We start from the raw sequence: 576,716 nt of genomic DNA, 5'->3' as shown, positions 1-576,716 counted from the left end.
TTATTATTAATTAACCAGATTTGAATGTTAAAAATTCTAAAATCTGGATCACTTTGTGCTGTGTAAATAAATGGCAGAGAGAGATTTTGTCACTCCGTAGTCTATATGGAGTAAGCAATTATCTTGAATTCAGGAAGAGGAAATAATATTGACTATGGCTCCAGTTAATGGCATACGCCTAACCTAAATTAATTTTTTCAGTCATTTTCCATAGTAAATTAATACATTTCTAAAGTGTACTGCTGATTTGTCCTTCAGGATTAGAGTCTTAGTGATGGACCATAAAAGCTAGAAGCAGTCTTCCATAGCTCATCTAGCCAGGGATTCTCATGGGAACAGTACCACCTCCTAGAGGACTTAGTAGGAATGAGATGGTGTTTGGTTCTACAGTGAAGGCTTTTTTTAAATGGGTGGAAGAGAATTAAGATGTTCCATGGTGGAAGAGACAGAAAGAATTGTCCTGCATCTCACATGACTTTCAGCTGCCATCTTGGATATAAAAATCAGCTTATAATTACTTGAGCCTAGACCTATCTCCATTTAAATAAGAACACAAGAAACCTTTGCATACTTTTAATATACACAAAATATACTCCTTTTCATCTTGTTGTCCACCCATACTGCTCCTGTTTTGTTTTCCAGTACTTTTAAGATGGAAGACTTCTGATTTGGCTTCTCGTAATCCAAGCTTATTCCTCTCTTTTTTTTTTTTTTTTTTTTTTTTTTTAGTATATGTGCTGCCGAAGCAAGCACTCCAAGCTTATTCCTTATAAGCAAGTTAAAAAGCATCTATTTCATTACACAGTTCATCGAACCTAAAAAATTGTTTATGTATTGAATATGCAGTATTTTATTATAAATTGGATTTCTTTTACTTTCTCCTGTATGTTACGTTTAGAGTATTGTATTGATGTTTTTAAAATAATATGTATATTAAAAAATTAATACATTATTAAAAATACATATATTTTCAAATAATAAAATAAATAAATAAATAAAAATAAATAATAAAATAAAAATAAAATAAATAGTTACTATTTACCAATGAATTTTATTTCAGAATAGTAAACAGGGCATTACGGAATTTTTGGTTCTAAAAACAGGGCTTTGGGAATATCCCATTCTCTCTCTCTACTTTCAGGAAGGATAGTATGCGAGTCACCCAGATGGGAGAAGTGTTTATCTTCTCTGTGAAGTTCCACAGAAAAACGTCGCACATGTTACCCATGAATATGTTTTAGTATCTTGAAGTCTTTATACGAAGCTAGTTCTTCCTTCGTAATACTTTCCGGGAGTCTTCATTATGTCACTATAAAAACACAACCTTTGGTTTCCTTCTTTCTGTAGGAAAGGACAGACGGGTACTGAGAGGAGCTGGTGGGTCATCCTGCAGCCCAGCAGAGGAATGAAGAACAGACTCAGGTGTTCTTGAACAGTGGGTCTCGGTTTCCCTGTCTCCTCACCATGGACATGTCCCCCGTCTGCAGTGTGAACTTCTGACTATGCTGTGAGTACCGCCCATCTTAGGCAAGGCGTTGTCAGTGTGGTAGAATTAAATCCTTGGAGTCACAACTGTGAGGTTATGGTACCCAGGCGCGTGCCCGTGGCGTTCACTCTGGCTTTGCGGGGCCGGAATTTTCATTCGATTGATCTTTCTCTTGGATGGTTGTTTCTTGTATTTTGTGGTGGTGTTTTTCTTGTTTTATGGATGTAATTATTGCTTCCTAAATGATTGCTTCTTAAATAGGGACACTAACAAAACTTTTTTTTTTTTTTTTTTTTTTTTAGTTCTTTCTAAAGTACCTTTGCTCCCTGGAATTTTCTGTTTCTTCCAGGGTCCTTCTGTTGTTTATCATAGTTTTCCATTTCCACACCGCGTTAGCTCTAGTTCTGTCCTTGCCTCTCCTGCGTGTCAAGCTGAGATAACATGAAGGCTCACCGGGGCTCTGTGCGTGTGGGTGCACCTTGCCACGGGAGGCATGTCCTCGTGTGGGGGAGCCACCAAGTGTCTGGGTGCAGAGGGCTTGACTTCGGGGTTCTCAGAACCACACTAACTGTTTAGTCCTCACCCGACATTTTGTTTAGTTTCTTCAGAGAATTCATTGGTGATTTTTTTAGTTTTTGCCTGGGGGCAAGTTTTGTTGTTTCTGATAAAGACAGGAGTTGACTCATGGAAGGAACGATTGTTGATACTGGACTTTTTAGTTAATCTTTTCCTTTTCTGCCATTCTTGTCATTTCTGTCCCACACCGTATTTGCTTTTTCTGAGTCTAGAGCCTCTTTGGGGTTTCAGTGGGGAAGTCAGTTATCCCTCCACTCAGCAGCAACACTCTCAGAGAAGTTTCAGGGCTATAAGCTGCCTCTCCTCAGCTTTGTCAGTACTTTGTCTGTCAGTACTTCTGGTTTCCAAGACATCTGTTGAATTCTCTGAGGCCCGATAGTGGTTTTTTTTTTTTTTTAAAGATTTTATTTATTTATTTGACAGAGAGAGATCACAAGTAGGTAGAAAGGCAGGCAGAGAGTGAGAGAGGGGGAAGCAGGCTCCCGCTGAGCAGAGAGCCCGATGCGGGACTCGATCCCAGGACCCTGAGATCATGACCTGAGCCGAAGGCAGCTGCTTAACCCACTGAGCCACCCAGGTGCCCCCCAATAGTGTTTTTATTGTTGTGGGAGTATATGTTTTTTGTTTTTTTTTTTTTTTAAGTAACAGCAGTGGGATCTTTCATGTGCCCTGAACACCACCATTTTGAAATGGCATCTTAGTCAGTTTAGGTTACTGTAACAAAGTACCATGGAATGGGTGGCTTTACAGACAACAGAAATGTATTCCTTCTTTTATAGCTCTGGAGGCTGGTTCATAGAGAGCCTTGCTCTTGCTGTGTCCTCACATGTGGAAGGGTCGAGGGAGCTCTGGAGTCTCCTTCATGAGCACAGTCACCTCATTCCTCAGGGCTCCGCCCTCCCAGCCTAATCACCTCCCAGAGGCCCCACCTCCTTATACCATCAGATCAGTATTTCAACTTACAGATTTGGGGGCAGACCCACACATTCTGTTTCTAATAAATGAGAAGTTCTGGCATTTGTGGATTTGTCAGAAGCATATCTGAAGAATTGTATCAGCCCAGGAAAAGCTGTGTTGGGGGCACAAGAAATGCATGGGTATTGGGGTTTGGGGAAGCTAATCCTCTGAAGAACTTGGCCCAGAAGGAACAGTGAGCTGATGTTATTGTACAGATAATGCTTTCCCGCTGTGGAGGCAATCACCATTAATCACAGAGCCCTCTCATGGTCTTCTAGCTTTGCTGCTAGAAGAAAAGACGCATCTTGTAAAATGTCCAACTTGGTCATTAAAAAAAAAAATCCATACAAGTAGTGGTAGTTGTTTCTGATCTTAAGACAAGTATAAATATAGGTATGCTTACTTTTAAATTTCTTCTCTGCCCTTTGGCATTAGAGTTCCGGAGAGAATCTCCTATTCCTTCATTTCTAGAACTCATATTCCTTAAGGGATGGATCCCCCACACTTACTTCTCCCCTTTCTTGTAAGAAGCATCTCCTGTTCTTCCTTCTTATTCCCTTTGTGAAAAAACTCCAAATTCTTACTGATTCCTTTCTTGTACTTGTGTAGTTCCTGAAAATGCATAGTAGATGTAGATGGGAAAAATTAGATGTTAGCTAATTAGTCTTTCAACTTCCCTGACACAAGTGGTATCCTTTCTTGTCTTAGAAGAAACTCTGAATTGATGTTTCCAGTGTTATCATTCCATCATTTCACTTGGGAAAAAAGTAGCCATTTTCTTAGAAAAATTCCTGGAGATCTTCCCCAGAGGTCCTCCATAGTTAGGGATCCCAGAAGAATCTTCTCAGGCCTATCTGATCTGTGGCATAGTACCAGGAGCCCCAAATCCGTCTCTAGAATTTGTAGAGTAATACAATTGGGTATTATTTTTTGTGTGTAGGGGCATAGAGGCAACTGAAGTTTGTAAATGTCCTCTGGTATCTAAATTCTGTATCCTTTACATTGTTTACCAGCTTAGAGCCTTTGGACAGTTGGGGTTCCAAGAGGCACGCCCTCGGAGGCCATGCCCCTGGAAGCGGATATGGAGAATGCTGAAATGTCCTGAGCTCTCAGGCAGGCAGGACATGCTGATAATTTTATTTCTGGTATGGGCTAGAACAAGTATCATCAGCTTCTTCTAGGTACTTTTCTTCCCAAGTTTACTTTCTTCCATCCATCCCCCATAACCTGCTGGAGGTGAGGAATGTGTTGAATGCAGGTTATCAGCTGTATACTGAAAAATAATGAGCCTAAAAAGAACATTCTGTGAGCTTTTAGAATGAGTTTTTAGAACAGTCTTACACTGGTTCTGGAACCTGGACTATTGATTGACTAACTGTTACTGTTAGAGGAGAGGAAACCCAGCAAGTTCCTTCTTTTCCTTTGGAGACAGTATCTTGTATAGGTGGTCAAAGAAATAAGACAGCCATGATGGTTGTCAAACTGGTTGTCTGTTACTGAAAGTAGTTCAGATAGAGTTTCCCTTTGGTGGGGCCAAGGGGTGCAAATCAAATCACATTTTTCAGGAGTTCTTGGGGATAAAAAGACATTTAAGAAGGCCTACCTCCACGCCCCCCGCCATTTTTTTTTTTTTTTTTTTTGAGTGAGAGGGAGTGGTAGTAGGACAGAGGAAGGAGGAGAGAGAGAGAATGAATGAATCTTAAGCAGGCTCCATGCTGAGCATGGAGCCACATGTGGGGCACAGTTTCATGACCTCAGGATCATGACCTGAGCTGAAATCAACAGTTGGATGCTTAACCAACTGTACCACACAGGTGCCCCCAGCTATCCTTTTTAATAGATGGAAATTTCACATGTGAAACACATCAGTGTCAAATATACTCAAGTAACCAAACCACAATTAACAAAATGAACATTTCTACCATCCAAGTTCTCCCATGCCCCCCCCCCCGACCCCCAACATCCAGGCACTCACCAGCCCCATTGGCAAATGCTTTCTGATTTCTGTCCCTATAGAATTGTTTTTCCCTGCTCTTGACTATCATGTAGATGGGATCATAGGGCATGTACTCTTTCCCCTCCGGCCTCTCACCCCAGTTCTGTGTTGTGTATCAGGTGTTCATTCTTCCTTTATTGCTGGGTGGCATTCTGTTTACATGAATAGACCCAATTTCCTCTTGGCACTCCCATTTTCCTCTCAACAGAGTTTTGGGTTGCCTTCATCTTTTTTTGGCTGTTATAGGTGTTAAGCCGCTGTGAGCACCTTCTCGCTCACTCACATCTCACTTGAGATTTAGGCTTAATTGCTGGGCCATGCCAGACGTCTGTATTTATCTTCATGAGAAACTTCTAAGCAGTTTTCCAAAGTAATTACACCCTTTTACGCCCTAGCCAGCAGTGGATGAGCATTCCAGGTGCTCCAATTCCTTCTCAGCTTTTCTGTATTGTTGGTTTTTCTGATTTTAGCCTTTCTTGGGAATATGAAGTGGTTTTGCATTGTGATGTTTAATTTGTATTTCTTTGATGACTAATATGTTTTTATTGGGCATTTGTAGATCTTTGTTTTTGGAGCATCTGTTTCATATTTTACCCATTTTTAATTTTTGAGGGGGTCATTTTTATATTGCATTGTTTCTCTTACTGTTACTGATTCCTAAGTAACATTTTATATATATAGAAAATCTGAAGATACTTGTATTATATACGTATACATACCTCAGAAAATTGTGATGCACATATATTCTAGTCTGTGATTTAATTTTCATTTTCTTAAAAAATGTCTTTTGATGGGCAGTTTTTTTTTTAAGACCTCTATTTAAGAGAGAAAGCGAGCAGGGGAGGGGCAGAGGCAGAGGGAGAGAAGCAGACTCCCTGCTGAGTGGGGAGCTCAATGCAGGGCTTAATCCCAGGACCCTGAGATCCTGACCTGAGCCAAAATCAAGAGTCAGATGCTTAACCATTGAACCTACCCAGTGCCGCTGATGAGCAGATGATTTTAAATCTAAAGTCAATTAACAAAGTAACCCTCTATATTATCAGTACTTACTGTGTTTGAAGTAATCTGCTTCCCCAAGGTTGTGAAGATATCCTTCTGTGTTTTCTTTTAGAGATCTTTTATTTTATTTAAATAAACTTTGTGCTTTGGTCTATGAAGCATTACAAATTAATATTTATGTATCAGGTAAGGTAGAGGTGAAAGGTGTTTTTTTGGTTTTTGTTTTTGTTTTGTTGCATGTTTCCCCGGCTGTTGCAGTGTGATTTGTCAAAAAGACTTTCCTTTCCTCATTGAATTGTTTTGGCACTTTTATTGAAATTAGTTCCCCATATATGTTTTGGGCTATTTCAGAGGAAACTGAAGAATGTTTGTATAGACCACATGTGGCATGCACTTAAGTCTAGGAAGTGAGTTCACATCGGTCAACTTTAATAAGCCTCAAGTGGCTGGCAGTCTTGGACTTCTATATAATGGAACACTTGTGTCAAAAGTCACTGACAGATGCTATATGGGGGACATTTTTTGCTTGCTAACCCTGCTGAGGCTTCCAGAAGTTCCAGCGTTAACACATTAAGTATAATCTCTTATGTGCGAAGAAATAATATGTTAAATCTGTGAGATCCAGCCTCAGCCTGTGGCCATCTTCACAGAGAACTAAACAGTAATTTTTCTTATTTGAAAACTGGATATATTGGGCACCTGGGTGGCTCTGTTGGTTAAGCGACTGCTGTCGGCTCAGGTCATGATCCTGGAGTCCTGGGATTGAGTCCTGCTTCGGGCTTTCTGCTGAGCAGGGAGTCTGCTTCTCCCTCTGACCCTCCCCCCTCATGCTCTCTCTCTCTCTCATTCTCTCTCTTTCAGGTAAATATAATCTTAAAAAAAAAAAAAAGCAATCTAGATATGCATGGATTCAACATGACTGATTTGGAACTCGTTATAATTAAGTGTGGTTCAGACTAAAAAATACTACTCTTTGGGCACCTGGGTGGCACAGTTGGTTACCTGGGCCATCGACTTGGGTCATGATCTCAGGATTCTGGGATCAAACCCTGTGTCAGGCTCCCTGCTCAGTGGAGAGCCTGATTTTTCCCTCTCCCTCTAATGCTCTTCCTGCTAGTGCTCTCCCTCTCTTTGTCTCTGTCTCTCTGTCAAATAAAAATATATATTTTTAAAATATTAATCTTTATAAAAATATTTTATTAGAAGAGCAGAAGCAGGGGGAGGGGCAGATGGAGAGGAAAAAAGCAGACTCTCCACTGAGCAGGGAACCTAATGTGGGTCTCAATCCCAGGACTCTGGAATCATGACCTGAGCTGAAGGCAGATGGTTAACTGACTGAGCCACCCAGGTGCCCCCCAAAAATATTACTCTTAAGATGGAAATTGTTCATAACGTAAAGAAGCTTGTGGAAAAAAAAATCTGTTGTAATAACTTGTTCACATTATATGCAGAATTATAGATTTGCTGACTTGAAACAAATCTTGCCTATGAGTGGAATCTCTACTTAGAAAGGTTTTGGGACACAGTTTTGCATAGTATTTTTACTTGACTTTAATAAAAAAATAACTTTCTTTTTAAAGATTCCTTAATCTGAAAACCAGAGGATGACTAGAGTAGGAAACATACCAAAGTTATTCTGTTAGGAAGATAGAATAAATGGTGATCATCTCTTTTTGACACCCTGAATTTTAGAATTTTAACTTCATGTTTTCATGGTATGGCACTCTAGTTCAGTGGTTGAGCACAGCTGTGATGCTGGCCCGTCTGGTTTGGGACACCAGCTCTCCTCGTCCCTAACAGACAAATGATATATGCCGCTGTGCTTTGCCCTAAAACCCAGAGAATAAGAGTGTCTGAAGATTCAGAGCTGGGTCACAGTGAGCACTATGTAACTTTTGGCCAGTAGTAACATTATATACAAACATATGCAAACAGGAAATTTTTTTTTAGAAAGGAAAACCAGAAAGCAAAACTATATTACACTCTGCCTGTGATTCAAGCACCTTACTGTTCACAGGAGACTTCCCAGTTGGTTGAATTGGTCACATTTTACTGTTAATTCCCATTCTCCCCCAAAAGGGTGTAGAACTAAAGGATTTTATTTTGAGCTCCTTGGGAGATATTTGCCTGAAAATACAAGAGGCACTTCATGCTAATTTCCAGAACTACTTCTGTCTCTGTAAAAAGATTTTACAAGGAAAGATATTCGTTTAAGCTCATGTCTTCCTCTCCTGCTTTGCTCAGTTAACTCAAGTAAAAAAAAAAAAAATCCACTCACCTGAAATACCTACCACCTTCTGTAGTCTGTGTTTGGACTTGCACAGTTGCGCTCAGCTCCTGGCCCCTGTTTTGCTTTCTCTAGCGATTTCCTGGCCAGAGCCGGAACTAGAGGCAAGTCTGGGAGAAGTGGCCGTGACAGGCCTTTTTGCCCACTCATCTCCCCCACAGGACTTTGGAGGGAGGGAAGTGTCAGACCCTAACTGCAATCCCCTGTGCACCAACCCAGAAGCAAAATCCAGCTCAGGCCAAACGCAGAAGTTGCTAACGCACCGTGGATGTCATTCCCGGTGAAATACGATGTTTTGGTTACTCATACAGACCAGGTTTACCCCTAGCACGATCTGGGAGCTTCCCACAGGTTGTCATGGGTTGGCCATCTTCGTCTTTATGAAGTATTTGTCTTTGTCGTGGGTACGCGGTCAGGCCTGAGGAGAACTGATGTTATTACGGCTGACTTAGCTGATCGTACAGTATTGAAGGCGAGACTTCTCATGAGGTCTGCTCAAAGTAACTGAGTTTTTGTTTACGTTCTTGGTGTTGTTTGGGAAGTGCCACAGGTGCACAGAGTACCTGTGCTCAGAGCCTGTGGCTCTCCTGATTCGACCTGCGGGAGAAGCGCATTCTACAAGGTCACTTGTCCTCCCTGCCAGCCCCTGCGCACGATACTTGTTTACTCCTTCACCCCACTTCTCTGCCCTGTAGCTGCAACCCCTCCTGCGTCACAGAGAAGAGAGAAGCCGGAGGCAAGCTCCCTTGGGTTCTTGCCCTGTCCGCACACTCCCATCTGCGCCTGCCTTGTTCCGCTTGCCTCCTGTCGCGGCGGAAGCGGGGTCCTTCCTCATGCCCACTCTGGATACCAACCCCGGCTGCCCTCCCCTTCTCAGACACATTCTCTCTGACTTGATACCTGCCGTTCACGTCTGATGAGCATTTAAACCTATGCACGTCTCACTGATGAAACGCGCACGTGTACACACATACGACACAGACTTTCAGTGTTCGCTTGCCTTTCGGTCCACTCTGCGTTCACTGGTGCCAGGGCCAGCCTTCTTGGAAGAATGGCCCGTGTCGGTCGCCTCCACTTCCTCATTCCTGCCCCCTCCTCCCTGCTCCCGGCTGGCGTTTGGACCTGTGACCAAACTGGTACGCTCTGGCCAAAGCCGGTGGTTGTCTCCTGTCCCGCTGTGGCCCCGCGGATCAGGTATGTCTGGACTCTCAGCTTCCGTGCGTGACCTCACCACAGTGACAGCGTTTGCTGTCCTCTCCTCTGGCCTCCTGGACCCTACCCTGCCCCTGCCCCTGCCCTTTGCGGGTTCTTCCTGCTTCGTGCTGTGTATTCAGATGTCCGTCGGACATTTCCACGTTGATATCTTTTTTTTTTTTTAAAGATTTTATTTATTTATTTGACAGGCAGAGATTACAAGTAGGCTGAGAGGTAGGCAGAGAGAGAGGAGGAAGCAGGCTCCCTGCTGAGCAGAGAGCCCGATGCGGGACTCGATCCCAGGACCCTGGGATCATGACCTGAGCCGAAGGCAGACACTTCACCGACTGAACCCCCCGGGCGCCCCTCCACGGTGCTGTGTTGCCAGCACCTCATATCCAGTAGATTCCAAACCGACCCAGATTACCCAGGCTTGAAACCTGTAACTTACTGACCCTTCTCTCTCCTCCCCTCCCCCGTCCACAAAGAAACCACATCCGGTCACGTTCTCCACTCCACCTGCCTTGTTTCCAGTGTGTGTCCCTGCCAGTTTCCATCACCTGCTCCCACAGCTCCTGCCTTAGCACCCCTCTCCCTGCTGTCCCTGGTCTCCCCCGGTCTGCTCTGCATGTGGGCCTCTCTCCCTGACAGCACTCAGAGTGACGCTTCTAAAAAGCATTCGTGTTGTGTCCCTTCTCTGCCTGAACTCTGACCCATTTCTGTAATCCCTCGTCCCCAGATGGGCGGGGGCCTCTGTGGGGTTTCTGTTCTCACTCCATGCGTAAAGAAGTCGTCCGAGCACTAGAATTCAGGCGGAGACGGAGACGAGAGTACATCCCACTCCACGCAGCAGAACTTCATGAACGTCCCTGCTGCACTACAGCCCCTCCGCCCTCCGGAGTTCCTGATGGGTTTGCTCCTGCTCTTCCCCTACTCGCCTGTCTGGGCTTCCCAGCCACAGCCTCTCCCCCCTGGGCTCTCCTCTTCTGTGTGCCCTTCTTCTCTTTCTCAGAGCAGCTCCCCTCTTTGCCGAATGTTCTGATCTGAGTTGCATCACTGTCTCGTCTTAGGTTGGGTTCCCTCACAGCAGATTCTGAGTAAGGGCACAGTCAGGTCCGGCCACTTGGGAGCTGTGTGACTGCTCTGTGACTCGGTTTTCTCATCTTTAAAATCCTACCCTGTAATACTGCGGTGAAAGTTAATTTGTTCATGGAAAGTGCCTCAAACTGTCTGACCCGTAGTAATCAGTCCAGCTTGCTACAGTGATAGGGTAACGTCTGTTGAAGTGTCACCTCTTACAGAGTTCCATTCCTTTGGATCAGATCAGAGCCCCCTCTGTGTGGACCCGTAGCACCTTGTGCTTCCTTTAAATCAGATTGCTAGTCTGGTGGGGGAAGGGTGAGCCCATCCTGCTCCTCATCCAGCACCTAGCTCAGTGCCTTGTACATAGTACACAGTGTGTATTGTACTCTGTTTTTTTGAACAGATTTAATAAAATGACATACAGAAAACTCTTTCCAGTTATGTTATTCTTCTTATCTGTAACAAGGTACCCTTTAAAAAAGGACAGCAGGGCTGCCTGGGTGGTACAGTCAGTTGTGTGTCCCGACATTTGGCTTCAGCTCAGGTCATGATCCTCAGGGTCGTGAGATCGAGCCCTGGGTCAGGCTCCACATGCCACGTGGCGTCTGCTTGGGATTCTTTCTCCCTCTTGCTCTGCTCCTCTCTCTCTCTCTCTCAAATAAAGAAATAGATCTTTTTTTAAAAAAAAAAAAAAAAAGACATAACAAACAAACCGTAACTGTGCTCGAGGGTTTGTCTTGAAATCCAGGGTTACTGAGTGAGCCTGGCCAAGCTCTCTGGGTGTCTTTGTCTCTGGAGCAGCTTTACCTGAGGGCCTTTGTCCAACCCCTCACCCCGCCCAGTCTTGAGTTCTGTGATAGCAGGTTTGCAGTAAGGGCGGAGTACATTTCTAGGACACTCAGAGTTTCCCTCCCAGCTGTGTTCTTTCCTGTTAGCTAAGGAGGCGACCTCATTGTGTTGCTTGGGCTGGCAGGTTCTTTCCTGGTTGTGGGGAGTTTTTCAAGCTGGCTGTAATGAGAGGGTCCTCAAAAACCACAGAGAGGTCTGGTATGTTCTCTCAAAGTTACACACGATGTCCCTTTTTATTTTCAGTTTTGATCTTCTGTGCTGCTGAGCTGACTTCTGTAATTAGGCTTAAAGAATCCGATATCAGAAATAAGATCTGTTTTACTTTGATACCTGCACTATTGACATGCCAGATCAGAAGCCCTCTTCAGGACTTCTCATTCTAGAGATTTCTTTCTTCCTTTCAAGTGTGTGTGTGTGTGTATAGAAGACAATGTAAAATTTACAGTCTTCACCATTTAGAAGTGTACAGGTCGGTGGCGTTGAGTACAAGCACACTGTTGAAGAGCTGTCACCACCGTCCATCTCCAGAGCCCTCTGATCTCGCGAGACTGAAACGCCGTATGCATTAAACACCAGCTCCTCCTTTCCTCTCTTCCCAGCCCTGTCTCTAGGGATTAACCACTCTAGGTACCTCATGGGACTGGATTCATACAGTATTTGTCTTTTTGTGACTGATTTGTATCACTTAGCAGAATGGCCTCACGGTTGGACCTTGTTGACATGTGTCAGAATTTCTGTACTTTTGGGGGCTGAATAATATTCCTTTGTATTTTATATGCCATGTTTAGTTTATCCATTCATTCGTTAGTGGTCACTGGGGTTGCTTCCACCTTTTAAATGTGAATAATGTTGCTGTGAACATAGATGTACATGTATCTCTTCAAGACACTTTGAATTATTTTGGACCTAATGATTTTTTAAACCTTCTGTCTTGATGTTTCTGTTGTTTTCCTGCCTTCCTCTTTGGGCCGCTTACTAGCCCTCTCCCATAAACCTTGTTCACTGTTTTCCTAATAATGTCTTGCTGCTGAGATCTTCAGGCTTTGGTATGACCCTCACAGAGCTATTACATGGAGAAAACAGCTCGACAGCTACGAAGCAGGATTTGTTCCCACCTCGTACCCACTCACCAGTGCCTGTTTTCTGAAGGGTGTACCACTGGTTCTTAACTTGAAAAAGATGAAAATCCCTTAGGTAACAGGACAGATTTTGTTGACTACAGATCTTTTGTATTTTTGAAATTTAACTTTTAACAGTAGCATCTTCTTGATCTGTCAGTCCTATAATTATGATATATTTATGGTCATGGAAACATTATATGATAATGGTAGAAAACATGTAAAGTATGGAGAAAATATCACATATGGTAGCACTACTGAAAGGCAGTCCTTTTTATCCTCTTGTTGCATATTCTTGTTTTTTTTAATGTGAGTTTTTGCATATTTAAGATCATATTGTTTTGTATTTCTTTTTTGCACTTAACAAAGTATAAGCATTCTCTGGGCACCTGGGTGGCTCACTTGGTTAAATGTCTGACTCTTGCTTTTGGCTCAGGGTTGGTTCTTGGATCTGGCTCAGTACTCAGCATGGAGTCGGCTTGATATCCTCTCTCCCTGTCTGTCTGCGCCCCTCCCCAGCATATGCACATGCTTTCTTGCTCTCAAATAAATAAATCTTTAGAAAACATAAAGTATAAGCATTCTCTTGTTAAAAGGTCTTTGCAAATATTTTAATTATTTTATATGGTTGAGAAATACTTATGGGCTGTTTATTAGTTTAAGTAACTTTTTCCCAGTTATAAAAACAAGGTTTCTTTCTTTCCTCTTTTTCTTTCTTTCTTTTTTTTTTTTTTTTTAGATTTTATTTATTTATTTGAGAGAGTGATAGTGCAAGTGAGGAGAGAGGCAGAGGGAGAAGGAGAAGCAGATTCCCCACTGAGCAGGGAGCCTGACAGTGGGGTTCAGTCCCAGGATCCTGGAATCATGCATGACCTGAGCTGAAGGCAGAGTCTTTAACCCACTGAGCCACCCAGGCGCCCCCTTCTTCAGCTTTTAAATTACTCTTTTCCAGTATCTTTTTGAGATGAGCTTTTGTACTCTCCATTTCTGTGCATCCCACCCCCTCCCCTTTTCCTTTCTTACTCACCAGCACCGATACCGTACCCACACCTTAACTTTACAGCCGGTATTTTCACCTAACACTGTATCTTGTTATGAAGTATTCTCCATTAAACACTTAGTCTTATGTTCCCCTCCACTTTTAGATACCTAGTAGCAATTTTAGGTCACTGTGAGTATGTCCTTGTTCAGTTACCTTTCTGTGTATCTGTGATTGTTTCTTGAGGTGGTATTTATAGACCTGTCAATGAGTCAGAACAGTTTTAAGGCTTATAAAAAGATACTGTTGGTTTCCTGAACTGATGGGCTCATCTCAGTCCGCTAGCTTATTCTTTTTGTTGTCCATCTTTGTGAATTTGGTGGCTGAAAAAATAAAAATAAAAAAAATCTTGGTTTTTGCTAGTGAAATCCAGCACTTTTTCTTGTTAATTGGCCTTGTATACTTTGGAGTGCCTAGTCTTAGTGTTAATATCTTGTACCTTGTGCATTGATAAATGATACAAAGTTTACTACCCTGTTGAAGGTATTTCCTTCTTTTCTTTACCTTTCACTTCAGCTGCTTTTGGACATACAGGACATGTACAGGAGAACATAGTCCGCTTGATTCCAATTTTGTAGCCTTTTATTTCTTTTTTAAATTAATTCCTTTCCTATCTCTAATTCAGAAGTGTTTCCTTCTCCACCCCCCCCCCCCACCCCTGTTTACATTGAACTCTTTCAATCTTTACAGAATTAATTTTGGTGAAGGTTATAAAGTAGGAGCTAATTTTAGTTTTTCTAGAATATTCTCTCATTCATGTGTGTCCAAAATCCCAGTGAAACTGAGAAGTGAACCCAACGAGTGCTTTTTCTTATTTTAGTTCTTGATTTTCCCACTGGAAAAAAGAGGAGGAGACTGTGATATGTGTGTGGAAGGGAGGTTGCAGGAAGAGAGGCTGGTACCATCTTTCCGAGCTTTACCCCTCAGCCCAGAATTTACCCTGTCTCGTGCCAGCTCAGGAAGGACAATGCTCAGCACAGGCTGGTGGAAGACTGAGATGGCAGCAGTAACAACGGTCCGGGGCCTGTGAGGTCCAGAGAGAGGTCCAGAGTGAGGCACTCTAAGTCTTGACCCTACTTCAGTTCTCTACCACTAAGATAAGCAACCAGGTCTGTGCTCATTGGAGACTTACTTGAGCCTCACGTTATAGGTGGAAGGCAGCACACAGTGAAAAAGAACCCTAGCCTAGGAAAATCAGAAATCTTAGGTCTAGTTTCAGTGGCCAGTCTGTGCCACATAAGAAAGTCTCTCAACTTCTCTGATTTCTTCATTTATTGGGAATTAGGGAGGGGAGATATATATTCCCTGAGGTTTATTCTCCGTAAGCTGTGGTCTAGGCAAGTGATAGAGCTAGTCTATGCTGTCAGTCTATTGGGGGATATTTCTCGGTAACTAGTTCATCTTTCCTTTATTCAGCCAGCCAGTATGATAGCCGGTTCAGTAAGGCGATCCCCATGTCATTTAACACCCAACCTTGGAGAATTTGTGCTTCTTACTTTTCCTAACTGTCTTCATCTGCCTCAAGCTTCCCTTCTGGAAGACTTTTGTTTTTCCTAATAATTTCTTGTTTTACCTAGCTACCACTTATGTTTACGAATTAAAGAGAGATGAGCTAGTGATCAAGAAGTACCCAAATCTTGTCCTGTCACTTGCCCAGAGCTGTGGTATACATTTTTCTAAAAAGCTGAAATAGAAGTGTAAAAAGCATTTTGAAAATTGTGAAGCGTTAAAGTGATACAAGTAATGTCTAGAAGGTACAAATTTGTACTTTCAACTGTGTCGTTTATTATGGATATTAATAAATTATTTGTTAATGTATCAGTAACGGAAATTGCATTGAGAAACAGACAACCACAGGCCAAACCACGCCAATTTCAAATAACTGTATTTGAAAGTTATTTCAAAGCTACTCTATTTTAGAGAATTTTCTACTCTTATTTTAGAGAAGAAGCGCAAAAAATAGGTCTTAAGTAATTTTTGTATAATCGTTAAGTCCTCTATCGGTCAGTCCATTACAGTCATGAATGTTGTAACATTCATCTCCCACTTTTTCATTTCCAGAGCAGGTGAACATGGTCTGATGTCTGTGGCATAATTTATTTAACACATAAGGATAGTTCAGATCCTTTTTAATGATGATCTTTTATGAGTTTAGAATCCGCAGATGAAAATGTCACTGTGTTGACATTTTCCTCTGGAGAGTGTATTTGCTGTAATAAAATACGGTGACTACATGAAACCTACACAACTTGGGGGGAGCCGGATAATCTAGGCAGTTTTCTCCTTGTGCTCCAGGAACGCACAGTACCCTACATTAAATAAAGCATAAGTGTATATATGGAACTGCAATTGATGTTTTGTTTGATTCCAATTAGGTATGAATGATCTTCAAATAACACTGAAAAATCGCCTTTAAAATAAACCTTGGGTGGATATGATCTTCACAGAAACTGTTCCTTTATTAATTAAACTTTCACTTCTTAACTCCGGACTGCTTTGATCTCATAATATTTTTTAAAATGTCCTGAGGGCTTATTTCCAAGGCTTCCAAACAAATTATTATTTCTCAAAACCATTATATATTCATGACTCAATGAATCCTAAAGACAGTCTTTTTAAAACCCTCTTAGAAGCTGATTTTTCTTAGTATGCTGTCTACTGCGTAATTTTCTTGGCTGTGGGTCACATGATTCCTCCCGTCTGTAACACACGCACTTAAAATTTTTACTTCCTGATTGAGCCATCAAGATTACGTAAAACATAAATCAGTCTAAATACCTAAAAGCAGGAATTTTAAGGGGGAAAAATGCTGTTTTCTTTTTCTGTTTCATTACTGACATTTGAAAAAAAACAGAGTGAGTGTATGCCTGCCTGTTTGTACTGGGAAACGAGACGGTTAGGGATTTTTTTTTTGTCCCCTCCCTTTCAGATTGAATCAGACTTTGCTTTCATTATAAAAATAATGTAGCAACTAGATAGACCGTGGGAGTGGTAGAGTTGCAGGACTGAAATCAAAATGGTTCCGATGACTGAGGGATGTTCATGTACTTACTACTCTTTTCATGATGTGAATGAAGAGTGCAGCATCTGTCAGAAGGTAACAAATGATCTGATATCAGAATTATAAATGGCCATTTAGCCTTCCTGCTGCCTGCTTTAAATGAAAGTAATTTCTCGCAGGCCAGATGACACTTGTTTTATCATGGATCTTAAAATCCTTCAGGTTTTCTCAAAGCAGTTTTGAAGTGGTCATAGTAACAGCATGACATTCGGAGGGGCTTTTTAAGTAGTCCTTTCGCTAGAGTTAATTAATTTCATTAACTCTGGATGTTTTTCTTTCCTGCTTTTCTCTGACAAACAAGGGCCATAATTGCTCACATATGTATCTTTCATGCTCCTTATTGTTTGGGGACTACTGTTTGAGGACTTGGTGTTTTGTTAAGTTGTTTCAGGAAAAGAACAAGAACGCAATCGATTGCTTTCAGATAGGTTAAACTTGGGGGTTTGGTTACTTTTCTGTCAAATTGTACTGCCCTTGTAGGGCCAGAATTTCATTTTATTTAAAGAGGTGGATTGTAGGAGATGGTCCCCCAAAATTTAATGGTGACTTGCTTCAGGGATTACAACTATCCTTTGGTTTGATTCGGATGTACCTAGAACGAGAGTTGAGGAACATGGAAGGGAATGTGTCAGACTTACAGGAGGAAATTACTTCTTTAGAAATGCAACACTCAGATACAACACCAAAAGCATATTCCATAATTTTTTATTTTTAGAAATGGGATAATATGACTTTGTCAAAATTTAAAATGCAATGCTCTTTGAAGCTCTAAAATATAGTAAAATAAATTATCCTTTAGGAAAGTTTGTGGGAATCTTCTCTGGGGGAGAAAGTAGGTCAGGATCTTCTCTTCATAAAACCGTGGGGCAGAAGTTCTTGCCAGTATGGTGATTGGTGAGAAAGGAAGCTCTTCTCTTGGGTAGGCAGAGGGTCAGAAAAAGAATGATCCGTGCTAGGTCCTGGATGCTGGAACTTTCAAAGGTATCAGGTAGTCCGATGCTTTTGTAGGCTTATAAAAGTGACCAGGGAAGGACACTTGCAAAAGATCTCACGTGAGTTCGGGGGTTTAAGGCTAAGGCCAGTATCCTGACTGTTCTGGGGAAGATCTGTTCAACCAGGGGCGATAGAAGACCATTGGGGTAGCCAATGTGCAGCCAGCAGCAGTAAAGGTGCTAATGCGTGTCTGGTGATGTCAGGAGTTACGTGTCGGGTGGTTTCAAAACACTGCAGTAAACAAGGTCAAAGTGTCCCATTTTGCTGGAAGGAGGTTTGTTTTTACGAGCAGGACAGTATGTGGATGAGGTAATTTTTCAAAACAAACCGAATTTATATGCTTTCTGTTTGTTTTACTTCTGGGGCTTTAAAAAATTAAGCAGATGAGATTAAGTAAGGGTCACATTTTTAAGCAGAATTATACTTTCCCCGTTTTTATTTTCTATTGGTTTTCTGTAGTTTTCACAGAGGAAATGAACATAATCCTGTTGGAGGGATTTTTAAAGGCAGTTTCAGGGAGCAAGAGATGACCCAGTGCACAGTAACTGCCAATCACAGTCAATAGTAAAATATTCCTCGTAATTGTGTACCTTTCACTCTTCTTCAGACAGGCATGTTACGAACCAGAAAGTTAACGGCGCAGAATCCTGCTGACTTCGTGGTTCTCCTCTCCACGCCTTTTCCAACCTTGAACCTGAGCCTTGCTAGAGACTGGCGACTCCGGACATGCATCTGAGCAGTTATCTGCTGGTGGCCTGGTTCCTGAGGTAACAAGTGGGCGTCCCGGGCGAGTGTGTGCTAATAACGACTGTGATGCCACGTGGTGCCCAGAGGTTGCTGCCTTCTGTCCCGGGGACTCCTGGTCCTCAGGGCTTCGGAGATGAACTGTGAACTTGGGGCGTCCTGCGAAGTGCAGGCATCGCGGAGTGCCCCAGCAGATCTGGACGTGAGCATAAACACAGCTTTCAAAGTGAAAGCAGGGGCCTCGAGGAAGGAATTGCCCTCATCTCATTCCGGACCTGCTCACTGTGCTGTGCCGGGAAACAAAGTAAGTCTTGTTTGTTTCTTTGTTAGCCAATCGCTCCTACATGTTTTCTCTTGCTAACATTATATTAGACACTCCGTATCTGGCAAACGCCAGGGTGTTTTCCCCCTTCATTGGGAAGTAGGATATGAAGTTTGTTAAATAGCTAATTGCTTCTTTTATCTTTTCTATCCTTCTTCCTGTATCTAGCGCCCTGCCGGCTTGCTTGTTAGAGATAGCAAGAGATTGAAATTTATTATCAGAAAACAAAAAGCTCTTTTTTTTTTTTTTTTTTTTTTTAAACAGTCTGAGAACTTTGCCACTAATTAAATGACAATGACACAGGCAAAGCTTTTTCCGTGGTGCAGCCAGGAGCACATCTAGCAAAATAGCCCCAGCTCACTGTCCTTATTTGTGTTGGGAAGCAGAAGGGGTGGGTGTCTGAGATGTGTGTGAAAACAGAGAGTCCCCCGCTGTGGGAACTACAGGCACTGGGTGGGAATGGTGCCTAGACAAGAGGCTGGAATTTAAAAACCCGTCAAGAAATGGAAAGGGGCTGAGGAATATAAATTATTGATGATGTTGGAAAAACAAGACAAAACAAACAAAAAACCAGACTTCTCATAAGAATGGGATAACAATGTACAAAGACCTAAACCTGTCAACAGAAGCTGAAGTTTTTCTTCATGTTAGAAAGGGTCATGGAATTTATAGACAATTTGGGGCTTTAGACTTACAGATTTATAGAAAATGTGGAGCTTTCAGAAAATAATTCAGAGGCATCATCACCTCTGCAGAGGACTTCAGGACAGCAAGCCTAATTCTGACACTTGACCCCCGTCTTCCATTTTTGTTTGTTTGCGTTTTACCTGATCCTAGCTTCGGAGCGGTTGCATGACTCAGTGCCGTTTTAATCCCAACTTCTGTGGTTTTGAAACTGCCCCATGAATGGAAACGCGGAGTAGTTTACGATTTGCAACTGGGTTATCCTTCCTCCTGAAGTGGACTGTTTTTACCGTAGAGTTCTCTTGACTTTTCTCAACTCGAACAGTAACACCTAGAAGGTAGAAGGAGGCAGTGGAACTGTGGTGTGGCACCGGAAACAGAAATTTCTAAATCTGCTGTGAATACTGGAATACTGTGAATTTAAATTGGGCTTCTCTGCCCTGGGAAGCTCACATTTTTATCTCAGAGTGGTAGTGGTAGTGGTAGGGCTTGGGGTGTCTGTTTTTCATTTAAAACATTCCAGGCTCCTTAAATGAATGTCTACGAATTATTAATTCAGCAAACTTCTTTAAATACCTTCTTTATGTAACAGTACGGTGCTCAGAGCTATAGTTTAATCACAATTAAATTTACTGAGATTTGGTTTGTAAATTAAAGATTGAGAACGTTTGAAACAAGGGTGAATGAGCAGAGCATTACCATCGAAACGGTTTGTTAAAAGATGGTGCCAAGTGAACAGGGCTGTCCCCTTCTGAGCTGCCCCTCCTAATTAAAGGGGAAGGTGGCTGCCATCTGTCTTCTTTCATTCAAGGCAGTAGGGGGCCTGGAGTGGAAGGAAGCACCCCCCCCCCCGTATTTTTTCTCCCACTCTTTTTCATAGTCAGCTTTCTCCCTAGTCAGTGACCCAGAAGGTCATTGATGATCTATCTGAGAATGAATAGTAACATAAGCATGCAAGGCACTTGCAGGGAAAAAAAAAAAAGTTTATAACATGTGCTTATCCATTTAGAATTCTGCTCAGATTATGTCTGAGAGTGTTGGTAATCTCTGTGTTGGTGTCTTTACTCCTCTTCTTCCTGAAGACACTACTGACAGGAAAAGTAGGGATTTTTAGTTGTATTGATTTAACTTTTTCATGAAAAAATTTTTACACTCCACTGGGCATAATCAGAAGATGGCAGCATGTAGCTAGCCAGTGGGGACGTCCAGAAATGCTGTTCTTACCAAAATCAAAACTACCTGTTAACTGTGATACACACATGTCATCACAGGGGAAACCGTGGGCAAGGGTACTCACCCATGCCCGTATTACTCAGTGCTTTACCAAGGCTTACTGGACCGGTCGCTGAAACAGTTCACATTGTTTATCCTTTCATTAGGCAATAAGCCTTTTAGCCCCTTTTCCATAAGACTAGCTTATTGGAGAATTTAATTTGGGGTCATGGCTTTTCATTGCTTTTGAAATGTCAAGTGCTCTAACTAAACTGAGCTTTCTTGCCTCAGTTTCTACCTCTTTAAAGGAAGGAATATGTGCTGCTTTCAGAAATATTTAAGAGACTATGAAATAATGTTTTGTCTTTGATAAAAGCTTTATTATAGGGGCACCTGGGTGGCTCAGTGGGTTAAAGCCTCTGCTTTTGGCTCAGGTCATGATCCCAGGGTCCTGGGATCAAGCCCCATGTCGGGTTCTCTGCTCAGTGGGGAGCCTGCTTTCCCCCGCCTCCCCCCCACCCCACCTGCCTCTCCAGCTACTTGTGATCTCTGTCTGTCAAAATAAATAAAATCTTAAAAAAAAAAAAAAGCTGTATTATAACTAAAAAATCCCAGCATCTTTGGTTGTTTCCATTTTCAGTTTTTATGTACCTAAGCAGTACTCCCCAAGCAGTAGATTTAGACTTTCCAGAATATTCTGGGTGTTAGTACCTTCTGTGACAAGGAAATGTGATGTCTGTTAAGCCCTCAGTGTTTGGAAAGCCCAAATGAGAGAGTCATGTCTGTAATTTTATTTGAAGTTCCCCTGCCCCATTGCCATCAACTTGAGTGAGCTTTCTTGTGGATGTGCTTATGTTGTGGAGTCCAGGGAGAGCAGTGTGTAGGTTCTGTAGACACTGATGTCAGTCTGGGTGATTGGAGGATAATGAAAAGTAGACCGTTTCCTAGTCACTAAAGGGTGTGCCGTGCTGAACAGGCAGGTCTTTTTGTTGTCTTCATGTAACAATTTTAGATACTCGGCAAGGTGCTTCAGTAACTGTCGTTTCTAAGATAGGATTTAAAACTTACTTGGTTCTGGGGCGCCTGGGTGGCTCAGTGGGTTAAAGCCTCTGCCTTTGGCTCAGGTCATGATCCCGGTGTCCTGGGATCGAGCCCTGCATCGGGCTCTCTGCTCAGTGGGGAGCCTGCTTCTCCTTCTCTCTCTGCCTGCCTCTCTGCCTACTTGTGATCTGTGTCTGACATATAAATAAATAAAATCTTAAAAAAAAAAAAAAACTTACTTGGTTCTACCTGTCTTTTACTTATTTCAGGGGAACTAAATAAACGAACTGAATGGAACGCATCTATAAAGTGTGACTCTGAAGTAATGTGATTAAAATTTTAAGGCACATAGCAAAGGACACACGGACATGCCATTGACTTTTGCCTTCTTTAAGTATCCCGTCAGCTGGGAAGGATTTAAGCTGCTAGCGCGGCAGTGCCGTCTTTGCCAAAGACACACTTACAAGTTTTTGTTTGCTATCACCTTAAGAGCCTTCCATCCTTTGTTTTTTTGTTGTTGTTGCTGTTGTTTTTTAATTTATTACCCCCTGGGGTAGAAATTCTCTGTCCTCTGAGGATAGGAAGGAGCCAGTAATTAGGTCTGATGAACAGACTTAAAATCAAATAACTGACCTGAGTCATTGATTCATGTAAACATTTAGTGAGGCACCTGTTATCTTCCAGTTCGAAGGACTGCAGATTCCAAAGTGAGCATGCTGGGGGCCAGGCCCTCCAGGAGGACACAGTGGCCGGATCAATGACCTGTACAGAGGTAACAGTACATCCAGACAGGTACCCTAGCAGAGACCCACACAGTGTTGCTAGGGCCCAGGGCCAGGGGGTGGGGGGCGGTTTACAATAAAATGTGATGGAAAAATGAGAATTGTTGTACATATGACTTATAAAGGGGCTTACATAATAGAATTCTGAAAATGAAAGCCCTGAAAAAAAACCTTTTCTATTTGGAGGAGGAGGAGATTGGAATTTATTTCTGAAATAAATTCTCAGCCAGTTGAAAGCCTTATGAGAAAAGGTGTTCCTTCTGTAATAGACATCTTTTTTTTTTTTTTTAAGATTTTGTTTATTTATTTATTTGAGAGAGAGAAAGCGTGAGCAGGGGGAGGAGCAGGGGGGAGAGAGAGGGAGGGGGCAACAGTGTGAGGCAACTCAGAACCCAGCGTGGAGCCCAGCATAGGGTTCAGTCTCATGACTCTGAGATCATGACCTGAGCCCAGAGTCAAGAGTTGGAAACTTAACTGACCGAGCCACCCAGGCACCCATATAGCCACAGTTTCTTTTGGTTAAGAAAAAAGAGATGTCTGGGGTACCTGGGTGGCTCAGTCACTTAAGTATCTGACCCTTGATTTCAGCTCAGATCGTGGTCAGGGTCATGAGTTCAAGCCCCGCTTTGGGCTCCGAGCTGGGCATGGAGCCTGGTTCAGGTTCTCTCTCTCTGCCCCTCACCCCTCAAAAAAGTTGTACCTACATAAAAGGGGGGTCTAAAAAAACTTTTTTTTTTTTTTTTTTTTTTTTTGGACAGAGAGAGAGGGAGCACAAGCAGGCAGAGAGGCAGGCAGATAGAGAGGAGGAAGCAGGCTCCCTGCTGAGCAGAAAGCCTGATGCGGAGCTCGATCCCAGAACCCTGAGATCATGACCTGAGCCGAAGGCAGAGGCTTAACCCACTGAGCCACCCGGGTGCCCCTAAAAAAACTTTTTGACATTGTTAGAATAACTTTTTTCTCCAAAGGAGACTATTTTGAAGAATGGTTCTTATTTACATGTTAAAAGTCCGTACTTCTGAAATACTCATGTATCAAAGTGTGACACGTCATAGTTACTGCTAAGAATTGGCCGTAGAGCTCGGGGGGGGGGGGGGGCATGAAGCTTGCTGGCATTTCTAAGCATGGTGGGAGAGAAAAGGCTTCATGTTTTCTCTCATGTTGTATGCCGTGGGGACAGTATTCCTCTCCTGTAGACAATCGTCAATCTCCCTGTGGATCAGTTCATTTAACAGTCCCCTCTGGAGTGTCACTCTATGCCAGGCACGGTTCTGGGAGCTGATCAAGGGGGCTGATGGGCTGTAGACCACAGATGCTGGTGCTCCCCAGCTGCGCTCACCCAGACCCCATTTCCTGGGTGCTTTTTTGCACCTGGCCACGTGGGGATGGCCAGAGGCTGCCCTCAAAGAGCTTCTACAAAGGTTCTGTGCACAGGGGACAGAATGAATGTAGAGAGAGAGATAAATGTGCTGATACAGAAAGAGCAAACCACACATTTGAAGAAAAGAAAGCTTTGTTGTGACCAGGATGACCAAGAAATGCTTTACAGGTTAAGGAGCATTTGAGCTGGATGTTGACAGAAGGGTAGCATTGGACTTGAGGACTTGGAGAGAGAGTGTCTACATCCAAGGGAAGCTGAGCAAAGGCAGAGAGAGGGATGTGAAATTCCAGTGGACAGAGTGGGCAGTAACTGATTTGTTGTTGCCGGGCAACCGTGTGTGCAAAAGTGACTAATGAGAAGATAAGGCGGCCAAGGTCTGTTGAGGCCAGATCCGGGAAGGCCATGCATGCCAGACGACTAAATGATTTAAACTCAATCCTAAGCCACCAGGGAGCAGTGGTAGAGTTCTGGTCATGAGAATGACAGTGGGAACTCTTCCTGGAGGAAGCCTCATCCGGTGTCCTGCGCGTGGGGCGGTCGGCCAGTGAGAGAATCAGAGCGTGAAGCCTCGCGAGCTGGTGAGACAGTCCAGGAAGGAGGGGAAGAGGGCCCAGGTGACGGGGGACAGTTGGAATGGAGAAAACTAGATTTAAGAACTGCCCAAATAACCACGGTCGGCTGGTGGGGAGGAAGGATGGAAGCAAAACACATTTTAATTTTTTTTTTGAAAAGATTTTATTTATTTGAACGAGAGGGAATACAAACAGGGAATGAGCGAGGGAGAAGCAAGCCTCCTGCTGAGTCGGGACCCTGGGATCATGACCTGAGCCAAAGGCAGACGCTGAACAACTAAGCCACGAGGTGCCCCCGATTTCGTATTTTGGAGCACAGGGGCCATTTATGACGTCTCTGCCCTTTGCCAGGCATTTCACCTGCGTTCTCTCATTCAGTCGTGTCCTCGCGCTGAACCATTGGCACTGCTGTCTTTGTTGCAGAGACGAGAAACCCAGGGCTCGGACAACGATCTGTCTAAAGTTGTACAGCTGCAGGGTATAGAGCAGGGCATGGCAGGCGTCCCTGACTTCCACGCTCATGTTCTCTCCGCTCAACTCAGTTTGGGAGACAGCAGACGAGAGAGAAGGTGATCTCTCTCTCTGTTACTTTGTACACACGCAGCTGAAGCGCAGGTGAGACGTCTGGTGACTGGAGACGTGGCACTGAATCTCGGGGACCAAGTCAGGAGGAGCAGAGTTTAAGAACCAACTGTGTGTTTATTCAGTAAATACTTGCGGAGTGTCCTTCGGACCAGCGCTCCATGGCAGAGGAGTACGGTGGGGAGGGAGCGAGCCTCAGTCTTGATTCACAGAGCTGCAGGCCAGGGATGAAGACGGCACCCTGGGGGTTGAGTGCCACGCAGGGGGAGGGGCACATTTGCTATAGGAAAGCCACCCAGGGGACACAACGGAGTCTGGGGACACAGAAGGTCTCTGAAGAGGTTGTAGTACTTAACATGACACCCAGGGGTGGGTGCCAGGATAAAGCAAAAAAAAGGTGTATTCGAGGTAGTGGAAATAGAATGTACCAGACCCGGAGGTAAGAGAGAATCACAGCACATTTGAAGAATGGACATAGGTGACTGGAAAGAGATAAAAGTGCATCAGGTAAGGCTAGAGAGGCAGCAGTCACTAGATCGGGAAATGCCCCAGAAACTGTGCTAACGAATCCAGTTCCTTCCTTCCTTCCTTCCTTTCTTTCTTTCTTTCTTTCTTTCTTAAGATGTTACTTGTTTATTTTAAGGAGGGGAGGGGCAAAGGGAGAGAATCTCAAGCAGACTCCACACGGAGTGCAGAGCCTGACATGGGGCTTGGTCCCATGACTGAGATCGTGACCTGAGCCAAAATCAAGATACTTAACCGACGGAGCCACCCAAGCACCCTGCTCCCCAACCTGTTACTGTCTGAGGAGAGTGGGGAACTGTTGGTTAATTTTAAGCCCTGGGGTGACATGGTTAGAACTCCTATTTAGAAAGACCATGTTGGGGTATCTGGCTGGCTCAGTCAGAAAAGCATATAACTCTTGATTTTGGGGTGGTGAGTTTGTGCCCCACGTTGGGGGTAGAGATTATGTAAAATAAAAATAAACAAGTAAGTAAGTAAATAAATAAATAAATAAATAAATGACTGTTTTGTTTGCGGGAGAAGAGATTGTAGGGAAGGAAATACTGGAAGCAGGGAAACAGGTTAGGAAACCCTTGGGGAGAGGAGTCTGGGTGAGAAATGTTAGCAATCGGTGTAGAGAGAGGCTGGGTGATATTTAAGGGTGGTCGATGTGTTGGGATTTGGGGATTTGGAAGATGAGGGAGAGGCATAAAAGTCAACATACAGGTTTGTTTTTTTAAAGATCTGTTTATTTATTAGAGAGTGAGAGTGCACCAAGTTGGGGGAGGCATAGAGGGAGAGGATCTCAAACCGACGACTGCTGACAGGGGAGCCTGACATGGGGCTCGCATGACCCATTAGACCAGGACCTGAGCCAAAATCAAGAGTCGGACACTTCACTGACTGAGCCACCCAGGCGCCCCAACATGAGGGTTTCTGACGGACAGCTGACCTATTGCTGGTACTTAACGAGACGACACAGTGGGAGGGTCAGACTTGGGGTTTGGAATTGTTAGGTTTGGTTATCCTGAGTATCCCGAGTAATGGGTGACCACGGTAATTGAGACCTGGATGTCCAGATTTCTTAATGCACAAGTGAAGCAGTTCAGGGGGTGATCAGAGAACAAACAAGGTCGTGAGAGCAGGTGGGTGAAGCGGAGGGTGGAGGCTGCTGTGGGAGATGAGGGGTTTTCACGTGGAGGTGGGGGTCACAAGGTTGTTGGCCGGACTTGGAGCAGAGAGGGTCCGTGCGGAGGTCAGGCCCTACCTGTTGAGGAGGGCGCAGAGGCTGGGCACTGAGGTGTGCCCTGAAAATGGGATTTCCGTGTACTGTGTGACAGCGTTAGCAAGTGAAGAAAAGCAGGGGCACCAAGACCAAGTGAGTAGGACCCAGGGCGACCTCTGAGAGGAGTTTAGGAGTGGGAGGAGGTCAGGGAGGCGGTTTCAAAAAGTTGAGTCCTAGAAGACCTAGGAAGGTCCGGTCCGTGCTGAGGATGGAGGTGTGCGGCAGGGCCCCACTGACACAAGGCTCAGGAGGAAAGGACCGGGAGGGACCCGCACCCGCTGAGCCCCCAAGCCCTCAGCACCTGTGAGAGAGCAGCTCCTTGGAGTGGCGGGGGTGAAGGGCAGGCAGGAAGTTAGGGGCTGTGTGGGACTCAGGGGACAGCAGCAGGTATAACCCCCACTTGCAACACGTGTTTAGTTGGAAGAAGAGAGGCTTATGTTAGCTTGAGGAGTGAATCGGCAGTGGCATCTAATAATGAATCTGGCTCTTTTGTATTTCTTGGCAGTCTTCTAGAATTCTCCATGGTGTGTCCTGTTGCCGGTCAGACTATTTACCCTTTCTGTGCTTCATCTGTAAAACGAGGGCCTGCCTCACAGCGTCGTTGTGAGGGCCCCGTGAGTTGTAAAGCAGTGCCTTGGGCACAGTAAGTGATAAACGAATGAGGGTACCTAAAAAACCAAGAAAGAAACTAAGATCTACGTTAAACTAACAGATCATCTTTATTACATGTCATATATAACGTACACATGCCATCCTGCTTTAAGAAGCGTTAGATTCTCTGAGTATTCCCCATCACTCTGCACCGCCAGGGAAACAGAGGCTTAGGGCGTTGTTGTAGGGAACTCACTCCAGGTTGGGCTGCTGACGGGTTGTCGGGCTGGGAGCCGGGGCCCCCTCTTGTCTCAGTGGAGGTCGGTGGCCCTGCCCCTGAGCCATGCTGCCTCCTGGGGCCGGTGCGGAAAGGATGGTGGACAAGGATGGTGGACGTGGAGGCTTCTGCGGCGAGCAGCAGGGGGCAGCTCTCCTGGATGCCCTGTGCCCTCCAGGCACCCCTGACACTGTCTGTGTCAGTCCTCTGTGTTACACGCCTGGCTCTGCCCGGCACTGAGTTCGCAGCCCTCCTTCAAGAGGCCCGTCGCTTCTGTGGACTGGAGCGCTTTCATTCCCCGCCTTGTCCTGCTGTCCCTGCGCCGTCGTCTTCTGCATCTGCTTCACCGGTTGTGTTCAGGTATCGATTTCACCCCAAGAGAAGTGGGTGCCTCGTGTGAATATCCTGCCTTTTTTTTTTTTTTTTTTTTAAGATTTTATTTATTCATTTGACAGACAGAGATCACAAGTAGGCAGAGAGGCAGGCAGAGAGAGAGGAGGAAGCAGGCTCCCTGCTGAGCAGAGAGCCTGATGTGGGGCTTGATCCTAGGACCCTGGGATCATGACCTGAGCCGAAGGCAGAGGCTTCAACCCACTGAGCCACCCAGGTGCCCCGAATATCTTGCTTTTAATCTGATGGCAGAGAGTGAAATGTTTATGCATTCTAGGGGCTTTTCCTGTGGCGGAGAACCATCCAAATGTCACCTCACTCGCAAGGAGAGCGTGATGGTTAATTTTATGTGTCGGCTTAGCTGGGTCATGGTACCCAGATACTTGGTGAAACACTGAGATAGATGTCACAGTGGAGGTATTTTTAGATGAGGTTAAACACTTAAAGTAGATCTGAGTAAAGCAAATTACCCTCCATAATCACCCTCATGCAGTTGACAGCCTTAAGAGAAAAAGACGGGTCCCTCTCCCACCCCCAAACAAGGAATTCTGTCTCCCGATGACCGACCAGCGCTTCCCTGGGTCGCCAGCCTGATTGCGGATTTCAGATTTGCCAATTCCTGTAACCGCCTGAGCCAGTTAATTCCTTAAGAAAAATCTCTCTATCATTCTCCATCTTTCTCTCTGCCATACTTGCACAGAGACAGTCTCCCTCTCTCTCTCTCTCTCTCTCTCTCTCTTTCTCTCTCTCACACACACACACACACAAAACACACACACACCTTGTTTGTTCCTGTTTCTCTGAAGAACCCTGAGCATCCTAATGGGAGAGTACCGACGTGTCAGTGGCTCAGCCGCGGTGGATGTTAATAAGACTGCGCCAGATCTCTTCAGGCCTCCCTGTGGGTGTGTGTGCACATAGACCTTCACGCACATAGACAGATTTGTGCTTCTGTTTGTACGTAACTTGTGTAGGTGAGGGAAGTGGATTGCAGAAGGGATGGGGCGTACACACTGCGATGTATCAACTTGGCCCGAGAACCAAAGAAAGAACTCGGTTTCCTCTGCCGTGGTTCAGTTGTTGTCTTGATGCTTGGCTCCCGTGTTTTTATTAGCAAGATAATAACATTACTGGATTTGCCATGAGTAATGGTCACTAACATTTATGTCCTATTTTCTGTATGTTGGGTATTCACTTGATTGCTCTGCAGATGTTTGTGATTTTAATCCTTACAACTGCCCAGTGAGCTCGATACCCCCTGTGACAGATTTAAAGCGCTGTGTGCCACGGAGCAGCATGGTCGTTGCTGTACAGCAGTGAAGGATAGGGGGTGCTGGGGGGCCAGGCAGTACTCCTCCAGCCGTTCCCCTCTACGGCCTCCCAGCATGGGGGTCCTGAGTGGAGCTCTTCATCTTTCCTTGTGGCGTCATCATCCAGAACATTCACTGTGGTGGTGGTACTTTTTATAGGGTTTGTTGTATTTGTTTTTTAAAAATATTTTACGTAGTTAAGAGAGAGGAGCGCATATGTGCGCACAGGCATGGGGAGCAGCAGAGGCAGAGGGAGAAGCAGGCTCCCCGCTGAGCAGGGACACCCCCCTCCCCCGGCGTTGGGCTCGATCCCAGGACCCCCGAGATCATGATCTGAGCCGAAGGCAGACAGATGCTTAAAGGACTGAGCCACCCAGGCTTAGGGGGTTTGTTTTATTATTATTATTTTTTATTATTTTGTTAAAGCATCTTTATTGAAAGAAGAGTCCTAGGTTTGTTTTAAAAGAGAAAATGCTTATAAGTTATTGAAGTTACTAGAGGCCATCTGATAATACCTGCTTGCTACCTCCTGAAGAAACTGAAAACGTACCCATTACAGCAGCACTTTGGGCCTCTTGCTGGGGTCTATTTTAGCAACTAGACTTGCCTGTCTAGCCCCGTAGCGCTGGTGGCCATCTGATTGGCCCAAATCGTACAGAACTTTGGTGAAGGGATGATGTGGTTTAGCTCCTTGTCCAACAGTTCGGGGAGTGCTCTGGGGAAAGAGAGCAAGCTTCTGTGTGTGTCCTTTGTTGTGTAGCCGCCACTTGCTGGGCTCCGTGTGCACCAGAACTCACAAGTGCTTGACAGACAGACATTCCTCCCACGGTCTTTTCAACGTGATCACCCCATTTCACATGTAAAGAAAGCCATGATTAGGGAGTTCAAGAATGTCTCCATGGTCAGCAGCAGAGCAAGATTTAAACTCTTGTCTTAATGACACCAGCCAGCGCCATCCGTGTCCCTGCTGTCCCTCCCTGGGACATGCTGGGAAGCATGCCCAGCTAAAGTGTAAGCTCCCTGAGGGCAGGAACTTTTTCTTCATTGCCTTCACCACCACATTTCAGCATCTGCCACGTGCACTGCCTGACACATAGTAGGTCCTTAATGCGTGGATGTGGATCACTCTGTTCCTGTGATCACCACCAGCCTTTGCTGTGGGCCAGGGAGGGAGCCCTGACCTGGTGGGGGTACTCTGAATTTCTGCTGAATGAGCCCTCCGGTGCCTGTTGGAGGGTGTTTTCTCTGGGTGTCCGGATGAATGTATCAGCCTGGCCTTCAATTAGCTATGGCAGGAGTCTGCCAGTAAATCACCCTCCCCAGAGACCTCTAAATCACGTTCTGTACACCCCTGTCATCAGCACTCAGGACTACTGTTCCGTAGCTTATACTCTGTACCAACCTAGGACAGTATCTAAATAATATTGGTGCTTTTTAAGGAGACACCAAATTACATGTTTTTTGAACATTCCTAAAGGGCTCTTGTTTCTTCCAGTTATTCTAGATCTCTCCTACTCTCTTTCTCTCCTGTGTCTTTCACACGTGCACTGACACTCACATTCACACTCATGCACACACATTCACACCCACCCACGTACATTCACACTCACCTGTGCACTCACACTCACATAGTCACAGACACACACCCCCTTGGTTCCTCACCTGTCTAGTTAACACATCTCCTTTCTTTTCAAATGAGATACATGGAAAACCACTTTGTAAACCCAAACTGTGTTATTTACATTTATATTTTGTCCTCCCTCTTTTTTAAAAAAGATTTTATTTGTTTGATAGAGAAGACAGCCAGAGGGAGTGGGAGAGGGAAAAGCAGGCCTCCCGCAGAGCAGGGAGCCCAATGCGGGGCTCGATCCCAGGACCCCGGGATCATGACCTGAGCTGAAGGCAGATGCTTAATGACTGAGCTACCCAGGCACCTCTGTCTCTTTCTTTTTTCCCCTCAAAACTCATTCCCTTTGCTTCTCATAACTGGAAATTAGATATGGTAATGAGTACCATTATATAAGCTTGTTTTTCCTCTTAGAAATAGTAAATTATGATGAGTTTGATCAAGAAATACAAGCATAAGTAGCATTCAATACTTTGCTTTATAATCTTGGCTTTAATCATGCAAGTGTATGATGATTTCTGCAGACCTATAGTAAATAATGTGAATTTTCTTTTTTTATTTATAAAAAAATTGGTATGACATAGCAGAGTCACCTCTGGGCTCCTGTGTTTCATAAAATACATGGGTCTGGTATATACTTAATCTATGAACCAAGGTTTATGCCTTTTATAATTTGTTTTCACCTTAAGAAGAAACCTGGCTGGCTAGAAACTACATTATTGTTTGTCTACGAAGCCTTATAATTTATATCCAAATCAAGGCCAGGAAAGAATGCAGGTTCACTCAGTAAAAACTCATTAACAGCCTGCTTTGTACCAGAATGCACTCCTCGTAGCTTTGGAAAGCCTCAAAGTAGGGCATTTTATGTTTGGGAATGACCCATCAAAATAGCAAGGCAGATAGGGGCAAGGATGTAATTTTTCAAAAATTAAATGGTGGGGTGGTGGGGTATACATCAAAACAGAACACAATCTTATCTTATTTAGAGCCACAAAAGTAATAGATACATTTGAAAACTGTACCTTCGCAACCTTCTCAAGCTCAGATCTTTTTTCTGGCCCTCCTGTTTTTGAATCTGTCTGTTGACTTGTTTTTTCTTTTTTTAGTAGGAAGGAAGAAAAAGCTCTCCTTAAGAATTGATGACAAATTAAAATTCATCTCAGCATTTAGTCCTCTTTAGAGTATGGGGAAGGCTGATTTAAGAGGGCAGGGTTTAATTGGACCGGCCTTGGAAAAAGAGGACAGGGTATCCTCCTGGCCCTCCTGTCTTCTCCATGATGGAGAAATGGCACTGCTTTAATTGCAATTCTTTCATTCCTTCCTTGCCAAGCCCAGTGGCTTCTGTTATAACATGTGGCGACTTCTCCCTTGGAGACTAACTCAGTCCAAGTTACCATAATATTTAGGACGAGCTACAAAGACATTTCTTCCCATAAATCCATGCCAACTCTAAATCAGACTCTCTTCTCCTCCCTGGCCATTCAGAGAGATCCAGCTCCTGTTGGGACAGATAGGTAAACATCATGCTTAGCGCTGCTCTGAGCTCGGTCACTTCCCTTCGAAAACAGACTCTCATACTGTGCTCAGTTAAAACTTCAACTCAGATGTTCTAAACAGAAGGAAGCGTATTTTGAGCCTGGCTACAGCAACTGTCTGTCATCCGTGCTGATGCAGGAAAGAGGAGTAAAATCTAAAATCATGAGCCTTCAATAGGTGTGGCTCTGAGCTTCTCCTAAAACCCTTGGCCTCGATGGGGGCAGGGTTGGGAGACCTCCTTATCCTTTGCAGGCCCAGATGGTCCTGCTAACGAGGAATGCTAATCCATTTTGTTTTTAAGAAAGAAAACCTAGCAAATTAGGAAACACATTCCTGATAAATAAATTTGTTCTGACCTGTGAACCTGGTCAGAATAGTTTTTCCTTGGCATTTGATACACTCACTACATGTGTGTCTTAATCACCTTGATCAACTAATTATATTCCATAACCAGCGGTATTAGTATACATTAATTTCTTCCTATTTTTAGCAAGATTTACTTTTCTACGCTGCTTAGTTTATTGTTTTGAAATATAACTTACTATCTTTTTATTTTGAAATATAACTTTCAACAGAATTCATTTTTATGGGTTGTATTTTTTTTTAATTTGATCATTTTATATATATATAAAAGATGATGTGCAACATAAAAATAAGCTCTAAAGGACAATTAAAAAGTGCTCTAGTGAACCACCACCCCATTTAAGAATCAAAACATTACAAATACTTTCGGATCTCTCTGTACTTCTGTGGTTTCCTCACAATTCTGAAATTGGTGTCTGTAATTCTCTTGATTTTTTTTTAAAAAAACAAACGTATATATGTTATCACATAAATGTGCATTGCTAAAGCTACTTTGAGACGTATAAACACGTGTGCAGTTTTTTGCAGCTATATGTTTTTCCTCCATATTATGTTTATAAAATTCATTCATGTTGTTGGGGATCTAGCTGTTCCTTCTACAGTGTTCGGGTGTGTGTGAATGTATCCCATGGTACCGTACCCACTATCTGGTTTATGGGGCGAGGGGAGCAAAACCAGGAGTTCTGTTTTCGACCTGTTGACTTTGAGATGGCTGTTAGAATTCTCATGGAGGTGTTGGGCAGACGGGTGGATACTGAAGTCTGTGATTCAGAAGAGAGGTCTGAAGTAGAGAGAGCAGCACGTGGATGGCATCTAGGTGGTTAGTTCTCCAGCTCTTCCTAGAAGGCTGGTTCATCCATCAATTGGGATTTTTTATTTTAGAATTTTTTTTTCTTAAGGCTTCTTTTTATTTTTGCTTTTTTCCCCAATCTGCCTGGCAACTTTGTTGAAGCGTGATTTTGTAAAAGCATCAATGAGAGTATGAGCTTCCAAGAAAATAGGGGGAAAAGCATTTCTGTGAACTCCATAGTATAAAGGTTATTTGCAAATGCAAGTTTATAAATTTATTTCGTATTCCAGAGAATATTAACTTTACTTGATTTTGCTGTCTCGTTAACTTGTATAGCCAAGAGCTCCTGTTCACCCCCCAGTACAAGTAGTAACTCCTGAAATCTTCACACCCATCTACATGTGACCAGTAGCTACTGTTTGTGTCTATATTACAGATGAGAAAACAAATGCTCACAAGTGGTAGACCCAGGATTCAGATCCACAGAGTTCGCTTCTAGAAGCTGTGCTCTTGGCTCCTTCCTATGTGGGACTGCCCCTCTTTTAAATAAGTTTCACACCATTTCTTCAGCTTCAAGAACTAAAAAAACTGTAGGGTCGTCTTTCAGGGTGGCCGCTTTGATCCCAGCTACAGAAATGGCGCTCCAGGCAGTGGCCGCTAGCAGAGGGCTTTGTCTGTACTGACTTAGTTTCACCATTGAACCTGGCCTCAGACCTCACAGGGCACTGCCCACCTACCAAGGCACCATTCTGTGCCTGTTGACTATGATGTCTACTTGATTTAAGTGATTTGCCTGAAGCCACCCAGTGAGTCAGTAGCAGGCCAGGGACTAGAATCTGGGTCTCCTGCCTTTCAAGCATCCCATTTGTTTGGTATTAATAAACCGTATTTCTTCAGGGGATCTGGCAGAAATTTGAAAGTGCTTAATTTTACTGCAATAAATACTAAGAATCCTTTTTAAAGCAAGGAAGCCAAGCCCTAGTCAGGGAAAACACGATTTGCTCTGGGGGCCTTTAACAAACCCACATTGGCACTAGGATTAATTATAGATTGTTGGCTTCGAGTCCCGTCTCCCAGTGGGGCTTGCTGGAGGTGTTAAGACCCCTGCATGCGTGACATCCTACCTCAGCATGAGCACATCACAGCTGATTGCCATCAGAGGGCGTGGTGGCGAAGGTTACATTCCTAGGACACGGGTGACGCAGGCCCGAACCCAGGGGAATTAGCCCAGCTGTCAGGAGGGAGACCTCACTGCCTCTCGTGCCCTGTGATGGGTGTCCCGAGGGTAGCTCCGGTAGCTCCCTGGGTTTGTGAACGCCGTGTCAGTCAAGAAGAAGATGCCACCATCCAGGAAAAGGGAGGCGAGCATCTGGATTCTAAACGACTTGAGTGTGGGAAGGACAGACCGTGATCTGTCCTTGGATGTGTTTTTCACGGGGAGATGATCCCAGGGGACCCGCAGGACTCAGACGCGAAAGGCGCGCGTTCGTTTTGTTAATTCTCACAATTCCCAGGCCGGTGACCTCCCGAGGATTCGAGTTCATGCGTTTATGCTTGTCTCTGCCTCAGCAGGAGGCCAGACGGGGCCTGCTCTCAGCTCAGCAGGCTAAATTCTCTGGCCCGTCGCCGTTCCTGGACGGATGGCTTCAAAACCATACTGGTCCATTTGAACTTTTCTTTCCCTCGAAAAGAGTTAGCGTTCACACTTCATCTGTGGCGCACGTGATTCTGTCACTGCTTCCTACAGCCCTGTCCCTTGCAGAGACTGAGCCCTGAGGCCCACGGGGAGGTGTGTGCAGCCTCGGGGAGCTGGGGCGGCGGGAGCCTGTATGGTGCCTGGTGTGGGATACGTTGTCCGAGGATGAACACCTCGGGGACTTCCCCCTCCCCAAGCCAGGGCATCAGGGCTCATGAGATCCCTCTTAGTGACACAACTGCCTTTCTAGCTGTCAGGTCTGAGGTGGCCCTGACCCTGTGACTCTGCTTATTGTTGGCACGTGGTTTCTTCATTGACTGGTGTCCCTTTACCAGGAACTACATTGTTACTTGAGTGGTAAAAATGAGAAGGGTTTCTCGAGAACTAGTTCTTCCTTGTAGTAAACGTATCCAAAGTTAAAAGTGAGGCTTTGTGTTTCCAAGATAGGGTTATGATTAAAAAGGAAGAAATGCGGGGCCTTTATCACAATCCTTAAACCGTCCACCTAGAGAAGGAGCTTTGTATTTAAAAACAGGCGACTTAAAAGGCCAGTAAGCAGAAGGACCTCCTTCAGTGGCTGTTGTATAGACCCAACAAAAAAGATCGGGAAGTGATTTACTCCTCACTTCCATGCCTCTGTGTCGGAAGTAATAATTTTAATTTAATGTTAAATTAATTTAATTTAATTTAATTTAATTTAATGTTAAAAGATGACTTGAGGTAATGAAACTTGATGGGATTATCGTGACGAATAATTTTAAATTCTGTGAATGTAAAATTTGATCAAACTGCGCAAGTCCTCCTCTGTTTACCAAAACCAGCCTAGCTGCTGTTGGGTTAGTCTTCCCTTTCCTTCCTTTGCTTTTCCTGCTGCTTCTCTTCTTCCCTCACTCCTCCCCCCTACTCCCTTCCCCTCCCCCTCCCTCCCTTCATCCACAGTGTTGCCGCAAGGATCACACAGACATTAATCCTGCCTTCATGGAATGTACAGCCTAGTGGAGGAAACAGGAAGCATGTAAGCACAAAGGCAGCTGCAGGTTATAATGTGCTGTGAAGGAAAAGAACACATAGTTGCTTATGTAGAAAGTTCTTTGTAACAAGCACAAGTGACAGTCTGTGAAAACTGATTTCTCATGTGTGCATTATAGGATCGGATGATGACTGTTGGTTGAGTTTGGATAGACTGGAGGAGAACTCTTTTTAAATTTTATTTATTTATTTTTAAAAGATTTTATTTATTTATTTGACAGAGAGATCACAAGTAGGCAGAGAGGCAGGCAGAGAGAGAGGAAGGGAAGCAGGCTCCCTGCTGAGCAGAGAGACCAATGCGGAGCTCGATCCCAGGACCCTGAGATCATGATCTGAGCTGTAAAGGCAGAGGCTTTAACCCACTGAGCCACCCAGGTTCCCCTAAATCTTATTTTATTTTTTACCCATACAGTTAGAACTGGATAGACCTATTCTCTACCATTTTCAAAGGGCGATTGGAGAAGGGAGAGGTCGTCTCTGGCTGTTGGGTCTAAGGAAGATTCATAACGAAATCCCATCAGAGTCCTTGGACTGAAAACAGGGATCAGGGCTGCGGTTCCTTGTAAGACTCAGTGGGCAAGAGAGTGTGGACGTGAGGAAACCAGCAGCCCTGAAGGAGGCCACCCTGAGAGGCAGGTCGGAGGGCACAGCGGTCACTTCTAAACATGGGTACCTCTGCATTTGTGCAGGGGCAGGGTGGCCCGGCGCATGTCTGGTTTCCTCTCACTCGAAAAGATGGTTGTGTTCTCAGGTTCTCCCTGGTCCTCAGTACCCACTAAAGCGAACGAAAACAGTGCCTTCCACTCGGGTCATGTGTTTGCGTCTCCAAGTTCTCGGGCTCTGTCTTTGAGGCCCCTGGGAACAAGTGTTGTCTCTCCCTCTTTGGCCTCCCGACTGAACGCAGCCAGGATTTTTAAACCCACTAATTTTTTAAAAGATTTCCCAACAGAGGAGCAAATTAGGGCAGAAACCTACTAAAGCTGAAAATTATCTTCAAAATTGCCCTTTCTCATTAGGAGTGGAACACTAGATCATTGAAAGTTTGTTCACGTTTGTGATTGATCCTGCATTTAAATAATTTAAAAATGAATACCTCATTTTAATGATCGTTCACTTCACTGTCCTTATCACCACCATCATTTCCATGAGGTTCTAGGTCTTTTGTGAACAAATTAAATACGGTGCTTTCTTTATGACATGAATTAAATCTAGATCCCAATGATATTTGGCACCTTTTAAATACCCAGATGGGCACAGCGTTTGCCTTGAAGTGAAGACGTGCATAGGGTTTTAATCACATCATGTTTTATTTTTTCCTCTTTTAAATATCGCCTTTTCAGTAGTTGCTCCTGAATGAAGGACTGATTGTTTACTGTGGCTTATAACCAGGAATTTGAGCATTAGAAAATTCTAATCAAGATACGAATGGCAAGAAATTATTTGTCGCTCTCTTTACATCAGATAAAAATAAATCGTCTCCCATAAGTTTGAGAAATCTCTTCGTTGTCTTCTTGAAAACTTAAGTTTAATAAATCAGTTCAGAGGAGATTTAACTATGGTTCTTAAACCATAAAGAGCTCTTATAAAATAAAAACACAGGTAGGGCTAGAATAAGTTTCACCTCTTGAGTATAACCAGCATTTGGTGGGGAAAAAAATGTAGGTAAAAAGTAATGTTGGCCGCATCTTCTCCATTGTTTAATCACTGAACATACTGAGAGTTTTGTTTTGGTTTGTTTTTTTAACAGTAGGAATGAGACCCAGAGTTTGTTATCTACCCAGGTAAGAGCACTTGAGCCCAAAGACGAGTTTCCAGAGCAGGGCCTGAGACACCTGTAGAAGGTGAGGGTTGTTCCGGACAGCCTGGAGGCAGAAGGGTGGTATTGTTGTAGGGGTCTCAAATGAGAGTTGAGGTCAGAATTCTACCCTCTTTTACCTTTGAAAGTAAGTCAGTCTTCATAGCGGATCATTCTGTTGAAACAAGATTGGCCCAGGGGCCACACTGGGAGTGTTCCTCTTAATTAAGAAAAGGAAAAGCTGATAAAAGGGCAGGGTAGCTCAGAAATGTTGTTCCTTCTGCTGAACTGCTTTTCCAAATACAAGCACAGAAGTCCTGGGAACAGGTGTACCCCTTGCTCTCCGAATGCTGTGCTCTGCCCCAAATCACACCTCTCTCTCTCTCTCTCTCTCTCACTCTCTCTCTCTCTCACACACACACACACACACACACACACACACCACCCCGCCCCCCAGAACCAGCCCCTCTGACCTCGGTGTTCTAGCTTCATCTGTCCCAAAGGACCCCAAAGGCTAGGGCTCAGGCTTGGTGAGAGCCGTGAGTGCTCCCAAGGCAGAAGACTGAGCCTAGAGCAAAGCTGTGGCAACAGAAGACTGTTCTCTGCTTATGAAAGCGGTGGGCTGATGCTTTCAGATGCTGTCTGCACATTGCCTGGTACGTCTGGAGTTAGCATTGCGTTTATAATGGAAATAAATGATCTGACACTCATGTAGCTAAATATAATTTATAATTTTGATGTGAGGTTAAAACACGAAAGATCATGCTTTTCAATGTGCTCTGAGGACTGATACAGACAACTCGTTTTAAATAATGGTGAGTGGAACCCGCCAGCGTGTGAACAGCGTTCGCCATTTGTCCAAACACCTGCAGTTGGGGGATTAATGCACATGTTTAATTGCTCGAACTTAAGTTATAAAATCCCTCAAAGGGTATTTTTATCCCGGAGAGCAGGACACGTCTCTTGCAAGGATCGTCTGCCTGCTCTCCCAAGCTCCTCGCCTCTCTCAGGAGTTAATGCGCCTCTTAGGAGAAGCTATGTTTTGATATCCAAGAAGTTGAGCTCTTAGGGAAAGCACAGATGTCTGCACCATCAGCAGAATCCTTGCAGACATTCCCTGGGAAGTCTGCTCTGTCTGAAACACAGTGGAAGTTTCTCAAAGGTGACGGTTAGCGTGCCCAGAGGTCTGTTTGCTCAGCCCAGAGATGGCCTTTATTATTAAGCCGCAACCCTTCACCTCTTTTTGCGCCAACTCTCTGCAGCCCGAGAAGATGTCAGAATGAGATGAAAGCCGCCCTAGGACGGAGCAGGGCGCTCTTGGCCTGCGCCCTGTCGTCTGTCCCCACAGTGGTTCCTTGCCGTTGTGACGTCAAGGACGCCACTCAAAGCAGAGGAAAAGGAAACCATGGCCTCTCTCCGCATCAGTAGCCCGGACAAGCTGTTGTTTCTCAGGCATCCAAAACGCTCTCTGTCTGGCAGAGCTGTGCATTCTATGCCTGGGTGACCTGGTTAGATGGAGGAAACCCAATGCTCTCTGCTGGGTGCTCTCCAGAACAAGCTTTCCGCCCCGAGCTTCTGAAGCACGGGCCTCGCTGCTTGCGAGGACTGTCAGTGCTGCTGCAACACGGCCCCATGCTGTCCGCTTGCATTTTCAGCTTCTGCTCTGGCTTAAAGAGAGAGCACCGTTACTGGCGGCTTTCGGGAACATACACGGCAACAACATCATTAGGCCACCTTTGGCATCAGTGCTGGAGAATCCCCTTTGGAAAGCATTCGGTCCTGTGTTAAACATGCTTTCGGAATCATGGAAGTCCAGAGCTGTTGAGTTGCCCCCTCTTCCTTCCCATCCCACTTCTGCTCTCCCCATTCCCCAGTCCCAGATGGCTGACATCTAGGAAAGGCTCTTAGATGTACTTACGTGTTAATTTTGGACTGCGCCTTACTGAGCTTCTGTCCATCCTTTGCGTAGGGGAAAAGGATCTCTACTGGGACGTGTAGATCACAGGCTCTCAATTTTCCTTAATGAAGAGTAGCACCTTTTGCTTTTCAGAGGGAAGGAGCTATCAAGAGAACTGTTGTCTGTTGAGGAACAATTCGAGACCCCTACAGCAGACAACAATTCTGCAGGACGGAAAGCTCACCAGTAGTGTTCTGATTGCTCACAGTCCAAATTTACCAGCTTAAGACTAGGTCTTCTGAGGGCATGCCTTCTTGGGTTTCTTTCTGGCATGGGACACATTATTTTATTAGATTCTTGGAAGTGGGTATTATAGTCACTAGAAAAAGCATAGTAATCACACTTTGTTTCCAGAGTCGTCTTGGTTAACTCAATACGCGTTTGAGGTTTTATAGTATAAATCCCATTAAATCATTCTCAGAATAGCCCTTGTCTGAACTTTTGCTTGAAGGATATTTGCAGGAACCAAAGCCACTTAGTTGTGTATTTTTCCTCACCGTAGTTAGTGCACTTTTTAATCCCCACTCCTCTTTCCTCTGCCCTCCACTCACCTCCCTCTGGTGACCCTCAGTTTGTTCTCTACAGTTAAAAGTCTGTCTTGGGGCACCTGGGTGGCTCAGTAGGTTAAAGCCTCTGCCTTCAGCTCAAGTCATGATCCCAGGGTTCTGGGATCGAACCCCGCTTCGGGCTCTCTGCTCAGCGGGGAGCCTGCTTCCTCCTCTCTCTCTGCCTGCCTCTCTGCTTACTTGTGATCTCTGTCTGTCAAATTAAAAAATAATAATAAATTTAAAAGTCTATCTCTTGCTTTCTTTATCTCTTTCTCCTGTGTTCTTTTGTTCTTAAATTCCACGTTATGAGTGAGATCATACAGTATTTGTCTTTCTCTGACTGACTTATTTCACTTAGCATGATACTCTCTGGCTCCATCGATGTCGATGCAAATGTCCTTTTTATGGCCGAATAATATCCCATTGTGTACATATCTGCCACCTCTTCCTTATCTAGTTATCTGTGGAGGGACACTTGGGCTCTTTCCAGAATTTGGCTCTTGTAAATAATGCTGCAGTAAACATAGGGGTGCACATAGCTCTTCGAATCAGTGTTTTTGTATTTTTTGGCGAAGTACCCAGTAGTACGATTACTGGGTCATAGGATTGTTCTTTTTTTAATTTTTTGAAGAACCTCCATATTGTTTCCCATGGTGGCTGCACCAGTTTGCCTTTCCACCAACAGTGCATGTGCGTTACTTTTTCTCAACATCCTTGCCAATGCTTGTTGTTTCTTGTGCAAAACCATTTAGTTTTATATACAAGTATATATGCACGTTTTATGTCGGGAAGGATCTTGATACAGTGGGGTCCTTCCAAAGTGAAGTCTTATAAGACCAAATTCTTCCAAATTGCAAACTGTTATATATAAACAGATGATTTAAAAAAAAAACAAGTAAGGATCATCAGGAAACTATCAATAATTCTTTCATTCTTCCTTTTTCTATTCCTGTCATTTCAGAAGGTCCTTATTATTGAAGGTAACTAGTACCAGAAAACCTAAGAGAATCAGCTTGAAAGGAATCAAACATTTAAAGCAAACAGTTAAAAAGAAAAAGAAATTAAAGAGATTTTATTAGGACTCAGTTTTGAGGAGTTCAAAAGAAACAGAATCTAAGTTTGGTTCACATTATAGAACAGAAATTTAGGGTATGATGCAACAGCGTGTTATTTCTTTTAACAAAAATTGGTGAGTTCTGTGGTAGAATCATAAAGAGAGTGATTTTGGGTGAGCATTCACATTTTCCCAAGGGCCACTCGTAGTCTTTGGGTATACACACCGTTCTCTTGGAAGAGTCTACCTCTTGTGAGATCATCTCCATTGACTCTGACTTCCTCGGTTAACTGTTGAACAAGTTAACTGTCAACAAGTAAATTACACTGCATTTGCGTTTGTATTCTGTGATGTTTACCAGCCTAAAAAATGAGCAGGAATAGATGGCTGGGGTTGAGGATGAAGTATGAGGTGATCACTTTATTTGTCAACGTTTTTATGTTATGATGATCTGCCCTTCCTTATACAGCCTGATCATTCTGGGGACTTAGAGAATGATGACTCATGTAATTAGGAAAAATACCACCCCCCACACACTATTATGTTCCAGTTAAAGCACTCGGGCTGCCAGGGTGGGGCAGTCACATAAACATCTGACTCCTGGTCTGGGCTCGGGTCATGATCTCAGGGTCATGGGATCCAACCCGTAGTCAAGTCAGGCTCTGCGCTCAGCGGGGAATCTGCTTGAGATTCCCTTTCTCCCTCGGGCCCTCCCCTGTGTGCTTATGTATGTGTGCACACTCTCTCTCTCTAAACAAATAAATAAATCTTAAAAAACAAAGCATTCAGTATGGCTTAGTAGGCTTGATAATTAAGCACGTGTAGGTTTGTACGTACTTTCCTGCACCTAACGAGGTTACGTAACCTTGGGTATATTATTCACAGATCCTCAGGTTCTTGATATGTAATGTAGAGTTATGAAACCAGCCTTCCAGAATGGCCATGGGACTTAGAGCCTATGTGTCTGAAAATATATAAAAGTCCTGGATAATACTTAGTGCATGCAACTCAAGAAATGACCCCCTGTAGGGGGGTGCATTGTGTGGTGCCTTCCAGTTTATAGAAGACTCTCATATTTAATTCAAGCTGAAGAACTGAAATTTTAGCAAAATCCCTAAAGATTTTTTAACATGTGCCATGATCTGAGGAAGCTGAATTTCAAAAGATCATATTTGGTGACTGTGTTCATAATGGATGACGCCCTGGGATTTGATGGCCATTTTCTTCATGCTGCAGATGGGAATGCTGAGTTCTGAGGAGATGACACAATTTTCTTGGGATCATGTGGTTTGTATCTGGCAGACCCAAACCCAGAACCCCATCTTCTCTCACTTTACTGTGTTTTTCCATCACATAGTTGCTCACTGGCCATGGAGCCAATTACAGAGGCTGTCATGCTTGTCCAAGAACGAAGTGATAAAGGTCCACCATGTTTATTGGCAGTGGGAAAGGGAAGCAGGAGGACAGAGTTAGTCGTCATTGAAAATAGGTGCTGCTTGTACTTGGCTCCATGAAGAAGGGAGTCAAAGGCTGAACTTGCAAACCTGGCTGCATGGCCAAACAGTCAATTGAAGTCAAATAAGTAGAATGTGTTGGTTTTGTTGTTTCCTGATGAGTTTAAAGGGACCACCCTATCCAGATAGAAATACGCGGGATTCCAAGTAGGACAGCATGCCAACGCTGAAGAAATAAATTTGAGACTTTTAAATGCCAAAGAAGGAGCACTGAAACCATACTTTGTCTAAGTATGTGCACCTGGGCTTTGTGACCTATTCTGAGTTCAAGACCGGGCCGCACTGTTGCACTGTAAGTCACTAACCCTTGTACCTTCATCAGCAGGAAGAGTTGTCCCCATAGATTCTTCTGCATTTGTGTGTTTGTTTTGTTGGATGGATCCTGCTGTGGCACTGAGAGACAGACTTTGCGGGGCCCTGTTTTGTAAACAAATCTGTTCGTGCACACTTTCTTCTATCACTGGGTGTGTGCAGCTGGCTCTGCTTTTCTCTCCAGACACACGGGAGCCTAGGAATTGAGAAGCCTGTTTTCTTTTAGAGGTACGAAGGCAGCAAAAAAAAAAAAAAAAAAACATTGCATGTGCGTTTAGAATGTGCACATCTACCCCATATAAGGTTTTGAATCTTCATGATTTTAGCTCCAGGCCAGGAAACTCTGCAAGTACTTTGCAGCCCAGTACACACACTGTACCTCTAAGAGACATCCTTAAAGTTGCCACAAAACTATCGATCGATTAAGCTCAGTAAATAAAGCTCTTTTTATACTGAAAGTTCACTCTGTGGGCCATAAATGGAATTAGTCACCCAAGACAATAAAGCACAATACTGGTTTTCCAAGAAAAGATGATTCGTCCCTTGCTAAGATTGGTATATGAACTTACAATATATATCTGTATGGTCACTTCCTGCCTGTAGTTTTTTGGGCATGTATTCTCAAGTATTCCAGCAGAGTTCAAGTTTTTATGACAGGAAGTATGTGAATGGTTATGATAGGAGCAAATAGCATCTGACTTTATGACTATAGTATAGGAAGTAGCTTTTCACGCCCAGTAGACTTTGGGGGAGAAACAAGTGCCGGCTTCGAAATCTAATGTATGTAGGTTTCCCAGACTCTTTGCCCTTTCAAGTGGAAATCACACCAGAATGTGGTCTTACTTCTTTCTCTTCTTAAACTTCTCTTGTCAACAGATGTCTTTGTTTTAGGCATAGGTATTTTCAGTGTTTTGGTGTGACCCAACGTGATAGGGAACCATTCAGAAAGTTCTAAGTGAATGCAGTCGACTTTGTAGAATAGATAGCATGAAAAGCTTTGAAGACCCTACGTAGGAACCTTCTGTTTCCTTGAAGAGTAAAGGACTAAATCATCATTCACCATCAAAGCAGAGGGATCCCCCAACTTCCTTTACTCTTGTGGTCCGTTCAGTGTGCATGTGGGAAACATAGTTTGTTTCACATCGAAGAGTCCGCCTCTGAGTGAGTTTAAAGAAAAGAAAGAATTGGGTAAAACTTCAGTGATGTTCCTTACAGGCAGACCTTTCATGGGGGCCTCGTTTTTCCCTGACTTAAAATAATAGTAATCATAGCAATAGTAGTAATGGAAAGAAAAGATTTTTCTCATCTTTCGCTTTTCCTCTTCAAGTCCGAGGAGCTTGTAGTCAGAAGAAAGTTTATAACTGGTGCTTGTTCTGAGAACAGGGTTACAAACACACCCATCACATGAATGGACCGAGGCCAGTCAGTCAGATGAAAATGCCCCTGAAGGGTCTCCTAGTTCCATGTGTACCCCCAGCCCCTGTGGGCTGTGACGCAGTACCACTCCCAGCGTCACTGGATGGAGAGTCCAGCTTTAACCCTGTGACGTTGACCTTCCCTTAACCACACTGATGGAAAACGGTCTCTCCGTACTTCTTGTCTTAAAACTCCATTTCACAGATTTTGCAGAGTAACTTGCTGATGATACAGAGCTGTTCTCAAGGACACATGACTGTGTTCGAGTTATCAATACGGAGTTGTCCTCAATTTCTTCTAAGTTCTGCAGAAAATATTTGTGTGAGGCATGATGACAAATCTGCCCCAGGCATAACTTACAAGGTAGTTTCCTAAGTTAAGTGCTGTGTTACTCCACATACACCTCAGCCTGGTGTGACTGCCATACATCCTGATGGAAGGTTCCGGAGCAGAGTGGTCAAGGCGGGGCTCCCTGGTTTTGAATGCTGGCCTTACCACCTACTGATTGCATGATCCTGGTCAAATCCCTAAACTCCCCAGGACTCAGTTTCCTTGTCTGTAATGGACAGTAATGGAATTTGGGGTTGCAGTGAAAATTTAATGAGCAGGTCTGTGTCTAGCTCCTGGTAGTGTCTGAGCCAGCCCTGCCTGTCATTATGCTCTTAACACTGATGATTAAACTGACTTAAGGAGGTTGGGTGATCTGGACCAGAGCAAAGCGTAGCCAAAGGAGGAGCCAAGACTCAAAACATGGGCCCTCTGATTACCTGTAGTGTGGTGCCCTTCCCATGTGAGGCCACACCCCCCTTCCTTTCTAGAAAAGTGCCACTGAAGAGTGCACTCCTTCGGATTGCTTAAAAGAAAGCTTGGAATCAAGTCAAATATAGAGAACGTTTGTCACAGGGTTTTATTTTGTTTGGGGAGAATGGGGGTGGGGATGGGGGACAGCGGGCCCAGAGGTCTGGAGAGGGAACACAGAATCTGTAAATTTGCCCCTGAGTCATGTCCACAGCTCAGCAGCCAGACCTGGGTAGTCTCTGTAGTTCAGTCACGTTCAAAATACCCAACCTGAGAAGTCACCCTCAGCCCCCACAGTGCCCAGGATGTCCTAACAGGCCGCAGCTTCTTGGCGCTGGCCACATCTGTTGGGCTCATGTTCTGTCTGTTGTCCCCTCGATGCCCCCCAAGCACGTAGTTCAGATCTTTCTATCTGTGTTGCTCTGCTTTTCCTTTCTCTTCTCAAACTGTCTGTGTTGACCTCACAGGCCTTAAGAGAGGAACTTTCCTATAAAGCACGATCTGAAACAGGAACAAAGTACACAGAAGCTTTGAGACCTGTGGGCATGTGTGTGACCATGACCCAGTGGGAGAGGGAAGCAGACTTTTCAGTAAGTGAGGAAATTAGGGGTACTAATATTTGAGTAGTTGTCAGGCCTCTAATCATTGCTTTTCGGCTCGCCAAGCCCAGAAGCAATAGGATTTTTTGGAATTGTAGGTATTTAAAACTGCTGTCCTTACAATAGATAGGTTCCTGCTGTTCTTTTGATATTTTATAGAGTGTTGCTCTTGCCACTGGGGAGGTTCACAAGGTTGTGGGAGTGAGGGCAGAGGGGTGACTGTTGTGTAGTGTTGTTGGTGCAAATTAAATTCTTCATATCAGTTATGAGTGCTGTTTTCACTCACTCCCAATTTGAAGAGTGTATTCATACTGTGTGAGCGGTTCCCATACCGTTCTTTTGAAAAGAGCAGTTTGGCAATGATTAAAATCCATAGCACATGGGTGAAAATTTCCTTCCATAGTATAAAATACAGTTGGCTTTATTAAAAATTTTCGTGTCTATCTTCATGTTTCTCTTGAGCACTCAAAAATGAGAAATAGAGGAGTCGGGGTGAAAGTGGCCAAGTGTTACCTTGTCAGAAACGAAGGGCCAAAACCGCCGTGTCCCGGCTGTGTGTCTGCATTTGATTCTTTGGCCTTCAGCCTCTGTCTGCCCCAAGTGAAAGCTTCTGTTTTTCCTCTCCTACCTTCAGGAGCTTCCCCTCCCACCATTTCCACCCAAGACAGAAGCACATTAGTAGCCTGGAAATAAAGGACAGGATTTTTTTTTTTTTTAAGCTTCTCTTTCAGCAGAATGTCTGCTAGTCCCCTCAGAAAGTGAACTCTGTCCCCACTGATCCTCTCCAAGGTGGGATAAAAACAATCCTCCTCAATCTGCGCAGTGAAGAAATTCTAGTCTTCTCTGGCATAAGTGATCAGGTTTGGCCAACACCAAGAGAAATACAGAAAGTTCTATTGGAGCCCATCGTGGCCCGTTTTCTGAGGGTGCTCTGCTGTGAAAGCCACATGCCCGCCCTGTAAATGTGACGCGTCCTATAAATAACTATTTACTGCCCCCTTCACACACAAATCTGAAAAACTTCTTTCTTTTCACAGACCCTCGGCTTGGCACTCAGAGCCTGTGCCTTCAGTGTCTCTGTGCCCAGCAGTGGGAGGGAGATGATTTCCGTATTTGAAATTTGGGGGAGAAGTGGAAAGAACTCTTTCTCTTTCCTTGAAGGGTTAATGCTCTCACCAGCTTTGGATTGGTTCACTCGAATCCTAAAATTACTTTTCTGGTCACGCGCACTGAAGGTCTAAGCATTTGTGAAATGTCTTTTTTTTTTCTCCCCTTCTTCTTCTTTCTCCTGATGCTGTTCTCTTGGCTGTCTTAATTACGCAGGGGTTGAGAAACCAAATTAAAATTAGGCGTGGCTGGTAAACAGTGATCACATTGCATGCTTTTAGTTTTGTTGGAGTTACTTCTCCCTGCGTTGCTTTTCTCCCTGCTTCCCCCCGACCAAAGGAAATATCATAAGCTCTTTTAGAAATACTCACAGGAAGTGAGTATCCATATGCTGGTTACTCGCCAGCGACTGAGCGTTGACAGGTGGAGAAGACGGCTGTAGCCCTCCCCAGATTTATTTGCACGTTTCCACCCGAGCAGAGGATTAATTCAGGGTGTGTAGACCAAAGGGGTTTTTTGTACAGTGAGGGAGTTTAGAAGAGGAAATTGGTCATTGCGTGTCATCTCCAGGGACGGTGATTCAGGGAGCTACGATGGGGTCAGCAAGGCACGTGGCCGCCGGGTCCGCGGGCTCTGCTCGGAGGGCAGGCTGCCTTCTACAAGTGAACGCTCCCTCCGCCGCCAACAGCGATTCTTTCGCAGTGAATCACTTCCAGAAATGAACAGCCACTGTCTTTCTGGAATGAACGTTGTGAAATCCCTCGCTTATAATGGCAGGTTTTCAGTTGGTGGTTTTATCAGAATTTCTCAAGATCAAAACGAAACCTCTTCTTGAAAAGGAAAGAAAGTACTCTCGATAGAGAAAGCAAAAGTATTTCCAGTCTCCGAGGGAAGAACTGTCACAGAAGACCTGCGTACCTGTATTGAGAGACACACTTGCCTGAATGTGTGTGAGTTCTCAGCACACACTGCGGGGTGCTGGTGATTTCCAACGCAGAAGGTCGCTAACGGACAAGAAAGGTTCTCTCCGGTGAGTAGGCGGTAGAGTCCGATGATGACGGCTGCGCCAGTGTTCATGGTCTCGAGTTGTGGATTCAAAAGACTGCTAGCAAGCTCTTAAATACTTCTGCTTTATCTGATTTAAGGGTCTGAATAGTGGGACTCACGGAAGCCTGGGAAGGGTTTTCAGAATGTGGATTGATTGAATAATCATTGGATTTTTTGAGTAATGCAGTCCTTCTTGAGGAGGAAAGGCTATCTTACGGCAGGAACGGTTTGGGCGGGGGGCGCTTTTCGAGGTCTAGTTACTGCTCTTCTAATATTTAGGAGATACAAGTAAATGACTCCTTGGTCTCAGCAGAGAAAAATTTCTGCCAACTCCTTCTCAATGAAGAGAATTCAGCCACATCCTCCTCCTCACCGGATTTTTGTCCTCCTCAATATTCCCGAGGAGAAACTGTCCCATGAAGAAGACAGACCTCCCGGCAGTCCCTGTGATGTGGCTCACGTGGTGGGTGCTCCGTGGCTTCCTTTGGCCACGCTTTGATCCAGGGGGCGCAGGGAGGGAGTCCCCTCCCTGGAAACAGTGAGTGCAGCTGAAGGAATTGTTCTCTCTCCCAAGTAGAGAAGTTGTTTGACCTACTGACTCATTTCATAGGAATTGGGAAAACAACCTAGTGTGGTTTTCATTGTTAGTCCTGGAAGATTCCAAAATCTGTGTGTCTGCAAATAAGAGGAGCTGGAGAAAGGTGGTGTTGCCACTCGCTGTCTCTGCTTGCCTGCTCTCCTAATGGAATTCAATCCCTTCCTTCCAGGACAGGTCCAGCCTGACTTCAGGATCCTTTGTGTCCTGCACAGTGGTGAGTACGGATGGCGGCAGTTTCTGATTTTCACTGGCTCTTGCTTCTAAATTTCTAAATGGCATTTCGTCAAAGGATAAGCTTTTAGAGCGTGTCTTTTCCTGACCCGTTCATGCTGGGTTTCACATTGACGTAGAAAATACTCTGGATGTGGTGATAACCATAGATAGCATAACCTACAGATGACAATAGAAGTCATGAGCTGAGATACATTCAGTTTTGCAGCTTCTTTTCTGAAGGCAGTTTTGATTTTGACATATTTGTGGTGTTTTTTGTTGATGTTCTTTAAAACCCAAGTATGGAAGATAACAGTACCTTCTAGCAAAAATTATAATACAGTCATTGATAGTTGGTGAGAGATACATGTTTTTGGTTAGTAACCTTTATGTGCAGAGACACTTCTGATCTCCTGATGTCTAGGTTTTAAATCAATGTTACCAGCTAAGCTGGAGGTAGCAAAAGAGGACAAAGAAAGGGGCCAAAGTTTGTGAGAAGTAGAAACTCAGGTACTGGAAGTGATAGATACTCAGAAGGGTTGGATGATTGCCTCTGTGTTATTTTATATGCGCTGGATTCCCAAGTCACACCCTTAAGTCATGGTCTCTGTTAATGCAAAAGATGCTTAATGTATAATTACTGTAGAATTTCTCTCTCTCTTTGGAAATGGCATGGCAGAGGGTTGACTCAGTCATTTTATCGTTGCTATGTCAGTGTACTGCTTTATTACGGCTCAGTGCCTGAGAGCTTGTCGGGGTGTTGGGCCCCTTTGAGATTATGGTAGAAGCCTTGAATCCTCTGGCCACATTCATACACAAACATTTGCCTGCCTTTTGGGGGGCATCTGCAGCTCACTAAGGCTCATCTGTGTTCCCCAGGTTAAGAACACCGGCCCAAAGCCAGGCGTGATTCTCTCATTTGTGAGCTTGCCAGCAAACACTCGGATTTTTAAAAGCGGAGGAATCCAAGTCAGAAAGAAGTCATTCCCTGTTTGCTAGCTGGGCCTGGAGAGGTAGGGAACAATGCTTAGGGAAAAGGAGGAAAGGTGGCAAAAATAGGTGACTAATATTAAATAAATAAAGAGAATGGGTAATATTCTCAGAACCTTGAACAGATACCCTGGGATTCCCTAAGCATTTAACCAGGAAATCTATAGAGTACATCATGAATTCTGGTAGAGACTTTAAGTCTCACGGTTAACAGTTGCAGCGAGTTTTTCTCATACATAATGAAATCTCTTTTCTTTCTTTTTCCTTTTCCATTGTGTACACTACCAAATTAGACAGGACTACAAATCATCCGAACTCCAGACATGTAATTGAAAACAATGGTAACCAACTGGAGAATGAGTCTCCATTAGCACAAGAAGTCCGGTAGGGATAGATGGAAGGTAGTTCAGTTGAGTACAGAAAACCACCATTTAAAAGAACTGTAGCCCTTAATGCCCATCAAGTAAATTCAGGACAGTACTGTAAGGCTGTTGTAGAAAAAAATAGACATGAATCTTGGGTGTATTAACAGAAGTATGACATAGAAGAGTAAGAAAACAAGACTTGCATTAGTCACACTCATTACTGTGTCCAACTGAGTCACATTTGAAAAAAGATTTTGGGGAATTGCGAAGAGCGGATCCACCAGCAGCAGAAGTCGTACACCCTTCCAGCAAAAGATAAAGTGCCTCAGAGTTCCAGCCTGAAAAAGGCTAAGGATTTCTTGCTAATGGTCTTTGAGTAGTAAGAGTCTGATTTATCTTTATATCCCTGGTGGCTCACACACTGCCTTGCTTTCAGTAAATTGCAGAGCTTTAAATGAGCGTCCCATGTGGGGACGTTGGTAGCACTTCTTTGATAGGATGGGCGGGAGCAGATGGATTCCAGTAAAACCAAAGAGATACTGTCAAGACATAAGGTCTATAATAAATAAATTTGTTGGCTAATGAATAGATCAGAAAGATGACCTCAGTTGCGACAGTGATCCAGTTAGATGAGTGGTGAGCTGAGGGAAGTGAGGAAATCTTGGGTTGAGATCTTTCCCAAGATGAGAATAGGTTAACTCTGTCTACTTTGTCTGAGATGGTGGAAACATTTCTTAATTCATTCAACAAACACTGAGGTTCTACTTTGTTAGGGGCTCACATTCTGGGAAAGGAGGCCAAGGTGCAAACACACAGATCACAATGTACGGTTAGTCCTGAGGTTGCATAAGATCAGCATGCTGTGGGACCGGGTGGCACCTAGCCCCTTTCTGTGAGGCTTCCTGCTGAAGGTCATGTCTGATGGACTCCTGCGGGACAGCCTTCAAGGGAGTTAGCCAGACAGGGGAGGCAAGCATTGTGGCAAGGCTCTGAGCCGCAGAGGCTGCGAGGTCCGGTGGAGGGCTTGGGAGAGGCGCATGATGAGAAGGTGATATGGGAGGGGAGACCATGACCACAGGCCCACGGCATCACTCGCCGTCTGCCTGAAGGCCTCTGTCCAGCAGGGGAAGGTGGCCCACTGGGCCAGGTCAGGCGAGGCAGGACAGCGAGAAGCTGCCCCAGCTGGAGTCCTCCAGTAGAGCAGATGACGAGGCGGCGGCCCAGGACAGTGGATTCAGGGGGAGGTTAGTGAGCGAGAAAGGGGTGAAGAGACCTAAGGATGGTGGCTAAGGTGGTGAAGGGGTACCTTTCACCACAAGATGAAACACCAGAGGAGAAGCAGGTCTGAGGGAAGGTAAGGGAGCGTTTGGACGTGGCAGAGTGCGCACCGACAGGCCGGCATGTGGGAGACCGGGAGAGGCCAGTGGTTTGTATGGGTTTCCCGAGGTCCCGCTCGAAGTCATTATCTTACTGGTCTTGACCTGTGTGAGACCTGTTTCTAAAGCAGTGGATCACTCCTCCAAACTTTTTGTATGGTATTTGTTTTTTCTAACTTAACGTGTAGTAAAACTTGTTTAAAATATGAAAGCGTATAAAGAAGAAAGGTAAATGATCTCTGATCCCGTCACCCAACATTTGTGTGTATTTCCTTTCAGTATTTTCCTGCACACACACAGAGTTTACGGAATTAGCATCATTCTTTGTAGGAACTTTCATATCCCATTTCTTAAATGAGCATTTTCTCCCAAGTACTTAAAATGCTTTAAAAACATTTTTAATAGTGCCGAATTGGGGGGAGTGTTTAGTTAGCTTTCATTTTCTTCTCTTTAGAGAGAATGCATGCATGCCCACGTGCAAGGGGAGGGGCAGAGGGAGAGGGAGACAAGCAGACTCCATGCTGAATAGAGAGCCTGACTGGGGCTCGATCTCACGACCTTGAGATCATGACATGAGCCGAAATCAAGAGTCAGATGCCTAACTGACTGAGCTACCCAGGTGCCCAGATCTTCCTTTTTCTTTTAAAAAGCCAGTTGTACATTATAATAATGATCGTTTTAAATACATGAATCTTGGATAGTTCTCATAAAAATATATTTAAATAATGTAATAATATTAATATCCTATATTGATAAAACATTGATAACATTAATATAATAAAATAATGTATTAATACTAAATAGCCAATGAACATAACTTTCTTAGGATAGATTCTTTGCAGTGAGCTTATTAAGTTGAAAGAATTAAAACTTTGTATTTATTCTTCTCATTTTAAGTAGATTTCATGCCCCACCTGGGGCTCGAACTCACAGCCCTGAAACTAAGAGTCCCATGCTCTACTGACTGAGCCATGCAGTCACCCCAGAATTAAACTTCTTAAAGGTTCTTGATAACCCTGGCCAAACTGTTACCTAGAAAGCTTGTTAACAAGTTACCCGCATTCTAGCAATGAATGAAATGGCCCTCCTGCCGTATCTTCATCCATACCGAGTATTACCTTGTACAGAAAAATGTTACGCTATTTTTGGCTCATTTATTCAACAGCTTTTTTTTTTTTTTTTTTTAAAGTAATGCCATGCCCAGTGTGGAGCCCAACATGAGGCTTGAACTCACAGCCCTAAGATCAAGACCTTCGCTGAGATCAGGAGTCAGATGCTCAACCACCTGAGCCACTCAGGCGCCCCTTGGCAGCTATGTAATGGCGTCCCACTCTGTGCTAAATACATGGCATTCTGAAGTTGCTTCCAGGAAAGGTTAACTTTTTCCTGGGTTTGTGAATCCATCATTTCTTTTTGTAAATTTCTGTTCGTGTCCCTTAATCAACTTTTCTGTCAATGTGCAATTGTTCTTATCATTTATTTGAGGGGCAAGTTTGTGTATGTTAGTGCTATTTGGGCAAATATTTTTCTCGGCTTCTTTGATTTTTTTAAAATTTTTTGATTCTTTGGTGACACAGAACATTTACATTCTAAATAAGTGATTTTTGGTTTTTTTTTTTTCCCTCTGTGACTCTACTGTTAGCATGGGCTTAGGTTCCTACCGAGAAGTTAGAAGATATTCTTCTGATTTTTTTTTAAATAATTTCATTTTTTGTATTAAGCTCACCAAATTAGAAGTAAGGTGTAAAGGAATCTTTTTTTTCACATAGTCAGTCCCCTAAGTATCCTTAATGGAGTCACTTGTCTTTTCCCCAGTTAATTTTTAGTGCTTTTTTAATTTTATTCTTTAAGACCTTTCACCATTACATCTAACCGTAAGAGCCCATGAAATTTGGGGAATACTGGTACCTGAGTGGATGGTGTGATAATTTTTTTTCCCAACATTTTATTATTAAAAGCCTCAAGTATACAGTAAGGTTGAAAAATTTTCACATAGGTGGTGAACCCCCACCTATACCTCAGCTGGATTCTACAGTTAATATTTTACCATTTTTTTCACCTTTATTATTTACCTATTCATGTGACAGTTTTTAAAACTCCTGAATCATGATTTGATTTCAAGTGGCATATCAAAGACATTTTCTTTCATTCTGGTTTTTTTTTTTTCCCTCTAATTTGTAGGTTTGATTTCCAGGAAACTTTGAGCTCTTTATATCAGTACAGTAAAGTAGTGGGTATGATAATACATACCGAGGGAAGCTGCTTTCCATCTATGTTTTGGTCCTCTAATTCTATGAATACGGTTTGATTTTTAAGGCTTATGATGATTATTCACATGTGATAAATTTGTTTTGCAAACATTACTCCCTAGGAAGGGTTCCATCTTCCCATATGCAAGAGACTTGCTTTCTGTTCCTTTGGTTGGAGCTGAAGAGTACATTTAAGAGAGGAGGGTGCACAGTAGGCACTGAGAGGCTTGTAGAGGTCTGATGAGGGGGCCTTGTCCGTGCCAGCAAGGGGGCTGCCTGGGCACAGCAGGGTTTGAAAGAGTCAGGTCACCTTCCCAAGTGGCCATCGTCAGGCTCTGCAATGGGATCCCTTAGCATAGAGACTGCTCTGCCCTGGGCAGCCCATCACTTCAGACCTCTACTGGCGTGTGGCATCGAGTGTCCCTGGTTCACTGTGGGTGATTAGGTCAAACCTTATATCAAGGAGTTTAATGACCTCTCCCAGCCTATTGGTTGAGCTCCCTAAATTCCCATGAGTTTTGGAGGCCTGATAGCATCCCAGCCTTAGAGATGGGTTTGCAGCTGTGTCTTAACAGTAGACTGACCTACCAACATCTGCCTCGTAGTCGCGCGTACACCCAGCTGAACGGAAAATGCAGAGCCTGATAAAGACTGGCCTTTGGCCGGCACTAGACATAAATGGTGGTTTAATTTTTGTACAGGGTTTTCCTTCCTGCCATCTGAGCCTCAGTTTCCTATTTGTAAAATAAGTTGATTTTATGAGATCGTGGAGAACATTTTTTTTTCTTTATTGAAAATCTGTGATTTTAATCTAGAACATTGACTGTAGGTCAGGATCCACGCCTTTCTCAGAAATCTGGGAAGACCGTTCTTTTTGTTTGTTTGTTTGTTTGTTTGTTTCAGTTTCTCTGATTAATACTTTCCAGCGTAGGCCTACTGATGAAGTTCAAGTTCTCCAGACCTGGCCCCCGGGGCTGGGATGTTAAAGCTGTTAGCTCCTGTGCAAGGGTTGAGGGGGCCTTCCCGAGATCATTCAGAGGAAGCCTTACTCACAGGAAGCCGATTCGCTGACTAGCTGCTTACCGAGCACGTTCCCCCTTGACCTCCAGGAGATTCACTCTGTGGTGGTCTGGTGTCACCTTTGTTCTAAATTCCTCGCCCTTAGTGAGCAATGCTGTGGGATTTTAGAAGTCTAGCCAGCTTCATTGCTTAGGCATTTAAGGATAGCTTCACAGAAAAAACTTAACATAACCTAAGTTGGTATTCTTATAACATCAGTATTCAAAAGAGGCATCCTCTTTGAGTGAATGACTCTCTTTTCTTTTCTTTTTTAAAGATTATATTTATTTGACAGCATGCACACACAAGCAGAGGGAGCAGTAGAGGGAGAGAGAAGCAGGGTCCCTGCTCAGCAGGGAACCAGACGTGAGGCTCCATCCCAGGACTTGGGATCCTGACCTGAGCCAAAGGCAGATGCTTCACCACTTAGCCTACTGAGCCACGCAGGCGCCCCTGAATGATTTTCAGAAAAAACGATGAAATAAACTGCGTTTTTCTCTTGCTGCTGTTCCCTCTCAAGTGTTTGTCCTCCAGCAAGAGTCAGCTTGTTGCTTCCCACACCTGCCCAAGCCGTTTCCTGTTACCCTGTCTTTGAGAAGCAGCTCCGCCCCCCATCCTTACTTGTGGCCCCCTTTCCGGCCCAGAGGAGCCCCACCATGGTACCTGCTCCCAGCCCAGGGCTGCCTTTCACACTGCAGATCCGCCAGTGCTCACGGGCTGAGTTTCTTGGTGTTCTCCTTGCCGGGAGCAAGGGAGGGTAGTTGGAAAGCGCTCCTGTAACCTGTTATTTTCCTTACCGTTAAAATGTGAGGAAGGCTGACTCTTCCCACCAGTCACTGCCATGCTCTGCATCGGGTTTCTGAACATCTCCCCAGTCCGCAGGCTCCCTTTAAAATTTCGCTTCCAGGCTAGATCTGCAGGACAGAGGTTGTGAGATCATAAATGCTACAGAGTGAGTATGAAGTTAATTTACCAGATCCCAGTATGTTACCCCTCGAAGTCCTGAGGAGGCCGCATCACAAGTGAGTCACGCCCGTGTGGAACCTGGTGTCTGCAAAGGTGTCAACATGACAAAAATATAAATAGCTTTAAGATGAGTTTATATTAAAACATAAAGTTTGGGTATATTCACAGGCAGTGGGATTACTGAACAGGTTAGGAAGGAAAATACGAGGTATTTGAGGTACATCCTTGAACATCTAAGATAGCTCGAATGAAACACACCTTGGTGTCACTCTCAAGGGTTTTTTAAAACATCCACATGGGGCGCCTGGGTGGCTCGGTCAGTTGAGCGTCTACCTTCAGCTCGGGTCATGATCCCAGAGTCCTGGGATCGATTCCTGTGTCAGGCTCCTTGCTCAGCAGGAGTCTGCTTCTCTCTCTCCCTCTGCCTACTTGGGCTCTATCTCTCTGTCGAGTAAATAAATTAAAAAACAAAACAAAAATCTTTTTTAAAAAAACAGGTCAACACTGGGCCCAGAAACAATATGTTAGATTGATGAGTATTTTCTAGTGTAGCCTTTCTCATGGGCTGATTGAGCCTCGAGCGCTCTCCTGTGAAGCTGAAGGATCTCTCCTCTGGTGAGACAGTGTCCGTGAGCTCTGACCGAGTCTGTACTGACTATGACTGATCCAGAAGGCCAGCACACTGCCAGGGCATTTCCTGTGGTATTTCCCGTCGCACCCGTGTTCTGGGGTCAGGGTTGACAGGGACCACTTGTTTCTGTGTTCATTCTGCCCTTTTTCCACTCACATCAGCTGTAGGCGTGAACAGACGTGTCCCAACCCGGGGGGCTCGCCATGACACAGCAGTAGCAGCAGGAGCCCGCACTGTGGGCTGAGCACTGTGCGTCGGTTGGATAAATGATCCTGCGAGGCGGGTGCTCTCATCATACCCACTTTTCTGATGGAAAACTAAGGCTCGGAGAAGATCGGTCCTTTCTTCCAAAACGATGCAGCAAGTATGTGGGGGAGCCAGGGTTCAGATCACAGCAGTCTGGCTCCTGAGCCTCGGTTTTTCCTGTTTGGGGGGCATTTTTATCCTTTGGGGCCACATGTGGTCAGTTATCTTTTAGGGTGCATTCCCCAACCCTGGGCATGCTGGTGTCGTAGCTTGTCCTGGATCAGCTGATTACAGCTTGTTATGAGTGGTGTGTAGAACCACAGCCCACCCCCGGGGCTCCAGCCCAATGTGCTGGTGGTTCGAGTATGTCCAAAAAATGGAATTAACAAAGCAGCTATCCCAGTGCTGAACGAACCAACTTGGTTATGGCCCGTGATGGAATCCCTTTTCTTTCCTTTTTGGAAAGGAACAAGCTTGTTAACCTTGTGCCTTCCAGTAGGTTCAGGCCCACTGTCAGGACCCCAGAATCTGTTGTCTTGTGAAATGCTTGTTGCGGAGTTGGCTGCAGAGCATCTCATCCAGGAAGGCTGCCCTTCCACCACGTGGCACAAAAGCCCTTCGTGCTCTGCTCTCTTTTCTTGACACTCCCCCTCCCCTCATCTTTACCCCTCTACAGTGGTCTCTGGACTAGCCAGATGGAGCTGCACATGATTGCCTGTTGCATGGAAGCTTTTTCTTTTCCTCTCTTCCGATCCAACCACTATTGTTCCTTTCAAATGAACCCTCCTCCAGGTAGCCTCCCCTGACTGCCCAGGACCGGGTCAGGTGCCCCGCTTGCTTCCACAGCACCCTCTGCTTACCCTTTGTGCACGTACATACGAGGCTCCAACTTCCTGTTTCTTATCTGGCCTCCCTGATTGGCACTGGCACCGTAAGAGCCAGCAGGGGTACGGTTTACTTTTGGATGAACACCCTGACCCAGAAGACGGTGCCTGACGATGCCAGACAGTCAGCAAGTGTTTGAATGAGCGAGAGATAGAAATGACATACTTGGTGACAATGGGAACTAGCACAGTGTCTAATATTTATGGATTATAAGGGACTTTGGTATACGTTATTTTCCTGAATCCTCACAGCAGCTCTGGGGAGTAGATTTCTTAATCCCCATTGTACTAAGCTGGAAATACCTGCTTACCCTGGTGTATATACACAGTACGGTGGTCCCCGCTTCCTGGTGGGGGAGCGTGCTCCAGGACCGCCCCCTCCCAGGGGATGCCTGAAACCTCGGATAGTGCCAAACCCTATAAGCTGTTTTTTTCCTATATACCTATGATAAAGTTTAATTTATAAATGAAGCTGAATAAGAGATTGACAACCATAACTAATAATGAAGTAGAATGATTATAATTACTGTAGTAAAAGTTATATAAATGTATCTTTCTCTCAGAATAGCTTACTGTACTGGACTCACCCTTCTTGTGATGACGCGAGGTGATAAAATGGATCTGTGATGAGATACGGTGAGGTGAATGACAGAAGCAATGTGCCATAGCCTTCCGCTATCACTGACCTTGTGATAAGTCAGAAGGAAGATCATCAGCTCCCAGACTGTGGGTGATCACAGGTCACTGAGACCCTGGGCAGCTGAAAAGTGAAACTGTGGGTGAGTGGGGACGACTGGATTTGAGCCTCCGTCTTCTGACCCCAGATCTTATGTTGTAATGTACCGCGTGAATATCACCTCTAGGTAAAACAGATGTTAGAATCTGTAACAAAAGCAGTGTCATCCTTGGGGTGTCTGGGAGGCTCGGTCGGTGAAGTGTCTGCCTTTGGCTCGGGTCATGACCTCCAGGTCCTGGGATGGAATCCCAAGTCAGGCTCCCTGCTCTGTCGTCTTCTCTCTCTGCCCCTCCCCCTGCTGTCACTTACACGCACTCTCTCTCAAATAAACAAAAATCTCCAAAAAAAAAAAAAAAAAGGCAATATCATTCTTATCCTAACCAGCAAGATCCAAAGGGAGAATCAACAGACTTGAATTTCTGTCCCTTTCCCTCTTGGCATCTTCCTACCTCCCAGAGACCCCAGTGAGAGCCTCACACTGACAAGGGATGGATTCTTTCCAGTTTCAAGGTGCTGGTGGTGAATCTCTTGTTTGTATTCAGCCCAGGCTGGCTGAAGCTCTTCCTTCTTTGGGCTTTGAGCTTTTTTGGAGAAGTGGAGAGCCAGAGTTGAGATGGAGTCCCTGGGTGTGTTGACTGTGTAAGCTCAAGGGGTGTTGGGGAGTGAGAAGTGAATCAAGTAGGAGATGTGTGTCCCCGAGCAGTGAGAAAGTCAGCAAGAGGATGTGAGTTGGGGGCTGACCGGGTTGGCTAGGAAGAGGCTGTAGAGAGATTGCTGGCTGGAGGGGCGTTGTAATTAAACCTTGAACAAATCTTCATTACAGACAGGGGTGTTCTGCACAGGTCTGTGGGGGACCAGAGTGGGTGCAAGTGAGCTGACAGCATCATTGGACACACAGAACTAGATGGGAATGACTTACCTGGGAGACAGGGCCTGCATCATTCCCGCAAGCAGGTAGTCCAAGGAATAGTGCACAATTAGAGAGAGGGAGAGCGACCAGGGGCAGCATTTCCTAAGCTGCAAAATTCAGAATTTCATCTTCAGCTCTGCTCTGGTCTAAGTGCTCCCAGCACTGTGGCCAAGGGAGGAATTTTTAATTTCATGGAGAAGTTAATTTTTGCCCTGACCGTAGAACTCAGGCCAAGTTCATAAATCCTTTGAGCAGTTGTTTGGGAGTGTTCGTTATAAACTTCTCCTTTTATACCTGGTTATTTGCAGTCAGAAGATACACCAGCATTTATTACGGTTTTATTGGGTGTGAGGGAAGTGGGGGCAGGTCACCGGAGCTATGGTTAGAGGGACCTCCTCTAGGCCATTCAGAGATCAAAGCAGCTCAGGGAGTTTGGAGAAGGCTCTTGTCACTGTTCATTCCCTTGTTAGGGCTCTCGTGAGCACCCCCTCGGTGCCAGGCTCTGGTTGGCACCAGGGTGATAATGATGGTGGTGGGGATTAAAAAAACAAGCGTGGTCTCTGTTCAGTCATGGAAGCCAAGTAAGTGCCCAGAAGAGTGGGCTTAAAAAAAAAACAACAAAAAATAAAAAAACAAAAACAAAAATACCCTCAGGCTGCATGCTGTGAGGGAAAAGGTGCTTTAAGATGAAAGGGGGGGGGCTCTCTTTTGAGTGGTTCTCTGAAGAGGTAATTTCTAAGGTGGGAGCCAAAGGTTGAGAAAGGAGTGTGTGGGTGGAGAAGTTGGGGGTGAAGTTTCTGAACATAGAGAACGGCACATCTGGAAGGCTCTCCAGGGGAGACGTGTTTGGCCTTTGGGGATCAAGAAGGCAGCAGGTGTGGCCCAGGAGGAGGGTTGGAGGGGCGAGCAGCTATGGCCCCTCGTTTGGTCTGCCTCTGCTCTGGAAAGCATCCATCCCCGGAGTCTCCTGGGGTCTCTTCATAACCCCTGTTAAGTCCCCAGCCCGGGGCATCCCCCAGGCTCTCAGGAAAGCCCTCATCCCCAAGAGACTGCCTGCCATGCTCCTCTTCTGTTAGTGTCCCTTGTCAGGGGGAATAAGGACATAATAGTGAAAGCAGATTTTAGTGAACTTGAAACCAGGAGCCATTTCAGGTGCTAAAAAGCATGAAAAATAGGCCCCAGGGACTATAAAATGACTTTAAATGGAGGGGGTTCGCTCCACTGTGGCTCCCACACACGGGTCTTGTGAGCTAAAGAACTGGATGGTGAACACAGCAAGGCGGTAGGAAGAGAAACACAATTTGGTTCTTCTGAAAAGTGAAACCTGCAGAGTTGCCCCCTCCCCACTCCCCCTGTGGTGCTGGGGAAGGTCATCCCCTGCAGGCCGTGAATCTGCTTCCTCAGGGACCATCATCCGGGCCCCCTTTCTAATTTTAAACTTCCGCAAGTTTGGGGATCCCAAGTGAGCATCTGGATGGCCTCGGGGCCTGCTCGCCTCACGAGCCCCTCTCCCCTCCCCTGCTCTGGTGCTGGCCGGGTCCCCAGGGCCTCCCTTCTGCCTGTGACCCGCCCCCCACCTGTGACACGGTGGGGCGTGGGGGTGGGGCAGTCTGGTAGCAAGCCTGCGTCTCCTTCACTCTTAACCTGTGTCCCCTGTGAACCACCTCTTGCCCCTCGTTTAGAAGAAGTGAACTTTGAACTTGGGGGTGGAGTGGGGGCTAGAAGGAAGAGAGCTCTGGAAAGTGTTGTGTAAACACTGCGGTTCTGATCTTTCTAATCTTTTACTACCTGTAGGGACAGGTGGATGCAGCGAAGCTGCTGGCAGGAAAAGCTGATTTTTTTTTCAAGGCTAGGGGTTATGCAATAGAGCAGGATATCTTTGAAGCCGCAGGAGGAGGTCAGAGCAGCTTGTCCACAGGCACATTACGCACAAGTTTCCCTTTGTAAGATCTCATTTGCTGGAGAATCGTTAGGAACTTGTAGAGGGAACCCTGAGCTGGATCTCTGGAGTGAGCTGTTATCACCAGTTCGGAGTGAAAGTAATCGATCCTCTTTTTTTCTCCCCTTTTTTCCTTTTTCTTAAAAAAAGGACCCTACTTTCCAAGTTTTCTTGCGATGCCCGTCTGAAGCCTTCTCTCCAACAGCTGTGTCTGAGCGCGACGTCACCCTGTTGGTCATCTGGGGCATCGCGCTCCCGCCGGGGAATGCTCTGTCTCTGTCCACAAGTGGAGGTAGACGGCGGTTCAGCAGGTCCGGTGGACCAGGCGGTGCTGAGCTTGCGTCTGGGACAGTGACCAGACAGATGAAAGGAGAAGTCAGAGATATTTTTAGTGCTTCAGGGCTGCTTGGAAGCACTGGTTCCCGCCGCCCCCCTCCCGAGTCACTCCAGCGGGGTGTTCAGCGGTAAGTGCATCTGCTCTAATCCAGTGGGGAACGCATGGCTTCCGCATCTACTGCAGAATATTCATGAGGCCTGGTGGGCTGCTGACTTGACAAAGGAGTAGCTTTGAAGCCCACGTTGTGGGATTGGTTTTTGACGCAGCCCGAATGGGTGGTGTTACCGCAAAGGACCTCCGGGGGGGGGGGGTGGCCCACAGTGGCAGGGAGACCCCTCCTCTGCCTCAGAAGCATGGTTTTTGCCTGGAAGTCGGGGCCTGGGAACATGGTTTGCTCTGTTTCTCTTTTCCTGTGAGATGATTCCAGCAGGCCTGAATGTTGAGGGCAACGTGACCTCTGCCGGGAGGTTCTTCGAACTTTCGGGGCGCTGATTTAAACCACTGGCCATGTACCAACTAAAAAACTTCAGTGCGGTGATGAATCAAGTCCAGCTTAAGGGAAGCTGAGGGAAGGAGTCCTGTCTGGGGCGGAGGAGCCCTCTCCAGAAGCACTTGCAAGAGCTGAAGGGCTTTTGCGTGCAACAAGGAAAGTGGGAAAGCTGCTCCCCGCGAGCTGCTGCTTGGCCGGTCAGCGTTTCGAGGGAGGCTCCATCTGCCTCTCCCTGGCCGTCGAACGTAGGAGAGATGACATGTGCAGGACGGACGCGTTGGGGTGGGATTAGGAGGTCAGAGTCTGGTTTCTTCCCTCCAGAGTCTTCCCTCTTCCCGGCCCATGAGTGCCCCGGGGTGGTTCTCCAGGGTACCTGGGCTCCCTCTCGCCCCGTTGAGGAGACGAGGCCGCAGAGAGCAGGCAGGCTGTGAAGCTAGGCCGCCGGGTCTGAACTGCAGCTCAGGGAGGCCGTGGTCGCGGACCTGGGCCCAGCGGCCCCCACGCTTGCTGGGGATCCCCAGCAGCACTCGCCAGTTTTCCTGCACTCTCGAGGGCCCTTGTCAGACTCGAGCTCTTTACTAGCTGGTTCTCCAGGATGAAAACCCTTTCACGGAAACTTCCTCCTCAGCCTGCGCTGTTCAGACTCCCAGCACGCTTCTCTGAGGGCTCAGCTGGGCGCCCTTACAATAGCCCCACTGAGAGGGAAGAAGAGCGCTAGTTTTCAGGCTGCTTCCCCCCGAATCGGTTGATACTTCACGGCTTCTGCCTTCCAAGGTTTACAGAGGGAGGAAAGCGTGTTTGTGGAGCCAGCTTACAAAGCCCGTGGCACCCTTCCAGAATGTACTTCGCTCTTCTGCCCTGCGTGGGGGAGAGCCCTGTTCTCTTCAGTTTGGATGGCTGCATCCACTCTTCCACGGAGAGTGACCTCATTAAAAGCTGCCCCTGACCCTGACCCCCGGGCAAAGGGAGGTCCCTTTGGTCCACTGGCCGGTGGCATTACAGATCTGAGGGGGGCTAACCCAGCAAGCAGTCTAGGGATAGAGACACGAGATGAGGGCACTAAAGTTGTGTGACTATCTTGCAAGGAGGTCACAAACGTGAAATGTTTGTCATGGGGTCAAGGTCAGATCTCACCCTCTATAGCTAAATGTCTCAAACTGACTTCACAGCAAACTAAGCTATGAGAATGGTAAGTGTTTTTTATCACTCAGAATCGTTCTTCCAGAAAGCCTAAGAAGAGTCAGGCACTTCTGGTGGTCAAAACCAAATGTCCCCAGTTTTTTTGCAAACGTGGGAGGGCCCGCCGCGAGCATGGCTGTGTGCGGCTGCCACCTTGTGGCCAGCGGCCGGCAGTGCATGTGTTACCTGTTGCTGGACCCCCGTGTGTGAAAGGTATCCATTTTAAAGGTCTTTTGCAAAGACTTTTCTCAGTCACCCTTTCCCGACCCATATTCCATTTCCAGGACTTAGCCATTCTGTGTCTGTCACATCCGTTCGTTGTCCTTTCTTCGACTCCAGGGTCCCACTACCTTCGGGCTCCAGACCCATCTTGGTAAAATGTAAATCTAATTGTCTTTCTCTTTAATGGCTTTCTCTTTAAAGTCCTTTAATGGCTTCTCCTTTTCCGGGTTCCAGCACATCTCTCCGGGCAATCCCCAAGCCCAGCTCCTTGGCCCTAGGCAGTGTCTTTGCATGTGCCCATCTCTCTTCCTCTTCTGTGTAACTGGTAACACCTACGCATTCTGAAGATTATCTCCTGTTTCGCCTCCTTCGGGAAATCCTCTGCCCTATATTAGGTATTAGACTCACGTCTCTGAATCAGTGTCTGGTATATAACTGTGGCTCACTAATTATTAGAAAGGAATAAAGGGAAGGGGAAGAAAAGCAGGCAAAGACCCGCGTCAGCAAGTGTCCCTCTTAGGTGTGCTAGAGCTCAAGAACAAAGTTAAGGCCAAGTGGCCTGGAAGCAAAGGCCCTTGTGTCCCTGCAGATGGTAGGAAAACTCTCACCTCTTGAAGCAATGCTCGTTAACCCCTCCTGTACTAGTCCCTGCTGCGTCAGCCTACCCTACTGCCAGAGTAGTCTCTTCTGCGTGTGCTTCCGTCACGATCATTTCCCCGCTCAAAACCCTTCTACACGAGACTTCCACGTGCCTTAGCCGGGCCCTCCAGGAGCTCCCAGCATGACCCCACCTTCCCAGTATTTCACGCCCCTTCTTATACATGCCCTTAAGGACCATCTGAATGTGAAGACTTGAGAATTATTTGCCGATGGATTGAATGACTTCCTTGATAGGCAGTATGACAAAAGCACACGCTAAAATTTCACTGAAGACCTACGTTATTGTATGTCTGTGGGTGTAAGCAGCTGTGCCAGTCCTTCTGGAATCATCTGGAAAAAAGGTGTTGTTGGGTGCCTGCGGAGAGCTGATAGTTCAGGAGAAGGGCGAAAACAACAACAAAATGCAGGAGACCTTAAGGAACGAGACAGCAGAAATGAACATGTCACCAGGCGGTCTGTGATTAATTGCCAAATCAATGGCTCCAGAATGTGGCAGTGATGAGACATGGTAGTTGTGGAAGTGCCTCTTCGCTGTAATATTCCCAGTTCCAGGCAGTGCTGCCGCCTGCCCCTCCCTTGCATGGACCATGGGCCCCCTAGCCTTGAACCCCAAGCTGCAGCGGTACTGAGGAGAAGGCGCCTTCGCACGGTTCGCTCCTCCTCATCTCCCTTCCTTGTCTAGCCTCTTCTTCCTTTAAAACTCTGCCCCCCTTGAAGACTCAGCCTAGAGTTCCTCAGTAGACCTGCCACTCCCCCGCCGTGCCTCCGCACTCCCTCGTCCCCCAGGGCTCCCCACGTGCACTGCTCTCAGCCTCTGAGGGACCCTGTGTTTTTCCTTCATGCTCCCGGCACCTAACACAGCGTCTGACACGCGGACGTGTCCCTTCAGTGCAGGACGCGGGGAACATCCGCCGACTTTACATGGTTAGGACAGGAGTGTTGTGAGTGCCAGGATGGTCCAGGGAGGCTCATCAGGGCAAGTGGGAACTATCGAACCCAACGTTAAAATGGGCAAAGAATAAAAAGGAATTGCAGGCAGATAGCTCGCTGTCTGTGACAGCTCACGCTTCGTCTGCTTCTCAAAACACCGCAGCCAGGGAAGCCCTGCCTAGCAGGGGAGCAGAGGCAGCTTCCTTTATTTCCTTTATTTGGAGCAAAGGGTTTATCTCAAGGAAGTAGAGAGAGTGCCCGGAAGGCGGTCTGGACTCCGCTGGAGGCGAGACCTTGCAGGCCGCGGGCGCCATTTTCTGCTTTGGAAACGGAGCGGGGACCGTAAGTGGTGGTGAACGTGGGCGCTGCCCCGTGGCTCTGCCTTCACTTTATATCACAGCTTTGAAGCTCTTGGGGAGACGGAGAACTTAGGATCGAGGCGTGAAGCCCTTTGGTGATTTAATGCCTCACCTGGGAGGGGGCGGATCTTTGGTAAAACAAAGCTTTTCCTTCTGGCGCTGCCCTTGACCTGACTCTGAGCTGTTGACCTTTTGGGTCAGTTTAGCTCTACCCAGTTCCTCTCCCCTCGTGACTGGTAATGACCCGGAAGGTGGCAGCACCCACGCAGCAGGTGGCCCACAGAGCTGAGTCACCACCCTGGGAACGGTGCCCTTGGGAGGCCTGGGCCAACCCGGAGCTCTCCACCTCGCCCGGCTCTGTAAGGGCTCTCAGAGCGGCCGCCGGAGCGACAGAGAAGTGGATTCCTTGGTGGAAACGCAGTGTCGCACCAAAGCTGATGGGAAAGTACAGTAAAGCTCATTGAAGAGCCAAAAGGGAACTGATCCTAATGGGGGTCCCTAGCTGGTGCCTTGGGCATGGCACAAAGAGGTTTTCTCCCGATGACCGTTACAGCCTGTGGTGGTTTTATTTAAACACACCAAAATTATCCATTTCCAGATATCTTTAAAAATGGAATGAAGAAGATTTTAAAACAATGTTTCAAAGTTCTCTTTAAGCTTGTGAGTTAAGAGAGCGAGCTCAAGGACTAAAACAAGAGAGCCACGTAAGCTGTCCATATTCTAGGAAATGATCAAATGAGATGGAGGGTTGGGATTTTTGTTTTTGTTTTTGTTTTACATTTTTTATTATTCATAAATACTCTGATGGATGTCGTTTTTTTTTTAATTACGATGCTTGTATTTCATGCCCAAGAAAGATAAAAATGTACTGTTGCTTTTGAAAGGAGGCTTTAAAAAAAAAAGTCTGGCTTGTTTACTACACCAATGAACAGAGATGACCTCAGTCAAAAAAAAAAGAGAGAGAGAGAAAGAAAAAACAAAAAAAAAACAAGTCAACTGTAATAGCTCTCCTTGCTTGGCGGAGTAAGCCTTTATCAAGTAGCAGAAGGGCAAGTCTGACTACCCAGTCGACATTTCATCTGATTGGGATTTTCCAGAAAACAAAGCAGCAAGCTCTCTGCATTTTCACAACTGAACAATAATTCTTAGGAAATACTATCAGCTTACTCAGTTCCTATAAGGCCAGGAAAAAAGTCTGGTGACAATTAGTCAGTTGCCTGATGGCAGATGTCGTGCATGCCTGACTCTGCTGTCACTCCTGTGAGCTTTCAAACTTACAGAAAGTAGCATCACATTTACTGTTTCTTGGGTGAGGAATTTTCTTAGCTTCGAAGTTGAGTTTTTTGTTTCTTCGTGTTTCGGTTTGTTTGTTTGTTTGTTTGTTTTTTACACTTTACCCATCATGTCCCCAGTTAATTCTATACAGCTGCATGTCTCTGAAGACAAAAACGTAACCTGGCCATTTTCTTGAACAGATACTCCTCTATGAGTTTCTGGGTAGTATACACACGCCCTGTGAGCTCCCTGGGGCCAAGGCAGATGGTGCTCAAGTTTCCTCTTCTGTTCTTCTCTTCACTTGCCATAAACGCTGGATGTCTAAGAAATTAGCCACAGAAAAACAGGACCCATTAAAAGCTCCCCTCGGTTTTTGTAAGGCGGAAGAATTGAGACGGGTTCTACTAGAAACGATCTCTATGACCTTTGTGACTTCAGATCAATAATGGCTCGTATCCAGATGCATTTGGAGGTGAGAGGTCCGTTGATTGTACTAGAATCCATTTCAGTCAAAAGAATGTCTAGACGCACTGGGTTTGGAGTGCAGTTTAGGGAAAGAGGATTTTTTTAAAGAAGTTTTATTGATTCTCTGACCTCTTTGGTGTGGGAGAACTAACCCGCATTTGGATAAAGGTTGCAGAAAAGCCAATCAGATGAACATACAGAGAAGTTAGCATTCAGCACTGAAAGCCATCCGGATGCCCAGCCTTCCAGAAGGGTGCTTTCATAGGACACGAGGGACAGCAGGAAGCATGGAAGAAGGTACTTGGGAAGCAGTTGAGCTCTGAGGAGTTAAAAAGGCAGAGGCATCCAGTAAGTGAGTTCCCGCCTGGGCACGGGTTTGTTTATCCTGCCCTTCAGAAGTTGGAGCCAACATTCTTAATGGTTTTGAATGATTCAGAATGTTCTCTCTCCCCACACGCGGACTTATAACTGAAAACCCTTTAGGTGAGGTCCAAAGCAGAAACCAGCCTGAGACTCACTGTCATATTTTAGAGCAAAGGGTAGACAATCCAGTGCAGCTTCTTGTTTCAGAGAGGAGACCAAGGCAGGGGCTTCGGACTGCCAGGGGCCGCAGAGTGAAGGAGAGGCCCTCCTGTGCCAGGCCTCCTTCCTTGGGCCACACAGCCCCTCGTCCGAGCCTGGGGAGGAGACTCCCATGTGCCTTTGGCCTCCCAGCCAGGAGAGGACACCTGCCCTTTGAGGAATGTTTAGAAAACTACTTAGGTCGGAACAGAGAACTTCATTTCTTACAAAAAGGAAATAATCAGTGGTTTATTTATCATTAGCAGCTTTTTCAGTCTCTTCTGTCAACGTTGTGAATTTGTTGGATCCTGGGTGGAAATAACAACATTTCTATCTCCATGTCAGAGTAAGAGACCTGCTACACCCCTGTCTCTCTCTCTCTCTCTCTCTCTCTCTCTCTCTTTCTTCTTCTTTTTTGGATGAGAATTAACTTGTGCCATACTAGATCTTAATAAAACAAACTTTGAATCCTCCCCACAGGAGAAAGAATTGAGCAATGTTCTAAGAACACGTTGTCCTCTTTGGGGCACTGAGTAAATGTCGTATTTAGAAGATGCTCTAGAAGTTTGAAAGTCCCTCTAGAATAAAGGGGGGTGCAGTTGGGGGGAAGGACGGGGCCGAGAAGTGGGACAGACTGGAGGAGGAGGGCTTTGGAAGGGCAGCGGGCATACCCTCCTGCTGGGCAGAGGACTTGAGGGTGTCCAGAAGGCCCCAGGAAAGACTCATTCCCCCAGAAGCCAGGGTGTGAGCTGGTGACCCTGCCGGGCCCACTGATCCGGTTAGGTCCATTTCTCCCGCAGACCCCGTGCCACCTGCACTGTCCAAAGGAGCTGGAAAAGCAGAGGGCAGGCAGTTCCCTGCATGGTGTCTCATAGCGGCTTCCCCAGGGTCCCAGGAAGAAGGCGCTGCCTTTATTCGTAGAAGGGCAATGACCTGAACCAAGGACTGAAAGAATCTATCTTAAGGGGGAAAAGCCAGTAAGGACTGAAAGAATCTATCTTAAGGGGGAAAAGCCAGTAAGAGAGCCGGGCTTTGCACCAGATTCCTGCCTTGCAAGTCCTTGAGCCCTCACTGGGAGCAGATCCTGCACCGGTCTTTCCAGGAAGCAGTCAAGCAGCTGTCATTCATTGCTTTGTTATGGTAATGGCATGATTATTACAAAACGCATTTTGCCCTAAGAGTGCAAACTAAAATATGTCATAGGTGAAGCATTTCCAGCAAGAGCTTTGCCTAAGAGGGAACTGGTCTTAGTCCTACAACAGCAAGAGCCACTCTTCCCTCTTTCCGGCTGGTGGAGACAATGTGGAGGAAAAATCTTAGCGTGATTCTGGACAGAAATAACAATACCACCACCACCACCACCCCGTCATCACCTGTATTGTCTCCGTTGTTAAGTTGGACAGTTCATTTTGTACAGAGCTAGGCAGGAGCGATGTTTGGTGGGGGCGTGCCCTGTGTCCACATGGCCTGCCCCGAGGACCGCTGGTGTGGGGATCTGGGGCCGGTTCCGTGCAGTGCAGGCGTGAGTGACGGACGGGCGCACGGGCAGTGCTTTGACTTAAATCCATCTTGGATATTTTTTTTTCTGGTTTCATTATATTTGTATGTACTTTAAAAAAATGATCATCCAGCAGGTGTTTGAAATTTAAGCCATGGGTAAGATGCTCCTGATAGAAAATTTCTCCGGAAGCTGGGAAAGAGGGAATCGAAAGCAGCTTGCATTGTTTTTTCTTAAGACACTTGTGTTCATTTTGGATGAGTGTGTCCTTTCACCCGCCCTTGCTGGTTCTTCCTTGGGGCGGTGCTGGGTTCAGGGTCGTCTTGTGGGAGGCGGTGGGGACGGGGGAGAGGGTGTGAGAGGCCTCCTCCCCTGCGGTGGTTCTGGGGCAGTCCTAGCGAATGGCCCTGGCACTCGCAGGCTTGTGGAAACGGCTAAGCTCATGGGTGCTTCACCTCGGCGTGCGTGTAGTTCAGCATCCAGGGACACAGTCCTCTCCCTCTGGCCTCCTCAAGGCTTGGGGTCAGGGAGCAGGACTCCTGTCGCACTGAGGGCATCTTACAGGGAAGCATGCAGTCTGTTCTCTCCCCAGCCCAAACTGCGTTTTGTCGAGGCATCCTGAGAAAGGGCGCCCCAAGCCCCGCTAGGAAACCCATGGGAAATGACCACCCCATCTCATCTGGCCCATTCCTCTGTGAGACAGAGAATGGGAGGCCCTCGGGAAGGCTCCTCCTGACCCCAGAGTCTGGTGCCTCTCCTGTGGCTCTCACAGCCCCCTCAGTTTCCTGTCTCTAGTACCTTTCCTGTTGTCTTGATCCTGCCTGTTGACTTGTCCGTACCCCTGCTAGCCCAGCAGCTCCCGGAGGACTGCTACCCTGTCTTCCCTTTGTGTCTCCAGTGCTTCCCACTTGCTGGGTCTTAGTAGACATCTTTGTCTCCTGCTCATCTACATTTCACCTTTCTTCTCTTCTTGTGCCATCCCTGATTCTCAGATTCTCACCGTGGGTGCACCGTCCCTCTCCTCCTGCAGTCCACTGTTCTCGCAAGCCCTCTGCAGTCTCGCTCCCTGAAGGTCCCCCGTCCACATGGCAGTGGCTTCCCCCGTTCTCACCCATCTTCCTCTCCCTGCTGCGTGTAACACGATGTACCGTCCCCTCCCTGGAGGCCTCTCCTTCCTTCCCCGGCTCAGACCACCCTGCAGAGCCCAGGGGAGGCCCCTTTCCTCTTTGAAGCCCCCGGACTAGTCCTCCTGTCTCAAGCTCATCTAATCCTAAATGAGCCTTGTCTCTGTCCCATGCTTCAGCGCTGTGGCACACATTAGACTCCTTTCCACAGCTAAAGGCCCCACGTGAGAGTCGTCCCATCATTTACTTGTGTATTTTTCAAGTGTGTCTGTTACAGCTCTTGGGCTCTCAGGAGCCCATCAGGGAATGGCAGTCGATGGATCTTAACAGATCGGTCTCTATTGATAGTGTTGAGCAGGAACTCCCCGCCCGCCGCATCGCTGTTGGCCAGTCCCTCTGTGAAGGATGCAGCTGCCCCAGTAGGACGCCCCACCCCCAGAGTGGGGGTGTTTGCCCTGTCGCCGGCCATTTCCCTTTGGAGTCCTGCTATGCTCTGTCCTCCTCTCTCTCCGTGTGTACTTACACCTGACTCCTCTGCCTTGTTTGGATACGTACCCTCTGAGCCTCATACAGCTCCTGGGACACAGTGAACTCCACCAGTCAGTGGTGCGGGAATGGGCGACTAGAGATACTGCACTATCCTCGTCTTACTCCCGGTCGTGTGTCTTTTCCTGTTGGCACATCCTTGGTTTGTACACTACCCTTTGCCCTGAGAGAAGCCCCCAGACCCACAGCCTCTGTGGACTGAAGCCAACGTTAGGTTAGTCTAACACATCACACGTAACACACTTTGGACATGTACGCAGAACGTTGGACGTGTATCCCCTTGATGGGGGAGCGGGGTTCACATTTATTGAAGATCTGTGTACCTTGCGGTCTGAGTTAGTTACATTTTCACAACTCTAAGAATTAACGTTATGATTTCCACTTCAAATATGAAGAAACCAAAGCTCAAAAGGGGTAAATGGCTTGTCTAAGCTGTGTAAGAGGAGACCGAGGGAGAATTTGAATTCAGGTCTTTCTGGTCCCCAGCCTTATGCAGCTTGCCTCTTATTTCCAGTTTAAAGGTGCCATTAAATGGGCAGTCACTTCATTGCACTTGACATTAAAAAGACAGCCGGAGGGCATGGGGGATGGGATAACTGGGTGATGGACATTAAGGAGGGCACATGATATTATGAGCACTGGGTGTTACATAAGCCTGATGAGTCACTGACCTCTACTTCTGAAACCAATAATATAGTATATGTCAATTAACTGAATTTAAATTTTAAAAAGTTTCAAAAATTAGGTCAACCCTTTCGGGACCCCTGTCACTCTTGAGAGCTTTTTCTGTATCTTCACTTAGTAAACTTCTGTCGCTTTAAAAAATAATGATGAAATAAAACTTAATTTAAAAATTAAAAAGCAATAAATAACAAATAACATGTAAGCATGTTAACTCAGACGGGCTGGTGAGGAAAGGCAGAGGAAAAGATATTTATTGGTAGGTTTGGTTCTAATCAGGGATTGATAGAGATCTGCTTCTAAGACCTTAAAGTTTCAGGGCTGTCTCTGGGATCAAGGCTGTCCTGTTGAAAGGGCAGCTTGACCTTTGACTCCCTTTCAAGAAAGCTGCAGGAATCCCAGTGGTGAAGCACTCGTGTTGGCCGCTCTCAGCTCCGGGGAGAGGTTTGCTCCAGGCCTCAGCTCTACACTTAGATCAGAACCACTAAGAGCCACTGTGGAAGGCACAGATTCCCAGTGTTTATCAGGGAGGCAGGGATGCTAGTGGAAAGCTGAAAATGCATGTCAAACTCCTATCCTCATAACTGAGAAACCTTATCACTAACTCCTACAGTGTTCTTAACCCTACCTTCTTGTGCTCTGGTCTTCCTGTCTATAAATAGTGCACAGACATCTGAACCCGAGGGGGGCTGCAGGTGAGTGCTCATGGAGGAGCCTTGGCAGGGATGGGAACAGCATGCTCAGAATCAGGCCTTATCATGTGCATTTATAAGACAAGGTCAATTAAAGCAGTACTTCTCAGCAGCTTGAACGAACTATTCCCAGTGCTTTTCCAAATACTGAAAAGCTCCAAAAAAACTTCAGCCTGGCATTCCTCACAGTTTGGCCTATATCTTCGTTACTGTTGAAAAGGGCAAGAGTTCGTCTCTTACTTGGGGTCCTGTCTTCATTTTTGTGATCAGACAATTGTGGAAACATGCTATCTGATGACAGGGTGTAAATATTTCAGAATCATGTGTGATCGGTTAGTCCCATTGGTTTGAATTTTATGTTTACCCTGGCAGACCTTCCTTCTCGTTTGTACTTCTCTAGTTGAATTTTTTAGATGCGTTTTTCTCTTCCAAGACAGTATTGAATATAACTGCGGCTTCTCTTGACCACTCCTCTTGTCAAGACCTCCTTGAATTTCAGTCCCAACTCTCAAGAATGCTCCCAGTGTAATAGGTCCCGGTTTTGATGGCATCTTCAAGTGCTCAGGCAGTAACTTCGAGAACGTGTTTGGGAGAACTCGGCTTAAAGAGTACACCTGGGAACCACAGTCGATCAGCTCTGCTAGGCTGTATCACCTCGTCCACAATAAGCGTGGCATGCTCTGTGGCCTCAGCTGTGTTTAAGGTCCTCTGTGGCAGTGTAATCATTAACTTAGACATTGCAGTAGGTGGTAACTTGACACGTGGGACTCTTCACACACTGCTGAGTCACTCAGCCTCTCGCAGTCTGGGATAGAAGCCCCTCGTGAAGATCCCTCCTGGGAGCTCTTACGTAGGCATTCCCCACCCCACCCCACTCCTTGGCTGCGGCTTGTCCCATGTCAGAAGACTAAAGTGCCCTTGAATGATTGCCTTTCAGAAACCTCTGATGGGCTTCCTTTTCTGTGATGTGGTGAAAGGTGCATTCCTGCTTTAAAAGTCAGACCACGGAGGGGAGAAAGTCTTGCGGTTTGGGTTCTAAATGGCCCTCCGCCCACCTCTGGAGCGGTGGGGTGGTACCTACAGACTAGTGCTGCCCTCTGCTGGCTGTCAGGAGCCCGGGCTGTGCCTTGTGAGGGTGCAGAGTCTGCTTTTAAAATAGAAACTTCTTCACGTCTTCTGGGCAGGCTGCTCTTATGCCTTCTCCCGTGACTGGAGCGAGAGGCTTATACCGTATATTATTCCGTATGACATCTTGCTGAGCAAACCCTGACATTCTGCGAAACGCAGGGGTTCGTGCGCTGCAGACGGTTTCCATAGCAGCAGCCCCCAGGACAGAGAGCACACCAGCGGGAGGTCCCTCTCCGCACAGGAACTTCCCCACAACCTCCACGTCTTAAGCAGGAAAGAGAAAGTGCTGTTTATTTCCCGGGTTTGTTTTTGTTTGTTTTTAATTCATCTCTTCAGGTCATTGGTGAAGCAGTAAGAGAAAACAACTGACTTATACTTTCTCTGTTGCTCTGGGATACTTCCTAAGGGTTCACGCTGTCATTTAAATTCCAGGTGCCGATTTTGTGAACGAATGCCTCCTGAGGATTTCTGAGTCTGGAAAATATCTGTCAGCAGATTGCGTTCACATCCCTGTGTAAGTAGAGGCTTGTGCTCGTAAATCAACCTTAAGGGAGTTCTGTTTTATTTTGTTCCTGGATGATTCCCCGGTAAAACTGTTTTAAACAGTCATCAGTGTTTGATCTCTATACCTTTTCTCTTAAACACTCAGTTCCCGATTTACTATTGGGCCTGCTTAAAAGCAAGGGTATTGATCCCATATTTGGGTCTGAGAATGGGAACAGGAGAAGGAGTTAGAAAATACTAAAAATACTCATTTCAGTTAATTCAGCAGGAGATGCCATCTGGACATCCCAGGGCATCTTTTCCAGATTTGAGTATTCTCCAGACACCTTTGTAGTTAGCCACTCTGGAATGCGTCCATGTACAGCAAAACAGATGCAGGCAGGATCTGTGAGCCCTGTCCTTTCATCTCTGCTAACGGTGTGCGGAGGAAGTGTGATTTCTTACTTTGAGCCTCATAGCCACCATTTACTGAATGTTTACCATGTGCTCTTTCTAACTCAAGTTGCTTTTCCTTCTGTATCTCTGTTCTGACAGCCTTGTGCAGCAGGTGCTGCTGTTACCCTGATTCTACAGGTGAGGAGACTGAGGCCCAGGGTCAAAATAACCCAGCCGAGGCGATTCGGGGAGCTAGCTAGCTGCAGAGCTTGACACCTGATCCAGAAGCCCACACGGCCCCTCCTGCCCCACTGCCCTGCAGAAACGGGAACTGCAGAAGGAGAAGCGGCTGGGCTGTATTTTGGAGCCGGTATTTTGTCCTGTCACGTTCCTTCAATGCTAGCCAGGTCCTGCCCATTTCTAGGTTTTCTCCTCCTGTTTGGTGGGCTGCTTTGGTGGTGCTTCTGCTAATCAAAACCCACGCTGGTTTTACCGATTTGCTCATGTGCCCATTGATGAAACCCTGGAGTTCGGAGCCCGTGTGTGCCCAGAGGTCCAGGCGGCCGTGGAAGATGAGCTGTGACAGGGCCTGTAAAGCACTGGGCAGGGAAGAAATGGTGGCTACAAGCCTGGGCTTGGAATCGGGCAAATTGGGGTTTGGATTTGCCATTCGTAAGCTTTGTCACCAAGAGCAACAAGTCACGTACCCTCTCTAAATCTCTGTTTTCTCACCTGGGAAAGGGAGGTACCACCAGCCCTGTTCGGTGGTGGTTGCGAGTGTTGAGAAAATGCACAGGAAGCAGGAAACGCGGTGCCTGGGATGGAGGGGGCATTCCCAGAACGGAAGCTCACGTTGAATGTCTTCCCGTCTACTTCTGAGGTCATTCCAGCCTTTGCCCTGGAAGGCTCTCTAGAGTTCTGACCCATCTAATGAAATGACAGATAAGGGTGTAGTGCTTTAAAAATCGACCGTCTCCACGTGCTGAATCCCCCCTGACCCTCAGCACCACCCCAGCATACGACCGCGTATCTCCTTGCTCTAGCTCAGGATCCCAAGGCTCAGAAAAGTCTGCACCCAGCACAGCCAGGACTTCAACCCAGATCCCACACCGCTCGTTCGTCTGCTTCTTACAAGAAGAAAGTGTTCTTTGAGGGCATTCAAGTCAGCCAGAGAATGACTTAGAACAGAGGGACCCAGCTCACCTTTCCAGCCTGGCCCGGGCTACAGTTAGGACTGCCATGTCCTGAGGTCCGCAGCGTCTTGAAGGCGCATTCTTAAACAAGTGTTATGGGCAGATACGGTCTTCTTGTGAAATCCTCAAACCCCCAGGGAGGCTGTCTTAACCTGGCTTGCTCGTGCAAGAAGGGACTGGCATTGTGCTGCCATGAAAACAATGTGCTTGCTTGGTTCCGCTCCTGCCACACAGGAGTCAGCCATGTGGTTTCTTGATTCACGGTTTCAGACTCCAAGTCTCCTATCAGATTTGGAAGGAAAACTACAAAAAGGCAAGCTTGCTTGAAAACAGCACGAAGTCTGCCGGTACAGACTGGATGTTGAAATGGAGACCCATTCTCAGAGCCTGTGGGCCCAGAGACGCCGAGGAAGGATTTTTTTTTTTTCCTCAAAAGGTGATTATGTTCAGGCTGGAGGTGGTGAACAATTCTAGGTGTGTGTTCTGTGTGTGTGAGAAAGAACCGGCCAGAAAACACTCCTTTCAAAGGGTACAGGACCTTAAAATGGTTGATGGTTAAAAATAGAAACGCCCCGAGTTACAGAAACTCAGCGCTTCCCGCATCCTGGCCTAAAAATACAGAACAATCCGGTTGATTGTCAGAGGTTGGAGGACATGGAGGCACGGAAGCCTGCCCATGTGCACGGACGACCGTCCTTCCTGGTCGTTGACTGTCTCTGAAAGACTCAACAAAGGAAGCAGAGACTTCTTCACCCCAGTTCAGGAGCCGGTCGCTGGCCCCCCGTTTCCCTGTGCACGTCCTGGAAGGAGAATGAAGGGGCCCCTGTTGGTTTCATCAACGAACTCATTTTCATCTCCTACTGGTGAACAGTGTAGCCTTCCCTGCATCTTTTTTGGCTCGCCAGTCTCCTCCCATAGACTTATTTTTAAGAAACTGGCCTCGTGCTTTGGATGAAGTTGTGAAAACAGAGGCCTGAGCTCGAGACCTCTGTTTCAGCCTGTTTTCAGTCATTTCAGACTTACCAGCTCAGTATCTCAGTTTCTAACCCAAAGGGCTTAAAACCTGCAGAGAAGTGTGTTCAATGGCTGTGCTTACTAAGTCCGTCTGCTGGAAACGCCTTGGCAGACCACTCCCAGGAAGAGACCAAGATAGACAAAAGAGAGTCCACCTCCCTTTGCTCTTCTGCTGAGGGTTTTGAAAAGCCGGAGTAAGGTAGAATGCAGAAAACCTTACCATATCTGTTTCTGCTAAGGGAGTCAAACTTGACGTTCTGGACGGTCATGTATGGAACACATCTGTGTGTGTATGAAACACGTCTGTGTATATATGGGTGGGATGTGCATTTGAGGTGGGAGATACACATGATCTTATCAGACATAAGCAAAAGGAAGAAATTCATGCTTCAGGAAAAATTGTCCCCGTAACTGAAGTGTCAGTCACTTGAAAAATGCTTCCAACTGGTAGTAAGGAAAAGCTGTGACTAGTCACTTGTAAAAAAATAAAAATAAAAATAAGCAGACCTTTCTGTTCAGATTTTGGGTTTTTTGAACCGGTGAGAATAAGCTTGCACGCATCAGTCTGATACTACGAATTCTAATAGCACACACGGAGGGAGGCAGTGGATATCTAAATGAGTCACAAAATTCACGAACTAGTTATTGAAGGGTTGCAGGGGTTCTTCTGTCTCGGTACTTTTTCTTTTTTAAAAAACATTTTATTTATTTATTTGACAGGGATCACAAGTAGGCAGAGAGGCAGGCAGAGAGAGAGGAGGAAGCAGGCTCTCCACGGAGCAGAGAGCCCGATGTGGGGCTCAATCCCAGGACCCTGGGCTCATGACCTGAGCCGAAGGCAGAGGCTTTAACCCACTGAGCCACCCAGGTGCCCCTGTCTCGGTACTTTTTAAGGTTTAAATGCTTGAATTGACTCTCCGGTTGAAACAGGTGCCTAACCGCCTGTCGCTTCACAGAGTAGACGCATTCCTTCACAGTCCATGAGTGTATGGCAGCTTCATCGCAGTGATGTCCTTGCTGTATGTCCTTGCAAGCCCATGGTGTTCATTCTCTTACTTACAGAGGACGAGTCAACCAGCCCGGGACCAGGAGCGTCCTGAACATCCTGTTCGGTGGATATTTTTCCTTAAAGGAGGAAGAGTTTGTATTGGGATCTCCTAGGAAGAGTCAGGGGCAAGAACTTTCGTCAGACCTGAGCCAAGCCCCCTGCCTCTCCTGACTCAGCTCCTGCTAGTTCTTCTCATGCTCCTTGAAGATGATAAATCAGGAGGACGCATGTGGAAAGTCAAGAGGGGAAGCTGGGAAATTTGGAGGATTTATTTAAGCCAAGAGAACAGACAGGCTCGGTGAATGGTGTGCCCCGGATTAGAACCCATCTTCCCAAGGTGATGCTATCGTGATAAAACCAAGGAAAAGTGAGGGGAACATTTTAGGTGAAAAGACCGAGTGAGTGAACCCTGATGGGAGCTGGGCTGATGGGAAAAGTTGCATTTGGCATGGCTATTAGAGGATACCAAGAGTTGTTCATTTTCTTCGTTATGGTAAAGGTATTATAATTATGTAGAAGAATGACCTCGTGTTTTTAGACCTGCTCAAGTTAGGAGCAGAGTGTTGGGATGGTTGTCAGCTTGCTTTCAAATAGTCCAGCAAAGAAAGAGGCATATTTCTTACATACACGTAGCACAGCTAAAGCAAAAATGGCAAAAATGAATAGTGGTTGAGTTGAAGTGGTATGTCATTTTTAATGTAATGCATGTCTGAAGTTTTTCATAACAATTAAAAAAATGAATGCCTTTCTTCTTAGATGGCCCGTGGCCTGGATGCACGAAGTATCTTCTTGGGTTTAGAACACTAAGGGGGATGACAACAGTCTTCCTAATAAAAGGACACTGGGAATCCTAATGGGAAGGAGAAAACTGGCAAAAAATAACTTGCCAAGGAAAATTGAGAGGTCAAGGCCTGACTTTTGGATTGTAGAGGAGGAGACTCGTAAGTAAAGCGAACAAAAATCTTTAACTCATAGATGTGGTCAAAGGAATTCTAATCTGGAAAACAACCTTAGGATCTCATTAGTGTCAGCCTGTGACTTTGCCTCTGAGCTAGCCTTTTGTCCTCCTTGGACCCTAAAATCAGAGTAAACCTTTGAATCAAACAAAACTATCCCAAAGAGAAAGTCAGTCTTAAGAAAGGGTTTTCTCCCGTTTCTCCCAGAGCACCCGCTTACAGTGTGTCTTTCCATGTACATGGTCAGGTCCATCAGCACCACGTCCTCGAGATCTGCACCTGGAAGAGCTCTGCTGCTTCCCATCAAGAGTAAAGGGGTTGACTTGTGCTCTTGGCTGTGGGTGACAACACAGAGCCTGCATCTGGGCAGATCAAGCGTAAAGAACCACAGGCGTGTGGCCCCCCCCCACCACCACCACCCAGCCACAGATTTGGTGACAGCAGTATATGCCCACGTGATTCAGGGAAGCTCCGTTCAGACCACAGAGTGACATAGCCACAGCCACGTTTCAGCATTTTCCTTTCTAGGTTGTCTGGAGGCCGTTACAAGAGCTCACTGTAAAGAAGAAATAGATGGCAAAACTTCTTCAGGAAGCTGGTTTCACATGGTGGTTTAGATTTAAATAGTGATTGTCTAGCACCATTTGAAATCAGTGTTCTTGGGGGAGACCAGCTGCACTGCATGTGGTGAAGGGAATGAATGGGACAGCCCCGGAGTGCCTGAACGCAGAGCCCAGACAGCCACGGGAGTCTGCCTGATGCGGCAGACACGCTGCTCACCCTCCCGGCCGTGGTGTCACATTTAACAAAGCTCAGTATACGGACGTCTTTATTCTTAGTGCTTGTTTTATGTAACCCTCCTGCAGGACAGACTCCTCGTCTGAGGGTCAGAGGACAAACGTATGGTGGATTTATCCCTCCTTGGTCCCTCCTGACCCTCCCGTCCTCCTGTGACCCCCTTAGAGGATGACTGATTTCTTTTGGTGTTCAGAGTCAATATAATTTTCTAGCACCATCTGAAATCGGTTATAATGATTGGGGAAGAGCACCGTGCAGCCGATGAAAAGAGAGAAAATGTATCAATGACCTATGAGGCCATGAATAATAACCAAGAGAGTGGAAATAATGGAGCAGAAATAACAGAATAGTGCTTTGGTTTTTAAGTTAACTCTCACTGCCCTGAATTGCGTGTGTTATAATGCTGATAACTGGTTAACTGTTAGCAGATGCCCATCGTTATATTTTAGAGAAACTCCACAGAATTTCTGAAGACTTTTGTTTGGATGCTAGATACCTAGAAAAAAATGGATAAAATCAAAGACTGCCTCGGGTCATTTGAAAAGGAGCAGCAAGGAAAAACAAAGCAACGTAAAACAAAACAAAACAAAGGCACAGCGAGGGAGTAAATTTTGTTCCCCGTGGGACACATGCGTGTGTGACCTCATCTACGAACCCTCTCCGGCCTGGCGGGGAGCTCAGTTCTTGGTTAACCAGGTCACCTTCGTAAAAGGCAGTACCAGGCTCAAGCCGGCTAGAAGTTCAGTCTAACGAGGCACAGGAGGAAAAATGGTACAGAGAACTAGGTTTCTGTGTCTAGGACAGAACTAAGTGAACACAGCTCCGTTCCGTCAGAAAACAAGGTCAGGGGCGCCAGAGGTGGTATTCGGACTATTCTAAATTACATCTTCTTACCATGGAAGGGAAGTGGTGAGGTTAAAAAAAAACAGCCCTGGGTTTCTAGAACCAAGCAAGGCGGGGAGAAAAGGCTTTGGAATGAGCTCCCAGGGCTCATCCCTCCTGCTTGTGGCCACACGTACTGAGCCTCTGGCCCAGGGTCAGCCTGATGCTGTCCCTCCCGAGTCTCCACGCAGCTTCCCAGCGACCCGGGCGGGGGCCACCAGGTGGATGCCGGGACTCGCCTCTCTACCTTCCCGCCCTTCTCATGCCCACTTCCTCCTGTTAACCTCCTCCTCCTTTGTCTGGGAAAGCACTTGGAATCGGCAACCAAAACGTTCTACCACCCACAGGACATGAGGTCATGTCCCTTCTTCTTTTGCTGAGCTGTGGTTACTGTTTCCCCAAAACCCTCTCTGTTGCTTTCCTCCACGGCGCGCTCCTCCCTGACTAAGCTTGCCCGTGCCCCTCTTTCCAGTGGGGCTGGATTTTCCCGGAACCCGAGCGCTAGCTACAGACCGTTTTCCAGAACTCTCCATTGCCACGTTTTCAGGGGCTCCTAGATAGTTGTACCTGCTAGTCTACACCTGGCTCAGTTTAATATGCCAAAGCCATGCCCGTTCTCTCTCCGCGCCCTCCCTGCTGTAGCCCGTGGTTAAGGCTAGACCCCACAGACTTGCAGGACGGGTCTCGCTCGCTTACCCTGCTGCCCCCTGACACCCTCCTCACCAAGTCCTGTGGCTGTTCTCCTTCCACTCGTTAAAATCCATCCTTGCGGGGTGCCTGGGTGGCTCAGTGGGTTAAAGCCTCTGCCTTCCGCTCAGGTCCTGGTCTGGGATGGAGCCCCGAGTTGGGCTCTCTGCTCACCGGGGAGTCTGCTTCCTCCTCCCTCTGCCTGCCTGTTTCTCTGCTTACTGATCTCTGTCAAATAAATAAATAAATAATATAAAATCCATCCTTGGAATACCTGGGTGGCTCAGTCGGTTAAGCCGCTGCCTTTCGGCTCAGGTCCTGATCCCAGGGTCCTGGGATCGAGTCCCGCATCGGACTCCTTGTCCAGCAGGGAGCCTGCTTCTCTCTCAGCCTCTGCCTGCCACTCTACCTGCTTGTGCTCTCTCTATGACAAATAAATAAAATCTTTAATACAATAAAACAGAAGCCATCCTTGAGCCGCCTCGGTGGCGTTCTCGTCCTACCTCCCACCGTCAGTCCCGCTTCTGTTTCTACCAGTTACCTTTCTGCAGCGCGCGCAACCTTGTCCCTTCTCCATCCTTCGTGATTCACACTCCTCTCCCGGCCTGTTCCCTGAGCTCAGCCAGCCCCTTGCCGCTGCTTCCCTTCCCAGTACCTCCATAGTTCCAAGCGTGTGCGTACCCGGTTTCCCCTGCCTGGCCCTCTCCTCCGACCCACACTCCTCCTCCTCGTCCTGGGCGCTCCAGCTAATTCTTCGCCCCTGGCTGGCGTGTGTGCATGTCTGTGAGGCCTTCACTCGGTCTTCCTCTTTGAGGGTTAGAGCACTGGCAGGGGCTTCCTTCTCTGTCCTGAGAACCTGATGGCACGCTCCACATTGTCCTGTGGTCACTGACTTCCCATGTCTTCCCTGCTGGCCTTTGAGATCCTTGCGTTGGAGAGGGATCGGAGTCACACACACTGTACGTTCCGTTCACAGGTTGCAGATGTTCCTTCTTTAGCAAGTGTTCCTTCTGAGCTGTGCTTCCCCCTTTCAGCCAGTTCAGGGTCTCTCTCCCATGGTCATTTGCCAAAGGCACGGAGAACGAAAACTGCTCTCAGGGATGTCGTCATCTACATTAAATAGAGGACAGTAAATGGGCTTCAGAGGGCATGTATCCTTTTCTAAAACTCTTAAATACAATGTTGATGGATGTTCCACTGTGGATTATCTGGGTGGGTTTTTTTTTTTTCCTTCTTCTATGCATAAGTATTAGGAATTGTACATTTAATGAGTTAGCCTTGGGGAGAATAATTATTATGGAAGGATGTTTGTCCCTGTTTTAGAGAATACCAAAACCACGAAAACAGATGTGCCCTAACTCTTAACAGGCAGCAAATGTTTGCCGAGAAGGCTGCACCCATTAAAAATCATAATTTACAGCGACCGCGTGCCCACCGGGCAGTCAGCGCCCATCACACCCAGCAGCCCTGCGAGGTGGGTAGTTCCCCCAAGTCGTAGATGAGGAAGTAGAAGCACAGAAAAGTCACTTGCCTGGGGTTTCACAATGCGTTGGCATTTGATTTGCATTCTAAATTGGATAATAAACAATGACGATGATGATAGCAGCCAACACTGAGCTCTTATTTTGTTCCTTGCTGAGCATTTTATGTAAATTATCTAATTTACTCTAACTTTCGAAATAAAGATAGGCATTTATTTATGGGAGGGCGGTATTATAATTATCATCACTCCCATTTTGCAGATGAGAAAAAAAAACCCACTAAGAACAAAGTCATTTGTCCCCGATCACGTAACATTCAAGCTTTCAGGCAGGTGTACGAAGCCAGTTCCCGTGCTTTTAAGGAGTACTGTTGTCTTCATAGTGGTTGATGTAATGACCGGCCTGCTGCTCTGGCCAGGCAGCCTCTGACGTGGCCCCCATAGGTCCCTGCCGGCCAGCGTTCACGCCACGTGCAGTTCCCTCCCGTGGCGCGTGGGCTGGACCAAGTGACTTAAACTTCTCTTGGATAGAACACGGGGAAGGTGAGGAGTCACTGCCAAGATTCGGTTACGAAAGGGCTGATCCTGTCACGCTTTTGTGTTCACTCGCTCTCTCTTTCTCTCACTAAGGAAAGGACCTGCATGTCAGGAACCGCCCCATGGAGAGGCCCAGGTGGATAGGAACTGATGTCTTGTCTGCCTAGTGCCACACGAGCTTGGAAATGAACTCGCTCTCTCAGCACGTGTGGGGATGACTACAGCTCCAGCCAACACCCTTACTACAGCCCTGGGAGACCCAGAAATTGTCCCCTAATAAATGTTTTTCATTTTAAGCCACTGCATGCTGGGGTTACTTGTTAGGCAGCAAGAGAGGACTGTTATAGCTTGTGATACTCCTACCTAGACTCGGACTTTGCTTATGGTACCTAATTTGTTTTTAGATAAACATTGTGTTGGAGAATCACTTCAGATTAGCAGACAAGCTGCACAGGTAATCGAGTTGTCTTCTGTCCCTCATCCAGGTTCCTCTGTTACTAACATCTTACATAACCGGGGTACGTTTGTCAATACTAAGAAACCAACATTAGCACTTCCTGGTGACTGAATTTCGGACTTTATTCATTCATATCTCACTAGTTTCCCCACTGATGTCCTTTTTCTACCCCAGAATTGCTCAAAGCCTAGTAGCTACCATGCCTCATAACTGTGCGTGTGTGTAGGAAGAAAGAAGAATACATATATGTTTGCTCAAATCTGGAGGATCTACTCACAGATAATAAAGGAATATTAGCAAGATCTTTAACTGGGGTCTTGTTTATAATTACTAGGAAAAATAACCATTACATTAATGAAAAATGTCTAGGGGCAGCTGGGTGGCTCAGTTGGTTAAGCATCTGACTCTTGGTTTCTGCTCAGGTCATGGTCTCAGAGTTGTGAGGTTGAGCCCTGTTTTGGGCCCCATGCTCAGTGGGGAATCTGCTTCAGAGTGTCTCTCCCCTGTTCCCTCTGCCCCTCCCCCCGCCCCTTCCCCCACTTCCCCGTACTCACTCTCTAAATAGATAAATCAATAAATTTTTTTAAAAGATTTATTTATTTATTTATTTATTTATTTATTTATTTATTTGACAGAGATTACAAGTAGGCAGAGAGTCAGGCAGAGAGATAGGAGAAAGCAGGCTCTCTGCTGAGCAGAGAGCCTGATGTGGGGCTCGATCCCAGGACACTGGGATCATGACCTGAGCCAAAGGCAGAGGCTTTAACCCACTGAGCCACCCAGGCGCCCCTCAATAAAGTATTTTTTTTAAAAATCTATTATGGGAAATTACTGAGGGGGAGGTAGGGGGGGCTATAAATTAAAAATGATACCCTAACAAGTCAAAAATACTTCTAAATGTCAAGTCTACCTTGACTTAAAAAATCAATAATGCTTTTTTAATAAATGAAGACTTTGATTTTTATTTAATAAGAATATCAAATATCAGATTGGCCAGTGGTTATTTTGCATTACCATGTTGGTACAAATTAACTTTTACTTATATAATACGTAATTACTTAATTTTCTCATAAGTATTTAAATGGAAACTGTCCATCTAAGAGAACAAGTTTCCTTTTTTATTGATTCCTATGCGGTGTGATCTTGTAGTATCAGTTTGTATTATCAGAGTTTTACAACGAATTAATCATGTACTACAGATGCTTAATCATTGTAGATCTTTTGTAAATAAAACTGTAAAATGGTAATAAAAACTCCTATTTCCTGATTGCTTAAACATTGAGCTGCATTATTTTGCAGCATTTCCAGATGATCCTTAACAAGCAAGACGAAAGTAAAGCTTTTGGGGAAAAGTGAGTGATGCTGCTTGAAAGAGAAAAGACCTCCTACTTCCACATACAATCTGGTTGAATTTTTTAACAGGGTGAATAATGAGAAAATCAGGTGACCTTAAGCTTTGTGTAGATCCTTAAAAGCCATTAAGCAAGACAGGACTTTAAAAATCTCCTTGGTGATAAGTCATAAAATAACAGAAACAGATTTGAAGTCTGGAAATTACTGCACACAAGACCCCAAATCTTAGTGGCCGAGGTTTGCTTCTAGGCTTGACTCTAGGGGCCCAGCTTTTCTCCATTGCCAGAAAGACTCAATGATTTTCAATAGCTGACTCCTGAGAAAAACAGAGAATGGAAAAGGTTGAAAAGGAGGGAGTGTGAAAGGAGAGAGAAATGAAATCTAATTGGGGAAAAGGGAGCAAAACACAATGTAACCTCACTTACAACATACTACTTCCCAGAACTCTGAATTCATTACATTTTCTGCACTTCTCAACTTTGAAATCAAAGTGTCAGATTACAAGAAATCAAGCTGTTAGGTTAACTGAAGAACTGCACACACAAATATTTCTAATACCACATTTGAGGTTAGTACATAATTCATTTTCTGCCTATTGTGCGTGAAATATAATCTTGGCTCATTCAAAATGACAAGTGATCCGCAGATACTGTGGAAACTGTAAATCATCAAAAGCTTCCGTCTAATTCATAGTCCTGTGTTCATTGAAACCGAAAAATGTATAAACATGTAGAGACTTTGTAAACAGTTCTCCTTTAGGCCGAAATGAAATAGAATTTGTACACTAGGGAGAATCCATTATACTATATTCATTATGTTTTTTTAATTATTGAGGTAAAATTCACATAAAATTCACCATTTCGGCCAATTTAAAGTGTACGATTCCGTGGCTTTTAGGACATTGATGATATTGTGCCACCATCACAACGAATCCCATCACCCGCTAAGAAGCCCCATAGCCATTAAGTAAACACCCCACATGCACCCCTCCTCATTGCTCCTGGCAACTGCTAATTTGCTTTCTGTGCATTTACCTATTCTAGATGTTCACAGAAAGGAATCACACAGTATGTGGCCTTTCGTGATGGGCGTCTTTCACTCGGCATAACGTCAAGGTTCACCCATGTTGTAGCGTGCGTCCACGCTTCATTCCTTTTTAAGTCTGAATCCTGTACCATCATGTGGGTGATGGGAATAGTTTACCCACCCGTCTGTTTGATGGACATTTGGGGGGTTCTTTACATGTATGTTTTTATCCCGCCAACATCCTACGTGTCCAGAGACCAACAAGTCAGCGGCACCGAGTCCTACAGGAACGAAGGGTTGGCTGTCCACTGCCCTCCCTCAAAGCAGCCACTTGGAGCCCCTTTATGGGTCCCTTTTGTTTCCCCCACCCAAAACTCTCCTATGGCTATTTCTTGCTTTTGACTTCATTTTACTTTTCTACTGTGGAAAGGAAGGCTTAGCTCTTAACACCACCATTCTTATGCCTCCGACTCTGTCCACCTCACGACTTCATTACAGCATGATTTTGGGTTCAATCAGACTTGTATCGATATTATTGACCATGTAACGATGCAGTTTGACATTTCCTTTTAAAACTCTTTAAATTCTGAAATTTTTAATTTCCTTTTTAAAAAAAAAATTTCTTTAATTTTCCATGTACTTACTTAATGCCTGGTCTTTGCTAGGGAACTTTAATGTCCATCTCTGACTCCCTGTGCTATTGGAAAGTCTGAAACAGTGCTGATTTCTGGCTCTTTTTCTCCAGAAGTTTTAGAACAGTCAGTTTATCCCTTGAGTTTAAATGTCACAATTATGTGCCGGGATAAAGGGCATCTTCACTTATTTGGCCAAGAGTTTAATGTCCCTTTCATTCTGGAGGCTTATGTCTTTAATTCTAGAAAATAATCTTTTTATTCCTCAGATAATTCTCTTTCCTCATTCTCACCGTTCTCTTTCTAAAAAGTCTATATTTTTTGTACATTGGCCCTCCCGGAATAATGCTGAGTTTTCCCATTTGTTTCCTTTCCAGTTTTTCATTGTTTTGATCTTGTCCTACTTTTCTGGGGAAATCCCCCCCCCCACTCCCCGCGCTATTTCCAAAACTTGACACTGAATTCTGATTTCTGCGAATGTATTTTTAACATCTGAAAGGTTTTTCTTAGCATTTTGTTTTGTTTTGAGGATTCAGAAATGTTTCTAAGGATGTTAAACCTTTTTTTTTTTCCTTTTTGACAATTTCTGTTCATGACATTGTCTCTGTGTCTTCTGGGTTCTTTGTGTGCTGGTTTTAGTTTTATCTTTCGTGGTAGAAGTTTTCTCAGAGGTCTGTGGATTCTTGACTGTCCGCTTATACTTACGAATGGGGCCTTTAAAACTGTGGGAAACTTGGGGCATCTGGGTGGCTCAGTGGGTTAAGCCTCTGCCTTCGGCTCAGGTCATGATCTCAGGGTCCTGGGATCGAGCCCTGCATTGGGCTCTCTGCTCAGCAGGGAGCCTGCTTCCTCCTCTTTCTCTGCTAGCCTCTCTGCCTGCATGTGATCTCCCTCTGTCAAGTAAATTAAAAAAAAAAAAAAATTAAAAACAAAAACTGTGGGAAACTCTATGCCTCGTCAGGACTTAACAACTCTTGGGCCTCATTGTAGGATGTGTGGTAGGCAAAAGAAGGAGCTCCCAGAGGTGCCCACATCTCAATCCCTAGAATCTGCAAAAACATGCTTTAGATGGCGGAAGGGGTTTTGCACAGGTGTTTCTAGTTAAGGACCCTGAGACGGGGAAAGAAACGTGCTTTACCCAGGTGGGATCAATCCAGTCACGTGAGTCCTCATAAGCAGAGTGCCTTTCCCAGCTGTGGTCAGTGGGAGATGTGACTACAGAAGAGAGGTTAGATGTGGCATTGCGGGCCAAGGAACACAGCCGACTTCTAGAAGCTGCAGAAAGCAAGGAGGCAGTCTCTGGAGCTTCCAGAAGAGAACCCAGCTGTGTGGACCCAGCTTTTACCCCAGTGAGACCTGTATCGACTTCTGGCCTTCAGAACGGTAAGCCAGAAAACTGTGTTGTTTTAAGCTGCTCAGTTTGTGGAATGTGATAGCAGCCATAGAAAGCTGATATAAGGTGACGGGAGATTCAGCTGTTTCACTGAGGACTCCCAATATTGTTGTTAGTAAGTTTGGGGTTTTTTCCTCCCTTGGTCTGGTCTAGTTTCCACAGAGATGAATCCTTTAGTCTCTTGCTGGGGGTGGTATCAGGCTCAAACAGAGTCTCTCTGAAGTTTATAAGAATAAAGGGTCTCGTTATGGATATGATGGCGTCCACGATGCAGGGTTTGCTGAGGGACTGAGGGTCTTGGAAGCTACAGCCAGACAACTAGTGAAATTGTCACCAAAGACTTGAGCTTGCAGCCCTGGGGTGAGAAAAGCTGGCAGTTGGGAAAATCCCAGAAACTGTGGCATGGAGCCCCCAGGTGGGAGGTGGGGGGAGGGGTGAGAGAGGAAGCTGGTGGGGAGCCGTCCACGACGCCACGTCCAACACTGAAATAATGGTTCATGTCCCTTCTGCCTCCCAAATCTCATGCACCTTTCTCTCATTGGCAAAAACAGGAGCGTGGAACCATGCAGGGAGAGGGTTCTGGGAAATGTGGCTCCCACCCATACGTGGGCTGGTGATGGTGGCAAGTTGACTGTCCTAGATAGTCCCGCATAGAGGGACAAGCCTGGCTGCTGGGTCCTAGAGGCTGAACTGCTTAAGGAAAGGGTGGGAGTCCTACTGTTTGGAATATGGACTCAAACTGAGCCCCTCTTTGTAGCAACACCTCTGTTCTTTCCTTGGTTGTGCCTGATACTCCTAAGTCCAGGGCTTCTCCAGTGCAAGCCCTGCAGAGCGGAACTGGGCTTGGAGAGGAGGGGAGAGAAGGGCGGGTTCCACGGAGCCTTCCCTGGTCCTGCTCTCAGCCCCGCCCTGGCTCCTGAGCCTTTCCATGGGGCACGGGTTGCTTCTCGCGGGCTTGCTTCTCTGGGGGCTTGGGTTTCAGCTTTTTCTGCTCTGCGTTCCCACGGGCTCCCCTGCTGCTGTGACTACAGTACATGTTCTCTACATCCTTGCTGGTCCCTACTTCGGTTGTTTCTTGATCGTCAAATTAGTGGGATTTCAGAAGGACATCCACAAGCCCACGTGTTACTGTGTTTAAGTGAAAGTCTGTGCGATTTTTAAGATCAAAATCTTACAGTGCAAAGAATGCAAAGTCAGGCGGCCTATTCTAGCGGTCTCACCATTTTACTTGTGAGGAGCTGGTTTTCTGCTCTCTAAAAGCAAGTTGGTACCCTGATGGGTCTTGAAATAGACGCTAAAGAAAGCTGTGGTCTCTCTCTGTTTAAGAAAAATAATACACATGCATACAAAATTGAATGTGTTCTAGAAGGTTCATGGGCTCCCAACGCTTCCACCAACCCTCCAAGGGCATTAACCCCCAGGTTCAGATCATCTCTGAGGTCACTTTTAAGACCTGACATTCTGATTCCCAAAGCCACTGGCTTAAAAATAATAGATTTCAAAGGTGACATTTGAAGCTGGCCTTTTTAAAAGTTAGTTTCAATGTACTGTTAGGAAACCTCCCCCACCTCCCTCGCCCCTCCTCCCCCCTAAAAAAGCTGAAGTCCCGGAGTTAGTCTGAATTCAGTTCAGAGAATCAAGAGGCTTCGAGATTTAAGTGGCTGTGGATGGTGGCTAATTGGCACGGCCAGTGGAAGGACTGAGCAGAGATGAAAGAAACCCTCTCTCGTTTGCTCACCATGACAAACGCCATGGAATGAATCATGGTGAGAAATCGACGCGGCAGCTTGGCCAGCAGGCATCGGATTGGAACAGGCGACATTCGCAGTGGCGTCCTCGGCCATGCTCTCTCGTGGCAGGCAATTCTGACAACGAAGTCAGAAAACAGGCTAACCTGAACTACAGACTTGCTAATAGTATTACCCTGTACCGACAGCCCTACATGATTTTTGGTCTTTATTTCCAGCTCTTCGGGACCCGAGGGGCAGCCCAGCTCCTGGGATTCTGGGCACGATCTACCGTATCCGGCTAAGGAGCAAGACGCGCTTGCTTTGGGTGGAGGGTTAAGTGGTTAACAAATGGAGCGGTTTTCTGTATTGCTGGGAAAGTGGGGCCGGGTGCGGGGAGGTGGAGGAGGATGGCACAGTCTGTAGTGTAGGTTCGGAGGAATTGTTAAGGGTCTCCACTAAGCGATTTCCCAGAAACAGGAGCGATACTGAAGTTACCGTTCCTTATCTCTGGACCTGCGGCGAGCTCAGGTCAGCCCTGTGCTGCTAATTGTCTTCCTTTTCCATGTGGTTGAGGCACCTCAGAAGCCCAGGTGTCCTGCCCCAGTGGGATTATTATTGATTGGATGGATGCTACATACCTGTGACTTTTGTGCCATCCTCCTGTGCTCTAGTCATTTTGTTCTGTTTTCTTTCTTTCTTTCTTTCTTTTTGCATGCTCTAGTTTTCTTTGGAGAGTTGAGTCTGGTGAGTGAATAAAAGTCGTGTTGATTATTTCCTATAGCCTGTAATAAAAGCAGCAGCTCTACTAGCCAAACCATCCTTAAAACCTATTTCAAAACCTTTTTTAAAAATAGTATTTGGGGGGCGCCTGGGTAGCTCAGTGGGTTGAAGCCTCTGCTTTCGGCTCGGGTCATGATCCCAGGGTCCTGGGATCGAGCCCCACATCGGGCTCTCTGCTCAGCAGGGAGCCTGCTTCCTCCTCTCTCTCTCTGCCTCTCTGCCTACTTGTGATTTCTGTCTGTCAAATAAATAAATAAATCTTTAAAAAAATAAATAAATAAAAATAGTATTTGGCCCATTCTACAGCTGGTGAAATGGAGGTATCTGAAGGGAGAGCTGTTGTGGTAACACCTACATAGTGAGTCAGCGAGGGTTGGGAGGAGGCATCGTCTCTGTTCTGCCTCATCAAGGCATAATGGCCACCCGTTGCTGTGGGTTTTGATTTTTCTGAGCACGGAGCTTGGAATCTCTTGGAAAGTGTGTTTTGTTAATATGTTGACTGAAGAATTTTTTTGGCACTGACTTTTTTTGTTTTTGTTGTTTTAATCCCCATGGTCTGCTCTTAGGGAAGTTCTGGGCTCCACACCCCTCAGCTTTGCTCTTTCTGTCCTAAGGGCCAGGGAATAAACTCTAGCCAATGGCTTTGGAGCCATCCTGCTTTGAAAAGGCTCATTCCACCCGGGCGGCCTTGAGTGCCCGATGGCCAGCCCGGCCCACTGTGTGGAAAGCACAGGTAGGTGCCTGAGCTGGCCCTGCCCTGGTATGTGGGTGCGGTCGGGGAGCTTCAGGCCAAACTGTACAGACTTGCTGTCTCAAGATGAGCGCTTTCTAAAAGCAGAGAGGGGATAAGGGGCAGTGGACCCAGAACGCTTCCTCCTGGGTGGTGAGAGGGCCTGCAGGGGGACGGAGACCTTGTTCATCAGAAGTCAGAGGGGCCAGGCGGAGGATGGTGGTGCTTCTCCAAATCGTGGCTCCATGGCAGGGGGGAAGAAAAGGCCAGAAAAGTATGGCCCCATACCAATCTATCAACCCCGAACATGTTGGCCACCTCCCGCTGTGGGTTGGGCAGAGCTGGGGGAGGCCTGGCACAGGCCGAGTAGCCAGGACTGTGCCAAAGGCTTGATGTGGCAGGAGGTGACAGGACAAAGGTATCGGAGCGTGCCAGCTGGGCGCCGGCCTTCTTAGCTGTCAGAACTGGTCTTGGAAATAAGCACGGCCCTTAGGTATACTTTTGTGGGAGGCATTTTTAGTCTATGAAAACAGCTGCCTCTCCCTTCAAGCTTCCTTCCTGTGACTGAACAGGCCAGAGGGGAAGGTCAAGGGCAGGCAGTAGAACAAGGACAAAGGAAGGAGGTGTGGATTGTACATAGAGCCATGTTCTAATCCTAGCTCGCTGACTTCCTGCATGTGGAGAACAAAGCAAACAGAATTAGAGACTTGGGTCGGGGGAAAAGGCTGGGACACATGTAAGGGAACAGGGCTTTGACAACTCAACAGTGAGCAGATAAGAGATTCTTGGGAGGTCTCTACCTGGGAATGACTTTGAAATGACCTTGGAAAGGTCCTGTTTCCACACTGATGTGCATGAAAAGAACCAGTAACTTCATTTTTTCCTACTGAAAGGTGAGGCCAGTAGCAATACCTCATTGACATGTCTTGAAGGTGAAAGTGGCAACATCCATAAAGAGAAACAGTTGAGTTCTAGATGTGTATACTCACCTTTTTCAATGGAAGACAATGTGGCAGAGATGGCTTAGACTGAGTCCCTGGGCGCACTGCTCCCGAGCTCACACCTCTCATCCCAGCAGTAGGAATTCCTCAATGCTACAGAACGTCAGAATTACCGTCTATTGATGGTGAGCGTGTCCCCAAGGACCAAAACTCATGAATGGTTCCTCTTTGCCTTCTGGAGGGCAACATTGGCCTTGGGAAGCAACCATCCCCCATTCACTTAGTATCTCAGCAATAATTTGGTTGAATAAAGATTAATGGAATGCCTACAATGTTGTAGGCACTGCCTATGGGGTCCCCCTGTGCTCCTCAGGGCCATTTCCCTCTCCAGGTACTGGAAAACTTATCGCAAGTGCTATCTTTTCATGCAGTTATTTTAAAAATCTGTGCTGTTCTCCTAGACAAAGCTAGCATCTGGCTGAGCATGCCATAACTTTCTCTCTGAAGTACTTTAAGTTTGATGGAAGAGATCCTATGAACAGTAGGAGGAAAAGCCAATGTTTAATTAGATGAAAGACACTCTGATCCTGTTCCTGATCCGTGTCCTCCAAAGTCAGCTGAAGGGAGGCTGATCATATGGTTTGTCCCTCCTAAACTTGTGTGTCCCTTTGTTTACTCCAACCCTAATCTCCCTGCTTTGCTTGTTGGCACAGAGCTGGTGGAGATGGAGCTGCATTTTTGCCCGTAGGACAGCTTAATACTATCTGCCCAACCTGCCCTTGTCTGTCCCCTCAGTGGTCCCCACAACTGCTGTCCACCCCAGCTCCCTGCAAGCAGGAGTCCTGAGAATATCATCGCACAGCATATCATCATAAACCTCGTAAACCTCTAAAGAGAGGTTTATGGCTGACCAGACTTAATCAACTCAGATGTGTCTGCCCAGTTAAGACCAGAGCTCAAGACTCTGGAGAGCTCTCTCTGGTTAGATCCCAGGTCAGAATGGATCACTGTACTGTCACAATTTTTCTCACATGTGGCATTTCTAACACGTAGCACAGAGTACATTCTGCCCTGCGTTAGAGTCCCTCCTATTCATGTTTTTCTTACCTAATAAGCTGTAAGCTTCTTGATGTCTGGGTCCACATGCCTAGCACCGTGTAGGCATTCTGTGATGAATTAGCATGAAAAATGCTATTCTGCTCCCACAAAACCTTTAGGAGAGTAGGCATACATAAGGCTCTATCTAACCTAGGATAGAGCCTTATGTAAACACAAATTTGCTGGATGTCAGTAGTGAAACAGACTGCGTTAAAGTCAGGGACCTCCACTCAGAGAGGCAGAAGCCTCTTCATGCTCACTGTTTTAGGAACTATGGTATAGATGCTGCTGTTCCCTCGAGATTGAAGGGGGGAAATCTTCTTGACCTGAATTCAGTTTACTTTGGTGCCAGATGGTTATCGGACTACTCAAAAATCTTCTACTCCTATTCAGATGTAGTTCAGATACTAGGAGCATCTGAATCTGTAAATTGTAGGCAAAAATTCTCCCCCAGTCCTATTCCTCAAGAAGGGTTCAAGAGCATAGATGAACTCTATAGCTTAAATATGTAACTAGTAGAATTACACAAGAGAAAAGGAGCACATATCCTAACCATATATCGCTTTAACACATCCCACAACTGAAAGGCTTTGAATCCACTGCCGTTGCAGGAGTTGAATTTTCAAGATTAGAGGATTCAGCACCATGGTCAGAGCCAAAGAGAGGATGAATTTGGGCTTCCAGGAAGTCCTCTGTGCAGGAGAAAAACAAAGGGAATCTTTACTTGAAGAATTCTCCTTTTAAACAGTAGTGTGATAGCACTACACACATTTTCGAATGGCCAAAATCCAGAACACTGACAACCCCAGATGCTGGTAAGAATATGGAGCAAACAGGAATTTTCTTTCATTGCAGGTAGGAATGCAAATTGGTATATATGGCCACTTTGGAAGACCGTTTGGTGGTTTCTTGCAAAATTAAACCTACTATTACCATACATCTAGCAGTTGTTCTCTTTTGCATTTACCCAAAGGAGCTGAAAAGTTACGTCTGCTCAGAAACCTGCCCTTGGCTGTTTTTAGCCCCATTGTTCACAATCGACCAAACTTGGAGGCAACCAAGATGTCCTTCAGCAGGTGAATGAATCAACTGTGGTATATCCAGACAAGGGAATGTTATTCAGCCCTAACCAAAAAAAAAAAAAAAAAAAAAAAAAGGTTACGGATCGATGAAAAGACATGGAGGAGATTTGAATGCATATTATCAAGTGAAAGAAGCCAGTCTGAAAAGGCTGTATATGACATTCTGGAAAAGACAAAACTATGGTGGCAGTGAAAAGATCGGCGGTTGCCAAGGGTTAGGGATAAACACACCATTCTGGTGGGGGATACTGATAACAGGAGAGGCTATGCATGTGGGAGTTATGGGAGATCTCTGAACTTTCTTCTAAATTTTGCAGTAAATGTAAAACTTCTCTTAAAAAAAAAATCTTTAAGAAAAAATATTCTCCTTCTCCCACTCAAGTGGGCTTTCAGACCAGTGTTCAGAAAAAACTGTAGGAACCCCAGCTCCATGCCATAATACACCCACCTCTATCTCCAGGTGTCACCTGGACCACACCCAGCTCCACAGCCATAGGGCTCACTCTGAACGTATCCCATCAAGTGTCTTTTGACTTTGGATGTAGGTTCTTTCCCCATGTGGGTTTTTGATGTCTGCTAATCTGTGACATGAGAAGAGTCCTCTATCTCTGAGCTGTGTTAGTCCAAGTGTCTGAGACCTCCTCCAAGACGAGGTTGGAGGCTGTCCCCCAGGACTCTGGAGGAAGAGCTCCTGGTCCTAGAATCCTCTCTGGGCTTCCTCTGTAATGGCCCTGCTAAGGCAAAGGCTAAACCCATACAAATGCAGACACACTTAGCATGCAGATGGCTCTGGAAGGATGGGGGGGAAGATTGCTGGCATCTACTGAGCATCCCCCCTGCAGCACATGTACAATGGAAACTGCCTTCGTCCATCCTCACAGCAGTCCAATGTGGTCGCTCTCTAGCTCCCTTACACAAGAACATGTGCACCGACAGGGATGCGATGCCAGGCCGTGGGGAAGGAAACCATTCTTGTTCCTAAAGAGGCATATGAGTTAAGCTTGACACACACATTGTGTCATCTGAGGTCAGAGAGCACTCCATCCAAGTGTTGTTGGTTTTTTTTATCCATGTTTCAAAAATTCCAGAATCCAGCAAGCATGGAACTAAATCCTTCCACTGGAAAGATAAGCTATTCAAGGAGACACTTAGAGATGATGAAGTGCTTCTCTGATCTATACTAGAATAGATAGAATTGAAGAATGGGGAATGGATAAAACAAACTGCAATAAATGAGTATTAAAAGTGACTCAAAGCCACATGTGTACACCTATGCTCTTTCTGTGCTAACAGTGCTGGAGCGCAGGTGCAGCCCCAGTTGCAGGGTGTTCCTGGGCAGTAGCTCAGGGAGGACACTGCACAGGCCAGGTTTTCTTCACAGGACTTGCTTGTTAATTACTGACTTAACGAGAGTCCTGATGCTTTCCTCCAGAGCTGCTTCAAATTCTTTTTATTCTTCTTGCAAGTTCCAAAACCAGATGCTGCTTTTATAGAAAAGTCTAATTGCTGTGGAATCTAATGTATGTTCTCCTTTCATGTCCAGATAGCCTCCTTCCTGTTTCAAGTGCAGCTTCTCCATGACTCAGCTCTCGGTTATGGTCTATAAAGGCACCACACCCTTTCTGGCCCAGCCCGCACGTATTGCTAAGCGTTTTCAACTTGGAAAGGAGCACTTATGAGTTACATTAATAATATGAGACACTAAAGAAGACTTGTCTTACAAACACAAAACAATAAATGACAAGGTAGATTTTCTTAAGCCCATGTGCTTGCCTCCCACACCCCCACAGCCTATACCTATACCCCACAGCACGTTTATGGCAGGAGACGTACCTGGAAAATTCATCATAAGATAGCATGTGCCTAGTTAAATATTCATCAGTTCTAACATTTTACATTCTTTTTGAATTAGTAAAAAGGGGCAATGAGAAGTGAAACCCAGATACTTGATGGTGCAGAATGAACAAAATAGTGACCAACAAAGCAATGAAAAGTAGACACTCTGTACTCTGTGTTCTTTAGAGTAGTCAAAATTTCTGAATAAATTTGGGGTGCCTGTGTGGCTCAGTTGGTTAAGCGTCAGACTCTTGGTTTCAGCTCAGGTCGTGATATCAGGGTTTTGAAATCCAACCCTGCATGGGGCTCGTGCTCAGCTCAGGGTCTGCTTGAGATTTTTTCTCTCCCTCTTGCTCTGCTCCCCCTGCTGACTTGTGTACACATTCTGTCTTCAATCTTTGAAAAGAATTGTAAGTAAGTTCCCAGCATTCACCTACTCTGAAACTACTAGGAATCAATGTACATAAAATCCACATTTCTAATAACCCTTGTGGTAGGCATCTCCTTTCTCCTTTCCCAGCCTAACAGAATACCAATTTTGTTTGAAGGATAAGAGAGAATATTTCCCATTAAGACTACTCACCCAGCACAGGGCTGGCCTGTGACAAGAACCTGATCTGAGCCCTGCTTTTGCTTCCTGCCTTGAGTATTGATAGGAATCCTGTCGCCACAGCAGCTATTTTGTAACCATGAGGTTAGAAGCATGAGCAAATAGGCGTATGGGCAAAGGATGGCAGAGAAATCTGGTGGAAGCTTAGGTTCAGAATGGCACCACTGCCTCCTTGACCAGCCCTGGACCTCTTACCACTTGAAATAAATGTCTTCCACACTTTTAATATGGTTCTTTGTTGCTCAAAGCCAAATGCAATAGCAACAATACAACTTTGCATACATCTTAGCTTCTGTTTCTAAATTTAAAATCTGTCATTTAAATTATGTTGATAAAAATAGTGTTGATGAGAGTGTGAAGAATTATCCATTGTTGGCAAGAATATAAAAATGGTGTGGCTATAAAAAAAAACAACTTGACTGTTCTTCAAATATTCAAATATTTACACACAGAATTACATATGACCTGGCAATGTCATGCCTAGGTACATACCCAAGGGAATTGAGAACATACATTCAAAAACTTGTACACAAATGTTTGTAGTGGCATTATTCATAATAGTAAAGAGATGGAAACCACCCAAATGTCCATCAGCTGGGGTGTGGATAAATAAAAGATGGTTCATGCCCAGTAGGATGACTAGAATCAAAAGACAGATAATAGGGTGCCTGGGTGGCTCAGTGGTTTAAAGCCTTTGCCTTCAGCTCAGGTCATGATCCCGGGGTCCTGGGGTCAAGCCCCACATCAGGCTCTCTGCTCAAGTGGGGAGCCTGCTTCCTCCTCTCTCACTGTGCCTGCCTCTCTGCCTACTTGTGATCTGTCAAATAAATAAATAAAATCTTAAAAAAAAAAAGACAGATAATAATAGGATGCCTGGGTGGCTCAGTTGGTTAAGTGTCTGCAATTGGCTCATGTCATGATCTCAGGGCCCTGGGATCAAGCCCCGTGTTAGGCTCCCTGCTCAAGAGAGAATCTGTTTCTCCCTCTCTCTCTGTGCACATGCACTCTCTCAAATAAATAAAAATACTTTTTAAAAAGTAAGTGTTGATTGGGGCACTTGCGTCGCTCAGTTGTTAATCATCTGCCTTCAGCTCAGGTCATGATCCCAGGGTCCTGGGATTGAACCCCTGGTTGGGCTTCCTGCTCAGCGGGAGATCTGCTTCTCCCTCTGTCACTCCCACTACTTGTGTTCCCTATCTCGCTGTCTCCCTCTCTGTCAAATAAATAAAATATTTTTTTAAAAAGATAAGTGTTGGTGAGGATGTGTAGAAATTGAAACCCTGGTACATTGCTGGTGAGAAGTTAAGTGGTTGCCGCCATGCTGGAAAACAGTTCAGCAGTTCCTCCAAAAGCTAAACACAGAATGACCATATGACCCAGAAATTCCACTCCCCCATATGTACTGAAGAGAAATGAGAACACATAGCCTCAAAAAAAAAAAAAAAAAAAAGTACACAAGCACTCATAGCAACATTATTCTTATAGCCAAAAAGTGGAAATAACCCAAACATTTACCAACTGATGAATGAACAAAATGTGTTATATTTATTCAATGGAATATTATCTGGCCATAAAAAAATGAAGTACTGATACGTGCTACAATGTGGATGAACCTAGAAAACATTATGTAAAGCAAAAGAAGTCAAACAGCCCTATGTTGTATGATTACATTGATATGAAATGTCCAGAATAGGCCAATCCACAGAGCCAGAAAGCAGATTAGTGATTGCTAGGGACTGGGAGAAGGGGGCATGGCGAGTGACTACCTAAAAGGTACATGGTTTCCTGTTCTGGAATTGGTACTGTTGGCATGAATGCATTGTGGCTCTACTAAAAGCCACTGAATTGTTCAACAGAAGATGGTGAATTTTGATATGGATTTCAGATACACTTGCATTGTTGAGAAAAAAAATGTGTCTTAGAGTTGATGAAACGTGACATTTGATTACATGGAAATGTGAAGTTTCTATACCAATAGCATTGTATCAATTAGGCAATGCCTCTGCCGCATTTTTCAGAAAAACCCATGATAATAGTAACTGAAACAGATTAGAAGCTTTTTTTATTTCACGCAGATGAATTCCTAATGTGGACAGGCCAGGACCCATGAACTATCTCTATGGTTTGTTTACGGACACAGATTTCTGTATGTCCTGTATTCAGTATTTGGCTTATGTCTTCAGTTACCTTATGGTCAAAGATGGCTGCTGAAGTGCCAGCCATCATTTCACATTTCAGGTGTGCAGCAGAAAGAGGGGGAAGGACAAAATATTTTCCTCCCAGCTAAATCAGCTTTCTTTGAGTAGAATAAAGATATCGTTAAATAAATGCTCAGATATCCATAAAATGGGGAAAGCTGTATGAGGCAAGACCACTGTCTTGTTTATCAATGCATCCCCAGAAACTTGCACTAGACACAGGACATTAAAGGCACTAAAAAAAAAAAAAAAGTATGAAGTGAATAGATACACACAAAGAAATAGATAAATGCAACCTAACAATGGTTTAAATATGTTCAGGCCAATAGCACCCTGGAAAACATGTTGAACAAACCCCTGTACTGTCTGTAAGAAGCAAGGCAAGTACCAACCCCACAAGGTGACATGGTACAGAAATGCCAGTATGCTGTCTGTGTCCAGGGAAAGCAGCATTAGTACAGGAAGCAGAGCGGCTATGGTGAGAAGCCTAAGCTGATTTCCCAGAAAAGCTAAAACTATAAAAAAAAGTAGTGCCAGGGCTTGAAGGTGAGGCCAGTTGCAGATCTAAGTGAACACTTAACTATTAAGAGCCAAATATTTTGGGGGCTCCTGGGTGGCTTAGTGGGTAAAGCCTCTGCCTGCGGCTCAGGTTATAAACTCAGGGTCCTGGGATCGAGCCCCGCACTGGGCTCTCTGCTTGGTAGGGAGCCTGCTTCCTCCTCTCTCTCTGCCTGCTGCTCTGCCTGCTTGTGATCTCTCTCTCTCTTTTTTGTCAAATCAATCAATCGTGAAAAAGAAAAGAGACAAATATTTTGAATCAGGAAGATGAAGGGCCAAGTGATCTAGTTCTAAACTTCATATTCTGTTTTCTTATGAAAATAAAATCTTTAAGATGTTATTTATTAGAATATGGGAGTGGAGAGGTGCAGAGGGAGAGGGACAAGCAGACTCTGTGCTGAGCCTCGAGCCTGACTCAGGGCTTGATCTCACAACCCCAAGATCATGACCTGAGCAGAAACCAAGAGGCTGACACTCAACTGATTGAGCCACCCAGACACCCTGAAGACAATAAAATCTTCAAAAAAAATCTTCACTTCAAAAATATTTTCAGGGTGCCTGGCTGGCTCAGTTGGTAGAGCATGCAACTCTTGATCTCAGGGTTGTGAGTTCAAGTCCCATGTTGCATGGAGAGGTTACTTAAAATCTTTAAAAATATGTTTTTTTCCAAAAATAAGAAATAAGGAAATGTTCATTATAATATAATGTGTGGAAGCACATTAACTATGTTTAGCATAATCCTAATTTTATTGAAAACCTATGTATGCTCAGAAAAAAAGATTAGAAATAAATGATTTTCTAAATATATGATGAAATTGCTCTGATTTTAAAGTATTTCTTCATTCTTTTACACACTTCCCAAATTTCTGCAAAGAGCCAGATTATTTTTCTAGTTAGAAAAAAAATAAAAACTAGAAGACCACTTCAGTCTTAGTATTAAAACCAGGTAATGAGCTTATCAACTTAGGAGAGTAACCAACAACATTTGCTGTGCAGAGCCCAACAATCCTTCTTTAGAGTTTCCTTTGTCCTTCAGTTTGTTTTACAATTTGGGGGAAAGGGGCGGTTGACATTTGTAAATAACGACCTTGTGGAATCATTACTACCCTATATTTAGAGGTGACAAATTAATTCCCTATCCTATATCTCAGTTTCTTTAACCTAATAGTAGGGCACATAAACACTTTTTTTTCTTTAGTTAACATACAAAGTTATATATATTAGTCTCAGGTGTACAATATAGTGATTCAACAGTCCCATTCATTACTCCTTACTCGTCAAGGTAAGTGTCATCTTCATGCTCTTCTCCTGTTTCACCCATCCTCCCCTCCTCCCCCCACTTCTCCTTCGGCTAACATCTGTTCTCTATGGTTGATGAGGTTCAGTCAGTTAAGCGTCCGACTCCTGATTTTGGCTCAGGTCATGATCTCAGCGTCATGAGATCAGGCTCCACAGTGGGGAGCCTGCTTGAGATTCTCTTTCTCCTTTCCTTCTGCCCCTCCCTGTCCCCACATGTATGTGCACACTCACAAAGAAAATCTTAAAAAAAAAAAAAAAAAGTCTGTTTCTTGGTTTGTCTCTTTTTTTTCCCCTTTGGTCATTTGTTTCTTAAATTCCACATGTGTCTTTCTCTGACCTGTTTTGCTTAGCATTATACTCCAGCAGTCTCCATGTTGTTGCAAATAGCAAGATTATGTTCTTCCTTATGGCTGAATAATATTCCATTGTAAATATATATCCCACCTCTTTATCCACTCATCAATCTATGGACACTTGGGATGCTTCTATAATTTGGTTATTCTAAATAATGCTACAAAAAAATATAGGGGTGCCTGTATTCCTTTGAATTAATGTTTTTGGATTTGGGGGGTAAGTATCCAGTAGCGTGATTACTGGATTACAGGGTAGTTCTGTTTTTAATTTTTTGAGGAACCTCTCTACCATTTTCCCCAGTGGCTGCACCAGCTTGCATTCCCACCAACAGCGTGCAAGTGTTCCTTTTTCTCCACATCCTCATCAACATTTGCTGTTTCTAGGGTTTTGATTTTAGCCCCTCTGACAGGTATGAGACAATCTCTCATTGTGGTTTTTATTTGCATTTCCCTGATGATGAGTGATGCTGAGCATCTTTTCCTGAGTCTTTTGGCCATCTGTAGTCTTTAGAGAAATGTTGGTTCATGTCTTCTGCCCACTTTTAGTTGGATTGTTTATTTTTGTATATTGAGTTGTATCAGTTCTTTATATATGTTGGATACTCACCCTTTGTGGGATATGTCTTTTACAAATATCTTCTCTCATTCTTTAGGTTGCCTTTTAGTTTTGTCAATTGTTTTCTTTCCCATGGTATACTGTGTGGAGTATTTTGATGTAGTCCTGATAATTTATTTCTGCTTTTGTTTCCCTTGCCTCAAGAGACACATCCAGAAAGATGTTGTCGCAGCCAAAGTCAGAGAAATTACTGCTTGTGCTCTCTTCTAGGCTTTTTATGCTTTCAGATCTCACAGTTAGGTACTTAATCCATTTTGAATTTATTTTGGTATGTGAAAGAAAGTGGTCTAGTTTCATGCCCTGCACATAGGTGTCCAATTTTCCTGACACCATTTGTTGAAGAGACTTCTTCCCATTGCATATTTTTCCTTGCTTTGCCACAGATTAGTTGACCATAAAATCATGGGTCTGTTTCTGAACTTTCTATCCTGCTAGTGACCTATCTGTCCCTTTTTGTACCAGTACCTTACTGTTTTGATTACTATTGCTTTGTAATATGCCTTGTAGTCTCTTGTCTGATTGCTGTGGCTGGGACTCCCAGTATGATGTTGAATAAAATTGGTGAGAGTGTCTTGTCTTGTTCCTGACCTTCAGGGAGAAGCTCTCGGTTTTTCACCATTGAGTACCACATTAGCTGTAAACATTCGTTCTTTATATGTGGGGATAGTCCTAAAGCTTCTCACAGGGAAAGTTGTCCATCTTCAAAGCAGAGCGATTATCTCCTTCCAGATCCATGCCAAATGGATCAATTGCAAATGATTAAAATGAACTTAGCACTTCTTAGCGCAATTTATAGCCACCACCATTCTTGAATTCTTTCATAGTTTCCCATTATTATGAGCTAAGTTGTGTTCCCCAACACACACACAAGTTCATATGTTGAAGTCCTAAATCCCAATACCCCAGAATATGACTATTTGTAGATAGTCATTAAAGAGGCAATTAACTTAAAATGAGGTGATTCTGGTGGCCCTAATCCAGTCTGACGGGTGTCCCTATAAGAAGAAGAGAGAAGGACACAGACGTGCTGAGAGAGAAGACCATGGTAAGACACAGAGAGGAAATGCCATCTCCAGGTCAAGGAGAAAGGCCTCAGAAGAAACCAGCTCTGGGGATACCTTGCTCTTGGACTGCTAGCCTCCAGTATTGTGAGAAAATACATTTCTGTTGTTTAAGCCAACCCCAGTCCATAGTACTTTGTTGCTCTGGCAAACATACCCACTCATCATGTTAATTGGATGTTTGGAGGCTGTGATCGTTAATTTTATGTGGCAACTTGACTAAGCTCTGGTGCCTGCTTGCTTATTCAAACAGCAGTCCCAATGTTGCTGTGAAGGTATTTTCAGATATAATTAACGTTTAAGTCAGTAGACTCTGAGTAAAGCAGATTACCCTCTACCAGGTGGGTGGGCTTCATCCTATCAGTTGAAGGCCCTAAATAAAAAAAGGTCCTGTGAAGAGAAAGGAATTCTGACTCTGCACTGCCTTCAAACTCAAGACTACATCATCCACTCCAGCCTGCCCACCCTGCAGACAACAGACTTGCAACCAATTCATAATTCTCTCTCCCCACTCCCATCCCCACCACACACGTACTGTTGGCTCTGATTCTCAGAAGAACCCTCATGAGCGGACTATTAACTAAGAACTGAAGACAAATATTCCATGTACTTAATTAACTTCATACTCTTACACTTGTTTTATGTAAAATATCTATTTCCTGATTTCCAAATTTGTGACTCAAAGAGCTGCTCAAAAACTTGCATCCAAGCAAGTTAATTCATTAGTGTGCTGTTTGTTTTTCTGTTTCAATGATGACATGGAGCTTTGTAGGAGATGCCGTCAGAGAGCCAGGAATGAGAAGAGAGATCACTCATCCAGATGCCTTACAATTTACACCCACATGTGCTGACAGCCCGTAAATTCCAACACAATGAACAATTACGGTTATAATTTAAAAACTGCTTTGTTATGAGCATCCGGCACTTGCCTTTTGATCCTGCCTAATCTTGTCCTGCCCTGTACATTTACTGCCTCATTTCTTCAGAAATGTCAGGTTTTCTTTCTGTTCTGTTAAGTGTATAAACCAAGCTGCTGCTAATCTGGAAAGAAGTCAGCTACAGATGTAGAGGACTTAGCCAAGACGAGAAACGAAGATGTGAGACAGGAGAGGCAGGCATATCTGGGGACTGTAGGCAACATGGAGCCCCTGGAGGGCAGGTTTGTTGGGAAATCAGAGGGGGTGGGCGGTGGGTGGGACCACGGCCCCATGTTCACCTGGAACCAGGACCATGTTTGTGGGAGACCAGCTGGGAGCTGGGTGACCTGCCAGATGGAGAGTTAAAGTCAATAGGACTATAAGGATTGTATTCCTGAGACTGGCTTTCTTGTCACCTTGCTCTAAAAGTCACTGTCCAAAAGCTTTTTTTCCAACACACCTGTGAATTTCTACATTTGAGGCTTCCCGTAGAGGTTGGGGGAGTGTAGACAACCCACAGGCTGATGAAGAGTGGTGTATGCATGGGGTACAGGCCAGCAAGGCATTGGTCTTTGGAACAAGTTACAAGGCAGCCCACAAGGTGGACACCAGAACTTTCTGGGAAGCCTTGCTCACCCCAGCACTGAGAAGCAGCGCTACGAGATAGGACTACAGGCGGTGATGGAGACCTAGTTTACATCTGCACCATCCAGTATGGTGGCCTCCAGCCACATGTGGCTACTGAGTACTTGAAATGCTGCTGGGGAAACTGAGCAACTGAATTTTTAAATTGTGTGTAATTAAAATGTAATAGTTATACATGACAAGTGGCTGCCATATTGGACGATATGGCCATGTGGTCTCCATAACACGCTGATGGGTGAGTCTCCCAACATGCAGTGTGGGGCACATGGGATATAGACATAGCTCATATTTGAAATGATGGTGGAAGAATATCAAGCAAGAAAACAGCTCACCATTTGGTCCTCAGCACAAGTGGGTTCCGCAACCCCATTAGCTCATATTAGGAAGAAAACGTGCTTTGTTGGGACCTGTGCTCAGCTAAACCATAGACTCCGAAGTTCTGAGGCAATCGATCTGCTTTCTCTCCTTAGTGACTAGGAACCACTCAGCCTCGATGGGCCCCCTAGGTTTTCCGTAAACAGCTTGGGAGGGATGCTTCCTCAGGTTGTTTTATTTTTTTTCCGCTTGAGGGAAAAGACTAGAACCATTATAATCATTATAAACCATTTTAACAAATGCAAAGTATCCCCCAATATAAATTAAAATGAAGATGTTACCGAATTATAGCATAATAATGCTATTATTATAGCATTATGTTATTATATTATAATGTTATTATTAAGGGGAGGGGCACCTGGGTGGTGCAGTTAGTTAAGTGTCCTACTCTTGATTTTGGCTCAGGTCTTGGTCTTGGAGTCCTAAGTGCAAACTCTGAACTTAGGGCCAAGTCTGCTTAATATACTTTCTCCCTCTGCCTCTCACACCCACTCTTTCTCAAATAAAGAAGTTAAAAAATCTTTAAAAAATATAAAAGACTAGGGGACTTCACAGCATGGTCTCAATGTCAGAACAATACTGTTTCATTTCACCTGCCAGTTTTTAAGAGAACTATTACAGATTGAGAGGGAAAGGAGTGGTTGCAGTAGATGCTGGTGACCAGCTTTCAAACAATGTGCTCGAGTCACTTCTGGGAAATAAATGAGCAAATCCTTCCACGCTGACTGTTTGATTATGATCAGGTCCATCTGCCTGTGCCCACGAGAAGGCTCCATCTCACATTGTTTGGGAAATGGTCCCCCTGAGTCAGACTGAGTCATCATAGTTAGTTAAGTTTGGTTTCCTTTCCATTTATTTTTCACTCCATCCTCTGCATCTACTCCAGTTTTTTCTTCTTCCCTTAGAGCTGCTTGAGTGCAGGAGTATTATCCTTAATCCTAAAGAGCAAGAAAGAAATTTCCTTGTTGGGGAAGGCATGCCACAAGGAATAGGGTGCCATGTAATTTATTGTCGTAAGTGACATGTTAGGGAATACAAGCCATCCCTTTTAATAACCATGTTGGGAGAACAAGTATAACCCCATCACCCTAACAAAGGAAATCAACATGTAAAGGTGGCCAATCTACTTAGTTACCAAAACAAAGCCAAAATGGGGGTGCCTGGGTGTCTCAGTTGGTTAAGCGTACGCCTTGGGCTCAGGTCGTGATCCTGGAGTCCCAGGATCAAGTCCCAGAATGAAGTCCCATATTAGCCTCCCTGCTCAGAGGGGAGACTGCTTCTCCCTCTCCTTCACTCTCCCCCCACTCATGCTCTCTTTCTTAGATAAATAAAATCTCAAAAAAGACAAAAACAGAGGCACCTGTGTGGCTCAGTTGTTAAGCATCTGCCTTTGGCTTGGGTCATGATCCCAGGCTCCTGGAATCAAGCCCCACCTTGGGCTCCTTGGTCAGCAAGGAGCCTGCTTCTCCTCTGTCTGCCATTCCCCCTGCTTGTGCTTGATCTCCCCCTCTCTCTCTGTCAAACAAATAAATCTTTAAAAACAAAAAATGAGTCTATCATATACCCACCAGACTGGCTGAAAGGAAAAAGTGCAGAACCAAAAGCTGATACAGCCAAGGTAAAAGTTGGCTGAAACTCATGCTGTTTTGAGAGTACAATTTACAATCACTTTTGAAGAGTTTGACATTACGGAGTACAGGTATCCCATAATTCAGCAATTCCGCTCTCACAAGACATGTACTAGAATAGTCATAGAAATATTGTTTACAAAAGCCAAAACTAGGGACAACACAAACATCCCTAGACATTAAGATGAATACATTTAAATAATAGTGACATGCTACCACGTAGGGTTAGTTAACACTTCTATCATGTTTCATAAGAGTGTGTGTATGTGTGTGTGTGTGTGTGAGAGAGAGAGAGAGAGAGAGATGGGAATAATTCAGATCTAGTCTCTTGGGAATTCTTTAAAGTCTATAATCCAGTATTGTCTATAGCCACTATGCTGTGCATTAGCTCTCTGGGACTTGTTTATCTACTAGTTCCCAGTTTATACCTTTAAACAACCTATTACCAATTTCTACACCCTCCAGCCTCTGGTAGTCACCTTTCTACTCTCTGTTTTTCATGAGTTTGGCATTTTCAGATTCCATATTTAATTGATATCATATAGTATTTGTCTTTCTCAGTCGGACTGACCTTACTTAGCATAATGCCCTCAAGGTCCATCCATGTTATTGCATGTTGGCAGGATTTTCTTCTTTCTTATGGTTGAATAATGGTCATATATACCTATGCATATGCCTGTATACATATGTGTATATGTACATATATATGCCACCACTTTTTTTATCCATTCATCTGTTGATCAACCCTTAGATTGTTTCCGTATTTTCGCTTTTGTGAATAATGGCTGTACTGAGCATGGGAGTGCATATGTCTCTTCAAACTCCTGTTTTCATTTCTTTCGGATACCCAGATGTGGAATTGCTGGATCCTTTAATTTTTTAAAAAAGATTTTATTTATTTATTTGACAGAGAGAGATCACAAGTAGGCAGAGAGAGACAGAGAAGCAGGCTCCCTGCTGAGCAGAGAGCCTGATGTGGGACTCAATCCCAGGACCCTGGGATAATGACCTGAGCTGAAGGCGAGGCTTTAACCCACTGAGCCACCCAGGCACCTATGGATCCTTTAATTTTTAAAGGAACCTTCATACTGTTTTTCACAGTGGCTGAACCAATTGCATTCCCACCAGTAGGGTATAAGATTCCCTTGTCTCTACATCCTTGCCAATGCTTGTTATGTCTTGTCTTTATTTATTTATTTTTTTTTAAAAGATTTTGTTCATTTACTTGAGAAAGGTAGGAAGGGTGAGCACCAGCAGGAGAAGCAGAGGGAGAGGGAGAAGAAGACTCCCCACTGAGCAGGGATGTTGATGTGGGATTCCATCCCAAAACCCTGAGATCATGACCTGAGCCAAAGGCAGACACTTAAACAGCTGAGCCCCCCAGACCCCCCAGTGTCTTGTCTTTTTGGTGGCAGCTAGCAGATTGAATCGATAGTTCACTGTGGACTTGATCCACATTTCTCTGATAATTAGTGGTGTTGAGCATCTTTTCATGTACCTGTCGGCTATTTGAATGTCTTCTTTGGGAAATGTCTATTTAGTTCCTCTGCCTGTTTTTAAAAGTAAGATTGTTGTTGTTGAGTTATATGAGTTCTTTACATATTTTGGATATTAATCCCTTATATATGATATATGAGTTCTTTACATATTTTGGATATTAATCCCTTATATATGATATATGGTTTGCAAATATTTTATCCTATTTTATAGGTTACTTTTTCATCTTGTTGATTGTTTCTCTCTCTTTTTTTAATCTTTTTAAAGTTTAAGTCATCTCTGTACCCAATATGGGGCTCGAACTCATGACCCTGAGATCAAGAGTCAGTCACATGCTCTTCCAACTGAGCTAGCCAGGGGCCCCTTGTTGATGGTTTCTTTTGCTGTGTAGAAGCTTTTAAGTTTAATGTAGTTCACTCGTTGATTTTTACGTTTGTTTTTCTGGTGTCATATCCAAAACACCATTGCCCAGTGCAAAGTCAAGGAGATTCTTCCCAATGTTTTCCTCTAAGAATTTTATGGTATCAATCGTAACCCTTAACTCTTTAATCCATTTCAATTTATTTTTGTGAGTGGTGTTAGATTAGGATCCAACTTCATGTTTCTTGCATGTGGTTATCCAGTTTTCCCAATGTCACTTGTGGATGAGTTTATCCTTTCTCCATGGAGTGCCCTTGGTTCCCTTTTAGAATGTGTGGAGGTTTATTTCTGGGCTCTCTATTCTGTTCCATTGGTCTGTATGTCTATTTTTATGCCAGTACCATACTGTCTTACTACTATAGCTTTATAATAGTTTGAAATCAGGAAGTATGATGCTTCTGGCTTTGTTCTCCTTCTCCTGATTGCTTTGGCTATTCAGTCTTTTGTGTTCCATACAAATTTTAGGATTTTGTTTTTATTTCTGTAAAACAAAACAAAACAAAACAAAAAAACAACAACGTAATTTTGACCATGGAACTGGAATTTTTGGTAGGAATTGTATTGAATCTAGAGATTTAATTGTACCTTCTTCAATTTCTCTCATCAAGATCTTGTCATCTTTCACTGCACAGATTTTTCGTATCCTTAGTTAAATTTATTCCTAAGTATTTTATTGTTTTTTGATTTTTTATAAGATTTTATTTATTTGACAGAGATCACAAGTAGGCAGTTCTTTGAGGTGCAAAGTTAGGGTTTTATTTGTTTGAAATCCTTCTATTTTCTTAATATATGCATTTATTTCTGTACACTTCCCTCTCAAAACTGCTTCTGCAGCATTTCATAGGTTTTGGTATGTTGGGTTTCCATTTTCATTTGTTTTGAGATATCTTTTGATTTTGCTTTTGGTTTCTTCTCTGACTCACTGGTTGTTCAGGTGTGTGTGGTTTAATTTTTACTATTTGTAGAGTTTCCCACTTTTCTCTTGTGATTTCTAGTTTCATACCATTATGGTAAAAAAAGATGCTTGGCAGGGCACCTGTGTGGCTCAGTTGGTTAAGAATCTGCCTTTGGCTCAGGTCATGAACCCAGGGTCCTGGGTTCAAGCCCCACATAGAGCTCCCTGCATAACAAGGAATCTTCTTTTCCCCCTCCCCACAATTTGTGCTCCCCTCCCCTCAAATAAGCAAATAAAATCTTAAAAAAAAAAAAAAAGATGCTTGGCAGGGCATCTGGGTGTCTCAGTTGGTTAAGTGTCTGACTTTGGCTCAGCTCACAGTCTTAGGATCCTGGGATCAAGCTTAAAGTCAGGCTCCACACTCAGCGGGGAGTCTGCTCCCCACCCCCACCTGCTCTCCCCACCCCTGCTCTCTCTCCCTCAAATAAATAAAATCTCTTTTTTTAAAAAAAGGAAAAAATTATTTGGAATGACTTCAATCTTCTTAAATTTGGTAAGACTTGTGTTCTGTCCTATCATATGGTCTATCCTGGAGAATGTTTCATGTGTACTTGAGAAGAATGTATCTTTTGTATCTAATCAATGGAATGTTTGGTAAATGTCTGTTAGGTCCATTAGATCGAATTGTATCATTCAGATCAACTGTTTATTTATTGATTTTCTGTCTGGATGATCTATCTGTTGCTAAAAATGGGGTGTGCAAGTCCTCCATTATTGTTGTATTGTCGTCTAGTTCTTTCTTCAGATCTATTGGTATTTGCTTAATATATCTAGATACTCTGGTATTGGGTGGATATATATTATCACTGTTATACATTCTTGATGAATTGACCACTGTATCATTATACAATGACATTCTTTGTCTCTTGTTATTCTTTTTGGCTTAAAGTATTTGTTTTCTGGCTGTTTTGTATTTCCATTGTTTCTTTTCCCTCTGTTTCTGCCTACCTTTGTAAACTGGCAGTTTTCCATGGCGGTATGTTCTGTTTCTCTTTATCTTTAATGCATCTGCTCTAGGTTTTCATTTTGTGGTAAACATGGGTCTTGCAAAGACCTCTCATAGGTAAAACAGTCAATTTTAAGCTGATAGTGACTTAACTTCAATTGCCTACAAAAGCTTCACTCTTTTACTCCCCCCTTTTTATGTTTTTGGCATGACAACCTCTTTTTACACTGTGTATTTGTTAACACATTATAATAACTATAATTATTTTTAATACTCTTTTGCTTTGACCTTTATACTATAGTTAAGTGATTATAGCATCCTATTACAGATTTAGAATTTTCTAGTTCTCTCTATGTACCTTTACCAGTGTGCTATTTTTTATTTTCATGTCACTAATTAACTTCTTTTTATTTCAGCTTGAAGAATTCTTTTCAACATTTCTTGCAAGGCAGGTCTAGTGGTCATGAACTCTCTCTGCTTTTGTTTGTCTCTGAAAGTCTTTGTTTTTTCCTTCATATCTGAAGGATAACTTTGCCAGATAGACTATTTTTGGCAGGTGACTTTTTTCTTTCTACACTTTGAATATGTCATCCCAACCTCTCCTGATCTTTAGGGTTTCTGTTGAGAAATCCACTGATAGCCTAGTAACAGTACCTTTGTAGGTTACAATCTTTTCTCCCCTGTCTGCTTTTAAACTTTGTTCTTTCTCCTTGAGTTTTGACAATTTCATTATAATGTATCTTGGAGAAGGTCTTTTGTATGGGGATAATAGGGTGACTTAGGAGTGCCTGATTGGTCCCCTCAGAAGAAGGTGCAACTCTAGATCTTGGAGTCATGAGTTCAAGCCCCACGTTGGGTGTTGAACTTACTTAAAAATAAACTTTAAAACTTTTAAAAATTGAGCTGATCTATTAGCTTCACATATTTGGATGTCCAGTTCTCTTCCCAGGTTTCGGAAGTTCTCAGCTATTATTTCCTTAAGTAAATTTTCAGTTCCCTTCTCCCTCTCTTTTCTTTCTGGAATCCCAATTATTCGAATATTTGTCCTTTTGATAGAATCCCATAGATCATGTATGCAATCTTTTTTTCCCCCCACTGTTTCCTTTGTTTGACTCTAACTGGGTTTATTTCAAAATTCATATCCTCTCTCATTTATCCTATTTTTAACTTGTTTGACTACTGCAGCTTCTCTCTATTACATTCTTTTTATGTCATCTATTGAGTTCTTCAGCTCTGGAATCTCTAGTTCTTTTTCTAATTTCTACCTCTTTGAACAAAATTCATTTTAATCATGTGTTTTTTTTTCAAGATTTCATTGAATTATCTTTCTGAGTTTTCTCGTAGCGTGCCAAATTTCTCCAAAACAGCCATTTTGAATTCTCCATCAGCTGGACCACAAAATTCCTTTGAGTTTTTGGAAAATTACTGCTTTCTTTTGGTGATGGCAGGTTTCTTTGATTTTTCAGGGGCCTTGTAGTTTTGCATTGCTGCTTTTGCATTTGAAGTAGCAGGCACTTCCTGAAATCTTTGCTGGTTGCTTTCAGATGGGACATTCTGTTTGATGATTATTATCTGGGGTTTTATCTACCTGTTCTACTCCTCTTCCTTTCTCAAGTGGCAAGATTCTTAACCTTTTGTCTTCTCTGGTTTTTTAAAGTCACCTGGCTGGTGACGGAAACCTCTCTTTTCTTGTCCACAAGGTGGCACTGTAGCTCAAGTTTGTGGCTTCTCCCTTGCCCACATACTGCGGCCTGTTTTCTGAGCCCTTTCTTTGTTTCCAGGAGCTTGCTCTTACAGCCACACTTGGAAGCTTGCACAGGGAATTGTTGCAGAGTGAGGGGACATGTGGGGTTAGCACTGGAGACACTGGGGGTGCCTGACGATCTGGTACTCCCAGGGGCTTGTGGGTGGACTTCTGGCCGAGTGCAATCAGCAGGAAAGATGTCCCATGTCTGCCTCTTTCCCCATCTCCTCCCTGCCCCTCCAATCATGGGGGTCCTGCTTCAGTACTCTGGGTGCTGTTGGAAATAAATGGGTTTCTCCAGCCACATCCTGCACAACTGGGATGGCCAGGCATTCACTCACTGCTATCCTTCTTCCCCCTAAGAGAGGTCACCACCACCCCTGGATAGATAGATGAGCCTGGCAGTGTTTCCTCGGGGGGGGCCAGAGGGGGTCGGGAGCTGGGAAAGTTTCTCTCACTGCCCCCTTTGCTACGACCAAAAGAAATTTTTTTTTCTAGAACGGCGTGCTGGAATTTCCTCTCAGGAAGGCTGGACTTTTGCAAATTCTCCTCCTGTGCATGGGTATCTGCCCAGGTCAGCACTCTCCAGTCCCCCACTGCCCCCTCCTTCCCCCATGGCCAGAGGAATCTGGGCAGGTTAACTGGCTCTCCTGGCTCCACAGCCCATACGGAGGTCTGTCTGCCTCTTACTGGATGCACAGGTAGGTGAGACTTCTTCTGGGTCCCTTGGTGCTTGGATAGTAAAGAATCCAACAACTCCCACAAGCACAAAAGGTGCTTTTGTTCATGGATGACTGTCTGTTGTGTTAGAAAGGAGGGTGGTTGAAAAAGGAGGACTACGTTACATGTCACTGTGTGCCGTCAGCACTTCCCCACAGTAATGTTCATTCTTTACGATCTATTTCATAACTAGAAAAACAGTGTGTAAACAAAATAATATATGGAGTGTGATAGCTATTAGAGCTTTTCACATTGTGGGGATGTAATAGGATTATTCTTTCTGGGTTTTTGTGGTTGGGCAGGGGCCAGAGCATGTACAAATTGTAGACTGCGGTGCAGAACTTGGAGTTGACTTTGAGGCAGTCCGTCTCGTGAGTTTAGGAGGATGATACTGATCACATCTTAAAGGGATAATGCCTCCTGCTGCATGAAACCCCAGTGCCCAATTAGAGAGCTAGTAATGGTGAAGTATGGTGGTGAGTTGAACGTCAGCGGGAACAGGCAAAGCAAACACAAGTGGGATTTGGGGAAATGTGTTCTGCAGGTGCATCTGACAGGGTGTGTGGAAGGCTGGAAAATGGGGGTTGAAGGAAAGAGGGATTGCGATGATTCTTCTGCTTTGGGCTGGACCACTGAATATATGATAAAGTTATTTACTGAAATGGGGGTAAATGGAGGATTAACAGGCTTGAAGGAAGGAAATGAAACTCATTTCTTTCCTTAGTAGCTTTAGGTATCTCTGTGCATGTGTTAAATCACTGGATGGACAGCCCCATGTCTCAGGGGAATGTCCAGAGCTGGATGTGTATCTACTTGGGAGTCACTAACATATAAATGATTAACAAGCCAAAGGACTTATTCATGACTCCATCATCTAGAGAGACTATAGCTAGGTTAAAAAAATAAATAAATAAAGCTAGGAGAAAACCTGGGCTAATATGTGGTCATAGAAGTCAAAGAAGAAAGTGTGACTGAATGCTGTTCAGAGACTGAGTGAGATGTGAAGCCATGATTGTATTTGACAAGTGCTGTGACCAGGGAAGTCTCAATGGCATTCTGGGGGAAAAAGTCACACTGAGGGGGGGTGGGGGTAGGGGGGGAATGGGAGGAAATGGAAGAAGAGATTAAGGGGAATTTTCATGATAAGTTTCACTCTGAAGGGGAATGGCACGGAGTTTGGAGGAGACATGGTAAAGGCAGATCTTGTTACCTGCAGGATGGCAGATCAGTGGGGCGTGCTTGTTTGCTGATGCTGAGCAGCCACGGGAGAAACCACTGCAGGAGCTAAAGAGGTTAACTCATTCGGAGGGAGGGGGGCCTGATCCAGGGCACAGGGGAGGGGTGGTTCTTTCACTGGAAGAGAGATCCTCTGGTCACAGACCAGGTAGGGAGGAAGGAAGGCAGGTAGGTAGGAAGGCAGGTAGGAAGTTGGTTTTAATGATGCAACTGTGAAGGGATTGCTCCTTGGTTGTCTATTTTCATCGACTTAGAAAAAAAGGAAATGGAATAATAGTGGATGGAACCCAGTAAGACCCAAAAAGATTGCCACGGAACAACCAGTAAATGGAAAGCAATCAACCCCAACATGTTCCTTTGTAAGCATTAAGATTTAAAGGAAATAAGGGGTGCCTGAGTGGCTCAGTCTGTTAAGTGGCTGCCTCAGCTCAGGTCATGATCCAGGGGTCTCTGGGATGGAGCCCCTTTTGGGGTCAAGCCCCTTTTTGGGCAGCAAAGTCTGCTTCTCCCTCTCCACTCCTATGCACTTCCCCTTCATGCTCTCTCTCATGTGCACTCTCTCTCAAATAAATAAAATATATTTTTTAAAAGATTTAAGGATGAAGAATGAATCCATAAATGCATAAGTGGAAAGTAAAGTTTACAAACAAGGGCTTAGCTGGAGTGGAATAGATAATAACAGATGAATTCTTCTACTGGAAATAACAGTCAAAGTTGGTATAGCTAAAAACCTGTTTTAAATATTTAGAGAATAGGTCATTCAGGCAGGGTTCGAGGTGCCAGGATATGTGAGACAAGGGAAACCCAGGGAAGTAGACCTCACAGTAAAGCAGGAGAAGAGAGTCCTAGTAGATAGAAGCAAGTAGAATTTATAGAATTTCCATAGTTCAGGGATGACACAATTACGTATGTAAAAAATTCAAAAGAATCAACAGACTGTTATAATCAATAAGTGCATTAGCAAGGTTATTAGATACAAGATCAGTATTTAAAAGTCAATTATACTTTTATACACTAGCAACACAAGAATTAGACACTGACATTTTTGGAAACCAGGCTGGCTTCATAGTCCACCACAGAATGTGATCAGAAAATAAGGGAATATTGTCTAACAAGTTTTGAGGGGATATATTTGCAATCTGGCAGATTTTCTTCTTTGAAGTGATGGACACTCTTAGATATGGAATGTCGTATCAGCTTTAACAGCGGGAGTATGAAGGAGTGCTCCTTGATTGTGGCTATTTGCCACTAAAAATTGCTTGATGTTATACTTCAGCCACCTGCAGGATAAATCAAGATAAAGAATTCCAGAGTGATAGAGACATAGTTTGAACAGACTGGCAGGAAGCATCAAGTGATTTGAAAACAAGTTACTGTAAGATACTATCAAGTGTATTTGTAAAATATTTTTAGGCATATGTACAAAATATAATTTTTAGAGTAACGGATGGAAAAAATGGTAAATCAGTCATAACAGAAGTGGACGGTAGAAAATAATTTTCTCAAACATAATGCCGTTTTATTCTTGACGTTATTCATTGGTGTACAGCTCACTAAATTTCCAATAAATGAACACACCCTTCCAGCCATCATACACATCAAGAAATAAAAACTTACTAGCCTCCCAGGAAGTTAGGCGTATGTTTTTTAATGAAAAGTAATAACTAGTAGAACAAAAGCAAAAGATATCCAATCTACCCCCGCAAAAGTGGGATTACTAAAGAAACTCCAATTTTGTAAATCAACAGAAGAGGGCGTGCTTGAACTGCAAAATGCAATTTCCTTATCTTTGCCTATTATTGCCGGGGCAAGGGAAAAACAACAAAACAAAACAAAACAAAAACCAAAACCGGGACATTTTCAATAAATGGCAAATGGATGGTAGATCACATCTAAACAAAGCCAATATATAAAAATCAAAACATTTCAGCTGGTAAAAATTCCCTCTGCAACATGAAGCAGGACGAAATGGATTCACAGTAATGGATCAGAATGAAGCGGTCTTAAACATTTGCAGCTATAAAAAACATCTAGATCCCCAAATGCAAAAACTCAGGGGTAGACCCCACCATCACCACCGCCAACACCAAGCAAGCAAACACAGGACAATGTAGAACCAGTATTGCATTAATGATGGAAGAGAGTCTTTGATCAGCAAATAACGGTCATAAATTCCTGTCAATATAAAAACAACCACTTGAAGGCGCTGGAGAACAACCAAAAAGAGGCAGAACTGGAAGACACTTGGAAGGAGAGCATTGTACTGGGTAAGTTTACTGTTTTGATGACTTTTAGCCTGAGGGCTGCCCACAGTCCTTCTCCCTAGGTGGGACAAAAACTGGCATGGAAACCCACAATCTTCCTGCTTTCAAGAATCAAAGGACAGAGTCTGAGGGCAACCACAGTAAATATACAGACGGAAGTTATTATGTGTTGAGTTGTGTCTCTTCACAATGCGTATGCTGAAGACTTAACCTCCAGTATCTCAGAATGTGACTGTATTTGGAAATAGGGTCACTGCAGATATAACTTAGTTAAGATGAAGTCAGGGTAGGGTAGGGTAGGCCCCAATTCAGTGTAACTGGTGTCCTTATACCAGTGGGAACGTGGACACAGCCCTGCACCCAGAGAGAGTGACATATGGAAATTTGGTAAGATAACTGCAGGAACCAATTTTCAAAATTTTCCAAACATCAAAGAAAATTTTAAAAGAGCTAAGAGAACATACCGCACAGAAAAAGGAACATATTAAATAAAGCAAAACACCCAATAAATACAACATTAAAATAGATTTAAAGCCGTAATTGTCACACGATCCCAGGGTCTTGGGATGAAATCCCTGCATCAGGCTCCCTGCTGAGCAGGGAGCCTGCCTCTCCCTCTGTCTGCTGCTCCCCTGCTTGTGCACTCTTGCTCTCTCTGACAAATAAATAAAATCTTAAAAAAAAAACCAAAAACAAAAATTAAAAAACCCCTACCTGTCCCCTGGCTCAATAGGTGTAAGTGGAAACTCATCTATTAAAAGAAAAAGATTTTCATATTCATCCAGCAAAACCCCACTCCATGCTGTGTTCAGAGATACACCTAAATCGAATTCATTCAGAATGGCTAGTGCTAGAGCATTGCAGAGGTATAGCAGGCAAATATGAAAATAAGAAAGCACATGTTCTGATCATGATATCAGGAAATGTTGCATTTGGACAAAAAGTGTTAAATGAGAGAGCAGAATATGTGGCTGGGGTGCAGGGGTGCAAGGGTACCCGGCTGGGGGGCAGGGGAAGGGGAGTGGGGGCAGGGCCCAAACAAACCAGATTTGGCCACTTGCCGCTGACAAAATCCAAATGCAGAGAGACTGTAGTGGTGAAACGAGAAAGGGATTTATTTCCGCGAGGCCACTGCCCCACGCCCCGGGAAGAGGGTGGACTGGCATTTCAAACACTGTGGGCAAGGTGCCCCCAGTACTTCCAGGCTTATAGAAGGAAAATGTGGGACGGAGTTTGGTGGGTTCCTGCAGGTGGGCAGTAAAGGTCGGGATGATCACAGTCTTGGGGCCGGTCATCTGGGGTCTCGCTGGCTCGGGGCAGTCCTTGTTGCATGAGGGGCAAGTTTTGTTTCCCTTAGGGGGATGCTCTGCTTGCACAGTCTTTGCCTGACTTAGGAGATGAGCTGCAAAGAAGGACTTCTCCATTAGAAAGTTTGAGGTCAAGGTGGAAACAGCTGAAGTCCTCTTTCAGATACAGGATAATGCCAGGAGCCACAATTCACAATGATAATACATCAGTTATGGATGAATATGACCCAAAGAACATCAGAACTACCTTTATAAATCAGAAACTTAAGGATATATAAGAACAATACATAAAACTACACTAAAACTAGCTGATGTCACTTTTGGTCCAACACAGGGCACAAGTCAAATGGGAAAAAATGAGATTATAAAAAATCTAACCAGCATATTCCAGTGCATGGGATACACACACACACACACACACATATATAAAATATATATATATATATATATATATATGTATGTATATATATATTTATGCTAATAGGATCTCACCCCAAGGGTATGCCAGGTTTTTCTGCTTTTCTGCCCCAGGACCTTCTCAAAGAATCCCGAACCCTGCTGATATACACTGTGCCTCCCTGCCCCCTGCCGCCCCCCCAAAATTAATAGGTGGAAGCCCTAACCCACGGTGTGATGGTATTTAGAGGCGGGGCCTTTGGAGGTAATTAGGTTTAAATGAGATCATGAAGTTGGGGCCCTCTTGTTGGGATTAGTGCCCTGATAAGAAAAACCAGCCCGCTCATCCCTCTCTCTTCACCCTGTGAGGACATGCTGAGAAGATGGTTGTTCACAAGCCAGTAAGGAAGTCCTCCCCAACACTACTAAGCTGGCACTCTGTTCTCAGACTTCCAGCCTCTAGAAACTAAGGGAATACGTTTCTGTTGTCTAAATGATCTCTTTTGTGATCTGTTATTGAGCAGATGAATACACCTGTTCAAACCAGGAGCTAGACTGGAAGAATACAGGGTAGTACTAATGCTCTAGCACCTTCTAGCCCCAAAGCTGGATGGCAGCTGATGGGAAAAAGTGAGAATTTTCAAGTTGCCGAGGCTAAATTCCTGGTGAGCATGTCTGAGAGATAGGACACCCTTCCTCCACCCAGCCCAAACTCGGAGTGTAAGGGCTCATCTCCCAGCAGCCTACTCCTAAGGTAGGGTGTCAGTCTGAAGGAAGCCAGCTCCAGAGATTTTGCCCAGAGGAGAGAGGCAGTCCATAAGATTAGGGAGCATCCAAGCTCTCCCCCAAAAAGAACAATTTGAAACAGAACAGGAGGAAATTCAATACTGAGGACACTCTCAAAAATAATGGCTATTTGGCAGTAACACTGGGAAGAGGCTGGTGGCTCCATTAGAGCAACAAGGTCAACCAGAGGCCAGCTAACCTAACCAGAAAATCCAGGGAGAGACAACTACAAAGAACCCTCCTAAGGTCAGAACAAACCTCAAAGGCCGATCTCAAAAACAACCCTTGCAACGGGACCAATTTGATCAGATCAGACTATGGAGCAATGTATACCCCAGGGCGGTGAAACAGTAGAGTAATCAGCTGGCACTTAGTGAGCCTGACAGCAGGCATGAGCAGAGGAAGGGCCAGTCCCAGGGAGTCCTGCAAAAGCCTCAGCCATACCAGGATGATGGTGCACCTGCCCAAGGGTACACCCTCTGAGAAGCAACATCAGAGGCTTGACTTGTTGGGGAGGGGGGTGGTAGACATCACCCCCTCTACCCCCAACTCATGCTCTTGCTCTTGCTCTCAAATAAAATCTTAAAAAAAAAAAAAAGCAAATGGAAATAATTCTGAAAGAAGTAAAGGAAGGAATGATGACAATGTTTTATAGAAAATATCAATACAGGGTCGCCTGGGTGGTTCATTTGGTTGGGCATCAGCCTTTGGCTCAGGTCACGATCTCAGGGTCCCTCTTCTCCCTGCTCATGCTCTCTCTCACTACCCCTCTCTCTCTCTCAAATAAATAAAATCTTGAAAAATGTATCAATACAATAAATATAAATTATAAAAAACCAAATGGAAGGGACGCCTGGGTGGCTCAGTTGGTTAAGCAGCTGCCTTCGGCTCAGGTCATGATCCCAGGGTCCTGGGATCGAGTCCCACATCGGGCTCCTTGCTCGGCAGGGAGCCTGCTTCTCCCTCTGCCTCTGCCTGCCTCTTTGTCTGCCTGTGCTCGCTTGCTCTCTCTCCCTCTGTCTCTGACAAATGAATAAATAAAATCTTAAAAAAAAAAAAAAAAAAAAAAAAAAAAAAAAACCAAATGGAAATTATGACATTGAAAAATGTGACAGAAATAAAACACTCACTGTACAGGTTTAACATTACATGAAAGCAGGCAAAAAAAAGAACAATTTGGAATGTAAATTTATAGAGATTATGTAATCTGAAGATTGAAAAGAAAAAAATGACAAAGTGAACATAGTCTCAGAGCTCTGTGGGACACTGTTAGCATACCACATACACATAGTGGGATGGAGAGTAGAGAGAGGAAGGAGAAATAATGGCTGAATATGCTCCAAATTTGGTGAACAACATTGATCTACACATCCAGAAAGCTCAGCAAACTCTGTAAAATAAACACCGATGCTGAAAGTCAAAGATAAGAGAAAAATTTGTGGAAAATATAAAATACTAACTTTAGTGGAAGCCAAGTGAAAGGTTTTTGGGAGCTCTCTTTACCATGTTTGCTACTCTTCTGAACTCCACAATTATTCCAAAAGAAAAAAGTATTAAAAAAAAAAAAGCAATGAAGACAGATCACAGACTGAAAGGAAATGTTTTTTTTTTTTTAAAGATTTTATTTATTTATTTATTTTAGAGAGCACAAGAAGCAGAGGGTAGGAAAAGGGAGGGGCGATGAGTCTCAAGCAGGCTCCATGCTGAGTGAGGAGCCAGATGTGTGGCTTGATCTCATGAACCCCAGATCATGACAGCCGAAACCAGGAGTCAGACACTTAACTGAGGCTCCCCCAAAATATTATGTTTCTAAATATTTATCTCAAAGGACTCATATCCAGAGTTTATAAACTCCTACCACTCATTAACAAAAGACAATCTGAATCAAAATTGATAAATTTTTAAAAATGGATTACCTGGAGGAACGCTTCACCAAGGAAGATACAGGACTGGATAGTGAGCACAGGGAAAGGCATTCAATGTCATTCTTAATCAAGAAATGTAAATTCAAACCACAACAAGTCACCACTTGACACCCATTAGAATATTGGCGAGCGGATGAGACCATGGAGCTCTCCTTAACTGCTGATGGGTGTATAACATGGTACAATCTCCTTGGAAAAAGTTTTGGCAGTTCCTTATTGTTAAATATCTGGCTCCCAGGGACCCAGCAATTCCATGCTTGGGTACATTTCCAAGAGAAAAGAAAATCTATCTTCACAAAACTACTAGACACACATTTATAGCACCTTTGTTCATAATGCCCAAACCTGAAAATAACCCAAACGGGTGGCAGAACAATGGATGAATCATGACACAGCTACAGTGGAAAAGTGGTCAACAATAAAAGGGAGGAGATTACTGACATTTGCTGCAGCAGGCGTGAATCTCAGAAACACTTTGAGTGAAGAAATTTCTCAGTAATACATCATGATTCCACTTCTGTGAAGTTCCAGAACAGCAAAATAATCTCTGGAGATAAAAATCAGAGTGTCAGTTTCCTCTGGTGTGAGAGGATTTACTGGGAAGTGACACAAAGGAATTTAGGGGGTGAAAAAATGTCATATCTTTATTTGGGTGTTAGCTTCACGCATTTGTTCCAAGTTGGAAAAATCTATGGTTTTCCTCCTGTGTCGGTTAAAACCCACTCTTTCCCTCCTGAGTTTCTCCAGGGTCTCCTTTACTCTCCCATGGGTCACTTTGAACCCTTATTGTCACCAAGTGTGTGGGAATTTTTCCCACACCAGACAATTCTCTGCAACACCAACTGAGTAATCTATGCTTCAGTTCAATCCCACAGGTTAAGGGTTCAGTCCCATAAGCCTGCTTGCATCCCATTCCCATGGCAGTCTCAAGAAGTAGACCCATGATGTCTGTCCCACTTGGCTACAGATCAGATGTGCCCACTACAGCTCCTCATGTTTGATTAATTTTCTAGAGCAGCTCACAGAACTCAGGGAGACATTTACTTACATTTACCAGTTTATTAAATAATAGGAGATTTGCAATTTACCCTAAAGATACAAATGTAGCGTTCCAAAGGGGCACATGCACCTGAATATTTATAGCAGCAGTGTCCACAATAGCCAAACTATGGAAAGAGCCTAGATGTCCATCAACAGATGAATGGATAAAGAAGATGTGGTATATATATATGATGGAATACTATCCAGCCATCAAAAGAAACAAAATCTTGCCATTTGCAACCATATGGATGGAACTAGAGGGTATTACGCTGAGTGAAATAAGTCAATCAGAGAAAGACAATTATCATATAATCTCTCTGATATGAGGTATTTGAGAGGCAGGGTGGGGGGTTGTTGGGGGTAGGGAGGGAAAAAAATGAAACAAGGTGGGATCTGGAGGGAGAAAAATGATAAGAGACTCGTAATCTCGTGAAATAGACTGAGGGTTGCTGGAGGGTGGTGGAGAGGATCGGTTGGCTGGGTGATGGACATTGCAGAGGGTGCATGCTATGGTGAGTGCTGTGTAATGTGTTAGCTTGATGATTCACAGACCTGTCTTTGCCCCTGTGCCCCTGGGGCAAATAACACATTATATGTTAATTTTTAAAAATATGAAAAAGGATACAAATGAGCAGCCAGATGAAAAGATACATGGGACAAGGTCTGGGAGGGTCCCAAGCACAAGAGCTTCTGTCCCCATGGAGTTGAAGTGCACCCTCCTCCCAGTGTGCATGTGTGGGCCAACCCGGAAACATCGGAACAATATGCTATGGGATTTTATGAAGGGTTGCTAAGATGGGTCTGATCAATTCTTGACTCCATTTCCAGCCCCTGTTCCCTCTCTGGAGGATGAAGGGTGGGGATGAAATCCCAGCTTCTAATCATGGCTTATGGTCTTTTCGGTTGACTGACCCGCCCCCATCCAGGCACCCACAAGAGTCATCTCATTAAAACAGAAGATGCTCCTTGTGCTCTTATCACTTAGGAATTTATGAGTATTTTAGGAGCTCTGTGCCAGGAACTGGGGGGCAGCGACCAATATATGTACTTTGTATGGTCTCATGCATACATTTGTCAAAAATTACTGTAATTAAAGACTTTTGCATATGTCTGGGTGCAAACTATACTTAAAGAAAACAGTCAAAAAGGAATCTCACAGCAGGGCACCTGGGTGGTTCCGTTGATTGGGTGGCTGACTCTTGATTTTGGCTCAGATCGTGATCTCAGCATCCCTGATCAAAACCTGCGTGGGGCTCTCTCTTTCCCTTTCCCTCTGCCCCTCCCCCACTCACGTGAATGCTCTCTCAAGAAATAAATGAATAAATAAGATCTGTTTTTAAAAAAGGCAAGTTCATAGAACTAAATCTTAAATTCAGAAATATCTCTAACTATTAAATAAGCCAAAGTTTGAAGTACACTTTATTTCTGCCTTCCTTCTGCTCTAGTTATCAGAGATAGCATGCCCAGTCAGGGACCTTCCAGATCTTGTGGGGCCTGAAGCATAGGTAATTTTGGAGGTCTATTGTGAGCTGGAGAATATAAATTTATAGTTAGGCAGGAATGAGAATATCCATTTAAAATTTATAAATTGGAACAAATTAACAAATTGTAAAAAGCTGATAAATGCCACAAACATCACAAATCGAATCCAATATATATATATATATATATATATATATATATATATATATATTTTTTTTTTTTTAATTCATTTGTTGCCTGACAAACCTCTGTATTTTCCCATACATATTTTGGCCACATGCTCTTTGATCCCCAGTTTCTGTGGTAGTGATTTTGTAATATCCTTTTCCATAGAGAGGAGAGAAAAATGTTTTACTCTTTATAGTATGGTTGTATATATATTTTAAAATTTTATATATAAAAAAAATAAAATTTTATATATATATATATTTTTTATTTATTTATCACATGTCTCTATGTATTTTGATAGCGTATCAAGATGCATCCAAGGTTCAACTTCATCCACAGAAGTTACTGCTGGTGGTTGCAAGTTCATGCCCTGGAAATATTCCCATAGGAATGTATGGGTTTTATAATTGGATATGCTGCATTACTGAGTATATGCCTGGTGAAAGAGTAGCTCTGTTTTGACTAGGCATCTATGAGAACTAAATCCTGTGCCTGTAATTGCACATGTCCAACAAATGTGTGAATGTTCTGTGGACTGGCTTCTGTGTATGTGCATTCCAAGCCTAATTCTACTACAACTGACATCATTTTGGTGCCAGGCATACAGTTTTTTTATGTGTGTGGTTTTCGGTTTTTGTGGTTTTCGTTTGTTTGTTTGTTTTGGAGGGAGGTGCTGAGGGAGAGAGAGAATCTTAAGCAAGTTCCACACCCAGCACAGAGCTGGACACGGGGCTCCATCTCACAACCCTGAGGTCACAACCTGAGCTCAAATCAAGAGTCAGAGGATTGAACCACTGACACCCCCCCCCTTAGGTTCCACCCCCTTCTGGCAGACCATTCCACTGCAACAGCACCACAGACCCACAACTTTATATCATGATGTTGGGAGAGTTGGCTCTATGTGATTAGCAGTGTTCTTGGAAGCCTCTCTAGCACCAGAATGCCCAGCAATAACTTAATTCAACATAAATGACTGCAGATCCCATGAAGATACTCTACCAACCCCAAACTAAATCCATTTCCAGCTCCTCTCTGTCTTAGCCAGATCCAGGTCACACTGAGGTGACCCACTAGGAGTGGAGCTGAGGAGGCACGTGACCCAAGGGAAAGTCAAAGAAGGAACAAGACTTTGGTGGAAATAAATCTAACACTTTGACAATTTTATAGAAACATGACCATTACACCCTGGGTGCTGGTCCTCTTCCTGCGACTTGGAAAGGGCTGTGCGAGTAGGTGATCTTGAAGCCTAGTTATCATTGACCTTGTTCATCTAAGTCTGTCTTAGTCTAGTTCTTAGCTAGTGGGACAGTTCTTTGAGGGATACTCCTCCCATTCTAACTGCAGAAACCTCAGTGGTTTCCTTTTTCTCCAAGAAATACAGACTCTTCGGTTTGAGCTGTGTTTGATGATGGAGTTGTTGAGCGCCTCCAAAAGAGGAACTCTTCATCATTCCCGGGACACAAAAGTAAGAAAGCTCAAGTGGAACTTTGTAGCGAAGGTACTCACGTGAACCACCTGCACCACAGCGCCCCCTTTGGGAACTAGAAATCTTTTCTGAGACAGGTGGGTTGTGAGGAAAACCCATTTGGGTGGAGTTGGGTCTAAAACCAGCTCTTCTTGATCTCCTGCGGTGATAAGAATTTAAAAGAGAAAATAATTAGACATTTTAGAAGGTTTATAGAGAAGGATATAGGGACAGAATCTAGAAAAATTCACTCAGACTTTCTGTGAAAGACATGCATGAAAAACTAGAGTCCTTTATTTTCCCTATGAGAAAGATGAGTTAGTTATATCCTTGTGGAGGGGAAACTTAGATTCTCTGGCCACCTCAAGTCATGTCTGGGGCAAGGGTATAATAATGGTCATGTCCATAAATTAATAAATAATACATAAATAAAAATACCCTCCCCCACTTTGTTCTACTCAGCTCTAGTCTGAGAGGCAGTGTGTTATCAAGAAGAGTAAACCCACAGTCCAATGAACCCAGGTTAGAGTCAGTGCTGTCACTCATCACCTTTGTCACTGTGGGTGAGTTAGCCTCTCCGTGCCTCAGTTTCCCATTTGTACAATATTGATGATAATATCTACCTAAATATTTATATACCTAAATATAAATTCCTAACATTAAATGCCTAAATATTTATATGTATTCACTCTCATGGTGGTGTCATTATATGATTTGGATAGTCCTTGCGCTGCCCCTCACTAGCCATAAAACCCTGGACAAATTATGTCACCTTTTCAAGCCTCAGTTTCTTTGCCAATAATAGACCACTCTGCAAGAATTCTATGAGGGTTGGAAATAATGAATCTACGTTGAATAGTTGAGATTCTTCGAAGCGGAAACTCTTGTCCGTGAGAGCGGACAGCTCAGTAAGAAATGATATTGTGTTAGAAAGTGATTTCTGAATCACATCACCCTTGTTCAAAGCGAGCATTGTTTAGGATAGAAAAGGAGTCGGGAGATGCAGCCGGGACTGGCTGCTCAAAGGGGACAAGTATAGAGATGTTAGTGCCAGTGAATTAGCCGTGTGACGGATTGACATGGAAGAGGATATGGTGTGTAATAGGAGACACTTTCTGGAGATCTGTGTCGTGGCCAGCTGCCAAAACAGTCCCCAGATGTTCCCTGCCTCCTGGTATCCATGCTTTGTGTCCCTTCCCACACTGCATCATGGTTGGCCTCTGTGGCCAACAGAATATGGCACAAGTAGGTCACCTTTTATGTTGGCCTGTAATTCACATGTATAAATGGCAATCATTTGAAGCATGTGGCTCGGTGATTTTTAGTGTATTTACAAAGCTGTGCACCAATCACCACTCATTCTAGAACATCCTCAAAAGAAGCCTCGTACCCATTAGCAGCGTCTTTCCGTTCGCCGGTCTCCCCCAGTCCCTGGTACTACTAATCTACTTTTTATCTGTTGTGTGACTGGGTTTATCCACTCGTCGGTTAACAGACATTTAGGTTATTTCTGTCTTTTTGCTATTGTGAATAGAGCCACTCTGAACTTTATTTTTATTCTTCATCGCTCATCTACATCAGCATTTGGGACTGTGGATTTTCTAGAGCTGACACTCATTTCCAACTTTCTCGAACTATGGTTAGAGGCTGGGGTATCACTCTTTTTGCTTCGGATTGACGTCTTCTTTGTGCCCTAGTATGTGCTCAGTTTCGGAAAACTTTCACAGGCACTTGAAAACAAGATGTATGCTTGACTTGCAGGTGTGGGTTTTTCTAACTTAATTAGCTATCCCTTATTAACCATTTTATTTATATGACTAATTATCTTAGCCATATCTGACTTCAGGTAACAGAGAACCCCCCCTCAGAGTGACGTGAGCAATAATGAGATTCATTGGCTCACATGACCATAGGTGCAAGGGTTGGGGTGAGCCTCAAATTTACCTACCAGAGGCCACAGCACCAGAAAATTTCCCTGTGATTCTCTTGGGCTAAACTCTTGCTTGTCAGCATGGGGCCAGTTGCTTTGCAAGATGAATAGATAGTTCCAGAAGTCACATTCCCACACAACAACATTCTAAAGACAGCTGACCATCTCTCTCTTTCTCTCTTTTTTTAAAAGAATGAGGGAACTTGGCCCAGAGACCCCAACAAGTTTTCCAACCTTTTGTCTTAAACTAGATTATTTACCTACCCCGCCCCATCCGATCCTAAGCAATCATCAGTAAAGGACATCGCATGCAGGGATCATGTTGGCCTGGTTTGCTGAAAACTGTCACTGGTAGGCGGACAGGATGGTTCTGATTAAGTTAGAACAAGGAGGGCTACTCCTGAATTCCAGGCAGGACTCCCTCCCTGCCTCACTCCTACCCTTTCTCCAGTTGTTTCTGTTTCTTGAGGATTGGGGCAGAAGGGAACGGAAGAACCAGTGGGGAAATCTCCACAGTACCACTACTATTACCTTTAAAATCTCTTTATCTCTTATGAGTAGCAAAAAAGGCAAACTAAGATCTTCTAGTACTGTTTCTCTTTGTATGGTTGGTTCCTCCAGATTTTCTGTTTTTACGTTTTATTTGATATGAAATATGCATGACTGTTAAGTCATGAATGTGAAATGGCATGATTATCTCATTTAATGCTAATTTTTCTTTTATTTGTCATAGCCTGATATTAAAATCTCCACTTTCTCTTCATTGAATTTGCCTCGTATGACTCTGCCTCTCTTTTTATTTTTGAACATCCTGAGGCACTTACTTTTGGCTGTGTCCTTTATAAACAGCTTGGCTTTCTGATCCAATGTGAATGTTGTTTTCTTATAACAGCAAAATGAATCCCATAGGTTTTGGATCAATCGTCTTTTACTTTACATTAGATTTATATTGGATTCCTACTTTGAAACATAAGGAAATAAGCATAATCTATTCTGCATCTCTCTGCACATTTTTCCCTTCACACCCAAGTTTGGTTATCCAAATGTCATTGTTAATCTTTAAAGAACATGCAAACATTTCTCACATTAACTTTGAACGGTGCCTATTAACTTTCCATTATGCCTGTTGTAGTATTTATCCGTAGCTCCTTTCCTTTTCCTGATGAGTAATAGGTGAATATACTACATTTTGTTTATCGATTCACCAGTTAATTGACATTCAGATTATTTCTAGTTTTTGTTTATTGTGAATTATGCAGCTATGAAAATGTACTTAGAAATATTTGTGTGGACATATGTTTCCATTTATCGTGGATGGATATCTAGGAGTCAAAGTGCTCTGTTGCATGATACATTTACACCTAACTTTTAAAGAAAATGCCATGACTTATCAAAACAGAAAAGAGAAAGGACCCAAATAAATAAAATCATGAATGAAAGAGGAGAGATCACAACTAACACCAAAGAAATATAAACTATTATAAGAACATACTATGAGCAACTCTACGCCAACAAATTTGACAATCTGGAAGAAATGGATGCATTCCTAGAAACATATAAACTACCACAACTGAACCAGGAAGAAGTAGAAAGCCTGAACAGACCCATAACCAGTAAGGAGATTGAAACAGTCATTAAAAATCTCAAAACAAACAAAAGCCCAGGGCCAGATGGCTTCCCGGAGGAATTCTACCAAACATTTAAAGAAGAACTAATTCCTATTCTCCTGAAACTGTTCCAAAAAATAGAAATGGAAGGAAAACTTCCAAACTCATGAGGCCAGCATCACCTTGATCCCAAAACCAGACAAGGATCCCATCAAAAAAGAGAGCTATAGACCAATATCCTTGATGAACACAGATGCGAAAATACTCAACAAAATACTAGCCAATAGATTTCAACAGTACATTAAAAGGATTATTCACCACGACCAAGTGGGATTTATTCCAGGGCTGCAAGGTTGGTTCAACATCCGCAAATCAGTCAATGTGATACAACACATCAATAAAAGAAAGAACAAGAACCATATGATACTCTCAATAGATGCTGAAAAAGCATTTGACAAAGTACAGCTTCCTGATCAAAACTCTTCAAAGTGTAGGGATAGAGGGCACATACCTCAATATCATCAAAGCCATCTATGAAAAACCCACCGCAAATATCATTCTCAATGGAGAAAAACTGAAAGCTTTTCCGCTAAGGTCAGGAACACGGCAGGGATGTCCATTATCACCACTGCTATTCAACATAGTACTAGAGGTCCTAGCCTCAGCAATCAGACAACAAAAGGAAATTAAAGGCATCCAAATCGGCAAAGAAGAAGTCAAATTATCACTCTTCCCAGATGATATGATACTATATGTGGAAAACCCAAAAGACTCCACTCCAAAACTGCTAGAACTTATACAGGAATTCAGTAAAGTGTCAGGATATAAAATCAATGCACAGAAATCAGTTGCATTTCTCTACACCAACAGCAAGACAGAAGAAAGAGAAATTAAGGAGTCCATCCCATTTACAATTGCACCCAAAACCATAAGATACCTAGGAATAAACCTAATCAAAGAGGCACAGAATCTATACTCAGAAAACTATAAAGTACTCATGAAAGAAATTGAGGAAGACACAAAGAAATGGAAAAATGTTCCATGCTCCTGGATTGGAAGAATAAATATTGTGAAAATGTCTATGCTACCTAAAGCAATCTACATATTTAATGCAATTTCTATCAAAGTACCATCCATCTTTTTCAAAGAAATGGAACAAATAATTCTAAAATTCATATGGAACCAGAAAAGACCTCGAATAGCCAAAGGGATATTGAAAAAGAAAGCCAAAGTTGGTGGCATCACAATTCCGGACTTCAAGCTCTATTACAAAGCTGTCATCATCAAGACAGCATGGTACTGGCACAAAAACAGACACATAGATCAATGGAACAGAATAGAGAGCCCAGAAATAGACCCTCAACTCTACAGTCAACTAATCTTTGACAAAGCAGGAAAGAATGTCCAATGGAAAAAAGACAGCCTCTTCAATAAATGGTGCTGGGAAAATTGGACAGCCACATGCAGAAAAATGAAATTGGACCATTTCCTTACACCACACACAAAAATAGATGAAGGACCTCAATGTGCGAAAGGAATCCATCAAAATCCTTGAGGAGAACACAGGCAGCAACCTCTTCGACCTCAGCCACAGCAACATCTTCCTAGGAACAACGCCAAAGGCAAGGAAAGCAAGGGCAAAAATGAACTATTGGGATTTCATCAAGATCAAAAGCTTTTGCACAGCAAAGGAAACAGTTAACAAAATCAAAAGACAACTGACAGAATGGGAGAAGATATTTGCAAACGACATATCAGATAAAGGACTAGTGTCCAGAATCTATAAAGAACTTAGCAAACTCAACACCCAAAGAACAAATAATCCAATCAAGAAATGGGCAGAGGACATGAACATAGAAGACATCCAGATGTCCAACAGACACATGAAAAAGTGCTCCATATCACTCGGCATCAGGGAAATACAAATCAAAACCACAATGAGATATCACCTCACACCAGTTAGAATGGCTAAAATAAGTCAGGAAATGACAGATGCTGGCGAGGATGCGGAGAAAGGGGAACCCTCCTACACTGTTGGTGGGAATGCAAGCTGGTGCAGCCACTCTGGAAAACAGCATGGAGGTTCCTCAAATTGTTGAAAATAGAACTGCCCTATGACCCAGCAATTGCACTATTGGGTATTTACCCTAAAGATACAAACGTAGTGATCCAAAGGGGCACATGCACCCGAATGTTTATAGCAGCAATGTCCACAATAGCCAAACTATGGAAAGAACCTAGATGTCCATCAATAGGTGAATGGATCAAGAAGATGTGGTATACATACACAATGGAATACTATGCAGCCATCAAAAGAAATGAAATCTTGCCATTTGCAACAACATGGATGGAACTAGAGCATATCATGCTTAGCGAAATAAGTCAAGCAGAGAAAGACAACTATCATATGATCTCCCTGATATGAGGAAGTGGTGATGCAACATGGGGGCTTAAGTGGGTAGGAGAAGAATCAATGAAACCAGATGGGATTGGGAGGGAGACAAACCGTAAGTGACTCTTAATCTCACAAAACAAACTGAGGGTTGCTGGGGGGAGGGGGTTTGGGAGAAGGGGGTGGGATTATGGACATTGGGGAGGGTATGTGCTTTGGTGAGTGCTGTGAAGTGTGTAAACCTGGCGATTCACAGACCTGTACCCCTGGGGATAAAAATATATGTTTATAAAAAATAAAAAATTAAAAAAAATGGGCAGAAGATATGAACAGACACTTCTCCAATGAAGACACACAAATTGCTATCAGACACATGAAAAAATGTTCATCATCACTAGCCATCAGGGAGATTCAAATTAAAACCACATTGAGATATCCCCTTACACCAGTTAGAATGGCCAAAATTAACAAGACAGGAAACAACATATGTTGGAGGGGATGTGGAGAAAGGGGAACCCTCTTACACTGCTGGTAAAAATGCAAGTTGGTGGAGCCCCTTTGGAGAACAGTGTGGAGATTCCTCAAGAAATTAAAAATAGAACTTCCCTATGACCCTGTAATTGCACTCCTGGGTATTTACCCCAAAGATACAGATGTAGTGAAAAGAAAGGCCATCTGTACCCCAATGTTTATAGCAGCAATGGCCAAGGTCGCCAAACTGTGGAAAGAACTAAGATGCTCTTCAACAGACGAATGGATAAGGAAGATGTGGTCCATATACACTATGGAGTATTATGCCTCCATCAGAAAGGATGAATACCCAACTTTTGTAGCAACATGGACGGAACTGGAAGTGATTATGCTCAGTGAAATAAGTCAAGCAGAGAGAGTCAATTATCATATGGTTTCACTTATTTGTGGAGCATAACAAATAGCATGGAGGACATGAGGAGTTAGAGAGGAGAAGGGAGTTGGGGGAAATTGGAAGGAGAGGTGAACCGAGAGACTATGGACTCTGAAAAACAATCTGAGGGGTTTGAAGTGGTGGTGGGGTGGGAGGTTGGGGTACCAGGTGGTGGGTATTATAGAGGGCACGGATTGCATGGAACACTGGGTGTGGTGAAAAAATAATGAATACTGTTATGCTGAAAATAAATAAAAAATTTTTAAAAAATTTAAAAAATTAAAAAATAAAAATACAAAAAAAAAAAAAAAAAAAAAGAAAATGCCAAAATGGGAACACCTGGGTGGCTCGGTTGGTTAAGTGCTTGCCTTCAGCTCAGGTCACGATCCCAGGGTCCTGGGATTGAGTCCTACATCAGGCTCCCTGCTCAGTTGGGAGCCTGATGCTCTACCTGCTTGTGTGCTCTCTCTCTCTGACAAATAAATAAATAAAATATCAACAACAACAACAAAAAAGAAAATGTCCAAGTGTTTTCCAAAGTGACTATACATTTTACATTCCCATTAGCAAAACATAAGGTTATAATTTATCCATATCCTCACCAACACTTGGTATGTTGATTTCTTTTTAATTAAACCATTCTAATAGGTGTGTAGGAGTGTCCCACTGAAGTTTTAATTTGCATTTCCTTATGGTGTTGGGCATCTCTTCTTGTGCTTGTGGGCTGTTCATATATCTTCTTTGGTGAAATGGGTATTCAGATCTACTGCCTATTACTTAATTTTATTATTTTTCTTATTATTAAGTTATAAGAATTCTTTTATATTCTGGATCAAGTCCTTTATCAGATAAGTGCTTTGCAAATATTTTTCTGTTTTTGGTGTGACCTTTAATTTTTTAATGCTATCTTTTGAAGAGTTCAAGTTTGGGGGCTTCTGGGGTTGTTCAGTTGTCTAAGTGTCTGACTCTTAATCACAGCCCAGGTCTTGATCTCAGGGTTGTGAGCCCAAGCCCCATGTTGGGCTCCATGCCCAATATGAAGCCTACTTTAACAAGCAAAAAAATGAAGTGTTTTAAGTCTTAACAAAACAAAAAAAGAAGTGTTTTAAGTTTTGATGAAGTCTGTTGGATCAGTTTGTTCTGTTATGGAACATGGTTTGAGTATCATATCTAAGAAATGCTTGCTTAATCCAAGATCACGAAGATTTTCTTCAATGTATTTTAGTATTATATTTAGGTCTGTGATCTATTTGAAGTTGATTTTTGTGTCCTGTGGGTTAAGGGTATTTTTTTCTTTTGTCTCAGGTCCATTTGTTGTTGAAAAGAATACTTTTGGGGCACCTGGGTGGCTGAGTCGTTTAAACAACTACCTTCACCTCAGGTCATGATCTCAGGGTCCTGGGGCCAAGCCCCTCCTCGGTGGGAAGCTGCTTCTCCCTCTCTCTCCCACTCCTTCTGCTTGTGTTCCCCCAAACCCGACAAATAAATAAAATTTTTTTAAAGTTAGTTGCTATTAAAAAAATAAAAGAAAAAAAAATATCCTTTCCCCCACTGAATTGCCTTGGCCCTTTTGTTGAAAATGAATTAGTCATAAGTATAAAGATTTATTTTTAATTTTGACTCTCTGTTCTGCTTCACTGATACCTATATATATCCTTACACTCAAACCACCCAAGGTGTAAAAACTTTATAGTATGTTTTTTAAAAAATGGTATATGAAATCCTATACTGTTCTTACTTTTCAAAATCATCTTGGCTACTTTAGGTTCTTTGCATTCCACACACAATTTGGGAACCCCAAGGAATAACATCAGAAGCTATACACTGCAAGGGGCTTCTCAGTTTCTACTAGAATGCTTGCTGGGATTTAGCTAGAGATTGCATTGAAACTTAGATCATCTGGGAAAAAACTGCGACCTGTTAATATGGAGTCTTCCAATCCATGAAAATGGAATGTTTTCCACTTATTTAGCTTTCCTTTATCATAGCAGTGTTTTCTAATTTTTAGTGTACTTACTTGTCTTTTATTAAATTTATTCCTAAGCATTTTATTCCTTTTGATAGTATTGTGAAAAGAATTATTTTATTAACACTATGGAGGTTCCCCCCAAAATTAAAAATAGAATTACTATATGATCCAGTAATTTTACTACTGGGTATTTACCCAAAGAATACAAAAGCACTAATTCAAAAAGATATATACATCCCCTTATTTATTGCAGCATTACTCACAGTAGTCAGATAGTGGAAGCAGCTCAAATGTCCACTGTTAGATGAGTGGATAAAGATCTGGTATGTACACACAATGGAATATTACTCAGCCATAAAAAAGCATGAAATTTTGCTATTTGCACCATATGGATGGAGCTAAAGGGTATAACGCTAACTGAAATAAGTCAGAGTAAGACAAATACTATACGATTTCAATCATGGAATTTAAGAAAAAAAACAAATGAACAAAGAAAAGAGACAACGTGAAAAACAGGCTCTTTTTAAAAAATTTTTTTTATTTTTTTTATAAACATGTATTTTTATCCCCAGGGGTACAGGTCTGTGAATTGCCAGGTTTACACACTTCACAGCACTCACCAAAGCACATATCCTCCCCAGTGTCCATAACCCCACCCCCCCTTCTCCCAACCCCCCTCCCCCCAGCAACCCTCAGTTTGTTTTGTAAGATTAAGAGTCACTTATGGTTTGTCTCCCTCCCAATCCCATCTTGTTTCATTGATTCTTCTCCTACCCACTTAAGCCCCCATGTTGCATCACCACTTCCTCATATCAGGGAGATCATATGATAGTTGTCTTTCTCTGCTTGACTTATTTCGCTAAGCATGATATGCTCTAGTTGCATCCATGTTGTCGCAAATGGCAAGATTTCATTTCTTTTGATGGCTGCATAGTATTCCATTGTGTATATATACCACATCTTCTTTACCTATTCATCTGTTGATGGACATCTAGGTTCTTTCCATTATTTGGCTATTGTGGACATTGCTGCTATAAACATTTGGGTGCACGTGCCCCTTTGGATCACTACGTTTGTATCTTTAGGGTAAATACCCAATAGTGCAATTGCTGGGTCATAGGGCAGTTCTATTTTCAACATTTTGAGGAACCTCCATGCTAAAACAGGCTCTTCTCTGTAGAGAACAAACAAATGGTTACCAGAGTGGAGGGGAGTGGGGGGATGGGTGAAATAGGTGATGGGGATTAAGAGTACGTGTACCGTGATGAGTACTGGAGTAATGTATGGAACTGCTGAATCACTGTATTTTTTTTTTAAAGATTTTATTTATTTACTTGAGAGAGAGACAGTGAGAGAGAGCATGAACGAGGAGAAGGTCAGAGAGAGAAGCAGACTCCCCATGGAGCTGGGAGTCCGATGCGGGACTCGATCCCGGGACTCCAGGATCATGACCTGAGCCGAAGGCAGTCGTCCAACCAACTGAGCCACCCAGGCGTCCCTGAATCACTGTATTTATACCCGAATCTAATATAACACTGTAACCATACCAGAATTAAAGGAAAAATAATTATTTTCTTGATTTCATTTTTGGATTATTTGTGGCTGGCATATAGAAATATGATTTATTTTTTACTTTATCCTATATCCTGCAAACATGTTAAACTCATTTATTCTCATAAATTTTTTATGATTCTAGGATTTTCTCCCTATAGGACTATGTCATTGGGAAATAAAGACTAGCTTCTTCCTTTCAACCTGTAGGCCTTTATTTTTCTGGCCTTATTGCACTTCTTTATTACACCATTGAATAAGGGTAGTGAAAGCAGACTTTCTTGCCTTATTCTTGATGTTAGAGAGAAAATATTCAGTCTTTCATTTTTAGGAATAATGTTGTAGCTTTTTGGTAGATGCCTGTTTTATAATGTTGAGAAAATTCCTTTATATTCCTATTTTGTCAAGAGTTTTTATCATGAATGATTTTTGACTGTTGTCAACACTTTTTTGTTTCTATTAAGATGATTGTGTGGGTTTTGTCCTTTATTCTATTAGCATGATGTATTACATAAATTGATTTTTGAATGTTAAATCAGTCTTGCATTCTTGGCATAAATCATACCTGGTCATAGTATATAATCTTTTTTGCCCATTGCTGAATTTGATTTGCTAATATTTTGTTAAGGATTTCTGTGTCTGTGTTAATTAAGGATTTGATCTGTAGTTTCTTATCTTACCATGTTTTTGTATGGCTTTGTTATTAGAGTTATACTAGACTCCACATGAGCTGGAAAATGTTCCTTCCTCCTGTGTTTGCTGAAAGATTTTATGTGAGATTGATATTATTTTTTCTTCAGATACTTGATAGAATTCAAAGCCATCTGGACTGAGCTTTTCTTTGTAGGAATATTTTAATTACAAATTTAATATCTTTGTTATAGATCTATTTAGCTTTTCTATTTTTTAATCAATTTTGATAATTTGTCTCTTACTAGGAATTTATCCATTTCACGTTGGCACAAAATTGTCCATAACAGTCCATTATAATCTTTATTATTTTTGTAGAGTTGGCATTGATGATCTTTTGTGGTTTTTTTTGGTCTAATTTTGGTGATTTTTGTCTTTTCTTTTTTTTCTTGATCAGTCTAACTGAAGTTTGTCAATTTTGTTGAGCTTTTCAAAGAACCAACTTTTGTCTTTATTGAGTTTTTTGTTGTTCTGTTTTCTATTTTACTGATTTCCATTCAGATTTTTATTATCTTCCTTAAGCTTTCTTATGCTTCAGATTTACTTTACTCTTCTTTTTTCTAGAGTATTAAAATGGAAGCTTAGATTATTGATTTGAGATCTTCCTTTTTATTTATTTATTATTATTATTGTAAGATTTTATTTATTTCTGTGTGAGAGAGAGAGAATTTGAAGGGGCCCTGAAGGAGGAGCAGGGAGAAGCAGGAAGACCACGAGGGGCTTGATCCCAGGACCCTGGGATCACAACCTGAGCTGAAGGCAGAGCTTAACTGAGTGAGCCACCTGGGCACCCCTGTTTTTAAAAGATTTTATTTACTTTAGAGAGAGAGAGCAAGAACACATGTGTGGGGGGGAGGGGCAAAGAGGGAGGGAGAGAGAAAATCTCAAGCAGTCTCCATGCTGAGCACAGAGCCTGATTCTGGGCTGGATCTCACAACTCTGAGATCGTGACCTGAGCCTAAATTGAGAGTTGGATGCTTAACCGACTGAGCCACCCAGGTGCACCTGAGAGCTTCCTTTTCATATAGGCATTTAAAGCTATCAATTTCCTCTAAGTACTGCTTTACATACATCCTATAAATTCTGCTATGTTTTTATTTTCATTAGGCTCAAAATATTTAAAAATTCCCATTATGAGTTCTTTTGACACATGGGTCATCTAGAAATATGCTACTTAATTTCCAAAGATTTGGGGATTTTTTCCAAATTTCTTCCTGCTGATTTCTAATTTGTTCCATCGTAGTCAGATATACTTTGAATGATTAAAAATTTCTTTTAAAATATTGAGACTCATTTTAAGACTAGCACATGATCTGTGCTAGAAAGTATTCCATTTGTCCTTGAAATAATGTGCTTCCTGATATTGTGCGGTGGAGTGCTCTACAAAATGTTAGGTAAGTTGAGAAGGTTAATAATGTTTTCAAGTCTTCTATATTCTTGCTAATATAGATGACAAAATGTGTAGTCAGATCATGGTTGGAGCTTACATTTTAATTTATTCTGACAATATCTGCCTTTTGATTGAGGTATTTAGTTCATTCACATTTAATGTAATTGTTGATATGGTTGGATTTACATCTGGAATTTTTCTTTTTTCTTTTTTTTTTTTTAAGATTTTATTTATTTATTTGACAGAGAGAGATCACAAGTAGGCAGAGAGAGAGAGGAGGAGGAAGCAGGCTTCCTGCTGAGCAGAGAGCCTGATGCGGGACTCGATCCCAGGACCCTGAGATCATGACCTGAGCCGAAGGCAGCGGCTTAACCCACTGAGCCACCCAGGCGCCCCGATCTGGAATTTTTCTATTTGTCTTCTGTATATCTATAACTTTTGGGGAGGTGTGCCTGGCTAGCTCAGTTGGTGCAGTTTATGACTCTTGATCTTGGGGTTGAGTCTGAGTTTCTACTGGGTGTAGAAATTACTTTAGAATAAAATCTAAAATGAAACAAACAAACAAAACTCCAAAACCCAACTTTTTTGTTACTTTGTTTCTCTGTATTGCCTTCTTTTATGTTAAACAAAAGTTTTAGTGCATCATTTAAATTCCTCTGTTGATTTATTTTAAGAAGATTATTTATTTATTTATTTATTTATTTGAAAGAGATCACAAGTAGGCAGAGAGGCAGGCAGAGAGAGGGGAAAGCAGGCTCCTTGCTGAGCAGAGAGCCCAATGTGGGGCTCAATCCCAGGACCCTGAGATCTTGACGTGAGCTGAAGGCAAAGGCTTAACCCACTGAGCCACCCAGGCAGCCCACCTCTGTTGATTTTTTAATTGTATATTTTGAACTGTCTTCTTTATGGTTTCTGTAGGGATTACATATGCATCTTACTTGATGACAGCCTACTTCATATTAATACTCATGCAATTCTGATGAAACACAGGAATTTTATTATACTATTTCTTCCTCTCTTATTGCATTTGTGCTTGTTTAGGTGCTATTTAAATGCTTATGTTTAATATATTTATAATTATATTTTGTGTATATAGTTTATAGCATGTATAATATAGCACATAAATGTGCTATTACATCTATATACTCTTTTTTAAAAAAAAATATTTTATTTACTTGAGACAGAGGGCATGAGTAGGGGGGAGAGAAAAAAGCAGGTTCCCTCTGTGCAGGGAGCCCAATGTGGGTCCCAATCCCAGGACCCCGAGATCATAACCTGAGCTGAAGGCAGATGCTTAATCAATAGAGCCACCCATGCACTCCTACTCTTTTTTTTTTTTTAAGTACTAAAATGATGCAAGCATGCGAATCTACCAACACTACTTGAAACTTCAAATGAGTACATGACTTTAAAAAAAACAGTAACAACAACAAAAAAAACAAAACCTCAAAACAAAACAAAACAAAAAACCTGGGACACCTTAGTGGCTCTGTCGTTAATGGTCTACCTTTGGCTCAGGTCATGATCACAGGGTTCTGGGATTGAGTCCCACATCTGGCTCCCTGCTCAGTGAGGCATCTGCTTCTCCCTCTGCCTGCTTCTGCCTCGGTTCATGCTCTTTCTCCCTCTCTCTGACAAATAAATAAATATTTTTAAAAAAGGATCTTATAGTTTGAATGGATATCATGGCAGCTAAGTTATTCAATCAGACCAATCTGTGTAGACCCTTTCCAAAAAGTATATGTCTTAATCCTGCCAGCTGAAACGCATGGTGGACAGAACTTCTTGACCACAAAACTGAAGGATTTTAGAAGAGTTGGCCTACTACAGATATTAGTGGAAACCAGACTGTCTTCAGATCTACAGCTATATTACTTAGAATTTACTCAAAAGAGCTGCAGAATGCCTTCCTTAGTGAAAAGATGTCAAAAGGTTGTTTCTATGCATAATCTCATTTTTTTTCTGACTAGTGACACCAACAATGTAATACTAGTGTACTTTAAGGGGAAAAAAACATGTACATTATTTCCAGATAGCAGAGCTAGTTGATAGAGATCTCTGACTTTTAGACACCAGTAAAGTGCCTCTACTCAGATCCTGCCAATTCAGACCCAACCTTGAACCCGGCTCTATGTATTTCATAAACTCTCCTTGCTTGAATATAAAAATAGACTAGCAGGGAGCAGCAGTAAAATTTCCACATCATTTTCCTTCTTTTTGTTCCATTGACAGTGAGAATTCCCCCCCGCCCGGGGCAGGCACATGTTTATAAGTTGCTGTTCACAGGGGAAGCTCACACTGTCAGAGTGAGCTCATTTCAAGCATGCAAACAGATGCTTTTATATGTCTATAGAGGGAACTAGCTAATAATCCCATCAAGGAGGGGAATTTGGGTAGAGATGTCCAGACTGAAGGGAGCCTAGCGGCTGCATTGCAAACTTACTAGAAAAGAAAATCTCATCATCTCCAGCCATGGGGGAAGGACTTTGGAAAAGTATTGTTCCCGGTATGAAAGTGCCTTAGTTACCTGCCCTGGAGTCATGGAAGGTGCATTGGTGCCAAGGCTGCTCCCGTACCTGGGCCACTACCCTACTTCAGCTTCAGGACTTCCTTTCCACCTGCCGGTGATCACATGACTTGTTTAGGAGGGGATTACTATTTAATGTTTTTAAAGTAACAGGCAGTTCTTGACTACAACACCACTAAGAGCATGTCCTAATCCCCGTGGGCTATGTCATGGGATCAGATGTAGCAACAAAATGCATTTTCCAAGATGGCAGGGACCTGGGTCAGGTGAACTTGCTACCTTCTTGATCTCCTCTGGCTGGGAACTGACTCTGAATGGGAAAGTTCATGAAGGGTTTATAATTTAGTGAAAATGTATGAGTTTTTTCTTTGCTTCAGTTTTCTTTCTTAAGTCTCCTAGTATATACATCCTTAACTATCACTTGGGCTTAAGCCCCGTTGTATTAGAATGGTAGATTCTTTCCCCAACAAAAAGAAACCTCTGGATTTCTGGATATCTGGCTTTGACATAGGTACATCTGGTGTTGTAACAACACAGACACTTTTACGGTATCTTTTCTAAGTTCCTCCTGCACTTTAAGGCTGGGCAGGAAGCACAAGAGTTTTTAAACACAAAAATGGATTTTTTTGGTGTACTGCCTGATCTGTTCTCTCTGACAGACCATGGAAACAAGACCGTCTCCAACTACAAACTAAATCATTCCAATATGTCTTTGTAACTGCAAATGAATTAGCTCTTTTTATCATAATTTGCATCTATATATCCAGAAAATAAATACAGTTACTGCTTTGGGAAAGGGAATAAAGTGCTTTAGGAAGTTGAGAAAAGGACCCAGGACCTTCCTACAACTGTCTTTCCAGGATTCCTCACACCTGAGCATAAAAGAAGGCATGAGAGTTACAAGTATTGAGAAAGGTGCTTAGTATTGAGGGCAAACCTATGTTTCCTAGTTGATCTGTAATCTCTCCTTTTCTCATAAGCAGCAAATAGCACCAGTGTAAACTGTACAGTGGAGAAGAATAATCTGAAGACCCACCAGACAACCAGGATCCAGATTATTTACTCTACTGGTTCTCTAAGTCTGTGCCCAGGAACAGTAGAAGTAGCATCTCTTGGAAACATTGGGAAATGCAAATTCTGAGGGGGGCAGGGGCATGCCTGACTGACTCAGTTGGTAGAGCATATGGCTCTTAATCTTGGGGTCACGAGTTCGAGCCCCACATTGGGTATGGAGATCACTCTTAAAAAATGTAAATTCTTGGGCCCCACCCCAGCCCCAAACTCTGGTGTGTTTTCTATCACCACCAAACAAGTCAGTTCTTGGCAGTTACAGGCTAGGTGTCCTAGAAGCTTAACTCAATTCTGACACCATCTGATGTGAAATGTTGGAGTCTGGGAGTGAACAGTCAAGAAAGAATTCTTGAGATGTCTTGCCTGCAAAAAAGGTGGCTTTCTTAAAGCATGGGGACAGGACCTGTGGGCAGAAAAAGATGCTCTGGGGTTGTGAGGAGTCACCAGTTATATACTTTCAAGTTGGGAGCAGGTTAGGGATAGCCTAAGACTCTAAGGAATTTGGAAGCAAGGCATCCAGGACCTTGAGGGGTTGCTGTTAGGATAAGGTCATTTGGTCATTTACTGCTGTCCTTTCTAGTAAACCCTTAGTCATGAAACCCTTCAGATGTGTATCAGTGGGCCATATGTTTGGAGGACTATTGCTAACATATATCCTGGGGGTGGTAGAGATAAAGGAAATTTCCAAATGGATTTTTATATGTTAAGACTCACAGGATCCCAGAGGTCAGGCTGGTTTTGCCTCTAACAAAGTGTTAACATTGAGGCAGTTGAGCTCCTGGAGGTAGATCACTCTGTCTATTCCAAGTACTTGTAAGTTGTAAGAAAGTTTAATTTTTTTCTATATTTCTTTTGCAAAGTTTCTCCACACACATCCACCTAAAGATAGCCTCCGATTCCATAGGGCAAGGGCTCCATCCCCCAAGACTGCTCCCACTTTGGACACAGATCACCAGTCCAGACTATCTTCCGTGCTTCTGACCGATGAGCTCCAAATCAGGCTTCCCATGGCCCCCGCCTTGAGTTTGAGTTCACAGACTCTTGGAAACCTTTACTTACTTTACCTGTTTATGATACAGGACATTATAAAGGACCCAAGATGATGAGGAGCCAGATAAAGCGGTATGCCTGGTGAGGTGTGGGAGCTCCTAAGCACAGAGCTTGCAGCCTCCCAGCTTGGGGAGGAGGTCACCAATTTGGAAGCTCATCAAATCTTGTTCCAGAGTTTTTCTAAGGAATAATCTCCAGCTCTCCCAGCTTCCCAGAGGTTGGTGGGTGGGGCCCAAATTTCCAACTTTCTAAAGTCTGTCATCCTGACGACCCAGCCCGGTTGGGAGGCCAAGGAGGAGCCCCACCCTGTCCCATTAACGTGAACTCTGGGTTTTTCTGGAGGGGCTCCTTATAAACAACAAAAGATACTCCTTTCACTCAGGCAATTCTGAGAGTTTTAGGAGCTCTGTGCCCGCAACCAGAGCAAAGGCCAAATACCTAATTTCAGCACCTGCTGCCTACAGAGCGCTGGGGATGGGCCCAGCAGACCCTGTCCACGACAAGTTCCCTAGATGACCCTGATGCACAGTAAAGCTTGGGCTCCACAGCTCTAGGACTTCTGTCCTCTCAATTCCAATAAATTGGAATGAGGGTTCCTAGTATGCAAAAGGGCTAATATTCACCCAGAACGCACTAAAGCACAAGCCAGCATCTGTGTTGAGTGGTGGGTGCCCCTGTCTGCAAGGCTCTAAGTAAATCTCCCCACAGGGGCAGGGTAGGGAGGGCAAGTTCGTGGACCAACTGCTCTTGGAATTTTATTCACATTTAGTAGAAAACACCAAGGACACCTACATCATGAAAGTCTCAGGGCAGGACCCCAGCAGCAAGAATTCACTCGAGATGGTTCAGATGAGGGGAACTTACTTAGTGAGGGCAAGAGTTCAGAGGTGTGGGCAGAGTTTGGGGGAGCAAGGAAGCAAGGGCCAGGGAGCCCGAGACTAGCAGAGTGCGAAGATACTGACATCCCTTGAGTGCAAGAGGCAGATGGAGAAAATCGGGTCCCTGGGAAACAAGTTCTTCCCAGTGGGAACTGTTTTTTTTGTTGTTGTTTTGTTTTGTTTTAATTGCAGTAATCTCTCTACCAAACCTGGGGCTTGAACTCCCAATCCCGAGATCAAGCGCTGCATTCTCTTGTGATTGAGCCGGCCAGGCTGCCAGGGAACGGGTTTTCCTGAAGGATGCCCTTATTGCTCAAGATGGGACTTCAAAGCAAGGAAGGAAGGGGGGAGAATCTCCAGACTTCTCTCTCCCACGCTCTAATTTCTGGCCAAACTCAAGCAGAAGCGGATGGCAAGGAGCTCAGGGATCTAACTCTGAGGTCCTGGGGCAGAGCAGAGAAGGGTGAGGATAATGGGGGGAGGGAGGGAACAGAGATAACGAGAAAACCAGAAATTGCTGCTTTCAGGTCTTCACTCTCCTTCAACTGTTTTTATGGGAATTGGTCCATTACTTCTCTTTTACGATACGTAGCTGTAATGTTGAGTTCCACTTTTTATGGTGTCTTCACATAAATATTTACTGTCTCAAGGTTGCATTCACTCTAAAGGTATCAGCAGCTATGACTGAGTTAATAACCAGAATTATCAGAGATTTTTAAAAACTTTGGATCCTGAAATGTCATATGGAACAATTTATGTAGGTAAATAGCTTTAAAACATTGTTGTATTCCACAAGAACAACTCAAAAGGCATTAGCATATTTTAATTAACACATTTTAGTAGCAAAATTATATTTAAATTACATTTTGTTATCCTCCTAATAGCTTTACAAGTAATTTTCAGACACATTTGAAACTCTGCCCAGAGGGTTTTACTTGATATAAAACAACCAAATAATTCAGCAACATTTATAGAAAGTTTTGCATAAACATCCAAATTTCTAAAGCACATCCAGCTCCTGTTTGGGATTCTGTGATGAACACATCATCCGTGGAGGAGAGACACGAAGTCAACTCATTATAGTTGTCTCTGCCTTATGGATAAGGACCTCAGATTCCCAAGTGTAGGACAGACCCAGGGTCATGCTACACACTGGCCTCTGGGAGCCATTTCTGGGCATTCCTTCTTGTGCAGGGACATCACACTTATTTGAACTGCCACGATAAGCATGTTCACACATAGAAAGGGACAAAAGGTGGGGCACCTATGTGGCTTAGTCAGTTGAGAAATGACTCTTGATCTCAGCTCAGTTCATGATCTCAGGGTCGTGGGATCGAGCCCTGCGTGGGGTTCTATGTAGGGTTCCGCATGGGGAGTCGGCTTGAGGATGCGCTCTACCTCCCCCCTGCCCCTCCCCCTACTTGTGTGCTCTCTAAAATAAATAAATATGGAAAAAAAGGAAATGGGCAAAAAGGACAAATACACGTTATCTTTTCTCTTTCTTTTCTCTCTCTCTCTTTATTTTTTCTCTGTTTATTTATTTGAAAAAAACACAGAGAACCACTAGGTATTCAGCTTTTCACTTGGACCTGGTTGAACTTGTGATTTATTTATTTTTTTTAAAGATCTTATTTATTTATCAGAGAGGGGGGGGGGAGAGAGCAAGCACAGGCAGACAGAATAGCAGGTAGAGGCAGAGGGAGAAGCAGGCTCCCCGCCGAGCAAGGAGCCCGACGCGGGATTCGATCCCAGGACGCTGGGATCATGACCTGAGCCAAAGGCAGCTGCTTAACCAACTGAGCCACCCAGGCGTCCCTTGTGATTTATTTTTGACTGCCTAGGATTTGCTGGGGATGGTCCCTGCCCATATGATCCCCAGGGTTTAATTATTTCAAATTAACTCTGTGTTTGGGGCTGATAACACTGCAAGTTTTCATCTTGTCAATCCCGTTGGTACCTGCGTTGGGTGAAGAGACACCCCCATCAGTGGCGCTCTTCTCTGGGCCTTTAAACTGTTAAGTCTCCGGGACAGGAGGCCTCTTTGTTTTTTTGTTTGTTTGTTTTAAAGATTTTATTTTTTTATTTGACAGAGATCACAATGTAGGCAGAGAGAGAGAGAGAGGACAGAAAGCAGGCTTCCTGCTGAGTAGAGAGCCGATGTGGGGCTTGATCCCAGGACCTTAGGATCATGACCTGAGCCAAAGGCAGAGGCTTTAACCCACTGAGCCACGCAGGTGCCCCCAGGAGGCCTCTTTGAAGACACTTTGGCTCACCTCTGTGCCCAGGATCGGGCTGAGTCAGCTCCCAGCCACTACGGTACCTCCCACCCACTGACTTCTGCTCTCCAGCCTCCCCACCGCCTCTTCCAGTGGCCCTGGCAGCTTGCCTAGGCCCCGCCAGTGTCCCAGTGCCCGAGGTCCTGATTTTGACTCATTTTAATAACATGTACTTTTTTTTTTTTTTTTTTGGACTATTATCATTCCTTTACCTTCTCCTTACACATTCCTTTTACTAGAGGAAGGAGGTGGGGCCAAACCCAGCTCACTCCTCCCCCACTTTTTCAGTTCAGAAGCTCCATAAGCCAAGGCAAGCGGCCAAGATCTCAAATTAACCTAAACCATAATTTTTCTTCTAATACTTGAAACCTTGGCAAGTTCTGGGCATAATGCCAGATGCTTTCTATCCTAGGCTATGAAGGCCATCATTACCTAAATAAAATTGTGCCTGGAATAGAAAAGTCAGCTCTTTAATTCATTAGTGACATTTGCTTTATGCCGTTAAAATTTACTATTCTTGGGAGCTACGGAGCTCCCTGATAATGATGAACTTCCTCCTCATCACTTTCTTATTATCATTTAACACAAAGTATTATACTGTTTCACCAGACTCTGATAATAGGCAAACAGAAGTTTAAAGAAGAAATTACTTGACACTTGACCACCAGAAGGTCTAAGACTGTGTAAATATGAGCGAATACTACCTTCTCTGCAGGTGAGTTTCCCTGTTTGATTTGGGAATCACAGCAGAACCCACGTGGCAAGGCTCAGACAAGGCACCAAAAAAAGCTTGCACAGAATGAGCATTCAAACATATTCATCATCACCTTTATTATTATTGTCAGCGTGGAAGCCCATTGGTTCCCTTTCCTCTAAACTGGCTTAGAATCCACATGATCTCTCTGAGTCCAAAGTAGCCTCAATTATTAATCGGGTTTAAAATTTTTCTTTCTTAGAATTGTTTGGAGTTTTTGTTGTTGTTTGTTTTACTTCTGGGAAGAGCGGTAACATAGAGAGATAATACAATTTATTTTAAAAGTAACTTTCCTGGGGGCACCTGGGTGGCTCAGTGGGTTAAAGCCTCTACCTTCAGCTCAGGTCATGATCTCAGGGTCCTGGGATGGAGCCCTGCATGGGGCCCTCTCTGCTCAGCAGGGAGCCTGCCTCCCCTTTTCCCTCGGCCTGCCTCTCTGCCTACTTGTGATTTCTGTCTGTCAAATAAATATATTTTTTAAAGTAAGTTTCTTTTATTACTGTTTAGTGAAGGGTGGATGTTAAAAGTGGATATTAAAAGTTGTTTTTGGACAGCATCCATTCTGTGTTTCTAGAAAGAATCCCCAAATGCTGAAGAAACTGCCATCTAAGAAGAGTTTAAGATGGGACTGAGAGCAGCAGAGCCATACAAAGGGCTTTGTAATGAGACAGAGTTCATCACTCCTACTCTGGTCTTGCCCTCCATGTGTGGATTTCTCTCCTTCTAGCAAAATAATGTAATCAGCTTGGTGTGACCGGAGGAGCTTTCCCAGCAGAACATGCAGAAACTGGGGGAAGGGGATGGATGTTTCTTTAACTGAGGAATGTACTTTATTGGTAGTGATTTGTCTAATATCCATGGTATTACCCTGCAGAATCTAGTGTATTCTGTTGTAAACATTTAAAATTCCTCTAAGTATTGGGGCCCCTGGCTGATTTCATTGGTAGGGTAGTGGACTCTTAATCTCATGAGCTTGAGTTCAAGCCTCATGTTGGGTGTGGAGCCTACTTGGGTGTGTGTGTGTGTGTGTGTGTGTGTGTGCGCGCGCGCGCAGAATTCCAGAGGCCTCTGAGTGGCTCAGTTCATTGAGCATCTGACTCTCGATTTTGACCCAGGTCATGATCTCAGGGTCATGGGATCGAGCCCTGCACGGGGCTCCGTGCTCAGCAGGGACTCTATTTCTCTCCCCCTCTCTCCCTTTGCAACTCTCCCAACTCATGCCTACGCTCACTTTCTAACATAAATAAGTAAATCTTAAAAAAATTCTCCAAGTACTTGTTCCATTTAATAAATTAAAAAACAAATGAATATTTAAAAATGAGAGTTCCCCAGACATTTAAATGTTGATTACAACTTAAATTTTCTGTGCTTAATGCATCAGATTCTTGGAAATGCTTTCAGGCCTTTTAAGAATAGGTACAGAACAACCCAATCATTGCAGAACAGATGCACACCTGTGTGCTTTCACGGGCTATAAAAGGGTTAATACCACGATTTAGAATTTTCTTTATCTTTTTTACCCCAACAGGGAGATTCCTATCATAAAAGCCTAGAGTGTTTCTCACCTAACTGCTCATCTTCTCAGATCTAAACCCTTGCCGTTCATCCAATTTCACTTGCCAGATTAGGGCGCGTAATCATTTTGGACCTTTTCCTATTTTAAAACTGACATGAGGATTACTAGTTCCTCCATATTTCTATTGTAATTCAGTTACAGAGTAATGGAAGGTTTGCACTTTTTAAGCCTTTCCGATAGAAACAGAGTTGCCTGAATCTAATCATAATCCGGGCCAGGGGAATTATAATCTGGAATGACCCTGGATGAAGAAATCCCGATTAGCCATGTGTAATTTGTGCTGGTGTCTCATACTTTAGGCTCTTACTCATGCCCCCTTTTCTCTTAGTCTTTCCCTCAAAGTCCGGCTCTATTAAGAACGTAATCCTTCACCTCCAGTGAGATTGTAATATAAGCGGGGGTGGGATGTGTTTTGGAACAACCACGCTACGTTGTTCCTGGATCGTCTATCCCAGCCGCTAACTCAAGAAAGGACTCCGAGAGTCCCCAGGCGCTGTGACCACCCACTCTTGTCTCCGGCAATCCCCAGGGCGCCAGACAGATCGAAAGCATACCTTCTGTCTGGCTTTGCCAGCATGGTTGCTGAACAAACTCGGATGAACTCCTGGCCAGGGAAGTCCATAATTCAAGAGAGGAGGGTTTGAAAAAGAGAAAGAGAGACATTTGTTTTGGGTGCCAGGAGCCAGGGCCGGTGACGGGCTCCAGGTTTAACAACCGGCCTCTCTGCCCGCCCACAAGCTGGACATTCTGAGTTTTAGAGAGAGGGAGAGAGAGGGTCAGGAGGGGTGGGGGTGGGGTGTGCCGGAGCACAGGCAGGGAGCCCATGATCCTGGGGGGTAGGGGTGGGGCTTGCCGTCTGCGCTCAGCCCAGGATCCCGGACGAGGAAGCGGACAACGTGTAGGGTGTGGTCTCGTAGGCATTCCCCTACTATCAGAGTTTTTCTGCTCTGGCGGTTGGGATGTTCTGGTCCTTGCGAAACCCTTTCACCGATACCTCAAGAAAGTGCGATAAGAAAGAAGCGCTGTGGGTTCCAGTCGAGAGCGCTCCTTAAGCAGGCGTGTCTATTTCTGCTCTTAACTGCTGGGGTCTCTGGTTGAGCAAGAGGGCTGGCAACACCACCACCATGGAGATAGGGCTGCGGCTTCCCCATATCACAGTGGCTGTTCCTGGGAAGGACTGGCTCTCTTTGGGGCTCTGGACTTAGACTTCCTGTCTTCACTCCGGACTCTTAACGAGCTGGCTTATTTGAAGCCGGCGGAACCATGACCGTCCAGAAGGCAAACGAACCAGGTGTGTTTTTCAAGAACCACCAGGGAGTAAAAATGATGGGTTCCCAAATTTGGGATGGGTGTTGGCGAGGGGCAGCTCCTGCCTGCCTGCAGCAGAGCCATTAGCTGCTGATAGAGAATGTGTGAAGAACCGCTTCCAAGCCACGCCACCAGCTGTCCCCAGATCCAGACTGCACTGGGACACACAGATGTGTCAGCTGGGACTATTCACAAGAGTTAAAAAACGCTCTCCTTGGTTGAGAGGACTCCAAAGAGTTACCTCGTCCATCAGTAACAAAAGAACAGTGAACTTGAAGGGTGAAAAACTCACACAAATGTTTTGGAGTTCAGTACAGCCTCTTACTTTTATTTTTTAATTTTTTTAAAAGATTTTATTTACTTATTTGACACAGAGAGAGATCACAAGTAGGCAGAGAGAGAGAGGGAGAAGCAGGCTCCCTGCTGAGCAGAGATCCTGATGTGGGGCTCTGTCCCAGGATCCTGAGGTCATGACTTGAGTTGACAGCAGAAGTTTAACCCACTGAGCCACCCAGGTGCCCAGGCTTTTTACTTTTAGACAGAGACTACTGGCGTGGAAATTTTCAAGACAAAAGTGGAAAGCCAGGTGAGTATCACCAACTTTGAGGAAAATACTTAGTATGGAAGAGAAAGACCAGACTTAATAGGGAAAATAGTTCCCGGAGGAAACAAACAACAGAGTGAGCACTCCAGAATGGGAAAAGACCAGTTAGCATCTTTGGGAAGATTTTGGCGATGTTTAATCCATAAAACTAAAATGCAGTCCCATAAGAAAGGGACATCACAGAACCACAAAGAACATTCAGCAAATAAAAATGTGATTGTCTACATGGAAAAAAAAAATCAGTATAAAACCTGAAAAATGCAAGCAAGGAATTCTATGAATTCTATGAATTGAATTCTATGAATTCAATGAAAGTTAAAAAGGGAGTGAGTTGGAACATGTGAGAGGAAAAACCAGTAAAAGGTATTGAAGTTAGTTAGGGAGGTCCAAATTGGATGAACAGTATTCTAAAGAGAGAGCAGAGAAGACAGAAGGAAGGAAATCCTTAAAAGCCACCAAACAGGACAAAACAGGAAACAATTTCCCTGAACAGAAGGCTTTCGGGCTTCATATTGGAAGGGCTCACCATGGGTCCATTTGCCTAAACAAAAAGGAGCCAGGCTGAGACTTGGTCTCCCCCAGTCCCTGCTGGTCTCAAGTCATTAATCCAATCTGGCATCTCCTACTGCGTCCCCCCTCCCCAGACTTTGTGGTCTCTCTGGGTTTACAAAAGAGTAGCCCACCACACACAGAAAATCTAACAATAAGAACATATTTTAAAACTATACCAGACCTCTAATGCTGCCCAATCCCAGGATATCCCCGAGACACAGAATATTTCAGTTTCTTTTGGAAAGCAGCACTTCCAGCAAATTCATAATGAAAAGAAACAGCTCTATATCTCTAATCTATAAGAGCACCTTCAGAAGATGCACAGAGGACAGTGGAAAGAGAAGTTGAGGGTGTGTGTGGCTGAAATTCAGACACACCTTTCCTGAATTAGACATGACATGAAAAGCCCCTTGGAAAACCATTCACTTGCCACTGTACCAGCTCCTGGAACAGAAGCTCATGAACTAGAAATTTCTGAAATAAAACGAATGGCTACTTTCAAATGTTTATCCCAGAAAGCATACTTTTATTTATTTTTTAAGTAATTTTTGCATCTCATGAGGGGCTTGAACTCACAACCCTGAGATCAAGAGTCTTGTGCTCTTCCGAATGAGCCAGCCAGGCGCCCCAAGAAAGCGTACTTTTATAACTGCTCTGAGATGGTCTCAGATGTTGCCTGAACTGAAACTGATCACTCATGTTTAACACTGTAAAGTCATTATTACTCTGACCTGTGTTCATTGCTTGCGTGTGTGTGTGTGTGTGTGTGTGTGTGTGTGTAGTAGGTTCCACAAAAGCTGGGATGTTGTGTGTCTTGTCCATTTCTCTACCCCATTGTCTAAGACTGTGCCTGGCATATGGTAGTTACACTGCTCCTGTTGAATGAATGAATGAACGAATGAACCAACCAACCAAGAGATGTTTCGGCTGTGCAGTTTTCTTTGTGCCTCTCGAGACTCTCCAGTCCAAGCTGTGGTTGTTGGTGTTGACAGTCCTGCTTCTCCCTGATGCAGATTCTGGGCTCAGATTCAAACACTTCTAAGGAGGGCTTCTCTCCCATCCCTGTTGTCAGCCCTGTGAACAGAAGCAGAAAAAGTTAATGTGGGCAAAGGCAGGATTAGCCATGACAAATGTAAATGTCCATCAGCGGAGAATGGGGAAATGTTGGAATTTGAGGAGGCAAAAAGTGATACTGCTCTCTTTCCCTCTTGAGAGAGAATTTTTCTTCCTTTCTTCCCTCCCTCCCTCCCTCTCCCCAACCCCAGCATTTTAAAAAAGATTTATATATATATATATATATATTTTTGAGAGCCCCAGCAAGCCTGGGGTGGGGGGTGGGGTAGGGAGGAGGGGCAGAGGGAGAGAGAACCTCAAGCAGACTCCGAGTCCGAGCCGAGCAGGGAGCCCGCCATGGGGCTCAGTCCCTCCATCCTTAGATCGTGACCTGAGCCAACATGGAGAGTCAGACACTTGACCGAGGAGCCACACACCCGTCTCTCCCCCTTCCCCTCCCCCTCCCCCACCTCCCCCTTCCTCCCCTTGTCCCTGCCTCCTCCTCCCTCCCCTGCCTTTCTAAGGAAAAGTCCTAATTCAAAGTCCACATTGAGCTTCCCTGGAGAATCAGACTAAAATGTGAGGCCATGGGTAGGCTTACTGCTGGAAACAAGCCAAAAGAGCATCCCTAGGGGCCCCACTCTGACCAAAGCCCAGAAAGGCCGGCCTACGTGTGTCCTCATGCCCTGTTTCTCCTCCTGGCCTCATCAGTCTGATAAATCGCTCCTACTGAAGGCATGGAATCACTCCTACTGTTACACCCTGGGGTGGAAATTCCCTCAGGAAACATGTGGGAGAGGAATAAGATTTCCTACCAGATAAATCGTCTGTGGAACATCCAATGTTTTAGTACATGTCCATTTACAAGAACAAAGTCAGGTGCACAGTTACTAACACAGGAAATGTTCCAAAGGATAGTACAAATGAAGGGAAAATTGCAATGCTATGGATGCCCTGATTTTTGCAAAAATAAATGAATAATTCTTTTTTTTTTTTTTTAAGATTTTATTTATTTGTTTGACAGAGAGATCACAAGTAGGCAGAGCAGCAGGCAGAGAGAGTGAGGAAGCAGGCTCCCCGCCGGAGCTCGGGGCTCGATCCCAGGACCCTGAGATCATGACCTGAGCCAAAGGCAGAGGCTTAACCCACTGAGCCACCCAGGCGCCCCAATAAGTGAATAATTTTAAGCCATGTGAGCACATGAATATATAAAGAAAAGGAAGAGGTCCATGCATAAACCTAGTGATGCTATCTTTGGGGTAGAATTACTGGGGATGTTTATTATTATGCCATGGTTGTAATGATATCTGAATTTTGTATAATGGAAAGGCATTTCTTTTATGATCAGAAAAAAAAAAAAGAGTTAAAAAAAGAACCAAATTAGAAGTAGGAGATATTTCTTTTTTGTCCTAGAATCGCCTTGGGGAGTAAGAGACAAGCCAGATGGGTGCCTAGAATGATCGGCTGTGAAGGCGGCCTTGCCCATGGGTACTGGTTGTCCTGTACCCTCACTGCCTCTCCATGCTGTCCCCTCAGTGCGCTTCCTGTTGTCCTAGCGCCACTTCGTCTTGCTACTTTGGGATAGGAAACCACGCTCTGGGGCCTGAATACTATGGCCTCTGAAGGCACAGAAGAACATGCACAGGTTTTGGTGTAGGGGACTCCTGGCTCAAATGTCCTTAGGGTTTGACTTTGGGCAAATCACTTAGCCAGAGATCTTGGTCAAAACTCATCAAACCATATAGTTACAATGGGTGCCTTCTATTGTATGTAAATTCTGTCTGAAAAAAGTTGATTTTATTTTTAAAAAATATACAGGAAGTCAAATCACATCAGTTCTCTGGTCAAAACCTAGCACGGGGGACGCCTGGGTGGCTCAGTTGGTTAAGCAGCTGCCTTCGGCTCAGGTCATGATCCCAGCGTCCTGGGATCGAGTCCCACATCGGGCTCCTTGCTCTGCAGGGAGCCTGCTTCTCCCTCTGACTCTGCCTTCCACTCTGTCTGCCTGTGCTCGATCTTGCTCGCTTTCTCTCTGACAAATAAATAAATAAAATCTTTAAAAAACAAACAAACAAACAAACAAACAAAAAAAAAACCTAGCACGGTCTCCTTGCGATAAGAGATCATTCCTGGTAAAGCCTCACTCTGGACTCTGGGACCCTTCCCAATCTGCATGTCCCCTGTAGCCTTCCATCTCATCTCCCACAGTCCTCACCGCTGACTCCACTATCACTGCTGAGGTTGTCTCAGTGTTCCCCCAAACAAGCTGGCATGCTCACACTGCCACCTCAAGGCCTTTGCACTGGTGGTTCCTTCTGCCTGGAATGGTCTCTCCTAGACAGCTATGCTTACCCTCTTCCCTGTAGGTTTATGCTCAAATTCCATCTTCTCAGTAAGATCCATCCTGACAATCCCATTTAAGATTGCATCTGGACATCTTTTTTTTTTTTTTTTTTTTTTTTTTTTTTTTTTTTTTTTTAAGACTTTATTTATTTGTCAGAGAGAGAGAGCACAAGAAGGTGGAGGGACAGACAGAGGGAGAAGCAGGTCCCCACTGAGCAAAGAGCCTGATGTGGAATTCAATCCCAAGACCCTGGGATCATGACCTAAGCTGTAGGCAGACATGTAACAGCTGAGTCAACCAGGCATCCCTCTGGACGTCTTTAATTTATTTTAATCCATGTGCTGATCCTTCCCTATCTGCTGGCAGGATTGCAAACGGGCATAGCCACTTGGAGGGCAATCGGACATCATATATTGAAATATAAGATGGGCTCGTCCTACAACTCAGTAATTATACTCCTTTGTTTCTGTCCTAGAAAAACACTCACATATGTGTATGAGGAGGCATATATTAGGATGTGTATTGCACTAGAGTCTAAAATGATAAAAAAAAAAAATGGAGGTAAAAAGTCCATCAGTAGGAGGCTGGTTAAATATATCAAGGTGTATTTGTTCAGCATTTAAAGAGAATTAAGAACACCTACTCATGGGGGTGGATTTCTAAGATGTGCTGTTGAGTGAAGGAAATTAAAAATGTTACCAAAAAGTCAGAGAAGAATGGGTGTGGCTAGAAATAGGAGCAGCAGGAATCTTTGTGGTGATAGAACAGTTCTGTACGTTGACTGTGGTGATTAGAAAATCTACCATACAATACTGTTACAGAGAACTATACACAACACACACAAGTGTGTGTGAAACAGGTGGAATCTGAGTAAATTCTGTGCATTGTTCCAATTTCAGCATCCTGCTTTTGATGGTACACTGCTATGGCAATGCAGGATGTTACTACTGGCTGAGGCTGGGTGAAAGGTGTATGGTCCCCTGTGTTATTTGTACAGTTTCGTGCGGCCCTATAATTATTTCAAAATAGAACGTTAAAAATGAAGAAATAAAAAATACTTGTTGATGTATTGGAAGACTTAGTTGGAAGATATCCAGATCTCCCTAAACTGGCTAGAGCCAACGCAATCTCAAACTTTCTTAAAGTAACTTGACAAAATAGGATCCAAAATTTATACAGAAATGCAAAGAACCAAGAGTCACACACACACACACACACACACACACACACACACACTTCTTGAAAAAGAATGAAGGAAGAGAACTTCTTCTACCAGACATGAAGAATTATTGTAAGATAAGGAAGATTTATTATAAAATAAGAATACATAATAAGGAAGTACGGTGTTAGCACAAGAATGAATGGGACAGAACAGAGCATGTGGGAGTGAGGCTGAGGAACCATGAATGTAAAAACACTTGATTCATGACTAAGCTGGCACTGTGAAATAGAGGGGAAGAATGGACTTTTCAATAAAAGTTGTTGGAAAATCTGGGTATTTGTATATAAAAATAAATATTAGATCCCTAAATAAAAATAAAATTAATAAAGAAATAATAAATTAATTTATTATTTATAAAAATTTATATTAAAAATTAATAAATAAAAAATAAAATTAGATCCCTACCTCACACATAACACAAAAATCTACTGAGCCATCATAAAACTGCTTCAGTGAGCAATTAACACACTTCAAGCAAGTGAAAAAACAGATTCAGGAAAGAAGTATATAAAGAAGAATTAAATGACAGCTTTGTGATGGAAACATACAATAACCTAAATTTTAAAACTCTGTGGATGGGCTTAATAGGAGAATGGAGAGGACAGAGGAAAGAATCTGTGAACTTGAAATAGAATTCTACCAAATGTTTAAAGAATTAATACTAATTCTACATAATCTCTTCCAAAAAATAGACAATGATGAGTCCAGTATTACCCTGATACCAAAACCTGACAAAAATACACAAGCACAAAGAAAACTATAAATGAATATACACCTCTTAAATATAGATGTGCATTTTAAACAAAATATTAGCAAGTAGAATTCAGTAATGTATAAAAAGAATTATATACACTGTGACCCAGTGGGTCTCATTCCAGGGATGCAGGACTGGTTCAGTAATTGAAAATCAACCAGTGTAGGGGCACCTAGGTGGTTCAGTCAGTTAAGCATCTTTCTTTGGCTCAGGTCTTGATCCTGGGGTCCTGGAATGGAGCCCTGCACAGGGCTCTTTGCTCAGTAGGGCACTGCTTGTGGTCTCTCTAATAAATAAAATCTTTTAAAAAAAGAGAAAGAAAGAAAACCAACCAATGTGATCACCATAATTAAAAACAAATTTAAAAACATTTTAAAATTTAAATTCAAATAATGAACATATAATGTATTATTTGTTTCGGAAGTAGAGGTCAGTGATTCATCAATCTTACATAATACCCATGCTCATTACATCAGCCACATTAACAGACTAAAGAAGAAAATTACAGTCCTGCAGACACAGAAAAATATTGGACAAAATTCAACACCCACCCATGGTAAAAACTCAGAAAGCTGGAGATAGAAATTTCCTTGATTTGATAAGATTCATATGCAAAAACCTATAGAGAACATCATTCCTCATGGTGAAAGACTAAATGCGTTCTCATTAAGGATAGGAACAAAGCAAGGAAGGCCACGCTTACCACCGACACTCGATATATTACTGCTAACCCCAGCTGGTGAGGTAAAGCCAGCCAAGGAAATAGATGGGAGGTGGATTGGAAAGAAAGAAAGTGGTTACTATCACAGGTGACATAACTACCCCCACAGAAAATGTCAAAGTATCTACCAAAAAAAAAAAAAAAAAAAAACACAAAAATTGAAAACTCCCTACAACTAATAAGTGAGTTCAGAAAGGTTGCAGGATATAAAACCAACACGTAAAAATCAACTGCACATCTACATTCTAGCAATGACCACAGAGAACCAACATTTGAGATAGACCATTCACAATCCCTCCAAAAAATACACATAAACCCAACAAAATATAACATTTGTATATAACACAACATTAACTTGCCTGCTGAAAGCTACCAGACACTAATGAAAGAGATCAAAGCAGACCTAACTAAAGGGAGAAACACCACATTTATGGAGAGAAAGTCTATTTCCTAATGAAGATTTCAATATCCCTCAAGTTAATATACAGGTTAATGAAATTCCTATTAATATCCCCAGGAATATTTTTTGTAAGAGAGGCAAAATTATTCAAAAATTTATATGGGAAATCAAAGAGACTAGAGTAGCTGAAACAATTTTGCAAAAGAAGAATGAAGTGAGAGAAATGAACTCCTTTCTCAGATTTAATGCTGGGACAGGCAGTCTTGTACTTGCAGACTTGTTCATGGTCCCCACTTGGCCACATAAGAATGGGCCATGGGCTTGGAACACTCCCGTACCCAGGATGAAGAGCCAGCACAGCCTGTGCCAGGCTTATCATCTCGTAGGGAAGTATCTTTCCCTATTTCAGGCTCAGTGAACGCTCTTCTGTCTTGACTTGAAGTGTGTGCCTCACATGGCACCTTGGCCAACTCCACTGTAGGTCTGCTGTCAATGGGACGAGAGAGAGTCCTTCCACTGTGACACCAGAAAGGCAAATTGCTGCGCGTGTCAGCCACCAGGAGAGAGACCTGCTGGCCACAGGGGACCAATGCCCACTACCAAAGTACACCTTGCTCAGTTTCTCCTCTATGTAAGTGAAACATTATTCTACCTGGTGCTTGGCGGCACTATGTGCTTACTAGTGACTCTGATACTGAGGTGCAGTGGGCACAGGTGTTTGGACTTTCATCGCTGATGGCTGGCATTGTGATGATCTCTATAGCCTCCATGTACTTGGGAGTCCTCCCCTGGGATTGGTAACTGCTGAATGGTAATCTGCTTGTCCCCATACCCACAGCATTCCAGACTGCGTGTTATTGACAGAGAGATACGGCTAGACGAATGGAACAGAATAGAGAATGATAGATTTACAGAATTTTTTTCCAAGATTTTATTTATTTGAGAGAGACAGCATGTGGGGGAGACAGCACAAGCAGTGGGAGCTGCAGAGGGAGAGAAGCAAGCTTCCCACTGAGCAGGGAGCCAGATGTGGGGCTCGATCCCAGTCACGGCCCCAAGCCAAAGGCAGACACTTAACCACTGGGTGCTCCTGTACAGACAGATTTTTGACTAAGGTGCAAAAGAAATTCAGTAAAAGGACAGCCTTTTCAACAAATCAAGGAAATGTAAGAGCAATCAGACATTCAAAGGCAAACAAATAAACCTCAAAAATCAACAACAAACCTCAACCTACATCTCACAACTTATATAAAAAAAAAAAAAGAACTCAAAATGGATCACAGATTTCACTGTAAAATGTAAAGCTATAAATCTCTTAGGGAAAAAAATAACATGGTAATAACAAAAGAAAAAAATAGACAAAATGGACTCCATGTAAACGTTTAAAATTTGTGCATCAATAGATACTATCAACAGAGTAAAAATGCAGCGCACAGGATGGGAGAAAATATTTGCAAATTGTATATCTGATAAGGGAGTAATATTTTGAGGACTTCTAAAACTAAACAACACCAAACAGCCCAGTTAAAAAATGCAAAGGACATGAACAGACATTTCTCCAAAGGAGACATGTAAGTGGCCAATAAACACAAGAGGCTGAACATCACTGATCACCAGGGAAAGGGAAATCCAAACTACAATGAGATATCACCTCCTGCCCATCAGGAGGGCTGCTACCAAAAACCCAGAAGGCAACAAGTGCTGGTGAGCATATGGAGAAACTGGAATCCTGGTGCACTGTTGGTGGGAATGGAAAATGGTGCTTCCTCAAAAAAGCTAAAATTAGGATTACCATTTGGCACAGTAATTCCACCTGTGGGAGAAAACCAGAAAGAATTGAAGCAACATCTCAAAGAGATATTTGCACACCCATGTGCGCAGCAGAATGACTCACATTAGCTAAAATGTGGAAACAACCCAGATGTTCATTGATGGACGAATGGATAAATAAAATGGGGTATCTGAATACAATAGAATATTATTTAGCCTTAAAAAGGAAGGAAATTCTGCCATGTGCAAACACATGGATGAACCTTGAGGACATTATGCCAAGTGAAATAAGGTAATCACAAAAAGCACGATTCCACTTTTTAGAGGTGCTTATACTCTCTGACTTACATTAGTTAAAATCATGAAGACAGAAAGGAGGAGGAGGAGGGTGGTTGTCAGGGACGGGAAGGAGGAGGAGACGGGGGTATCGTGTAATGGGTATAGAGTTTCAGCTTTACAAGATGAATAGTTCTGGAGATGGATGGTCTTGGTGGTTGCTCATTATGAATGCACTTAACCCAACTAAACAGTACACTTTACGACGACTAAGATGGTTAATTTATGTTGTGTGCATTTTACCCCAGAAAAGGAACTGAAAACAGGGATGCCTGGGTGGCTCAGTGGGTTACAGCCTCTGCCTTCGGCTCAGGTCATGATCCCAGAGTCTTGGGATCGAGTCCCGCATTGGGCTCTCTGCTCGGCAGGGAGCCTGCTCTCTCTCTCTCTCTCTCTCTCTCTCCTCTCTTTCTCTGTGCCTACTTGTGATCTCTGTCTGTCAAATAAATAAATAAAATCTTTAAAAAAAAAACCCTGAAAACAAAACAACAACAATAACAAAACCCCCAGAAAAACAAATCATTCAACTGGCAAAAGTTCCACAGGTTAGAGAGGTCTAAGTGATGGACATGGTTCCAAGAAATAAAGTGCACCATCAGATGCTTTGGAAAAAAACAAAGATAATCCTACACTTAAGGATGAAATGAGAATAAAGTATAAAGCAAGACAAGGGTCCCTACATTATTGAATAGAGTTATAAACTTCCTCCCAATGCAATAAGGAGAATAAGAGGATTAGTTATTGGGCAGGTGCTGGTAAAGGGTCACAACTGTGATTGTTTATGTGGAAGCCTGAAGGAGTCAATTAAAAAAAAGTAAATAAAGATTAGGGGCATGGCTAGCTCAGTCAGAAGACCATGCAACTCTTGATCATGTGGGGTGTGGAGATTACTTAAATAAATAAAACTCTAAAAGGTTAAAATTCAGACATCAGCAAGGTTGTGAAATATTTAAAAATCAGTTGTATTCCTATGCCTATACCCAAATAACTAGTTCAAAAAATAGTAAGTTGAGAAAAATCCACTTGCCAGTGCAATACAACTGTAAGATACCTCGAAATAAACATTTAAGTGGAAGTCTTGGACCCTAAAGAAAATTATAACATTTGATTGAGGGACTATAAAAGAAAATCCAAACGGAGAAACCCATAATATTTCTACATGGGAAGACTTGTACAACCCACAATATTTCTAGATGGGAAGACTTAATTTTATATTATAAAGATATAAACTCTCCCCACATAAATCCATTTCCCACAATCTAAGTACCAATGGGATTTTTAAAACCTGAACAAAACTAGTATTCTAAATTTATCTGGAAAAAAAAAAGCGGTAAAATAGCCAATGGTATTTTGGAAAAGCATAATAATGTTGCATTACTATGTTTAGTAAGAAAAATTTCAAAATATATTAACTTGTTTAGTGGAAGATTGGAAATGGCAATTACATTTGCAATGTGGAAGATTACCAAATGTTACAAATATAATCTCTCTTAAAAAGTAAATTATGGGGCACCTGGGTGGCTCAGTGGGTTAGGGCCTCTGCCTTCGGCTCAGGTCATGATATCAGGGTCTTGGGATCGAGCCCCACATCGGGCTCTCTGCTCGGTGGGGAGCCTGCTTCCTCCTCTCTCTATCTGCCTGCCTCTCTGCCTACTTGTGATCTCTGTCTATCAAATAAATAAATAAGATCTTAAAAAAAAAAAAAAGCAAATTATGGGGGCACCTGGGTGGTTCAGTAGATGAAGTGACAGGCTCTTGATTTTGGCTCAGGTCATGATCTCAGGGTTGTGAGAACAAACCCTCCCCCACCGCCCCCCACTCCCCCAGCTGGCTCCCTGCTCAGCATTCAACAGAGAGTAGGCTCCTCTGCTCCCCCAAAATAAATAAAATCTTCTTTAAAAAGTAAATTATGCATAAAAAGGGATTTGAGGTAAAGAGTAGCAAAATACTGTAAGTGGTCTCTGCGTAATGGAATAATGGGTAATTCCTTTATTTTCATTTCCTAAATTTTCTATAATAAACATATATTGATATTGTAAAGGAGAAAAAATAATGGAGAAAAATAATGTTTACCTTATAAGAACTCAGATCACATCTTTACTTCTTCAGAAAGTCTTCCCTTACTTAACCCCAACCTTCCTGATCAGACAGTGTGGCTAAGTTTTGTTATTTCTAATATTGCTGATACAATGTATCATAAGTCTTTAGCTTTCTCTTTTCTAGGTTTATGATTTTCCTACAAGTGTAACTGTTTTTTTAAATCTCTGCATCTCTAATATAGAACCTTATTTATAGTAGTTCCTCTAGTCTTTGTTGACTGAATAAGAAAAAATATATATACAAGAAAATATACAACTCCTTAATGTAGGACTCCTTATGCCACCACTAGAGGGAACCACATCCCTACCAAGATAGTTCTTGGCGCTCATGGGGGCGGGTGGTTCTTCTTTTTTTTTTTTTTTTTTTTTTCGGTTAATGAAGCTGTTTAAATCTGAGAAACCTTCCAGAAGGCATTATTGAACCAACCTGAGGCGACCAAATTTAAACCTTTCTTTACAGTGAGATGTCTTTTCAATGATTAGGTAGTCCCAAGATCTCATACTTTGTCCAAACTCACAGTACTTAAAATCTATTCCATTTAGTCTGACACTGATCAAAAGCAAGCTTACTGGTTACCAAATTTTATGCTGTGTCTGTCTAGCTTCCACAACAAGAGAGTTCAGTCCTGTTTAAGCTCACTTCTGTCTCATTAGCCAGCCCAGTTCTAATCAGGAACGGTGTGCAAAAATTTTTTAATTGAGCTAAAAGGTTAACATTCTCCCTTGTACCACTGTAAGAAAATCGAATACACAAAATTCCAAATGTACAAAACACAAAAATTACGTGATGATTATAAGAAGATCCTCAGATTCACAGAAGGTTTCAACACAAAGTTACAATAGAATGCGATCTTATTTTCAGAATTAAAGTGACGGCCACTTTCACAAGGGACAATTATGATTTAAATCGTGACAGGCTGCTGCTGCTGAGACCTGAAGGACAGACAAGTCCATTCAAGGTGGGCAGAGGTGTCTCCCAAGGAAGGTGTGACTGGAATGCGTTTGATGTTAAAAAAATAAAAAAATTTTTAAAGTGGGGGAGGGGACTAACCCAATCTTGGAGCTGCTGTATTACAAGGGCTGTGAGGGATTATAAGGAAAGGCCAGAGCAGGCAGGAGCTTCTCAAGTCTCCAGCAGCATCCACGAGAGGCAGATGCAAGACCTGGTACACAGTCGATCTGCAAAATATTCACTATTACTTATGCTCTTTACTGTTACTCATTTACTAGTACTATTTATTGAAGCTCATTCAACAAATTACCCAGAAAAATTTCAACAAATTGTGCCTGGCACAGAGTAGGCAGCATAGAAGCGGGGGCTGTTATTTTACAAGAGAAGGGTCCCCACAGTCTGTACATTTTTTGATCCCCGTGGAGGATGTGTACCCATCAGATGTGTGCAAGTCATGAGACTACCCTTGAGCTTGATAAAGCCAGCTCTGTTAATGCTGGTCCCTCTCTTTGGATTCATTTCACTAAGTAACTTTCTGATAGTGAGCTAGCATTCAGTGTAAACATTCTGTTGGGGAGAAAACGTCCTGGCCAGCTGGCTCTCCTGTGACTCCTCTGTCCTGTGTTCTTAACTTAGGATACAAAATGAGGCCACGTTTTCTTCAATGTTCAGTGTGGAGGGATGTTCAACCTCTTCCTGACCAGCTCAACAGGAATTAAGACTTTCTTCCTATCCATATTCTTAAGGAAACAGGGTTCATTCAATTCAATCAACAGGAATTTATTAAGCATCTGCTACGTGCCAGCCCATTGAAAATGTTGTAGTTAGAGCAGTGAAAAAAACAGCTCCCCTGCCCCACCCCCAAACCCCACTTTCATAGGACTTTCATTCTAGTGGGAGACCCGGATGATAATTAAGGAGTGAGTTAACCAGCAACATAGCTGAATAGTGGTAAGTCCCAAAGAGAAAAAGCAAGCAAGTGGGAGGGAATCTACGGGGAGGTGGGAGTGGGACGTCAGGACCAGAAGGAGGAAGGAGATGAAGGTGGCATTGGCATTCGTGGGTATAAGAGCAACTATTGCTCTGTGACTCATCCACTGGGACTTTTAGGTAAGTAGGAATTCAAATGTTCCCCAGTCCACAGCTGCTCACCCCAGGCCATCTCTCCTGCTGGAACCCACAGCTATCGGGGGTAGCCTACCCCTACCTCCCCCCTCCACGTGCAGATGCATTCTCTTAATCCTGGAGGTCCATGAGCCCTGCACCCCCTGCTTCTGGTGGCTCTGATGAAGACCATGGAGGCCCTGTAGGACCAGCACCTCTCCCCCTCATACTTCCCTGCCCACCCCCCTATACTTCTGAGTTGGGCCCAAGGATCACCAAGCATCCCTCCCTCTCTTGTTTATAACCACAGAATCAGACGCCTTCTAACATGACAGCCAGAGAGGTCTTCCTGGTCCAAACAGACCATCCCTAAATACAATCATCCAACACAGGTCGAATTCCTAAGATCAGGGCTGTTCCATCCCAGACACAGGAGCCTTCCTACAGGGATCAGGCGATTTTTTCAGTAAAGAGCCAGGCAGGAAATATTCTAAGTTTGTGAGTCATATAGGTTTCTGCTGTATATCCTTCTTTTTGCTTCACAACCCCCTACAAATCTTTTTTTCAAAGTTCCTTGCTCGTGGTCTGTACAAAGGAAGCCACAGTTCATAGTTTGGCAACCCTCATTCCAATCCGCTTAGGGGTTACCTATATTAAAATGAATAAATTGTCCTCATGGTTTATAAATCAGTCTTTTGTTGACATATTTTTGTTGGTTCATTTAGCAATGGTAGGACACAAGTGTCTGCTGCATCAGATTATGCATCCATTGTAAGATCCGATACATAAAAGGCATTCATTTTGTTGCAGGGTAATATATTATTTGAACAGCAGGCACCAAACATCTCCTTTGGGAAGACCTTGATAGATTGATCCCCTTGGACGTGGAGGTGACACTCTACGGGCATGGCTGGGAGGGAAGTGGGAATGCAGAGGGACAGCTGTACCCTTCCGCAAGAGACACTAGCAGGTTAACTTTGGGGGAAGAGTCCATGAGAGGAGTGGAGAGGAGGGGAGACTGGACCACACAGGAGGCCACTAAAGCCTGTAAGGAAACATGCACAGAGACAGTCCTGGGGCAGAGTGGCCAAAAAACTCTTCTTGTTTTTAAAGTCACAAGGCTGTCTAATATTCTGCTTTTAGTTATTTGTGTTGTTGCATTATAAACCCCTTGCACATCCCAAACCTCTGCTTTGTGGCTTTTTCTTTTTTTTTTTTTCCTTCACAAGAACATAGCTGACTTTAAAACAGCACACGTTGGCTCGTAAGCTAGAAAGCAGATCAAAGAGTTCAAGGAATGGCTGCAGACCGAGGCTGCCCTGGGGACCCAGCTGGCCTGCTGCTCCCCACATCTGAAACCTGGGAAGCCAGTTTCTGCTAGGCCAGCTGGGGAGGACACCCGAACATTCCAAAAGGGGACTGTTAGACAAATCAGAGAAGTCTGTTCCCTCAGCCTCTGGCATCTCCTGTGAGTGGGCCGGGGCAGAGACCCACATTCTGGTCAAGAGCAGTAGAAAGAAGAGAACAGCAACCGACGGTGAGAGCTCTGTGGACCCAGGAGTTCGGAACCAAAGAGACTCTGAGACACGAGTTCCTAGAAATGCACTTGAAGCCTAGGGAGGCCACTGGAGCTTCCCAGCATGTTAGAAGGGTCTTGTATCAAGTTTTATAAAAAATCTAGGTTATATGTTGTTTCCCTTACCCCATTACTTAATCTGTGGCTCTACTGAGACCGTGAGATTAGTGATCAGAGCTGAGGGCCCCTGGGTGGGTCAGTTGGTTAAGCGTCTGCCTTTGACTCGGGTCATGATCCCGGGGTCCTGGTCTCCAGTCCTGCATTGGGTTCCTGCTCAGCGGGGAGCCTGCTTTTCCCTCTCCCTCTGCCTGGGGTTCCCCCCACTTGGGCTCGCTCTCTTTCTCTGTGTCAAATAAATAAAATCTTTTTTTTTTTTTTTTAAGATTTTATTTATTTATTTGACAGGCAGAGATCACAAGTGGGCAGAGAGGCAGGCAGAGAGAGAGGAGGAATCAGGCTCCCTGCTGAGCAGAGAGCCCGATGCGGGTCTCTATCCCAGGACCCTGGGATCATGACCCGACCCAAAGGCAGAGGCTTTAACCCACTGAGCCACCCAGGTGCCCCAGTAAATAAAATATTTTTTAAAAAAATGATCAGACTTGATATATGGGACAGGGACAGCACCTCTGAGGTCACTCCCTAAGCAGCCAGCAAGTGCCTTCCATCTAAATATAAAAGGGGCCACTGTCTAACAACCCTGTATCACAAAGACCTTTAGGACCTGGGTCTAGGACTTGGGAATTAATAAAGGTTTTTTAAAAAAAAAGATTCTATTTATTTATTGGGCACAGAGAGAAAAAGCAGAAGCAGGGGGAGCAGCAGATGAAGAGGGAGAGAGGCAGGCTCCTGCTGAACAGAGAGCCCAATGCAGAACTCAATCCCAGGACTCTAGGATCATGACCTGAGCCAAAGGCAGACGCTTACCTGACTGAGCCACCCAGGTGCCCCAAGAAAGGCCTTTTTGAGATCCTCATTCACTCATTTTATTTACCTGCCCACTGGGATGCTAAACCAGAGGTTCTCTGTGGTCCCCAGAGGATAGCAGCATCAACCGGGAAATTTGATACAAATGCTAATTCTAAGACAACCATGTCAGAAATTCAGGGGTGGGGGAATCTGCATTTTAACAAGTCTTCCAAGTGCTTCTGGTGCAGGCTCAACTTTAAGAACAACTCTTCTGTGGGATTTACCCACAGTCACAGATGGTTAATGAAAAAGAAGATTCCCAGTCCACATATCTTTGATGTCGCTTTCAAACGTCTCTCCTGAAATTTGGTTCTTTCTGTAGTTCATGCACCAAGGAGTAAGGCTACACTCCCATTAACCCTGCGTCTGTGCCCCAGAGCGGTGGATTCTTACAATCGGCCCCTGGAATGATAGCACTGTTGCAAAGATTTGTTTCCCTTTGTTCCCACAAAGTCAACCCTGACTGTCATTTTGGTGCTCGTCTTCCTCTGATTATTTTCTCTGAAGTCATAAAGGAGAGAATCCGTCCATCAAGGGCCGTTTCTTCCTCATCCACTCTCTTGCCAGGAACTTCAATTCCTCTGTCCCTGCTGATACCAATTCCAGGAGGCTTCTTAAACTCCTGTGCTTCAAGATCATTCAGAGAGGGACCTAGGGGCACTTTCTTGCCTCGTGATGCTGCCCGGCATCCCAGGAGAGGCAGGATATATCACCTGAAGCTTTATCAGAAGGAGCACATGTTGATGTCAGGTTATGCAAATCGAGCCACTTCTATGTCATGTTTTCCCAATTTTCTCCTTGTTAGTCCTTTCCTAGCACCATAACAGGTTAATCTCCAGAAGAAGCTATTAGAAGAGAGACAAAAAGAGATAGACTTCCAGTAGGACCTCTAAGACCAATGTGTCCTCAAAGGAGTCCATGGCCATCTAGTTTTTCTTGTGGAGTTTGGGCACCAGGGGCCATAGGGCACTTACCTGTGATCACCTACATGCTTCCAGGTCAATCTGGGTCTTTCTATGATCTTGGCACCCCTTAAGGGATATCCTGAAACATCAATAATGGAGCCAAATCCCCAAACCACATAAATCATAGGGAAAGAGTGATGGCTCATTAGGGTAAGTACTAGTCTCAGGAAAAGTGATTACAGACTGTCACCAGGTTGCCCCGTTAAGGGAATCATGAAACCTAGGCTGCTGGAAGTCTGAGACATAAAAGGAAGAGAAATAGCAGCTACAGCTGGGTTGGGTTCAAGGTAAAGCTCTCCAACCCCCCATCTACATGCCCAGTATTACGTCCTCCCATGTGGGTAAGAGTCCTGTTTTAGGGTTGCTTCAGCACGTCTGTCCTTTCTGCACCGCACACCCACGAGGGACAGCCGGGATGCAAAGGTCCTTCCAGTCCTCGCTCTCTTTTTTTTACAAAATTTTAAGACAAAATTGAGATCATAGAGCACTTACAGTACATATGGATTTCCTTCAGAGTTTATAACATATTTTCCTGCCATTGTTTCTTGTTACTCATTAGCAGTTTAGTGTCCCTGTAGAGTTTCACTGTAAATAAATAGGGAGCCTAATGTAGTCAACCAGTTCTCTGTTTGGAGGCATTTATGTTCTTGGCTGTATCACCTTTGTAGTGTACCCTATCATTTATCAATATAAAAATAATTAGATTTGTTCCATTTAATGTTCTTCCCCCAAATCCTATTTTAAATGATTTTAATATTAGCACATATGGATGGGCTCCCTTTGGTTACATTAACCTGCACCATCACTTCCACTATGAGTGTGTGTGTATGTGTGTATATTTGTTACTGAGATATATACAGAGAGAGAGAGAGAGAGATTCATTTTGTTAACAGCTCATGGCTTAATTTTTTCCCCCTTAATCTGAAATTTTTTTTGATAAAGATTTTAAAGCAATTCTCATCTACCATGATGTAAGTTATATATACCAGTCTTTGTTCTGTCGACTTAGCTTATGGTTTCTATTTTCACTGCTTCCTGGTTATTTCTCTTCTATTTTTTCTTACTCTAGTGATCAAGTTTACTTCCCCCCATTTATGATTTTTTTAAAGATTTTATTTATTCATTAAAGAGAGACAGAGAGAGAGGGAGAGGCAGAGGGAGAGGGAGAAGCAGGCTCCTCGCTGAGCAAGGAGCCCAATGTAGGACTCCATCTCAGGACCCTGGGATCATTACCTGAGCCAAGGGCAGAGGTTTAACTGACAACCACTCAGATATCCCATCCCCCATTTATGATTTGGAAATTACATACCTTTGTGTTTTTCACTTGAGTTTACTTAATTTACAATGTAAAGATCTATGTGGATACCATTTCTTCATTAATTAAAAAAAAAGCTATGCAAATAAAACATAAGTACATTTGCATTTTTACACATCAAATAAGACTAAAGTATGTAAAGTGAAAAGTGAGTTTCCTCAATCTCATTGCCCCCCCCAACTCTGAGTATTTATCTAGACTTTTCTGTGTGTGTGTTTTTGTGTCTACAGATTTGTAGATTCTTGAAAAACACAGATAGGATCAATATACATTGATTAAAACTTGCCTTTTCATTTAATGATGTGTTTCTCTGTAAATAAATGGATACAGGACTGGATTGGTCCTAACATACTGTCCTCTGTCATAGCTGTCCGTGAAATAGATTTACCTAATTTATTTAACCACTCCTCTGCTCATAGGTATTTAAGTGGATTCTGACTTTTCACTTCTACAATGCTTTAATAGAAAAATATTTTTATATCTATCTTTGTGCACCCCTGCAAATATGGCTATAGTTCATACCTGGAAGTGAAATTACTGAGTCAAAAAAAATAAGAACACTGAAGTTTTTGATAGCTACTATTAAATTATCCTCCAAAATGTTTTACCATTATACACTTTCAAAAACTCGATGGGAGTTACCTGTAGCCTAACATCCTTACTAGCTGGCTTTTAACCATCTAAAGGTTTTGCTATGTGATGGCTGAAAATGATATTATAGTATTGCTTTAATTCATAGCTCACTGTGAGGCAATGAATCTTTCCGTGTTTATTGACCATTTGGTTCTTTCTGTGAACTTTGTGTGCTTTTATTTTACCCTGTGCTGCATGTACTTTGCCCATTTGTCCGTTCTATTATTTATCTTTTTTTAAGCAGCTTAAAACAACATAAATTTATTATCTCATACTTTCTGTGGGTCTTATTATCTTTTTGCATGTTAATTTGTAGGCACTCCTTGTTTTACGGTTCTTTATTCTTAGGCTGTTACATATGCTGACATTATACAGTCACTGAGCCTGTGGCCTGATTTTTATTTGTTTAGAGTGATGTTTGTCCTACAAAAGTTTAATATTTTGTGGTAATCATATATTTCAGCATCATTTTTTTTTCCCAAAGCTTCTAGGTTTCTGCCTGCCTTCTCTACTGCTCAATGAGAAAGTCTGTAATTTTTAAGTTACTTTTTTTTTTTAAAGATTTTATTTATTTATTTGACAGAGAGAAATCACAAGTAGATGGAGAGGCAGGCAGAGAGAGAGAGGGAAGCAGGCTCCCTGCTGAGCAGAGAGCCCGATGCGGGACTCGATCCCAGGACCCCGAGATCATGACCTGAGCTGAAGGCAGCAGCTTAACCCACTGAGCCACCCAGGCGCCCTTAAGTTACTTTTTAATTCACATTTTAAAATTTACATACAGTAACATTCTCTCTTTGTAGTGTTTTTAAAATATGAATTTTTAAAATTCATAAGCCAAGTAACCATCACCACAAACAAGATACGGAACAGTTCTATGGGTCCCCAAATTCATCCATGCCTTCCTTCCCACTCCCAGCCAGTGCCAACCACTGACCTGTTTGCAAGGATTTCTCATTCTCATGTAAATGGAATCATAAAGCATAAGGCAGATGGGATTCATACATGTTGTTGCATGCATTAGCAGTTTGTGATTTTTATTGCTGAATAGTATTCCATTATATGGACCTATCACAGTTTATTGATTCATTCACCAGCCAAAGGGCATTTGGGTCTCTTCTGGTTTGGGGATATTATGAATAAAGACATTCTGAACATCACATAAAGGTTTTGGGCGAACAGAAGTCTTCAGCTCTCTTGGCTAAAGACCTCAGACAGGGACTACTGGATCCTGTAGTAAGTGTGTGCTTAACGGGATGAACCATTGAGCTGTCTTCTAAAGGACTACTATTTTGCATTCCTACCTGCAGAGTACAGTAGTTCCAAATGCACTGTGGTGCATTTGTTTTGTTATTGTCAGGTTTTAAAAAAATATTCTAATAAGTGTATAGTGACAACTCATCGTGCTTTTAATTTGCATTGCCCTTAACTAATGATGGTATCTTCTGTTGTATTTATTTGCCGGGCATATGTGTTATTTGTTCAAATCTTTTGTCTGTTTTAAAAAGTGGGTTATTTATTTTTTAGTATTGAATTTTAAAAGTCCTTCATATATTTTTTTTCAATACAAGTCCTTGGTCAGATATATACTATGCAGATACTGCTTCCAGTCTGTGGCTTGTTTTCTTATTCTCTTAACAAAGTCATTTGCAGAGAAATTTTTAATTTTGATAAAGTCCAATTTGTAATTTTTTGTTGTTGTCGCTATGGATCATGCTTTTTGTATTAGTTCTAAGAAATCTCTGCCTAACCTAAGTTCACAAAGGTTTTTTTTTTTTTTTTCTGGAAGTTTTATAGTTTTAGATTTCATATTTAGGTCTGTGAGCTATTTTTCATTATTTTGGAATAAGGTGAAAGATCTGGACTGAGGTTGAGTTTTTGCGTATGGACGTCCGATTGTTTGGATGTGCATTGAAAGACGTCCATTGAAAAGCCATTGAAAAGACTCTCCTTTCTCCATTCAATTGTGTTTGCACCTTTGTCAAAAAGCAGCTGGCCAATTCGATCTATTTCTGGACTCTCTCTCCTGTTCCATGAATCCTCTGTCTTCTTACCACATCACAGACCTACCCTGTCCTGATCTCTGTAGTTTTATAAAAGCTCTTGAAATCATATAGAATGAGTCCTACGATCTTGTTCTTCTCCTCCAAAATGTTTGGTTATTTTAGCACCTTTGCCTCCCCACATTAATTTTAGATATGGTATCTAACAAAAATAATAATCCTACTGGGATTTCAATTAGTCTTGCATTGATTGAATCCCCACATTAGTTTTGGAAAAGTTGGCATCTTCACAATATTGAGTCCTCCAGTCCCTGGAGACGGTATTTTTTTAGGTATTTGCTGCCTTCCGTCAGTGTGTTATAGTCTTAATTACACAGAAAATACAGATTTTGTTACATGTGTACTAAATATTTCATTTTGAAGAGGTACTAAAATGATGCTATTTCGGGTGATAAATAATACTGTTTAATTTCAGTTTTATTTTTTTCCCCGGTGAGTATACAGAAATACTATTGATTTTTGTCTATCGACCTTGTATCCTGCAATCTTACTTAAATTACTCATTAGTTCTAGTAACTTTCTGGTAGATTCTTTGGGATTTTCTAAGTAGATAATCAGGTCTGAAAATAGTTTTGTTTCTTCCTTTCCAAGCCGTATATGTTTCCTTGCATTATTGTCCTCGCTAAAACTGCCTGTGTAAAGCTGAGTGGAGAGTGACTATCTTTGGCTTGTTTCCAATCTCAGGAAAATCATTTGGTCTTTCATCATTAAGTTCAATGTAGTTTTTTTGATAGATGCCTTTTATCCAATTAGAGAAACTCTTTTCTAATGCTCGTTTCCTAAGTTAATTTTTTTTAAAAGATTTTATTTATTTATTTGACAGACAGAGATCACAAGTAGGCAGAGAGGCAGGCAGAGAGAGAGGAGGAAGCAGGCTCCCTGCCGAGCAGAGAGCCCGATGCAGGGCTCGATCCCAGGATCCTGGGATCATGACCTGAGCCAAAGGCAGTGGCTTTAACCCACTGAGCCACCCAGGCGCCCCAGTTAAAAAAAAAAAATCTTTTTTAATTGAAGTATAGTTGACATGAGTTTTCTAAGTTTTTAATCATGAAGGGATTTTGAATTTTGTCAACTATTTATTCTACATCTACGGAGATTATGAATTACCCCAGCACTTTAAAATTTTTCTGCTTAGATCCCTAATCCACTTAGAATGTATTTTTACATTGTGTGTGGAAGTGATTGAACGTTATTTTCACCCCAACAATTAGCTAATTGTTGAAACTGTTAAATACATCATCTGTCACTTCACTCATTTGAAATGTCCCTTTTATCATCCATTGATCTCTCATAAATACATGTTTCTGGACCATCTCTTTTGTTCCGTCAACTTACTGGTCTATTTCTCTGCCAGTCTACAGTGAGTTAATTACCAAAGCTTGGTGATAGTTTCAGTATCTGCTGGAAGACACCACTCTTGCCATTTTTCTCTTTCAGATGAATTTGAATCAGCTTGCCAAATGCCATACAGAAACCTGTTGATATACTGTTCAGGACATCCTTAAAATGATAAATTTGGGGAGATTATTATTTTATAGCCCTGAGCCATTCTGTTAAGAACTAGTATGTATTTCTCTGTTTACTCAGCTCTCTTTTGTATGAACTTCAATTCCATTGTATGCTTTCTTTCACGAATACCTCTAGTCATCTTACCAATAACTTCTTTTTTAAAAAAAAGATTTTCACTTATTTATCTGAGAGACAGAGATCACAAATAGGCAGAGAGGCAGGCAGAGAAAGAGAGAGAGGGAGAAGCAGGCTCCCTGCCAAGCAGAGATCCCGATGCGGGGCTCGATCCCAGGACCCTGAGATCATGACCTGAGCTGAAGGCATAGGCTTATCCCACTGAGCCACCCAGCTGTCCCACCAATAACTTCTTTTTAAAGACTTTATTCACTTATCTTACAAAGAGAGAGAAAAAGAGAGAGAGAGAGCGCGCGCACAAGCAGGGGGAGCAGCAGGCAGAGAGAGAGGGAGAAGGAAGCTCCCTGCCATACAGGGAACCTGATGGTAGGACTAGATCCCAGGACTTTAGCATCGTGACCCAAGGCGAAGGCATATGCCCAAATGACTGAGCCACCCAGGCACCCCATCTTACCAATATCTAACCAGTTCAAAAGTTTCTCAGACGCTTTTCTTAGATTTTTCCAGGTAGAGGAGATATCACTTGTGCAACATGACAGATTTGTATCTTTCTTCCAATATTCATATCTTATTTTTTTTTCCCCATTATTGCATTTAATGGACATCTAGTTCAATGCTAAATGGGAGTGCTAGGAGCTATTGTTCCCCATTTTAATGGGAATGTTTCAAGTATTTCATGATTAAGCATTGTTTGTTGTAGATTTTTGGTAGAAACACCTTTTCAAATGTAGAATGCTTTATTCTATGACCTATTTACTGAGACCTCCTTTTGAAACTAGGCATGTGTACTGCATTTTATTAATTATGGTTTTGGTGGGTACCTATTGAGATAATCTTTATCTCTTCAGAGATACAATGAATTCTATTAATGTATTTTCTATTTTCAGACAACTCTACCTCTCCTGGGATGAGCTCAATTTGGGCATGATGCAGTATTCTTTTAATATCTGCTAGATTTGGTATGCTAACAATTGATTAAGAAATTTTATATTTATGCTCAACAGTGAAATTAACTTTTTTTTTTTTTTAAGATTTTATTTATTTGACAGGCAGAGATCACAAATAGGCAGAGAGGCAGGCAGAGAGGGAGGGAGGAAGCAGGCTCCCCGCTGAGCAGAGAGCCCAATGCAGGGCTCCATCCCAGGACCTGGGATCATGACCTGAGCCGAAGGCAGAGGCTTTAACCCACTGAGTCACCCAGGCGCCCCCAGTGAAATTAACTTTTTAAAAAATCTTATAGTCATCTGATTTTAGAACTAGGGTAATATCTACCTCTTAGATGAACTGGAAAACTTTCAATCTGTCTTATAGGCTAGAATCATTTATATAATTTGAAAAATATCTGTTTCTTTGTTTTGGTAGCTCTAGATTGCAAAACTACTTGGATCTGGTGCATTTTTTTTAGTAGTTTTTAAATGATTTTTCCATTTATTTTTAGGTAGTTGGTCTATAGGTTTTCTCCTTCTTGAACCAACTTTGGTGATTTGTACTTTGATGGATCAAACATTTCATCTTAATTTTAAATTATATTTATTTAAAATTATACATAGCAATCATTCAGCTTTTTCTACATTTCTTGTTCCTTCCATTATTTATATCTTTTCCCCCTTAATCTGATTCACTAAGGATTCATTTATTTTATTGGTTTTGACAAAGAAGTATAATTGGTTTTAGTAAAGAAGCCCCATTTTTAAAAATTTCACTAATTTCTATTTTTATTCTTATTCTCTTTCCTTTTATTTCTTTGGGTTTATTTTTCCTATTCTTTTTCTGGCTCTTGATTCAAATGCTTAGTTTGTTTATTTTCACAATTTCTGTTTTCTACAAGCACTTAAAGCTGTAAATCTTTCCGTTTGTACCACTTTGGCAGCACTCACAGATCTTAAAATGTAGTGCGCTCGTTTGTTCATTCCTAAGTAGTTTGTCATTTCAATTTTAATTCCTCTTTAATCCAAGTTAATTAGAAGTGTGCTTTCTCATTTTCAAGAGGATAGAGGGTTGTTTTTTTTTTTTTGTCTGTCATTTACTATTTTTTTGTTAAATTTATGCTTGTGGTCAGTGAATGGAGATTGTACAATTTCTACTTCATAGAATGTATTGAAATTTTCTTTGTAAATATCCCGTGTACATACATATATGTATGTATCTATATACATACACACACACAATATATATGTATATATCTCCATTATTTCTTGAGTACAAAGTTTCTTAACAATGTTAATGGAATCCTCCGTAGCCTTTTTTTTATTTCTCCTGAAAATATTTATTTTGTTTTCTTTGTTACATCTGTTTGTATTAATCAGTCATTTTGTTGTCGTTTTGTTGTAGGAGTTTTAGGTAGACCACATAGAGCTCTTTAAGGTTTGGGGCTTCTCTTTCTTTCCCTTTCCAATCTGAGGGGCTCCGTGTTCTCACAGTCTTAGTAAATCCACTCACATTGTGACAACTGACACTTTGGGCTAATTCTTGCATCGTATTTTCGTATTCTTTTTACACTCCTTTGTTTTATTTCTCCTCTTCTCCCTCTCCCTTTTCACTGAATTGATGACATTTTCCTGTTTAATTTTCTTTTACGGTTAGGAAGCTATACATGCTACTTCAGTGTTTCTAGTGGTTACTGTCATTCTTAAACTTGTTTTATCTTCAATTAATGAATCCAACTAACCTTCTCTCAGAATAAGCTGAGAACCGTTTCACACTTTTCCCTTTCTCCTCTGGCCCTGCTACCTCCCCAGTAAAGATCAGAAGAGTTTTTAATTCCAGATTGTCTCCCCCACCCTCCTCCCCTCCTCAGTCAACAATGATTTTAAATTTCACCACAAGTTTTGCTGTGTTTTGTGTCCCTCATGTCTCCCTCTTGGATTCCTTTTTCATTTTCCTGAAATACACTGCTTAGTTATTCTTTCAGAGAGGGTGCTTAAGTGGTATATTTTCTGAACCCTTACATTTCTGCAAGTGTTTTTATTTTGCTTTCGCACTTGAATCATGAGTTCACCTGGGTATAGAATTCTAAGTTCAAAATAATTTTCCTTCAGAACCTTGAAAGCTTTGCTCCATTGTCTCCCTGAATCCACTCTTGCTGAAGAGAAGTTTTCCCTCCTAATGGCGGGGGATGTCACGCTCTCCTCTCCAGGAACCAGGGGGGCCAGAATAAAAGGGACTTCCAACAGGATGCCCCCAGGGCTGCGTCAACAGTCCGCGCCACTTCTTCATCACTGATGCATTTAGCAAGTATTTTTGTGCAATGTAATGTTCCGGGCTCTGTACTGGGATTTGTTTTGAAATCAAATGTTTCATCCAAGCAGGGAAGTGTGGAGACTAATATAGCAAACAGGAGTGGACCTGCCATCCTTAGGGACAAATCTTATCATTTTGCCTTCTTCACTTCCGGCTTTCAAAAAAATAAATAAACGACTAAAGAACTCATTGAAATCCCATTCCTTTTCCTTCTGCACCAGAGATAACTGCCCGAGATGTGGTGTTTATCATACCCACTAATGGATTATACTTTTAATATATGGATATACTATGGATATACATGACTAAACAATATATAATAACTAATACCAGTGCTTACTACCTGCCTACAGAGGGTCTAATTAGATTATATATATATTAACTAGTTACATTGTCACTGCGACTCAATGAAGTACCATGCTATTACTATCTCCTTCTATAAATGAGGAGAAGTTACTTAATCAAGGTCACATGACAGCTGACGGGCTAAGCCACTGCCCCAGAACTTGGCTTCCTGGCTGTAGGGTTTGTGCTATTAACAACTATAACATGCTAATTTGGTAATAATTTCCGTGTACTTAACCTTTGTGTAAATGCTAATCAGATTCGACACATTCTTCTAAAATCTTGGGTTTCTTTCCCCTGCCGTATTTACTGAGCAGAAAACATTGCCCATGATCTAGCTCATTTGGGTTCACCATTTATTTTTATATACTACCAGATAGCACTGCCTTGCATTTCCACGAATCTGTAGATTGCTTCAAAAATCTGCAGCAAGTGCTACATCGAACATATTTGCAGCTGTTTCCTATGGCCAAGGGCAAGCATTTCTCTAAGGTGTATTTTGAGGCACGCAATTTCTAAATCACACTAAGTCACAGGGTATGCTCACTGTCATCTCTACAAGTTGTCAGGTTGGGGCATCAACTTCTATTTCTCTGTCTGAAAGGAGAGGGTCCTATGTCTCATGCCAGGATTTGATTCTGGCTTGTTAGACTCCACACATATTGCTGAACTTATTGGGCTGTTATACTGTAGGACCGTCTATCACCCACTTTTTCTTTTCTGTTTTAATACAGAACCCTCAGTTGGGCTTTTGCTCTCAGTCTCATTACGTAAAAATATTTACCAACTATTTACTATGTGCTAATTCTTCCTGTCGATGGTTATTTTTTAAAGCCCACAACGCTGCAGGCACTGAAAAGTATTTGAAATTAGTCCAATAAAGGCTCACCTGTTTTTCATAAGGTCGTGTGTACTTCACTTAGGCTTGTAAGTTAACACCAGCCTGAATGTAACAGGCAAAAAGTCCAGCTGTGTCTGAAAGAAACCTGACAGCTAAGAACACAGGCGTTTTTACTAAGAGCTGAAATCAAATCTAAAACAATAGATTTAAATTATTAGATTGTGTAAAATAGAAAAGACTAAATTTTTAGAGTTGAATGCTAAATTTTAAAAATACTTAATGTCTCATTCTACTAAAAAAAATTATACAGATAATTATATGTGGCATTTTGAGAAACTCTACCAAGAGTTAGAATTCCTATCCTCCAGAAATTACATATAAAGATAAGTAATTTTTTTTTAATGTGGGGCTTGAACTCACCACCCTGAGATCATCAAGACATGAGCTGATGGGGTGCCTGGGTGGCTCAGTGGGTTAGGCCACTGCCTTTGGCTCGCATCATGATCTCGGGGTCCTGGGATCAAGCCCCGCATCAGGCTCTCTGCTCAGTGGGGAGTCTGCTTCCCCCTGCCTCTCTGCCTACTTGTGATCTCTCTCCCTCTGTCAGATAAATGAATAAAATCTTAGAAAAAAAAAAAGACATGAGCTGAGATCAAGAGTCAGAAGCTTAGCCAACTGAGCCAGCCAGGTGCCCCCAAGATATGTAGCTTTTTAAAAAATCATTTATTTTATTGCTCAGCCAGAGATGCAACTTCCAACTGCAAAATCTTTAGCCTCACAAATCTAACAGCTGGTTCAGCATCTCCACTTAGAGGTCTGCATAGCATCTCAAAGTCTCCAAAACCAAACTCCCACTTTCCACCTCTTATATCCTGCTTCTTCAAAAGTGTTCTTCATCTCAAAACAAAAAATATATATATTTTTTTCTGGTTGCTGGACTGCAATTCTTGGAGTCTTTCATGAGTCCTTACCTTCTTTTCTATCCTGCATCGAACACCAGGGCAAGCAGGGATCCCACATACTCACTGCAAAAGACATCCAGACTCTGACCACATCTCACCACCTTCACTGCTACCACTCTGGTCTAAAGCACCATCCCCTTTTGCTTGGACTTCTGCAGCAGCTAACTGACCACTCTCCTGCTTCCACTTTTGCTCATACTCTAGCCTATTTGCTGCACAGCCAGCAGAGTAAACCTCTAAAAAAGTAATTCAGATCGTGTCACTGCTCAAAATTCTAAGACTTGCCATCCCTTTTTCATGGGTTGATAAGGTCCTATATGACTTGCCTTCCATCCGCCCAGATCCCTGAACTCATTCATCTCTTACCATCTCTTTCCCTTCACTTACCCTGCTTCAACCTTGTGTTGGGCAAAAATAATGACTCCCCAAAGATGTCCACATCCTAATACCCAGAGCCCACAAATATGATACATTCTTATAGTAGTCTGGTCAAATATGATGGTGGTTTGGATTAGGGTTATTGGCAGGGAAAATAGAAAAGCAAATGGTCAAAGTACATTTTGAAGGTAGAGTTAACCAAACATGAAAATGAAGTAGATGTAGGGGTTGAGAGGGAGGTGTCAAGAATGACATCCCCCGGGGCGCCTGGGTGGCTCAGTGGGTTAAGCCTCTGCCTTCGGCTCGGGTCATGATCTCGGTGTCCTGGGATCGAGTCCCATGTCGGGCTCTCTGCTCAGCAGGGAGCCTGCTTCTCTCTCTCTCTGCCTGCCTCTCTGTCTACTTGTGATCTCTCTGTCGAATAAATAAATAAATAAATCTTAAAAAAAAAAAAAAAAAAGACATAACCCCCCCCCCCCCCCCCCCAGTTTTCTGGCTTTAGGGAAAGGCTGGATGAAAGTGCTAGATCCTGAGACAGGAAAAACAGCAAGCAGAGTAGATCTGGGGTAACAACCCAGAACTCAGCTTTTGAATATATTCAGTTTATAATAACTATGAGACATCACAGGAAGAGCGGGGAGTTGTCAAGTGGTCAGAGGGATTTAAGACAACCCGATATCTCTGGAAAACAGACCTGGTGTAAAGACTGTAATCTCATAAACTGTTGGTACACAGGTGTACGTACCTAAGTCAGGAGAAATCTTAAAAATTACCTAGAGAGAGAGTGGGTAGAATTGACAGAAGAGGACATTGTGTAGAATTCTGTCCAACTTTACATTTTAAACATTAGGTAAAGGAGGAGAGATGAACAATTAAGACTGGGAAGGAACAGTTAGAAAGATGGAAGTAAGCCCCAAAGAATGCAGTGTCACAGAAGCCAAAAGAAAATGTTTCAAGGATTACTCAACTGCTCTTGAGATTTCTAGTAATTTGAGGATTGGATTTAGCAACCTGGATCAATGTTGATTTTTTTTTTTCTTTTTGAGAAGAGGGGGGTTTTTAAAATATAAAATATACACAAAATGTACCATTTTAACCATTTTTAGGTATACAGTTCAGTGACATGAAAGTACATTCACATGGTTGTACACGAATGTTGCTCTTAGCAAGAATTTCTGTAGCAAAGTAAGGGCTAAATACTGGAGCAATTTTAATAATAAAGGGTAAGGGATTGGTGAAAATACAGAACATATTTGGCTTTTGAGAGACCTGGCTTTGAAAGGGAATGTGGCTGTGAGGCAAGAGATAGAGGAGAATGGAGAATTGAGAGAGACAATTTTTTAAATTGGAGATATTAGTCCATTATTGAATGTCGATTCAAATTATTCTGCAGAGAAGGAGAGACAGAAAATGCTAGAGAGAGAGGGCATATGTTATGGATTATGGATCCTGAGAAAGCAAGAAGTAATGCAGCTAGAACTGATGAGCATGGACTGGGCTTTGCCAAAAGGTGGGAAGGAAACAGACGGATGCGAATAGGTTGGCAAAGATTTCTGGGAATGCTGAGTATCTATTTGAGCTTGGTAATCATGAATGAATAGTGCTACTGACCTGTCAGTTTATGTATTCCTATTCATTTATTTCCTATAAATTCATGTATTGTCCATAACGGCATTATAGAATGCCTACTGTGTGCCTCCTGTGAGCCACTTTTGACCAAAGGAAGGAGCAGGTCAGCCTCTCAAGACATTCAGGAAAATCCCTTGGGTGTTGCTCCTGGAAGCTTTTGAATGGGCTTAGGAGGGTAGAACTTCTGTAACGGTTATTTCAAGACCACAGTAAACACGATGTTGAGAAATTATCCTTTTCCTACTTTCCATTTCAAATAATCCCCCATTATACTTCCAGAGCCAATTCCAGAGAGTTATCAATGTGCACTGGTTACAGACTAGCTCACAGGATAGAATACCATCTGCACAGAGACCCCAAAATCTCTCACCAGCTTGAACCACCGATGCCCTGTTCATTATCCAGTGAATCCCTAGGTCCCAAGAAACAACAATCAATAAGAAGAAAGCTCCCCTCCCTTTACAGAGCAACTACCTATGTACAAGGCATCTTCTCTCCGCAGTTTCCTCCAATTCTGCCTCTTCTCAGCCAGAGAAATTCCCCAGGAGGTCCTCAGCACTGAGAGGCTGGATGTCTCGCCCTGGGACTGGATGCGTTCCCGCAGCAACCTCCAAACCAGTATTTCTGTTTCCAACCCAAGCCCCTCATTTGCATTGCCTTTTCCAAAATTCAAGAGGATCATCTGGACAATTCACAACACCCCCACCACATCCACAGATTAAGGAAAATATAAGCAAATACCTACACTACAATCTAAGTTCCACGAGGGCAAAAAGTTTTGCTTTGTTGCTGTTCATTAATGTAACTCCCAGTTCCTGGAAGAAGGTTTGGTATACAGAGGCCATCCATGCACACTGGCCAAATGAATGAAATATCTAGAACAAGCTTTGTGCAGTGGCACTATTGTAGCCAATGAGGTTTAGCCGAGACGCGATTATTGCTAATTGAAATATCTAGAACACATCCCAGTAGTACGGCAGAACAGTCACCAGCAAAATAATACTTCTAGAGCCTAACAACATTCATTAAAAATCACTTGTTTTTCTGGTACCATTTACCTTAAACACAGAGGCACGGCTTTCTTTTTCTTTCTTTCTCTCTCTCTCTCTTTTTTTTTTCCCCAGAAAAAGCTTCCCTTATGTGATTACCTACACAAAAATAAATTATTACTTTTTCCCACACTGTTGGTTAGAAGCATCCTGTCATCCAGGAAAAGCACCCTTCTGAAAATTTAGTGTTTAAGGAGTCACGGTGGAATAGTAAAGTATTTAGAACTGAATGACAATGAAACCACTATTTTGCAAACTTATGGGATACAGATAAAGCAAGGGAAATTCTCTTGAAGGGGTTATATAGCTCCCAACTTATATTTTAGAAAATAAGAAAGATTAACATAGTGTTTAAGTTAAGTAGAGAGATTAACATAGTGTATAAGTTAAATAGTAACTTTAGTATTAAATAGTATGTATTTAAATTAAACATAGTGTTTAAGTTAAATAGTAACTTGTTAGTATTCAGTAGTCAGCATTTAAATTGAAAACTTTTTAAAAAAGGAGTAACACATCAAGCTCAACAAAAGCGTGAGAGGTTAATACAAAAAAACACAGAAATTAAACAAATATATTTAAAAAGAAACAGACACGATCAACAAAAGCTGAGCTATTTGAAGAGACTATAGATAAACCCCTACAGGTTCATCTAATATTACAGACACATCTCTGTTCAGACAAAAAAGGAACAGAATTCTCAAAAATATCAGGAATGAAAAGTAGGATATAACTATAGATACTGTAGAGCATTTTTGAAAAATAAGGCTATGAACCATATTTCAACATTTTGAAGGCTTAAATATAGTATCTAATTTTTATTAATTTTTAAAGGATTTATTTGTTTTAGAGAAAGCGGGGGCATGGAGGGGGAGGGACAGAGGGGGAGAGAGAAACTCAAGCAGACTCCCCGCTGAGAATGCCCCCCCCCCACCGCCCAACACACCCGGCTGGATCTCACAACCCTGAGACCATGACCTTAGCCGAAATTGAGAGTTGGACGCTTAACTGACTGAGCCACCTGTATGTCCTCTTAGTATCTAATTTTTAAAGAAATGTGTGAATTACCAAAATTGACTCAAGAAGAAACTGCAAACCCAAATTAACAACCATTAGACAAAGTGAACTGAATTTTTAAAATACTATGGTTTCACAGATAAGCTTTACCAAACAATCAAAACACAAATAATACCTCCCTCATATAAACTGTTATAGAAAATAGAAAAGAAGGTTATTTCCAAATGCATTTTAGGAGGGTAGTACAACCCTGATACCAAATGTGGACAAAGGCAGTGCAAGAAAAGAAAATTATAAGTCCAAATCACATTCAAGCATGGATGCTAAAATAAAAAACACTCATAAATTGCGTGAAGCATGTATTAAAGAAATAATAGTACATTATGGGAAATTCAGATATGTCTCAGAGAATGCAAGCATAGGTCCATATTTGAAAAAGCTATCAGTGACCATTTATATTAACATAACAAAGACAAAACCTATAATCATCTCAGTGGTTTTAGAAAAAGAATTTAATAAAATTCAGTATTCATTGCATGGATTTAAAATATTCCTGCTTTATTTTTTTTATTTTTTATAAACATATATTTTTATCCCCAGGGGACAGGTCTGTAAATCGCCAGGTTTACACACTTCACAGCACTTACCATAGCACATATCCTCCCCAATGTCCATAACCCCACCCCCCTTCTCCCAACCCCCCTTCCCCCAGCAACCCTCAGTTTGTTTTGTGAGATTAAGAGTCACTTATGGTTTGTCTCCCTCCCAATCCCGTCTGAAATATTCCTGCTTTAAACTCAGCTGGAATAGAAGGGAACTCCTTCAGCAGATAAAGGGTTTCTATTAAAAACTTACAATAATGAAAGTCGTAATAATTGCATATTAAAGATATTCTCAATGAGGGACCCCTGGGTGACTCAGTCTGTTAAGCATAAGCCTTCAGCTCAGGTCACTATCTCATGGTCTTGGGATCAAGTCCCACATCAGGCTCCTTGCTCAGCAGGGAGTCTGTTTCTCCCTCTGCCTGCTGCTCCCCTGCTTGTGCTCTCTCAACCGCTACCTCTGACAAATAAATAAATAAAATCTTAAAAAAAAATTCTCAATGAGATAGAAACAGGGGACTGATAATCAAGAGCATGATTTACAGATAATATGATTAGCTATATAAAAATACAAGAGAATATGCAAATAATCCATTTCACTAATAAAGATAAGGAAGTTCAGCGTGTTTACTAAGATTATTCCAAAATCAGTATTTTCAAATAGCATCAATAACCAATTAAAAATTTATAGTTTTATATAAAATTTTATAACCGCAATGAAAGCTGTAAGATACCTAGGAATAAATCTAACAAAGAGGTGTAAGAATTTTTATAAATAAACTATGAAATGTTATTGAAGGATATGAAGAAATCAGTGATATTAATGTATTAGATGACTCACTTTTATAATGATACCTTATCTCCCGAGACTTAATGTGTAAATTTAACTTAGCAAAATACCAAAAAAGGTTTTTCAGTGGAAGTTGACAAACTGATGCTAAAGTTAGTATGGAAGAGTAGAAGTCCCAAAATAGCCATTACAGTTTAAAAAATGAACAAAATGGGGCAGGGGAGCCCTTCTAGATATGAAGACTTACTATAAAGCCATAATAATTAAAACAGTGTGGTATTGGCTCAGAATTGGTTTGATCAGTGGAAAAGGACAAAGTAGGAACATATCCATGAATATAGGAAAATTTAATTTTCATCATGGTGGCATTACATGTTAATGGGGGAATGAAAGATTGTCCAGTAAAGCAGGTCAGGATAACAGGTTTTCCATATTGGGAAAGGGGTAAAGTAAAATTAAATTTCTAACTTACACCATTAAAAAAATAAGTCCCAGGGAATCAATTTTATAAGTGTTGAGAGCAAAAACTTCAAAACGTTAAGGGGGAAAAAATAGAGGTTATCTTCACGGTATCAGGTATAAAGCGAGTTCTTCCATAAGACCCAAATGACACAAACTATCAAGAGATCAAGGAATATGACCACATTTTAAATTTTCTATAGTACAAAAGACATCAAAAGCAGTCAGAAATGGAGCCACAGACTGAGACAATATGAGGTTTATATGTATGAACTCCTATAAAACAAGAGGGAAAAAAATGAAAACATATACAGCCCATTGGAAAAATGGAGGAGGTCTGTAAAAAACCAAATCACAGACTCAATCTTAATAGCTAATCAATATATGAAGAAATGCTCAACCTCCCTAGTAGTGAGGGAAATGCAAATAAAATAACAAGATACTGGGTTTTGAAAAAGTCAGATTGTCAGAAATGAGAAAATTCTGAAGCTAGAAAAGGTCACGTGAGGCACACAAGAACTCTCACCCACCACTGGTAGGCATGTAAATTGAAGAACCATTTGGCAGCCTCTGATAAAACTGGACATGTGCGTGTAGCCTAGCAATTCCCCATCTAGGTAGATTCAGAGAAATTCTCACATATGTGCAAGGGACACATGTACACACATGTTCATATTAGCATTGCCCCAAATATCGGCAGCCGCTTAAATATTCATCAATAGGGCAATGAATAAACAAGGCACATTTATATGCATGGATCTGCAATATAGCAATTAAAATGAATGAACTGATTTATATTTATCAACATGGAGAGAAAATAAAATACCATGGAGGGGGAAAAAAAACAAATCAGAATATGTACAGTCTAACATCACACAAACACATTTTAAAAATCAAATAAACAATATTCTGTATTTTTATGGGTTCAAGTGTAATCAAAATATAAAACCTATATGGGAAAGTTCCATACTAAATTCACGATAGTGTTTGCCTTTGGAGAAAAAGGTGAAGAACGGTTTTGGGGAGGAGTACAAAGGGACTTCAGTTTTATCAGAAATCTTGAGTAGTTCAATTAAAAAAAATCTGCAGCAGATCTGGCAAAATGCTAACATTCACCAATTATATGATAGGTACATGGATGCTTGTGATATTGTCTCTGCGTTTTAAAATACCTTTACATTTTTTCCCAAATAATGAAATTAAAAGAAAAGCAGCTAGTAAAGAATTCTCTGATAGAAATTTCACCTGTGTAGATAAATTGAGACAATTGTCTAAAATTCTTAGGCAAGGAACTTTATAATTATCTGTCTTAGGATGGAGTCTCCATAAAAATAATAGAGCTGGTACTATTAATAAAACTACTGAAATGAATAAAGCAGATTCTATAAGTATCAACATGGATAGTTGTCAAAATCATATTGAGGAGAAAAAGTAAGTTGCAAAATGACATGTACACTAGTATACCATTTATAAAGAAAATTTAAAATACACAAGCATGGGTATATATATTTACATATAAATATATAAGTAATTAGGTAATAAAGGTATAATAATAAATGCTGGAAGAATACACTCTTTATAATACTGATTACCTAGGGAAGTAAGGAGGCAGAAAGTTGAATTAGGGAGGGAAATAAAGTGACATTTAGTTCTATCTGCAATCTTTTAATATAAATTTAAAAAAAAACCCTGAAGCAAGCATGACAAATATTTTACATTTGATTATTCTAGGAAGTAAATACACGAATGTATGTTATTCTTGATGTATATGTATTTTTAATTTCCAAAAGAAAAAGTACTGAAGAATCACAAATGAAATGCACATAATTCAACACTATGTAAGTAAAGCTTGTATACATCAAAAGCCGTGCTATGACTATTTTTAGAAATTATCCTGTTTGCTTTTCTATGTGTTTTTAATTTTTCAAAAATCAAGGGAGGATAAAAAGCAATGAAATGCCAAAAAAAAAAAAAATCAAACATATACCTGATCACATAAAAAGAAAACCCTGCAAAATCACAAGGAACAATTCTATATCATTTGCTGCATTTTTCTTATTTTTAATTTTTTCAAAAGAAAAATAAAAGATGTTGCCTAATTGGAAACGTGACTTTCTATTATTAAAATTGTGGGAGTCCATTTTAATGTGTTTATCTCGCTGCTAGTCTATAATTTATATTTCAGCGTGGAAATTTGTTTGTATGCCTGTGACAGGTTAATGCAGTTTAAACATGCATTTTCCTTTCGTTGGTTGAATAGTTAAATCGTTACTCAAAGGATTTTAAGTTTCAATTTCAACCATGAGAGGATTCTTTGCTTTTTCAAGGTTAGAAATGTTTCTGGTTCAAAATGCTATTAATTAATAGCTACGTAGTGGATCTATTTAGGGAATTGGTACCGACTCCGGATTAACAGTGGAACTGTTAAATGAGAAAACTTTTTTTTGATGCAGACTTGGGGCTATTTTAAATTTGGTCTGACAGCGGTGGAGAGAAATGAAATGTAATTCCAGCCCGCTCAACTCACGATCGTAATTATGAATCGAAAGACATATCAGGTATTAGTATTTTTTTTTCCTTAAAAAAAAAAGTTTCTCGGACTCCGCCGGACACCCCGCTGGCGGAGGACCAGCGGGCGCGGCGGGGGGGACGGGGGGGGGGGCGTGAAGCCGGCAGGCTGCCCAGAAGTTACGATCGGGGAGTTTTCTCTTTATTAAAATTACCTGGCTCACCAGCAGAGGCAAGAAAGCGAAGACAAGATAATTTCTTAGGCTGTTAAAAATGACTTAGCCCGGTGGGCCCCGCGTTCCGAGGGGGTGTCCTGCGGGCCGGGGCGGGTCCCGCCGCCCCCGCGGGCTCCGGTGCGTCAGGGGCGCGTCAGGCGGGGCGGGCTCCGCGCGGGCGGCGGCGGCGGCGCCGGGCGGCGGGCGGCGCGCACCGGGCCTCCTGCTTCTCGCTCCGAGGCTGCGGGACGGACGCTCCCGAGAACTCTCTCGCCCGCGGCCGGCCGCGCTCGGACGGCGCTCGCCGGCGGCCCGGCGGTGCCAGCATGTCCGCCGCCGTGGCGTGCCTGGACTACTTCGCCGCTGAGTGCTTGGTGTCCATGTCCGCGGGCGCCGTGGTTCACCGCCGCCCGCCGGACCCCGAGGGCGCGGGCGGAGCCGCCGGCTCGGAGGTGGGTGCGGCGCCGCCGGAGTCCGCTCTGCCGGGTCCGGGGCTACCGGGACCCGCGTCGGTCCCCCCGCTCCCCCAGGTCCCCGCCCCCAGCCCCGGCGCGGGCGGCGCCGCGCCCCACCTGCTGGCTGCAAGCGTCTTGGCTGACTTGCGCGGCGGCTCTGGGGAGGGCTTCGGGGAGAACTCGGGGGAAGCTCTGCGCGCCTCGTCCGGCTCCTCCGGCCCGACCCGGGGCTCCGGCCCGACCCTGGGCTCAGAGCTGGCCCCGGCCAGCAGCGCCGCGGAGATCTCCGGACCCGCGCACTCCTCCGGCGAGCTTGGGGTTCCTGGAGCGCCAGACGTCCCCGGAGCGCCTGCGGTCCCCGGGGAGGTCCCCGGGGAGGCCCCTGGGGCCGGCCCCGCCCCCGCCACAGGTCCAGTGCCCCGTCGGAGGCCGGTGACACCCGCTGCCAAGCGCCATCGCTGCCCCTTTCCGGGCTGCAACAAAGCTTATTACAAGTCGTCGCATCTGAAGTCCCACCAGCGCACCCACACGGGTGAGCGCCCTTTCTCCTGCGACTGGCTCGACTGCGACAAGAAGTTCACGCGCTCCGACGAGCTGGCCCGCCACTACAGGACGCACACGGGCGAGAAGCGCTTCTCCTGCCCCCTCTGCCCCAAGCAGTTCTCCCGGAGCGACCATCTGACCAAGCATGCTCGCCGCCACCCAGCCTATCATCCCGACATGATCGAGTACCGCGGGCGCCGTCGCACTCCCCGCGTCGACTCGCAACCCACCAGCACGGTGGACAGCTCCGGCTCCGACCCCGGCCAGGCGCCCAGCCTCACCACCTGCCTGTCTGACAGTCATTGCTGTTAGTCGTCCCCGGCAGGACGATCCCCCCAGGCCGTTGTCCCTGCCTTTTCTTTGCCCGTCCCTCTTTTCCCAGAGTCATTAGACCAAGGCACAAGACTGGTTCCTCTGCTTCGAGGGTCGGTCCAGGCAGGCACGTTGGACCCTGGGGAGGGACTGGGGGCCTGAAAACAGCAGGAATTCTTACAACACGTATATCGACCTAAAAAGAAGGGTTGCCTCAAGACGGCCCCTTGGAACTGGTGAGAAGGGGTGAACCCCGGTACTCTCCAGAGTCCTGAAGATTCTCCCTTCCCTGGAACCAGAGATGTGAAACTGGAATTCTCAGGTGCCTGAGGAGCTCCCAGTCTCAAAGGACTCTGGTGTCTTACCCACTCACCAGGGCGGACCTTGGAGAGGGTGTCAGGGGTGGCAGTCTTGGAAATGTCCATCCAGGACTGGGGTGGTGAGAGGCCTTTGGAAACAGAAATGATTTCTATTTCTGTAAATAGCAATGTTTACTAATTTATTTTTAGTATCTTTTAAACAGGGAACCCAGGTTGATGGGAGGTTGCTGTCCTCCACTCCCCAATTGCCCCAGCTACCTCTGCTAGGAGAGGCCATGTAAGAGTCCATGTGAATGTATGACTGGGAGATGCTTCTTGGTGTCTGGGAGCGGTGCGAGTTTGTTTGCAGATCCTGTTGCATGGTTTGGAACCCTGCACTTGCGTAGTAGCCTTTCTTCCCATTTGGATTCCTACTCGTGGAGGGACATTTCCTGGTTCACTCTTACAGTAAGTTTGGTTTAAAAATTTGGAAACAACCTTAAATGCACCAGAAATGAGAGTGGTCCAGGCTAGTTCCCCTTTCACCCTCAGGTGACTTTGGGTGAGATGGGTCCAAAACAAGACCTTTCAGGACCATTGTGAATATTCAGGGAAATAGGGGCATGTGGTTCCAGTTGCCCAGTCCAAGTAATCTCAGGTGTGGTAGACTCTGTTCATTTCTTAGTGGCTAATGAGGGGTTTATTTCCCTTGGGAAGTGTGCATTTTTGTTTTTGCAGCAAATGAGTTGATGGTTTGGGGAGGGAAAGATGAGAGTGGCTTTCTCCAAAGATCTGGTTGTCCTGGATTTTGGGAAGGAATAGTAAGGTGAAAATTATTATCAAATAAGAGGACCCTTCTCCCTTTACTTTGGAGTCCCTCTGAGTTACACCCTCAGGACCCTTCTGCCCCAATGCAGGACTCAAGCATCAGCAGTATTTATTTTTCTATACGTATCTCTGCTGCTATGAATGAAGTTGTCGGCCACTCTGCTTTTGTATGTGTGAATGTGTATACATGTGACCCTTTTACTAGAGATGGGGCTGAAAGGAATTTCCTGCTCTGGTAAGGTCCTTGCAGGCCCCCTCCTGAATGTCTTGTAATAGTCCCTCAATCTCATTTGTGGAGGGTGTCATAGTCTCAAAGGACCATAACAGCATCTAGGTAAGCAAACTGCTTTTCCCTGTTTTGCAGATGAAGACATCGAAGCCTAGATAAGTTTAAAGTCTCATGCTGAGTTGCTGACAAAAGCCGGGACTAGCATTTAGGTATCTGGCTTTCTAAGTGACTCATTCCCTCAGACTTGGTTACCTCACCTCCTCTCTTTCTCTCTCTCTCTCTCTGGGCCCTTAGTCAAAGGACACCACTCTCCCTTCCTGCCACCAGTATCCCTTCCCTCCCTAATCCCTGTCACTTCTAAGTTCCTTCTAATGTCCAGTCCCTGCTGAACACTTTGCCTGTTGTGTTTAACCCGAAAGCCCTTTTCCTAGCAGGTTGAGTCCATTTCCTCCTTCCACACCATGTGGACCTACAGTGGGAATGACTGTTTGACATTTGGGGAGAGACTTTGTCTTTGACCTGGTAGATTAATTTTCAGTGCCAATTCTATTCTTCCTCTGGTCCTGGGCATTATATTTTCCTTGAGAGAGTGAGTGATACAAATTTGACATTGGGACTCTACTAGGTGCTCCTGCACTAAGTGAGGGAAGGATTCTTAAGAAGGACCCAAAGGGTATGCCCTATGACTTTGAAGAGTTCAGTGTTTCCTGATGCAGACTAAGCAGGGTGAGTGGGGCTCTTTATGAGTTGCATATGGGAGGAGGAGGCCCCCAATTGTGTAGGTGGGTTTTTGGTGACGGGAAGAGTCCTCCCTTTGCTCTGTTTGTCTCCTCAGCTGGGACTGGATGGGAAGGGCACTCTGGACCCCCTTGAGCATTGTCATTTCCCCTTTGTCTTCTTCAATAGAAGATCTGCCATTGGATAGATGAACAACGAAGCTAACAGGAGAGAGACTCCCACTGACTATTCTGGAATTGGGCTCAAGAATGCTTGGCTTTTTCAAATACCCTTTGATAAATAACTTTTGAATCTCAAGCTTCTAAACAGTGTCCTTATTTGGGTTCTTTGACCTGGGGGACTTTTGTCTGGGGATGGTCTCTGACAACCTAAGTGTGGCGTGTCTTCCAATGATGACTCTTAGGACTTGGGATGGTGGGGAGGGGGCCACTCAAAACACTCCAAGTAGCCAGATGATGGAGGCAAGATTTATAGGCTAGTCTTGTTTGTTTGTTTGTTTGTTTGTTTTAAAGATTTTATTTATTTATTGGGGGTGGGGGGAGAGCACAAGCAGGGGGAGGGGCAGAGGGAGAAGGAGGCTCCCTACTGAGCAAGGAAGGAGAGGGGAGCACAAGCAGGGGAAGGCGCAGAGGGAGAAGGAGGATCCTCAATGAGCAAGGAAGGAGGGGGGAGCACAAGCAGGGGGAGGGGCAGAGGGAGAAGCAGGTTTCCATTGAGCAAGGAACACCCTGATGCAGGACTCAGTCCAGGACCCTGGGATCATGACCTGAGCCAAAGGCAGATGTTAAACAACTGAGCCTCCCATGTGTCCCATAAGCTAGTCTTTCTTAGTCTTGGATATTGTTATCCTTTCACTCGGGCAGCCAGACAGCTCTTGAAAAGCAATTATTAGTGAATGGTCTTGGAAAGGGCTTCCTAGTTTTATTGATGTTTCTTTTGCTTCTTTTTATTAAACAGGTGGAGCTCAGTTAGCTACTGAGTGTGGGGATTGGTTAGGGTCACCTGAACCTCTGGGCCCTTCCCCACCCCAGCCATCCTGAGTTCTGATGTAGGAATAACCAAAGCCATTAACAGAATCTACTGACAGGACTCTTCCTGAATTCTGGTTTGGGAGCTGGGAATGAATTCCAGGTTAGATCTTGGGTGCAAGAGAATTGGATCCCCAGTCCCTGCTGGGAGGGTGTGAAGAATAAAGACCTTGCCCCTATCCACAGGGGCACACAGATGTGTGCATGCACACACGTGCACTCTATACTCCCTTCTTTCTCTTGTACCTTTTTACCTGCAATGTGTATGCAGTACATTCAGATCCAGCTTTCACCTAGCAAGCACACCTGTCGAGGCCCAGACCTGCCTTCTAGAGGCAGGTCTGAAGAGCACCTCTTTCTGTTTCCACATTTGGAGCAGCCATGCCCCCTTGCAGCACTCCAGGTGTTTCCTTTATATATTCTCCTTTGGGTAGGTCATCCCAATATGAGGAATTGGAGCAGCAGATGGTATTAGAAAGCCCAATTCTGTATCCCATAGATACAGCATCATCAACAAAATATTGATTTTTAAAATATTTATTTGACAGAGATCACAAGTAGGCAGAGAGAGAGGAGGAAGCAGGCCCCCTGCTAAGTAGAGAGCCTGATGTAGGGCTCAATCCCAGGACCCTGAGACCATGACCTGATCCGAAGGCAAAGGCTTTAACCCACCCAGGTTTGAGCCACCCAGATGCCTCAAAATATTGATACTTTGATCTTCATTAGTCTGATTCCTATACCTATTACCTAGGTGGTTGAGAACTGAGAGAGGAAGGGAATGTGATTAATTTTCTCCCTTAAGCCCCAACACATGCAAATATGCTTTGGCTATATATCTTGAGAAATAAGCACTCTGATAGAAATTAAGGAACCAAAGTAAGACATGTGGAGATGGGACGTCTGGTGTGCCATGGCATAGGTCTTTGGCACGTTAATGATCTTGGACCATTCAGTTCTTTGACCTTTTCATGTCCTAGCAGCTTATAGTAACTAGCTTTCATACCCAAGCTACCTTTTTAGAGGTACTGGACATAGGACCCTGTGAAAGTAGGCTGCCTAGGCCACTGTGGCTGATCTTGGTTCACATAGATATAATTGAGGCAGACTTGTTGCAGAAGGGAGAAACACCATTAAAAAAAAAAACAAACAGATTTGTTTTTTTGAAAGAGAGCACAGGGTGGGGCAGAGGGAGAAAGAGAATCCTGAAGCAGACTCCAAACTGAGCAGTGAGTCCGAGTGGCTTGATCCCAGGACACTGAGATCATGACCTGAGCTGAAATCAAGAGTCGGATGTTTAGCTGACTGAGCCACCCAGGTGTCCCAGGGGAAGCACTGTTGAATGGAACAATTTGTGCTGCCTTTATTGTCAGCCAGAATTGTAGATGAGGACTTTAAGGTGAAATGGCATAAGTTCTGTGTGAACTTTAAAACGAAAGCTTAGCAGATTCTATCCCTAAAATTGTGCTGGGGATTAGCAGGTGGCATTAGATCAGTTTCACCCAATTTGGTTCTCTCTTATCTTTTTACTATTTTTTTTAAAGATTTTTATTTGGGGAGCCTGGGCGGCCCAGGTGTTAAGCGTCTGCCTTCAGCTCAGACCATGATCCCAGGGTCCTGAAATTGAGCCCCGCATCCCATCAGGCTCCCTACTTAGCAGGAAGCCTGCTTCTCCCTCTCCTTTTTAAAAAAAATTTTTTTTAAATTTAAGACTCTCTTAAAAAAAGATTTTTTTATTTATTTGAGAGAGAGGGAACATGAGCTGGAGAGGGGAGAGGAAGAAACAGACTCCCTGCTGAGTGGGGAGCCTTATGTGGGGCTCCATCCCAGAACTCTGGGATCATGGCCTGAGCTGAAGGCAGAAACTCAACTGACTGAACCACCCCGGTGCCCTGTTGCCTTTCATCTTGATTTGAATTACATTCTTTATGTAATTCTCTCTCCCAGGAAGAGAACCATGGGAGGGACCAAGTTCTTTATTTCACAAGGGGTACCCAGTGTCAACTTCTGTTTTTGTCCCAAGTTGGTGCCAGGTATGTGGACTATATAAACCCTGATAGTGAAATTTCAGGGACTCAATCTGTTTTGTCACAGAGGGATAGTGGATTTTAATCATAAATATAAAAAAAGAGGATGCAAATGTTTGTTGTATATGGGCTTGGGATAGAGAGAAGCCATGCCATTATAACCCCAAAGAATAGGAAGGCTGTTTTTTAAAGGGTGTGCCTAAATTATTCTTTTCTTAGGAATCAAGTCTTGAGGAAATAAAATAGGAATTGTATTTGTCTCAAATATATGTTTAGATCTGGAAGTCAAAATGGAAGAGTGGGAGGGTAAAAAATGGATAAAGACAGGTTGATTGAACTGGAGGAAGGGAAGGATTTCTTTAGAAGAAAGGTGATGTTCTTAATTGACAATACAAATGGGAAATTAAAAAAAGGCCAGAAGCTAACCCATATTAAAGGTAAGATATATAAGAGGGTGGTAGTTTGGTCATTAATAGGTTGGAGGAGGTGCCTGGAATGCAGTGAGATCTAATAGAAGAAGATGAGCTCTCAGAGAGAAAACAAGAGTGCATACTTCTGCCAGGAATCTCAGGTCCATGGGAATATTGAGAGGTACCTACCTAAATCTATAGATAAACCATTAGAAAAATCATCCTTTTAACACTGGGATATGTTGGATACAGAATACATAGACAATACTTTCAATATTTTTGGTTAGTCTCAGGAATATCACCATTGAAGTGGAATAGGAATATTTGGGGTGCCTGGGTGGCTCATCATAAAACCCTTGATTTTGACTCAGGTTGTGATATCAGAGTCCTGGGATCCAGCCTTGAGTCAGGCTCTGCGCTCAAAATGGAGTCTGCTTGTCCCTTTCCCTCTGCTCCTTTCTCTCTTTCTCTGAAATAAAAAAGAAAGAAAGAAAGAAAGAAATGGAATAGGACTACAACTATGGCTCAGAGAACATACAGAGTTAGGTCTCCAAGGGAAAGCATAGGGTGGAAGAAACATATAATAGATCAAAGTTTTTAACAGGAATCGGGAAGAAATAAGCATGATCATCTCATTTGATTCCAAAATAAGTATTTTTGAAAACTCAACACCAATTTGTGATATAATTTGAAAACACCTTCGTAGGGGCACCTAAATGGCTCAGTTGTTACATGTTTGCCTTGGGCTCAGGTCATGATCCCAGGGTACTGGGATGGAGTCCCGTGTCGGCCTCCCTGCTTAGTGGGAAGCTGGCTTCTCCTTCTCCCACTCCCCCTACTCTGTTCCCTCTCTCTGTGTGTCTCTTTCTGTCAAATAAATAAAAATAAAATATTTTTAAAAAAAGAAAAAGGAAAAAGAAAACACTTTGGCAAACTAGTAACAAAAAAAGATGATTTCCTACATTAATAAAGAGTATCCGTCACAAGCCTATAGCAAACTTAGTATTCAAAGATCACAGGCATTTCTATTGACCATATAGTGAGATAAATAGTCTTTAAAAGTATAGTCTTTAAATAGTCCAGGCAGGTAATCACATAAAAATACAACAAAAATATAATCAAAACGCATGTATTGGGAAATGTAAAAACAAACCTCTACATGACTCAGCAGCAGAGACAATTACAAAATTTAGACCTGAATGAAAACCAAAAGCACTACATAGCAAAACTTCTGGGATGCATGAAAACAAACAAGAAGAAATTTCTTTATAGCCTTAAGTTGTTTATCAAAAAAAAAAAAAAAAAAAAAAGAGAGAGAGAGAGAGAGAAAGAGGTGCCTGGGTGCTTCTGGCTCTGAAGCGTCTGCCTAGGGCTCCTTGCTCAGTGAGGTGTCTGCTTCTCCCTCTCCTGCTCCTCTTGCTCCCCCTGCTCTCTTGCTCTCTCTCTCACTCTGACTCTCTCTCCAATTTTATTTATTTGAGAGAGAGAGAGAGAGAGTGAACAAGAACACACACACACACACACACACACACACACACACGTGGGGGGAGGGAGGGCGCAGAGGGAGAAGCAGGGTCCTGCGGAGCAGAGAGAGCCTGACAAGGAGCTTGATCTTAGAACTCTAGGATCATGACCTGAGCCGAAGGCAGATGCTTAGCCAAATGAGCCACCCAGGGACCCCAGTAAATAAAATCTTTAAAAAAAAAAAAAATTGAAAGTGAATGAACTAAGCTTTCATCTCCAAAGGAAAAGGAAAGCAAACCCAAAGAAAGTAGACATTACCACGAACTATGCATTCTCATTATGGAAGATATCACCCCCAAGGTAGCAAAAATTGGTTCTTGAGGGGTCAAAACATATTTGATATTACAATGATTGTGGCCCTTCAAAAGACCGTACCACATAAATACATATACACTTTTTAGGTAGTTTAGGTGGGGAGGAGTTGGAGTTGATGATCAAGAAAAAAATGTCTTGAAAGTCTCTTAGAGGGTGATAATGAAGAAAGGTTGAAAGACATGCTGTAGATAAAAGCCAAATTTGGTGAAACAGAAAAAAAAAATGAGAACTGATGAGTAAAACCTTTAAAAGCCTAGTTTTTAAAACTAGGGAAGTATGATTAAGAAAAAAAGAGAAAAGACACAAAAAACTTATCAGGAATTAAAAAGATGTAAAATCATGTAGCACATGAGCAGGTTTTAGAAATCATAACAGGACGCCTGGGTGGCTCAGTTGGTTAAGCAGCTGCCTTCGGCTCGGGTCATGATCCCAGCATCCTGGGATCGAGTCCCACATTGGGCTCCTTGCTCAGCGGGGAGCCTGCTTCTCCCTCTGCCTCTGCCTGCCATTCTGTCTGCCTGTGCTCGCTCTCTCCCCCTTTCTCTCTCTGATAAATAAATAAAATCTTTAAAAAAAAAAAGAAATCATAACAGAAAAATGCAAACAAACTTTATATCAATAGAGTTGAAAAATATGGGTAATTTTATAGGAAAATAGAAACTTTAAGATAGTCTAAGAAAATGTAGAAAAATCAGAAATCGAAATGGCAATCAAAGATGTAGTCTCCAAAATGGCATTAGGTCTAGGTGGTTGCATAGGCAAATTCTCTAAATTTTCAAGAAATAGATAATTTCCATCTTTAATAAATTATTCAATTTAAATTATCCAAATTACATTATATGATGTAGTTAAATTAACTGTAGTACCAAAACAAGTGAGAGACAAAACAAACAAACAAAAAACCCTAACCACTTTTATTTATGAAGATGGGTGCAAAAATCCTGAATAAAATATTAGAAATTCTAATCCAGCAGTGAATGAAAAAATAATGGATTACGATTGTTGAAATTTATCTAAAAATGCAATATTAATTCAATAACAGATCTATCAATATAATTCACTTCATTAATTGAAGAAAGAAGAAAAATCAATGTCTTTTTTATATGCCAGCAGTCATCAATCAGAAAAGGTAATAGACTGATAGCGTATACGGTAGCAATTAGTAACCTAAAGAACCTTTATAGGTAAGACTATAAAACTTTTACTGAATGACGTAAAAGGAAATATGACTATGTAGAGAAAAATATTGTATCTGTGGGTGGTAAAACTCAATAGTATAAAGATGTCAGTCTTTTTCTCAAATTTACACACTCAATGCAATTCCAGTCAAAACCCCAAAAAGATGTTTCATGAAACTTTTTCAAGGAAATATTATAGTAGATTGTGGAGGGAAAATGAGGAAGAATTGCCTTACAGATATCAAAATATTACAAAGCTGTGGTCTGGTCATTAAAACAGTGTGATAAAGTGCAGCTAAGTGGAATTGCATGAAGAACTCAGAAACGTATCTGTGAATATAGAAGAGTTTGGCATATGAGAGTGGCACTTCAGATCAGTGGAGAAAAGCCGGACTAGTTTGTTAATGCTTTTGAGATAATTGGCTTTTCATGATGAAACAAAGTAACAAAACACAAAATTACTTTCTATCTCAAATCTTTCAGAAAAATAAATTTCAGATGATAAATATCTAAACATTTAAGCCATAAAAATATTAGTAAGAAAAAAAACCTGGGAATTATCGTAGCAGATAAGAAAGACTTTCTTACCAAGGACACACACAAATTTTTTTTTAAGATTTTATTTGAGAGAGAGAGAGCGAGTGAGCACAGGAGCAGGGGGAGAGGAAGAGGGAGAAGCAGACACTCCTTTTGAGCAGGGAGCCTGATGCAGGGCTCGATTCCAGGATCCTGAGATCATGACCTGAACCGAAGGCAGAGGCTTAACTGGCTGAGACATCCAGGACACATAAATTTTTTAAATAAAAATTCAAAGAGGGAGGGGCACTTGAGTGGCTCAGTGGGTTAAAGCCTCTGCCTTCAGCTCAGGTAATGATCCCAGGGTCCTGGGATTGAGCACTGCATTGGGCTCTCTGCTCAGTAGGGCACCTGCTTCCTCCTCTCTCTCTCTCTGCCTGCCTCTCTGTGATCTCTGTCTGTCAAAAGAAAAAAAAAATTCAAAGAGGGAAGAGATAGATTTAATTACATAAAAATTCCAAGACATTTTCTAATTTTTTTTATTTTTTTATTACCATATAATGTATTATTAGCCCCAGGCGTACAGGTCTGTGAATCGCCAGGTTTATACTTCACAACACTCACCATAGCACATACCTTCCCCAATGTTCATAACCCAACCACCCTCTCCCTACCCCCCTTCCCCCAGCAACCCTCAGTTTGTTTTGTGAGATTAAGAGTCTCTTATGGTTTGTCTCCCTCCTGATCCCATCTTGTTTCATTTATTCCTTTCCTGCCCCCCAAACCCCCCCACATTGCCTCCCAACTTCCTCATATCAGGGAGACCATATGATAATTGTCTTTCTCTGATTGACTGATTTTGCTCAGCACAATACCCTCTAGTTCCATCCAGGTTGTCGCAAATGGCAAGGTTTCATTTCTTTTGATAGCTGCATAGTATTCCATTGTATGTATATACGTATATATATATATACATACCACATCTTCTTTATCCATTCATCTGTTGATGGACATCTAGGTTCTTTTCCAAGACGTTTTCTATCTGAAAACCTCCACCAAGTTAAAGATCAAGCTACACTCTGAGAAAAAAAAAAAAATTAACAGGCACTGGATTAATATCCAGAATATATAAAGTCCCAAAGATGTAAGAGATAAGGACCAAAAAAAGTGGTCAAAAGATAACAACAAGCAATTTAAAGAAAGAGCCAGGACTGAGACACTCCGGCAGTCTTTAGCCTTATGTGTTTAATGCTTTTGTTCTTTTAAAAGGAGAATATCTTCATGTATTGCTTACATTAAGTTAACAGTTTAATGATATTTTCTAGGAGGGGAAAACACTATTGGTTAAAAAAGAAAAGCAGATGGTAAAGTAGGAAATGACATACTAGGCAAATGTTAATAAAAGGAGGTTTGACAAAATATCAGTCAAAACCAAATTTGAAGTCCAAAACATTCATGGGGCAAAGATTTCCTATGGACCGACAGTTTCGGACTTAAGGATCTAAAGCAATCAAGACCTTTTTTGCCCATATATTAGGGATGTCAGCTCAGGAGTTCTAGAACCTATCCCAGGACTTGGACAAGGGTTTCCTCCCCCATCCCTCACTAGAAAGTCAAAGACCCATTCCCATTGTCTAAATTCACTGCGGCGGCAGGGGGTGGGGGTGGGGGGGTGGGGGGGAGGGAAGAATGCTAACAAAGGTTAGATCCCAAGGGGACTAAACCCAACTAAAATGCCCTCAGGAAACTACCCACCCCCCAATCCCAAGGCACTTCTTTCCTTTCTTCTCCTTCAGAATATTCTTTGACTCTCTCATTTTTCCACAATAGCTTGACCTAAAATGCTAGTTCCCCTTTCAAAATATTCTAGTTTAGTAAAGGGGAGGAAAATATAAAACAATCTTAAAATATACAAACATTTACAGGATGGTAGCTAACCGCCATCTGCTAACTGCTAACCTTACCATATTAAACATGCTCCCACTTCTTTAATGATAGAGGAAAAATCTAAAGTTGTCAGACTCTCTCTCAGGGCTGACTCATTTCAAGGGTCTTTTTCCTCCTTTCCTACCCTGGTGTCTGAATGCTGGGAGCTTATGTGTTCCTTTGAGGGCAGAAAGGGAAGCAGTGTCAGGACTGTATTCTGTGTTGTCCTATGGTCTTCACTCATTTTCCATGCTGTGTGGCTGTTCCGGGAATCCCTAGGCATATAGTGCTTGTGCCCTATGAGTTGGAACAAGTCCTATTGGGTTCTTTTGGCTGCCTTTCTCATACTGCTGGAACCTATGTTTCTGTCGCAGCCTCTCATTATGTGGTTTCTATGGAGAGACTTGGTCTTATCAAATGCAGACCTTGTCAGGACCTTGGGTTCTCCCAACAATTTTGGACCCTCTTACCAAGACATGAAAAACACTGGCTCCTCTCCACACACTCCAAGGCCACAGAGAACTGTAACAGACACAGGTCCATCTGCCTAACCACCTCACAGCCATTTCAGAATTACTCCTGGAATGGTACCATATTGCCAAGCACGACACTGAACATGGAGTGGAAGTGAAGGACCATTCTAGATGTTCCAGATTCTACCTCAACTTATCTGGGTATCCTGATGTTGTATCCCTCATCCCCATTCTGGGCCAAAGCCCAAGGAATGAAGGGGCTGATGGAGGCCTTCTAAGTCATCAAAGCACCAAGTAAGCCTAGTCTCAACTTCTCTAACCTTCCCCCTTCCTTGGCTCTTCCAACTAGAAGAACACTTCATTTACTCCTTCAGGAGGTGGCAACTTCCCAGCATCATATGCCAACTTCACTTTACCTATTGATTATAGTAAAACTTTCTGTCCAGGCTACAGGCTTTCCTCTTAATATCCAAGTGTGTTTATAATTCAGAACTTCCTTTACTTTCCCAACAAAGCTTTTAAGACTATTATTTAGCTCTAGGCCTCAATAGCTGAACTAGAATCATTATTTACCTTTGCATTCCTGCTCTAACAATCACGATATTCTCTGAGGCAAATAGATGCCTCTGGGTAAAAAGGGAATGGTCATATGGGAGGAAATAAGGGGAAAAGAAAAATTACATTAATATTTTTCAAAACACCTCCCCCACACCCATTTTTAGTCTGGTTAAAGATCAAGTTATTAGTTCTGAAGGTGGACCTAAGAACAAGATATCACTTCCCTCTAACTAATCGGGTCTTAATAAGAGAACGTACCTACAAAATAGAAATAAAACCAGAGGAAGTTTAGTCAGTCTTCTGCAGACCCCTAGAATCCAGAAAAGCTCAAGGGAAAGGAAGGATGACATGAAAAACACTGGCTCTGAGCAGGGTATTCATAGCACAAGTAAATAGCATCAGAGGGTATCAGCAGTATCCTGTCACTCTGCTGGCCCCCAACGAGTTCTAGGCCCACTCATCCAGTCAAGAGAGGGAAGGCAATTTGGACAGTGGGTTCCAGCAGGGGTCAGCAATGGATTGGACAGGAGTGCCTCTAGCAGCCCCAAAGATAGTGCTAGAAGCTTTCCTTCTGGGATTACGTGTACTCATGGCTTTTACCTAAAAGAATCAGGCTTTCATGGGCCAGGCCTACATTTCAACAAATATTTATTGAGCATTTACAATGTGTCAGGCACTGTTATAGGCACTTAGGATATATATGTGGGGGGGGGGGAAGATCCCTGCCTGTATGATTTCATATTCCTGCAGAAGGGATATAGAAAGAAACAATAAGTGAATTATATAGTATGTTAGGTAAAAATTCCATAAAGGTATGGAATTAAAAAAAAAAAAAGTAGGCCAAGTGGAATCAGGATTGCTGGGTGGGAGTAGGGATTAGATTGAGGTCTTGAACAGGGTGATCTGGATAGGCTTTGTCATGCAAACAAGGCAAGACCAAGGGCATGAAGAAAGTGAGAAAGTTAGCCAGAGGGGAAAGTATTCAGGCTGCGGGAACAGTGAAAGAAACCACCATAGGGAATGAGATAATACTTAAAACAAAAACAAAAATAAAAACAAACAAAAACCAAAGCCAGGAAGGAGAGCAACATTGTAGGAGCAGTTATGACCAGAAGGAAGAGGGGATCCCAGATTATATGAACCTTATAGGCCACTGTGATAACAAAGGCTTTTTCTCTGGGTGAAATGGAGTCACCAAAGATTTGGAGCTGAAGCATCATATGATCTATTTTGGGTTTAAGTGGAACATTCTGACTGCTGTTTGAAGGATTTAAACTAAGAAATATGTTGGGTGACAATGTAATTTTAAGTAAAAGATGACGGTGGCTTAGAGAAGGCAGTGAGAAGCAGTCAGAATCCAACATTTTTATTTATTTATATACTTTAAAGATTTTATTTATTTGACAGACAGAGATCACAAGTAGGCAGAGAGGTGGGGGGGGGGGGGAAGCAGGCTCCCTGCGGAGCAGAGAGCCCGATGCGGGGCTCAATGCGGTGCTCGATCCCAGGACCCTGGGATCATGACCTGAGCCGAAGGCAGAGGCTTCATCCACTGAGCCACCCAGGCACCCCAAATCTGACATTTTAAAAAGGACAAGCCAATAGACTTCTCTAGGGGATTTGGTGTGGGGAGGGAGAGAATGAGAAGAATCAGAGCGACTCAAAGTTCTTCGACCAGAGTGCGGGGAGGACGCAGTTGCCATCAACCGAGATGAGGAAGGCGAGAAGTGCAGGTAGGCTTGTAGAGGAAGAACCGGTGTTCCGCTTCGGACATGTTGAGTCTGAGTATGTTCAATGTCCCTGTAGAAAATCTGAAGAGACAATGAAGTCAGTCTGGAGTTGGAGAGAAAGGTCTGGGCTAGAAATAAACATGTGGAATTAATAGCATATTTAAAGCTATAAGTCCACATCGGCTGCTCAAGAGAGAGTGTGTAGAGGGAGAAGAGAAGGGCTAAGACTGACCCCTGGGGCACTCCAACGTGAACAACCGAGAGAGCTGAGGAGGAAGCAACAAAGGAGATCGAGCTGGGACCGGAGGAGTAGGAGAAAGCCAAGCGCATGGTGTCCCAGAAGCCTAGTGAAGAAAGTGTCCGAAAAGGGAGTGGTCTGCTTGGTCAGGTGCTCATGCTATTTTCAAGTAGGATGAGCTGGCCGTCCACTTTAGCCACTAGAAGGTCATTAGTGACCGTGGTGAGAGCACTCTGGTGGTGGAGTGGTAGGAGTAAATGCCAGATGGCCACGATTTGGGAAAAACGGAGGGAAGAACCCAAAGACCATGATTATAGGGCACTATTCTGAGACATTTTTCTGCAAATGGGAGCAAAGAAATGGAATGGAAATTATTAGGAAAAAACGGGGTAAAGGAAAGTGATTGCTTTTAAGAAAAAAAAGAGGAAAGGAGCGCCTGGGTGACTCAATCTGTTGAGGGTCTGCCTTTGACTTAGGGCAGGATCTCAGAGTTTTGGCATCAAGTCCTGCATTGGACTCCCTGCTTAGCAGGGAGTCTGCTTCTCTCTTTCTCCCTCTATCCTTCTGCCTTCCCCAGCCCCATCCCTTGTGCTCTTTTTCTCTCTCTCACTCTCTCTCAAATAAATGAATAAAATCTTATTTTTAAGATTTTATTCATTTATTTGACACACACACACACAGATCACAAGTAGTCAGAGAGGCAGACGGAGAAGGGGGGGATGCAGGCTCCCTGTTGAGCAGAGAGCCCAATGCTGGGCTCGATTCCAAGACCCTGAGATCATGACCTGAGCTGAAGGCAGAGGCTTAACCCACTGAGCCACCCAGGCGCCCCTGAATAAAATCTTTTTTAAAAATGAGGAAAAATAGTCTGTTTATATGCTAATGAAAATGATCCAAGAGGGAGTTAAAAGTTGTTAATACAAGACAGAGATGGGGAGAATTAAAGGAGTGATTTTTTTTTTAAAGATTTTATTTATTTGAGAGAGAGAACAAGAGACAGGTAGGATGCACAAGTCCAGAAAGAGGCAGTGGGAGAAGCAGACTCCCCACTGAGCAGGAAACCTGATGCGATATGGGACTCCATCCTAGGACCCTGGGATCATGACTTGAGCCACAGGCAGATGCTTAACCGACTGAGCCACCCAGACAGCCCTGAAGGAGTGATATTCTTGAAGAGGCAAAGGGCATTGGAATCTAGAACAGAAGTGGAGGGATTAATTTTAGCTAGGAGCATGGATTTCATCTTCAAAGCAGTTGGAGATTCAGATCTATCTCTTCCCCATTGAAGCCTGTTTGACATTTTAATGACCCTTAGTTACTCAATTACAACTACAGAGTCTATAATGGGGCATCTGCTTCCCTGATGAATTCCCAGGTTGGACAGTAAAAGGGAAGGGTCCATCAAGAGCTTGGAAGTATTAATTTGGAGTTTCAAATCCTACATATCTTTATCCTTAGATTATTAATATTTCATAATTTCTCTTCCCAGCACCATTTTTAAGGATGAATGCGGGCATTTTGATCTGGAGTCGCTGGAGTGACTGAGACAGACAGAGTCTTCTAGTCCATTTTGGCAAAATGTTAGTCATTAGTTACAGTAATGCCCTTGTAACAGGCAATCTTGCCTTGTTGCCCAGGAGGTCCTGAACATACATGCAATCCCCTTTAGGGGACCACTGTGATTGTGTTGAGGGTCTGGTTCATCCTGATGTAGTTCTTATGGTATCCAGATAGTTTTTGTTTTGGAGTCCTAGAAAATAGACCTCCTTCCCATCTTCCCAAGTATTTGTATAGCAAACACAAAACCACTCTTCTCAGGCAGCCATCAGCTTAATGGGTTTGGGGTCATAGACAATGTCACAGTGATATTTCCCTGGATTATTTGTGAGATTTGCCCTTGCCCCTCACTGTGTGTGTTTTAGGTCTAGCATTAAAGGGTTTCAGCATTCATTCTTTATACTTTGGCGGAGACATAAGGCACTTTATTGACTAGGGCTTTGTAGGTCAACCATTCCGTTATTGCCCAGAACACCAAGTTTAGTTCAACAAAAGCTGAAAGATTTTCTCCAGGGCTGTAATTGGATGCTGTCTGTGGCAATATGCACATCCAGAGGTTCGGAGACCGCTTGTTTATTTTTTAAGACTCCATGTCCTGTCAGAGCGATAGGAGGCACAACACCAAACAAGGAGGCCAGTCAAGGAGCCCCCAGGTAGAAGGCTGATGGGTGACTAGGTAGATCAGCTATAATAAGATACTGGTAACTCGACAAGTTTATAAGGCACCGAGTCTTCTTTGAAAAAGTCACCTTTAGGGGAAAGTCCACATGACAACAGGCATTTCATTCTCAGAAGTGAGAAAAATCACTGGGATTATGGAGCTTGGAGATCCACAAATACTTCTGAATGGGCTCTGGATAAGGCATCATTGATGCAACCCTGCAAGAAAGTTCTGAGGGAGAAGGGAACACCAGGAGAAAGGTCTTACCATTCCACAAAATGGTAGAAGTCAGAAGAATTCAAGCAACTATGGTTAATTATGCCGAGAGTAAGCTGCCGAGCATCACAAGGAAGGGGAATGCTGCTCACAGGAGTACACCAAGATCTAAAGGAAAACATGGACCATATTAATGGCAGCAAATAATTGTAGTGGGTGTTATATCTGAGCCAAGTTAGAGACGCAGGCAACAATCTCTATGAGTCACCTGTGGCTAATATTTTTAAGAGGCCTTATGGAAGATTTAAGAGATAACAGGTAGGAAAATGACTTCTATTGGAGCCTATCAGGTATAGTTGATGTATTTTCCTTTTCAAGTCACAAGGCACCAGACATTACCATGTCATTTAAGATCCCAGCAAGAAACATGGCACACTCAAATTGGGTCAGTAGAGGAGAGATTAATAAAGGTACTATTGTCAAAGTTGTGCATAAAGGTTAGGTATCCTGAGGTTCGGTATCCTGAGGCTAGTAATTTGGGGTGCCATTACCATTTCTAGTCTTAAAAGAGCAAGGAGAAGGACTGACCAGAACCTGAAAAGGGAGAGAGCTGTGCAGAGGGGTCCCCAGACAGGTGTGATGCTCTTTAGTTTAGGGGGGAAGCCAACTTGTAAGAAGCTGCTAGGTGGGAATCCAGAAAAAACTACTCTGATCTCACTCTCCTCCCTTCCACAAATCTTTCCTTACTTATTCCCCATTGGTCAAACCTAACTAGAAGCCAGAGGACAAGAGAATGTTTTGACTGGGTCAGACTTCTGAAGATGAAAAGCAGAGAAAGGTCATGGGTGGGTATCGAGGGATATCAAAAGGAAGGATATTGAAAGCTATCCAAGAAATGTCAGTAACTTAGGAGAGCTATTGGGATACCAGTGTGTGTGTGTTTTTTAAACTTCCTTAGGTGATAGGACAAAATTCCTATTCTCTGAAAACAGGAGATCCTCAAAGCACATTATGGAACACTAGATCTCACTAACATTCCCTAAGACAAGCAGTACTCTCATGGGGTTGGCATGGCCAGTAAGACCAACTTTGAAAAACATTCCCTTTTACCAATTTACAATTTGAATGCTCTTTTATCCTTATTACAGAGCAAGAACAATACATTTCCACTGTAGACCATTTAGAAACAAATTGAAAAAATAAAAGAAAAAACGGTCTTGTAATCCCACAGTCTTATGCTAATCACCGCTAATATTGTGGAATAGATATTGTAAGTTTCTTGAGCATACCTTACATAGGTATTTGTATATATTTTTAACTTTGTATTTTCACATGATTTTAGACAGGAAGTTGCAATAATACTTCACACACTTGCCATCTCGTTTTCACAATGATCATCCAAACGTTAACCTTTTGCCACATTTGCTTTATTCATCTTTCACTTTTTCATCTCTGTGTCTCTCTGTACGTACACACATACACACACGATTATAATTTACACACACATATACCTATCGTTTTTTCCTTGAATCACATGATAACTTTAAAATTTTAGCAGAGGCAACTTATGCCAATAACCTCGAAACCATCGATATCCCCAAGTGTAATGGGAATCCTCAAAATGAAGAATAATAGAATTATAATGATGACAGAGCCCTTATCAAAGATTTTCATCAGATCACAGCAGACTTATCTAGAAATTAAATACCCTTGAGCTTTGCAAATGCCTTACGGTCTTTTTGCAGTTCTGAGACTGACTGTGAGGGGTCCTGAGCGACAAATGTCCAGCCATGCTCCTATTGAATCAGAAGAAACTCTTCGAATTGGGCGAGCCTGGGTGGTATCAGGTGGCCATGAGAGGGCTCAGAGGGAGACCTCAGAAGGTCGCCTGTGAGGGGATGTGTGGAGGAACTGAGCCAGATCGTGGGCGGCCAGGTCTGTGATGCTGCGTTCCTAAGATACTGTAGCTTGGCATCCCATCATATTTAATGCATAGTACATCATTGTGGGGAAGTCAATTCCAGGTGTCCAACTGTAAATGCTTGGTATAGGAGTTAGAGAAATTAGTCATTCCTGCGAAGACATAAGCAACCTCCCTCACAGTGGAATCACTAGGGAAAGAAGAGAAATTAAGGCCTTCTGTTACCTGTCAGGTGCTGATTTAAGTAGAATAATGCATTGGGGCTGGGTTAAATCTTTCTTTCCGGCTGAGCACGTCACCTTGAGAATTGGCATAAAATAGAGCCAGATGCTAAAATGTCTTCTTAAATTGTTTTTCAGGGTTGAACCTATTCCCTTGAGGGGTACAGTTGAGGATATCAGATTGTCTGTGGTTCTAAAAGCCAAACGGCAAGAGGCTTAGCAACAGGGTCAAATCCCTGCAGGATGGCATTGAACCAGATGTCAGTAGAAGCCTGGAGAGTCCAGCTTGGGCTTACCAAGGAGCATCATGTGTCTAGCTGATCCCATACTTGGCCCTGTTTTAAAGGAGAAATTGCATTATTTTCTTTATAAACTGACACAGGTTTCAGTTCATTCAGGGGACTGTCTCTTGGCCACAAAGAGACCCATTTTAATATAGTAATTCCTCACAATGTGGATTTCTTGGGAGCATCCAGCCATGTCCTGTAAAGGAGCTGGCAGTTGGTTCTCTAGCTGAATGTCTGCTCGGCCAAAAGACTGCCAGGGGACCTGCCCTGTGCTCTGAGATCAGAAGGGGAAAGTGGAAGGGAAATGGCAGGGGAGAGCTAACAAGGAAGAGAGTAAGTCAAGACTGCTCCTTCCTCAAGTTCTCAGCTCTGGGAAGGAACTGCACATTTGGCTCCTCCAACTGCCTTCGAGCCTGGAAGTTAGCTGCAGGGGGTAGAAGAGACTGGGGGCAGTCTTGTGGGGCTGCCACAGCAAGGCAAAGGTGCACCCCATGAAAAGAATGTGCTGTGAGCACCCTAGTTGGAAGGTAGCCAGGGGGAGAGCTTGACAGTGAGTTTGGTCTCAGGGGAGACTATGGAAGCCGCCATCTTGTCAACACTGTGTCTAGAGGCAATAATAGCCAAAGAGAGACATAGACAACCTCTTCCTGAGCAGCCCAAAGTAAGGTTTCTACCTCTGCTATTCCTGTCATCAGAAGAACATGTGCCAGGGGTGCCTGGGTGGCTCAGTGGGTTAAAGCCTCTGCCTTCGGCTCAGGTCATGATCCCAGGGTCCTGGGATGGAGCCCTGCATCGGGCTCTCTGCTCAGCAGGGAGCCTGCTTCCTCCTCTCCCTCTCTCTGCCTGCCTCTCTGCCTACTTGTGATCTCTGTCTGTCAAATAAATAAATAAAATCTGAAGAAGAAGAAGAAGAAGAAGAAGAAGAAGAAGGAGAAGGAGAAGAAGGAGAAGAAGGAGAAGAAGGAGAAGAAGGAGAAGAAAGAAGAAAGAAGAAAGAAGAAGAAGAACATGTGCCAGAAGAGAGAGGGTGAGAGCCAGACCGCTTCCCTCCTCTCTAAGCCACTGGAAACTAGGGTGAATAAAGGGTTTAGGGAAGACCTTAAAATCGCGATAGGATTTAAGTTGTGGGATGAAGAGCAAGGAGTCCTAAAAACTGAAAGTGACTGTTTTAATAGATGAATTGGTAGGAATCGGCAGGAAAGGAAGTTTCAAAAGAACGATTCCTAGCAGTGACTAAGACCCCTGGATTCTACCCATACTCCTCTTTCCATGTTTGCCTTCTTAGTACAGCGGCAGCAGCTTTCTCAAGGATCAGATGCACACCAACAAACATCATAAACTCCTTTTAAATCTAATCTTCAAGTGGCATGAGGGGCCCCAAATGGGCAGGAGGCAGTCTCAGCTTCTAATTCAATGGGGCTGTTGTGGATGTCCACATGGAAGCATCTCTTCTTTTGGTATTGGGAGCTTTAAACAAGCAAAGCCCAAAGCACTGAAGAAAGGGGGGGAAAAACATTTGCAAATGATATAAGAATCCCAAGCAGCTACTTACCTTGACCTGTGTATTCTGACTTTGAAAGAATCAATCCCATATAGAGTCCTGATTCAGAACACATGCCCCATCAAGCATCCTGATCCTGCAAGTGTTGTCTCCCAACTGACACCAAAACTGAGTCTTCAAAAGCCTTTCTACCTAGCAGCTTCTAGATGATACACCACATGGCAAAAACCTAGTATTGGTTTTTGTGGTTTATTGTGGATCTCATGGGCGTAGTCAACCTTTTGCTCTACTCTTTCAGGAAAGAGCGAATTTTTTGGTCCAAAACAAAGTTACATGAAATGTCAGGTTAGTGAATGAACACGAAGTCCAAAAATGATGCTTATGGGAGAGAAAGAGCAGGCAAGAAAGACCAATTCATATCCAGAGTAACTGTTCATTCCCATGGTGGGAAAAAGCAGTTCCATTCATGACTGAAGGGATTCGGATCTGCTACCATTCACCTGGCTGTGAGGGCTCAGATGTTGCTGCTACTCACAGGTTCATAATTTGAGACAGAAAATAAATCTATGTTATTGATCCTATGTATAAACTCCAAATCTGCCACTATTTCACTTCATTCATGAGCCGGTGAAACGAGCTCTCAGCGTTTGGAGAGTCTGATTGACATTTGTAGTACAGGTCGTGCTATTTACCTGACAATTCAGCCTTTTCTGCAGTAGGAGCCTCGCAGTGACCAGCCACAGGGAACACAGATATGCATACACTCTGGGTTCATTCTGAGCAGTTCCTTCATTCATTCTCTAACATTCAGGTTCCCAGCAGAAACAAATGGCATGTGAAAATAAGATGTTTCAAGGAGGTTAAAAGGGTTATTTACAAAGGTATAGGCAGCATGTAGCACAAAGGAGAGCGTAGTACCCTAGTGCTGTTACCAGAACTAGACCCAAAAGGCAGAGGGTGGAACAAAAAGACCCAGGATAACATCATGAAGAGAGGGCCACCTAGAGGAAAACTGTGACATTCATTTGCCATAACCCAGTAGGGAGAGAGCCAAGAGAGTATATCATCTGACTTCAGTCTCCTTCTTCCTTCTCATCTCCTGCTGGGGTTCTTATCTACCAAACTCAACCAGAAGCCAGAGGACAAAGGATGCACAACAAACAGATCGGCATCTCACGGCAGAGAGCAGGAAGTGGGCAGAGAGTTGGAAACAAGTGAAGAGTGAGTCTAAAGAAGCACACGGGAGATCTTCAGCACACATTTCTTTAAAAATTATTTATCAAGCATACTATGTGCCAAACACTATTCTAGATATTGGGGACTGAGTAGTCCAAAAAAAGGAGACAAAATCTTTTAACCTCAAGCAGCTCATAAAATAAATAGTATATTTATGTAGTATATTACATATTCACATGTTACAATAAGAAAATTAAGCAGGGAAGGGATATGCCAAATATTGGCCGAGGAATATTATCACCATCTTCAATAGGATGACAGAGAGGATTTCAGGGAAAACTTGAAGGAGGTCAGGAAGGTGGCCTGTAGATAACTGGGAAAAAGCAAACCATACATAGCGAATAGCACACAGAAAGGCTCTACGATGTGAGTATCGGAGTGTTCAAGGAACAGAGAGAAGGCTGGTGGGTGAGGTAGATTGAGCAGGGAGAACACTATTAAGAGATAATATCAGAGAAGTAAAGGAGGGGAAGAGACAGGTGGAGGCCATACCATGTAACAATTTGTAGGACATTGATAGAAAGTTGGCTTTTACTCCAAATGAGACAGGAAACCATTGGAGGGTTTTGAACCGAGAAGGAGCATGATCTGACATGTGTTTATGTCATCATTCTGTCTGCTGTGTTGAGCTAGACCCCACATGGAAAGGAGGATGGAGATTAAGAGACGGATACCAACTAGGAGGATATTACAGTGAGCTATTCACGGGCCAATGGCAGTTTAGACCATGATGGTAACAGGGTTAGTGAATGGTAAAGGTGACAGGATTTGCTAAAGGACTGGATGTAGATGGGAGAGAAAGGGAGAAGGTTGATGCCAAAGGTTTTGGGTTACTGGAAACATGAAGGTGGTAGGTAGATACATGAGTCTGGATTTTAATATGCTTTTGACAACGTGGTGCCTGGAAACCAAGAAGGGTTTGACCAGCTATGACAAGTGCTGCTGAGAATTTAAAGAATTGACCTAAATTTGCTGTTGGAAGAAGCAATGCAGGTGACACTTGTAAGAGCAGTTTTGGGAAAGTGTTGGGATGTATAGCACTTTGAAGCAGCATCAAGAAAAATGGGAGGAGAAATATTGGAGATAATAAGTATATATACAATAAGTATATATACAACTTTCAAGAATTTTGTTATAAAGGAAAGAAGAGGAAAGATGGACCTTTTCTCTAAACTTCATTGTCACCAATCCTCCGATCTTGATCAATTAAAATTTACCTTAGAAACTGAGGTATGAGTCTGAATAAGAAAATCTTTCAATAAAATTCACATCAATATACTAAAGGGAAAAATGCAGAAAAATATCTTGTGCTAGTAGGCAGCAAAAACACTTGATTTTTGATAAACATATATTTATGATGGAAATAAAACTTTCCGAAAACTAGGAATAGGAGGAAAGTCTTCACCTTGATAAAGTTTATATGTCAAAAATCAATAGTAAACATAATTAATAGGGAAACTTTAGATTAGGAGCAAGATTAAGATGCCCCATCTCTACTATTATTTACTCAAAGCCTTGGCCAACTTTATAAGTAAATAAAAAGATATAAATGGCTAAAAGGAAAGAGATAAAACTGCCACTATCTGCAGGTGATGTGATCATTGATCTAGGAGAAACAGCAGAATCAACAAACATTAGAACCAATTTCTCTAAACCAATAGTAGCCAACTAGAAAATGTAGCAAAAATAATATACTATTCACAGTAGCAACAAAACTATGAAGTAACTACATTTAATCCAATGTACATAAGATTTTTGTGAAGAAAACTTTTAAATTAAAGGATATAAAGAAAATCTAAAAAAACGGAATTTGATCTTCTCAAATGGTACAGCTTGGTAGTAGAATGACTTATTTTTGAAAAAATTAATAAAGGATATAAAGAAGACCTATAGGTAAAATTTCATATTTTGGTATCATGCAACTTTGTTACAATAATGTTTTCCTAAATTAATCTATAATTTTAACCAGTCCAACCCAAAATTCCAGTTGGACATTCTGAGGAAGGTGATAACCTGATTTTTAAATATGAATAAAAGTTTTAAAAAAACATTAAAAACATTAAATCTTTAAAAAAATTTTAAATCTTAAAAAAAGAATGAGTGTGGAAATGGAATTTATCCTACCTGATATTAACAGAATATTGGCTCTCAATACCTGATATAAACTAGTTTTCGCTCAAGAACAAATAGACCAGTAGAATAGAACAGGGAGTTTAGAGACAACCCTTTATGCATCAGAATTTAACTTATACCAAGCAAGGCACCAAAAATCCATGGAGAGATGAAGATGTATGTATGTATTTATGTGTGCTTCTATGTATTGGTATATGTATTCACAGAAGATGTTGAGGAAAATGGCTCAGTCAGTGAAGCAATATAAGCCAAATTATCAGCTAACATCATCACTATATTGAGAAATAAAAATTCATCATTACCTACCATCAAATACAAAACATGATTTAAAGATATAATGTGGGGAGAAAAGCCATAGAAAAAAATTCAGAGAATATCTTTATATCCTAAGAGCAGGGATGTATTTTTAAGCAAAACTTAGAAAACACAAACCATAAGACAAAATACTGATGAATTTATTATATGAAATTTAAAACTTTCCAAAACTATAGTGAAGTAACACTTCACACCCACTAGAATGGCTACAATTTTTTAAAATGAAAAAATAATAAATATTGGCAAGGGTGTGGAGAAATTGAAATGCTCATACATTACTGGTGGTAATATAAAATGGTTCAACCACTATGGAAAACAGTCTGATGGTTCTTCATAGTATTATCGTAAGACCCAGCAATTCCCCTCTGAGGTATATACCTTAAAGAAGTAAAACCAAGTCCTCCAAAAAGTGTATGTTCATGCATGTTCATAGTAACTCAATTCATAATAGCCAAAAAGTGGAAATAGCACAAATGTCTATTAGTGGAAGAATGTGTAAACAAATTGTAGTGTACCCATAAAATGGAATATTACTGAGCCATAAAAAGGATAAAGTAGTGATATATGCAATAACACAAATGAACTTCACATTTGAAGTAACTTCATTATGCTAAGCGAAAGAAGCCAGACACAAAAAGTCACATATTGTATATCATTCCATCTATAGGAAATATCCAGGATAGAAAAATCCATAGAACAGATTGGTGATTGCCAGGGGCTTGAGGGTTGGAAGGACAGAGAGAAACCGCTTAATGCATAAGGGGTTTTACTTTAGAGTGATGTAAATGTTTTGGAACTAGGTAGAAATGGTGATTGCATAGCGTTGTGAATGATCAACATGTCACTGAATTGTTCACTTTAAAATGGTTAATTTGGGAGCACCTGGGTGGCTTAGTTGTTAAGCATCTACCTTCAGCTCAGGTCATGATCCCAGGGTCCTGGGATGGAGATGTGAGTCGGGCTCCCTGCTCAGGAAGCCTGCTTCTCCCCTGCTTATATTCCCTTTCTCGCTGTCAATCTCTCTGTCAAATAAATAAATAAAATCTGAAAAAAAAAAAAAGAAGGAAAATAAAATGGTTAATTTAAAGTCTTGGTGGAGGCACTTTAAAAAAATCTTCTATCCCTGGGAAAAAAAATTAATAGATAATAGAATTAAAGATTGCTTGTATTCTTTAAAGTTAACAATGGACTGATACCTAGAATATATAGAAAAAATCTTGTAAATTTACAAGATTTACAAGATAGGAACCCCAATAAAACAATGGGCAAAGCTAGAAACCAGAATTTGCAGAAGAAACCAAAAGTTGATAAAGTTGAAGAAACGCTCACACTCATTAATAATCAGGAAAATGCAGATTAAAAAACACTGAAATATCAATTTACATCTATTAGAAGAAAATTAGAAAGTTTAGTGATGCTAAGTATGTGTGTGATAATGTGTCTTAGATCATATTCTGCAGAAATAGATCTTGAGCTGTGGACTCATTTGCAAGTGACTTATTAAGGAAGTCATCCCACGATAACTTGGTAAAGGGAAACAGAGGACAGAAAAATGGAAGAAACCAAGCAGGGATGGACAGATCTTCCTTGACTTATGATGGGGTTAAAACCATTGTAAGTGGAAAATACTGGTAAGTCAAAAATGCACTTAATACACAAAACCTCGCAAGCATCATAGTCTAGACTAGTCTACTTTATTTTTTTTAAGATTTTATTTATTTATTTGACAGAGAGATCACAAGTAGGCAGAGAGGCAGGCAGAGAGAGAGGAGGAAGCAGGCTCCTTGCTGAGCAGAGAGCCCGATGCGAGACTCGATCCCAGGACCCTGAGATCATGACCTGAGCCGAAGGCAGCGGCTTAACCCACTGAGCCACCCAGGCGCCCCTACTTTATTATTTTTTTAAAAATAATTTATTTGAAAGATAGAGGGAGAGCACAAGTCATGGGGAGAGGCAGAGAGAGAAGCCGATTCCCTGCCGAGCAGGAAGCCTGATGGGGGGCTCAATCCCAGGACCCTGGAATTGTGACATGAACCAAGGGCAGCCACCTGGACACCCCTAGCCTAGCCTACTTTAAACGTGTTCAGAACACTTATGTTAGCCTACAGTTGGGTAAAATAATCTAACCCAAAGCCTATTTTATAATCGTGTTGAATATTTCATGTAATTGATTGAGTACCATTGCAAAAGTGATAAACAGAATTATTGTAAGTGAGTGGTTTGCTCACATTTGGGATCCTGTGGCTGACCGGAAGGGCTGGCTGCTGCTATCCAGTATTGTGAGAGAGGATCTTACCATCTACTGCTAGCCTGGGAAAAGATCAAACTTCAGAATTCAAAGTAAGGTCTCTACTGTATATATGTTGTGTGGACACCATTGTAAAATAAAGAAATCATTGGTCAAGCCATCATAAGTCGGACACTGTCTTTGAGACAGTGGTCCAGTTTCAATCTGATGTCAGAGGGGACAGTTCTGGAAAGGACATTACATCTAAATCTGAGCCATTTTAAGGCAAAGGAGTGGGCTTTAATAAATTTTTTAAAAAGATTGTATTTATCTATTTTAGGGGAGAATGGGCAGAAGGAGAAGAGAGAGAGAGAGAGAGAGAATCCTCAAGCAGTCTCCCCGCCGAGTGGGGGGCCAGCGCAGGGCTCCATCCAGGACCCTGAGATCATGATCTGAGCCAAAAATCAAGAGTCAGCTGCTTAACTGACAGAGCCACCTAGGTGCCCCTGGGCTTAAATATTTACTACTGCAGACACCCATTGCCTACTTGATGCCCTGGGGTGACTTAAACCCCTATGCACTTCCTATTCTCTGATCTAAGGCTGTTGGCTCCAACAGCCCAAGGGCATTCCTGTAAAGTTTTTTAGGACCAGCTAGAAGCAAATCACACGGAAACTGGGAGCTGAGCCCACAGAGACAGAAAAAGGGATTCCTAAATTTCTGGGCAAGGCAAGAATAGTGTCTGCAATAAGATACGGGACTGTAGGAACCTCCAGGACTACTGGTGGGAAAACAGATTGAATATGCAATTGTGATGAGCCATCCAGCACTTGTTTGACAAATTGTATTAGACAAACATGCCTATCATACGATCCAGCATTTTTATTTTTGGATTTAGATCCCAAAGAAGTTATAACGTGGGTTTGTAAGAAGAATAGTTACTCGGACATGTCCACAAGGACATGGCTTTTTTCCCCTGGGAATCACTAATGTGATCCTATTATGAAGGCTTCACGCAGGCTCTTTTCATCATCCTGAACTTTTAGCATCATTGGATCACTGAATTATAAGAGCCAAGTGACAGACTGCTTATTTGCAGTCTGAACTAGCTGAGGAAACTTCTTGCTTTGGGCTCCACTCAAATTTGACAGTTTTCCGAGAGTCACCTGTTGAATATGTCAACACAACACGTCCAAACATGTCATTTGTTGCCTCGAAGTAATGTCAAGTCTTTTTCTTAGTGTTAAGAAAGATCGCTCCTTTACCTGGAAGGAGATATCTTCACATACCCCCAAACTGGACCCTTACAAGATGTACTGATGTCAAAGTCCTTCTATTTCCCACTTCCTGGCATACATGAATTTTAAGTTTTTTTTTTTTTTTTTTTTTTTAGATAGAATAACAGCAAGAGAGCAAGAGAGAGAGCGAGCATGAGCTGAGGATAAGGAAAGCAGAGGGAGAAGCAGGTTCTCTAAGCAGAGAGCCTGATGCAGGGCTGGATCCCAGGACCCTGGGATCATGACCTAAGCCAAAAGCAGCCACTTAACCAACTGAGCCAGGTGCCCCCTGGCATACATGAATTTTAACAAGGCTTTTAGGATACTTCCTGGACCCGCATAATAATCTTTTAGATAGTGAAAGGATCAAAATTCCTGTGTGGGTCTGGGTCCAGTCAGAAAAGTGGAAACCATGCTTGATATTTCAACCAGACTCCAAGTTAATGCTGGTCCCCAAGTACAGGGCACTCTCGTACTGGGGTATTATTTTCCAGTGGGTTGCTCCTGGTAGCTACCTCCCCCTTCTATTTATCCTCCAATATCAGTCCGAACGTTCCCACTCCACTTTATCTCTCGACTGGTGTCTTCTGCCCCCGAAGAGATCCAGAAGTGTATAATCCTACATCTTAGGCTGATTTCATGGTGTCCAGAGTGTTCTGGTAGGTAATTAGCTCTATTTAGAAGGCCAGTTGAAACAGGGTCTCCTACTTCTCCACCATCTTGCCCCACCCCTCCCATGCTTGATATTTAAAATGAAGGGTATTGGATAAAAGGTAACTGGTTACACAATTGGAACACTGAACAAGCAAAAAAAGAGAGGTTGAGGTAATTCAGAGGTTAATATCTCTAGGATGAAGTTACCCTCCCCAGAGCTAGAAGAATAAAATGGAAGCTGTGATGTTACCAGAATCTAGAGAGGAGGACACTTCAGTGCTGGTACATAGACCGCCCAGCCCACTTAATGGGAATATGGCGAAATGGCTAAAAGAGTAAGGTGGGCTTGGCAGTTACTTCTGTCATGACGGAGCATGATGAGGCTATTGCTGGGAATTCTTGAAAAAGCTGGAGGCTGGAGCTGACGGGTATGCAGGCTCAAACTGGAAATTTCTTTCCTCCTCTACTTTCCAATTCCTAAAAGTGCCACCAATTGGCAAAACACAACCAGAAGCTAGCTAGCAAGGGGATCTGGAAAATGAAGCTGGTGGAATTCAGTCCCGGCACTATAGCGTAAAGGTATTTTGCCAGCCTGCCAGATGAAAGCCTCTAGATATATATATATATTTTTTTTTAATCCTAGCCAAGATAACCTAGCACCTACCTAAATTCACCTGGGTCTCACTAAGCTTCTGTTAGTGGATCTATTTTGCAGGGGAGACTCTTGGACATTGCTGATAACATAGACAGTACAGGAAGCAAGTTAGGTAGATGTAGAGGAGATTTAACAATTGGAAAGCACTATATTCTTTTGTTTTCAGCATTCTGTATTTTTATATTTCAGATGTGTCTTAGTAAACAATGTACATGCTAAATTTTTAAAATCCAACCTGAGAATGTCTCTCCCATAGGTGAGCTTAATCCATTTATATTTATTATGAATATTAGTTTATTTGGGCTTACTTCTAATATTTAACTTTATATTTTCAATTTACCATGTTTTGCTTCTGCTTCTCTTCTTTTCCCTTTCTTGACTTATATTGCATCAGTTTTTCTTTATTTCCTTCTCTTTACTTAAAAATTTTAAGTTTCTTCTCTGGTATCTCCTACTTAAGCCAATAAGCCTTTCCTGCACACCAGATGTTCTATATTAAAAATGTTAAGCAGGAGTGTACTTTTTTATCATTTTAAATGAAAATATTATAATGGGTTTTATGTCAACAAAAATATCCTGATCAAGTTCTTAAAACATACAGGAAGAAAAAAAATCATCGTGTTAGGAAGAGAAATGCTTTCCAATTGCTTTCTGATCAGAAACTATATAATTACTAAACAGTTGATTTGATGCAATAATTTGGTCTCTCAACACCAGCAACATCTGAAATGCATGTTCCCTTGTCAATACTTGTGCTTTATAAAATGACTACATATGATTTCAACATTCTGCTAACTGAACTTTGAATGTAAATCAAATTACTACTTGCATGTTTTTAAAATATGCATTTTCAAAGTCATATTGAGTTTTGTGGACATGAATATGAATTTTTCTTAAATAAACAATGAAAGATATTTGTATTGAGAGAGATGCTTTTATAAAATTGGCATTTCATGTGCTCGCTTTGGCAGCACACATACTAAAATCGGCATTTCAAAGCAAGGGAACATTTACAATATTAACAGGCAAGATAGACGGTACGATATATCTGTATATGCTCTTAGTAATTATTCTTCAAATTTCAACATGCAGTCTTGACAAAGTGAAGAAATATGTTATCCTCCCAAAGAGAAAGTGTTTAGAAAACTGTTTACGTCTGAACTTCCCCTTCTATTCTCCCTACTCTTGACCAGTATTTTGGTTCCATCTTGTTTTCTTGGTAACTATTCATTTTGAAAGAATTTAAAACTTAAGAGAAAAATTTGCAAGAATAGTATCTGCCCTTAACCTAGATTAAACAATTGTATACATTTTGCCCCATTATCACTGGTTTTCAGAAAATTTTTAGCCTTTTTTTAAAGATTAAAAAAAATGTTATATATTTATTTGCCAGAGAGAGAGCACAAGCAGGGAGAGTGGCAGGCCAAGCAGGGAAAGCAGGAAGAGGAAGAAGCAGGCTCCCCTAAGTAGGGAGCCTGATGCGGGGCTCAATCCCAGGACCCTGGGATCATGACCTGAGCCGAAGGCAGACTCTTAACTGATTGAGCCACCCAGATGTCCCTTTTCTAATTTTATTTTTTAAAGTTTATTTATTTATTTTTTTTAATTTGAGAGAGAGTACAAACAGGGGGTGGCAGGCAGAGGGAGAGGGAGAAGCAGGCTCCCCGCTGGGCAAGGACCCGATGTGGGGCTCGATCCTCACCCTGAGATCATGACCTGAGCCAAACGTAGACACTTAACCAACTGAGCTACCCAGGCAACCCTGGGCATCCCTTTTTAAAAAGATTTTAAGTAATCTCGGTGGTGGGGCTCCAATTCACAACCCTAAGATCAAAAATTGCTTGCTCTACCAACTGAGCCAGCCAGGCATCCTTGGTCTTCAGAAGTTTGGGCAAAATATGCCTCCACGTTATTTCGTTTTTGTTTATCCTGCTTTGCATTTATAGCCTCCCGAATCCACTGATTATTGTTTTTCTCCAAATTTGGAAACTTTTGGCCACTATGTCTTCACATATACTTCCTCTTCTTACCAAGGCCTCCAAATACACATTGATTAGACTATCTGTTATTGTCCTATAGGTCCACTGAAGCTTTATTCATTTTTCTCAGCCAATATTTTCCTATGGAACATGTTAGACTCACTGAAGTCATAAAAAGACATATAAGGTTTTCCAAATATTAAAAAAGTAGTGTCATTAGATGTTTTTCTTTTTTTAAGTTTATTAGTAATCTCTAACCTAACATGGGACTCAAACTTAAACCTCAGATCAAGAGTCACATGCTCCACAGACTAAGTCAGTCAGGGACCCCTAGATGTTTTAGCTGTGTGACTTGAACTATCACTGACCAAACAGCTTTTCACAGGATAATGTATTTCTCTTCTATATGTAGATATTTCCCCCTATAGTAATTGGGGTTTTGATTGGGTTAAGGTTTTAATCTGATATGGTACCTGTGTGAGTGGTTTTTTTTTTTTCCTTTTTATAAATCTCATTATGAAATTTTCTAGGAGAATTTCTAAAAGTGCTTATGGATCAATGTGGAATCTAGATTTCCTGAGGGTATGTGTGGGCTAACTCTACCAACCAGTCCAATGGACCATCTCCAGGACAAAGTTTCAGGAAAAGGTTAAAGTCTGCATGTGTTGAATAGCTGCCTAAGCCTATGCAGTGAGAGAGAAGAAGGAGGACTACTCTAGCATATTAGGAACCACTGGAAGATGTCTGGCCATATATATAAGATAAAGAGAGCGGGCACTGGGGAAATAGACTGGCCTCCTTGCAGATCAGATTATATAAAGCTCAGACATTGCTTTAGTCAGAGTTTAGAGGCTATTTTTTTTCACATCCCAAATTAGGAATTTGAACTCCCAAACTACATGTAATAATGTAATAACTATTAATTTGATCAGCTCTCCAGTACATATTTAGCTGTATTGGTTCCCTCAACTCTAAGTCAATACCTTGGCTCATGTTTAAACTGGTCCTAAAAACTCAAAATCCCTCTGTATCTGCTAATGGATTCCTGAACTATTCTTTCCCAAAGTTTTTATTCCCAGGAATCATCAAAGAGAAGTACTCTCCCCTGCCCCTCCTCCCATTCTTTGCATTAAGGACTTTCTAGCTGCTACCATCAGAGGGCGACTTTCAATAATTTCAATAATTTCCTGTATCCAGGCTCCCCCTTGGGGTGTAATTCCAAATTGTTCCCAAATATCATTCTTTTCATCTCTCTGGGACTCAGTCATTTCCCCAGATCTACCATCATAAAAACATCTCCCAACCCTTTCCTAGCCCAGTTCCTAAATGTAAAAGCCGTGAGGTCCAGCTTTAAAACCAGAGGAACATTCTTTTCTTTTATAGAAGACCAGCAGGACATTTCAAATCTGTCTTCCTCCTCCTTTCTTCATTCATTTGCTGATATGTCCCTAGGTGGCCTTCTGTTATTTCTAAAGCTAACATTCTCAAGATATAATTCTCCCTTCATCTGAAACACCCAGTAGGTTGGCCCTACCTGCTCATCAGGACCCTCCCATTGTTTCTGTCCAACTTGACTCCTAAATGGAGACATAGCAGAGGCAGGCTCCCTGGAGTAAATGTTCAGCCCTTGAAATGGTATTATATCATTCCTCTTGTAAGTAAAGACCTCTTCCTCTTATCTAGTCATCACGATACTGCTATGGTCTTCATAATGCAATTGGGTCGTAACTAATGGATACGTCAGGATCAAAATGAGCACATAGGGCAGAAAGGAAAGGTAAGGAAATCCCTCAGAGAGGCTGTGGAGAAGTCTTACAAATCTCTTAATTCAGGTTCCACCCTGATATTTCCTCGAACCTAGTATTTCTTCTTTATTTTTTAAAATTTCATTTACTTATTTGAGAGAGAGAATGAGAGCATACAGGAGTAGGGGAGGGTCGGGGAGTGGCAGAAGGAGAGGGAGAGGCAGGCTCTCCGCGGAACAAGGAGCCTGATATGGGACTCTATCCCAGGACCCTGGGATCATGACCCAAGTTGAAGGCAGATGTTTAACCGACTGAGCCACCTGGACATCCCTAGTATTTTATCTTTTTATTTTTATATTTTTATATTTATTTATTTGTATTAGTATTTTATATTTAAAACAAGATTAGAAGGAAGGAAGTTTGGAATGGCTGTCAAGTACCACCAACAATGTATAAAACTCCCAAATATCGCATAGTCTACATGGAAATTTCAGTTGAGTCAGTCACTTTTTCAGTCAACAAATAGTTGCTGTGTGTCTTCTGTGCACCAAGTACTGCTCTTCCAGGCACTAGGGATATAGTAGTGAACCAAGCATGCAAAATTCTTGCCACATTGGAGCATATATTCTCATGAAGGAGATCGATAGTAAATGAACAAGTAGGAACATTCAGGTAAACATAAGGGCTTTGAAGAATAGTAAAGAGATACAATATGATTGGGAGTGAGTACCTATTTGGTATGGTTAACCAAGGTCTCTCCTCTAAGGTAACACTTGCCTATTTTCAAGTGAGGAAGAAAGCCATAAGAAATTCATGGTGAACAGTGTTTCAGAGAATAGAATTAACAAAAGCCCTGAAAGTGAATGACTTAACATGTTCAAAGAATAGCAGTAAGTTCAAGATGGCAAAAGTAGCTGACATGATGAAGAGACTAGTAGGAGATGAAGTTTGGGAGGGGCAGGGAGAATCACAGAGGATTGCATAATATGGCAAGAAGTTCAGATTTTATTTTAAGTGTAATAGGAAGCTATTAAGCAGGAAATTTCTGTGGTTTTTGTTTTTGGTTTTTTTGTTTTTTGTTTTGTTTTTGTTTTTGTTTTTTACATTTAAAATATCTGTCTGTAGGGACACCTGGGTAATTCAGTCTGCTAAGTGTCTGCCTTTAGATGGGGTCATGATCTTGGGGTCCTGGGACTGAGCCCCCCTCACATTGGGCTCCCTGCTCAGTGGGGAGTCTGCTTGTCCCTCTCCCTCTGCCACTCACCCTACTTGTACTCTCTCTCTCTCTCTCTCTCTCTCTCTGTCAAATGAATAAATAAAATCTGAAAGCAAGCAAGCAGGAAGAAAGAAAGGAAGGAAAGAAAGTCCTGCATAGAGGACGTCTGGGTGGTTTAGTCGGTTCAGCATCTTCCTCTGCCTTGGGCTCAGTTCATGATTCTGGAGTCCTGGGATAGAGCCCACATTGGGCTCCCTGTTTGATGGGGAGTCAGCTTCTCTCTCTCCCTCTGCTTCTTCTCTCTTGCTCATTCTGTCTCTCAAATAAATAAATGAATAAATCTTAAAAAAAAAAAAAAAACCTCAAAACAGCTTCCACCCTCTCTTGTGAGTAGATATCACCATATTTTTAAAAAGTTTTTAAATTCCAGTATAGTTAACATACAATATTCTATTAGTTTCAGGTATACAATATAGTGATTCAACAATTCTGTACATTACTCAGTGCCCATCATGGTAAGTGTACTCTTTAATCCCCATCACCTGTTTCACCCATCTCCCCATCCACCTCCCCTCTGGTAACCATCCGCTTGTTCTCTATAGTTAAAAGTCTATTTCTCAGTTTGTCTCTTTTTCTCCCCTTTGTTCACTTGTTTTGTTCCTTAAATTCCTCATATAAGTGCAGTCACGGTATTTGTCTTTCTCCGATTGACTAATTTTGCTTAGCATCACATTCTCTAGCTCCATCCATGTTGTTGCAATTGGTGAGATTTTATTTTCTTTAATGGCAGGATAATATTCTTTTGTATATGCATACAACTTCTTTATCCATTCACCAGCTGATGGACATTTGGGCTGCTTCCATAATTTGGCTATTATAAATAATGCTGCAATAAACATAGGCATAAATATATCTGTTTGAATTAGTGTTTTTGTATTCTTTGCGTAAATATCCAGTAGTGCAATTACTGAGTCATAGGGTAGTTTTATTTTTAATTTTTTAGGAATCTCCATGCTGTTTTTTCCACAGTGGCTGCACCATTTCGCATTCTCACCAACAATACACGAACATTCCTTTTTCCCCACATCCTCACCACCACTTACTGTTTCTTGTATTTTTGATATTAGCCATTCCAGCAGGTGTGAGGATATAGCTCATCGTAGTTTTGATTTGCATTTCCCTGGTGATGAATGATATTGAGCATCTTTTCATGGACCTGTGGGCCATCTGGATGTCTTCTTTGGAGAAATGACTTCTTCCCATTTTAAATTGGATTATTTGGTTTTGGGGTATTGAGTTGTATCTGTTATTTATATATTTTGGATACTAATCCTTTATCCCATATGTTATTTGCAAATATCTTCTCCCATTCAGAAAGTAGTCTTTTAGTTTTGTTGATTATTTCCTTCACTGGGCGGAGACTTTGTATTTTGATGTAGTCTCAATAGTTTATTTTTGCTTCTCTTGCTTTTGCCTCGGGAGACATATGTAGAAAGAAGTTACTATGGCCGATGTCAGAGAAATTACTGCCTGGGCTCTCTTCTAGGATGTTTATGCTTTCAGGTTTCACATTTAGATCTTTAAGCCGTTTTGAGTTTATTTTGGGGTATGGTATAAGAAAGTGGTCACGTTTCATTCTTTTGTGTGTAGCTGTCCAGTTTTCCCAATACCATTTGTTGAAGAGACAATTCTTCCCTCTTTGGTCTAAGGTTAATTGACCGTAGAATCATGGGTTTGTTTCTGGGCTTTCTATCCTGTTCCACTGATGTATTTTTGTGCCAGGACCACACTGTGTAGATTACTACAGCTTTGTAGTATAACCTGGAATCTGGAATTGTGATAACTCCAGTCCTGTTTTTCTTTTTCAAGATTGCTTTAGCTATTTGGGGTCTTTTGTGGTTCCATACAAATTTTAGGATTATTTTTTTCTAGTTCTATGAAAAATACTACTGGTATTTTGATAGGGATTGCATTAAATCTGTAGGTTACTCTGGGTAGTATATTTTTTAGTACCTCTGCACACAGGGGTACCTGGGTGGCTCATTCAGTTAAGCATCTGCCTTCAGCTCAGGTCATGATTCCAGGGTCCTCGGATTGAGCCCCGTGTTGGGCTTGCTGCTCAGAGGGGGGCCTGCTTCTACCTCTGCTGCTCTCCCTGCTTGTGCTCTCTCTGTCTCTGTCAAATAAATAAATAGATCGATAGATCTACAAACAAATTTCATGGCCTTGAATTCCCAGATTCCCAATTTCCAGCTCTTTATATTTCTCCATTTCTGACAGTCTTTCTTAGCTCCCCATTTAAGCCAGGGTGACTATTACTGCTGCTACATTCTCCTCCTCATAAAATTCTTTAGCTCTGAAAATCATTTTCCATTCATTCATCTCTGAATAATGCTAGTTCTGTTCAGATTTGGTGTTGGTCAAAGCTGAGATGAATGAATTTATAAATCTCAGTCCCCCTCTGCCCACGGATGGAAGACAGGTTGCCTGGCAAAACACCCTGCCCAGTCTCTGGTTTCTAGCAGGCTTTCCTTTTTGCTTTTCTGAGAAGATAACTTTCTGAGCACCCCTCCCCCCCACCCCGTCTCCTGGTTCCCTGGTGTCTGTGCCGGCGTAGACTGTTAACACTGCAGCTATAGCTTTCACTGCAGCCAGGCTGTGGAAATACTTGAGGTACCAATGAGGTACCAATCACTCCTACCAGCAATTAATAAAGTATTTATTCAATTAATAAATAATTCCTACAAGCAATGAATAAAAACATGCAAGAATCAGATGAGTTAAAAATACCAGCATAGGGCACCTGGGTCGCTCAGTGGGCTAAACCTCTGCTTTCGGCTCGGGTCATGATCTCAGGGTCCTGGGATCGAGCCCCTCATGGGGCTCTCTGCTCAGCGGGGAGCCTGCCTCCCTTCCCTTCCCCACCGCCTGCCTCTCTGCCTTGTGATCTCTCTCTCTCTGCCAAATAAACACATAAAATTCTTAAAAAAAAAAAAAAAAAAAAAAACCACCAGCATTTTTTTGTTCATTGTTTGGGGTTTGTTTGCTAGAAGCTAGTTTGGAGACTATGGCTGGGGTCTGAATATAAATTTGGCTTCCTAATACATGCCCTGTACTAGAAAGACATACCCAGTCACTGATAAACGGTAGGTGTCTCCTGATAAAGGAAGAGCCTCCCCAGAGTTTTACCACATGTTGCTGGTGGGCTGTTTATAAAACATAGAGGCAGGAAGGGGATAAGCTATCCTTGCTCAGTACTATCTGCTACTACTTCTTTCTTTAAAAAAAAGAAAAGGATTTTATTAATTTATTTGAGAGAGGGGGGGGGAGGGAGAGGGAGCATGAGCAGGGAAAGGGGAAGGGCAGAGGGAGAAGCAGGCGGTCTGATGAGCAGGGAGCTCAGTGCAAGACTTGATCCCAGGACCCTGGGATCATGACCTGAGCCAAAAGCAGATGCTTAACCAACTGAGCCACCCGGGTGCCCCACCACTACTTGTCCACTGTATGAGGAAAGAAGGGTGGATGCTACCATAGCAATACTTTCAAAGGGGTAGATATTTCTTTTTTTATTATTATTAAGATTTTATTTATTTATTTGACAGAGATCACAAGTAGGCAGAGAGGCAGGCAGAGAGAGAAGGGGAAGCAGGCTCCCCGCTGAGCAGAGAGCCCAATGTGGGGCTTGATCCCAGGACCCTGGGATCATGACCTGAGCTGAAGGCAGAGGCTTTAACCACACAGGCACCCCAATATTTCTATTTTATTACCAGTTCAAAATAGGAGGACAGGAGGATGTGGTTCTGCAAAGAGTTCTTCCTGCCTGGTGGCCTCATTCACTGCTCTTGCTCCTAAGGCCATATCTTTCAGAATGCCCTGTGTTACCCCAGCACCCCGTCCTCACCACCCAGCTGTTACCCTGTCTGTGAGGTCTCCATCTGGCTATGAAAAGTTGTAGAGGTGGAAGTATGAGGGACCCACTCTTAGGTTCTGTAAAAAGGGACCATCAACCTGAGTTTTGGTTGAGCTAATGCCTATGCCTGAAAAAGAAGACAATCGGTGGAGAATGTGTGATAAGTTCACATTGTCTTCTCTCAGACAGTCTCTGTTCCAGCCAATCCTGGCTCTGCCATGAACTCCAGCTTAGTAGTCTCTTTCAATCTAGATTCATCTGCCTTACAATCAGTGGTGCTATACTATTTACTAAGCTTTGGCCATTTCAGTGAGTTTTAAAAATCCTTTCTTATACCTTCAAAAGCTGAAGTTCAGATCTGGGGTAAGGTAGAGGTTCTCCCTTTTTCATGGTATTGTCTCTTTCCAAGATTTCCATGGCTATCTTTTCCTGGTTCTCCTCCAACCTCTGGCCACTCTTTTTCAGTGTTCTCTGTACCTCTACTCAGTATGCTCTTCTGTTGGTGAATGTGTCACCCGGGACTCTGTCCTGTGTCTTGGTGTCTTCAGCTCATCATTTCTCCTGCTTGATCCCACCTACTCCCATGGCTTCCACTAGCACATGAACTTGAGCACAAACCTCTCTCTTGAGCTCTAGACCCATATTTTAAACCATTGATTAGACAAAATCCCTACCTGTACCTCATATCCAACTAACCCAAACCAAAATCCCCCCCAAACCCACTCTACCTCCCTCATTTTCTAATTTAGTACATTGCACCTCCATTCACTCCAGGATTCAAGCTAAAACTGTGACTATATCCATCAGCCTGTGGATCCAATTGGTTAACAATTGGATGATTATCCTATTATTCCATCTTCCTAAATCTTTCAGATGTCCCAGGCTGCTAGCTGGCTTTAGAGCCCACATCAGCTTAGGCGGTTGTTTTTGTTGTAAACAACAGAAATGGACTCTGACTAATTTCAGAAGAAAAAGGGTGGGGTGAGGATATTTGAAAAGCTATTGGGAAACTCACAGAACTGAAGGGAAAACTGAGTCCCTATGCTTCAGGGAGGACTGGATCTGCAGCAGCTTGAGGGATCTCGGTTGGTGGAGCTTAACCCTTCTGCAAGGGAGGCTGCCTAAGACAACTTAGCTACAATCATCCTTCAACTCTCTGTGTCTTTTTAAAAAAGGTTTTATTTATTTATGTTGTACCCAAGTTTTCGCGTCTGAGAGACCACCAGGGAGCCAACACCGATGCAGTCACACAAGGGTTTATTTGACAAGCTTAAGCTTGGGCCCAAGTATACCCGACACAGCAGAGTGGGACTTGGACCCCGAGCTTAGTTAAGGCAGGGGTATTTATGGGTTTCTGTTACTAAAGCAGGGTGGGAATTCCTGTTACTAAAGGAGGGTGGGGATCTCTGGAACCAAAGCAGGGTGGGGGTCCTTAGAACTAAAGTAAAGTAGGGGAAAGTTCAGCCCCTGGGCACAGGAGTCTGAGATGGCTGCCGGAGCTAAGATGACTGTACTTATGCTAAGGCTAAACCTGAGGTGGGATGGCCTTAATTTTTCTCGGCCTCCACAATTTAGTCTATTAAATAAATTTATTAAATTTATTTTAAGTTTATTAAATAAATTTATTACATGAATTTTATTTATTTTTTATTTAATTATTTAGAAAGAGAGAGACAGCACAAGCAGGGGGAGAAGCAGTCTCCCTGCTGAGCAGGGAACCCAGTCACCTGAGGTCATAACCTGAGTAGAAGTCAGCCACTTAACCAACTGAGCCACCCAGGCACTCCCATCTCTCTGTGTCTTTATTAAACTCTCAGATTCCTAGTGGAGAGAATTTGGTTGGCCATCTTTGAATAGGTCATCCAGGGTGAGGAGACAGAGGTGGGTAGCACAAACTGACTCTTACATTTTCTCATTCCTTCCTTAGTACCATAGGCTTCTCAAAGGCCTCTCTGTCTTTCTAATCTATAATTCATACTCTCAGCATTTTCTTTTCTTTTTTTTTTTAAGATTTTTAAAATTTATTTGACAGATCACAAGTAGACAGAGAGGCAGGCAGAAAGAGAGGAGGAAGCAGGCTCCCTGCTGAGCAGAGAGCCCGATGCGGGGCTGGATCCAAGGACACTGAGATCATGACCTGAGCCCAAGGCAGAGGCTTAACCCAGGCATCCTTGTCACCATTTTCATATTTCTAAAATATGTATTGTTTAATATATCTCCTGACTTAAAATCCCTCAATAGGTCTTTATTACTCATAGAAGAACATGTGTGTTTCTGTCAGGGACTACACTCCAGGATTTGGACCCTGGCTTCCTCCCCAGTTTCATCTCTTTTTCCCTTTTTGTTAAATCTTATGTTCTAGGCATAAGCTATTTGCATTTCCCCTACATAAACCATGCTTTGTTCTGTTTTTGTTTGTTTGTTTGTTTTTTTAATTTATTTTTTATTTTCAGCATAACAGTATTCATTATTTTTGCATCACACCCAGTGCTCCATGCAATCCGTGCCCTCTATAATACCCACCACCTGGTACCCTGACCTCCCACCCCCCGCCCCTTCAAAACCCTCAGATTGTTTTTCAGAGTCCATAGTCTCTCATGGTTCACCTTCCCTTCCAATTTCCCTCAACTCCCTTCTCTCTATCTCCCCATGTCCTCCATGCTATTTGTTATGCTCCACAAATAAGTGAAACCATATGATAATTGACTCTCTCTCTGCTTGACTTATTTCATTCAGCATAATCTCTTCCAGTCCCGTCCATGTTGCTACAAAAGTTGGGTATTCATCCTTTCTGATGGAGGCATAATACTCCATAGTGTATATGGACCACATCTTCCTTATCCATTCGTCTGTTGAAGGGCATCTTGGTTCTTTCCACAGTTTGGCGACTGTGGCCATTGCTGCTATAAACATTGGGGTACAGATGGCCCTTCTTTTCATGACATCTGTATCTTTGGGGTAAATACCCAGGAGTGCATTGGGGTAAATACCCAGGAGTGCAATAGCAGGGTCATAGGGAAGATCTATTTTTAATTTCTTGAGGAATCTCCACACTGTTCTCCAAAGAGGCTGCACTAACTTGTTATGTTTTTGCTTATTTGCTGCCCGTTTCTCAAATGCCCATTTTTGTCTTCTCTTCACGTGTTTCACTCGTACTCACCTTTCTAGGCTGAGTTTAGCTGTTAGTCCCAAATGTCCCAGGATTTAGTGTTCTTCCTCTTTGATCTGACAGCATCCCAAACTGATCTCTGATCTGGGCATTGCAATCTGTTGCACTGAACTCTTTTTTTGTCTCTCTTCCTGGCTAAACTGTGTGGTCCTTGAGGTCAAGGATTATGCCTGATCTGTGTTTGGTTCCCATTGCCTCATATGGTGCTTAACCCATGATAAGCAGTCAGGAAATATACTGAAACAAACAAATACTGATTTTTGAATCTTAATACACAAAACACTGTGTGTGTGGGGGTACAAATGCATGTAAAATTCACATATCACTTTGAAGATGTTTACTGCCTAGGAGGCAAACAGTATCTGCACAGAAGAAAAATACAGGTAGAACTATAGAATTGCACACACACACACACACACACACACACACACACACAATGCCCGCGGGCTAGAATTTGGGACTGGATTGATCTGGGAAGTCTTCTCTGAAGAGGACAGACTTCAGTAGTAACATAAAGAAAGAAGAGGATTCAAATGAAGAGGTGGAGAGAGCCTTACAAGTATGGGGAATAAGAGAGAAAGATTTCTGTATTTGAGGAATAGGGTAAAAACACTGGCTAAAGTAGAGGTTGATTAAAATATGGTGACAAGGTCAGGGTGTATATAGGGAAGTCATAGGTTGGAAAAACAAATTGGAACAGATGGGAGCAGATCTTGTTTAAGCATGTCTTTGTGCTGCCTCCAACATAGAACACCTCAGCATTCTAGATTGCCGACTCATCACAGATTCTGTGTCTCCTCCAGAATCAAGAAAAGAATAAGGCACTTTGAAAATGGAAAGTTTCAGTGCCGAGGAAATCTCCCTTTCCTCAAGGAAATAGGGTTTCCTGATGTCCTTCAAGGTATTGTACACCAGATCTTTCCCTTTCTGTTTCAGATGTGGTTTTTGCGTTTGTGTGATTTTGTTTTTTCCACCCTGGGTTACAGAAGAGTAGCCCAAGATTTGTACCTCCCAGTTTGATGGCTTCTACTTATTGTAGTTTCAATATACACATGAATTGGACTCACTTCCAGTAAGCTAAAGGTGAGAAAAGGGTGAAAAGCTCATTAGTCTATTCCCCTTGAGGGAACGTTCAGATTTGATCTCAGTCTAATCATAAACTGCAGACAACTGTCTTTAGGGTTTCTGTCTAGACAATCGAACTCGATATAAACCTTAAACAATTACTTATTGACACTGTCAACATGAACACAAGCTTTCCTCCAAATCCATGGGCTTTATAGTGGCTTGGGCTGATAGGCCTATCAAAGTTCTACTTAATTGCCAAGACCTCCATAATTCGATCCATCCCACTTATATCCACTTTTATGTCTTGCTACTTTGAACAGCAGTGACAAACACCTATCAGGTGAGTGACATCACACGCCTTCTCATTGGCCTATAGCTCAAGCTCCACACATCCTTTAGGAAATGTCCCTCTAAGCCTCACTGACCTTTTTTCTCTAAAAGGTGGCTTGCACATCATCAACTTTTAGCTTCCATTTTAAATTGTCTATAAAAAAAAAAATGTAGCAATTCCCTGCCACCCTCTCCCCATACCAACATATACACACACTTTTCCTAGCTTCTCAGACCTGACATATGGGAGCACGGTTGTATTGAAAGGGGAGATAAATGAAAGCATCATTGTTCTCCAATTTGCTCCCACAATTGACCCGTGAGTCAATTTTATTTCAGGTCTTAATATAAGGAAATTTTACTGCTGTCTAAAGGAGTTAGAATGTTATCTTTAAATCATTTGGTTAGCTCTCTCCATTTTTACAGATGAGGAAATCAAGGGCCCAGGAGACATATATTAGCATGCATTTGTCATTCTTATTTCACATTTAGAGGTCACTTCCTCTCCCCACCCCCACCCCTCCCACCCCACCATTTACCACCCAAGTTCTTGAGGACAAAGGTCATCATGTCTTGTGCATTTTCTGCATTCACAACAGCACCTACCAGTCTTCTCTCATTTCCCACGCAGGATCAAGAACGGGGCTGGGCACATGATGTGTCCGAAGGAAGGAATGGATTGAATTGAGCCCCTGCAGAACGTGGACTCTTTGGAGGCACTGAATTTGGTCTCTGGGTATATACTTGCCTTGGACTGGCCCACTGAGTGGTGAAAAGCAATGGACCAAAAGAGATATGCCAAGTGTGTAGTTTTGTTTACCTCACTAAATTATAAATATCATTTTATACAAATGTGACTTGTAGTCCAGATCTCTTTGAACAGGTCTAGTTCCAGAATAGACTCTCATTAAAAATGTTCTAATTGACCAATTGCTCTCAGGTCTTGGTCTGTGTTTCATGCAGCAACTAGAGTAGCATTAGCAATTGGGACGCCTGGGTGGCTCAGTTGGTTAAGCAGCTGCCTTCGGCTCAGGTCATGATCCCAGCGTCCTGGGATCGAGTCCCACATCGGGCTCCTTGCTCAGCAGCGAGCCTGCTTCTCCCTCTGCCTCTGCCTGCCATTCTGTCTGCCTGTGCTCTCTCTCTCTTCCTCTCTCTCTGAAGAATAAATAAAAAATAAATAAATAAATAAATAAATAGAGTAGCATTAGCAAAAAGAAAGTGCCAGACTATCCTTGGTGACACTGCTGGATTAAAGGAACAGTTCTTCCCATGGCTCTAATAGAGCTTTAAATTGGCCTTAAAAAAGAGCATCTGGGATCCTGTGTTGCCTTTGAAATAATAAAGAAGCATTTTGAGAAGTGCTATAATAAAGATTATAGTGTATTATTATAAGATTGCTTAAGGTAGTAGGACATATCAAAAGTGTTAAGAAGTTAAGTGGGGATGAATTTATTTTGGTTTATTCACAATGTGTCACCTTCTCCACTTGACACTATTTTTAAGACCTCTGGCCTGAGTTAGTGATGAAGTTCGTAGGCAGCAACAGACTGAAGTGATCCATGCTTGGGTGGGACTTGATACTGGATTTGGGATGATTTGTACCATCCTACAGCAGTTGACCTGCCACCTACATACATAGCCTGGCTATTTCTACTTTTCTTAGTTTGGTCCTTGCACTACCACCCTCATTTTTTAGAGGAGCAAGGTGTACTTCAGGTAGACCCAAGCTCCTACTTAATAGAAGCTAGTTTAATACCCAAATAGGAACTATCTCCAAGGAGGAAACAGGCCATTTATTTTAATCATTAACCCAATCTTACTGATGAGCATCTTTCACTATGTTTAGGCACTAAATGGGTTTAGTAGAATTAGTGAGGGATCTAAAATAGTTTCTTACTAAATATTGCAATGTCTGTGTCCCCCTCTTTTCTCCAAAAGGAATTGGTATCTGGGTAGGGGATCAGAAAGTAAGAGAAAGAACAGAGTGTGAGGATATTTGCCATTGATGATTTTTACCACCTTAGTCCTTGATAGAGAAACCTAGCTATGGTTAGGTACAAGATGGGAGCCAGTAATCCAAGCATGGTCATTAAGAATTGAAAATTTGTGCTCATGTCATTAGCACATATACTAAAAATGGAAATACAGAGAAGATTAGCATGGCCCCTGCATAATGATGACATGAAAATTTGTGAAGTGTTCCATATTAAAAAAAAAAAAAAAAGAATTGGAAATTTGGTTGTGAACTCCCACTAATAATATCCCTTCTCATGGAATCAGTTACTGACAAAGGTACAGTCATTTCCCTCCAGAGAAGAGTAGGCAGGTAGGGGCGCCTGGGTGGCTCAGTGGGTTGAGCCGCTGCCTTTGGCTCGGGTCATGATCTCAGGGTCCTGGGATCGAGTCCCGAATTGGGCTCTCTGCTCAGCAGGGAGCCTGCTTCCCCCTCTCTCTCTCTGCCTGCCTCTCTGACTACTTGTGATTTCTCTCTGTCAAATAAATAAATAAGATCTTAAAAAAAAAAAAAAAAAGAAGAGTAGGCGGGTAGGCATTCAAAACAGTAGGTGGTCTTTAAGGGTATTAGGAAAGTCTAGTTGCCCAAAAGAATGTCCTTAAGAAGTCCACCCAGAGCACTTCCTTAAGTTATCTAAAATCACTACTTTAGAAGAATTCAACTTACCAGGTATCATCATGTCTCCAAGAGGTCCCACTTGCTTAATTCTTCAAACCGAAGTTTTGTTTTCTCCCAGCATGCAGGCTGGATAAAAAATCCTATTCTTTACTATACATACATATTCAATTAGTGATCACCCAAATTGGGCTCTTCTTTTTTATTTTTTATTTTTTATTTCTTTTCAGCGTAACATTATTCATTGTTTTTGCACCACACCCAGTGCTCCATGCAATATGTGCCCTCCCTAATACACACCACCTAGTTCGCCCAACCTCCCACCCCCACCCCTTCAAAACCCTCAGATTGTTTTTCAGAGTCCATAGTATCTCATGGTTCACCTCCCCTTCCAATTTCCCCCAACTCCCTTCTCCTCTCCATCTCCCCATGTCTTCCATGTTATTTGTTATGCTCCACAAATAAATGAAACCATCTGATAATTGACTCTCTCTGCTTGACTTATTTCATTCAGCATACTCTCTTCCAGTCCCATCCATGTTGCTAGAAAAGTTGGGTATTCATCTTTTCTGATGGAGGCATAGTACTCCATAATGTATATAGACCACATCTTCCTTATCCATTCATCCATTGAAGGGCATCCTGGTTCATTGCTCAGTTTGGCAACCGTGGCCATTGCTGCTATAAACATTGGAGTACAGATGGCTCTTCTTTTCACTACATTTGTATCTTTGGGGTAAATACCCAGTAGTGCAATTGCAGGGTCATAGGGGAGATCTATTTTTAATTTCTTGAGGAATCTCCACACTGTTCTCCAAAGTGGCTGCACCAACTTGCTTTCCCACCAACAGTGTAAGAGGGTTCCCCTTTCTCCACATCCTCTCCAACACATGTTGTTTCCTGTCTTGCTAATTCTGGCTATTCTAACTGGTGTAAGGTGGTATCTCAATGTGGTTTTAATTTGAATCTTCAAATTGGGCTCTTCTAAGTCAGGCTCCCAAACTCTGTCGACGGAGATTGAGAATGGGCCAAAGACCAGGCCTCAGAGTAAGAAAATATAATCAGATATTCTGCTTCTTTTTCAGGTTTCAACAACACAAATCAAGCCTTCCAAGAACCATCTCAGTTAAACTTGAGAAAGCAACAGTGGTTGATAATGATGAGGTAAGAAGGAGCATTAGAGGAAAGAGAGTACTTTATAAGTTGGGTTCACAAACTTACTGTTGAAAAGGAAAAGGGGTTAATATTTATATAGAGAGCAAGGTTAATTTATCCTGATTTTATGAAAGGGAAAGAGAGATTTAGAAAAGAGACAGGGACATATCAGCAACTAATCAGGGCTAGAAGCCAGGGACCATAATCCTATCTTAGAAACCCAACTTGGCGGGGCACCTGGGTGGCTCAGTGGGTTAAAGCCTTTGCCTTCAGCTCAGGCTCAGGTCATGATCCCAGGGTCCTGGGATTGAGCCCCACATTGGGTTCTCTGCTCAGTGGGGAGCCTGCTTCCCCCTCTCTGCCCACTTGTGATCTCTGTCTATCAAATAAATAAATAAAATCTTAAAAAAAAAAAGAAAGAAAGAAAGAAAGAAAGAAATCCAACTTGGCTAGATTTTATGGCCACCTCTTGCTGCAAAACCCCATTGGGTAGCTCAGTTGCTTCCCAAGATTTCTTCATATGCAAGTGAATTTTCCAGGCCAATTTTATTTTACCAGCCAGGATGGTGTAATTCAACATAAAACCAAAAATATATTCCACTTAGGACACTGTTGTGGGTTTGGTCAACCACTGTAGACTAATTTGGAAACATTTAAGAGTAAAAGCATTTTCCTCAGAGACTTTCTCTCCCCTAAAATTAAAAAAAAAAAAAAAAAAAAAACAACCTATTGGGGCACCTGGATAGCTCAGTAAGTTAAGTGTCTGACTCTGGATTTTTGTCTCATGGTCATGAGATTGAGCCCTGTGTGGGCCTCCATGATGTGTATGGAGCCTGCTGAAGATTCTCTGTCTCTCCCTCTCCCTGTGCTCCTCCCCACCCTTCCCCTCTCAAAACAACAACAAAAAACAAAAACAAAAACACAACACACACACACACACACAAACCCTACAAAAGAAAAATTTTCACATAGTTCTCTCAAAATTTTTCTGAGACTTCTATGATTCTAAATATATATATCATATCTGTGAAGCAGATTGTTTATAATGTATCTTTGCTTTGAACAAAGAGACTTCAGTTTTCCAAAAGGGTAATAAAATGAAATCTTTGCATCTTTGGATTTATTTCTTCCCATTGTTCCTCATGGAATGCATGGCGTGGCTCTGATAGTCTTCCTGGTCTCTCCCCCCCCCGACAGCCCCTGGTCATTGCCAGACCCTGGCATTTTCCTCCAGGAGCACAACACCTCCCCTCATGGCAATGTTCTGCCCCATCCTTATTTCTTCTCTCTTTTCCATTCACGTTCATGCTTTCCTCACCTTTCAGCACATGTTCCCTTTCCTCTGCACCCCATCTTACCATATCACCCCCTTGGGGGCATGGCAATCTTTGGAAATGCTAATCCAAATACAGGATTGTGCCCGCTCCTCTTTTTTTTGATTTCTGATTATTCTAAGCCCAAAGTAACTCAGAGCTTTTCTCTCCTCGTGCCCTCATGCCTTTGACTCATCTCTAGGTGACCTACGGCTGAACTAGAGGCCAGGCAGGGTCAGTGAAGGAGAGGCGGGAGGCCCAGCAACTCCCGCCTCTCCTGTACAACCAAGACATGACACTCTACCAGTCTGCCAATCATCAGCACGTCCACCAGCAGAAAAATGCCAAGTGGTAGACAGGAATATTACTGGCATTCAGTTATTTTTTTGGCAACATTTCCAAAAGAATCACATACTATAGAAAAAAAAAAAAAAAAAAGCAAAATGCACCATTGTTTCTCCCTTCCTCCGTGTGTCTGCTTCCATCTTGGCAGGCAGTGGTCCCTGGGGCTCCCTTCCACTACAACCCTGAAGTGATTACCCTTTTATAACTTGCTTTTCTCCCTAGAGGGTGTCCTCTGTGTTGATTTTTACCTGATTTCCTATAGAAATGGAAAGGGCAGAAGGAAGAGGTGTGATGCCTTGGAGTGGTTTGTCTCATCTGAACTTTGATGCTGCCCTTACCTACTTCCCCCTCACAGCTTTACCTGATGTCCGTAAAGTGGGTCCACATGTCCACGGACAAGCTTTCCTGTGGGGGATGCTTCAGAACGTAGCTCTCCTTGCTGTGGCCTGCATTCCAGAATTCCGGGGTACAAATCCTGAAGCACATGTTCTCCTCGATTAATTCATACGAGAGACCAGTTTTTAGTTAGATGCAGGTGAGTATTGTTTAGGTTCTGTGCAACTTGAAACCGCTGTTTCAATTATTGTCTCTAGATTTGTGATCCCGTTGGGCCATCAAAATTTGTTCTGAAGAATCTTCAGCTTTACACAGTCCATCCAAATTTGGTAAGTGATAAAGGATTCACTGCCCCCCCCCCCACAACAACCCTAACAGTAAAGTCTAGGCATGGTGCCACCAGCTTCTATGACTACACAGTCTCCTGGCACAGGGAAGCAGACCTGTCTTAGGACGCTATGCTGAGTATATGGTGATGGTGAGGGACCAGGGAGGACCTGGGAAGAGGGTGGTCCCTGCAGCCGATTTTTTTTTTTTTCAGATTGCACAAGTATGCACGTGCACATGTAGGGTGGGAGTGGAGTGGCAGAGGGAAAGGGAGAGAGAGAATCCCAAGCAATCTCCCTACCTAGCATGGAGCTCAATACAGGGCTCAATCTCATGACCTGAGATCATTGAGATCATGACCCAAGTCAAACTCAAGTGTCAGAGACCCAACCGACTGAGCCACCCAGGTGCCCAGCAGCTGATTTATCTTTAAGTTGAGAAAACCTATTTCTAATCAGGAGGTATTTGATTCTTTCCCTCTCCAGTCCTCTGCCTCCTTCCTACAGACAGAAAAGCAAATTTTGTGGGACAGCCCCTTCTCCCACCACATTTTAAATGACATGCTTTCTTTTGTAACTGCTTTTCCTTTATAAGGTTGTGCTTGTGGAGAAATGTTGGTGTGTGGGAAGACGCAGGAGGGGGCTGTGTTGGTCTCCCTGAACAAGGAAGGAGCTTTGGTGTATGGCAATTTCTCCATTTGCCTCGGAGAGAGTTGTAGAAAAGACCATTTAGGTTTAACATGGAAGCTTATCGTTTGCCCCACTGGGTTCAGCCAGATGTGACACTTTTTCAGGAGAACTAAATCGTCTCACTCCGTTTATGTGGAAACTTTTCCAATTCACTTCCTCATCCCTTAGACTATTTGTGGGGGGCTGCTCTGAGGGCAGAGAGGGCCGGGTAGCTTCAGATATTTTCTGTAAAACGCATTTCAGAGCAGATTTGCCCCACCCATGTGCAGCCTCTGTCCCTCCCCCACAGAGGCAGAAGACTAGCCAGTTGATTGGTGAATCTTCTCTTGATCGAATCCCTTTGTCTCTCTGGAAACCTCTGTGTCACTCAGGCGAAGTACTATGAGCCTTTGAAGCCCACTGCCGTGCAGAAATTCCTGGCTCGAAATGAGAAAATCAGAAGCTTCATGTTGAAAGTAGCGGAGTATGACCAGGATAAGACCTTACTGATTATGACCAACAACCCACTTCCCTGCCCAATTGACCAAGAAGGAAAGGACATGGCCCCAAAATACTTCTCCAAGGAGTTGCTGCTCAAGGTAATGGCACCTGGAGAAGCATCCTGGCACCTTGAGGAAGGACCCCCGGGAACTGGGAGCTAGCTTGAAGAAGGGAGTTAAATTAACATGGAAGATGGTACTCAGGAGCCAGCTTCTCCCTTCTTATTCCTTGCTAAGCACACACACACACACACACACACACACACACACATACAGGCGCGTGCGCGCCTGGAGAGCCTGGGAAAGACTCAGAACTACACGAGCTTGTGTCATTGTGCAACGTCATTGCATGGTCCTAATTAGAAATTGTTCCTCCTTGGCCTAAGACATTTAGTTTGTAATTAACCAAAGGTAAAACAGTCATTGGCTTTCCAGTTGAGTATAAAGCAGTAAAGGATAAATCAAGAAATGACGAATAAGGAAGAGAAATAACTAAATGGGAAATGGGTAGAGGGTTATGCTTTACACCCATTGCTTTCAGGTGTCAGAAGAAATGGAGAGAACGGGGCGGAGAATTCACTATCATGGCAGCCAGACATTTGGGACTCTGTTCGACACTATAGAAGTTCATGCTCAATCCAGTAAACAATTGCTCAACATAAACAAAACAAAGAACTAAAATATAAAGATGCTTTCAGAATATATTCTATCTGGAAGGAACTTGGAGCCTAGTAGGAGACACTGATCAATACATGAGAAATATAAAAGTTATTATTAATACACCAGGATATATGGATAATAGAATATGCGAGATATAGCACTAATGTAGAGTAGAGCTCTGTGTCTTTGTTGGGGGGAAGGGAGTAATCAGGGAAGTTTTACAGAGGAGGTGCCCCCTGACAAAAGAAGGGGAGAATATCCCCGTCAGAAGGAAAGGCAGAGGCATGAAGACCCGAGAAAGTGAGGTGCATTCACGGAGATGGGAAAGAGTCCATGGGGGGACATAAAAGGTATAATCAAATTGGCACTTTAGAAAGACTGTGTTTGGAGGTTGAGAGAAAGATGTGTTCACTGTGGAAGGGATACAAATCAGATCAGTTGTGATGTTACTACAACAGTCAAGGTGAGAGTTGCTGAAGAATTGAACTAAATCAATAGCAGAGGAAGTGAAGAAAATGAATTTAAAAGATATGTAGGAATCAGGATCTAAAAAAAGATCTTGAAAGCCTTGAGAGCAGGCCTAATACAACAAGAAGAAATTGAATGAAGTAAGTGAAAGTGCAAACAAAAGAAGCTAATTATCACAGAAATTACCCAAGATAGACCCTTGTGATACAATGTGGTGAATTTGAGGTTTGTGTTTCCTTAGTTCCCGGATGAATGGCAGTAAAAGCTTCCTCTCCAAACGGAGGGTAAATTGCCAATATGCAATGATACATGCCGAACGTGAGTTTGTTAATGAATTCATTGCCTATGGTGTCTTGGGGTTCAGAATTTGTGTCCTTTTTTATTTTTTTTTAAAGATTTTTATTTGTTGATTTGACAGACAGAGATCACAAGTAGATAGAGAGGCAGGCAGAGAGAGAGAGAGAGGAGGGAGCAGACTCCCTGCTGAGCAGAGAGCCCGATGTGGGACTCGATCCCAGGACCCTGAGATCATGACCTGAGCCGAAGGCAGCGACTTAACCCACTGAGCCACCCAGGTGGCCAGAATTTGTGTCCTTTGAGCATCAACTCAGTGGTGCATTCTCAGTGGTTGTGGGTAATGTACATCGGGAGAGGAACACATGCCGGCCCAGGATTGTCCTACTCCAGGTAGAAAAGGAACTATAAGACTATTGTGTAGCTCCAAGTAAGAAGAGCTTTCTGCCAACAGTTGGCACTTTCTGAGCCTTCCAGATCACATGCAGGACCTGTTCATATCCATGGGCAAATTATGCTACAGAGTTAAGGCACTGATTGTCAAGGACTGAATCCATGGTAATTCCTCAGGCTCTCTGGAACAAGTCCAAGAAGAAGGCCAATATCTAGAATGCTTCTTTCATATTCATGCTGCAACATCCCTTTCCCTTGTTAGACAAATGTGACAGCCTTTAGCGAGCCTAAGATCATATAAGCATTCTTTTGCTATGCCTAGGCACGTGTATAAGAAAAGGGTGAGTTCCAGCAGGCAAATCGAAGAATGGAGCAGGCATGTCTGTCACAAGGATGGCTTTCCTCACAGCCCCTTCTAAGTGAAATGGCCCTACCACCATTCATGAAGAGAAGGATGCCCTTGTACAGCTAGCTGGGACCTGAGAAGGACCTCAGACCCAGTGAAACACAATTCATAAGCTGATTGGTGGTGCAGAGTGGTATCCCCAAGTGAAAACAAACAACCACCCCAAGACCAACAATCAAACCAACACCAAAGCCCACCAACCTATCAACAACCAAAAATCCCTCAGACCGATCAGATTCCTGCTTCCAGGCATCTGAGTTGGGGAAGGGGAAGATGAAGGCAGTGGGAATGAAAAGCTGAAAGGATAGGTAGAGAGGCCACTAAAGAAAAAAAAAAAGTCAAACCAGGACGAAGAGGAGTGTGTGGGACCATGAAAGTAGAGGAGGGACAGGACAAAGTTCTAGGGAAATAGAAATGAGTAAGTGGAAGCTACAAGGAGAAGAAGGATACAAAATAAAGGCAGGGAGCGAACATGGTAGAGAGAGAAGGAAGCAGACAGGAAGAAAGTAGGAGACAAGCTAATGATGGGGCAGAGATGAGATGCACCAACTCATGCCGTGGTTGTCCTTAGCGAGTGCCGGCCTGGATTCCAAATACTTTTCCTCTCCTGTTTTTCTGGCATGAGGTCCAGTTCTGGTAATGATTCTGTTCTTTTTGTGGCCAGATTGTTAGCTAAGTCTTAGATCCTAGGCCCATCAGCTCTTAGAGTAAAACCTCTATTTGTTAAGGTAACTTAGACAGAAGTTCTTCAAAACTGGAAGAGCTTAAAGAGGAGGAGTACAGAATTTAAAAGACATGGTTCAACAGGAACTGTTTTTTTTTTTTTTTTTTTTTAAGAGGCTTTAAAATTCTGGGGGAAGCAGCTCAGCATGTATCATTTAATCAGTCTGGTCATTCATTTATTCTTTCATTGACTTGGCAAGTGTTTATTGAGCACCTACTCTGTGCCGGGCACTGTTATGTGCAGTAGGGGTGAGTACACCAAAGTCTGGTTGAGTGAAGTTTAATTCCAGAGAGGCAGACAGACCAGAAACAAGTCAACAATCACACAGATACTGTGGAATGTGCTAGGTACCATGACAAAGCAGGATAAGGGAATGGAGCACGATGGGTGTGAGGGGCAATTCTAGATAGTGTAGTTAGACGAGACTCTCAGAAGAGGTGATGGCATTGGAATAGAGACTTTAGCAGGGTGATGGGATGTGTCCTGCTGTTACTAGCATGTTGTTTTCATTTCAGATTGCCACACATTAGGAAGAATCTAAACAGTAGCTTTCTCAAGTGAGTTACAGGAAAAATCAGGAGAATAGAGAGCCGAAAGCCAGATCACATGAAAAAAAGTTCAAAATAGGGGCAATGTTGAGCCTAAGAGAGGAGAAAGAGCTTAGGAGGAATGTGATGGATCTCTTCAAATTCTTTAAGGACCCTGCAGAAGAGACTCTAGATTTGTTCTGTTTGGGCTACACGGTAGAAGGTTGGGGTGGGGGGCAGCCAACAGCTGAGCAGAGAGGAAATGGGTTGAGTCTTTTGGTACAGGAAGGTTGACCACTTGATACATACTGTAGAGGGGATAAGAGGGTCAGATGAATGGTTAGACTGGATGACCTTTAAGATCTTTTCTTAAAGTCTTTGATTCTATGACCTTTAGTAACGGTGAAATGATTACCTCACAAAACATCCTATTTCATGACCTTTTCACTGCAGACAGAGAATGAAATGTGAATGAGGCAGTCATCTTTGAGAAAGGAAGGTAGAGTCCTATGGATTTCTTTCCCAATGTATTACCAAATGCTTGGTTTCCTAAGTGATTTACTAATTGAATCCTTCTCAAAACTGGGTAAGGTCCTCTGCCATTCAGTTCCAAGGGCCACTGGGCAAGTCCAGCCAATGACTCAAGACCCTGATCAAGCTTTGGATGTGTCATCTGTCAACAAAACAAATGGGTACAGTAGTTTCCACCCCCACCTCTTATCTACAGTCTCTGTGGTTTCAGTTATCCACAGTCAACCTGGGGCCAGAAGCAGCTCTTCCTCCTTCAGCAGTAGCCTAACGCTAAGTCACCATGCCTATGTCATTCACCTCCCTGGATCTCATCATGTAGGCACATGTTATCATCTCACATCATCACAAGAAGGAAAGGGGTCAGTGTAGTATATTATTTTGAGTGAGAAAGAGACCCCATTTACCTAACTTTTAATACAATATCATTATCCTATTTTATTGGTTATTGTTAGTAATCTCTTACTGTGCCTAATTTAGAAGTTAAACTTTATCATAGGTATGTACATATAGGAAAAAGTATAGTGTGTCTGGAGAGCTCGGTACTATTTATGATTTCAGGCATCCCCTGGGGGTGTTAGAATGTATCTTCTGTGGACAAGAGGGGGCTACTGTAGTAGCTCACTCAGGGAACTGCCTCCTTTTCTTTTGGTTTCAGTCCCCACTTCCCTCTCTGGCAGGTTTTTTGCATCATTTTAGAGAAATTAAAGCTGAGTCCAGGAAATCAGTCCAGTCTCAAGGGCTCAGCTTACTCCATCACTTAACTCTTCTTTCCTCTGCTGCAGGAAGGTCATCGGCCCAAGCCCGCTGAGAACTTCTGCCTACCCTTGATGTCTCAGGAAAAAAAGTTACGATCTGGACTGAAACCAACCTTTCCTGTGACCCTGTCGGAGGATCCTACATCCAAGCGAGAACAGTGGTTTAGGTGTAGTCCCAGCTCTTGTACTCATTTTCTTCCCTATCATTTCCTTATTCATGTTACTAACTTTTTTCATTACAATTTAACGAAAGCTTTTCGATTGTAGGAAATACATAGAACTGCATAATAAGACAGCTTTCCTACATGACCCCCAACCTCATTTATTTCCTAATGAAAAGAGACAGTAATGCAAAACTAAGGTTTTTCACTGAGAATGATTTTCAAGAGTGAAAAGAAGTACTCAAAGATCTGTGAGAGGAAACAGAACAGTATTTTCCCCCAGTGCATGTAAAGAGCTGTGGCTTAGGAACAATATGCTAGGAGATTTCATTTGAAACCAGGTACAGGAGCAACCCACATTTAATTTGGGGAGGAGAGAAGATCCTTTATTTTATTTTTACTTTTTAAATATTTTAAATTTTCATTTTAAAAAGATTTTATTGATTTATTTGACAGAGAGAGCCAGAGAGCCCAAGTGGGGTCGGGTGGGGAATGGCAGAAGGAGAGGGAGAAGCAGGTTCCCCGCTGAGCAGAGAGCCCAACAGGGGGCTGGATCCCAGGACCCTGGGATCATGACCTGAGCCTAAGGCTTAACTGACTGAGCCACCCAGGCAACCAAGAAGAGATTTTAGAGTTCCTTCACAGATTTACAATGCTGGGTTCTAGAAGTATCCCTCCTGTTGAGCAATACTCCCACTCCATACCAATGAGTATTCTCTAGTGACTGTCCTTTCTTCTCTCCCAGAATTGGAATGTAGTGAGTGCTTCCATTAATGCCCTGCCCTAGGATCTATTAAATGAGCTTTCTTTCTTAAGGTTTTCCACCGACAATGATTTCAAGAGCGAAGGGAAGTATTTAAAGGTCTATGCTTTGAGGAAACAGAAACAAATGTATCCCCAGCTCAACTTTTCTTCAGTCTGTAAAAGAGATATGAGGAAAGATGGTAAGCTTCTTTCTTTTAAAGCAAAGGTTTATAGATCTGAGATGTGGGCAGGAGGCACAACCTTTTGGGGACAAGAGATAAGGGCAAATCAACCTCTCTCATGGAAGTTCTGGAAACTATTTTTCCTTGTAGCATAGATGCTAAGAATTGTTAAGAGGCCTGAGTGATACTAGGCTTTGGACCCTGTTAGAACCTCAAATTTCTTTTTTTTTTTTTTTTTAACTCTCAAATTTCAAGAAAGCTCTAGCCTAGTGTTTCCCAAACTACATCGCCTACCACTTTGATAGTTTTAGCCATATTGGTATATTATTTGCCCTGTTACTTGGTGTTTTTCTTTAAAAGTTTTTGTTGTTGTTGTTATTGTTCCTTTCTTAATACTGTATCATACGATATAATAGTTACATTTTTTCCCGATATAAATTTAGTCAAATTTATAATAATTAAAATTTAAAATATTTATCTATGTATCATCTAAAACCACCTTGTATTTTGCACATCAGACTTTGTGGAAAACTATTCTAGAAGGACCAAAGGATAAGTCTGAGGTTCATGAGTTTCTTTGGGGTCGAGGCGTACACGGCGTAGAAGGGGTTTGTGATAAGGTTTTACAGAAGAGAATGCAATGAAAATGCTCCTTACACATTATCATTCATTTAACATTTATGGGGCAACTGTAAGTGTTGAACACTTACCAAGTTCCAAGACTGTTTTTCCCCCCAGTTCTATAATAATAAGTAGGGATGTTTATTTCCTTCAAGGGAAATTCCACCCCTCCACCAAGGTAAGGTTTGAGCTTTATAAGGAAGGTATGATGAACATAACAGTTAATAGCACATTAAGTAAAGGTGGAGTTACATCTTAAATGATACTGTACGTAGGATATCAGCAGTTTGGTTTAAGTCAATACTGGGGGAAATAATTTCTCTGGAATCTAGAATCTAACCTAGATTAGAATTTCTCTTTCTCAAGGGCATGAATCTTTAAGGATCTACCCAATTTACATTTCTAAATAGAACACATAATATCTCTGTCTATAGCAACTAGTAGATCTCTGGTGACTTTACAGTTTCCCCTAAGAAAAGTGAGTACCCTACTCCCTTATGTATCCAAAGGGCCCCCTGTGATGCTTTCCCTAAACAAAGACAATGTGGGCTATGAAGTTGAAACAATGTCTCCACTTCAAGCAAAAGAGACTGCTAGCCAACCCTCCTTCTGCCAATAGTCAGTCTCCTTCCCAGTTTGCAGGGCATCTAAATAAAGAAAGATTAGGTAGAAAATGGTTTGGATGGGGGCCATAATTGGTTGGGAAGTGATTAGGAGGCCATCCAAGAGACAGATGATAGGAACCGAATTCAGGTGATAGCAGTAGGAATAAGGAAACAGATTCATGGGGTATTTACAAGACATAATACGTCAAAGAAGTGCGGAGGGATGGAAGCAAGAAGAGCCCAGATTGGAAACTTCCAAGAACAGGCAGAGGTTGAAAGAGAATCTGGATAAAGTGAGGACCCTGAAGCCAAAGGCAGAAACAGTTTCTTAGGTACACGCTCAGACAGGAAAACGGAACACCACCTACATTTTAGGAAAAGGCTAAGAGGAATATGAATGAATGTACCAGTGAGTACACCCTATTGAGTTGTCTAAGTGTTCATAGGGTTGCAGGTGGGATCATTTGAAAGGGGTGGGATGAAACAGGGAAGTCTCCAAACTGCAGTATTTTAAACAGGGTTTTGATGAAGGGAAGGAATCCACCACTACAAAGAAGGTTGGGCATGGTAGTCCATGGTCTAAAATTTACCCTCTTGCTAAGAGTAAAGTTTCCTGGTCTCTCCAAGCGGGTCTCCTTCCTGCCTCACATTGAGTGTCCTAAATCTTCTGGAAATCCACATTCACCAAGGCGCCCTGTGCTTTGTTGCAGTTGCAAAGTCAGGGAATGACCCGCCGACTTCCAAGATGATTTGGGAACCACTAACCCTTTCTTCGCTCCTGGAAGAGAAACCCATCAGAACTGTGCCAGGGGGGAGCATGTTCCGCAATGGAAGGGCCCAGCAGTGGGTAATCAAAAACGCCACTGTCGTCAAGTGAAAACAAACCCTCCGGGCCTCCCGCCTCGGTCTCCAGAGACTAAGGGGACTGCAGAAGTCACCTCCCAGGGCGTGCCAACCTAATAAAGTCGCATTCTGCCCGCTCCGGGCCAGGGCCAGCCCCCAGCTCCAACCTGTCGCTGCAGGGGCCCGGACGCAGCCCAGGGGCCCCAGCCCCTGGCCCCGCCTCCGCCCGGCTGGGGGAGGAGGAGAGGGCGTGGCCGCGTCCCCAGGGGACCAGAGCGGCCGCGACAGCCGGGGGAGGGCGGGCCTTCTCCCCGAGTGACGGGACGGCGACCCAACCGGCGCCAGAGCACGGGGCCGGCCTTCCTGCAGTCTCTTCCGCTCGCCGGCTGCGGCGCCTGGGACGGTTGCGGTGGGTCTGGGCGCTGGGAAGTCGTCCAAGATGATTAAAAAATTCGACAAGAAGGACGAGGAGTCTGGTACGCGCTGGGCTTCTGACGCCCACCCTCAGCCGCTGGGGCCCCTTCCCCGCCCGCCGACACCTGCTCTCGGGGGCCGCGGACCCGAAGGCGTGGGCGCCGGTGTGCCACGGGGCCGGAGTTGGAGCCCGCCCCTCCCTCCGCCCGGCTCCGCTCTGCCGCAGCCTGGGGCCTGCCCCTAGCCCCTCCCCCGGGCGCCGGAGCCTCCCCTCGGGTCGCGCGCTCCCGCCCCGCGCCCGCGCGCCGGGTCCGGCGGCTCGGCGGCCCCGCCCCCCGCTCCCGCCCCCTCCCCAGGGCGCAGCCCCTCGGAGCCGCCTCTGCCGCGCTCGCGGGGGGGTGGGCTGTCCGCGGAGGAGGCGGGCCCGCGGCGCGTGGCCGAGGGAGTGGGTGCGCGCGTGTGAGAGCGGGGGGCGCTGGTCGTGGTAGGCCCGTAGCGGGTCTGGGCTCGACGGGACAGTGTGTGTACGTGTGTGTACGAACTTGGAAGTGCCTTGTACCTTCCAGTCTTCCGCCCCCCAGGGGGTTCAGACTGTCCCGTGATACATAGGTTATTTAATGCTGAGGCATCCAGAAGTGAGTTCGTTCTTGATACCCGTCCTTGGTCCAGAGCAAAAGGGGAAGATACCAAGCCACCTGAAAACAACCCCCTCCAAACTCCCAAACCGAATCCCCCCAGTGTTTGGTGCTGCTCTCCCATGGTGTGGTCGAGATTTGGTTTTAGGAAATCTCCATGGCCTCTTCCAGCTTGATATGATAGGGTTCTTTACTAAACTCTTTTTTGCCTCGCAGTAATTATTGGAAACCTGTAAGATAGTGCTTGCCTTTGGGGAGATCCAAAGGGCCCAGCCACCATCTCATCCATCTTAGCTGTGTGCCCGTGACATACACTTGTCACATTCATGTGAAAAGAGGACAGGGGAAGAGGGCACTCATTTTGGGCAGGGATCCTGCAAAAGAGAAGTACAAGATCTCCAATGGCTAGCAAAGACACCTAGTTCCAGAATCGGAATGATTTTATTCAATTTGTATGTGTATTTGTAAGGATTCTCACTTTGATATCCAAGTGGTCACTCCACTTAGGTGAGCTATCCCAAGCATTCAATAACCTGTAGACATAAATTTGTCTAAGACAGCTCTTAAAGACATTTTTTTTGTTTATAACATAGGTAGTGGCTCCAATCCTTTTCGGCATCTGGAGAAGAGTGCTGTCTTACAGGAGGTATGACTTGGAAGTATTCTGTGTTCTTTCTTTTCTATTCCATTTTAGAATGGTGGTCAGAGAGCCCCTGGAATAGGATGACCCAAAATAAGAATTGAGGAATGCAATAATGTTTTTGGAGAATACAGACATGAGGGAGAAAAAAGATGGTTACTTATCCTCAGAGGGTCTAGAGCTTATGGAAATGCAAAAACATGTAGACTCTCGCGCATGTTGATAATTTTAAATAAAATGCCAAAGAGGTGTATAGTACAAGGTTACTGAAGGAAGTTGCAGACATTAAACTAATTGTATTCAAATGCTGTGAGTAAATACTGTGATTCTTACTTAACACATAAAGCGCATACAGTTGAAGTACTAGGTCTAAGGGAAAGAGTTAGTGTGGAATAGAAAGTCAAGACCATGTGTAATAATGTATCATATACTGTGATAAATTGATAACTGTAAGCAATTAACATTATTTGGATATTGTGATCAAAATATATAGTTTATTTGATTAAAATTGATTTTTTGTAATCTGTGATAGAAATGATAGAAAATATACTATGTATAACAATTTTTTTTGTACCACAGGCTCGTATATTCAATGAAACACCCATCAATCCAAGAAGATGTTTGCATATTCTTACAAAGATTCTTTACTTACTGAACCAGGTAAACTGTTTTGATTTGCCTTAGATTTGCTTCCTGGAATAGAAATACATAACATGCAGTGAAATGCTTTCCGGAAAATATAGTTTGTTTGTTTTTTTTTAAAATTCACTTAATTTAAAAATATACAGTGTTTGATTCAGGTAAAGATATGTAAAGGTTATATAGGACAAGGATTATGACACATACTTCTGTTTTATTCATGAGGTACTAGATCAGCTAAATGCATAGTAGGTCCTCAATCTTGATTTGAATTTAACAAGTTTTAGTTGATGTTAAAATATGTTGTTTAGATTTGTTCAGAGGTCTCATGTCCCTCCAAAGATACAGTACAAAATTTTAAATTCCAGTTAGATAGTTTACTTTTTTTGGAGGGGGAAGAGTATAGTGGTGATTTTTTTTTCCCCAAGCTTTGATTTTCATATTTAGAGTTTATACGTATTATCCCTACTGTACCATGGCAAGCGATATGATTCTGCGTTTAACCATTCTGTGCCTTAGTGTCCTTTTCTATAAATGGGGATTATGATAATGCCTGTTTTCTAAAGTTGTAATGATTCAATGAGATAATGAATGGAAAGCACTGAGAACAATCCTGGACATGCACATTCAGGAATAGTTTTCATTCAGTCATTCAGCAAATATTTATAATATACCTGTTGATTCCTCTGTGCTGTTTGAGGCACTGGGGACATAGCAGACAAAACCAATAAAAGTATTTGCCCTGATAGAACATGGATTCTGTTTGCTGTTATTGCTATTAATTTTATTTTTTCTTGTTTCTTTGTTTTGCTTCAGACCAAAAATTCTCATGAAATGTCTAGGACCTTAGAAAATGTGATTTTGTTTCTTAGATTCACACACTCACATATGCACACACAAATATACACTTATATATACTTCAGGTGGCTTACATATGGTGTTCAGAAGACCATGGTTTCCAATTTGAATTCTATGAGGATATCAGATTTTTACTGTATTTCATTACTGAAGACACGATGAAGGTTTGTCCTTTGCAAATGGAGACTGAGCAACAAGTACTTACTTTGACATAAAATATCATCTTGTACCAACATCATATTCTTCTGTGGTAGCATATTAGAAGCATTTAGGACAAAGTCAGTTTGATTTAATTTTTCATAACACACATTGAGCCCAGGTTGGCTAAATCCATTGTATAAGCAGAGTTTTGAGTAGTTGAAGGCAGTGCAGAGTAACACATACTTTTATATTGACCAGTACCTCTTTGATGGAAAACTCATGTTGAAACACTTCATTATCTTGATAAGAAAATTACCAGTGTAATCTGATAAATAAACACAGTCAACTACAGAAACAGGTTTGGGAACCTTAGTTTTATCTTTGGCCTAGTTCTTGGTATTGCTTTTTGGAAACATACTTTCAAATTCCTACCACAGCTGATCTATCTACTCATATATTCTGAATTTCAAGCCCAAAAGTAGGGACTTAGGGTTTACTGAGCTTACTGAAAAGTGCCTGGACTTCCATATGTTCACTAAGTATTTATGGAGGAAAGGGAGGGAAGTCTCTGACTGATGAGCATGTTGGGTCCTCTGATTTAAGAACTGTGAATTCTTATACTCTGTGTTTCAAACTCAACTTTTAAAGTTTTTCACCAAAATTTGTTTATTCTTATACCCATAAGAATAAACCCAAATAGATCGAGAACTAGTTATATTCCGAGCGAGATCTGAAGGCCTGAAAAGTGATTGAGGCTAATGCATTATGAGGATTGCTTTTAATGAAATTGGTTATTCAAATGTTAATGTCTCAGGTGGTCTCTAATCTGGAATTTTTTGACTGTGAGTGAAATAAGTTATCTCACATCTTGCTACTTAAAAACATGCCATTCTCAGACTCAGCAGCATTTGCATCACCAGCAGTCCGTTAGAAATGCAAAATTTCAACCTTCACCCAGGGCTATTAAAGCCGATTCTGCATTTTGGAAAGATCCTCAGATGATTTATTAAGCATATTAAAGTTCTGATCCAAAGCATCATCCAAAGCCTGACTTATATAACTAATCTAGTTCCTGCCTTTTTGGTTGGTCCCTTTTTACCATATTTTCTGGGATTCCTAATATATAGTTCTTTATAATTTAATATTTATTGTGCTCCTATAATATGTCAGGCTTTGTGCTGGGCATTGGATTATAGAAATATAAAAGGTGTGATCTCTGCTTGTAGGCAGTGTACTATTAACATGCCATTCAGATTAGGAACTCAACTTGCTACTACTTTCTACCTCCTTATAAATTGTGGTTCTCTAGAGAAATCAAAGTAGTTCCTGCTAAAAGGTTAGAGACGACTATTCCAGAACTTTTCTAGCATGGTGTATAATACTGAATTATTTCAAATAAGGAGTGGACACAATGCCCATACAAGTTTATAAATTGAAAGCCAGAAAAATAGCTCAGAGGCAGAATGTTTACAAAGAAAATTTTCCCCTGAGTTCTAAAAGATTTTTGCAGGAAAAAAAGGAAAATCCTTAATATACTTTTTTTATTTTTTTTTAAGTTTAAGAAATTGTTTTCAATTTTCCTTAGGGGGAACACTTTGGAACTACGGAAGCCACAGAAGCCTTCTTTGCAATGACTCGATTGTTTCAATCTAATGATGTAAGTCTTTTTATTTTCTTCTTTTAGGCTGGAAAAGCTCCTTTTATTCTTTCTTCTTGGGGAGCTTAGAGTGTTCCAAGTTAGAAAACGTTACTTGAAATATTTAAAATTACTTAAACATTATGTATCTTCATCAGATTTTTATTTTTTGTTTATATTTTTATTTTTTTCAAAGATTTTATTTATTTATTTGGCAGAGAGAGAGAAATCACAAGTAGGCAGAGAGACAGACAGAGAGACAGGGGGAAGCAGGCTCCCCGCTGAGCAGAGAGCCCGATGGAGGGCCCAATCCCAGGATGCCAGCATCACGACCCGAGCCAAGACAGAGGCCCTAACCCACTGAGCCCCACCAGGTGCCTCTTCATCAGATTTTTAAATGTTCATTAAAAGCCATGTGCATGTGAAAGATTGACAGTATACAGCGTAAAGCTCTTCCCCCACAGATCTCTCACGCAGTCACAAAAGCCGTTCATTTTCCAGCGTGCAGCATGCCCCCGGGAAGATGGGCTGGTAGAAGTCACCGGACGTAGCTACCACATTTCTAAGTCCCAGTCAAGTTTTTGGGGGGGCTTGGGATTGCTGCTGGTAAGCAGCGGGCCTGGCCACTTGAGAAGAAGAGCGGGAGCAGTGTGGGGAAGAGGACGCAGGGTAGGAAAAAGAAGCGTCAGGGTCAGGGCGAACTAAAGCTGCCGGCATCTCTTTGTCTGTATCTCACTGCCTTGGAGCGCCCGGCTTCCAGAGCACCGTGACTCTCCAGCTTTACTTCTGTTTTCTAAATGTGCTGCACATTTCTCTTTCGCCCAGCTCTAGCTCAGAACCTACAGGGGAGGGAGTTCTGCGAGATAGACTTCCCAGCTTTCTGTTGATGTAACTTGTCCAAATCTTGCGGTTACTTTTGGTATGTGACTACATACCTTCACAGGCCACGTTTTGTGCCCAACCCCCAGGAACTTCTAGGATTTGAGTGTGGTTATATGTCTGGATAACGATAGGCTTCGGGAATAGGTCTCCAGGAACTTAGCAGTGTGGGTAGGGTAGCTGTCTCAGGTGAGGCCATTACTGATTCTTCAGGCAAAGGGAGACTCTTTGCTCAGACAAAGAATGAAGAGCTGCTTCTATTTGTAGAGGAGTCTTGGGGAATTTAAGAGTTCAAGGTACTCAGCTTCATCAGAATCTTCCCATATGTCCCTATCCCAATTTTCAGGGGCCTGCTCCTTCCCAGTTCAAAGTCTTCCCTTTAATCTAAGATGCCCCACAGGGTGTGTATTGAATTTTCATTGTCTTTAGCCTCATGGAGGGTTTGCTTTTCAGAATTCTCAGCGTTGCGTCCACATGACACAGGCTTTCTATGAAAGTGTTATGGAAGACTTCTAGTCTCTTTCCCAGACCTTGAGCTGTGAATGTAAAACTCTGGACATATTTCTTTTACCAAGTTCTCCAATGTACTTAGAAGCAACTAACCTATTGTATAATACATTTCTACAAAAATTCTATGGCAGCAGCTACTGGGTTATCTAAGCCTTCTCTTCCATAGGTCCTTAATGATGCTTCTCTGCAGGTGATGATTTAAGTATTTTGGCTCTGCGTGCCATGGGCCACTAGTCTCCCCTTTACCACTGGAAACAGGGCCATTAGTGCCTTTTATCAAATCAGAGAAGCACCTTCAGGTTTCTGTTGTTAAGGTCCCATTTCCCTTTAATTGCTTCCTCTCCCAGAAATTCAGGGTTCAATCAGGGAAGCAGAACCAACTGTGATTTTTATAGATTTATGTATTAGAGGTGTTAGACTAGAAAGCCAGGCATTTCAGGCTGCTGGAGCAAGGTCACGGAGAGGGACTATTATAAAAGTTATGGAAGGCTGTTGCCTCTTTGTGGCTCTGTGAATTTGCAGCCCCAGGTTGCTGTTGCCCAGAGGGGTGGCAGCTGGGAAGGAGAGTTGGCTGTGGAGCAGGGGGGGGATGGAGCAAGGACAAACTCGAAGCCTCCGGCCCAGAGGTTGTATTAAGGAAAGAAGGCATGAAATCATTTTCTAGGAAATGGATTGGGGAAATGTAGGTTGTTGGACAGTATGAATGGCCCCTTGGAGTTAGTGGGCATGAATTGAAAGTATTAGCTGGTAGTATGGTGAATGTTTTCCTCCAGCTGCAGACTTCTGGTTAAAGCGTGGAACAGTTGGAGATTGGCTTTAGTCAGGGTTAGGGTTTTGCCAGGTTAGTAAGTGGAGGGAAGAGCAAGGAAGTCGAGAGCTTGAAATATTAACTGTGGAATCTGGTTAGGAGGCAAGAATGAACAGGGGCTGATCGGGGCAGTAAAGGGTTGATCGGATCCATGAATTGACGTAGTGAAAGGGCTGCTGGAATCAGGAGTGGTGGCTGGAGAGTGAAATGCTTGGAAATGAAATTAGGAAAGGGTTGCAGTTATTGAAGGGGGCGACAGTGGAAGTGGGTGATTGCAGAAGGAGGGAGGACGGGTCCTGGCAGAAGTTAATTCTATCAAGCGGTTAGAGTTTTAGAAATATTGTCTGTATGGATATTAAAGTCACCAATAGGGCACCTGGGTGGCTCAGTTGATTAAGCATCTGTTTTCAGCTCAAGTCATGATCTCAGGGTCCTGGGATCGAGCCCCATGTGGGTTCCCTGCTCCGTGGGAAGTCTGCTTCTCCTTCTCTGTCTGCCCCTTCCTCCCTATTTGTGTTCTCGCTCATTCTCTGTCAATATAAATAAATAAAGTCTTTTAAAAAAATAAAGTCACCAATAATTATTACTGGACTAATATTGAAGATAGTGATGGTGAACAAGGTACTAATATATATATTTTTTTATTTTTTATTTTTTATTTCTATTTTTTTTAAAAGCTTTTATTTATTTATTTGACAGACAGAGATCACAAGTAGGCAGAGAGGCAGGCAGAAAGAGAGGAGGAAGCAGGCTCCCCACTGAGCAGAGAGCCTGCCGCGGGGCTCGATCCTAAGACCCTGGGATCTTGACCTGAGCCGAAGGCAGAGACTTTAGCCCACTGAGCCACCCAGGCGCCCCTAATATATATTTTTTTAAAATAAGGGAAGTAACTGGAAGTCTGTATATACAGTCAAGAGTGTTGGCGGGTGATGCCGTCTAAAGGCATAAGCTTTAAAGCCAGAGATTTTTCGGGGCGAACGAGGCACAGTGAAAGAAGGCAGTGCTGAGATTTTGAACAGGCAGTGAGCTTCTCTACCTGTAGTTCTGGTTGATGAGGGTTAAAGGAGAGACAACAGCCATTGTTTGGGAGGGCTGCAGGTGGCGGTGGGGTGGGGGGGTGGTGGTGGAGGGAATTCACAGGGAGGAACCAGGTTAGAGACAAGATGGTTGCTTTCGGAGAAGAATTAAGGATATAAGGGATTTTGCTGAGATTTTTCAGTCAACTTGGTGGAAGCTTTGGGATTTGAGAAGGATGGAAGTTAGAGTCTGATTAGATGCTGTTCCCAGCTGCATGGCGGTGAATGACCACGTGATGAGTAATGACCAGGACATTTCAGGGTTTTGTAGTGTTTGTGGTAAGGGGTCAGGTGCAGCATGCTGTGATTCATATTGTGGGTCCCTTAGGCAGAATATGGAAAGGGGGGTATGGTTTTTGTGGGGAGGAGAGGAAAGTGGGGATTTTGCCGGCAGCATGGGGGGCTTCTTCCTTTTCCAGCCGTCGTTTATCAGAGGGTAATTGCTATCTTGAGATTGGTAACCTCCTATCAGTGTTTATGTCTCTATGTTTTTATATGTTTGTATCCATAATCTATACTTAGCATTTTTATGTGTTTAAAAATATAAGTGGGGTGCCTGGGTGGCTCAGTCAGTTAAGCGTCTGCCTTGGGCTTGGTTTGTGATCCCAGGGTCCTGGAATTGAGCCCTGCGGTGGGCTTCTGGCTCAGCAGGAAGTCTGCGTCTCCCTCTCCCTTCCCTCCCCTCCCCCCACTTGTGCGCTCTCTCTCTCTCTTTCAAATAAATAAATCTTTAAAAAATACGTAAGTATGTATTTTATATATTTACTTACATATGTAAGCATGTATTCAGAGGTGCCTGTGTGGCTCAGTCGGTTGAGCACTCAACTCTTGATTTCAGCTCAGGTCATAATCTCAGGGTCCTGGGATCGGGCCCTATGTCAGGCTCCATGCTGAATGTTGAGTTTGCTTGAGGCTTCTCTCTCCTTCTCCCCCTGCCCCTCCTGCCACTCTCTGTCTCGCAAGCAAATAAATAAATAAATAAATCTCAGAAAAATATATAAGTGACCATATTGTTACTGCAGTTTTCAAAATTAATGTTTTCAAGTTCAGCCTTCTCGCTGCATGTACTTCCACTTTATTCAGTTTCACCGCTGCTTGTGATCCAGTGTGTTAATACACAGTATCTCTCCTCATTTATATATTCTCCCAGGGTAGGTACGTGTGGCTTCCACTCCTTTGCTGTTACAAGTGATACCATACACAATGTTTATGTAAATGTCTTATGCACATAGAATTTTTCTGGGATAGAGACCTAAAGACCTACAACTGGAATTTCTAGGTAATGGCAGTGATTCAATCTTATCAAATTGATCTTTGAACTGATCTTGTCCTAATTTACACAGACATTGCTTCAAGTCCTTACTTGTTCTGATAATAATTTCTTATTATCAGACTGAAGTGTTTGCCATTCATAAGAATGTGAAATGGCATCTCTTTGTGGTTTTAATTTACATTTTCATGATCATCACTGTACTTGAAACTTCCTATGTTAAGTGGCCGTTTTACTTTCTTCCTTTGTGAATCGTCTGTTCATATTCTTTGCTTATTTATATTCCTCTTACTGACTTACAGGAAAACTTTTTTTATTTTAGTGTTTAAAAAAATCAGCTTTGTTGAGTATAACTTACCAAGTAATAAAATTCAGCAATTTTAAATGTACAGTTGTCGGACTCCTCCCTCCACCCCTAGCTCCTGAACGTCAACGAGTGATCTACTTTCTGACAACAGAGTTTTGCATTTTCTAGAATTTCACTTTAATTTAATCATATAGTATATAGCCTTTTATGACTTTAATGTCTTGTTTCTTTCTCTGAGCATCCGGCCTTTGAGACTGATCCAAGTCTTTGTATCAGTCGTTTTTCATCTTTGTTGCTGAGTAATATTCCATTGTATGGAGGTGTTCTACATTACATATTCATTCTCAAGTACTGGTTATTTGAGTGATTTCTAGCTTATGGATATTATAAACAAAGGTGCTAAAAATATTCAAGTAGAGGTCTTTGTGTGGACCTACTTTCATTTTCTTTGCTTAATATCTAGAAGTGGCATTGTTGGGTTTGTCTTTTCTTCATGAGGAATGTATTAAGCAAATACATACTTGTTTGCCATCTGTATATCTTCTTTGGTGAAGTGTCAGTTCAGATCTTCTACTTTAAAAAAAAAAAAATCATGTCTTTTGTCTTCTTACTCAGTTGCAAGTTGTCTTTATATTTTCTGGATGTAAGACCTTTATCAGATAGGTGTTTTGATATCCTCCTAATATGTTGCTTGTATTTTTATTCACTTATACTCTTGTCTCCTCCATTAAAAAAAAAAGGTATAATTTTCATAGAGTAAAATCCACCCTTTTTATGGTATAGTTTTATGACTTTTGACAGATGCATACAGTAGTTATTATCACTATTGCAATCAAGATTTAGAATGTTTCCATCACTGCAGAAAGTTCGCTCCTGCCTCTGCATATGATCTATTCTAACTATCCTCAGCCCCAGGCTACCACTGGTGTCTTCTTTCTGCCTCGTCTAGCCTGTCTGGGAGGTCACAAAAGTCCTATCAGACCACAGGAAGCCTTCTGAGTCACTAGCATAAGGCGTTTGATGTTTGTCCGTGTTACTGTTTGCTTCAGGAGTTTGCTTTTTTAAATTTCATTGTAGTGTTTTATTATGTGGACATACCTCAGTTTATCTGTTTGCCTTTTGAAGGATACTTGGTTTGTTACCATGTTTTGATGGTTACGAATAAAGTTGCTATAAACATTCAGGTATAGATTTTTAAACGTAAGTTTTTTGTTTCTCTTGGGTCAGTCCCTGGGAGTGGGATTGCTGGATCATGTGTTTAACTTGGTAAGAAGCTGCCAACCTCTCTTCCATTTCTGCCATCACGGTTCTAGTGACTGCCTTTCTGGCCAGCACTTGGTATTGTCTTCTTTGCCTTTTAAAATTTATTTCTCTTTAATTTTAGCCATTCTAATAGGTGTATAGTGGTATCTCTTTGTAGTTTTAATATGCATTTCCCTAATGACTAATAATCTCAAGTATCATTTTGTGTGCTTTTTTTTTGCTCTTTAAGTAGCTTCCATGCTGAAGGATTTGTCCATAACTTTTGCCCATTTTTACATAATTTGGTTGTATATTTTCTTATTTTTGAGTTTTGAGAAGTCTTCATGTATTCTGGATACAAGTCCTTTATCAGTTGTGTTTCTTACTATTTTCTTCCAGTCTGTAGTTTGTTTTTTCATTTTCTAGCCTTTCAAAGAATAGAAGCTTTAAATTTTTTTTTTTAAGATTTTATTTATTTATTTGACAGAGATCACAAGTAGGCAGAGAGGCAGGCAGAGAGAGGGAGAAGCAGGCTCCGCTGAGCAGAGAGCCTGATGCGAGGCTCGATCTCAGGACCCTGAGATCATGACCTGAGCTGAAGGCAGAGGCTTAACCCATTGAGCCACCCAGGAGCCCCTAGAAGCTTTAAATTTTGATGAAATCCAGTTTATCAATTTTTTTCCTGTTGTGGATTATACTTCTGATATGAATTATAGAACTCTTTGCCTAACCCAGTGTCACAATGATTTTCTCCTATGCCTTTTTTCTAGGCATTTTGATCCATTTTGAATTAATTTTTGTATATGGTATAAGGTGAAGGTTGGATTCCTCTTCCTCCTTTTACCATCTCCTCCTTTTCCTCCTATTTTATTTCCTCAACAAATGGTACTGGAATCGTCGCATATTAGTATGGAAGGAGAGGGAAGAGTTGATGACTGAGTTATATTGGCACACTGGAACATTCTGTTTTGTTTCATTGAATAAGAATAAAGATCCTTATTGAATCTTATTGAAATAAAGATCCTTATTGAATAAGAATAAAGGTAAGGATCTTTATTCTTATTCATATCTTATTCAAAGATACAGATCTTTATTCTTATTCCAGTACCACACCATCTTTATAGATACATCTATAAAGACTGTATCTTTATAGTAAGTTTTTTTTTTTTTAGAGATCACAAATAGGCAGAGATCACAAATAGGCAGAGATCACAAATAGGCAGAGAGGCAGGCAGAGAGAGAGTGGGGAGCAGGCTCCCTGCTGAGCAGAGGGGCTCAATCCCAGGACCCTGGGATCATGACCTGAGCTGAAAGTAGAGGCTTTAACCCACTGAGCCATCCCGGCGCCCCTATAGTAAGTTTTAAATCAGGTAGTGCATGTGTTCCTTTTTTTCCCTCTTTTTCAAAAGGTTCGGTCTTCTAGGTCCTTTGCTTTCTATATAAATTTTAAAATCAGCTTCCATTTCTATTTTTGAAAGTCTGCTGGAACTTTGAGGGGGATTACATTGGATCTGAAGATCAGTTTGAGGGGAATTGACATTATAATAATACTGTGGTTTTTACTCCACAAACATGGTATTTATCTTCCCTTATTCAGGTCTCTTTAATTCCTGCTAGCAGTATTGGAGCTTTCAGCATACAAGTCTTATACATATTTTTGAATTTATCCCTAAAGTAGTTAAGATTTAAAAAATACTATTGTACTTGTATTGTTTATAAGTAGTTTCTAGAATTAAATTGGTTTTTGCATATTTCGGTGATTTTGTTAAATTCATTTATTAGTTCTAGGGGTATTTTGGAAGATACCTTAGAATTTTTACTTTTCAATCAGTTTGCCTTTGATTATGTGTCTTAACTTACTGTCATCTTGCACTGTTATACAGTATAAATAGAAGTGATGGTAGGGGACATCCTTGTTTGGTTCTTGATCTTAGGGGGAAGGTATGTCGTCTTTTACCACTAAGCCTGGTGTTAACTCTTAAGTTTTTCACAAATGGCCTTTATCAATTTGAGGAAGTTCCATTCTATTCCTAGTTTGCTGAGAGACTGTGTATGTGTGAGTGTAAGAGGTATTGGGTATTGAATTTTGTCAAATGATTTTTCTATTTTCTATATCCATTGGATTATCATGGCTTTTCTTTTTCAGTATGTTATTAATACGGTAAGATGCATTTATTTATTATTCTGGAAAATATAAAGTCTTTTGTTTCTGTTTGTTAAAATTTGTTAAGGATTTTTTAATCCATGGTCATGAAATATATTGATCTCTAGGTTTTTTTTAATGATATTTTTGCCTGGATTTTGTATTTGGATAAGGCTGGCATTGTAAAATGAATTAGGAAGTGTTCCTTCCTTTCTTCCTCTTCACTTTCTGGAAGAGTTTTTGTAGAATCAGTAATTTTTCCTGAAGTGTTTGATGGAGTTCACTATTGAAGCCATGTTTTTTTTTTTTTTTTTTTTTTTTAAGAGGGAGAGGTTAGGTGGAGGGAGAGGGGGAAAGAGAATTCTAAGCAGTCTCCTTTCCCAGCGCCCATGTAACCAACTAGGGGCTTGATCTCATAGCCTTGACATCATGACCTGAGCCAAAATCAAAAGTCAGATGCTTAACCGACTGAGCCACCCAGGCTCTCCAAAACTGTCTTTTTTTAAAGGAACCTTTAAAAAAATTAACTCCATTAAACAGAAATAGATATGATACTATTCAGATTATTTATTTTCTTCAGTGAGGTCTGGTGGTTCAAGGAATTTATCCATTTCATGGAAGTTATTGGACTTTGTTTCCCTAAAACTGTTCATAATATTCCCTTATTTTTTGTAGTGTTTGTAGGATCTATGGTAATGTCTCTTCTTTCATTCTGACACTGGTAAATTGTATCTTCTCTATTCCTGGAAGCCTATAGAGAACTTTATAAGCTTTATTGATCTCTTCACAGAACCAGCTTTTTGTTTCATTGATTTTTCTCTGTTGTTTTTCTCTTCCACACTAATTGTGCAAAAAAAAAGAGAATGCTGAAAAATCAAGTCATGAGAAGGGGGAAAGAAAGAGCTAGATTAATCAAGAAGGACAAATGTAAATCATATAGGATGATAAATATAGACCTGACTATATTACTATCTACATTAAATGTAAATGAAGCACACAAAGAACATTTATAAAAATCGACTATATACTGAGCCATAATGCAAGATGCAACAAATTTTTAAAGGAATGAAATTGTACAAACTGTGTTCTCTAATTATAATGGATGGTGTTGAAAATGAATAATAAAAGAGTCCCTAGGTAATTCACCATATGTTTTGATATTCAAAACATATTTCTGTTCTCTTTCTAGCCATGATGCAGTCAAGGGGTGAGGCTTATTCTGCTACTTATTCTGCAAATACCTAGAAAGTCAAAATATATTACACAGTAGTTTTTAGACATTAGATTAACAGGCATCCCAGGATTGTGATCCGAAGAAAAAGAAAAACTAAGTGAGCTCTAGGATTGCGTTAGCTCACTGCCCAGAGGCAAATCACAGGTGTCAGGTCAAGGAGGGCACACTGAAAAAGAGCCTAGTTATCTCTCTGGAGTATGGGAAAGTCAACCGAGAAAGCACAAATTTGTAGAGCAGAGTAATAGGAAAGAAGTCAGGGGAGAGGGAGAGAAGCAAGAAAGGAAGGAGGTAGTTCCAGCAATTTGCTGAGGGATTCCCCTTGAATCCCTGGGTAAGAATTGATATGTGCTTATGTAAAAGTGAACTTCCCAAGGCTAAAGAAAGAATCACCAGAACACAGGGCTGGGAAGAGTCCCCATTTCCAGCTAGGGAGAACAGAAAAACCTTGTCATTTGGTATAGTTCTCAGAAAGGCATCACTTCAGCAATGGAGACATATGAGACTTGTGCTAAAGCTTAAAAAGGCTTAAAAGTAAACCTCAAAAGTAAAAATACTGATTCCAGGTTTTTAATCTCATGAAGAGTAAAGTATCATACTACGTAAAAGAATACAACAAAATCTAGCATCTAAACTTGACAGTGTACTGCATCCAATGAAAAATTATGAGGTAAACCAAGAAGCAGGAGAATATTTTCCATAACCAGGAGCAAAATGGATCAATAGATCCAAAGCCAGAAGTGATATAATGATGGGAAGAGCAGATGATGAAATAAAGCACCCATTATATATAGAGACTTTGTGCCTAAAAATATATAGAAAGACATAAGAATGAGGAGCAAAATGGAAGGCATCCAGAGAGACCCAAGTGCACCTTCTAGAAGTTAAGGCAAAGAAATTTATATGAGCTTGCATGTAAAATGAAAAATACACCTCATGGGGTTAATAACAGATTAGAGACTGTAGGGGAAGAAAAAAATCAGTAACCTTGAGGACAGATAGAAATTATCCAAAATGAAACCAAGAGAGAAAAAAGACTGAATAAAAACGAACAGAGCATTAGTGGGGTAATAGTTTGGAGGTTCTTTTAGTGGTTACCCTACAAACTACAACATGGTTATTTGACTTCAGAATCTAATATTCATCTTTATCTTGTACCTGTTCGTGGAAGATTTGAGAACCTTAGGACACTCTTATTTTGTATATGAATATTTAAACATATATGTGAACATATTTATCCTGTGTGTCATAACACATCATTTCTTGTGGGTTTTTGGGTTGTTCATTGCAATTTATCCATGTCCTCACCACTTTCTAGAGAAAGTCTTTATTTGTTTATTTTAAAGTTTTTATTTATTTATTTCACAGAGAGACACAGTGAGAGAGGGAGCACAAGCCAGGGGAGTGGGAGAGGGAGAAGTAGGCTTCCCGTTGAGCAGGGAGCCTGAAGCGGGGCTCGATCCCAGGACCCTGGGATCATGACCTAGCCTGGAGGCAGATGCTTAACTGACTGAGCCACCCAGGCACCCCGAGAAATTCTTTATTTTTTAAGAGAAGTCTTAGGTCCACAGCAAAATTAAAAGGAAGGTACAGAGACCCCATTATCAACATCCTTAACCAGAGTGGTAAATTAGTTACAATACATAAGCCTAGATTGGCACGTCGTAATCACACAGAATCCATAGTTTATGTTAATATTCACTCTTGGTGCTATACAGTATAAGGATTTGGACAAATGTGTAATGACATGCGTCCATCATTAAATATTATACAGAGTATGTTCACTGACCTACAGATCCTCTGGGCTCCAGCCAATCATTCCCCATCCTATCCCCCAAACCCTGGCAACCACAGATGCTTGTGCTGTCTCCGTAGCTTTGCCTTTTCTAGAATGTCATGTAGCTGGAATTATATAGCACATATCTTTTTCAGATTGGTTCTTTCAGTTAGTAATATGCATTTAATTTCCTCCATGTCTTTTCTCAGCTTGATAACTCATTTTCTTTTTAGTGCTAAGTAATATTCTGTTTTCTGGATGTACCACAGTTTATCCTTTCACCTACTAAAGGACATCTTGGTTGCTTCCAAGTTTTGGCAATTATGAATAAAGCTGCTATAGAGAGCCAGGCTGGCTCAGTCAGTAGAATGTGTGACCCTTGATCTTGGCGTTGTACGTCAAGCCCTATGTTGGGTGTAGAGATTACTTTAAACATTTTTAAAAATTAAAAATAAAATAAAATTTTTAATAATGCTGTAAGCTTCTGTATGCACCTTGGCCATGCTGATCGACATTTTCAGAATTTCCTGGTACAAATGGAAATGCAGGTTTTTATGTGGACATAAGTTTTCATTTCCTTTAGTTAAATACCAAAGAACATGATTGCTAGATTGTACAGTAAGAGTATGTTTAGTTTTGTAAATCACCAAACCTTCTTTCAAATTGGCTGTACCATTTTTATTTCTACCAACAATGAATGAGAGAGTTCCTGCTACTCCACATCCTCATCAGCATTTGGTGTTATCAGTGTTCTGAATTTTGGTCTTTTTTTTTTTTTTAATATTTTATTTATTTGACAGACAGAGATCACAAGTAGACAGAAAGGCAGGTTGGGCGGGGCGGGGGGGTGGATGGGAAGCAGGCTCCCTGCTGAGTAGAGAGCCTGACGTGGGGCTCAATCCCAGGACCCCGGGATCATGACCTGAGCTGAAGGCAGAGGCTTAACCCACTGAGCCACCCAGATGCCCCGAATTTTGATCATTCTGTTAAGAGTGTAGTGGTATCTTGTTTTAATCTGCCTTTCCCAAATGATATATGATGTGGAGCATTTATAATCTATGAAGAATTCTTGTACTTCAATCGTTATACTTCCATATCTTTATTTGTCATTTGTTTATCTGTTTAAGTGAAGCATCTTAAGGTCGTTGGATCATTTTTACTTAAGTTGTTTTTCTTATTTTTGACTTTTAAGGGGTTTTTGTATATTTTGGGTGACAATCCTATATAAGATAGGTGTTCTACAAACATTTTCTCCCAGTCTGTGGCTTGTCTTCTCATCCTCTTGACATTGTTTTTACTTTAAATAAAGGCTGGGTTCTTTCTCTCTCTCTCTAGAAAAAGGTAGGGGGTGGGGGTTGGTGGTGGTGCCTGGATGGCTTAGTTGGTTGAGCATCCAACTCTCAGTTCATGATCTCAGGGTCATGAGATCGAGCTCTGCATTGGGCTCATGCTGGTTGCGGATGCTGCTTAAGATTCTTTCTCTCCCTCTGCTATTCCTCCCTACCCCCAACCCCCCAAAAAAGGCTGGCTTATTCATTATTTCTTCTATGATCATACTTTTGTCGTTGTATCTAAAAAGTCATCCCAAGGTCATTTAAGTTTTCTCCTAGCAGTTTCACAGTTTTGCATCTTATTTTTAGGTCCGTGATCCATCTTGGGTTAATTTTTGTTAAGAGTGTAAGGTCTGGGGATGCCTGGGTGGCTCAGTGGGTTAAACCTCTGCCTTTGGTTCAGGTCATGATCTCAGGGTACTGGGATCAAGGCTTGCATCAGGCTCTCAGCCCAGTGGGGAGCCTCCTTCCTCCTTTCCCTGTCTTCCTGCCTCTCCCCCTACTTGATCTCTGTCTGTCAAATAAATAAATAAATAAAATTAAAAAAAAAAAAAAAAAGAGTGTAGGGTCTGTGTCTAGATTCATTCTTTTGCATGTGGGTGTCCAGTTGTCCCAGCGTGATTTGGTGAGGAGACAATCTTTGATTTGCTGTACTGCCTCTGTTCCTTTGTCAAAGATCAATTGAGTGTATGTATACACGTTCATTTGTTTGTTCTGTAGCTCAACCAGACTACCTCGTTACTGTGTACCACTTTTCCTCACTCTCCATTTCTTGCTATATTTCTGAGTTATTACCTAGAATAATAATTTTCCTGAGCCTAAAGAATATACTTTTTAAAATCTTGTCCTTCCTAGATGTTAGATATTTCATCCTCTGCCTGGAAGGCTCTGGGCTTGTACTTTGTGGCTGTGAGGTGTTTGCTTTTCTGAGTTGGCATCTGTGAATTTCACTTCATTTTATCTTTGGCTACATAGTGAAATTTTTTGTTCCTATTTTATTCAACATTTCAGTGTATTTGTTTAGGCATTGTGTTTCAGTGGTCACCGGCACATCTTTGCCAACACTTTGTATTGTCACTCTTTTTAATTTTACCCATTTTGGTGGGTGTGAGGTGGTATCTGAAATATGCTTTTTTGTATTTCCCTTATGACTAATGTTGAGGGCCCCACGCTCCCCATTTTTTGTGCTTTAGTTCAATTTTTTTTTTTTTAATGCTTTCATGTTTTATTCAAAGTCTAACATGTAGAGTAGCTGGCATAGCTATCTTTACCTGTCAGAAAGCATCTCAGGATGAAGTTAACTCACAGCTTTCTTTCTTTTTTTTTAAAAATTAACATATATTATTAGCCCCAGGGGTACAGGTCTGTGAATTGCCAGGTTTACACATTTCATAGCACTCACCATAGCACATACCTTCCCCAATGTCTATAACCCAACCACCCTCTCCCTCCCCCCTCCCCCTGGCAACCCTTAGTTTGTTTGGTGAGATTAAGAGTCTCTTATGGTTTGTCTCCCTCTGGATCCCATCTTGTTTCATTTGTTCCTTTCCTAACCCCCAAATCCCCACATTGCCTCTCAACTTCCTCATATCAGGGAGATCACATGATAATTGTCTTTCTCTGATTGACTGATTTTGCTCAGCATAATACCCTCTAGTTCCATCCACGTTGTTGCAAATCGCAAGATTTCATTTCTTTTGATGGCTGCATAGTATTCCATTGTGTATGTATACCACATATTCTTTATCCATTCATCTGTTCATGGACATCTAGGTTCTTTTCATAGTTTGGCTATTATGGACATTGCTGCTATAAACATTTGAGTGAACGTGTCCCTTCAGATCCCTACATTTGTATCTTTAGGGTAAATACCCAATAGTGCAATTGCTGGGTCTTAGGGTAGCTCTATTCTCAAATTTTTGAGGAACCTCCATGCTGTTTTCCAGAGTGGCTGCACCAGCTTGCATTCCCACTAACAGTGTAGGAAGGTTCCCCTTTCTCCATATCCTCACCAGCATCTGTCATTTCCTGACTTGTTAATTTTAGCCATTCGGACTGGTGTGGGGTGGTATCTCATTGTGGTTTTGATTTGTATTTCCCTGATGCCGAGTGATGTGGAGCACTTTTTCATGTGTCTGTTGGCCATCTGGATGTCTTCTTTGCAAAAATGTCTGTTCATGTCTTCTGCCCATTTCTTGATTGGATTATTTGCTCTTTGGGTCTTGAGTTTGATAAGTTCTTTATAGATTTTGGACACGAGCCCTTTATCTGATATGTCACTTGCAAATATCTTCTCCCATTCTGTCATTTGTCTTTTGGTTTTGTTGACTGTTTCCTTTGCTGTGCAAAAGCTTTTGATCTTGATGAAGTCCCAATAGTTCATTTTTGCTCTTGCATCCCTTGCCTTTGGCGATGTTCCTAGGAAGAAGTTGCTGCGGCTGAGGTCGAAGAGGTTGCTGCCTGTGTTCTCCTCAAGGATTTTGATGGATTCCTTTTGCACATTGAGGTCCTTCATCCATTTTGAGTCTGTTTTCATGTGTGGTGTGAGGAAATGGTCCAGTTTCATTTTTCTGCATGTGGATGTCCAGTTTTCCCAACACCATTTGTTGAAGAGACTGTCTTTTTTCCATTGGACATTCTTTCTTGCTTTGTCAAAGATTAGGTGACCATAGAGTTGAGGGTCTATTTCTGGGCTCTCTATTCTGTTCCATTGATCTATGTGTCTGTTTTTGTGCCAGTACCATACTGTCTTGATGATGACAGCTTTGTAATAGAGCTTGAAGTCTGGAATTGTGATGCCACCAACTTTGGCTTTCTTTTTCAACATTCCTCTGGCTATTTGAGGTCTTTTCTGGTTCCATATAAATTTTAGGATTATTTGTTCCATTTCTTTGAAAAAAATTGATGAGATTTTGATAGGGATTGCATTAAATGTGTAGATTGCTTTAGGTAGCATAGACATTTTCACAATGTTTGCTCTTCTAATCCATGAGCATGGGACATTTTTCCATTTCTTTAGGTCTTCCTCAATTTCTTTCATGACTACTTTATAGTTGTCTGAGTACAGATTCTTAGCCTCTTTGGTTAGGTGTATTCCTAGGTATCTTATGGTTTTGGGTGCAATTGTAAATGGGATTGACTCCTTAATTTCTCTTTCTTCTGTCTTGTTGTTGGTATATAGAAATGCAACTGATTTCTGTGCATTGATTTTATATCCTGACACTTTAGAGAATTCCTGTACAAGTTCTAGCAGGTTTGGAGTGGAGTCTTTTGGGTTTTCTACATAAAGTATCATATCATCTGCAAAGACAGTTTTACTACTACTTTGCCGATATGGATGCCTTTAATTTCTTTTTGTTGTCTGAGTGCTGAGGCTAGGAATTCTAGTACTATGTTGAATAGCAGTGGTAATAATGGACATCCCTGCTGTGTTCCTGACCTTAGCAGAAAAGCTCTCAGTTTTTCTCCATTGAGCATGATACTCGCTGTGGGTTTTTCATAGATGGCTTTGATGATATTGAGATATATACCCTCGATCCCTACACTTTGAAGAGTTTTGATCAGGAAGGGATGCTGTACTTTGTCAGATGCTTTTTCAGCATTTATTGAGGGTATCATATGGTTCTTGTTCTTTCTTTTATTAATGTATTGTATCACATTGATTGATTTGCAGCTGTTGAACCAACCTTGCAGCCCTGGAATAAATCCCACTTGGTTGTGGTGAATAATCCTTTTAATGCACTGTTAGATTAGTTCAATTTTTGTGTCTCTAGTTTTATTCTGCTTTGTGGTAGATTTTTATTTTGGTGGTGGGGGAGACAAATATTCTTCAGCTCTGAAGTTTTGGTTTTTATTTTTTGTTTTCTTCTCATGGTTGTTTCATATGGGTGTTATCTGCCCCATTCATCTGACTCCCACTGGCTTTCTCTTTCTTGGGGTGATTTTTTTCTGTGTTTAATTACCGTGAGAATCCTCACTTCCTTCTTCTCTTTGCTTAATGGGCTTAGTAGTCTCCACCTCTTTGTACAGCTTGGAGTCTGGAGCTGGGTCTGAGGCATTTGAGTTTCACTACTTATAAGAAGTGTGACGTCATTGGTAGGGAATGAGGCTAGATAGGCTGGAGGAACCAGGGCCCATAATGTATGAATAAACCAGAGACCAGGTGAGGAGGAGCATAGATGAAACTTTACTATTGTTAGGTGAACAGTTACTTTGGACGGAAATAACTTGGTAATTGAAAATGAAAGTTGGTTATACAAGCACAAATACTTCAAGGAAAAACATCTGCATATGCTGGACTGAGGGAGATATAGAGTCTAATCTCTCTCCATCCATATATTTAAAGTATTTGTAAAAATACATTTTCCAGGATAAGTCTTTCACACTTGGGGAAACCTTTGTCTTTGGAATCACACTGTCAAAGTTTGGATCTCTGCATCAATAGGATTTTTAAATTTTTAGTTTAAATCTTAAAATTTTCACCTCGATGTTGTTCACTATATCAGTGCATCATTTCCTTGTTTAGGAAACAGCAGTGTTCTGAATATTTTCTCATCCAGATATTTTCAAAAGGATTTTTTGAGTAGATGAGAATCTTATTAAGAATAACCTTCTAGGGGCATCTGAGTGGTTCAGTGGGTTAAGCCTCTGCCTTCAGCTCAGGTCATGATCTCAGGGTCCTGGGATCGAGCCGCACATCGGGCTCTCTGCTCAGCGGGGAGCCTGCTTTCCCCTCTCTCTGACTGTCTGCCTGCTTGTGATCTCTGTCAAATAAATAAATAAAATCTTAAAAACCTTCTAAATATATCTACTTGGGGCCCTCACTTCAAGAGTTTAAAGAAGCATTTCCTCATGAATAACCTGTTGCCTTTTATAAATAATTTTTCAGCAAACGCTGAGAAGAATGTGCTACCTTACCATCAAAGAAATGGCTACAATCGCTGAGGACGTGATAATTGTCACAAGCAGGTATGTGAATGGTCAGAACCTAACATGAGGCATTTATGTATTTCATGGAATATTTGTTTTTTTTTTTCTATTAATTTTACTTTTTTGACTGTAAGAAAACTAATAAGAGTTAAAAAAACTTAAAGTATTCTTTCCTAGAATGTGGTTGTCGTCATGTGAAAACCAGGCCTATCTGATAAAGTAAAGAAGTCACAAAGGGTAATGCTATTAGATTTGCTAATACATTTTAAATGTTCATCATAATATGTGAACGCACCCAAAATGTAAATGATGCATTGACATAAAATATTTACAATAAGCATATCAAAAGGCTTGTAAATACAGTATGTAAAGAACTCTTGTACTTCAAAAAAATTCCAAGTGATAATTCATAGAACAATTAATATAAAGGATCTGATTTTTTTTTTTTTAAGATTTTATTTATTTATTTGACAGGGAGAGATCACAAGTAGGCAGAGAGGCAGGCAGAGAGAGAGATAGGAGGAAGCAGGCTCCCCGCTGAGCAGAGAGCCCGATGTGGGACTCGATCCCAGGAACTCGAGATCATGACCTGAGCCGAAGGCAGCGGCTTAACCCACTGAGCCACCCAGGTGCCCCAAGGATCTGATTGTTTTTAATCATTCTCACTAGTAATCAAAAAATGTAAATTAAAAATGCAAATGAGTTATAAGATTTTTACCCATCAAACTGGCAAAAAAGAAAAAAGGTGGTAGGTACTTATAAGGGAGACTGGTATTTTGTATATAATAGGAGGCAGAATAATAAATTGATTCGGGTTTTCTAGAAAGCAGTTTGACAGCATTCAAATGTTAAACATTTGAAAAGCTTTATCCCTCTGACCCAGTAATGCCACATCAATGGAACTATGCTCAAAACATAATCAGAAATAGCACAGGAAGAGTTATATATAATAATATTCATTGCAGTACTGTTTTCACTAGCAGAAAGGGTAAAACAATGTAAATGTCTGCTGTTGGTGAATTTAATTATGTATATATAATTATATGTAATTAATCATGTTATAATCAGATTATGTGGGATTATTTTAATTTTTTTTGACATCTTTAATGATATGGAAAATCCTCATAAAGTACTGAATGAGAGTTGGAGTCAAGCCTTATAGGTTATATAGTCTCCTTTAAAAAATGCTTTATGTATATAGATAAAAATGTATGGATGGAAATATTCTAATGATATATACTGATGAAATATACCGATGATAACAGTAGGTTATCTCTGGTGTCTGGGATTGTGGGTATTTATTTTCTTAAATATTTTGAGAATTTCCCAATGTCCTAGAGTGAGGATGTATAACCCAATTATTAATTATAATTCATTTAAGTGAATTTGGTCTTTGTACAACAACATCAATTTTGGAGGAGGGTGCTTGTTTTTAACCAGCAGTTGTCTTGAATAAGTTTCAATTAATGAAGCTTTCAGCTGAAAATAACAGAAAGGCAGATATAGTCATTAGGCATAGAGTAGCTGGTGTTGGTTCAGTCATGCAACAGTGTGTGAGCACTGGTATTTCTTGAATTTCACATTATTGCAAAATAGATGCCTTCATTACTGGCAGGGCACCATTCAAGGTGGGAGGGGTACCAGGAAGGGGGCCAGTGAGTGCCAGCACCATCTGCCTCTTTTATCAGGTATGCAGTAGCTTTTCCCAAGGCAATTTGTAGATTTCATTTGACACAGCTGTGTTATACGACTCTCGACTCGTTAGGACCAGGAAAGTGAATATTTCGCTTTTAAAGGCCAAGTACTAGGGGCAGGCAAAGGAGAAGGGGTTGAAAGTGGGTATTATATTAGTTAGCTAACAATATTTGCCACAAGTAACGAATGAAAAATCTTCACTTAGGTTGCTTATAATCACTGAATATTGGAAGAGTTAAAAATAGATTAGGGTTTTTTTGTTTTTTTAGCTGTTAGTACTTCCCTCAGAATCCTATTAGGCTGCCCTGAATTATGGTTTTCTTCTAGCTCATTTTAAGATGATGTAGTAGATGTAGTAGGCAGAATAATGGCCCCCCAAAGATATCCCTGGCGTAAGGCCCAGGACCTGTGACTTACACTGCAGAGGGGAAGTAAAGTGGCTAATCAGCAGATAGGGGGAACAGGGTGGATTATCCAGGTGGGCCCCGATAAGGATAAAGGTCCTTAAAAGTGGAAGAAGGAAGTGAAAGGGTCAGTGAAGAGATGGGATGATGGAAGCAGGTCACAGAAGCAAGGTTGCTGGAGGAAGGGGGCCATGAGCCAAGGAGGCCTCTGGCAGTTGGAAAAGGCAAGGAAATGGATTCACCCCTACAGCCTCCAGAAAAGAATGTAACCCTAGATACCTTGATGTTATCCCGTGAGATCCGTGTTGTATTTCTAATTATGGAACAGTTAAGATAAATGATTGTGTTCTTTCATCTTTAAGTTTATGGTAATTTGTTACAGTAGCTATAGAAAATGAATAGATTTTATAACATGTAAATATCACATCAACACATTGTGTACTTTAAAATCGTACAATGTTACATGCTAATTATATTTCAAAGCTGAGGGGGGAAAACTTGGTACCCAGAAGTGGGGCACTGCTATAACAAATAACCGAAAATGTGGTAGTGGCTTTGCCATTGGGCAATGAGTAGATGCTGGAAGAATTTGGGGAACATGACAGAAAAGGCCTACATTGCCCTGAACAGAGTGTTAGTGGAAAGCTGGATGTCAGTGACCTTGGCAGATCCGAAAGAAGTGAGCAGGGTAGAGAAAACTCTTATCCCTATAGAGAATGCTCACAGTGTTTTGAAGGTACTGTTGGTAGAAATATGGATGCTAAAGTTGCTACTGGGAGGGCTCAGAAGGAAATGAGGAAGGTGTTAGCAACTGGAGGGAATGGGACCCTTGTCCTACAGCTGCAGAGAGCTTAGTAGGATTGTGTCCCACAATTATATAGAAATCAGGGCTTGTGAGCTTGGCTGTTTAACTGAGATTTCCAGAATGTCAAGGTGCAGCCTGGTTTCTTTTTACCACTTAGAGTAAAAGTGGAGAGTAGAGAAATGAATTGAGACACCTGTTAAAGAGCCAGGGGTTCTTTCTAAATACATTATTGTGTTGTACACCTGAAACAGATAGGTTATGTCAGTCATACCCCCTGCCCCCAAATAAGAATTCCTGATGTGGGAAAATTTCAGCCTACCAAAATGGCAAAGGATGCTAAAAATCAAGCCATTCAGTAAGAAAGTGTGCTCTGTAGGAAAAGTCAAAGGAGTTACTCTGCAGCCTTTTGCTAACACCTCAGAAGCATGAAAAGGTCAGAGAGTCTTCACTCACACACAACACTACTAAGAGATCAGGAGTGTGAGTCATAGATTCCCTCGGCATCTAAGCAGAAGCCAGAAATACAGTTGGGCCTCCTTAGGCAAGTTCTGTGGTGGAGGCCCTCGTCTGAGGGAGTGAGGCCCTGCCTGTCTGTGGGGTCCTGGAAGGCTCGTGAGACGCTTGCAGCAGCAGCACCACGGCCAGTCTGGATGAAAGGGATGGAGGGAGACAAAGTGAAAGAAGGTTGTCAGGGTCCCAAATTCTCCCAACAGGATACCGGAGGCTGAGAAGACTGCTCAGCTTTAAACCCATGCCGCCCTCACAGAAAGGAAGGATGGCTCTGAGGGCAGGGTACAGGCCCATAGCGTGGAGCTGGGAACTGTGGAGAATTCTACCCAGCAGCTGAAACCTTTGCCAGTTTGCCTGGCTGGATTTCAGAATTGCTTGGGACCAGTGACTTTTTTTTTTTTTTTTTCCTTCCTCATTCCATTTTCTCCTTGTGAACAGGACAATCTAAGTGCTATCCTGTGATAGCCCCACCATTGTATTCTGGGAGCAGAGAACTTGTTTTCTAGTTTCACAGGCCCACAGGTGGAGAGAAATTTCTCTTTAGGAGAGAGTATACCCAGTCTTACCTGTACCTAACTGAGCCGATTTTTGATAAGGTCAGGATTTTTGAGTCAGTGGGATTTCAATGAGCTTTTGGGCTTAGAGTTGGTGCTGTAATGCCTTGAGATCTGGGGGGGATCTTGGCGTGGGGTGAATGTATTGTACCTGTGAGATGGCTGCAGCCTTGCTGACACAGTGACCTTAGCCCCGTTAGCCCTATGTTGGACTGCTAATCCACGGAACTGTAAGACAGTACATTTTTATTTGAAGCCACTAATCATGGTCCTCTGTTACAGCAAGAAAAGAACTGTAATAGAGTAGATGACCACTCTGCATATGTAGACTGTTGTGTGACCTGAGAAACCATGGAGATTAAGAAAATCTGAAGGCAGACACTTCATAAAATGGTATACAAATGGCCAATAAATACATGGAAACGTTCTCAGTAGTATTAGTCCTGAGGGAAATGCAGATTAAAACCTCAGTGAGATATTCTTCCATACCCACCAGAATCTGTTAAAATAACAAAACCTGACAGCACCAGAATCACCAAGTATATTGTAGGTGGGAATATAGATTGATACAATTGCCTTAGAAAAACCTACACAGAAAACTTATGAGGAAAAAATAACTTAAAGCCCTGAAAGACTCAAAGTTTGCTTGAACAAATGTTTCTGCATAGATCAATTAAACAAAGATTTCAGTATTCTCTAAATTAATTTCAGTAAATTCAGGGCAATCTCAGAAAAAAATCAACAGGCTTTATACTATGGAGTTAGAAAAGTTGGTGCTAAAGTTTGTGTGGAAAAACAAACATTTAAGAGTAGCCAGGAAACAACTGTAGAAAAACTGTGAGCCCTACAGGTCTGTGCAGTATTAAGGCCCTGGACACTTAACAGTGTGATATTGGTGGATGGAATAAAATTGTGTGATGACTCTAATGAGTCACCTTGGCCATGCTGATTGACATTTTCAGAATTTTCTGGTACAAATGGAAAGCATAGAATCAGATCCAAATACATATGGAAATTTAGTGTACGCCAAAGTGGTATTTCCAGTCACTGGGATAAAGAGGTATTTCCTGATACATGATGCTGGGACAACTGAGTAGTACTTGGAAAAATAAAAGTAGATCTGTATTTCACATCCTATACACAAGTAAACTAAATGGACATGGAATATAAATTTAAAAAATGGAAGCCTACAGGTACCAAAAGAAAACATGAGCGTATTCCTCTTTATTTTTGTTGTAGGGGAAAGTTTTGTTAGGACTGTAATTCCAGAGGCAGTGAAAGAAAAGACTGAAAAAAATTTGACTACATAAGTTTCTTTTAGTTACGTGGCAAAAGCACTACATAGAAGATGATCCAGGGGTTTTGGGTAGGTCTTAGTGGCATGGTTTCTTATGTCCATGGTATCCTACACAACATTGCCACTCCTTTTGTGACAAAAGTGATGTGACCGTAGGCTCATGACTTAAGAGATCCAGTAGTGTTACCATATTCTGTTTCACCTAGGAGCCGACAGCCTGATGCAATGGTGGGATGACCTATGGAATGCTCAGCTGGGGTAGTAGGTTACAGATGGGACCCTATTTAGTTGGAAAATTCTCCTCTAGGATCAGCCTATGCATTAAATGGATGGTCAGTGTAGTGTATGGTACCAAGAAATATACTATGTGGGTCTAGGAATCAAGAGGTGGAAGTAGGACTTCCCATTGACTCCTGGTTCCCACTGTTTGAAGCTTGCCTTCAGCTCAGAAATACCCCACGCTTCTAGATCTGTGTGTCTCAGTCACCGGTTGGCAACCACGGGCACCCACCCCAGGTTCCAGTGTCAGAGAAGTCATAGGGCAGACAGAGAGCTGGATTGCACATTGGAAATGATGACTACTATTAGGCTACTTTGGATTATTTATGTAGTGGATTATTTACCAGCAGGTTTTAAAAAAAAAAAAAAAGCTGCTGTCCTCAGTTACCACAGAGGTAATTGACCTTGATCATGGTCTGGAGCTAGGCTTGTTGCTATACAAACATGGAAGAGAGGACTGTATCTAGAATTCAAGGTATGGAGTATATTTTGGTATATTCATGTCTGAGACAGTGGTGAATAGAGAATAGGGAACAACCACTGTTCCACCCCTGCTAAAATCTCCCAACAAAGAGCTCACATCCCTTGGGGTAAAAGTTTGATTCACTTATCAGACACCAGACCAAGAGCACTAAGGTGCTGGCAGAGAGCGAGGGAGATATAGGAGGAGTGATTATGGGAAGGAGATGGTGAACCTCAGTTACGGCTTTGGAATGGGTCATAGCAGCAAGGATTGTACCATATGCCCGTCATTTTCCTGCATCTTGTAGAAAGAACGGATGGTTACCATCGCGGAGGCTCGGTGATTGGTTCATTTTCCTGGAGGACACGTTCAAATTTGAGGGGTGCAAAGGGTGGACGGTTCGGGGTACTGCTTTTGAGCCACCTCCCGTTTTCTCAGCCTTCCCTCTGATCCCTGCTGCACTCGTGGTCCGCCGCTCTGGGCAGGGGCTGGCTCCCTGGCCTCGGTAGTGCCTTGCTCCAGGCACACGCCGTGCCCGCCTCGTGTTTCTCCTCTTGCCCTGCTGTTCTCTGGCACTCCGGTTTGGGCACTCACCTGTGGGAGTTAACATGTGAATTTAACCCAACGGGGAGTTAACACTCTGGATTTAACTCTCTGCCAGTGGCTGAGACCTAGTGGGTAAATTCTTTCCTTTTCATGCCTGCGGCGGCAGTGACCCACTAGAAAAAATTTCTTTGTATTAATTTCCCTCCTTTTTTGCTCACCTTCCTGTCTTCACTTCCCTTCCCTCAGAACACATTCCCAAATAAAGTACCTGTGTCTGTAAGCCTTTGTCACGGCAGCTCAAACTGAGAGAAGCACGGAGCAGAAGTCAGCAAACTTTCGCCTGTGGCTAAAACTGCCACCTCATTTTGTAAATAAAGTTTTATTGGAACAGAGCCATGCTTTTTTTTTTTTTTAAATGTCTTCTGCATGGCTGCTTTCATGCGATGCAGAAGCCAAGGAGAGAGACCTCAGAAGAAACTGAACCTGCCAAGCCACAATTTCTATCTAATTGGAAAAATGCAAATATTTGTGAAAAAGCCTGGTTGATAAATTATTTATATCCCAATAGTGGAAATCTGTGCCACTATTAAAATGGTATTTTAGGTGTATATTTGGATATTTAAAAATATATAAGTACCTAAAATTAAAAGAAAAAACCTACCAATAGGGAAAGCTTATTAAGATATATTAAGTGAAAAAGGGAGGTGCCAGAAGAGTGGAGATTCACCTGCATGTGTTTTTATGTCTCTGTGGTTTTATATATTTTTTAAAAGTTCCTTAAGAAAATGTTAGTGACTGTTCACAATGATTGTCTTTAGTTGAGCGGCACTATAGCCGAGGGTGGGTGAGGCGAGGCTTCGACTTTATATTATGCCTTTCTGAACGTTTTCAATGCATACTCTTATGTGAAGATACTTCTGTAACTAAAAAAAATGAAGAAATTGAAGGACTATCAGTTCTTCACAACTTTCTCCTCTGGCAACCTGATGGAGCAAGTTGGAGTTGTAGGCTGTTTTGGATCCTGTGAAGGGGAGGCGATGGATAGTCGGTTTGGGAGACAGGAAGATAAAAGGGTGAATAACAGCATGTAAGGGCTAAAAACCTCTTTGAAGTATGGACATGGAATTCAGTAGCTCCGTCCAACTCTTCTCCTTATTTCTGAAACGCAGTAGAAAGGTCTGAAGTCACTGACAACTGTCACTTTAGGAAGCCATTCCTGAGAGAGCATGACCTTGAGAGTTAATCATTTTAGTCCATGTCTTTTAAGAAGTCTGATGGGTTTTTAGGAGTTGGGGGATTTCACCATTGTCTTTACTTTTTATGCCAGTTACAAGCACCTAAAGTTATATATTTTGTTTATGTGATAAAGTATATTATTTCCCCTCTCATTAATATGTTAGCTCCGTGAAGGCGAAGACTTTGTTTTGCTTGCTGCTCTAAACTTAGGCTTTTTAAGAGCCTTTTACCCAATAGGTTTAATGTTCCTCTGCAGAAGACAGTCGGTGAATATTTGCTGAATGAATCGCTTCATTAAGATAATTATGGGGACAATGGGAATTAGCTGGGGGTGAGCTCCACAGGAGAGTGTTAATTGATTTCATGGTACCTCATTTGATTTTTCTTAGTCTGACTAAGGACATGACTGGAAAGGAAGATGTGTACCGAGGCCCAGCCATCAGGGCTCTCTGCAGAATCACTGATGTAAGTTCTCTTTGTTTACTGAAGCATCAAAAGGGACAGTGTGTTTATCTACAGGTGGGCGTGTACATGTAATAGGATTCCTTAGTCTGACTTTGTGCGTCTTAGGTATTACAAAAACCACCAGAAAGGCTTTTGTGCCTCCAGGCTTTTTTCCTTTCAGGTTGTCTTTTCCTTTTGTGTATTTAGATTGGTCTCTTTCTCTCTCTATTTGCCCTCCTAGTCAGGGAACATTGCTTGCAGGAGACCAAAACCCATTTGAATTTAGTTTTTTTTGTTTTTGTTTTTGTTTTTAACTTTATTGTAGAGAGTAGATCTTTCAGAATTTGAGGTGAAGCTTACAACAGATGCCAGAGCAAGAAATAGGACATCTCTGAGGAACTCAGCAGCAAGATTTCTAGGATATTTACGATTGTGATCCATCAACTTACCAGGCTCAGGCCTCCTCACTGAAATAGTGGAGAGAACCTGGTTAGCCATCGGCCGGCCTGTGGCCGTGTAGCCATGTAGATGTGAGTCAGGTATTTAACCTTGACTCCATCCCTGACATCTGGGGGGATGAGGTTATAAAGTATATTAGGCTGTCGCTTTCTAGGAACTCTGAGTAGGAAAGGTTAAAAGGAAGGGCAGGCTGAGCATTGCCAAGCATATCAAATAATATTTCAGCTCTATCCATGGTTGGGTATGTTTTATGTGGATGGTTGCAGTCTTCTCAAGTTTTAAAGGTTGTGTAACAGCAAATGGTAAATCTGGATGCTAAGAGGAGTAGTAGAAATGGTACAATGTTCTTTGCTGCTCAACTGTTTGGCTGTGGTGGTTTTTGTTTTTCGTATTTAAATTGATCACAGAAGACGTGACAGAGGCAGTGCTGGCAATAAGGCTGTCTGAGTATTGATCTCCGTCTGTTTACACATCTTCATCTGCTACCAGCCTCCCAGTGCTCAGCTTTCCTCCAGTTAAATTTAAAAAGAACTTTATTTTCAGAGGATTTCCTATTGAGGGCTTACTATAGTAGTATATTAACATGTAATTCTTTGGTATCTAAAATAATCAGGGATTCCATTTGATTGAGAGGATTCTATGGAACCCACATAAAATACATCCCCTTCATACAGAGGTATCTTCAGAATTTCAAAACAGCTCCATCCCCATCTAGGAATTTCTTTTATAACTGCCCTGAGTAAGTTGAGCCTCTCTTTACAAACTGGGATTCTCCACTTTGAGACTATTGATGTCATTGTGGAACAGTTAAGTTTTTTTCCTTCCATATACACTTAAATATTCCTCTTTGAAGATTTTTGTCTGGGTCCTGCCCTCTGGGGTAGGATTACTCTGTTATATGATAATCCTTTTAATGCTTTCTAAATACTGGCACAGAAACAAATAGATGACTGCTTTTGTAAATGACTTTGAAGCAGTAGTTTTGGGTGAAAATGTTTTGCTTCAACAGCGTTTTCTTTATTCTTGTTACCAGGGAACAATGCTGCAGGCCATCGAGAGATACATGAAGCAGGCTATCGTGGATAAAGTCTCCAGCGTATCCAGCTCCGCACTGGTGTCTTCCTTAGTAAGTGAGCAAGCAGCCGCCTGCTTCTAGCGGCCGTTAGTTTCTACCACAAAAACCAAGTATTACTGCGATTCTCTCCCAAATGAAACATTCACAAAATGTACCTACATCATTTATCCCAGAGGGTTTTATCAGAGGAGCGTTAAAATGGGCAGTTAAAAACATGAAATTTTCCCTCTTGGTATGATGCTGTACAGGTCTCTAAAAAAGTCCTTACTGTCTCAGCAGCCAGTCAACTTACAGTTTATATTTTTCTGAGGTTTGGTTTTGTTTTCTTTCTAATCAAGGTGTGAAAGAGTTCCAGATTCAGTTGAAGTTCCTGATGAAGAAACACAATTGAGATTTTTCTTTTCAGTGATAAAATCTGGATATTTGTATCTCAAACAGTGTACCCAAAACTTATGTAAATTCCTCTTTTTTTTCCTTTTCTGGCTTAATGAATATCATTTATTCGTATGAAATCTTTATATGTTCCACGTTTTAAGAATAAATGTACATTAAATCTTGGCTTAAAAAAAAAACACCTGGGAAATCTTCATGTTGAAAGGTTTTGGTAATTAGCGTTCTGTTGTATACATAATGAAGATGGGCTTAAGAGAAAGTGGTGGACAGGCAAGACACTGGCTGAGTTTTTAAAAATTTTTGTTTATTTTTTAAATCATTGTGACCTGTACTTCTGCCTCTTGCTGCTTTGTCCTCTACTTTCCATAGCATGTGTGGTGTGCTTTAGTCCAGAGCCTCTTGTCCCACTTTTAAATTTCTTACCGGAAAGTGGTCTTTGTTTCAGCAATACTTTTTCTTTCTCCTGTTTATCCAAACAAAATGCATTCATCACAGCCTTATCACATTGCATTTGATGAGAATCGGTTGTTCCTGGGGGAATGGATTAGGTTAGACCCAGAAGAGGTTATGGGTCTGGAATATAGTTGGTCCAGCAGGGGATATATCAGTACTGTTTCTCTCTCTCTCTCTTTTTCCCTTCCAATTGAGTTCTGCTTCCTGGAAGTAGAACCTAGAAAGCGAACGTTATTAAGCACCTTCGAGTCACTAGCCCTTCCTTTGCTGTCCGTCCCTTCGCATCGCGTTCTTTCATGCATGTCTCTCAGCGACCCCCCACCCCCACCCCAACATCTTGGAGAAAGTTTCTGGTTTATTAATTGCCTTGTGAGTAGAGATTTGAAATAGATTACTAAAAGCTACAGAGTTGTCTCTCTCATTTGGAAATGTCTGTTAGTGATTTTCTAAGAAAACCAGTTCACGCTTGCAAACCTCTAGTCACCGTGCATGATCTCCTCTTACTTTGCTCTGTGTCTAGCACATGATGAAGATAAGCCATGATGTGGTTAAGCGCTGGGTCAACGAAGCCCAAGAAGCCGCTTCCAGCGACAACATTATGGTCCAGGTACCACCATCGAGTCACACTGGGTCTTGGGACCAGATTTCTTTAACCCTCCATCTTAGGGGCAATGTGTTGACTCCCCAGATGTGTACTAGCTAAAGGCTAATACGGAGTGGCTTATTAGTACGTATTCTCAAGTACGTATCCCACTGATTAGAATTACTGTCTGAGGCCCTGCTAGTGTTTCTTAAAAGCTGTAGGAAAGTTCAAGAAAGATTCTTACATTCAGTGGTGGTTGGAGATGCTCATTCCAAAGGTCCTTCATATTGCATTTCCTACCTTTATTTGAAAAATAATTTGTGATGAAGGATGTCCCAGTTCTAGGCTTTTCAGAACTTTGTTATGGTAGACATTACACAAACAGTGAAGAGTAATTTTTAGTTGTGAAACTTAAAAACCTTCTTGGGAAGATCTTTTGATACTCGTTAGTTCCTAATTAAAAGGAATACTATTAAAATTTTAACTGGCAATTTTGTGTACTTGAGAGGATATGTATTCATCCCCTTTCAGTGTTTACAATTTCTCATGTTAGCATATTCAGTTATGAGGAAACAGAGTAGTAATTTTTCCCTCAAGGAACATTCTCACTCTTTTAACTCTTACTGTGTTTTTACACAAAGTGCCACCATAATTACACTCTTTAAGTCTGCTTTAGGAGTTTACTCCTTTAACTACTAACATGGCCGCAGATGACTTAAAGCCACTAACAGAGACCTGTGACACTGGTAAAGCCTGGGACCCGAGAGCCTTTGTCCTAAGGATGTGTGGGGCCACGCTGAACCTTCTAGAGCCATCTTCGGATTGTAGGTCACCTCTTTAATACCGCTGGTCCAATCTGAGTCTTTGATTTCTGGGGGTGAAGCTCTTATCCTCTCAGTCTTGCCTGTGTTTGATTCAGTATGCAAAAGATATTCTATTGGTATACATTTCACTTGGGTTTCTCTTTACTAAAAATCTAGGGCCACATGATTTGATTTTCCTGGAAGTTTGTCCTCTCTCTCCTCAGCTTTCTGTGTGTGACATCGTTTTTCTTGTTCTTCAGTACCATGCATTGGGAGTCCTGTATCACCTCAAAAAGAATGATCGCCTTGCTGTTTCTAAGATGTTGAATAAATTTACTAAATCTGGTCTCAAATCACAGTTTGCTTACTGCATGCTGATCCGAATTGCCAGTCGCTTACTAAAAGAAAACGAAGAGGGGTAAGTGTCTTCACCTAAACCCCAGTTATTTTCTGTTTGCTGGGTTAACCTACTTCCGAGTTTATTTCCTTTCTGTGTTTTTTTTGGGGGGTAGTGCTGATTTTACAGATGGATTTGGTGTTTTCCAAATAAAGGAAATTCATGGGATTCTAAGTAATGCAATCTTTTTAAAGAATTTACCTTAATGTATGCTCTGGCATATGTGTTTAATAGATTATGATTGCAAATAATATGGTAAGAAACTGATACTGAACAAGAAATACTTTTGGATTTTAGGGTGTGCAATAATGTGAAAGCTAGAAGTGACATGAAGAACCTTGTTTGTTCCTTTTATTTTTATAAAAGAATATTGAAGTGCTGTATTTAATGATTTATTTATATAAAGGGCATGAAGGAGGAAAAGAGAATTTCACATTTGTAAGGCTCAGATCATTCATGAAGTAGTGTTACATTATTTGATGGTAGGCTATGATAGTAGAAGGATGAATATTGTAATCTCTTAACTAACCACAAAAAAAGAAAATAGATCTAGCATAAATGTCAATAGAGAAGATAAAATGGAATATTAAAAAAAATATATTCGGTTGAGCTTCCTGCTTCTGGTAATGGTGGAGTAGCTTGTTCATACTAGTCCTCTGCAAATACTTCTGTCATTAATACAAAACTTTGCCTTCCATCAAAAGTAGAAAAACCCACCACTGTTTGAAGTACTGGTGAGTGGTGAAAAGTAGGAAAAACTGAAAGGAAGTTGATGTCTGAGAGGCAGAAACTGTAATAAGTGAGATTTCTATATTTCTGGCTAGTCTCCTGAGATCCTACAGTTCCCAGATGTGGGATCACAGAAAGCCAGAGTATTTACTGGACAAGAGGGGTCAGAATATAGTTTGAGATTGGAGGAGTGATGAAAACCTGTGCTGGAAATCCTGAAAGGAGGGAGCCTCAATTAGGGTAAGCCCTACCAAGGCCATTTCAAACTCTGCAAAACTCTGTGGTGTATATACAGTAAAAAATTGATAGACATGCAAAGAATTTAGAAAATGTGACTAGTAGTTAAGAGATAAAGCAGTCAACAGATACTGACTCAGATATGCCCTGGACATTGGAATCAGCAGACAAAAACTTGAGCAGATTTATAAAAGATGCTTTCAAGAGTTTAAGTGGGAAATAGTTATAATGGATCAGTGGGGGAAATGAAAACTATAAAAAGGGACTAAAAAGATATTCCAGAGCTTTAAATTCCTTGCCAGTCAGAATTCAACCAGAGAAGCAGAACCTGTAGCAGATAAATATATAAAGAGATTTATTACAAGGAATTGGCATTTGCAGTAGGAGCTTGCTAAGCAAGTCCAAGATCTTTAGGGCAGGCTGTTGGGAAGGGAAGATACCACAGGCAGGTTGGAACTCGGGCACAGGGTGAAGCTGCTGTCCACTGGTGGAATTTGTCATCTCACATTTTACTATAAGCAGCAAGATGAAACCAGGTCACACCTTCAACACTTTCCCTGGAAAATTCCCTCCAGTAAAGAGTCAGGTTCATTATCTACAGGTTTTATTTTCCCTATAACTGCAGGACAAGATTTCGCTAATCTCTCCACTAACCTATAACAAGGATCCATTTTACTCCAGTTTACAATAACTTCTTCTTCCTTCTGTGCTCTTGCAGGATCCCCCAAGACTGGATTTTCCCCCTTCCTTCCCTTTTAATTCTAGTATAGTTAGCATACAGTGTTCTGTTAGTTTCAGGTGTACAGTATAGTGATTCAAGAATTCCATACATCACCCAGTCCTCATCAGAACAAATGCACTCCTTAGTGAGATAACTCCTGTTATCTCACCCCCATCCACCTCCCCTCTGGTAACCATCAGTTTGTTCACTATAGTTAAGAGTCTGTTTCTTGGTTTATCTCTCTCTTTGCTTTATTTGTTTTGTTTCTTAAATTCCACATATAAGTGAAATCATATATTTTTCTGACTTATTTCACTTAGCATTATACTCTTGAGCTCCATCCATGTTGTTGCAAATGGCAAGATTTTGTTCTGTCTTATGGCTGAATATGGTTGTGTGTGTGTGTGTGTGTACATACACACACACATACCCAGTCTTCTTTATCCATTGATTTATCGATAAACACTTGGGCTGCTTCCATAACTTGCTTACTGTAAATAATGCTGCAGTAAACATAGGGGTGCATGTATCCTTTTGAATTAGTGTTTTTTTTTTTTTTAATAGGGTGACTATCATGGGGTATTTTTATTTTTAACTTTGAGAAACCTTAAACTCCATATTGTCCTTCATAGTGGCTGCACCAGCTTGCATTCCCACCAAGAGTATGAGTGTACCTTTTTCTCCACATCCTCACCAACACTTGTTGTTTCTCATGTTTTGTTTTGTTTTGTTTTTTAAAGATTTTATTTATTTATTTGAGAGAGAGGAGGTGAGAGAGAGCATGAGCGAGGAGAAGGTCAGAGGGAGAAGCAGACTCCCCATGAAGCTGGGAGCCCGATGCAGGACTCGATCCCTGGACTCCAGGATCATGACCTGAGCCGAAAGCAGTCGTCCAACCAACTGAGCCACCCAGGCCTCCCGTTTCTCATGTTTTTGATTTTAGTCATTCTGACAGGTGTGAGGTCGTGTCTCTGTGGTTTGGGGTTGCATTTCCCTGGTGATGAGTGATAGAGGGTATCTTTTCATGTTCTTTTGACCATCAGTATTCTTCTTTGGAGAAATGTCTGTTCATGTCTTCTGCCCATTTTTAATTGGATTGTTTTCGGAGTGTTGAGTCTTAGAAGTTCTTTATATATTTTGGATACTAACTCTCCATCAGATATGTCCTCTCCTTGCAAATGACCTCTCCCAATTAGTAGGTTGTCTTTTAGTTTTGTTGATTGTTTCCTTTGCTGAGCAGATGCCTTTTATTCTGATGAAATCCCTATAGTTCATTTTTGCTTTTGTTTCCCTTGCTTTAGGAGATGTATCTAAAAAGATACTGTTACAGCCAGTATCAGAGAAATTACTACCTCTGCTCTCTTCTAGGTTTTTTTATGCTTCCAGGTCTCATATTTAGGTCTTTAATCCATTTTGAGCTTATTTTTATGTATGGTGAAAGAAACTGGTCCAGTGTCATTCTTTTGCAGGTAGCTGTTCAGTTTTCCCACACCATTTGTTGAAGAGACTGTCTTTTTCCCATTGCATATTCTTGCTCTTTTTGTAGATTAGTTGACCTTATATTTTTGGGTTTATTTCTGGCCTTTCTATCCTTTTCTTTGAATCTGTTAATCTGTTTTTGTGCCATTACCATATTGTTTAGATTGCTACAACTTTGTAGTATAACTTGAAATTGTGATACCTCCTGTATGGTTTTGTTTTTTTTCAAGGTTGCTTTGCTTATTTGGGGTTTTTGTGGTTCCATGCAAATTTTAGGATTGTTTGTTCTAGTTCTATAAAAAAATACTGTTGATATTTTATTAGGGATTACATTAAATCTGTAGATTGCTCTGAGTATTATGGACATTTTAACAATGTTTGTTCTTCCAATCCATGAGCATGGAATATCTTGCCATTTGTGTTCTTTTTAATTTCTTTCATTAGTGTTTTATAATTTTCAGAGTACAGGTTTTTCACCTCCTTGGTTAAGTCATCCCTAGGTATTTTATTATTATTGGTGCAATTGTGAAAGGGATTGCTTTAGTTTCCTTCTGTTTATTATTAGTGTGTAGAAATGCAGTGGGTTTCTGTGACATTGACGTTTTTCATCCTGTGACCTTACTGAATTTATCAATTCTAGTAGTTTTTTGGTGGAGTCTTTAGAATATATACTATACTATATATAGTATATGCAAATAGTGAAAGTTTTATTTCTTCCCTACTAACTTGGATTCCTTTTATTCCTTCTTCTTGTCTGATTGCTATGGCTAAGACTTCCAGTACTATGTTGGATAAAAGTGGTGAGAGTGGACATCCTTGTCTTATTCCTGATCTTAGGGGAAAAGCTTTCTGCTTTTCACCATTGAGTATGTTAGCTGTGGTTTTTTCATTTAAGGCCTTCATTATGTTGATGTATATTCCCTCTAAACCTACTTTGTTGAGGGCTTTTATCATGAATGAATGTTGTAGTTTGTCAGATGCTTTTTCTGAAGTGATATGGTTTTTATCCTTTTTCCTATTGAAGAGATATATCACATTGATTGATTTGCAAATATTTAACTACCTTGCATCCCTGGAATAAATCTCACTTAATTGTGGTGAATGATTTTTTTTTTTTTAAGGATTGTTGGATTCAATTTTTAATGTATATATATTTTAAAATATTTATTCATTTATTTTAGAGAGAGCATAAGTGGGAGGTGCAGAGGGAGAAGGAGAGAGAAACTCAAGCAGATTCCGTGCTGAGTATGGAGCACTACACAGGACTCAATCTCACTACCCTGAAATCACCTTTTGAGTTGAAACCAAGAGTGGGATACTTAACTGACTGCAGTCACCAGGTGCCCTGATTTGCTAATATTTTAGTGAGGATTTTTGTATCTGTGTTCATCACAGATTGTAGTACTTTTTTTTTTTTTTGGTAGTGCCTTTATCTGGTTTTGGTATGGGGGCAATACAGGCCTCATAGTTTTTATTCCTCTTCTATTTTTTGGAATAGTTTGTGAGGAATAGGTATTAATTCTTTAAATATCGGGTAGAAGCCATCTAGTCCTGGACTTTTGTTTGTTGGGAGTTTTTTGATTATGGATTCAGTTTTATTGCTGGTCATCTATTTAAGTTTTCTATTTCTACTAGATTCAGTTTTGGGAGGTTATGTTTCTAGAAATGTATTCATTTCTTCTAGGTTGTCCAGTTTGTTGGCATATAGTTTTTCATAATATTCTATTGCAATCCTTTGTATTTCTGTGGTGTGGGTTATTATTTCTCCTCTTTCATTTCTGATTTTTCTGAGTCCTCTCTTTTTTGATGAGTCTAAGGGTTTATCAATTTTGTTGATCTTTTCAAAGCTGATCTTTTCAAAGAACCAGCTCTGCTTCTTTGATCTCTGTTCTGTTTTTTAGTTTATATATTGTTTATTTCTGCTCTAATCTTTATTTTCTTCTACTGGTTTTCAATTTTGTTTTTCTTTTTCTAGCTCCTTTAGGTGTAAGGTTAGGTTGTTTATTTGAGATTTTTCTTGCTTCTTGAGGTAGGCCTGTATTGCTATAAACTTCCCTCTTAGAACTTTTTTTGCTGCATCCCAGAGATTTTGAACTGTTAGGTTTTCATTTTCATTTGTCTCCATGTATTTTATTTCCTCTTTGATGTTTTTGGTTGACCCATTCATTGTTTAGTACTATGTTATTTAACCTCCATGTATTTGTGCTCATTCCAGATTTTTTCTTGTGGTTGATTTCTAGTTACATAGTGTTGTGGTCAGAAAAGATGCATGGAATGACTTCGATCTTTCTGAATTTGTTGAGACTTGTTTTGTGGCCTCATATGTTATCTATTCTGGAGAATGTTCCATGTACACTTGAAAAGAATGTGCATTCTGCTGTCTTAGGATAGAGTCCAAGACCAGATTTCTACAAGTGGTCTGTGAACCCTCACAGGCAGTGTTCTTAAAGACCAGATTGCTAATAGCAGTCTGTTTAAGGCAATTTAGGCTTTTTTCATCATGCTTCCCTGAATTCTACGTTTCTACTGGCTTCCAGAGACAATTCCACAGTTTCACGTTTTTTTTACAGTAACACCTCACTGTTAGATACCAAAATCTGTATTCATTCTTTATTGTAACAAATGATCACAAACATAATGGCTATTAAAACATCCATTTATGATCCTGTGGTTCTGTAGGTTAGACAGAAGTCTCATGGGCTAAAATCAGAATGTTAGAAGGATGCTGATGCTTACTGGAGGCTTTGGGGGAAGAATTCACTTTTAATCTTATTTACGTTGTTGGCCAAATTCATTTCTTTGTGGTTAAAGATCAGTAGGTCTCTATTTCCTTAAGCGCTGTCAGCCAGGGGTTGGTGTGTGTCATGTAAGATAACATATTCACAGGTTCCATGGAAGAAGCCTGGACATCTGGGGGGCCATTCTGCCTGCCACACAGACAGTAACCGAAATGGGTAATTTACTGGATAGAGATGGCTAGCAAAAGAGTGAAGGGGTTAGTGTATTTGAAGGAAGAGTAATAGAAAGTAACTAATTTGAAGAACACAGAAAACAAGATGAAAGAAGAATAAATGCTTCAGAGAACTGTGGGTTACTGTCAACTGGTATACCACTTGGTGTGTAATTGGAATTCCTGAGGGAGATGTGAGAGACGGGAGCAGAAAAGCTATACGAAGAAATAATGAACAGATTTCCCAATATGCATTCATTCCACCAGTGCAAGGTTCATTTAACAGTCAAAACCCAGCATAACATTCCTCATTTAAAGAATAAAGGAGAATAATCTCAATATCGTAATGGATGCAGAAAAAGCACTTGATAAAATTGAGTGACAATTTATGATTAGAAATCTCTTCTCACAGCAAAGAATAGAAGGGAACATCATTATTCTGATAAGGGTGCCAAAAAAACTTCCAGTAGACTTTATACTTATTAGTGGCCTATTAAGGATTTCCCCCTGAGATTATAAATGAAACAAGGATGCCTACTAACATTTATATATATGAATATATATAAACTTTTTTAAAGCAGCATTTTACTGGAAGTCATACTTGATGCAATAAATAAAAAAAAAAATCTAAGGATTGGAAAGAGGGCATAAAACTGTCTGCTGACAATATGATTGTGTATGTAGAGAATGTAAAATCTATGCATTAGCTATCAGAATTGATATAACTGATATGTGAATTTATCAAGGTTACTGGATAGGTCAGATTCCAAAATTGATTTTATTTCTATATTCCAGCAACCCATCAGTAAAATAAGATTTTGAGGGGCACCTGTTTGGCTCAATCAGTTAAGTGTCTGACTCTTGATTTAGGCTCACGTCATGATCTCAGGTTTGTGAGATCACACCCCACATCAGGCTCTGCACTGGGTATGGAGCCTGCTTAAGATTCTTTTTCCTTCTGCCCCTCCCCTGCCCTACCCTCTCCTTCTTTTTTTGCCTTTTCTACATAAAATAAAATAAAATACATTTTTTAAAAAGACATATTTATTTGAGAGAGTGTGGGTGCCCATGAGCTGAGGGAGGGGCAGAGTGGGGTGTGGGGAGTAGATTCTAGGCTGAGTGAGGGGTCTGATCTGGGGCTTAATCCCAGGATCCTGAGCTCATGACCTGAGCTGAAACCAAGAGTCAGACGCTCAACCCATTGAGCCACCCAGGTGCCCGAGAATAAAATGAAAGTTTGAGGGATGCCTGAGTGGCTCAGGTGGTTGAGCATCTACCTTTTGTTCAGATCATGCTCCCAGGGTCCTGGGGTCCAGCCCTGTGTTGGGCTTTCTGCTCAGCAGGGAGACTGCTTCTCTGTCTCTCTCTCTCTCTGTCAAATAAATCTTTTTAAAAAAAGAAAGCTCACCATAAAAAACAAGTAAAATTGTGAAAAGATGGCACTATTTGTATTGAAATCAAATCCTTAGGAATAAATCTACCCCAAATCGTATACATTTCTACACAAAATTATAAAATGTTCTTGAAGTATAACCTGAGTAAATGAAGGATTAAATCCTCTTCTTCGATTGGAATATTCAATACTATAAAGATGTCACATCTTACTTTGATCTTTGGATTCAGTGGACCCCCGAGCAGAATCTCAGTTGGCATCTCCTAAATACCAAACAGGAATGCATACATTTGTGCGTCAAAAGACAAACCAAGGATACCTCTAGTGCTGCTATTCTGTCCAAATGGAAGGAGTCTGAATGTCTGACAGTGTTAGAATGAGAAAATCAGTTGTTGTGTATTCATACAGTCAGTCACGTTCAACAGAAATGTACAGAGTCCTATAAATGAAACCACGTGGATAAATGTCACTAAGTCACACAGATACATTCTGTATGGTTCTGTTGGAATTAATTTGAGACTTGGTAGGCACAACCCATCTGTAGCCTTAAAAGTTCCTATTTATCTTTAGGGCAGAAAGACAGTTGTGCCTGGAAGGTGGCATCTAGGGGCTCGAGATACTCACCTTCATCATGGTAGCTTTGTAATAATTCACTTACTCCTGTTGTAGAACAAATTACTGAAAAACTTAACCTGATTAAAAGGACAAATACTTATTTTCCCCCACATAGTTTCTGTAGATTAGGGGTTTGGGAGTGTTCTTAGCTGGTTCCTGCTTGAGATCCTTCATGAGGTTGTAATCAAGATGTTGTTCAGGGTTGCGGTCATTGGAAGGCTTGGAGGAGGCTGGAGAATCTGCTTCCAGGGTCACTCACTCACATGACTGGTGCCTTGGTGCAGGCTTTGGCAGGACATCTGAGTTCCTTGCCTCTCCATAAGGCTGTTCAGCGTCGTCATGACATTGCAGAAGTCAGTCATTTTTTTGTGACTTAGTCTTTGAAACCACATTTCAACATCTCTGCAATATTGTTTTGGATAAAAAGATCAACTCTCTTCAGTGTGGCTGGGGACTAGAAAAGGGAACGAATACTACCAGAAACCAAGAATCCCTGGGGGCGTCTCCAAGTTCAGCTACTGTACTAGTATGCTACAGCTGCCTTAACAAAATACCCCAGATTAGGCGGCTTAAACAACAGAAATGTATTTGCTCACAGTTCTGGAAGCCAGGAAATCCAAGATTAGTGTGCCAATAGGGTTGGTGTCGGGTGAGAACTTTCCTTTGGGTTGCAGACTGCTGCCTTAGCACTGTGTGCTCACGTGATCTTCCTTTGGCACATTTGTGTACTTGCGCACACGCCAGGCAAAAGCAAGTGGTCTATCAGATCAGGACTCAACCCTTATAACATCATTTAACTTCATTAATTACTTCCTAGAGGCCCCATCTCTAAATAGAGTCACACTGTGGGTGTGCAGGGAGGCTTGACTATGAATTTGGGGGAGTGAGGGGGACACAGACATTTCGTGTACCTTCTGTATTTTTATAAAATTTAATACGAAGTTAACACTTTGAGGTGGCTGGTCAGTTCTCAGGCCTATGGAAAGGTTGGATCGATCCTTAGAGTGAGCACACACACGGAGCACCAGAGGCTAAGTAGAATGCAGTGCAGACATAAGTGAGCACGCTTTAACGCTGAATTTTTTCTTAACGAGGATAAAGAGAAAATTCTAGAGATTTTATGAAAACAAAGATACTTAACCTGTAGTTTTACTTTAGGTTTTCTGTGGCATTGTATGCAAAGCAGCAATGGAGCAGTGTCTTCCTGGTGCTGTGGGAAAATAACGGTCAGCTTGGAGCACTCTCCCAAACTGTTGTTCAACCGTGGGCCTCAAAGCAAGGTAGTTTTAAGCATAAGGGTTTACCATAAATAGTCTATCAATCACTTTGTAGGAATTATTCATAGATTTACTCCAGCCTGAACAAATACATGCTCAGAAGGCAGCAGTGGGATTTATGAAGTAAGAATGAACAATGGATTAGTATAAGCATTAGTAATTATAAATATTTTAACTTTTTAAAATTTAATATAAAGCTCAGATTCCAGAAGACAGCAACATGACAAATAACGGTGTAGCTGGTGGTATTAGGTGGACATGAAAGCATGCTAAGATTTTGGTTTGGATTTGTTTTGTTTGGTTTGTTTTGGTGTTTCTGGAGAGGAAGATGTTAATTTTTATCTTCTTATATTTATTTATTTAAGCAGTCTCTACCCCCAACATTGAGCTTGCACTCATGATCCCGAGATCCAGCAGCCAGGCACCCCAAGATGTTAATTATCAATGTTAAACTTTGTCAGAAAAACATATGGCCTAGTAACTAAGAATATAAATGGAATGTAAGGCTTAAATAAAAATGGATGAAAGAAAACCTGATCAAAGGTTAGTGAAGAATAATGGAATATATAAATAGAAAACAAATCAGGTGGAGTTCAGTGTAAATGTATTAGTTATCTCTTGCCGTGTGATTAATTAGCACCAAACTTAGCTTATCACAGACATCCTCTCCTAGTTTCTGTGGTCCGGAATCTGGACATGGCTTAGCTTCCAGTTTTGGTCCAGCGTCCTTCATGAAGTTGTAGTCAAGCTGTCAGCCAGAGCTGCTGTCATCTAGATCTGGAGGATCTACTTCCAATTTCCCTCGTATAATGTGGACAAGCCTCAGTTTCTCCCTGGCCGTTGGCCAGGTGCGTCAGTTTCTTGCTTTGGCAGCCTCTCCACTGTCTGCTTGAATGTCCTCACACCATAGCAGTGGCTTTTCCCAAAGCAAGCGAGCAGTAGGAGAGAGGCTCAGGCAGAAAACTGCAGTGCCGTATAAGCCAGCTAATCTTTTCTTTCTTTCTTTCTTTCTTTTTTTTTTTAAATTTAAAAATTTTTAATTTATTTGACAGAGATCAGAAGTAGGCAGAGAGGCAGGCAGAGAGAGAGAGAGGAGGAAGCAGACTCCCTGCTGAGCAGAGAGCCCGATGTGGGACTCGATCCCAGGACCCTGAGATCATGACCTGAGCTAAAGGCAGAGCCTTAACCCACTGAACCACCCAGGCACCCTAAGCTAGTTAATCTTGACAGTGACCTGCTGTCACCGCCGATGTATTCCCTTGGTCACAGAGACCAAGCCTAGTATGTGGGAGGGGACATAGCGAAGTGGGTTTTCGAAAGTATAGAGTCTGCGGGACCATCATAGAGGTTGCCTACCAAGTAAAAATGCTTTGAATAAATGTGGGTGGGTTTACTGACATTATGTCAGGATTACTTATTAAAAGTGTCAGGTCAAGGGGCGCCTGGGTGGCTCATTCGGTTAATTGTCTGACTTTAGCTTAGGTCATGATCTCAGTCCTCGGATTGAGCCCCATGTCGGGCTCCCTGCTCAGCTGTCTCCCCACCCCATGTGCTCTCTCCCTCAATAAAATACATAAATAAATAAAATCTTTAAAGGAGAAAGTATCAGGTCAGGTAAACAAAATAAGAGACCTATTATATAGCCTTTTACTAAAAGACACTTCTAGGGCTCCTAGGTGGCTCAATTGGTTAAATAACTGCCTTCAGCTCAGGTCATGATCCTGGGGTCCCAGGATTGAGTCCCGCTTGGGCTCTCTGCTCGGCAGGGAGTCTGCTTCTCCCTCTGACCCTCCCCCTTCTCATGTTCACTCTCCCTCTCTCTCTCATTCTCTTTCTCTCTCAAATAAATAAAATCTTAAAAAATAATAAGTTTTTAAAAAGACACTTTGAACAGTGACAAGGAAAAGTTTAAAATGTATCAAAAATACATGCTTGATAGGCACTAACACTACAGACACTGATTGCTTCCCTAGCAATAGTGATACAAGCCAGAACACAAGGAATCAGGATTTAGAGCATTAAAAATGACAAAGTGGGATTTTGTATTTTGACAAAAGGAGTGGTCTAAAAAACGGTATCACAGAATTGACTTTATATAAATGGTCGACCCTCAAATAACAGGTTTGAATTGTGCAGTCCACTTACATGTGGATAAATATAGTACAGTACTGTAAATGTATTTTCCTTCTGGTTTTCTTAACATTTTCTTCTCTCTGGCTTGCTTTATTATAAGAATATAGTATAGAATGCACATAGACATACGAAGTATGTGTGAATCAACTATTTATCATGTCAGTAGGGCTTCCAGTTTAATAACAGGTATTTGTGGTCAAGTTTGAGTTCAAAGCTATACATGAATTTTTGACTGCTTAGAGGTTTGGTGCCCCTCATCCCTGCACTGCTCAGGGACGGTTAAGTACTAACTGTACTTAATAACGTTGCTTCACGATATGTCTAGCAAAATTTTAAATATAAGAAAATAAAGGGTTTGGAAGACGCCTAACCCCTCATCTCTCAGAACCCAACAAATCACTTACAAAAGTAGAAGACTGTAGTCAGTCTCTATATCACTGGTAACAAGACTGACCTCATTTAGAATCTAGATCCAAGAGAGAATATGCAATATTCTTGAAAAATTTTACATAGTATATATATAGGGAAATGCATAAGACTTAAAGTTGTATGTACATTATATATAATTGCTGTGGAACGCCCATCTAATGACCATATGCTACGTAGTTGTGCAGTTCTGGTGTCCTAGAAATGCTTTATGTCATATTCTTGGTCATACCTACCGCCAGTAGAAGTCACTATTCTGATTTCTATGTAATAATTTCTTTGCTTTTCTTTAGATTTTTACCCCCTGTGCATGCCTCCATAAATAGTAAGGCTTGGTTTTGTCTTGTTTTGAACATTATGTCAATAGAATCATGCTAGATTTTGTATCTTTTTTTTCCCACTCAGTATTTTGGTGTAAGATTCATCCTTGTTTTTGCTGAAGCTCTAGTTCATTTTAATTTTCTATTTCCTTGATTGAATCCTTCCAGGTTCATTTATATTCATTCTTCTATTAATGGGCACTGGGTTGTTTTCTGTTTTGAGCATTTACTAATGAAACAGCCACAAACAGCATTCCTATGCTTATACGATGCTACCTCATTACCGTAGCTGTCTCTCTCTGTACGTAAGCATTTATTTCTATAGCTTGGTCTCCAGGAATGGAATTGGTAGATCATTGTTAAGACTGTTTTTCAAAGTGATTATACCAATTTACCTTCTAGCCAGTAGGCTGAGATCCGGATCCTGAGGCCAAGACTTGATGTCAAATTTTAAGATTTTTACTAATCAGAGGGGGGGTGTATTAGATTTTCTTTATTGAGATATAACTCCCTTACCACAAAATGCACCTTTTTGGAATGTGTATATTCAGTGGTCTTTAGTATATTCACAAAGTTGTGTAACCACCACCACTAATTCCAGAATATTTTTATCATCCCAAAAAGAAACCCCCTAGCCCATTAACAGTCACTCCCTATTCCCCCCTGCTCTCAGCCCCTGGAAAACATTAATCTGCTTCTCGTTTCTCTCGATTTGCCTGCTCTGAACATTTCGTATGAATGGGATCATACAATATGTGTGGTCTTTTGTTTCTCGTTTGTTTCACTTATAGTAATGTTTTTAGTGTTCATCTATATTATAGAAGTATCAGTATTTTATTCTTTTTATTGCTAAATAATAGTCCATTGGGTAGCTGTCCCATATTTTATTTATCCATTTTTCTGTTGATGGACATTTGGGATGTTTCCACTTTTCGGCTGTTATGAATAATGCCACTATGAATAGTCATGAATAGTTTTTTATGTGAGTATGTTTTCCATTCTCTTGGGTCTATACCTAGGAGGAGAATTGCTGGGTCATAATGTAACTCTGTGTTTCACTTTTTGGGAAACTGCCAAACTGTTTTCCAAAATGGATGGATCACTTTACATTCTTGCCCACAGTGCATGAAGGTTCCAATTTCTCTGCATCCTCCCCAACACTCATTATTGTCTTTTTTTTTCTTTTAAAGATTTACTTATTTTTTAAAGGCGAAAAAAAAAAAAAGCCTACGGGGTGGGGAGGGACAAAGGGAAAAGGAGAGAGGCTCAAGCAGACTCCCAATCCCGTGACCCTGAGCTGAAAGCAAGAGTTGGTGACTGTGCCACTGAGGCACGCCTGTTTGTTTTTTTTAAAAAATATTTTATTTATTTATTTGACACACAGAAAGAGTACAAGCAGGGGTAGCAGCAAGTCGAGGGAGAAGCAGGCTCCTGGTGAGCAGAGAGCCTGATGCAGGGCTTGATCCCAGGACCCCAGGATCATGACCTGAGCCAAAGGCAGACGCTTAACCGACTGAGCCACCCAGGCGCTCCCTGTCTCTTTTATTATATAGCTTATAGTATGTGCGATGAGGTATCTCATTGTGTGGGTTTCTTCCCCCATTAAAAAAATTTTTTTTTTTAAGATTTTATTTATTTGACAGTGAGAGAAATTACAAGCAGGGGGAGCTGAGCTGAGCAGAGAGCCTTTTGTGGGGCTCAGTGCCAGGATGCTGGCATCATGACCTAAGCCAAAGGCAGATGCTTAACTGCCTGAGCCACCCAGGCTTCCTTCCCATTGCAAAAGATATATTGACCAAAAATTGTACAAATAAGCTCTCAGTTTGATAACAACAAAGGCTGCATTTCCCTAACGACTGATACTGTTGAGTATCTTTTCATGTGCTTATTGGGCATTTATAGATTTTTTTTTAAAAAGATTTTATTTATTAGAGAGCACAAACTGGGGGAGGGGCAGAGGAAGAGGGAGTAGCAGACTCCCCACTGAGCAGGGAGCCTGACACGGGGCTCCATGCCAGGACCCTGAAATCATGACCTGAGCTGAAGACAGATGCTTAACCAACTGAGCCATCCAGTCACCCCCAATTGTAGATTTTCTTTGGAGAAAAGTCTGTTCAGAGCCTTTGCTCATTTAAAAAACTGAGTTATTTGTCTTTTTTTGAGTTGTAATTATTAAATATACTTTGGGTATTAGACATTTATTAGATACATAATTTGCAAATATTTCCTCCCATTTTATAGCTTGTGTTTTTAGTTCCCTGGTTGTGTCCTTTGAAGTATAGAAGTTTTAAATTTTGATGAAGTCCAGGTTATCTAGGTTTTGTTTTGGGCTTTTTGTTTGTTTGTTTTTGGTTGCTTGTGCATTTGGTATTAATACGGAGGATCTGATCCAAGGTCATGAAAATTTACACCTATGTTTTCTTCTAAGAGTTTTATAATTTTATCTTTTACCTTTAGGTCTTTGATACATTTTGTGATATTTGTATATAGAGTGAGGTAGGGATCCACTTTCATTCTTTTGCATGTGGAGATCTGGTTGAAATAGGAGTTTGCAGTAGTCTCAGCACTATTTGGTGAAAGATTATTTTTCTGTTGTATTTCCTTGACATCTTTGTCAAGTCATTGTGATTTTAATTTATAATTCCCTAATTACTAATGAGTTTGGGAACCTTTTTCTATGTTTTTTTAACCATCTGAATATCTTTTCTATTGAAATACCCAGTTTTCAATTGGGTTATGTGCCTTGTTCCTACTGATTTCTAGGAGTTCTTTTTGGATTGTATATGTTGCAAATAGGTTTTCCCACTCAAGTTTGTCTGTTCTCTTTTTTGGTGTCTTGATGAGCAGAACTTCTTTAATGTAGTCAAATTTATCAATCTTTGACTTTTGGAATAATTTTCTTTTGGTGTCTTGCTCAAGACATCTTCTAGTCCAAGTTCTCAAATATATCTTCTGTGCTATTTTTTAATAAGCACTATAGTTTTGCACTCGCTTCGGCAGCACATACACTAAGCATTATAGTTTTAACTTTTGTGTTTTAGGCCTATAATCTACTTGGGATTGTTTTTTGGATATAGTGTGAGGTAGCAATTTAATGTCTTTTTGTCCTCCCTATGGATACCGAGGAGTCCCGCTGCCATTTGTTGAAATACGTGTTCATTCCCACTGCTCTGCAGTGTCAGCTTTGTCATAAATCAGGTATCCTGTACTCACTGCTCTCTTTCTGGGCTCCTCGGCTCTAGGAGCTCTATTTGTTTCTGCATCAACAGCACGTTCTTTATTATTGTAGCTTGGTAATAGTGTAGATATATGGCGGAACAAATCCTCCTCTATCCTGCCAGCATGTTTGCCCGTTTTGCATCTTTATTTTTCTGTGCATATCTATGTATATGTGCTGCCCTAGTGAGTGCTCTGTGCATATCTATGTAATCTTATTAGGCATTTTTTAGCCTTGTGCTCAGTCAAATTTGCCTCTTCCTGGGATACTCCCACCAAGACCATTAATAACAACCAAGGAGTTCTAAAGTGGGCAGTGATATCCCCCAGGTTTTTCATTCATGGGGATTTTAGGGCTATTTCTCACAGGTAGTGAGACTAGCCATCCCAGTGTCTGGTCATAAGGACAAAATGTGTCTTTGACCCCTGACCCTTTGATTTACTTCCAGAAGGCTGCAATAGAAACCTGACTTGATCCCCACCTCACTCTAACAGTTCTTACACAAATAGGCACAGATGTCCAAGGAAAACTCACACATAACCTATTGGAGCAGCATTCATTGGGAGAAACCCATAGAAACCAAAATCATACCAGGTGCACTGGGTGCCCAGATTCATTCATTCTGGTTCAGTGCACAGAGGTCTATCAGGGCACTGAGAGAGGGATTATGACCAAGGGGCTTTGTGGCTTCTAAACTGCTTTAAGTACAGGAGCAACAGTGATGCACTGTTATGATCAGAGTGGGATGCAGAAGTAGCATAATGTGATTACACATTACATCTGATGCTACAGGGGAAAGAAATTATAAGAGACTACCATGAACAATTATATGCTATAAGTAGAACCTGTTTTGACAGCATAGTTTTTTAGGGGAAGCAGCCCTTCTGTGGCATATTCAGCGTCCGGGATCCAAATCTTGCAGCTGTATGATGTGGCATGTTAGTAGCAGGAATCTTCCTCTTTCGTGGTTGGGGAAATACCAGCCCCTCCCTAGGCATGATGGGAAGGAGTGCCAGTCCAGATTTTGTGGTTGAACCAGAATCGATTGCCATACACTTTGGGCTGATTTCAGTTGTCATGGAGCTTCATAGGAACTCAGCTCCTTTTTTGGGGGGCCAGCAGGTCAGTTTTGGATGAAATGACCCTTACTCCTCACTTGTTAATTCTCAGAATTTCTCTGGCAGTTCTTTCTTATTTTCTATGTATATTAACATAGATGGCATTTTGAAAGACTTGTAATTTTTCACTATAAACTTCCCTCTTGGTACTGCCTTTATTGCATGTTTTTGTTTGTCCCATGGTATTTTCTAATTTTCCTTTTTAAACCGCTTTAAGTACTTCTTTGACCCATTGGTTGTTCAAAAGTGTGTTTACTTTCTACATATTTGTGAATGTTTCAGTTTTTCCTTTTGTTATTGATTTCTGGTTTCATTCCGTTGTGGTTAGAAGAGATACTTGGTGTGATTTTAATCTTCCTCGATTTGTTAAGACTTGTTTTGTGACCTAACATGTAATCTATGGAGAATATTCTCTGTGTACTTGGGAAGAATGTGTATCCTGCTGCTATGGGGTGGAATGTTCTGTGTATGTCTGTTAGGTCCATTTGGTATATAATATTATTCCAGTCCACTGATTTTCTATCTGGATATTGTATCCATTACTGAAAACAGGGTCTTGGAGTGTTTTACTATTATCGTATCACTGTCTGTTTTCCCTTCAGATATGTCAGGGTTTGCTTTATATATATAGGTTTTTGAAAATTGTTTTGACTATTCTAAGTCCTTTGCATTTCTATATAAATTTTAGGATCAGCTTTGAATTTCTACAACAGAAGCCTGCCAGCATTTCGATAGGGATTACACTGAATAGAATAATAGATCTACTTTGAATAAATCAGTTTGGGAGAATTGCCATCTTGCTATTGATTCTTCCAGTCCGTGAACAGAGACAGTTTCTGTATTTCAGTTTCTCAGCAGTGTTTTATAGTTTTCAGTGTAAAAGTCTTGCATTCTCTTATTAAATGTATTTTTGAGTATTCTTTCTGATGTTATTCTGAATGGAATTATTTTATTAATTTCATTTGGATTATTGTTGCCAGTGTATAGAAATACAGTTGATTTTTGCAGGTTGACCTTGTATCCTGTAGCCTTGCTATGGTCATTTATTAGTTCCGTGTGTGTGTGTGTGTGTGTGTGTGTGTGTATTATTCCCTGGGATTTTCTATTTTCAGGATCATGTCATCTGTGAACAAAGACAGTTTTAATTCTTCCTTTTCAAACCAATGTTTTTAATTTCTTTTTTTGCCTAACTTTACTTTCTTGAACTATCACTAAAATGTTGAGTAGAAGTGGTGAAAGTAGACCTCCTTGCCTTGTCCCTGATCATAAGGGGAAAGCATTAAGCATGATATGTGTTTTTTGAAAGTGCCTTTTATTAGGTTGAAGACATTTCCTTTAGTCTCTAGTTTTTTGAGAATGTTTATCATGAATAGGTGTTAGATTTTTGTCAGTTGCTTTTCTGCATCTATCAAGATATTGTTATTTCTGTCCTTTATTTTATTAATTTGGCATATGACATGCATCAATTTTCTCATGTTAAACTGGTTTTGTATTCCTGGGATAAATGCTACCTGGTGATTGTGAATTGTGAATATTGATTACTTTTTTATATATTGCTGGATGCAGCTTGCTAATTTTTTGTTAAGGAGTTCTGTGTCTATTTCAGAGATATTGGACTGTAGTTTTCTTGCAAAAATTTGTCAGGCTTTGTTATGGGCTTTATTGACATCACAGCATTAATTGGGAAGTAGTGCACCCTCCTCATTTCTTTCCTGGAAGAGTTTCTAAAGGATTGCTATTATTTCTTTAAATATTTGATCAAATTAACCAATTAAGTCATTGGGACCTGTGTGTTTCTTTGAGGGAAGATTTTAAATAACCCATAAGCCTGTTTAGAGTATGTATTTCTTCATAAGCCAGTTTTGGTAGTTTGGTATTTCTAGGGACAAATCCCTAGAAATGACTTAAAGTTGTTCATAATATTCCCTTATAATTATTTAAATTTCTTTAGGGTCAGTAGTGGTGTTCTTTTCTTCATTCCTGATTTTGATAATTTTCATCCCCCTAGTTTAGCCAAAGATTTGTCAGTTTTGTTGATCTTTCAAAGAACTAGCTTTGGGTTTCATTGATTTTTTTTTTTTTCCTGCATTCTAGTCTGTTGATCTTTCCTCTAATCTTCTATCTTTTGCTTGCTGTAGGCCCGATTCACTCTTCTCTTTCTAATTTCTCTAATTTCTTAATTGTAGAAGCCTAGATTATCGATTTGGGACTTTTCTTTTTTGGTATCTGTGTTTAAAATTATGTGTTTCCTTCCTACCTTTCTTTAGATATATCTCGTATCTTTGTTTTCATTCAGCCTAGAATATTTTCCCATTTTCCTTTTGATTTCTTCTTTATACATGGTTTTCTTAGAAAATGTTTAATTTATAAGTATTTGGGGATTTAAAAATTTATTTTCTGTTGTTTTATAATTTAATTCGGTTGTGGTTAGGAAACATGCTTTGATTTCTGATCTTTTAAATGTATTGACATTTGTTTCATGACTGGTACTTAATATATCCTTAAGAACTGTCCAGATGCACTTGAAAAGAATGTATCTTAGTCGTTGGGTTGAATGTTCTGGGTTAAATTGGGTGATTACATTGTTCAAGTCTTCTGTGTCTTTGATGATTTTTTGTCTAGTTCTAAGGATTATTGGGTAGGTATGGACATTTCCAACTATAATGGTTACGTAATCTATTTCTCCTTTCATTTTGTCAGGTTTTGCTTTGTGTATTTTGAGGCTTTGTTATTAAATGTGTATGTGTTTATCATTGTTATATCATCCTGATGTATTAATTTCTTTCTCATTATGAAATGTCTCTTTTTGTCTCTTTATAATATTTTTGTCTTAAATTCTATTTGTCTGGTATTAATATAGCCAGTACTGGTCTCTAATGGTTACTATTTGCGTGGCCTATCTTTTCCCATCTTTTTACTTCTGCTCTGTCTATGAATCTAATGTCTGCTCTTGTAGATAGCTTGATTTTTTATTCTGTCTGGCAATCTCTATTTTTTGGTTAGGGTAATTAGACTATTTATATTTAATATAATTATTGATATAGTTGGATTTACTTTTGCCATTGTGCTATTTGTTCTGTATGTCTCCTGCTTTTTTTGTTGTTTTTCTTGTCCTCTTTGACTGCCTTGTTTTTTCTTAAATAAATATTTTCAATGTATCACATTAATTTTTCTGTCAACATTTTCACTTTTTTTTTTTCTTAGTTGTAACTCTAGGGATTAGCATATACATTTTACTTTACCACAGTCTAACCTTAGATTATTACTTAATTTAATTTTCATAAAATATAGAATCTGTTCTCCAATATATTTTCATTCTCTCTGGGCTTCTGTTTACTATAATTGTCATGTATGTGATGTATAAGTGTTATAAATCCAACAACATAGAGTCAATCCTCAAACAACATGGGGGCTAGGGGAGACAACAACCTCCCAGGTAGTTGGAAATCTGCATGTAATTTTTGACTCCTCCATAATGTAACCACTAATAGTCTACTGTTGACCAGAAGCCTTACTGATACTGTAAACAACATGTATTTTATGTTATATGTATTATATGCTGTGTTCTTACAATAGAGTAGGCTAGAGAAAAGAAACTGTTATTAAGTATAAGGAAGAGAAAATATCTTTGTGATAAAAAGTCTGCATATAAATTGACCCATGTGGTCCAAACCTCTTGTTCAAGGGTCAACTGTAAAGTTATAATTATTGCTTTGTAACATTTTGTGTCCTTTAAAGTAGTTGAGAGAAATGAAAAAATGAAAAAAAATTTATCATTTTGATAAATGACTCTTTTATGTCAGCTCATATATTTATCATTTCTAGTGCTCTTTATTTCTTCCTGATGATTCACATCACTGTTTACTGTAAATCCTTAAGTCTAAAGACTCCCTTAGTATTTTTTGTAAATCTGGCAGCAGTACATTCTCTGGTCACTACTTATCTGGTAATGTCTTTTTTTTTTTTTTAAAGACTATTTTCTTTTCCTTATTTTATTTTATTATTATTTTTTTATAAACATAAAATGTATTATTAGCTCCAGGGGTACAGGTCTGTGAATCGCCAGGTTTACACACTTCACAGCACTCACCATATCACATACTCTCCCCAATGTTCATATCTGGTAATGTCTTTTTTAGCCTTCATTTTTGGAGGATAGTTTTGCTGGATATAGAATTCTTGTCTTTTTTTTTTTTTTTTAAGATTTATTTATTTATCTGACAGAGATCACAAGTAGGCAGAGAGGCAGGCAGAGAGAGAGAGAGAGGGAGAAGCAGGCTCCCCGCTGAGCAGAGAGCCTGATGTGGGGCTCAATCCCAGGACCCTGAGACCATGACCCGAGCTGAAGGCAGAGGATCTAAACCACTGAGCCACCCAGGCGCCCCGAATTCTTGTCTTTCTGTTTTAGCTCTTTGACTATGGCATTGTGCTGCCCTACGTCTTCCATTATTCGGGTGGAAAGGTAGCCACCTGATTGTATTGATGCTCCCCTGTAAAACAAGATGAGTAGTTTTTATCTTGCTGCTGTCAAAATCTTCCCTTTGTCTTATGCTTTCAGCAAATTGACTATGGTGTGTCTCTGTGTGAATCTTTTTCTCTTTATCCTGCATGGGATTTTTTGAGCTACTCAAGTGCATGGATTAATGCTTTCATCAAATTTGGACAATTTTTTTTTTCATTATTTCTTCATATATTCCTTTTGTCTCTTTGTTTCTCTCTTTTCCTTCTGGGACTCTTATTATGCAGTTGTTCATACCCTTGGTCATATTCCCTAGAACTTCAAGGCTCTGTTCTGTTTTTTTTTTTTTTTTCTTTTGTTTTTCTCAGCTGGATTATCTCACTTTACCTTCCTTCAGGTTTTCGGGTTTCTTTCTACTGCCAGTGAAGATCAGCTGCTGAATTGCCGATTTAAATTTTCTTTTTAATTCATTATTGCACTTTACAAATCCAGAATTACTATTTGGTTTCTTTAAAAACAACAACACAATAAGTAAACCCAAACTCCTTTTTTCTTTATTGGTATTCTCTCTTTGGTGAGATATCACTGTCATGTCTTAAATTCTCTTTTATTCTTTAGATATGGTTTCCTTTATTTCTTTGAACATGTTTATATTCATTACAAAGTCTTTGCCTGGTAAATCCAATACCAAATCTAATACCTGGGCTTCCCCAAGAATAATTGCTATGGACTGCACACTTCATTATTTCTTTACATGTGTCATAATTTTTTGTCAAAAACTGGGTATTTTAAGTGGTGTGGTAACTCCAGTAATCACATTTCCCTCTTCCCCATCCTCAGAGGTTGTTATTGTTGCTGCTTGTTGATTGTTGTCTGTTTAGTGACTTTCCCAGATGTATTCTGCAGTCTTACTCTTTGTCAGGCAGTCACTGAAGTCTCTGCTTAATTAGCTAAGTCATCAGCTTGATGATTTGACAGATTTTCTTAAGTGATTTAAGCCAGTAGGTCTCCAACTCTTTTTCTAATGGGCACTTTGTATGTTGGGACATGCCTTCTGTGGTCTGGCAGTTTACAACCCTGCCTTAGCCTTCACTTCCTACATTCACAGAACCTCAAAGTCAGGCATGGGTGAGAGCCTTCTTAGTGCTTGTCTTGTCTTTTCTGGGTATTTACATGCATTTCTACATGTGCATAGCCTTCTGGATCCCCAGGAATATGTCAGAAATTGCCAAAGTCTCTTATGGTGATCTTATTTCTAAGATTTTCCTTTTAAGTTTTTTGGCCAACCTCTTGTTTACCCCAGATGGAATCACTGGCTTGGCAACTGCAGTGTTAAACAGTTGCCACTGATTTTTTGGGACAAACTTGCTGAGGCTAGGGCTTTCCTCACCAATTGGGCTCTGAGTCAGATGAAATAAAGAGTAGCTCCATGAATGGGGCTTTTCTAGGGAGCCCAGTCAGGTCAAATAGTGAAAGTTCCCTGGGAACAGAGCTTTTGAGAGAGCTCCAAACCCATCTGCCTCCTCCAATGGCTGCTAGGCTGCTGGCTTTCAGAGCTACTGCAATTCTGAGGCTGCTGATTTCCAAGGCTACCATGAAACTGGGAAGAGGGAATAGAAAATAGAGCAAGTGAAAACACCAGAAAGCTTGTTTGCTGTTGTTATGAAGATTCAGCTCTTTTTCTTGAGTAAATGTTTCTGGGATTGTTGCAAGCCTTTGGCTAATTTCTAGAGTGCTGAGAAAGTTAATTTTGAAAATTTATGCCAGTGTTCTCATTGCTTTTATGGAGGAATGGATTTTCAGTGGTCCTTCATCCATAATTCCAAAAGTGCTTCTCAGCCTGCCTGTGTTTTTAACTGCTGTACATATTATACCTATTCTTTTTGATACCTAATGATGCCCTATTTATATTTATTGTCAGCCATGAAAGTCCACTCTTTGATTTCATTGAGAGCTGCTTGCGAAATAAACATGAAATGGTTATTTATGAAGCTGCGTCAGCAATCATCCATCTTCCTAACTGTACTGCAAGGGAGTTGGCACCTGCCGTTTCAGGTTAGTTGTGTGTTCTATAGCTGGATTTTGTTTTTATTCATATGTTTTTGTTTGAAGTTCCATAGTTCTGCAGGGTAGGTAGTAAGAATGATTTTTGAACCCCAGCTCTATTATATATACCTTTGTGTTCTGATATGTAGATGATTTATTTTTGTTGTTCTTTACTTAATTACCTTTTCTTCAGAACTTACCATTTCCCTGTATAAAACATTAAAAATTTTGCGCTTGGAAGACAAGTAACTTTCATGCATTCAGTTCTCTTTAAAGTTTGAAAAGCCCATTTGCTCCTTTTTTTTTTTTTTTTTTTTTAAGATTTTATTTATTTGACAGAGAGAGACACAGTGAGAGAGGGAGCACAAGCAGGGGAAGTGGGAGAGGGAGAAGCAGGCCTCCTGCCAAGCAGAGAGCCCGATGCAGGGCTCAATCCCAGGACCCTGGGACCATGACCCGAGCTGAAGGCAGACGCTCAATGACTGAGCCACCCAGGCGCCCCCCCCATTTGCTCTTAAAACTATAAATGTTGCTACCACAAATTCAGATATTAATGGGCATATTAATTCTTACAGAAAAATAAACCTTGTTTCCTATATTTAAATTTTGTATTACAGTTTTACAAAAAGTGCTTTTGTTATTTTTGATTCATGTGAAGTTTTAATGCTATGATCTAATCTCTTTATACATATTTTGAATATAATACTTCATGTACTGTATTTTCAGATACATGCAATATGATGAAATGAGCTATATTAACAACGATCTTTTTTCTTCCTAGTTCTTCAACTTTTCTGTAGCTCTCCTAAGCCAGCTTTGAGATATGCAGCTGTGAGGACCTTGAACAAGGTAGGTGTCCCTTTGCCAACTATTGACTTATATCAGTGTTTGCTTGAGAATCATTACATGTGAAGCATTTGGCTTCCTCTCCAAGGTTAGTAGATAGGATTTTTGGGTTTCACTTCTGTAGCACCTTCCTTGTATTTGTGGCTGGAGGTGTGGCCATTTTTCCTATTCAACTAAAGATTATAATTCATTTCTGACTTTGAGCACTTTATAGCTGAGAACCACAATGTCTAGTATGATGGCCATTAGCCATGAGTGGCCATTTCCATTTAAATTAAGTAAAATTAAATAAAACTAAAAATTCAGCTCCTCCTCAGTCACTCTCACCCCACTTCATCTGCTCAGCTGTCATGTGGTTAGTGACTCTCAATATTGGACAGAGCAAAAAATATAGAACATTTCTATCACTGTAGAAAGTTCTTTTGGACAGTGCTGGTGCAATACAATGTGAGTCACATGTGTAATTTTAAATTTTATAGTAACTATGTTAAAAATTTTTCAGGCGAAATTAATTTGAATTATTTACCCTTATATCTACAAAATGTCTTATCAACATGGAATTGGTATAAAATTATTAAAGATCTATTTTACCTTGTATTTTTTCACACTAAATCTTTGACATCCAGTGCTTATTTTATGTTTAGAGCATATCTTAATTGGGACTAGCCACATTTCAAGTGCTTAATAGTCACATTTGGTTATTTGCTACCGTATTGGACACCATAGGTTTAGAGGATACAACTCAGGAACATAGAATAAAATAACCATAAACATTTGAAATGAAAGTTTGGGTTTTTTTTTTTAAAGATTTTATTATTAGAGAGAGAGCACAGGTGAGAGATCACAAACAGTGGGGGAGGGGTAGAGAGAGAAGCAGACTCCCCACCAAGCAGGGAGCCTGACATGGGATTTGATCCCGGGATCCCTGGATCATGACCCGAGCTGAAGGCAGACACTTAACCAATTGAGCCACCATCAGGGCACTCTTGAAATAAAAGTTTAATGTAGTAGAAGACTTGTCATAAGGCAGTGTGTGATCTATTATAAATTAATTGTATGAACAATTGGAGGTAAGAGAAGCCATGGATAAACCTTTATAGGACAGCCAAGGAAGAACCCTTTACAGAATAACAACATGAATTGTATTTTTAAGAAGTGATATAAGGCCACGTTCTTTTATCTATAATCTTGGGGCCAGATGTGTCTCAGAATTCAGTATTCTATGAATTTTAGGAAGGCAAAATGGTGCTCTTATATTATATACTAACCCCATTGAGCCTATAGCAGTACCCTACCATTAAAAACATTAATATTTTTTTATTTTTATTATTTTTTAAAGATTTTATTTATTTATTTGACAGAGTGAAATCATAAATAGGCAGAGTGGCAGGCCTTGGCGGGGGGAGCAGGCTCCCCACTGAGCAGAGAGCCCGATGCGGGGCTCCATCCCAGGACCCTGGGATCATGACTGAGCTGAAGGCAGAGGCAAACCCACTGAGCCACCCAGGCGCCCCTCTTTTTTAAAGATTTAGTAGTATTTCTGTGCTGTACATAGGACTGTCCTCACTATGTAGAATAAATTCATATTTAGCTCATTTTACATTAGTTTGGGTCACATTTTCCTGTTAAATGAATTTTGATGCTAATACTTCGCTGAGTTTTCAGATTTTTAAAATTGTGGGTAAAGGATTCTATACCAATATTGAGATGGAGAGGTGAACATTTTGACAAAAACAAAGAAGCAGGAGAATGACAGACATGTTTCAGTGAGTGTGAGCAGTCCAGTTTAACTGGAGTTTGCTCAAATACAGAAGTGTTTTCGAAGTGCTAAGATATTAATAGTCTTTGAGCCGCGTTTACCACGGTAGGTCCTGTTCTCCGAGATCCTTACATCTAGGGGAATAGATACCCATGGACACACGTACTATAAAGAAAAATGGGCCAACTGTAGCACAGCACAGACTGTGATATTGTTATAAAGATTATAGAAACCTAGGAGAAAGTGCTGTTATGCTGTGACTCTGGCAGTTAATCCTTTATCAGATGATGTATCATACCTTATTAGTTGGAAATATTCTTCTTAAAACAATTACTTTTGACCTATTTTGTCCCATTTAGATTTTTAAAAGCTGCTTACGTTAATTAAAATTTTCTGTTTTCCTCTTCCTTTGTTTTTGAATGTTCCTGTCTTCTTCAGTAGCAGTTTGCTTATTACTTTATTTTTCTTGCCCTTCCACAAGGTGGCAATGAAGCACCCCTCTGCTGTTACTGCCTGCAATCTGGACTTAGAAAACTTGATCACAGACTCAAACAGAAGTATTGCTACTCTGGCCATCACTACCCTCCTCAAAACAGGGAGTGAGAGCAGTGTGGACAGGCTCATGAAGCAGATATCTTCTTTTGTGTCTGAAATCTCAGATGAGTTCAAGGTAAAAGTTTAAATATGATCATGTTTCTCCCAGTCTCTGGCTTGCCTTTTTCTTAACAGTATCTTTGGATGAGCAAAAGTGTTAAATTGTTATGAGGTCTAATTTATTAATTTCTTTCACTGTTATATTGCCTTTGTCTACCTCCAGGCCTTAAAGATATTTTCTTATGTTTTCTAAATGTTTTATGGGTTCAGCTTTTACATTTTGGTCTGTGATCCAATTTGAATTAGATATTTATGTATTGTGTGTGATAAGTTCAAGGTTTTTTCACCACACTAATATCTAGTCATTCCAGCATAATGTATTGAAAACATCTTCTTTTCCCCCCATTGGAGTGCTTTGGCATCTTTGTCTGAAAAGCAGATAACTATATAATAGTAGGTGTATTCTTGTTTCCTTATCATATTCTGTTGATCTGTTTGTCAGTCCTATGCCAGTACCATACTGTATTGATTAATGTAGCTTTCTGGTACCTTTTAAATATAAAGCAGTGTGGTCTTCCAACTTTGTCCTTTTTTTACTATTTTAGGTCCTTATATTTCCATATAAAATTTAGGATCAGCTTATAATTTCCATAAAATAAAGTCGGCTAGAATTATGATTGGAGTTATGTCGAATCTGTAAATAAATCTGAGGGGAACTGACATCATTGCAGTATTCTTCCAGTTCATGAATATGGTATACCTCTCCCTTTATTTAGGTCTTCTTTAATTTCTCTGAGCAATGCTTTATAGCATTTACTCTATTGATCTTGCACATCTTTTGTTAAATTTATATCTAAATACTTTGTGCCTTTATATCCTATTGAAATTTCTATTTTATTGTTTGCTAATGGTATATGAAAATACTTTTTTTTTTTTTTGCTTTCTCATAACTTGGTATCCTTGCTAAATACCCCTATTGGTTCCAGTAGTTGTTACACATTTGTTAAGATTGTCTGTATAAATAATCGTATTATCTATGAATAGAGACAGTTTTGCTTCTTCATTTCCAATCTAAATGCCTTCCCTTTCTTTTCTTTTCTTTTCTTTTTTTTTTTTCTTATTAAAATATCTAGGACTTCCACTATAGTATTGAATAGAACTGGTGAGAATGTGTCAGAGATGATCAAAAGAATAATAAAATAAATTTCAGTTAAAAAAGTAAAGTAGAAAAATTTTGTTATTTCTCTTTTTTTCTCAATCAAGTATAACTGGCTCTATTTATTCTTTTCTACTATATATCTAGATTATTTCTTTATTATTATTATTATTATTTTTAAGAGTACACAGGAGCAGTGGGGTCAGGGGAGAGAATTTTAAGCAGGCTATACACTCAGTGCAAAGCCTGATGCAGGGCTCGATCTCAGGACTCTGAGATCATGACCTGATCCAAAGTAAAGAGTCAGATGTTTTAACTGATTGAGTCACCCAGATACTCTTATATCTAGACTTTTAAAAAACAAACTTAGCCTATATATTCAAGTAGACATTTTGAATCTTGGGGAACCTTAGGAGTTTATGAAGGTCATTGTGTGGTACAGCTTACTGAATGAATCTTCTATGCTTAGGTATTTATAGAGTTTTCAGTATTTTGCAATTACAAATAATGCTGCAACAGATAATCTGGTGCATACGTTTTCTTAAAATGTTGAAGGTATATCTCAGGGTCAGTTTCTAGAAGTTCATATGCTAGGCTGAAGGGTAAATCAATATGTAGTCTGTTTGTAGAGAATGCTAAATTCCACCAGCACATTAAAGAGTGCCAGTTTCCCTGTGGTCTCACCAGTATAGTGTATTGTGTGTTGAAGTTTTGCCAGCCTGACGGGTGAGAAAGTGATCTTGGTGTAGTTTTAATGAATTTTTCCTCCTATGAGGGAAGTTAAACATCTTTTTACATTTTTAAAGGTCATCTAATATTTCTTTTCAAATATCATTTTTTCATCTCTTTTCTCCATTTCCTATAGGAATTTTGGTCTTTTGTTTCCTCAGTTATTTCAAGTTTCTTGTATGTTAGGGATATTAGTTCCTTATATATGAAATATGTTATGATATTTTCTCCCAGTTTATCCTTTGTCTTTTGACTTTTCTTATGATGTCTTCTGTTGTGCAGAAGTTTGTTCTTTTTATGTAGTAAGATTTGTCAATCTTGTTGCATTTGACATTTGGGTAATAGAAAGCTTTCCCTTCAAGGGCGCCTGAGTGGCTCAGTTGGCTAAACGTCCAGCTTTTGATTTGTGCTCAGGTCATGATCTTAGATCTTAGATCAAGCCCCATACAGAGCTCCATGCTGGGGGTTTTCTCTCTCCCTCTGCCCTTCCCCTGACTCCAAAAAAAAAAAAAAAAAGGAAAGAAAGCTTTCCCTTCAGATTTTAGAATATGATTGAGTGAATAGGGATTCACCTATGATTTCTTCCAGTGGGTGCATAGTTCCATGTTTTCATTTAGATTTCTGATACATTGGATTTTATTATCATATATGAAAAATGGAGCTTATCTTACCATTTTCTTATCATTTTCAGTGATTATCCAGCCCCCACCCATTTATTTAAAAGACTGTCTTTGCCCCAGTGATTTGAGATACCACCTTTATTATCTGCTGAAGTTCCATATATATGTGGGTCTGTTCCTGGGCTTCCTATTCTGTTCTGTTGTTCATTTACTCATATATCGGTATCACACACTATTTTAAATATACACACTTTGTAGGGCATATTAATATCTTTCAGCCCCCTCACATGACTATATTTATTGTTTCCAGGACTATTCTTCCATGTTTTTTTTTCCTTCATAAATTTTAGTATCAACTTGTCTAGCTTCATGAAAGATCTCATCATTGGCATTCTTACTGGGATCACATCAAGATAGCTTGATGATGTTGGAGAGATCCTGTCCAAGAACAAGGGATATCTTAATTTGTTCAAATCTACGGTTTTGCCTTTCAAAAATATTTTATAATATTTTTGTTAGTTTTGAATGCTTTCAAAATGCTTTTCTTATTTTCTCTTGTTTGTTGCTGTTAGAAACCATTGTATCTATTTTATCTTCTAACTAGTTATGCATGTATATGTTCCCTTTGTATAGTGCATGTTCTCTTCCAGCCTTAGAAGATACAGTGTCTCCCTCTAAAAGTAAAGGGCAGGTTTCCACACAGCCCTACAAGATACAGCTAGTGCACTCCCTAGAGCAAAAAGCAAGCATGCTCACTGTCCAGGATAATAAAGACGTTTCTCTTCAGCACAAAGGTCCCGCAGGCTTACTACCCTCTTGAAAATATTTGAGTTCCATGCCTCAGGATTTTTCTGTAATGAGAGCTACTGTGGCCCTTTTGACATTGTCCTCTGAGGAAACTGGCCCCCAAATGCTGATGCTCTAGCTATGCTGTATTTAATTGTCCTCCTGATCCAGAGGTCTTGTTTTCTCTACCACAATCCATGAAATTTGTGACAGACTAACTTGTTAGCTTGGAAGTAGGGGAAAATCTCATACCCTTCTCACTTCTTGACAGTGGTCTTCAAAGTTGTGGTAAAATTTTTCTAGAAACCATTTTGTGAAGTGGTTCCCAGGTAATTTTCTATTTGTTCTATGGAAATTGGCCTATTTATGCTTTTTTAAAAAAAATCTGTTTATTTTAGAGAAGAGAGCAGGAGCGCAAGTGTGCAGGGGGAAGGGACAGAGGGAGAGAGAGCGAGAGAGAATCTCAAGTAGACTCCCGAGCTGAACACCGAGCCCGATGCTGGACTTGATCTCATGACTGAGCTTATGGCCTGAGCCCAAACCAAGAGTCAGATGCTTAACCAACTGAACCACCCAGACGCCCCTCTTTTGCTTTTTATCTTTACTCTTCACTTTAAAAATTTTATGTGATTATTGGCTTAGAGCAAAGGAATGGGGTCTCTTGAATGAACTTCATTTTTACATTGTTTTTTATTTTCCTGGGAGGTCTCCTTGTCTGTCTTTCATGAAGAACCACTCCAGAAAAGTGCTGCGCCACCTTAGCTTGCAATAAATAAGAGGGAAAGTATGCCTCGTAGCTCAAGGTGTGAAGATGAATGTCCTTTCTGTGTTTGTTTCTCCACAGGTGGTGGTTGTGCAGGCAATTAGTGCTCTCTGTCAGAAATACCCTCGAAAGCACAGTGTCATGATGACTTTCCTCTCCAACATGCTCCGAGATGATGTAGGTAGACATGTTTTCATCACAGGAAGTTGCTCTCTTAAATTTTTATGATTCCCGTGAAATATCAGACAGTATTTAAAACAGCTCTGTCCCCTTGGCATGCCTGCAGAATGGTATGCGTAATTCTGCTTGCTGTTTTATCATTACTAAACATGCTGTTGTTTTAGTTTTCTCACTTGGAGAGAGGAAAAAAAAAACACTTTTGTTTCTTTCAGAAGGGAAAGGAAATGAAATTTGACTATTAGAAGCTTGAGCCTGGGAGTAGAAGCATTTCTCCAAAAAGCATCCTCAGAATGAATGGCGATTTTCTCTTTTGCCAGGGAGGCTTTGAATATAAGCGGGCCATTGTGGACTGCATAATCAGCATTGTGGAGGAGAACCCCGAGGGTAAAGAAGCAGGTCTAGCCCACCTTTGTGAATTCATTGAGGACTGTGAACACACTGTTCTGGCTACTAAGATTCTACACTTGCTGGGCAAAGAGGGCCCCAGAACGCCTGTCCCCTCCAAGTATATCCGCTTTATTTTTAATAGGGTCGTACTGGAGAATGAGGCTGTCAGAGCTGGTGAGTCACTGGAACCCTGATACCGATGTACCTGCTCATCTGTGGAAATGCTTGTTAACTCAGGGGGGTGGCGAGGACATTGGGAAATGAAGTTGCGACGTCTGTTCGATGGTAGGATTTTGGAGCACGCTTAGGCCAGGCACACTGCTCTTCGTCCGCACTCCGGTTTCCACCCCGATTTCTGCTTTACCTTAGAGACAGACGACCCTTGACTTTCAGTATGATGGGAACACAGTGGTGGCAGCATTTTTTTTTTTTTTTTTCAGAGTTAGAGTTACTCACACTGTCGATATGAACATCTATGAATTGTGTGTGTGTGTGTATTTAAGTGACTTTTTACACAAGTGGTAGAAAATTATTTTGCTTCTCCTTCCTCCCCTTAGCCTACAAACAGGCAAAAATCTCTCCTGTTAAAAATACAAACCCACCTCTGATGCGTTGTTTCTTACTAGCTCACTGACTAGACCTCCCCTGTCAGGCAAACTCGAAGCAGCAGTTATTAGCTGCCTCCATGAATTTATTCTCCATTTTTTCTTCAATTCACTATAATCTAGCTCTCTCCCTTAAAAGCCCTCTGAAGCTACTATTTTAGAAAACTTACTTAGAAGCTCGTTGGGAAAGCAAGTCAGTCACTGACGTTCTTACCTTTGTTCACCTCTCACTCAGCCTGACGGACTCTTGACTAAACACATCTTGAACGCTCTCTCCCTGTGGTGTCCACAGTAGCCCGCCCCTTCCATCTCTCCCTGTCTGATTTATAGGGCCCCTCTTTCATTCCATAAATACTTAGTTTTCCTTGGGGGCCTGTCATACAACACATGCTATCTTCCTGGGGGGCGTCTTCAGCCCCCCACCAGGGCGCGGGGACACCGCCATCCCGCGTCTCTTTCCTGAATCCGCATGTCCATGGTCTCCGGCACTTCGGGTTCAACCCAAAGGCAAATCCTCACCTTTACCATCCACTCCGCAGTGAAGACGGAAGCCCCTGCTGCTGTTTCAGAGCCCCCTCTGCCCGCTGACAGGATTCTCTCAGTCCCGCTGTGGGCTCCCCTCCGCTTCAGAGAATTCTGAGGCGCACGCTTGCCTGGTCTGCTCCAGCGCAGAGCCTCTGCATCAGCCTCACTCGGCTGTGTCCGTTCCAGGGTTGGACCCCTTCTCTCTGCCCCCTCGTGCTCCTCTCCTGCCCCTCTCCTGCCTTGGCCCCCTGGCGAGCACTGCTTGGCCTCCCCGTGTTAGCGCAGCCAGCACGGCTCAGCCCCTTGTCTTCCTTCTCCAAGCAGTTCCGAGTCCCTTCCTCTGTTCTCACACGGCATCCTGGGGGTCGCTGCCCCCGGGCTTCCTCTGGTCCCCTGTCCTTATCTCTTCCCTCACTTGTCTTCCCCACTGGAGTACAACTCTCGGAGCTTAGGAACCATGGCTTTTCTCTTTCCACCTCCAGCACCTAGCTCAGTTCCTGACACAAGTTAGGTGGGCCATAAATCTTGACTAAACGAAGTGAATTTGATAATAGAGTTTCTTATTATGCTTGGGGCTGGCTGTTTGAGTTAGAGCTGAATTACCTCCCTGTGGAATACGAGGGGTTGTGGTCAGAGTGGAGGAGAGCTCCCGTAAGAAATATATATGATTCTTTTTCCTCAGTGCATGGAGAATTTTCCTACTCATAGCTCTCTTGGGCCTGCAGATTTCTAGTTATGCTTATTACATGGAGCAAAGAAATAAAATCAAGAAACACACACTCATTTTTTTGGAATGACTATTGCTTAACCTTTGAAAAACCAATAAAGCACTTACGTTGTTTTATTTTATGCTTCATTATAGCTGCTGTGAGTGCTTTGGCTAAATTTGGGGCTCAAAATGAGAATCTTCTCCCAAGTATCCTAGTACTCTTACAAAGGTAAGTAAGACAATGTCTTTTTTCTTTGAAGAACACCATATGGCTGAATAGAGACTTCCTCATATCAAGTGCTTTGTGAGGCTTGAGAGTAGAATTGATGGAATAAGTCAAGGGCAAACGGCATTTCCATTACCTTTTCTAGTAATCTTGTGTGTGCTGTGTACGCCTTAATTTTGACTTTGAATTTCTGTTGTGTGAGTTTGAGGAAGTAATCTGAATGCGTGTGCCTCAATTTGCATAATAGGGGCCAACTTCAAAGTGATGCACTGTGGAGAGTTGAAAAATCAGCTTTTCATGGTTTCCATGACTCCCTATTTGATGAGGAAAAGACCTGCTTTCACAAATATACTGTGATTACATCTTATAATCGAAGCAGAAAAATTACAAGCCAGAGGCTGGCTGGTTTCACTAAAACAAATTGCCATTTGAGTAGTAACACTGCCTGGATTCTGAATGCTTGTTAGGATCCTTGGAAAGCAGAATATTCCTGTCTTGTAATTATAAAGAAGTCGAAGTCTGCCAGGGTCGTGTGGTTGCATATTCGAGAATAGAGGCCAAACTGCTAGTTCACGTTGTCGTAGCCTTCCTGATTATTCTAACGCTTACTTGCGTAGTGCTTCTGGTTCGTAAGGACCCTGTTTCTTTACCAATCTCAAACAGTCTCCAAAATTCATGGGGATTGTAAGATCCACCGTTGGCCATCGTGGACCTCTTTTATAAAGGGGGTAGCAGAGGGCCTCAACGGTGCCCTTCCAGGGTGGTGGTAAAGAAGGCGATTAGAAGTTGCTAGGGTGCTGTGACATGCCCCTTCTGTGTCCCCGGACAGGTGTATGATGGACACGGACGATGAGGTTCGGGACAGGGCTACTTTCTACCTGAATGTGCTGCAGCAGAGGCAGATGGCGCTGAATGCTACGTACATTTTCAACGGTCAGTGAGAGCCAGGGATGGAGACAAACACACTTTTATGCCCGATATGGGGTCTTGGAAGCGTTATTCGCATACAAACTGACTTCATTAGGCAAAATGCTTGATTTTTTTGTCTTTGAATGCGCTTCCATTTTTAGGGGAACCTCAAGTATATAAGGGCCCAAAGAATATGGCTTGTTCCCGGTTCTCTTTAAGCTCCGTCTTGGTTGGGTTTGCCTTTTTTTCTTATGTTAGGATTACTCCCACGTAGCTAAGTTGCTTTCTTTTCCGGAAGGTACTTCTAATCTGTTGGAAATTTTTATACTCTGCTCCCATGCTCCCTTGGGCAAAATTATAAGGCAGTTTTATAAAAAAGCTTCATTTTGAATGACTTCAGCTGTAAAGTCTGTGTTCTTACTCTTCTCTCTCATCAGAAAGCTTCGGTTAATATTACAAATCTGGGCCTGTCCGGATACTGGGATTGTGATAATGCCAAGATTTCTGTTTCATAGGCCTCACGGTCTCGGTGCCAGGGCTAGAGAAGGCCCTTCACCGGTACACACTGGAGCCTTCAGAGAAACCCTTTGACATGAAGTCTATTCCTCTTGCCGTGGCCCCTGTCTTTGAGCAGAAAGCAGGTAATGGGAACACTTAACTCAGTTTTTCTGTGTGTAAGTAGTTTCATACCCATTGAATACACTGTTAATACATTTTTCTCAAATACTTCTTTTGTTTAATTGTCACTTCTAAATCTTATGGCACTACGATAGGCTTATTTTCTTAATTAGGGATTTAAATAGTCTTTCCTGGGGCACCTGTGTGCCTCAGTCAGTTGAGCATATGACTCTTGGTTTTGGCTCAGGTCATGATCTCACGATCATGAGATCAAGCCCCACATTGGCTCTGCACTTGGGGTGGGGGGAGGGGAGTCTGCTTGAAAGATTCCCTCTGCCCCTCCCTGCACTTGCATGTACATGTGCACTCACACTCTCTCTCAAATAAATAAATCTTAAGAAAAAAAATTAAAAGTTTCCCTTGGTTTTCACATAGACTAGGAAGCCTGACCCAGACTGAGTGTTTTCTTCTTTTAATGCTGACTGTTACAGCATTTGAAGTTAGTGGGTCTCAGAACAGTGATTGTGCTGTTACCTCCTAGTTTTATTTTTTTCTGAAATTGGTAAAGTCTTAGTTAATTTTGCTATTGGAGATTTGTTGTGAAAGAATATATAGGACAGGATCCTGAAAAGTATTCTCAAAGAATATCTAACTTTAAAACTCTAACACCAACACCACCACCACCACCACTAACAACAACAACAACAAAAGGAAGGAAGGAAAGTGTTTAGTGGCTCAAACTGAGGATGAAAGATATTATCCTAACCTTCAAAACTTTCAGTATTTCTATTGATATTATACCAATAATTTTTCCTGTTTGAATCATGAGATTTGTTTTATAAATCATTCCTCCTTTTAAGAATAATTTTTTTCCCCATCCTGGTCCATTTAAAGCAAATTCTGCATTTTGGGGGCCACTTTATTTCACAAAATACATTCACTAAATACACTTTAAGTTGAACTTCTCCCTAAAAACGGTGACAAAGAGTCTACCGGTATGATTTAGGAATAGCTCTTTATGTATCTGCTAGAAGTTTCTGCCCGCTTTTCTTTCTGTCTTCATTTTTAGCGTGATAGTGGGAGGGACACTCACTTGATTGCTCATATCTGTCTTTGTAGAAATTACACTTGTGGCCACCAAGCCAGAGAAGTTGGCTCCTTCCAGGCAAGACATTTTCCAAGGTATGTTGATTTGATGTGTAGAAGTAATAGTCTTGCATCCTAGGCACTGTAAATATAATGAAGTCTCCACTACTTTTATTCAAAGTGATTAATTGTTAATGCAGGAAATCTTTATATGACTGAGTATCTATTGTTCCAAGTGACAGTTGCTGGGGCTACCTGGAACCCACGGTAATTCCCACCTGCTAACTTACTAACTGGGAATATTGTCCTTACTCTGTATCTTGGTTAACAGGGAACTCAAATTCTACAAAATTAGGAATTTAATTTCTTTTTTTTTCCCCCTTGTACTAATTCAGTATATAAACTCTCTTAGAAGATTATTTCACTAAAGCTTAGGGACATAGTTGAGCCTTCCACTGTGACTAAAACAGTGGAAACTTAAAACATTTTAGGCACCCAGAGTAATGTCTTTTCCTCTCTCCTGTTGCTTTCTTCCTTCTCATCTTTTTTCTCAAAAGAACAATTGGCTGCCATTCCCGAGTTTATGGATCTGGGACCCTTGTTCAAGTCTTCTGAGCCCATTCAACTTACAGAAGCAGAGACGGAATATTTTGTTCGTTGTATCAAGCACATGTTTACCAACCACATCGTGTTCCAGGTGAGGAAGGTACCACCACCGGCTCCCATAGCATCTCCAGGAGCTCAGAGAGCAGTGTTGATTCCCCTTCAGTTTATGATTCTAGCTGCTTTCTACTGAGGAGAGGAACTTGGCCTCATTTCTGGGGTGTGCCCTAACTCCATAGCTATAGAAATGCCTTCATATGATGGTTAAAATGTTAAAGGACATAAAAGTGAAATGTGTGAATAAGTCAGAAAATATCACGTACAACCTATTCAAAAACAATCATCATTTAACATCAGGGCAACGTAAGTGGGTTCTTCAAGAACTTGGGTTTTGGTTTGATTCTTAGCTACCAGACTTCCACCATCTCGTTTGGTAGAACTCAATCTCAGGAAAGAGAAGGAACTGATAAATAAAAGAAACAAAAGGAACTCAAGGCAACCACTATTGCCTCAATAAAAATCTTAGGAGGAGATGTGCAGGATAGTTGAGGGAGGTAAATGCTAGTGGGTTCCAGAATGGAGTTGTGGGTCATGGGTGGGAAGGACCAACATTCTAGGAAGGAGTTGTGCACCTTCGTCACTTCTCTGTCTGCTGACTTTTCAGTTTGACTGCACCAATACCCTAAACGACCAGCTGCTGGAGAAGGTGACCGTCCAGGTAGAGCCGTCGGATTCCTACGAGGTGCTGTGTTGCATCCCAGCCCCTAGCCTCGCTTACAATCAGCCGGGAATATGTTACACTCTGGTTCGCCTGCCTGATGATGACTCAACCACAGGTACTAACCCCCAGGAGGGAAGAGAGAGGAGTAGGAATGCATTACAACTTGAGCTCTTAAATGTCTGGGCAAATGTGTGGGGTTCGGGAACAGGGTTCTTTTCCAGAGTGAAATATAATGATAATGACGGTGTATTTATATTTATAAAACTCATTAGTGCTGCAGAAATAACTGGTTTTGTAACTAAGTCTCTGAGTAGTATTCACTTGATGTTTAATGTTAAACACTGAATATATACAGTGGTAGCTCAACAAGGAATTCCTGCTTCCTGGTGGAACAGTGTAGCCACTGAAGAGGGTTCACATTCCTGATGTCTCCTGTGAAGGATCCTGGTCTCCTCCTCCTTGATGTTTGTTTCTGGGGCAGCCTAAGGACTTTGTATCTAGTAGGTCCATGACATTTTAAAACAATTGCTTCTGGGGTCCTGTAGTGCAAGGCTGGTGGCTGAGAGTATATCCCATCCTAATGAGTGGCTGAGCCAACTTCTGTGTTCCCGCATTTGAGAAGGGCGATCTAATTCTCTCCTTGACCCACGTGCAGTCTTGAGAGGGGCGGGGAGGCCTATGAAGGAGGACCAACTGCTAGGGCCAGCAGTGTCTACAAACTGGGGGTTTGGGGTCTTGTGACCAACCTCCTGTGAATGTCAAGTATTTATTGTACGTGATTTCTTTTCCCATTTTCCCGCCTGGATTCTTCTCTTCCCACATTCACTCCACTTCTCGACACTGTTACCCAGTTTTTACAGAAATAAACACACATATCACATCTATGTTTTAAACCATTTTTATTACTAGTACAGGAAAAAAACAATTTTTACTACTAGTACACAAAAAAGCAATTTTTAACTACTAGTACACAAAAAAACAATTTTTACTACTAGTACACAAAAAAACAATTTTTACTACTAGTACACGAAGAAACATTTTTACTACTGGTACAGGAGAAAACAGAAGTTAACAAAATTCACAAATACTGGGGAAAGAAGTTACAGAGTTACAAGAAATTGTAAAAGTACTAGTAAATAGTTATCCCTGGTCATCATTCAGTTCTGTCTGGGGCTTAACCTGCCTTCTCTTAGCTCCTCTCCCAACTCCCTTTTTAGTTGTTGGTTCTGGGAGCCCCTGCCCAATCTCTTCTGTGTTGGACGATAGACCAGGCTACTCTCTCTAGCACGAGGTAGATTCGAGTTGGCACCATTGCTGGGTCTGAATCCCAGGTGGTTCCTTCTGGCCCTCGGCGGACCTGCTGTTCTCTTCTGCAGCCACTCGGGATCTCTAACCCCCTGGGTAGGAAGGCACTTTCCTCTCTGGCCTCCGGTATTTCTCCTTCAAGCATCAAGCCATCTGACTTTGACTTTTAATCACCTTCTTTATCCCTTTATGCAGTTTCTCTAGCTCCAGCCCCTTTTGGCTTCACTTGCTCTCCTGGTCGTTTCCCTCTGACATTCATCTAAAGGATGTCCATGAGCCACTAATGAAGCTGGCCGTACTCTGAAGTCAAGCCAGTTTTATTCACCCTTGTTCTAAACCAGTATCGGGGCCCAGTCTTAACATGGCCCTGTGGCTTCCACCATCATCCTGGGAAACTGGGAAACGGTGTTTTATCTTTTTTTTTTCTTTTTTCCAATAGCCCCCTCTCCTTTTTTCAGAATTCCTCCCCTTATTGCACTTCTAAGGTTTCTCCTTTTTTTAAGGGATGCCATTACTTTGCAATTTAATTTTAAAGGGAAGTGAAATGTCGAACTCACTGAAGAATCCAACTCTTCCCAACTGAGAATACTAGCTCCTTCCATTTCCCCAGGCTCACTTGGATAGTCGACAACTCAGGTGCCTCACACTCCAGGGAGTGGTCTTCACAGAATACAAGAAATACAAGTTTACAATATCAAAATACAGAAAACAACAATATCGAAATTACAGAAATTACATTGTACAGGAGAAAACAACCACAACAATAAGAGAAAACATTTCTACCAAGAAAAGAAGCATAGGGAAGGCTTTCTCACCCCTCCTTTCTAAAGAGTTAATTTATTTTTAAAGCGTAGATCTTACAAATTAGCCCAGAGGTTTCAACCTTTGGTCTGCTGGCTGTGGACTCTTTTGCTTGATGGTTTGTTAGTATTTTATTTATAAAAATTTGGCACTTGGAGAATTTTTTTTGTTTCCTATTAAACTTTTCAAGGGGTTTGCTGATTGGTGTTAAACTCTTATTTAGAGTAACTCTTGTCCTTGCATCTTGGAGAAAAGAAATGGAATTTTGTCTCAACACTTGGACCTTTAAAACTTAATTGTTAGTAGTCAATTTATATTTGACCCATCACATGCCTGCTTAAAACAAAACTCCTTTCTATTCTTTAGTTTGGTCAGAAATTCGCACATTTTTAATCAATGGCCAATTCAGAGTCTTTGCTGTGCAAAGAACAGAAGTGAAATACCAGGGCATAGATGGTAATAAGAGTCTTCTTATCCCCCCCCCCGCCCCGCCATTTTGCATTTTCCCCACCGCAAATACTATGAATTTTTCCAATCACCTGAAGATCTATACATCACTTCTACTAATTGCAGAAAGTTTATTTTTCACACAACCACAGAAGAGAAAAAGAAAAAAAGAAATTACACAGATCGCAATTTCTATCAACTCGAAAACTGTATAGCATAATAGAAAGACAGAGATAGATAGATTTTTGGGAGATAGATTGGGATCTGGATTTTGACTGCTACATATGGACTGGGTAACTTAGACAGATTATTAATTCTCTGTAAACCTTTTAGGACTGTTACAAAGATGAAATGAAATTCATAAGATGATTAGCATGGTACCAGACACACAGTAAATACTCAATAAATGGAAGTTGTTATTGCTTCATCTGGAACTACCCACTTCCTCTCTTTCTTCTTTCAAGTCTATCACAGTTCACAAGGACACACACCCTCCAACCTCCAGAGAGCTATCCTAGCACTTACTCTGATCTTTGCTGTATCTTGAGCTTTTCTCTCTCCCCCCTTACTATATAGGTGTACAAAACATCTAAACCCCATCTGACAAGATTTACCTAAACCCAACACCAAGATGGTCCCATAAGTCCTTCCCTCAGATTGTGGGCAGTGTGGGGAAAGTTATCGGTATCACAGATCTCAATTCTGTGAGTCCTACTGGTCATCTTCTGTCCTCCAGTTGTTCCTCCTTTATGCCAAAATGCTTAGAAAAGCCTTCAAGGCAGCCTTCTTTCTTAGGGTCCTCTCCCATCCAGCAACTTTCTTTCCCCTGAGGCTTTACTGCACTCAGATGACGTGTGCGACATCCTACAAGCCTTTTCCTCTCGCTGACCCCTGCCTGTTGAGCTTTTTGTCCCACTCCCTGTTCCGAATCACTGTGACCCCTCTGTTTGCATTATGGGACCATCCGGCCTTAGTGTATCACACTTCCCATCTCAGACGTCTTCACCGCATTTAAATGACTCACTTAAAAAGTCTGCAGTGGAAAGTATCCATCCCAAGATCCGGCTGAACCGCACACGTGTAGGTGCCTCGCCCTCTGTCACCAGGGACACTGTGACAATTCCTAACTCCTCTCTGCTGCTGGGCTTGACTTCCTGCCAACATGTCCTTGACACCCATCCTCACTTGAGCTACTGCAGGATTCCGACAGGCTCCGAACCACCCTCTCCCCCAACCCGGCCATGCTCCAGCCCCCTGCCGGTCTGTAGTCTCCATTCCATGGTCTGCTGTTCGATATTAATCATATTAGCTCCCGACACACTGGATGAGCAGCTTCACTTAACTGAAATACATCTCAGAGTTTCTCACTTTTACCTACCTACAACCACTCACTGGAATCCTTCTTCATGACCCTTCATGAAACTCTGCATCCTTCAAGCTAGGCACATATCCCAGTTTCTTATTCAAATACTAAAAAAGTAGGACAGGTAGAACATTAGTATTCAACCACCACTTCCTCTGCCTCCGTTACCAGAGTGGGCAGCAGTCTGGCCAGTATTCCTCCAGTCTGACCCATGTTGAGATTGGCCAAGATTCCCAGTCCCCTTATCCACCTGCTCACTCATCTTGCCCCCCCATCTGGCTCCCTTCACATACACTGAAATTTCTATCATTCCCTTCTCTGTTTACTTCCTGCCTGCTTCCCGTCCTGTTATGTGTTCCCTTGTCATAGCATCACCGGCATACAAATCTTTGTCGCTGCCTTTCCTGCATGATACGGTCTCTCCAGAAGGCAACAAAAGGTGGCATATCCACTCATTTCCACTTTTCCCTTCTTTTGGCCATAGAGAAAACCCTCCGCTTGTCTGCAGCAGTCAGGCTTGATTCCACTTGCGAGTGACTACTCTCATCACTCACAATTCCTCTCGTGACTGGCATGCGCCTTGATCTTTGGACACCAGGTGTGCGTGAAGCACCTTCAGGCTTTACTTCATGAATTTATCTCCAGATGATACGACATTATTCTCCTGGACCTATCTACCCACTTCCATGTGATGATCTGAGAGAGTTTGCAGGCAGACACCTGTCTTCCTACAACAATTTATTTTTATAAATTTCTCCCATTTTCCTTTATCCCATTAATGGTGATCAAGTTCACAGGCAGCGCTGTGCGTCATAACCATTAGAATGTTGCTCAGTAATTGCAAGAATTAATTAGTAAGTATACTGTCAACTTAATTTCATTTTAACCACTTCTCTTCCCGTTTTTCATCTGCTCATTTCCATTACAAAGACAGTAAATATGTAAGTAGTGTGTCACCATCAACAACGTGCATATTTTCCAGTGCTCGGAGCAATGCTTTCAGAGTCCTTTGGGCTGCCTGGGACCACCGTGCTTTCTGCTTGGCTGTCCAGCAGCTGCTCCCTCTGCAGATACTCTGCACTGTCTGCCGTCCCATCAGAGCACGTGCCTGAACATCCAACACGCACCCACTTGCTTCTATTTCCTAGCGTGCTGCTGCCTTCTGGCCTCAATACCACATAAGCCTTTCCTCTCGCCCCCAGAGCTGCCTGCGTCCCCAGATGGGGAGTTCTTCAGCGCACTGCTCCAACTCCCTGATGCTCTTTTATCAAACCTGAGCCCTTGAAGCCACCAGAGCTTCTCTACTCCTTGCCCTTTCTTGTCCCATATACTCCCGCGACACACCCTGCCGTGGTGGCCTGACTCCGCTGTCACTCTCTTCCACACTGTGCGGGATCACTGTGCTCAGACACGGGCTCTGCTCCACTTCACTGCCGCCTGCCCGGCACGTGAGGGAGTCCCAGCTCTTTTCTTTGACATCTACTCCCTATTTGGCCTGCCTTCCTGCACCCTGGGTGACCAGCTTCTCCGTCCCCAGTGAGCTATACTGAGGCCCTCTGATGCTGAAATCATGCTAAACCCTCTACCTTCTCAGGGCCACCATTTGGGAGGAGGTCCTTCTCTGGGCATTTCTCTGACCTTCTGTCTTGTCACCATCCCCTGCACCGACTCGGTTGTCTACAGCATTCTAAATGCGCCGCGACCTCTCCCATCTCCTCCTCCGCTGGCCTCCCTATTCTCCCCCACGGTCCTCAGCGGCCATGGTCTTCCTCTCGCACCAGCTTCCTCATGCCCTTGTCCCCACTTGGGGGACCCGGCTCCTAGTCTCTCCGCATCCACTCCTTCTGGGCTCTGTGCCGCCCTCTCGGTATAGCGCGCTCCCCGATCCTCTCACCAGCCTCTCCCGCCCTCCCTGCCAGGCCCCATCACCTGTCCTTTGTCACTCTTGTCGCCCTGTGGACCACCTCTGTTCTCCCACACTCTCCCACCCCTGCAGACTGCTCCCCTGCCCCCCCTCCAGGGCCCTGGCTCAGCGCCCCTCCTGCTTGGCGTCTCCCCTGCACACGCGGCACAGGGACTGTCCTGTGACCTGAGCCACCTGACGTTCCTTCAGCCACCCTCTGGGAGTCGTCCCACTGGACTCGGGGTCTCCTCTGCTGAGCGCGCCCTTCTCCATCCCGCACCCGCCGCTCAGCCCAGGTCAGTCGTCTTTGCCTCACACACACAGCGCTGACCCCGCTCCAGCCACTGCCATCTCCCTCCGCCTTCCTCTTCAGTGTCCCCCACTGGTCTGCACCCCCGACCCACTGACAGGAAACCCCAGCCTTCAACCCTCCACTACCTCACCACCCCCATCCCCACATCGAACCAGAGGCCTTCTCGGCTACATCCATTTGCTCGCTGTCTGCCTGGGCCGGGCTCCTTCTCCCCCACGTCTCACGGCCCTGACTCTGCGGCCTCCCCGCTCACCTGCTCAAGCGTCACCTCTCTGCCCGCCTTCCACTCGGCCCCTTCCACCCAGTGATTCTCACCCGAGGACCCACGACCCCCAGGACGGCCTATCAGCGTCATCGTCTGGGCATGTTGTTGGGTTTGCTTTTGCACTGAGCAGAGCACTGCTCCCCCTCAGATGTTCTGATAGGCCTGCCCTGGGGGCCGTGCCCACAGCCCCCCTCGGGTGAAAACCACCCCCCCATCCTCGGGGAGAATCACTGCAATGGAAGGTTGCCCGGACTCCCTGGGCAGCGCCCCGCCCTCGCGCACCTCTGGCCTCCTGCTTCCATCAGCGGCCGGGAACGCTTGTCCTCCAGGCCCAGCACCGCCCCAGCGGCTGACACGGGCCGGCTCTCTGCCCTTGGATCCCCTGCGTCCCCCCCGTATTTACTCTCTGACATGTGACCTAACCCAAACCCCAATGTGCGCTAGAGCACTGTTCTCTTCCTGACCCCTGCCCTGACACTCTTGGTGGCTGTCTCTTTCTCTAGTGTTTTTCTCTTGGTATATGTCAGGACACCGGTCGCCTGCAGAGCCTTGGCCCTCACGTCCCTCTGTGACTCCTGCCAAGCGCACCTCTCCCTCTGCCTTTCTGGCAGCTGCTCTCCTGTCCTCTCCATGTGGACTCCCCAGTCTTCCCCATCGTCTCTTCAGTCTGCGCTCGTTGCCCTCAACACTGGGTGTGAATCAGTCCACAAGCTCAGTTTGAGAACGGGCTTATCTCTGTGTCTGGAGACTGCCCATGTCTCCCCACACCCCTCTCCATTGCTCCTATCCTGCCCTCACGTCCAGCCCCATCAAAGCCAAGTCCTGTCACTCACCCCAGCCCCACCTCCCACCCCGTCCCCTCCGGATCCGTAGTAAAGAGCCTGGCCGAAAAGATCTACCCTCGCCACCATATTCAAGGCCGTGGGAACAGCTCCTGCCACCACCTCTTCTTCCCTCCTTCCCCTGCCACCGCTCAGGCTGCCCTCGGCTGGCCCACCTCTCTGAGCTTCCTCTTGGGGGGCACCTCAGAGACGTGTCCGGACGCCTTCTTTGCCACCTCCCTCTTCTCTGCTCACCCTTTTGGTGTCCAGCCTGTCTCCCTTCTCCTTCGTCCCCTGGGTGCCTCCCTTCACCTTGCCTGTCTCTGAGACGTGACCCTCCTGTCACACTCCATCAAGACCCCTTTGGAGGGTCTTTCTCAAGATCTTTTCTCGCAGGCTGCATTTCTTCCCTTTTCCTCCCCAGCCCGGGGAAGGCGCCCTGCCTCTTCCCTAGGACCCGTGCACCTCAAAGCTCCCCAGAGCCTGTCATGGAGTCCCATTGGGTCGTCCCCTCACCATCGGAAGCACTCCTTTCCCGGGACCTGGGCTCAGCTCACACTCTTTCCATCCCCTCAACAGGCCATTGTCCTCTCTGCAACCATCTGCTGTCGCTCTTCTGGTCCTTCCACTGGCTCTGACCCGCCTCCCTGTGTGAGGCTCCCCTTCCCCTAGCCTCCCCCCACCTCACCTTCCTCCTTCCTCTGTCTTCCCTCTCAGTCGAGCCCTTGCACACAGGACTTTGTGCCAGACCTGGACTTCCAGCTCGTGCTCCTTCCCTCACCTCCCTTGCTTCCATTCCTTCTCCCCTGGGTCCCCGGAGGCACCCCCACCCTGCACACCCCACTGACACTGTCCAGATGCCTGTCCGCCCTCCTTCCTGCTCGGCCACGTGATTTTGAGCCCATCCTGTCTCTCTCCATCCCAGGAAGGCTTCCCACCTCAGTTGTCCACCCAATGAAGCCTCTAAAATAAGTGTTCCCCAGACCTTGCCCCCCACCCCGCCCCTTGCTCTCCTCCTGGGCCCCTCCGCTGCCGCCATCATGTTCCTGGACCAAACCTGTGGCACCACACTGCTTTGAAGTTCCTTCGTACCCTCCCTGTCCAGTCCCTGCCCCAGGCCGGCCCTGCAGCCCCCTGAGGCAGCACCCACAGATTCTGTGGCTGCTGCACACTCTCCCTTCTGCCTTGGTTGCCACCCACTCCTCCACTCTGTGCATCTTCGACCCACACAGTGGACTCCAAGCACGTGAGTCCATCCCGAGTCCCTGAAGGGACCTGCTAGAGGTCTCTGGGCCAGATCTGTCGTCATGTGCTGTGCTGCCCCCCACTTCTCTGTTTACCTGTATCATAGTCCCCTTCTCCTCCTGCTCTGGGGGCCCCGTCTCCAAACGTCCAGCCTGCGGAATCTCCATTCTGCCCCTGTCATCGGGCCTGAACACCACACACACCAGTCCTCTCCCTACCTAAGACATGGTGATGTCCCCAACAGAAGCTTCCAGGCCGCCTCCCTCTTTTCACCACTGAGCCCCTTGCACACTCCTGAGGTTCCCTGCCCTTTCTCTGCTCGTGGACACCCTGACCCAGCCTGCACCCTACTACTCCCTGCAGGGCTGCTCTCCCCCTACTGGATGCAGAAGCACCTCGCACAGTCCGCCCTCTGTTTCGTCTACTCTTGTCTTCCAGAAACCCTCTGCTTCGTCCTCAGCATCCTGTCCCACTTCCCCGAGCACCTTCCAGTCCTCCCATGGACTCAGTGTCTCTTCTTCACATCTGCTCTCTTCTGACCGGCCCTTGTGCTCTTCTGTGGCCAGGCTTTGGTCCCCAGCCTGATGTCCCGAGCGCATCTGCTCCCCAGTCGACCCCAAATACTCTCCCCTCTGTGGCAATCATCCTGGAGATAGTGTGTGCTTCTCTGGACGTCTGACTTCTCCTTGTCTCCATATGCCCTTCACAAACAGGGTTGACTCGCCCTTCAAATGAGCCTCTACCTCCACCACCTCATCCTCCCAGGTCTTCTGAGGGCTTCCTCACACCCTTGTCCCCACTTGGGGGACCCGGCTCCTGGTCTCTCCACATCCACTCCTTCTGGGCTCTGTGCCGCCCTCTCGATATAGCGCGCTCCCCGATCCTCTCACCAGCCTCTCCCGCCCTCCCTGCCAGGCCCCATCACCTGTCCTTTGTCACTCTTTGTCGCCCTGTGGACCACCTCTGCTCTCCCACACTCTCCCACCCCTGCAGACTGCTCCCCTGCCCCCTCTCCAGGGCCCCAGCTTGGCGTCTCCCCTGCACACGCGGCACAGGGACTGTCCTGTGACCTGAGCCACCTGACGTTCCTTCAGCCACTCTCTGGGAGTCGTCCCGCTGGACTCGGGGTCTCCTCTGCTGAGCGCGCCCTTCTCCATCCCGCACCCGCCGCTCAGCCCAGGTCAGTCGTCTCTGCCTCAGACACACGGCGCTGACCCCGCTCCAGCCACTGCCGTCTCCCTCCACCTTCCTCTTCAGTGTCCCCCACTGGTCTGCACCCCCGACCCACTGACAGGAAGCCCCAGCCTTCAACCCTCCACCACCCCACCACCCCCATCCCCACATTGAACCAGAGGCCTTCTCGGCTACATCCATTTGTTCGCTGTCTGCCTGGGCCGGGCTCCTTCTCCCCCATGTCTCACGGCCCTGACTCTGCGGCCTCCCCCGTCACCTGCCCCGGCCCGGGGGCTCACCTGTTCAAGCGTCACCTCTCTGCCCGCCTTCCACTCGGCCCCTTCCACCCAGTGATTCTCACCCGAGGACCCACGACCCCCAGGACGGCCTATCAGCGTCATCGTCTGGGCATGTTGTTGGGTTTGCTTTTGCACTGAGCAGAGCACTGCTCCCCCTCAGATGTTCTGATAGGCCTGCCCTGGGGGCCGTGCCCACAGCCCCCCTCGGGTGAAAACCACCCCCCCCATCCTCGGGGAGAATCACCACAGTGGAAGGCCGCCCGACTCCCTGGGCTGCGCCCCGCCCTCGTGCACCTCTGGCCCCCACCAGTTGTCACTGACACTGTTCCTCAAATTCCCAGCGTTTCCCCACACTTGGACATTGCCCCGGCTCTGTCCTCTTGGAACCACCACATACATCCCCTCCATAGTTACTCTTTGACACTGATGTGCCCCAAGCCCCAGTGTGCACAAGGGCACTGTTCTCGTCCCCCCTCACCCTCACACCCCTCCCGCCCCCACCCTTTAGGACACAAGGCACTGGGACAATATCTCTGGCCCCAATTTTGTTCTTTTGGTGTTTGCCATTGTCCCTTACACTATGTTACCCCTCCTGATTTCAGACCCGTGACACCGTGTCCCTGTAGAGCCCTGGCCCTGTGGGTCTCACGTCCTTCTGTGACTCTGCCAAGCCCACTCTCCTTCCGCCTTTCCTGCAGCTGCTCTCTCTTGTCCCCTCCAGGTGGATTCACTGGTCTTTTCTGCCCTCTCTTCTGCCTATAGTCTTCATCCTCAAACCTGGACGTGTAATCAGCCTAAAAGCTCAGTTAAAAAAGATGTTTTTTTCAGTACCCAGAGCATGGCTCATGTTTCCCAACCCCCACCCCCATGCCCACTGATCCCAACCCTACCCTCCCATAAACCCATGCCACACCCCAACCCAAGTACTGCCCCCCACCCCAACCCCCCCTCCCGCCCCATCCCCCCTCCCGCCCTGATCCCCCCTCCCGCCCCGATCCCCCCCTCCCGCCCCAACCCCGCCGGATCCGTAGTAGAGCCTGGCCAAAAATGATCCCCTTGCCACAACATTCAAGACTATAGGAGCAGCCACTGTTCGCCAGCCCTTTCCCCCCTCTTTCCCCTGCCTCTGCTCCCACTGGAGGGCCCCACCACTGGAAATCTCCTTCAGATTGGCATCACTGGGGACCTGCATGGATTCCTGCCTGTTATCTCTTCTCCTTGCTCCCCCTGTTGGGTCTCCCATCACCCTTCTTCCACACTTCATTCTCCATCCTTCCCAGTGCCTCCCTTCACCTCTGAGGTGTGACCCTCCAGACACACTGCATCAAGGCCCCATTTGGACAGTCTTTCCCATGATCTTGCCTCACGGACTGCATTCCTTCCCTTTCCCTGCTCAGCTCAGGGAGAGCACCCTGCCTCTTCCCTAGGACCTAAGCACCTCAAAGCTCCCCAGAGCTTGTCATGGGGTCTCATTGGGTCATCACTTCACCACCGGGTGTGCTCCCTTCCTGGGACCTGCTCTCAGCTCACACTCTTTCCATCCCCTCAGCAGGCCACTGTCCTTTCTAAAACCATCTGCTGTCCCTCATCTGGTCCTTCTACTGGCTCTGACCCCAATCCCTGCGTGAGGCTCCCTTTCCCCTAGCCTCACCCCACCTCCCCTCCTTCCTCTGTCTCCCCTTTGAGTCAAGCCTTCGCCCATGGGACTTCACCCCAGTTCTTCCACTTCCTCCTCTTCTTTCTTCCCTTGACTTTGGTGCTTCCTTCTCTCCATCAGGTGTGAGGAACCACCCAGTGCATTGTGTTTGATCTCCCACTCCTCGTTGACATGGTACAGACCTCCTTTGCCCTCCTTCCCTCCTTCCCATGTTCCCCTCACCACACCCACCTGTAGACTTAAGACCCTCCTCTCAATCTGCATCCCATTGTGCCTCGCCCCCACCTGCTGTCCACCAGAGGAAAGGGGTCCTCAAAGCCCCAGTCCCTGCCATCTGCCCCTTGCTCTCCCCTCTTGTGTGCCTTCACCACCCTCATCACCATCTTACTCTAAACCTGTGACAGTCCACTGGTTTTGAAGGTCTTAGCCCTTTTCTGGTTCCCTGTGTGGTATCCCCGCCCCATGCTAACCCTCATCTTCAGCCCTGGGTTACAGGGCTTCCTTCCTTACAGTCCCTTTCACCTTGGTTCCTACCCACTCCCCCACCACTTCTAAGCAGATTTGCTGTCCACACACTGGACTGTACCCACCTGAGATCCCACTTCAGCGACCCTGAGGTGACCCGCCATGGTTTCTGTACAGGGTCTGTCTTAATGGGCAGTGTTGCCCCTTTTGTTTTTCACTTCAGTTATCGGGACTCTTTTCCCCACCTGCCCCTGCGGGCCCCTGGTAGTCAGGAGTCTGAACCGTGGTGTGTTCAACTCTGTTGAGCTCAGCTCTGTTCCTGCTGTGGCACCCCGCCCTCTCCCCACCTCCTGCCTGCTGTCCCCAGATTGGGGCTCCTCAGCCTCCCTCTATTATGTTGTGCCCCCCTTTACAGACGCGGAGTTCCTGGTACATCATGATTTTCTCCCCTCTTCCGTGCTGCTTGTTGCTTTGTTTCCTGAGTTCCATGACCTCTCATCTGAAGGACCACCTTCCATGGCTGTCTTTCTCTTTCCATGCCGGCTGCGCACTGACCTGGCTCGGCCCATCCCCCACATCTGCTTCTGCTCTCCTAGAGACCTCTTCCCCTTCAGTGTCCCATCCCACTTCCCCATCACACGCCTGTCAGGCAGCACGTTTCCAAGCTTTTCTTGACATCTCCATTTGGACCAGCCCTCTTGTTCCTCCTTGCTGTCACCTTTGTCCCCAACATGCCATACTAAATCCGTCTCTTGTCCCAGTTTGCCCAAGACCTTTCAGGTCCACCATTTTGGAGGGTGTTGCTTCGTTAAGCTCCTCTCTGAACTTTCATCATCTTACCATGATCCGCTGACAGGGCTGTCTTCCAACATTTCAGTGAGCCACCGCCTGTATGACCTCATTCTTCTGGCCTCCTGTGTCTCCCAGGTTCCATGCTTGTCTTACCTGTGCTGTGCACGTTGTCCTACACGGGCATCCTCATGCCTCTGGCTCACTCTGGGGCACACAGCTCCTGGTCTCTCCATGTCCACTCCCTCCTCTGGGTTCTCTGCCACCCTCTCGGCACAGTGCACTCCCCGATCCTCTCACCAGCCTCTCCCGCCCTCCCTGCCAGGCCCCATCACCTGTCCTTTGTCACTCTTGTCTCCCTGTGGACCACCTCTGCTCTCCCACACTCTCCCACCTGCTGCAGCCTGCTTGCCTGCCCCACCTCCAGGGCCCTGGCTTGGTGGCCCTCCTGCTTGACATCTCCCCTGCACACGTGGCACAGGGACCGTCCTCTGACCTGAGCCACCTGATGTTCCTTCAGCCACCCTCTGGGAGTCGTCCCACTGGACTCGGGGTCTTCTCTGTCGAGCGCCCTTCTCCATCCCGCACCCACTGCTCAGCCCAGGTCAGTCGTCTCTGCCTCAGACACACGGTGCTAACCCCGCTCCAGCCCGTGCTCCCGCCCCTGTGTGCCCACGCTGTCCTGTCCTCCTGGGCCCCACAGATGTCCCTCCCTGAACCTTTCATGCTTCCATTCAGACCCCTTTATGCTCCTCTGACAGTGCTCTCAGGGAGCCTGTTCCCGGTTCTCCTCCCTTCTCCCTTTGAGAACAGCATTCCGCCCTCTGCCTGGCCTCCCGCTCTGGCCCCCGCCAACCCCAGGCCGACACCACTGCACTCCATGTCCACTGCAGAGAGCCCTGGGTCCTCCCGCCCATCCCTCCTGTCCTCCTCCCTCCCCCCTCCAAGCATCTCTCTCCCAGGTGCTCCCCTTCAGTGCAGTCTCCTATCCTGTCTGCCCCTTCCTATAGGGACAGGGCTCTCTGCTTCTGTCCATAAAACCCAACTACCTTTGGTTGCTCCTTCCATCTCTCAGTCTTATTCCTCAAGCGTCCTCAGCTTCTGGGCTACCGCCTTCGCTCTCCAGTCCCAAGCTTGTCGGCGGATCCTAGCACAGCCTCCATCATTCCCAGTGCCTTGTGGGCTGTATCCATTTCCTCGCCAACTGCCTCGTGTTGAGTTCTCGTACCCCTGGTCTGACAGTCTTGACTGATGCCTCCACCCTTACTGATGGGGACCTCATCTGCTCGGGCTTCATCTCTCCGCCCATCTCCCCACTCTGCCCCTTCCCCCAGCAGTTCTTCCCCAAGACTGCTAGCACGCACGGACTCCTGTCACCAGCAGCAGCAGCTCAGGTTTTTGTCCTGTATTTATTTATTTGCTTATGGTTTGTCTTGAACAGAGCCCTACTCACCCCTTCAGTCTTTTCTTGGGCTTCCATTGTGTCCCATGCTCACCGCCCCATCCCAGGGAAGGATCACTGCGGTGAGAGCCCAACCTGCCTCCCTGGGTGGCCACTCCCCTTGCCTGCCTCGAGCCTCCAGCCATTTGCCAGCAATTTCGGTTCCTCAAGTCCCAGCACTGCCCACAGTCGGATGCCAGCCACGCCCCGACCCCTGGCTGCGTTCCAGCCTCCTTCTCTCCTTATCCCCTCAGCACACTCCCCGCTTCCTCCAACTCTTAATGACTCACTGCAATACCGTGTGTTGGTCTTTCTCCATGGTTTGGTCTTTCTCCATGCTTGCCGCTGGCCCTTTTCCTGCGGTATCCATTCTCATCAGATCTGTGAAGCAGTCCCACTGTACATCCTTGTTCTTCCGGTGCTCCTGGCCATTTGTGTTACCTGCTAACTAGACCTTTCCCTCCACCTGGCCCACAGCTCCTCTCTGTGTCCTTCCTGGGTGGATTCACTCCCGCCCCCCCCCCCCAATTCCCCATCCTGTAGCCTTCACCTACCACACAGGACGCAAAATGAGCCCCCTTCTCAGTCAAATGAGATGGATTTGTCAGTGTCGGAGCTTAGCTTGTGCCCCCTCATCTCTGCACCCAGCAATGCCCACCTTGCCCTCCCATCTAACCCACATGCAGACCTGAACCCTCCCTCACATGTTGTCAGAATCAGTGGTAAAGAGCCCACCAGAAAGTTCTGCCCTTGCCACCACAGTATTCAAGGCCACAGAACAGCTATGGCTCCACTCCCACTGCTGACTACCCTTCTCTCTCCTTTCACCCAGTGCCTCTGCTTCTACTGGCGGAGCCCGAGCTCCAAACTTCCTTCTGGTTGGGACCTCTGAAATCTGACTGGATTTCAACCCGTCACTTCCCTCTCCTTCCCCTCCCCTCCCCTCCCCACCCCCATTAGTGTCCAGCCTTCCTCCTGTCTGTCACACTTCTTCTTCCTCTTGGTGCCTCCCATCACCTTATCTGTCTCTGGGAGTTGACATTCTCACTTAGTTGCAACAAGGCCCCATTCTGCCATCCTTCCTGCCGCCTTTCCTCATGGGACACTTTTCTTCCTCTCTTCCTCAGGCCACCTCTTCTCTGGAACCCACGCATCTCATCTCTAAGATCCCTGATGCCTGTCATGTGGGTGCACTGGGTCATCCCTTCTTCATCGGGAAGTGCTCCCTCCCATGACCTGCTCTCACAGCTCACACTGTTTCCATCGTCTTGCCAGGCCACATCCTCCCCTGAAGCTGTCTGCTGTCTCTCGTTCCCATCCCTCCACTGGCTCTGGCCACCCTCTTCCCTTTGGGCGCTCTTTTCCTAGCCTCACCCCATCTCACCTTCCTCCTCTCCCCACTTTCAGTCAAGCCCTTGCCCAAGGGACTTTACACCAGACCTGCCACTTCCTCCTCCTCTTCCTCCCCGCGCATTCACAGCTTCCATTCTCCATCAGGTCCCCTGAGACACCCCCGCCCATCGCCCTTGCCCTCCCTCTCTCCTTTGCCATGGGCTGGATCCGCTATTTCCCCCTTGGCCATGTTCCTCACAATAACCACATGCAGGATTTAAAGCCCTCCTCTTGGGACACCTGGGTGGCTCAGTGGGTTAAAAGCCTCTGCCTTTGGCTCAGGTCATGATCTCAGGGTCCTGGGATCGAGCCTCACATCGGGCTCTCTGCTCAATGGGGAGCCTGCTTCCCTTCCTCTCTCTGCCTGCCTCTCTGCCTACTTGTGATCTCTGTCTGTCAAATAAATAAAATTAAAAAAAAAAAAATCTTTTAAAGCCCTCCTCTCACTCTGTATCCCATTTTGCCTCACCACCTCTGTTGTCCACTGAATCACAGCTCCTAAACCAAAGCTCCCTAGGTCCCCCCTATCCTGCCCTTACTGTCTCCCTCTGTGTACTCTGCTGCCCTCATTCTCTTCTTGGACACCCCACTGATCTTCAGAGTACCCGTCCTTCCCAGTTCCCTGTGTGGAGTCTCTGGGCCTCATGCCTTTGCCAGCCCCACAGGATGGGCAGAAGTATTCAGTACTTGGTGCAAAATGTCACCTCTGCTTTGGTTCCCACCCACTACCCTGCCATTTCTAAGCATATTTGCTGCTCACAAAATTCCATGTGAGTCCATTCCAAATCCCTGAGGGTCCCTGCCATAGTTTCTGTGCAGGGTCCATCATAATGTGCAAAAATGCCATGTCTCTTGTTTCACCCTATTTTGACCCTTTTTCCTACTTCTGCTGAGGGCTTCAAACACCCGTCTGTGGCATATCAGCTTGGCTCAGCTCAGCTCTGTCCTTACCATCTGGCCTCAGTACAGCACATGCCAGCCCTCTAACCTCCCAAGATATCCACTGTCCCTAGACTGAGAGCTCTCTAGGCTGCCTTCCCCTTGGTGTCCCCTCTACCAATCCTGACTGCCCTGTACCTTCATGAGGTTCTTTCTCTCTCCTCTTCTGTGCTGCCTGTCCCTTTCTTTTCCCTTCGGCTTCTCTGACCCAACGCACAGCCCCCAAATAGCTTTCTCACGGATGCCCACGACTACTCTCTATATCAGCGCTTGACTGGCTGAACCTTGCTTGGTCCACTCTGCTTTTTCTGCCACTCTTGTCTTCCAGAGACTCTCTTGGTCACCTTAAACAGCCTATCCTACTTTCCGTACCAAATGCCACTCACAGAAAAGACTCAATGGTCTTTTCCTTGACATCTACTCCCTTCTTGACCTGCCTCCTATTCATTCTGTTGCCAGCTTGTTCAACTCTGACTTGCTGTACTGAATCCATCTTATGTCCCTCTTCACGCCCAAGCACCTAGCCTTTTCAGGTACACCATGTTGAAGACAGTGGTTCCTTATCAGTGCTTCTCCAACCTTTCATCATCCCCCCCAATGCCCCTCACTGACCCGGCCATAGCCAAAGTTTAACAGGCCACCTCTCCCACCCCATCTTCCCCTGGCCTCCTCCAGCCTCTCTCAAGTTCCTTGCTGCCTGACCCACAGTGTGTTCTTTCTTCTGCATGGGCTTCCTCATGCCCTTGGTCCACTAACAGAGGCAAATTCCCTCACAGCTCTCTCCTTCGAGCTAACATACTTTCTTGGTGAAGTACAACGCAATATCCTTTGAACAAGCCTCCCATGCCCCAGCTGGAAGAAGCCCTCACCGGTCCTTTGTCACTCTTTTGCCCTGTGCACCACCTCTGCTCTCCCACACTCTCTCACCCCTGCAGACTGCTTGCCTGCCCCACCTCCAGGGCCCTGGCTCGGCACCCCTCCTGTTTGGCGTCTCCCCTGCACATGCGGCACAGGGACTGTCCTGTGACCTGAGCCACCTGACGTTCCTTCAGCCATCCTGTGGGAGTCGTCCCTCTGGACCTGGGGTCTCTGCTGAGCGCACCCTTCTCCATCCCGCACCTGCCACTCAGCCCAGGTCAGTCGTCTCTGCCTCAGACACATGGTGCTGACCCCACTCCAGCCTGTGCTCCCGCCTCTGTGCACCCACGCCATCCTGTCCTCCTGGGCCCCACAGATGTCCCTCCCTGAACCTTTCATGCTTCCATTCAGACCCCTTTATGCTCCTCTAACAGTGCTCTTAGGGAGCCTGTTCCCAGTTCTCTTCCCTTCTCCCTTTCAGGGCAGCATTCCACCCTCTGCCCTCCCTCCTGCCCTGGTCCCTGCCAGCCCCAGCCTGACACCCCTGCACTCCATGTCCACTGCAGAGAGCCCTGGGTCCTGCCGCCCAGCCCTCTTCCTGTCCTCCTCCTCTCCTCACAGGCATATCTCCCACGGATGCTCCCCTTCAGTGCGGTCTCCTATCCTGTCTGCCCCTTCCTTCTGTGTGGACGTCCCCTTAGATGCTCTCTGCTCACACAGTATAACCCAGCTCTCTCGCGGTTACCATTCCCTCTTCCTCAGCTTTAGTCCGCCAGTGTCCTCAGCTCTGGGGACACTCACTGGCATTCCACACCTTCCACCCTGAGAGCGAATCCCAGCACTCCCCTCATCATTCTAGGGGCCTTCTTGGCTACATCCATTTGCTCACTGTCTGCCTGAACTGGGGTCCTTCCCCCCGTCTGATGGCCCTCATTCTGTGGCCTCCACCTACCCCAGATCAGGGGTTCATCTCTCACGCGTCACCTCTCTGACCCTTCCACCCTGTGATTCTCACCCAAGGACCCACGACGCCCAAGACCGCCCGCCTATCAGCGTCATCATCTGGGTATGTTCTGAGGTTTGCTTTTGTGTTTTTTGGGGTTTGTTTTTGCTTTGAACAGAATACCGCTCCTACTCAAGTGTTTTGCTCCCCCTGCCCTAGGGGCCATGTCTGCAGCCCCCCTCAGGTGAAAACCAACCCCCCCCCCCCCGCAACCTAGAGAAGAATCACTACTTTGAAAGCCCTGACTTCCTGAGCTGCCATCTCTTCTCATGCACCTATAGGTGTCCGTTGTCTGCCACGGAATCTTCGTCCTCAGATCCCAGCACTGGCCCCACTCTGTCACGGGCACTCTTCTGGCACTGTTCCTCTTGGAACCACCATATTACACTCCCTTTTGTGTTTACTTGTTTACATGTGACATGCCCCAAATCCCAGTGTGCGTCACAAGCACTGTTCTTTTCACACCCCCTGCCACACTCCTCTTACTCTCTCACCATTTGTGACTCTCAAGCATTCTAAAATATCTTTGGTCCAGTCTGGTCTTTCTTAGCATTTGCCACTGTCCCTTTACCTCTGTTACTCCTGCTCATTTCAGACCCGTGACACTGTCGCCCTGTAGAGTCTTGCCCCTGTGGTCCTCACGGCTTACGGATGTACCTGCTAACCAGACCTTTCCCTTCTACCTTTACTGTGCTGCTCTCCTTTGTCTTCTCCAGGGGAAGTCAGTGGTCTTTCCTACCTTTTCAGCCTGTGGTCAGCAGCCTCAACACTAGATGTATAATCAGTCCACAAGCTTAGTTAAAGATGGATTTCTCAGTGTCTAGAGCTTGGCTCATGTCCCCCCCAATATACACACCCCAACCCCAACCCCTCCCCACCCCTAGCCCATTAATCCCAATCCTACCCTCTAGACCCAGTACAACCCAACCCACCCAGTAAAATTTGACCCACACCCCACCCAACCCAACCCTTTCCCCTGTCCCCCCTCACCCACCCCTTTCCCCACCTCCCACCCCCTTTCCCCACCTCCCACCCCCTTTCCCCACCTCCCACCCCCTTTCCCCATCTCCCACCCCCTTCCCCCACCTCCCACTCCCAGCCCCCACCTCCCACCCCAGCCCCATCCCCACCGGATCCGTAGTAAAGAGCCTGGCCGAAAAGTTCTACCCTTTCCACAATACTCAAGGATGTATAAGCAGCTGCTGCTAGCCACCCCTTTTCCTTCCTTCCCAATGCCTCTGATCGCACTGGCTCGCACCAAGATCTGAACTTCCTTTGGCAGGCATCTGGGAGATCTGCCAGGGGCACACTGTACCTCCCCCTTCTCCCTGTTCCCTGTGTTAGCATCCGCCTTGTCCCCCTTCTACTGCATTCTCCTTTCCTTCAACCCTTGGGTGCCTCCCCTTACCTGGTCTCACAAGGAGATGGCCCTCCTGTCAAGGTCCCATTTGGACATCCCTTCCTGTAGCCTTTCCTTGTGGGCTGCATTGCGTCCTTTTCCCTCCTTGACTTAGAGCTCATGCATCCCCTGCCTCTTCTTGGAGCTCATGCATCTCACTTCTAAGGCTCCTTCATTTTTGTCATTTAACTGCACTAAGTCATCCCTTCATCATAGGGATATCTCCTTTTATAACCCTCTCACAGCTCATACTTTTTCCATCACCTCAACAGACCATGTTCTCTCTGATACTATCTGCTGTCACTCATCTCGTCCTTTCACTGGCTCTGACCACCACCCTCCCATGAAGCTCCCTCTTCCCTAGCCTCACCCCATCTCACTTTCCTTCTCTCTCTTCCCTTACAATCAACCCCTTGCCCATGGGACTTTACACTGGACCTGCACTTCCACCCTTCCTATCACTCATGCTCTCCCACTCCCCATTGTCAAGTTCCAGATCCCTGCTCTGCCTTCTTTATCTCTTAACCACATTCTTCTCTGAGCACCCAAGTGCAGGGTGTAAGACCCACCTCTCATTCTCCATCCCATTTGCCTGGCCCCCTCTGTCAGGGGCCAGATCAGGCATCTGATCAAACATTGTGAACAAGAGCCCACCACCCCCAAGCTCTTGGCATGCTTTTCTCTCTCCTTCTGTGCACACATTGTCTTCTTAGACTAGACGTATGACATTCCCTGGTTTTGAGTGTCTTCTACCCTCCCTCTCTGTGCGGAGGCTCTGTGCAGACCAGACCTCCGTCCTTGCCGGCCCCCCTGGAATAGCAGAAGCATGAACTGGGTCTTGTAAAATGTCACCTTTGCCTTGATTCCTCCTCCACTCCCTTACCATTTCTGCTACCCCCACGCTGGACTCCATCCACAGGAGTCCATCCCGCATCCCTGAGGCTACGTGCTAGTGGTTTCTGTGCAGAGCCTCTCAGTGTGCAAGACTGCATGGTTTCCTCTGTTCCATTCCCCTCACCGAATCCTTTCCCTTCTTGCTCCTGACGCTCCCAGCTTTTCAGCCCCTGTGGCTGTGGGGGTTCTGCTCTGCTTCTCCCATCTGCTCTCCCTACTGCACACACTGTCCCACTGCCCTGTGAGATGGGGAGCTTCTCAGGATGCCTTCCCCTTTTGCAAGGCCCCCTTTATCAACCCTGGGTCCCTTGCATAATTGAAGTTCTCTTCCCTCTTCTCTGCCGCCTGTCTCTTCCTTCTCCTGTCTACTCACCGGACCCAGAACACTCTCGAAGACTGCCTTCTCACAGCTACTCAAGATGCCACTGTCTCCTCCCCACATGGGCTGTAGAATGAACCTTGCTCAGCCCATCGTCTGCCTCTTCTCCCACTCTTGTCTTCGAGACACCCTCTGCCACATCTACAATTCCCGTCCTACTTCTGCCACTGGCCGCCATCCTGGGATAGATTCAGTGGTCTGCTCCTTGACGTATGTGCTCCCTTCTGACCTGCCCTAATGCCTGCCCCATTCCCAACTTCCTCACCCCCAACCTGCTGTGCTGAATCCATCTGCTGTCACCCCAACTCGTGCCACCTTTTCAGATCTGTCACTGGGGAAAGGTCCATGTTTCTCTGGGCTGTGTGGTGACACATTACCTCCCACCATGCCGTGCAGTGACAGTGTTCTCTCCAATGTTATCACAAGGCCCCTCGGGCACCCTGGACCTCCGACCCCCCTGGCCCAAGTTCCTGGCTTGCCTGATGCATATTACACTCATTTACCCTTATGGGCATCTACACACACCAGTCCCACCAGGGGCAAAAGTTGCCAGAGCCTCCTTTTGGCTCTTTCTCAACCCTCTCTTGGGGCAGTGTGGTCCCTTGTGCTCTCCACAAGCCTCTCCTGCCCTAATTACCAGGGTCCAAACCTGCCCTTTCTCAGTCTTCTTGCCAGTTAGACCACCTCCTGAAGCCCTCACACCTAACCTGTCTCCTGAGCCCAGACTGAAGGTCTCACCTGCTTTGTGCCTCTACTGTGTACAAAGGAAAGAAAATATGTAAGCTAATTCATGAGCCATTCAGCCACCCTGTGGGAGTCCTCCCGCTGGACTCGGGGTCTTCTCTGCCAAGCACACCCTTCTCCATCCTGCACCCGCTGCTCAGCCCAGGTCAGTTGTCTCTGCCTCAGACACACGGCGCTGACCCCGCTCCAGCCCGTGCTCCCGCCTCTGCGCACCCATACCATCCTGTCCTCCTGGGCCCCACAGATGTCCCTCCCTGAACCTTTCATGTTTCCATGCAGACCCCTTTATGCTCCTCTAACAGTGCTCTCAGGGAGCCTATTCCCAATTCTTTTTCCTTCCATCCTCTGTCCTGTGTCCTCCCTCCTGCCCAGGCCCCTGCACTGCCATGCAAACATCAGAGCACTTAGCCTCAACCTACACAGCCCAGGGCCCGGCCGACCACGCCTCCTCTCTTCCCTCTCTCTCCAGCAGGCATCTCTCCCCCAGATGCTGTCTTTCAGTGATGTCTCCTATCCCCACCACTCTGCCCTCCTGTGGGGCCATTCCCTCAGGTGCTCTCTGCTCCCGGGCCACACACAGCTTCCTTCTGGCAGCCACTCCCGTCTCTCTAGATCCTGCAGCTAAAGCGTCCTAGGCTTTGAGAACACCACTCTGGCATACTAACTCTTTACCCAGCCCCAGTGTTCCAGAGGCCTTCTCGGATACATCCATTTGCTCGCTGTCTGCCTGGGCCGGCCTCCTCCCCAACGTCTCACGGCCCTGACTCTGCGGCCTCCCCCGTCACCTGCCCTGGCCCAGGGGCTCACCTGCTCAAGTGTCACCTCTCTGCCCACCTTCCACTCGGCCCCTTCCACCCAGTGATTCTCACCCAAGGACCCACAACCCCCAAGACCGCCTATCAGCGTCATCGTCTGGGCATATTGTTGGGTTTGCTTTTGCACTGAGCAGAGCACTGCTCCCCCTCAGATGTTCTGATAGGCCTGCCCTGGGGGCTGTGCCCATAGCCCCCCTCAGGTGAAAACCACCCCCCCATCCTCAGGGAGAATCACCACAGTGGAAGGCCGCCCGGCTCCCCGGGCTGTGCCCCGCCCTCATGCACCTCTGGCCTCCACCAGTTGTCACTGGCACTGTTCCTCAAATTCCCAGCGTTTCCCCACACTCGGACATTGCCCCGGCTCTGTCCTCTTGGAACCACCACATACATCCCTTTTGTAGTTACTCTTTGACACTGATGTGCCCCAAGCCCCAGTGTGCACAAGGGCACTGTTCTTTTCACACACCTTCCCCTACTCCTCCTCTGCCTCCAGCAGTTGACTCTCAGGCATTGTGACAACAATCAGTTCCAACCTGGTCCTTTCCAGCAATTGCCATTAATCCTTTCCTTATGTTACCACTCCTTATTTCAGACCTGTGGTGCCATCCCCCTGCAGAGCCTTGCCCTGTGGTCCTCATGGACCTTTGTGATTCCTGCCAAGCCCACTTCCCTTCTGCCTTTCCTGTGTATTTTGCCTGTGTCCTCTCTAGGTGGATTCACTGGCTGTCCCCAGACTGCAGTCATCACCCCCAGCATTGTACGTGTATCAGTCCACAAGCTCAGTTAAAGAATGTTTTTCTCAGTGCCTGGAGCACAACACATATCCCCACCACCACCCCCCGCCCCCCCAACCCCTATGCCCACAGATCCCAACCCTGCCCTCCCAGCCAACCCCAGCCCAACCCCAGCCCTAAGCCCATCCCCCACCCCAACCCCATCCCCCACCCCAACCCCAGCCCCAACCCCAACCCCAGCCCCCACACCAACCCCAGCCCCACCTCCCACCCCGTCCCCTCCGGATCCGTAGTAAAGAGCCTGGCCGAAAAGATCTACCCTCGCCACCATATTCAAGGCCGTGGGAACAGCTCCTGCCACCACCTCTTCTTCTTTCCTCCTTCCCCTGCCACCGCTCAGGCCGCCCTCGGCTGGCCCACCTCTCTGAGCTTCCTCTTGGGGGGCACCTCAGAGACGTGTCCGGACGCCTTCTTTGCCACCTCCCTCTTCTCTGCTCACCCTTTTGGTGTCCAGCCTGTCTCCCTTCTCCTTCGTCCCCTGGGTGCCTCCCTTCACCTTGCCTGTCTCTGAGACGTGACCCTCCTGTCACACTCCATCAAGACCCCTTTGGAGGGTCTTTCTCAAGATCTTTTCTCGCAGGCTGCATTTCTTCCCTTTTCCTCCCCAGCCCGGGGAAGGCGCCCTGCCTCTTCCCTAGGACCCGTGCACCTCAAAGCTCCCCAGAGCCTGTCATGGAGTCCCATTGGGTCGTCCCCTCACCATCGGAAGCACTCCTTTCCCGGGACCTGGGCTCAGCTCACACTCTTTCCATCCCCTCAACAGGCCATTGTCCTCTCTGCAACCATCTGCTGTCGCTCTTCTGGTCCTTCCACTGGCTCTGACCCGCCTCCCTGTGTGAGGCTCCCCTTCCCCTAGCCTCCCCCCACCTCACCTTCCTCCTTCCTCTGTCTTCCCTCTCAGTCGAGCCCTTGCACACAGGACTTTGTGCCAGACCTGGACTTCCAGCTCGTGCTCCTTCCCTCACCTCCCTTGCTTCCATTCCTTCTCCCCTGGGTCCCCGGAGGCACCCCCACCCTGCACACCCCACTGACACTGTCCAGATGCCTGTCCGCCCTCCTTCCTGCTCGGCCACGTGATTTTGAGCCCATCCTGTCTCTCTCCATCCCAGGAAGGCTTCCCACCTCAGTTGTCCACCCAATGAAGCCTCTAAAATAAGTGTTCCCCAGACCTTGCCCCCCACCCCGCCCCTTGCTCTCCTCCTGGGCCCCTCCGCTGCCGCCATCATGTTCCTGGACCAAACCTGTGGCATTCTTAGGTTTTTGAAGGTGTCCCCCTGCCCAGCTGAAAGTCCCTGTTGGAGTCTCTAGCCACATGTTTGAATTCCACCCTTCAACCCTGGAATAGCAGAAGCAGAGATTTGGTGACTGTTGAGAAAGGTCACTTCCGCATTGCTTCCTGTTAGCTCCTCCCCCATTTCAAAGCATATGTGTGACCTACATACTGGACTCCATTCCCTGAGGCCACCGTGAACTCCCTGAGGTCTCCCATCAGCAGTCTCTATTCAGTACCTGTTCTGATGCACAGGGCTGTCACACTCCTCTGTCACCTCTGTCCCTGTGTCCCCTGTTCCTCCTTGCTCCCGAGAGCCCTGGATCCATATACCCAGGTTGTAGCATTTTCCCTCTGCTCTCCTGCTACTGTCCAGCCTCAGTACCACACACGACAATCTTTGTGCCACCCCCGAGATCTGCTGATGTCCTCAGATTAGAAGTTCTTCGTACCCCTTCCCCTTTTCCATGGTGCCCCTGACCCTCTGGTGTGTTCAAGAGATTCTGTCCCCTCTTCCCTACTGCCTGTCCCTCGTTCTCCCACCGATTTCACTGACATGACTCACATCCTGTGGACCCACTCTTTGTGGCTGCCTCAGTCTTCACTGTCTCGCTCTCCCTCTGCTGGATGTAGACTGAACCTTCTCAGCCCATCCTCGGCCTATTCACCACTCCTATCTCTGAGAGATCCTCTGCTTCCCCATCTATGTTGCGTCCTACCTCCCCATCACGTGCTAGTCATGTGACATCACATTGTCTCTTCACCGCTCCCTTCAAGACAGACCTCCTCCCTCTATGGTCACCTTCCTCAACACCTACTGTCCAGATTCACCACTAGGCACCCCACCTTTTCAGCTCTGCCATTTTCGAGAACGTTGGTCCTCCTCTAGACTTCTCTATGACCTAGACACACCCCATTATGACAGGATTCTCTCTAAAAATTACCCAGCCAACTACCTCTCCCTCCTCAACCTCTGGCCTCCTTCCATGTCTCCCACATTCATCACACATTCTTAACATCCCTCTGTGCTTTCTTGTCTTAACTAACACCATGCTTTTCTTCTGACACCAGCTTCCTCACGCCCTTGTCCCCACGTCGGGGACCCGGTTCCTGGTCTCTCCACATCCACTCCCTCTGGGCTCTGTACCACCCTTGTGGCAGAGCGCACTCCCCGATCCTCTCACCAGCCTCTCCTGCCCTCCCTGCCAGGCCCCATCACCTGTCCTTTGTCACTCTTGTTGCCCTGTGGACCACCTCTGCTCTCCCACACTCTCCCACCCCTGCAGACTGCTCCCCTGCCCCCTCTCCAGGGCCCCGGCTCGGCACCCCTCCTGCTTGGCGTCTCCCCTGCACACGCAGCACAGGGACTGTCCTGTGACCTGAGCCACCTGACGTTCCTTCAGCCACCCTCTGGGAGTCGTCCCGCTGGACTCGGGGTCTCCTCTGCTGAGCGCGCCCTTCTCCATCCCGTACCCGCCGCTCAGCCCAGGTCAGTCGTCTCTGCCTCAGACACACAGCGCTGACCCCGCTCCAGCCACTGCCGTCTCCCTCCGCCTTCCTCTTCAGTGTCCCCCACTGGTCTGCACCCCCGACCCGCTGACAGGAAACCCCAGCCTTCAACCCTCCACTACCTCACCACCCCCATCCCATCAAACCAGAGGCCTTCTCGGCTACATCCATTTGTTCACTGTCTGCCTGGGCCGGGCTCCTTCTCCCCCATGTCTCACGGCCCTGACTCTGCGGCCTCCCTGGTCACCTGCCCCAGCCCGGGGGCTCACCTGTTCAAGCGTCACCTCTCTGCCCACCTTCCACTCGGCCCCTTCCACCCAGTGATTCTCACCCAAGGACCCACGACCCCCAAGGACTGCCTATCAGCGTCATCATCTGGGCGTGTTTTGGGGTTTGCTTTTGTGTGTTTTTGGGTTTGCTTTTGCACTGAGCAGAGCACTGCTCCCCCTCAGATGTTCTGATAGGCCTGCCCTGGGGGCCGTGCCCACAGCCCCCCTCAGGTGAAAACCACCCCCCCATCCTCGGGGAGAATCACCGCAGTGGAAGGCTGCCCCGACTCCCCGGGCTGCATCCTGCCCTCACGCACCTCTGGCCCCCACCAGTTGTCACTGACACTGTTCCTCAAATTCCCAGCATTTCCCCACACTTGGACATTGCCCCGGCTCTGTCCTCTTGGAACCACCACATACATCCCCTCCATAGTTACTCTTTGACACTGATATGCCCCAAGCCCCAGTGTGCACAAGGGCACTGTTCTCATCCCCCCTCACCCTCACACCCCTCCCACCCCCACCCTTTAGGACACAAGGCACTGGGACAGTATCTTTGGTCCAATACTGGTCTTAGTGCTTGCCACTGTCTCTTTCCCTATGTTACCCTCCTGGTTTCAGACCCGTGACACCATGTCCCTGCAGAGCCTGGCTCCTGTGGGCCTTGCATCCCTCTGTGACTCCTGCCAAGCCCACCTCCCTTCTGCCTTTCCCACAGGCTGTCTCCCTTGTCCTCTGCGGATGGATTTACTGGTCTTTTCTGCCCTCTCTTCAGCCTGTGATCATCATGCCCAGACTTGACTTGTTATCAGTCTATAAGCTTATTTAAGAAGATGGTTTTCGGGGCGCCTGGGTGGCTCAGTGGCTTAAGCCACTGCCTTCGGCTCAGGTCATGATCTCAGGGTCCTGGGATCGAGTCCCGCATCGGGTTCTCTGCTCAGCGAGGAGCCTGCTTCCCTCTCTCTCTCTCTGTCTGCCTTTCCATCTACTTGTGATTTCTCTCTGTCAAATAAATAAATAAAATCTTTTAAAAAAAAAAAAAAAAAGGAGATGGTTTTCTCAGTGCCTAGAACATGGCTCATGTCCCCCTCCCTCACCCACATCCTATTCCTGTCAGTCCCAACCCTGCTGTCTTGTCCAACCCAGTCAAAGCCACCCCATGGGACCCAAACCCCATTCCCCACCCCATCCCCTCCTCCCACCCCTTCCCAGCCGGATCCATATTAAAGAGAGTGGCCAAAAACTTCTATTCTTGCCACCACATTCAAGGCCACAGGAGCCCACAGCCACTGCCCTTTTCTGTGTCTCCTTCCCATGCCTCTGCTGGAGCCGTCTAGCCTCACACTCTGGAATTCCTTCTGGTAGGCCCCTGAGTTGTGCCAGGATTCTTACTTGACTCTTCTCTCTTCTCACTACTCCTCTTGTGTCTGTCTCCCAGCACATTCCGTCCTGTGTCCTCCCAAGTGCCTCCCATCATTGTCTCCCAGTCTGTCTCTGAGAGGTGACCTGTTCAGCTGCCACAATGCCCCCCTTCCCAGGAGCTTTCCTCACACAACCCACAATCCCTCCTCAGTGCAGGTAAGCACCCAGCCTTTCCTCCAGCGTCTGTGTATGTCAAAGCTCCTAGTGCCTTTGGGAGTCCCACTGGCTCATCCCTTCCCCATCGGGTGTGCTCCCTCCTGAGATCTGCTCTCAGCTCACACTCTTTCCATCCCCTCAGCAGGCCATGTCTGCTGTACAACCATCTGCTGTCACTCATCTGGTCCTTTCACTAGCTCTGGCCTCCCTCTTCCCTTTAGGTTCTCTTTTCCTAACCTCATTCCATCCCCCCTTCCTCCAGCCTCCTCCCTTTCAGTCCACCCCTTGCCCACAGGACCTTATGCCCCAGGCCTGCACTTTCAGCTCACCCCCCCCCCCCCCGGCTTCCATTCCTTCTGCGCAGGGGTCATCTGACGCAAGCTGCCCATCGCGCTGCCCCTCCCCACTGAGACTGTCCAGATCCCTCCTTCCCTCTTGGTCTTTCTCCCTTGGCAACGCCACATGCAGGTTCTAGGATGTGCCTGTCCCCCTCTTTCCCCCCCTCTCTGGTCCTCTGTTGTCCACCTGGTCAAGCTTTGCAGTGAGAGGTCCGATACCCCATTGGTTTCGACGGTCCTCCCTCCTCCTCTGTGGAGTCTTGCTGCTACCTACTAGACCCCCACCCTTTCTGCCCCTTGGCCTAGCTGATGCTTGCTTCCTACATGCTCCCCCAGTGTTTCTAAGTGTATCTGCCATCCACACCTGGGACGGCAGGCACAGCAGTCTGTCCTGTGTCCCTGAGGCCACCTGCCACAGGCTCCAGGTGGGGCCTGACAGTGCGGCGATGCCCTTCTTCCACCTCATCGTGCCCCTTCTGCATTTGTTCATGAGAGTCCCGAGTCGTCGGATGCCCAGGGTGTGAGGTCTTCCCTGGCCATTCCCGCCGTCCCAACTCAATGCTGCATATGCCACCCTTCTTGCCCCCTTGCCCCTTTTCAGCAGCGCTTCCTCTACCCATCCAGAGCCCCTGCATGTGTGAGGCCCTCTCCTTTCTCCCCTGCCGCCTGTCCCTGTTGCTTCCCTTCCACTCCCCTGACCAACTCCCTACCACCTGTCACATGAGGGAGTCCCAGCTCTTTTCCTTGACATCTGCTCCCTACTTGGCCTTCACTGCTGCACCCCACTCCCACCCCCAGGTGACCAGCTTCTCCGTCCCCAGTGAGCTATACTGAGGCCCTCTGATGCTGAAATCATGCTAAACCCTCTACCTTCTCAGGGCCACCATTTGGGAGGAGGTCCTTCTCTGGGCATTTCTCTGACCTTCTGTCTTGTCACCATCCCCTGCACCGACTCGGTTGTCTACAGCATTCTAAATGGGCCGCGACCTCTCCCATCTCCTCCTCCCTATTCTCCCCCACGGTCCTCAGCGGCCATGGTCTTCCTCTCGCACCAGCTTCCTCATGCCCTTGTCCCCACTTGGGGGACCCGGCTCCTGGTCTCTCCACATCCACTCCTTCTGGGCTCTGTGCCGCCCTCTCGGTATAGCGCGCTCCCCAATCCTCTCACCAGCCTCTCCCGCCCTCCCTGCCAGGCCCCATCACCTGTCCTTTGTCACTCTTGTCGCCCTGTGGACCACCTCTGCTCTCCCACACTCTCCCACCCCTGCCCCCCCTCCAGGGCCCCGGCTCAGCGCCCCTCCTGCTTGGCGTCTCCCCTGCACACGCAGCACAGGGACTGTCCTGTGACCTGAGCCACCTGACGTTCCTTCAGCCACCCTCTGGGAGTCATCCCGCTGGACTCGGGGTCTCCTCTGCTGAGCGCGCCCTTCTCCATCCCGCACCTGCCACTCAGCCCAGGTCAGTCGTCTCTGCCTCAGACACACGGCGCTGACCCCGCTCCAGCCACTGCCGTCTCCCTCCGCCTTCCTCTTCAGTGTCCCCCACTGGTCTGCACCCCCGACCCGCTGACAGGAAACCCCAGCCTTCAACCCTCCACCGCCCCACCACCCCCATCCCCACATCGAACCAGAGGCCTTCTCGGCTACATCCATTTGTTCGCGGTCTGCCTGGGCCGGGCTCCTCCTCCCCAACGTCTCACGGCCCTGACTCTGCGGCCTCCCTGGTCACCTGCCCCAGCCCGGGGGCTCACCTGTTCAAGCGTCACCTCTCTGCCCACCTTCCACTCGGCCCCTTCCACCCAGTGATTCTCACCCAAGGACCCACGACCCCCAAGACCGCCTATCAGCGTCATCGTCTGGGCATGTTGTTGGGTTTGCTTTTGCACTGAGCAGAGCACTGCTCCCCCTCAGATGTTCTGATAGGCCTGCCCTGGGGGCCGTGCCCACAGCCCCCCTCGGGTGAAAACCACCCCCCCACCCTCGGGGAGAATCACTGCAATGGAAGGCTGCCCGGACTCCCTGGGCAGCGCCCCGCCCTCGCGCACCTCTGGCCTCCTGCTTCCATCAGCGGCCGGGAACGCTTGTCCTCCAGGCCCAGCACCGCCCCAGCGGCTGACACGGGCCGGCTCTCTGCCCTTGGATCCCCTGCGTCCCCCCCCACCCCGTATTTACTCTCTGACACAGATGGGCCCCAAAGCCTAAGCTACTTTACAGTTATACTTTTTTATTTCTTGGATTTGTCTTCCCTCGTCATCAAGAGTCATTCTTGAGTCTGACTTTTCTTTTTACTTAATATCCTATTCCATGCCTCATTCATTCCAGTGTTTAATTTTACTGGTTTTCAAAGTGCTTACTGCTTTTCTCCGACAGACCTTTGGAAATCTACTGCAGTCTCATTCTGTCCCCGCCGCCGCTCTGCAGGCGCTCCTCTGCTCTTCCTCCCACCCCGCGTCCCTCTACTCCGCTCTCTTTCCCGGACCCTTTGTTTCTTTCTCTTCTAGATCTTGTTGATAACTGGAGCCTAGCTTGAACTCAGCTCCAAAAAGATAAACACACTCTAAGCTCCCTCACCAGATTTCCCTCTTGTTCCCACGGACATTTTCTCTTCCTTCATTTACCCTTCATAGCTCCTTAATTTCCATACTGTGATAAGTTTTGCAAGATTCACTGTCCAACCACCTTTAGTCACTCTTGACTGTTTTCTCTATCATGCACTAGTGTTACTGTACTCTCACTTTTTCATGGTCTCTGCATATAGTAGTAAGTCATGCAACTTTTGTTCCTCTTTTATTTCCATTATTACTGAGGATACTTTTGTCCCTGAGAAAAAGCGAATAGGAGACTCTTCTAGTCCCATCCGCCCATTTCTGCATAGCGCCCCCATGCCTGCCTCTCCCTGCCCTCCCACCCCCGGCCCGTAATCTGCCCAGTACCGCTCTTCTCATCACGTCCAATGCCCTTTCTAGGTATGAATGTGTACTTCTCAGTGCCCTTCCATGACACCCTTTTCCCCTGTGACCTCTGAGTCCCTTTTGACCCATTTCTTAACCTCTTTCCCCCTCCTTTGTTTGGAACCGGATTAAACACGCAGCTTGATCCCTCTTTTCCCCTTTGCCTTTTGCACTCATGCCACTCTAATGCCTGCATGCCTTCTGACTTCTTTCCACCCTGCCTTCATGCCCTTCTGTACCTTCCGCCCACCTGTAATCCTGTATCCGCTTCCTTGATGCGTGCACTACTTCCACTCCCCTCATGCTTCTGCATCTCCTTACTGGAAGATCTTCCCCTTATATTCGCTCTAGTTACTTGGAAACAAGGGCTACTTCATCCAGTGCTTGTTTACTTAGTTTCCATCATCTGTGCTCTTCCTCGTTCTATTAGCTTCTGGTACAGTGCCAAACCTTGCCTCAGTATGTCCTTCTGCACATGACCTTCCCCACTTGAAGGTACGTTTTGCTTTTCCACCCACTTTCTTGGTACCCCTCCCCAATTTTATCTTTTATTAACCGCTTATATACTGAGCATGTATCATTCTCCTCCACTCACTAGTAACTCCATTTGGCTCCTCTTTGTATTCTGCATCCACTGCTCTATCTGGTTCCGTATTTCTTCTTTCCTGCAGATTTTGCTAACTGGCTTTCGCTTCTATTTATTCCTTGGTAGGATCCCTGCCACTTTCCTCCTTTTAAGCCCACTTGATGGGACCTGTCCCTAACCCTTCTCTTTGTCAGCCACACTTTGTTACGCAAACATACAGCTCATTTTACTCCTCTCTCTCTTCTTTTGAGAACTGCCTTACCACACAGTTCTCTTCCTGACTTACCTGCTTTGTAAGTATAAGCAATTTTCATTATCCTTGGCTTAAAGTATGCTGAGTAACAATTTTTGTTAGTAAATGCTTACGTTGCTCTATTTTAAATTTGAAAAAGCCCTTCACATCTCCCTTTAAAAAAAAATCCAACCTATTTTCTCAACCATCACAAAAATATTATTACAAGAACTTTCAAGTATTTCTTATAGTATAAACCATTTTAAAGGACAACTACATAATTACTTAACATATAATTCATTCCTTAGTGTACGTGTTTGTGTGCAGTATACAGTGCTCCCATGCTAAGATAAACGACCGTCCGTAAGTGCATTCTCCTTTTACGCTGCGAGGAATAATGAAAGGCTTTCAAGATAAATAACAAAGTCATGTACATTTTTTAAGTGAAATATATAAAAAAGAAACTTTTTGGAACATTTACTTACCAACTGGCGAATTGCTTGAGTTGTTCCACGCATTTTGTAGGGAAAGTGATGGAAACAACGCACAACACATTGAAAAACTTTGAGCATAGGAAGCAAGCCTATTAGCAGAAGAGCTTCAACCCCAGCAAACACATACTAGTCTGAACACCCTTGTGTGCAAAAAATAATGCTGACTTACTGTGGTTTTGCAAGCACATGGGGAGGGATATAGAGGTAAAAACTTCATGGTAACAAGCACTTTGATAATGTGTGTAGTTATCTGGTAGATGACACCTGTGTCCCTCATTCTGGTCTATGTGGTATTTGCCATTTTGAACCCTGCACATCCCAAACCCAGCCTAAGTCATACCTCCCCTCTAACCAGCATCTTCTCTCCCTTCCTCTTTCTTCTCGTTTTACACACATCTTTTCAGTTGCTTCTCCCGCTTTCAGCCAGTCCTTACACAATTCCTTAACTTCTCAGCAAATTTAACATCACTCCCAGGTGAGTCTTCCATAATTTCTTTTGAGTATCTGCCCTACCAGATCTTAAGCATTCACTGTGAGTGCCCACCACTCCTCAACCCATAAGCATTCATTTGTTCGACAGAACAAGTACTCAATCCACACCTCCTAAAAAGTCAGTGGGGATGTTTTTAAGGTTTCCACCAATGGCTTATCAGGGTTTTTCTTAGTCCATCTCCTCCTAACCTTTCCCAGGAAGCAATCACTGAGTCATAAATAAGCGGAGACTTCAGGAGCCAGCCCACCCAGCTCCTGCTGTTCCTCAGGCCCCGGAGCCTCTCCCATTCCAGACCCAGTTCTAAGATGGGACAGCTGCTGTTTCTTTCATTCACACCTGTTGTGTCTTGCTGCCGTGTCCTTTTTTCCGGTGCTCTCTTAATTCCTACCGTGCCTCTGCGCTCACGTGCCATCCTCTTTTCCTTTGTATTCATTCGGTCATGACCTTGGGCGCACATAGGCAGCAACAGCCATTTCTCCCATCAGTAGGACTTTGCAAATAAGTGTTCCATCTGCAGGCAGCCTGAACATTGCTCTTCTGATCTTTTCTCCATTTTCCCTTTCTCCTGCTGCTGCAAACACCCTACGTTCCCTCCCTCATTCCTCCGCCTTTCAGCTGGATCATTCCAGGGAACCTAACCGCCTCCTCTACAGTTTTGATACTCAGCACAGGCTGAATTCTTGGATCTTCCTTATTTCCTACACTCTGTATGGAGTCTGTTTGCACCTTCCATGCAGCCTGCACTGCCCGAAGCTCCCCACTGTGGCCCATTTTATGTCCATCCCATTTAATCTCTCTCTAGCTTCTCGTTCTATTGACAACACCGATGGCTTCCCATCTTTTTCCAGCAAAGCCTTCTGGTAGCAACACATCATATTCCAGTTCTTATGTAAGCCACATCCCAACCTCTTTCCTGCTAATCTGATCATCTGAGTTAGCATGCGACTCTACACTGAACTTCCAATTCTGACTCTCTGCGCGCTCCCCGTGCTGGCCTTTCCTGCCCTTCCTTGTTTGCCGTTCCGCAAGACCTCCTGCTCTGCACCGAGCCTAGATCTCCCGCTCCCTCTTCTCAGATTCCCGCCTCAGTTCTTCTCTACTTCTTCCTTCTCTCTCTTTTTAAATACATGTCTCAGTAGTTTCTCACACTTTCAGCCAGTTCTGACGTGATACCTTAATTTCTGAGCAAATTTTAACACCCATACTTCAACGACTTCTTAATTTCCTATGATTATTTGCTCCGTCATAGCTTATTAACATCTGTCACATTTTCAGCTTCCATCTCTGATCATAGTGAGGGAGCCGTTCTTTTTCTCTTGAGGTATTCTCCCTTAAAGATCCCTCCGTGCTGCTTACCGAACACAGACCAGGCTCTCACCGCACCCCTCCCGCTGCGCACTCCCATTGGACAAACAGGTCGCCATCGATGGCTTTGCATCAAGATTCCTCCTGAGCTTGCCCCCTAACTATTCATATCCGGTCTTTCCGTGAAAATTATTCCATCCTTCCCACATCCACACACCTACCACCCCACTCCTTTATATCCTAAGTTGTCTTTGTGGTTTTTTAAGAGAAATAAAACATTACACATATAATTAAGATTTCCTCTGTACCACTTCAGAATCACTTTCTTCTCCCTCACTATGTAATCTGATGCTTCTATATTTATCATTTTAATAGATATTTGTCTCCTTCAATAACATGTAATGCTATCCTTGAGGATTTTAAATACATGTATGTGTGTATAGACACACACACATACACACATACACACACACACACACACACACATATATATACACACCACACACATATTCTTTAAAAAATTTCTCCCATCAAGACTTCAAGAGTTAATCTGCTTCCTGACTTCTGTCCATATGCAGGCCTTTAACTTATTATGTACACCATTCATTGCAGCCTTTAACACCAAATATTTTAACCAATTAGACCTCTTCTAAGACCAGACAGATTTCTCCATTCTGGGTTTCTTTAATCCACATCTTATTTGCCTTCTTGTCACTCTGACTACTGAGAAACTGCTCAAATTCATGAATGTGCCCATTACTTAACTCCTTTCTTCTTTTGTATTTTGTTATGCTCTGCATATCTTAACTACCCCTCCAGCTGTCACATCACCGATACTGACCACACAACACCTCACATCACGTGTACCACCGCCCTGCAGTGTACCCTAACAATGGGTACGCAACTAAGCTTTATGTCCCTTATGATTTCTAACCACTCAAGAAATACACATAATCTTGTCTACAAACCATTCACCCACACTCCCTGACTGGTCAATCCCGATGTATTCTAAGATTGCTAGCAACATCTTTTTAGAATTCATCTTAATCAAAGTCCCTTAAACTTGGTCTGCATTTTTGCCACTCCATTTACTAAGTCTTCTCTAACTCATACAGTGGTCCTTTTCTCCGCTCACAAACCCTCTCCCGCTTCTTATTCCATCCCAACCCTGGTCTAAGCATGTGCCTAGCCCATCAGCCTTCAAGAACTGGCTGCTTCTCAAACCCTTCCTTCACATCTGCAGCAATCTTCGCTTTGCTCTTCCATTCCTCTCCTCGTACTGTACCTCACCCCAGAGAAACATGCTGCCCAAGCTTCTGGGTCCCTCCTTCCAGCTACCGCCTACTTCCATCTCCTTCTTCCAGATTTCCACTGGCTCTTCAGGACACAGATGTCGGGTGCTCGCTGCTCAACCCACTGCCATCTCCCTGGTGTCCTACACTCATCACCGCATCCTCTCTTCCTCTCAGTTCAGCATAAACATCCATAGTATTCCTGCTACTGGTTTGCCTTTTATGGCCATGCCTCTCAGCCTATTTGACCTTTTATATTGAGCAGACATGCTACCTCCAGGATCTTTCCAGCAAAGCATCCTGGAGAGCAATATATATATTGCTTGAGGTATTTTCTCTTGAGACTCCACCAAGTCCGACTCCACCACCTTCTTACCTCACTCTCTCTCCTTGTTAATACACAAATCTGACAAATGTCCAACTCCCATTTCCTCAAGTTCCCATTTGACATTTGGCCCTCTCTAATGCCCTTCCGTATTTATTTTTCTACCTGTACATTTTGCAGCCTTGCATAACCCACGCATCCCTCTCCTTATTGTTCCCGGCCTCCGTCTCTTGCTCTTCGTTCATGCAAGTCTCCTCGGTTGCTTCTCTCACTTTCTGCAAATCCTAGCATCTCCTTAATTCCCGAGCATGTCTTTAACATCCTGTTAAAGTACATTCTTTCCAGTATCCCCTGTGCATCTTAACCTTTCAGAGTGGGGAGTGATGACCTTTGAAGGTTCCCTCCCCTCGGGTCCCCACTCCCTCACTCAAAACCAAGTGTCTGTTTTTTAGACAAGCCCTTCCCTGAGAGAGCAACTAACCAGTCTCCTTCCTTTTCCATCATGACCTTTGGCCCGCGTGTGGTGCCATATACTTCCAGTTAGCGTCAGGGACCATTTCCATGTCAGTATTCAGTGGTTTATCTTCTCATCTGATGGCAGTTTTAACTGTGTTTTACTCCTTTTTCTTGATTTTTGCCTCATAAAAACCACCTTCTATTCAGCATCCTTCTTCCATGCAGAGACTACGAACGCACTTACCATTCCCACAGATTCAGACTCCCTTCTGGATAAACCAACACCTCCGATTCAGCCCTCACTGTTCAGACTGTGGCCTGGACCGCAGGTCTGTCCGCTGTGGCCGCTCTCCCCTCCCCTTCCGCAGGGCCTCCTGAACAGCTCCCTTTCCTCACCTGTGTGTAGCCATACCCCCCGCCTTTCTTTCTTCAGTGGTCATGACTGGGTTAACGTAAAACTATTCTACAGAGTCCCTACCCTGCACATCCCCGTGTCCCTCACTCCAGCCCTCTTCGGCGACCTTCCCCTTGGCCCGGTTACTCTCCTGCAAGCTCCCTGCCCTAGCATGAGTCACGGGGCCCCTTGCCCTATTCTAACCTTCCTTCCCTCCGTATCCCCTGTCCTTTCGTACAGTCCCCCCAGTTGCCTCTCTGTCAGCGGGTGCTCACATGACAGGCTGCTAGCAAGACTCATCAGAATGGCTCATCTGCCTTCCTCTAGAGCAGTGGTTCTCAAACTGCAGCTCGTTAAGACAGACTCAGCGGCTCAGGCGGGGCTGAAGCACACGTGTTAGGAAGCACTGCTCTAAACACTCCCCTCAGCCGAGTCCCTTCATTAAAAATTTCCCACCGAGGCATCAAGACCGAGTCTACTTCCGACTTCCATTATTTTGCAGGCCTTTCTTTCTCTCCCAGTACACGCATGAGTCCCTGCGGTGTGGCCTTATGCCCAACATATTAGGCCAGTGAGGCCCTTCCTTGTTGCCGGCGGGGTCCCCATTCTGGGGGACTGCGTGGTGCACATGGTTTTTCTTAGTACCACGCCGGCTCCTGAGAGTTGCTCTCTCCACACTGCTCGTCTTGACCTTAACCCCTCTTCCCCGCCACCACCCCGCACCTCTGGCCCAAGTGTGGGGCCTTCTCTTTCCAGTCAATACCCGACATTCTTCAGGTGACCTTTTAATCTGGGGGCAACTGTAATGTCACTCTCCCATTCCTGTCTCCTATTACCTGTCCTGCCCTAAAGAAATAAGCTGCCTTCTCTTGAGTACCACCCCCCGCCCCTCAGGCATGGCCTCCTCCTCAACAGCTCTCCACCAGGTTCTCTCCCCACTAGCAAAACATCTCCGCTTGCCAGTAAATTCTAGGGTGACTTCAGTGTGGCGCTCACGTGACAGTTATCTGTATCCCTTCGGTTGCTTGCCCTGACAAGTAGAATTCCACACAGTAGAATTTCATCTACCACCTGTACAGAGAAGTAACAGAGTTCTACTCAAGTTGGGTTCCCACCATGACCTCTGGACACTCGTCGCCCAATACTTGTCCTCCCTGCTGCAGACACACTACTCACACAGCAATCCGGGGTCCACGTGCTGTCCTCGCTTTGTACCAGGGGCATCTCCATCCTTGTCCTTCCAGTCCCCCTCACTAGAACAGCCAGTCCCCTTCAGGCCCTATATACTGCTTTCAGTTTGGCTTTAAGACCCAACATTTAAGGGCGCCTGGGTGGCTCAGTGGGTTAAGCCGCTGCCTTCGGCTCAGGTCATGATCTCAGAGTCCTGAGATCGAGTCCCACATCGGGCTCCCTGCTCAGCGGGGAGCCTGCTTCCCTCTCTCTCTCTCTCTCTGCCTGCCTCTCCATCTACTTGTGATTTCTCTCTGTCAAATAAATAAATAAAATCTGTAAAAAAAAAAAAAAAAAAAAAAAAAAAAGACCCAACATTTAACAAACCAGACAGACCTCTTACAAGATCTTACGGGATTTCCCACTCTGGGGGACTTTATTCTTCCCCTTCTCTGTCCCTGCCACTCCCCCTGCTCCCCACTGCTCCGCCCACAGCCCTCCCTTGGTGCAGTCTCCACCGCTCTCCTTTCTCATGTCATCTTTGCCCCAGGCACGGCACCATAGCCTTCCTCCCCAAACCTGCTGATCTTCAGGCGCCCCCACCTCTTCCGCAAGCTCTCCCACTCTTTGCCCGGGTTGACCCCAAATGAGCATCTCCATTACCTACAGAGCTGCTTGTCTGGTCGGCTCCCTTCTTGGTATCATCTCTCATGGGTTTGGCTGTTGCCTTGTTCCTCTTCCTTGTTCTGTCCCTGCTCTGCCACGTGCACTTGGCCCCTCCATTCAACCCCAGCTTTCACAGGACTCCTGCCCCTCACCGTGGCTGACATCCATCCACCCTAGGCTCTTTAACCTTTCACTCTGTTGGTCACACTGTGGCTTCAAGGGAGAGTCCCACATGGCACTCCTTCGTGACACCACTTCTTATCAGCCACTTCCTCTCCACACACTCTCTCCTTTGGTTGTAATCTAGCTTTGCTCACAGCTCTCTGCTTCCTGTCAGCTCTGCGGCCTCCCAGCGCCCTCGTCCTGATCTTTTGTGTCCTTCCCTCCTCGCACGTTCTAGTTCACTCCACACCTGAAGTGCCCTCCCTTCTTGGCTTCTGGCCTCCAGCTTCTCGCTCTTCTCCTCCATGCTATTTTCATACCAGTCAGCCCAGGAACTGTCACTTTTAATCAAGCCTTACATGGCAGGTAGCTTCAAAGAGCAACCAACTTTAACGGCACTTCACAAAGTAAGGTGGGACACCTCACCCAGCCTCCTTTACTTGCCCCCTCTTGACAGAAGGCATGGGTGCCAGACACTTCTCTTCAGATGTGCTCCCTCATCCTCTTCAGCCGTTCCCCACGGCACAGTAAGCTCTTCTCCGGACAGACCACCTCCGTGCACACTACTAAGTCAAGACCGGGATCTCTAAAGACACCAGCGATAGCTTTTCATTAACTTCCCTATCACCCAAGTCCTTCAACTCCCAATTTCCCTCCAAATGGGGGCCCCAAGAGCTGGTCCACTCCTGCCTCTGACTGAAGTCCTTGCTCCTCACACTTTTTAATACTTCTACACAAAACACCCAAAACGTAACCAGTGACCTGTTTAAAGCTCTCCCAGGATGCCCCATCCTAGACCTCCTTCATCCCTCACCTGCTCTGCCTTGTGGGTCTTCCACTACTGTGTTTCCTTTTCTCTGCTTCCAGTTTCTCCATACTGCGTCACGACTTAGACTTACGGCCCAGGAATGACGCCCCATCCTGGCAGCCATTACGTCATTCCTTAGTGACTCCTTCCCATCTGAGAGCAACTTAATGCTGCTTTTTCTGTACCTTTCCTCCTTTTCCCCTACATTTGTCCTAGAGAAAACCTTCTCTTTCAGCAGCCCTCCAGCCACGTGCAGAGCATTCCTGGGGATTCAGCACTCTTTCCTGGTGGGTATTTGCTCCTCGGGTTTGGCACTCACTCCTCGAGTGGCGTCAGTCTTCCCACACGCTGTGTACGGCAGCCGTTCCTGTTCGGTGCAGTCCGGACCTGCACGGACTGCTGTAGTTGGCGTTTTACATCTAGCCCTTCTACCCCTTTCTAATTTCGGCCCCACTGGCCATAGCCTTTAAATTATTTCAACAAAGTTTTCTGGAATGTTCTCATAGCCGCATGTCTTATTTAATCAGTCTCCCCTCCGGTGGCTGAGACCTGGCAACTCCCTGCTGCGTGTGCTGTGCCCGGCCTGACCCCCACGTCTCTCTCCTGGCTTCGTTTCCAGCGTCTGTCTTTTCTCTAATTTGTGTTCTTTCACACAGGTCTGCTCAGTAGCTACCTCTCATTTCAGTCAGTTCTCTTAAGACAAGCCTCTTCTGAGAGGAATTTTAATGTAGCTCTCCAGGGCATTCTGCCCTTACTCCCTCTGGTTATTTGCCTGGCTTCATTCATGGAATTCTCATCTTTGTTATGGCAATGGATTCAATATTGTTCTCTTGCCAAGAAAGGGCCTCCTCACCCCCTCGCTCATCACCCAGTGTTAGCCATCCTTTCTGGCAACATCCATAGATTGGTACCAGTGGTTTTGCTGGAGTTCACCTTAGATGCCCTGTAACCTCTCCTTCTATCAGCCAAACCATTTACTTAAAAATTTGTCATAAACATTTCGAAACATTCTAATACTATTTCTGTTTGCTATCTTAATCTGTTTCTGGATCACTTACCTACACATTAAGTGTCTTAGGTCCTTACTTATACCTAAAATTCAACCAGTTTGCCCCAGGTTATGGTCTAGCCCTGTTCCCAGTTGTCTCCTATTCCTCTTGCCCATTTGCCTGTAGCCTCCCTGCTTACTCAGAACCAAATGGGATTCACATACTCTTGCATTACCCAATGTCTATCCTGCTCCTCATTCTTACTTGATCATGACCTTTGTCCCTGCCATAATCCCGTATCTCCTCTCTTTGTCTGAATACTTCAACTGACCCATTTTAGGTCTGTTAACTTCCACTTCTTTCTTCCTTCTTCCCTTTCTTTCCTGCAGAAAACCCTACACTAATTTAACCACGATCATTCTTTGACCAACCCCCTGTTGCACTGAAGTAAAATTCTCTAGTCTTAACAGGTACACTCTGTCCTACGTGGCACAACCCACTACTGTCATCCGTTCTCAAGGTATTCTGTTAAATTCGTTTGCTCTCCAAACTCATAACCTGTTTTGTATAGGATTCCCACAGGTGGCTTTAGTGATTTCTAATATTCTAGTCTTTTGACTGCCTCCGCAAACCAGAGCCTGTTAGAAAATACCTGGTCTCTTTCATTTGACATACAAGGTATTCAAATTTGTTCCTAAACAAATTCGCTTCAGCACGCTATGTCTTAGCATCTCTTCTCATTTCCACTTACCCCATGGCCCTTCTGGTGGCTTTCCTTTTTTGTGTGTACCTTCCACTGCTTACTTGCCCAATCTCTTTTGCATCCTTTGAGATCCTGTTAAGCTGTTACATTCTTTCAAATATTTTGATTTCCCCCAGCTGTTAATCCTGCACTCCCTCACCGCCCTGTATTCCAACTTACAGAATCTATGGCATGGAGTTGTAGTGTCACAAGTACAGGCAGATATCTGCCCCCCCCCCCCAACACACACCTATTTAACTCCTAGACAGTCTGCTGAGACAGAAGTCATGTCTCAGTCATCTTTTTACCCAAAGATCTGACACATTAGATCTAATGTGTACATGTCTGATGTCAACATGTACTGACATTTACCACATACTTGACTGGAAGGAGGGAGGGAGGGAGGAGGGAGCTTAAACTTGAGACTGAGCAGATGGAAGTCCCACTACCCAGCATGTCATATATGGTCTTTACATCAGAATCTGTTCTTTTCCTGTCCTTCCTATCCCCCAGATAACTCTCTTACCCCCCAGTGTCTAGTATGTTTTGTACCTGACCCTAAATGCCTTTTCTAAAACATCCAGACTTAATAAATGCCTGCCTTCCATCCGTTCAGAAAATCTCTTCACGAAGACTTCCCTTTCCAAAAATGTATCCCCCGATTTCCATTTCTTTCTTATTCTACCATTCATCCCCAAACAATAAGGCTCACTTGTTTTTCCATTCTAAGACACTGACTCTACCAATGCCAGAACCTCACTACTGACCTGCTTACTGCAGGTTGAAAGCTGACATAAAGCACATTCACTCTGGTGGCCTGGCCTGTGGACCCACTGTCAGTCCACAATCTAAAGATAAAATATTGATACTGAGATTCTTGAAGTACTTAGTGTTAATTTAATGACCTGTGTGTGTTTTTTTTTTTTTTTCCTTTGTCAGCTCCTAAAAGTAATGGTTCTTATATTTTTCAACATGTACTCTTGACAAGCATGGCAAAAAGCCCCCAAAGGTCTCTCCTGGGCTGCTTGCTTTATGCAAATATGGAAGCAGTGTTGCCCATGTTGTCTTTTCTGTGCTATTCTAACCCATGGTGGGGGATGGGTTTTAGAGTCATTTTGCACAGCTGCGCCCGCCATGGGCAGCCGGGACTCTGCAGGCTTTGTGCCTGCACTGGCCCTGACCCAGGCTCGCCTGCTGTTTCTCGCCCAGTTACAGCCACCTTTAGCTGCACCATGAAGTTCACGGTCCGGGACTGCGACCCTGACACTGGGGTTCCGGCCGAGGAGGGCTATGATGATGAGTATGTGGTGAGTCTGCCCCCTGCCAACCCCAACACTGCCTCTGACACCGAGTGACTGCTGCCTGCAGGAAACATGCTGGCGACATGGGACATGCACGGAGGGGGCTTTAGTTTCCCACCAACCACAGCTGAGGAGGACCTGGACAGAGCCTCCTCTCTAAGAGGAGTGTGTCATGCCAAAGAGAACTGGGATGTGCCACTTAATGACTGAGTGAAACAGAACTCACACTTTGATGTCTTTATAATGGGGATAATTAAGAGATGAAACAATTACATGATTTTCATGGAGATCAATGAGTTTTATTTCAAGTATTGCGTTTTTTTCTGTTTTTGTTTAGCAGCATTTAGTTTACTTCTAACGTAGCTACATCACGGACTGAGAAGCTTCACAGAATATAGGGAAAAGTTTAGTAGGGATCAGGCTATTAGTGAAGGTGATGTTCAGAAGACCAGCGTGGCCTTGAACGCAAAGGTTAGGTGTGGCAGCAAGACCACTTTATACCCCAGGGTTACGCATGTTGATCTGAATATAGCTCTTGCCAGATGTCCTGTTTTCTGCTTTCCTTTGCTAAGTCCTACATCGTTAGATTTATCTAGACCACAGAACTTAGACTACTTGGGTGGTCAAGTTTTTCCTAGTCTCCTGCAAAGGAGAGCATACCAAATGGTAAAACCATTCTGACCAGTCCCTTCTGTCCTCATGGCGTCCTGAGGACTCTCCTTTACTGAGCCCTGCTCGTTACCCCCTAGCTGGAAGATCTTGAAGTGACCGTGTCTGACCACATTCAGAAAGTCCTGAAGCCGAATTTTGCTGCTGCCTGGGAAGAGGTGGGAGACACCTTTGAGAAGGAGGAGACCTTTGCCCTCAGTTCTACCAAAACTCTCGAAGGTGAGAACAGTTTTGCCATCTGTGTATTGCAGGATGAAACCTAATGGACGTATTTATTATTCCAGAGTTGTCTCTTTTCTTTACATATTTCATAAACCATTTTGCTGTCTTCATCATCTAACTGAGTCAGCTGGGTTCTAGTCTGGTGGCTTCCCCCCTCAGCACCTGCTGGGACAGAGGCAGACCCCTAGGCTGAACTTTCCTGATACTATTGCATCTGTCCCCTCAACACAGAAGCTGTCAACAACATCATCACATTTCTGGGCATGCAGCCCTGTGAGAGGTCGGACAAAGTACCTGAGAACAAGAATTCCCATTCCCTCTATCTGGCAGGTAAGAAACTTCCATCAGATTCCCCCTTTGTATGGTTGCAAAATAGGAACGGGTGTGCACAGGCATCACAGGGGTTGTAATTTACAGCCCTGTCAGTGTGAATAGTTTGTTTTAGCTGCTCAGTTATTCACAGGCTATCCTTAGGCTGTTCTTTGAAGAGGTAAGTTTGACCTGAGACCCTTGAATCACTCCCACATACCAACGCCACCATTTACTGCCTCTGAGTACTCCAGACCAGTACTACTGAATACCTTCTATGTGCCTGGTATCATGAGAATACAAAAGATTAACATTTTGTACACAGGATTCAGTTCTCACCATAAACACAGATCTCTAGAAAAGCTGAACTAAAATAATAGAAAGGAAATGCAGGCAGAGCATGACGTATTTCATTATTCAGAGCTTGTTTTGAGTTCTAACCTAGTTTTCCTTGCTTTTCTCTCTCAGGTGTGTACAGAGGTGGCTATGACTTATTGGTGAGGTCCAGGCTGGCCTTAGCGGATGGAGTGACCATGCAGGTGACTGTCAGAAGCAAAGAGGGAACACCTGTAGATGTTATCTTAGCTTCTGTTGGATAAATTTTTACTGGACAAGATGATGTCAATGCATACTTCATTGTCAGTGGGCTTTTAGGCTAGTGGCATGAATTTCCCAGAATCATACTTTTAAAGATTAATGGCTTTGGAGAAGCAAATTAAATACTTGGCCCTGAGCCAGCAGATCAAGCAAATATCTGTCCTCGTGCATGTAAATTTTTTTTCCTTTTTTTAAAAATTATACTTGGTCAACTTTGGTATGACAGTACAGCTTTGGGTGATCTTGCAAATCAAATACTATCCTGTACCCCAGCTGCTTAAACCTCATTATAGTCTTTAATTTAATGTGCGTCTGAAAGCTCCTGACAATGTTGGAAAGCTTTTATCCCAGAGGGGTGGCGGGGGAGGGGAAGCGAGAGTCCACTTTTGTCAAAATTCATTTTTATTAATAGAAAATAAACACTTATTCCAGTTTCAGTTATACTTGAAGTTGCTAATAAAAAAAAAAATCTAAAATAATCACTTAATTCTCCTGTTTCGACTAAGACAGTGAAGCTGTGGCTTAAAAAAAATTTCAGCACCGTTTGCTCATAGGTCTTTCAGAATTTGTTCTTAAAGTTTCTAGAACTTTCCTGTGTGGAAAGTACAGGAATTACTGAGCTACAAGAGGAAGTCTCTCTGAGACGACCAATGAGAAGTTAAGTTAAGCAGTCATCAGACAAGGAATCTCTGTATGTTCGGTTCGGTAACCTGGACTATACAACGGTCCCCTCCCCTCCAGCTCAGGAGGGACATGCCTCAAAGCACTGAGGTATGAAGAGTCAGACTGTTATTCGCTGTCAGAATTAGCTAATAACAGTGTATCTCTGGCACAGATGCTACTGGTCCTTAGTATCCTGTGATTTTAGGAACTTCTGTAAATAGTCTGGATTTACTTCAATGTATTCAGAAATTAAACCTATTTAATAAGGTTCACTCCTCTGCCAGAGTATCTGCTGGTTTAGTATCCTTAAAAAATACATATAATACATGTAGGTAAATTGTAGTCTTAAAGTATACTTAGAATACTGCGTTATTCAAACCAAACCCTATTTTAAACAAAATGTCTATTAATAAAAGCAGCCGATGAAACGAAATCCCAAGTTATGACAAGGGAGACTCACTCTCACTTGAAGCTGTGTTGCTGAGAGAACTTAAGAACGCATGTGCCCTTACAGCCGTTCAAGGACAAGTCAGGAGACACCCTCTCCTCTGTCTTTACCATAGGACTCCGGTCAAGGATGGGCCCCAAATGAGCATTTCTAGATATTTCAGAAAAGTCCACAGAAGTGTTAAAAAGACTTTGAAGAAGTTCCTAATAGCGCAAAGGCAAGTCCATACACTCGCTCAGGTGTGAAAAGAACAGGAGGTGGACTGTTAGGGCCATCCTTAGCCGGAGCTTCTGTGGGCTTTTGACTATATGTTGATCACCAATGTGCGTCAGGTGGACTTTTGTGAGAGAATAGTGTTTGGTGGCCAAGACCTCTTTTGGGCATTTCTTCCTAAGTGGAATACACAACAGATAAGGGAGTGGGTTGGGGATGGGGGTAATACAGGGAAGCTACTCTTTCCAGCTCAGAAGGAGTTGATGAAGCCCATATATGCATTCAAGAAGCCCATGGGATCCTCTAGCTGTGGATAGTGGCTAATGTGGTCATCCAGAATCGACACTGTGGACCGCGGCAGCGTTTTCCTAGTGGAAGAGAACAGCATGGAGGTGAACTTGAGGCTGCAGGGAGGGGACGGATGCAAGCCAGTGGGCAGCCCCGGTAAAAGGCCCTTGCGGACATACCACACTGGAAGGAACCAACAAAGAGCTTATTCACCTTCTACTTTGGAACTGTATCTTAGGCAGATAAACTTGCCAATTCTATTTATGACATAAACAGACTCGTTCTTAAATGTTCATAATCCAACACACAACAAACTGAGCATTAACACTTTGCAACACCTGCCCAAGCAGGAGGACCTTCTAGCTTCTTAGAGAAGCATGAGGCATTAAACAAGTGGGCCACCCAGCAACTCACTGTCCAAATAAAGATAACAACAGACCTTCCTTAACCCTGGGAGGAGATGAGGGGAGGGCATTTTGCTTAAAATTAAATGCACACTATTTACTACTGGGTTGTTTCTGCTAGGCCACGTGAAGGTATGGGATGGTCTTATGTGACACAGTCAAGATTTCGTATTCCAACACCTTCTGAGTAAGTACCTAGAGAAACTATCAACCGATGAGAAGGCACTTTTCCACAGTGTACTCTTCTCAATCTCTCCTTGCGGTCTGCTGAGCTGAGGTGGAGGAGTTAGCTTTATGATCAGACTAAAGCAAACATTTCTTAAAATAGATCTACTTTCACTCCTTGGTTCACATGATAGCTTTTTCTTACCTGTACACCTACGAATATGTAGTAACCATGACAGTGAAAACATGCTGTGTAAATCAAGCCAACATATATATTTACATTTCTGAATGTAAGAAAATAAGATTCCCCAATTCATCCTTTTCTAACATGTTTCCTGGATGAACAGCCAGCAAGGGCAGAAACAGTGGCTATCCTGTTCACCACTGTCACCATGAGGAACAAAGCAAAGACCCCTGAGGGAGACTCACCTGTACAGCTCCAAAAACTCTGGATAGGGATTTACAGGATCCAATGGCCCATAGATAAAATGAACTAGGAAAGAGAAGAGGAATGAATTACTAAAGCGCTCACATCTATTCTCCTACCCTCAAAAAATACTTTTTCCAGTCTTATTGAGAAATAATTGCCATATATCACTATATGTAAATTTAAAGCATACAGTATGACAGTTTGGTTTATGTATATTGTGAAATGATTACCACCCAAAAGAAAGAAAAAAAATTCTTGTGCTGAGAACTCTTAGGATCTACTCTCTCAACTTGTTAGCTGTAGTGGTCATGTTGTCCATTACATCCCCAGTACCTGTAAGTACGGGGCTGTATATTTTGACTACCTTCCTCCAGTTTCCCTCTCCCCTGACCCCTGGTAATCACAAATCTAATCTCTTCTCCTCTGAGTTGGGTGGGGTTTTTTAGATCCCACACAGAAGTGAGATCATATGGTATTCTTTTTTCTCTCTGACTTATCTCACTTAGCATAATGCCTGGTGGGCCCATCCATATTGTCACAAGTGGGAAGACTGCCTTTTTGTGGTTGAATAATACTCCACTGCAACGTGTGTGTTTGTGTGTGTGTGTGTGTGTGTGTGTGTGTGTGTGTGTATCTGTCTGTGTCTCTCTCACACAGCTTTTTTATCCATTCATTGACTGATGGGACACCTAGGCTGTTTCATGTCTTGGCTATCATAAACAATGCTATGAACAAGGGGGTGAGGACATCTTTTCAGGTTAGTGTTTTCACTTCCTTTGGATATAGTCCCAGAAATGGAGTCACTGGATCATATGGTTGTTCTATTTTTAATTTTTTGAGAATCTTCCATACTGTTTTCCATTGTGGCCATACCCATTTATAGTCCCACCACCAGGGTACCAAGGGTTCTCTTTTCTCCACATCTACACCAAAACTTCTCTCTTATCTTTTGAGTAATTTTTTAAGTAATTTGCCATTCTAACAAATGTAAGGTGATATCTCGTTGTGGTTTTAATTTGCATTTCCCTAAGGGTCAGTGATGTTGAACTTTTTTCATGTACCTGATTGGCCTTTCCTATATCTTCTTTGCAGTAAATATCTATTCATGGCCTTTGCCCAGTTTTTAATTGGCTTGGGTTTTTTTGCTATTGAGTATATGAATTCTTCCTATATTTTGGACATTAACTCCTTATCAGATGTATGGTTTGCAAATAATTTTCCCATTTGTTGATGGTTTCTTTGACTGTACAGAGCTTTCTTAGGTTGATGTAGTCCCACTGATTTATGCTAGAAAACCCAGCTTCTTTCAAATAAGAAGGTTATAAGGAGCTTCTGGGAATAAGCCAACAGTCCATTTGGGACAGTTCTCCTATATACATACACTCATTCCCTCCCCTCCAGCTCCTCTGTGCCTGAACCCAAAGGACTAAGTCTCACTCTCCATATTCTCTTCCTATAAATCCAGGATACTGTCATCATTTAGGTCTCTCTCCAGTTACAGCTGGCCACTGACATTTTAAATCAGCCACTAATTTCTGGAGCACTACTATGTCTGGGACACAGCACTGATTTTTTTTTTCTTTTTAAATCTATAAGATTAAAGAGACAAATGAGCAGAAACCACCTACAGCCTCTCGATTAGTCATAGAAACCACGTTCTATCCCACCCAGCAGTTCAGCCTGTCCCACCCAGCAGTTCAGCCTGTAACATGGCAGCCACGGCCACCGCACCACGCCACAGCCGCTCCCGCCCCCACTCCTGACACGGACCCCAGCTACCCTGGCGGCAGCAGCTGTTTCAGATCCTCCCTCTACAACGCATGTCCAGATTTGCAGAGTAGGGCTGCCAGATTAAATAAAAGATGCCCAGTTAAATTTGAATTTCATATAAGTAATGATTTTTTTAAGTATAAATATGTCAAAATATTACAAAGCACATACTTCTTCTAAAATATTTGTTGTTTATCTGAAATTCCAATTTAGCTGTGTTTCTCATATTTTTATTTGCTAAATCTGGCGATTACTTTCGCCCTATGGTCCCTCAGTCCTATCAAGATGTAAGGTAGAGATACTCACTGGGAATAGTTACAGAAGCAAGAGCTCCCACCCAGCGTCTTCTAAACTTCTTCCTCTGGTTGATGTACTGTAAGAGACTATAGGACAGCCAAGTCAGCAAGAGGAGAACAAGAAATCTTTAGTGTTACAGGAATGCAAAGGCATCCTAAAACGAAAGCTGCTACATTCTCATTGGGACCAAGTCGAGAGCATTCTTTGTGTAAGACTGAGAGCTGTCCTCCTCGGTCCCTGTTGCTACGGAAAAGACATGAAAAAGAAAGAGACATGCATTTTTAAGAGGTGACTAGGCTCCTTTCACGACCACGATTAGACATCTTGAGGCATTTAATATTCACAAAAAGCCCAAAGTAGGATGTGCCAAAGTCCATCGGCTAGTTAGAAACTGAATGAGCATTAGAATTTAAAGCTGTTTATCTAAACGTTTTGTGCCACATGGCTTACACTGATGGCTCACTCGCTATTTTCAATTTCTTTCTTCTTAGAACAGTGCGTGACTTCTTGGTTTGCCTCACAGGTCAGAGAGAGGGAATAAGCCAGCAAGGAACAAAGCAAGCAATACTCCACCTATCCCCACTTCCTCCCAAAAAAGAGCTTCCCTGGAAACCAAAGCGAAGTGTTATTCTTACCTGTCGATTACTAAGTTCCCATCGTTGTTGCGAATCCCTGCCCACATGTCCCACAGCTCACTCTCAGAAGGGCGGGTGTACGGCCCAAAGACTGGGGTGAGACTGAAAGAGCCCGAGAGAGCAGGAAGACACATGTGAGAAGAATCCAGAATGTCAAATATGACTGGAACCTCACAGGTCATACAGTCTGACCCTTAACTGATTTATGAATTCCTTCTACTACTTCCCTGGCAAGTGGCCAACATCTTTGTTTTAAAGTATCAAACCCTAGGATTTGGCCCAGAATTTTAATGGCAACTTTTCACTACATTGTTCCCAGGCTATAGCGAATCAGTCTCTGACAATGACTTACCCTCGGGAGAACACAAAGAAGTTCATCAGTCGAGTGAGAATGGGTGACAACATGCCTCCATCTTTGAGAAGCTGTAGGTGAAGAAGTAAAGATGTTAGAGAAAAAAAAACCACTAACCAGAACAAAAGTTTTATATTAGGAACTAAAAAAGGACTTTAGTCAAAATGTCCCACTACTGAAATGTTTGTTTATTGGCCTTTTTTGTTTTTTATTTATTGGTTTTGTTTGTTTTGCCTACCCATTCTCTCACAAAGACAAAACCTATTTGTAATTCCCTTTAAGATTACATTTCTACACTAAATCCCTAAGCCTTCTAACTGATGTATTCAACGTTAGGGTCTGATCTGTTCAGCCACCGTGCTAATGGCACAGATCTCTAGATAGCTGTATTTCTCTAAGTATCTGTTGATTTCTTACTCTCAGAAATGAGGCTTTACCTAGAGGCTGCTTGGGTTTTATCAGCCTAAGAAGGAAGAAACTACCTTTATTAATGTAAGTTCCTGAGGAGAGCATTTTCACTATGGCCCATTACAGCAGGTATGGCCCTTATGTAGGTCCTAGCATTATTCATGTTGGTATAAATCTTAAAAACTAAAGATTTTGTGACCAGAGTAGCCAACCTTTTGGAGAAGGAGAGGACGGTGAGTCTCAGGAAATATACCTATAGGAGAAAAAGAGACTTATGCTAGTCATTTACCAACAACCGTAGGCCAAACATGGGTCCATTACTGGAGACTACCCCACCTTTGGGGTCATCACTGCCAGAAACAGGATTACCAGTAAAACTTAGTTCTGTCATCTAATTACTTCTCCAAGGAATTCTGTTTAATAGGTCAAATTCTGTCCCACTGGGACTAACTTCCCCACGATCAGAGTAGAGAAACGGGAAAGATAATGTCGGTGCCCGTCCTTAATGCTGATGACTAAACCTTAACTCCCCCTGGCCTTTCTAACCATTCCTCAGAGCACCCAGTATCATTAATGGTTTGGGCTACAAAAGAAACCACCCATTTTTTCAGGGACTGCGGGTCCCTGGGCAGGGTTGGGGGAGAAATGAGAGTTTTTCCTTTTCCATTTTTCTCTGGAGTCAATGGGAAAAGGCCCTGAGCACTGCTGATAAAGGGATAGACTCCTGCCCCCATCTGCCCTTATGGTATTCAGGAGACATGTGCATTATTCATGGATTTATACGCTATGCTCCATGGCACACAAAGAAAAAGAAATCCCTCCTAAAGGTCTAATCAGAGGCTCAATAATTTCTACCTAAAACCTGGCACTGCCACCAATTAAGTTTCTGCAGCAAATTACAGGAGTACCCGAAGCCCCTGCGGCCTCATCACGATTGTTTGCTGATCCAGTGCGGCTGCTGCAGATCTTGCCAAACGTCACCGGCCCTCCTCACTCCCGAGCGCGGTGCTCGCTGGACCGCCCCGTCCACCTTGCTAAGCGATGCTTTTACAAAGAAGCCCTTAGCTCTATAACACGGCTTTTTATGAACTGTATGTTGATATGATCCATTTCTTTTATAATCCTATTCATTTTATTTTCTGTATTTAAAAACGTTATTTTGAGAAGGGGGCAATAAATCTCATTAGGCCACCTAAGTAGTTCATGGCACAAAAAGGTCAAGGGCCTCTGGTTTAATTGTGTCTGCCTGCAGTCTCATCAGATTCCCATTTAGACGTTGAGGTGGTATCTTCTTGTGGCCCTTCGTGGCTACACCTCACTCTCCACCCACCATCACGGCAGTTACCTCCGTTTGACAGACAGAGACTCTTTATGGTAAGCCGACCGGATCGATTCTGCTTGAACCTAGAACAGGTGAGGGAAACACAGCTGAGTGGACATAACACCAATCCAGCAGCTGAAGACAAACTCCCAAGAGGGAAAAGGGCTAGAACGAAACTTCTCCCAACATCTCAAGCCAATGCGACCCGTGAATGGTGCTGAAGTTTATGACCTCACTGACCTATAGAGCAGCTCCTGAGCAACGATGTCTCCGTAATCATGAGACAGAAGGTTGATCCTGCGGTTCTGGAGCCCCAAGTGCCGCAGAAGTGCCTCCACGATGCTGGCCTGCTCAAATATGGAGTAGTGATGCGGTCTCTAAGGAGAAGGCGGCCCAGACATACAGGAGGAAGTCATGAGTGCAGAGCCTCTGCCAGCCAGACCCACTCCCTCCCCCACCCAACACTGGTCCCATCCAGATGCTGCTTACTGGTTTGTCACTGAAGCCAAAGCCCAAGAAATCAAGCGCGATCACTCGATGAAACCTCAGGGTCAGACCTTCCCAAATCTACAAGAAAGAAAGAGATGATCTGGCTTCTGTGATCCTGCGCCTCCTCTCCTCCGGCCTACAGCACAGGAATTTCATTCCGATCTTGGCTTAGCAAACGGACTTTGATAAAGGGAAAATCTTGTGCAAGTACCACAGGCCCTCAGATGATCCTCTTCGTTTATTCCTAATCTCTACCGAGGGGAAATCTCCAGCATTTTTAACTTGGCAATGATCCTTCCCAGATCACCAGAGTTTTTACTGCCTTACATTAAACGAGAAACAGCTCTACACTCGATCCTATTTCATTAGGCAATTCAAATACAGAAGAACCTTCCAGTGCTAAAAAAAAGAAATCCTTGATTTTGGATTTTTAAAGAAAGTAGGATCTAGAAATCTGATTTTATTACCTTGTACCAATCATAGCTGGATGTTGGAAAGCCATGTAAAAGCACAACTATCTCAGGACTTCCAACCACACCCACAGAGTCTGGGAAGAAGGAAAGAAATGAGTTAGGCTGACTGCCTATAAAAATAACCTTGAAAATCTTAAACTCTAAGTAAGCTAGTATAAGGACAAGAAACCCTGACTAAATTAATGAAATAAAAATAAATTCCTTTTTAAAACAGAAGCTTACTGCTTTAGGTAAAAACAGGCATTGGATTATTTTCTTTTGTATCTTAAAAACTTGTAAACAACACATTTTATATGAAAATGCTGGAAGGCAGTCTGCTTCATTTCACCTATATTTTTTTTAAGTATTTCTCCATCTTTTCCTTTTTTCTGTATTATCAATATGTAAGTTGTTTTTCACAGTAAAAAGTAACCTTGTGAAATTAAAAGTATACAATGACAACATAAACACTACAGATTCTTTGTACCTTATCATTAAGGGCCTCGCAAAAATTTTCTAAAATATAGATGGCAACACTTCCTCAACCTGCTGGACACCTTAGTTTGCCCTGTTTGTCCGGCACCTTCATTTCTTCCAGGGGAAAGCCAATCCAGTATCAAAAGCATCATGCTCAAACTATTAACAATTCTAACAAGCAAAGGATTAAGCAGTATAGACTTGGACATTTTTTAATGCAGAAACATTTTAAATTAGCTAAACATTTAAACAGTAAAATGCCTTGCTTGTAGCATTAGATTAAAAGTGGCACATTCATACATCCTGCCAGGGGCATGAGATTTGGTAAGGTTTGCAAAAATAATTTCATTGGAACCAATTTTAAAATATTTTCTTGAGAATCCATGCAAATAAAATCATTCCATTGACAAATAGTGTAGTTTGAAAAAATATGGAACAAATAAACATATACACGAAGATATCCCTTACTATTAACTATTAGTTAACTATTTAAAACATGAAAAAACTAGAAACAACTCAATGACCAATATAAAGAAAAGTAAATACTTACTTAGTTGAATATAGCAAATGAGAGGAGGTCAGGAGCAATAATGAAAAACGGTTTATGACAAACATTTTTCGTTATTGCTCTTGACCCCCGCCCAAAAGAGATCTTTTCCAGTCTCGTTTCAGTTTCTTTACCTATAAGATGGGGTTAATGGCACCCATCTTCAAGTACTGTTGAAGTAAAGATATTTAATCTTAAAGATAATAACAAAGGTTGAATACATAATCCAATGACTAACATCTGGTAATTACTTGATAAGTAGCAGTTATAATAATTATCATTAGCAAGTTGATCTATACAAAGGTATAAGGCTTAAAATCACATTTAGTTATGCATATAACAAATATACTTTATAGAAAACAATAAAATGAAATCAGGGATGGAGGGAAACAGAGCGAGCAGTAGGGCTAGCCGTTGAACACTAGGGGCGCTCAAAAGAGAAAACTGCTATCTATCAATAACAAATGAGGCTATGAAGAGAAAATCGTACTGAAAAGTCAGCTCTACAGATACCGGAATCTACAGATACCGGAATCTCCATTCCATTGCTCCCACCCAGCTACCCCTATCAGTTTCCTTTGACTTTCCCTGCTATGGAGTTTTTAAGGGGAATTAACTGCTTCCTTCAAGCACACTACACTGAAAAAGAGGATTCTTCCCCCCTCCCTCCCAGAGACCAATAGAAACAAAGTGAGTACCTCAGTGGGACTCACAGAACCTATGATACACGCAGGGTGCTCCAACAGTCCTCTTCTTACCTTGGTAGAAGATGCGCAGTCCCTTGTAGGTGAAAAATTTGCCCGAGGACTTCCAAGAGTGAAGAGCGGGAGAAAGCTGGGGAGGGGGGATATGCAGATAGGCCGCCAGCAGGGGCACGGCCAACAGCCCCACCTGAACCCACCACTCCCTCATCCTGTAAGACAATCAGAGACCTGGGGTAAGCAGTCAGATGACGCTGTACATGCTTTGACAAGCCCCAAATTGGTAAAATGGGGTGGGAAATTTCTGTCCCATGCCATGGCAGAAAGTTTACCAAGAATGCAGAAAGTATACCTCTCCCCACAATGCAGTCACCATACCTGCTCACCATTCTAATTTTAAGGAAAAAATATATTACTTTAATACATCATCTTCCCCCTCTCCTTCCCACTTTAATCCCTTGGCACACCCCCACCCCCCACTGTGCTTTTCCTAAAACCTGAAGAGGTTTTTACGTAAAGCAAAAGGAAGTTAAGTACTCTGCACCTTTTTGTTGGCTTTTATCAAAGCTTCCCCAGGAAAGATTTCCTTCCTATTTATTCTAAAAGCTCTATCACCCACCCACCAGCACCCCCCTCAAGTAAAATGTTAAATATATATAGATATACATATGTAGTTTTCCACTAATGTTTAAAATAGCATCACATGTTCTTAAACAGAGCCATTTTTGATTTTTTAGTATTTATCAACTCTCTGACCCCAGTGAAGCCCCACTTGGTACTACTCCCTGTGTCTGTGCTGAGAAACTGCTCCAGGTAAACAGTCTGTAGGAAGCTAGGTACGCTGTGTATTTCGCCATAAGCAGCTTTGTCATGACCCACAATATCTAATCTCTTGAGAGGTCAGGGCAGCAGGTTATATTTCTGCTTTTCTTAGACTCTGAGGTAGCTCTCATTTATTTAATTTGTTAGAACTGGTACCCCCCCACACACACATACTGCAAACCCCTCAAAAAAAATGAGTCAGAGCTCATATCCAACACCTGAAAATTGCTTTTGCCTTTGGAAGGAAAGCACTGGTTTGCATACCCAACCTTCTCATGCCCAGAACTTCTAAGTCAGTCTATCCACAATGAGGAGTGCTAAACAGGAATCAGAGACAGTTCCCTCTGTTTCTAGTTTGACTGCTAATAGTCCCATAGTCAGCAGAGAAAGAATTATCAATACAATGGAAGTTCTCTAAAATAACCAGAATGGAAACACCTTCTAAAATGAAAATCTAGCCATAAATCAGGGAAATGAATTGTTACAGCCATGGCAGCAGTGGCTGTGTGTACACACCCTTCCACCATCTTGCCTGTGATCTGGCCACAATCTCTATCCATCATAAACTAATAAAAAAAAAATTTTTTTTTAACTCTAAAACAAGTAAGACTGTGGTCCCACGGGGGCCAAATCACCAGCGCCTTAAAGACTCTGAGCAGCACTGCCTATTTTTTTTTGCATCACCAGGGAGGTCTTTTTTTTTTTCCCCCCCTTCCTCCAAAGCAGCTGTCCAGAAAACACACCCAATGATTTGGTTGTATCTTTCAAGTTAATATTACAAATGATTCCCTAAAATGCCCCCCAAACATCATCATATCACCATTTTTACCCCACAACAGCAGCAGGCTACATCCCAGTATCTACTTGAAAAATGAGATGATAGAAAGTATCAGGTTTGGATATCATTAGCTATCATCTGTCCTGTACTTCAGCTCCTACATTTGCACGTTCACATTTCATCACTCCTTCCCCAACCCCCGCCCTCCCCCCCCCCCCCCCCCGCTTTTCCTCTCATTCATTCAGGGGTTCCAGCGGAGGAATATCTGCAATGACTCAGCAGAGAGCCAGGGAGGGGCTACGAGAGGAGCGGGCAGAAGGAGGCTCCCTGCAAGAGGGGTGGGGGGGGGGAGTTGGGGGGATGGAGGGAGGGGGATTGGAGTGGAAGGTGAGCGATGGGGGGGATGGAGAAGGGTTGGAGGGTGGGGGTGGGGAGGGAAGTGGGGGGGGAAGTGGGGGAGGAGCGGAGGGTGGGGTGGGCAACGACTGTGCATTTTCCACTCCTGGACACCCCCACCCTCTATACCTTCCTTCTCTTTCACTCCTCTAAAGAAAAGAGGCAACCTTTCAGGAAGCCGTTTTCTAGTTTAATTACTCGGTAAAAATGTTCCTAACGACATTTTGGGATTTTTAGTAGGGAAGCAATCTGGTAGTCAGTAGCCGAAAGGGATTAATCATTTTTTGACCAAAATCTCCATTACTTGACGAGCCACAAGTCAAGACTATAAATTCAGCAAACCCAAGTAACAAACGTTCTGGAAATTAATCAACCCTTCCAAGCCTTGATTTCTTCGTCTCGTCAAGAGGAAAAAATACATTTAATATCACCAAACCTGCCACCTTCCAGCGTCGGGTGAGGCTGTGAACTACTTTGTAAATCATTGCAAACAATTCACGTGTAACATTATGACAGTTTGATCACATCATCATTCTCACTTAGCGTCTCATTACCGAAATCTGAAAAATACTTACGCCTCGGTGATATGGTACCGCAAGTTCTAGTCACACCTATGCAGTAACTCGCGCCACAGCGATACCAGGGTCTTCAAATCCTAAATCGCGCCACAGCGATACCCGCGTCTACAAATCTTAAATTGCGCCACAGCAATACCACGGTCTCGAAATTCTAAACCGTGCCAAGATGATGTGGAGGGTCTAGAAACCCAAAGTCATGCCAGGGAAATGCTGGGGTCTAAAAATCTTAAATCACACCAAAGCGTCACCAGGGTCTAGAAATTCTAAATCGCGCCTGAGCGATGCCGGGTCTAAAATTCTAAGTTGCATCCGAGCGGTATCAAAATCTAGAAACCCTAAATCGTGCCAGGGTGATGCCGGGGTCTAAAAATCCCAAACTGTGCCAAGGCTAAGATGGGGTCTAAAAATCTTAAATTGCACTAGGGCAACGCCGCGGTCTAGAAATCCTAAGTCGCGCCAGGGCGAAGCCGCGATCTAGAAATCTTAAGTCGCGCCAGGGTGAAGCCGCGATCTAGAAATCTTGAAGTGCGCTAGGACGATACGAGGGTCTAAAAATCCTAAATTCCGCCATGGCGACACAGGGGTCTAAAAATCCTAAGTCGCATCAGAGCGATACCAGGGTACAGAAATATCAAATCTGGGAGATCTCCAGCTCCATATTCTACTGCGTGCAAGAGTGACATCCCCTCCCAAGTAAGCGGATAGGGCTCAGAGGGCAGGCAGGTGCTCCCCCACCCACCCCAAACCCCGGGTGGGGGTTTTCCCTCCACTGCGGGAGTCGCGGTCCAGCAGCCCTGGCACGGACACACAGAGTCCCCACCAGCTAGCCTGCACCCACCCTCTCCCAGACGGCGGCTTGGAGCCAGCCACACCCCCTCGCGCCTGCCGCACGCACCCACCTGCGGAGGCGATCTCGGCGTACCATGGCCGCGTCTTATCCCATGCCGCCCGGCACACGGTTTGGAGCACCGCGCGCCGCAGCTCCCGCAGCAGGGCAGGCCGGCCGGCAGCCGGGCACAGCCTACAGCCTGCGAGGGCGGCAGCGGCCGCGGCAAGCAGCGAGCAGCCACCCGGGCGTGCGCTGCGGCACTGCGCGAGATGCGACTGCCGCAGAGGAAGCACCAAGATGTGCTGGTTGCCGCGGCAGTGCCGAGCGAGTGGGCACCGACTTTTAGAGCCCACCCGCGCTCCGCCCCTGGCCCGCCCACCGCGCCGCAGTGCCCCTCCCGCCACAGCCACCGCCCCTCCCCGCGGCCCCTCCCCTCAGCCCGGCCGCCACAGCAGGGATGGAGCATCCTTCTCACAGCAGCACCTCTAGGGGGCACCTTTAGAGTTGTCGACCCCCGCCAGCACCCCACTGCTCCCTCACAGGCCCCCCCAACCCTGAGCTCTGGGTTCTGCTGAGTTAACACTGCAGGAAAAGACCACAGATCCCGAAATCCCAACACACACCCCAACCACAGACCACCGCCCACAGTCCCCCCCCAACCCCAGAGGTGGCCACTCGACCTCAGGTGCAGGGGCTCAGAGCGGCCAAATGTGGTTACCTGCTCTCAGTCTGCACCACGCCCGAGGCATGGGTTCTGAACTAGGCGAGTACCCAGTACAAAGCAGCGGTCCTCAAGTGCCCAACACCTCTTAAGTCCCTAACTATGGGACCTATGTCCAGCCAAATGGCTAGGGAACAATAAGCTCTGCTGGGGCTACTACCAATCTCATCGGCTGATTCGGGGTACAGCGGCTAGGAAGCAAGAAGGGCAAAACTTGGGGGAAAAGTCTGGATTCTCCCTCTCAACCACGGCCATGACCACGGCGCCAGCACGTCTCCTTTGCAGCAGCACTACGTGGCCCGCATGCCAGAGCCCCGCCGCAGCCCTCTCGCGCGTATCGGGCCAGAAATAATGATATTCACAATTATGAGACGAAAACTCCCCCTTTTTTAGATATACGATTGAATCACAATGCAAGGGCCCCAGCGGTACAGGAAAGAGGGAAAGAATTTCCTTCTTCAGCTATAATCCTTTAAAAGGCATATATTACGCCTTTGAAAAGAAAAGTAGAGAGAATCACAGTGTCTACATTCGTTTTCTGGCTATAAACTTAAACTGATGAATGCGCGCGCGGGATGCAAGCGAGCCAGGCAGCCCAAGCAGTGCCGGCTCCCTCCAGCGGGGGCGCTGCAGGCCTCTCCTTCAACTCACACCCGCCAGCCCGGGCCATTCCGCAGCCCAGAGCACAGGCAAGCATGAATCGCAAAAGGCCAGTCCAGCGGAGCCCACCCAAGGCCGCCCAGCACCTAACATTGCACTGGGAGGTAAGGGCCACCAACCAGACACAGGAGAACCCACCACTTATGAGCTGTCATCAAAACGGGTGGCGCAATCCAGGGTACACTTCTGGTGTCCGATGAACAAGGTCGTGAAAGGAACGATTTTTTTAAGCACCTACAATGAGCTAAGAGCCGGGGATACAAAGACGAATGAGAAATGGCCCCTGCCCCAGAACAAGATGCTGACCATCCGGTGGGGAAGACGGACAAGAACTGACGCCGCTTAAATTTTCTCTTTAATTTCCTGGCAACATTCTGTGACAGGTTGGCCCCCTCCCCCTAACATCTAAGGCCCTCAAAGGCCGAGCCCAAGTATTATTCACCTTTTGTATCCCCAGAGCCCGCCACAGTGCCAGCCACAAAGCAGGCCCCTAATAAATACTGCATGAATAAGTACAAGAATTTGAGGGGCGCACAGGGGAGGAAGTAATTAAGAGGAGGGGGGGAGGGTTGTCTTGAATGATGAATAGACATTTACCGGAGAGACAAAGAGCATTCCAACCAGAGGGGACGGCATTTGCAACCGGAGGCGCAGGACTGCGCAACCTTTGGGGAAAACTGCAAGTCCTCTGGGTCCAGCGCCGGCAGGCAAAAAATTAGGCTACAACGAGTATTTCATCCTAAGGAGTTTGGAATTTGTCCTAAAGAAAATGAGAAGCCACAGATGGATGTAAACCCTTTATGGACTCAAATGGTTACTTACCAAAATATAAATTACTCCCTTTAACAGTAGAAGATTACCTATTTTAACTAACTACCACCTTTTAAGGACTGAATTAATTACTTAGCAAAATTCAAATCAGTCCTCTCAACAGAGTAAAGGTTTTCCCATTTTAATTAAAACAATAGTAACAACCTTTGCATTATTTTTTCCCCCGTACTTGTTGTCAGTGAGTCCCACGGATTCCATACTTTCATTCTCACCACACCAGGAATACTAGCACCCAAGATGAAGGCAGTTTGATATTTAACCGACTGGGCACTTACAAAGGATCTTATTCTGAGAGCCTTAGAACGAGTGGACACATAGGAGAAACTGCTAGGGGGAGGCATGGAGAGGGGACCAAGGAAGCTTTTGAAAACAACAGGAATTCTAAGTCAGGCGCTCAAGAGAAACAGAGTGGCTAGAAAAAACTTCCTTGGAGAAGGAGGAATTAAGGGTCGAGGACTTCAAACCCAGAACTTGCTTAGGCAACAAAAACATTTCTGTTCGGAAGACCCTCCACTGCAGAGGCAAAAGAGTCTTAACAATGCAGAAGATACTATGAGAGGTCGGCTTCGCTAAAGCTGGGAATTTGCTTTTCCAAAGTCGAGAGGACTAGCTAGCAAATAATGCCCAGGAACCAGAGGGTTAATGAATTTCTAAATGTGGAATTCTAAATTCCTAAATGTGCCTGCCTTACTTCCAGAAAGAAGCTTCCTCCACCCTGGGAGAATCTAGCCTAAGGTATAAAATAGTCCAAGCGCCTGAGAAAACATGCAACCATACATAAATCCAAAGTCTGCCTCCGGCTTGCTCTCAGTACACTCTTTCAGTTCTTGGATACAGAAAACATAATCCACAGACATCCGACATGCCGGGCAGTGCATTCCCTCGACCAGCAGCTTATCGGACACTCCTGTCACATTCCAATTCTAAGATGGTCCCCCATAATAAGACCTCGGATTTGTGCAAAAATTAGTGTCGGAAGCTCAGTATTCATTGTGCAACAGCGGTATGAGATCAGTGGGGCTGGTACCATACGTTTGATCATCATATTTTTTCTAACCCCGGTGTGAGACCCATACTATGACAAGCACAAGGATATTTCTGAAGATGACGAGACAGAACTGGGACCGCCACTCTGAAGAGCCATCTATAATTATTGATTCAAATAAATGGAAGAAGTTCAACATGGGAGAAATTAGGCTGAACAGCTGCACATGTTAGAGACTTGGGGCTTTAGGGGACAGGGAGCCAATGTGATATGGCTCCAAAAATGCCATTGTAGACTGCAGAATGTCATTAGAGAAGCACCGGGAATAAATTAACCCTACTCTATTTTGCTAGTCAGAATTCACCGAAAGTATTTTATTCTGTTTTACAAAGCAATTTAAGAGACACATAAACAGGAATTTGTTCAGGGATCACCTAAAAATGCATTGCAAATTATGTCACTAAAGGTATAACCGCTCTCATATTTTAAGCATGGATCTTCACCAATTTATCCCTAATCCTTACAATAACTCAGCAAGAGGACTATTTTCATCCACATTTTACAGAGAAAGATACAGCAGCTCAGAGCACTGAGTGTTAGTATGTAAAGGACTGGGAACTGAACACAGATGTGTCTGGCTCCAAAGCTGGCGTTCTTTCCACTACCCCACACTGCCTCCCTGTTTAAAATAACTGGGCATGTTTAGCTGGAAGAAAAGAAGCCTTGTGGAGTACGTGGAAGAAGGAAATGTGTTAGCAGTCCTCAAATATTTGTGGAAGCAGCATTAGACATTTTATTCTGTATGGCTCCAATGAGTGCAAATTGTAGAGAAACAGATGTCGATTCAACATAAAGAATTTTCCAACAGTCAGGTCTGTCTGGAGAGACTGAGTGGGCTCAGCCATTTTGGGACGTGACAAGTCCCCCGTCATGAGGGGCTGGGTAACCCTGTGGCAGGTATGCAAGCTCTGAAGAATGCACGAATGACCTTAAAGGTCTTTTCCCATCTGACAGAAACTAAGGATCAGAGAGGTACTGGAACTTGGCCAGGGTGACCCCTCTACCTAAGGGTCAAATCCAGAACTAGGTCTTCCCTGGGTTCCTCAGCCCACAACTCTTTGTACAACATGACGTTTCATGCTGAGGGCAAGAAAAATTGAAATCATCAATACAATCACACAAATCTCCCTCTCAGCCAAATTCAATTAATATATCCCAAAAGTGACTGGTGTTTTCCTCTTCAGGCTCATTTTTGGGTGAAAGTCTTTGAAGAAAGTTCAAAAGATGTGTGGTAGAGAAGCAAAAGGTGAATAATCCATTAACCAGATAAAATGAACCTAAGTGACCGAGAGCTGTTTCTATTGATTATAGTGTCACTTGGCCCCCCCCCCCCGTGTATCTTCACACACCCTCTACGTTACTGCGCAGGTCCCATAATCCCACACCCAGTCCTATCCCACTGATCCGTACCTATAGCACATCTTACACACTCACACAGGTAAGATAAATAGATTGGAGGATTCGAAATAAAATTTGTCTCTTGCATTTTGATAGCTCTTTGCCTTTCACATATATTATCTCATCTGATGCTCACCACAGTGCTCTAAGGAAAACAGCTACTTTCTTTCAGACAGACAAGCAATTTCCTAGATGCCTGGGGAAGAGAGGAGACGGTACACAACTCAAAAATAAATAAGTAAACAACCTCCTTTCCACATTAGATTATTCCTCCAGCCTGGATGAGTCAACCCAGAAGCAGGTGTTTCGCTTTTGCTCGATTGCTATCCTCACCTCACACCTTCTCCAGCTGTCCTCCCCGCCCGTGCCCTCCAGTGCCCCCACCCACGCTACTCCTGCGGCGCTGCCTCCCGAGTCCCCGTTACTACCACACTCCCCTGGCACCCCCCTCCCCCGCGAGTGGCTCCAACTCCCAGGGCAAACTACCCTCCCTGCGCCGTGTGGCCGCGTCGCCGCACCCCCACACCCGCCGAGGCCCCTGTGCTGCCACATCCCTGGCCACGACCACTACGGCTATCCCAGCGTGGGAAGGCACAGCCTCCCAGACACGCGAGTCCCGGTTCCGTGGAGGGCGGTCAAGCCGACTAAGGGGAGACACGCCGAGGGCGAGGGTTAGGGGACTTTTGTGTTCTCGTCCGACCCCAAGGTTCTGGGAGATGACGACCGAGGACCTCGCCCACGTGGCCCTCGTGTGGCGCGCACACCTCGTGCAGCCACCCACGAACCCCAGCGCGGTCCTGCACGCCCCAGCATATCGTCACGCCCTCCTGGGCCACTATCATCACTCCAAGCCTGGTCCCCAGGATGTGTGGGTGCTCCACGCACACTATCCACATTCCCCAAGTGTGGCTACACCCGCTCTTCGGGGGGTCTGTGAGGGTTAGGGTCACTTCTCCCCCGCCCGTCTCTTACCTGACTCAGGTAAGACCTGGGCTACAACACTCCATGTTTGGGGAAAACGGTTGCGCATGCGCTTCCTGCGGCCAGAAGTACTGGGCCTCACCCCAGTCCCCAGGGAAGCCCAGCCAAGCCACTGAATACCCGGCTCTGGGCTAGAGCGTCGCCCCTCCGTGCACCGGCCCGTCGCCCCCAACCCAACCTGTGCAGCCGCCTTCTCCCTGCCGGGCGTCAGCGCCACCTATTGCAAAGGGTATGAAATGGCAGTCTGTGTCTTGGAGAAGAATCTGATGGATTGGATAAATGAGAATAAAATTTTATACGGCCTCATCTTTTATGTGATAAACTGAAGGCCAAAGAACAGATATTTGGGTAGTTGTTAACTTTGTATAGATCTTTGGTGTGTCTTCTATATCTCAGCTAGTCATAGTCCCTAACAACTCGTAGTACCCTAAAGGCTCCCCAGTCTACATCTCCAGTCCTGTCCTCTACCCCCAAATTCTAGATGCATATATTTGCCTGCCTTGTGTTCATCTTGCCATGAATGGTGCACACACATCTAATATTCAACAAGGGCGAAGTTAAATTCACTGTCCTTTCTCCATGTCCTCCTTCCCACACTATCATGACTTCCTAAGAACCTGTGCTTCCTTCTCTACTCTCTATCTTGGTTAATGACATTACCATCTATTCCAGTCTCCCAACACAGAATCCCCGTGATGTAATGGAATGAGGCTAAAGAGCCTGGCAACTATGGGTGTAGATGCAAGTTCCTTCCTTCCCCCTCCTATCCATCTTACCTCCCAAGTGTCTCTTAAATTCATCTGGCTCCCCTCTGTTCCCACTACTGTTTGTCCTTATTCAGGTCTCATTATCACTCACCTGGACTACAGCCTTCTAATTGGTTTCCAGGTCTCCACCATCACATCTTTCTAATCCATCATTTTCACGCACCTGCCAGTGATTTTTCTTAAAACGCTTTCCTGCCTCCCTATTGCCAATGTTAAATTCAAACTTTCTGACTTGGCATGCAAAACACGAATCCTTCCTCTAGAATCTTCTTTCTTATCATTTCCACCTGTCCCACACCCCAAACCTTCCCAAAACTTGTACTTCCTCCCAAACACCGTGGGTTTCCTTTCTCCCTGTTCTCCATGCATACATATTCTTTTCCCTTACGAAATATATTCTTCCCCACTTTGCTACCTAAAAATTTCATTCATCAAAACTCAACTTAGGGGGCACCTGGGTAGCTCAGTGGGTTAAAGCCTTTGCCTTTGGCTGAGGCCATGATCCCAGGGTCCTGGGATCGAGCCCCGCATTGGGCTCTCTGCTCAGCAGGGAGCCTGCTTCCTCCTCTCTCTCTCTGCCTGGCTCTCTGCCTACTTGGGATCTCTGTCAAATAAATAAATAAAATCTTATAAAAAAAAAAAAAACCAACTTAGTTGTCACATCCTCTTGCAAGCCTTTCCTAAAACCTTCCCACAGAACAATCACTCTCTCCATTGTGATATCTGCGTCCCTTGCACACACTTGAACAGTTGAACAGTTAAACTTGAACAGGGACAGCTTCTTGTTCATGTCTGACTCCCTTGTGCCAAGCCAGCATTTTATAATAAGAATGAATAAAGCACACATTTGTTCATCACTATGTGCCAGACTCTGCTAAACTCCTTATATATGTCATATTATTTAATTCTAGCATATAAAAAGTGCTATTATTGTCTTCATTTAACCAATGAGAAACTGAGGCTTTGAAAGATGAAGGAGCTTATCCAAGGTGGCTGAGCTGGTAAGTTGTGTAGCCGGGATTTGAATCCAGATATGTCTACTTATGTTTATTCATCCAAAAGTTTGTGGAATTGGGGTGCCTGGGTGGCTCATTCGGTTAAGCATCCAACTCATGACCTCAGCTCAGATCTTGATCTCAATATCGTGAGTTCACACCCCATGAGTTCAAGCCCCTACCTTTTAAACATTATTAATGCTTACAGAGTTAATTTATTTTTTAAAGGGAAACACATAACTATTCTATGCTAGTGGATGGAAACAGACTGTTCTAATTCAAACTAATGGTACAGAAGGTCAAAGAAATACCCTTGATATCAGGTGAAATAAGAAAACAATACTGCTGTTATTCTGTATAATCTGTTCTTACTATATGCATGTTATGAATACTTTCGTATTGTAATGTAAGTACATTTTTTCGAAACCACTTCTGGGTGTGTGGGGGAGGAGAAATATAAATTAAGAGAGTCACCATCAGAATGCTCAAGAAGTTGCTGGAGGGGTGCCTGGATGGCTCAATCAGTTAAGTGCCTGACTCTTGTGAGATCAAGCCCCCCCATCAGGCTCCATGCTGGGCATGAAGCTTGCTTAAAATTCTCTCTCTCTGTCCCACCTCTCTCTCTCTCTCAAAAATAAATACATAAAGTTATTTTTAAAAAAGAATAAAAAAGATTCTCTCTCCTTCTCCCCCTCCAACTCCTCTTTAAAAAAAAAATTGCTGGAGATGAGGATACCAAAATATTATGTAGGATGCCTGCGGTCTAAATGAGCTAATATTTGAAAAGCCCTTCAAAGAATGCTTGGCACACAGGAACTACTCTATTACTACTACTGCTATTACTGTTGTTGTTGCTGTTAAGATCTTCAATAGCTCCCAATTCAATGGTACAGATAAGCACATAAGCTGATAACAAGCAAAGTGATGAATGAATAATACAGCTGTGAACAAAAGTCCAAGGGCATTCCCAGAGTGGAAGGGGGCATGTATCTGCCAGGGAATAGGGAGAGGAGCAGGAAAACAAGATGGCACCCACAGATAACACGACTGGGGAAAGTTGCTAGAACCAGAGCAACACCACCTAACTTCCGCAGAAACATTTGTCAGCAAATCTTATACTACTGAAAGTTCCGTTTCTCCAAATCTCTAATATTTGAAGTTTCCTTGCTATTCCAAGCATTCTTTTGCTGCTGGCGCAGGGATGGGGCCTTAACCACTGGGCAAAACGAGACTTTCACCAAGTTGGCATGAAAGTGTGCAGAAGGGAGAAAGTTGAGTGCAGCTTATGATGGTGTGGCCCTGTCCTCAAAGGAGGTTCCAACCCCACCTGGAAGTCCAGCTAGGATAATCGAACCCCACCTGGAAGTCCAGCTAGAATAATCGAGCTGGACCTGGAAGTCCAGCTAGAATAATCGAGACTCCAGCTAGAATAATCGAGACTCCGGGAAAAGGACATTCCCATCCCCCAGCCTCCAAGCCCTCCTTAGCAGAGGAGAGACAGTTGGGCATAGACTTGGTGATGTGTGCCCTGAGCAAGAAGGAAGGGCTAAGTAGCAGAGGCCGTCGTCCAGCTTGGCAGGCACAGCCCAATAAGGCGCACCTCTTTCCTCCAAAACCATGCCAGGTGTCTAGCACACTAACCCAGTGTTTCCTAAGCCAAACGACATGGAAGGCTGCTTAAAGGTCTACATTCTTTACCACAGGCCATTAACTTTATACGTAGGCAAAACATATTTATGTTCCTCCCGTTCTTCAATAAACAGAGTAAAGAAACTTTCTGTGGGTAGTTCACTCTGGACCAGTGAAATGAGGGCAGCTATTCTGATGGGAATAACTAATGAGACACATACAGAAGAAAAAGCTAAACATTAAACAGAGGAACACTGTTGGTGGAATTAAATAGATAGAACTTTTTTTGGAGAGCATTTTGGCAACGGCCATCAAAATTGATCTAGTGATTCGACTTTGCCAAATTTATCCTATATGTATACCCCTTAACATGTGTTCAAGGATGAACAATGCTGCATTATTAGGGGGAAAAAAAGTTTTTTTAACTGAAAATGAGCTAACTGTCCATCTATAGGGTGCTACCTGTGAGGCTAACACCTAAAGCTTCTGGATAAACATGAAAAAGCAAGGTTCAAAACAATGTCTATTACAATCCTACTTATATAAAAACATCTGTGTATCGTGTATCTAAATATCTCTATATTTATAATATTGATATATTTGTATATGTATTAGAAATGCCTGGAAAGATACAGATGTGGCAAATTGGCAGCTTAGGGACAAATTCGGGCAACAGGGAGATTGGTTTTACTGGGGGTTTTTGTTTGTTTTAAATTCAAATCTGGAATGCCTTTAGGAAGGGTTCCTTCCATACAGCTAGCTCTCTTAACTCTATTATCTTAGATTCCCTGAGTCTTCTTTGCCAGGGCCCTAAATGCAAGTAAGGAGACAAGTGAGCTTGGAGGAGGGCGGGTAGCTGGCGGGTACTTGAAGTTTTTACTTTCCACTTCCATCTAATCAGCAGACAGGACTTAAGGGAGGGTGGGGAAGGGATTGATGTCTTTCATTCTCAGGACAAGAACTGGAGGAAAACACCCATGCTGAAAGAAGAGGCACGGATTTGCAAGCTATTGCTATGGCACAGATAAGGACAAGGAGGATCTGAAAAAGCCTGTAAATGCAAGGCTGAATTGTGAAGCCCAGATTTGAAACTTCTTTTTAAATCCCTTATCAGCCACTGCCATTAAAAGAATGCACAGGCTTTTCTTTCTTCTTCCTGTTTTCCCCATCATGAAAAATTGCAACCTATGGTTTATCACATGGGTCACTTTTGCAGGGCACTGTTGTTCTCTGTGGGAATCCAGCTCTGCTCAAAGCGTGCCTGGAGAGTCTCATTTTCCCATACCCGCAAATTAATTTCTTTTCTCTTCACTGTGTTGATGATACCAGCTGTATAGAAAGCAGAAGTCTTCACCACTAAAGATGTAGCAGAAACCAAACTCTGATGTCCCTGGACAGAGTCAACCAGATAGGACTGTCCTGGCCCTTGTTGTCTACCTTGTAGGATCACTGGTTTCCACAGTTCACTTTGAGATAATATTAGAAACCCCACAGCCTGCAAGTAAGAGTAAAGCTTTACCTTAAAATAAGAACAAGGAAAACTTCCAAACGAAACATTCCCTGGTTTTTGGCAATAGCTAAAAGACAGCCTGGTGTGAGAGTCCTGGATGCCATCCTATGCTCTTTCATCTACTGGAAATTCTTCAGTTGAATGAAATTATTTATTTGAAAAGGTTTCATTGAATTTAGGCTGGTATTTCAGAGACTTCAGAGACTTCTGCTGTCTCAACAGTGGGGAATGTGGCACGGTACTACGTTGGAGAACTTGGGGCACGAATAAAGTCAGATCCATGATTACTCACCTCTTTGCTGGATCATTTCTCAAAAACAGAGAAAGGGAGAGAAAGGAGGATGGGGAGGTGGGATGTAACACAGAAGTTTTACAACTGTAGAAGGGGTTACTGCCCACTGGTAACCCACTGTACCCCCATTCCCACTGTGTTTGTCCCAAAACATTATGAGTGTCAAGGATATTCAAGTCCTTCAATGCAAATCCACTGAGTTCATACAAGTAACTCAAATGTCCGTTCATTGATTGATGGATAAACAAACATGGTATACGATACGATGGAATATTATTTGGCAATAAAAAGGACTGAAGTACAGATACTTGATACAACTTGGATGAATGTTGAAAAAACTGTTAAGTGGGGCACCTGGGTGGCTCAGTCGTTGAGCATCTGCCTGTGGCTCAGGTCATGATCCCGGGGTCCTAGGATCGAGCCCCACCTCAGGCTCCTTGCTCAGCGGGAAGCCTGCTTCTCCCTCTCCCACTCCCCTGGCTTGTGTTCCCTCTCTCATGGTCTCTCTCTCTGTCAAATAAATAAAAAAAATCTTTAAAAAAATTGTATTATGTGAACAATGCCAAACACAAAAGACCACATGTTATATGAGCCCATTTCTACACAATGTCCAGAATAGGCAAATCTATAGAGACAGAAAGTAGATTAGTGATTGCCTAGGGCTAGGGAGAAGTGGGGGAATAAGAATGATTGCCAATGGGTATAGAGTTTTTTGGGGAGGTGGTGAATATATTCTAAAATTGATAGCGGTGATAGTTACACAACTCTGTGAATAAGCAAAAAACCACTGAATTGTATATTTTACATAGGCAAAAGAGTTGTTTTTAAAAAAAATAAAAAGGGGTGACTGGGTCGCTCAGTGGGTTAAGCCCCTGCCTTTGGCTCAGGTCATGATCTCAGGGTCTTGGGATAGAGCCCGCATCAGGCTCTCTGCTCAGCGGGGAGCCCGCTTCCCCCCTCTCTCTCTCTGCCTGCCTCTCTGCCTGCTTGTGATCTCTCTCTCTGTCAAATAAATAAATAAAATCTTTTTTAAAAATCTGAAGTAGCTAATTTTATATAAATATAAATATACACACACACACACACACACACAAAATACCTAATAGAATTAAGAAGAATTTCATAAGAAGAATTTCACAACAAAGAAAAAGGGATCAATTCATGAAAAAAACTCTTAAGAGTGTGTGTATGTGATGATAGAGCTTCAAAATAACTGAAGCAAAAACTGATGGAAAATAGAAAAATAGGTAAATCCACACTATAACTTGGAATTTTCATATTCCTCTCTCATTATAGAAGAAATGGACAGAAAATGAGACTATAGAACACTTGAACAACACCATCAATCAATTTGAACTAAGTGCCATTTAAAGAAACTCCATCCAACAAAAGTAGAACACATAGTTTTTTCAACTGAACAAGAAATATTCACCAGAATAGATCATATTCTGGACCATAAAACAGGTCTCAATAAATTTAAAAGGATTGAGTTCATATGACATTTAGTTCTCTAACCACAATGGAATTAAATTATTATAACAGAAAAATATATGGAAATCCTTAGATATTTGGAAATTAAACACTAGACTTCTAAATAATCTATAGGTCAAATAATAAATCACAAGAGAAATTATTAAATATTTGAACTAAGTGGAAATAAAAACAGAACATATCAAAATTTGTGGGGTACAGCTAAAGCTGTGCTAAGAAGGAAATTTATAGCAATAAAAGATTATATTCAACAAGGAGACATGTCTCAAATCATAAATTTAATCTTCCTTCTTAAGCAACTATAAAAAGAAGAGCAAAGTAAATAGAAAAAAGGAAATAATAAAGAGCAATTGATGAAATAGAAACAGAAATAATAGAGAAAATCAATGAAAATAAAAGCTGATTCTTTGAAAAGATCAATAGAATTAATAAAACTCTAGCTAGACTAATCAAGGAAAAGAAAAAGAAGACAAAACTTACCAACATCAGGAATAAAAAAGGAAAGAATACAGATCCTCAGACATTAGAAGGATGAAAAGGAAACATTATAGACAATTTAATGCTAATAAATTCAACAACTTCAATGAAACAGACAAATTCTGTGAAAAATACCAGAGATCATTCAGGAAGAAAGAGATCAACTGAATATCCTTATATCTACTAAATAAATTGTACTCATGGTTAAAACCTTCCCCCAGAGAAAACTCCAAGCCCAAGTGACTTCATTGGTGATTGCTACCAAATAGTTCAGGAAGAAATGATCCCAATTTTACACAAAGTATTCTAGAAATAAAAGAGCCAGGAACATTCCCAATTCATTTTATGAGGCCAGCTTTATTCTGTTGCCAAAACCAGATGAAGGCATTACAAGAAAACTAAATACCAATATCCTTACGAACATAGATGCAGAAATCCCTAACAAATTTTTGGCAAATTGAATCTAACAGTATATAAAATGAATAACACATCACGACTACATGGGGTTTATCCCAGGAATGTAAACTTGTTTTAATATTCAAAAAACAATCAGCGGAATTCACCACAATAACAGACTTAAAAAGAAAAACCATCTCCATAGATGCAAAAAGCATTTAACAAAACTCAAACCACATTCTTGATAAAAATTCTTACCAAACTAGGAATTGGAGGGAACTCCCTCAACCCAAAAAGAGAAAGACCTATCAATAACATAATTTTTAATGTCTTCCCTACTAATACAGGGAACACGGACGTCTACTCTTCACATTTCTATTCAGCATTGTACTGGAGGCCCGAGCCAGTGAAATAATGCAAGAAAAAATAAATGAAATCACACATGTTGAAAAGGAATAAGTAAAACTGCCTCTATTTATATACAACATGATTGTATATATGAAAATACTAAAGAAACTATTAAAAAGCTACCAGAACCAAAAAGTGAGTTTGTTAAGATTATATAATACAAGGCTGTAAGTATACTTCCTAGCAATGAACAATCAGAAACGGGATTTTTAAATAATACCATTTACAGTATATCCTAAAATTATGAAGTACTTGGGGATAAATTAACTAAAATATTGTAAGATCTGTATACTGAAATCCTTACTGAGAAAAACTAAGGAAGATCTAATAAGTAAAGAGTTATATGATATTCATAGATTAGAAGACTCAATATTGTTACAGTATCAATTCTCCCCCAATTGATCTATAGATCTGAGCAGATTTGTTTTTTGTAAAAAAAATAAAAATAAAATAAAAAGATGAGAGACGCCTGGGTGGCTCTGTGGGTCAAAGCCTCTGCCTTCAGCTCAGGTCATGATCCCAGGGTTCTGGGATTGAACACTGCATCAGGCTCTCTGCTCAGCAGGGAGCCTGCTTCCTCCTCTTTCTCTGCCTGTTTCTCTGCCGACTTGTGATCTCTGTCTGCCAAATAAATAAATAAAATCTTTAAACAAACAAAAAAATAAATAAATAACAAGCTGATTCTAAAGTTTATGTGGAGCACCCAGTTTGGTAACACACATACTAAAGTTTATGTGGAAATGCAAAGGACCTAGAACAGTGGAAACAACTTTTAAAATAAAGAACAAAGTTAGAGCACTCACACTACCTTATTTCAGGAATTACACTAAAGCTATCTTCATCAAGACAAGGTGATGCAGGTGTCAAAATAGACACGTACAGTAATGTCACAGAACACAGAGTCTAGAAATAGACCCACATGTATATGATCATTTGATTTTCAACCATGTCCCCAGGTAATTCGGTAGTGAAAGGATAACATTTTATCATCTCTTTCAGAATACTATTTCAGAAAATAGTACTAGAACAAAGCAGAGGTCTATTGGGTATCCACATGCAAAACACAAACACATACACACATGTGAGAAAAAAATCTGGTCTTAGTTCACATCACTTATAAATTTAATTCAAAATGAGTCACAGACCATAACCAAAACATATTCAAAATGCATCACAGATCTAAATATTGTAAGAACTATAATAATTCTAGAAGAAAACATAAGAAAAACTCATAGCAGGCTTTGGTTAAGCAAAATATTCTTAACTAGGACATAAAAATAAAAAATATGACAAAAATGATAAATTAGACTTTACCAAAATTAAAAACTTCTTGGGGCACCTAGGCGCACAGTTGGTTAAGCATCCGACTCCTGGCTTCAGCTCAGGTAGTGATCTCAGGGTTGTGAGATGGAGCCTTGTGTCAGGTTCCCCACTCAGTGGTGAGTCTGTCTGAGATTCTCTCTCCTTCTCCCTCTGTCCCACCCATTCATGCTCTCTCTCTCTCTCCTTTTCTCTCTCACTCTCTCAAATAAATAAATCTTTTAAAAAAAATTAAAATTTCTCAAAAGACACTGTGATGAAAATGAAAAGCTACAGACTAAAGATATTTACAATACCTATAGCTTAGGGTTTGTATCCAACATAACTAAAGAATCTTGCAATAGAATAAGAAAACCACGCAGTTTTAAAAGAGCAAAAGAGGGGCACCTGGGTAGCTCAGTGGGTTAAAGCATCCCCCTTCAGCTCAGGTCATGATCCCAGGGTCCTGGGATCAAGCCTCTGCTCAGCTGGGAGCCTTCTTCCCCCTCTCTCTCTGCCTGCCTCTCTGCCTACTTGTGATCTCTGTGAAATAAACAAATAAAATCTTTTTAAAAAGAGCAAAAGATTTCAACAGACACTTCACCAAACAAGGTATATGAATAGCAAATAAGCACAGAAAAGATGCCTAACATCATTCCTCACTAGGGAAATGCAAACTGAAATCACATGAAATACAATTTCAGGCCCAGCAAAGTGACTAAAATTAAAAAGACAGACAATACCAAGTGTTGACAAGGATATTGAACAACTGAAACTCTCATACATTGCTGGTGAGAATGCAAAATTGTGTAACCTCTTTGGAAAACAGGTTGTTTCATGTAATGTTAAGCACATGTTTAATATAGGACTGAATTACTGAGACACTGGGTATCTGACAAATGGAAATGGAAATGTACATTCACACAAAGTCTTGTCGAATGTTCAGAGGAGTTTTATTTTTAACAGCCAAATCTAGAAATGCCCTTCAACGGGCACCTGGGTGTCTCAGTGGGTTAAAGCCTCTGCCTTCAGCTCAGGTCATGATCTCAGGGTCTTGGGATTGAGCCCCACATCAGGCTCTCTGCTCAGCAGGGAGCCTGCTTCCCCTTCTCTTTCTGCCTGCCTCTCTGCCTACTTGTGATCTCTCCCTGTCAAATAAATAAATTAAATTAAATTAAAAAAAAAAAAAGAAATGCCCTTCAACTTGTAAAGAGATAAATTCTGGAATATCCATTACATTGAATAATACTCAGCAATAAAAAAGGAGTGAAATACTATATATGAAACAGTGTAGATGTTTCTTTTTTTTTAACTATTTTTATTATGTTATGTTAGTCACCATACTATGCTAAGTGAAAGAAGCCAGACAGAAAATCCAACAACCCATACGATTCCATTTATATAAAGTTCCAAAAATGGTAAAACAATAGTATCTACAGATATAAAGCAAATCAGTGGCGGACAGAGACCAGGGGGTCAGGGAGAGAATTAATTGCAGAGGTGGCCTAGAAAACTTTTTGGGAGATTAGAAATGATTATGTCTTTGTTGTGATTGTGGAATGGCTGGATACAATGTACACTTAAACTTACTGAACATTATCATATGTAAAGTATACCTCAATAAAGCTGACTTTTAAAGTGATAGAAAAATAATATTTAGCATAAGTTTATAAAAAGTCTGGAAGAATGTACATTAAATTCTTAAGAATAGGGATGAGACTACAAAAGATTTTCCCTATTCTACTTTGTTATATACTTCTATGTTTTATTTTGTAATGAAGAAACTTCTCTATTAGTCAGGATTTTTGTGATTACCAGTGATAGAAACCCATCTCAAGCTAATTTAAGAAAAAAAGGAATTTATTGGCTTATGCGCCTGTATAGTCTGGGGTAGATTCAGAGAGAGCTGAATCCAGGTACTCCAATGAATTTACTAAGAATGAGGCTTTCCCCAACTGTTGACCCTTTTTCCCTCTATTTTGCCTTCATTTTCAGACTGCCTCTCCCCCTGTGATGATGACAAAGCTTAGCAACTCCGGAGGAAAACACACACCAGGAAAAGTCCTGGGCCAGTTCTTAATGACCCAGCATGGGACACATGTCCTTCCTTGAGCACTGGGACTGTCACAACCAAGCCTGGGTCAAAGGATGTGCATGGAATTGAGCAAGGGCAGGGTGATCACAGCTCACCTGCACACTGAAGATCAGTTTTCAAAAGGAGAAAAAAGGGAAAAAAAAGGAAGAGGATCTGATATCAGAATAAAGCCTTGGCAGGCAAAAAGCAAAAGATGACTACTATAAGGTACTGCTTTTAGAATAAGGAGGGAAAAGTTTGTTTTGTTTCATTTTTTTGTTTTTAATCTTTAGAATAACTGAGCCCAAGCCAATATTCTTTGGTGTTCTAAGAGAGTACAGTGTACAGGAGAAGAAGGTATTCCTGGGGCCCACTCGTATGAAGTAAATGAATCTACTTAAAATTCATATGTTGAAACCTTAACCCCCAATGTGATGATATTAGAAGGTGAGGCCTTTGGGAGGTAATTAAGTTAGATGATGTCATGAAGTGGAGCTATCCTCCATGATGGGATTTGATTCCTTACATGAAGAGGAAGAGACTTGGAGCACCCGACTCTTGGTTTCTGCTCAAGGTGTTGATCACAAGGGTGGTGAGATCAAACCCCACATCATGCTCCAGGCTCAGCACAGAGTCAGTTTGAGAGCCTCTCTCTCTCTGCCTTTGCCCCTCCTACTCATGATCTCTCCCTAAAATAAAGAAATAAATCTCAAAAAAAGAAGAAGAGGAAGAGGAAGAAGAAGAAAAAGAAGACAACGATGACAACGACTAGAGCTCTCTACCATGTAAAGTACAGTGAGAAGGTGGCCATCTTATTAAGCCAAGAAGTGGGTCCTCATCAGACAGAGTCTCCCAGCACCTTGATCTTGGACTTCCTAGCCTCCAGAACCGTGAAAAGTAAATGTCTTCTGTTTAAGCCCCTGGTATTTGTTACAGCAGCCTAAACTAAGATGCCGACATGGCAGCATTCTCTGAGATGGACTGGAGAGGAACTAAGGAAGATTCTATCCAGGAGGAAGACTTTCCTTGCCAAAACAGAGAGTAATTTGTAGAAAGGGGTTCTTGAAGGAAAGGATATTGGAAGTTGACTAGGAATGGGGAAAGGATTTCTGAGTCAGCCTGAGGGTGGGGCATGGGGGAGAGCTGGGGCACAGGGATGGCTGAAACCCTTGTGGGTGGCTTCTACGCACCAGGATTCCAGCCCCTGGATAAACATGCTGCACTTCTGAAGAATCAGGCCAATTTTGCTTGATGGTAAATAATTTTAAATACTTTCATATTAATACAAATCCAAATGCATTATGAAGTAAAATGCAAGAGTTGCATGAATTCTTAAAATAAAAATTCCTTGCTTGCAATCATCCCTTCGGCTGCCTCTCCTTCTCTCCTCATGAATTCAATCTTTTCTGCTGTTAGGAATGCTTCGGTGGAAAATTTTAGGAAGTACTTCTTTAAGAAATAAGGGCTGGGGATAAGGGATGTACTTGGATTTTATTTATTTATTATTATTATTATTTTTTTTTTTTTTACAGTGTCCAGATACTTTCCAGAAGAAGAAATCAGGCAAGGATTCAGAATTCAAAAATTTGGGATTTTGAGGACAGGGCTAACATCTGGAGAGGTTGGAAGAACAGATATGAATATAAGCATTAGGGACTGAGGTTCAGGACTGTTCATGCAAACCCTAAAAGCAGCTGCATTCCTGGGTGGAACATCTCATGTGGAAACTATGGGATCCTGCCCTGGCTCAGGGTCTGGATTAGCGTCTCTTGGTAGGAGTAGGAATCTAGTGTTCTTGGAGAAGCAGATTCATGTCTGGGGTCAGGGGAAGTTCATCTTCAAACAGTGAGCTCTAGTGAGCCAGCTTTCAGCTTCAGAACTGGTGGAGGAAAGAGATGGAGCCCAGAGGTTCTGAGTTCACAGGCTTAATAAAATATGGGAGAGCAACAAAGGGTCATAAAAATAAAGACATTTTAACACCAGAAAAGTATGAAGGACAAAATGGAAATGACAGTCCTTCCCTAGAAAAGGACCATTAATGGGCACCTGGTCTTTTTTTTTTTTTTTCCTTCTTCCTCATCATCACGAGGCAGGAAAAACTTTATCACAGATCACCTCATTCTGAGAAACTGGGAACCAGTGAAGCAACAAGAAGGGTCCTTCCTTTCATGTATTGTGGGATGAAATGAAAATAACCCCCAGGGGGACTTTATTAAAAGGCAGTTGGATTAGCTAATACTACTGGAATAATCACATTACAATATATATCAGACTTACATGTCATACACCTTAAACTTATACAATCTTATATGTCAATTATATCTCCAAAAAAAAAAAAAAAGACAGGGAAATATCAGCTCACAGCAATCAGCTTAGCATCTTCAGCTAAACCACTGGATAACCAAGAACAACACAGATCTGCTTCCTCCTGGGTGGGGCCCCTTTGGAAATCTTAATAAGTCTTGACGAGCATGGTGGATTATAAAGGACAGGGAGCGAGAACGGGTGGCGTCAAATGACAGGATTAAATTGAAAATATAGATTCTTGGTGTGGGGTGGATGAAGAAATTAAATAATTACAAATCCAAAGGCAAAAGAAAAAAAGAAAAGAAAATGAAAAAGGAAGAAACACAATCAGCCTGCACCTGGAGCATTAGGTTCTGGAAATCCAATTTGCACATAAAGAGTGAAGGGGCCTTCACAAAGGGGTGCAGGAGCTGAGGACCTGCTAGTGGGCAGAGGACCGTTGCCCTGGAGACGGTCTTAGCTAAGAAATGGCAAATAGAAAAATAACAGGGGCTTAACAGAGAAAGGAAAAAAAAAAAAGGCATTACTCAGGATGGTTGAAATCTTAGAAACCAGACTAGACTACATGAAAGAAATGTACTTAAAAGGACAAATATAGATTTAACTGCTTTAAAAAATGAAAACAGGAAGAAGGAAGGCGTTTTAGTTATTTCTAGGTTAGGAGAAGTGATCAGACACACAATAGATTTAATAGAGGATATGAGAGAAATTTGTTAGGAACAGAAACTGGGATACACTTGTCTATCTCCTAGCCTTTGTCCTGGAAGGTACTAACAAAATGTATACTTGGAGAGCCTTTATAATAGAAAAATAATAGTAAAAATAAATTCAGGGAGCATCCTTATTGTTGCCCATGAAAATGACTTGAAATGGTAGATTTAAGAGGGGGAAGTCCAGAGTTACTAGCATGAATGCCACAGATACTAATTGACTAGTTTCAAGGCAAGGCAATGATTGAGAGGAAGTAGTTTGAGCAAATATAGCCAAGAGGTTTTGGGGTTAGGACTTGCTAAAAGTTGGTCTAGACACCATCTGAGGGTGGCTAAGGGTTTTGGTATTGAATTTGGAAACCAGAGAGGCTAGACTAGAGATGGAATCCTATCTGGATGACCTGGAACAGGAAGAGCCACCAAGATAGGTCAAAGGATTTGGAGTAAAAGACAACTGGGAGAATGAGGTCCAGGAAGGAGCACCAAAGATAGGTGTGGAGCTAAAACAGTAAGTAGCCAATAACAAGGGCAAAATGATTAGGGACACTTGGATATCATATCAAGTAGGTTGCCAAAAGTACATCAACTGACAAATGCATAAAGGTCATATACACACAATGGAATATTACTCAGCCATTTGCAACTACATGGATGGATCCAGAATGTATTGTGCTAAGTAAAGTAAGTCAGAGAAAGATAAATACCACATGATCTCACTTATGGGGAATTTAAGACAGAAAGCAGATGAACATATGGGAAAGGGGGAAATTAAAAAAGGAGAGAGGGGAACACGCCATAAGAGACTCTTAATAATAGAGAACAAACAGAAGGTTGAAGGAGGGAGGTGGATGGAGGATGGGCTAGATGGGTGACAAGTATTAAAGGGGACACTTGTGATGAGCACTCAGTGTTGCATGTAAGTGATCAATCACTGAATTCTACTACAGAAACCAATATTGCACTGTATATTAACTAGGTAAAATCTAAATATATAGAGATAGGTAAAAATGAGGGTTCTGGACAATTCCAAGAGGGGACTAAAGCAGTGGTTTTCTGAGTGTTGTCCTCTGACCAGCAGTATCGGCATCAGCCGGGATTTGGTAAAATGCAAATGTTTGGTCTCCCTAAAGCAGCTCTGGGGTTGGGGCCCAGCAGTGTCTGTTTCAACAGCCCCTCAAAGAGATAGCAACACACACTGAAGGTTCAGAACATCCTTACTAAAGCATCCCTGACTCACCTTTTAATGGCTCCTGAGATCAGCTTGTTAGGAGACTCCTTTAAACCTCTGGACCAGCCTCACCAGGAGGAAAAATAGTAAGACTCACTGAAGGGGACCCACACAAAGCCATATTGGGGTTTGACATTGGTGTCAGACTGATGGTGGGAAAAATCTGAAGCCACATGACCCAACTTGTAGAAGAAAGGTAGACAGAATTAGTTAAAGAGTAGAACTTTGGGAAGAATCCGAATTCACTGCTAATCTGTATCAGATAATTAACTCTAGAAAACTATGGGTTCATAATAGAAAAATTCATGAACCCAATAACGAAAAACAAACAAAGGTGACCCCCTGGTCTTCATATTGAATAGGTCTATAGATCAGAAGGTCCCCTGGAAATGGAAAAGGAAATTTTTCAGCTTGGAGAGATCAGGTAGTAAAGCAACAAGAAGCTTTAGGCATCAGGAACCAAAAACATGCAGACATCACTGGATGGGGTCAGGGCACTAATGGAGAAGACTGTAAATGACTGTAATTTTTGGAGCCATGAAGCCATAAATTGCACTGGGAGGGCTGCCTGCTATTAGAGTAGCACTCTCTGTTCTCAAGATGAAGCAGCTGGAGGCTATGGAATTGGTTAAAGTGATTCCTGGAAAAATAAAAGAAAACTGAACATGTACTATAAGAGGTCTTCTGCCACCCTCCCCAAAAGAAATGGGGCCCAAAGCCCTGGACACAGGGGCCTGGACCATCTTCAGAGGTGAGACTGCCTTCATGCTTCTGAAATTCAAATATGGGATTTCAAGGCTAAAAACTCAAGGACACTAAAAAAGTAAAAAGGCTGCCCATTCTTGCTACCACTAAACTTTCAGTTTAATGATGAGGCAGTTGGAAGGGCAGTGGGGGGTATGATGATGTGCAGGATGCAAAGAGAAAAACTTGCTCAGGTTATGGTCTTAGCTTTAGAAATGACAGAGGGCAAAGTAGGGACCTAATAGAGGCTTAAGGAAAAGACATATCCTCTCCAAGTTCCAACCCCATAAACTGCTGATGCAGCAACAGGAAATAAAAGTTAAGATAAATGAAGGTAGATCAAGGCACTAGGAAATCCAAGAATGAGAACCAGGCAAGTGGGTGGGCCGGGGATGGAAGACTGCCAGAGACTGAGTCTATTCCAAAGCTTTCCTCAGCCCTCCCTCTTATTTCCTTTTTTTGGGGAGGGGTCAGGGGAGGTGGTAATGGTGGTGAGTTTTTAACATTTTTCTTGAAATGCAATTGATGTACAACAGACCACAAATATTTAAAGCATATACTCTTCATATAATATCATGAATTTTAACATACGTATATACCCCTGAAATCATCACCATTATCCAGAAAATTTCCTCCTGCCCCTTTATAATACATTTCTTTCCCTTCCACCACCTCCTACCTACCAGTCCCCATACAGGCACTCAATCACTGACACAATTTCTGGCACTAGATTGACAGAAGCTTTCTAGAAAATTCTTATAATTTTTGTATACACTTTTCTAGAACTTTATAGAAAATTGTGTAGTACATACTCTTCTGGATGACTTTTTTCACTCAACATAATGAATCTGAGATCCATCCATTTTGGTGTGTGTATCAATAGTTTATTCCTTTTATTGCTGAATAGTATTCCATTATGTGGAATAAACTATATAGCCAACAAATATCTATTCATTTATCCAGTCATCTGTAGATGAACATTCGGGTTGTTTCCATTCTGGGGTATTATAAATAAAGCTATTATGAACATGTGCAAGGCTTGGATGTATTTTTCTTAAGTAAATGCTGAGTAAGGAATCTTGCCAGAGATAAAGGTCTGTATCAGTTTTCTATTGCTGCATAGCTAATTACCACAAGCCCAGCAGCTTAGAATAACACCCACATATTTGTTCACATTCTGTATATTAGAGGTCTGGTATGGCATGACTGGGTTCTCAAGTCAGGGTATCACAAGGTTGAAATTAGATATCAGCCAGGTTAAGTTTTCATCGGGAAGATCTGTCTGAAAAAATCCACTTTCAAGATCACTTTGCTAGAAGAATTCAATTCCTTATGGTTGTGTAAGTGAGCTCCCCATTTGTCTGCTGGCTATGAGCCAGGGGTCATTCTTGGTTCCTGGAACTTACCTCATTCTTTGACTTGTGGTACTCTCCATCTTAAAGCCAGCAAACAGGGAACTGAATCCCCCTCATGTTTCAAATTTCTGACTCCTCTTCTGTGACTAATGAAAAAAATTCTGCTTTCCTGTGATTAGGTCAAACCTTATGCAGATAATTTCCCTATTGTAAAGGTCAATAGGGCAATATAATATAAACTAATGCTAGGACTAAAATTCATCACATTAACAATCTTGAAGATTATTCAGGTCATGTATAACAGAGACAAAGGAAATATTGGGGGTCATCTTAAAATTTTTCCTGCCTCAAGGTCATTTCATAACAGTACAATGATTATTTCATCTAAACATAGGAAAACTAAATGTGTTTGTATCTAATAACAGAGTTTCAAAATATAGGAGATAAAAACTAAGGGAACTAAAGAAGAATTATACAAATTCACAGTTGTAGTTGGAGATTTCAGCCTTCCCTTCTCAGTAATTGACAGGACAAATTACAAAATTAGATAAGATTTAGAAGACTTGAACAACACTATTAACCAAATTGACCTAATTGACATTTGTAGAGCATTATTCCCAGTGATTTTAGAATGACCACTCTTTTCAACTTCATGCGGTATAGTCACCACTATAAAACAAAAACAAACATATATAAACTAGTTTAAGTTTCAACAAATGTAAAAAGACAGAAATCATATAAAATATAGTCTCTAACCACAAAGTCATTCAATTAGAACTCACAAAACCCCCGTTATAGCAACTCCATCACAGCATGGAGACACTCCAACTTTATGTTTAGATGTCAACAAGACATTAATCCTTTGGTAAGATAAAAGAAATATTATTTAATCACAGAGAATAGAAATCCCAAGGTAACTGGTGGGGAAGACTGCTTTCTCTGGGACAAAGTCCAGAATAGAGAGAGTGAATAGTGAGTGGGCAACTTTTTTTTTTTTTTTTAGATTTTGTTTATTTATTTGACAGAGATCACAAGGAGGCAGAGAGACAGGCAGAGAGAGAAAGAGAGGAGGAAGCAGGCTCCCTGCTGAGCAGAAAGCCAGATGTGGGGCTCGATCCCAGGACTCTGGGATCATGACCCAAGCTGAAGGCAGAGGCTTTAACCCACTGAGCCACCCAGGCACCCCGTGAGTGTGCAACATTTTATAAAGGGAAAGTTCTATCAGTGTAAAATTTGAAAGAGGTTCCACCCAGCATGAAATTTCAAAGAGCCAACAAAAGGGCCCATGTGCTTATGGGGCCTGGGAGCAAGCTGGCTGTATTGGGATGCTGCATGAGGCAACAAACACAAGCAAGCTATTAGACCCATAGATGTCTAGCTCCAAATCAGATGTCAAATCAGATGTCAGAATTTGTTTCTTTCATATCTTCTTCATAACCCCAAATAGGAGAAAATTAATAAAAGTAAATAATCTGTGGATTAAAGATGAAATTATAAGGGAAATGAGTAAATACTTTGAACTGAATGACAATGAAAATACAGTATATTAAAATTTCTGGGATGCAGCTAATTCAGTGCTTAAGGGGAAACTGAAATCTTATTGAAAAGAGGAAAACTAGATTCAATGACCTAAGCTTCCACCTTAAAAAACTGGAACAAGAAAAGCAAAGTAAGCCCATAATCCATAAAAGGAAAGAAATAATAAAGAGCAGAAATATACAAAAGAAAAGAGAGGTAATGGAAAAATCAACGAAGTTTAAAAAAAAATGCTTCTCTGAAAGGATCAACAAAAAGGACAAATCTTTAGCTAGACTGCTCCAGAATAAAGAACACAAATCATCAATATCAAGAATGAAAGATGTCATCACCACAGACCCAATAGATATCAAAGGGACAATAAAATAAATATTTTAAATAATTTTAGGCTAATAAATTTGACAACCTAGATGAAATGGAAAAAAAGTTCTTGAAAAACATAATTTGCAGTAATAATTGATACTTTAAAAAAGCAAGTACTCACAACACATTTTTCAGGTAAAGGACTTGTATCCAGAATATATATGTGATATATAATAGTAATAAAATTATAGTATAATATCAAAGTAATATAATAAGTATGTAATATAAAAATATATCTTACAACTCATTAAATAAGAGAACTATCCAATTTAAAAGTGGGCAAAGCATTTGAAGAAATCTTCACAAAATAAGATTTACAGTCAATCTGCACATGAAAAGATATACAATATGATTAATCATCAGGGAGATGCAAACTAAAACTATAATAATTTATCACTAGTACCCACTAGAATGATTACAGTTTTAAAAAGTGACAATTCTAAGTGTTGGAAAAGATGTGGAGAAATTAAAACTCATTTATTAGGAATATAAGATGGTACACTATAGAAAACACCTTGACAATTCCCTTTAAACATACACTAACCATACAATTCAACAACTCCACCCCAAATTACCAAAGAGTAATTAAAACACATGTTCACACAAAGGCTTGTACATAAATATTCATAGCAGCTTCATTCATAATAGCTTAAATCTAAAAATGAGCTGATGTCAACTGACAGATAAATGGATACACAAATTGTGGCATAACCATAGTCAGCAATAAAGAAAACTAACACCACCTGCAGCAGCATGAATAAATCTCAAAAAAAAAAAAAAAAAAAGAAAGAAATGATGAACAGTGATTCCATTTAAATGAAATTCTAGAAAATGCAAATCTAATCTATAGTGACAGAGAGCAGGTCAGAGGTAGCCCAGGATGAAGGGAAGGTATAGTGCCTGGGCCTGGGCACAGAGGAAATTTTAAAGGTGATAGAATTGATTGCATCTGTGATTACATGGATCTATACATTTGTAAAATTCACCTGCTTGTGTACTCAACATTAGTGCATTTTATTGCATGTAAATTACAACTCAATAACTTGAGTGTAAAAAATCTTCCCACAGGAGCTCTTGGGTGGCTCAGTGGGTTAAGCCTCTGCCTTCGGCTCAATCATGATCTCGGGGTACAGGGAATGAGCCCCGAATCAGGCTCTCTGCTCAGCAGGGACCCGGCCTCCCCTTCTCTCTCTGCCTGCCTCTCTGCCTACTTGTGATTTCTCTCTCTGTCAAATAAATAAATAAAATCTTAAAAAAAAAAATAATCTTCCCACAAGGAAAACTCTAGGTGACTTCACTGGTTTTCATTAAATATTTAAGGAAGAAATCATACCAATTTTACACAAATGCTTTAAGTAAATAGAGGAGGGGTGCACCTGGGTGGCTCAGTGGGTTAAAGCCTCTGCCTTCAGCTCAGCAGGGAGCCTGCTTCCCTCTATCTCTCTCCCTGCCTCTCTGCTTACTTGTGATCTCTGTCAGTCAAATAAATAAAATCTTTAAAAAATATATATAATATATAAAATAAAATAGAAATATATAAAAATTTATATATTTTTATATATTTTATATATATATAATATAGGTATTATATATTTATAAAAGAAAATAGAGGAGGGAACACCTTTTAACTCATTTTAATGAGACCAGCTATACCCCAATAATGAAACCAAAGAAGTTACAAGAAAATAAAACTTCAGGCCAATATCCCTCATGAACATAGATACATAAACAGACAAAATATTAATAAATTGAATGTAGCAATACATAAAAATATTCATATATCATGACCAAGGGGAGTTAATCCCAAGAACAAAAGACTGGCTCAACACTTGAAAATCGATCAATGTAATTCAATATATTAACTGAATAAAAGAGGAAAAAGCCATAAATGGGCAGACAATTTTCTAGGTACTCTAAGAATACCTTTTAAACAATTCTCCCTCCAGCTGATTCTTGTCCAATATTGGTTAGTATTACGTGAGTAGTTTGACCCCACCTGCCAATTTGCCTCACATCTAATCACCAATTCTTTCTTGAACAAGCTTTGCATCATCAATGTCCCAGGCCCATGCCTGCGTGACAGCAGGAGAGGGTCAGAACAGGCATTCAAGCGATGACTTTACCCTTTTTTCCTTACAACTTTATTGAAATATTTCTTTTGTAGAAAGGGTTTATATTGCTATGGCAATCACATTGGATTCTGGGATTTGTCGTATTTTATTTTGCCAGTGAGCAACACGCAGAGACCCAGACTAGGAGAATTCTGTCTGGTGCCCTCTCCTCCAAAAACTTAAAAAGCTAATAAAAGATACCTTTCCTTTGGATGCCTGCCCACAAACTGGAGGCATCCAAAGGAAACCACCGCAGCCAGATTTTGCATTTACTAGCCACCCTGAATCCTGGGAACCTGGTCTCACAAATCTGTGACAGGACTCAGCTTCTGTGCTCGCAAACTGGATCCCTTACCTTGGACCTTGGCAGCCACTGTGAGTTTCTTGCCCTGAACTTCCAAACAGGCTTCCACCAAGTCACTGATAGTGGCACAAAGACCATTAGAGCAGGACTTCCTCCACCAGGTAACTCACCACCGTAAATCTCAAGCCATACTCTGGCTCAGGGAGCTCAGAGAGGGACTGCCACATAGCTGGCTGCTCTTACCAGCAATCCATGGGAAATGGCTGCCACAGCCTGGCGGTGGGCCTGAGCTCCCCTGTGAGCCAAAGCAGGTGGGAGTAGGATCCAGTGATTGTTTTGTAGTAATTTAGAAGGAATGAGCTTGAACCACGAACTCACCCAACACGGGAGTTCAAGAGATACTTAAGAAACTGAAGTGGGAGCCTCCATGCCTTTGCCGGGGAGCCATGCTCAAGCCCTTCAGCTGTTTATCTCCAGGTCCATTGTTGGTATCGGTCTGGTTCCCCATGTCTTCTGCTCTTGTGGCTGTCCCTGAGTCACCTGCTGGCTTCCTCACCTCCTGCTGTTGTCAATAACTAGTGCTGGCCATGAAATTTATAATCCAAGCTAGGACACCTTTAAGAACATGAAGTGGGTGCTATTAATAATTATCCTGTAACAACAGGTATAAACTGGTTTTTCCGCCCCCGGGAAAACTAGGATATATGATTACTCTAGCCATGATCCCCCCAACCCCAAGGAGTTCTCTCTCTCAAAACTAACTGGGAAAGTCACAGTCACCAACCACATCATTTTCTTTGCTGCCCCCAGAAAAAAAGACACGCTTTTAATTTTAAAGGCTTTCTCTCTCAGCACTAGAGGTAAATTGACAATGGTAACAAAAAAAGAAACTAATAAGGGAAAATTAAAAGAATATAAAGTTTTTTAACTTATGGCCCCTGGTGTGAACAGCCAAATTTACTAAAATGGCAAGTAAAATTCCATGGACTTTAAATTTTTTTTTCTTTTTATAAACGACCAGTTATTATTACAAATATATCACATGTGTATTGTGGGAAAATAGAAAATGTAAACAAACCCAAACTACAAAATTAAACACTGCATGCCCATCATCAAGAGATTACTGCTGCTGAGTGATGTTAGCAAAAACAGTGGACTAAGAACCTCCAAATGCTCTCCTCCATACGGCGATGGAAAAAGTAGCAAAAATCATTAGACTCAATTTTTCAGAACTCTGGAAATTAAACAAAGCAATCCAAAGAGCATTTAGTCAAGAAAAAAAACAGCTGAAACGCAGGAAGAACTATGAGTTCATGATCATTTAACTTGCTCTATTCCCATGTACCTCTCTCCAGCTTCATAGCAGCCTTGAAAACCGATAGTCGACAATTACAGTGAAAATTCAGCAGTTTGGCAGCCACCAGAGAGGCAGAATGGAGTTGGAACTTCTTTAAAGCCTCAATTTATAAAGAATTGCCATTATCTGACCTATCTTGGTGGCTCCCTGGGAGACCCCACTTGCAAGATGGCTTTATTTGAGTAACTCAGGGTTCATCCAGTACAGAAACCCTCTCCCCAGGACATTTGTTTAAAACAATAAGAGGTAATTGTCTGACTTCACAGCTGCCTGAATTATGGGATAATGGTTGGGGCAAATAATAGACCAACTAAAAAGCTAAAAATGGGGACACCTGGGTGGTTTCGTTGGTTGGGTATCCGACTCTTGATTTCGGCTCAGGTCATGATCTCAGAGTCGTGAGATGGAGCCCCACATTAGATGCCACACTTGGCAGGGAGTCTGCTCAAGATTCTCTCTCTCCCTCTGCCCCAGCCCCATGCTCTCTCTCTAAAATACATAAATAAATCTTTTAAAAAATAAAAATTAAAAAATAAAAAGCTTAAAAAAAATGATGGGAACAAAACGTCCATAGGAGCTATAAAAAGATCTGTATATTCCTGGGACTCTAGAAGCCACATACATATGTGGGCTTGTGCTTATGGCCAGGTCTGTGAACATGATCAGCAATGACCTTAAGAGCTCACTTTTACTGATCTGATGCTCTGTGCAAGCAGGAACTAAAGGAAAAGGAAGAATTGTCAACTGCCTGGCTGAGTGTTGAAGGTATGTCCCAACATACACACTGAACTCCTGTGTAAGGGCTGGGAGACTTATTGGTTCCAAGGAAATCTCTTTTATTATTGACTGACCACTAAGCTAATATATTGATCAGAGACTTCAATGGTCATATACAACAAAGAATACAGACTTCATAGAATTTGTTCAGAAAAGTCACTAAACAAATAAACAATAACAAATAGCAACAGGTATAAGACACTCTGGGGAGGGGAGATTTACAGATTATATTCCAGACTGCCAATCTGAATTCCAGACTGCCAGATAATATGATATTATTTTAAATGTCCTGTTTTTTTTTTAAATTAAAAATGAAAATGTCCATTTTTAGTAAAAACTTCCAAGACATGAAAATAAACAGGAATATAGATGAATACACTGCAGGGAAAAGCAATCAATAGAAACTCCCTGAGGAAGCCCAGATATTGGGCTGAAAGGACAAAGATTTAAACAAGCTATTATAAATATTTTCAAAGAATGAGAAAAAGCCAGGTTTACAAAACTGAAGGAAAGTTTGAGAACAATGTCTCATTAAATAGAAAATACCAATAACAAGGTAGACACTATATTTTTTAAAAAGGAATCAAGTAAAAATTTTGTAGTTGAAAAATACCATAACGGAAATGAAAACACTCAAGGGGCTCTAAAACAGAGTTGAGCAGGCAGAACAAAGTATTTGCAAACCTGAAAATAGTTCAATTAGCTTATCCAGTCTGAAGGATAGAAAGAAAAAAAGAACAAAGAAAAATGAAAAGAATCTCAGAGGCCTTTGGGATGCCAAAATAATTCAACAAAAGTTGCCAACTTGAAAAACCCACTTTCGATAATAGGTAAAACAACTAGACAGATTAACAAGGAAATAGAAGATAGAAACACTCCGAACCAACTAGATCTAATAGACATCTACACAACACTCTACCCGAGAATATGAGAATACACAGCTTTCTCAAATGCACCTGGAACATCCTCTAGGACAGACCATATGTTAGATCATAAAACAAGTCCTAATAAATTTGAAAGGACTGAAACAATACCAAGAATATTCTCTGACCAAAATGGACTGAAATTAGAAATCACTAACAGAAGGAAATCTGAGGAAGTCACAAATAATTGGAAATTAAACAACACACTCATAAATAACCACCAGGTAAAAGAAAATGTCACAAGGGAAACTAGAAAATACTTTGAAATGAATGGAAATAAAACACAACATGCCAAACTTTACAGGATGCAGTGAAAGCAATGTTCATATGGAAATATACAGCCGTAAATAGCTACATTTGGAAAGAAGTTTTCATGTCAATGATCTAACCTCTCGTGTTAAGAAAGTAGCAAAGAAGAGCAATCCAAACATAACGCAAGCATAAAGACAGAAATAATAAAGATTACAGCTAAAATAAATGAAATAGCGAATAGAAAACAACAGAGAATATTAATGAAATTTAAAAGTTGGTTATACTTTTTAATCCACAACATTAATAAAATGTTGACTAGACTGACCAAGAAAATAAAGATGGAAGATTCAAATTACTGAAAACAAAAATGAAAAAGGGGACGATACTAGTGACCTTACTGAAATAAAAATGATTATAAGGAAATTCTATGAACAATATATGTCAATAAATTAGATAACCTAGATGAAACGCACAAATTCCTAGGAAGACACAAACTGTCAATACTGACTCAAGAAGAAATAGAAATTTTGAAAAGACCTATAACAAGTAAAGAAACTGAAATAGTAACCAAAAACTTCCCACAAAGTAAGCCCAGAACCAGATGGCTTCACCAGTAAATTCTATAAATCTTTAAAGAAAAATTAACACTAATCCTTCATAAACTGTTACAAAACATAGAAGAGGAAGGCACATTTCCCAACTCATTCTAGGAAGCCATTACTACTCTGCTACCAAAACAAGATAAAGATATTACAAGAAAAAATTAAAAACCGATATCCCTTACAGATTTACATGCAAAAATCTTCAAGGAATCAGACAATTGAATCTAGCAACATATAAGAAGGAATGTATACTATGACAGAATGTAAGGTTGGTTCAACATATGAAAATTAATGTAACACACTATATTAATAGAATAGAGCATAATACCACGTGATCATCTCAACAAACACAGAACAAACATTTGACATTTCATGATAAAAAACACCCAACAAAACAAAAACACCCAACAAGGGGTGCCTGGGTGTCTCAGTTGGTTAAGCATCTGCCTTTAGCAGCTCAGATCCTGGGATTGAGCTCAACATCAGGCTCTCTGCTCAGCAAGGAGCCTGCTTCTCCTCTCCTTCTGTTTGCTATTCCCCCTGCTTATGCTGTTTCTTTCTCTCTGTCAAATAAATAAATAAAATCTTTGAAAAAAAAAAAACACTCAACAAATTATAAAATATAAAGGAACTTCCTCAACCTGATAAAGGCCATCTACAAGAAACCCACAAGTGACATCACACTTAATAGTGAAAGACTGAAAACTTTTCTCCCTAACATCAGGAACAAGGCAAAGGTGTCTGCTCTTGACACGTCTGTTCAACATCGCACTGAAGGTCCTAGCCAGGGCAATTAAGCAAAAAAAAACCAAAACAAAACAAAACAAAAAAACAGCCAGAAAAGGAAGGAAAAAATTCTTTAACTATTTCTATTTGTGAATGACATAATCTCCTAATAGCAAATCCTAAAGAATACATACACACACACACACAAATACATACACAAAATTAGCACTAATAAATGATTTTAGGAAGAATACAGGATACAAGATTTAAAAATCAATTGTATTTTTATACACTGGCAAAAAAAATAAAACTAAGAAAATATTTTCATTTATAATAGTATCAAAAAAATATTCAGGAATGAATCTAACAAAGAAGTGTAAGACTTAAACAGTGAAGACCACAAAAATATTGTTGAAACAAATTAAAGTCCCAAATAAAAGGAAAGACATCCTGTTTTCATGGGTTAGAAGATTTCTTAGGGTTAAGATGGCAATAATTCCCACATTGATCTACAGACTCAGGGCAATCCTTATCAAAATCCCAAATGCCTTTTTTGCACAGATTGACAAGGTGATCCTAAAATTCAAATGGAAATTCAAGGGGCCCAGAAGATCCAAACAATCTTGAAAAAGAACAAAATTGGAAGACTCACACTCCTCCATTTCAAAATTTATCCAAAAAGTTACAATATTCAAGACTCTGCATGGTTCTGCCATAGAGACATACAGATGAATAAAACGGAATTCGGAGTTCAGAAATAAACTCATATATTTACAGTAAACTGATTTTTTTAAAAGATTTTATTTATTTGACAGAGAGAGAGAGGGAGAGAGGAAACACAAGCAGTTGGAGAGGAGAAGCAGGCTTCCCACTGAGCAGGGAGCACAATGCGGGGCTTGAAACCAGGACCCTGGGATCAGGGGCTGAGCTGAAGGCAGACGCTTAATGACTGAGCCACCCAGGCGCCCCAGTCAATTGATTTTTGATAAGGGTGCCAAGACGATTCAGTGGGGGGAAAAATCGTCCTTTCAACCAATGTTTCTGGGGAAACTGGATACCCACGTATAAGAGTGAAGTTGGGCACCTACCTCATACTGTATACCAAAACTCTCAACATGAGTCAAAGACCTAAGTGTAATAGCTAAAACTCTAAGACTCTTGGGAGAAAACGTAGGGCTAAATCTTCATGAATTTATATTAGACACAGTTTTTAAGATATGACACCAAAGGCATAAGGAGCAAAAGAAAAAATAGTTAAGTTGGACTTTATCAACCTTTAGTGCTTCAAAACACAAACACACCCATTAAGAAAATGAAAAAACAACCCAGAGAATGTAAGAAAATACTTGCAAATCATACAAATGATAAGAGTCTAGTATCCAGAATCAGCTCAATAATAAAGAGACAACCTAAGTTTTAAATTGGCAACCAACTTAGACACTTCTACAAAGGTATACAAATTGCAAATAAGCCCATGAAAAGATGCTCAACACTGTTAGCTATCAGGGAAATGAATGGCAAAACCATAATGAGATACCCCCTCATGCAGAGTACGGCAGCTGTAATAGAAAAGTTGGACAGTGACTCGTGTTGTAGAGGATGTGGGGAAATTGGATTCCTCATACACCGGTGGTGGGAATGTAAAATGGCGCAGCCCTTTGAGAAACAGTTTGGCATTTCCTCCAAATATAAGCCATGTGACCAACAAGTCTACTCTCAGGTTTATATTCAAAAGAATGAAAACATATGTTCACACAAAAACTTGTATACAAATGTTCATAGCAGCATTATTCCTAATAGCCAAAATGTTAACACAACCCAAAGGTCCATCCACCGACGAACAGATAAATAAAGTGGGATATATCCATATAATGTAATATTACTCAGCCATAAAAAGGAATGAAGTACTACTCATATATGCTACAATGTGAATGAACTTTGAAAACATTATAAGTGAATGAAGCCAGACACAAAAGACCACATACTGTATGATTCCATATATACGCAATATTCATAATAAGCAAATCCATAGAGACAGAAAGTAGACTGTTGCTTGCTAGAGGCAGGGAAAAGGAGTTAAGGGGCTGATTACTCATAGGTATGGGGCTTTTCTGGGAGGTGACAGAGCTGTTTTGGAACAATACAGTGATGATAGTAGCAAGACCCTATGAATACAGCAAAATCCTCTAAATTGTATACCCTAAAAGGACGAGTTTTATGGTATATGAATTATACCTCAATAAAAAATACCTCAGAAAAACAATTGTATTTCAATACCAACATTACCATCTTTGTGGATCTTTTTCTATGCTTAGATGTAGTATGTAAGATTTTAGCCAAAATGGCATATCGCTAACTATACCCTTGGAAACCTTCTTTTCAGTCACCTTATGATTTCTGAAAGTTTCATTTCATCTAATACTCAAATACTCAATCCATATTAAAATGTCCCCATTTGTTTAAACAATGTTCTTTCCAGCCAGTTTGCCCAAATCTGTATCGAGCCCAAGGCCATCCATATAACACATCTTATGATATCCCTTAAGTCCCTTTTCCGGGACACTGGCTGTTGAAGATGCCAGGTCATGTGTCTTACAGAATACCCTACCCCCTCGAATTTGTCTGACTGCTTCCATATAATATTGTTCAGCTTGTTCTTCCATCTTCTGCTTTTCATATAAAATAAAAGTTATATCTAAACTATATATTCCAGTTAATTGTATTTGTCTAGAACAGATCGTAGGTTTTATTGTATACTCCATATTGAGTCACAGCAGAGGACACATAATATCTGGTTGAGTGTCTATTAGTAACACTAAGTCTGATCCCAGGATATGAGAGTGATGACAGCCTGACTTCTTCATTGCACGTTTTTTTTTTTCCACCTTGCCACTGGAAAGCTTTCTGTGATATATTGCTTCCACACTACACATGTCTCAGCTCCCCAAATAACCATCCACCAAACACTTTTTTTTAACACCAATTGAAGCTCCTTGCCGAATCTGTATTTTCATTAGAGTTTCCAAAATATTGTTTTCCTTATTGTGTAATTCCTTCTTACCTCTATGCAGGAATGCTTCTGGTGGGGCTTTTCCTTATCAGCTAGGGTTAACTGGTACCTTGAAATATAGCTCCTACTAGAAAGGAAGGATAAATGCTTAATTCCTTCCACCAAATTCAAATTTTCAGGGTTTCTTTTTTTTTTTTTCTTACAGTAGTGTTCACCCATCCTGTCTTCCTTCCTTTTTACTTTCTGTGGCTCTTCCTGTCAGCCTGAAAATGTATTCAAGGCCTCTCTCCAGGCCAGCCTTCATCTATTAGGCACTTTCTACAGGGGTTCCACTCACTCAGCCCCTAACTTTTCCTAAAACTCAAATCAGCCCATTGAGACAAATTTCCCCAAGAACACCCACAGAACTACCAAAATCATGAGTTGAGGCCTTAGGGTTTCCAGAAATTGTCCAGGCATGCATTTCAACAAGACTAACCAAACCAGGTAGAGGCTGGTCTCCTTTTTCTTCTTCCATTTTTATCGTACCTGAGCCCTTGTCAGGGCAGGCCCTTGCCAGACTCAGCTCAGCTCTAACCGTGTTCTCTGAAAGTATTCCTCCTAATCCTCAGCCTTTGGAAATGATTACTAAGGTAAATAAACACATGGGCTAGGAATTGTGGTATGGGGAGATAAGAACTGTTTCCTCAGCAAAGGCCGTATTTCTGAAGAAGAGAGAGAATCCTGAGGAAAGATCCTGCACATCAGCACAGATTGTGGGTCCGAAGCCCTTTTCTTTTTTTCCTGTGAGGAAGACTAAGTCTGAAGCAAGATGGGCTCGAATCTGGAGGAGATGTGGCCGATTCGAGATACTTTGTCCTCAGCCTGGGCTGAGTGAAGGTGCAAACAAAGGGGAGCAGGACCTCACTGGCAGCCTCAGTGAGAGCTGGGAGAATGAGCACCTCTCTAGCCCCTGGGGTATATGAACTGACTGATGTATAAACCAGAACACCAATGCATTCATATACAAAGAGGACAGTCCTTGCCAAATGAACCAGATGTCCATGTTGACTGGTCAGCGCATTCTCTCCTGTTGGAAACTCTACATGGGAAGCCAAATTATAATCCAGAGGTTGTTTGTGAGCATGAAATCAGAACAAAGTGGGGGGAATTGGATGAGCTCTGTGGCATCCATAGGGATAGAGGGTGGATTGCATATTTGTGTGTAACGGTCAAAAAACAACTCTTTCCCTTGACAGGGCTGGAGACATAATGACAAATGTTTGTTCCTTGGCTCTGCTTTTCAGCACTCCCTACAGACCACCCCCCTTCTGCTCACATATTCTTTCTTCAGCTGTTAAGCCCATTGATTATGTTACAGCTTTCCTCCACATTCCGTCATGCCTTGATTAAATTTCCAGGCGCTGCTACATCCTGTTTCTTAGGATGACATTTGCAGACATGTATTCACATCCATTGTGTGTGGATTTCACTAGTTTAACGATCACAGAATAATATTTATTATCAGTTTGGGATATGCTTCATGATTATTCCCTACATATTGATGCACTAGACAGCAGAAAAAAAGGAAAAAATGACCAGTGTGATGAAGGAGAAGACATCCTGTGTTTTGGTCTCCCATATATCTCCACGACCACTGTCAGAGAATTTGATTCATTTGACAAATGCTTGTTGTGTGCCCACCATATGCTAGTCACCATAGCCAGCACTAGGAATTTAAACAGTAGGATATGGTATCCCTGCCTTCAAGGAGCTGACAAGGTAGTAAAGGAGGCAGGCAAGGAAATCATCCATCATAGCACAGTGTGATAGATACTGTGTGCCATTTAGAAAGAGCACCTCTCAAAGTCTGGGATAGGGTAGGGGTTAAGAGAAGGCTCTCAGGAAGGGACCGTCTCGGGGCACCTTGGTGGCTCAGTTGGTTAAGTAACTGCCTTCGGCTCAAGCCATGATCCTGGAGGTCCAGGATTTAGCCCCATGTCGGGCTTCTTGCTCAGCAGGGAGTCTGTTTCTCCCTCTGACCTCTCCCCCTTGTTCTCTCTCTCTCAAATAAATAAATAAAATCAAAAGAAAGAAAGAAAAAGAAAGGAAGGAAGGAAAAAAAGGGATGCTTTCCATTTTGATCCCAAAGGAAGAGTGAAGGGTGAGAAAAAGACTTTCCAAAGAGGCACAAAGACTCAGAGGCAAGAGACAACGAGGCATGTTTGAAGCTATTCTGTACTTCAGAATGGCTAAAGCACTTACTATGGTAAGAAACTGGGATGAAATGGTAAGCAGAGGACAGAATTTCTAAGGTCTTGCATGTCATCTAAAGGATATGGACTTTGACCATAAACTGTGGAGACTCACTGAAAGGTTTTAAAGTCTATTTTGTCTAAAATTAATGTAGCCATTTTGCTTTGTGTTGTTTTTACTGTGAAAAAATATACATAATGGGAAGTATATAGTTTTAAACATTTTAAAGTATGTATATAGCGTATTTTGTTTATCTTCTCATTAGCTGATGGACACTTGGGTTGTTTCCACCTTTTGGCTAGTGTGAATTACACTAGACAGATTACACAGATAATCTGTCTGAGTCCCTGTTTTCAAGCCTTCGGGTATATATCTAGGAATGGAATTGATGAGTCATATGTAACTCTATGTTTACATTTTTGAAGAACCATCACACTGTTTTCCCACAGCCAACTGCACCAGTTTACACTCCCACCAGCACAAGACTTCCAATTTCTCCACAACCTCACCAAGATGTTTTCTTTCCTTCCTTCCTTCCTCCCTTTCTTTTATCTTTTCTTTCTTCTTTCTTTGTTTCTTTCTTTCTCTAATAGCCCTTGTACTGGGTATGAGGTGGTAACTCACTGTAGTTTTGATTTGTATTTCTCTAATGACTAATGATGCTGAGCATCTTTTCAGATGTTTATTGGCCACTTGTAGATCTTCTTTGGAGAAATGTCTATTCAAGTCTTTGCCCTTAAAATTGAGTTGTTTGTTTTGTTGTTGTTGAGTAATAGGAGTTTTTTATGTATTCTGGATATTACTTCCTTATTGGATATAGGATTTGCAAATATTTCCTCCCATTCTGGAGGTTATCTTTTCACTCTCTTGACAGTGATCTTCAAAGCACATTTTTCATTTTGAAGTCCAACTTACTATTTTTTATTTCGTTGTCTGAGCTTCTGGTGGCATATTTAAGAAATCACTGCCAACTCCAATGTCATAAAGATAGCCCCCCATGTTTTCTTCTAAGAGTTTTATAGTTTCAGCTCTTCCATTTACGTCTTGATTCATTTTTAGTTCATTTTTGAATATGGTGTAAGGTTCAACTTCATTCTTTTGTGTATAAATACTGAGTTTCCACAGCACCATTTATTCAAATTTGTTGAATTTCCCTAGACCAGCTTTGTTTTGATTAGTGTTTGCATGATACTGTTTTTTTCTATCCATTTACTTTTAAACAAAAGTTATTTTTATATTTAAAGCATATTTCTTGTAGATAACAAATAGATGGTTTTCTTTAGCTAATCTGACAATCTTTCCTTTTAACTGGGGTATTCATACTAAGGGCTGGCAAACTTTTCCAGCTAGTAAATATTTCAGGCCTTGTAAGCCATCCAGTCTCTGGACTCTGCCATTGTAGTAGGAAAGAAGCCAGAACAATACCTAGATCAGTGAATGAGACTGTGATTCTATAAAACGTATTTTACAAAAACAAGCAACAGGAGATCTGAGCTGAGGGTCAGTTTGTTGACCACCCCCCCGCCCTGGTTTAGACCATTTATATTTATTTTAGCTATTGATATGGTTGGATTTAAACCGAACATCTTGCTATGCATTTCCTATTTGTTCCATATCATCTGTATTCTTCTTTTTTCTGCTTTCTTTGGGATAATTGAGTATTATTATTATCTATTTTATCTTCACCATTGGTTATTTAGCTACAATTCTTTTTTAAGTGGTTACTCTGGAGTTTACAATATATGCCTTAAACTTATTACAGTCTTCCTTGAAATAATGAACCATTTCATGAATAGTTTAAGAACCTTACAACAGTAGACCTCAATTTCCTTTCCCAAGGAAAATAGCTTAGAGCCATTATTGTCATACATCTTAATTTTACATGTTATAAATCTCACAATACATTGCTATTATGTGTACTTAGTAAATTTTCTTTTAAAGAAAACAAAAAGGGAAATATCTCTTATATTTATCCTCATTTGTGTATGTCCAAATTTTCACTAGTACTGTACCCTTTCTGCCAGAGAACTTCCTTTAGCCTTTTGTGTAATACAGGTTTATTGGCAATGAATTCCTTCAATTTTTGTGTGAGAACGTCTATATCATCTTCATTTAAAAATATATTTACACTGAGCATAGAATTCCAGAAAAACATTTCTATTTTCCTTTCTGCACTTGATGTCTCTTTATTGTCTTCTACTTTGTATAGTTATTGACAAGAAGTTTGCCATAAACTTATCTTTCTTCTTCAGTATGTAATGTTTTTCTCTGGCTGTCTTTGAGATTTTCTCTCAAAAGAAAAATCTTTGGTTTTCACCAACTTGACTATGATGTGTCTGTAAGTGGGTTTTATATTGATTTTGGTTTGGTGTACTTATGTTGCTTAAGATTCTCTGAGCTTCTTCAAACTGTAGCATTGTCCTTCATTAATTAAAAAAAAAATACTGGCCATTTTATCTTAAAATATTTCTTTTGCCCTATTGTCTATCATCTTGATATTGTCCACAGCTCTAAACTCTATCTTTGGGGTGCCTAGGTGGCTCAGTGGGTTAAAGCCTCTGCCTTTGGCTCAGGTCATGATCCCCGGGTCCTGGGATCAAGTCCCGCATCGGGCTCTCTGCTCAGTGGGGAGCCTGCTCCCCCTTCTCTCTCTGCCTACTTATGATCTCTGTCCGTCAAATAAATGAATTAAAAATATTTTAAAAAAATAAATTAAAAAAAAAACAATCCTCTATCTTCTGTACCCTCCTTCCCCATCTTTTTCTCTGTGTTTCGTTTTTGATGATTTCTAATGTAGTATCTTTAAGTTCATGCTTTTGTCAACAGTATCTAGTCTTCTGGTGAACAAACTACAAGAATTCTTCATCTTTGACATTATATATTTTTATCTCTATTTCCTTTTTATAGTTTCCATTTTTGTGCCCCAGTTCCCCATATGTTCATACATGTTTTCTACTTTTTCCACTAGACCTTTCATATATTAGCCATACTTATGTAGAAGTTCCTTTCTGATAGATCTTTATTGTTAAGATCTAGTTCTGTTGTTGGGGCGCCTGGGTGGCTCAGTGGATTAAGCTGCTGCCTTCGGCTCAGGTCATGATCTCAGGGTCTTGGGATCGAGTCCCGCATCGGGCTCTCTGCTCAGCAGGGAGCCTGCTTCCCTCTCTCTCTCTCTCTGCCTGCCTCTCTGTCTACTTGTGATTTCTCTCTGTCAAATAAATAAATAAAATCTTTAAAAAAAAAAAAAAAGATCTAGTTCTGTTGATTGTTTTCACTTGATAAGCTCTCTCCCCATTTTTATTATCTTTTTATATTGTTATAATTTGTCACTGAATGTGGAACATTACATGCGAAGCCAGTAGAGACTGAAATCAATAGTGTTTATGCCTGGAAGTGGGCTTGCCTCTTCTGTCAGGCTATTATTGGACCATAGGGAGGGGGGTTAGGGTATAAGGGGTTGAGTTAATCTAGCCAGTAGTTGACCTGGTTTGAGCTTAGCTATTGAGGTCCTTACCCAACACCTCGTGCACCTCGTGCACCTCGTGCTTAGTGTGGTAGGGAATGGGTTGCTGGAGGGTTTTTCTCAATACTCTACCATTGGCTTTCAGCAGTATCTGCATATTTGCACCACTCCGTGGGGTTTCTCTCCACAGTCTTGCCTTCTCCTTGGCAACAGACTGCTTGCTGCTTGTTGCTAGGCTGTGTTGGAAGGCAGGTTGTGGTCCTTGATTCTCCTGGAATCAGCCTCAGTCTCAGGCAAGTCCTGTGCCTCTGGGCCTGGAGAATAGGACATTTTCAGCATTACTCCCCTCCTCCCGTCACCTCCCCAGTGGTGACCAAACTCTGTCTTGTGTCTTTGGTGGGCCTTGGGAAGGAGAGAAGTACCTGTTTCTCTCCCAGTGGTAGTCTACCTCTGCTTCAGTTGGTGCAGGTTCTTGGACCCAAGAGGTTTTCATGATCACTCTACCCCACTCCAACCACAGAGCAGACAGTTTTTGCTTCTATCCTTATCCCCGAAGTAAGAGATATCTTCTGGGTTCCTGAGAGTGAGAAGAGTGAGAAGGTTCCTGCCCTCCCCCAGATGCAGACAGATTTGTTCCTACCCCTCCCCTGGGGACAGGAGGGTCTGCTTTCCCTCCCCCAGTGGCTTAAGACTTTTTGGCTTTAATAAAAGAAAGGTCACAAGATATGGGTGATTTGTGCCTGTCACCTACATCAGGCTGTCACCTCCTGTAAACCTATACCACCAAGGGGAGGGGCTCTCTCTGGTCTCCTGTCTCCCCCACCCCACATTTTCTTTTGAGCAACCAGTTACACTGTGTAGAAGACCTTGGAAATGAACATAAACTTTCCTTGTGTCTGTCACTCTGAATGAACATAAATACATAGAGATACAGACATAAATCTGCCTACCTACCTACCTATTTGGGAGAGAGGAAAAGATATTTATTTTAAGGAATTGGTTCATGCAATTATGGAAGCTGGCAAGTCCAAAATCTGAGTAGAGCAGCAGGCTGGAGACCCAGGGAAGATTGCAGCTGCAGTCTAAAGGCAATCTGCTGGCAGAATTCCCTCTTCCCCAGAGAATTTGAGTCTTTTTCCCTTCAAGTCTTCAACTGATTGATAAGGCCCACCATATGATGAAGGGTAATATGCTTTATTCAAGTCTACTGATTTAAATGTTAATCTCATCTATTAGGCTCCTGGGTTGGCATAGTCACTTAAGAGTCTAACTCTTGGAGTGCCTGGGTGGCTAAGTGGGTTAAGCCTCTGTCTTTGGCTCAGGTCATAACCTCAGGGTCCTGGGATCAAGCCCCGCATTAGGCTTTCTACTTGGCAGGGAGCCTGCTTCCTCCTCTCTCTCTCTCTCTGCCTGCCTCTCTGCCTACTTGTGATCTCTCTCTCTCTCTCTGTCAAATAAATAAATAAATCCTAAAAAAAAAAAAAAAAAAAAAAAAAAAAAGAATTTAACTCTTGTTTTTGGTTCAGGTCATGATTTCAAGGTCATGAAATTGAGTCCCACACTGCTCAACACAGAGTCTACTTGAGATTCTCTCTCCCTCAGCCCCCATCCCCAAGCTCACAAGCATGCACGTGCTCTCTCTAAATAAATAAAATCTTTTTTTTTTTTTTAATGTTAATCTCATCTAAAAAGTACCCATAGAAACATCTAGAAGAGTGCTTGACCAAATATCTGGGTACTGTGCCTAGCCAAGCTGACACATATAACTAACCATCACAGGCTCCCAGTTGTTCTAAACTGATCCACTAGTCCAAATTCAGCCTTTAGGAAATTGTGAAAATTTTAGCTTGATTTCTCATAGTCAAATCTATCACACTCACCTTTTTGCCGGTGCTCTGCCAAATGAGAAACAGCTTGTGTGTCCCTTTTTCTCCTTAGTTGGGCTTGCCCCTTTTTGGCATTTGGTTATGTGGCTGCCTTGGGATCTCAGTTCATACATTCAAGAAAATGTATAGATTTTGTAGATTATTCACTTTTACGGATAGGAAAGAAATAACGTCCCTACAGGTTTCTACATCTTAAATAAAAGCAAAACTCTCACTAATGTTTGCTTGTCTTTTACCATGGGTATGATCTTGATTATTTAAAAACCATAAAGGATAGGAATGATAGCTTGGTTTTATATGTCATATGTTGGTGGCCTATGGATTTCACATGAAAACCTAGGTTTCTATATTATTCTGAAATTCAATTTTATTCTGAAAAATGGACATCTGAAATACTTGATCCACATTTACTGAACTTTTCATGGGCAGGGGGTCTCCAGCTGCCCAGCATGCCAAGTGACACAGGTACCTCACGGCTGACTCCTCCTTCCCACCGAGACAGAACATTCTGAGATTCAGGTTGGCTCCTCAGAGTCCTCTTGGAATGAGAGTTGCGGCTCTATATATATCCTAAGGTAGAAGCAGAATATGGCATGTGACAACTGAATGGCCTGATAGGATCACAGTGGGTGAAGAAAGTCTTAGATCTGCTGGGCAGGGACATTGTACACCCTTTCTACAAACAGCTGGGCATCCTAGGTGGCTCTCAGAGGTGGCTGCAGAACTCCACATGTGGGAATGCCAACCCCATTATGTAAGCAAAACCAGGATGCCAATATTTTGTTTCACCAGAAAGCAACGTCCCCAGTGGTGATCCCTGAGAAATCCTGGGAGGTGGGTATTAATTTCCTGGGAAGGGCTGTAGGAATGGCTGGTGCCTCTGGGCCCAGGCCAAGCACTTCAATTCTGGCCTAAGCTGGACACAGGCAAGGGTCAGCCCTCCACTCAGAGGCTGGTGTGCTACTCCCTTGGGGCACATTCTACCACCAGACAGAGTGACACTAAATTGTTCCCAGGACTTCAGGGACTTTCTCCCAAGGTAGGGTCTGTCTGGGGATTTGTGGGTTCACTGCAGCAAGTACAGTTCCATTTCTTGGGGACAGGGACAGAGCCCCAGAACTGGACTGGATTGGGCAGAATTCCTTCCTTAAGAACCTAGAAGTCCTTTATTTAGGGAGCAAAACTAAATAAAGCCAAGGAAGGGAGCGGAGGCCTATTTCTGAGAAGCAATGTCATGAGACAGATCTGAGGGGAAGGTGCTGGGCTCCCATCAGCAAAGGCTGAGAGCTGAGGGTGAGGGGGGTTGGAGAGACAGTTGGATGGCATGAGGCCAGATTCAGGCTGAAGATGGGTCCAGAGGGTTTTAGGCTCAGAAGAGAATCCGACTGCAACACCTACGTGCCCACATGGTTTCCCAGGAAGGGAGGCTGGGGGGGAAGGGATAGACCAAGTACAGCAGACCTAAAACATGAACTACTCTCAAGCCAGCTCCACTTAACCTATCTGGGGCTCCCACAAACTCTGCGGAGACTGAAATCTTTTTGGAACACCTACAGGGTTAAAAAAGAAGACATCAAACAAATGGAAGTTCACAAGAGCACTTCTAACTTCATGAAAAATAAGATTAATCAGTGGAAGCAGGAACTTTTAAAGAAAAGAATCAGAACTTCTTCTCTTACAAACAAAGCTTGAACCTCTTAGCAATCACAACTCTGATTGCAAGGATCTCACTCAAGTGCCTGGAGGGTCTTTTACTGCCAAGAACGGGAGTGCTGGAGCACTTCACAGAGCAGAATTACGCAGAATTCAGCTCAGGTCTAAAACCACCCAGACAAAGACCACAGACCATTTTCAGGCTGAAATCAGAATCAGGCTTTTTTGTGTCTTAGAAGGAGAAGGCTTTTTACTAAAGTACAAAATTAAATTCACAGTCACTGAAGGATATCTGCAAAATACACAGAAGTGTAAAGAATTTTAAAAATCCACATCCCATCATCCAGAGACGGCTTACATTTAAATTTTTCTTTTCAATGTTTTCTGTGGATACCTTTATGTTTCTCCACGCAAATCAGGATTATTTTAAGTAAAAAATTATTTCCAGCACTTCTCTTTTATATCATTCTCCATAGCCTTAATTATTCCTTGAAACTTACTTTTTAATGGTTCCATAATTTCACTTTTTGTGGATATGCCCTCACTTATTTTAATCATTTTTAAACTGATGATTATTTAAGTTGTTACAACTTTTCATCATTTTAAAAAGATCGCGGTAAACATCTGTGGGTGTAATCATTGCATATCTCTCTGATTATTTCCTTAGAAGACATTCTGAGAATATTAATATTTGAGGGCTTCTTGACACCTACTCTAAAATTACTTTTTAAAATGGTTATACTTCTTTACAATCACACTAACAATGTATGCGCATGCTTATTTCATGCACTAGCCAATACTGAGCATTATCATTTTAAAAAGAGAGAAGAACACAAACTTTAGTCCATTTGTTAGTTGAAAAATGAGATCTAGCTGCACGGTATTATATTTCTTTCATTATTAGTTGGAAGTTTCTTCATATGTTTATTAAATGTTTTTCTTCTATGAATTATCTTTTTATGACAGTTATCTATTTTTCATATTAGCAGTACGCACCTTGCTTTAATTATGAGGCAGTTTTGCTACATACCCAAAAGGAATCTTGAAGGGAAATTCATCATGTTAAAAGCCTTTTGATTTATAGCTTTAAGCTTTCTAAGGATTCCACCGAGGCAAAATAAGAAGTTCTTCTACAGCAGAGCCTCTCAAGGTGTGGCCCTTGGACTCCATGCATCAGAATCAAAAAGTAGGAGTGGGAAACATGTATTTTAAACCCTAAACCCTCACCCTAGACACACAGAATCAGCATCTCTGATAACTGGACCCCCAAACCCACATTTCGGTAATCTCTCTGCATGCTTACAGGCAGCCCAAATTTGACAACCAAAATGAGTACTGAGACGAACCTGATATTCCCGTACCCTCTGGGGAAAAAAGGGAAACGACCATATAGAGAAGTGAAGAATGGAAGTCGAGCTTCTTACTCCAGAAGGATTTGGGGTCTTACACTTTCTGTTCTTTTGATTTATTGACCTCCATTGTTCTTTAACTTGATTCATGCATTATCACTCATCTACTTGGTCCCGACATTGGAAAAATTATAGCCATCCTTGATGCCTTCCAATTCTTTGCACTCCTTACTTCTTTGCACACATATAACTGTTCCTTTAAACTACACATGCTTTGAAAAATATTTTTCTCTTTTTACTACCTTTTAGTTTAGTATCCTATTCTCACTCTCTCCTCTCCTGTTTATTCTATCCATCATCTCCATCATCACCCCACCTCCACACCACACCAGTAAGTATTCCTTCTAAGTAGCAAGGTGTCCAAAAGCCTCTGAATAGTAAGATATCCTCCCCACCGCCCCTCTTCCTATTTTTTGCAGCCTCTAAACTCTACCTCATTCTAGTGGAGGGATGAAAAACTAGTAATTTTAGAGGGATTAAAGGATTGGAGGACATGAGGGAAATTCGGACAATGAACATGCAAGAGACAGCTGTGGCCAGTTTAGACTCCTGGAGGTCAAGCAACACCATTTAAGGTGTGGCCCTCTGGGTGGGAGGCTGAAGTGTCTGAAAGGACAAGGGCATGTGAGGCTACGTTGTTGAATGGGTCACCGGCACAGACCCTGCTATTACTCACAAGCAGAGAGCTAGGGAATATGAACAGTTCAGAGTAACCTTTCTCCATTCCTGGAAAAACAACTTAGAGCAAAGGACAAAGGGTTACTGTGTTGTTCTCCCATGTCAAAGTAAATAATTTTGTTGGATTTGGTGGGACATTTTGGAGCCAAAGTCAAACTGTGTGTGTGATAGTCTTGTAAAGGTGCTAGGACTTAATTTTCAGATCTGGAATAAGAACAGGTGGCAGCTGATGGCAGGAGTCACAATGGTTTCCATGACAACGGGACTGGTTCTTAGTCATCCTCCCATCCTCCACAAAACCAACTGCAGCTTTTCTCATAAGGTGCTTATTAAATATCTGTTAAATGAATGGTGAATCACAGAATGGTGTGTGCGCTTTGCAATTAAGGCTGCCGTTCCCTAGCTAGCTAAAAAGCTTTTAAAGCTACAATAATTACTGTATTTACCCATGATATTTTGCATAATTTGCATATTAACTTAACCCGAAAATAATAAACTAGAGATTCCCATTCTTGCTGAACCACTCTGTCTCAGATCTTTTCCCTATTGTAGAAGTAGCCCAGATGTTTGCTTAAGATGGCCTCAGGAGGGGAGGGTGCCCTGTGTCACATATGTGCCTGCACACTACCTAGAAATACTTGTTTCCCCCTTGAAGTCCCCCTCCACCGCCTTCTGCTCTCCCGCCCTTCCCACTCCCTGGGCTCTGCGCATCCGCTTACGCGCAGGCGCTAACCTACCCCTCCCCCCGCATCCCTCTTCCCGCGCTCAGACAGCAGCCGGCGGGGACCCGCGCAAAGCACAAAAGGCTTCCGCAGCTGGCGTCCCTCGTTGCCTGTGGCAACCATTGAGCGGCGCTTCGCTCTCCCTTGACCCCGCAATGGCAGAGTAAACAGGGCCTCCATTGGCTGGCCGGAGAAAGAAGGCCAATCGGAGTAGAGGTTGTAAGGAGGCGGCCGAGAGAGGTTGTTGGGGGGTGGGTAGGAAGCTAGGGTTAGAGGCTACCGGTGAGGCTAGAATCCCAGCGTGGTCGTTTGGAGCAGATATGTCTGTCCGGAGGCACATTGGGAATCCTGAGGTGAGGGCCAGGTCCGGATCGGAGAGCCGGAGGGGGCGGGCGCACCGGAAAAGGCTCCACGTGGCCGGGGAAGAGCAGCTAGCGACTTCCGCTGGCCGGAAGGCGGGAAGCGGCCGGCGTGAGGAGGGGTCTGGAGAGCGCAGGGAGGCGGGGCGGGCCCGGGGGACTCGGAGCTGAGGCCCGGCGGTTGTCGCCCAGAGCCGCGAAGTGCGCGAGGACACAGCCCCTTCCCTCAAAGGGCTTCCAGTCTAGGCGCGGCAGTTGCATAAAATAATGAACACCTGAATGAACGCCCGGAACACGGAAGGAGCAAAATCAGGAGCAGCCATCATTTCTGATTATGGGGATGCAGAAGAGTAGGAATAAGCAGATCAAGCCATTTGGAAAGGACACAGAATTTGACCTTCGTTTACCCTCTAACCGATAGGACCTTGAACTTGGTTCCGCCTCTAGTGCCCCGCGGTATTTGTGGCCCCTTAGTTTCAACAAATGTTGACTGGACTCTTAACATGGCAGCAGGCGCTAGAAGCACAGAGTAAGACAAGGCATTCGCCCGTTAGTAAGTTCAGTCTAGGGAGGGAGACTTGGAAACCATTTGAATACAGCGTGGTTGGGGAACAGGATGCGAGAGCACAGAGACGAGTGAGGGAAGGAAGCGTCGGTCCTGGCCATGGTCTGAAATGGCGAGGTGACTGGGAGTGGACAGTTAGTTCCCTGTAGAGAAGCTGGAGTCAAGTCTGGAAGGGTCTTCCGGGCCTTTATACCGAACAGGAGTTGCAAATTATTTCATTTCATGGTGGTTGGCTGTGAGCTATGCGGAGAAAGTTGTGAGGCTCTGCAGGGACAATACCAGGATCGAATATAATCTCTATCATGAAGGTGGGGGAGATAGATGGGGAGAGTGGCCGTTTGCCCCATATTTATCTTGCCTGCTGGACTGAATTTGAGAAGCTTTTGAGGATCTTTCAGTAACTGAATGATGTGGTCAGATTTGCATTTTAGGCAGACGACTGTTAGCCACATCGTGGAGTTGAGGAGGCCAGGACAGGGGTAGGCAGATGGGTTAGGTGGTATTTACCATATAGATCTAAAGGAACGTCATGGAACATGGGACAGAAATGAGAAATATTTAGGTAGTTAAATCATTAAGACTTCATGATTAGCTTTGAGAAATGAGAGTGGAATGGATGACTTAGTTTCCCAGCTTGGGCTACTCAGCAGTGCCCATGCCATTGATGAGATCAGGAATGTGGGAGAGAGAGGAGTGTAGGGGACCAGAGCTGGGATGCTCTGTGTGGTCATACATTTGTGTCCTAGAGGAAGATGTCCAACTTCCTTGTTTTAGTGGAGCACATTTTCCAGTAATTTCTTGGAAAAAAGTGCATGAGAAATAACCATTTTTTATTTCTTTCTAAAATGCTAAGCATGTCTGAAAACGTTATTCTGCCTTCACATTTATTTGCTTGCAAGTTTGGTGGAGTATAGAATTCTTAGTTGGAAACCATCAGCATTTTGAAAACATTGCATTATAGTTTTCTAGCATCCACTGTGGCTGTGGAGAAGTCCAGAGCCATGCTGTACCTTTGTACTTGACTTGATTTTTCCTTTTTGGAAGCTTGTAGAATTTTCTCTATGTTAACAGTGTTGTGTTTCACAAAGATACTCCTTGCTGTGGGTCTCTTCACTCGTTTTGGTAGGCACCAGAATTCATGTCTTTATATGCTGTGAAATTCTGCTGAATTATTTTGAATTATTTTGTTGTTGACTTCACCCTCCTATTTTCTCCATTCTCTCTCTCTTATTTATTTATTTATTTATTTATTTGACAGAGAGAAAGAGGTCACAAGTAGGCAAAGAGGCAGGCAGAGAGAAAGGTGGAAGCAGGCTCCCCGCCGAGCAGAGAGCCCCATGTGGGGCTCAATCCCAGAACTCTGAGATCAGCAGAGGCCTAACCCATTGAGCCACCCAGGCCCCCCTCCATTCTCTCTCTTTTTTTTTTAAAGATTTTATTTATTTGACAGAGAGAGATCACAAGTAGGCAGAGAGAGAGGAAGGGAAGCAGGCTCCCTGCTGAGCAGAGAGCCGGATGCGGGACTCGATTCCAGGACCCTGAGATCATGACCTGAGCCGAAGGCAGCAGCTTAACCCACTGAGCCACCCAGGTGCCCACATTCTCTCTTTCTTAAATTAATTATATTTTCATGTCGCTTCTATAAGACTGGTTCTCTAATTTTCTTAAATTTTATTTCCTGTTTTCCACATCTTTATCTTCGTCTTTTTGCTCTCTTTGGGAGATTTGTTTATTTAACTTTATCTTCTAATCCTATTTAATTTCTGCTGTTGTGTTCTTAATTCTTAAGACCTGTTTTGGGCTCTGATGTCCTTTTACAAAAATTTTATTTTGAAATAACGATAGATTCATAGGAAGTTGCAAAAATAGTATAGTCCCATGTACCTTCACCCAGTTTCCCCATTGATTATATTTTATGTAAGTATAATACAATATCAAAGCCATAAATTTGTACAATTTGACATTTGTACAATGTGTATATTATTCTAGGCTATTTTTTCACATGTGTAGGCTTAATATAATCAAGGTTTCACATGTTTAGATTTATAATCAAAATACAGAACTATTCCATTACCACAAATAGCTCCCTCATACTGTCCCTTCCTAGTCATTTCCATTTCCTCTACCTCACCATCCTAGCCCCTGGCAACCACTAATGTGTTCTCCATTTCTGTGATTTTGTCATTAGGAATGTTACATAAATGGAATCACATGATATGTGACCTTTTGAGATTGGCTTTTTTCACTCAGAATAATGTCCTTGAGACACACCCAAATTGTGGCCTATAGCAGTAGTTCATTCCTTTTGTGGCTGATTAGTATTCTGTGGTGTGTATTTATAACAGTTTGTTTAACCATTCAACTATTATAGGATATTTTGGTTGTTTTCAGTTTGGGGCTATTCTGAATAAAGATATGAACTTTGGGGTACAGCTGTTTGTGTGGATGTTAATTTTCATTTCTCTGGGATAGATGCCTAGAAGTATAGTTTCTAGGTTGTATGTGAGCTTACATTTAGTTTTTTAGAAACTACCAAACTATTTTCCAGAGTGAACTGTACCATTTTACATTCTCATCACCGGTGAATGAGAGATGAGTTTCTGTACATTCTTGACAACATCTGGTATTGTCAGTATTTTTTATTTTATTTTAGTTTTTTGTGGGTTTTTTTGTGTGTGTTTTTTTGTTTGTTTGTTTGTCTTTAGGGAGGGAGAGAGGAGGAGGGAAGGAGGGACTGAGGTTGAGGGAGAGAGAATCTCAAGCACCAAGCACAGAACCCAGTGTGGGACTTGATCTGATAACCCTGAGATCATAACCTAAGCCAGAATCAAGAGTTGGACTGAGTCACCCAGATGCCCCTATTTTAGTTGTGTGTGTGTGTGTGTTTTATTTTTAAGATTTATTTATTTATTTATTTGCCTGGGTGGCTCAGTTGGTTGGGCAGCTGCCTTCGGCTCAGGTCATGATCCCGGCGTCCTGGGATCGAGTCCCACATCGGGCTCCTTGCTCAGCAGGGAGCCTGCTTCTCCCTCTGCCTCTGCCTGCCATTCTGTCTGCCTGTGCTCGCTCTCTCCCCCTCTCTCTCTCTGATAAATAAATAAAAAATCTTAAAAAAAAAAAAAAAAAGTAATATTTATTTGACAGAGAGAGAGAGAGAGCATAAGCAAGGGAGCAGCTAGCAGAGAGAGAGGAGAAGCAGGCCCCCAAGGATTAGGGAACCTGGCATTGGTCTCTATCCCAGGACCCCGGGATCATGGCCGGAGCTAAAGGCAGTTCCTTAACCAACTAAGCCACACAGGCGCCCCATAGTTGTTTTAATGGGTATACTGTGACATCTCATAATGGTCTGAATTTGTATTTCCCCAATGGATACTGAGGTTGAATGTCTTAAATTTTTTCATGTGCTTATTTGCCATTCATATATCTTCTTTAACAGAATATCTCTTTGTATCTTTTTCCTAATTTCTAATTGGATTTTTTTTACCGTTCTTTTGGTCTGTGACTATATAAATATAAATTATTGCCAAAGCAGTGATCATTATGGTTATATTTGCTTTCTTATTATTTTTTGTTTTTCTTGGAGTTCCTATCTACCTTTATTTTTTATTCTGTATTATTCCTAAATTTTTATAAATAATGTAGGAAAAATTTCCTACATCACAATGTATCATTTGTTTACAGTTATCTTTTCCAAAATGTTCTCTGTGCATTTGTGTGTGTGCATGTAGAGAGTTTTATTTTGCAGTTTTCTTTTACCTAAGTGTTAACAACATCATATATATGGCTTTTTGACTTACTCTTTGCACTTAACAATAAGTCTTGGAAATCTTTCCACATCAGACAAATAAAGGTCAACTTAATTTTATTTAACGAATTTATTTATTTGTTTGACAGAGACACCAATCAAGAGAGGGGACACAAGCTGGGGAGTGAGAGAGGGAGAAGCAAGCTCCCCACTGGGCAAGGAGCCTGACATGGGGCTCAATCCCAGAACCCTGGAATCGTGACCTGAGGCAAAGGCAGATGCTTCAGGACTGAGCTGCCCAGGGGGCTCTCCCTGCAACTTAATTATTTTCTTGTAACTCTTACATAAGTACTTAGTATTGTTTTAGAGCAAAAGTTTTTTTTTTTTTTTAATTTGTGTTACTTGTTAAATTTTAATGTTTTTACTAACAGCATTATGAGATATAATGCACCCATTTAAAATATATAATTCAGTAGTTTTAATATATTCACAGAGTTGTGCAGTCATCACTGATCAGAATTTTCATTACACCAAACAAATTCTATAACCTTTAGCTATCCTCAGTTTTCCCATTGTCTCCCCCATCCAGTCTTGACTATCACTAATCTAATTTGTCTGTCTATTTGCCTTTTGTCTACATTTCATATAAATGGAGTCATGCAAAATGTACTCTTGTGTGACTGGCTTCTTTAACTTAGCACAATGTTTTAAGGTTCATCCAGGTTATATCATTGTATTAGTACTTCATTCCTTTCTACTACTGAATGATATTCCTTAACATAGACATACCTATTTTATTGACCTGTTCTTTCTGATGGACATTTGGATTGTTTCTGCTTTGGAGCTATTATGAATGATGCTACTATGAATATTCATGAACAAGTTTTTGTGTGTGTATGTGCTTTCATTTCTCTGGTGATAGTTTTGGAAATATTTTTCCCCCTGCATAGTTAATTTCTTTCCTCTTGCTATTTTTCTTTTCATTTTGTTAGAGATTAATATTAGTTATCTCGGGCTGCCGTAACAAAATGCCACAGACTAGGTTGCTTAAACAACAGAAATTTTATTTCTGGCAGTTTTGTGGGAGTGCTGGGAAGTTGAAGATCCCGGTGCTGGCCAGTTTAGTTTCTAGTGAGAGGTCTCTCTTGCCTTGCTGATGGCTGCCTTCTCACTGTGTGTTCCTAGATTTCTTTCTGTGTGTACTTGTACAGAGGGGGAAGCTTTTCCATGTCTCTTCCTACTGCGCTTGTGCCCCACCCTTATGATCTTACTTAACCTTAATTACCTCCTCAAGGCCCTGTCTCCGAATACAGTTACACTGGAGATTAGGGCTTCAACATGACTCAAAAATATAAATTAATAATTTAGGATTAAAAGAAGCCTCAGAACATTGCTATGAAGTGAAGTGAATTGCTGTGAATTTTGGAGGTCCACAATTCACTTCACTTCATGGAAACTTAAACAGGTGATTGGAATCTGTATATTTGAGAGGAGCTTTCTTTCTTTTTCTTTCTTTTTTTTTTTTTTTAAGATTTTATTTATTTATTTGACAGAGAGAGATCACAAGTAGATGGAGAGAGAGGCAGGCAGAGAGAGAGAGAGAGAGAGAGAGAGAGGGAAGCAGGCTCCCCACTGAGCAGAGAGCCCAATGCAGGACTTGATCCCAGGACCCTGAGATCATGACCTGAGCCAGAGGCAGAGGCTTAACCCACTGAGCCATCCAGGCGCCCTGAGAGGAACTTTCTGACGGTGAGCCTAATTACAGGAAGATCTCACTGGGCCATGGTTTGGGCAACTATCCTCCCAAATCTGTACCTTCAGCTCTTTCCTCTTAGGCTGGAAATTGTCCTCAGAGAATTCCTTCAGTCTCCTGAGAGTAAAAGCCTATCTGAATTCCTGGAGGAATTAGGGCTAGGAGCTAAATCTCAACATTAGTATGCATCATTCACTTAATACCCCTATTTTCAGTAATGATATCTCTGCCTTTCTCTGTCTATAGACCTCCCAGTCCAGAAATCCTTCTCAGGGAATAAATCTATAGAGAGCTACCATGGGGGGGGGGCAGTCACCCAGTAGCACGCAGGGAACAGGAATTTGGAGATCAAGTTGCTTCTCAATCAGCCTTCAAACGATCTTCCTTTTTTGAGCCACTCCTTCTGCTCCCCATTTCTGGAGGTGCTTGAGGCTGTCAATTCCTAAGACTTTTAAGAATTGTTCTTGGCTTTCCCTTTGACTTTCTTGAATCAGTCAAGTCATTTTCACTGTTGATCCGCTTTCTAGAATTCAAAAATCTATTGCTGTCACTTCTCCCACTCTCTGGTTTTTTGAGCTTTATGTCCTTAAAATAGAAGACAAAATTGAGGTTTTGGAAGGAAGTGAAATTAAATGCATGTGTTCAGTATGCTGTCTTCACCCAGTAGTTCATGATCTGTAATTATTTTATTTGTAATCTATAATTATTTATTTGTTTATTTCTGGCATACTTACAAGAACATAAACTAGGGTCCTTGTATGCATTGTCCCACTGCCTGGCATGCAGTAAACATCTGTTGAATGAGTAAATGAATATATGCCTGAGCTGGGAGAAGTCGTCAGGCCATGGTTCCCTATTTGGATATCAAGCATATAAATGGAATTAAACCTAAGTGTTTGGCTCTCAGAGAACCTATAGATTGAGAAGATGGAATCCTGGGGATCACAGTGTTTAAGCAGCTGACAGAAATGATCCTTGTGTCATTGGAGAATCGGGAGAGCGATATCCCTGAAGCCACGGGAGTGGAAATTGAAGAAGGTGGGGCTATATACCAGTGTCAAATGCTACCGAAAGGTCGAGTGAGTTAAATAATGGAAAGTCAGCATTATATTCAGCAATTAAGGGCTCTCTGATGCTGGCTAGCTACCAGAGGAACCATAGTAGAATGTTGGGGACAGTAGCCATGTTGCAATGGATTGAGGAATACCCAGAAGGCATTCCAGTTATATATTGGAATATGTATTCTGCTTATATATTGACTTATCATGAATCACCCCATGTTTAGTGACTTAAACTAATAGTCATTTTATTATGATCTCTATGGTTCTGAGGGTTGACCTGGCTCAGCTAGATGCTTCTTATTTGGGATCTCATATGGTTTTGCAGGCAGACAGAAGCTAGGGCTAGACTTTTCTTGAAGGCTTCTTCATGGCTGTTGTTACAGTCTGTTGGCAAGGACCTCAGTTGGGGCTGTCAACCATACCACCTACAAATGGCCTTTTCTATGTGGCTTGGCTTTCCTGACAACATTGTAGTTGAGTTCCAAGAACAAGTATCCCAGGAGAACCAGGTAGAAAGGTATTGTCTTTTATGATCTCGCCTCAGAAGTCATAAGGCAGCACTTTAATCATAGTCACAAGCCCATCCAGATTCAAGCATGGGTGTGGAGGGTGCGGGGGGAAATAAGGGGACATTGGCCCACCCCACCATGGGAGGAGTTTCAACATCACAGTATAAGTGAGATGGGAAATTCTGTTGCAAACGTCTTGAAAAACACAATCAGCCATACGGAGTAGTTGCTAACAAAATGGGGTTGCTACATGTGCATACAGGGTCAATCAAGATTGGTGTTTGAGATCAGTAGAATTGGACCAGATTAAAACTGCCATTAAAAAAAATGCTCTCTTTTCAAAGACCTGTATTAAATGTAAGATTGCCTTAAATGAGACTCTTTTCAAGATTGAATTCATTTCCTTCATTTTAGGGACCCCCTGTCTATTCAAAGGAGATAAGTAGGGAAATTCTGAGCAATAATGGTATTTTTTAAAGTCCTTTAAACATAAATCTTATTATATATGTTGCAGTTGAAATACAACCAACCTTGTGAGTTTCATTTTGAGAGAGGTGAGAAGTCAGAAAAGCTCATTCATGTTTAAACAACTTGAGATTCAAACAATCTCACTCATTTTTTAGTGTTTTGCTTTCAGAAAAATCCCATTGTTGACTTATCATTCTTCTCCCCTCTCTAACATCTATGCATTCATAGAGCCCAGTCTTTCTTTGCATGTATTAGTAATTGGCCAAAATACTCTTGCAATGATGTGGCTCATAGCTCAGTATTTTTGGTACCTTCCATTGTCCTCAGGACCTCCTCCAGACCCTCAGTCTACATTCAGGCTTTTCTACTTCGAGTCTGCATGTCCACGTCCCACCATAAGCACAGGATTTCATATACCCATGGTTCTTAACCCTTTTTGGGTTATAAACCTTTTTGAAAATGTAGTGAAAATCTCAGACCCCTTCACCAGATGAATGCACATTCACAAAATTTTCATAGTTTAATAGGACTCATGGGCCATCTAAAACCCACTGGTGGATCTGGTATCCAGAGCCCCTGGAACAAGTGGAAGTGGGCAAGCTCTAGAGACAAACTACCCAGTTTCATTCCAGGTTCCACCCTTCTCACCAGCTGACTAACCTCAGGAAGTCACTCCATCTCTGTGTCCCATTTCCCAATATGTAGAATGAAGATAATACTAAAATCTACATCAGGAGTGGTTGTGAGGATTAAATGAGATAATGTAGGTAAAATGCTTAGTCAAGTTCCTGATGACATGGTTAAGTCTCAGCAAATGTTAGCAGGGATTATCTCCATTGTTGTTGTTGTACCTTCTCTAGCAAATCGAACAATGTGGGGTTCTTTCAACATGCTTTTAAAGTGGCTTTACTGCTCTAATTTTCTCCACTTGGAATACTTTTTCCATCCTTCCCCCTTGGCTTTATCCATAGAAGTTCAACCCTTAAAACCCAGTTCCAGTACCATTTCTTCCACAAAGTCTCGCACCCCCAACCCCCCCACCCCCACCCCCACCCCCGTATGTGGGTTCCTAGGGCATCCCGCTGTGCTGTTCAAGGCTCAGAGCCAATGCATCCATTAGGCAGTCCTTACTGCTCACACTGGTGGGAGGCCCTGCAGCAGGTACAGAGATCCAAGAGGTCAAGCCATGTCCCAAGTGCAGGAAGTGAGGAGTGTAATTCGTACAAAGTGCTGTGACCATCCGGGCAGGGAAGAGACTTCCATCTGGCTGGGACCTTCAAAGGAGTCTGCTTGGAAGATACATCTATGCTGGGTCTTGAAAGACAAGTAGAAGTGATGGATGGCATGGGTAGACAAAAAAGACATTATCTTTGGACCCTTTCTAGGGATCTAAACCCTCAAAGGATCTTCGACATTTTCCATTGCTCACTGATAATACCACAGACATGAACTTTCTTAGCCTCCTCCATCCCCCCGACGAACTTCATCATGATTACCTATCTGATATCTTTATGTTAAATACATATCCAAAGCAGAACCTTCCACCTGGGCTCTGGGCTTCATCCTTTCCCGCTCCCTCCTGTCCATTTCCAACCCCTCCTATCTAGCCTCTAAACATCCTTAAATCTCTCCTTTCTTCCAAAACAAAACAAAGCAACAACAAAAACTAATTCCTTAGCAACTCTCAAGGAAAAAAAAAAAAGGCCATCTGGCTACTATCTTCTTTCCTCCCTCCCCGTCTCATACAACCTGCTGTTTTTGCTTCTGCTTCTGTCAATTTGCTATAACCTCAACCACCAGGGTCGTCAACAATGTCCTGTTTGTTCAATCCAAATTTGCTTTGTTATTCTCATACTTGACCTGCATTCTTGCTGGCTTGTTCATGTTTGACCTCTTGTTCTCGGACTTGACAGCATTGATGACTCTTGATCACTCCCTTCTTCCTGAAACTCTTCTTTAGTTTTCGTGACCCACTTTCTTCTGGCCTCTCATGAGTCTCATGCATGGTGCTTTTTTCTACCTGACCTTAAGTGCTGGGGTTTTTCTTCTCCGTCTTACACAATCTCTGAGGGTGATTTTGTCTATTCGTATGGCTTCCTCTGCTTCCTATATGCCAACAACCCCCAAGTCCTTTTCTGCAACCCCAGATTTCCCTCCTGATCTCAGACCCAAACAGCCAGCCCACCACTTCCATTTTGGATGACCTACAGACATCGCACACTTAACATGCCTCAATAGGAAAAACATGTTTTTTTCAATATATGCTTCCCCCTTAAGTCCCTTTTCTGGGGAATGATAATCACTGTCATCCCCTGTTACACCAGTCAGTTTTCAATCATAGGATTTTACGTCTTTAAAAGATTTCTTGAAACTGTCTCTTCTTTGTCATCTCTACTGTCACTCCCTTAGCACCGCAGACGTTTCTTAGAACTACCACCCCTTAACTTATCTTTGTGCCTCTATCCTTGATGGCGGCGATCCCATTAGTTCTCCAGAATGCTAACAGTGTGAGATTTCTAGAATGGAAGGATGATCCCATCACTTCTCCTTAAACTGTCTTCAATGACTCCCCAATCATCTGTACTGGGGTTTCTCAACTTTGGCACCAGTAGCATTTGGGGCCAGCTCCTTCTTTGTCGTAGGGGACTTCCCTGTCATTGTGGGATGTTTGGCAGCCTCCCCGTTCTCTACTCAGTGGATACCAGTAGCACCTCCACCACCACCCCCAGTTCTGACAACCTAGAATATCTGCAGACATTGACAATTGTCCCCAGGAGCAGGGGGAGCAAAATTGCCATTTAAGAACTAGTCAACTACAGGAAAAAAAAAAAATCTGGGTTTCTTAGCGTGGATACAAGGCCCTTGAGAAACTGCCCTCCCTGCCTCTTCAGTCTCATCTGACCCCATGCTGCCCCCTGTGCCCTGGGTCTACCCAGAAACCCTGCTGCTTCCACCCACTACTCCTTTAGCTTGACTGATTTTCTTGGCCATCAGATTTCGGCCCAGAAGTCACCGCTCAGGACATGGTTCTTGACTCTTTTAGTCAGGATCGGGAACTGATTCCGCAAGCTCCTGTCCCCTGCTTCCCTCTCCTTTTCATCATGCAAAGTGGGGTTTCTCTTTGTTGGTTTATCTTCCTTCCCAGCACCACTGAGAACTGGATGGCTGTGGTCCTCAGTGCAGGAGCTCACTCCTCCAGTTAATGTTGCCTGAATGGTTAGTGCTCAATAAGGCTTTGTTGAATGAATGAATAGTCCTTGAAACAGCTTCTTTCCTCAGCTCTTTCACTTTCTACCATTCCATCATGTTTATGTAATTTAAAGAAGCCAGTTGGTCAGTAGGTCAAGAAATAGTCACCCCCCACAAAGCAAGAATTTTAAGGAAAAAAGTATGGCAGTTCCATAAAAGCTATGGCAGTCTGCTTAGAGTGAAGCACAGTTGTACGTTGTAGTTGGCACTAGAAAGTCAGGAACAAGAAGTGGTCCAAAATGGGAAAATGGAAAAGAGACACTGCATTTTTCTACTGCAGCATATGGATTTCTCATTAGTCTCTGTAAGGGAAAACCGGGGGCGGGAAGGGCCCAGCGACTGCAGCTGTCCACACTCTCTCCCCCATCATTCTGCTGCCACCACACCTGGTCCCAGGAGACACCCTCACTTCTTAGCTATGTTGGCTTAGGTATGGACAAATCCCCTTGGTTCAGCACAGACTAGCCTGGAGTTTTTCAAAAGACACTTTGCTAGGAAACTAGTGGAAAACAAAACTAAACAAAAGTAAAAACAGGAAATAGCATATAGAAATTATGAAAGTACAGAGTAACAAACAAAAATAAAATTAAAGAAAATCCCTTAGCCTAAGATAATGGAATTCTACTATTAGCTTTTCTTGACTCAGTTTACCAGATATGTGATTTTCCTGGCTTTTTAGTTTGCATTTTTGGGTTTTTTTGGTTTGTTTTGCTATGATATTGTTTTCCTCTGGGGGGATCTTATTCTAAAGTTCCCCTTTTCAGTCTTTAGATATTTCCCTTCTCTCACTTAAGAATCTTCTGTTTTCATCTAGGAAAGAGTTGGAATCGATGTCAGAGTCAGTTTCTCTTAAAGACAGCAGTTTGCTGGTCAGAGGGAGACTGAAGTTTTCCAGTCTTTCTCTAGGGATAAAATAGCTCAGGGGTTACACGCATGCGCGCGCACGCGCGCGCGCGCACACACACACACACACACACACACACACACACACACATCTGAGGCCCAGTGCTAAGTGTTCACTTGCCTGGAGTGAAATGGAAAACACAGACAATGTCATGAGTTTTTTAATAACACTTAAAGACCAATCTTTTTATTCTGGGATTTTTTTTTCTTTCTTACATTTTAGGTATTAAAACATCAGATGGTGGTTATGAGTTTTGTGCTTTCTTTTTAATGTCCTTTCTTGGCAAAATTAAATGTTGATTTTTCTCTGTAGGTGCCCCCAGTTTTAAAAAAATTCTTCCTGGTCTCTGAAATCTAAAACACTGGCCAGCAGGACATGCTGTAGCTAACTACGTTTTTAAGAGCAGATGATTCGGGTTTTAAAGTTTGGTGTTCTCCACCCGGTTTTTTCTTCTTCTTTCTTTCAGCTGGTAGAGCAAGTGACTCTTAATCTCGGGGTCATGAGTTCAAGCCCCACATTGGGTATAGAGATTACTTAAAAAAATAAATAAATAGGGGCACCTGGGTGGCTCAGTCATTAAGCGTCTGCTTTCGGCTCAGGCTGGGATCGAACCCCACATCGGGCTTCCTGATCGGCAAGAAGCCTGCTTCTCCCTCTCCCACTCCCCCTGCTTGTGTTCCCTCTCTCACTATCTCTCTAAGTAATTAATTACAGTAATTAAAAATAATAATAATAAAGTTTGGTATTCTCTTCCAAGGAACCAGGGGATTACTATAAGATACTATAAGATTTTATTTATTTATTTGCCAGAGAGAGAGAGGGGGAGAGTTCAGCCGGCAGAGGGAGAAGCAGGCTCCCCACTGAGCAGGGAGCCCAGTGCGGGGCTTGATCCCAGGACTCTGGGATCATAATCTGAGCCAAAGGCAGTTAGTTACTTAACCAACTGAGCCACCCAGGCGCCTCTATACTCTGCATTCTAGATACTCATTTGTTGACTGCCTATCAGCAAATGTGTCCGCTGTGTACTAGGTTCTGGATGAATACAGATTTGAGGAAATCTAGAGAAGCAGCTCAGGTTGTAAACAGGGATACAGGGTACTCTGGGAGCCACGGAGAAGAAATGCCTGATTCCACCTTGGGTAAGTTTGTGGTCAAACTTACAGTGGAAGTAAGTTTCTACCTAAGGGCAAGTCAAGGAAAGGCATTCTAGGCAGACATTTGTTAAGCCTGGAGACTAAAGTGAGTGCCGCAAGTTAGGGGAGCTCTCGGGCAACATCAATAAGGGAACACGTGCAAGAGGGGCGGAAGATGAAGCCAGAAGTGTATTGGCCAGTTTCAGTTTCCTATTCCACAGCTGCCTGTGACTGAGCGAATGATGTTCTTTCTTGTAGGCCAGGAAAAGGCCCAAGCAAGAAAGCTGTATCTTGAAGTGTCAATTCACCAGCCTTCCCTCACTTTGATGGCTTTCACCAATACCCCTGAAACTTAATATGCATAAATGTCTTGTGCTTGGACTTTGAGTTCACTCCCAGAGTACAGGACAATAGCCATTTTTGGATGACCACAAACTTACCCTGGGCCGTGAGGAGCCTCAGCTGCCCCAAGAGTGGACACCATTGTAGTGACATCTGTGGAGCCTCAGACTCCAGGCAAGCAGCAGGGAGGACTGCCAAACCAGGTCCTGGCCTGGCAGCATCTGGGCACAGTGCTCAGGTCTGGGTCCAAGTGCTACTTTTCAGGGAAGAGATGGATAAAATCTGGAGGGTGTCCAGGGGCAATGGCCTAGAAATCATCATACAAAGAGTAAAACTAAAAAGAAGGGTGAGAGAGCTGCCTTTAGTTATTTTCACAGATTTCTTGAGGCAGGGGTGGAGGGGGGGTGTCTTATTCTGGGTTGTGACAGTGGATTGGATGGAACTTAGAGGGAGACTAATTTGGCTCAATGTCAGAAATCATCTTTAAGAGTTTTTCTTCACCCCCACCCCCAAATTACTCGTGCTATGAGATTATTTGGACCAAAAAAAAAAAAAAAAAAAAAAGAAATATTTTGATAGAAACAAGATAACCATCTTCACCTGTGGAAATGTTGTCATGAAGAGTTCTTGACTGAAGGGACAGTTGGACCTCTAGAGCTCCTTTCTTCTTTAAATTTGATGAAATTTTATCATCCGTTCTACTTTTTAAATATATGATTCTCAGTTAATTGTGAATTTTCTTAATTTTTAGTATCTGACCAAAAGAATACCACAGAATCCACGGTATCAGCATATCAAGTCAAGACTGGATACTGGTGAGTAAATATTAGAAAATTAAAACTTAAAAAAAAAAATCCAATAACAAATTACTGTCAAGAAGCAGGCTGTTATTCCTGCTGTCAGTCAAAGCTCAAAGTTTCTCACATTCCAGTCCCATGGCCTTCCAGGTTCACGCTCTGTCTTTGAAAGCTTTTTTTTTTCCTTCAGATTATCAGTAAAAATTTTACATAACTTAGCTTCTTATAAATTGCAAAACTGATAAAAACCTTGTTCAATAAATTACAAGGCTGACGCTAAATAAATACCCCTAAATAAATAAATAAATAAACAAACAAACCTCTCTTTTGAAACACTTCAAGTATATTCCTTTAAACTTGGAATAATAGATAGTATCTGTATACACTTGTTCAATTCAGTACTTGCCGAGTACCAACTACATGCAAAGTTATGGACATAGAAAGATGAGTATAAATTGTGAATTTTGTGGTCAAAGAGCTTAACCACTCCCCGGGTCCCTAGTGGATTTGTAGGCTTTTGAGATTTTGATTTATTTGTTTCGTTTTTCAACCATTCAAAGTTCTTTGTGGCGAATCCATTCTATTGGGAAGGTTTTGCTAGTGGATTGGGGCACCACATGCCTTTGGCAATGCTGAATTTGCCACGGGTAACCTGAGGACAACCAAGAAGATATAGACAAGATATTGACTTGGTTTGAATCTCCTTCATTTTGTCTTTCCCTTCCTCCAGTCTCCTTCGAAATTACTGTCTTCCATTATGCAAGCTTGCTCATGTAAAATGAACTTCAATTGAATGTTTTAAATGAACCACCTTTGCAGATACAATTTCTTGGGACCTTTCTTTCAAACATTTCCAAGCTGTATAGATATTTATCCTTGCAAATATCCTGTTTGACAGTAGGTAGAAAATTTTATCTCCGTTTTTGAGGAGGAGGAAATTGTGACACAGAGATTGTGTCATTTACTTCAAGTTCAATGAAAGGAGACAGAACAAGGGTTTGAATGCAGGGTGCAGAAGTCAGTGGTACATCAGGAGACCTGGTGTGGAGCCTGGCCACTGTCTCTTCAGCCAGCTGCCCCAGCTTTTCCCTGAGCCTCATTCCTTCTACCACAAATGCCTTCAATTCCTCCATCTCTACCTGCCCCCCCCCCACCCCCTTAACTGTACCTGTGACCCACTCCTCTGGAATAAGCTATTCTGTGAAGGAAGCACTTTGGTTAAAAATGCTATATATTTTTTTCTGAGGGGTCCAGATAACATTTAAAAGGCAACTATAAAGGAATGCATTTCTTTTAGAACCTTCTTAAAATGAAAATTTTTTAAGAGCTGAGGTTTATTTCAGATATATAGGTTTGTCTGTATCTTCATAGATTTTTCTCCTGGAAATTGAATTGGGATTTGTGAATAAAAACCCATTTCTTTCCCTTCCATTCCTCAATTCCTAACTAAAATTTGACTTAATAATAAATAGTACCTGAAATTAATTTCCTCTTTTTTTTTTAAATTGAGATACTGAAATCTGCTTTTTGTAATTCATAGTAATTGCCGATAGCCTTTTATATCCCCAGATTTTTAAAGTAGTGTTTTGCTCATTAAACTTTTTATTTTGAAGTAATTATGGATTCACAATTTTAAGAAATCATGGAGAAAGTTCCCATGTACCCTTTACCCAGTTTCCCATAGTAACATCTTATGGAAACTATATAGTATAATAACCATGATACTGACATTGACACATACAAGTCTAAATTCAGAACATTTCCACTGTAGGGATCCCTCATGTTGTCCTTTTAAAGGCATATCCGCTTTCTACCCTCACCCTCTCCTTAACCCCTGACAACTACTAATCTGTTCTTCAATTATATGATTTTGTCATTTCACAGATGCTATATAAATGGAATCATACAATATGCAACTTTTTTTTTTAATTGGCTTTGCACCCTGCATAATTCTGTGGGGATTCCTTAAGGTTGTTGCATTTATTGGTTGTTGCATTTATTAGTTGATACTTTTTAATTTATTGAGTGGTATTCCCATGGTATGGAAGTGCCACAGTTTAACCATTTATCTGTTCAAGAACTTCTGGATTGTTTCCACTTTTTAACTCTTACAAATACAGGTGCTATAAACATTCATGTTTTGATTTTTGTGTGAATATAAGTCTTCATTTCTCCCAGATAAACGCCCAGAAGTCCAATTACTGGGTGAGATGATAGTTGTATTTGCAGTTTTTTAAGGAACTGCCAAACTGTTTTCCAGAGTAGCTAGACCATTTTACCTTCTTCCCAGCAATGAATGAATGCTCCAGTTTCCCAACATCCTAACCAGCATTTGGTGGTGTCACCATTTTTAATTTTAGCCATTCCGCTAGCTGAATAGTGGCATATCACCATTTTGATGTGTGTTTCCCTGATGGCTAATGGTGTTGAACAGCTTTTCATGTACTTATTTGCCATCTGTATATCTGACTCAGTGAAGTTTCTCTTCATGTCTTTTGCCTGGGTTCTGATTGGACTGTTTGCTTTTTAACTTGAATGTGGAGTGTTCTTTATAGATTTGAGCTACTGATCCTTTGTTGTTTGCAAATATTTTCTCCAGTCTATAGCTTGTCTTTTCATTTTTCTGGCAGGGTCTTTGAGGAGCCTAAGTTTTTAATTGTGGTGAAGTCCTGTGTATCAGGCTTCCTTTTCTGGATCATGCTTTTGCTGTCAAGTCTAAGAATTCTTTGCCAAGACTAGATCCCAGAAATTTTCTATCAAAGTTTTTTCCTAAAAGTTTTATAGTTTCAGGTTTTACACTTAAGTCAACAATACACTTTGATAAAATAAATAGAAAAAATAAGAAACAAAAAAAGAGAGAGAGAACCTGGGTCACTCATTTGGTTAAGCTTCTGCCTTTGGCTCAGGTCATGATCCCAGAGTCCTGGGATTGAGTCCTGCACAGGGCTTCCTGCTCAGTGGGGAGCCTGCTTCTCCCTCTCCCTCTGCTCCTCACCTCTGCTCCTGCTCTTGCTCGCTCACTCTCAAATAAATAAATAATAAAAATACAAAAAGAGAAAACAAAACATTTTGAGGTGATTACTGTATAAGATATGCAGCTTAGATCAGAGTTAACTTTTTGCTTATGGATGTCTAGTTGCTCTAGCTCCATTTGTTAAAAGCCTGCCTTTCCTCCATTGAATTTTGTATGCTCACCTTTGTCAGAGAACAGTTTAGCACATTTATGTGGGTCCATTTCTGGGTTCTCTCTTCTGTTCCATTGATCTATGTGTCTATCCTACCACTATCTCACAGGCTTGATTAAAATTGGTTAGACTGATTACTCCCACTTTCTTTCTCTTTACAAATTATTTTAGCTATTCCAATTCCTTTGCTTTTCCGTATAAATTTTAGAATAATCTCATTTACATTTACCAAAAAAGCATTGCTCTGATTTTTTTTTAAAGATTTTATTTATTTATTTGACAGACTGAGATCACAAGTTGGCAGGAAGGCAGGCAGAGGTGGGGGCGGGGAGGCAGGCTCTCTGCTGGGCAGAGAACCTGATGCAGGACTCGATCCCAAGACTCTGAGATCATGGCCTGAGCCAAAGGCAGGGGCTTTAACCCACTGAGCCACCTAGGCGCCCATGCTCTGATTTTGATAGGAGTTGCATTGAACCCATATACCAATTTAGGAAAAAACTGACATCTTTACTATGTCGAGTTTTCCAGTCTATTACTATAGTACACTAGTCCCCCACCCCCCTGCTGCCCCCCACCTTCCAGTTTCAGTTACCTGCGGTCATCTGCAGTCTGGAAGCAGACACTCCTCCTCCTGATTCATCTCAGAAGGTCAGTAGTAGTTTCATGCTACATTACAATGCCTATGTCCTTCACTTACTTCTCATCAGGCATTTTATTATCTCACATCATCACAAGAAGAGGAGTATAAGATGTTTTGAAAAACAGACTGCTTTCCCATAACTTTTATTGTAGTATGTATTATAATTTTCCTTTTTTATTATTAGTTATTGTAGTTAACTTCTTACTGTGCCTAATTTATAAATTAAACTTTATCGTAGGTATATTAGTGTAGGGAAAACAGTACATGTAGGGTCTGGTACTAATCTGTGGTTGCAGGTGTCCACAAGGGGGGACAAATTGCAGCATAAGTATCCTGTCTCTTAGATTTATATGTCTGTTAGATTTACACCTAAGTATTTCATTTTTTGTTTAGCAATTGTAATTGGTGTTATCTTTTTAATTTTGGTGTCATTGTGTTCATTGCTAATGTATAGAAATTACAGCTTATTTTTATATGTTTCTCCTGAATCCTAGGACTTTGCTAAATTCACTTATTAGGAAAGAGAAGAGTTTGTTTGTTTATTGGGGTTTTTTGTTTGTTTGTTTTGTTTTTTGGTTGGTTGGTTTTTTTGGTAGATACCGTGGGCTTTTCTCTGTAGACAGTGGTGTCATTTACAAAAAAGAAGTTTTATTCATTCCTTCCCAGTCTGTGTATGTGTTTTATTGCACTGGCTAGAACTTCCAGAACTATGTCAAATAAGAGTGATGAGAGTAAACATCCTGTCTTTTCCCTAATCTTAGGGGGAACGCATTCAGTCTTTCGTCATCCAGTATAACGTTAGCTGTATCTGACTGAAGAAGTTTCCTCCTATTCCTGTTTTTCTGAGAATTTTCCATCATGAATGACTATTAAATTTTAACAAATGGTTTTACTGCATCAAGTGATATAATTATATGATTTTGTCTTTAGCCGGTTAATACGGTGGATTACCTTGATCTGCAAATATTGTACTATTGCTACATCCATGGACCAAACCTCACTTAGTCATGGTGTGTACTTCTTGTTATATATTGCTCAGTTCTGTTTATTATTTGGCTAAAGATTTTTATGTCTATATTAATGATGTGCATTAGTTTGCAATTTTTGGGCAGTGGGGGGGCTGTCTTTGTCTAGTTTTAGTAGCAGGGTAATACTGGCATCATAAAATGAGGTGGAAAGTATTTCCTCATGTTCTATTTTTGGGAAGAGATTGTATATTATGAATTGTACACTTAAAAACGGTGACTTATAGTGGCGCCTGGGTGGCTCAGTTGGTTAAGCATCTGACTCTTGATTTTGGCTTGGGTTATGATCTCAGGGTTGTGAGATCGAATCTGGTATTGGGCTCTGAGCTGGTTCTGGAGCCTGCTTGAGATTCCCCCTCTCTCTCTGCTCCTTCCTCCCCCACCCTACTCCCACTGATATTCTCTCTTCTCTTGAAAAAAAAAAAAAAAAACCTAAATTAAAAGGTGACTTTTATCATATGTAAATTATACCTCAGTTTAAGAAAATAGCACACCATTAGAAAAAATACTGAATAGAAAACAAAAAACCCTGGTGTTCATTGTTATTAATTGGTTAATTGGTGTTAATTCTTTCTTAACCATTTGGTAGAATTCTCTAGTAAAACCATCTGAACCTAGAGATTTCCTTCCTGAGAGTTTTTAAATTTTGAATTTAATTGTTTCATAGTTATGGGACTATTCAAATTACTTGTTTCCTATTGGGTGAGTTGTGGTAGTTTGTGTGTTTTGAGGAATTAGTACGTTTCATCCAAGTTTTCAAATTTATGTGTGTAGGACTGTAATCTTCACTTATTATCCTTCTGTTGTCTGAAGTGCTAGGCCCTAATACTGCTCATTTGTGTCTCTTTCCTTTTTTCTTTGCCATGGATTTATCCATTTTACTGATACTTGTGAAGAACAAGCGTGTGGTGTTTAAAATTTCATTGATTTTTGCTCTCATATATATTGTTCCTTCCTTCTGCTTTGGGTTTATTTGTTCTTCTGTTTCTAGGTTGTTGAGGGTGGGAACTTAGCTTATCATTTTAAGACTTTTCCTCTTTTTTAATGCATATAGTTAGTGCTGTAAATTTCTCAACACTGCTTTAACTGTGTCCCACAAATTTTGATATATTGTATTTTCATTTTCATTCAGTTCGTTGTGCCTTTTTATTTCCTTTGAGACTATCTTTCTGACCCATGAATTATTCAGAAGTGTGGTGTTTCATTTACTAGGGTTTGGAGATTTTCCTGTTATTTTGATTTCCCGTTTGATCCCATTGTGGTTGAAGAACACTGTTTCGATTTTTTAATAAATTGTACTGATGGGGGGACAGTTGGGTGGCTCAGTCAGTTAAGTGTCTGCCTTAGGCTCAGGTCATGATCCTGACTCCTGAGATCAAGCCCCATGTCAGGCTCTTTGCTCAGCAGGGAGTCTGCTTCTGCCTCTGCCCCTCCCCCGTTCATGATCTCTCTCTCTCTCTCAAATAAATAAAAAAAGTCTTTTAAAAATACCTTTAAATTAGCTTTAACATTGATGTTCATTTTATTGCTCAGGATATGGACTATCTTGGCATTTATTCCATAGGCACTTGAAAAAACGTACATATGCATATTTTTGCTTCTTCATATTTTTCTTCTTTCCTTAAGTTTTTTTCTTTTTCTTTTTCCTTTTCTTTTTTTCTTTCTTTTTTTAATACTTTTTTTTTAAAAATTTTTATTTTATGCAATCTCTACACCCAATGTGGGGCTCAAACTCACAACCCCAAGATCACACACACCACTGACTGAGCCAGCCAAGTGTCCCTACTTTTCCTTTTTGATTAGAGAAGTTTCTTTAGCTCTTCTTTAGGGTAGGTCTGCTGGTAAACAGACTCTCTGAGTTTCCTTTCATCTGCAAAATGTCTTGATCTCCTTTCATTCCTGAGGGGAATTTTCTCTGAGTGTGGGAGCCTAGGTTGACAATTACTTTCTTTAAAACCTTGAAAAATACTGTGCCACTTTCTTCTAGTGATGATTTCTGATCACGAACTGTTTTTCCCATATAGGTAAGGTGTCGTGGCTTTTTTTGTTCTTGCTGCTTTCAAGGTTCTTCTTTTCTTTAGTTTTCAGAAGTTTGATTATGATGTATCTGGTGTGGGTTTCTTTGGGTTTATCCTGTTTGGCATTCACTGTGCTTGTATGTACATCTATAGATTCATGTTTCTTGTCAAATTTGGGAAGTCTTCAGCCATCGTATCGAGTACTTTCCCATCCCCACCTCCTTGATCCTCTTTATGGTGCTTTGATGGCACCTCATCATAGCCCAGCAAGGATAGAAATCAAGCCCCCCCCCCGACCTCACCCCCACCCCACCACCCCAACATTTGCTGACAGGTGAGGGTGGTGTTTGGTTGGAGTAAAGCAGTTATTGTCTGACAGTTTTCTGGCTTGCTGGGCTGCCCCTTCCCCAGTCCTTTGGGTGGAGCCAGCAGGCTTTTATGAGGGATTTATTTTTTCCTGTCTGTCCATTGGTGTTTCCGGGTTGCTGGCTTCTTTAGCTCCAAGTCTAAGATATATGAGGCAAACAAACAGGCAAGACAGATAAAACAAAAAGCCAAGTAAGTCAACTATCACGCCATTTCTTGGGTCCTGAGGTCCCTACCCAGTCTGCCCTCCTGTCTCGAACCTATCAAGTCTTTTTTTATATTTTATATGTAATGTCCAGGTTTTTTTTTTTTAATCAGTCTTTTTTAATAATTGATATATTATTGTCTTAAATTGAGGTATAATTTACATACCATAAAATTCATACTTTTAAGCAGTTCAGAAGTTTTTAGTACATTCACAAAGTTGTGACTCCGTCATCATTCTAATTGCAGAACATTTTTATCATCCCAAAAAAGAAAGCCCATATCCAAGAGCAATCACTTCCCATTCCTTACTTTTTCCAGTCACTGAAAACCACCAGTCTACTTACTGTATCCATAGTTTGCCTATTCTGAACATTTCACATGAGTGGAATCATGTAATATGTAGCCTTTTGTGTCTGGCTTCTTTCAGTTAGCATAATGGGTTCAAGGTCTGTCTGTGTTGCAACATGTATCAATACTTCATTATTTTTTACTGCCAAATAATATTCTATTATATAAATATATTCCACATTTTGTTTATCTACTTGCCAATTAATGGACATTTGGGTTGTTTATACTTTTTAGCCACAATGCTGCTATAAACATTAATGTACACATTTTTGTGTGAACATATGCTTTTAATTCTCTTGGTTAGGTACCTAGGAGTCACATAGGACCGTATGTGGTAACTCTGTGTTTAATTTTTTGAGGAACTGCTAAACTGTTTTCCAAAGCAGCTGCACTACTTTGCATCTTCACCAGTAATGTACGAGGGTTCTTTTTCTCCACATCCTTGATGATGCTTGTTACTGTCCATCATTTTGATTATAGTCATCTTTGTGGATATGAAGTGGCATCGCATTGTGGTTTTGATTTGCATTTTCCTAATGACTAATGATGTTGAGCACCTTTTTATGTGCTTACTGGCATTTGTGTATCTCCTATAGAGTAATACCTATTCAGATCATTGGTCCAGTTTTTACTTCTTGTTGTTGTTTTTTCCCTATTGCTGTATAATAATAGTTCTTTTACATAGACTGGATCCTAGACCCTTATCAGAAATATAATTTGCAAATACCTTCTCCCATTTTGTGGGTTGTCCAGTGTTTTTGTTGTACTTAGCTGAAGGAGTAAAGTACATCTACCTCATCTTCCTGGAGTCATAAGTCTCCCAAACTAGTTTTAGAATAGCTTTTGGAAGGTCCAAAGTGTACTCCATTGCTTAAAACGGTATTTTAAAGTCAGTGTGGGACTATGCTAGTGTTTGATTTTTGTTGTTGTTGTTGTTGTTGTTGTTTCAAACTTAGACATGATTTTGAAGTCAATTTCAGGGGAAGGTTTTAATGGTTTTTTCCTATGACTTACCTCCTTGTGTATTCAGAGAAAGTTTCCGCTTGGTGTGCCATGGCCTATTGGTTATGTGCCGTGATACATGTCCTGTTAGCTCTCTGGGTAGCCATCAAGGCCCAGGGCACCCAGCATGTACACCAGCGTTTTGTTCAAACATTATCATTTATATGTGTACCGAAAGGTGCAAAGGGTGAGGAGTCCTGGTTAAGAGAGCACAAGAATAACCTTATAGCCCCGTGAGAGTAAGGAGCCCCTGTCTATGGTACGTTTTTAAGCTCTGCAGTCAGAGCAGTGGAAATAGGGCCAGGTGTGAGTGAGCATTCCTCATTTCTAGGCAAAATAGATGGGTCTTTAATCTTTTCTTACCAAACAGTGAGCAATTCAGAGTTAATCACAAGGAATCAAGAATTGCATGGTATCTCCGGTCTTCGCCCAGATCACCTCCTGAGTTCTTCAAAGACTGCTGTCTTCTTCCTGGGTAAAGATTATTTTTGACTTCTATGCTTCTGACTCTACTTCTCCTATAAACTCAAACACTACTATATAGCCACGCTAGAAACAGCAGAATCATTTTGAACTTCAAATATTTCTTTTGTTCCATAGGTGCCTGGGTGTCTCTTACCGGCTCCCCAGCCTTGCCAGCCAGTGCCATGAATGGATTATGCTTCTGACGAAATCCCTGACGGCGTTTTGTTCGGTCTCCACCGCAGGGTTCTGGTGTATTCTCAAGCACCATTTCTGGGTTTCTGTTCCGCAGCACCACAGGCTGATGAAGGGACACTTTCCAAACCACAGGGCTCTCCCTTTGTCAGTGTCCTGCACTCTTTCATCGCCTGCATTAGCCTCTCATTTCAGTCTCTAGCCAGTCTAATTTCAAATGTCTTCAGTTTTCTAAAATTCTGTAGATTTTTCTCCACTGTGCCTCTTCTAGCCTTATTTTCAATTTTTTAAAAATTCATATTACTCTTGTTATCACCACACAAACTAGTCATTTTCTTTTTTAGCCTCTACTCTGCCTGAATATTTGCTAATAGCCTTGATCTTAAGCACTCAAACTCATTATAGACAAGGTACTCTTCACTTTTATTTAGTATTTAATTCTGTTTCTTATGTCAAAGGAAGAAATGTATGTGAAAGCCTTTTATAAACCAGAAAGTACTATACACTCATATAACTTACTGAGATTAACAAAGGACCACTGTGCTTCTTTTCACGCTTTCTGCTCCTTCTGAGCCAAAGAACTTCTCAGTAGAGGAGGGAAATATTGAAGAAAAATAAAGCAATGGAGTTGTCTCTTAGCAACTGAGTTCATGCCTTATAAATCTTGCCCACTTTAGAGTGCTGCTGCTCAAAATCACTTGCTTTCTATACTGGCTCAGTACAAATAATGTTATTAAATTATAGGAAAACAAAGGGAAAAAAATCTAACAAATGAGTCACTCCGTTTATTGACTGTGCACTCTCTTGTATAGCACTGTTGATGGAGTTGGGTTGTCTCTTGATTCTAATCGCGAAAGTTTTTTATGTATATAAATACATATGTCTATATGTGTGTGTGTGTGTGTGTGTATATATATATATATAGAGAGAGAGAGGTGTGTGTGTAGGTATCTTTTTTGTAATTTAAAATATAAACTTAGGTAGAAGCCGAATGCCACCTTATACATTTCGAGGTTACCCAAGTCTTGAAATAATATGGATGTCACATAGATAGTACAAAACATAAACTGTGATAATGATCAAGTTGTGCAAATGCAAGCCAAATTGGGGGCACGATAACTTGTGTTATAAAATAATTCATTATATGGATTCTTCAGATAGTTGATCTTCATAGTATATTTCACTTAGCAAATAATTCCAAGTACCTTTTGTGCTAGACAATGAAAGAGATAAAGATTCTGTGTGTGTGTGTAAATAGTCTTTGGCTTTCACTATCAGAAGGTAGATAAGACTTGCACACAAATGAGGCGGTAGGATGATGAATTCCTTGTGGGTGGTGAGCTGAGTCTGTAGAAGTTCAGAGGAGGGAAAGGTCACTTCCAGCTGGGTGAGCTATTATGATTACATGGACAAGATGACATGTTAGAGAACAGAAGACTAACGGAGAGTTTGTCAAGTTTAGTAATTAAGGCAAGATTGAAGAGGCAGGTAAGACGTTGGCGCTTTCAGCTCTAGAACAAGGAGTTTAAACTTTAGTCAGGAAGCAATGGGGAGCCACTGACATTTTTTTTCTTTTAATCAAAGTCTTGTCTCAGAAAATTTATCTAGCAGTAATGTGTAATTTCAGTTAAAAGAAAAGAACTGGTTTGTATGAAACAAAGCTGCATTTATAAATAAGCCAATTACAGAGTTGATTCATTTCTAGTCTTTTTAGAAGGTAGTCAAAAGCCTGTTTTCAGATGCAATTAGATCCAGTAAGATAAACTTATCCAGTAAGATAAAAGTGTTCTATGAAGTGGGGTGAAATACTACATTTCATACTTTCTAAGATCATTTTTAAGGATCTTTCATGGCAGGCATCCTAGTGTCTTTCTCCACCTGAAACAATGCAGAAATTTCCCATTTCCTCTTTTCCCCCAATGCTTGGATAGAATAAATGTCTATAATGAAAAGACCTTCTTATCAGTCACCCTCTCAGATTTGTTCTTAATTTTACCAAATATTTGTATACCTCTGCAAAAGACTGCATTTGCCTGCCTTCTCCTTTAGTGGGAGAAACAGAAGGGAGCGCCGGCCTACCTCACAGGGTTGTTGTGAGGCCCCACTGGTACAAAGACAAAGTGCTGGGTAAATACTCAGAAAATGCTGATAATTGATTGATTGAGAAATGGGCTTGGTGTTGGTTGGCTGTTGGTGGAAACCTCTCTAGACTGGAAATGCAATGTTTTAATAATAAAGGCCATATAATAAGCCTGGCTATTGTCTTCCATGTGTGGTGTGCCTCGGGGAGTTCAGAGCAGTAAAATGGGTCCCACCTGCTACTATTAGGGAAATCACACTTCCTACATATTTACCTCACAGTGAAATCGTGTTTTTTAAAAGCAGCACTCCCGAGAGAAGCAGTATGTTCTCGTTGAGCCATATTACAAACCAGGAGGTTGGGAACATTCAGTCCGGCTATCACTGGACAAATCGGTGATCCTTTTGGTACCTCGGCCTCCTTTTGTTTTTTTTTTAAGATCTTATTTATGACAGAGAGAGACAGTGAGAGAAGGAACACAAGCAAGGGGGGATCTGGAGAAGGAGGAGCAGGGTGCCCCGATATGGGGTTCGATCCCAGGACCCTGGGATCATGACTGGAGCCGAAGGCAAACACTCAACCAACTGAGCCATCCAGATGCCACTGTACCTCAGCCTTCTGACGAGACCGCCTGAAGCTGCCAGGCCAAAAGAAGCTAACTGCTGGGTCAGCAACACACAAATATAGGGGACTCAGGAACACTCGTGACCAAAAGCTGTTACGAAAATAGTTTAAGAATGAGACGTTTGTCATGTCTTTCCCCGTTGTATTGACCAATGGGTTCCCCCCGAGGTCAAAGTTGCAAAGGGAGAAGTGTGTGTGTTGAGGAAGAATTCGTGGCTCCCGCTCCAGAAATCTGGTCACATCTCAGGTCACTTCCAGCTGAAGAACCTAGAAAAGATCGTATTTGATGCTATGTTGGTCTGGGGTGCTGTTTGAATCTCTTAGGCATTTTCAGGGTTTCGCCTGAGAAGTCTCGGACGTTTCAGCAGCCCTGACTGCTGTCATGTCTCTCTGAGCTTTTGGAAGGCCACAGTCTGGCTGTAGGGCTACACTGTGCCATGCTGTCTCATCCTGATCTGGACAGTGTGTGTCTTCAAGTGGAAAAAAAAAAAAGAACAAGTGTTTTTAACTCAGTGGAATTTTATTCTCTGATGAATTTATAAGTAAAGATAAAATAACATGTTGTAAGTTTTTTGTTTTGTTTTGAGGATGTATTTTGAGTTTCAGAGCAAGAATTTTCTCTACTTCTGACCTAAAACATGAAGAAAAGCTCAGGCTAGTCCTTAAAAAACATCAGTTCGTGCCATTAATTGAAAGCATTTCTTTTATCTGAAGTTGGGACTGAATCGGACTAGCTGCTCCCAAAGCTTAAAAGTTAGCACAATTTTCAAAATGAGAAAACTTTGAAACAGTTTTCCCCTTTTTTGCTGTATCTTTCGAATGCCAGGCAGAGCTTGCTGTGTTGAATCAAATTGAAGCATGCCCAGTGAAAAATAATAGCCCCTGGCTTGGGAACTAGACCTTTAGTTCGTTCGGAAACCAAAAGGATCCTGGCCCAGTTTTAGTGTATGGAAACCCTCCAAACCACCTTGGCTAGCCCCAGTATTGTAGAACTAGGCTATAGAACACGAGGGCTCAGTGCTCTCCGCAATGGTGGGAATCTGCTGTTATTTCTTAGCAGATCAAATCCATGGTGAATACTAGGGCACAGACTGTGTGGTCTAGTTCAGGCTGCAACATCAGCAAGAAAAGTTGAAGACCAAGTTCAGGAAAGCAAGGGAAACCACAAAGACTAAGCAGAGGGCAAGGGCTTGCTTGGGTAGCCACAGCAGCACATTTTAGACATTCAGAGAGATCCTTGCTTCTTTCTTTCTTACTGGCACAATTTCCCCACAGAAAGATTATAGAAGAATAAAGGGAGGAGGAAAGTCTTGACTCAAAAAGAGAAAAAAAGAAAAGATTATATAAAGTGATCATTTGTATGGCCTGGGACTTCCTAGTGTTTGCTGTGTACGCTTTCAATACATGTGACCCTTGATTCCTCATCATTTAACGAGGCTATATAATCCAAAAGACTATTAATGTGGTCCAATTTACCTACTATGATTCTGTAGGAAGAGGATAGGAAGGCTTAGGGAATACTTGTACTCCATTCTGTTCTTGCAGTGTTCGCTCATTTTCTTCTACTAAAAGCCTGTTTTATTCTCTTTCTAGGTAACAGTATGACTAAATACACAGAGAAGCTAGAAGAGATCAAAAAAAGTGAGTAACACTATTGAGGTTCTGGGATAATGGAGCCCTGAAGTTCTAGAAGTAGGTTATTAACAACCTTAGCCCCGTCCTACAGCTGACAGGCATGGAGAGCTATGGGAGGCGGGCGAGCCTGGCAGGTGCCAAGGAGGATGTGGGAAACCCATGTTCCATCCCAGCCAGCTGCTAAGGTTGTCGCCTGAGGGCTGAGTTCTGCCCAACTAACATCCCACAGGAGATGTTAGTGTTAGAATGCAGAATGAGCTCTCTAGTTAGGCAGTGAGCATCCCAGCTTCTTGTTTCACTGGACTGCAATCTCCACGACCTTTTTCAAAGTCATGATCTTTCCTGTCTTCTTCGTTTTTTCTATGCCTGAGATAGTAAGCATACCACCTCTCCTTTCATAGCCTCCTTTGGCGTATAAATTAGTCGGTTATTCATGAAAGACGTGGAGGGGCGAGAGGGAACAAGCTTAGTCTTAAGTGGTGCTGCCATGCCTTCTGAATTCATTGCATTCTGCTTTCCTTTAATTAAAAATCATATTTCATGCACGTCCTTTTTACAAAGTAATCTGCTTCCAAGATAAGCTACTAGTCACCAAGTGCATCGCCCTTGCACAAAATCTTAATTTTTCAACTTGTGTCCAAAATGGATGGAAAGTGTACACAACCAAGGCCAGAACGAAAGAAGTAGAAACATCTGTTTCCTAAGATGGATTTGTCCATCTCCTCAGTAGAGGAACCCAGTGCCAGGGGAGTAGTTAGCTAATGGGAGGCAAGAGGCCCTCTAATGGTTCCCAGTTCAGAACTTCACTCTGGTAATACACATCCTTTGGGAAGAGAATATTACAAACCCAGAATTCACCATAACTTCTGTTTTTATAACAGGCCTTTTAATTTAAATGATAATGTTTCTGCTTCTTTTGAATTGCTGTGGTATTAAGAAACCCCAGCCAATAGTGTGGGGACTCCGGGGCGGCTTTATGCTGTGACCCTGCTGGTTGCCGTGTTCGGCTGTAAGGGCTGTTACAGACATTTGTTTTTTCCTGTGTAATTGTCACACCATCCTTTTCTTCTTCAATCATTTATAGCACATTTTGTACTTTTATTATACTTTACATTACATAAGTATACTTATAGAGAGAGAGAGAGGGAGAGCGAGAGAGAGAGCATATTTTACCATTTTAAACTTATTTAGAAAAAAATCTCATTACTCACCCATGCCTCATTGTTGTCATCCTTAGTTCATCCACAGCAGGTAAAATTCAGCCGGCTTGCTTCTGGTTGGGCCTACAATCCCTTTTGCCTCCTATCCATTCGAAGCTTAGTGTAAGCTCTCATGTCCACACCAAGATTTGTCCTCTGAAAATGTCCCATTCCACGTAGATTGCGGAACCCTGTTTAAAACATTTCTTAAAAGCACAATGTGGGGGCATTGGGTGGCTCAGTGGGTTGGGCTTCTGCCTTCGGCTCGGGTCATAGTCTCAGGGTCCTGGGATCGAGCCCCACATCGGGCTCTTTGCTCAGCGGGGAGCCTGCTTCCCCCTCTCTCTCTGCCTGCCTCTGTCCCGACTTGTGATCTTTCTCTCTGTAAAATGAATAAATAAAATCTTTAAAAAAAAAAAAAAAAGCACAATGTGGTTTCTCTAATATCTAAACTTTAAATGGAACTTGTTTCCCCACCCTCTCCCCCACCACACACCCAAATACCTCTAGATAAAGTCCTTGAAAATGTTTGCTTCCCTCTTGAGAAGTTTTGGCCTTCCTTTTAGTAAGACAGGAGGCTCCTCTCACTTTGTTTCACACACTTTGTGCTGATTCCCTGACTAGAATTACTTCAGATTCTGGTTTGAGATCTACATTTTGGAAGCTCTTCCCTTCTCTTTCCCCATTTTCTGCTGTAGATGTTCTTTTGGGTCACAAGGGAGGAGAATATTGCCTTGTTTTGTGACACCCTAGACCCCTCACTTTTCTCGGGTTACCTTAGATGCCATGTCTTTCTGTGAAATCACAAACCTTGTTCTCTTACTTCCTTTGATTTGTCTTCCACTGTGAACCCAACTTCCCTTTGCTACTAACGTGTTTTAACAGAACCCTGAAAACGCAGAATTCCTTTGTAATCTGAATATTCTTTCTGCTCTGTCTCAGGAAAATAGACACTCTGTGTCTATTGACTGCTCACAAAGCCCATTCTTGGCTTCTGGTGGTTGGATGACACTAGCTGAACCCAGTGTGAAGCATCCTAGATAGTCAGGTCTCTGTCCTTCCAGTAACTCGAGAGAGCCAGCCCGAGACTCCGTACTTACCGGAGAAGCAAAACTTGATAACATATCTGAAACTAGAATTTTTTTGTCTTCATCCCGGAGTTTGGGAGAAGTGAGGGTAGCAGAAGCTCCATTCTTAAAGCTCTGTTCGCCCTTGCAAGGACAGACTGACAGAGCTTTCCAAGTCAGCCTTTTTAATAAACTTTAAAACTTACTAGTAAAACGTCCAGGTCGATCTTTTATCTCTGAGTAAGAATGTCAGAGAGTCCTAACGATGGCTGTCCTTCTAAACAAGAACCAGGTATGTAGAGTTCAGGTTCAAATGTACAGCGGGATTCTGAGTGCCTATGAGAGGATCCTAGATATACCAGTCAGCAGAATAGACGAGAGCCTGTTTTTCATTTGAGATCATTTCTACTTTGTCAAAGGGGATTTGGATGGGTACATTTTGTACTGGGAATGTGAAGAAGTGGAGAAGTATTTCAAACTATGTAACTATTTATCAGTGGAGAAATGCCACAGAGCAAGCTACTTGAAAATTGTTGACTCTCTTGATTGGTTTATTTAATTGCCACTGTGATGGATATAAATGACTTTTGGTGGGCAGGTTGGTGGTAGTCTTGGGTCTGCGTCCTCATGGGTCTTAGGAGCTCCTTTGTATCTAGGTTTGTTAGCTTGTTGTATCCAGAAGAAGCTATTATGAGACTTATCTAGAAGTTATGGTTAGTTATTAGCCACCTGTCTCTCTTTGAGACATAGGAGAGCAGAGAAGCTTGAATTCACTGTAACAAAGAGTCTTGGTATAGTGACAGAAGTCTGGTTGTTTGTTTGTTTGTTTTTTTTTTAAGATGTTATTTATTTGACAGACAGAGATCACAAGTAGGCAGAGAGGCAGGCAGAGATAGAGGAAGGGAAGCAGTCTCCCTGCGGAGCAGAGAGCCCGACATGAGGCTCCATCCCAGGATTCTGGGATCATGACCTGAGCCGAAGGCAGAGGCTTAACCCACTGAACCACCCAGGTGCCCCCAGAAGTCTAGTTTTTAAAGTACTATGATTTCCTGACTCTTGAGTCATAAGGTGTTTTGGTCAACCAAGCTAACACCCTCCAAAGGGTTCATTCTGTGTTGGTTTCTGGAAAATTCATGGAAATGATTAGTAACACCTAGTAACACCAGGTAAATAATTTTAAATACCTTTAATCCTTTCCTTTGTTGCTAGGAGTCTTGGTTTATGCGACTTCTACCCTGCAAAGGCCATAGTAATTATCCACCTAACCTTGAGTAATTCGGGATTAATGAGGAAGTACTTAAAGAATCATGGCGCCAATATAAAAATGTAGAGATGAAGGGGAGCATGAGGGTGGGTGGGAGCTCCATGCTGAAAACTCTTCAGAATTGGCAGTTATCTTCAGGAAATTTTAAGGAAGCTAACTTTTAACATGCCTCTGTGGGACAGATACTAGATCGTGTGAGACTGGCTAAATTTTAAGACCTTTCAATGTGATATGAAGAACCGTTAACAACAAACAAGCATAAAAGTTGTCCCCATTTGAGTCATGTCTCAGGACTGTCAAGATAGAGCTGAATAAATACTGATGTTTCAGGAGGATGATTTTTCTTTTAAACTGTGGTTAAAAAGAAAACAACAAAAAGACAAACAAAAAACACCTAACATAAAATGTACCATCTTCACCATTTTTATTTTTTTTAATTTATTTATATTTATATTTTTTAAAGATTTTATTTATTTATTTGACAGACAGAGATCACAAGTAGGCAGAGAGGCAGGCAGAGAGAGAGGAGGAAGCAGGCTCCCCATGGAGCAGAGAACCCAATGTGGGGCCCGATCCCAGGACTCTGGGATCATGACCTGAGCCAAAGGCAGAGGCTTTAACCCACTGAGCCACCCAGATGACCCACTCTTCACCATTTTTAAATGTGACACTGCTGCACAATAGATCTCGGGAACTTTTTCATCTTGGAACACTGAGTAGGTGGATTTTTACGGAAGTGGAGTCGCAGAGAAACTGATAGAAAAGATTATCAGCACCAGGCCTAACTTTGTTCCCAGTGCAGTGGCAGTGGCAGTGGCGGTGGTGATTGGGGCAGAGGTGGGGGGAGGTTGTCCTGTGTCTCCAGCATAATTTGTAACCACAGGAACAGATCCGGGCAGAGTTAGAATAATAGGGTGTGAATGTCTTACCAGCTGTTTGACCTGGGGCAACTGAGCTTCTCTGGGTCTCTGTCCTCATTTGCAAAATGCAGGCGTTTATTCCCCCTTACCCTCTTTGTTGGGAAAAGGATTTCAAGTGTCTTATAAAATGCACGTACTACAACAGTGGTCAAAAGGAAGAAAGACAGCAGAAGTAAAAGGGGGAAGATGGTAAGCAGATAGAAAAAATGCAAGGGGTAAAGTCACCAGACACAAAAAGATGACTTATAAATTGACTTTAGGCTTCCTGCCAGCCAAAGCAAAGGTGGGAATGTAGAGGTGATAAAAATGTGTGGCACACTTCATTTTGACCGTACTGTGAGGATCCTATATGAGATAAGATATGTAAAAGCAAATAAATCACTTGAAAATTACACTGTCTAACTTGATGGGTAGAAAGAATGAGTACCTCTAAGAAAAATATACCTAGAAAATTACTTGTCCTATCCTGCTTTTCAGATTATAGATACAAAAAGGATGAGCTTTTCAAGAGACTAAAAGTTACAACTTTTGCCCAGCTGGTAAGTTTAACTAAAATCCTTTGGAGTAAAGACTCTAATCTATGCTGGTTTATGTGAATATTTCTAATGCCACGCTAGGTAATGTTTGCAGAAGAGTTCCTTCTGATTCTTTACACCTTCGGGAGGATTGATGTGTGGTATGTGTGCTCGCTCAAGGGTAGTATGAACAGTCTTCTCTGGTAAGAATTTTATAAAGTGCACATTCTGCCTTTCAGTCATCACGCTATGGCTTAGGTTTGGTTGTTGTTGTTGTTGTTTTTTCCTTGCACCCTTTAACTTAATATTTAGAATCTAGAATTGTGGTCTTTGGATTGTTTGGCTGTTTTTCTCTATGAAACCAGGTGATTGCTATGGGCTATTTGTTACTTTGGGAAAGTCACTTTCTTCTTTTGTTTGAAAATTACGGACAAAGTGTCTCTCAGGCCCCCCAAACATGAGTTTCACTGATGTACCTCAGATGGATCTTGGGTCTTAGGAGCTGAGCTGTGAAAAGTGCTTTAAAAACTATGTGTCGGTATACAGTGATGTGCTGAATATGTTTATAATTACATTTATTTACTCATTGAATGTAGAGTTGTTGATTCAGTTCTGTCATTGCAAGTACTGCACATTGAGACTGAAATATATATGATTATTTATTCATGTTTCTCGTCCATAATTGCCCTTTTGGTCTTTTTAGTTTATTATGTGATGTTTTAAATGAAGCTTTTTTTTCTGGAACCATCATTTGCGTGCGGTATTATTACCACTCCCAAAACAAGGAGGCCTAAGATTTAGTCTCCAATGGAGGACACTGACGTCTCCTTAAACCCAGAGATCTTTTATGTTTGATGTTTCCTCATCTTTTATAAAAGATAGAATTGCCTCTGTTTAAAGACAAACATACATGCCTCTCTACATTTCATTCTTTCTTCTATCAGGTCATCCAAGTTGCTTCCCTATCTGATCAGACACTGGAAGTGACAGCTGAAGAGATTCAAAGGCTGGAAGGTAATGGGAATCGAGGATGTGGGGTAGATAAGTCATTGACCATTTGACCGAAGTGCTTGCCCCGTCTGCTTCTGCTTCGCTGTTGTGTTCACAGAGAACTGGGACTTTGATGGATCTATTTGCAATTCGATTGTTACTCTCTGAGAAACTCTATCTGGTGCTTTAATTGTTAATTCTTATTTATTTTCAAAAGCCATCTGGTTTTCTGGCTCTAACGTTTGTAGTTTTAAATGTTTTTGATGTGTTTAATATACTAATTACTTTCCAACAAATATTTTTAGTGCCTTCTCTATACGCATAGGTCACAGTATTAGGTGCTAGGAGACCACAGAGATGAACAACGCCCGCTCTGCTTACATGGAGCTGGTAGCCGCAAGTGCACACGCACACACGTATGTATGCTGGATGAGAAGAGCGGGAACAGAAGCACAAAATCATGAATGTGACAGAAATTCATAATGGAGAGCTGGAGAGAAGCCATCATTTGTTGAATATATATTGCTAAGTCCTGCACTCGAGTTTTCTTATTTAATCTTATCAAAAACTCTAGAAGGTACACTTTAGAGATGAGAAGCCCAAGCCTCAGAGGTTACATTACTTGCTCAAGGTGACACAGCCAGTAAGGAATGGGCTCAGGATACACAGATTTGCAGGTGTCTGGTAACAATCATTGTCTTTGCTGTGGGAGTTCTGAGGAAGGAAAGGTACTTTCCAGTTAGAAAACGGAGGTAGGCTTTCTTAAAAAACTTTTGAACTAGGCCATAAAGGAGGGTAGCATCTCAACAGGGTGCAAGTTAAGGGTGAGGTTCTTGCAACCTGAGCAAAGAAAGGCATGCGGAGAATGAGAAGCTCCAAGCGAGTTTGGGCAACATGTCATCCAGCCTGGTGGCCATGGGGTGGGTGGGGGTTGGGGGTGGAATGGGTGCTGGATTGGAGATAGGGCCAGGAAGATAGGCTTCTAGAAGCTCCAGGTTTCCTTTCTGAAACACTGAGTGGAAAATAAAACCTCTTAGTTGTACTCTCATGAAAAAGAATACACAGAGTTAAGGTCTTTATTTTATCCTGAGGTACTCAATCACCAATGTGCGGCTGTTTACTGAAGGGAAATGTGTTCTGTGAAGGTTGATGGAGGCCAGGAATCTGACTTCTGATTTCAAGACAAGTTTCTCAGGAAGTCCCGAGCCCTGGTTTTGTGCGACTTAACTGTCATCTCCCTGGGCTTGTTTTTGTTAGGGAGGATAAAGAGCATCTGACAAAGACAGGAATTTATCTCTGACAGATGCCTCTCACACGGCAGAGAAATAAGGGCTCTTTGTAACAGAGATAATTGAGTCTCCTCACAGAAGTACTCCCAATTTTAACCTGGTTATATGAGTACCTGGATTTGGTCCTTTAATTCATTGCAATTGCAGCACTGGAACATATGGGCACATGCAATTTTCTCTTCTGAGATGAATTTGCACAGCAAAATAGGCTCTTATAAAGTAGGACACCATAATGTGTGAGTAATATTAGTGTTTTTCTAGTGCTCTACACAGAATAATAACTCACTCAGGAATGCCTGTAGAACAGATTGTATGCATATTGGCTATTTTTGAAGGAATTTTTTAAAAAATCTCCTTTTGTAAGTTTATTGTTTTTTTTCCTGACTTAAAAAGTGTATTTCTAGAAAATTAGAAAACGGCAAAAAAAAAAAAAAAAAAAACCCTATATAAAGAAAATTAAATAATCCCTGCTAACATTTTGCTCTATTTTACCCGTATCTAACTGCCCAGCCAAATCCCTTCTCTTTGGGCATGCTTGTGAATTGTGCTGTTTCAAATTAACATTTTATCATGCATACTATCCTATGTCATTAAATGGGCTTCAAAACCTGAATTATGAAGGTTATGTTGTCATATAATGCCTGTCCTGTGAATATACCATAATTTATTTAATTATTCTCCTATTGGACATTACAGTTTTTCTAATTTCTCACTTTTATAAAACAATGCTGTAATGTAAATACATAAACGTCCGTGTGCTTCTGACTATTCCCTGAAGATAAATTGCTGCAGATGGTCAAATGATAGAACCATTTTAAGATGCTGGATTCCACATTATCTCCAGAATGGTTCTTCCTATTCGCATTCCCAACAAATAAAGGAGAAGACCTGTTTCTCTTCATCCTTGGCATTGCGGGATAATTATCATTTTTGCAAACGTTTGCCAATTTGGTAGATGAAAAGTGGTATCTAATAATTTTCCTTTGAATCTCTCTGATCATGAAATAGACCTTTGTGGTACATATATATTTGTTGGTCATACCTGTTTCTTCTGAGAACATTATATGTCCTTCCCCATTTTTTTCCTCTTGTGGTATGTCCATCTTTTACTGATTTGTAAAAGCTCTGTATATTAGGATATCTTGAAATATTGGAAAGCAGTACAGCCTTGAAAATGAATGAGAAAAGGCTTTACTTAATGATTTGGAACAGTTTTCAAGCTGTATCGTTAAGTAAAAATAAAACAGCAACAAAACAAAAAACCAAAGTGTAGAGCAGTATGAATGGCATGCTCCTGATATGTAAAAAGGAGAAGAAATAAAACAGATGCTAAAGTCCATGGTTATTTTTTTTCTGGAAGGAGACAGAAATCTCTGAATGCAGTTCCCTTGGGAGAGGAGCCTGAGGGCCTATGGGTCTGCAGTGGGAAGGGACTTCCCTGTCCCTATTAATAGTTTTATCTTGTTTGCATTTTTACCTTGTGCACAGGAGCTTTTTTCAATTAAAGCACTAGGTAATTAAAAAACACTTTGTAAATTAAGTATATTAACCTTTTCTCATGCATCTGGGTCATAGATATTTTTCCTAATTTGTTACTCACCTTTTAATTTTCATGTTGGTTTTTGACATACACGAGGTTTGTTGCATTTTTACAAGATTAAATCTATTAGCCTTTCATGTTGTGTTCTCTTTTATTGCCTGAGGCTCATAAAGTCCAAAACAAGATAAATGATTCACCTATACTTTCTTCTGTTAGCTTTGTTGTTTGTTTGGTTTCCGACATCAATCTATTTGTTAATATTTTGGTATATGATGCGAGGGGGTTTTCTAATTTGATTTTTCTAGATAGTAGGCACAATATCCCACTATCATCTACTCAGTCGTTCTCCCTTTACCCACTGATTTGTGATGTTACCTTTAACATATATATTCTCTTTTTATGTATATTCTGGGTTTTATTTCTGTGTTCTCATACTCCATTGTTCTGGTTTGTGGTTCAGCATTCTTTTGGTCATTTATCTTTGCAATATATGTTACTATTTGCTAAGGTATAGTCTCTAAATTACCCATATGTATGAATGTGTGTCTGTGTGTGTATATATGATATAAATATAAAATATTTACATATATTTTATATTACACGTGTATAATATTTTATATATATAAATATTTTTTTCTCATCTTTAAAATCCCTTTAAGCTTTTCAGAAATCCCATTGGGATTGTTTTATGTCTAAAAATTAAGTTTGGAAAGAATTAATACCATTTCACTTTTAGTCAGCCAGTCAGGAATGTGAAGGTACATCACTGTCTTCATTCAGATTGTCTTTAATGTCTCTTAAGTAAAATTTATAGAAGACCTATAAAGGTTGTAAGTTTTTACAGGTCCTTTACATGTCTTAATAGGCTTATCTTCGAGGAGAGGATATCTTATATTTGCAGTTGTTACTGTAAACGAGATGCTGATCATATTCCTTTCTAATTGGTATATTTTTAAAAAGTAGTTTTTTAGTATTTCTTTTTTTTTTAATTTAACCACATACTTATTTCCCTTATGCTCATAGGATTCTTCTGAAGTTTCTTGGTATATATATATCATATGCAAAGTGAATGTTAATATTCTCTTCAATAACTAGGCCTCTGAGTTCTATTTCTTCTCTCACTATACCAGTTAGAATAGCGAATTCTCAAACTTTTTGGTATCGTCTCCCTCCGCACTCTGAAATTGAGGACCTCAAAGAATTTTGATTTATGGACATTATATCAGCTAATATTTAGGATATTAAAAATTTTAACTGAGAACTTAAAAATATTTATTTACTATTTCATTTACAAATAGTGATACTGAACCCACTGCAAACATAAATAACATTTTTATGCAAAATAGTTGTATTTCCAAAACGAAAAAAAAGTTTACTGAGCATAATATCGTTTTACATTTTTTTTTAAATCTCGATGTCTGATTGAATAGTAGACAGCTGATTCTCATGGCTTCTGCATTCAGTCCATTGCAATATGCTGTTTGGGTTGAAGTACATGGAGAAGATCTAGCCTCACATGGATCTGTAGTTGAAAAAGGGAGAATCTTTTAATAGCCCTTTCAGATAATTGTGGATACATATCTTCAGTACTATGCTAAAACCTGACAACCCATAGCTTCTTAAAGGTTAGCTGTAATGTGGAACCTGAAACCATATCAATGCGGGTTTCATACTCTGTTCCATTAAACCCATCGGTCTGTCGTGTACTTTGAATTAATCTTCTTACCCATGCATGATTTTATAACATCATCCATTGGTCATTTGGAAAAGATCGATTCACCGAGTTATGAAGATCTTCCAAACATTGACAAATTTCATTCATTACACAATATCCAAAATATATATATATATTTATTAAACTCACCACCTATCTTATCAGAAAAATCATTAAGTGCAGGGAGGCAGTCAAGCTCCTGGTGGCACGAACAGGATTTCCAAAATTCTGATTTTTTTTTTTTTTTCAAAATTGAATCATCACAACAGATACCATCAGTTGTTTTCCTTGAAATGACAATCCGCTTAGATCATTTTTGAGAAAATGTCTGCCACATGCACGAGTCTAAGTAACTATAATTTTTCTGTCAGTTTTCCTTCCAAGTAAAAATGGTGTTCAGGGCAAAAGCAGCACTAATCACACTAATACTTTCCCTTGAGACAAGCATGGTGCGTCTTGGTTTGGAGCCGAGTTGCTATATGCGGATCCCCATTTCATCCCACGGAATATTCAAAAGGTGTATATTTAAAGATGAGATTTAATAGAATCATGATTATGGCTCCCTTGGGGACTTTTTCCCAATGTGACTGTCCTGTTTATGAACTGAGCGCATCCATGATGGTGAACAAATATGACGGTCACTAATAAAACTCGGTGCCTCTGCCCTGATTGTGGCTCAGGTGCTCTCAGTTTGGCCCCCATCACTTTGGCACCATTCATGCAAGTATCAACACAGTAGGAGAGACCTCGCAGGTGCCCCTGAACAGGTCTCAGGGACTCCTGGGGTCCTAGATGTTAGAACTTCCGGGACAGTTTTAAAACCGTGATGGAATTTCCCTGTCTTGACCTAATTTCAAGGGGGCTGCCGCACTCGTGAATACACCCGGAGGTCAACGTCACTTATTTATCCCTTTGCAAATCTTAGACCATGAGTCCTCGACGACTTCAGAGCCCGATGACAGGGAAATCAGTGCCAGGACCAACGGGAAGGGGAGCCTCGGGGAGCAGTCGCCAAGCCCCATGCAGGTCCTAAGCAGCACGGGAGCAGGGGACTCCAGCCGCTCGACTCTGCAGAGGTACACTTATCGCTCCTCGGGTCCAGGGTTTTCCCTGCATTTGACTTCATACTCATTTGGGTAACAGTTTCAGTGATTTAGTCGCCGTAGAAACAGACTGGCAGTAGTCAAGTCCTGCATTTTCACTGCAGCCCTTCTAATTTTCTCTTGGTATAAATGCCACCGCCTGAATCTTTTCACAGCATCTTAGCGAGGATGAGAGTATATTGCTAGGAGAGCATTCATTTCTACTCCCTAATTCCAGCCTTCTCAGCCTTCCTGGATGCAGGTTTGCTATTAGGACTTAGCTTTACAACTACTATCTTCTGATTCCCACTCCCGCCCCCTTTACTGTCTGCCGCAGCTTATAATTACCCTGTCTGGAATCAGAAGAAAAATAGAGTGCCATACGCCCTGCTCTGATATTACGCAGGTGCAAAGGAGCGTGAAAGCAGCCTCTGGCGTCAGTTCTCCAACGGCACGGGACTGGTCCTCCTTGCTGCATAGACTACGATGCAACACTTTCTCACAGATATTAGGTGTTGATTATAGGTTGGTGCTCATTTTCAGCACACGACCATCCCTTCTACAAGCAAAACAGTTGTGCCAGAGAAACTAGGTCTGCTAGAGAATGAATTGCTATCATCAGTACCACTATTATTTTTTTAAGATTTAATTTATTTGAGAGAGCACAAGTGGAGGGAGAGGGGCAGAGGGGGAGGGAGAAGCAGACATCCCCATTTAGCAGGGAGCCCCATGCGGGACTTGATCCCAGGACCCTGGGATCATGAACGCAGCCGAAGGCAGACTCTTAACTGACTGAGCCACCCAGGTGCCCCAGTACTGCTATTATTTTTTTTATAACTATTTCACGCAAGAACTCTAAAATCGGAATTAGCAACATGGACCAACAAGACTTCCACTGAGGGTGCAGCTTCATAGGAATAGATTTTCTTCTTCTTTGGTGCGACAAAACGGGCCCTTGCTGGCATCTCGTTACAACACAAACAGGTCTAAGTGCAGAATTTGATTTTCCCGTGTGGGGAGAGGAGCCGTCAGGGGACGCGTCAGATTTGCCTGGGAAGGGCGTCCTCTTACTTCAGTACAGGCATTTCACTCCTTGCCATTTTGTTCGTAACACCCACTCCTCTTAAGCCTTTGATTCATATTTTTTTTTTAACCACATTTTGTCTGTAATCTTTAATATGGCAACCAGTTTAAGACCTTAGAAACATAACTGTCAATGGCGAGCTCATTCATTTAATCCTAGTGTTTCCTCTGTCTCGTTATGTGAATGTCACCAAATCTAAAAGCCTCTTCAGCCTCAACACTGTCACCTATAAACTGGGAATAAGTACAGATAACTTTTGAAGACATTAAGGGTCGAAATACCTATCGTATAAGTCGTTGTATAAATAGATGAGAAACATTAAAATGATATTGGGTTTTTTGTTTTTTTTTTTTTAATTTTATTTATTTATTTGACACAGAAAAGGAACACAAGCAGGGGGAGTAAAAGAGGGAGAAGCAGGCTTCCCGCTGAGCAGGGAGCCCAGTGCGGGGCTCGATCCCAGGACCCTGAGGTCATGACCTGAGCCAAAGGCAGATGCTTAATGTCTGAGCCACCCAGGCGCCCCACAATGTTGATTTCTAGTGCATCTAATGTACATAGAAAGCCTGCCTTTTTCTTGTGCTACCAACCTTACTCTTTCCCATTTTGTTCTGATTTCTTACACTCCTCACAATTCCATTAGATTAACTGTTGGCCTCTTTCTTTCTCTGAATGCTGTCCTTGTTGCTGGAGGTGGCATGTGCCCAACGGTTTCTGCCCCCTCAGCCATGCTAATGACCTAACATGCATTCTCTGAAGGTGAGTATGGGTGGACGCCTGGGTGCCTTCCTCGGGGCCCAGGGTGCTAGAATAGGAATCCATACGGCCATGCATTCAGAGGCAGAACTGAGACACCATTTCCATTTTCCTTTTTCTTTGAAGTACCCTTTGAAAAGACACTGAGCACTTTCTGACTTTTCTGAAGAAATGCATTTGACCTTGAAGGCACTCACCCCTGACTAGTTTCTGCCAACCTTCTTTTCACTTGCAGCGTCATCAGTGGTGTTGGGGAACTGGATCTAGACAAAGGGCTAGTGAAGAAAGCAGAGCCCACCGCCAAAGACAAACCTTACCCCGACTGCCCCTTCCTGCTACTAGATGTGCGAGACAGAGATTCTTACCAGCAGTGCCACATTATTGGAGGTAAGAGAGGGAGGAGGCGTTCTAGCGTCTCATTCCAAGAACAGAGCCTGTTCTAGAGTCCTGGCAGGCCGGAGCCACACCCCAGGGGCAGCAGTTAAAGAGATTTTCTGTTAGTGGGATCCCTTATGGGAATCTGGAATTGGGCTCTGCCATAATGCTCTTGAGAGAGGCTGGTGACGTTCCCAGATGGCTCTGGGGCCCAGTGCTAAACATCCTCAAAGGTGACATGAAGCTTCCTAATGTGTTCATAGTGCTCTGTTTCTGTTCTCTCAAAAAAGTATTTAGGTTTATGGCTGGTGGATTTTGCAAGTATGTTTCTTTGAGCTTTTAAACTTTAAACCAGCTGGGAATTTGGGGCCAAGTTGTACAGAGAGCTACAAACTGCCTGAGCTTTTTCTTCTCTTTGCAGCTTACAGTTACCCAATTGCAACTCTGTCTAGAACAATGAACCCTTATTCAAATGACATTCTTGAATATGTATCCTTTGTTGCATTTTAAGGAGTTGGGTGGTTTGAGGACTGTAAGAGTCAAACTTATCATGAATCATGCTTGTAGGGAAAAAAAAAACTCTGTAAAGGACCTTTGATATTAATTAGCTTACTTAGCATATTTCAGAATTTGGATTCTTAGCTGTTGCTGAGTACCCTGACCAGCCTGGCAGATGCTTCCAAGCTATCCCGCAGTGGGCCAAAAAACATTAGGTTAAAGTCTGTGATCTGTTGAGAGTTAGTCCTAAGACCTTTTTTCCCCCCAAGAAAGCTTTCCCAACTAAAACTTCAGAGGTAAATTTTTTTTTCTTTCTGTCTTAAATTTTTTCTTTCTTAAAATTTTACTTAACTTTTTTGCTCATAAAAATGACACGAATAGAAAATAATTTAAGCACTGAAAAATATAGAAAAGATTGATAATCGTACAACTGAACAACTCTGATTATGTTTTTTTCATATTTTATTTCTAGTTGTCTTCTCTGTATTCCTTTTAACAAAGGAGAAATCATACTGGAGATATAATTTAGTATTTTGACTTTTCCTTAGTTCATAGTACAGTGTATTTCTCCAGGCTAATCCAAGCTCTTTATAAACTTCATTTTTGATGCAGCACATTATCTCGTCTTACTATATACTATACTATGATTTACTAAACTCTTCCTCTCTAATGGGCTTTTAGGTGGGTCTCCTTTTTTTTACTAGCATAAATAAGCCTGCAGTGGACCCATAGGACAGAGGTTTTCTATTTCCTCACCTGTGAATGGAGCTTGTCATACCTTTCAGGGCCGTGAGGATAAAAGAGCTAAAGGGTGTGGGGTGTGGAGCTGGTGCTGTCTTGGACCATGGTGATACTCGTTTATTTAAAAAAAAAAAAAAAAGAAGAATACCAGCTCATGTGGTTTCCATGACAAGAAAAAAAAAAAAAAACAAACAGAGAGTACAGATGTGCAGAATAAAGAGTGGGGTTGTCCAACGCTCTCTGAACTCAGGAAGGTGACCCCAGACCATTCCTTGTTCCTTGTGGGTTTCTAGGTAGTCTAGTGTGGGTGAACCTTAACTCCTGTGACTCTTAGAAAAATGCCCATGGCAAGGTCATCATTCTGTATGACGATGACGAGAGGCTGGCCAGCCAGGCAGCCACCACCATGTGTGAGCGGGGCTTCGAGAACCTCTTCATGCTTTCCGGAGGTGAGTGGGCTGTACCCTGTTTGGGATTGAAAACAAGATATTTGGACTCACAACCCTTCAACCCCCTCCCCTATCACCCTTTTCCTGTGCACGCTCAGAATTGCGAATTCTGGAAGGAGAGAGAACCACGCTGGCTGCAAGGGGTCAGGAGTTCTATGAAACTTCTCTTAGCTCCGTCAGCACATGTTTTTAATTCCTGAAATACTGCTGTTGCTATAGGACTCTGGGAGAAAAACCTTAAAGCTGAAGACTGGAGCGAAAGGATTTCTGGTGGAATTCTCAGAATCCCGCCTAACCGTGGACATTTTCTGGTCTAATCTGCTTCATGGTGAAGCATTTAAGATGTCCCGTCCTTGCGTTGGCTCAGACTGGGAGACCAAAGATGAGGAGACGTGCAGCTGCCTTCTCAGGCCCTCGCCTCACCACGTTAACACTGCTTTTTCTGATGCTCTTTCACACCCAGGTCTAAAAGTCTTAGCTCAGAAATTCCCAGAAGGACTGATTACGGGTTCCCTGCCAGCGTCTTGCCAGCAGGCCCTTCCTCCTGGCTCTGCCCGGAAACGATCGAGCCCCAAAGTGCCACCCCTGCCAGCTGAGAATAAATGGAGATTTACCCCAGAAGACTTAAAAAAGATAGAATATTACCTGGAAGAGGAGCAGGGTCCTGCAGACAATCCTAGTAAGATATTTGGACCTTTAGAGATCATGTTTTCCGTAGACCTTTGAGATTTGCAGCTTTGAACATCACCTCCTCGTACGAAAAGTTTGTTCTCTTATATTCAGTCTTAAAATATTTGTAGGGGATGGGGAGTGTGCGGGTGCTGTGCGGGGAGGGGTGGGACAAGGGGTGGTGATCCTAGGTTGTGGGAAGAATTAGACATTGCATATAGACAGAGAAAGAGAAAGGGTTTATCAGTCGGATAGCGTACGTATTCCAAGCAGAGCGGAGGGGCTAAGTTGACGCACAAGGATTTCCTCTCCGATGGGCTTTGTTTCCCTCTGTGGCTTCTGGGCACCTTGAAACCCCGTCTAGCCTTCCCGTGAGCACACTACTTTCTCTTCTCTTTCCCCTAATCCCTCCTGTATCCATTTCTACCAAGTATGAAGGTCAGGCTAGGCTGGTTGGGGATAACAGAGAGGAAGGCGGGGGGAGCAAAAGCTCTCTGGGCTGCCTTTCCTTCTGGCCCCTTCCCCACCTTCAGGCTGATCTCAAGGAGGAGGAGTAGGTTTTAGCCTAAAGTAGACCCTGAATAGGACTTCATTAGCTTAAAAGTGGTTGTACGCTAAGACTTCATTAACGTGAAAGTGTACTTGGCAGATCGTGCCCAGAGTCATTCTTGCAGCTCTGCCTCTGCTTTCTCGCTCCCTCAGGCCGCCTGAGCCAAGCTAACACCTCTGGAAGAGACTCCAAGGTTCCAGGCACCCGCAGCGGTCAGAGCCTACCTGCCGGGGTCCCCACCGGCCCCCCGAACCCTCGCTCGCTCAACAGCGGCCACCTGCAAGGCAAGCCCTGGAAGTAAAGACTTTGTCTGTCTTAGTCGAATAAATACTTTTTCTCCTTTTGGAACTGCCCAGGGGTTCCAAGTTGGTCATTTTCAGAAACTGCTGCACAGGAAAGACCCCCCTGCGTGTGACAGGCCCTCTTCCCTCTGCCCCGGGGCCAGCACTTGCCTGCACTCAGCTCGGAAGGAGTTTTACAAAAACCAGAGGCATGACAGGCTCTAGCGTCCTCCCTGTTGTTTACAGAATATTTAAGTTTCTGAAACTGAGCAGGAAAAAAAAAAGTCTAATGTTTTAGGTCCTTTAAAAAAAAAAAAAAAAAATGGCCCAGCTTGTATTGGGTCATATCTTGCATTGTTTTGTAAATTCTTCAGTCCCATCTGGTATGTTCTTCCCAGGCAGTTCTTTTTCACTCAGTGATCTTGGTTTCATGAAGATTCTCCAGGTGGATTTTGTAGCAGCCATCTCGGGGTTGGGGGCTGTGGAAGGTTGGGGGAGTGGGTGCTTCTCATCTCTCAGCACCCCCTAGCCGTGGGCCCACTGGTCTGTTATGAGTTGGGAGGCGACGGGGGACACCTGGAGCATTGCTTGGTTTTCGGGTGTGTTAGAGCCACCCTCACACTCCCTGAGTGTCCCTCCCCGCTGGCTGTTTTCCTGGACCAGCCCTGTAACGATGCCCTCACACAGGGCATGAGGGCTCCTCACCAGGACGCCCTGTCTGCCGGACGGTCCTGTGTTAGGGCCACTGCTGCAGCCCCACTGCCCACCCCGACCTGCCCCTCATCGGCTGTCGGTCTCCTCGTTGTACATTTCCACTCCCCAGCTCAGGCCCGTCCTTCTTGGATGGATAGAAATTATGGCCCCTTGAAAACAGCAGCGTCAGTTGGGCGACCTCAGGCAAACAAGGTGAGGACAACTCCATGGTCCTTTGTCAGGGCTGACAGCCCCTTGAAGCCCTAGCTTTAAAATACAGTATTAGTCTAATTGAGTAATTAGTGCAATTTCCTGCTTACTTTTCATTCTCATGACTGAGCTGTGATTAGGAGGTTGTGATTACAGATTCTGGTTTGGGCCAGAATTTTGAATCAGCATTAATTGAATTGCTAGGTGACTGACATTCATTCCATTTAATTGGAGGAACAAAAGACCTCAGGTAAGGATGAGGGACTCCGAAATCATCAGGCAAAGGGAAAGAGCCTTGTTAATTTTTATGGTCTGTGATTTTTAGCTGTGATAAGGGACTGAGGAATAAATTGTGCACTTTGTCATGGCAACCGGCTTCTGAAAAGCCAACTGAAAATTGCCTGTCCTTAGGTGGTTCCTGCTCTCGGTAAGATTTGCCTTAACGGGACCATTTTCTTGCCACCAAAAAAAAAAAAAAGGGAAGGAAGGACGGAAGGAAGGAAAGAAAAAGAGAAAGAAAGAAAGAAAGAAAGAAAAGAGAGAAAGAAAAGAAAAAGTACTACAGTATTTCTGTATTTCTAGAGTTGGGGGCTGTGTTTGTAAGAGAAATAAAGGTAATAAATATCTCAAAGAGACATATGGAAAAATAACTCTCAGATTCAGCCCAGTTGTGTTTTAGTGTGTTTATTCTTCTCTACTTGATTTCCAAAGTGCAACATATTCTGACGCTTTAGAAATCAAACAAACCAGGGACATTGTTCAGATGTCAAGCCGTGCCCAATTTTCCACAAGATTCAAGAATCCTGTATAAAATGCAGCCAACGTACACATAGCTTTAATGAGGAGCCTGTCATGTTGCCCCATAAATTTATTGCCTGAGAACTTAGTTCAGCCTTTTGCTAATGCCAGAATGCTCTGGCTTTTTATTTTCTTTACGGCACAGATTTTAAAAAATGCAAATTTTTCCACACTCAACTTTCCCCTAGCATGGACAAGATTTTCAGCCATTTATGACACATATAGATTTTCAAGGGGGGAAAAAAATCTCTCTGTGTAACAAAGTTCTGTTTATGCCATTTTAAAGTTGACTAGTCAGGAGTTTCGATTCCCCATTCAATTCTATTTTGACAGGAATGGTAGTCCTCCTTTGTTCCGACTCTGCATTCCGATCACCAAACACCCTAGAGTATTAGAACCTACTTTGTGTGTGTGTGTATGTATATATGTATATGGAAAGTCACCATAGCCAAACCTCATAGAATCGCTGCGCATTTAGCTGCGACATCTGGCAGGTTGAATATATTTGTGTGTGTTTCTCTGTAGCGCTTTGCCTGTTGATAAGGATTTTAAACCACTGCTCCTCAAAGACCTCTTCTGATTCTGCTCTTTGTGTGTTAAGTGTCCACTCGCAGACAGTTTTTTACACGCTCGAGTTACTGCTTCGAATGTTCTACTCTGTTAGCTTCTTCATTGGATTAACTGACATGTATTATTGAAGTGATCGGTGGTACTTTGTGCAATTATGAATGTTGAAGATTAAAGTACATAGTTATTAATTTGTTGTTTGCTATTCATATGCTGAGATCTGCCAAGTTCTCTTTTCCTCTCTGTGGAGATGATCTGGGGGGGCTGCAAGACCGAAGTGATTTGAAAGCATGCCTCTTTTCACGGCATCTCCCCAGAAGGTACTTATTCTTTGTGTAAAAATCAGGACGTCGTTCCAACCAGAGCGAGGGACCTTAGCTCTCCAGACAGAAGGCCTGGGTTTCTCCTCATGTTCAGGCAGGGGCTGGTGGTCCCTTAAGCACCTCACAGCAGGACTTTCTTGTCAGTGTTTCAGGGGTTGTCGGGCTGCACTTGCCTGGGAATGTGAGACCCCCCCGCGACCCCCCCACAGGATGGCACTTGCATTAATGATGTATAAATGCATTTCCACCTGAGCAGTGCTGATAGCCAAAATCTAAATAATAACCCCCGTGCTTTAAAGGGGTGTGTCTTTAAGGAAGAAAAGAGAAAAGCAAAGAAGCAAGAAAAGGAGTGAGGGGCTATGGCAGGGGTGGAGGGCTGTGGGGGGTGGGGTGGGGGAGCTACATTACTCACCCAAAAATGAAAAGCATATCTTGGGTTGTAATAATGCCAGGGTTAATCGACTGGATGGTATAGAACGATGCAAATGGCCTCAGAGTAATTTTATTTTTTGCCTTTAGTAAAACACCAAAATCAGCGCAGTCATGTCGGACTTGTTGTAAATCAGAATTACAAGAGAACAAATAGTGGTGTTCATTAGTTGCTGAGGGACTTTTTTTTTTTTTTTTTTTTTCCTGTGGAGCTATCGAGATTATACAAAAATTCTTAAGACTCCAGGCCACTCACCAAGAAAACAGGACAAAACAGAACCCTTCTTTTCCCCCAATTCCCTGGTGGAATATCAGTGAAATCAGAGTCCTCAGCGAGGAAGAAAGATGTAGGTAATTTTTCTTGTGCTGGTTTCGGGTTCTGTCATGTCACATATTGGTTATAGATTCAGTCTTTATGTTATCCGACATTTTGGCGGGGGTGGGGGTGTCATTAATTTCTGCCCAGCGGGATTTACAGCCCCGACTGCCTTCTTCCCCCACCACGACGATCATCGCCGAGAACCTTCCTTTCCACCGTTGCAGCCCATGGTCATGGTCTTTCTTGGTCATTTAGATTCATCACAATTCTTTCAAAGGCATGATTCCTAGAATACTTTTCTTTTTCACAAGAAGCATCAGAAACATGCATTATAATTCATCAGTTTAATTATGTGGGCATAATGATATGCTTCTATGCAGCTCAATTAATTTTTTGACTAACAAATATATTTTTTTCCTATAAAAACGGGAAATAAGACGCACTGTGCTCCCAGAGTGTTCCGAGTATGTGTGGGTAACAATACTTTCCCCAAACGGTAGGAATTATTGACACTGTTGTTGTCGTGTCCTTCCGCTGAGCCTTAGGTCTGTTATGACGTGGAAAATGTAAGGATGGAAATTTGTCAGCACTGAATTCTGACGAAACAGGATTCAGTGCGTGATTTTAGGCGTGTTTACAAAAGTCCATTTGTCACACCGCGATCCGCGATCCGCGATCCCCTGGCGGTCTCACTCTCTGAGGCCGATCCTCCTTTGTTCTGAACGCAGAAGCAAATGCTCTTCGCCTGTGTAACATCTTGAGGCATCTGGTAAGATGTGTGGCAAACAGAGGCCACTTATTAAATGCTCCTGACTGATGGACTGCCTTTTTTAAAGGATGCAAATACGTCTTCCAGTAGACATTATTTTGACTATAAGCTCCCAGAGGGTGAAAATCACCAGCGATGGGACAGTGACCTTTAGGAAGCGTGCGTGAATAAACGCACTGAAGCCGTCAGGACTGCGGTCTAGGGTGGGGTGCCCATTACGGGGGCCACTCGGAGCTGGCCTGCCGTTCTAGAGACCCTGGCAAACTCGTTATCTTTTGTCCCTGTGTACATCCTGCTTTTGTAGGAGAGGCATTCACAAGCCCGAGATTTTTAGATTACCCACTGCAGGGGGCACCCTGGGAGCTGTTAGGGCTGTTACTACTACCCTGGCTATGTGCAGTCTGCTGGGCCCATTTTCATGGTCCCCTCAGGCTCTCACTAGCCTTTGGAATTCATCAAACACAGGTGGCACACTGTCCCCATCCCAGAATGGGCTCTTTTCCTCCCTTGTTTCAAATCTCAAAACTCTCCAGATAGTGATCCTAGCAAACACGCTTACTGTGTGTTAGGCCGTGTTTCTAGACTCTTCCAGGTATGTTTTGGCTCATTTCTCACAACAGTCCCATGAGAGGGGCACCCCATTTTTCAGGTGAGACTGAGGAGCCAGTGGAAATTAACCAACTCGCCTCGAGCCCCTAGACCCTGAGCTAAAGATGGAGAAGCCCAGAAGCGACCTGAGAACCGTGGTTTCTGAGCAAGTTCATCCAGACCACTCCGCTCTGTCTACCCACATCAGCTAGGCACTGCGCTCTCCCTCGGTGGTAACCCGATTTACCAACGTGAATGCAACTTGCCCTCGGGTATCGGCCTCCCTGCCCTCCTCGTCCCCGGCAATCCCACCAAAAGCTTGTCCTCCTCGGCCTGCACAAAAGGCAAGAGGAATTCAGAGACTGCACATCTGCTCCTGGGAGTATGTATTTCCACAAATCCACTGTCTGGCTGGCTCCCACCGCCTATCCTGAGAGCAGGGGCGCCAGGCTTTCTGGAATCCATTCTGTGTCCAAATGAACATGAACGAGGTCTCACTTAAAAAAACGGGAGTTACAAACTTTTAACCTGTCAGAAAAGAAGGAGGCTGTTTTCGTAAATTGAGCTATTCATTTAATAAACCACATTGATATGATTTGTGTCCAATCGTTCCTTTCCTTTGGGGTGAGGTCTCTGATTTAGACTGAGACGTAAATTGTGGGAATTGGCTCCTGGCCACGGGCCTGGGTCTCACGGGAGGAAAGCGGCGGCAAACCTCTGCCTCCATCCGTGTCCATAGAGCGTTTGCTCCACTGCACTCTCCCCAGAATGTAGCAGAATGCCCCCCCTGTGGTAGAGCAGGAGACTTTTCATTTTCTTCTTTGCATTTGGCCCTAAACATTTGGCAGTCTCCGTCTCTGCGGTTGTTAGGCGATTAACTCAGCTCACAATTCGAGTTGCCAAATTAATGCAGATCCTGAAAGCTTTGGGGAAAATTCATTACCCTGTGACACTTTTCAGATTTGATGGGTCCTCTGTGCACCTCTCTCGGAGTCCTTCCTTCATGTGGCTGATTTGAATGTGATGGTTGGTCAGATCAGTTTCCTGGGAGTAGCACCTGGGGCTGATGATATTTGCAGAATGGTGTTTCTGTCCTTGGAGTCCTTAGGACAAGAGCCCTTCTGCACCCTCAAACCCACCTGGCCCCACTTGCCTTTGCAGAACCCTCGCTGAGATGATAAATAGCACTGCACTGGATGAAGGACTGGTGAGGTCATATCTGGATTGTAGTCAATGACATTTCAATTTGAACTTCAAGCCAAAACCGGAAAGCTACACGTGCATATCTGAGTGTCCCTTCAAGAGGCCACCTGAAGGATTCTTGTGGACCACCAGTGGCCCACAGGCCACATGGAGAACCATCTAGAATGGTGTTAGAAGAAAGCCGAATGTGTTCATTTAAAAATAAAGACTTTTGGAAGGCCTTGGAAAATAGGCATTAGCGTAATCAGTTCCCCAGATTACTGCAGAAACCAAATGCGAGCAGAAAGGGCTCTTGGGGAATTTCATTAGAGCTATGGCAGACTGCTCAGGGAACAGCTCCCAGCTGGGAGCAGGGGAAACCCCTTCCCTGTGTCGAAACACTGCTGCTTCCTGATCTATCTATCTATCTGAATCCCAAAGTAAGATTCATTGTTCTAGGCAAGATAGAGAAATAGGACGCCAGAGCAGAAGAGATGAGTTGAGGCAAGTTATAAAAAAGAACCTGGGCACAAATTAAGATTTGGCCATGAAATGTTGGATGTTAGTATTAAGTTGATTCCGGATAACTTTACCCACAAGGTATTTGGTGTGTTTGAAATAGTTGTGCTTTTTTTCCTGATTCTAAAAGCTTGTTGCAAGAAATTCAGAAAAGAGGAAGACTACCACCACCACCACCACTACCCAGGGTGACCTCCATTATCACTGGAGAATATATCCTTCCCGGCATAGTGTGTGTGTACGTGTGCATGTGTATGTGTGTTTCAGACAAAAATGAGATTCATACTCAACATACTATTTTGTAACCAACTTACTTTTTTAAACAACTGTATGGAAGTACAAATCCCATACTCTAAAAGCCATGCATTTTTAAAGCTGCAGTTCGAGGACAATCAGCAAATTTACAGAGCTGTGCAACCATTACCACAATCCTATTTCAGAAAATTTTCAATGTGTGGTCGGCTTCATTTCACTCAGTATTTTGTGACCCATTTCCTCATGTCAACACGGTCTGCAGTGGCCTCATGCTACTCTATTGTTCAAACACGTCAAAATGGGCCTCTACAATGGTGCCCAAATGGGTTCTTTTCCTTTTTATTTAATTTTGTATTCTTGCAGCCTTTACATACATATCTTTGAACTTGTCTGAATATTTTTATAAAATAAATTTCTGCAAGTGGACTTTCTGAGTCAAAGCAACAATACATTTGAAATTTTGATTTATTTTGTGTCCCCCACCCCCACCCCCCGGGAAGGTGGCATCAATCTATCCTCACACCAGTAGTACATGACAGGTCTTATTTCTTCATACCCTTGATAACACTGAGTTGTCGATCTTTTTTTTTCTTTGTCAATCTGATGGGAGAAAAATGATTCCTTTGCTTTCCTTTAATGTACAAAAAAATCACCCAGAGGAATGGTATCTCTCATACGTTTATTGGCTTTTTCTGTTTCTTCTTTTGGGGATTGCTTATTTTTCTTTCAAAATGGTCGTCCTTTTTATTTAACGCCTTTTACTTATAAGACCTCTTTTCTCCTCAAGGTTTTTAATACTTTTTCATATATGCTGCACCATTTTCTAAAATTATCATTTCCCTTTGTGCTTTATGTTTTTAATTCTAAAATAAAATTTTTGCCCCCAGATTTGTAAAAATATGTATCTGCAAATAAAAATATAAGCCTCTTCCTACCCTTGGAAATAAAAAAAAAAAAAACCAAAACCCACATAGTACTAACAAGTTCCATGTCTCCATTTAACAAGTATTTATTAAGTGCCTACTATGTGCCATGTCTTTGGCCTACCGGTGAGGATTATGTGTTGAAAAAAACAACGCAGTCTCTGCCCTCGTGGAATTTTCCTTCTGGGGTCCGTTCCTTATCTTGTCAGGTATCTTAAGACTAACTTGCTCAGAGCCTCACTTTCTAAGTGAGGAATTCCCCATTCAGGGAATTCAAAATACCTCCCCAGCCTACACTGTACAGATTATAAAATCCGTGAGTTCATTTGTTAGCAAAAGGAGAGAACATTGGCTCAACAAATATTTATTGGGCATGTAGATATCAACTACTGTTGGTGGTTTTGGACACTGAATGCTGAACCAAGTGGTGCCCGCTATCAGAAAGCATGATTATTTTAAATTAAGCAATTCTATCCTTGAAGCCTAAGTAATCTAATTTTGTTAGATAAAGTGTCCTTGCTAAAATTAATATTTTTTGCTTATCTCTTCTTATCTTTCTCCATCTTAAGCAAAAAATAAGATCGGCTTATTTGACTTGCCCAAACTGAGCCCTTAAAATAGATTTTAGCCTATCTACATAGATTAAATGGAAGTGTTTCGCAAAAGATAACTTGAAGGAAGTGTTATAAAATCTTTAGGTCATTTTTCTGTAAAGACTGAAATACTGGGCTACCTGGGTGGCTCAGTAGGTTAAACGGCTGCCTTCGGCTCAGGTCATGATCTCTAGAGTCCTGGAATTGAGTCCCGCATTGGGCTCTATGCTCAGTCTGCTTCTCCCTCTTCCTCTGCCCTTACCTCCAGCTTGCCCTCGTGCACTCTCTCTTAAATAAATGAAATCTTAAAAGAAAAAGAAAAAAAAAGACTGAAACACCATTTTACCTTGCCTCATAACCATATATATATATATATATATATATATATATATATATATATGGTTGTATATACTACATGTATAGTCTTCCTCCACTTTTTGTTTTCTGGAATGTTTGGTAGCAAAACAAAAGTAGGGCACTTGTGCTGTGGAAAAGATAAGCCTCTTAAGTCCTTAGAGCTGGATGCCATGTGACACCCCACCTGGCTCAAACAGGGGAAGGCTGCCATCTTGACCTGTCAGCTTCACTCTTTGGGGAGCTACCAACCCACCCTCACCCCCTTCCCAGTGACTCCTGTGAGAGTAACCCCCTGCTCCACATTGGCATCTGAAGAGATTGGGAAGAAACACCAGGTAGATTCTTGCTTTGAAATAAGTTGAGACGCCCAGTGTCTTGTGCTAGAGCTCAGGCCATACCACAGCCATCAGAACCAACAAGCCAAAGGAGGGAAATCAAGTTTTAGGAGCTATGGAGAGTATCAAAGGGAGAGTCTTATATTTGAGGAATTATGCAGATGATAAAGAAGCAGTAGTGGGTAAAAAAGGAAGGAAAATGGAAGCATGCCAGAAAGGACGTGCCATATCAAAAATAAAGCTACTTCTGTCCCTAAAAGCAAAGTCTTCGTCACGTACTACAACTAATAAAATGTTCTGGGATTGTTGTTTGTTCTTTATCTTCAGTAAATTTTTCATCAAACCCAGTTGTTTTCTTCTGACTTAATTAAGTTTGCTCTGCCTGGCGGCGACGTGTCTTTGGAAGAGCAGTGGCCCCCACGATTATTCTAGTCCGTCTCCCGAGTTATTGCTTCTGTAGATAAATGGACCCAACTAGCTCTACTATTGTGCAGGCGGAATTCCTCACCCCTGCAGGGTGCCCAGCATTTGGTTAGCAGCTGTGGCTGCACTGGCTCCCGAGGTAGGAACCAGTCGCCGTCCTGATGAGCTGAGCGCAGGGTGGTCTAATTAAAACAGATGCCACTTGGATCCAACTTCAGAGGACCTTGGAATGTAGGGGAGTTTGGGGGTCATCTAGCCCAGCCACCCACCATTCCCCTCGAGGCCTGCGGGAACTAAGCCCCTTCTGCACCAGCTTGCAAAGACAGAAACTCCGCGGACACTCCTCCACGCCAGTCCCCAGATTCTGTTCCTTGGACAATCCAACTTTATTTGTTGCTGGGGGCAGGGGCAGGCAGGGAGGAGGAAGAGGAAGGTGCCGAAGGGTCAGTTCAGTAGGGGTGCTGCAGGGTATGCTCCATGATGGTCCGGAGCGCCAGCCATGTCTCCTGGGCCGTGGGGACGATCTGGGAGGCCGGCAGCAGGAAGCCGTAGCGCCCCGTGTCCCGGAGCTCGAAGGTGAAGGAGTACTTGATGCCCTGGCTGTAGGTCCAGTCAATGGTGCTTCCACTGGCTTGGTCTGGGGCGGGAGCAGATGCCAGAGAGCAAAGTTCAATCACTTTTGACACATTAATATGGGCCCCCCCACTGGTCCAAAGCCCAGAACCTCATGCAGGGTTCATCGGAGTTAACGTCTGCTGGGGCCTGCAATTGACCAAGCCGCCTGGCTTCCTCCCAGAAGCTTCCCCAACAGCTCTAAGCTCAAGAGGCCCAAAGAGAGGGACCAGCAGAGATTCTCCTATCACAGGGGTTGCAAGAAAATTCTCGCAATTGCGAAAGCCCCACTGAATACCACCCCCCGCCCCCAGCAGCTGCTTTGGTCAAACCTCCAAATATACCAGAGTTACCCACTTGGGCAACCAGGATTTGTCCCCTTGGGGCTCTGGTCTGCAGGAGAAAGTGTAAAGAGCCAGAGGCAAAGTGAAAGCCCCCTGACTGGCATTTTGCAAGAAACTTGGCCCAGATTTGCAGTGAACAGAGGGTAATGAAGCTGTTTCAAATCGGGCCGGGGTGCAGGAGGCAGCTGCATATCAGAATGTAAGTTGACAGCACTGAAGGAAGCCAAAAAACTTTGATACAGTTTGCAACTGCTTCCAAACAGAGCCTGGAATCCAAAAGTAAGGCCAGCCTGAGTGAAGACTGGTGCCCACTCACTGGCTAACACCTGGCACCCTGAGCAGAAGGTATGTGAGGGGTGTGTACAGCCCTCTCATCTCTGTCCCTGTCCCCTGCCTCTTGTCAGCCAGCAAACCTATTGCATTCCTCAGGGCCCTAAGGGATATGGCCCCACCCCACCTGGCCCCTATGACTCTGAGCCCTCTCACCCCACTGCCATCACATGGGGCTCCTTGTTGTTCCCACTATTTCCCCAACATGCCAGTCCAGATCACAGGGTAGGGCCTTTGTTCTAGAAGATTCCTCTGCCCAGAAGTCTCTTCCCCAGATAGCCTCTTGGCTCCCTTCCTCGTTTTCCTTCAACACTTGTCCATTTTTTACTAAATGAGACCTATTCTTCTACCCACCTCCCCAACCTCCATGCCCCGTATCCCTGATTCCCCTTACCCTATTCTAGTTTCTCTTTTTGTCCCCAACTTTCACCACCTAACATACTGTATCATTTACTTCTTCATGTTTATCGTCACTCTCCTCCACTAGAATGTACAGTTCCTGAACTTCGCTTATTCCCAACTGTTTCCCAAGCACAGAAAACAAGGCATAGTAGGTGCTCAATAAAATTTGCTGACGTTATTCCATTTTGATGTAGCAGTGCTCCTCCCAGGGGCATTACAGGTACAAGTAAGCTGGGGATAGATAAGATATAAGATATCTTCTTTAAATTAAAAGGCATCGGAGGAGGAGTATGTTTTTAAGCTGAATTTCTTGGTGATACAGAAATGCCAGCAGAACCCTCCACCTCCTCCATAAAGCTGGACTTAACCTAAAACAAGGGGACAAAGGTGCTCAAAGGAGCTGACATGCTTGTCTGAAGATATCAAAGAAGGCAGAGTTCCTGTCAGAAAAGGGCCCTGCTGCCCACCGAGACACGGCCGAGAACTGTTCTCCTGGCCCATGCTCCCAGATCTAGGCACTCCTGGGCACCTCCTCCAGGAGGGACAGGACCTCAGGCAGGAAACACCCCAGAACCCATGCACCCACTTACAAATTGCTTTGATGATGCTGCCATACTTGAACTTGGTCCCATATAGAGAGGCGAGGGCAGTCACAGCAGACTTGGCCAGCTGATCCTGGAGAAAATGCCAAGCGATAGCAGCTGTTATGGCCAGCAACAACAGGCCAGAACAGCAGGGCCATGGTAGCCCAACTTTTAGCTGGGAAGTAGCCCAACAGAGCTCAGGATTTCGGCAGCCCCATAGCCCTCTAACCCGGTGGGATGTCTGGCTAGCACTTCAGTCTCTGCCCTTTGGTCACACTGCAGCTCCAGACTGAACTTCTGGTACCAGCTCCAAGTCTAGCCCTACCCCCTGCTCGGTCATGTGACTGGAGTGACTCAACCCCTCTGTGCCTCAGTTTCCCAGGCAGAAAATGAGGCTAGTCTGCCTTGCAGGTCTTCCTAAGCCATCAGGGCTCCATGGAAGAAAGGGGTGCTAGGCACCGGAGGGCAAGCAGGGGATGGGCACACACCAGCTCATCCCGGTCGGGGGCTGCCTCTGCTTTGTAGCCGTAGGGATACAGGAGGAGCTGGGAGTAGCTGTGGATGGAGATGAAGGCCTTGATGTTGCCGTGGTTCTTCACAAAGTCCACGATGGACTTGACCTCCACTTCGGAATTGGCAAACTTGCCATGGTAAGTCTCCGAGCACGGGTTGCTGCTGGCTCCAGCCACTGTAAGAGAGGAAGGGGGTTAGCTGGCGTTCCTTACGGCCCAGCAGCGTGGCGTCCACAACCTCAAGTTCTCTGCATGGAAGTAGGAACGAGGCGGAAAGCAGGAGGGCTCACCCACACTCTGGGATTAAGGAAAGACCAAAGGCCTTTTATAACCTGGGGGTCCTCCCTCCCTCCCCAGCCAGGCATAGGTAACACGGGCAGAACCTCCTTCCCTGGGAGGGTCTCAAACAAGACCCATTTTTTTTTTTTCCTTAAGATCTTATTTATTTGACAGAGAGAGAGAGAGAGCAAGCATAAGCAGGGGGAGCCACGAGGGAGAGAGAGAAGCAGGCTCTCCACTGAGCATGGAGCCCAACGTGACTGACACCCGGCTCAATCCGAGGACCCCAGGATCATGACTTGAGCCAAAGGCAGATGCCTAACCAACGGAGCCACCCAGGCGCCCCAAGACCCATTCTTGTAGTGAAGGGACCACAGAGAGAAGGAGTTAAAGTTATCCTAGAAAAGCCCTACATGGGTTTCAGGCCTTAATTCCATTGAGGGAAGATTTGTTTCTAGAAACAAGGTGCAAGAAAATCTCACTGAGTCTCAGAGGAGACGCTGATATTCCCCCCCTCAACTCCGCCCTCACTGCTGGGGCAGGAAAGAGGCGGGGGAAACAGGACACAGGAGGGTAAGGAGCCGCTCTGGGTTTCCCATCCCTGCTTCCAAATTCCATGGGGCCTTACTCCCAAAGCCAGCATCCCAGTTCCGGTTGGGGTCCACTCCAACACAGGAGGAGCCCGCCGTGAGGGACCGAGTCTTGCGCCACATGCGATTCTGGGGAAGGAATTAGACATTTGTCTGTCATCGTCTATAGCAGAGGTGTGGACACAGCATGTGTCAGAAAGCCCTTTCCATGGCTTGTCAGGACGGTCTGCCAAGGAGGCTCTTGGTGGGCAGAGGACAGTGGCTACAGTAGACGGCATTTGGCCAGAGGGTTCTACCTGTGGGAAGGAAGGCACCAGGTGCACCCCCCGCCCCCCCCCCCTGGATTGGAAGCGTGATATACCCGCCATAAAATAACATGAAGCTAGGAAAGAAGGTCCAGGGCAGTGGGTCTCCCCCAGGGACAATACCAGGACATTTGGCAAAGTCTGAAGACATTTTTGGCTCTCTCAATGGAGGGGTTGCTCCTAGTGTTTCCTGAGTCTTAGGTCGGGTTGTTGCTAAACACTTTGCATGCTCAGGACAGCCCCCCACACAAAGAACTCTCTGCCCCAAGTTTCCAGAATGCCAAGGATGAGAGCCCTGGTCTGGGAGGACAAGGCTATCTGCCCCTCCCTTGACTGCTGGGGGTTGAGATTTGGGGTGAGTAGTTCATGGGGCTCAGAGGCCAGAGGCCCACCCTGTTGCCCCCCGAGAATGGGACAAGGCCTGTACCTTGCTGTGGGTGAAGGCAAAACCATCAGGGTTGGTGACAATCTCCAGGAGGATATCCATGGAGTCAAGAATGGCGGTGAGAGTGGAGTCCTGGCCATAGTCCTGTGTGATCTGGTGGGGAGTTCGGGGACAGACAGGCGGCGCGGGTCAGGCCAACTGTCCACCACGAGGAGGCAGTGAACACCTGCTCTATCTGCCTCACTGCTTCCGGGTGAGCTGGGGAGGCCAGGGCTCCTGCGGGCCTCTTGACCACAGCTCCACCAGGCCAGGACCCCACTCAGTGCCCGAGGCTCACCTTCTTTGCAAACCAGACGCCGCTGGCCTGGGTGACCCACTCCCGGGAATGGATGCCTGTGTCGATCCAGATGGCAGGACGGTTTTCTCCCCCAGTGCTGAACTGGACAAGAAGAACGGAGAGATGCTGCTAGGGTCCTGTCTTGGCTCCTTGAAGGGGAGCAAACCCCGGCCCGGAGGCCCTCTGCTCCCCGGGTATGTCAGGTGGAGGCCCCGTGTGTGGGGCCGTCACTCCGGTGAGTTGTGGGGCTGGGCGTGGGGGTGTCAGGACAGGAATCCAGCAGGACGCGGCCTCCAGCCTTCATACCAGCCTTGGGGCGAATAGACCTCAGCCGGCACTCTGGGCCCTGCCCCCTTCTGCTGCCCATACACAGTCCTCTGTGGGGTATCCCAAACAAAATGTTTTCTCTGGACTCCCCTGACGCTGGGTTACTTCCCGCAATGTAACACTTGATTGAAAATACGTGGGACCCTTAACATTTTAAGAACTGGGTGTGCACAGGTATGCCTACAGCTAGACCAGCATAGAAATTCTGTCCTTCCCCAATGTCCACATGGGGTGTTCATGTCATGGGGAGTTCTCCGTGACCGTGGCTCACCACACGGGTGGATGCCCGTTCTCAAGCAGGTGCCTGTTACCTTCAGCACGTAGATGGGACGCCCTTCGTAGCTGTTGCCAATCTGGAGCTTGCTGACCAGCTGCGGGTGCTCGGCCACCAGCATATCCATGAAGCCATAGATCTGAGAGGGGAGAGAAGGGGAGGCCAGCTGGAGCGGCTGCCAGGCACCTGGCTGCCTCCTGGACGGAGTGACCCCATTAGCCCGCCAGCTGCAGGCCCGACCATCTCGGGGACCCACCGCCCCGGGCCCCCCGCCACCCTCCCCGCAGGGCCGCCTGGAGACCCAGCAGGTGCCACGCCCACCCAGGTGGGCCCCGTTCTGCCAGCCTGAAGCAGAGCTCGGTGCTTGTGCTGAGTGACCCAGGGCTCCCTCACCTCCTCCAGGGTGTGGTAGGTGGCATAGTTGAAGGTGTCTGAGGAGCGGGCCCGGGCCTGGAAGGCGAACATCTGCTCCTGCTCCTCGTCCAGCAGAGCCTGCACGTCCTCAATCATGGTCGTGTACCCGATGCCGTGGGCCTCCAGGAAGATTTTGACAGCCTGGATGCTGCGGAAGGGCACTCGGACGTCGATGGGGGAGCCAGGCTGGGCAGGGCCCCGCCAGAAGTCCAGCTGGGGGGGGGGGGGGACGAGAGCAGGCATGGTCATGGCGAGCTGGGGAGGGGTCCACCCGGGAGGGGAGGTTGGGCCAGAATGTCCCCTATGACTGTGGCTGCGGCATGGCTGTTAAGGGCAGGGGACGAAAGGGGAAACTGCGGGCATCAGACGGAGTCCACTGTGGTCAGGGAGATGGCCCGGGAAGCATGGTGGAGGGGCTTCCAGACCGCAAGACAGAAGGGCTGGAAAGGGGGCCCCCCGCTTTGTTCAGATCCTGGAATGCAGTGAGACTCTGGAACAGGGGGAGGTGGGGGCTGAGTCATTTCCTATCAGGGATCTGTCCCGTGGGTCCTTTCTGGGTGGTGAGGACAGAGGGCCCAGGACCTGGGGGCCCCAGGGAAGGGTGGTATCCTGGGGTGGATCGGCTGGCCCGAGAGGAACCAGGGAGCCTCGGGGGGGACCCCCCCCCTTCTGACCTGCAGGTGCTCCAGGTCCTCCAGCTCCTTCACCTTCTCTACCTGGGCTGCATCGGCAGTGGAGAGTCGGAGCACCTGGTGCCTGGGCGGAGCGGGAAGGAAGATGAAGGGCCTGAGCCTCTGGGACTGGCCATTCACCCTCCCCAGGTGGGAGGCGGGGGGCGTGGAGCAGCCTGGAATCCCCAGGCTGGGCTCCGATCCTCTGGCTGAGCGGGAGAAAGCATGAAGGGTCTTAGCAATGCAGGGCCTAGGATCCTTGGAACCTTCTGGACACAGCTGCTATCCTTATCCCGGTTTAGACTCTCTTTTTCTCTCCAAAGCTAGCCAGGCTTCCTCCCACCTCCTCTCCTAAAAACTCCTTCAAGCTCGGATTTCTTCGTGAGGGCCCAGGCCCCTTCTCAGCCCAGGCCCCTGGTCAGCCTGCCCTCCCGGGGTGTATGAGTCTGTGCCTCTCTGGAGTCTTCCCACAAGTCAGCCCATCTGTCACCTCCAGATGCTGGCCCGGGGCTGAGTCCTCCCTTCTCCTGCGTGAGCACCCTCTTCTCGCCATCCTCTTACCCCGAAAAGTCCTCTTTGCCAAGCACAGCCCCTAGCAACACACTCAAAACCAGCAGCCCCCTCATGCTGCAGCCAACTGGGAACATCAACTGAGTCTCAGAGAAGGTCCTGGGGCCTTTTAAACTCTCCCAGGTCAGATGTCTTCTGGCCATGCCCAAGGCTAGTCTTCCCGCTGGCACCTGGGCTGAGTCCCACGGTGGGGGACGGACGGGAGTCCTGAGCTCTGACACCTTATCACCCTCCCTGATAAAGTGGCAGGGAACTGGGCAGCTGGGGAGATAAGCTAGGCCTCAAGCCCTTGGCTGTGAAGTGCTCACCTGGGCCTGAGGGTCAGCTGGGGCCTGAGGCTTCCCAGCTGGGCCCTGGCTTGCCCATTGCCCCAGGTCTGCACCTCAGGCCCTGCACCTGGGCCTCAGTCCTGTTTACCGACCGGGCAGTGGAGAAGGAGCCAGGATTCCACAGCGGCCACACCAGCTGGAGCCTCACAGGAGGTGTCCCCTTCCCCCATGTTCCTAAGTGCCAGCCCCTCTGTTCCTGTGGCAGAGTAAGGTGGGGCTCTCTGCCCCCACCCCGCTCCCGCATCTGCTGGCTTGGTCCGGGGCTGCCCCTCCCTGGGGCTAGGCACATTGCCTTCTGGGGTACGGCCCCGGCCCCCTGAAGGGCGCTTCCCAGCCTCACTCCTCCCAGCCTCGATGGTCTTGTGGGCAGCCAGAGCAGCAGCAGTTGGGGCAGGAACCTGACTCTCGCCTGTGTTGGCCCCCACCCCCACTGCTCTAGGGCTCAGGATCAGGGCTCCCCTTGATGGGAACGACAACCAGATGTCATCTGAGTAGAAAGCGTGGTGGTGGGAAGCAGGGCCAGACCCGTGTTGGGACTGCACAGTGTCCAGCAGAAAGTGGAACTCACAGGGGGGAATTGATTCTGGCTCTGGACGCTGATCTCACCGCGGAAACATCTCACACAAATCCGCCCTAATCCACAGGGGCCCCCAGGGGCTACCCAGCACCGTCTGGGGGCCCTGCTCTATGTCAGGGCCTCAGGCTTGGACACTGACAACAGCCAAGGTGGCGCTTTCTGGTTTCCATCTGTTCCCTCCGCTTCCCTATCCTACCCCCTACCTGGCCAGTCCCCACTCTGTCCTGAGCCCAGGTCCAAGCAGACAATAGCACACTGGACACCCCCACCTCCCGCCCCAGCAGATGTGGAGACTCCATGAAGACTGTTTCTTTCCTCTCCAGCCACCTTGCCTGACCTCCAGGCCCCAGACAAGACCTACTTCCTCCCTGAAGCTTCCTCTGGCTTCTTTCTCCAGTATTTGCCCCTTCTCTGAATGCTAACCCCCTTGCGTATTCATTCTTCAGGCCAAGCACTGTGCTCTCCCCTGCGATGATGCCCAAGGCACATCGCCCCTGATCTCAGCGAACTCACAGTGTAGTGGAGGCAACAGAGATAACCAACTAACTTGTGTTCTCTTGGGGTCCTCCAAGAAGCTGTCTCCAAGACAGGATTGGACATGCAGGAGAGTCGTGGGGAGAACTGCCCGTGAAGGATAAAGGAGAGAGAACAAGAGAAAGCAGGAGAGCCTTCACACCAAGCTATGGGGCTGAGCCCTGAGAGAAGAGGCGGGGAAGGAAGGGGAGGGGGGTTGGGGAGAGAGGAGGGAAGAGATGGGGAAGGAAAAGGGGAGAAGAGGGGAAGGAGAGAGGAAGCAAGAGGTGGAGGAGAGGAGATTGGGCAGGAGAAGCTCAGACAGGAGCCATTCTGAGAACCTTGTGGCCAGGCTGACACAAAATCTTTGAGTCAGGGGAGTCCTGCGTCCCACAGGAACGCCAGTCAATGGCTAGGGTCAGCCTGTGGGATATGTGGCCACATCACAAGATGGGGGTGAGGCCCTCGGTCAATTCGGCTCCCACTGACTTGTCTCTGATCTCAGAGAGCCCAAGGACTCATGTGGAAGACAGAAGTAACCAACCAACGTGTCGGTTCTCCAACAGGTCTTACAAGAAGCCATCACCGAGACAGAATTACATGAACCAAGGACCCACTGGGGATGCCTTCCTCCCTGTGGGAGACCTGAGTGGGGCATTTTTCTCTGCTGTGCGTGAGAAGTCCCTGGAGGGCTGCGGACTCCAGGCTATGGGTCCATACTCGGCATCCAGGGAAGACTTTACCAAGAAAGTGACATTTGACCTGAGTCTTAATGACAGGATTTTACCAGACACAGAAAGGAATGGGTGTTTCATGACTCCAGGCAGTGCTTGAACACACTCTCATTTACTCCTCCTTAATGTGTGTCTCCCCAGTGAGACTGGAAGTTTCCTTGGACCAGGAACTGTGTTTTAGCCATCCCTCATATTCTCCCTCAACTCTTAGTGCCCTACAGTGTTCTCGTGTTTTCCAGTATGTCCCCCAGCAAGAAGAAAGGTTCTGTAGACCCTTTCTTCAGTTTGCATTATAAAAAAAATATTTCTTTCTATGTTTCTAAATCTAAAGGTATCCTATACGTTTCATGCACACTACACATGTTGGGGGTGTTGGGTATTTCTTGAGCTTTCTGTGAATTCCTTCCAGAAAAGACAAGTCCACTGGTGGAAGGGCGATGATGGGGCCTGTGGGGAGAGGGTCAGCCCCACCAAGCAGGCCTTTTGAAGCATCTAGCCAGCAACCTAAGGTGGCCAAGAGTCACATAATCTATTTTCTTGCAAGTTTGGAAAAGATTAACTCAATGCTGCAAGTTAAAATTAGGGGCAGTACTGGCAGGAAGCTAAAAACACAACAGGAGAGGACTCTGGGTCTCAGGTGGAGGCTAGGCCTAATTCCCTGGCTCCCTCCAAAGCCCCTCAGGAAGCCGAAAATAGTCTCTTCATGAAGACTATCTGCTAGAATGGAACCAGGAGCAGAAGGCCACGGCTCTGCCTTTCCATGGGAGCTTCTTTCACATTGGTCCGAAGCAGGAGCAAAGATGGAGGCCATTATGTGGAAAACAGGGGGTATATGAAGAACATCAGGACCTAGTAGCATAAGAAATAAGCCACCAGCCTGGCATTCAGAGTCAAGGAAAGGGCACTGGTCAAAGGACTGAATGCAAACAGAGGAAGGCCTGCTGTAGCCACATAGAGTAGAGTCCAGTGTCCCACCCTTCTTCCTCGAGGAACAAACCTAGATTCGGTGCAGGTATCACCCCTCAGGAAAGTCACCCCCTTCCCAGCTCAGAGATAAATTCCAAGATTGGCTTAAGACAATTGAGGAATCCCATTGTCTTTTGCAAGTAATTGATTTAGGGGTAGGCATTTGACCCAGTTTGGCCAATGAGACATGAAGGGAAGCAAGCAAGGAAGTTTCTAGAAAATGTTTTTTCCACACTTGAGAAGGAGACAACTTTCCCCGGTTGTGAAGTCTGTTGCCTCACCTTTGGACTATATAATATGAAAGAATATATGTTTCTTTTTTATTAACTGTAAAAAGCACTAAGTCTGAACAAAGCATTCTAAGTGATGCCCTTGCTAAGCTTTTATTATGCTTTTTAAGATTTTATTTATTTTTTTAAGAGAAAAAGAAACTGGGAGCCATGGGGTTGGGGGCAGAGCAAAGGGAGAGGGACAAGCAAACTCTACACCAAGCACAGAACCCAATGTGAGGCTCCATTCCACAACCACATCATGACTTAACCCAAAATCAAGAGTCAGACTCCCAACCAACTGAGCGAGCCACCCAGGCACCCCCTTACTAAGCTTTTAAAGTGCTTGTGTTGTGAGAGGACAATACAATTTTAGCCTAGGGGAGACTTTATGAGAAAAGTGCATCCTTCTCCCTCTGAGCAGACAGTCCCTCATCCTCTCAGCAGAATGCTTTTGTGCAGTGCACAACTTGGACAAATATTCATGGCAGCCCTGTTGCCAGAGAGTGCCCAGGCATGGTAAACAGAGTTTCTAAGACAATGCTTAAAGGTCCCTAAACTAAAACCTAGAAAAAGGTTTGTTAAAAAGGCAGGAAAGTCAGTCCATGTCCATATTAGGAATCAAAGGAGGCCAATGGAGAAGGGATATCCTTGCAGATAGCACACATGGGCACAGTCAAAATGGTCAAATTTTGACTGGATGACAGCTGCATGAGATTTCAGCTGTCTCGCTTTGGCAAGTGTGTTTAATGCTATCTGGGGTACAGTTGTGCATATGGAAAGAGAAGTCTGTGAGAACCTGAGGCAGCGAGGTGGTGGACTATAATGGCCATCTCCTCATTTTGCCTGCCCAGCACCCTCCTCCTTTTGATAAATAACACCTCTGTCTTCCCCTGGGCCCACTCTTCCCAACTCTGAGGACAGGTGACTCGGCTGTCCCCACCCCCACCGTAGCTCTGGAGATGAGCCAACTAATTCTATTTCTTACCCCTCTGGCTTTATCAAGTTGGCTTTCTGTCACGTGTGCCTGAAGAAAGTACACAGCTCACACAGAGACATTCTCCAACTTCAGGAGAGAGCAAAACGGGGGAGGGAATGCTGTCCAGGAGTAGATGGCCACAAAACCCATTATATCATTCAGGGAGGTCACTGCGCATCCCGGAGCCTCAGTTTCCTTCACAATTCTGTCCTACAGAATGTGGACAGAATGATCTCTTCCAGCAGTGACACATTATGATTCTAGGACATTTGTATATTTTACCCCCAAACAAATCACAGAATACAAAGAGCCTTCCCCAGGTTTGTGGGCAGATCAGAGTAGAGCCACGGGGGCCCTGGGGCTTGTGATGGGTGAGTGTTCCCAGGAGCCCGCGGGTTGAGAGGGGCCCCTGACGGCTGAGGCTGTGGTGGGAGGTTGCAGGCTCTGGGGGCTTCCTGGAAGGCTGGGTGGGGGTGGGGGGGAGGTCCTGACAGCAGCCTCCTTGAGCTTTTCTTTCATTAATTGGGTGCCCGGTAGAGGCTATTGTTTGTTTGCTTGGAAGTTGCAAAACTATTCCTTTAAAGGGGCTGCTGGGGCTTATGTCCGGAAAGGAGGTAGAATTTGTAACCTGAAGAGAGAAACACTCCAGTGGGCCTTTAGGAAATGTCAAGTCAGAGCCCAAGTCTCAGAACAGAGACGGAAGAGAGAAGATCTAAGCAGGAATGTCCCATAATGTAGAAGAGGAAATGGGGGAGGGGAGAAGCAATGTGGGAACAGGCAGAAGGCCAAGGAGAGTGAAGGCTGTAGGAAGGGGTTGTCTCACAAAGGGACCTAGGCTGACTCCAAAGCCAGCTTCCTGCGGAAGTGATTTACTTTCTACATTGTATTTCCCTCCTGTATCCCCAAATAAAAATTAGTGAAATGTTACCTTGAGGTCTTAGCTAGGCACTGGGGACGTTGAGGGAGGTGGATGGAAGGAAGGGAGGGTGGATGGGGAGCCACAGAGTGTGGCAAAGCTGGTTAGGCGGCCAACGGCAGACCCGGGGCTGGGGGGCAAGCGCCAGAGGCGACCGAGGGACAAGCCAAAAGAATGGATTTGCAGACATGATATCATTCCCAAGGATGATCCCAGATGCTTGGGACAGGAGAACATTCGAAGGCCAAACAGGTTAAAGTTGTCCTTCAGGACACCCCCGTCCCCAGAAGAACATGACATGCCCCCCTGCAACCCAAACTCAAGATGTGGTGTGACTTTGATGAAGTCCCAGAACCTAAGTCAGGTTCGGTGGGGTGCGGAGGTTCGGAGCCGACGACTAAAGAAAGAATTCTTAAGACGTCGTTGGTGCAAAAGGTGATTTATTAGAGCACGGGGACAGGGCCCGTGGGCAGGCGGAGATGCGGCTGCCCCGGGTTGTGAAGGTGGGCATGTTATATACCCCGCGGTTGGGGGGAGGTGGTGAAGGGATGGGAGATTTCAGCAGAGTTCTCACATGTTAAGGAGGACCTACAAGGTGCCGGGGTGGGGTGGTGGGGTCCTTGCCCTTATGGCTTGATCAATGTCGTCTTTAGGTCAGGCACTAGCATCAAGATAGTTGGGAGATTCTTGGTGGGGTGTTATGATCCTGCTATCATTTACATTCCCTTCTACCTCAGTCTCCTCCAGTTTATGGTGGGGAGGGAGACATTAGGGCTTCAGGAACTGAGAGTTATTTGCCTCTGGAAATTTGTGCTATTGATAAGGTAACCTCCCTGTTTGTAGATCTCTAGGACATCTGTAGAGCACGGGAGATTCCTGTCCTGCAGGGTTGCGATCCCTGCAAGTGAACTATTTATCGTTTTATGGCAGTCAGGGGTGCCTGAGGAATGCTACACATATGGAGGGGAGCGGGTGAAGAGGGGGTGCAAGGCGCCAGCTTTTGCTTTGTCCTCAGCCAGCCTCCTGCTCCCTCCTCAACTTCACCAGAGGGTGAGGCCCTGACAGGCTAACCATCCCTAGATTCCCTCCACCCGTAGTCAGCGGCTGTCCGGGCCATCTTATTTTTCTGAAGAAGCTTTTTTAAATTTAATTTTATGTTTTCGGTAAAGTCATTTTCTCTCCGGGCCTGTCTGGGGCGGTCAGAGGGGAGACGCAGGAGGGAGGGGGGGCTGGGGTGGAGGCAGCTAACGGCTCCTCACTGGACTCCCTGGCCCCCGGCCGCGCGTCCATCACTCTCAGCCTCTGCCGCCCGCCTGCCCTCACACAGGACTCTTTCAGGTTCCAAACCGCCCGCCTGGCTTGTTTTTTTAAGAAAGCAATAACCGCAACACATTCACTGTGGCTCTTTATAGCTTTCCATATGTATAATCACTCTTTCTCTCTTCAGTTTTTCCAATGTTTTTTTTTCTTTTAAATAAATGCTCATAAATTTTACTGGTGAAAAGGATGAAAAAACATACCTAAAAAGAGCAGTTTGTTGGAAAGGGAAAGGAAAAAAAAAAAAAAAAAACCCAACCCAAGCAGAATGTAGAAAAACTGAACTCCTGTTTAGCATTATATACCTAAGAAATGAAAAACAAAAAAAGAAAAAAAAGTTCAGATTTTACGAGAAAGAGATGATTCTGTCGTATCTCTAAAACTTGCATGTTTAAGGCTTGAGCTTTTATTGGACACACTTAAACCCCTCTAGCCACCACTTTCCTGGTCTTGCTGAGGAGAGCCCCTCAGTCAGAGGAGAAAGACCCCTGGCTTTAGTCTCCTCTCAGCCGTTAGGTTCATGGAGGGCCTCACAGAAGTTCAATGATCCGGAGACCCCAGATGAGGGGTTTGGCCGGAAGCTTAAAGGGCCCTGGAAAGTTCTCTGGCTTGATGTTAAGTCAGTCACTTGTTTAACTAGAGCAAAGAAACTGACTCGGAGACCCCTTCAGACCTTCTCTCCCTTCAGAGCAGCTTCAGGAGACTGCTGGTCATCCTTCCCTACCCATTCTCCCTGTTCTCCTACCAACAGGACTCTAATTTTATTTGGGGCAGCACAGTGCTCGGCTGTAAGGTGCTTTTCCAGCTTCTGTGAGCGCCTGACACAGAGTGTCGTGGAAGTCCGTGGATGGACCAGCTTGGCCGGGGACTCCCCATTTCTGGCCCCGGCCCTTCCTGCCTGAAATACGGTCCCAGGATGGCGTCAAAGTGACGGCAGGGTAGCCAAACGGAGCAGGCCAGAGGGTCCTGGGTCTCCAGTGCATCAAGTCACATTCAGTCAGGTGGGCGGGTCTGCCCACTGCATGCGACTCAGTGTGTGAAAAAAATAAAACCCCCATCTGATTAAGCCACAGAAAAGTGGGCTTCCGTCACCTGATGCTAAACCGAAGAAAGAATCTATAAAAGGCCCAGGAGGAGAAACACTCCACAAATACTGAGTTTCTGTTGTGCACCCGACAGGAGCTGAGTGAGGCTGAATAACCCAAACATGGTCCCTACCTTCATGGGAGCAGCCAAACTAGTGGCAGAGACAAAACAACACAGAAGTCAATTATCATTGTAATCCCGGAAATACACTAAAGCCTTGTAAAAGAGGATAATAGATCCACTTCTAATGGGTGGTTCTAGGAGGACTGGTGAGGAAATTATATTGAAGAGAGAGAGAAATTTAAAAAGTGGGCCATATGGAGGAAGAGAGGAGAGAATGTTCCAGAAAAGAAGGAGCATCGTGTGTAAATGCTTCCAGCTGAGAAAGAACTGAGAGGAGGCTGGTGAGGTTGGGGCTGATGAGCAAGGTGTTCAGCCAAATTAGGAGAGGTCCCCAGGGCCAGCCATGTAGCATCTTGGGCAGTGGCAGGGTAGGGATGGGGCAGGGGGAGTTGAGTCTCTGAAGGATTTTAAAGAAAAAGCTGCCTTTCAAGACAACCCCCTTCTGTAAAGCAGTTTCAGCTCCAAATTTCCTGAGTCTATTGGCTGCACACAAGTCTTGTCAACATGGCTGTGAGAACAAGTTCCTGGCCCTTAGTCCTAAGGGGCTCTGGGCATGACGCACTGCCACTCAGTTAGCTGGATGCCCCTTAGCTACTATCCTGAGCCTGAGCTTCTTTATCTGAAAATCAAGGCAGTAAGAGTCCTAATTCTTAGAGCTGAGAGGAGGAAATGTGTTGAACCCTGTAATGCACTTGCAGCCATGCCTGGCACAAAGCGAGTGTTAGGAAAGCTTATTATTTTCACTGTTGTTACTGAGAAACCCATCAGGGTCCAGCTACTCCTGCTTCTAGGGCAGTGCTTTTGCAGCATCACCTGGGCTCCATCACCAGAGATGTGGGTTCAGGAGGTCTGGGGTGGCCTGAGAATTTGTATTTCCAGAATTTGTATTGATACCTGTGGCCTCCAACCACATTACTTTAGATGAAGGCCAAGGCAGCCCCTTGGGAAGAATGACCAGCCTCCCACTGCTGTAACCACCTTCAGACCTAATGGATAATAGCAGAGGGTAGAGATGCTGAGCCCCAAGGTCCCCAGGAAGACTCAAATGTGTTTTTCTGGGAGACAGGAGAGCAGGTGGTTCTCAGCCTTTAAGGAACCTCACAACTTCAGGAGCCTTTAAGGAACCTCACAACTTCTGGGGCAGATAGTAAACATACAGATTCGTGGGGTACACCCCAAAGATTCCGTTACAATCTGGGAATGGAACCCGACTACCATAACATTCAAAGACTCCCCATGGACTCTGCTACAGGTGCGGTTACATGTCGCACTTGGACAAATGATGACAGAGTGATTTTGGAGTTAGACACACCCAAGTTCAAATCTCCCTCAACCACTTCCCATGCATGTGGCCCCGTGTGGTCTTTAAAACCTCTCCAAATTGTGACCATGTGTTCCTCATCTGAAATACAAGCTTACGAATACCAGTAATAGTCTCCCCAAGAGGATGAAATGAAAATATTTGAGCAGAGGGTACAAAAGTTATAATCACAGACTCTAGTGTGCAAAGGTGTAACTTGCTTTATTTGTCTATAGCTTATACTAACTCAGCCCATGGCATCATATTTCCTCTAAGAGCAGAAAACTTCAACCTGGAGGTTCTAGCTTGCTCAAATCACTTCCACTTCCCCTCGTAAGGAAATGCAGCCCGAATCAGGACACTCTCCTCCTCTGTTGTTGGCTCTTGCCCTAGAGAGGATCTGGGTTCTTCGGATGTTCTTTACCCTGACTTCCTCAGGTCTCCTCATGGCACAGCTTCTCTGGGCACAGGCCTCCCCTGGCCGTGGTGCCTCCGTGGTCACTGGCTGCATGGTCCTTGGGCTCAGCCTTCTTGCCTCAACCCTAGGCCTCCTCACCATTTCTTTACTCGGAGCTCCCGAGAGCTGCACTGCTCAGGTGTACCCCGCCATATGGGCACACCCATGAGTGTACTTTAATCACCTGTCTAGACCCCCAGTTCACTCCTTGTTAATCTGCGCCTCGGCCACCATATTGGCCATGGGCCTTACCTAGAGTTTAGATCCCCGCGGATCCCTGCCTCCCACTGATTCGACCTCTGGCTTCTTTTACAGGGTGGGTAGAAATGGGGACTTGTTCTTGTTTTCCCCTGCTTCCTTCTATATCTGTGATTTATAGTAAAACCCTGTGTTCTGTGACCTGCGGGGACCAAATCACGGGTCCCACAATCCTTTTCTTTTGCAACAAGAACAACAAAATTCTGGCCCTTGCCAATGAAAGTCTTGTTTTCTGCCTCAGACTCACAGAGACCCTTTCAGCTCTCTGGTGAAACTCTTGCTTCTTCAGAGGACCTGCCTTCCCCTGAGGGCAGGACAAAGGGACCCACTCTCCCTGCTCCCCGGTGGTGGAGGAAGGCAAAAACTATCAGGAAGCCTCGGGATGGGGGTAGGGGGCCCCTCAGTTGTATCTCAGAACATCATCCCTTTCTCATCCTTAAATAAAGTGCTTGCTTGGTAAATGTCCGGCCTGCTCAGGGCCTGACTAGAGCTTGGTGACTACAGGTGAGGAGGAGGAGGAAGCTGCTTGTCTGTACCCACCTTTCCCTCAGGGCGCCCGAGATGCCGCCACCGCAGACCCACTCCTTCGGGGGAAACATTGTGCCCTCATCTCAGAGTGTAGACACCAAGGGGACAATGTGTATACCAGTAGCTCCCAGAGAGTGGGTTATGTGTTCTGGGCCTGGAGAGCACTCAGGGGAAGGAATAGGAGGTCTGCTAGCCCCCGGATCCTCCCGGATTCCTAAAGAGCAAAGAGGCATTCCAAGCTGCCCCTGGCCCCTTCTCAGTGCTGAGCCCAAAGTGGGTGGTGGCCAGTGCCAGAGGCCACCCAGCCTGTTCAAACCTGTTATTTATTGCCTAAGGGGTAAGGGTAAGGGTGTGGGGAGGACTATGGATCGATCACTTGGGGTTCAGGAGGAGCCCCAGCCTTGGGGAAGGGAGTGCGTGCTCCTGCTCTGCCCTCAGCGCTGTTGCTAGTAGGGGTGCTGCAGGGCGTGCTCCATGATGGTCCGGAGTGCCAGCCACGTCTCCTGGGCCGTGGGGACGATCTGGGAGGCCGGCAGCAGGAAGCCGTAGCGCCCCGTGTCCCGGAGCTCGAAGGTGAAGGCGTACTTGATGCCACTGTCGTAGGCCCAGTCCACAGTGATCCCGCTGGCCACATCTGGACACAGAAGGGCAAAGAGATGCCCCCAGCAGGAAGAACAGGGTGTGGCCCGAAGGTGCAGAGGTTGTCTGAGCCACAAGTGGGCCCTGGCGGCCAAACCCCAACTCACCCCAGACAACACTGCGCTTCCTGACCCCAGCCTCTACCTGCCCCATGCCCTGCCCACCCTCCCCATCCCCTGTGCCAGCAAGAAGAGAGCTCCTGGAGACCACCGAGCTTAAGATCTGCTCCTTCAAGGAACATCACAGTAAGCCGGTCATTAACTAGTGCTGCAAAGAAAGACCAGCACTCACCCCTCCATTCAGACTCAGACATCAGCTCTGACCCAACCCAATTAGGCCGACGGCGCTGCTCTGGGCACAGCCCTGCCCGTCAGCTGCCAGCCTGCACCTGCCCCACCCCAGGGGAATGAGGGGCCTCCAGCTGTGGCCCACTCACAGAGCGTGGCGCTGATGCTGCCAAAAATGTACTCGATCCCATGGACCTCATACAGGGCCTTCACCGCGTCCTTGGCGAGCTGGTACTGTGGGATTGCAGCCAGAGGATGAGAGGCTGGGGCTCCCCACACCCCCACACCCTCACCAGCTGCTGAGACACAAGAATTGAGGGGGTCCCGGAAGCTGAATGAATAGGTGACTCTCATAAGAAGGGAGCACAGCCCGTTTGGCTTTGAACTCAACCACATGTGAGAACAAGCTCTCCCCCTCCTCCCTACCATGGGGTCGATGGGTCCAGACCCCGGTTTTGGAGTGAGGGCCTGAACCTCTGGGGAGGTCTTCCTGACGCCTCCCCCAAAGCCCCGAGCCGCCAATCTCACCAACTCCTCCTGGTTTGGAACGGGTTCCAAAGAGTGGCCATAAGGGTACATGAGCATCTGAGAGTAGCTGTGAATGGAGATCAGAGCCTTGACGTTCCCGTGGGTGGTGATGAAGTTCACTATGGCTGCCACCTCTGGCTCCGACTGAGGGGAGGGCCCACGGTAAGTCTCAGAGCAGGGGTTGTTATTAGAACCATTTCCTGGAAGAAAAATAAAACCGTCCAGAGAGTTTGAATTCCCAGGTTTGGGAAAGACGCCTAATGCTCCCAAAGTATCCAGGTATTCCTCTACGTCTCCCATAGTCCTTTGCAGTTTGGTTGAGGCCCCGTGACGACTTCGGACCAATGAGAATGTGAGCAATAACGATGAGTCACTTGTAGTTTGAGGCTCTTAAGGGCAGGCATGGCTCCTCCACAGTCTCTTCTGTCTATGTGGCTGCAAGCAAAGGACTCTAGATTGAGGAAGCATCCTGGGTCCCTTTGTCAAAGTCAGGAGAAAGCTGCCAAGGAGACTCACCTACCCACCCACGTCGGACTTTTGTGCCCAAAAAATTAACTTCTACTGTGTTGAGTCCCTGAGATTCGGGTGGGTTTTTAATCACTGGGGCACACCCTAGTCTAACACATCAGAGGGATGAATTCACACGAGGACTCAGCCATGCTGCCGGCCTTGTAGAGAGCTCTCTCAGCCTGTCCTATGCTTCAGCCCTGATGGTTCCATTAGAAAAGTGGGACAGCCTTCAGCGGAAACTCGAGGTCTACAACCCTGGCTTCCCCGATGAGCCTCGACCCCTTTGAGCTGACCCTTCTCTGCCGACTCTCCCCTGCCGTGCCGAAGTCTTGGCTCAGCTGAGTGCTCAGACTTAGTATCTGTTCAAGCTTTGCCACAATCACAACCTCAGGATCAACATGGACTTGGGGCCAGAAAAACAGAGACTAGATCCCTGCCTGAGGCCAGTCTGGGAGCCACCGATGTAAAGAGCCTTTGACAATTCTTCTTGGGGACTTCAGCTGGGGGAGAGGAGCTGAGTTTCTATTTTGTTCACAAATTTAATTGGTTCCCATCTCCTAGATTCTCTGCTCTCTGTCTCTTTTCTTCCTCTTACCCTCTTCTTGTGTCTCCTTCCCCTCCCCAAGGGCCATGTCATAGAGGGTTGGATTGTGGGCTGGTCAAGATTTGTGGGTTAGGAACATGTTTGGAAAGAGCCATCCCAGTTCCTCCTCTCACTCCTCCCTGAAATGATTGCACACAAACCTGAGGCGAGGTCAGGGGTCACCCCAACTTCTGAAGCCACCTGGGGATGCCAGAGCTGTCCCCTAGACCCTTAGGGCAGTGCACTGGCTGGAGGGCTGGGGGGACTGGGCCAGGGACCTGTTGAGATGCTGCACTAGGGTTGCAGCAAATCAGTCCTCCCCAGGAGTGCAGGTGAGGGCAGCCTGAGTGGGAGGGACGGTCTACAGATGACTCATTATGCAGCAATTAAATTAAGGCAATGATAAAACCATAAACAAAATCTTCCCGCCTGAGTCACCAACCCCAGCACACACTATTTCTGTCCACAGGCAGGCCCAGAGGCGGTTCCGTCACTGGGGAGAGAGCGTCCCCCCCTTGGTCTGCAGGGTCCCGCCTGCGGTGGGGACCCGGGTGAGAAGGGGATGTGTCTGCAGGAAGCAAGGGTGAGGAGCAGCCCCACAGGCTGGACAGTGGCCCTGTTTGTTGTGTCTGCCGGGAGTTTCTGCACCTGCTCCCCTTGATGAATGACAAACAGCAACAGATGAGCAGAGCCGGGTTGGGGGGGTGGGGGCTGAGAGCTTTGTCTGCGTTCGCAGCCCACGCACAGAAAGCGGTTCCCCTGCCAACAACCAGGTGGCTTTGCCCAAATATGGAGAAACACTTCAGGCCATTAGTTCTGGTTTGAGCTAAGCAGCATAAACTAATCTTCCCTGGACCAAATGGGAATTAGCTGCCTGCCTCTTTCTGACGTTCACAGTCCAAGTCCTCTGAGCCTGCCTGTGTCACAAGTACCTGCTAATGGAGTCATTAGCTATTTATTTTTCCTTCTCTGAAAATGTAATCTGTAGCAAGGGGACATCTCTGAAAGGACATGGTAAATTATTAAAAGCGTAGTGGGATTATGGGAGCTTTTTGTCCCCTCTGGGCTTTCTTTTCTCCCCCCATACATTTTTTTATATTGTGTATATACAGACTGGCCCCCCTTCCTGCCCCCTGTGGAGAAACACACAAATGTTATTTTCTTTAAGAGATCATTTGTCTTGCTGCTAGCCGGTTTATCCTGGGGCACACGGGCACTTGCTTCAGCCGGTTCCGAGGGGCCCACCTGGATGCCCACTCGGAGCAAGTGTGTGGTCATTTGGAGGTGAAAACACCCATTTTTACACGGTTGTGTTCCCTTACACAAGCAGCTACACACACAGTGCCAGATTCTCAGACAGCCCACACACCACGGGCTGAGAGCCTCACTCGGGATGCTTCAGTGCTGATTTTTCAACGAGAACAAACGGAAGGAAGCCAGATTTCCAAAGTGATGGGCAGATCTAGAATGTTCGATCTCATTGGTTTGGCCACCCATCTGTGGAATCTCCTTTTCAACAGCAAAGGCACTGTCTCCTTGAAGCCAAACTCCGAACCCCCCACCCCAGTCCAGTATAGTGGGTGTTGCATCTGGAGCATGAAGACTGCGCCTGTGCAACTTGTCTTGGCCAGGCCCAGCATCCCACCCATCAGATTCCTGCATTCCCAAGGTCCACATAAGGGTGTCTAGGTTTTCTGGAGGCCTCAGTTTCCCCGTCTAGTCCCTACGCTACTGGTACGGTAAGGGAGATCATTGAGAAGAACAACAAGGAACTTGGGAAGAAGCTGCCCAGCTCTGCCTAGAACAGTATGACCCTGCAGACATACACCAGCCCACGCAGCCAGGATTACAAAGCAACTGAATAAAAAATAAAAACCAGGCTCAAATCAGAGTTGATGATAAGAAATTGACTTATTCTATCATTAAAACCATTGTTCTGGCCTCCCCAAAGGGCAAATTTCAGATCGTGGCTCTCAGGAAACGCGTTTGAAGACCTTTTCTTTTGGTGGGCTCCCTACAAGGGTGGGCTAGAGAGATTGGGGGGTGGGCATATAAACTGAGTTTTGAGCAAGCAGCAAGACCATCTTGTACCTCTTGAAGGTACAACCTGGAGACTCTCTTGTACCTTCCCCCACTGTACTTAAGGTATAATTCCTGGAGTTAGTCCTGCATACAAGGAGCTGTTCCCGCGTCTCCCAAGGAGCCTGCGCATACGTGTACATCCACAGACGTGCAACATCTCCCCATACCGCTCTGCCAATCCTAGGCACGTCCCTGGCCATGACTCACTTGCATTAGCTAACTACACCACCTCCACAGTATGCATCCATGTAACCTGACTGTGTGGGAGACGTGCCAAGGCCCCAGTACTCCTCCAGCCCGGCCCCAGGTCCAGCGGACTGCCATACCTCCAAAGCCCGACTTCCAGTTCCTGTTAAGATCCACACCGATGCAGAACATTCCAGGTCTGGTGGACTTGTTCTTCCGCCACAGGCGGTTCTGAAAAAGCCCATGGCAGGTGACATTCACCCCTTTTCCAGGGATGGGAGCCTCTGACATCCTGTCCTAGGAAGGCAGGTCTGGGGGGACAGAGAGGGGCAAAAGGAAGGACTCTCTAGGGCAGGATGGATGAGGCTGGGGCAGGACTGCAGATCCCCTGGCAGGGGGAGGCCGGAGGACAGGCACAGGCTGGCAGCAGTGGCCTTCCTGGGCAGCAGGGCAGGGGTGGACTGGCAAGGTCCGAAGCCGCAGCTCCCGAGTCACCCGCCTGCCTTCGTGAGACTCTCTGCCATGAGCCTCTAAGGGGCCGGCCCCCAGGGAACCTTCCCAAAGCCTCAGCAACCTTTCCTGCATCCGCCCCAGAGCTGACCCCGGTCCCTCTCCTTCCCAAATGCCCTCACCATGCTGTGGGTAAAGGCAAACCCATCAGGGTTGGTGACAATCTCCATGAAGATGTCCATGGCGTTCAGTATGTTTGTCAGGGTGCGGTCTTTGCCATAGTCACTGACAATCTGCAAGCAAGGGCAGAGTGGGGACGGGCAGGGATGGGAGGCGCTGCCGGCTCTCCTCTAAGGTGGCCCGGCCAGGGGCGGCCTCAAGCCATCAGATGCATTCTTGGTGCAGAACTAAAGGCTTGGATTTTAAACAACTAGAAGGCAAAGGATGGATGTGGGTGCTGGGCTGCCGACGGGCAGAGCACACGGCAGCTGTTCCAAAGGACAGGAGGGGAGAGAGCCCCTGAGTTTAAACAAACTCAGTATAAATTTTCAGCTGGTGACACCCTGAAACAGTCAGGGGTGGGTGACACCCAGCCCTGCCCCACCCCCATTCCACGCTGACCTTCTTGGCCATCCAGATGCCAGTGGCATGCGTGATCCACTCCCGGGAGTGGATTCCAGTGTCGATCCAGATGGCCCGGCGCTGAGAACCTCCAGTGCTGAACTGGGTAAAAAGCACCAGGCCCCAAACAAGCGTGAACTGAGACAGCTGCAGGGCTGTCCCTAGGCTCCCAGAAGGAGACCCCAGATGTCTCCGCACCACCTGGGGTGGCCCCTCTGGGCCCAAGAGGGGGACTCTATGCGCAGGTATTTGTGCCTGAGTCCACAAAGGGCGCGCGTGTGTGGGCCCTGATGACGTTGTGGGGCACATGCACATGGGGAGCGGGGTGGTCCAGCCAGAAGCACAGAACTTCTCGGGCCTGAAAGTACCTTAGACTGGTGTTTCTTGACCTTTCAAGGGCATGTGAATCCCCCAGGATCTCCCTAACATGCAGATGCTTGGTTGGTAGGTGTGAGGAAGGGTCCAGGGGTGGGCATTTCTGACAAGCTCCTAGGGACGCTGCTGCAGGCAGGTACCAGGACCACACTTTGAGGAGCAAGGTCTTAGACAACATTAAAGAGAGAACCTGCACAGCCCCCAGGGAAATCAAGGCAGGGACAGAGGAGGTCATGTCCTATGGGAAAGGAGGACACCTGGTCCTTTGGAAGAGTCCCCCAGGGCAAGGTTGAGAGCAACAGCGTTCGTCTTCTCCGAGAGCTGGATGTCAGGGGCCCTGTGTGATCCACACTCCCGAGTGCCCTTTAGGGCACATGCTAAGAATTGTTTCTGGGTGGGTTCCGTGTTCCTACCTATCCTGCCTCATTCATGACCAAGGGCATTGCTGCTGCCAACTTTGCTCAAACTCTGTTTCCGGTGGCCCCTGGGAAAGGTCGGGAGGTCTCCCCACAGACTCAGTCCTATCTGAGGGGTTGCCTGAGCCAGAAGGCCTCGATCATTTGGAAATGAGGCCTCTATTTACCTCTCTTCCCATTTAACAGATGAGGCAACCAAGGGACTAGGGGGAAAGCCGGCTTCTCCACACTCACATCCCAAGACCAGCATGACGACTGCCATCTTGCAGTTCCCTCTCTTTAGCAACCCTCCCACCTACTTCCTGAGGACATGTCGGGTCATTGCACTGTCACCTGCCCATATCTATAAGGGTGGGTCCCTGAACACCACAACCTCTGTGCTGCGGGTCACCTCTGGGCAAGAGCACACACATCTTCTCTGTCCTTAAAATTGCCACCCCCGCCATGACCCCACAGGAGTTCAGTCTTATGCCAGAGGCACTCACTGTAGAGTCTAGTGGTCAACACCGCCAGCTTTTACCTTCAGGACAAGAATGGACCGATTTTCAAAACTGTGGCCAATCTGAATTTTTGAGACAATATCTGAATACTCGGTTACAAAGTTGTCCATCCAGTTATAGATCTGAAAGGAACGACAGATATCAGACGGGCTCTTAGGCAAGGAGGGGCGAACCCCGGCGTCTCCCCCATGCCACCCTCCTGAACGCTTTCCCACCCCCCTTGAGGATCTAGGAGAACACAGATGGAGAACTCCACAAATCAAAGACACCCACTAGGCCTACGGCAACGAGCTGCAGTCAGCCTGGACCCGAAGGCCACACACCACACGCAGAGCTAAGTGTGTTGCACGTGTTCACCCACTCAGCCCCCAGGCTCGGCCCCTAAGTCTCTCTCCGGCAGGGAGTGTTTCTTGCTTCCATTCTCTTGGCCCACCGAGTCCATCTGACAGACCCCGCAGACCCTGCTGTGCTGTTGGGGCCTTCTCGGCCCTTTTAGATGCTAAGCCCTCTGAAGGCAGAGTTATTTATCTCTGATCCCAATAAATACTGACAGGCCGTATTAATCCCTTCCCTTCCTCTTTCAATGTATATAATTGAATTACCAAATATATGGGAAAAATGGATCTTCTATTCCAGGCCATGTGAAACGGGGAAAGAAATGATAATCACAAGGTGGACAGTACCCTGTCATCCCAGCCTTTAACTGAAAATGGGGCCTGTGCCTTGAGTTTCTATCTGGACTGGGCGTCTCTACGTTCTCCTTTATACATAAGCCACAATCGGTCATGCCTGCCCTAGCTGGCTGTCACTGGGATCAGGAATTTTCTCAACTGAAGCAACTCTCTGTTCTACTCTATAAAATGGCTCTCCAACGTTCCTTGCCTCCTGCCCCTTTACACCCTAGTACCCACAGCTGGGGCCCCTTGACACCAGAAATGCTGTGGGAAGGTCGAGACCCCCCTGAATCAGTATTGAAACAGTGTTGGCTACTGAGACGGCCCCCTCCTTCCCCCAGCTCTTCCCCGGGGCCAGTGACGCATCTCGACTTCAGCGTCCTGCCTCCTCGACCCATTACTCTGCCCCATAGCTGCCCTGGGCGGTACTGTTGAGCCCCAGTTCTCTCTGAATCCTGGCTTCTGGACCTCTTTGAAGCTGTCTTCCTGACAGGCCTTCCCCCAGTGTCTGCGCTGCCCTCCCCTAGTGTCGGCTCACACTCTCCCACAGATGTCAGAGTCCTTCATTAGTCCCTGCCCGAGTCTGGAGATCCGGAGAGCCCAAAGGGCAACAGAGCCCGGAGTCGGCTGGGCAGACCCACCTCCTCCAGGGTGTGGTAGGAGGAGTAGCTGAAGCTGCTCGTGCTACGCTCCAACCGGCGGGACTTGGCCATGGCTTCTCTCTCCTTATCCAGCAGCACCTAGGAGACACGCACACATGCTGGAAGGGAAGGGGAGGGCTGGGCCAGGCCTGCCTTCCCAGCCCTACCTCAGCTGGCTGGGTGCAAAGACAGCACTGACACAGGAGAGTGAGCCACTGTGAGCGTGAACTGCACAACGGGAGAAGATGCCAGTTATGAGGTGACTCTGCTGGGCCAGCCAGTGTTCATGCTGCCATTTCCCAAGGGAGCACAGGGTGAGCAAATGCCACCAACTTGCTGCGGGGCCTTGGCCTTAGTTTCATCAGCATGAACTTTGGGACAGTAACACCTGACTTGCCCATCATCACATAGATAAAATGTAATCATGGATATGAAAGTGTTTTAGAAAAGTGCTCCTCATCTATTGCCAACGTCGTTTTTGTCCTCTAGAGGCACTGCTGAGTCAAGGTTCAAGCTGAAGCATGTACCCTGGACCCCTGGACCCCTGGTCTCCTCTGACCCACAATAGCCCCTCTTACCCACAGGGAATAGCCTAAATAATTGATGTCCAGCCCATTTGGAAATCCAGCTATGGATTAAGCGGGTCCAAATAATTAGAAATTTAATGTGTCAATAGTCTTTTACTCACCATCTTAACTGCCTCTTAAATACAAGCATGGGTCAGCCAAAAGCAATGTCCTTGGGTATCACTGGGAGTTGGCATTCAGTCCTCATATAGTACTTTCCACTGACCACAAGGAGGGCACATAGCTGGATTGGGTTGCCCTCCCACATCGTTCTGGGACACTTTTCCCAGCATGGGACTCAGTGAGGAGGGCAGCTGCCCTTCACCCCAAGCTCTACCCTTACATTGGCAACCAAGGAGAGAGACATCCCAGGATTCTACACTGACTTGCAGCATGGGAAGTGCCTGGGCCCCTCTGCTATGAAGGGTGAAGACCTCACCCCAAAGTCACCCTGGTTTGAGCCCTGGGACCCAATAAGTCTCGATGATACTTTGCTTCAGGCCAGAGCAACCTTTCAGCTTACCAGACATCCTTATTCTCCCTAGCTCAGCTGACCCAGTACATGACAAATGACAGGGTAAGAAGAAGTAACTATTCGTGTTAAGGAGATAAAGCAGATTGGGGGAGTGAAGGGACTCAATGGCAAAGCCAACAAAGGGCAGAGGTGAGATAAGAACCCAGATATCTTATTCCTAGCCTTGGGTTCCCTTAGGTTGTCTAGATATCAAAATGAAAGTCTAATAAGAATAATAAACACATATATTATTTATAATATATTTATATATATTATTTATATATTATGTATCAAAATATATACATATATTTATATATGTATATGTCTATATATGTCTATATATTATTTATAATATATGTGATAGACATATATATATATGCACACACATAGATATGCATATCTACAGTTGGTCAACCCCCACACAGCTGAAAATCTACATGTAACTTTGACTTCCCAGAATCTTAACTACTAATAGCCTACTGTTGACGAGAAACCTTACCAGTAATATAAACAGACAATTAATACGTATTTTTTATGTTATATGTATTATACACTTACAGTAAAACAAGCTAGAGAAAAGAAAATGTTTTAAGAAAATCACAAGGAGGGGCACCTGGGTGGCTCAGTCCATTCAGCACCCAACTCTTGATTTCAGCTCAAGGTCATGATCTCAGGGTCATGAGACTGAGCCCCTTGTTGGGCTCCATGCTCAGAATGGAGTCTGCTTAAGATTCTCCCTCTCCCTGTCTCTGCCTCCACTTCTGCTTGCTCCCTCACTCTCTCGCTCTCTCAAAATAAATAAAAATCTTTTAAAAATTAGAAAATCATAAGGAAGAAAAATACATTTACAGCATCAAACTGTATTAATTTTTAAAAATCCATGTATAGCCACACAGTTCAAGTCCATGTTGTTTAAGGGTCAACTTTATACTTATCTGTGTGTGTGTATGTGTGTGTACATACAGAGAGAGCAAATGTGTAAAATGTTAACAACGGGCAAAAATTCCATCATACTATTCTTGCAATTAAAGGGTGTTTTAAAATAAAAGAAAGCAATACCCCGAGTATGGGAAAACATGATACTAAAATGTCAAAAAATGACCAAAATGTTAACAATTCCTGTTAGAATAGAAAGATTATTATTTTAAGCCATTTTAAAATTTTCTCCATTTTTACATTTTGGCAACGTGCTTATACTAAAATGCGTATAATCTTCTCAATGAATAAATAATACTAAAACAAAAATAAAAGCCCCTGTGACTCAAATAAAGGAGCAACCATGGACTCTTCAGTGCGGGGGTGGGGGGTGGTTGGAAGAGAGGTAGGACCACCATCCCTGCTGCAGACAGAGGCCACCGCCCTGTGACCACCACCCGCACGCCCTCACCCCCGCTGCCCCCCGCCAGTTGCTCACAACCCTCAAGTTCACAGATTCAAAAGTGGGACTGGGGATCAAGGCCTGGGCCTCATTTTCTTTTCTTTTTGAGCACCGACTGCATGTTAGGCAATGGTGATTGCAACGTTTTCTGGCGCAATGGGGTGGGTTGGGGACAGTCCCACTGGGGCAAAGCTGGGATTGCTGGTGGGGTGAAGGAAGGAGGGACGAGCCTTGGTCCTCGCTGGCACAGGCGTCCCCCTGGGAAGCTCTAACAAAAGGGACTTGTCTTCTCCCAGGAAACCCAGAAATCTCAGCAGCCCACCACCATGACCGACGTGTGCCCGTTGTTCTGGGCCGGGCCTGACCAGCTGTGGAGAGCAGCTGCAGGGGGGCAGGCGGGCTGACCTGGTGGACCCGGACGCCCCACTCTGGCCCCAGTGGAGTGAAGGGTCCGTACATCCGACGGCCTAGGGAATTGGAGGAGGGCCTGAGGCAGTGGGTGAAGATGGAGGACGGGGAGGAGAAACTGGGAAGATAGGAGCAGAGGACCCGGCTCTGCCTACAGACCCAGGGACGCCCACAGGAACACAGCTCCCTTGAGACTGTTCTTTGTTCCACAGAACAGCTTGGGGGCAAATGGAAAATCGCCTCGAACTGCAAATAACTTTCCAAACACCCTCACAGGCTTGTGAATGGAGACGACACCCGCTTACAAATTGGGAATGCTCAGCCCTCGCAGCTGGGCCCCAATTCCAAGAACACTAATCTCCCCTGGCTTGAAAACCACACAGATGTTTGCTCCCTTCATGGGGCCGAGGGAAGGAGATGGGAGAACCAAGAACGCAGTCTTGCCACAGGCTCAGGGAAGCCTAATTACAGCCCTGTCAGGCTTCTCACAGAAAAAAAGAAACAGCTCAGAAGTAAGCCATTTGCCTCCCTGGAAGCCATAACCTGACAAGGAAAGTAATACCTTGGTGTGAATTAATTTATGACAGGGTTAAGGAAGGATGAGAACATCGAGCAGAGAACAGCACCTCCAGGATGGAGGAGGGCAAGAGGCTGAGGAAGGCCCCGGAAAGGTGAAGTTGATGCCTGAAGGGAACCAGCACTCGGCAGCCAAACTCCAACCAGACGCAAATTGGGGAGCAAATTGGATGCTCCCCATCCAAATGAGGCGGATGGGGAGCATCTCACACCCCACCCCACCCCCAGGCACCCCCATTCTGTGACAACAGCAATCACCTCTCCTCATATGCCCCTGGCCTCTTCCAGGCAGCCTCATGGTGGGGGCAACTGCAGTCCGCATCTCCATGGTGGTGACTACAGATCGGGGGTTCCCGGAATGGACCCCCTCCGAGGTCAAGGCTGAACGGTGGCCCCACTGCCCAAAAGACAAAGTTAAATCCACCCACACCAACAACAATGGCAACTGCTGAGGAAGCAGATGGCACAAGGGCAGAGAGAGGACGGGGCCTGGAGCCAGGCTGTCCCAGGTTGAATCCTGATGCCATCACTGACGAGCAGGTCGCTCATCGCTCTGTGCCTCAGGTTACCAAAGCATTAATCTCTCTGTGCCTTCATAAAATGGGGGTCATGTTATCACACACTTGAGCACAGTCTTTAAGCTGTTCTCATGAGGATCAGAAGGGTTAATACGTGTAAAGTACTTGAAACGCTGCCTAGCATGCAGCTCTGAGGAGAGCCGGAGGAGGATGGCAGGGCAATAGTCACTCTTGGGGTGACTCCAGGACTCTGTGATGGAACAGTCATTTACCAGACATGACCAGGAAACCTGGATTCCTCCAAAGAGAAGTGGTATCTGGAGGACTTGGATGACAGATGGCCGTTAACGGTCAGTCAGCAACAACCCTCCTCCCAGGACCAACAGAAGGGTCAGGCCTTCTCTCCCTGCCCCCTTGGAGCAGCCGGACTCTGCCTCTCCATCAGTCCCTTGCCCACAGCTGCTCCTTTCCTCCCTTGCCTTCTCCTGCTCCTTCCTGTCCAGCCTCCTCTCCTTTGAAGAGCTGCCTCCCAAGCCCACCCCAGCCACAGTCATGGCCACTTTTTAATCTCTTCTTTTCAATGAACAAGTGTTTGTGGAGCACGCACTAGGAACTAGGTATGGCAGCCAACGAAACAAAACTGCCTGCCTTCATGGAGCTTACAGTCTGGTAGGGGAGACAGAATAATTACATAAATTATAAACAGCATAATTACATAAGTTAGATAGGATGTTAGAAGGTGGTAGGTGCAGAGGAGAAAAGTGGTGCCGTGGAAGAAGGGAGGGAGCTGGAAAATGTAGGAGAAGAGTACAACTTCAATAAGTTGAAAAGGGGCCTATGAACAAGGTTTTTAAAGCAATGAGGGAAGAGGTCTTGCAGATACCTGCAGAAACAGCATTCCAGTCATAAGGACTAGGAAGTGCAAAGGCCCTGAGGTACAAATCAAGTCAAGGACGCTGAGGCAGGAATGGATCAGGCAAGTTTGAGGAACATTAAGGAGGTCCAGGTATCTGGAGCAGAGTGAGCAAGGGGAGAGTAGTCAGTGATGTGGGGGTGGGGCATAGGTGATGTGGCACCTTATAACCATAACTGTGGCTTTTACTCTGAATCTCTGAATTGGGAAGTCATTAGAGGTTTTTCTTTTTTTCATATTTTATTTATTTATTTGACAGAGATCATAAGCAGGTAGAGAGGCAAGCAGAGAGAGAGAAGGAAGCAGGGTCCTTGCTGAGCAGAGAGCCCAATGTGGGGCTTGATCCCAGGACCCTGAGATCATGACCTAAGCCGAAGGCAGAGGCCTTAACCCACTGAGCCACCCAAGCAGCCCTCATTAGAGGTTTTAGGCAGAGATGTGACATAACTGAATATAATATATAATACTAATGATTTTAAAGGATCTGTTTTGAGACAGGCAACAAGGAGGCAAGGGTGGAGTTGGGAAGAGAAGTAGAAAACTCTTGGAATAATCCAGGTGTGGGGCCAACAGGTGTGCTGGCCCTGGGTGGCAACCTAGAAAGGTAAGATACATTTTAGAGGGAGAACTGATGGGATTTGCTGGCGAAATGAAAGTGGGATGGAAGAGAGGAGTGAAGGATGACTGCAGGCTTCTTGTCTGAGTGAGCAGAAGGATGGTATTGCCATTTCCTGAGATGGAGAAGGCTGTGGAGGAGTGGGTTGGGTGGGAGACGGTATTCACTTCGGAACAGTGAAGTTCGAGACGGCCATGAGGCAGGAGGTGGTAGCATGTAGGAGTCCGGGGTTCAGGCTGGAGGTGGGAGTCTGGCTGGAGCTCAGTATGGGAATATTGAGGGAGCTGACGGTATTCAACACCATGACCCTGGATGAAGGGATAGAGGAGCAGTCGAAGGACAGAGCTGGGAACTAGGAAAACAGCGTGCAGGGGGGCTGCCAGCCAGTAAGATGCGATAATCCAGGAGAGCGTAGTATCCTGGAAGCCCAGACAGGACATTTTCAAAAGAGGAGAGAGTGACCAGTTGTGTTGAAAGTGGAAGGAACAATGGGCACTCCAAGTCAACCCCTGAGTTGAACCTAGATGCTGTGGGCGAGGACACCGTTTTGGTGACAACACAGTTTTGGTGACGTGAGGGGTGGACAGTCCGCGCAAGGAGAAGGGTGGAGACGGCAGGACAGTCCACGTTTCCAGGAGCTCTGCTGTATGGGGAAGCAAAGCAATGGGCTCATAGCTGGAGGTGGGTGGAAAGGAAGGATCAAGGGTGGATTTTTTTAGGGCAAAAGAAATAACTCAATATCTGTATGCTAATGAGAATGATCCAGTTTGGGGGGGGAGGGGCGATGGGCCAAGCAATATTTACGCTAAACTGTGTTTTGCTCTAGAGGCTCAGAGAACTGGCGGTTTTTGTTTTCTCCTTTGTGCTTTCCCCTATTTTCCAAATTATCTAACATGAATATTTATTAATTTTGTAATCAGAAAAAAGCCATTAAAATCCACAGAGCTGATTGCTCAAGTGAAGCTTTTCCATGGTGACTCATCCTAGAGGAAAAAAAAAAAAAAGAAAACTACACCAAACCAAAGGGCTGAAAAAAAAGGGGGAGGTGAAGAAAAATTAAATGCAAATAGAGCTCACTCGGAATCAGATAATTTCTTGCCTGGCCCACTGCAATTTCTTCAGCGCCCTCCTTCCTGTCAGTGTCTCCCAGCTCCTGTCCCCAACTCAACATTGCCACTGTCAGAGGGATTTCTCTTAAATGCAAATCTGATCATGTCAGAGCCCTCCAATGGCTCCCCCACAATTTTTTATTTTCGGGATAAAATCTCAACCTCTTCACCTAGCAGAGGATGCCCTTTGTGATCTGGTTGGGCCTCATCGCCAATCGGGGGCCCCCTTCCCCTGCCGGTCCCCCCTCGCCTGCTCTTCAGTCGCACAGCACCCGCACCGTAATTACTGCCTTCTGAGAGCCCAGACTCTTGTCCTCGCTCCCATAGCAACCTGCTGCACTCCATCAGCACACTCATCCACTCCATTGTAATCACTGATTTACTCCCCTCGGCTCCCCACCCCCATGACCCCAGCGCCCCTCACGATACAGGACCAGAGCTCTTCTCTTTGTATTTCCCGCACCTTGCACACAGTAGGTGTCTCTGTATCTGTGGGTGGAATGAATGCACCCAACTCTTCTACCTCAAGCAGCCCCATGATCACAGCTCGGAGGCAGGGGGTGGGTTGGGGGGATGGAGGGCCTCTTCTCTTTTTCAAAAATCTCCAGTGCCGTTGGCCAAAGCAAAAGCCCACACCCAGGTTTTTTCCCTATCCCTCTCAGTCTGGTACTATCCAGCAAACACAACTGCACTTCTTTCCTTTTCTCGAATCCGTTAGTTCATCTAACATTTATTAAGCCCCAGCCGAGCGGCAGGTGCGACAGCATGCGCTAGGATATAAAGATAGACAAGGGGCATGATCCTGGACCTTGAGGGGCTTGGGGGTCGGGGGGCTCTGGAGACAAAGACCAACAACATAACAGCAAGGTCTTTGTCTGGCATAGCTCTTCCTGAACCTGCCAACAGAGTAACTGTTGCGACAGTTGAGGGCCCACCGTGCAAGGGACACTAGGCCAGACACTGTCGCTGAGAAGGTCTGGAAGATTTGGAAGAAATTCGGCCTGTGAGCCAATCACTGCAACATGAGGCTGGAAGCCAGCAACCTGAGGGGTGCAAAGCCTTCCCCTCCCGTTAGCGCCTCTGAGCTTTTCTCCTCCTGGACGCCCTCCCCCCCTCATCACCACAAATCAAACTCAACACAGCAGCCTCCCCCACCCCAAAGCTACCGGCCCCCAGCTCCCTCGAAGCCAAAATGGGATCTTAAGTGTGACAATCAGAGCTTGATGCAGCACAGAGAGAGCGAGTCGTTGGTGTAAATCCCGCCTGGCTGGATCTGGCTGGATGAGGGCTGGGAGTCTGGGGCATCTCACTAAGACCCGGCCCCCCACCCCCAGGGATTCCAGGCCAGGGGAGCACAAGAGAGGACAGGCTGAGGAGAACGAGGACGACAGCTCCAAAGGAGCCCGTGGACAGGCTCAGAGTGCCTCTGGGGCCCTTCCTGATGTGCAGAAATCAACAGAAAATTTTGAGAGACCTCTTCATATCTGCTTGCCAAATGCTGCGGGGGTTTCCAGGGCCCAGCAGAAGCAGGGAAATGCAAACTTCAAAATTCAGGCTTGGGCTAAAAATGAGAATCGAGTGCTGTTTCTTTCGATGTGGTACCCTGTCTTATCTGCGGGAGTGTCCCCATTTTGTTTCATGGGGAATTAGAGAAAGAGCCCAGCCCTGCACGCTGAGCAACCAGCACGTGGGGGGATCAAGGTTTCTGAACGGACCTAAGGGACCCAGCCCCCGGGCTCACATGGGAAAGGAATGCCCCCAGGGCTCTTATCCCTCGGCACGGGTGTCAAGTGTGGGCGCCCGGAGACTGTTCCCACACTGGGAGCCCTCAGAGAGTAGCTGCAGCACAGCGGGGCCGGGGGAGAATCTAGGTGGCTACGCTCCTACAGGTACCCAACGGCAGAGGGGGGCAGCTGGGGAGGCCTAACCAGCACATGGTGCCCACAAGATCTGCTTGAAGAAGGAGGCTCCCTGGGAGAGCCTTGAAGACAGAAGAGTGGAAACAAAATGCCATGATGTCCAGAAAAGACACTGTCAGGTGTGCGGAGCGGTGGGGGTGGGGAGTTGGCATGGCCCTGAGGAAGGCTCCCTCTGCCCTCCCCGAGGCCAGGTCTGCGGCCCCCCTGGGAGCACCCTGCCTGGGAGAAGTGTCCGGGACTGAGAGCCTTTCGGTACTGGCTTTGGGAGGGAGGCCACAGCGGGCCCACAGTTAGTCTCATTCACCTCTTGCCGCTTGTCTGGAGTGAAGGGACTCTCTGGTATTGGATGGCTGAGACACCACCAGGACAGGAGGGACGGTCAGAAAGGCCAAGAGAGCCGTCCAGTGCTGCCTACTCCTTGTGCCTAGGAAAGACCTGAGCTACTTCCTCCTTCCTGCCTTCCTCCCCCCAACTCTCCTCCTCGGCTGCGAGCGGCTAATTCCTCCCCAAGAGGACTCACCGGCAAGTGACTGCCATTCCCACACTAAGAGAACCCCCCACCCCGCCCCGCCGCGTGGACTCTGTCCTAGATTTAAATATTCTCTGAGAAGTGTGAGAGTTCATTCCTTCCACAGCCAGTTCACAAGAACGCAGATGGAACTCTAGAAACAAGATGTCCACTGTTAGCCCCGGTTTGTTTTCCTCCTCGTCGGGCCCAAACCAGAAAGCCATGTGGAAGGTGGGGCCCTAGCCGCAGCCCTGGGGCAGGACCTCACCTGGATGTCCTTTATCATGATGCTGTAGGCAAGGCCATGAGACTCCAAGTAAGATTTGATGTCTTTCAGTTCTGAGAAAGGAACTCTCATATCCACAGGGAGGCTGGGCTTGGCTGGGCTACGCCAGAAGTCCACCTTGGTCACAAAGGAAAGGAGAGGAAAGGAGAACAGACATGTTTCTCGCATGTCCTTATTCACGATTCGGTAGGCACCTTAAGTAGCCAGGTGGTCGCTTTCTCTTACACGGTTAAAAGGGCCCCAGTTCCTAAGGCCTAGCGGAAAGATGGGAGCAAACAAACCCCCCAAACTGAGCCTCCCTCTGTAATTCCCAGCCCCGCCTCCTCTCTCAGCCTCACCCACACACTGCAACTTCACCTGAACCCCAAGAGCCCCACACAGTTGCCAAGAGCGAGACAGCTCGTTGTGTGGGACATGAATATGGACAAGAACCCTGGTCAGAAGAGGAAGGCCTCACTGCCCCTAAGTCCAGGAGAGGTGAGGAGCACCCGATCCGGATTCCCACGTCATTTGAATGCGACGCCTCTTTCCCAATTTATAAAACAGAGAGAGCTGTTCTAAAGTCCTGGGGGAGAGAGAGGTACGCAAACAAAGGCTCCGGACAAGGGCTCCGGGCTACCCCCAGAAATATCTGGTTGTTTCAAGAGGCCTCCAACATAACCCTTCTAACCTAACGGTTGAAGAAAATGTTTTCCATGGTGGAGTACTTGCAGAGGACAATATTCTCGGAAACAAATGCTCAGCCTGACAGGGACGAACCCAAATAAAACACAGGTTTGCCAAGCTAAAGCCATTTCAGTTGGGAAAGATGTGTCCAGGCTACACTCGGCATGGCAGCCCACCCAGGGACCTATTGCTTCCTCTGTGGCTTCAGGATGTTCCAGTCCCTTGCAAAGTGGCCCCCGATGGGTCTGCCCTACAGCCCCCCATCTAGGACAGAGGAGAAAGCCAAGAAGGACCACCCAACCTTCTGGGCGAGTGTTCCCAACCTTTCCTGAAGAGAATTTGATTTTCCACAGTGTTGTGCTCTTTGGCGGAGCTGTTTGGCAGGCAGGCTTGGGGTGTGGGGAGCAGGAGGGGGGCTGAAGGGGCAAAGCCACTCTGAGAGAGTACAGCCTGAGGAGTCCTCACCTTCTGGGGCTTCAGGCCGTCCAGATCCCTGAGAACTGAAAGCTGCTTCTCATTTTTAGCCAGGACTCGAAGAACCTGGTCTCTGGAAAGACAGAGGGAAGACAGAGGGAGCTGCGGAGAGGGCCTCCTGGAAGGCTGGGCTGCTTGGAGGCGGCTGCGTGAGAAGACACCAGGCCTAGGGCCCCTGGCAGAAAGGCTGGAGGCTAGAGGACCCAGAGTAGAAGTACACGTAGCTCTGGGAAGCACACGCCCCTCTGATAGCGGGGAGTCCTTCAGCCTGGGATAGGGGCCGCTCCAGCCTGAGGACAGGCTGTAGACAGATGAGCCCAGCGCCAGGACAGAGGGAGGAAGAGCCGGAAAGGCTCTACAGGGGAATGGAGGAGGATGGAGAACAGAAGGAATGAAGGGGAGGAAGGAATAGATCCAGGGGGGCAGGGGAGACCAACTGTGGCCCCAAGGGCTCTTCACACAAGGGCCCAGGGCCTTGGTCTGCCCAAACCTTGGGCCCTCTCTGGCCTTCTCTCAAGAGCCCGAGGACACAGAAGGGAGGATCAGCCTGACACTACCTTATGGGAGGAAGGTGAGCCCCTTCCCACCCCGCTGGAGGGACTGCGAGGCGGTACGACAGCAGCCTGCCTGTGGCCTCCGGGGTCTGCCGTCTGGGAGGGCACCGTCTCCCTCCCTGGCTGGCTCTGATAGCGGGGAGGACAAAGCCCCTCTCTGACCCCCTCTCTGATCACCATACTGGGGATGCCATGGGGTAGTCACCCGCCATGAGCTTTGGGAGGCTGAGAAACAGGTCCCTAGAGGGCCTGGTGTAAGACACTAACGCGTCTCCTTAGTTGCAGGAGGACAATACTGCGTCTCTAGGGTAGGGAGACATAGTCTTCTGGCGGTTACTAACTTCCTTAAGAACCAGAGAAAAGTTATAAAACTTTCCCCCCGCGCCAGGAAAAAAAAAAAAAAAAAAAGTAGATATGCCAACAACTTCACCTATAACCAAGAATCAGGGGGTTCAGGAAGCCCTGAAAGCTTCCCCATGGGCCGCAGATGAAGAACTAGTGTGGGGAGGGACAATAATACAGCCGCTTGTCCCACCCTTGAGCACAGGCATGGGAGATGACCGACCTGAATGGGAACCGAGGTGCCGACTCCCTCCGCCTTGGCCAGGTCCCAGTGGGGCAGTCACCTCCCTCTCCCCACACACACACACCTGGTCCCCAAGCTCTCAACAGCTGCCACACACACACACACACACACCCCCAGTGGAGCAACCACTCACCCTGTGAAATTCATTTGGCCCAAAGCCGTTGCCATAATAAAGCTGAAGACCACGAGCATCCACCTGTCCACAGGGGATGGGCCAGGGCCCGGGCCTCCTCCAGGGGCGCCCTGCATGCTTCTTCCCTCAGGCGAGCTTCAGGGGCCTTCCTCGTGCCCAGGCATGGCCCAGGCCTCAAGGCAATGCAGCACCTAAAGGCCGGCAGGCCCGGCCTGAGAACAGGCGTTAGGTTCTCTCTGGGGAGACCCAGCGTGTGACTCGACACGAAGGGCCTGGGGAGAGCTGGGGCCACCCCTCCCCACTGCTAGGCAAATCCCCTCCTGGGAAGAGGAAAGAGGGAAAGAGGAAGACGAGGCTCCTGGCTTTCTTTCCTCCCTGGAGGTTTGCTGGGCCAGCCTCTGGGGAACATCAAATCCTCCATTTCTGAGAAAGATGAGAACAGCTAGAGGCCCAAGGAAATCACTCCTTTCCTCCCTCCTCATTGAACTCTTTTCTTTTTGGCTCTCCTTCGCCCTCCCCATCCACTCACACTTCCCCCGGGGCCACGTCCTCCTCACACATAAGGGTGTGGATGCCGTGGAAAGAAGGCTGGGTTTAGAGACAGAGACCACGTGCTCACTTCCTATCTAAAAGACCAAGAGCAACTATCCTAATCTCTCTAAATCTCAGTTTGCTCATCAGGAAAATGGGGTTAATAATACCTCCCCTCCCTACCTCACAGGGGTCTGGGGGGGGGGGGGGTATTAGATGAGACAGCTTGGGTGAACTGGCTTGGCCAGGCCTGCAAAATAGAATGTATCATTATTTCCGAGCATTAACGCTTAGTCACAGCTGAACCTTACTTAGGTCAGGGCTCCAATGGCAGTGGGGAGGAGGGGGACAGAAGGGAACGGAGAGGGGAACCAAGCAAATAGGCACATAGCATGAGAAGGAATTCGGGAAAGACTCCCTTTCCTCTGTCTTCAGCCGGTCGCTGCTAGGCCGGCACAGGTAGTGCATTTTCTGCTAGACACCAAGGTCACTGCAATCATCATGGTTCTCGACAGACGGCAGAGTCAATTTCTCGGTCCTGCCGAAGCCCCACACAGCCCCCTTTATGGTCAGGGAAGAGCGGGAATAAAGCCGAGGCCAGCACACAAAGCAGTCATATTGGAAGGGGAGAGTGAAAGATGATGCCTGAATGGTAAATGAATCTAACAGAAAATCCACAGGAGGCCAAGGAAAAGCAGAGACTAAAATCCAACAAAGTTGTTCAGCAGAGGACATCAACAAAAGGCCACTTAACTGTCACCGGCGATTCTCAGAAGCCCCCCTCCCCATCCATCCTTTCCCAGAATGACCAATTAACCAGCCATGTGTGCGGAGAAGGGAGCTCTTTCATTGACAGGATGCCCTGCTCCCACCCCCCACCTGACCTACTCCATTATTTCAGGGTTCAGCTGTTCAGACATGCCAAACTCTCCTAGAACCCTGACTTCGGGAACTCTCAGACAGAAACATTAGCAAAGGGTTTCAGGACCTAGAAAAGAAAGCAATTAGGCTTTCCACCCAAGTAGCATTCAGTTTTAGTAGAAACAAGAATAAAAGAGTGTTCTAGTAAACAATAGCTTGGGAATTTAGAAGAAAAAAAGTGGGATGGTACTAGTCACCAAAAGTACCCAGCATCTTCTTGTTCAAAAGCATCACTTAAGTCACTAATAATAAGACAACTATCCCTGTCTTTTTGGTGTAGGGGTGGGGAGAGAGACAGAGAGAAAGATCGAGAGCAAGAGCAAAAGAGAAAGAGAGGAAGAGAGAAGAGTTCTTCAGAACTCTTGTGAACTCTACGGCAGCCCTTCCAATAGAACTTTCTATGATAATGGAAATGTTCTATGTCTGCACTGCCCGATGGGATAGCCACTAGCCACTTGAAATGTGGCCAGTGTGACCGAGGGGTGGAGTATCTTATTTTATTTAATTTTAATTAATTTCAATAATTTAAATAGCCGCATGTGGCTAATGGCTATCACATTACACAGCACAGTTCTGTGGGAATTCACCAGCCCAGAGCAGTGCCTCTCAGAGACACATGGCTGTGCTTGCCTTAATACCTAATATTGGCTTCTCACTCAAAATTAATTATTCATCTATCATTTACTCAGTAAATGTCTACCGAATTTCTGCTATGTGCCAGGCACTTGCTAACGTGTGGGAATAAAATACAGAACAATACAGACCTGGCCCTGAGGTTTCTAATGGGGTAAGTTAAATAAGTACAATTATTTTGCAAATAATTGTAAAAATATCACAGGTGTGTGTGTTCCAGTGTGCCATGAGGACAGGTACCACTGCCTCCATACAGACTGAGGAGACAGGGAGAATCTTCTAGAAGAAGTTCTGTTGGAGGAATTTTATCTCCTGCAGGTGAGGGGTTTACAAGCCCAAACAATCCTGCCCACGTGAAACAACGAAAATGTTGGGTAACGTATCTATAATGACTTTTAAAAGGTACCACTGAGTTGGCAGGAGAGTAAAAATCTACAGATCCCAAAAAGGTGTAAAAGCCAGACACCTCAACGGTAAGCAAATTTTACCCCCTGAGGGGTTCTCTCCAGCCCAATTCCTGATCTGCCTCCCTAGGAGAATATGCCTAGAATCTAGGGTCATTTTCCTTCTGCTTGAAGTAGATCTTTTGAAACTTTCCTTTAGTGATATTCTTTGTTCTTATTTGTTTGCAAGTTTTTCTTTTGTTTTCATTCTGTTTATTTATTTGTTTATTTGTTTGTTTGTCAGAGAAAGAACAAGAGAGAGCGTAGCAGGGGTAGCAGCAGGTGGAGGGAAAAGCAGGCTCCCCTATGAGCAGGGAGCTTGATGTGGTACTCCATCCCAGGACCCTGGGATCATGACCCTGGGATCTCGACCAAAGCCAAAGGCAGACACTGAACTGACAGAGCCACCCAGGTGCCCTTCATGCCATTTTTTTTTTTTTTTTAAGATTTATTTATTTGTTTGGTGGGAAGCAGGGAAAGAGCACAAGCGGTAGGGGTAGGGAGAAGGAGGCAGAATCTGAAGCAGACTCCGTGCTGAGTATGGAGCCCAAAGTGGGGCTTGATTTCATGATCCCGAGATCATGACTTGAGCCAAAACTGAGAGCCCAAGGCTTAACCGACCACACCACCCAGGCACCCCTAATTTGCTTTCATTCTTAAAAGAGTTTAACTGGATATCCATCCCAGATTGGTTATCATTTTACTGTCAACACATTGGAAACATTCTCCCACAGTCTTCTGGTTCCATTTGTCCTGTTCAAAGGTAATCAACTAGTCTATTCACTGTTCTTTAGCAGGTGATCTTTTCTTACCCCCGGTTGCTTTGAAGATCTTCTTGTCTTGGATGTTCTGCCGGTTTAGCTTCCTGTGCTGACTCTTCGGCCATCCCAAACAGACCCAGAGATGCAAGGTGATTGCCTTCAAAGCCCAACAGTTCCACAAAATTTCACAAGCTGATAAACATGTATACAAAAAACAAAAAACAAAAAACAAAACAAAACACAAACAACCACACATCCTAATTGTCAAGATAATCCCGAGATCAGAGTGGGAAGACTTCCTACAGAATCCATTAAAACATATTACAAAGACGCTATAATATTGGCACAGATAGACAAATCGAGTGCAGAAACAGACCCAAGCATATTGGGGTCTTCATTTTTTGCAGACTTTGGCCCAGCAGATCACTGTGAAGTAGACCAGCTATTCAGTATATGTTTCTGGAACGACTGTAGATGGAAATGAGAAAAAATGGAATGAAATCCCTTTTGCACCACATATAAAAATCAATTTCAGGTAGATTAAAATGCTCACATGTAAAAGGCAAAACTGTAACACACTTGGAACTGTAACATAGAGAATATTTCCTGACATTGGGATAGGGAATAATTTTTGTAAATAAGAAATAACAAAAAAAAGAACATAAAAAGAACACGCCCTTCCCATAAAGGGCAAAATGGACAAAACCAATAAAACTAAACTAAATTTTAAGAACTTCTGTTCTTAAAATCCTTGACAGAGGGCGCCTGGGTGGCTCAATGGCTTAAGCCTCTGCCTTCGGCTCAGGTCATGATCTCAGGGTCCTGGAATCGAGTCCCATATCAGGCTCTCTGCTCAGTGTGGAGCCTACTTTCCCCTCTCTCTCTGCCTGCCTCTCTGCCTACTTGTGATCTCTCTCCCTCTGTCAAATAAATAAATAAAATCTTAAAAAAAAAAAAAAAAAGTCCTTGACAGAGAATAGAAAACCGACTTCAGGGGCACCTGGGTGGCTCAGTCAGTTAAGTGTCTGCCTTCAGCTCAGGTGGTGATCCCAGAGTCCTGGAATCAAGCCCCACGTCGGGCTCCCTGCTCTGTGGGGAGCCTGCTTTTCCCTCTGCCTGCTGCTCCCCTTGCTTGTTCTCTGTGTGTGTGTGTGTCAAATAAATAAATCTTAAAAAGAAGAAAGCCGACTTCAAACTGAGAAGACATATTTATGATACCCAAAACCAGTAAGCCCTTGCTATCCATGCTATAGAAAGAACATCTGTGCATTCATTTCTTTGCACGGGTCAAACATATGCAAGGCCATTTCACAGCAAAGCACTCACAAGTGATCTCTCTCGCCACTCTTGGTGGAAGTTTAAATTGGTGAGATTACCACGAGCTGTTGTTATCTAGTGAACTTGAAAAGGTACCGTACACCCTATGTCCTGACAATCCCACTCCCGCCTACGGGGCCTGGAGAATCTCTAGCTCATGAGCACCAGCTACAAGGACAAGCCAGACGAACGAAGGTGTAGTCGTATTCATACCAAACACAAGAGAACAGAGGGAACGAATGAGCTGTAGTCACATCCATCCAGGGGACAAACCTCAGAACCGCAAAACTGAGTGAAAGGAGCAAAATCAGAATATACCATATGTTTCCATTTACATGTTTACATTCACAAACAGGTAACACTCAACAATAGATTGTTTGGGAATATGTACACACAGGATAATTATGAGGAAAAGGAAATTATTAGCACAGATTAGTGGATTCATCTGGAAAAGAGAAGGGATCATAAGGAGGGGCACATGCAGGCTTGTTAACAGTGCCCAGTCTTGTTCTTTTTCTTTTCTTTTTTTTTTCTTTTTTAAGATTTTATTTATTTTACAGACAGATCACAAGTAGGCAGAGAGGCAGGCAGAGAGAGAGGGAGGGAAGCAGGCTCCCCGCTGAGCAGAGAGCCCCATGTGGGGCTCGATCCCAGGACCCTGAGCTCATGACCCGAGCTGAAGGCAGAGGCTTAACCCACTGAGCCACCCAGGTGCCGCCTCCCTCCCCCATCTTGTTCTTAAGCTGAACAAGTAATATTTTATTTTTAACAGGCTATGGAAGACTCTCGTATGTATCCTATGCTTCATAATAAAACATATTTCAAAAGAATTACGGGAAACTTAATTCTTATTTTTTATAGCGAGAAATCAATAGAAAATGCCTAAAACAGAACAATCAAGAAGGAGCAACATAAGCACCTTCCCTTGATCTATGGATGTGAATGTCAAGCCTGAAAGAATTCAGTATGGCTGTCGCTGGAGAGCAAGACGTGGGGAGGAAGAAGGAAGGTTCAGCTGCTTTTTACAACAAGTCTTCTGAAATTATGTGACTCTTTAAACACTGTACCGTATGACCGATTAAAATAAAAGTGAAGTTTAGGGATCCGGGGTGGCTCAGTCAGGTAAGCGTCCGACTTTTGATTTCGGCTTGAGTCATGCTCTCAGGGTCATGAGATTGAGCCCCACGCTGGGAGTGGAACCTACTTGAGATTCTCTTTCTTCCTTTCTCTCGGCCCCTCCCCGCATCGTGTTCTCTAAATAAATAAACAGCAGCATTTGATACCTAGAGTAGTTGAATGCACGGAGACAGAAAACAGAAGGGTGGCTTCTAGGGGCTGGTGGGGACAACAGAGGAATTAACGTCTCACTGGGACTGTTTCATTGAGGAAGATGAAGAAATTCCAGAAGCAGATGGAACTGAGGGTCGCACAATGATGTGAATGTACTTAAGCTACTAAACTGGACACTTGAGTTTCACACGATGCCTATGTTACCACACAAAAACACTGAAGCTCAAATAAAGGTATTGTTTGAGCTGAGTTAGGTAACGACACGAAGGAGTTAACCCGCCAAAGCAAGGTGGGGAGTCTGCAGGGAATCTGATTCTTGCCCGGAATCCCTCTTCATTAAAGGTATTAATTCCCACTTTGGTTGGGAACCTCCCTGAGGGTCTCCCGAGACGGCATGAGGTGCTCCAATATTTACAAATAAAATTCCCAAACTAAATTATGTTTGATTTCCAAAAGTCCCCTTTGGGTGTTTAATGGAAATAAATATATCAAATGTAATTTGAAAACACAGAGAAACAGGAGTGTCATCATTCACATTACAAAAGGATTCTTTGATTAACAAGAGGATTTACCACAGTTTCTTAACATAGCCGGCTCTCCCGGTACACTCAAAATGTGATTTAATTAACACAAAACAGGCTTATCCCACCTTCCAGAAATAAGCCAGACAGGTGCTTTCCGAGGAGATGGAGTAATGAGAATCCAAGAAAGCAATAACCCACCAAAAGGTGGTTAAGGCTTCTCTGGAGTTTCCAAATCCACTTCATCATTCCAAATCCGACACCGGGGCCACCCCCCCAGGGGAAGTCATAGCCGGCCGACCACATTTTCAATTTAGCTGCTCACGCCTTGTGCCTCCCTGCCCTCTCACCCACTGTGTAGACGCTGCCTGTTTGCCAGTGTCAGTCTAACCAAACAATCACCCTGTGGGCTGGAGCTGTGTCATCCTCACCCACGTGACCCAGGAGCCCCAGGTCACTGCCCACAACCTACCTACCTATTGCCTGAGTTGTTGATTCCCTCATTCCAATGACTGCCCAAAGCTTGGGGAGCGTGGGGAGCTTGGAAAACTTGGCCTTCACCTAGGCTTTCACCCCTCCCTGCACCACCAGCTCTGTATCCACCGCTCAGAGCTCCTAAAACTTTGTTCTGCTCCCCATTTTTAGTTCCTAGACCCCATTCCCACCACCCACAGCCAAAGACCTCACTTGGTGTACTCCTCAAGGGCAGCTTTCCAATACCAGGGTCTTGCCTTCCCTTCCCCCTGGACTGGTGTCCATCACCAAACCTAGGCCAAGCTGTTGGTGACAGTTTCATCGGCCACCCTCTGCTACATGGCTGCCTTCAACAGGGCACCCAGCTGGCCTCCTCCCAGATGCACTGTACCCACTCTCTTCCCCACTGGGCCAGCCACTCACCAAGGGAACCCCAAGCTCCCACCTGCTTCCACCTAGCCTCTACAGGACCGAAGCTTTGCCCGGTGACATGCTCTGGTCTCAGCCCACAGTTCTCACCACATTGTGGCTGAGGGACTGGCCACTAGAACCCAGCTAATGACTGTGAGATGCCCAAGACCATGGCCCAAGAGCCTGTCCTCAGCAACATGGAGGGTTGGCAACCACCACCCAAGAAGCCATTTCTCACTCTTTGGAGGAAGGGCGTCTGCAAGCCAAGGGATGCATCTATAACCAGGACCAGCCCCTTGGGGTGGAGAGCCACCTGTTCGGCCCTGTGGGGAGCTTAGGGAGTCCCAACCACGTGGAAGAGAGAGAATGTAACCCACATGCTTTCCCTGTCAAGGGATGGCAAAATCTTTCTGGAAAGGGCCAAAAGTAAATCATAATAGGTTTGGGGGACCACAAGATATGATAGAGCAAGAGTTCTCATGGAATTGTCTTTTTTACATTTAAAAATATAGTTCATTGGGGCGCCTAGGTGGCTCAGTCAGTTGTGTGTCCAACTCTTGGCTTCTGTTGAGGTGGTGATCTTGGGGTGAAGATCTGGGGTGAGCCACCCAGGCATCCTTTTATTTCAATTTTTGTTTGTTTTTTATAAAATATACAATGAGTACAACAGTATTTGCCCAGAATTTATAAATAAGTAATGACGTATGTTGGATGTGACACGTTATTTTTTCATTATGGGAGTGCAGGATGAAAAAACATCTAAAAGATGTTGGCCTGGGGCACCTGGGTGGCTCAGTGGGTTAAAGCCTCTACCTTCAGCTCAGGTCATGATCCCGGGGTCCTGGGATCGAGCCCCGCATTGGGCTCTCTGCAGTAGGGCACCTGGTTCCTCCTCTCTGCCTGCCTCTCTGCCTACTTGTGATCTCTGCCTGTCAAATAAATAATAAAATCTTTAAAAAAAAATGTTGGTCTAATGCTCAGGGACTGATTTATTTTGAAAAAAACCTCACAATCTCATGCTTTTGTTTCGAAAAGTGCTTCTCCTCCCACATTGTGTCAGATGGCAAAAGTTTTTAATTAACATTTATTTAAATCAATGTTGACATATTGAAGAATTTCACTATCTTTGAAATCAATGTATTTCGGGGAGAAGCTATTTTTTAAGCACTGCTATGATCAAGGTTGTCTTTTGGGAATCTGATGTGTGGTGGGGATTTTAATCATCACTGTTCCTTTTTGTTGCCCAGAGTCAGAACGCCTTCCTCTGGCAGGCTGTTGGGATCAAGAATTTTAAAATGAGTGCTTGGGTCTGTGCGAACTTCATGCCTTCTTTGACTGACATCCATTATGCGGCACCATTCCCTGTGTATACCGAATCCAGTCTCTTCCACCACAGCAGACTTTTGTACAACAATAGGACTGTGGGCGGGCGTGGGAGAATTGCTTGCCAATGTAGCTTCTCACCTTATTTGGTTTCATCTAAACAGCAGGTTTTTTGCATTTTGCCCATATTTCGTAAAAATTAGCACAAAATATAAACTAAAATTATTAGTGCCTGTGATCAAACAATTGAAATAAGCCTGATGCGGCTGATCTAAAGATGGAGGTAGATGTTCTGGAAGGAAACAGCCTCACTCGGACATTCACTGGGCCCACCCAGGTAACGAGGTATTGATTTAGGCAGGAGAAGAGCAAAACTATAAAAGATGTTGTCCAGAACTGTGACCGCTTGAAGATTCATCTCTACCTGGAAGCTAATATGTGAACTTGCAACAATTTCATGAATGCTGGTGGAAGAAACAAAAATCCCAGCCCAGAGACAAAGGACTTAATGATTCACGGCCATATCCATATTTGTGCCAGTACCTTGGGCCCCGTTTTCCACAAAGGGGGCCTGATGACACCTGAACAAGGCAGTAGGTGGGAACCTGAAACCTCTAAAGATTTCTATTCTTCTCATCTGGTATGACCTGGACATGCAGAAATGTGAAAGATCCATGGAGAATCATCTCCTGACTCATGTGTCAAACACTGGGGACATGGCACTGGAAATTGGGCTTAAAATAGTAGTCCTCAGCCTTGGCTGTCCATGAGCAGTATCTGGGCAGATTGTTACTGAATCAAAGTCCAGACATTGTTTTAACTGATCTGAGATGGAATCCAAGAATCAGTAATCACAAAAGCCCCCAGGTGATTCTTCTCTATGGGCAGGGTAGAGTCCACCTGTCCAAAAGATGATGAGGGGAGGTGGAATTAGCCACATTCATGTTTAGCTCAGCGCTTCCCAGACTTTGCTGGGTACATGAATGACCTGGGAATCACGTCCGATGTCGATTCTGATCCAGTAGGTCAGAGCAAGGCCAGGGATGCTGACGAGCTCCCCGCTAGAGCCTGATGTCAGCATTCAACTCTGAGTAGAAAGGTTCTGTCTCCCTGGGAGTATACTTCTCATCACAGCCTGTGTCTACTGTGAGATTTTCATACCTTGGGCTTTATGTACATACGTGTTCCAGAATTTATCACATATGAAGGAGAAGGCAGTCTGCTTTTAGAAGTGGGTCTTGCAAGAGGAGTGAAGCCTGTCCTTCCTCAGGACCACAGATACATCCTGGGTGTTGAGATCATGAGAAGCTGTTCGACAGACTCCTGAAAAATGGAAATTTAGAACACAGGGTAGGTGGGACACTGGGGTGGCTCAGTTGGTTAAGTGGCTACTTTTGGCTCACGTCATGATCCTAGGGTCCTGGGATTGAGTCTCACATTGGGCTCCTTGCTCAGTGGGAAGCCTGCTTCTCCCTCTGCCTCTGCCTGCTGCTACCCCCTGCTTGTGCTCTTTCTCTCTCTGACAAATAAATCTTTAAAAAAAAAAAAGAAGAAGAAGAAGAAGAAGAAGAACACAGGCAGGCCATTAAATCCTAAGCAACAACTTCACTCTGAACCATATGTTGCTCATATATTGATGAAGGGAACAGTTAGGGAAGGGTTCACAAATCTGGATCCAAGTGTCAGAGAAATAAAAAGGAAAATCCCGACATTGCTGGAACAAAAGCCCCATCAGGTCTGAGCAACTCAGGAAAACATTGATCAACTTGTTATTATTTCTCTCTCTATTGGGACTAAGGGAAATAGCTCTGGACTGCCTTTTCCTAGTCTCTGGTTTCATTTCGGTTTTTTGTTTTTGTTTTTGTTTTTTTTTAAGATTATTTAATGGAGAGAGCGCAAGGGGAGGCACACAGAGAGAGATGGAGAGAATCTCAAGATGCTGAGAGTCACTCCCTGCTGAGCGTGGAGCCCCACATCGGACTTTATCTCAAGACCCCAAGATCACGACCTGAGCAGAAACCAAGAGTCAGACGCTTAACTGAGTGTGCTTGTTACCCAGGAGTCCCTGCTGTTTTCATTTCTAAAGGTCATGGTGCCATTGGCCTCTGAGTCCTTGGAGCCGGCATCTACACCCTTCTACCATCCCGTAGCCCTGGCAAAGAGGGGAACACTCTCTTCCAGGGCCAATGCTACTCTCACCAGGCCTTCCCCAACATAGCAACGTATCCACTATCCATCTTGATCCGGTATCATTCTGGCTCCACAAGGCCCTCACTTATTTTCCAGAGCAAATGGAAGGCCCCTAGACCTGCCAGGCACCAGGGAGCCTGAGGACACAGAGAAACATGCCCCTTAAATATTGATCCAACCGATGGCCCTGGGGCAAGAGGGAGGGAAGGAAGATCTGGTGCATTCTTCTTTCACTTGCCTCCTTAACAAGTTAATACCTGTTCACCAACAGCCGCCTCTGACAGAGCTCTAGAAATACCACCTCACAATGACACGATAGATCACCATCCTTCCTCTTCCACGGGGCCTGGCGTCTCAGAGTTTTCTAACAGAGATTTGCTGAAATTGGAGCAGAAGGGCTTTGCTTTCTCTGACCTCTGTGTTTCCCACATCCGTCAGAAAAGAACAATGCCATGGCAATGTCCTTGGAGCTGAGGAAGGGAGAGAGCCTCAGACACTTACCTAAGTGGAAAGAAGACACCAGGCTGCTTCCAGATCAGGCATGAAACTGACGCTGCTCAAGGTACTCACGCACCCTTATGACGCACCCATGGATGCTTAGGTCCTGGGGGTCCCAAAGAATAAATCTTGGGTCGCACCTTGAGAAAATGATGAGCCCCATATCTGGGTCAACAGTTTCCTAAGGTTAGCCCAAGTTGTTTAAATACTCAAGAAAGTAAATATATCTATTTTGTCATCCAAAAATTTGGAAATTTTGAGAAGCTAATAGTTAAAGGTGGGGTTGGTGGGTCCTATGGTTTGTCTAATCCCTATGAAAGGGCATAAAAGTCTAAAGGATGAAAATAGGCTTTGGGGTCCATTCCGGATGTTTCATAATAAGTAAAACATTCATTCGTTAATTCCAAGTCCACCCCGGATGGCAAACTCAGGCTTAGGCCCAGGAAGGGCAGACCCACAGGAAACACACAAAACACTCCTCCATTGTGGTCATCATGGGCCAGCAGTGGCCACTAGAGAGGGAGACCTGGGCTCCTGTTTCCTCCTTACAGCACCTCTCATCCACAAAACTGGAAACAAAGGTTCCGGGAGCCAGGAAGATAATACAGGGTGGTGAGACCAGATAGGCTAGAGGACATGCTATCTGCCTCTTTAAAACTCGGAGTCCTTATCAGTGAAACAGGGACAGTAGTAGCAACCAGCCCATGTATATCACCAGGTGCTTGTGATAATTTAATTATCCAATATCTATAAAGGCATTTTGAAGCTATAAATCATTACAAAAATGCAAGCAATGAAACCAATATCAAGTCTTTCTTATCTCTGAAGGTTTAATTTATGCTCTATCTTAGAACTTAGGCACATGCATTCCAAACTGTTTTCCAGAATTCCACCAATTGGTTCGAAAAAGTACTCTTTTCCTGCTGCCCTAACTTGTTGAGAGTATGGTTTATGCAATTGTTAACTCACTGCCCCTGCAGCAAATCAAATCAACAAATATTTATCAGCTGTTGAGCTTGACCTTGTAGGAGATACCAAGAGAAAGAAAGAAAGGAAGGAAGAAAGAAAGAAAAAAACACACACAAAACCATGAGATTCACTTTTTGCATTAAAGGAACAAGTTGCCCAGCTCCCCCACAGTACCCATACATCAAGGAGGAGGAAAAAACTGTGCTCTCTGGATGCCCCCAGGACACCTGGAGCTTTACTTCAAATACAAGAAACAGCTGGTGTTCATGATTTAAGGCTCAATACAAATAGTAGAATGAATTTATTTTGCAAGCTGTCTGATTTGGCAAAAGTCCAGAACTCATCAAACAGAAAGATAAGGATGACGATGATAATACAAATGATTCTTCATAGTTGATCCTAGTATAGTGACATAAAACAAGGGCAACCTCCATAGGATATCCCAGAGCTGGAACATACCCTCAACTTCACTTGCAAGAAGTTTACAGTGGGGTCTTCCCGGGCCCCGTAAAAATCTAAGGTGACCCCATAGACTTGACATGGTTGTGCTTGAAAGCTGGACCTGTGAAGGCTTCAGGCAATAATTCTTTGTATTAACCCAGTAAAGGGGCATCAATATCTACTTAACATGGGAAAGCTCCCAGAGACAGAACCCCAATATTTCAAAACCCAAATAATACTAAAAATGACTTTGCATCCAACAAGTGCTTTTCTGTGAACTGTTGAGACTTTTGTCATTAAGTCATATGAAAAATCTAAAGGACATTAGGGGAAACACCAATCATTCGATTCATGAAGGAATGTCCACCACTTGGTGAGAGAAATGATTCAGGCTAACACACACTGAGAACTGTTCCTGCCAGGTAAGGCACTCCATACTTGAACACATCAGCTTCCTGAATACTCTCAAGACACTATTGTAAATACTCCCATTGTTCTCATTTTAAATATGAGGAAACTGGAGCTCCCAGAGATTCCATCAAGGAATCAAGGACATATGGCCAAGCAAAGGAGTTGGGTTGTCCTCCCACTCCTCGCCATCTACAAACCAGAAGACAGAAGTGGATGTGGTCTGTGTGTCAGCTCCCAAGTGACTGCAGTTCCATCGGTGGTTCTGGTTTCAAGCTGACAGCACAGAGATGACAGCTAGTCCCATTGATAGCCATGGACTGTATCCCTCACCCTGTCAGTCATGTCACCGAGGTCTGTTTTTGGACCCCAACAAGACTGGGTGTAAGATTTGGGGATGACTCAGCAAACCCCATTATACCCCCAGTGTTGTAAAAAAAAAAAAAAAAGAGAGAGAGAGAGAGAACTCAAAATACTTCCATCATTAACAGATTGTCCCTTTTCCATGCTCATTGGTGTCCTTAATAGTGGAAAATTCTGTAAAGACTTATTTGATGAGGTACAAAAGCCTTCCAAGCTTAAGTGTGTCTTAGAAATTTAAGTTGTGTCCATGAATGTTCATGGCTCAAGTTTTCTTTTTCTCGGTGGGGTCTTCACTTAGAGAACAGAAAATAGTAATTACTTGTCTTGGGGAAGAGACACACTGCTCTTGAGAGATCTTCTGCCTATAAAATGTGCATTATAACATCTAGCCTACATTTTTTCATATGGTTTGGGGAGTCCAAAAAGAATGCAAAAAAGAGAGTTAAGAAAAATTTTATACCACAGCCCAAACACCATCTTCTCGAATTTTCCCAATCGAGAGGCCCCTCCACCATACATCTCTGTCCTTCCAGCAGCCTGTTTTTCTGTTATTTATGGCAGCTCTCATTAACCAAATTAAAAATTTTTAATTTGTTTTCTTGAGTACTTTCTGTCTCTCCAACAACAATGAAATTCCATGCAAGAAGGAATTTTGCCTTCTTGTTTGCCAGGGCCTTGCCAGCATCTAAAACTGTTGCTGGCACAACTAGACGTTCAGTAAATGCATACTGAATAAGAAAACATTTCTGTGTTCAAATCCGTACCTTTATAAACATCTTTAAAACTGGATTTCAGGTACAGACAACTAGATTAATCATAATCCTTGGCTATCGTTGACCCATGCATGGCCCTCTTTTATGATTTATTTAGCTACTGAATTAGTCCCCCTCCCCCAATAAGATCATAAATTCCTGGAAAAAACAGAACCTGAATCTAACCATAGGGCCCTGGTCCCTATCTCATCCCCCGCCTCTCCCCATCCAAGGGAATCATCACTCAGAATGCCAGGCTCTTCATTTCCTGTTGTCTTAAGTCCATTTTCCTAGAAGTAGAGCCTGAGAAAGGATTTTGTTTAGGTGATTTTTTTTTTTTTTTTTTGAGGGAGTTCTCAGGAAAGGGGGAGTTTGAGAAGCAGGACAGGATGGGGGGGTGGGGAAGCTAAGGAAGGATGTGGAATCAGCTGGAAAAGGTATTCAGAGCTCTGGAGCCCACATTGCACCACAGTGTGACCCTACATTGAGGCAAAAGATTAGCTGTTTGTGCCCCCAAGTTAGTCAGGCCTTGGCTGACATTTGGGGAGGTGATATAGGGAAAACAAGTGCATAGCTTCCTGTGTGAGTCAGCCCCTATTTGGCTAACTGCAATTCTCCAGAGAGGGAGGGAGCCTTGAGCTGCTGCCAGCTAACGCTCCCAGCAGCTGGGAATCGGTACACTGAACAGGAAAAGGGGTCTGAGCATGTATCCTATCTTTCTTCCCTTTCCCTACAATTTTTTCAAAGTTTGTATGGCTTCCTGAAAGGGAATTATTACTTGCATTTTGTTTAGTTATTTGGAACTTTCTAGAAAGGAGATCATACTAAATTTTGTTCTGACTCTGTATAGTATTTCAGTATGTGAAAATACCGTACTTTATTTACCCATTCTCCCACTGGTGGACTTTCGGATTATTTTTCAGTTTTTGCTATTAGGAACAGCGTTGCTGTAAACATTCTCCTCTGTCTCCTGTTGTTTATATGCAAGAATTTCTTGGGTTTATGCCTGGAGTGGAACAGCTGGACCATAGGTGTGAACTTCAGAAGGTAATGCCAAATTATTTTCCAAAGTGGCTTTACAGATTCACATGCACCAGTAACACACAAGAGATCCTATCACCCACCTCCTCTCCAATGTTTTGATTTCTGTAAATTGAAAGAGTGTAGAACGGCATCTCATTGCAGTCTTGACTCGTGATCAGTAAGCCTCTCCTCATATGTTTATCAGACACACATGTTTCCTCTTCGGTGAACTGTTTTCTCACAACTTTTGTCCATTTTCTCTTGGTTCTTTGTGCTTTTCTTACTGATCTGTGGGATTTCTTCATATGCCCTTTGTTGTGTGTACAGGAAGGTAGTGAACATCATCTAGTTTATAACTTCTCACTTTCTTTATGTATATATTACTAAATAGAAGCTCTTAATTTTATTATAGTCACAGGTATCCTCTTCATGGCTTTTTAGGTATTGTTTAGGAACTCTTTCCCTCAAGGAATGTAAAGGACCATCTCAGTCTTGGGGGTGAAGAGGTCTACACATAGAGCCAGGTTAGAGACAAGTCCCAGAGGCAAACACTGCCATGCCTCCTGGGGTATTGTCTGGTCCAAGGCAACCCTGACTAGCCGGCACAAGTGATCAGCTGGCTGGCTAGCAGGTGTGTTCTGGTTCTAGAATTGGATATATCATGCCATTAGAGCTGGATACCATTAAAAATTCTAATCATAGACTGTAATTAACTTTCCTTGCTCTGACGCCCCGCTCACTAAACAACCTTCTGATTATAATTTGGCTTCCCATGTATCTTGCCTACAGGGAGAGAATGTACTGTGCGGACCAACGTGAGGATCCAATCCACTAACCAGTTACATGCCATGATGTAAATTAATAAATCCGTATTCTGATTTTATCACATGCCTCATCTGAGCTCTGTGGGCGTGAGTCAGCATCCCCGAGTCTAATCAACATGGACACCAAGAATATCAAGTGCCTGAACTAAAAAAGTAAGAACTAGACCCAGGACCAGAGTGCAGTCACTAAGGTAACGCAGCCCTGGAGGCCCCTCAGCCCGAGGGAGAAAAGGCCTTCCTACAAGTCACGCGATACAGAAAGGGATTAAAAATTGGCTTTTGACATTAGAAAGAGCTGCATATTCAAAACCATGGCTTGTTTCCATTCAGGTGAAGGCAAAGAATCGGAGAGGATCATGAGATTCATATTGAATATTTATTGGCTTATGAGCACATACCAGATGCTGCACGAATCCTAGGCAGGAGGATAAGATTTACAGACATGTCTGAGAAAAGGAAAAAAAGGAAGAAGGGCAGATGGTATGCGCTGAGAAGAAATGGAACAAGAGAAGGCTGACTGAGGAATCCTTACTCCACCTTGACGCTCATGGTCCGGGATGTAAAGTAGAAGTTGTCTTTAAAGACCAAAAGGAAAGCCAGGAGGAGGAAACACAAGGTACACCAGAGCAGAGGCAGGAATGTGCCACAAGAATGTGCAGTGAGATTATCCAGGCCAGAGGAGTAATTTAGGACCCGTAGGGTGAGGGCAAGATCTTTGAAGTGAGTTCAAAAGGCAAAGTAGAGGTGAGCCCATGAGGACAGATGGGGATAATTTAGCAATCCTGCTATTAGATCACCACTTCATAAAGGGTTCCTGGGTGAACAGTACCTAGATACTGGGTGGCACAGATCCCCTTCTGGGATCCCAGTTACACTCTGTAACTAACTAATGGAAGAAAGTGATCGGAACTGTTGTATCTAGGCATTTGGGGCCCAGTGAGGAAAAGTGATCCACTACTTTGTATTCAGACCCCAAACAAACAAAAACCAAAAGAAAAAAAAAAAAAAAAAAAAGGAAGATGGCCTCTACTGATAACCTTACAAGATTTATTTTTCAAAGACAAATATGTTCAAGAAGGAGTGAGATAAATTAAAGGAAGTTCTATGTCACCTTTGAGACTAATCTCAAAGACAGGCACTGTCGCCCACAGCATCTCCCTTGGGGCCCCAACAGTGCAAGGTCACCAGCCTGGCTGGATGGGACAAGGTGGGGAACCATCTTAGTTCCTTGTTTTTTGTTCTCAAAATGAGTTAGAGACGTGCCACCCAGTACGGAATGATGCTAAGTGTGGTCTGCCCAACCACTTACGTGAGAGGAAGGCCACAGAAAGGGTTCAGTGGACCAGCAGGATGGAAGCACAGCAGGGTGGCAAGAGCGCCCCTCTGAGGTGCACCACCAGAATGCATGAACTTCCAGGATGAGGGCTGAGGAGGGGCTGACCTGTGCTCCCCACAAAGCCAGAGGGCTCTGAGTCACACGTGAAAGAACAAGCTCCCTTTAATCGTGGCTTCGGTGAACACGCGTACATGAGGAGAAATAACCAGAGACAGAGCAGAGTGCCTCATCTAGTAGAGATTGTCCCGCACATGCTCCATGATGGTCTTCAGCCCCAACCAGGTCTCCTCTGCAGTGGGGATGATCTGGTTGGCTGGCAGGAGGAAGCCATAGTGCCCAGTATCTCTCAACTCAAACGTGAACGCGTACTTGATGCCATGATCATACGCCCAGTCAACGCTGCTCCCGCTAGCTGGATCTGTAAGTCAGGAAAGAAAACACCTTTGAACCCCAGTTCCTTTCAGGGTTAGATGGGCAGGCCTCAAGAGTTCTGCCTGCCCATGGTTCCTTAGGGACCTAGAATTCTTGCTGAAGGTCATCAGGCCACCAACAAATGAATACCGGCCTGATCCGTATGTCTCAGTCTGTCCTATATGATGGTCATCTTCATTCATCTCAAACCAAGAAATTTTAAATATTCGAGCCCACCTTTTCGCTAACTCACTGTTTAGACTCTTTCCAGTCACTCAAAACCAGTCTTCACAGAGTGAGACAGGCAGCCTCCAAGCCAGCCCCAATGATCCTTGTCTCCTGGTTTTCACCTCCCTGGGTGGTCCCCTCCGACACTGAGTGGGGTTGCCCTGACCTGAGTAACTAACAGGAAATTGCAGGAATGATGACGTGTGACCTTCAAGGCTGATCATAAAGACTGTGGCTTCTGCCTTGCTCTCTCTTAGATCATTTGCTCTGGGGAAAGCCAGGCATCAGGGTGTGTGGACGGTCAGAGAGTGTCCCATCACCAGGTCTGAGTGGTGAAGAATGGAGGCCTCCTGCCAGTACTCAGCAGCTGAGTGAGCCACCCGAGAAGCAGACCCTTCCAGCAGGGTCAAGGATTTAAAGGACTCTAGCCCTTGACTGCAACTTTGGGAGAGGCCCTGAGCCAGAGCCACCCAGCTAAGCCATTCTTGAATTCCTACCCCAGGGAAAGAGTGGAAGAAAATAAATGTTTATTATTTTAAGCTGCTAGGTTTTAGGATAACTTTTTACATAGCAAGAGATAACTGATAAACACAGAGAGAACGAAGCACAACCCTTGAGACTTCCTTTTGCCAAAAGGCTGGGGAAAAGAAAGAGGCCTGCTTTCCTGCTTCTTCCCAGCCAAACTCGACTAGAGCAGAAACTGGCTAAAAGTGCAAAGTGTGGATGACACTGAATAATAAAACAATGATGTCAATAGCAGCTATCATTTATTGAACATCTCCCATAAGCTGGTCATTTATATTGAAAAGTTCACATCTATGACCTCATTAATCTTTAAAAACCCAGTGAGGTGGGTATTACTGTCCTTGTTTTTCAGAGGAGGAAATCCAGGCTCAGAATGAGTAATTTATCTAAGGAAATATAGACGGAAAATGGCAGGACTGGAATTGAAACCCAAGGCTGTCTGCTGAAAAAAAGCCCATGCTTTCCTCAACCTCCTCCCAGTCCATTTAGTATTTATGGTACATGGCTGTTAAATGAAAAGATGGGTCCTTTTGCTTTCCATTATTCTTGAGGGTTATTTCTCATGGTATCACTTGTGATTTTTTTTAAAAAGATTTTATTTATTTATTTGACAGAGAGAGATACTGAGAGAGACGGAACATAAGCAAGGGGGAGAGGGAGAAGCAGACTCCCCGTGGAGCAGGGAGCCCAAGGCAGGGCGCGATCCCAGGACTCTGGGATTACAACCTGAGCTGAAGACAGACGCTTAACGCCTGAGCCCCCCAGGCACCCCTCCACTTGTGACTTTTCTAGAGATGCTGTGATGCCATGCCCCATGAGGTTATGAAACAGGCTCTCCTATAGTCTCTGAAATTCTTGTGTGGTCTCATATACCTCTACCTACTTGTGCTCTCTCTCTCTCGCTACCTTGCTGTTAAATAAATAAATAAAATCTTTACAAAATGATAAGATAAATTTTAAAATTAAAATAAATAAAAATCACACTATTTCCCAATTGACATTTAAAGATTATTCCCTATTCGCATCTACAGACGTACCTCATTCATTTAAGCGGGGGGCACACTGTTTCACTGTGTGCCTGCACCAAATGTGTTTTTATTCGGTACTGTACTGACGGACATTGAGGTACTCAGTAGGCTTCTGTGAGTATGAAAAACGTTTTCATGAACATCCTTCTTACTCAGGATCTATCCACAAGTCAAATGAGCCTAAAGAACTTGTGTCCCAGCCCTTAGTAGTAAAGAGAAGGGGAGAAGGTTGCTAGAGGCAGGTAGTCTGAAAGCAGTACAGTCTGACCAAGGGAAGAAACCGGAAAATTCTAAAAAAGCAGATGCCCAAATTAAAGCAGCAAAATGGGCTTGGGGTTGCCCAGCACAGGGACTGAAAGTGCAATGTGGCACGGAAAGCCTCTGGAACATTATTACTAATGTTCAGAAGGCCACTACGTCATGAAGAAAGGAGCTTAAATCCCTTGTACATGCTCTGTTTAAAAAGGCAAGAAAGTGTAAAATTTGAGATTATTTTCAGCTAAAATGGCTCATCTAAGAAAAGGTCTGGCATTTGAAGGGACAGACGTCGACCATGCGTGTAGCACATGTAATAACCCATGGGATCAGAGTGTTATTATACAAAAATTGATTACAGTTTTGGGAAGCAAGGAGGGTCGGCAAAGCCTTTAAACAATACAGAAGATGGGCTCTTGAAAGACTTAGGAAATATTATGTCTCCTGGACAACACTCAGGGAGCGCCTTCCACCTCTGGTTCTGGAGGAATCCGATGAGTATCTCTTGGTTTTGGCAGAGCTTAGACTGGGAAGAATGTGTTTGATGTGGGTTGACAAGGCCACCCTTTAAACTGGTGTTTGACCCAAAAGCCAGGACTGTGGTGACCCACAAAGCTCTTTCGAGAGGGCCTCACCAAAGGACTCCCACCAAGTCTCTTCATCCCTCTGCAGTCCTAAACTCAGTTCTCACTAATGGAGCAGAGGATGGAGAAATTCTCCTGAGGTGTTTCTTCTCCGAGGAGTTCCCATTTAACAACACTAATAATAATCAACCATGAATAATTAATGGATGGTTCCCGCAATTAGCCACATGAACACCTAAATCAGGCTAATTGCTTTATGCAGCAAGGCAGTATATGAAACACACACAAGAGGGCTGAGGTCAGATACAGAGGAGGACCCAGGAGGGGGGGATGGAGAAACTTCCCAGAACAGGAAGGCTGAAGGGAACAGCTAGCTGAGGTGGAGCGCTTGGATGGAGAGTTACGGTGTGGAATAGGACAGAAATACGGCAAGTGTGCAGGGAGTCTGAGCGGGGCCCCACTGTTGGAAAATTACTTACAGAGGATAGACACTGGAGGGGAAAAGACGGGCACTGGCTTCAAAGGTGTCAGAACCATGCTCCTCGTGCTCATGCTTTTATTTCCCCTTGATAGCTAGACTCCTGAAGAAGGATAGTGTTCTTCGATTTGATCTTTAAGTCTAAAGCTCAGACTCATGGAACGAGGGAACTGGAAGGATCTCAGTAGGAACAGAGTGAAATGCACACATGAAACACTTCAGTGAGAAACCAAAACAAAGCTATTTCCTCAAAATGAGGTTGAAGTTGTAGGTAATGAGCCCAAAGACCCTCTTCAGGTTTGGAGCCTTGGTAGGGTTTGTTTGGGGTGGGTTCTTTTTGGCTTGATGCTAACCATTGCCGAGAGGAACCGCGCTCCCAGCATGCTCTGCTCCAACTCGTGCTCATCTCCGATGAGAAGAGGACGAGTCTCCTCTATGCCCACTACAGCCACCTCGGTCTGCATCTCCGAAGGTGGGTTTCCTTTGAAAATGAAATGATGGGCTTGAGGAACTTCTGATAAATGATGTTGGGATCTTTCATGGATCAGAAGGGACACAGACTCCAGCATACTAGCAGGACTAAACTCGCCACGGGCAGGTGACACGTAGCATGACCGTAGTGATGGTACTGATGGAGACAACCGCCTACAGCAGCTATCATTCCACAGGCCTGACACAAATTCAGTCTATCGCTAACAGCCAAAACCATCAGACTGCGACGTAGTAAGCCTAATCTGCGGCTCTCCTTCCACTTCACGTTTCCTCTCCGGGCATTCTCGAAATAACTAATAGAGCAAGTACTTACAGACAGTGGTGCAGGTAGGACCCACTTGGTATGTCGTGCCTGACAGGGAAGCCAGAGCTCTGGCCGCACGCCTTGCCACCTCGTCCTAGGAGGGGGAACCAGCAGAGTGAGAAAGAATGGATCCCGCAACCTGACATCCCTCAGCTGCTCTGCATTGCGATGGTGTGGAAGGTTCTTGGCCCTTCCCTCAAGTTTCCCTTCTGGTCTCCTCCTTTTCCATCCAACTAGAGCCAAAGCCTGATACACAGAAACGTGGAGGGCTGCTCACCAACCCAACCTAGTGAATACACGACCATCTTCACCTCCCTTGAGGGATGGGAGTGTCATGTTCTTGAACGTGCGGGAAGGCCAAGTATGTTCCAGAGAAAACTTTCTAAGAGCTGGGTGTTCCCAGAGTGAAGGTGGAGACAGGGCCGTCCTATATGCATATGCCAATACCTGTTTGAGACCGGAATGTGACCCACACTTAGCATGAGCCCTGCATCTACTGGGAGGTTTAGAGACTAGCTGTGGCCCTGAGCAGGAGGGCGCTCTGGAGTCTACCAGCACAGAGGGAGAAGCCTGCCTTCACCCTACAGATGCCAGCCCTACTCCAGTCAGTCCACCCTAAGTGTCTCTTCACATCCTAGGGCGAGCTACTACCTGTGACGTGGAGCACCCCTAGGCTGTAGGTGGCAGCCTACTTCAACTCTACCTTGACTGGAATGAGGAGTACCTCTCCCTCACTCACCACAATGCCACCCACAGTTTTGGCAAGCAATGGGTCTGTCACACATTTTGGTCAGAAAAACAACTAAGAAGGAAAGGCAGGGGTCAGGTGTGGTTCTTGAAAGTCACAGAAAACACAGAAATAAGGAGAACTGTCTTCTTGTCCCCAGACGGTCTGATGGCACAATCCAAAGGGCAGAAGGAGAGAAGACCAGGCCCTTAATGAAATAAGTCCAGGCTCCTGGACTGTCTCTATAAGTTGTGGAAGGACCATTGTGGCAGCACCCCGGGGTCAAGCAGGCCCAGGGCCAGGTCGGCCCTAGGGAGGGCAGCCCGTCACTTACCAGCTCATCAGCATCCGGGGCCTTCTTGACGGTGTACCCATATGGATACATCAGCAGCTGTGAGTAGCTGTGCAAGTCGATGAAGCATTTGAAATTCCCGTGTTCTTGGATGAAATCTACCACCGACTTCACCTCCACTTCCGAGTTGGCATGTGGTCCATGGTATATCTCAGAGCAAGGGTTGTCACTGGCCCCCTCTCCTGTGGGGAGTGGCCCAAGCAGAAACATGAATCCATCGGCAAGAAAACAGAAATGCAGGACACTGAACCCAGAGGAAGAGCAGGAGTGGCTGGCCATGGACAGGTCGATGGAAGGAGCCCCCTCTACACCAGAAGCCTAGTCCGCAATATGTGGACATGGTGAGTGGGGCGGGGGGTGATGCAGAAGAGGGAGGGCATTGGATCTGCCACAGCTGAGGAGGGAAAACTGGAAGGATTCCTTTAAATGGATAGAGTCGACCTTGTATTGCATCACTAACAGCTGTCATAAATAATTAATATCATACTCGACAATGAGTTGTAATTAATAAGTATTCCATAAAATTAATACAAATACCAATTAATAATGAAAATGACTCCATTTATTCTAGTGTCAACTCATTCTCTTGGTTCAGATCTTAATGGCCAAGTGCTGCCAAAAATAATCTATTGTGGCTAAAGCCTCCCAGTTGGCTGGTATTTAGATACTGCCTTCTGTACTGGTTCACAACACAGCTCCCTGAGGTACGTGGTATGTGCGTAAAACCTCCCTGCTTGTGGGAAGAGCTGACTTAACTTCCACGCCCTCAGGGCCCCCATTTCTCTCAGCTCCTTTCCCACAGACCGATGATTCTTCCCGCCACAGGGTGTGGGGAGGGCGAATGTGCAGGTACAAGAAGTAGGTTGAAGACAGGACATCAGCCCAGCTGTGGAAGAGCGCGAGAGAGCACTACGGGCTTCTGGAGCTGCAAGGCGAGCTCCGACCCTAACTCTGGGCCACCTGCTCCTGAGACTGTCTCCGAGCCCGACTGTCTCGCTTCAGATAATAAAACTCACTCACTGGGTCAGACAAATAAATAAGGGAACACACAGGAACACTTTACCTGGCAGCCAGTGGGCATGACTGTAGGGATGGTTTTTAAACAGCTGGAACTCAGAACCTGGGTCTCCTAATCCTCGTGCCCTTTCTGTGACACCAAAGGGCTGCGTGTCACACTGACACATCTAAGGGTCAACTGCTGGGATTGAAGCCTCACCACGACCCACGATCTGGTCTGGCAGGGTGACTGTGCTAACTGCTCTCTTCCCAGTTACCACCAGGAACCCTTCCACCCACCCAGTCGCTCGCCCGGGAGAAGTGGGGATGCCCAGGGCACAGAGCGTGGATCTGAACATCTAAGACTAGAATCATTTTTAAAATATAAGTGTACTTTCAGGAGAACAAGAATTGTTGAGTCATTCCCTTTCAAAACTACCCCCCAAAAATGTTAAAAACAAAAACAAAACAAAAAACAAAAACCCGAGACAGAGTGTAAGGAATTGGCCCACATCTCTCAGTGAAGCAGGAATGGAGCCAGCCTGGAAACTGGCTCCCTCACTGCCTGCTCAGCGCCCTATGGACCAGGCTCCCTGGGGCAGCAGGGAGCGAAAGCCACCCCCCCCACCCGCAGCCTACCTGCAAAACTAGCATTCCAATTTCTGTTTGGATCAGCACCAATGCAAGGGCTTCCAGGATTGACGGACCGTGTCTTCCTCCATAGTCGGTTCTAGAAAGACCACCAAGGAGGGAATAAGCATTCGGAGGTGGGTCAGGGCACAGGAAAAGCAAAGGTGTTCTCTGGGGTGGGGGTCTATGATGGAGCAAGGTTCTTAGCTCTGCCTGAAGGATCACTGGGGCCCCGGTGCTCAAGAACTGAGCAGTCTCCTCTCATCTCCCAGAGAAAGGAGGCTCTGCCTCCCCAAAATGCCGTGATGAGAACTTTGTAACGCAAGAACTAGCCTGATGTTACCTGAACCCTCCAAATTGATTTTTGGCTTCGGCAGAAGGAGGACAGACAGACATTGTCTGCCCGAACTACCACTGGTCTGACGGGAAGTGCACAGCAATTATTTTATTCTTGCCTGAAAAACTCAACTGAACCCAGTCGAACTTCAAGCTCTGACTACAAGTGAAGAGCAAATACAGGGCTTATAGGAACAAATGACACACAACAAAGAAGCCATCAGACAAATTCAGAATGTGAGATGTTCTACGGGACATTTTACTTGGTCTCTCCAACAAATGAATGACATTTTTAAAAGAGATGTGTGTGGGGGTGGGTAACTGCCGTAGATTTAAAAAGCCTACAGAGCGGCAACAACCAAATACAAGTGCAAAACCTTATTTGCGGACTGATTTCAATAAACTGACTCAAAAGACATTTAAAAGATAATTGGGGGAATTAGATGATGTTAAAGAAATTCCATTATTTTTTTTAAGTGACAGTGGTGTATTGTTTGGGTTTTTTCTTGTTTTGTTTTAATTACCATCAACCAGAGATGCATATTAAAGAAATTTGGGGTCCAATAACCTGATGTCAGGGATGTGCTTTTAAACAAAAGGAAAAAAAATGTGTGGGAGGGAAAGAAATGAAAAGAAGATTGGTTAAGTGTTGATAATTGTTCAAAATCCATGAGAGGGAGTTCATTAGACGATTCTCTCCAAGAAAAAATATTCCCTGGTGACTCTCAGCTCAGGGGATGAGTGAGAAATGGAACCCGAGGAAGCTTGTAACGTGCATGTGGGTGGGAGTTCTCTCCCCGTTCCTACAACTGTTTGGGTGGCACAGCAAGGAATTCACCAGACTCTTCTCACCTTCAAGCCCAGCACACTCGGTGTTACTCACTTGAGTTTGTGTGTACACATATCCATCAGGATTGGCCACAGGCAACAAGAAAATATCCATTTTCTCCAAGATGGTGGTGATGGCTGGGTCCTTCCCATAATCAGATGCGATCTAAGCAGAGACAAGATTGTCAGCTTCTTGGGTGACCAGCTGGGGTGCCCAGTCGAAGCACGTGTATCTTCCCCAGGTGCCCCCTGCAGCCTCTCTGTCCCCCTCATAGACACAGCTCTCTACAAAGCTCTTGGAGTACTTCAAACACTGGGGGAACATGGCTTCCTGATGACATCAACTGCAGAGTCTGGGGCTGCCTTGTTGGTTCCTTCCTTCCAGGGGGCGGGAACAAGGGAGGGAAGAGCCACACATCATCATAGTTTTGGGGAACCTGGGCCCCCACGCTAACGGATAGGGAAAGTACATCCTCCACACGCAACACCCCTCCTCTAGCTAGTGCTGCGTTAAAGCAGACTCTTGGGGGGGGGGGGCACATGCAGACAGCCTGAGATCCCTGAGGGTCTAGAGGGCTAGGGTGGGCTGATGGCACAGTTGGTCTGAGTTTCGCTGCAGAGAAGGCTCTGCTCCCTTTCTGCGGGGCTGACTATGGGCTCAGGATTTGGGGTCTATTTCTACAGCTCATTAGCTTGCTCGCTGCCATGAATGGACTTTGTCATTTAGCCACAGTGGCTTGACCGAAGGACTCTGACCTTTTGCTTCTCCAACCCAAAAAGCCCACCCTCCAACTGTTTCTGTGCTGAGTACCTTCCCACCTCATCCCCCCCCGGGCCCAGCCTCCTAGGACCCTGCAGGGGCACCCTGGCCCCCCAGAATTGTCAGCTAATACCGCGCGACATGACCTTCCTCGCAGTCCAGATCGCCGTGGCCTGCGAGATCCACTCCCGGGAATGGATGCCTGCGTTCAGCCAAATGGCTGGCCGCCGCCGCCTGCCTTCTGCGGTGCTGAACTGTGGAAGGACAAAGAGGCCCGAAAATGACCCTCCTGCCCGTGTCTCCACTCACCTCTCCTCTCCCCAGCTCACCCCTATTCATTTAATCAATTTAAGATAATTCAGAGACCAACTGTTCCTGAGGGTACCATCTATTTATCAGGTTTATCCGTGACCAGGGAGCTTAATTGGTTGGTTGGCGAGGCCCGGCCGCGGCTCCAGGCCACTTGAGCCGCTCCAGGGTTGGAAGCAAATGGCAAGGGGAAACAATTGCTATTGTGAATGATAATGCCAGTGTGATTAGAGATAATATTATGTCTCTTGAAAGACCTCAAATGGTACCCCAACAGAGAGAGGCCCGAGAGTGCATGAACTGGCCTGTTCCAGCTGATGCAATAAATGAATTCGATTTTACAAGGAGGAAGACAGAGGTTCACTATAGCTCTTTGCAAATGGCATTAAATGAGTTCTGGCTCCTGCCTTTTAGTGTGGGTCTGGCCACCTTGGGTCAAAGCGTGGTGCTAATGAAGCCAGAGTCTCCTCAGGTTGGCAAATCGTCTAAATTTATGTGGATTATTTTAGAGCGACCGGCTCGGTGGCAAATCTCCTCTGGCTGGTAATTCAAGCCAGGAGCCTGGGTTCTTCGGGGCTTATATGACACTAAGGATCTGACAAATTCTTAGCACCCTCATTTGTTCCATGCTTCGTATCTCCAAATTCCTTTTTATTCATTTGGCTGGGTTATTTATGTAATTTATGTCCCTGCCATAAATTCTCTACCTCTTTTGCCAATACAGACCTGAATCTGTTAGAAATATCTAGAAGTTAGGCTTTGTGCAGCCAAGGATCATAGGCTGGGCTTAAAATTACATCAACCCTAAAATTAGCTTCCTAGATTGCTTTTCCAATAAGTACCCCTCAAAGCAGAATAGAATTTGTAGAGCAATCCCAATTTGACTTGCTTTTTGGAGGTAAGAATGAAGGCAAAAGATTGTGGCCCATCTGAGTGCTTTCTGGAATGCTAACAGACCCACCCCACCCCCATCCCCATACCCCTCACCCACTCCATGACCCTCCCCCCCAACTGATCCTGTCTTTCAGTCAAAACTTGCAATGGGACGGTCTCCTTCTACGTTCTAACTCCTTCCACATTAGGCAAAAACAGGGAACTCTCAATCACACCAAAATTGAGCCCCAGAAGATGTCTCCCAATGCCTCTGAAATCAAGAAGAGCCTAAAACCCCCCTCCTTCAGAGGTCTGAGGGCTGGGTCCTGGACACAAGGGACCAGGAGCCTGAGTCCAGCTAGGCCTCTTGAAGAGCCTCTGGCCTCACCTTCAGTACATACATGGGCCGGTTTTCAAACGAATGCCCAATCTTCACCCTGGTCGCCAACTCAGGAAAATCTCCGGCAATGCTGTCCATCTCACGGTAAATCTGAAGCATGGAAAGGTGGACTCAGGAGCATTTGAAAATTTTGTTTTCAGCTCTGGGTAGGTATCTGTGAACTTCATCTTACTTACATCAATGACTTCTTCATTGATTTGATCAATGATTAGATCCAGCCCTGTGATCTCAGGGTTGACAATATTGCTGCCATGGAATACTTATTCTTGAAGAACTGCCTTAAGAGCCCTTTTCTACAACATTCTAGAGAATAACACATTTTATCTGTCCATAAAATTATAGGCCACTAAACTAGAGAGACTTGCACACGGACTCCTCTAGCGGTGTGGTCCTTCATGCCATACCAGACTGGAGAATCAGCAATTGCCCCATTTGGCCAAGGTTCTTGAAAAGGGTCCTCTCCAAACCTTTTGATCACTTTCTCTACCAGTTTTTTTAATTAGCATACACACTATATATATATATATTTGTTTTATAAGAAATATATGTTATGTATATTACATATATACAATATATTATGTATACCACCAGAATAATGTACCAAATGTATTAAGTACATTATAAAAAAAGAAACAAAATGGTAGCATTAATAATAAGTATAAACGTATGTAGAACGTAAATAGAAGTTGTAATAGTTTCTTCCTCCAACCCAGTGAAGCATCTTGCTTATACCCTGTAGTCCGAGCCCCCCACTTTGGAGATTCTTCTAACGGCCTTAAGGGAACGAGTGAAGAGCTATAAATCACAGCAGCAAATGCTTCCATTTGGTTTCAATTTCTAAAAAAAAATTAATTTAAATAGGGTTCATTCATCTTAGTTGCTCAAAACTACTGAGGGCAAAAGAAGGAAATAAAGAAATGTATGTTTAGACCTTAAAAGTGGAAGAGGGAGCCTTACAGGGGAGAAAAATACACGATTGATACTAAAATTCCAGTTTCAGTGGTCTGCCTGAGCGGCAGTCAGTACGGCAGACCGAGCAGAAGCAAGAAACCGCTCCCCAAATATATATTCAAGCCAGAGAAACTACAATGAAAATAATCCCCAGCCAAGCTTAAAAATCAAGAAAGGAGACATTGCAGGGACTAGAAATGAAAAGGGACCTAACCAGCTGAGTGGAGGGCAGAAAGTGGAGCCTTGGGACCAGATATCCACTGCAGGCACTAAGGGTTTACAGCAAGTCAGGAGTAGTGATCGAGGGCATGGGAACCGGGGTGGGCCAAGGAGCTGGAACTTAAGAGCTGAGAACCGGCCACTCCAGCCGTGAAGAGGGCTTGGAAACTCTACCTACTAACCCTAGAGAGTGAAGCAAAAGCCAGATGCCCACCCTGAACCATGAGAGGCAAGAGAGTCCCCCAGGAGAAGTTAAAACACCAAGCTGTATCAGGAGGGAAGGGTCCAAATTCACACTGCCAGCATGAGGAGGAAACTTAGCCGGCAAACAACAGAAACAATGCAACAGCAACAAACATACAGGAAAACGGAAACTGGAAACCCTGGCTGAGACAGACATGAGACTCCCACCAGAGACCCTAAGCAGTTACAGGATGAGAGCTCTTCAAAGCTGTTTTTAGAGAGAACTGCATGTGATCAAGCCAAGAGGGAGACCGTACACCAAGGCACAGCAGAAGGCCTCACAGGGGACGGGGGATGTGGGGGAAACTGCAATCAGATGGCAGTGACCCCTAAAGCCGGAGAGCAAAACCAAGCCCATGAGAAAGTGCAGCTCCCATAGAGGGCAGGTGAGGGGATGGCATTTCTGGGGTCTTGGGTGACATTTGCAACCACTTAGCTCAGCTAGGGAGTGTACCACGCTAACGAGGCGCACGTCATGGGTCTGATCCCTGTGTGAGCCCTGAGCTCTGCTTTTGTCCGTGGCCCTGGACTGAACTCCTAACTTTATCCAGCTGCTTTGCAGATGTATGTCATTGGTCACAAAAGGGATCAAGGGGCAGTGCAGTTGGAAGTGTATACAATAAACAAAGCTACTGACAATCATGGGAAAGAAGTGAAAACAGTTGGTCAACCTTGAAAATAATCCCTCATCTAGAAGAAAAACAGCTCAAAGTCTATGTCTCACGAAAAGCATGCCAGGAACCCCATCTTTGGTTATAAAGAACAATGTGTATGCAGATATGGGAAGGAGAATAACAATTTCGTTTTGAGATGTTGTTCTGAGCTAGTAGAGAGTTTCTAGACTAATGTAGAAGACATTGAGGGTCTTAAGGAAACTGTAGGCTATCTGATGCAGCCCCATTCTATAGCCCCTCTTGATTCCTCAAGTTCTAATATCATATTAAGTGGTTCTGCTCCAAATTTTTTATTGAAAGTGTTGGCTTACCTTGAAAGTCAGTCATCTATATAAAGTGGTTTTTAACTAAACACAGCACCAAAACACATTAGAGTACAAATATGCATTATAAGTAATCATGATAAATGAGTGGAAATATTTGGTTAACCTTGGAAATAACCACTTGTCTACTTGCCTGGAATAAGTAACATTTTAATCTGGGTGAGTAAAATACAGGGATTATGGTGGGATATAAGAAGGTTGAATTACAAGGATGGAAATGATTGTAATTATTTCATGGTTTTCTTTCAGGGGTTGCCTCAGGAAGGAAGGATGCATGTGGGAGAAAATGTTCAGTTGTGTTTCACTATGCTCTTAGGTGCTGGTGGGAGATAAACAACCCAAGAATTACCAAAAAACAAAACAAAACAAAAAAAATGGAAGTGTTCACATTTTAGCCCCTTAGTAAAGGGGTACTGCGCTATGGACCAGGGCTTCCTCCAAGTAAGAAAAGGGGTTACAAAACCCAAGATGTCAATGACCTTGATCTTAACCTGCTCCGAGACACTTACAGCTTCCAGGGAATGGTAGGCCCCATAGTTGAAGTTATTACTGCTCCGCTCTTGCCCTTCATTGTGTTGCATTTCTTCATCTTCGTTATCTAAAAGGGCCTGAAATAGACACGGCAATGCTGTGAAGTGACCCACTGGAGACGGAGGTTTAAGTTGTTTCTGCCACATTTTGGCACGAGCTGGCCAAGATGGCGGCACCCTCGGCACACAAACGTCAAGGTGTAAAAGGGGGTCAGATTTCTTCCACATATCTACAAAAGCTTATTTCTTGGCATCCAAAGTACATCACCCCATTCAAAACCCCAAAAGCAGCATATGTGCTATTTGGTTATTCTGTACTATGAATTCTCTAGACATCGGCCCGCATCTGGTATCCAGTGCCTCTGAAATACACAGCTTGGGAAACCATTCAGAAACAAAGAAATTCTTATAACCACTCATACTTTGAAGGCTCCTGGCAGATGTCCGTGACATGTGAGGATGATTAATAAGCTCACAGCTGCTCACGCCATCAGGAAACTCCCGGGCCAAATCACCAATTAGTCTATAACCCACCTCGGTGAAGGAGAGAACATGAGCCAGACACTGTCCTGCTGTTCCGATACAGGTCGTGAGGCTGGTGTCTGGCTTGGGTGGTGATGTTCCCGCCGCTGAGAACTACAGGTGACATTCCCTCATTCTCAAAAGATGCTTTTCATGACGAGTCTCCAACATACCCCTCCCCGCACACACTTTTCTTCCCTCTTGACTTCAAATACAACTAGGGAGAGAGGGTTTGTATTTGTGGGGCATCTCTGACAGACCAAGTACCGTTGGGCATTTCACATACACTTAATATATTTAATTTTCTCGATCAGTTGTATGAAGTTGGCATCGCTGCTACTACCATTTTACTGATGAAGAAATAGAGGCTCAAGATGTTAATAGCTTCTCCAGAGCCACACAGCTGATAGCAAATCGGGATTCAGATCCAGGTCTGTCCAGTTCCCTAACCTGGGTATGCCCTTTCTACAACAACAAGTTCCCACTAAGAAGTCACTGCACTTTACTCCCATGGACCTCAGTGAGTTCATTTATAAAATGGAGAAGGATAAGACCAAGACTTGCATGTGTCTCAGGTCCACTCTGGGTGATTTGTCCTACACAAGACCAATTAGGGACCATGGCCTACCCACCTGCAGGTCTTTAATTGTCACTGAGTACTCTAAGCCCTGGGACTTCAAGAAGGATTTGACTGGCTGCAGACAGACAGATGGGACCAAGACATCCACAGGACGACTGAAGGTGGAGGGAGATTTCCAGACGTTGAGCTGAAGAGAATGGAAAATAAAACCAGGTTAAAGGACAGTTCAGGTAAAAGGCACAATGAGCTCATTCTTCTCAAACAACTGCCAAAAGCCAGGATGATCCCTGAGGAGCTGGGTTCTGACCAGGGGAAAACTCTGCCCATTTCACAGCTGTGTCTGGTCAGGCCTACCCAGAAGGCAAGACCTGGTGAAGTCCAAGAAGTAGTAAGTCAATGACAGAAAGAGGGAGCCCACGGTTGAGGGCGCCCAGCTCCTAGGACAGCAGTGCCATGATCTACAGCACTTCTCCCCATCAGCCCTCACAATCGTGTAAGGACCCGTTGACTAATACAGAACTATACACAAAAACTCTCCAGGAGTAACAGTGTCGGTGGTGCAAGAGTCTTCTGTCACTGAAGTCAGAGATACTGAAGAGGACTCAGAAGAACCACGTACCTTAAGGTTGTCTGAATTCACTAGCTGACTTAGTTTGCTGATCTCATCTCCATTTCTGACGTTAATCCTAAAAACTTGGTCCCTGGAGGGGAGAAAAAAAAAAAAGCAAAAGATAATGGTGAGCTTTCAGCTGGCAAATAAACCCCAAGCCTATGTCCCAGACATAACTGGGCCGAATGAGAGGAAATGGTCTAGTCTTTGGTTATAATGTATAGCCATTAAAAATAAGACTACGTGGCAAATATGAAAAAGTGCTTATAGTATAACTTGAAGGGAAATATTAAGTGAAAGAGCAGGACACAAAATTGTATGTATGCCACGATTACAAGTATGGAAAAAGCAGATGCATTGGAAGAAAAACAGACAACGGAAATATAGCAAATGCTGACAGTGCTTATGTCCGGGTCGTGGGATTATGGATGACTGACTTTTTTTCCCCTTGTATCTGTTTTCTGTAATGTGGTCATATTACTTTATAATGAAAAACATATATATTTTGCAGAAAGGAATGTTCCTGAGTTACACGCAAAGCTAACTCAAGACATAAAGAAGCACTTCTTCACTGTCAGGGGCCAGGACTGAGACTCTGGCTGAAGGTCCACGCTGGGAAGAGCTGGAAAAGAGAACAGACCTTCCATCCTTGGAGGGTTAGCTATTTGCTGGGTGGTCTCCCAATCCCGTCCAGCTCCAGAACTCTATACAAATGTGAAGTACAATACGGGCTGGGTGCTGGGGCTGACTTGGGATTCAGTCCTCCCCAGGGGGGCCCTGAGAAGGCCCAGAAGGGAGCCGGCCAGTCCTGAGCCCTCCTTTGTTGTTTGTCCCGAACTTGCTTCATCTACACCATTTAGCTTCCGCAGCAGCGGCAGGGGCCGAGGCCCCCGAAGTCCTGTGTGTGGGCGGGAGAAGGCCAAGCCTGAAAAGCTGCCTTTGTGCTCTCAGCCGGCTCAGGGAGCCAGGGGGAGCCATTAGGCCGTTGCTAGGTGACCGCCCGAATGAATCCGCACTCGACGCTGTCACATGCGTCATCCCTTTACCCGAATGAATGCGGGAAGAGCTGCTGGAGAGGGCTGTGGGCTGAAGGACCTGTTGACAGGGAAAATGGTTCTGTCACAGGGAGCTAAATGTGCAGCCTCACGTGGCCGAACCGCATCTTCTCATCAGAAAACCGGCTCGATCCAGATGGGACTCTCAGGGTCTCACTTTGTTCCGGGAGGTTCTGGAGACTCTCCAGGGGGTCTAGTTCAGCCCCAGAGAGGCCAGGTCCACCGCAGAGAGGCTTCCCCTGCAGGTGGTGGGTCTGGAGGAAATGCCAGCTTTCTCCCCAGCCCACCCAGGCCTTGGAAGTGGGCTGCCAAGCGCAAGTCCTGGGAGCTACTGAGGCCACGGAGGAGAAGCCACTGGCCGGGCAGGTCTCAGTCAGAACCCAACAGGCCTGTTAGGGGTTGAACTGCAGCCCTGCGAAGGTGGGGAGTCAAACCACCATTTCCCCGACACAGGCAAGCAGCCTCCCAAAAAAAGGAACAGGTTTAAAACAGAAGGGAAATCCTTACTCCTGGCTAAGTACCAGGGCCCATCTGCCGAACTTATGCTCTGTCACAACCCACCCCCAACACTCCAGAAAAAGAGGAGTCTTTAAAATGAGTGTTCTAGAAAGCACCTGTGCACTGACATCTCTATCGACAAAATGAGGCATCTCGTAAAATACAGCATTAACTAGAACAATGACAAGGAAGGAGGGGAGGGAAAAGGAGCAAGAAAAAAAAGAGAGGAACATAAGAAAAAGGGGCTCTTCAGAACACGAAGATCACATTACACAAGCATCCAGAGCACGCATTTAACTCTTCCCGAATTGGAGACCTCACAACAGAGCTTCTACACTCCTGGGTGCAGTCCACGACAGTGGAACACGGTGGATCTAACTGGCCCCGAGCATGAAAAAATCCACAGCACACTCCATCAGGCCCTATCAGCCAAGCTACAGAGGACAAAGATGCAACCCGAGTGCAGAGAGGCCGAGTGGAAGGATGGGTTCAGAATGGAGCCTTTCCTCAACTGTCTCTCCTCTGCCTCTCCCTCCTCCCTCCTCTCAGCTCCAGCCTCACTGAAATCCCAAATTCACCATGTCCTTTGCCCTTCCATGCCTTTGCACATGTTGTTCCCTCTGCCCGGATGTCCAGCCCTTTTCCTTATCTGCCTGGCAATCTCACGCCCAAGCTCTAGAATCAACTGTCAGTGTCTATGAGGTTCTCCCTAACCTAGAGGGAGAGTGTTCAGATGGTGCTAAAAAAAGCGGGGAGGATGGGGTGGATCTAACACCATTCTCGTGAGCCTAAGTCCATCCAAACCTAGAAGCAGAAAGAACGTAAGGAGGCGTCCAATGAAGGGCAGCCATTTTCTAATCGTCCTTGTCTCTATCTATATCTCTATCTCTACTTTCCCAGTCCTGAGAGTTCCGATAGCTGAACACAATCTATCTCTGTGGTCTGGAAATCCATTCAAGGATCTCAAACTCCCTGAAAATGGAAGATGGGTCTGGGAGAGGGGATATGTTGGAATTTGCAAGTTGTCGTGTTGACCCCTGTGACTCCACACAGGTGCTCTTAGTGATGTGTTCATTCCAGCCTCTCCCACACCTGCCGCCCTCCAGCTGCTACCAGCAGAGTGACGGATGCCTTCCTCTCGCTCACCCTCCCACTCATCCCACATTCTGACAGTCAACAGCTCCACTGGTGCCGAGCTTCTATGCCTCTGTTGGTTCCATGCACACAAGCCAAGGGCTTGTCCTTTGTGCCTTTCTCACCCATACCCCCAGCCACCACAAAAGTTGATTTCACAGAACTCGTAGCTGCCTGCCAGCTACTGCCAATACTCCAAATGGTTTGGCAACTACATTCCTGTTCGCTGTCTGTCCTGCTCCTCTAGGCATCCTGGCCACCATCCCATCCTCAAGATGACCAAAGGGCAGCACAGAAGATACCAGCAGAATGAGACACTGGGGGCAGTGGGGCATTAAGCCGAAGGAATAAAAGCTGGGGAGGGAGGTGGTGAGGGTAGGGGAGAAAACCCATCATCTTCATCGCCATCGGTACTGTCCCTGCTCCTAGCCAATAAGTGCTCTGGCTTCCCACCACTTGAATTCTCACAGAGGCCAGCTTCCCCTTGCTAGAAAACGGTCATCGAGCTGGGTGTGAGGGCCATGTCTCTAAGCCCCTGGAAGGATCCCACCACCTTTGCTGGGTCCGCACTACAGGATGAGAACAGATTTTGGGGGTGAGGATGACACTGCCTGCGATTAGCTCGTGCACACAGCCCTTTCTGTGTAAGCTCTGCTCCTTTGGTGGGCACTCCAACGCCAGGTCCTGCTGTCTCAACTGGGGCGTCCACCACATTGTAAGCGAAGTCTGTATCCTGAGAAATAAAGATTTTTCCAGCCATGTGAATAGCTGCAGTGAGAGCCTGACAACTCCATGCTTCAGCCCACCCGGCAGCGAGCATAGTTATTACACGGCGACTGCTGAGCTGCCGGTAGAAAAATCTTCTCCGGCCACCTGCTATGTCTAAGTCCTCTGAGCTATTCGACAGTAGACACCAGGTGTGAAAAGAAGTCATCACCATAAAAATTACTCAATCTCATATTAGTAATTACCTCAATAAACAAACCCCAAGTCCCTTTAGCCAGCTAGCATATGAAAGAGTAGACTAACAGATAGAGATATCTCTGTGAGATAGACGATTCTCCCCTGCTTACCAGTTAAGTGGGCTTGGGCAGGTTCCTTAACCTTTCTGAGGCTGAGTTTTCTTCATGTTTAAATTGAAGAAAATAACATCCCCGACTGGCGAAGTTGTTGCGGGACCCAAAAGATAATGCACATGAAAGATCTTTGCAAATGTCAAAGCATTAGGCCGTAATGAGTTATTCGAATTCAATCTTCCAGCAGGGGACCACAGCATCCTTTCATCCATCCTACCGCCCAAATGTCCTCTCCTCCGCAGACCACAAAGCATTCCGCACGGACCGTGTTGGGCATGTGTGTACGTATGCACGCACACGCACGCACACACACACGCGCACGCACGCATACACGATCCGGCTGTAACCTTTCATCCCAATTCTCACCACTGTGGCCAGGCGAGAGCTAGCAAATCTCCGTGTCCCAGATCCTGACGAGAAAGCCCCAGGTCTACAAAGCCTTCCCCGCTAACAGAGAGGTGAAACCAAAAAGCCAAAGACCCAGGTTTTCCCTTAAGCATGGCAGAAATTAGAAACAATCGCTGGTAGTTCTTGGTACTTCATAATAGAGAAGTGAAAAAGTAAAAGAGGCCTGGAACTGACCTTAGAAATAAGAACTGGGAAAGAAAAGAACTGGCAGGAGATTAGGGAGCCAAGGAGGGACTGTGGAGGCCACCTGGTCCCGATTTCACAGGCATGACTGAACCTGACAAAGAAGGAAGTTGCCCGGGATGACACAGGGCAGAACTGGGACACGAGCTCATGTCTTCTTTTCCAATGGCAACTCCACTGGAGATATAACCAGCCAATCATTTTCAAATCCATTTGGTTCCCATAGCACTGAACCAACCAAATAATAATAAATCCAAAAGGAACTTACCCAAAAAACTTTTCTCGGCCACAGACGCTGAGCCCAATAAGGGCCCCAAAGAACAATATCCACTTCATGTCCCAAGGGTGTCAGTCCCAAGGCTGTCAGTCATAGAGTGGCTGAGTCAAGCTGTATTTATAAGAAGTGTGAGGCAGACTCATGTCCCTAAAAATGCTAATGTGATTCCCAAGCACCCTTGCAACTGTGATGGTACATCAGGCGGGCCCCTACCAATGCCTCTTCCATTCCTTTGGAATGATAAAGGCCTCTTGATTTACAAGGGCAGGAACTTGATCCTCAGGCTGGAAAAGTCTGTGCCAAGGGAGCCATATTGCTCATCATTTGGTATTTAAATAGTGTTTTTTCAGTAAATAGGGAAGTCCCAACAGTGCTGGAAAGAATTTATACTGATGGGAGAGGCCAAATTTTAAGCCCTAAATGAGGTTACCTCTAGAGTTAAAAATAAATAAATAAATAAAGTGAAGACTTAATAAGACTTGTCAGAGAATTTCACCAGAGCGGGTCATGATGATGAGGGTTTGTGACCTCTGTTAGGAATCTGACATCTAACTCTTAAGACCCCACTCAAAAAGTAGAAATACATGAGGTTGGTGGGATAGGAAGAAGTGTTAGTCTGGATAAAATACCAGTTTTCCTTGGGGTCTGAGTAAAGGTAAGGCTTAATGGTATTATTAATAATGAGACTTTCTTACATTTGCTAGACTCTGAATCTGGTATCCTTTCCACCCAATCACATCAGAATAAATGAAAGGTGCTCATAATCTCCACGACTTCTTCAGGGATTCTAAGGCCTTCGAATCTGTTCTGAGAACTCCAAATCCTCAAATTCGGAGCCCCAAAATGAAAGCCTCCCCCATCCCATTGTCCCCATGGTCTACATCATTCTTTTTGTTCTTGCTCAAGGCAAAGTGGATAAAACCAAAGGTCATTGTCAGCGATGCAAAAGAAAAATTTTTCTGATACTTATTAAAACTGCAAGGAAGACTTTATTCAAGATTATTACAATAGGGTTCACACAACAGGAGAGTAATTGTGTTCAATTCCAAGTTCAGTGAAGACAGCAGAGTGAGGGGGTCAGTGGATGGAATACTGCTAAGGGAAAACATCAAGGGTAGGAGGGTTCTTGTTTAACTGGACTCACAGGGTTCTTGCCAAAGGCAGACCAAGAACTTAGTCATCAAAGGTGGTGGATGAGCAATTCAATTTGGTATCAAGGACTGGGGGATGACTTAGGATTCTTTGCTAAGACTGACTTAAACAGGGCCCAAGGACAAGGTCTAGTCAAAAAAAAAAAAAGGGCTCAGAGAAGTCAAGGAGAGTCTTTGTCAGAAATCATAGAGCTGGGGGCTTTATCAGGACTCTTTTCATCCTTCCAGCACTGAAACTGAACTCCTACGCACACCCTGGTCCATAACAATGGTTGGGCTCCAGCTTTGAAACCATTTGAAACCAGCTTTGAAATTAGTAACAAGAAAAGATGGGAGCTGAATCTGCAAGAAATGCGAACTAAAGAATCAAGTACCCAGAATTCTAGGCAAGCTGACATTCACTTCCCACCTTCTTTTCCCAGAGAAAACCATCAAGAGGAAGAAAATCGCAATCCCTAAATGGAAGTCAATGTCTAAAAAGAAATTATGTAGAATCTGAGACCCAGGTTTGATGGGGCAACCAAGATGAATGAGTGTCATTTGTTTGGGTCCCAACTAGTTTTTATAACGCAGCATACTGGAAATGCGAAAAAGCCAAAGGCAACAATGCGACCAGAGAATACGTAAGTACCTAGAATAATGTATGGCACGATGTAGTTGTTTAATTAGTATTTATTGAATAAAGAAACTCGAGGGTGCCTGGGTGGCTCAGTTGGTTGGGCGACTGCCTTCAGGTCAGGTCATGATGTTGGAGTCCAGGGATCAAGTCCCACATTGGGCTCCCAGCTCCATAGGGAGTCTACTTCTCCCTCTGACCTTCTCAGGTCTCATCCTCTCTCTCATGCTCTCTCTCAAATGAATAAATAAAATCATAAAAAAAAAAAAGAAAGAAAGAAAAAAGAAACTTGAAAGTCACTTGCTAGCTCTAAAATGTTACTCCGTTAAGGTGAAGGGGCGGGGTGCCTGGATGGCTCAGTTAAGCACATGCCTTCAGCTCAAGTCATGATCCCAGGGTCCTGGAATAGAGCCCCACATCAGGCTTCCTATTTTGTGGGAGCCTGCTTCTCCTGCTCCCTGCCTCTCACCTTGCTTGTACTCTCTCTCTCTCTCTATCTCTCTGTGTCAAATAAATAAATAAAATCTTTTTTTTTAAGATTTCATTTATTTATTTGACAGACAGAGATCACAAATAGGCAGAAAGGCAGGCAGACAGAGGGAGAAGCAGGCTCCCTGCTGAGCAGAGAGCCCAATGCAGGACTTGATCCGAGGACCCTGAGATCATGACCTGAGTTGAAGGCAGAGGCTTTAACCCACTGAACCACCAAGGTGCCCCAATAAATAAAATCTTAAAAAAAAAAAAAAAAAAAAAAAAGGTGAAGGGGCCAACACATGCCACAACATGGATGAAACTTGACGACATTCTGTTTAAGTAAAATAAGCCAGTCACAAAAGGACAAGATACTATCTGATTCCATCTATATAAGTTACCTGGAATAGGCAAATTCACAGAGACCCAAAGTAGAATGGAGGTTTCCGGGGGTTGTTGGGAGGGAAAATGGGGAGTTATTGCTGAATGGGTACAGAGTTTCAGTTTGGGATAATTTCCAGAAATTTCCAGAGATGGATGATGGTCATCATTGCACAACCTTGTGAATGTACTTAATGAATTGTGCACTTAAAAATGGTGAAAATGATCAATCTTATGCATATTTTACCACAATTTTTTTTAAATTTTTAAACGATGTTGGGAGCCTTTTTGCTCAGTATGGGTTTTGTTCGTGGTTTTTGAAGATGAAGGGGTACAGCTCAGTGGCTTGTTATGTTTTAGGGCAACATAAATCAGAGAAATAGTCCTCCAAGATCAGGGTTAGAAAAAAGAATAATCACAACCCAACTCTGCTTCAAACCAAAGAGCTTTTAATGGTGTTTATTCCCCAGAGCCCTAATAGGGATGGTCCCGCACATGCTCCATGATCGTCTTCAAGCCAAGCCAGGTCTCTTCGGCTGTGGGCAAGATCTGACTGGCCGGCAGGAGGAAGCCAAATCGACCGGTGTCTCTCAGTTCAAAAGCAAATGAGTATTTGATGCCATAGTCATATGACCAGTCAATGCTTCCTCCACTGGCTTGGTCTGAAGGGCAAATGAGAACAAAGTCTGAGTATGCTGTTCCCACTGGCATCTCCAGACACATAACCTCTGTGTTAGGTTTCACCATTACAGATAAGTCAGGCCCCTCTGCGTGGACCTTGAGAGCAGAGATAGCTTCATAGGGGGTCATGCTCATGAAAAAGTAGATTAATTTGAAAAGCAAAAGGTGTTATTCAAACGGACGCTATACTTAGCCTTCCTCTGGCACTCTTAGGAGCCTCTGGCTTCACCCACCCATTTGGAATCCTGCCTGCTCTCCTAATTGGCATCTACTACACCTTAAGGAGGCCACACCTCTTCCTTCTTTAGAGGAGTGCTAGATGCAGACATCGTTTTCTCTCGTGGGAGAGGAGGGATTGCAAGCAGAGTAAGAGGGGCGCCTGGGTGGTTCAGTCGTTAAGTGTGCCTTTGGTTCAGGTCATGATCCGAGAGTCCTAGGATTGAGCCCTGCATCGGGCTCCCTACTCAATGGGGAGTCTGCTTCTCCCTCTCCCTCTCCCCCTGCTTGTGCTCACTCTCTCGCTGTGTTTCTCTCTGTCAAATCAACAAATAAAATCTTTAAAAAAAAAAAAAAAAAACAATAGAGTAAGAGATTTGACCCCTGCCCTCAGGGAACTTTCAGCATGAGGGTGGAGTAGGCTTTATTCTGCTATCAAATAATATGCCCGGCACCTATACATGATGGGTGACACCAACAAAGTAATGTGCACCTGTGTAACGTGTGGCCACTGACATGACAGATGATGAAGGAAGGTGGCATTAACCTACAAAGACCTATGGCAATCATGACTCAGAAGAGCTGAGCAATGGACAGGCACTTAGGTCCCTCCCAGGGAAGGCAGGGGAGAGGTCAGATGGAAGAGTGGGAGAGAACAGCAGGAGACCTGGGGGAGACAAGGGTGTTGTACCAGGAAGAAGTAGGATTAGCGGTTAATATTATAAATTAACACTATAAAGGTCTGTGATTTGTGTCTTTGCCTTCACCTGAATGTTTGCTGACTTGAACTGAATCTTCCTGGATACCAAATTTCCTAATTTACACTACCTGCCTACAGCCTATCCTGCTAAGAGGTCCATGGTAGACAGAATGCTGGCTTCAGATTGAATCCTGGTTCTGCAAATCATTAGCTGGATCACCTAAGGCACTTACCTCTCTCAACCCCAAAGGCTTCATCTGTCAAATAGGGATAATACTACAGTACTTATTTCATAGGGAGAGTTAAGTGGGAGAACACTGTGTGTATGATTCCAACACTTGTTTGAGCACTTACTAAATATGTTAGATACCTGTTAAATCAGTTGATTTAATCCCCACATGGATAGCAAGGTGGGTGCTAGTATTATTCCCATTTTACAGATAAGGAAACTGAGGTTCTGAGAAATTAAGGGAAGGAGCTGAGATAAAGTATGTAGGCTAAGCATTCAATAAATTTCAGTTGTGATGATAAGCACCAGTATGAATAAATGACTAGGATCCTATCAAAAAGTCAGACCATGAGGAAGGTAAGAGGTACCTGAAGGGGAGTAATCCAACAGGAAACTAACAAGAAACATTTATATAGTGCCTTACAGTTTGAAAACACTTTTATTCTACATCCTATCTTTTGAGACTCTCGACAACCCATTTCACAGATGAAAAAATCAAGGAAGGATGAGTGACCTGCCTGAGATCACTTGGTTCCAAAGTGGCAGAACTATAATTCAAAACCAAGCATCCATCCCCAACGTCTGGGTCTTTTTCACCCTCCACCTCTCTGAGAAAGAACTCAAGTGACAACTTCGTCCATCATAGCACAGCTCCTCAGAGCCCTTTCCAGATGAGAAACTACCCAGGAAATGTCTCACCCACCACAGCAGTCCAGCCACCTCTTGGGTGGAGTAAAGCAGGTGTTCAGCCCAGAGCTACATACCAATCTAGGGCAGGAGGCAAAAAGTACTTAATTGGGACCTGTTCTTAGAGGCAGTGCTTGTCCAAGCTGGCGTGATGCCAGAATCAAGGATAACAGAGTCAGCTCTGGGAAAAATGGAGCCCGAACTTGCTTGACCATTAATGGTCAGGTTCCAACAGATCAGATGGCAAACCTTACACATGTCTGATACATGCTTATTAGGAATATCTGAAACCTTACCAAGTAAAGCACACTAAACCTCAGCCTTCCAAGGTGTACCTCACTTGGACATGCCTTAGATAAGAATGGTGAGAAACCAGAATCCTTGTAATAAAATGGTTGAGACCCCACGTGGAGAGCACAGGATGCCATTCTGCTGACATTCTCAATACCAGCCTCTACTCAGAGGCTGCCCAACTCAGAAACCATGCATTTCTTGACCTCAAGTGGGCATCATGGCCTTCCTCCCCAGTGCCACTAGTCAGAGGGCCCTCCTCCCTGGGGGTTCCTCTGCCAAAAGGGAGGACAATCCCATGTGGAACGTGGTTTAAAAAAAGGTCAGGGCAACTGTAAGCAGATCAGCCCTCCCAGAGAATAGGTTAAAAAATATGTAACAAGAGCTCCAAATCTATTCATCCCGTTTGACCTGGTAATCTTGCCTTTGGAATATACACCAAAAGGATCATCTAAAAGAAAAAGAAGTCCATACCAACATGTTTGCACTAGCATGTAGTAGCACCATTTAGCAAACAATATAAAGGTCCAATAACCAGGATATAGCAATCTACTGGAATAACAAATACCTAGAGTGGAAATGCATAGACATGTGCAGGAAATAACATCAACTGGAAAAGGCTGGACACAAAATAGAACACACATATTGATAACAACTAGATAAATATATTTGAGTTCATCACCAAAATTACTAAAGAAATTGAAACATAAAATGCAATGATCATTAGATTTCTTTTTTCTATAAAGTCTTTTAAATGCCTCGTAATGGCAAAAAAAAAAAAAAAAAAAAAAAGCAAAATGACAGAAAAGAAAAACCATAATCATGATCAGTAGTTCTGGGATTTCCATTGATTGTCCTAGATATGCTAGGTGAACTCTTGCTCCTCAGCTCTCCAAGACTACCATTAAGAAAACCATGACTAACAAGTGTGCCTTCCCTTGGATTCCCACCACGCTCCACCCCCATGTAGCTGCTCCCGGTGCCTCCAGCCCATCTGCAGACTCACTCCTCCTATTCAAGCCTGATCTACCCACCCCTACGTGACTCCTTCTTGTCCCCTTTCTCCCCCACTCCACAGTAGCACTGCCTTGCTCATTTCTTGTCTCTCCTGTGTCTTCCACCTCTCCTTCTCTATTGGTCCTTTTCCCACAGTCAATAAAGAAGTCTCTTATCTCAGAAAAAAAAAAAAAAATCTTCATTTCTCTCTCCTTCCCTTCTCATCTGGGCTCCTCCAAAGGGGGTCCACATGGGCTCCAGACCTCCACTCTCCCCCATCCCATGTGCTCCTCCCGTGACCCTCACCATCCTTATGAAATGGTCTGCTTAAAGTCACCAATAAGCCAGTGATAAAAATCCAGTGGTAAATACTCTGTCCTTGTCATAGTTGACCTTCTCATAGCCTTTCGTCATCATTAACTGCTGCTTCCTTTCCAAAAACTGCTGCTCCTATGGCTTCTGAAACATAAGCTTCTGGGCCCCTCTGCAAAGCCCCGCTGGGTGGCCCTCCCTCACGACCCCCTCTGCTGTCTGAAAGGTTGCTCCCCTCCTCCATCCAGGGCCCTTCCTACTCCAAGTGGTGTCCTTGCTCTCCCATTCCAACCATCCTTTCTATGTCAACTACTTTTTTTTTTTTAATGTCAACTACTCTTAAGTCTCTCTCTCTCCACAGAAGCCCAGGGCCATGTGGTGCACAGCCTACAGGATGTCCTCCCTTGAAAACACTACGGTCCTCTCAGCCTCACCCTCCCCAGAGCTGAACTCACTCTCTCTCCACCCACCACCTTTCACCTTCCTGGAAGTCTCCCTCTGTTAACAGCCCTGCTCAATGACCTTTGGTGAGAAACTCTACCACATCCAGTGAATAACCAAAGCCTTTTGGTTTTCCCTGCTTCACATCTCCCTAGATCCTCCACAGCACTGCTCTAGTGTGGACCCTACTTTCCCCTGAACAAGTCCTCCTCTTCCTGCAGGAATTTCATACTTCCAGCGCATCACAATCCAGCCTCCACACTCTTGCTAGGAGCCTCAACACACTCACTCCCTGCTGAAAACTCCAGTGGCTTCCGGGGTCCTGTGGGTCAAGACTTAAACTCCTTAACATGGCACCCAAAAACCTGAACCCTCACTCCCCTTGTTCCTACTTTCTTCCAGGGTTCCCAAACTTCCTTGTTGTTCACAGAGTCCATCATGCAGTTTTACTTCTGTGCCTTTGCCTGCACTGTTAGAGTGGAAATGGCCCATTCTTTCCCCCTCCTCTCGCTGTTTGGTGAGCAGCCATCAAAATCCTGCCGTATGCAGCTTTTCCTGATTCTGCCACTGTCAAATCCTCCCAACTTTCTAATACTTCTATACCATGTATAGCCTACTACAACACACAGCAAACCAACATTCATCTTCCTGTTCATCTCCCACATTAAACAGTGAGTTTTCTGTGGATTCTCTATGTCTGTAGTACTTGACATAATGATTAGCCCATAGTAGAGGCTTAATAAAAGGGTGCTGAACAGAGTGTGTGCCTATAAGAGGCATTTGTTTCCAAAGGGTCCATGGGTGTGGGAGCACAGGGAAACTCCTGGGCATTCAACCACGGGCTCTTGAGTTTCTGGGTTTGCCCCTAAGGAAGTGGGGAGACTCCTTTGGGGGACTCAGAATCTGCATGGGTGCATTAGGATTTCCCACGGCACTGCAGTTGTTTCTTGTTCCTATCCCAATCCACCATGGGAGAGGAGAGTCTCAGAAAGTCTGACAGCAGGCTCCCCAGCTTTGTTCCTGACATTGGCAGTACTCCTGACTGATCTTCCTCTTTGTCTCCCCAAATTCTACATGCACAAATGGCTGCAATAGAGTCTGCCCACCAAAATATCTGGGTCCTTTTAAAGAGTCGCCCCCATTCTGCCCCCACGATAAGTCCATGGCATTATTCAGGGTGCAAACCCCTCAGCCCAGAAAGGAATAATTAATAAAAGTGATGGCTCAGGACTAAGTCTTGACAAAAGCTTGTTTTTAGGCAAAAAGTTTCCATGTAATGACAAAGAGCTGGAAGGGTCAGGAGAAACAGAGAGGAACGCACACAGCTCAAGTATTTAGGAAGTTCTTTGCTCCAGATACCACATAGTACCTGGTGGCAGGAAACCGGGCAGGGCTGAGCACCTGCACAGAGACCTAGACATTTCATATCAGGACACTGACAGGCTCTGGCCCAAAAATCCCATGGTGCCCACTTAGTGGGTCATAGGTGAAAACCCATTAGATACTTACAGATGACTGAGCAGATAGGTCCCACTTTGTACGTGGTGCCGTGCAGGCTGGTCAGAGCCTGGGCAGCCTTTTTGGCCACTTCATTCTAGAAAGAACCAAGAAAAGGTAGATGGATAACACTTGCCTCTTGAAGATTGAATGCCCAAGTGCAGAACGTAGAACAGGGCCCTCTGATTAACTAGACCCTCGGGCTAATGTAGACTTAAGTACAATGCCCTTTCATTTCAGTCATTTTCACTGAGAAGTCAACACTAGTTCACTTCGGTTGGCTTCAAAAATACAACACGAAGACCTTCATTGTTTGTCTGATCATCCAGGTGTTTGCAATAAATAAACCAGGGTCATGATTTTGCCACCATCCTTCCTTGTTGAGGGTGTGGAGGGAAATAGGGTGGAAGTAAGGGGCCAAAGAGAATACGTACTGATACGTACTGACCCCAGGATGTACCGGGGAAGTTGATTTTTTTTTTTTTTTTTTTTTTAGCTAGATCCCTACATTGGCTTACCTCCCTATGATTGTGTCTTTTTCCAAGAAGTAGAGCTCAGCAAAATATTTTCCATTATTTGAGGGTTCCAATTTTGACTGATTGAGGCTTTACTGTCCTTGCTAGGGATAAATGTAAGGTCTTGAACTTGGGTCCAGGAAAACAACTGTACAATTACCAGATGGGGGAAACCTGGCTCAGCAGAATCCTCAGAGAGCCTGGGGGTTTCAGTTGTCAATGAGCCCAACATGAGTCAACAGCACAAGGCTACTGCCAAAAAACTAATGTGACCCTCAACTGTTTAAGCAGAAGTACACGGTCTGGAGGAGGGCAGCCATGACCATGCTCCCCTCTGTGCTGGCTGACCCACAGGTTTTATGCTCACTTCTGGGAGCTACCCTTGAAGAACAGAGACTGACCAAAGCATGTTTGGAAAACAGCAAACAGCATGGTGAGGGAACTTTGCACTACATTATGAGTGTTTGAAGGAGCTGTAGGGATACAGAAAAACCTAGAAGAAGCAGGTTACTGGTCTTCAAATGATTAATGGACTTGCTTCTTTTCAAAGGGAGCAAGATGATAACCAGGGCTGGAGGTAAAAACTATTAAGGAGCAGGTTTGGGCTCTATGTAAGGAAGAACTCAAACAATCACACCTGCTCCAACACGGAACAGAAGCCCTTGGGAGGCAGGAAAACTGTCCAAACACAGACTGGATGACTATGTGGCAGAGATGTGAGCACCAGCTTTGGAGAATTTAAGGTCATCTAGGTCTACTAAAAGCACCTTGTAGGTTCTTTTCAATCTTAAGGTTCTTTTTCCCTTGATTTGGCCTTGAGTGGTACTATTCATCATCAAAACTCTGAGCACTGCCCTACAGGGCTAACATCCGATGGATGAGATGAAAGATACACCTGAATGGGAATAATTTAGTCCATTTCTGCCAGGAGCTGCTGATTGTTAATGTACTTTAAAGTAAACTGACCAAAAGTTCCCATCTCAGGGTTTATCTCTAACATGTGGGTCTCAAAAACCAAGCCTAAAAGCCAAATTGGGAGTACTGCACATTCTCCTCAACTGGGAATAGCTCGTACACGCCTGTAAGGAGCCCTCTGAGAGGTCCCTGTCATTCCTGAGACAGGAAAGATGATGGAAGGTAGCAAGTGAGGGAAGGGAGTGTTCGTTCGTGCAGCAGGACAGAAGGTCACAGAGCAGAAAGCACCAGGAAGGTATAAGGCTAGGAGACAGTACTCTTTCGCTTTGAGCATCTGACAGCATCTAACTACAGATCTGTGAGACTCACATTCAAATTCAAGTAGTTATTTCCTAAGCAACAGAAAGCAAGTCCTGGGAATTTATGGTCCCATTGAGGCTCCCGCTCATCTAGATCAAGACAACAGTGATTTTGTGAATTCTATTTCCCAAGGAAACTTAATTTGGAAAATCCATAACCAGTCTTTCAAACCTCTGCCTGTGTCCCACTCTTCTCGGTGGTTGAACCTATTCATCTTTGTAACCTGTCACTAATCCGCCCCCATAATGGGACCAGGCTCTATGACTGAAACTTACTTGTCCACACAGTGGACCTTCAAGGCTGAGCAGAAATGACATTTTGGAAACTTACCAGTTCATCAAAGTTATCTGACTTGGTACATGTATACCCATAGGGGAACATGAGCAGCTGGGAATAGCTGTGGAGGGTAATGAAAGCCTTGATCTTCCCGTGACTCTTGATGAAGTCCACTATGGATTTCACTTCAACTTCAGAGTTGGCATAGGGTCCACGATAGGAATCAGAGCAAGGGTTGCTACTGGCTCCAGGTCCTGATGGGACACAAAAGAAGCCCAGGAGGAACAGTAAGCTTCAGGGAGATGCTGTATGGATATATGTACCATGCGTCACGGAGTTCCTCCTCTGGAAGTCAGCAAGACTGTCCTGCATTAGATGGACGTATTCTCTAAGGGCATAAGAGGCCAAACTGAAGTGATTCTAGAGGCATCTCTCTTTTTTAGAAAGATGGTCCCCTCTATATGCAGAAAGGTAAGAATGCTGGGGTCGTCTCCTCTTGAGAGTCGTAGATCGCTAAGGGCAGGGCCAGAACTGGAAGTGATTCTAGAGGCATCTCTCTTTTTTAGAAAGATGGTCCCTCTATATGGCAGAAAGAGCTATCAAATTAGATCATCTCCTCTCTGTGGGAGTTGTTGGAAGAAAAGCTAGATTTAACATTATAGATGGAATTCCTGCATTGGGTGGGAGTTGAGCAAGCTCTTTTTCTGGGATTTCTTCCAATTCTTCACGTCCAAGAGCAGAAGATTCTATACATCTGTACTTCTAAATCACAAAGCCACAAATGCAAGGAACCTCTGACACCCTTTCTGCAGTGAGGAAATCACAACTGCATTTGACAACAAGGCCACCTTTGGCCTTGATTTTCTCAGCAACTGGAGTTACTCGTGACCACCAAAGTGGTCCACTGTGGCCTGGCCAGGGCTCTGAATGCTAGAGAAACTTCAAGGAGATCGGGAGGGGCTGGGACTCCCCCATGGTCTCTAAATGATATAGACAAAGTACAAATACAACCTGTGACTTCATTGCAAGATTATTTAGTAAGAACCATAATATTTCAGGGGGAAAAAAAAAATACCTGACATTGAATTCCTGGGCATTGTTCAGCATTTTGGATCTGATGCTTTGATTTTTTTTTTTTTTTCCCCTACGCTTAAAAAAAAAAAGCTATTATAAAAGCGATGAATGAACTTGCCACTCATCCATTGCCACAATTCCCGAGTGGGTCTTTTCTTGGTTCAATAACTCTCATTAATTCATTTGTCTTACAAATATTTAGTGATTGCCTTCTATGTTCCAGACACCGTATTGGGTGGTAGCGACAGTGCAGTGAAAAAGACAGTTTCTAACCTCACTGCGACCAGACCTAGTGAGGAATGAACAAATTTCAATTCTGTGATTAGGGAAACACAGGAGTTTTAACTGGTCCCTAAAAGCATAAAGGAGCCTCCCAACCAGGCTGCCACTGAAACCCCCAAAATTAGAGTCACAAGTCAACAAAACCCAAGCAGCAAGCCAGTATTTTCTCTTTGAATCTGTTTTGAAAATCAATTTCTTAATCCTATTTGTACTTCTTTTTAGTTTTCTTTCTCGAAACATCCAGAGATGATGTAATGCTTCTCCTCTGAATAGATCCTAACCCCCTCTAGTGGTTGGTTCAGGGCTTCCTGAGGCCTCCTGCCATGGCGCCAAGTCTTGTTCTGAAGACTCAGAAGCGAAGCCGAGCTGGGCTACAGCTTGTGGGAAAACTAAGATGTGAGACAAAATATATTAAATGCTGCTCAGAGATGTGTGACAGCGCCGCGTGCCTGTGAAGGGAATTTACTTAAGTGTTTTTCAAATAGGTTTTTAAATGGCTTCAATCCTGAATGGGTTTAGCAGGCTGACAGCACTGCAGAGCCCTTGCAAAACAGCTAGTTGGCCAGACAGCTTCGGGCCATCCCTGGGGGCGAGGTCCCTGCGCTTACCTCCAAAACCTGCGTCCCAATTCCGGTTAGGATCAACACCAACACAGGAGCTTCCTGATACCTTGGACCTGGTCTTCCGCCACATACGATTCTTATAAATCCAAGCAAGAGAAAACGGAAAAAAAAAGAAAGACGGTCATTCGGCCTTGATGAGATGGTCCCTTTAAAATCCCGTGTGTTTCCCCTGCTCCCTCCGGGGAAGGCCCCTTTGAAATGACACTAATTTCCTTGCCCACAGAGGTGTCAAACAGTCCTATGGGGTTCTGCTTCAAGGAGTTTCTTTGTTGTCTCACAGAAATGAGAAGTAAATAATCCCCCATCTCCTCAAATCAATACCTGGCAAACTATTTTCCATAGGACACCCATTCTATTCAGTGTTAACAATACGAAAAAATAGGGGCGCCTGGGTGGCTCAGTCGTTAAGCTCAGTCGTTAAGCGTCTGCCTCTGGCTCAGGTCATGATCCCAGGGGCCTGGGATCAAGCCCCACCTCGGGCTCCCTGCTCAACGGGATGTCTGCTTCTCCCTCTACAACTCCCCCTGCTTGTGATCTCTCTCTCACGGTCTCTCTCTGTCAAATAAGTAAATAAATCTTTAAAAATGAAACAATAACAAGAAATAACAACAACATGTGGGGAGAGAGCAAGAGTTCTGTGATTGAATATTTCAGGAAAACATAGAGCTAAATTCGCTAACATACTTCAGCACTTCTAAGTTTCTTAATGCTTTTGTGTTTCTTTCATGCCACTCCAGGAAAGGGATACGGTGGGCGGTACTTCCCAAACTTGACTGTGGAACCCTCTATTCATAGGATATCTCATGAGATGAGTACTAGTATTTGTATGAGTTCTTTTTGAACACATGTTGAAAAACACTATCGTACTCAGCTCTCTCCAAAAATAAACTTGAAGCTCTGATTCACTTTGAATATATGTGGGGTCACAGTTACCACAATGGGGTTCTGTAATAAGATTTTAAAGGGAAAAAAAAAATCTACGCAACTCCTTTTAGTGATATTACAGAGGATTTCTTCTACAGATTGTAAGTAAAATGCTAAATGCATTGTACTGCCTACCCAAATCCTACTGCAATCTAATTGTCAGCAGGTAACATACGCCTCCTCTTTTCCATCAATCCCACCACAAAAAAAACACAGAGAGAATTGGAACAAATCTCCTAGGTGACTCACGGTGAACACTGAGCTCTAATAGCCCAACCTAACAGCTAAAATGGGCTCTGACGGAGGCAATATGTAAAGACCTCGTGTGTCAGAATAACAGGTGATTATAAAGTCCACTATACACCTCAATTCCGGGCCACTACTGAGAAATTACGCATTCCACTTATGGTAAATCAAGACCAAAAAGGTTAACTTTTGTCTTTTAAGTTCCAACACACTTCCATGAATTCTTGTTGAAGAAGAAAAAGGTCCTAGGCTTACTTTGGTTTGAGAGAACACATATCCATCAGGGTTTGTGACGGGCAGCAGGAAGATATCCATCGTGTCCAAAATGGAAGTGATGGACGGATTATTTCCATAATCAGAGGCAATCTGTGCAGAGACAACATAGATGTCAATTTCACACTCCCCTTTCACCGGGAACACGGGATGGAGTATTAAGGCAATGTGGTTTTTGGTTTTTGTTTTTTGTTTTTCCAGGTATGAACTAGATACCACTGCTGGTCAATGAGAACTTGGCAGGACTACCACCCAGTCTCCTGCAGTACTCATGTGTTTAATACGCCAGTGTCTGTACTTGTATTTCCAGTCAGAATAACTCACTTATCTTAAGTAAAACTCAGACATCATTTATCCATTCTCTCTCAAAAGCAGAATTCTTTCTATTCATTCCGGGGAAGCATTTTGCAATGGTGGATGTGGCTTATAGGGATCTGTAAACCAAAGACATTTTTTCAGCTTTCCTTCATCATCACAGAGGCTAGCTTTCCAAAAGTACTCACGACGAACAACAGATTACTTAAATGTGTAGAGACTTTTTCTGAAGATACAGAGGGCCAGTTAAATTCCATTTGGGGAATTAAATTTCTCCTTGCGATCAATTGCAGTGGAGTTGAAGTTTCTGTTGGATTAAAATTTATTCATTTCCTGTGCTCAGCCATCCTAAGGCATTATTATTCAACTGTTAAATATCCATTTCATAATACCCTAAAGGTAACTGCATTTTAATTGAAGGGAAAAATGTATCAGTCGGTGTGCACGTGGTTGCACATGCTTGAATGATCTGATGTGGATTGATTTCCTTTGCTCATGAATTAACATTCTGATTTAGAGCGTGTCATTTCTGAATTACTTAAGCAATACCAGACTAGGTCACACCCAGTCCACTGTCCTGACTCTAATTCCAATGCACATGTGGAAGAAAGGTATTGCGACACTCCCAACTTCAAAATCAGATTTGGAACATTTTCAGAAAAACCCAGAAACCCTTAACTAATTTCGCATTGGATCTGTAGGGCAAAGTAAACTCTCCTAGCACCTGTTTATATTTTCCCTCCGAGCCCCTTCGGCGATTGTATAGCTTTCTAGAACATTGTCCCTTAGCCCTTGGGGCCGGAGGCAGCAAAACAATTTTTCTCTAGTCTGTTGTTATGCTGAAATCTGACTCCTGGGGTCCGTACTTACCACCCTCTCAATCTCTTCTGACTTTTTCTGTTAACAGAGCACATGGTGGCCAGCAGGCCCTGGGACAGTCCCAGCACGCTGGCTGGGGCAATACGGCAATCCCAAAAAAGGTCAAATAGGCCTATGCAAAGAAAGGCTTGCCAAGAACATCAAAGACCATTGCGTGGTTAGGTGAGGCCTAACCCCAGAAAGCCAAAATAAATGGAGGAATTTCAGGGAAAATGACCTTATTTGCGGTCCACAGTGCAGTAGCTTGTGTAACCCACTCTCGAGCATGGATCCCGGCATCTAGCCAGATGGCTGGCTTGTCTCCTCCGGTGCTGAACTGTAAAACAGTGTGGAAATGTGAACAGCTCCACTGCTAGGGGCTCCTGTCCCCACTTTTTTCCCCTAGGGCCTTGTCTGTCCCTCTTTCTGTACTTGATGTGATTGAGAGAGGAGGAGGTATAGACAGAGATGCTGTGGATTAACTCTTATTTCACGTGCTTTTTCTGGTCCCCCGCTTTTAATATAAGTTTAAATGCAGGCTAAAAAGAGGCAGTAGACTTTTTCTCCTGTGATGTTTGTAAAAACTAGGTACAGATAATGTAGTGACGTGAAATCAATTACAATTTTTACAAAATAGATTACAAAATAGTATGACGCCTTTTGATTCTCTTGAAAGGCCAATTCACATATGTGTGTGTGTGTATATATATATATATATATATATATATATATGCACACAAATACATGAGAAAAAGGAAGAGGGGGAGGAAGAAAGAAATAGCAAGACATACACAAAATATTAACAGCTATCACTCCATAGTCGTGGAATTAGGAATATGGGGATGTTTTTCCTCTTTTGTTTCTGTTTTCCAATTTTTGCAATGATTGTGTTATTTTTGTAATAAAAATGCTTTTGATAACCTTTCGAGTCCTTCATAAAAACAGGATGGTAGGTTCTGGAGGTGCTTTCCAGAGTTTAAATTTTATGATCTAAGTGTCTCGGTTTTATTTGGAAGAGTGGCTTTGCCAATTGGATCAGTAAATGGGGAGGAAAAGATTATTTTTGCACCATCAACTTCTATCTCTGTGCTGCATTCTAAACATAGGAGATAAGGTAAATGAGAAATGCAAATCCCTGCTAAAAATTACATTTCATGGGCTTCGAGAGTTTTAGTTTTAAGTGTTTCGTGTCTTTTCCTCCAAAGAGCTCAATTGTAGAAAGCAGGGAACTTTCAAAAACACATAACATTCTCACCCACAAATTACCCTGTAAAAGAGAAGGCCAAGACAATCCAAGGGGGAGGAGAATCTGGGAATTCTTGGCCCAACGGTAGGAAAAAAAATTTTTTTTTTTAAATAAGGTAGTAAGTATTAGCAAATGTACCACTGTGTCATGAAGTAGGCAAACCACTTTTCTCAAGCCTGCTTTGGGAGAAACACTATGGAGAAATCCATCTGTCCCAAAGAGTCCGTTGGTTCTCAGCCATAACATTTCCAAAATTAGTAAGGAGTTGTGACATTATCTCACTCTCTCTTCTTTCCCCCCCCCCCCCCCCCTCTTTCACAAACTCTTTCTAGGAAACCCGGTAAATAAATTTCACTCTTTTTCTGGGCAAAGTTAAAAAGCTTGAAACTACCAGCAGTAAGACTGTCAGAGGTTACAGGTTGGCGTAAAACCCTAACCTTTTTCAAACTAGCCTTTGTTTTCTGGGCACTTGCCTGTGCAGTTTAGATGCCCTGTCCTCCTCCCGCACACTGCAGGAGTGCTTCTGTTTTGAAATGCAGCTCAGGCAAGTATTTGGCGCTTTTTTTTTTTTTCCTTTTCTTAATCTCTCGGTTTCAAAAAGAGAGAGAAAAGAAAAAGAAAACAAGGTACAGAACCCCTACCTTGATTAATTACAGAATACCTCCGCAGCCCCTGCTCACCCAAAGGCCAGCACCCCTACGTCCAACTTCCCCCTCACCCCTGGGGCGCACACCACCCCCAGCCAAAGCCTCCACCTCAGGACCAGGCCCGTACTGCCGCCCTCATACCTCCCCCCACCCTGGGGCCCTCGTCATTTCCTCCATCTGCCCCCCCCCCCCGCCCCGGCGCCCCGCTTCGCTCTGGGACCCCTGTCACCTCCTCCATCCGCCCCCCTTGCCCTGGGGCCCGCACTGCCTCCCCCTTCCTCTGTTCCTATTGGCGCGCTCGCCTCTGGTTCCCTTTGAGCGAATCTATCAAGATGAGAGCATTAATTCACTCCTGCAGACCTGCGTCAGCTTGCGCAGGAGAGAGAAAAGGAAAAAGAAAGAGGGGGGTGGGGGTAGTGGGGAGGTGGATACTCCAAACCAGCAAGGACCGGTTAGGAGGAGAAAGGGGAAAGGGGGTGGGGGGTGGGGGGAGGAGCCGCTCTGCAGGCGACTGACGGCCCGCCTGGGAGCGGCGAGATTCTAGAAACCTCGGGAAGAAAACCCACAGCTGCACCTGTGTACCTTGAGCACGTTCATGGGCCGCTTTTCAAAAGAATGGCCAATATGCACTTTGCTCACTAGATCCGGGTGCTGAGCCACGATGTTATCCATTTCTTGGGAAATCTGAAATGTGTAAGACGAATAAGTAGACATTTGGAAATGGATGATGTGATGCAACCATCAGTGACTTTCCCCCTCGCCTCCCTTTTCATTCCCTCCGGGAACGGAGAGGGCAGCGCGGCGGATGCTACCGGATTGGGGACGATGGACCCCGCAAGGGAAGACATGATGAGTCACCGGGCGTCCGCAGGGGCTGGGGAGGGGGAAGCCATTTTGTGGCAGCGGAGCCGGCTCGTTCCAGTTTTGTGCTTCCAACAAAATGGCACTTCTCTGGCTTGCCTCTGGCTCACCTCAGCGCAGCGCGGACGGGCAGCTTCCCCGGCCATAGAGCTGCTCGCTTCATTAGCAGAGGGACACGAATGGCAGCGCCCCCCTCCCCCCACCAAAGGTGGATTTGGAGACCAGACAGCAGGGCTGACTGAGGCCCGGGGCGACAGGGAAGTGGCCTCTGAGGCACTTCTGTCCCCAGCTCCTTGGGCTCCTACTTGCGAGGCTGACTGAAATGCTGCGCGGCTGGGGCACCCAAGCTGTGGCCCTGGCTGAGGCTGGGACGTGCCTGGGCGTGTCTGGAGAGGGGCCGGCGTGGAAAGGGCCCCTCCAGCCGCGCTGCCAGCGCTTGTTCTCTGAGGGACACACACGCCAATTTGCGAGGCCAGGCAAGGAGAGCGGGCAAGCCCCTTGCTTTCTTCACGCCCTTTACCCCTCATTCTCTATACTGGTTCGCAACCCCTTATCTGAAACCCTTAGGAGTCATACACGCTTCAAATTAAGATTTTTTTTTTTAAGAAAGGTCAGAAGAAGAGGGCGCCTGGGTGACTCTGGGTTAAGCATCCTCCTTCAGCTCAGGTCATGATCTCGGGCCGTGGGATGGAGCCTCGCGTTGGGCTTTCTGCTCAAGTGGGCAGCCTGCTTCTCCCTCTCCCTCTGCTGCTCCCCCTGCTTGTTCTCTCTCTCGAGGGCGTGCTCTCTCTCTCTCTCCATTAAATAAATAAATAAAATCTTTAAAAAAAAAAAAAAAAGTCAGAGGAAGCCTATATTGCGTATTAAACATGTGGCATTGCTTCATATTCAGAGATATTAATATTTCTGTCAGTAAAACAAATGAGTAGCGAGTCCATTTAGGTCAGAGCTTGCCCCCAGATGAGTTTAGGTCAGGTTAGCTTTTGCCACCAAATAAATTGGGGATGGGGAGAATTAGTTTCAGACTTCTCTGCATTTAAAATTGCTGGTTTAGGGGATGAGTACCCACCAGATTCCTCCTCTTTGACTCTGTGCTACTCCTTCACCTCCCCTTGTTACCCTCCAACCCCCATCTCTTCTCTCCTCCCCTCCATTCCCCCACTCTAAATCATTTAGGCAAGTGGACCCCGGTGACCCCAAGAAAAGCTTTATGTCAGGAAGAGGCAAGCAGATGGCCAGGTGGCAGTGTATGACCCAGCTGGAGGAAGGAAGCATTCTTCACACCAACAACTCAGGAAAGACAGCAGAGACCTCACAAGACTTTGCTGCTATTAGGTCTCAGAGTACTGGTCAGGTTGGGAGACCCAACCCTCGGCTGAAAGCCAGAGGTGTTGGGGAAGCCCCTGATTCTATCATCAGTGGCAGCCAGGAAGCACTGCTCTCAAATGGCTTTGTGGGCAGCATGGGTCAGAAATCGGCAGAGGGGCCTTGACAGGAGAGGCTCATCAGCAGGAGAGGCTGTTTGTGTGCCCACTTAAGACACTCCTAGACAATTCCAAATAATGGAATGGCTCTTGGGATGGGCAAGTGGGCCTCAGGGTCCTGCCTTGAAGCAGTGACACTGATACTGGCTGTGAAATCCTAGAGAAAACTGAAGAAGTTAGGAAACCATAAGAATACTTCCCATTAGGGCGCCTGGGTGGCTCAGTGGGTTAAGCCGCTGCCTTCGGCTCAGGTCATGATCTCAGGGTCCTGGGATCGAGTCCCGCATCGGGCTCTCTGCTCAGCAGGGAGCCTGCTTCCCTCTCTCTCTCTCTGCCTGCCTCTCCATCTACTTGTGATTTCTCTCTGTCAAATAAATAAATAAAATCTTTAAAAAAAAAAAAAAAAAAAAAAAAAAAAGAATACTTCCCATTAAATCACCAGGTCGAAGTAAAAGCCTCGCCATCAGAGGAGAAAACGGCCCATTTCTCTGGCGTTCATTTTGAAACACCTACCTCTTCCAACGTATGATAAGCCTCAAAGTTGAAGTTACCATCCCGTTGTCTTCTCTGATTAAGTAACATTTCTTCATTCTCTTTGTCCAACAGAACCTAAGGTAAACCAGTCACACCTGTGATTAGTTTACAGCAATCCATTTGCATCTACAGTTGTGAGGGAAATGCTAACACTCAGGTCCCCAGTCCCAAGCATCCTCTTCCTGTTATACAGGCTCTGGGGTCATGCCTTTCCCTTATTCTGGAAACATCTTGAAAGGGGATTAGGCACCAACAGGACTTCTGGCCAGCCAGATGCTGCAAATATAGGATGCCAGTCTGTCCCACGGTTGTGTTCTGGCTCTCCTACCTTTCTGGGAAACCAGCACCCAAGTTAACCCCCAATTAAAAACTAAATGAGGGCACCTGAGTGGCTCAGTGGGTTAAGCCTCTGCCTCTGGCTCAGGTCATGATCTCAGGGTCCTGGGATCGAGCCCCACATCGGGCTCTCTCTTCAGCAGGGGGCCTGCTTCTCCCTCTCTTTCTGCCTACTTGTGATCTCTCTCTCTCTGTCATATAAGTAAATAAAATCTTTAAGAAAAAAAAAAAGAACTAAACTAAATGAATAACATTTTGCTTTCACTTAAATGAACACTCTTCAGTTTGTACTTTACATTTCATGCCAAAGGTTCTGTTCTGCCCTCTCACTTAAGATTTTAGTTACCATATCCCACTTATGCCAAATGCAAGGGAGAGGGTCAGTGTCAGGGGTAGTCAAGACTCCCGGAAGGTCCTAGCAATGCCCACAGGTCCTTTTCCCTGGCAGAGAGTATCCAAGGACAAAAAAGGATGGATCTTCAGTTCATGTAAACCAGCAAGACTCTGGAAGAATGGTTGGTGGGAACATCTTCAATTACCTGAACATCTTCAATCATGATGGAATAAGCAATTCCCTGGGACTCCAAGAAAACTTTGACTGCCTGGACATTCACAAAAGGAACTCGGACATGGGCTGTCTCCCCTGGGGTTGTGGGTGATTTCCAAAAATCAAGCTGGAAGGGGTAAAAGGCCGAGGCAATAAGAGGGTTATTTCAGGGAAATGGACAGGTTTCCAGGAATCAATTTTTATCTATTTTACCTCCAGCCCATAAGACTAGAATCACTGCAGAATCACTCTGATATTGCAAAAGCGTTTTTAAATGTCCAAGCCGGGGCCTTTGTGTCCTATTGTTTGCCCCCGCCATGTTTAGATATTAAAATTGGCAGAAGGCAAAGATTATTTAAAACTATGGCAGTTTTTTTTAACAGTTGACATTCAAGCAATCTAATTCATTTCATAATAGAACATTAATACTGTATATTATCGTAGGATGGAAATAATGCATTAAAGCTGTTCAACAGTTTTTCAAAGTAACTTTCACATTCGGTCTCTTTTCACTCTTACGATAAACCTGTGAGATAGAAGAATGGTATGTTTATGCTCATTATACTGAATGGGATAAAAAGACACAGGGAAGGTAGGTGACTTCCCCAGTGCCACAGAGTCGAAACTACAGCCCAAGCTTTCTGTATCTCAGCTCCGTGAGTTAGTGTTCCACGCTATGTCAGGAAAGATGAGATACAGTCCAAAGTCAGAGATCCCAATCATCATGTCTAACTGTGGAGTAGTCACTTTGGGAAACAGAAGCTCCCTTTAGAATGGATACCTGAAGATGTTCTTCAGCCTCCAGTTCCACCAGATGTTTTACTTGTTCTTCATTCCTTGGTGAGATCTCAAGCACCTGGTCCCTAAGAATATGAACCACAGACATGACCTTAAAAGCAAAAGCTGGACACTGTTTCCTGCTGCTTTCTGCTCCTGTTACTCCCTGCATGTATGAGGTTAATGGAGCAATTAATAATCTCTTTGACAATTGAGAAACTAATAAATCGTATACTGACCCACATCCCCACAATGAGGACTTGGTAGAATGGCTTTACTTCCCCCCCAGGAAATGGTATCTAGATAATAATTGAGAGGTGTACCTACTCTTAACAGGAAGCTTGCCATTAAAGTTACCTTTCCTTTAGCTAATGATTATTTATAAAATAACACCTGCTGATCATAAAGCAATACCTTTTAAAACTTGTCTGTTCCTGCTTCTCAGAAATGAGGTGTTTTTTTTTTTTTTGCTTTTTTTTTTTTTTTAAAGTGGAATCATTAAGTTGGTGCTTGTAAGAAGAAATTGAATTCACATCTGGATAGACCTACGATGTTTTATTGTTGTTGTTAACTGAAATGTATTAGAGTTCCATCTCCAAACCCCATTCATGTGGCGTAAGCTTGTGGTATGCCAGAGACAATGGGGACCGTGAAAAAGCATGCTGTGCTCTCCACACACACCCGTACACATGTATAATGAGGAATAAAGGATATCAAGAAAAAGAGAAGTTGCAAAACAAGCAAACACATATTCTTAGAAATAAGTGGGGGAGCAGATCTGGATTCGTATAACCCTTCCTTTCTCCAACTAGGCTGACTTCCTGAGTCACTGCCTTGAGCATTTGTGCATCAGGGAAAGGACTGGTACAGAGAGCCATATATGAGGACCAGAACCCAGGTCTTCAGAACCCAGGTCTTCTGAAACCAAGTGTCATGCATTTCTAATGAATGCTAGTAAAATACCTAAGTCATAGAGTATGAGATTCTTCAAGGCTCTTCTGCCTACAAGGAGACACCAGCCCTGTGATCTGAAAATTCTTCCATTTGAGTCTCATTCCTTTTGGTTAGTGCAGACACTCACTTTTGTAATGGGAAGGCACTGAGAAAAGTACTGCTTTGGACTAAATTTCCTGGTGTGTGCTCTAAAGAACAGTAGCCCTTTGAATCATTCAGCATGTTTTAAAAAAAAAAAAAAAGTGAAAGGAGTTTGATGATCAAAAAAAATGGGTAAATGTAACAACCTATATCCCTTCTTACAGATTTATAATACACACAATTTCAGTAAAAGTCACTAGAAATCCTACAGTTGTTAAACCCTCTGATTCCCAAGTTTATTTGACACCAACTTCTTTGGGCCAGACTTACTTGATCACTCCTTTAATTCCATGGAACGCTCTTTAAGAAATGCTGCCCAAAGCCTTTCACAGAATCTTGAAACCAAAGTACTTTAGAGCAAAGGTGAATCCTATGACGCCATGAGAGTTGAGTTTGGGCTGAAATCTACACCCCTGGTCCTCCCAGCTCGTGAGGTTACATGGCCTGGGCGCTAGATCTGCAGGTGAGGAGGACAAGGGCTGACGTGGAGGGCAAAGCCCAGAATGGCCCAGAGGAGGTGGTGGAAGAGAAACCATCACTTACTGAGATGCACTGAGACAATCAGCCAGACTGCTTTATTTTCACTGACGCCTATCATCCCTCATTGTGATCACCCGGGGGAGAGAGAAAGATATATGTGTTCAGATTTCACTCAGTTTTTTCCTTTAGGTGTCATTTATCTCTTCCCTGGGTCACTCATTCCTTTATTCCCACTATTCCCTCTCTAAATCTGAAAATGCCATACGCTTACACCCATTACTCTGCAACTATCCGATGAGACCCTCTGAATCAGGTGGGAAAAAAAAAGTTCAAACAGGCACCAGAAAGCATTACTTACCCCTCAAATGTTTCTCGACAGTAGATATGCCCCAGAAGGGCACAAAAAACCAGGATCAACTTCATGGTGAAGGGTCTTCCCAGAGTCCAGAATTCAGTTTCACTCCCGAACTTTATTTATAGGGCCCATGGCTGAGGCTGATCTGTGTAAGAACTCAAGTTCAATGCCCACATGGTAAAATTCCCACCTGCATGTCCAATTCTCAAGGCTGTAGACACCCACCTGTGTGATATGTCCAATCCGTACATTTTCCATTCCTGCAATGAGATAACAAACTTTGATGGAAGGAAAACAAAATTGCTAGAGCATACCAAGGGCAAATCATGTGTTTATGATTTAGAACATAAAGTGCCACTAACTGACCGGTGATAGAAGCCAAATTAATAGATCCGAGGTTAAAGTCTTTTTTTGGTGTCTGACAAAAAAAAACCCAAAAAACAAAAAAGAAAAAAAAAAACAAATAAAAAGGGGCACAGCATTTACAGTAATTATGCCAGCGTCCAATCTATCACATTCCATTAGTTTGCTCATTTGTTTATTTTTATAATGTTTACCCTGAAACACTACAATCACTCAGTCCACATCTGCTGAATCTCCCTGTAGAGGTGGCCCATTCCTGTCCTCACTCTATATTAAAACAAAACAGAAGGCCTTTTAATATTCAATTTTGGACTGTTTCTAAAGTGATCCATCTGCATTTGTACCAAATTGATGTCCTTGTTTCTGTGCTTTTTCCCAAAATGAAAATGTCTTTCTGGGTACGACAATGAAGTTACTTGTTACTTGTTATATATCTTTCCAAATTTCTTTCATGTTTTAGAGCTTTATCTCTTTCTCTTTTAAAAGATTTTATTTATTTATTTGACAGACAGATCACAAGCAGGCAGATAGGCATGCAGAGAGAGAGGACGAAGCAGGCTCCCCGCTGAGCAGAGAGCCCGATGTGGGGGCTCAATCCCAGGACCCTGGGATCATGACCTGAGCCAAAGGCAGAGGCTTTAAACCACTGAGCCACCCAGGTGCCCCTAGAGTTTTTTCTTGAAGACAAGATGATACCATATATTCTGATTTTTAAGCAAAGGGTTTTTTTAAACAAAGGTGATCTTTCCTTTTCTATAACATAAGTCTACATTAATCTGACTTTGTTCTCCATTGCAGAAGAGAAAGATCGAACTACCTATTTTTAGAAATCATACTTTATTGTACTTAATCATTCACACACATTATGTCCAGCTCAGCAAGAATCAACCATAAACAGACACAAGGAAATTTTCTTCTGTCCTCTGTGTGTCAAATTCTTCCTCCACACACACTTTGAATCCAGGGGTTAGAGTTCTCAAGTACATACTTGATGGGGGAAGGTATCCAGCATGGTGTTTCCAGTTTAAGAAACTCCTCCTGGATCAAACTCG

General features: G+C 43.8%; 9 protein-coding genes, 3 long non-coding RNA genes, 1 other non-coding gene and 1 pseudogene across 19 annotated transcripts; 7 read left to right on the top strand and 7 right to left on the bottom strand.

Annotated features, from left to right (window-relative positions):
- The first annotated feature begins 74,967 nt into the window (after positions 1-74,967).
- LOC131829774 (uncharacterized) lies at positions 74,968-83,576 on the top strand. Its single transcript, XR_009352989.1, has 2 exons — positions 74,968-82,414; positions 82,632-83,576. It is a non-coding gene; the product is annotated as an uncharacterized LOC131829774 (long non-coding RNA).
- A 96,595-nt stretch (positions 83,577-180,171) lies between these two features.
- On the top strand, positions 180,172-180,255 carry LOC131830884 (U4 spliceosomal RNA; annotated as a pseudogene).
- A 5,996-nt stretch (positions 180,256-186,251) lies between these two features.
- On the top strand, positions 186,252-187,426 carry KLF14 (KLF transcription factor 14). Its single transcript, XM_059172676.1, has one exon. The coding sequence runs from the start codon at positions 186,252-186,254 to the stop codon at positions 187,233-187,235; it is 984 nt and encodes a 327-aa protein (XP_059028659.1). The 3' UTR covers positions 187,236-187,426.
- Positions 187,427-228,934: 41,508 nt separating this feature from the next.
- TSGA13 (testis specific 13) lies at positions 228,935-244,962 on the top strand. Its single transcript, XM_059171878.1, has 8 exons — positions 228,935-229,030; positions 230,159-230,329; positions 233,245-233,323; positions 235,566-235,637; positions 236,696-236,902; positions 241,589-241,728; positions 242,539-242,666; positions 244,585-244,962. The coding sequence occupies exons 2-8, from the start codon at positions 230,307-230,309 to the stop codon at positions 244,749-244,751; spliced, it is 816 nt and encodes a 271-aa protein (XP_059027861.1). The 5' UTR covers positions 228,935-229,030; positions 230,159-230,306; the 3' UTR covers positions 244,752-244,962.
- LOC131830930 (U6 spliceosomal RNA) lies at positions 231,637-231,741 on the top strand. The gene has a single exon (XR_009353462.1). It is a non-coding gene; the product is annotated as a U6 spliceosomal RNA (small nuclear RNA).
- Positions 244,963-245,057: 95 nt separating the features above from the next.
- COPG2 (COPI coat complex subunit gamma 2) lies at positions 245,058-361,592 on the top strand. Of its 3 annotated transcripts, XM_059171871.1 has the most exons (24): positions 245,058-245,193; positions 246,360-246,412; positions 246,986-247,066; positions 249,630-249,701; positions 267,143-267,222; positions 275,362-275,437; positions 276,909-277,001; positions 278,317-278,403; positions 279,443-279,600; positions 302,575-302,708; positions 303,481-303,548; positions 305,786-305,974; positions 310,034-310,129; positions 310,450-310,693; positions 312,512-312,587; positions 313,414-313,517; positions 314,009-314,134; positions 315,231-315,293; positions 315,755-315,894; positions 316,465-316,636; positions 359,263-359,360; positions 360,104-360,242; positions 360,477-360,575; positions 361,023-361,592. In XM_059171871.1, the coding sequence occupies exons 1-24, from the start codon at positions 245,157-245,159 to the stop codon at positions 361,151-361,153; spliced, it is 2,616 nt and encodes an 871-aa protein (XP_059027854.1). In that variant the 5' UTR covers positions 245,058-245,156; the 3' UTR covers positions 361,154-361,592. The 3 variants fall into 3 exon arrangements, with proteins under 3 accessions (XP_059027854.1, XP_059027855.1, XP_059027856.1); XM_059171872.1 differs by lacking the exon at positions 278,317-278,403; XM_059171873.1 differs by lacking the exons at positions 245,058-245,193; positions 246,360-246,412; positions 246,986-247,066; positions 249,630-249,701 and adding an exon at positions 255,749-255,796.
- A 463-nt stretch (positions 361,593-362,055) lies between these two features.
- MEST (mesoderm specific transcript) lies at positions 362,056-402,777 on the bottom strand. Of its 4 annotated transcripts, none has more exons than XM_059171875.1 (12): positions 402,490-402,777; positions 371,269-371,423; positions 369,502-369,581; positions 369,035-369,112; positions 368,786-368,922; positions 368,570-368,628; positions 367,437-367,477; positions 366,817-366,887; positions 366,465-366,566; positions 365,839-365,915; positions 363,762-363,825; positions 362,056-362,843 (listed from the first exon to the last, which is right to left on the bottom strand). In XM_059171875.1, the coding sequence occupies exons 1-12, from the start codon at positions 402,498-402,500 to the stop codon at positions 362,726-362,728; spliced, it is 993 nt and encodes a 330-aa protein (XP_059027858.1). In that variant the 5' UTR covers positions 402,501-402,777; the 3' UTR covers positions 362,056-362,725. The 4 variants fall into 4 exon arrangements, with proteins under 4 accessions (XP_059027858.1, XP_059027859.1, XP_059027860.1 ...); XM_059171876.1 differs by lacking the exon at positions 402,490-402,777 and adding an exon at positions 380,242-380,335; XM_059171877.1 differs by lacking the exon at positions 402,490-402,777 and adding an exon at positions 376,593-376,742.
- Positions 402,778-415,748: 12,971 nt separating this feature from the next.
- Positions 415,749-422,399, bottom strand: LOC131829769 (uncharacterized). Its single transcript, XR_009352988.1, has 3 exons — positions 422,220-422,399; positions 417,947-418,047; positions 415,749-415,905 (listed from the first exon to the last, which is right to left on the bottom strand). It is a non-coding gene; the product is annotated as an uncharacterized LOC131829769 (long non-coding RNA).
- CEP41 (centrosomal protein 41) lies at positions 422,154-470,053 on the top strand. Its single transcript, XM_059171870.1, has 11 exons — positions 422,154-422,292; positions 436,779-436,842; positions 450,570-450,617; positions 455,539-455,600; positions 456,521-456,590; positions 462,035-462,185; positions 464,267-464,418; positions 464,828-464,895; positions 465,980-466,094; positions 466,558-466,773; positions 467,466-470,053. Exons 1-11 carry the CDS (start codon positions 422,260-422,262, stop codon positions 467,612-467,614), a joined length of 1,128 nt encoding a protein of 375 aa, XP_059027853.1. The 5' UTR covers positions 422,154-422,259; the 3' UTR covers positions 467,615-470,053.
- On the bottom strand, positions 449,069-453,029 carry LOC131829768 (uncharacterized). Its single transcript, XR_009352987.1, has 3 exons — positions 452,911-453,029; positions 451,823-452,192; positions 449,069-449,243 (listed from the first exon to the last, which is right to left on the bottom strand). It is a non-coding gene; the product is annotated as an uncharacterized LOC131829768 (long non-coding RNA).
- A 7,186-nt stretch (positions 470,054-477,239) lies between the features above and the next one.
- On the bottom strand, positions 477,240-483,943 carry CPA1 (carboxypeptidase A1). The gene is made up of 10 exons (XM_059172674.1): positions 483,805-483,943; positions 483,247-483,328; positions 482,552-482,785; positions 482,196-482,297; positions 481,558-481,659; positions 481,263-481,373; positions 480,569-480,659; positions 479,638-479,837; positions 479,156-479,240; positions 477,240-477,514 (listed from the first exon to the last, which is right to left on the bottom strand). Exons 1-10 carry the CDS (start codon positions 483,888-483,890, stop codon positions 477,327-477,329), a joined length of 1,281 nt encoding a protein of 426 aa, XP_059028657.1. The 5' UTR covers positions 483,891-483,943; the 3' UTR covers positions 477,240-477,326.
- Positions 483,944-493,152: 9,209 nt separating this feature from the next.
- Positions 493,153-516,179, bottom strand: CPA5 (carboxypeptidase A5). The gene is made up of 12 exons (XM_059171869.1): positions 515,096-516,179; positions 514,382-514,593; positions 513,100-513,181; positions 511,951-512,085; positions 502,658-502,756; positions 501,363-501,464; positions 500,052-500,153; positions 499,613-499,723; positions 499,121-499,211; positions 495,620-495,819; positions 495,241-495,325; positions 493,153-494,799 (listed from the first exon to the last, which is right to left on the bottom strand). Exons 2-12 carry the CDS (start codon positions 514,495-514,497, stop codon positions 494,612-494,614), a joined length of 1,311 nt encoding a protein of 436 aa, XP_059027852.1. The 5' UTR covers positions 514,498-514,593; positions 515,096-516,179; the 3' UTR covers positions 493,153-494,611.
- Positions 516,180-530,831: 14,652 nt separating this feature from the next.
- Positions 530,832-547,047, bottom strand: CPA4 (carboxypeptidase A4). Its single transcript, XM_059171867.1, has 10 exons — positions 546,988-547,047; positions 546,421-546,555; positions 545,246-545,344; positions 542,315-542,416; positions 540,891-540,998; positions 540,040-540,150; positions 538,830-538,920; positions 537,177-537,376; positions 536,125-536,209; positions 530,832-532,228 (listed from the first exon to the last, which is right to left on the bottom strand). Exons 3-10 carry the CDS (start codon positions 545,315-545,317, stop codon positions 532,041-532,043), a joined length of 957 nt encoding a protein of 318 aa, XP_059027850.1. The 5' UTR covers positions 545,318-545,344; positions 546,421-546,555; positions 546,988-547,047; the 3' UTR covers positions 530,832-532,040.
- Positions 546,988-575,646, bottom strand: CPA2 (carboxypeptidase A2). 2 transcript variants are annotated; one of them, XM_059171866.1, is made up of 12 exons: positions 575,527-575,646; positions 575,305-575,446; positions 573,376-573,457; positions 572,587-572,721; positions 571,691-571,786; positions 569,415-569,516; positions 567,178-567,276; positions 565,749-565,859; positions 564,309-564,399; positions 562,399-562,598; positions 560,291-560,375; positions 546,988-547,069 (listed from the first exon to the last, which is right to left on the bottom strand). In XM_059171866.1, the coding sequence occupies exons 2-12, from the start codon at positions 575,367-575,369 to the stop codon at positions 547,017-547,019; spliced, it is 1,119 nt and encodes a 372-aa protein (XP_059027849.1). In that variant the 5' UTR covers positions 575,370-575,446; positions 575,527-575,646; the 3' UTR covers positions 546,988-547,016. The 2 variants fall into 2 exon arrangements, with proteins under 2 accessions (XP_059027849.1, XP_059027848.1); XM_059171865.1 differs by lacking the exon at positions 546,988-547,069 and adding an exon at positions 554,662-554,890 and having other exon boundaries at positions 575,527-575,644.
- Between the last annotated feature and the right edge of the window lie 1,070 nt (positions 575,647-576,716).

This window comes from Mustela lutreola, chromosome 4 (genome assembly GCF_030435805.1).
Source record: "Mustela lutreola isolate mMusLut2 chromosome 4, mMusLut2.pri, whole genome shotgun sequence".
In the NCBI taxonomy this organism is placed as follows: domain Eukaryota; kingdom Metazoa; phylum Chordata; class Mammalia; order Carnivora; family Mustelidae; genus Mustela; species Mustela lutreola.
Note: the sequence above shows the minus strand (reverse complement) of the source record. Positions and strands in the feature narration are given on the sequence as shown.

Coding starts and splice junctions, on each gene's coding strand:
- CPA2 (XM_059171865.1), bottom strand. CDS start 575,369: ATGAAGTTGATCCTGGTTTTTTGTGCCCTTCTGGGGCATATCTACTGT. Junction 573,458..575,304: donor TGTCGAGAAACATTTGAGGG/GTAAGTAATGCT, acceptor TCATATTCTTAG/GGACCAGGTGCTTGAGATCT. Junction 560,376..562,398: donor CAGATAACTTTGATGAACTG/GTAAGTTTCCAA, acceptor GGTTCTTTCTAG/AATGAAGTGGCCAAAAAGGC.
- TSGA13 (XM_059171878.1), top strand. CDS start 230,307: ATGGACCAAAAGAGATATGCCAA. Junction 230,330..233,244: donor GACCAAAAGAGATATGCCAA/GTGTGTAGTTTT, acceptor CTTCTTTTTCAG/GTTTCAACAACACAAATCAA. Junction 242,667..244,584: donor AAGAGATATGAGGAAAGATG/GTAAGCTTCTTT, acceptor GCTTTGTTGCAG/TTGCAAAGTCAGGGAATGAC.
- CPA1 (XM_059172674.1), bottom strand. CDS start 483,890: ATGTTCCCAGTTGGCTGCAGCATGAGGGGGCTGCTGGTTTTGAGTGTG. Junction 483,329..483,804: donor GGCAAAGAGGACTTTTCGGG/GTAAGAGGATGG, acceptor CGCTCCGCCCAG/GCACCAGGTGCTCCGACTCT. Junction 481,374..481,557: donor GCGTCTGGTTTGCAAAGAAG/GTGAGCCTCGGG, acceptor ACTCCCCACCAG/ATCACACAGGACTATGGCCA.
- CPA5 (XM_059171869.1), bottom strand. CDS start 514,497: ATGCAGGGCGCCCCTGGAGGAGGCCCGGGCCCTGGCCCATCCCCTGTG. Junction 495,326..495,619: donor TTCCAAACCAGGAGGAGTTG/GTGAGATTGGCG, acceptor GCAATCCCACAG/TACCAGCTCGCCAAGGACGC. Junction 494,800..495,240: donor CAGCATCAGCGCCACGCTCT/GTGAGTGGGCCA, acceptor TTCTGTGTCCAG/ATGTGGCCAGCGGGATCACT.
- MEST (XM_059171874.1), bottom strand. CDS start 374,710: ATGGTACGCCGAGATCGCCTCCGCAG. Junction 368,629..368,785: donor GCTCAGGAGCTGCTCTATAG/GTCAGTGAGGTC, acceptor CACCTGTTCTAG/GTTCAAGCAGAATCGATCCG. Junction 365,916..366,464: donor GGGAACTTAGTAATCGACAG/GTAAGAATAACA, acceptor GCTGTCCTATAG/TCTCTTACAGTACATCAACC.
- KLF14 (XM_059172676.1), top strand. CDS start 186,252: ATGTCCGCCGCCGTGGCGTGCCTGGACTACTTCGCCGCTGAGTGCTTG.
- COPG2 (XM_059171871.1), top strand. CDS start 245,157: ATGATTAAAAAATTCGACAAGAAGGACGAGGAGTCTG. Junction 267,223..275,361: donor GTGATAATTGTCACAAGCAG/GTATGTGAATGG, acceptor GATTTTTCTTAG/TCTGACTAAGGACATGACTG. Junction 315,294..315,754: donor CAGGCAAGACATTTTCCAAG/GTATGTTGATTT, acceptor TTTTCTCAAAAG/AACAATTGGCTGCCATTCCC.
- CEP41 (XM_059171870.1), top strand. CDS start 422,260: ATGTCTGTCCGGAGGCACATTGGGAATCCTGAG. Junction 450,618..455,538: donor GCTAGAAGAGATCAAAAAAA/GTGAGTAACACT, acceptor CCTGCTTTTCAG/ATTATAGATACAAAAAGGAT. Junction 456,591..462,034: donor AGAGATTCAAAGGCTGGAAG/GTAATGGGAATC, acceptor TGCAAATCTTAG/ACCATGAGTCCTCGACGACT.
- CPA4 (XM_059171867.1), bottom strand. CDS start 545,317: ATGCAACACAATGAAGGGCAAGAGCGGAGCAGTAATAACTTCAACTAT. Junction 540,999..542,314: donor GGCCCATGTATGTACTGAAG/GTGAGGCCAGAG, acceptor GTCCTTCCACAG/TTCAGCACCGCAGAAGGCAG. Junction 532,229..536,124: donor TCCTACCTGCACCACTGTCT/GTAAGTACTTGC, acceptor CCTGACTTACAG/ATCCAGCTAGCGGGAGCAGC.